This window comes from Bos grunniens, chromosome 6 (genome assembly GCF_055505025.1).
Source record: "Bos grunniens cultivar Pamir isolate PY7600 chromosome 6, Bosgru_T2T1.0, whole genome shotgun sequence".
Taxonomy (NCBI): domain Eukaryota; kingdom Metazoa; phylum Chordata; class Mammalia; order Artiodactyla; family Bovidae; genus Bos; species Bos grunniens.
This window is the reverse complement of record NC_141170.1, coordinates 51,881,460-52,405,558: the sequence shown is the minus strand read 5'-3', so window position 1 is coordinate 52,405,558 and position 524,099 is coordinate 51,881,460. Positions and strand designations below refer to the sequence as shown.

At 39.6% G+C, this 524,099-nt stretch overlaps 4 protein-coding genes, 1 long non-coding RNA gene and 1 other non-coding gene across 32 annotated transcripts; 1 reads left to right on the top strand and 5 right to left on the bottom strand.

The window, feature by feature from the left end:
* Nucleotides 1–21,363: 21,363 nt before the first annotated feature.
* Nucleotides 21,364–38,526, bottom strand: COMMD8 (COMM domain containing 8). 3 transcript variants are annotated; one of them, XM_086405921.1, is made up of 5 exons: nucleotides 38,380–38,526; nucleotides 32,613–32,768; nucleotides 28,266–28,418; nucleotides 24,754–24,909; nucleotides 21,364–23,725 (listed from the first exon to the last, which is right to left on the bottom strand). In XM_086405921.1, the coding sequence occupies exons 2-5, from the start codon at nucleotides 32,679–32,681 to the stop codon at nucleotides 23,705–23,707; spliced, it is 399 nt and encodes a 132-aa protein (XP_086262047.1). In that variant the 5' UTR covers nucleotides 32,682–32,768; nucleotides 38,380–38,526; the 3' UTR covers nucleotides 21,364–23,704. The 3 variants fall into 3 exon arrangements, with proteins under 3 accessions (XP_086262047.1, XP_086262046.1, XP_086262048.1); XM_086405920.1 differs by having other exon boundaries at nucleotides 38,440–38,526; XM_086405922.1 differs by having other exon boundaries at nucleotides 23,626–23,822; nucleotides 38,440–38,526.
* A 125-nt stretch (nucleotides 38,527–38,651) lies between these two features.
* On the bottom strand, nucleotides 38,652–38,967 carry LOC147370725 (uncharacterized). Its single transcript, XR_015165437.1, has 2 exons — nucleotides 38,873–38,967; nucleotides 38,652–38,684 (listed from the first exon to the last, which is right to left on the bottom strand). It is a non-coding gene; the product is annotated as an uncharacterized LOC147370725 (long non-coding RNA).
* Nucleotides 38,968–63,509: 24,542 nt separating this feature from the next.
* ATP10D (ATPase phospholipid transporting 10D (putative)) lies at nucleotides 63,510–204,004 on the top strand. 20 transcript variants are annotated; one of them, XM_086405883.1, is made up of 25 exons: nucleotides 63,510–63,643; nucleotides 64,964–65,081; nucleotides 83,889–83,930; nucleotides 100,246–100,572; nucleotides 103,027–103,221; nucleotides 119,047–119,251; nucleotides 121,574–121,659; nucleotides 130,213–130,319; nucleotides 130,609–130,740; nucleotides 131,125–131,252; nucleotides 131,372–131,624; nucleotides 143,113–143,351; nucleotides 151,829–152,017; nucleotides 154,379–154,985; nucleotides 155,722–155,828; nucleotides 158,406–158,532; nucleotides 160,164–160,348; nucleotides 163,335–163,644; nucleotides 166,529–166,605; nucleotides 176,193–176,318; nucleotides 183,569–183,769; nucleotides 188,490–188,570; nucleotides 189,859–189,963; nucleotides 195,437–195,624; nucleotides 200,678–202,232. In XM_086405883.1, the coding sequence occupies exons 4-25, from the start codon at nucleotides 100,253–100,255 to the stop codon at nucleotides 201,006–201,008; spliced, it is 4,299 nt and encodes a 1,432-aa protein (XP_086262009.1). In that variant the 5' UTR covers nucleotides 63,510–63,643; nucleotides 64,964–65,081; nucleotides 83,889–83,930; nucleotides 100,246–100,252; the 3' UTR covers nucleotides 201,009–202,232. The 20 variants fall into 20 exon arrangements, with proteins under 20 accessions (XP_086262009.1, XP_086262012.1, XP_086262011.1 ...); XM_086405885.1 differs by lacking the exon at nucleotides 63,510–63,643 and adding an exon at nucleotides 64,191–64,313; XM_086405884.1 differs by lacking the exon at nucleotides 63,510–63,643 and adding an exon at nucleotides 64,638–64,768.
* On the bottom strand, nucleotides 202,627–516,556 carry CORIN (corin, serine peptidase). Of its 5 annotated transcripts, none has more exons than XM_086405903.1 (22): nucleotides 516,299–516,556; nucleotides 463,608–463,752; nucleotides 450,947–451,147; nucleotides 402,935–403,142; nucleotides 381,284–381,465; nucleotides 316,190–316,303; nucleotides 295,579–295,686; nucleotides 294,351–294,461; nucleotides 291,060–291,176; nucleotides 287,350–287,457; nucleotides 279,118–279,349; nucleotides 275,832–275,977; nucleotides 274,573–274,680; nucleotides 265,358–265,471; nucleotides 264,184–264,294; nucleotides 262,978–263,104; nucleotides 236,674–236,790; nucleotides 233,824–233,873; nucleotides 233,495–233,669; nucleotides 217,788–218,059; nucleotides 215,603–215,736; nucleotides 202,627–205,170 (listed from the first exon to the last, which is right to left on the bottom strand). In XM_086405903.1, exons 1-22 carry the CDS (start codon nucleotides 516,368–516,370, stop codon nucleotides 204,988–204,990), a joined length of 3,135 nt encoding a protein of 1,044 aa, XP_086262029.1. In that variant the 5' UTR covers nucleotides 516,371–516,556; the 3' UTR covers nucleotides 202,627–204,987. The 5 variants fall into 5 exon arrangements, with proteins under 5 accessions (XP_086262029.1, XP_086262030.1, XP_086262032.1 ...); XM_086405904.1 differs by lacking the exon at nucleotides 516,299–516,556 and adding an exon at nucleotides 464,647–464,845; XM_086405906.1 differs by lacking the exon at nucleotides 516,299–516,556 and adding an exon at nucleotides 464,690–464,824.
* TRNAF-GAA (transfer RNA phenylalanine (anticodon GAA)) lies at nucleotides 217,067–217,138 on the bottom strand. The gene has a single exon. It is a non-coding gene; the product is annotated as a tRNA-Phe (tRNA).
* Nucleotides 241,044–245,558, bottom strand: LOC147370722 (uncharacterized). 2 transcript variants are annotated; one of them, XM_086405919.1, is made up of 2 exons: nucleotides 242,820–243,003; nucleotides 241,044–242,685 (listed from the first exon to the last, which is right to left on the bottom strand). In XM_086405919.1, exons 1-2 carry the CDS (start codon nucleotides 242,885–242,887, stop codon nucleotides 242,208–242,210), a joined length of 546 nt encoding a protein of 181 aa, XP_086262045.1. In that variant the 5' UTR covers nucleotides 242,888–243,003; the 3' UTR covers nucleotides 241,044–242,207. The 2 variants fall into 2 exon arrangements, with proteins under 2 accessions (XP_086262045.1, XP_086262044.1); XM_086405918.1 differs by having other exon boundaries at nucleotides 241,044–245,558.
* Nucleotides 516,557–524,099: the final 7,543 nt, after the last annotated feature.

The window sequence follows — 524,099 nt, the reverse complement described above, 5'->3', positions numbered from 1 at the left end:
TCTTTTTACCATGATGATGCAGTTTGTGGGCAGTCCAAAGATAGTGGAGAATAGGGGAAAAGAGTAATTTCCCCTCTCAACAGCTCTATACTATGCCCAGTAAACATTCTTGCTCTTTTTTTAATCCTTCTCCTCCATCCTCCCTCCATCCCTCACACTAAAGCCTTTCATTATTCTCTTGAGGGAACATGCAGGACTAGTTTGTGCCACAACTAAGTAGCCTGAAGTGTGCCCATTTGCTTGAGATAGTGCCAGCATATAATTATTAATAGATCATTTCACTCTCAAAACTGTCCATTTAGATGAGCTATATAGTCATGCTAATTATGAGGTCTCATAATTCCCACATCTGGAGGATATGGGAAACATTAATGTTAACACTAACACCTTGGAGAAAATGTCCTGGCTCCCTATGAATCCTTCATTCATGATTGGCCTCAGTCTTCTTCATCACTCATGCTCATTTCTTTTCTCACCATTCCCCTTCCTCAGCTTCAAGCAAGCTAATCCTCAGGCTTTCCCTTCCTTTCCAAAGCAACAGTCACCTATCATCCCAAAATGTTCTCATTGCTGTGCTTGAATTTTTACATTTTGCCTTCAATGCCCAGATTTGCCTCCTCCCGGCTCCTCCCTTATGTTGGAGTATGAATCGGGCCAACATCATCCTACCATCTGTCCTACCGCCTGTCCATGGTAGAGTCTGTACCTACTTATTTAATAACTTATGTTGCTAAATGCAGCCATAGAGAAGCACATTTCCATAATGGATGTTACTTCAGGATTATATACAATACCTGTGAGACACGTGTCACCTACACCCTTCCCCAAGTTATTTTTAGTCCCATAGAGCCTATGTCTACAACCTCTAAATGGATTTTTTTTAATGCAGTCAAAATTGCAATTGAATCCATGTTAGGGTCTGTGCCAAGTTGTCATTGAGATTTTTTTCATTGCTTATGACTATACACATCCTAACACCACCATTCTCGATCCTGCCAGCCTAGCAGATCTTGACTTCCTAGGCTAATTACTGCTGCTTTTCCTTTATGGAAAAAGAATTTTTATTCAGAGTTTCATTTTCCCCTAATTTACCCAAGGCTGGCTTATTAAAATCTTTGAATTTAGATTCTATGAGGTGTTTACTCTTGAAGCTGGGACTATACTGCATAACCAGAACATTCCGATGTGAATTCTAGAGAATCCTCCCAGAGTATGGCATACCAAATTCCAAGAAATAAATAGAAGGTTTAAAACTGTCTAAGGAGGATGGACAGTTCTTGACATGCACCACTGTCCCTCAAGACTGCATAAAATAGATATGCAGAGAAATACCTTTTCTGCCCCTCTCAACTGTTAACTTCCCTGGTCTCCTGTTACATATAGTATTTACTTATTTGCATAAAAATACATCTTCAAGCCTTACCTCAGAGTGGCAACCAGCCATCCCAGTTTTACAAGATAATGTATTTTTTCACTTGATATTTCCCCAATTACATTGAATTGCAGCATATCCGCTTTTTTTTTAAGCTAATCAATTTCATGTTAATATGTTTCCTACATTTTTGAAATACTCACTGGATAAAGCTTGAACTATTTTGTATTTTGCAACAATGTCCCCGAGACACTTAGGGTTAAGTCCCTTGATGATGAATATATTCATTGACTATGTTGCTCAACTCATTATTTTAGAGAGGATCAATAACTCCCTTGATAAAAATAAAGTGGCATTCTTACAAAGTCAAGATTGCATGAGGGTTTTGGAAATCCCAAATGATATTAATGTTTACAGGGACTTTTTTTTTATATATCTTTAAGTAAGCTTTTTGTTTTTGACCACCAGACAGCATTTTGTGCCATTGTGATGGAATCCTATTAACTAATGTGAAATAATGTGTCATGTCATTTAAAAGGTTAATGAAAATGTAAAGTGGAAGCTTTAATACTGTCTCAATACAAATAAAACTGTTTTTGAGAGAAACTCATCTGGGTTAGGGTGGCTTGCTTGAAAATTCTCCTGGCTGTCGGTCATCTCTGAATAATTATTTCACTCCTCTGATTTTAACCAAGGAAACTCAACTTGAGGCAAAGGTCTTTATATGATGATTCAAGAGGTTTAGGAAAGCAGGACTCACTAGGGTAAAGACTGTGAAAATTACTATCTTGCCAGCAATGGAACACCTCTTTGGCTACCACCCTACCTAAAACTTGATTGAATCCAAACATGAGCTGAACTTTCCTGCTATTTTAATTCACAGCACACTGTACTACATAACTGGATCTTTCAAAAGCAGGTGCTACATGTATACAGAAAGAAATGCATACCTTCTGTTGCCTCTCAAAATCCATTATGCTAAACTCACCAAATATGTTAGAATATGTTAAATGTTTTGATCCTTGTGTTTTTTCAGTCTCCACTAATCATTTTGCTGAATTGTCTACTACCCTCCTATTGAACAGGAATTAGCTAATTCATTTCTTGAATGGCATTACAGTTCTTGTAAATAACCTCTTTGTCCATCTCTATTTTTCAGCTGGCAGAACTTTAATTACAAAGGTATATAAATTATACTATTTTAATGTTCTTTTGGTCTTTCGACATAAGCATTTGCTTTCATACATAAGCAGATATTTTGTATACCTACCAGACCACTAAAAAGCTAAATGGCAAGAATGAGTATTTCTGGAAACTTATAAAAATTTTAATGCAATGAGACAGGTTTAACCAATGCCAAGAAAGAAAAGGTAGACTCCTTACTTTTATAATTCAACTTTCTATTTTGTATCAGTATATGCTGTATTTTCTGACTGAAACTGCTGTTCTAATGAAACTTGTGATTTTCTGTAGTTTGCTTTATACATTTGAAACCAAACTTTCATACAGTGTGCTTGATTGTATACCCTTTCTGTTAGGGATTTGATTAAATATCGTAACCATTTCCTTAATTCCTTTTTACATGCTTAAAGTATTTGACGTTAGGCTGTCTCAAAAATGATCTCTGGACAAAATCCATGAAGCCTGTAGACTGTGATTTATACACATGGAAGAAATAGGTTTTCCTCTTAGCAGTGAATCAGTGACTAAGAAGCGGTTCAGTGTCTTCTGATTCCTGACCCTTCTACCCTTCATGGCCTTTTTTCTATTCATCACTCATTGAGTAATCGTGTATTCTTCTAAAATGCAAACTCAACTTCATGCAATCAGGTATGGACACAAGAAATGCTTGTGCTCTCGATTTCAGGACTAACAGTCTCATACCCTAGCTGCCACGGGACTGTAGTTTACTCAATATTTTGTTAATAATGTGGCTTTGCTATAAAATAAGTTGCTGTTTGCTTTGCTTTGGTACTACAAGGTTTTCAATGTTGCAGCAAATGAAAGGAAGAAACCATGTTTGAAGGCTGGTGTCAAAAACCATCAGCTATACTTAACAAAAGCCGTCGTGCAGCTTCTGAAATGTAGTTTACTGCTGTAAATATGTACAATTTATGTTAGCCTGTTAATTCCTAAAACACAAATAAAACTTTTTTTATTAAAAATGCCTACATATAAAAAGTTTACTTTGTACTGTTTAAAAACATGCAAGATTTCAGGCATATCTTTTTATAATCCTTAAAAATGTTTTGAATTCTGAATCTATTGTTTAGGAGCTTTTATTATAAAATTTAATACAAAACAAAATCCCTTTATTTGGAAGAAATTATTTGCAGTATTATCCAACAATTGGGGAAAAAATACCAGCACTTTTCCAGGAGTTTATTTCTATACCACTTTGATTTTTTTTTTAATATTCTTTAAGATAACATGCCTTACAAACATTTGAACATATGAAGTGTTTATATATTAGGGAACTAAAAAGAAGAAATGAAGTTTCCTTGTATTTAAAAAATGATGCCTAAAATGAATTTTAATAGCATCCATTTGTGAGGTGCATTATGTCATTTTTCTTTTAAAAATCTCCACTGTAAATAAGAATAGTAGAGTCGGCCTATTTGTCAGTCTTTCCTAATTTGAAGACTTCCAACCTCTGAACTCATTCTCTCCCTTCACAAATAATAATATGTTGACAATAAAATAATGAACTGACAAAAGGTGTGAAGCTCATTTATCTATTAATTGGTGATTAGTAGAATAGCTTTTCAGTAAGAGTCTAAATTCCAGCCTAGAGATAGATGGCTTTAACTTCCATCCAGCAAAAACTGAACATCTGCACTTGTATCATCAGAGATTTGACCTGCAGAGTAACAGGGTTTGGACATTCAACACTTCGCTACTATTTCCCGAAGATGATGTAATACAACGGGAGAAATAAATGGCCATCCAGTTTTAAACTAGAAAATAACAAGCATATATGTAACATGTTTAGGAGTTACTATAAGGATTATAGATATAAGAAGCTAGTGAAAGATAGGTATTTGTGTGTGTGTGTGTGTGTGTGTGTGTGTGTTGTCACTAGTACCAGCCAAGGATATGGAGAAATTGGAACCCTTGTGTATTGTTGATGGCAATGTAAAATTATGTCATGGTTATGGAAAACAGTATGGAGATTTCTTAAAAACAGACCTACCATGTCATTCAACAATCCCATGTCAAGGTTACTTATCCAGAATAATTGGAAACAGGCTCTCGAAAAGATATCTGTACTCCTATGCTAACTGCAGCATTTGTCACAATAGCCAAGAGGTGAAAACCCATTTAATTGTCCATTGATAGACAAATGGATTTTTTTGTGGTATATACATATAATAGGATATTATTCAGCATTTCATAAAAGAAGGAAATCCTGGGGACATTATAGTAAACATATGAAATATGCTAGTTATAGGACAAAGGCTGCATGATCCCACTTATATGAAATATCAAAAGTAGTCCAATTCTTGAACCAGAAAGCAGAATGGGGATTGTTAAAGACTGGAGGAGGGGGAAACAGGGAGCTGCTGTTCAGGGATAGTGTTTCAGTGCTGTGCAACAATGCATGTAGAGTTAACAATACTGTGAAAAAGTGAGTCACTCAGTCATGTCCAACTCTTTGCAACCCCATGGACTGTAGCCCACCAGGCTCCTCGGTCCATGGAATTCTCCAGGCAAGAACACTGGAGTGGGTAGCCATTCCTTTCTCCAGAAGATCTTCCTGACCCAGAGATCAAACTTGAATCTCCTGCATTTCAGGCAGACTGTTTATCATCGACATGTATTGCAAGCTTAAACATTTGTTAAAGAGAGTAGACTTTTTGTTTATGTTTTTTAACCACAATTTTTTAAAAAAAAAAGAAAAAAATGCAAAGTGGTATGGCCACTTTGAAATAGTTTGACAGTATCCTACAATATTAAATACGGTTGTGCAAAATGGTTGAGCAATCACATTCCTGGGTATTAGTTTGAAAACTTATGTCCACATAAACACCTACCTGTGCATGGTTACAACGGCTATATTCATAACTGCCCCCCAAATGAAAAGAACCAATTTCCTTCAATAGGTGAGTATAAATGGTGGTATATCTATACAATGAAGTATTATCAAAGGGAAAACAGAAATGAATTATTGAGGCAAAAAGACCTAGAAGAAAAGCATACTTACTGCTAAGTGAAAGAAGCCAGTCTGAAGACTATACGCTATATGATTCCAATTACATGACATTCTGAAAAGGCAAAACTATAAAGACATTAAGAACAATCACCAGTTGTCTGGGGAGCAGAGGAAGGTGGAGAGGGATGAATTGATAAAAGCATTTTTAGGGTGTTGAACTATTCTGTAGAGTCAGAAGATGTGTTAGTTCACAACCTCAAGGGCAATCTGAAACCAGCCCCCCAACTCCCATCCACATAGGGCAAGGAGAGAACTAAGAAAGAGATGAACCACTCCAGAGTGGCAGGTGGTGGCTTTAACAAACAAGGCAATGTACGAGACTTGTCTTGGGCAACTAGATCTCTGCAACCCGCCCAAATCTTAAAAGTTAACACAGAAGCTTTAACTGAGTTTAGTTAGTTTAGTTTAGTCTCAATAGCTCATTATTATCTCAGGCAGGATCCTTGGGGCACCTTCTGGGAGTAGAAAAAGCAAGCAGAATGCATATTCCAAGGGCAGGGGTGGGGATAAGGAGCCTCTTGTTTCCTGGGTCCAGCTCTCAGGTCAACAGATGGTCACATCCTCTTGATGACCTCCCTCAACAACATGACATCAGGCATTCGTCACAACTCAGAACCATTCAACACAAAGAATAAACCTTAATATATGCAAATTTAAATTTAGAAGTTGGAGGATCCCAGTAAAGAAGATAGATTATGTTCAAAAAAAATCTAACAGCATTACAAATGTATACAACCACCTCAGGAAGGCAGTGGGAAGAAAAGGTCTTGACCTCAGTGACTTGGAAATGAGTGAAGTTCGGTTTCTAATACAATTCTTCAGTGAACTGAACCAGTGCTTTTGAAAGAAATGGTTGATTCTGGGACTCAGCAGGTCACTGACAAGATGAATGTGGAGCATCTTGTATTGCCAGAAAGTTAAGGAGATAATATAAAACATATAAATAAATTCCACCTCCACTGACAGGAGTACGTCAAAGGGACAAAGGAACCAAGTGGAGAGCTCCACATGGCCGATGCTGGAACAATTTCAGTAATAAAATAAGTGATAATCGGATTATAACCCAAAGTGTAAAATAAATATCCATGAGTCCATACTATATAAGTAAATGATCAAATTAATAAATAGGAGAGAAGAGACAAATCTATGTAGAAGAAACCCAAAAGATTTATGTAAATATTCTGACTCAAGGAGTTCAGTTCAGTTCAGTCACTCAGTCGTGTCCAACTCTTTGCGACCCCATGAATCATAGCATGCCAGGCCTCCCTGTCCATCACCAACTCCCAGAGTTCACTCAGACTCACGTCCAGTGAGTCAGTGATGCCATCCAGCCATCTCATCCTCTGTTGTCCCCTTCTCCTCCTGCCCCCAATCCCTCCCAGCATCAGAGTCTTTTCCAATGAGTCAACTCTTCGCATGAGGTGGCCAAAGTACTGGAGTCTCAGCGTTAGCATCATTCCTTCCAAAGAAATCCCAGGACTGATCTCCTTCAGAATGGACTGGTTGCATCTCCTTGCAGTCCAAGAGACTCTCAAGAGTCTTCTCCAACACCACAGTTCAAAAGCATCAATTCTTTGGCACTCAGCCTTCTTCACAGTCCAACTTTCACATCCATACATGACCACAGGAAAAACCATAGCCTTGACTAGGCGGACCTTTGTTGGCAAAGGAATGTCTCTGCTTTTGAATATGCTATCTAGGTTGGTCATAACTTTCCTTCCAAGGAGTAAGCGTCTTTTAATTTCATGGCTGCAGTCACCATCTGCAGTGATTTTGGAGCCCCAAAAAATAAAGTCTGACACTGTTTCCCCATCTATTTCCCATGAAGTGATGGGACTGGACTCAAGGAGAGAGAGCCCAATTCCTTTAGTCTGAGCAACAGTGACTTCCTTCCAAGAAGACAATATGGAAGGAGGAGAAATAAAGAATAACTTAACAGTGAAAAAAACTTAACACTACCTCAGCCAGGTGATCAAGGTCAATGTCAAGTAGTAAATATTATTAAGAACCCTTGAAATGATATGGTGTAAATGGCGTTTTACCTCTGTGATCTTCCTCCCCAAAACCCATACCTGCAGTGTAAATAGGAGAAAAAAATTAAACTCCAATAGAGAAGCATCCTGCAAAGTATCTCAGCCATAGTCCTCAAACTGTTGAGGTCATCAAAAACAAGGAAAGTATGGGCAGTTATCAAAACAAGAGATGCCTAAGGAGACATGACAATCATGAAATGGAATTCTGGAACAGAAACAGGATATTAGGTAAAAACTTAGGAAATCTGAATAAACCATGGAATTTAGTAAATAATAATGTATTGATATTAGTTCATCAACTATAACAGAAGGCAAAAGTTGCTCAGTCATGTCCGACTTTTTGTGACCCCGTGGACTATACAGTCCATGGAATTCCCCAGGCCAGAATACTGGAGTGGGTCGCCTTTCCCTTTTCCAGGGGATCTTTCCAACACAGGGATCGAACCCAGGTCTCCCGCAATGCAGGCGGATTCTTTACCAGCTGAGTCACAAGGGAAGCCCAAGAATACAGGAGTGGGTAGCTTATCCCTTCTCCAGAGGATCTTCCTGACCCAAGAATTGAATTGGGATCTCTTGCACTGCAGGCAGATTCCCTAAGCTACGGGGGAGCCCAACTATATCAAATGTACCACACTAATATAAAATGTTAATAATAGTGGTGTTAATAACTGGATGTGGTGTATATGAGATCTCTTTGTAATATATGCTTGATTTTTATATATATCCAAAACTATCCTAAAAAAATAAACTATTAGAGAACAAGATGGAAGAGGAGCAGGTAGACGTGGAGTACATCTCTCTCCACGGATACATCAGAAATACACCTTCAGACACAGAAGTGCATGCAGAACTCCAGCTGACAGTAGACAGGAATTCTTGACCAGAGGAAAAGAATATATAGACCCACACAAAACTTGGTAGGACCAAAGAACTAGGGGGAAAAACAGGAGTGTTACTAGGACTAGACCTGCCCTCAGTGGGTGGCAGAACTGAAGCAGGGGTCCGATCCCCACATCAGGGCAACTGTCTGAGTCAGAGGAGAAACATTTAAGGCTGAGAGTGAAACAGCTGATCTGTGGCAGCCTAAATGGAATGAGAATCAGACAGTCCTAGCCGCAGCCATATGTACCCAGGGATGCAGGGCCGCTAGAAGGCGCAGGGGCTGGGAGCTGGAGCTGAGATTGAGGAGCAATCCCAAGGCAAGGGCTACTGTTGACAGACGGAGGGGATGTGAAGGAGGAGATTGTGGTGGGAAATGCCTGTGGAGGAAACCAGACAGCCAAGGAAGCAAGGCAATACTGCTGAGTCACAAGTAGAGGATAGAGCCATCACCATAGCCTCTCTGTCCCCACATGCCAGCACTGGCAGCTGAATAATAGAGGCTGGTCCCTCAGGAGTCTGACACCCAACTATAGACTAGGACCCCACCCAGTTTAGTTCAGTTTAGTCCTTCAGTCATGTCCAACACTTTACGACCCCATGGACTGCAGCACAGAGGATTCCCTGTCCATCACCAACTCCCAGAGCTTGCTCAAACTCACATCCATCTACTCGGTGATACCATCCAACCATCTCATCCTCTGTCCTTCCTATCTACTCCTGCCTGAAGTCTTTCCCAGCATTAGGGTCTTTTCCAATGAGTCAGTTCTTCACATCAGGTGACCAAAGGATTGGAGTTTCAGCTATAGCGTCAGTCCTTCCAATGAACATTCAAGTCTGATTTCCTTTAGGATTGACTGGTTGGATCTCCTTGCAGTCCAAGGGACTGTCAAGAGTCTTCTCCAAAACCACAGTTCAAAAGCATCAATTCTTTGATGTTCTTTATGGTCCAACTCTACATCCATACATGACTACTGGAAAAACCACAGCTTTGACTAGACGAAACTTTGTTGGAAAAGTAATGTCTCTGCTTTTTAATATGCTGTCTAGGTTGGTCATAACTTTTCTTCCAAGGAACAAGTGTCTTTTAATTTCATGCCTGCAGTCACTATATGCAGTGATTTTGGAACCCAAGAAAATAAAGTCTCTCTCTGTTTTCCCTGTTTCCCCATCTATTTGCCATGAAGTGATGGGACCAGATGCCATGATCTTACTTTTCTGAATGTTGAGCTTTAAGCCAACTTTTCACTCTCCTCTTTCACTTTCATCAAGAGGCTCTTTAGTTCTTCTTCACTTTCTGCCATATGGGTGGTGTTATTTGCATATCTGAGGTTATAGATATTTCTCCCGGCAATCTTGATCCAGCTTATGCTTCTCCCAGCTGGCATTTCACATGGTGTGCTCTGCATATAAGTTAAATAAGCAGGGTAACAATACACAGCCTTGACGTACTCCTTTCCGATTTGGAACCAGTCCATTGTTCCTGTCCAGTTCTAACTGTTGCTTCTTGACCTGCACACAAACTTTTCAGGAGGCAGGTCAGGTGGTCTGCTATTCCCATCTCTTTCAGAGTTCTTCACAGTTTATTGTGATCCACACAGTCAAAGGCTTTGGCATAATCAATAAAGCAGATGTTTTTCTGGAACTCTCTCGCTTTTTCGATGATCCAGCAGATGTTGGCAATTTGATCTCTGGTTCCTCTGCCTTTTCTAAAACCAGCTTGAACATCTGGAAGTTCACAGTTCACGTATTGCTGAAGCCTGGCTTGGAGAATTTTGAGCATTACTTGACTAGCATGTGAGATGAGTGCAATTGTGTGGTAGTTTGAGCATTCTTTGGCATTGCCTTTCTTTGAGATTGGAATGAAAACTGACCTTTTCCAGTCCTGTGGCCACTGCTGAGTTTTCCAAATTTGCTGGCATACTGAGTGCAGCACTTTCACAGCATCATCTTTTAGGATTTGAAATAGCTCAACTGGAATTCCATCACCTCCACTAGCTTTGTTCATAGTGATGCTTCCTAAGGCCCACTTGACTTCACATTCCAGGATGTCTGGCTCTAGATGAGTGATTACACCATCATGGTTATCTGGATCATGAAGATTTTTTTTTTTTTATAGCTCTTCTGTGTACTCTTGCCACCTCTTCTTAATATCTTCTGCTTCTGTTAGGTCCATACCATTTCTATCCTTTATTGTGCCCATCTTTGCATGTAATATTCCCTTGGTATCTCTAATTATCTTGACAAGATCTCTAGACTTTCCCATTCTATTGTTTACATCTATTTCTTTGCATTGATCACTGAGGATGTCTTTCTTATCACTTCTTATTCTTTATAACTCTGCATTCAAATGGGTATCTTTCCTTTTCTCCTTTGCCTTTTGATTCTCTTTTCTCAGCTACTTGTAAGGTCCCTTCAGACAACCTTGTTGCCTTTTTGCATTTCTTTTTCTTGGGGATGGTCTTGATCCATGCCTCCTATATGATGTCATGAACCTCTGTCCATAGTTCTTCAGGCAGTCTTGTCTATCAGATCTAATCCCTTGAATCTATTTCTCATTTCCATTGTATAACTGTAAGGGATTTGATTTAGATCATACCTGAATGGTCTAGTGATTTTCCCTACTTTCTTCAACTTAAATCTGAATTTCATACCCTTTTAGAGCACTATTATTTCCTGCTGCTGAGCAGCCAACTCCCTTGAGGACCCAGTGCTGCTAGATCCTGTGACCCAAGTAGCTGCACCACCTCTGCACCTGGCCCTCACTAGGGCAGACCCAAGTCCTCCAGGGAAGTCTCTGGAGAAAACCCCATTGGACGACCCACATGCAGAGGTGGAAATAAAACCACAACTGAAACCCAGGTGCAGTGTGGCTAAGGAAGAAGACCCAAAACTTTCCCACCAGCTGTACAAGCTACAGATTAAATCCACATGATCAACTAGGCAGACTGTGTGTTTACAGAATATATAAAAGAACACTGAGAGCTCACACAAAAGAAAATGCACTTGTTCTGATAGCTGTGCGCATTGGAGGCAAGAACACACAGGAGTACGACTAGCTTAGAATCTGAGCTGCCCCTCAGCAGGTGCAGAGACCAGCAGTGCTGGAGGGTATCCTAGGGAGGCGAGGTGGACTGTGACTTCCAGCCAGATAAAGGATCCTAATAGCAGTGACTCAAGAAAAACATTTACTATTCTTTTGACTTGTTCTATAGTTTCTTTTGGATTTTTTTTTTCCTTTTCCCACCACCCCCTCTGTTGTATTTGTCAATTTTATTGGCACTATGAAATTTAATTGAGTTCTTGAGGTGTTTTTTTTTTTTTTCTTTCAATTGCATGTTTTATTGTTATAAACCTCTGCCTCTACATTGGGCTTTTGTAGTTTTGTGGAGTTTCCTTTTTTTTTTCTCTCTAATTTTTTTAAACCTATTATTTTTTTACATTTATTCCTTTGTTTGCTTTTCCTATTGTTCTTTTCCTCTTACAGTTAATCTTTTATGTGTATAAATCTTTATCTAATTCGATTTAACTTTGCATATCTATTCTCTCTTTCCTTTCTGTTCAACATATTTGTTAGTTTTGCTTTCACTGCTTTATTCCCCACTCAGCACCTTGCTTTAGTTTTGTTTTCCAGTTTGTGCTTTAGTTAGTTTTGTTCTTAACTGGTATATGTAAATTGGGGTTTCCTTTGTTTACTGGGTCAATCTACTGTACTTTATTTTTGTTGGATCGTTTTGATTTTGCTTATGGATGTATATGTGTATATTCCATTATTTTAATTATTATTTGCCTGATTTTCTGGGTTCATCTTTGATTTCTCATTTTGGGTATTTGTTTTAATCTCACTTAATGCCATAACAAACCATTTGTGAAATCTTCGTACCTGACCAGAGATCAAGCCCTGACCCTTTGGAGTGGGAGCACTGACTCCAAGACCCTAGACTACCAGAGAACTAACCATAGGGAGTATCAAATAGTGAGAACTCATACAAAGGAAACCACTTGAATACAAGACCCTGCATAACCCAACCACAAGTAGCAACCTGTACAGGACGCCTCACCAAAGAACAAAACAAAAATACAAGCCCAATCATCAGCAGACAGGATTACCACCTCACTCAGCCTGGCTCATCAGAAGAAAAACAAAACAAAACAAAAACTCAGCACAAATCTCACCCTATACAAAGCTTACACAAACCACTGCACCAACCTTCAGTTCAGTTCAGTCATTCAGTCCTGTCTGACTCTCTGCAACCCCATGAATCGCAGCACACCAGACCTCCCTGTCCATCACCAACTCCCGGAGTATACCCAAACTCATGTCCATTGAGTTGGTGATGCCATCCAACCATCTCATCCTCTGTCATCCCCTTCTCCTCCTGGCCTCCATCATTTCCAGCATGAGGGTCTTTTCAAATGAGTCAGCTCTTCGCCTCAGGTGGCCAAAGTTTTGGAGTTTCAGCTTCAACATCATTCCTTCCAATGAACACCCAGGACTGATCTCCTTTAGGATGGACTGGTTGGATCTCCTTGCAGTCCAAGACACTCTCAAGAGTCTTCTCCAACACCACAGTTCAAAAGGATCAATTCTTCAGGGCTCAGCTTTCTTTATAGTCCAACTCTCACATCCATACATGACTACTGGAAAAACCATAGCCTTAACTAGACAGACAATTGTTGACAAAGTAATGTCTCTGCTTTTTAATATGCTATCTAGGTTGGTCTTAACTTTCCTTCCAAGGAGTAAGCGTCTTTTAATTTCATGGCTGCAATCACCATGTGCAGTGATTTTGGAGCCAAGAAAATAAAGTCACTCACTGTTTCCACTGTTTCCCCACCTATTTGCCATTATGTGATGGTACCAGATGCCATGATCTTAGTTCTCTGAATGTTGAGCTTTAAGCCAACTTCTTCACTCTGCTCTTTCACTTTAATCAAGAGGCTCTTTAGTTCTTCTTCACTTTCTGCCATAAGGGTGGTGTCATCTGCATATCTGAGGTTATTGATATTTCTCCCGGAAATCTTGATTCCAGCTTGTGCTTCTTCCAACCCATCGTTTCTCATGATGTACTCTGCAAATAAGTTAAATAAGCAGGGTGACAACATACAGCCTTGACATACTCCTTTTCCTATTTGTAACCAGTCTGTTGTTCCATGTCCAGTTCTAACTGTTGTTTACTGACCTGCATACAGGTTTCCCAAGAGGCAGATCAGGTGCTCTGGTAATCCCATCTCTTGAAGAATTTTCCACAGTTTATTGTGATCCACACAGTCAAAGGCTTTGGCATAGTCAATAAAGCATAAATAGATGTTTTTCTGGAACTCTCTTGCTTTTTCGATGATCCAGCAGATGTGGCAATTTGATCTCTGGTTCCTCTGCCTTTTCTAAAACCAGCTTGAACATCTAGAAGTTCACAGTTCTCGTACTGCCGAAGCCTGGCTTGGAGAATTTTGAGCATTACTTTGCTAGCACGTGAGCGTGCAATTGTGTTTGAGCATTCTTTGGCATTGCCCTTCTTTAGGATTGGAATGAAAACTGACCCTTTCCAGTCCTGTGGCCACTGGCATACTGAGTGTGGCACTTTCACAGCATCATCTTTTAGGATATGAAATAGCTGAACTGCAATTCCATCACCTCCACTAGCTTTGTTCATAGTGATGCTTCCTAAGGCCCACTTGACTTCACATTCCAGGATGTCTGGCTCTAGGTGAGTGATCACACCATCGTGATTATCTGGGTCGTGAAGATCTTTTTTGTACAGTTCTTCTGTGTACTCTTGCCATCTCTTCTTAATATCTTCTGCTTCTGTTAGGTCCATACCATTTCTATCCTTTATTGAGCCCATCTTTGCATGAAATGTTCCCTTGGTATCTCTAATTTTATTGAAGAGATCTCTAGTCTTTCCCATTCTATTATTTTCCTCTATTTCTTTGCACTTACCGTTGAGGAAGGCTTTCTTATCTCTCCTTGCTATTCTTTGGAACTCTGCATTCAAATGGGTATGCTAAGTCACTTCAGTCGTGTCCAACTCTGTGCGACCCCATAGACGGCAGCCCACCAGGCTCCCTGGTCCCTGGGATTCTCCAGGCAAGAACACTGGAGTGGGTTGCCATTTCCTCCAATGAAAGTGAAAAGTGAAAGTGAAGTCGCTCAGTCATGTCCGACCTTCAGCAACCCCATGGACTGCAGCCTGCCAGGCTCCTCCGTCCATGGGATTTTCCAGGAAAGAGTACTGGTGCCATTGCCTTCTCTGTCAAATGGGTATATCTTTCCTTTTCTCCTTTGCTTTTTGCTTCTCTTCTTTTCACAGCTATTTGTAAGCCCTCCCCAGACAGCCATTTTGCTTTTTTGCATTTCTTTTTCTTGGGGATGGTTTTGTCCCTGTCTCCTGTACAATGTCATGAACGTCCATTCACAGTTCATCAGGCACTCTATCAGATCTAGTCCCTTAAATCTATTTCTCACCTCCACTGAATAATCGTAAGGGATTTGATTTAGGTCATACTTGAATGGTCTAGGCACAAACCTCAGGAGGGCAGAAACCAAAAGTAAGAAACATTTCAACCCTGAAGCCTGGGAAAAGGAGAGCTCAAACACAGTAACTTTAAATATATATATATATTGAAAAGACAGAGAAATACTGCACAAATGAAGGAACAAACTAGAAGCACAGAAGTCCAAATAAATGAAGAGGAAATAGGCAAACTACCTGAAAAAGAATTCAGAATAATGAGAGTAAACATGACCGAAAACCCTGAAAACAGAATGGAGAAAACACAAGAATCAATTAACAAAGACCTAGAAGAACTGAGGAATAAACATACAGAGAGACTAACAACACAATTACTGAAATTAAAAATACTCTAGAAGGAATCTAAAGCAGAATATCTGAAGAAGAACGAATCATTGGGTTGGAAGATAAAATGGTGGAAATAATTTCTGAACAGTAGAATAAAGTAAAAAGAGTGAAAATAACTGAGGATAGTCTCAGAGATCTCTGGGACAATATCAAATGCAACAACATTCAAATTACAGTGGTCACAGAAGAAGAAGAGAAAAAGAAGGTATGAGAAATTTTTTGAAGAAATTATAGTTGAAAATTTCCCCAACATGGAAAAGAAAATAGTCAATCAGGTCCAAGAGGCACAAAGAGTCCTATACAGGATAAACCCAAGGAGAAACACACCAAGACACATACTAATCAAACTAACAAAGACTAAACACAAATAAAGAATATTAAAAGCTACAAGGGAGAAGCAACAAGTAACATACAAGGGAAACCCCATGCACTTAACAGCTGATCTTTCAGCAGAAACCCTGCAGGCCAAAAGGAAATGGCAGGATATACTTAAAGTACTGAAAGGGAAAAATCTGCAACCAAGATTACTCTACCTGTCAAGTATCTCATTCAAAATTGAGGGAAAAATCCAAAGCTTTTCAGACAAGCAAAAGTTAAGAGAATCCAATACCACCAAACCAGCTTTACAACAAATCTTAAAGTGACTTATATAGTCAAGAAATACAAGAGAAGAAAAAGATCTACACAATCAAAACCTCAAACAATTAAGAAAAACGGCAATAGAAACATATATATCAATAATTACTTTAAATGTAAATGGATTAAATGCTCCAACCAAAAGACACAGATTGGCTGAACAGGTACAAAAACAAGACCCATATATATGCTGTGTACAAGAAACCCACTTCAGACCTAGAGACACATATAGACTGAAAGTGAGAGGATGGAAAAATATATTCCATGCAAATGGAAAGCAAAAGAAAGCTGGAGTAGCAATCCTCATATCAGACAAAACAGACCTTAAAATAAGATTACAAGAAATAAGGAAGGACACTACATAATGATCAAGGGATCAATCCAAGAGGAAGACATAACAATAGTAAATATCTATGCACCCAACATAGGAGCAGCTCAATACATAAGACAAACACTAACAGACATAAAGGGAGAAATTGACAGTACACAATAGTACTAGGAGACTTTAACATCCCACTCACACAATGGACAGATCATCAAAACAAAATTGATAAGGAAACACAAGTCTTAAATGATACATTAGATGAGATGGATCTCATTGATATCTTCAGGACATTCCATCCAAATGCAGAAGAATCCACCTTTTTCTCAAGTGCACATGGAACATTCTCCAGGACAGACCACATCTTGGGTCACAAATCAAACCTCAGTAAATTTAAGAAAATTGAAATCGTATCAGCCATCTTTTCCTACCACAACGCTATGAGACTAGGTATCAATTACAAAAAAAAAAACAAAACTAAAAAACATGAATACATGGAAATTAAACAATACGTTTCTAAATAACCAACAGGTTACTGAAGAAATCAAAAAGGAAATTAAAAAATTTCTAGAAACAAATGACAATGAAAATATGACAACTCAAAAACTATGGGATGCAGCAAAAGCAGTTCTAAGAGGGAAGTTTATAGCAATACAATCCTACCTCAAGAAACAAGAAAAACATTGAATATACAACCTAACTTTACACCTAAAACAACTGGAAAAAGAACAACAACAACAACAAAAAAACCAAAATTAGTAGAAGGAAAGAAATCATAAAGATCTAAGCAGAAATAAATGAAAAAGAAATGAAATAATAGTAAAGATTAATAAAACTAAAAGCTGGTTCTTTGAGAAGATAAAATTGACAAACCTTTAGCCAGACTCATCAAGGGAAAGAGAGAAGAATCAAATCAACAAAATTAGAAATGAAAAAGGAGAGGTTACAACAGACAATGCAGAAATACAAAGGATTATAAGAGACTATTATGAAGAACTATACGGCAATAAAATGGATAACCTGGAAGAAATGAACAGATTCTTAGAAAAGTTCAACCTTCTAAGACTGAACCAGGAAGAAACAAAAATTATGAACAACCCAATTACAAGCACTGAAATTTAAGCTGGGATCAAAAATCTCCCAAAAAACAAAAGCCCAGGACCAGATGGCTTCACAGAATTCTATCAAACATTTAGAGAAGAGCTAATGCCTATCCTTCTAAAACTCTTTCAAAAAATTGCAGAGGAAGGAACACTTCCAAACTCATTTCTACGAGGGCACCATCACCCTGATACCAAAACCAAAGACAACACAGAAAAAGAAAACTACAGGCCAGTATCACTGATGAACACACATGCAAAAATCCTCAACAAAATTTTAGCAAACAGAATTCAGCAACACATCAAAAAGTTCATACACCATGATCAAGTTGGGTTTATTCCAGGGATGCAAGGATTCTTTCATATATGTAAATCAATCAATGTGATACACCATATTAACAAAGTGAAAGATAAAAACCATATGATTATCTCAATAGATGCAGAAAAAGCCTTTGACAAAATTCAGCACCCATTTATGATTAAAACTCTTCAATAAATGGGCATAGAAGGAACCTATCTCAACATAGTAAAAGTCATACACGATAAGCTTACGGCAAACATTATTCTCAGTGGTGAAAAACTGAAAGTATTCTGCCTAAGATCAGGAACAAGACAATGGTGTCCACTTTCACCACTATTATTCAACATAGTTCTGGAAGTCCTAGCAACAGCAATCAGAGAAGAAAAAGAAACAAAAGGAATCCAGATGGGAAAAGAAGAATTAAAGCTCTCACTTCTGCAGATGACATGATATGGTACATAGAAAACCCTAAAGATAGTGTCAGAAAATTACTAGAGCTAATCAGTGAATTCAGCAAAGTTTCAGGATACAAAATCAACACACAGAAATCACTTGCATTTCTATATACTAACAATGAAGAATCAGAAAGAGAAATTAAGGAATCAATCCCATTCACCATTGCAAAAAAAAAGAATTACGTATCTAGGAATAAACTTACCTAAGGAGACAAAAGAACTGTACACAGAAAATTAGACACTGATGAAAGAAATCAAAATGACATAAACAGATGGAGAGATATTCCATGTTCCTGGGTACAAAGAATCAATATTGTGAAAATAACTACACTACCAAATGCAATCTATAGATTCAATGTGATCCCTACCAAATGACCAATGGCATTTTTCACAGAACTAGAAAAAAAATTTTTCACAATTTATATGGAAACACAAAAGACCCCAAAGAGCCAAAGCAGTTTTGAGAAAGAAGAATGGAGCTGGAGGAATCAACCTTCCTGAGTTCAGATACTACAAAGCAACAATCATCAAGACAGTATGGTACTGGCACAAAATCAGAATATAGATGAATGGAACAAGATAGAAAGCCCAGAAATAAACCCATGCACCTATGGGTGCCTTATTTTTGACAAAAGAGGCAAGAATATTCAATGGGGAAAAGACAGCCTCTTGGGAAAACTGGACAGCTGCATGTAAAACAATGTAATTATAACACCTCCTAACACCACACACAAAGATCAACTCAAAATGGATTAAAGACCTAAATGTAAGACCAGAAACTATAAAACTCTTAGAGAAAAACACAGGCAGAACACTCGATGACATAAATCAAAGCAAGATCCTCTATGACCCACCTCCTAGAGTAATGCAAATAAAAACAAAAGTAAACAAGTGGAACCTGATTAAACTTAAAAGCTTTTGCACAGCAAAGGAAACTATAAGCAAGGTGAAGAGACAGCCTTCAGAATGGGAGAAAACAGCAGCAAATGAAACAACTGACAAAGGATTAATTTCCAAAATATACAAACAGCTCATACAACTCAATACCAGGAAAACTAACAACCCAATCAAAAAGTGGGAAAAGACCTAAACAGACATTTCTCCAAAGACATACAGATGGCTAACAAACACGTGAAAAGATGCTCAACATCACTCATTATTAAGAGAAAAGCAAATCAAAAGTACAATGAGCTATGACCTCACACTGGTCAGAATGGCCATCATCAAAAAGTCTACAAACAATGAATGCTGGAGAGCGTGTGAAGAGGGAACGCTCTTGCACTGCTGGTGAGAATGTAAATTGATACAGCCACTATGGAAGACAGTATGGGGATTCCTTAAAAAACTAGGAATAAAACCACCATATGACCCAGCAATCCCACTTCTAGGCATATACCCTGAGGAAACCAAAACTGAAAAAGATACATGTCCCATTTTTCATTGCAGCACTATTTACAATAGCTAGAACATGGAAGCAACCTAGACGTCCATTGACAGATGAATGGATAAAGGTTTGGTACATATACAGCATGCAATTATTATTTAGCCATAAAAAGGTACGCATTTGAGTCAGTTCTAATGAGGTGGATGAACCTAGAACCTATTATACAGAGTGAAGTTAATCAGAAAGAGAAGAATAAATATTGTATATTAATGCATATATACAGAATCTAGAAAGATGGTACTGAACAATTTATTTGCAGGGCAGCAATGGAAAAACAGACATAGAGAACAGACTTATGGACACAGGGAGAGGGGAGGAGAGGGTGAGATGTATGGAAAGAGTAACATGGAAACTTACATCACCATATGTAAAATAGATAGCCAACCAGAATTTGCTGTATGACTCAGGAAACTCAAACAGGGGCTCTGTATCAACCTAGAGGGGTGGGATGGGGAGGGAGATGGGAGGTTGAAGAAGGAGGGGATATATGTATACCTAAGACTGATTCATGTTGAGGTTTGACAGAAAACAACAAAACTCTGTAGAGCAATTATCCTTCAATTAAAATATAAATAAACTATTAAAAATGAAAAAAAAAGATAAACCACAAATTAGAAGAGAATACTTAAATATTTTCAAGGCATATATGTGATAAAATTTATATTCAGGCTATGTAAAAAATTTCCCCAAATTCAAAAATAAGAAAACAACCAAATTTTAAAATGGCAACAGATCTGAACAGAGACTTCACCAAAGATGCACAGATGACAAAAAAGCACATGGAAAAGACATTCAACATCATTAGCCATTAGGGAAAAGAATATTATTAAAACCACAATGAGATACCACAACACACCTATTCAGTTCAGTCAGTTCAGTTCAGTCGCTCAGTCGTGTCCAACTCTTTGCGCACGCCAGGCCTCCCTGTCCATCACCAACTCCCAGAGTTCACACAAACTCAAGTCCATCGAGTCGGTGATGCCATCCAGCCATCTCATCCTCTGTCGTCCCCTTCTCCTCCTGCCCCCAATCCCTTCCAGCATCAGAGTCTTTTCCAATGAGTCAACTCTTCACATCAGGTGGCCAAAGTACTGGAGTTTCAGCTTTAGCATCACTCCTTCCAAAGAACACCAAGGACTGATCTTCTTGCAGTCCAAGGGACTCTCACGAGTCTTCTCCAACACCACAGTTCAAAGGCATCAATTCTTCAGTGCTCAGCTTTCTTCACAGTCCAACTCTTACATCCATACTTGACCACTGGAAAAACCATAGCCTTGACTAGACGGACCTTTGTTGGCAAAGTAATGTCTCTGCTTTTGAATATGCTGTCTAGGTTGGTCATAACTTTCCTTCCAAGGAGTAAGCGTCTTTTAATTTCATGACTGCAATCACCACTTGCAGTGATTTTGGAGCCCCAAAAAATAAAGTCTGACACTGTTTCCACTGTTTCCCCAGCTATTTCCCATGAAGTGATGGGACCAGAAGTTGTGTTTTGTTTTGTTTTTTAACACACCTATTAGAACAGTTGAAATTAAAAAGACTGACCACACCAAGTGTTAGCAAGAAGGTGGAGGTGGAACTCTCATAGACTGTGGCATGCAATGTAAAATGGTAAAAATTAGTTTGGAATAGTTTGGAAGTTTCCTGAAAAGATAAACATACACTTACCACATGATCCAGCTATTTCACACCTAAGTATTTACTTCCAAAAGAAAGCATATGTCCATACAAAGACACATACAAGAATATTTACAGCATTCTGTGTATTTTAATAGCCAAAAATTGTAAACAATGAAAATATCCACTAACAGGTGAACAGATAAACAAATGATGGTGGAATTCTACAACAGAACAGTTCTCAAAAATAAAATGGAAATCAACTGATAAATGTTGCAATATGGATGAACTCAAAATCAAAATCAAAGAAGCGAGATTACACACAAAAAAGAACATGCTCTATGATTCTATTTAAATTCTGGAAAATGTGAACTAATCTATAGTGGCAGGAAGTAGATTAGTGGTTGTCTAGGAGTAAAGTGGGCAAGAAGCAAGGATTACAACAAAATAGGATGACACTTTCAGGAATGATTGGTTGCTCACCATCTTGATTGATGTGATGCTTTCCTGTGCTCACGTGCTCTGTCGTCTCCGACTCTTTGCAGCCCTGTGGACTGTAGCCCACCAGGTTCCTCTACCTGTCGTATTTCCCAGGCAAGAATACTGGAGTGGGTTGCCATTTCCTACTCCAGAAGCTTTCCTGGGTACGTATATGTCAAAACTGCTCAGACTGTCCACTTTAAATATGTGTAGTTTATTTTAGTCATATTTCAATAAAGTATTTAAATATGCTGATATAGTAAAATGTAGTGATAGGACTAAGAAGAGTAAGTTTTTTTTCCTTCTCAAAGGAAGGACTGTGTGGAGCGTTGAAATCCAGGACCTTAGATCAGTCAGTATTATTGGACGTGCTTGTCTGCAAGCTGTTACCGGTGGTGGTGGTGCTTTAGTCACTAAGTTGTATCTGACTTTTGTGACCCCATGGACTGTAGCCCACCAGGCTTCTCTGTCCGTGGGATTCTCCAGGCAAGAATACTGGAGTGGATTGCCATTTCCTTCTCCACTGTAACTTGTACATAACATCATAAGGAATTTGCTGCTGCTGCTAAGTCGCTTCAGTCATGTCCGACTCTGTGCGACCCCAGAGACGATAGCCCACCAGGCTCCCCCGTCCCTGGGATTCTCCAGACAAGAACACTGGAGTGGATTGCCATTTCCTTCTCCACTGTTACTGGTACACAGCATCATAAGGAATTTGCACAAGAAGGTAAATCAACTACTACCTCCCTAAGCACACTGGTTAGTTCAGCTGATTTTTTTTTTTTTTTTATGGCCAAAATTTCTCAATGAAAAAGCAGTATACTGAAGAACATTCTGGCACAAACTCCACATCTAATCACCAAGCTGTAACAAACAGTTCACAGAGTGGCATTATCTAGACCACACTCACATTTATTAATCTCCCTAAATCTATATATTCATCTGTATGAGAATAATAGGGATTGCTCTGGACACCTCAAGTAACAGTCTGATGCTCTAATGAGTTATAAAGCTTGCAAAACAGCAGGTGCCAATGATGCATCATACTGCATTATGTAGGAATTAATTTGAAAATACAGCAAAACATAAAGATAATATATTTTTATGTGCTCAGAATGCTCGTTTCTAAAGGTCACTGAAATTAAAAATGGTTTGCTTTCCAATGAAGTTGTTAACATCCAGAACTTCATTAAGTTTACACCCAAATAAGAATTCACAATAAACAGGAACCTATATAGTCTTAGCAGATATTGAAGTAATACAGTATATACTATACAGTGACACATATTCTTTTTATCAGAGCATAGTCTCCTGAACAGACACAGAAATGCAGAAGTAAGTAACAGTGTTGTTTTCACTTTTATCTATGCTCAAATATAATATTTTAGTTCCTAGAATTCAAAATTCAAAATTGTTCACCCAGATTCAGTTTTTTTTTTTCCTTCCAGTTCAAGTCTGGAGAGCTTCTCTATAAAATTTTACATTTTATAACTTATCCTTTGAAATATGAGAAAAGCATGGAATCTCCTGAGTTAGATGCAGCTTATACATTCTTTAAAAATTATTTTTAAAAAAATATCACAAGTGAACCACCAAATATATCCATAATAAACATCCTTGCTATTCACATAGTTCTTTAAGCAATATTCAAGTATATTTGTGCTTGTATGTTTACATTACTTTAGAGTCTATTTTTAGCTTACCATAAAACTCTATCTATAAAGCCTTTTCAAATATTTAACAAATGAAGCAAAACAGTCATTATGAAAATATAAACTGTGTTTACACCCTTTTCATCTTTCATGTTTTTATGCATTTCCTGTCAACCATATAATTTCCTTTTCTTTAGGGATGCTGATAAATTGTTGTCTTTGTAATCTCAACACTGCTGCTTTCTCAGCTGGCCATTCAGATTTTCTGAACACATGGTATTCTCTCTGTGCATCAGTTGTACCAGTGGAATCTGATAATGTTGGTATTCATCATTTCCAGTTATTTTAACTGCAGGACCACCTTCAAACACAAAATGGAGGAAGGGCAGCAATCAGATTATACCAGAATGATGCCAGTAGATGCTGAATGAGATGCTTTGAAATCTCTGAAGAAGGGCCTGGAGAATTGACAAGAATAACACAAAAAACACAGGCATGCAAGGATCCACGGTTCAGACTCATTCAACATTTACACCAGAACCTGCCACACACCCCTTCAGACATGCAGCCCCATCAAAAGGCAAGCCAGGCTACCAGTTTATTACTGGGCACGTGGACAAGTCATCAAGGCACTGTGATGCCCAAGTGACTGCAGAAGATGAAGTATACCGGGGTTTCAAAAAGATGGAGACAAGATGGGTCAGTGTCAAGAGAGGTGGAAAGAATAACTGACTTTAGTCCTTGAGACACAATCACTAGAGATGATGCTCAGCAAGAGGGAAAGGAACATACATAATGCAGATAAGTATTTTTTATGTCTTCACAGCAGCGGTTTCTACTGTTTAAATATCATTGTTCTCATTAGTTAAACATCAGAATTGTTACTGTTATTTAGCCATTCCTTTGTAAACGCAAAGCTTTTGGTCCTTCATTAGTTTGTCTCAAACTGATATTTTCGTAACTATAAATGATATTCTGTCTCCTGAGCTTAAATTATCTACCATTTGTCCAGTTAAATAAAACAATCTTTTCTTCAAAATCATAACTATTTTTAATCATTAAATCTCTTTAGAACTAGCTAATTTCACAGCCCCAAAATAAAAAAAAAAATTTTATCATTAATGGGGACTAGAGCAAAACAAATTTAGCTTTTATTCCTTAAAATATAACTACTGGACAAATTATGTTCTATTAATGCAAATCAATAATAAATGTAATATCTAAAATGAGAATGCAGAACATATCAACAAAACATCTTTTGTGCTTGACATAAAGTATCAGGAACAAAACAAACTTTAAATGGAAATGATTAGCTTTTCTTATATAGCTCCAGTGGTATCAATCAAAACGTAAACATTTTGAAGCACACAACAAAATTAAAACACATACCTTATTAGCTGCTTCCAAGGAATTTATTAGCTTCTGCAGCTCTTCTTTACTCATTTCAACAGAATATGGCTTGACTTCACCATTTTCTTTTACATCCAGATAAAGGTTTAAAAGTGGCATTTGTAATGAAGCAATCTTGTCACTAGAAAGTGCAAGCTGTTTAAAATGAGAAAAACAGTAATTAATAAGTAGTTTTAAAAAGGAATATACTAAAAATGCATCAGAGCTTACGAACAACACATTAAAGAAAAAAAGAGTACTCTTGTTTGCTATGAAGTACAGGGAAATATGAAAGGAATAAAGGAAATTAAACTCATGCCAAAGCAGCACATATCTGAACAGAAAAAGAAAGGAGAGTGAATGAAAGCAAGAACATAGTTTAGGGGCAACTAATTGGGATTTGTAGTAGGAGTAGATAGCTAGAGCAGTGCTATGGCTCAGAAGTACCAAAATGGGTCCAAGAAACAGAGAATTCTTAAAGAAGTGTAATGACACCAAGAGGACAAAAGTCCACATACAAAGATAAAACTAAAAACATGGTGCAGCTCAGAAATTAAGATGTGTAAATAATGAGCAGTTAACTCTCCATTAAACTAATGACAAATGTTATCAAGATACCACCTTCGATTAGAGTCAGTCAACAAAAATATGACACTTTTCCCTCTTACACTCTGTCTAAAATCAGTAGCTGAGAGGAAATGGAAGAACCAAATGTTTATGATACTGAAGCTTTTTGAAGCAAGCATCATAGTTTCACTGGCAGATGGCAAAGAGAAACTCAATTTTCCTGGAATTTGAGCCAGGAACCCATAATAACTGAATTTTGGAGTGCCAGCACTTGTAAAAATTGACTGGGGCAATGGTAAAGGACTCCTTCTGTGTGGTACATACACTGCTGCCGCTGCTGCTAAGCTGCTTCAGTCGTGTCCGAATCTGTGCGACCCCATAGACAGCAGCCCACCAGGCTCCCCCATCCCTGGGATTCTCCAGGCAAGAACACTGGAGTGGGTTACCATTCCTTCTCCAATGCATGAAAGTGAAAAGTGAAAGTGAAGCCGCTCAGTCGTGTCCGACTCTTAGCGACCCCATGGACTCCATGCAGCCCACCAGGCTCTTCCGTCCATGGGATTTTCCAGGCAAGCGTACTGGAGTGGGGTGCCATTGCCTTCTCCGGGTACATACACTATAGGACCAAATAAACCTTCACACAACTCCTCCATTTTCTCTCTCCAAAATACAGGACTCACCATATCTGAGATTTGAAAGTATCAGCTTCAGGTTGCCCACCTCATTGTTAATTCTCTTCAGTATTTCCAATACGTGGTTTCTTAGCCTATGCTTGAGTACCAGCAATGAGGATGAGTGTGCTAACTCAAAAAGAGATTAGAATGATTTTCAGACACTCATGGAATGAGTGAGTGAAGTCGCTCAGTCATGTCTGACTCTTTTCGACCCCGTGGACTGTACCCCACCAGGCTCCTCCGTCCATGGGGATTCTCCAGGCAAGAATACTGGAGTGGGTTGCCATTTCCTTCTCCAGGGGATCTTCCCGACCCAGGGATTGAACCCAGATCTCCCGAATTGCAGGCATACACTTTAACCTCTGAGCCACCAGGGAAGCCCCAGGGGGTTAGATTATTATTTCTTAGGTTGAAATTATTGCATTGCATATACTTTAGCCTTGTCCTATCCCCCAAAGCCACAAAGCACATATCTATTCCTTCATCCACATGTCTTAAAACTTCATTTAATTAAATTTATTATAACTCTAATGTTGTTATACATGTTTTAGAAGTCCACAGTGCAAGTTAACACAAAAGATGTAATTTTAATTATCTGTGATACATTTTTAAGAAAATGTATCTCAAAAACACATTTTAGATATCAGTTCAGTTCAGTCGCTCAGTAGTGTCCGACTCTTTGCAACCCCATGAATTGCAGCAAGCCAGGCCTCCCTGTCCATCACCAACTCCCAGAGTTCATTCAAACTCATGTCCATCGAGTCGGTGATGCCATCCAGCCATCTCATCCTCTGTTGTCCCCTTCTCCTCCTGCCCCCAATCCCTCCCAGCATCAGAGTCTTTTCCAACGAGTCAACTCTTCACATGAGGTGGCCAAAGTACTGGAGTTTCACCTTCAGCATCATTCCACCATCATTCCTTCCATTCTGAAGAAATCCCAGGGCTGATCTTCAGAATGGACTGGTTGGATCTCCTTGCAGTCCAAGGGACTCTCAAGAGTCCCCTCCAACACCACAGTTCAAAAGCATCAATTCTTCCGCGCTCAGCCTTCTTCACAGTCCAACTCTCACATCCGTACGTGACCACAGCCTTGACTAGACGGACCTTTGTTGGCAAAGTAATGTCTGCTTTTGAATATGCTATCTGCTGCTGCTGCTGCTAAGTCGCTTCAGTCGTGTCCAACTCTGTGTGACCCCATAGACGGCAGCCCAGCAGGCTCCCCCACCCCTGGGATTCTCCAGGCAAGAACACTGGAGTGGGTTGCCATTTCCTTCTCCAATGCATGAAAGTGAAAAGTCAAAGTGAAGTCGCTCAGTCATGTCCGACTCTAAGCGACCCCATGGACTGTGGCCCACCAGGGTCCTCCGTCCATGGGATTTTCCAGGCAAGAGTACTGGAGTGGGGTGCCATTGCCTTCTCCTTTGGTCATAACTTTCCTTCCAAGGAGTAAGTGTCTTTTTAATTTCATGGCTGCAATCACCATCTTCAGTGATTTTGGAAACCAAAAAAATAAAGTCTGCCACTGTTTCCACTGTTTCCTCATCTATTTCCCATGAAGTGATGGGACCAGATGCCATGATCTTAGTTTTCTCAATGTTGAGCTTTAAGCCAACTTTTTCACTCTCCTCTTTCACTTTCATCAAGAGGCTTTTTAGTTCCTCTTCACTTTCTGCCATAAGGGTGGTGTCATCTGCACATCTGAGGTTATTGATATTTCTCCTGGCAATCTTGATTCCAGCTTGTGCTTCTTCCAGCCCACCATTTCTCATGATGTACTCTGCATGTAAGTTAAATAAGCAGGGTGACAACATACAGCCTTGACGTACTCCTTTTCCTATTTGGAACCAGTCTGTTGTTCCGTGTCCAGGTCTAATTGTTGCTTCCTGACCTGCATATAGGTTTCTCAAGAGGCAGGTCAGGTGGTCTGGTATTCCCATCTCTTGAAAAATTTTACACAGTTTATTGTGATCCACACAGTCAAAGGCTTTGGCATAGTCAATAAAGCAGAAATAGATGTTTTTCTGGAACTCTCTTCCTTTTCCCATGATCCATATTAGATATATAATATTACAAAAAAATAACGTATTCAAAAAGTGAAACAGAAAGTATTCTCCTCCTGAAAACACTCCTGTCTGACTCTTTTCGACTCCATGGTCTGTAGCCCACCAGGCTCCTCTGCTCATGGGATTCTCCAGCAAGAATACTAGACTGGGTTGCCATTTCCTTCTCCAAATAAAAAATATAAATACTCACAAATAAATATATTCTCACCTTTATCTGCCAATCAAAATCCTGTAGTCGTGCAGAGGAAATATCAACTATTTCTTCCAACAGAGTCTTCTTGATTTCATCTTTCCTACTTTTTAAGCATTTCATGATAGCTTCTTGATGAGATGAATTCAACTGATTCAACTGTTGAGATATCTATGCAAATAAAAATAAATGGTTAGAAAATAAGTGAAAAGGCCTTTCTGTTTAAAATGTAAACAACAGTTACATTGTCATTTCATATAATCTTTAAAATGGTAGTAAATGGGGAAAAAGTACTACTATGACTATAAAAAGAATAAGATGAGGATGCATAACTAGGAAACAAGAAGTTTTAACAAGGTTTTGTAAAACAGAAAGGAAAAGGGCTGACTGATGAACCAACATGGGAGTGAATACATTGGAAACCACTAAAGCTAATTTACCGATATTAACATATTAGACAAAATAGACTTTAAGGCAAGAAGACTTACAAGAAATAGAACAAGATAGTACTGGGGTTGTTCAACAGAAATACACAACAATCATAAATTTGTGTGCACCTAATAACGTGGCCTCAAAATATATAAAGCAGCAAAACTTGGCAGAAAAAGCAAAACGGGTAAATCAAGTTTCACAGAGACGCTGACCCACCTCTCAGTAATGGATGGGAAGAGAAAGCACTGTAAAGACACAGCACTGAGAAACACTTCTACTTAACCTAACTGCACACAGAGCACTACACCCTACAACTGAAAAATACATATCATCTTCTCATGTATATGGAACATTACCCAAAAGTGAACCATATGCTGAGCCATGTCACAAACCACAACAGATTTCAAAGAATTGGAATCATAGTAATTATATTTTTGAGTCATTGTGTAATTAAATAAGAACTGAACAAAACTTATTCAAATATTTTACAATTAAGCAGCATGGTAACACAGTACTAAGTGATGCAAGAAGTAAATCTTGCATAAACTCTTTCATAGGAAAAAGAAAAGAAAGTAAACAACAACAACTTCCTAATTCATTCCACAAGATGGGAATAAAACCTGGTATTTTGATAAAAACATTATAGGCAAAAAATTATGGGCCAAGATTACTCAACTATAGATGAAAAAAATCCTAATGAAATACTGGCAAATCAAAACAAAATAAAAAAGAATAATATATCATGACCAAGTTGGATTTATTTTGGTAAGGTTACTTTAACATTCAAAAATCAGTGTAAGGCATCACATTAACAAAATAAAGGCACAGATATAAATTCAGGAAAAAAAGAATTTTATAAAATTCAATACCTACTAATTCTCAGCAAAGTAAGAATCGGCGGAAGCTTCTTTAATCTAATCATTGATACCAATAAAATCATACAGCTAACATATTAAATTGTGAAATAATGAACACATACATTCTCCCTTAAGTCAGACAAGGCACTGGTTTTTTCCTTCTTTTCTAAAACTGTTCTGAAGACATTAGGCAGTGCAATAAGAGGGAAAAAAGAAATAAAAACTATTAAAATTGAAAAAGAAAATGATTACATACCAAAAAAATTCCCCCTCAAATTTATAAACCATTATATATAGTAGATAGGGGTTTCCATGGTGGCTCATATGATAAATAATTTGCCTGAAATACAGGAGACTTGGGTTTGATCCCTGGGTCAGGAAAATACTCTGGAGAAGGGAATGGTTACCCACTCCGGTATATCTTGCCTAGAAAATTCCATGGACAGAGAAGCCTGGTGGGCTACAGTCCACGGTGTCGCAAAGAGTTGGACAAGACTGAGCAACTTACACTTCTATATAGTAAATAAATTTAAAAAGATTGTTGGACACAGAGTAAGTATACAAAAATCAACTTGGGTTTCCACATACTAGCAATATGCAATTGGAGAACAAAATTTAAGAACATCCAAAACATCAGTTACTTAGAAATAAATACAACAAAACATTTGTGAGACCTCTACACTGAGAACTACAAAATATGAGAGAGAAACTGAAGCTAATCTAAATAAATAAAGGTAATACCAAGTTCATAGATCAGAAGGCTCAATACTGTTGTCAATTCTCTCCAAAATAGTCTAGAGACTCAGTGCAACCCATGCTATGGACTTAATGTCACCTCAAAATTCATATTAAAACTCTGACCCTCAAGATGGGATCAGTTCCCTTGTAAGAAACATCAGAGAGTTTGCTCCCTCTCTCTCTGCACCTGCCCCTCGCCCCCCACAGCCATCAGAGGACACAGTGAGAAGGCAAAAATCTTCAGCAAGGAAAAAGCCCGCCCTCATCAGGGACCAGAATCAGCCAGTGCCTTAATTTTGTACTCCCTAAACTCTAGAACTGTGAGAAATTAATTCCTATTATTTAAGCTACCCATTTTAAGGTATTTTGTTGTGGCAGCCCAAGCTAATACTCTCCATCAAAATTTCAGCAGGTGTTTTGGTTAAAATTGACTGATTTTAAAATGTACCTGAAACTATGGAGGATATAGAAAAATCAAAGCTATCTTGAAGAAATATAAGGTTGAAGGTCTTCTACTATCAGATATCAAAATTTAATGTAATGCAGCTCTAATTCTACAGTAATTTAAGCCATTGTGATATGGGTAAATACAAGCAAACAGACTAATGGAGTAGAAAAAGAGTCCAGATACAGACCCAAACATTATGGTCACCTGCATTTCCAAGAAAGGCTGCACAGCAATTCTATGGGGGTAAGGACGGTCATTTCAACAAGTGGATATCATATGGAAAAATCTTAGCTTGATACTTACTCCATATACAAATAGTAATTCAAATATATCACTGACATAAATAAAAGCTAAAACAATCAAACTGCTACAAAAAAATATATGAAAATGTTTTCATGATTTTGGCACAAACATTCCTTAAACACAGTATTAACATCACTAACCATCAAAAGAAAATATTGACAAATTGGACTTGATTAAAATTCAGAACTTCTATTCACCAAAAGACACTATGAAGAGACTAAAAAGACAAGCAACATAATAGAAGATATTTAAAATACATATATCCAACGAAGAACTCATATTCAGAATATCATCCAAATCAAAATGATAAATATATATAACTTCATTTTTCCCCAAGTGGGAAACCTACACAAACATGCCCAAATTACTTTTGACAAAGGTACAAAGGAAGTTTAATGGAAAGATACCCCATGACCCTGCAGTTTTACTTTAAGACTGAAAAGCTGACCAATTTGTATATAACAAGACACATACAAAATGTTTGCAGCAGCAGTATTCATAATAATGAAAGAGGCAATGATCCAACTGGTCATCCGTAGGGAGACAGAAAATAAGTCTTACTAATGCCTCTCATCAAATACTACAAGGAGATGAAACACATAAACCAGATCAATACTTTTCAACATTGATAAATCTAAAACACAGTATTGCCGAAAAAATTATAAATGGATACATACATTACCACTCACAAGTTATACATTTAAACAGCTCAAATGATTGTATGTATTGCTTAAAGATGCAAACATTCATACATTAGAGAATATGAAACATGCATACAAATTCAATAGTGGTTTTTTCTATTGGGAGGGTGATATTTAGATGTATCTATAATGCCTTATTTCTAAAACACACACACACACACACACACAAACCTGAAATACATAAAGTAAAATGTTAACAGTTGTTTAATTGTGGTAATGAGAACATAGGTATCAGTTATATACCTTTTAATTTTCTTCCACATGATTTAAATGTTTCACAATTTAAAATAAGACAACCAATCAGGAACAAAAGTACAAAAACCCAAAACTTCCACAGATTTTTCCACTTACAATTAGGTGTTTTTTTTGGTGCTCAGCTTTCTTTATAGGCCAACTCTCACATCCATACATGACTACTAAAAAAACCATAGCTTTGGCAAAACCAATACAATATTGTACAGTAATTAACCTCCAATTAAAATAAATTATTAGGTTTTTATTGCTATTGCAAAGAGTCGGACACAACTGAGCGACTGAACTGAACTGATTTTATACACTTGGACCTCCTGGTGGCTCGGATGGTAAAGAATCTGCCTGCAATGCCGGAGAGACATGCGTTTAATCCCTGGGTCGGGGAGATCCCCTGGAGAAGGGAACGGCTACCTACTCCAGTATTCTTGCCTGGAGAATTCCATGGGCAGAGCAGCCTTGCGAATTAAAGGCCATGGGGTCACAAAGAGTCAGATATGACTGAGTGACTAACACTGTCACTTTTCATTATACACTTACTGAGGATGTATTACACGGTACCCTAAACACCAAAATAATAATAATAAAAAAACCTGAACATGAATTATCAAGGTATCAAAATCTGGAGCAAAGTTACCTCTTCATCAGATAAATTTTTACCAACTACAGCTTTGAAAAAGGTGGTAATGTCTTCTAGAACATGCATCCATTCTGTTGAATCCCAAACACTGTGATAATCCTGGTAGAGAGGATAAGTTCGGCCACAAATGCCATCAATTATTTTGTGAAGAAGCTAGAGAAAAAAAACAAGAGAGAGTAATAAATGCAATTATAAGTAAAATTATAAAACAGATTTATCTTCCTTGTAGCAAATAAATGTTATTGGCAGAAGTTCATGTTATCTGCAGAAAAGCTGAGGCTGAAAAGCAACTATCTTTAACATTATTTTGTTAACTAAAAGTCAGAGCTACACACACACACACACACACACACACACACAGACTTTCCATAATTTTGTCCACCTTAAAATAACTTTACAGATACGCTGTTGTTTCTCCAATGTTCCTAAAAGGAAGATGGTGAGTGCAGCAGTTTCTCCTTGGGATTCCTTAGACTTTATATTTATACCAATAACCAAAAAACAAGGTATGAGTCTTAGAGCAAAGTCTTTCAACTGTAAATCTACAAACCATCCACACTTCTTTCGGTCCACTCCAAAAAACCCCTCATTGACTTACTTTCTCTTTTTCACATTTCTTTCTCTCTGCCCTAGCTTAATGCCAGCAATGGAAATCCTAACACATATATAACTGAACATGTGATTAAGTCTGTGGCTTTTGGAACAAAACTGGCTAGTCTGAATCTTATTCCCACTATTTACTAGTTTTGCCAAGTTACTTACAGATTCTTTGCTGTTTCCTCATGTGTAAAACGATGATATCATCTACTCCCATAATGTTGTTTTAAGGACTGAAGAAGGATACATGCAAATCACTTGGCACACTCCTGACATTAAACATTGCTTCCCATTGTTATCCTCCTCCTTTTTACTAGTTGTAATTATCATCATCACTATTACTACTGGTACTAACATATATCATAACATCCACACCTCTAACATATATTACCTGAGTACTACTGTATCAGCACTACTCTAGGCAAGTGATCAATACGTTTTCTTTCTCAAAGAGATATTTGTGTGTTGTAAGAAGAGTACCTGAATCCAAATAACTTGGAAATGCATTTAAACAGCAAGGAGGCTTCCAACTCTTTTCTCCTGGATCATGTTCCAGTGCATTTTAAGCAAAAACTCCTTCTCTGTAACACCATACTTTTTGGAACAGAGATGACTAATTGGTGACCCTAATTCCAGATGATGGCTAATGCACTATGTGAACAAAATTTTATTTACCATAAATTAACGAAAAACATTTTCAATTTAAAATCATTCAAAATTCTCTACCTACACTTCACCTTATTCCAAACTGTCCCCAATGCTAAAGTAAAACCCAGAACTCAAATTGAAAACTAAGAGCACTATGTTTTTGGAACATAATCTTTTTAATTAATTCACAAATATGTAATGAGCACTTCATTCCAGTTATTAAACAAGTTAATGCAAATACAAAGAAAAAATAACTATAATAGCTAGCATTTATAGAGCCCTAATTATATACCAAACACTGTGCTGATCTTCACTACAACCCTGTGAAGTAAGTCTTGCTATTACGCCCATTTTAAAAATGAGGAAACTGAGGATAAATAAGATAAGGTCCTATCATATCAGAGCCTCAGGCCATTAGAGAAAACTAATATAATCAATAAGTATATGCAATTTAGGATGACAGGCGTTATAATTAAAGTTTACAGAGGGTACAAAGGAGCACAGAAGAGAAAAGTATGTCTTAAAATAATGAATAGTTAGCCAAACAGGAGCAGGGTATTTCTAGTCACAACAGCTGCACGTTGACAGGATAAAAGTGTAAAACCGCATGGCACAGTTTGGGAGATGGCAGCATACAAAGCTGGAGAGGTGGCAGAGACCAAACCATAAAGGAGCCTTGTATACAATGCAGAAGAGCCCAGACCGTTATCTGTGTTCAACAGGGAAGCAACCTCTTCATATATTTGCATTCAGTTCAGTTCAGTCGCTCAGTCGTGTCCAACTCTTTGCGACCCCATGAATCGCAGCATGCCAGGCCTCCCTGTCCATCACCAACTCCTGGAGTTCACTCAGACTCACGTCCATCGAGTCGGTGATGCCATCCAGCCATCTCATCCTCTGTCGTCCCCTTTTCCTCCTGCCCCCGATCCCTTCCAGCATCAGTCTTTTCCAATGAGTCAACTCTTCGCATGAGGTGGCCAAAGTACTGGAGTTTCAGCTTCAGCATCATTCCTTCCAAAGAAATCCCAGGGCTGATCTCCTTCAGAATGGACTGGTTGGATCTCCTTGCAGTCCAAGGGACTCTCAAGAGTCTTCTCCAACACCACAGTTCAAAAGCATCAATTCTTTGGCGCTCAGCTTTCTTCACAGTCCAACTCTCACATCCATACATGACGACTGGAAAAACCATAGCCTTGACTAAACGGACTTTGTTGGCAAAGTAATGTCTCTGCTTTTGAATATGCTATCTAGGTTGGTCATAACTTTTCTTCCAAGGAGTAAGCGTCTTTTAATTTCATGGCTGCAGTCACCATCTGCAGTGATTTTGGAGCCCAAAAAGATAAAGTCTGACACTGTTTCCCCATCTATTTCCCATATTTGCATTATGTTTCCATAAATCTGCCAGCAGGTCAGGAGATACAAGGAAAGAAAAGGGCAAGAGGGTGAGTCCAAAGGCCCCCCACTTCCATTTACTTACCAGCAAGAGATTAAAAGGGAGGTGATAAAATTGTTAGGGACACTCAAACTGGAGGCAGCAGAGAGGTAAAGGAGATCTGAAAAGGAGATACTCAGAATTTCAGGTTGAATGACAAGAAGTGGTGGTATCACAAACCAAATTTGAGGCTACAGCCACAGGAGGAGAAAGTTAGGGAGAAAGACAAGAGCTAAGCCAAGTATATACTGAATTTGAGGTACCTGTGGGTGTATCTAAGCAGAAGCCTGATACTCAGAAGAGATTTTTCGATCCAGAGATTCAGGAGTCATCCACATACCTGGCAGTGAAGGTTATGGGCCTATCTAAGTAGTATGCAGGTAGGATGAAGACAGGAGCAGAAAGCTAATACAAGACTCAGAGTCAACAGATCTGAGCATCTGTTTCCACTTTGCCACTTACTAGTTTGACAGCTTTGGGTACGTTACCCAAACCCTCTACATACATTTCAGTTTTCTCATTTGTACAGTCAGAGAAGAGTTAAGATCTTTTTTTTTATCCTGGCAAGATAAGTAAGTTTATTACTATCTCCTCCACACTATTCCCATTATAAACGGAACAAAGGAAAAAGAAAGGCAGAGATTTGGGGCTTATAAAAGCTGGATACCACATAGCCCTCTATCACATTAGCAGGCTAAGCCCTCGTCCCCAACCTTCATCCACTGTAAATGAAACAGATTTGGGATTTATTCAAAATTACGTATCATAGAAACTAAAAGCCAGCCCACCAGAGCCTGGGATCCAGATCTTGGTCACAATAATAAAGCTGAATTTAGTAAACATTAATTGACTCCTTCCTTTAGCAAATACTGATTAAGAACCCACCTGGGGCCAGACATAATTCTCAAGAACCAGGTATATAAACAAAGTATCTACCCTGAAGGAGTTCAGAATGAGAGAGACTAGTGGCAAGAGGACCAGTTAGGAAGTTGTGTTTAAGGAAGACTTGATTAGGCTGGAACTGCTGGGGAACAGAAAAAGATGGGAGTAAGCATCAGTTCAGTTCAGTTCAGCTGCGTCCGACTCTTTGCAACCCCATGAATCACAGCACGCCAGGCCTCCCTGTCCATCACCAACTCCCAGAGTTCACTCAGACTCATGTCCATCGAGTCAGTGATGCTATCCAGCCATCTCATCCTCTGTCGTCCCCTTCTCCTTCTGCCTCCAATCCCTCCCAGCATCAGAGTCTTTTCCAATGAGTCAACTCTTCACATGAGGTGGCCAAAGTACTGGAGTTTCACCTTCAGCATCATTCCACCATCATTCCTTCCATTCTGAAGAAATCCCAGGGCTGATCTTCAGAATGGACTGGTTGGATCTCCTTGCAGTCCAAGGGACTCTCAAGAGTCTTCTCCAACACCACAGTTCAAAAGCATCAATTCTTCCGCGCTCAGCCTTCTTCACAGTCCAACTCTCACATCCATACATGACCACAGGAAAAACCATAGCCTTGACTAGACGGACTTTGTTGGCAAAGTAATGTCTCTGCTTTTGAATATGCTATCTAGGTTGGTCATAACTTTTCTTCCAAGGAGTAAGCGTCTTTTAATTTCATGGCTGCAGTCACCATCTGCAGTGATTTTGGAGTAAGCATAGTAACATATTAATAATAATACAAAGCATGAGTCAGTTCTCTGAAGTCAGAGGGCAAAGGACCACAGCTCCCAGAGCTCAAGCTGAAACTCTATTTTGCATACATTGCCTTTTTTTTTTTTTAACAGGGCTGGCAAATTTCTTTTGAGTCTCATACTTGGGGCACCAAGGGTTTTTTAACTTGAAAGTTCAAGGGAGAAAAAACACTTCTCAGTTAGATTTTCCTCTTACAGTAACCACTGGGTTTTCTTCCGTTCACAGTTCACAGACAAAATTTCGTTGTATGTATTTACTGTCTCCACATTTCTCTCACCCTTCAAACTAAAAATCTGCTGCTGTCAAGAACAATTATAAACTGCCAGTACCTTCGGTATTAAGGCTAAACCCAGGAGTATAGTACACAGAGGCTCCTGACTGCTCCTCACTTGTTCAGCCACAGTCTCCCTGCTCTACTTCTCACTCTTAACTTTGGCCTCTAAAACTACAGCAGGTCCTAAAGCTCCCCGGGGGCTGCCTTTCTTCTAGTCTTCATAAGTGCTGTCCCTTGGCCTGAAACACTCTCTCCCCTCAGCCCATCTGGTTCCTACTCATCCTTCAGGAACTCAACGTAGAAACCTAGGCAGATGCTCTAGAAAATGTTCCCTTGCCCCTTCTAACCAGAGTTGCTACCCCTCCTACAAACTGATTACTAGATAACTCATTAATTCAGTTATCCATTTATTCAGTTTGGTTTCCTCATTAGTTGACAAGGTCCACCAGGGTATAGGCTGTCTCATTCACCATTTTACCTTATCCCATAGGGCATTAAGCACATAGTTCAGTGAAGAGTTGGCTTAACAAGTGAATAAGGCTGCTTTTTTCCAGATTCTCGTAAACTAGGTTCCTTCCTAGACTGGAGGGGGCAACGTATATGTCACGTCTTGAAGTACGGTCCACCTTGGACCATCCTACCTGTAAGTGTCCCAGTCTGGGGTAACACTTACCAGTTTTTTCTGCCACCCACAAAGAATTACGGCCTGCCTCTCTAGGTCGCCACGGTATTCCCAGCACCTAGCACCAGTGTTCCTGGTGCATGGGGAATGCTGAATGAATGAATGAAACATATACAAGAGGTTGTAAACCACCCCCTCCAGCTTTCAAGCTGGCGACTGCGCACTCCCCAGTCCAGGGTCACTTGGTCCCGGCCGCTCCCGGGAACGGATAAGTGGTCCCCGCTAGGGTGCGGGCGCGGCCCGGTGGGCGTCTGCGTGCAAAACCCCTGGAGGGGCCGCTGGAAGCCAAAGGCCCGAGCCTAAGCTCGTCCCAAGCCTAGGAATTCTCCACTCTCCAGAGAACACGGGGTGGGGCGAGGGAGCACCCAAAATCACACCAGGTCCTCTTCCCCTCCCCGGGAAGCCGGCGCGAGCCTCCCAAAGGCATTGGGATGAGGCCTACCCGTCACGCCAAGCCTTCCAGGAGCCTGGCCCGCGCAGCCGGCCCCTGCGCCCTCCTCACCTGCAAGCCCCGCTCTGCGGGAAGCTTCTGCAGCCGCCACAAGGGTGTCCCCTCTTCCGGCTCCATCCCTGCGAGAAGCTCGGGGCTGGGTCACATGACCAGTCTCGGCGTAAGAAGTGCTACGGCTCGTCCACGTGATCAGCCGGACGGGTGGGCTGGGCGGGCTCGGAAACGCTGGAGCCTTTGTGCGCGTGCGCAGAGGTGGAGGCTTCGCTTTCTCCGTAATCAAAGAAAATCCTTTAAGCCTGCGGCAACATTGGTTAAACACACATTACAATGAAGATGCATTCTCAAATCTCTCAGAGCAATTTGGCAACTTTATTCAGAGTTAAACTTTCTATGCACACTTAGAATGCAAAATAAGGGTAACTACATTTGGAAGGCAAATTGATTTGGAAAGTATCCTGATTTGGAAGGTCAATTTGCCTCCTACCGTGCGCGAGGTTCTTCATAGATTATCCTATGAAGTTACTATTTTCATCCTTATTTCCAAATAACAAGACCAGAGAAGTTACTAGGGTTGTCAGATTTAGCAAATAAAAATACCAAATTCCCAGTTAAACATGAAATTTCAGATAATATTTTCTTATAAGTGTGTCTTAAATATTGTATGGGACATACACTAAAAAAATATTCTTTATCTAAAATTTAACCAGGCATCTTGTATTTTATCTGTCAACCCTAAAAGTCCCCCCAAAATCCGAGCTAAGACCTCAGCCTGAAGTAAATGAAATCAGATTCTAGAGCCAGACTCAAAGTTGGACTAAACCTAAAACCCAGAGCACCTGTGATTACTCTCATTATAGCTTTTACTTACGCTGGAGAATTCGATAATAAATAAGGTAGCCTCTGCGAGCCAGAAGTTTCCAGGAGCACAGTAAATAAGAGACAGAAACAGGAATTACAATCTAAACAATAGCAAAAGTGGTGCAAGCTGCTAAAGCATACCACTGGAAAGTATTTTAATCTGTGGATTATACAGAAGAAGAACTACTCAATGACATCCTTCAAAGGTTAGCACAAAGGCTCTTTCTCTACTTTATGCCCACCTCTTGAATTTCACGGCTGTCTCTCTCTTTCAAAACTTAGCACTTTCTAGTTCTTAATATAGGTAGACATATATAACCTTCATTGTCCTAGCTGAAACATAATTATCTTAACACACTTTGTCTTTATGCACAGGTGCTCCCCAAGTAATAGCTGATAAGTCAGAAAGAATCTGGAAAATGGGCTCATATCCATCAATTAGTAAGTCTTCTGAGTGTGGGATCTGTTTCCTAAAAAAAAAAAAAAAAAAAAAGACTAAATTTTATATGTTGTAACAGAATAAAAATATTTATCAAGCATCTACTATATACCAAAAAAATTATATATTTCATATTATTAATCTTCCCTACAACTTTGTGTTGTAGATACTGTCCCAGTTTTAAAAATGAGGACCCAATATTGGTGACATAATACCAACCCTGTTCAAGGTCACAAAGGTGGTACTCATAACCTATTATGTATCCATGGACTGATAAGTCCTATGACCTTGAGTTATAATCCTAATGGCATAGAATAAAAAGCAATATTATAAATATAAAATATCAGTGAAACTTTGAAACAGCATTCCCACGTACTGCTGTTGAAAATATAGATTAGTAACATTTTTCTGGAGGGTTGTGATTGCATATATAAAGCCTTCAAAATGTACCTACTCTTGGACCCAAGAATTCCAGTTTTAGAAATATAAGACAGAAATGTTTCACTCTGAGGATATTGGTCTGTTAGTTACTATAGTAATAAATTATTGGTCTAATAAATTACAATGCAGCATAAAAATCCACAAAAAAATGATCATGTAGAAAAATCTTTGGTAAATTTGCTTGCTCTACACTACTGGGAAAAAAGTTTAGTTTCAAAACTACTTGTACTGTACAATGGTATGGTATGTACAGTATATGGTATGGCATGGATACTTGTAGTGTATAAATTCCTGGCATAGGAGTATACTAAATATTAGTTATGGTGATCTTTCATTTTGGGGATTATGGGTGACTTTCACTTTTAGTTTTTCTAAACTTTTAATCAAAAGTTTTATTTAAAGTGTTTTAATGGTAACTATGATAAATTATAATTCCATCTATTCCCTTTAATTTTGCCTTGAAAATTAGCCAAATCTTACCAGAACTTATCCTCTTCTTTCAGCATCTTGCTAAATACCACCAGTATACCTTGATAGTAATGTTTTCCGATCTCGTTGCCTAGAACAGTCTCAGTTGGCTCAGATTCTGCCTTCCAGATTTTCAAAGGCACTGCATAACATGAATCATAGCTTTTCAGCCTGCCGCCATCCACTAACCATAAATCGAATATTCTAGCTTATGTTACAGTACCTCCGGGGTCTTCCCAGGTGGTGCCAGTGGTAAAGAACCCACCTGCCAGTGCAGGAGACAGTAAGAGACTCAGGCTCAATCCTTGGGTCGGGAAGATCCCCTGGAGGAGGGCATGGAAACCCACTCCAGTATTCTTGCCAGAAGAATCCAATGGACAGAGGAGCCTGGCACGCTACAGTCCATAGAGTCTCAAAGAGTGAGACACCACTGAAGCAACTTACACACATGTATAGTACTTCCCGCTCCTCATACCGATTTCTGCCTTTGTCAGAGTAGGTTAATTACTTTAACAAAACAACACCAAAATGTTAGTAGTTTATCATAATATTTACTTATTTCTTCCTAAATGTATGTCAGTTTAATACAGGTATAGGTGGTTAGGTGGCTCTTTTATTCTCTAAGACCTCAGTTCTGTCTATTCAATCAATGGGAAAAGAGCATATGAAAGATCACTGGAGTGGGTTGCCATTTCCTTCTCCAATGCATGAAAGTGAAAAGTGAAAGTGAAGTCTCTCAGTCGTGTCCGACTCCTAGCGACCCCATGGACTGCAGCCTGCCAGGCTCCTCCGTCCATGGGATTTTCCAGGCAAGAGTACTGGAGTGGGGTGCCAGTGCCTTCTCAAGAAAGATCATAAAGGAAATGTTTATGTGCCAGATTTAGAAATAGGAAGCATCATTTCTACCCATTTCTGTTAGCCAGAACCCACCCAGTTTCATGGCAACAGTTAACTGTAAGAGAATCTGGAAAATATAGTTTAGCTGTGTGCCCAAAAAGAAACGGAGTTTGGCAAACAATTTCTCTCTACTACAATCATGCTTTTTAAAAGACAGCTGAGAATTTCTAATAGATATGTCAGCAGTGTTATCATTCTCCTTCACATTTTTATTTGGAACAATCATGCTTGATAGCTTCCTGTTAAAGTGGAATATAAAAGCAGGCTCCAACTGGCATCTTTACCTGCCTCACATTAGTATGGATTCAGGTTCATATTAAGAGGAGGATCTGAGAGGTTAATAATTCAATCGACTCCTTTTTGTGTTATTGCCACAATCAGGTTAGATTAAAATCTGTGATTCTAGAAGTTATATCTGAGAGAAATCAAGGAGGTGAAACTGACTAGTTGGCTATTAAGGTAAAGCTCTGGGTTATACTTATTTCAAGTCATTTCAAGAAAAGTCCCAGTCTTCAATTTTTTTTAAGGTCCCCAGACTGTATTTTGTCTTTTCACTCAGAAGATACTAACTTACTCTAACTGAACTCTCAAGAGACTGATAAACCAGAATGTTACACAATAGGAATTCCTTCTCCTCAGTGTATTCTTTCTTGAAAAGAAAATTTTTTTCTTTGGATCTTCTTTCCATTAAATGCCATACCCTTATCATTGCTTCTTATAGACTCTTAATGAAGATTTAGGAAATACTCTGTTCTGAGGGTTACTCTGGGAATTTCTATTCCCCATCATTGTGGGTCAAAGCTTACTGGTAAATTTCAAATCATAACTTTCTATTGTCCCTAAATTCTGAGCTCCCTACTTTCACCCATGAACTAACATTAGCTTCAGTAATTACAATTCCTGAAAAATGTTTGAGGAATCAAGAAAAGCAATTAACTCATTATCCAGAGTTGATGGCATCCTTATCCTTTAATAAGAGACATTGTAATTTTCCACATCTATTTCTCAGCTCATACCTGCTTTTCAAGTTATCCCATGCCTTAAAGTTGACTAATTTGTTCATCTTAATTAAACATGTTGCAGTATAGATGTGCTTAGTGATTTGCATTGCAATCTGTGTAAAATTATTCCTGTTCATAAATTGCTGAGAGCAAAGAGGCTTTATGTTTAAATAAGTTTAATTACTACCTTATAACTATACAGGAAATATTTAACTGTTATGTTGGTATTGGTTCTATTACACTGAAAGAAGTTATAGATAGCTAATTTGAAAGGTATTGGGTTTCATTTTGTCTCTATAAACTCAGATTTGACTGCCTAGAAAAAGTTTCTTATAAGTCAACTCAATAAATGTCTCATCTCATTCTAGTGAATGAGCTTAATAAATGGAAAGTGTATTTCTTTTTGACCTTTATGTAATGAAGAAATCCCTTTTTGTGTTAGTCGCTCAGTCTGACTCTCTATAACCCCATAGACTGTAGCCTCTATGCATGGAATTCTTCAAGCAAGAATACTGGAGTTGACTGTCATACCCTTCTCCAGGGTATCTTCCCCACCCAAGGATTGAACCTACCTTTTCTATGTCTCCTGCCTTGATAGGCAGGTTCTTTGCCACTAGCACCACCAAAGACATGCTTTTGTTTGTTAGTCACTTAGTTGTATCCAACTCTTTTCAACCCCAAGGACTGTAGACTGCCAGGCTCCTGTGTCCATGGAATTCTCCAGACCAGAATATTGGAGTGAGTTGCCATTTCCTTCTCAAAGAAATGCTTTTAACACTTCCTTATAACATATTTATCAAAGAAATATTCTTGTAACTTAAGTCATCTGAGTTCTCCATTAAAGTGATCTTTGAAACAAACAGACATTTCATTTGAAATAGGGCAATAAAGATTATACATAACAGTTATTCCAGTGTAGCACTAAAGGATACAGTAGACTAAAAGCTTTGAAATCATTCTGTTAAAGTGAAATTTTTTTTCTCACAATATTGTTTTTTTTTAAATTTTTTTTAATTAATTTTATTTTATTTTTAAACTTTACATAATTGTATTAGTAGGGGAACACATGTATACCTGTGTTAGTAGGGAAACACATGTATACCTGTGGTGGATTCATTTTGATATTTGGCAAAACTAATACAATTAAAGTGAAATATTTGAGTGAACTGCAATTTTGGAACTTAGACGTAATACACTGTAATCCACACTTTGTCCTCGAGGGTTGGCAGTCTTAGAATGCCATGTCAAGTGCTCCATTAGTCTTTCTGATGAAGCTTCTATGCCTGCGAGAGCTCCCTCTTCTCAGTTGCCACCTCTTTTAATCACCGTGCTGAAAGCCTCCACATCTGTGAGCTGTTATGATTTTAGCCAGTGATTCTTAATCAAGATAGCTCGTTAGAGTCACCCTGGAGAATTTTTGAGTGATGCACTTTTTACTTTAAATGTGCTATACTTTTGTTTTTGAAATAGCTTTGTCACTCTCATACCATATATTTTGCCACAGTTCACTGGGGCTTTCCAAATTTACACAGGTCTGCAATCATCACCACAATTTAGTTTGAGAACACTACCATGGCCCCCAAAAATGTCCTTTGTGCCTGTTTGTAGATAATCACATGCATGTGTGCTCCGTCACTTCAGCCTGAGCTGGACTTTTTCGACCCCATCGACTGTAGCCCACCAGGCTCTTCTGTCCATGGAATTTTCCAGGCGAGAATACTGGAGTGGGTTGCCATTTCCTCCTCCATGGGATGCTCCTGACCCCTGGATCAAACCCACGTCACCTGTGTCTCCTGCATTGGCAGGCAGATTCTTTATCCCCAGTCATCTGGGAAGCCCAGATAATAGCGTGAGGGCTTTCAAAAAAATAATAGTCAAGCCTAACTCCTAGACCGACAACATCAGAATCTTTTTGTGGGTAAAACACCAACATTATTTTGTTGTTACAAAACACCCAAAATTATTTTAATGTAAATCAGTAAATTCACTGATTTGAACAAAACTTAGTAGAAGAGGTGAGGAACTGGCAAGTGTAATGCATGCATGCATGCTTAGTCACTGCAGTTGTGTTCGACTCTTTGCGACCCCATGGACTGTAGTCCGCCAGGCTCCTCTGTCCATGGGACTTCTCAGGCAAGAATGTTAGAATGGGTGGCCATTCTCGTCTCCATGGAATCTTCCTGACCCAGGGATCGAACCTGGATCTCTCGCATTGTGGGCAGATTCTTTACCATCTGAGCCACCAGGGAACCCAGAAATTGTAGACATGACCGCATACTAACCCAGAGATCTGGCCAACTTAGACCAATGTTGTCTCAACAAAAGCAGCAGCACAGTAGCAAAAACCTTTAGAACATCAAGGGACAGGTGTTTGTTTTTTTTTTTTTTTGATCACTCTAGTTTTGTTTTGTTTTGTTTCTATTGTTTAGTTTGCTTAGAATCTTCTCTCCATCCACCTGCAGCTCCCTCCATGCATATTTAAGTGCACAAGATGAAGTCAGACACATTCCCCAGAGAATTTTAATTGCTGCCTCATCTGTGTTTCCATAACTCTTTTAACAAACTTTGATTATCGTCTTTAGCAGCTGTTTGTATATAGTCTGCTTCTCCCATTGTTCCCAGAGCTCCTTGAAAAGCAGAGGCCATGACACATTCATTTCCATATTCCAGACAGTGTCTGGCATGAAGCAGACTCCCCATAAGTGTTGAATTCAGAAATAGAAGAGGAGATTAAAAAGAGAAAGTGCAAAAAGCTTAGGCAGTGATTCAAGGGAACCTTGACTGCAAATTGGAATCAACTTAGGAGCTTTGCAAACTCCCTACGACCAGATTGCACCCAGACAATTAAGTCAGAACCTCTAGGGAGGGAACTGCCTGTTCCCCCAGCAGTACTTTTTTCAGCTGCCCATGTGATTCTCCTGATGTGTAGCTGAAATTGAGAACATAGGTTAAAGACTTAAAGCAGCAGTCCCTAACCGTTTTGGTACCAGAGACAGGTTTCATGGAAGACAATTTTTCAACAGACCGGGGGTGGGTGGAGGGAGATGATTTGGGGATGATTCAAGCACAAAATATATTTATTGTACAATTTGTTTCTATTATTATTACATTAGATCCACCTCAGATCATCAGGCATTAGATCCCAGAGGTTGGGGACCCCTGCCTTAAAGGATGGCCCAAAATTGCCCCCTTGACCAAAATAGGCCGCCCCATTGCCCCAGATGCTTAAATTATTTGCTGCTAGTTTACCAGAAGAGAGCTCAGAAATATAGGTGGATTAATAGATATCTGTTTAAAATATATAAAAACCCCTAGCAAGCCCAAGAAATAACACTGGGATTCATATAAATTACTAAAGTCTGAGTGCTTCCCACCTGACATCTCAAGAACCATTATGAGACATATAGGAGTCAACTTGGGTAGAAAATTGAAAGTGTCAAAGCAAAAACTGCATGGAACAATGTTGAGCAGGCAAGGAAGACTTTATTTAGGGCTCTTACAATAGGAGAGGGAGAAACCAGAATTCAGCTCCACTGACACAAAGGGCAGGAGGATTTTTAAATGCTAGAGTGAGTCAGAACACACAGCATCTGTATTTGCTAAGGGGCTTTACCCAAAGGAAAAGTAAACTTTCTTGTATCTTTGCGACGAGAGGCAGTTCTCGAAATTGGGCTCCTACCCTTTTACAGAGAAGGAGAGATAGTAATACTGTTTCTTTTAATGATTATATCCCAGAGAGATGGCTCACAAGCTCTTGAGAATGATATTCCTAAAATGTAAAACTGGCAAGAGACTTTTTCTTTTTTTTTTAATTACTTCTCAAAGGGAAGAGAGAGTAACTACAATAACAAGTTTTCTGAATAAAATTCTCTCTGAAAGTGGAAGTCAGGGGCTTCGTCAAGAGGAAGCTTCTCTCAAGCTTAGCCAAGCTGGGAAATTTTAAGGCTGCTGCTGCTGCTGCTGTGGCATTGTGTCTAACTTCAGTTGTATCCGACTCTATGTGACCCCAGAGATGGCAGCCCACCAGGCTTCCCTGTCCCTGGGATTCTCCAGGCAAGAGTACTTGAGTGGGTTGCCATTGCCTTCTCCGAATTTTAAGGCAGTCTTGGTCAAAAGACTAATAGATCACTTTGAAACATGGAGAGTGAGAAGCCCAGAACGGCTGCCCAAGAAATGCCTCCGCACAGAGCTTGCAGCAGCTAAGTGTAGCAATGAGAGTGTTGGACAATCGGAAGAACCAAGGGAGGTTCCCTGGTGGCTCAGACAGTAAAGAATCCGCCCGCGTTGCAGGAGACCTGGGCTTGATCCCTGGATTGGGAAGATCCCCTGGAAGAGGACATGGCAACCCTCTCCAGAATTCTTGCTTGGAGTATCCCCATGAACAGAGGAACCTGGTGGGCTGCAGTTCATGGGGTCACAAAGAGTCAGACTTTGCACACAAAAGGGAAAGCCAGAAAAGGACTTAGGAGACTTTTGGAAACAAAATATTTTGCAGTTTTCCTCTCCCTAATCTGGTTGATATCCAGCAAATGCAAAAGGAAATGCTTCCTTCCTCACCTCCTCCTTCTTCTTGAAAGAACTCTCAAGTTTACATTCCACCCTGCCCTTCAGCTGTGCAGGAAAATACCCACAGCTGTAGTCACCAACTAACCTGAAAAGGTCATTCTAGCTGGTTAATTGGTTTACTTGGTGAGGTCCATTCAAATGTATCTGTCCCCATACTCATTCCAAGCTTGGTTTGATAAACCAGGAAGTCATAGGGAAGTCTGCTCTACACTTGTTCCAACAGTGTGAGCTGTTGGGGAGACTAATTTTGGTTTTATCTCAGAATCCTTGGAGTTTTGTTTTTATTTTTTGTAGGTTCTGATTTTTTCCCATCTTCTGTCTTCCTGATTCTCCTTCCTCATGGATGATTCATGATACTACTGATACATACTCTCTTCTGCCTGAGTATATCAGTTTGTAACCTTTAATCAGCTTAACTCAGCATTCCTCAAACCCAGTTGTATGTCTTCAGGTGTATAATCTTTTAAGCCAATTTACTATTCTTCTTATTTGCACTTAAAGATATTTTCTCATTTTAGTTCAAGCTAGATTTAGTTAGGGATTCCCTGGTGGCTCATTGGTATAGAATCTGTCTGCCAGTGCAGGAAACGTGGGTTTGATCCCTGGATCAGGAAGATCCCCTGGAAAAGGAAATGGCAAATCATTGCAGTATTTTTGTTTGGGAAATCCCATGGACAGAGGAGCCTGGCAGGCTACAATCTATGGGGTCACAAAAGTGTCAGACATGATTAGCAACTCAACAACAACAAACAACAAATGTAGTTAAGGAAAGCACTATTTTTGTTTTTCTTCCTGGGAAAAATAGATTATTCAGCATATTTTTAAAACTCAAGGAATTGCAGTAGGGGAGTTTTTGTTTTGTTTTAATGAACTAATTACCACGATATAAAGAGTATTTCATCAATAGAGGAATTATAAATTAAATAATGTATAGTCATATATGAGAATGCTGTATGTACTTTAAAAAATGAACTTATTTATTACATCAGTGAGAATAGATGTAGATTTTTAAAATATACTGTTCAGTTGGAAAAAAAAGGATGTGGAACTTGTTTACATAGCACATAACCATCATTTACAGTAAAGTACAAAAAAGTAGCAACATATATATATAAAAAAGGATCTGGAAGGTTACACAACACATACATGTAGCTTCTGGAAATTAGACTTCAAGTAATATTAAAAAGGACTTTAGTGATCACTATGAAAAGAACCGAGATTAGAAACACATAATCCAAAATGGTAATTGTAATTCATTCTGAAAGGTAGGATAGGTAAATTTGTTCTACCACCTTTGTATTTTTCTAGATCACTTAAATTTTACAAAAAGAAAACCAAAATGAAAACAGAGCTCATGTGATAGATCTAAGCCAGGAGCTCAGAAAAAGGGAAACTCACTATCAAGATGACCAGAGACATTCTGGTAATGGAATAAGCAGGATTTGGAAGATGGATTGAATATCCACAGGCAGAAATGGATGAACACAGCAATTTGGTTGCAAGGAATTATACGAACCAAAAAGGCAGATAATAAAATCGCATGTCAGTCTATATCCAAAAATTAGTAATTTTTAAACCAAAATTTGATACTAAAAATAAAGAAATTTCTATATAGAGTATTAGGAATATTTAGGTCCAAAGTGAAGCAGATAATTTTCTAAGCAAAAACTTCTGTTCGCATTGTGGCTAAATTATAGAGCAGAGCAAGAGGAAACAAGAACTCAGATAATTATAGTGTTAGAAGCCAAACTAACCTTGGAAGGCATCTAATTCAACTTACTTTTACAAAAGAGGAAATGGAGGCCTTCAGAAGTTCAAATCACCCAGTGGTCCAGCCCAATACAGACTCAAATAATAACACCAACATCAATTGAACACAGTTCAATAAGGCTAATCATGTCTTGACTGTCTTTGATGGTAAAGTAGTTATCCGCTTGACATGCTGGAATGTAGGGAGAATGATGAGGAGTAATTGTAGTGTATGCCATAGTAAGTCTTAAAAGTTTATGGATAAAACAAAGACACTTTTATAAATTCAATTTTGTTAAATTCACTTTAATCTATTTTAGGCAAAGAAAGATCATTTTAAAATTCAAAGAGATTTTAGCATAGATTAAATTATGTAAATTGAGAGAGAAAAAAAGGGTCATAATATAAGCCCTCTGTCTTAGCATCTATAAAAGCTCATTTAATGGAATTATGTACATTATACAACATTTTTAAGAATTCTTATAAAAACTCTATACCAATGACAGCAAATGGATTTTATGCAAACAGTAATAACCTATCACAGCTTTCTTGGTGGCACAGTGGTAAAGAATCCACCTGCAATGCAGGAGACGTGGGTTTGATACTCAGGTTTGATCCCTGGGTCGGGAAGATCCCCCTGGAGAAGGAAATGACAACCCACTCCAGTGTTCTTGCCTGGGAAATCCCATGGACGGAGGAGCCTGGCAGGCTACAGTCCACAGTGTTGCCAAGAGTCAGGCATGACTTAGCAACTAAATCACCAAATAACCTATTGAGGGACCATGTGAAAGATCACTCAGAACCTAGCAGGCCTGAAAGGCACACTGCACATCATTAGCGCCTTCTTTTAAGAAAAGAAGCATTTAAAAATCTGATACAGTAATAGGATTCATTACCAGGCTCCTCTAGTAATGAACTTCTCTAGGGTACTTGAAATAAAATTTGACATACGGAAATTCAATAAACACAATTTTTAAGAAACATTGTTTTGGTAAAGAAATAAATATTGAGAAGGCAATGGCAACCCACTCCGGTACTCTTGCCTGGAAAATCCCATGGATGGAGAAGCCTGGTAGGCTGCAGTACATGGGGTCGCTAAGAGTCGGGCACGACTGAGCAACTTCACTTTCACTTTTCACTTTCATGCATTGGAGAAGGAAATAGCAACCCACTCCAGTATTCTTGCCTGGAGAATCCCAGGGACAGAGGAGCCTAATGGACTGCCATCTATGGGGTCGCACAGAGTCGGACCCGACTGAAGTGACTTAGCAGCAGCAGCAGCAGTACTCACTGTGGGTTCAGTATGTGTCTCCTTGATGAAAGATGGTTCAAATTAGTCTAACATTAAACACTATACCTTGGGTGAACTTAAGCAGTAACTATTTTCAGAGGAGTCATCAATGCCAGCATGTGTCAACAGAAGCTGTCTCAGGCCCAGCAAGGGAGTGAGCCCCTTGACGGTCTAGCCAGCCTTCTTTCTGCCTCTCAGTTTTGCCCATTTCATCTACAAAGGCAATTGTTAGGGTATTTTTTAGATTCTTCCCTTCCCTTCCACTAATATTTCAGCAGATGCCCTGAACTTCCAATTGGTAGCTCATTAACAACCTTTTGAATCAATTAGAGATAAAGTAAGGGGTCAGATCCAGCATGTGAGAATAGAATAGGCCTGCCTATACCTTGCTCTTCTGTTTTAGTAGTGCTTGTTTACATATCTGATCCCCTTGCATTCCACAGGGCCCTTGATTTGCATATCTTTAAAGTCTATTTTCTTACTGTTGGTCCACAGGGGCTCTCACAACTGTCTTGGCCAACCTTAAGTAAGATCTTATGTTCCAAACTGTAATCTCACTGTCCAAGAGGAAGAAAGATACTGATTTTGTTTTACTTTTTAATGTATATTTACAGTTTAAAAGCAATAATAAAAGGAAGACCCATATACCCACCTGTTAGGGTAAATTTTATGTGTCAGCATGGCCAGGCCACAATACCCAGACTCTAGGTCAAACATTATTCTAGGTGTTTTTTTCAAGATTATTTTTTAGATTTGGTTAACTTTAAATCACCTTACTTTCAGTGAAGCAAACTAACCTCCATAATGTGGGTGAGCCTCATTCAATCCATTGAAAGCCTTAAAAGAAAAACATTGGTCTCCCGCAAAAGAGAGAATTCTGGAAGCAAACTGCCTTTGGACTCAAACCTCAACATCAACTCTTCCCTGGATCTCTGGCCTGCCAACCTACCTTGCAGATTTGGGATTTAACAGCCTCCACAATCACGTGAGCAACTCCTAAAAATCTTTCAATCTCTCTCTTTCCCTCATCATGTATTTATATCTATTGTATTGGCTCTGTTTCTCCCAAGAATCCTAACACAGCACCACTGAGTTTAAGAAACAATAAAACATGCTCAGTACCTTCGAATTCCACTGTGTGCCCTCCCCCTGCCCCAGTTTTATTGACTTTCTGTTGTAATTTTGCTTAGTAATGGAAAAAAAAATTTTAATATATTTAATTTTTGGCTGTGCCGGGTCTTCATTGCTGCATGGACTTGTCTCTAGTTATGGCAAGTGGGGGCTACTCTGTAGTTGTGGTTCAAGGGCTTCTCATTGTTGTGGCTTTTCTTGTTGCACAGTACGAGCTCTAGGGCATAGAGGGTTCAGCAGTTGCAGCGTGTGAGCTCCGTGGCTGTAGTTTGCAGGCTCTAGAACACAGGCTCAGTCGTTGTGGTGCACAGACTCAGTTGCTCCGTGGCATGTGGAATCTTCCTGCACCAGGGGCCCAGTCGGTGTCCCATGCGTTGAAAGGCAGATTCTTAACCACTGGCCCACCAGGGAAGCCCCAGTAATGGAGATTCTTGATCAGCAAAATCACTCAAGGAAGGAATCTGCTATTTTATCCAGTAGATGACAGGAATGTCACTAGATTCAGCATGGAAACTTGCACTATTTAACAATATTGTGTTAGTTTCAGGTACATAGCAAAGTGATTCAGTTACACATATACAAGTATGTATTCTTTTTCAAATTCTTTCCCATTTAGGTTATTACAGAGTGTTGGGCAGAGTTCCCAGTGCTATACAGTAGGACCTTGTTGGTTATGTATTTTAAATATAACAGTGTATACATATCAATCCAAACTCCCAATCTATCCCTCTCCCCAACTTCCTCCCCGCTCACCATAACCAAGTTAGTTCTCTAAGTCTGTTTCTGCTTTGTAAATAGGTTCATTTGTATCATTTTTCTTAACAGATTCTGCATATAAGCAATATCATATGATATTTGTCTTTCTGTCTGCCTTATTATAATAATCTCCAGGTCCATCCATGTTGCTGTAAATGGCATAATTTCATTCTTTTTAATAGCTAATACTCCATTTTATGTATGTACCACATATTCTTTATCCATTCATCTGTTGATGGACATTTAGGTTGCTTCCAGGTCTTGGCTATTGTAGACAGTTCTGCAATGAACATTGGAGTGCGTGTATCCTTTTGAACCATGTTTTTTTCCTTTTGATAATGTCACTTTTTAATCACCACTTAAGTTGTATATTATCTGTCAGACCAAAAATTCAGCAGCTAGGATTCTGCTTGTCAGCCTGCCCAGGTTGGGTTTCTTCCCAAGGGCTCAGGACCCTTTGAATGACCCCATTACTCAGAGCAGTATCATCCCTGCAGGATACACAACCTCGATTGTCAGCTGGAGCTCTGACAAGAAAGAAACAAGAAAGGTTGGACCATGCAAAGACTCTTGAATGCACCACTTCCTTTCCACACCACTTCCTTGTTTCAGGCCTCCGTTTCTTTTCTCTCATTCTGCAGTATCTCTCCTGCTCATCACTTTTAGATCAGCTTATTATAGCACAGGTGTGACCGCATCACTCACTCTTCTTGAAACCTTCACAGTAGAGTCCTAATTCTCTTTCTCTCCTTCTCTGCTGGTCACATAAAACTTAAAAAAAAAAAAACAAGCACGCGAATGTGCCATATATGCCATTGTCTTTGTGTTTTTCCTCTTGTTTGCTTTGTATTTTGTCAGAGGCGGCATTCCAACTCATGATATCCATTCAGATGACATCCCATATAAAATTTTTTCTAGTTACCTATCATTTGCACCCCCATAACACCTGAATCATACCTCCGTTATAAACACTTATTCTATAAGCACCGTGCAATCTGGTGTTAAAGTTCTGTAGTGGTATTTAAAGGGTGAGGGTAGAAGGTGACCCTTAATGAAAAACATCATGCTCTACTTGGAATTATCCAGCCCTTACAAGGGTTTATTTTGTTTTTTTCTAGGCCAATCAAGTGGGCCTGGAATTTTCTTTTCTAATGATTAGTCCCAAGAGGTTCCAGAGTCTCTTGCTAATCAGCTTCTAGTGTGCTGCGCCACTAGTTGCCAGAGCTGCCTTGACATGAGTGAACCCCAGCTGTGGGCATCTCAAAGCCTGATAGAGATATGGGAAGGAGAAACAAAGCAGCAGGGTAGAAAGAAGGGGACACAGCCTTGGAGGTACCAGGATGACTTTGCCATCAGGAAGAAGTTGTGGGCTGACAACTGGAAATGTACATATAAAGCTCAGTAGAGGGCAAAAGAAGTTTGGAAGTCCTCGGCCTAGAGACCAAAACTAAATTCATGAAAATGAATAGATCATCAAGATAGTCTTTAGAAATATCACTTTGCTTTTGTTGTTGTTTGGTTTCTAAGTCCTGTACGACTCTTTGTGACCCCCGCCCCCCCACCATGGACTGTAGCCCACCAGGCTCTTCTGTCCATGGGATTTCCCAGGCAAGAATACTGGAGTGGTTTGCCATTCCCTTCTCCAGGGGATCTTCCTGACCCAGGGATCAAACCCATGTCTCCTGCATTGGCAGGTGGATTCTTTACCACTGAGCCAATGGGGAAGTCCCAGAAATATCACTTATATCTAGGGTAAAAGAAGATGAGCCAAACAAGTCTAAATTTTTTTCTTTAAAGTGAGAAAGAACACCAGAAACTCCTTGTGGGGCGGGGGGAGTTCCTGTAATGTGGAATGGTTATCAGTGAGTTCTGACAATGGAGACTGTGAGAAAGACAGTGAATTGGACAATTGGAATTGTGACCTCTGATAAGTTTCAGGGGAGAAAAAAGAAACCAGACCACAAGGGCTTAAGAAGTTAGGAAGTCTTTAAGACACGTTACAGTGAACTTTGGTAAGGTAGTAAAGAGATTTAAAAAAGAGATAAAAATCATAGTTTGTTCTGAAGGAACAGCAGAATCAAGAGAAAGTTTTTTTTCTCTCTTTCAATAAACTTCCTGCCTTCTCTTCCTCTTTTTTTCTTTTTTCTCCTCTTCCTCCTTCCCCTCAGTGTAAAGAACCTATATATTCCACCTCTAAATTAAATATTTGTAGGCTGATGGGAATAATCCAGAGAAAAAGTAGTGATTGAAAGAGAGATAATAGTTGATAACATAAATCCCTGGCCAAGAGCTGGCAGCCAGAGATAACTGACTTCTTTCTCTAAATAAGGAAGGATGCCTTACACTGAAATCTAGGAATCAGCAAGATTCACACACCAAGGTGTCTTAGATCCATTTCAGTACATTGCATAATTGCATGTCGTGAATGAAGATGGTGAGACTGAGTTTAGGCTGGTGCCTGGCACTTGATGGTGCTCAGTAAATATTTGTTAGAAGAGGAGGGCTTGGCTCAGAATGTGATAAGGAATTGTTTAAAGACAAAAGCAGAGCCAAAAGAGTGTGGATTCTATTGAGTTAACTAAAGTTTTCAGAGGAGCCATTTGGCTTATTTTCATCATGTTCTCCTGCAACACAATCCAGATTCATACAGGGAAAAGCGGCTGGTAGTCTCCCCAGGGTTGAGGACTGACAAGGTAGATTTGTGTCAAAGAAAAGGGGTAGTGGAACCAGGAGCTGACTGTGATCCTGTAGGAAGTCCTTGAGATATGGAGCCAAAACTGTGAAACCATCATGGAGATGACCAACTTTGTCAGACCAAAGTCACCAATACCTGTAAAAATCTCCATGCTGATCACATGAAGATAAATGTAAGTCCTACTCTGTGGGAGAGGGCGAGGGTGGGATGATTTGGGAGAATGACATTGAAATATGTATAATATCATATGTGAAATGAGTTGCCAGTCCAGTTCGATGCATGATACAGGATGCTTGGGGCTGGTGCACTGGGATGACCCAGAGGGATGGTACGGGGAGGGAGGTGGAAGGGGGTTCAGGATGGGGAACACGTGTACACCCATGGTGGATTCATGTTGATGTATGGCAAAACCAATACAATATTGTGAAGTAATTAGTCTCCAATTAAAATAAATTTATATTTAAAAAAATAAATAAAATATTCTGATCAGGGATTTAAAAATATGCTGGAATTTTAAAATAAAAATCTACATTAAAAAAATGTAAGTCCTAAATATGACAGCCATTTAACCTACTGAATGTTTCCTCTATCTGAAACACTTCCTCTTATTTCTCCTTTCATTTGGCTGATTTCTTTGCATCCTGCAGATATCAGGTTAGGTATCATTTGCTCCAGGATGTCTTACCTGCCCATATCTAGCACATAAACTTTTCCCATTATAGCAGTTTTCATCATACATTACGATTGGCTGACAATTGCTCTTGTTTTTGATGAGGCTACAAACCAATGACATCAAAGACTTCTTTTACTCTTGGGTCCTTAGCACCTAGCCAGCCACACAGTAAGCTGTTGGTAAGTATTGAATAAGTATACAAAGCCCCTGCACACTTTTTGCTAGCTGGAAAAGATAGTCAGTGATAGGCTCCCAGAGAGGAAGATATTTTAAACCAGGGGTAATGAAAAAAGACTTATGAGGTTTAGACATCCTCCTGGATTGTGGCTCAGTCTCTGGCAGTGTAAAAGAAGACCTCTTCCAGGGTAATAGACTCCAACATAGAATTGTATAAAAGAAGACCACTTCCAGAAGGTCTCCAACATGGAATTGAAGTCCATTTTTTCATTTTCAAAGTGCCCATCTCTCAGTGGTAAATATAAGAGCTTGAGTTTGAAGAACAGGGAATCCCTGTTAACTTCACAAAGCCTTGTCAAGAAAGGAAGGGGTATGGGTGAATTTGGTCATCTTTCTCTCCTGCTAAAAGTGGGATTACCTTGCTATATCTCATTTTTAAAAATTCTGGTATTGAGGTATATAAATATAAGTCAGTGTATCTGGCCCTCTGTTTCATTTCTGAGCATCTAACGTTAAAAAAATTTCAAGATGTCTGAAATCTACATTTGTCCCCACAATACTTGTGCTTTGAATGTGTCATTGAACTGCCTGATGAGTGTCTAGGCTGGGAAGCAAGTGAGGTTCTCAAAAGGTTAATAAAGGAGCAGGATCTATGAGTCTGTGGCTACAGAGGGTGATTTTCAGAGTTCCAGAACTTGGATCTTTCCACCTCCAATATTGACAGATGATGGAAACTAAGGTTGTGGGTGACAGTTCTGCAAACTTCACTTTGAACTTTGAAATCATTTTTAAATTTTGGTATATTTTACAAGATTCAGTAAAGATAATAGGTTTAGTTGCTAAGTCATGTCTGACTCTTGCAAACACATGGACTGCAGCCTGCTAGGCTCCTTTGTCCATGGGATTCTCCAGGCAAGAATACTGGAATGGATTGCCATTTCCTTCTCCAGGGGATCTTCCCAACCCAGGAATCGAACCCGAATCTCCTGCATTGCAGGCATATTCTTACTGACTAAGCTATGAGGGAAGTCTTAAAGATAATTAAAGACTGAAGTATTTCTTAACTTACTAAAGTATATAAATGAGAGATAGAAGGCAAAATAAAAATTTACAACTATATAATAGGCAATCCCAGCTGGTGACACTGCCTCATGTCTATCATCTTTTCTCTGGTTGCCTCCTCTCAGGCATAGACATTCCTCTTCAATTCCCCTGATTCTATTAAAATAAGCCAGTGAACATAACAGACTTTTTTTTTTTAAATAAAGGTTTGAGTACAGATTTTTGTCACTTTTCATGTGTTGCATACACAGAAAATAATACCTGTACAGCCTAATGAGATAAAATAATTTGATCTACATAGGGCTTGGTATAAAATTCCATTGCATTTTAAACTATAACAGAATCATAATAGATTTTAAAATTCCAAGTATTGGGGAAGATTTTAAAGATTTGACTTTATATAAAATTTTTATGAAACATTTAAAATTTTTATTGAGTATCTCTTGCTTGATTTGAACCTTTTTTTCCTTGTAGATATTTTTTAGTTGGGATATAATTCAGGTAATATAAAATTCACTTGTTTAATGTAAATATCCCTTTTAAGTATTTTTAGTAGACTCATACACTCACCATCACTATCTATTTTCAGAACATTTTTTTCACCCCAGTTAGAACCCTTGTAAGTCATTGGCAGTCACTGCCTATTCTCCTCACTTCCCAGGCCCTGGCAACTACTATTCTACTTTCTGCCTCTGTGGATTTACCTATTCTGGGCATTTCATAAAAACAGAATCATACAATATGTGGCCTGTTATGTCTGGTCTCTTTCTATGGGCATTTTTATAAAAGGTTTTCTGTTTGAAATGGTCACATATAATTTTGGGTAAATGTAAAATTTCTTCAAATTCTTGATAATTGCCATCAGTGAGAAACTATTTTTAAAACCATATCAGAATTTGTAAGAGTAGAAATTATATTTCAAGGCACTGATAGTTTTTCCTTTAATTAGTCTAACCATATGAAATTGCTATTTTAGGATGTCAAAACTGGTTGAATATTGGCAGTTGCATATGGATCAACCTTGTATTTCACTGGAAAATATTGAAATTCTTTGTGATAATGTGAATGGATTTTGCATCCAGTTCAGTTTTTCACGTCAAGCTCTAATTTGCAGAACATATGTCTTAAGGACCACGTGGGCCACAGCCTTGTCTAACTCAATGAAACTATGAGCCATGCTGTGTAGGCCACTCAAGACGGGGGGGTCATGGTGGAGAGTTCTGACAAAACGTGGTCCACTGGAGAAGGGAATGACAAATCACTTCAGTATTCTTGCCTTGAGAACTCCATGGATAGTATGAAAAGGCAAAAAGATAGGACACTGAAAGATGAACTCCCCAGGTCAGTAGGTGTCCAGTATGCTACTGGAGAACAGTGGAGAAATAACTCCAGAAAGAATGAAGAGATGGAGCCAAAGTGAAAACAATGCCCAGTTGTGGATGTGACTGGTGATGGAAGTAAGTCTGATGCTGTAAAGAGCGGTATTTCATAGGAACCTGGAATGTTAGGTCCATGAATCAAGGTAAATTAGAAGTGGTCAAACAGGAGATGGCAAGAGTAAACATCAACATTTTAGGAATCAGTGAACTAAAATGGATTGGAATGGATGAATGGAATTCAGATGACCATTATATCTACTACTGTGGGCAAGAATCCCTTAGAAGAAGTGGAGTAGCCCTCATAGTCAACAAAAGAGTCCAAAATGCAGTACTTGGATGCAATCTCAAAAACGACAGAATGATGTCTGTTCGTTTCCAAGGCAAACCATTCAATATCAGAGTAATCCAAGTCTATTCCCCAACCAGTAATGCTGAAGAAGCTGAAACTGAACGGTTCTATGAGATCTACAAGACCTTTTCGGGATAACACCCCAAAAAAGATGTCCTTTTCATCATAGGGGACTGTAATGAAAAAGTAGGAAGTCAAGAGATAACTGGAGTAACAGGCAAATTTGGCCTTGGAGTACGAAATGAAACAGGACAAAGGCTAACAGAGTTTTACCAAGAGAATGCATTGGTTAGCAAACATCCTCTTCCAACAGCACAAGAGAAGACTATACAGATGGATATCATGAGATGGTCAATACCAAAATCAGATTGATTATATTCTTTGCAGCCAAAGATGGAGAAGCTCTATACAGTCATCGAAAACAAGATCAGGAGGTGACTGTGGCTCCGATCATGAACTCCTTATTGCCAAACTCAGATTTACATTGAAGAAACTAGGGAAAACCACTAGACCATTCAGGTATGACCTAAATCAATTCCCTTACAATTATACAGTGGAAGTAACAAATAGATTCAAGGGATTGGATCTGATAGACAGAGTGCCTGAAGAACTATGGATGGAAGTTCTTGACATCGTACAGAAGGCAGTGATCAAGACCATCCCCAAAAAAAGAAATGCAAAAAGGCAACATGGTTGACACCACCCTTATGGCAGAAAGTGAAGAGGAACGAAAGTGTCTCTTGATGATAGTGAAAGAGGCGAGTGAAAAAGCTGGCTTAAAACTCAACATTCTGAAAATTAAGATCATGGCATCCAGTCCCATCACTTCATGGCAAATAGGGAAACAATGGCAACAGTGGCAGACATTATTTTCTTGGGCTCCAAAGTCACTGCAGATGGTGACTGCAAGCCGTGAAATTAAAAGATGCTTGCTCCTTGGAAGAAAAGCTATGACCAACCTAGACAGCATATTAAAAAGCAGAGACGTTACTTTGCCAACAAAGGTCTGTCTAGTCAAAGCTATGGCTTTTCCAGTAGTCATGTATGGATGTGAGAGTTGGACCATAAACAAAGCTGAGCACCGAAGAATTGATGCTTTTGAACTGTGGTGTTGAAAAAGACTCCTGAGAGTCCCTTGGACTGCAACGAGACAAACCAGTCAATCCTAGAGGAAATCAGTCCTGAATGTTCATTTGAAGGACAGATGCTAAAGCTGAAGCTCCAATACTTTGGCCACCTGATGAGAAGAGCTGACTCATTGAAAAAGACCCTGATGCTGGTAAAGATTGAAGGCAGGAGGAGAAGGGGGCGACAGAGGATGAGATGGTTGGATGGCATCACCAACTCAATGGACATGAGTTTGAGCAAGCTCTGGGAGTTGGTGATGGACAGGGAAGCCTGGAGTGCTGCAGTCCATGGGGTCGCAAAGAGTTAGACATGAATGGGGGACTGAACTGACTGACGTCTTAAGCAGCAATGGGCCTCCACATCTGAAAATGGAAGGAGGTATCAAAAGAAAGAACTGGGAACAGGCCTATGCTTCCGTACCCTCCTCACCAGCACCACCTTACATTCCCTGAGGCCAGCTGCCATGTTTTTAGAACCTTGAAAACAGGTTACCCTTTCATCAGCTCCATGGGTTCCTGTTCCATGATGAGTTCTAGACCCCATAGGTCCCACGGAGCTGCTCAGGGGCTGAGAGATTATCTCACAGTACAACCATAGCCTATTGTCTGGGGAGCTCTGATTTGTAAGGTATATAGCACCACAGCAAAGGAAACAGCTTAATAGTGGGTTTTAGATATCACTTTCTTAAGCTCCAACAGTTGTAGCTGCTCACAGAATTTATCATTGGCCTTCTTACACATCTGACTCAAGATTGTATGCCATTCCTTAGAGGCCAGATCCCATCTTCTTTCTCTCTGGGTAGAGTTATTGCTTATCCTCTTATCTTTCCAAAGCCCTCACACTCCTACCTGGTCTGGCCAGTGGGGGAAATACATCATATTTAGAGAAATGTACATGTACTTCTTTATCTCAATTACATCTAAATTCAGAATAAAGCTCTGGAGCCAACTTTTATATAAGTAAGGGACTGAGGGATTGTCTTTCTCCTGCATTGCAGGTGAATTCTTGACCACTGAGCCACCAGGAAAGCCCGAATTATCTTTCTTAAAGTAAAAGACTATCAATCCATGTGAGGAATTCTGCTACCATCCTATCAAGCACTTATCACATTACAAACAGGTTTCAGAAGAAGTTAATGGACATATCTAGAAGTCTGAGACCAGCTTGAATCGCTGCCATTATGGAGATTCCCTTGTTGATATTCTGTGTGATCATTGCATTTCAAGGGTTTTTATAAGATGAAAAGCCAATGTTCTTATGTGGAACAAAGTGATTCAGCTGATGAAAAGGGAAAGTGAGAGTCACTCAGTGGAGTCCAGCTCTTTGCGACCCCATGGACTGTAACCTGCCAGGCTCCTCTGTCCATGCGATTCTCCAGGCAAGAATACTGGAGTGAGTTGCCATTCCCTTCTCCAGGGACCTTCCCCACTCAGGGATCGATCCAGGGTCTCCTGCATTGCAGGAGGATTCTTTACCGTCTGAGCCACGAGGAAAGCCCAGGTAAAGGGAAGGAAATTTAATTCCTCTTTTAAACAAATGCACAAATATAAAATTAAGGCATAAGTTTACAATCAGTAATAATGATGTATATATTATTGTTGTTTCTTAAAAATATAAATTTCTACTCTCATCAAGGTGGTTATAGTCATAGCATGGTTTTTACCTCTCCCTGTCCCCCCAAATCAATTAATATGCACCTTCCTAATTCACCGAATGCTATGCTGAATAGTCCACAATAGAATATGGGTTCTCCAGCCTTTCACTTACTAGCTTTTCTGTCTTGGGGAAGTCAGTTTCTCTCTCTGTACCTCAGATTCTTATCTCTAAATAAACACTGAACTCATAGGGATAATATGAGGATCAAATGAGGTAGTAGATGTAAACTCTGGAGAACTGTGCCTAAAAGAATTGTTTTTACTAGTGCTCAGCAAATATTAAGGAAAGGAAAAAAGAGAGAAAAGAAATCTGGTGATGATGTTACCAAAATCAGGGCCCATCTATGAGGCATACGCCCTTATTGCTTGAGGCATTGAACTCTTTTTTTTTTTTTTTTGGCCAAAAGTTGGAAAGCCAATCCTGGGAAATACCCATCTGTCCTTGGGTCATTCTTTGTTAATAAGATAAGTAATACAGAGAAGAAGTGGTTGATGAATCCTGAAAAATCAGCTGTGTCACTTTAGGGAACACTGTTACATGTGAAATATTTGGAGGCAAACAAAAAAGAACACACAGTTTCATGTGTTACATGTTACAGTAGTGGTCTGAAAGGATGAATGTTTCTCTTTCACATCTATCTGGATAAGAGGCGTCATCAGTCATAGGAAGAATCACGATTACTGTTTTGTTTTAAAAAAAAATGTTTTCTGATAAAGTCTAAGCCAGTTCACTGCTGCCATGGTAATCTTTGAGTATGTTTAAGAGGGGAAAGTAGAAGTCAGAGAATTGATAACTATCATATATTACGTTCCTACTTTTTGCTTTACACAATGATAAGCACTGCAGCTATATGACTTGATACAATCTTACACTGAGGTAGGTATTATTGGAATCATTTCACCTGTGGAGCTTAGCGATGGTACCCAAGAATATCCATCTAAAATTAACAGAGCTAAGATTTAAAGCCAGGTAGGACCTAGGCACTTGACTACTATGCCATGTTTCCTACTGGCAGTTGGTTACAAAGTTGTTGATACTGACGTACTACTAATTACAAATAATTCTCCAGTTGGAAAAGATGAAATTTCCTTACATCCATACTATATATTTTGAATATTTTCTCCTAAAACTTCATGAGGAGATGGGCACATAAAATTTGAAAATATTTCTGAAATTAAAAGAAAATAAACATTTTAAGTTTAGCAATGGTATATGGATTAATACTTACATTTCGGTAGCCAATGGATTTAATCAAAGATTTTATGGAATTTTTAAACAAAATGGAAGCAACCCTATGAGAAATGTTAGATACTAGAGGAACATTTGGAAAAAAAACTGAAACTCGCATTAATAGTGGTTATTTGCAAATATATTCGTAAGTATTGATTTCTTCCAATTTTACTGAGACTCAATTGACATACAGCATTGTATAAGTTTATGGAGAAGGAAATGGCAATCCACTCCAGTATTCTTGCCTTGGAAATCCCACAAACAGAGGAGCCTGGTGGGCTACAGTCCATGGGGTCTCAGAAGAGTCGGGCACAGACATAGGGACTAAACAACAACTGCAACAACTGTATAAATTTAAGGTGTGCAGCATAATGATTTGACTTATACACATCATGAAATGAGTACCGCAATAAGTTTAGTGACCACCATCATCTCATATAGGTAGAAAAATAAAAGAAAAAATAGTTTTTTCTTCTGATGAGAACTCGTAGGATTAGCTTTTAACAACTTTCATATATATAACATGCAGCCATGCGGCCATGTTAGATGTATTAATCATGTTGTTCATTACATCCCTAGGACTTAGTCATCTTATAATTGAAGGTGGTACCTTTTGACCTCCTTAATCACCATACAAAGATATTACATTATTACTGACTATATTCCCTGTACTGTGCATTTCATCCCTGTGATTCATTCCATAACTAGAAGTTTGTAGCTCTTAAATTCCCTCAACCATTTCACTAAAGTATTAATTTTTAAAACTTAATTAAGTACATTTAAATCAAATGGGACACATGCTCCTTGCATTCAGTCAAATGTTACAGAAACAAAAAAAAAGCTGGTAATGTCTCCTCTTCTACGTCCCCTCATTCTTCATCCTTTTCCTCTGAGTAAACAATTTTGTGTATCTTAACATCATATTTTATGTTTATATTAAGTTCCATTTATTATAATTTTATATTTAATATACATTTTATAAATATATATGAACAAATTGTATTACAAAGTGTTTTACATTATCCTGCTACTGCCTTTTTTAACTTAAATATAATGTAGATTTTCATCTAAGACAATTTAAATCTAAGCCAGTGATTCTCAACCTTTGCTGCAGATGAGAATCACATGGAGAGCTTTAAACAAATAAAAGAGATTGCTTGAAATCCATCCCCAGAGATTCAGATTTAATTGGCTTGGGTGGGGCCTTGGCATCAAGCTCCTCAGTTGACTCTGATGTGTAACTTGTGAGGACCCGATTTAAGCAATCCAAACTGGCTGCAAATAGCAGCTGCCCGCCTGAATTGTCCTGGTATGCATCCTCTCAAGAAAGCCCTCCACTGAGATTATTTCAGCATCAGTGCTGAGGGGAGATTACGGAAAGCCCATCTTAAACTTTGTCTCCCCAGGAAGTGTGGCTATCAGATGGGAAAATTGCTTCATCTTTTATATCACTTAGAGAGAGTCTAATGACTGCACAAAGGGTTACCAGGGCCAGGAATTTCAGAGACCATGAGATTGACACTCTGCTCTACTAGGCTAGGCTTATCCCAGAACTGACAAAACTTGCCTGCAAGAAAGAGTTTCCTGAATTGGCCATCGCAGGAAGCCACACCCAGAACTTGTTTCTCCTTGTCTGGGAGAGGCACCTACTCTGTAGGTGCAGGAACTTGTTTGGCCTCTCCAGCTTGACCTTGCAAGTCTCCTAGCTCCATGGTTCTGTCCTGATGGGCTCTTCACTATTAGCGAAACGTTCGTACTATCATTTAGTTTTCTTCACTCTTGCCACATATTTAAACATTTGAGAAAATGGAAGATAAATATACAAAAAAATAGTTGTGGAGAGATTTGCCCTTCTTTATCTTTGTAGGATAAAACAATTGGTAGCCAGTGATTCAGACCAAATAGGTCTGAATTATTAATAGTCACCGCTGGTTCTGCCTTCTTTGCATGCCCTTTCCCTTCCTCAAGGCACTTCGCGGGTAAGAAGTGTTGAGAGAGTAGACGGGTTGTTGGAATTTACTTGGAAGTAAAATATTTTTTTAAAGCTGTGAATTTTAAGCTAGCAGACCATGGCAGCACAGAGCCACATCATTCTGGGTGAAGAAGGGGATAGAAGGTCAAGGAGTGAGAAAAAAGACCAAATAATTTTTCTTTTTTTTCTCAATCTCTTTTCTAGTTAACATCAATATTAAGTATTTAGATTTGACCCTTTTACCCTCCAAAAATAATTCCCAAGAATTTCAAGTTTAGGTAAATGAATGAACTGTTAAAACAGAATTTCAGGGATACAAGAATGAACCTAACACCCAAGCAGGCAGATTCTGGGTTACTGGGAGACAGCTGCATCAAGCAGACAGGAAGCTCGCACCAACAGCAGGAGCTGGGAAACCCCTCGGCGGCCAGGCCCCTCCCCTTTCACCTGACGTCATGAGAGGTGGGGCGGAGAGCGATTGGCCTTCCGCGGAAGCTCGGGCCACTCTGCATCCCCGCGGAAAGGGGAGGCGGAGCAGCGGGGGCGGGCCGCCAGGAGCAGAAGGTTGCCAGCTCGGCTCGGGCTGGGCTCGGGTTTTGGCAGCTGACTTTGAGAGCCGTCTGAGAAGTGTTTTGTTGGTTTTTTTTTCCTTCAAAGTCAAATGGCTGGCGTAGAAGCATAACCCGCCTCCTCTCTTCGGATCTGTGCTTGGTTCTTCTCTTGCATCTTGGGACTTGTGACCGTCATGCTGTGATGTGTGCCCAGAGAGGAACTGGTAAGGGTGAACCAGCGAGCCTCTTTGACGGTTTCCCTGCCTTTTCACTACTCTTTCCCTCTGTTTCTTTACTCTCTCTGTCCTCTCCCTCCCACAGTAGTGGTGTTCAAATGGGATGAAGTACCTCAAAACTGGACTTCGTAGCTTTGTTAAACTTTAAAAAGAAGAATCTTACACCATTTTCAGTCACTTGATTACAGGAGAGGGATGACTATCTTTTCTGAATGCTGGGTTTTATGAAAAGATAAGTTATGCATACACACCCTTTGTCATCTCATTGTGAAATCAAACAGTTTAAAGCAATTTTGGCTCTGTTTCAAACATAATGAATAGAATAGGGATTGAAATTTTTACCCAGTAGATAAACCACGGATTGATTCCTTAGGAAGAAAAAGGTGTTTGTGTTGGAGCTTGCTCAGAAATAGTTTTTACAGGAGCCCTACCAAAAAGCCCTCAATTTTCCATGCAAACACTGATTTTACAGAGCTTCATTGTTGTTTGGGGCACCCTTTACATTGTACAACCTGTGATTATACTTTATACAGCAGAGAGACATCTAGTTGGTTAATGAAACCTTCCATTCTGGAAGGTCAGGCTCCCTGTGCCTTCAGAAATTATGTATTTAAACTACTCATAATCATAAGGGCACGTCTACTCGGGTATTTAGAGTGTTATCTAAATAAAACCAAAGATTTTTCTTGCTTCTTTTCTCAGAAGTTCTTTTCAAGGAGAAAAACAATTCTGTAGTCTGAGGGCAAGTCTCTGACTCTAATCAACCTTGAAAGATGACCCACAAGGATAGGGCACTCCTTATCCACCAATGTTACTATATCCAAAAAGTAACTCCAGAGTAGATAAATATTTTGAAATTTGGCTAGGTCACCGTTTCTGGGAAGAGTACCATCAGAAAGATATTTGGTGGCTTGTTTAGAGCCAATGTGTAGCACATGATCATTATAACGGTAAATTCACTCAGTGCCCAGGTGTAAGCACTCACTCCAGTTAACCCCACAAGGTAATCTCTCTCCTTCTGAACTCTTCTGTCCATGATACAGATACATATTACCTACATTGGGATAGTTTATCACAAAGAGATCATGCTATATAATTTGAAAAACAACTCTCCAACATTCAAAAACTTTTAGACAGTTTTAAAAAGTAACACTGTAACTGCTAAACATTTGTTAAGTTGTATGAAAAAGATGGAGAGTCTGAGCAGTCTAAAATAGAATGTCAATACTGTTTGACTTTTGCCTAATAACTGAATATTTGTTCAATACAATTGCTTAGTGACTAAATAGAATTTGAATGGGATATCTTTTATTTTGATGTCAATAAATGGAGGAAACGTTTAGAATTTTATTATAATTTGTAATAGAACAGAGATGATACATCTATTAGACAAGTGGACTTAGAATTAACTTGAAAAATTACGAGGTAAAAAATGTCCACATATTCAAGCCGTCTCTACAGACCTTATTGTCTGATCTAGTTGAAAATAGTCTTTTTAATGAGGCAAAACCAAAGAAAGTGCTACAAACAAGATCACTTGGGGATCCTCAAAACCCAAAGCATTAGCAGCTGTGCAGGTTTCATTTTCAGCTGAAAGAGGTTTGTTGTGAGTATATTCTCTTAAAACATCATTCCCTTCCTCACTACTGTGAAAGAATTTCAAGCTGAAATTGATAGAATGAATGATCTCCCTCATGTGCCTTTAGGAAAGCGAAGCTTAAAGACTGGGAGACCAATTTCCCATAAATGCCTGATTTACAGAGGGCTTCCCTGGTGGCTCAGAGGGTAAAGAATCTGCCTGCAATGCAGGAGACCTTGGTTTGATCCCTGGGTTGGGAAGATCCCCTGGAGGAGGACATGGCAGTCCATCCAGTATTCTTGCCTGGAGAATCCCCATGGACAGAGGAGCCCGGTGGGGTACAGTCCATGGGGTCACAGACACCATGGAGCGACTAAGCACACACACACACAGAAGTCCATAAATTGGAATTTTCTTAAATGTCAAGGAGTTAATCAGAAGTTTTGCCTTTTATCAGCATTGGAAAGATTTGCTTATGATTTCCAGAGTAAAAAATAAATGACCCAAGTCGGGTTGGTGTCCAAAAAATGAGTTACATTGAGTTTCTCTTATATGATTAGTCGTATCTGCTCAGGGAATTTTCAAAGCAGGTCTCCATTTCTTTTGACTTTTTAGCAGATACTCACTGAACTGTCTCCTTGTTACATGCCCTGCCCATAAACACAGCCTATTCCAAACCCTGCCGGCTTCCCCAGTGGCTCAGTGGTAAAGCCTGCGATGCAGGAGATGTGGGTTCAATCCCTAGGTGGGGTAAATCCCCTGGAGAAGGAAATGGCAACTGACTCCAGTATTCTTGCCTGGGAAATTCCATGGACAGAGGAGCCTGGTGGGCTACATTCCATGGGGTTCCAAAGAGTCGCACACGACTTAGCTTCTAAACAACATTCCAAATCCTCAGTGAACTCACTTCTGGCTTGCTATAGTTCAAGTGTCCCAAATTGTAATTCCTCTGTTATTCCTGAGTAAACTCATTTCTTTGAGCATGCCTCTCAATTTACCTCTTTACTAAAATGGACATTTCTACTGTAGATGGATTTATTTCATTTTAGAAACCATCTTAGTCATAGAAACAGTACTTTTCACAAAGCTAATATCACAGTTAGAGTAAAAATAATGGTGGTACTAGTTTTAAGAGTGTGTCCCTATGGACTGCAGCCCATCAGGTTCCTCTGTCCATGGAATTTCCCCCCTTAATTTATTTCGCTGCTGCTGCTACTGCTAAGTCATGTCAGTCGTGTCTGACTCTGTGCGACCCCATAGACGGCAGCCCACCAGCTCCCCCGTCCCTGGGATTCTCCAGGCAAGAACACTGGAGTGGGTTGCCATTTCCTCCTCCAGTGCATGAAAGTGAAAAGTCAAAGTGAAGTCACTCAGTCAAGTCCGACTCTTCATGACCCCATAGACTGTAGCCTACCAGGCTTCTCCATCCATGGGATTTCCCAGGCAGGAGTACTGGAGTGGGTTGCCATTGCCTTCTCCGAATTTATTTCGCTAAAATCTCCTTACTCCATTTAAGGCCATTCTGAAAGAGGAAGATGAGTACAACTACAGTTCTGTTAAAAAACAAACTTACAAAATTTCAACTCTTTATGTAGGATAAATAATTTTAAAAATCTTATTATCTTGGTTATATGGAAGGTGAAAATTAGCTTTAAATTATCCAAAAATGTGAAATCTTTCTTCAGTTTAGTGAGTGAAGTCGCTCAGTAGTGTCCGATTCTTTGCAATTCTATGACCATAGCCCGCTAGGTTCCTCTGTCCATGGAATTTTCCAGGCAAGAATACTGGAGTAGGTTGCCATTTCCTTCTCCAGAGGATCTTCCTGACCCAGGGATCGAACCCAGCTCTCCCGTATTGAGGACAGATACTTTACTGTCTGAACCACCAGGGAAGCATTCTTCAGTTTATAGTACTCGTAATTTCTTAGCACTGTGTTTAAAAATTCTCATTCCTCTTACAGACTATAATAATATATAGAAAGTTCTACTAAAAATCTTAACTGTCCTTTCTTCTTTGCTAAAGTATTCCATAGAGAGGTAATCTCAGATAGTTTAATGACACATTCCAGTAATCTGTGATGTCCTTCAGCCAACAAGTTAACCTTGCCATGTTAGAAAAATGCCTGTCTTTTAAAAAATTTTTATTGAAGACTAGTTGACTTACAATATCATTAGTTTCAAGTGTGCAATATAATGATTCAGTATTTTATACATTATGCATCAAGTTATTACAATATTATTGTTTTCTCTGTGCTATGCACTATATCCCTGTGACTTATTTATTTTATAAGGTAGTTTGCACCCCTTAATCCTCTTCACCTGTTTCATCCATTTCCCCTTCCCTTCCTGCAACCACTAATTTGTTCTCTATATTTGAGTCTGTCTCCGCTTTGTTATATTTGTTGCTTTATTAAATTTCATATATAACTAAAAACATACAGTATTTCATCTTTTTTCTGACTTATTTTACTAAGAAAATTAACCTCTTAGGTCTATCCTTGTCACAAATGGCAAGATTTCACTATTTTTTTTATGGCTGAGTAATCTTCCATTGTGCATATACCACATCTTTTGTATTCATTCGTTTATTGAGGAACACTTAGGTTACTTACACATCTTGGCCATTGTAAATAATACTTCAGTGAACATTGAGGTGCATGTATCTTTAGTGTTTCAATTTGGGGGGATAAATACCTAGAAGTGGAATTGCTAAGCATGTGGTAGTGGTTGTCGTTCAGTAATGTCTGACTCTCTGTGACCCCATGGACTGCAGCATGCCAACCTTCCCTGTCCTTCACTATCTCCCGGAGTTTGCTCAAACTCATGTCGATTGAGTTGGTGATGTCATCCAACCCATCTCATCCACTGTCACCTCCTTCTCCTCCTGCCCTCAATTTTTCCCAGCATCAGAGTCTTTTCCAATAGAGTCAGCCCCTCGCATCACCAAAGTGTTGGAACTTCATCATCAGTCCTTTGAATAAATATTCAGGATTGATTTCCTTTGACTGACTGGTTTGATCTCCTTGCAGTCTAAGGGACTGCTTGCAGTCTTCTCCAACACCACAATTCAAAAGCATGAATTCTTTTGTGCTCAGGCTTCTTTATGGTTCGTCTCTCATCCATACATGACTACTGGAAAAATCAGAGCTTTGACTAGATGGACCTCTGTTGGCAAAGTTATGTCTCTGCTTTTTAGTTCTGTTTTTGAGAGGACTCTGTATTGTTTTCCAGAGTGGTAATGTCAATTTACATTTCAATTAACAGTGCACAAGCATTCCCTTTTCTATACATTCTCACCAATACTTGATGTTTCTTTTTGATGATAGCCATTTTGATAGGTGTGAGGTAATAGCTCATTGTGGTTTTGATTTGCATTTCTCTTTTGAATAGTGATGCTGAGCATCTTTTCAAATGCTTAGTCATCTGTATGTCTTCTTTGAAAAATACCTATTTAGATTCTGTGCATTTTTTAGTCAGACTGGCTTTACTTTTTGATACTGAGTTGTATGAGTTTTTTTAAAAATATATTTTGGATATTAACCCCTTACAGACGTATCCTTTACAAATACCTTCTCCCATTCAGTAAGTTGTATTTTCATTTTGTTGATTGTTTCCTTTTTTGTGAAATAGCTTTTTCATTTGATGTGGTCCCACTTATTTTTGCTTTTTGTTGCCCTTTCCTAAGGAGACATATCCATAAAAAATATTTCTAGGACTGATATAAAAGTATACTGCCTATGTTTTTTTCTAGGAGTTTTTGGTATCAGGTCTTAGCTGAAGCCTTTCACTTTTCAAGTTTATTTTTGGTTAATTTTTCATCTTTTTACATGTGATTGTCCAGTTTTCCTAACACAACTTATTGAAGAGGCTGTCTTTTCCTAATTGTATATTTATGTCTCCTTTGTCATACATGTTAAGTCGCTTTAGTTGTGTCTGACTCTTCAGAACCATTGTAGCCCACTAGTTTCCTCTGTTCATGGGATTCTCCAGGTGAGAATACTGGAGTGGGTTGCCATTTCCTCATCTAGGGGATCTTCCTTACCCAGGGATCAGACCCATGTCTCTTACATCTCCTGCATTGCCCAGCAGGTTCTTTACCACTAATGCCGCCTGGAAAGCCCCCTTTGTCATGGAGTAATCAATTGACCAGATGTGGGTGGGCTTCTTTCTGGGTTCTCTATTCTGTTCCATTAATCCATGTGTCTGTTTTTGTGTGAGTACCATACTGTTTTTAATTACTGTAGCTTTGTAGTATAGTCTGAAGTCGAGGAGCATGATGCCTCCAGTTTTGTTCTTTTTCTCAAGATTGCTTTGGCTAGTCAGGATTTTTTGTAGTTCATACATATTTTGGGATTACTTGTTCTGTGAAAAAATGCTGTGGATGAGATTGCATTGGATATGTAGATTGTTTTGGATAGTACAGTCATTTTAACAATATTCTTGTGATCCATGAGCACAATATATCATTCCATTTATTGGGGTCAACTTCAGTTTCTTTTATAAAGGTCTTATATTTTTCAGAGTAAAGGTCTTTCATTTTCTTTGGATTTATTCCTAGCTATTTTATTCTTTTTGATGCAATTGTAAATGAAATTGATAGCTCATTTTTATTGTATAAAAATGCAACAGGTTTCTGTATATTAATTTTGAATCCTAAAATTTTACTAAATTTATTTATTCTAGGTTTTTTTTTTTTGGTGGAGTTGTTAGAATTTTCTGTATCTAATATCATGTCATCTTCTAGTGACAGTTTTAATACTTCTCTCCCAGTTGTATATCTTTTATTTTTCTTTTCTGATTATAGAACCTAGGACTTCCAGTACTATGTTGAATAAAAATGGGAGTGTTGTCTTATTCCTGATTCTAGAGGGAAAACTCATAGCTTTTCACTATTGAATAGGATTAGCTGTTGGTTTGTCATAAATGGACTTTTCTATGTTGAGGTATGTTCCCCTATACTCACTTTTTTGAGAATTTTTATCATAAATATATATTTTTAATAATATCCTATTCCTTTGAATATAATTTTTTTTATCTTGGTAAAGACTTATTACTAGATATCCATCTTAATTTCCCATCATTCTTTAATTTGTACTTGAAATGCAAACCATATTGAACTACAGTGTTATGTAACATGGGGTTACAGGGTTTTCCAGCTGCCTTACCTTTATTCATATTTTCTTTTCTAAGATTTACAAATCTCATATCTGATTCTAGACATTTCCCAAGACTCAAAGTTCTGTCTCTTGGGCAGCCTACCCTACATTTGTCTTCCAGTCTCATGTCATGTATTCTCATAAGATGTTCTAGTTCCAGAAAGGAATGTACTGCATGATTACTCTAGTGTTATTTATTTATTTATTTAATTTTTGTCAAATTGAGTGTTTTGACTGGTTCTGGGCATGTTTATTCATTCTCAAAGGACCAGCACTGTGCCTATAAGACAAGGTAAAGGGAATGAACACTCAAAGGTAAGCTCCTAGAAGACAGAGATTTTTGTCTGGTTTGTTCTCTGATTAATCTCTGTCACCTGTTATAATGCCGGCATAATAGTGGAAGCTCAGCAAACATTAGTTGGAAGAATGAAGTTGAGCACTTTCAGTGTGCTGGACAAGTACTGCTACACTGATTTCATAAACCTCCTTTTAAAACAGTGAGGCTGAGTAGTATTCCATGGTGTACAGTACACATAAAAAGGAACACATGTGAGTCAGTTATAATGAGGTAGATGGATCTAGAGCCCATTATGCAGAGTGAAGTAAGTCAGAAAGAGACAAGCAAATGTATATTAACATGTATCAGTGGAATCTAGAAAAATGGTACTGATGAACCTGTTTGCAGGGCAGCAGTGGAGACGCAGCCATGAAAAACAGACTTGTGGACACAGTAGGGGAAGAGGAGAGAGGGTCGAATTGAAGGAGTAACACTGAAACATGTACTTTACCATATGTAAAATAGACAGCCAGTGGTAATTTGCTGTATGATGTAGGGAGCTCAAACCTGGTGCTCTGTGATAACCTAGAGGGGTGGGTTGGGGTGGGAGGAGGGAGGGAGGCTCAAGAGAGTGGGGACATATGTATACCTATGGCTGATTCATGTTGATATTTAGTGGAAACTAAGACGATGGTGTAAACCAATTGTCCTCCAGTTAAAAAGCAAAAAATTGTCATTTAAATGAAAAAAAAAAAAAGTATGAGGTCTGTGATTTTATTTCCATTTTACAGATGAGGGAACTGAGGCTCAGGCTAAGAGCTTGTGATACTGACTGAGAATCTGAGCATCAGTACCACTAGAACTTTTTAGAGCCTGTGTTCTTTCTACTATCTGCAAGTGCATCTGCTGTTTTGAAAAAAGCTGATTATAGTATCACTTTTAATTCAAATGTATGTGTTTTGGAGGGTGGAGAGCATCTAGTAATTATTGGAATTGACCACTTATCATGAATCCAATTTATAATTCCAGTGAACACCATCCGTTTCTTTTTAATACCATTTGTAGTTTCCATCTATTTCTTATTGCTGTGTATATACTGTATTTAATAACACTTAACTTGCAAACTTTGGGGACAATTTAAATGCAGTCATCCCTCCCTGCCCTTAGCGGCTCAGACTGTAAAGAATCTGCCTGCAATCCAGGAGACCCAGGTTTGATCTCTGAGTCGGGAAGATCCTCTGGAGAATGGAATGGCAACCCAATTCTCTTTTTTTTTTTTTTAATTTTATTTTATTTTTAAACTTTACAATATTGTATTGGTTTTGCCAAATATCAAAATGAGTCCACCACAGGTATACGTGTGTTCCCCATCCTGAACCCTCCTCCCTCCCCATACCATCCCTCTGGGTTGTCCCAGTGCACCAGCCCCAAGCATCCAGTATCATGCCTCGAACCTGGACTGGCAACCCAATTCTTATCTGGAGAATTCCATGGACGGAGGAGCCTGATGGGCTACAGTCCCTGGGATTGCAGCTGCTGTTGCTGCTGCTAAGTCGCTTCAGTTGTGTCTGACTCTGTGCGACCCCATAGACGGCAGCTCACCAGGCCCCGCCGTCCCTGGGATTCTCCAGGCAAGAACACTGGAGTGGGTTGCCATTTCCTTCTCCAATGCATGAAAATGGAAAGTGAAGGTGAAGTCACTCAGTCGTGTCCGACCCTCAGCGACCCCATGGACTGCAGCCCACCAGGCTCCTCCATCCATGGGATTTTCCAGGCAAGAGTACTGGAGTGGGGTGCCATTGCCTTCTCTGGGGATTGCAGAGTCAGACACAATTGAGCGACTAACACTTACTTACCTATCCCTGCCTATCTGTGCAGGGTTGGTTCCAGAACCCACTGTGGATATCAAAATCCACAGGTGTTCAGAACGCAGAGTTGACCCTTCATATCATCAGTTCCGTAATTCAGCGAGCCATGGTTGGTGTAGTACTGTATTTATTGAAAGCCATCAGCCTATAAGTGGACATATGCAGTTCAAACTCATGTTGTTCAAGGGTCAAGTGTATGTATGTTGAGACAGTTTAAGTAATTGACATATGTAATCTGTGCTTGTGTTACTTTGTCATGTGCTGAAGTTATTTTTATCCGTTGTGAAATTATCTATGAAATATTTACATCATATTTTAAGTGACTAAAATACTTCCAGAATTGAATCTTAAGAAAAGGTTTTAGAAATGAATTAAACCTCTCGTTCATTATACTGGAATATTCTTTTAATAATTCAACTAAAGTAATACCTGTCTTCATCATTTATCCAGTAATGCCACAAACTTAAAAATTATAGTCTTGGATGTGTTTATTTGGTTTATAATTTAATACCTCAGGTTCATGATCTGCAAGAGGCCTTTGGAAAACATTTGTTGTCTGTTTAGTTTTATGAGTATATACATTCTTTAAATGCCTAAATTCTTTCCATTTTAGCTGCAAATAACTCCACTTCCCAATTTACACTTTTTTCTTCTTATTATTCCATATTCTTTTAAGCGTTTTATTTTCTTTTGCTTTTTACAAATTTCCATGATGACTAATCCAGAAAATAATTGCCCTACTTTTTGTGTATAAAAAAGTAGTTTCACTAATTATTTAAATAATATATGCATTATTGGGGAGTAAATGAATAGTTGCATAAAAATGATACTTAATAGTAATGAGGAGGATATATACTTTAAATGAAAAATAAGTCTCTCTAAAACAGTCACAGATATAGAAAACAAACAAACTTATGGTTACCAAAGGGAAGGAGGTGGGGGGAGGGATAAATTCTGTAAATTATGGAATTAGCAGATACACACCACTCTGTATAAAATAGATACGGATTCACTGTATAGGGCAGGGAATGGTGTTCAGTATCGTGTAATAACCTATAATAGAAAAGGATTTTTAAAAAGGAACTATATATATGACTTAGTCACTTTGCTATACATCTGAAACTAACACAATATTATAAATCAACTATATTCAATAAAAAATAACTTTTTTAAAAGGTACAAGAAATAAATCTCTTCAGAGCAAATTTGGGTTGCCTAGGCTCATGGTTTTAAGTCTGGTCCCCAGAGTGAGAGCATCAGCATCACTCGAATTTATTAGAAGTGCCAGTTCATAGGCCCCACTGCAGACTGACTGAATCAAATTGGGGCGAGAGTGTGTGTGTACCAGGTGGAATCTGCTTTCACAAGCTTTCCAGTGATTCAGATCTCTGGCAGTTTGAGGACACAGGCTTAGGCTTAGAATCTTAAGATTTCTTTATTTTGTTATTTTACTTAATTTCAAAATTGTTATTTGATGTACAGTTGATTTACAATATTCATTTCATGTATCCAACATAGTGGTTCAATATTTTTATCGAGTACACTCCATTTAAAGTTGTTATAAAACGTTGGCTATATTCCCTGTGCTGTACAGTCTGCCCTTGTAGCTTTTTATTTTTTCCTTGTAGCTTTTTTATACATAGTAGTTTCTGTCTCTTAATCTCCTACCCCTGTCTTGTCCTTTTTCCTTCCCTCTCCCTATTGGTAACAACTAACTTGTTCTCTATATCTGTGAGTGTTTTTCTGTTGTTGTTTTTTTTTTTCCAACTATAATGTTTTTTTTTTTTTTAATTTTATTTTATTTTCAAACTCCACACAATTGTATTAGTTCTGCCAAACATCAAAATGAATCCATCACAGGTATACATGTGCTCCCCATCCTGAACCCTCCTCCCTCCTCCCTCCCCATACCATCCCTCTGGGTCATCCCAGTGCACTAGCTCCAAGCATCCAGTATCGTGCATTGAACCTGGACTGGCATCTCGTTTCATACATGATATTTTACATGTTTCAATGCCATTCTCCCAAATCTTCCCACCCCCTCCCTCTCCCACAGAGTCCATAAGACTGTTCCATACATCAGCGTCACTTTTGCTGTCTCGTACACAGGGTTATTGTTATCATCTTTCTAAATTCCATGTATATGCGTTAGTATACTGTATTGGTGTTTTTCCTTCTGGCTTACTTCACTCTGTATAATAGGCTCCAGTTTCATCCACCTCATTAGAACTGATTCAAATGTATTCTTTTTAATGGCTGAGTAATACTCCATTGTGTATATGTACCACAGCTTTCTTATCCATTCATCTGCTGATGGACATCTAGGTTGCTTCCATGTCCTGGCTATTATAAACAGTGCTGCGATGAACATTGGGGTACACGTGTCTCTTTCCCTTCTGGTTTCCTCAGTGTGTATGCCCAGCAGTGGGATTGCTGGATCATAAGGCAGTTCTATTTCCAGTTTTTTAAGGAATCTCCACACTGTTCTCCATAGTGGCTGTACTAGTTTGCATTCCCACCAACAGTGTAAGAGGGTTCCCTTTCCTCCACACCCTCTCCAACATTTATTATTTGTGGATTCCATGTATCAGTGATAACATACAGGATTTTCCCTGCCTGACCTAATAGCATAATAACCTGTAGGTCCACTCATGTTGTGGCAAATGACAGAATTTCACTATTTTTTATGGCTAAGTAATATTCCATTGTGAGTGTGTGTATGCATGTGTACCACATCTTTATCAGTTTATCTGTTGATGGACACTTAAGTTGGTTCTATATTTTAGCTATTATAAATTCTGCAATGAACATAGATCTTTTTGAATTAGGATTTTCATTTTCTTCAAATATATAGTCAGGAGTGGAATGGGTGGATCATATGCTAGTTTTTTGAGGAACCTCCTATACTGTTCTCCACTGGGCTGCTGCACAAATTTACATTCCCACTGAGAGTGTACCAGGATTCCCTTTTCTCCACATCCTCATCAACATTTGTTACTTGTAAACTTTTTGGCGATAGCCATTCTGACAGGTGTAAGGTGATACCTCATTTTAATTTATATTTCTCTGATTAGTGGTGATGAGTGTGTTTTCATGTGCTTGTTGACCATCTTTGTCTTCCTTGGATTTCAAAAATCAGGTGGAATTGACCAAGTAGAGTCACACCAAAGCACCCTACTCAATCATTCAACAATGATTTTTCCACACTTTTTTCATTGCTTGACTCTTATCCTCTTAAAAATCAAATTCTTTTTTGATGATTACTCATTCCCTGGATTCATAGTGTACCACAGTGAACCTGACTGGACATTAATTTATTTTAAAAAATACTCATTGAGTACTTGCTATGTGCTGGGCATTGTCCAGTTACCGGTTAAAGCAGTGTACCAGATGATCTCATAGAGGAAATAGACATGAAAATAATAATTATAGCTCATTCCTCTTTCTTTTGGATAATCTATTAAAGCTTATCTTTAGGATCACAATACAGTGTGTTTATTATGTTTTACACACACAAAAATACACACTTCATCACATAGAGCTGAAGGTTGCAGTCTTTGTATGAATGAATAAAGATAACACACTAGGAAATTTGTGTTCTTATGCCAGTTTAAAAAGATACTTTGTAGTTTTCAAAATGAGCACTTATCTGGGGTTTAGCTCTACTTACTTATCTATTGGTTAGTGTTTTAATGCTCTCAGTATTTGTTGTTCTGAAGCCTGGCCATAAACATGTCAAAGTTTGTCCCAAGGCAATTGATCTCTGAAGTATTTCAGGCAATGAGGTGAATCTCATGAACTTCTTGCAGGATCCCTCTCCTGAACTGTGTGGTCTTTGAAGACAAGAACCACAGAGTTTACACATAACTTTTAATCATTTTGGTTGTAATGCCTGGACAGTACTTTGCTGACATATGGTAGCCTTTCAGTAGCTATTTATTAAACAAATGTAAGGAAAAGCAATCTCTGAACAGTGAGAATAGTTTTCACTAAAATAAGTCTTCTGTTTCTGTAGGTCTTCTGCTTCCTGAAGACCACTGAGGTGGTTAATTCAGTTTATTTGTTCTAAAGTAGTTGGGAATATGAGTTCAAATTTCATAAAGGCAGATATTTGGTCAGTAAAGTGAGACACAAACCTATGAAAATAGTCATGAACATTCAAAACAAGGTCTTCAACTGCTGGTTGAAAACCTACAGATATGCCTCTGAAGACCCTGAAGGCATCACTATATAGAGTACTTTACAATAATTGGTGCTTTGAGCATTTTGGTGATGAATTCTCAGAAAGAAAAACTTATTCAAAATGTTGTATAAAATGTAGGAAAATTGAGAACACACAATCATTTCTATCATGAAGTTATTTTGGTATTTAAGGGATAAACTTTAAACCTCTTGAAAAAAAATAGGGTACTCAGAAGAACTTCCTTCCTGAGAGTTTTAGAACAATGAAATTCAAATACCTCAGCTATTTTTAAAAATAGGTTCTATTTCCCCTTTTATGTCTTTTTTGTTGCAGAGTCTTATTAGCAGCCATTTTAGGCTTACCTGCTAAAGATCTTCATTCAAAGTATAATAATTTTAGCATATATAATAAAAGCTATAATATCATGAGATAACTAAGCTTATATTACTTCTAGAGTTGGTATGTGTAAGATTGTTAGAGGTATTCTGGTTGTTACTGCATATAAGAGAGGTGTTATTTTAGTCATTCATTCCTATGTCTATTCCACAAATATGTGTTGGAAGTCTGCTCTGGGTCTGATACTGTTCTAAGCGTAGGTTACATCAGTGGACAAAGGAGATAGAAATTTCTACTCTGGAAGGGGAGACAAGAACTATAATACAAAAAAAAATTATAGATTGTTAGAAAATGACTTAAGTTTATGAAAAATAAGAAAGGGAAAAAGAATGAATTGCTGAGACAAGGCTGTGTTAGGAGTGGAATGAAGGAGGGGCAGAGGAATAGATTGGAGAGGACATTGGGAGGTAGGTGTGTGTGGCCTTGGTGGCTTTTATTATAATTAACGTGGTAGCCTTTCAGTTCAGTTCAGTCGCTCAGTCGTGTCTGAGTCTTTGCGACCCCATGAACCACAGCACGCCAGGCTTCCCTGTCCATCACCAACTCCCAGAGTTTACCCAAACTCATGTCCATTGAGTCGGTGATGCCATCCAACCATCTCATCCTCTGTCGTCCCCTTCTCCTCCTGTCCTCAGTCTTTCCCAGCATCAGGGTGTTTTCCAATGAGTCAGCTGTTCACATCAGGTGGCCAAAGTATTGGAGTTTCAGCTTCAACATCAGTCTTTCCAGTGAATATTCAGGAGTGATTTCCTTCAGGATGGACTGGTTGGATCTCCTTGCAGTCCAAGGGACTCTCAAGAGTCTTCTCCAACACCACAGTTCAAAAGCATCAGTTCTTCAGCGCTCAGCTTTCTTTGTAGTCCAACTCTCACATCCATACATGACCACTGGAAAAACCGTAGCCTTGACTAGATGGACCTTTGTTGGCAGAGTAATGTCTCTGCTTTTTAATATGCTATCTAGGTTGGTCATAACTTTGCTTCCAAGGAATAAGAGTCCCCTTTAGAGAATTTTAAATTGTGGAAGGAATTTGAGGTTCCAAATGAAGTGTTAACAGGGCAAGTTAGAGTGTTGGACTCAGATGATAGTGGTGGAGTGATGCCAAGTGGTGAGAATCCAGAAATACTTGGAAGGTGATGGTGGTGGTGCTCAGTCATGTCCAACTCTTTGCGGCCCCATGGACTATAGCCTGCCAGATTTCTCTGTCCATGGAATTTCCCAGACAAGAATACTGGAATGGGTTGCCATTTCCTACTCCAGGGGATCTTCCCAACCTAGGGATTGAACCCACGTTTCTTGCATCTCCTCCATTGGCGGACAGATTCTTTACCACTGAGCCATCCTGGAAGCCCCATATTTGGAAGGTAGAGTCAACAAAATCTACTGACTATGTGGGTTGTGAGACACAGGACCCTGGATGATCCAGAGGCCTTTGGGCTCAGGGTCCTAGAAGGATGGAGCTGCATTCAACTGACAAAACTAATCTGTGGAATAAGCAGGTTTTGGTGGGGGTGGTATCAGGAGTTCCATTTTGCACATGTTACCATTTGACGATGAGCCCAAATGGAGATGCGCTGACTAGTTGGCAATCAGAAGTACATATCTGGAAATTAAGAAGAGATCCAGTCTGTGCTGGAGGGTAGTTATGTGGTGGGGAATCTGTAGAAGTTCTCTTCTGAGGGCTTTGACTTTCCCAGTAAAATAGAAATATGGTCTTCAGCAGAGAGGGAGTTGTTGGAAATTAGAGAAGAAAGTCTGAAACAGTTGTCTGTAAAAGTGGGAAAGTGAAGAGACTAGAAATGCTGTATGATTGCAGTTGGCATGTCTGGTCAACTAGTAGTTCACGGTCAAGAATTTAAAGTAACACTAAGCCTGCTTATTTGCCACCATATCTTTACACAAGTTCTTACTTATTTTTAGTCCCCTGGCATGTTTATGAGAATATTGCTGCTATCACAAAGGCAAAACATAAAAAAATAAGGTGACACTCTTCAGGGACCTTGTGTATTTCTCTTAGCCACTTTCAACTTTTCAGTATTGGAACAGTATGTAGAGATTCAGATCAAACTGATTTGAGTTGGCCAGGAAGTTCATTTGGGTTTTCTGTAAGCTGTAACTAGAGTAAGGGTTTGGCCAAGAAGAAGTGAAAGAGGAGCTGAGAGGCTGAGAGAATATACAAAGAATGAGAGCAGTGTTGACCACAACATTCAGACTAAGTAGGGAAGTGTAGCCACGCAAGAATGAAAGGCAGTGAGAAGGTGGCGGGGGGTGGGGGGGAGCAGCTGCTTGGAGGTCCCTGTGGGGTCAGAGAATATGGAAGGCAGAATAAAAATGAATCATTTATTTTAAACACATGTTATGTGTATATAATGAATTGTATTTCAGATATATGGGAAAAACTTTCTATTGAAGGCATCTAATAACATTTTTTAAACTTAAATGCAAATATCTGAAACCTTTAACTTCAGTTTTTCAAATGAAGTATGCCTTCAGCATTTTTTCCTTCTAAGTGACTTTTCCTTATCCTAGTCCTGTTCTTCCCACCCTCACATTCTTTGGAGGTGCTCTGTGCCTCTGCCAACCTGTTGCTCAAGTGCTTTTGCCCTGTGTCAGAGCCTCCTAATAACCACAGAAGCTTATTTGCATTAGACTTGGGTGAGTTTCTCACTCTGAGCCTCAGTTTCCTCATTTAAGTGGGGATAATAATTTGTACTTTATTGTAAGAACTAATGTTAATGTGTATTTATCCCTTGCACAGAACTTGGCATGTCTTTAAAAATGGTAGATATTGTTATCATCTTAGGCTTATTGAATGAATCATATGTTATTAGAGCTGAATAACTGAATCTCAAAAGCATGCTGTTCTGTCATTTCAATAACATGTTATTTTAGAAGCATCTAGGATTATCAGTGGCAAAACATTGTGTTAACGATTGCTATCATTAACCTTTTAAAAATTATTTTTAATTGGAGGATAATTGGTTTACAGTACGGTGTTGGTTTCTGCCATACAGCAACATGTATTAGCCATAGGTATACATATGTCCCCTCCCTCTTGAGCCTCCCTCCTGCCTCCCACCCCAACCCACCCCTCTAGGTTGTCACACAGCACTGGGTTTGAGCTTCCTGCATCATACAGCAAATTTCCACTAGCTCTCTGTTTTACATATGATAATATATATGTTTCAAAGCTACTATCTCAAATTGTCCCACTCTCTCCTTGCCCCACTGTGTCCACAAGTCTCTTCTCTATCTGTCTCCACTGCTGCCCTGCAAATGGTTCATGTAGTACCATTTTTCTAGATTCCATATATATGTGTGTTAATATATGATATTTGTTTTTCTCTTTCTGACTTGCTTCACTCTGTGTAATAGGCTCTAGATTCATCCACCTCATTTGAACTGACTCAAATATGTTCCTTTTTATGGATGAGTAATATTCCATTGTATATATGTACCACAGCTTCTTTAGCCATTCCTGTGTTGTTGGGCATCTAGGTTGCTTCCATGTCTTGGCTATTGTAAATAGGTTTGTGATGAACATTGGGGTACAGTTATGATTTCCTCAGGGAATATGCCCAGTGGTGGGATTACTGTGTCGTATGGTAGTTTTATTTCTGGTTTGTTAAGGAATATCCATGCTGTTCTCCATAGTGGCAGTATCAATTTACCTTCCCACCAATAGCACAAGAGGGTTTCCTTTTCTCCACACTCTCCAGCATTTATTGTTTGTAGATTTTTTGATGATGGTCATTCTGACCAGTGTGAGGTGATGCCTCACTGTAGTTTTGATTTGCATTTCTCTAATAATGAGCAATGTTGAGCATCTTTTCATGTGTTTATTAGCATCTTTATGTCTTCTTCGCTTCCCTGATGGCTCAGTTGGTAAAGAATCCGCCTGCAATGCAGGAGTCCCGGTTCGATTCCTGGATTGGGAAGATCTGCTGGAGAAGGGAAAGGCTACCCACTCCAGAATTCTGACCTAGGGAATTCCATGGACTGTATAGTACATGGGGGGTTGCAAAGAGTTGGACACAGCTGAGCAACTTTCACTTCACTTCATGTCTGCTTTGGAGAAATGTCTGTTTAGATATTCTGCCCATCTTTTGTTTGGGTTGTTTATCTGGTATTGAGCTGCATGAGCTGCTTATATATTTTGGAGATTTATCCTTTGTCAGTTGTTTCATTTGCTGTTGTTTGCTCCCATTATGAGGGTTGTCTTTTCACCTTGTTTATAGCTTCCTTTGCTGTGCAAAAGCATTTAATTAGGTCCCATTTGTTTGTTTTTATTTCCAGTACTCTAGAAAGTGGGTCATAGAAGATCTTGCTGTGGTTTATGTCCAAGAGTGTTGTGCTTATGTTTTCCTCTAAGAATTTCATAGTTTCTGGTCTTACATTTAGGTCTTTAATCCATTTTGAGTTGATCCCTCTGTATGGTGTTAGGAAGTATTCCAGTTTCATTCTTTTACATGTAGCTGTCCAGTTTTCCCAGCACAGTTTATTGAAGAGACTGTCTTTGCCCCATTTTATATTCTTGGCTTCTTTGTCAGAGATAAGGTGCCCATTGGTGCTTGGATTTTTCTCTGGGCTTTCTGTCTTGTTCCATTGGTCTATATTTCTGTTTTTGTGCCAGTATCATGTCTTGATGACTATAACTTTGTAGTATAGTTTGAAGTTGGGGTGGTTGATTCCTCCAGCTCCATCCTTCTTTCTCAAGATTGCTTTGGCTATTTGGGGTCTTTTGTGTTCCCATACAAATTGTGAAAAATTTTTTGTTGTTGTTGTTCTAGTTCTGTGAAAAATAGCATCGATGCTTTCATAGGGATTGCGTTGAAAGTATAGATTGCTTTGGATAATGTAGTTGTTTTCACAATATTGATTCTTTCAACCCAAGAACATGGTATATCTCTCCATCTGTTTATTTCATCTCTTTCTTTCATCCGTGTTCTATAGTTTTCTGCATATAAGTCTTTTGTCTCTTTAGGTATGTTTATTCCTAGGTATTTTATTCTTTTTGTTGCAGTGGTGAATGGATTATTTCCTTAATTTCTCTTTCTGATATTTTTGTTGTTAGTGTATAGGAATGTAGGGGATTTCTTTATATTAATTTTTATATCTTGTGACTTTAATAGATTCATTGATTAGCTCTAGTAATTTTCTGGTGGCATCTTTAGGGTTTTCTATGTATAGTATTACTTCTTCTTTTCCAACCTGGATTCCTTTTATTTTTCTTCTCTGATTGCTGTGCCTCCAAAACTATGTTGAATAATAGTGGCAGGAGTGGGCCCCCTTATCTTGTCCTTATTAACCTTTTAATGTATGTTTATTTTTTTTCAGCTTTAAGAATAAACTGAGAGTGGGAACTCACTATGAATATAGGTGAGTTTTTTTTTTAGTTCCCAATAACAAAGGTACATGCATATACTTGCATCACTTACCTGTAGGTTTGCTAGCTTAATTCAGTTTTGAGTCAAAGCATCAGACAGAGGTGACTCATTTAGGTGTGTGATCCCTTCAAAAAAAAGTTGAGGTATATTAGAGATGGTAGATATTTAAGTGTCTATATATTGACATATATGTTTCAGTGTCTATATATTGGGAGATATATATATATATGTGTGTGTGTGTGTGTGTGTATACGGTTTATTCTCACACAGGAGAATTGAAGAAACTCTTTATATTTAATATGTTTGGAACACTAAGAATGGATACATTTTTCTATATAAAACAATGCATCTGTTTACCCCAGTTATATTTTATACTGCTGTCTTCTTTATGGGGCTTCCCTCATAGCTCAATTGGTAAAGAATCCACCTGCAATGCAGGAGACCCCAGTTCAGTTCCTGGGTCAGGAAGCTCTCCTGGAGAAGGGATAGGCTACCCAAATAAACATGTTGTATTTGAAAATTCTAATTTGACTCATCAACAATGATATAAGCCTGTCACCTTTTGCTCTACTTGGTCCCCTCCCTTAATCTGGGCTAGAGGCTGCTTCTCTGATGTAAATAGAACAGTATTTTCTGTTTCTGTCTCCCCACTATCAACCATTGAGTCTATTTTTCAGGCCATGGTTCTTGAATGAATTGGGACTGAGTGAGCTTGATTTAAGCATTCTTTTCTAGAAAGGGGTATGTGCTTAAGTAAAATGGACTTTTTCCTGTTTAGCATCCTAAAAATGATAGAACTGTCACAAAGATTTTTTAGTGGTCAAAGTGAAAGAGACTTAGTTTCTTATATTCTCATGTAGCACTTCCTTTCATGATACTAACCACCAGGTATCAAAAGTAATAGTTCAGTGCTTTTGGTGATGTATTACCCTTGCCTGGCCTTAATATGGAGCAAGCATCTTATCTGCAGTGATTTTGGAGCCCCCCGAAATAAAGTCTGTCACTGTTTCCATTATTTCCCCATCTATTTGCCACGAAGTGATGGGACTGGATGCCGATCTTAGTTTTTTGAATGTTGGGTTTTAAGCCAGCTTTTTCACTGTCCTCTTTCACTTTCATCAAGAGGCTCTTTAGTTCCTCTTCACTTTCTTGACTTCACACTCCAGGATGTCTGACTCTAGGTGAGTGATCAGACCATTGTGGTTATCTGAGTCATTAAGATCTTTGTCTTTTGGGGCTCCACTGCAGCCATGAAATTATAAGACGCTTGCTCCTTGGAAGAAAAGCTATGACCAACCTAGACAGCATATTAAAAAGCAGAGACATTGCTCTGCCAGCAAAGGTCTGTCTAGTCAAAGCTATGGTTTTTCCAGTAGTTACGTATGGATGTGAGAGTTGGACCATAAACAAGGCTGAGTGCTGAAGAACTGTGGTGTTGGAGAAGACTCTTGAGAGTCCCTTAGATTGCAAGGAGATCAAACCAGTCCATCCAAAAGGAAATCAGTCCTGAATATTCATGTGAAGGACTGATGCTGAAGCTCAAACTCCAATCCTTTGGCCATGTGATACAAAGAACTGACTCACTAGAAAAGACCCTGATGCTGGGAAAGATTGAGGCAGGAGAAGAAGGGGATGACAGAAGATGAGATGGTTGGATGGCATCATCAATGCAATGGACATGAGTTTGAGCAAGCTCTGGGAGTTGATGATGGATAGGGAAGCCTGGCGTACTGCAGTCCATGGAGTTGCAGAGTAGGACACCACTGAGTGATTGAATTGAGCTCTGTGTATTCTTGCCACCTCTTCTTAATACCTTTTCCTTCTATTAGGTCCATACCATTTCTGCCCTTTATTGTGCCCATCTTTGCATGAAATGATCCCTTGGTATCTAATCTTCTTGAAGAGATCTCTAGTCTTTCTTATTTTATTGTTTTCCTCCTTTTCTTTCCATTGATCATTTAAGAAGGCCTTCTTCTCTCTTCTTGCTGTACATTGGAACTCTGCATTCAGATGGATGTATCTTTCCTCTTCTCCTTTGCCTTTTGCTTTTCTCAGCTATTTGTCAGGCCTCCTCTGACAACCATTTTCCCTTTTTTCCATTTCTTCTCTTTGGGGATGGTTTTGATAACCACCTCCAGTGCAGTGTTACGGACTTCTGTCCATAGTTCTTCAGGCACTCTATCAGATCTAATCCCTTGAATCTATTTGTCACTTCCACTGTATAATTGTAAAGGATTTGATTTAGGTCATACCTGAATGGTCTAGTGGTTTTCCCTACTTTCTTCAATTTAAGCCTGAATTTTTCAATAAGGAGTTCAATGTCTGAGCCACAGTCAGCTCCCAGTCTTGTTTTTGCCGACTGTATAGAGTTTCTCCGTCTTTGGCTGCAAGGAATATAATCAATCTGATTTCAGTATTGATCATCTGGTGATGTCCATGTGTAGAGCCTTCTCTCGTGTTGTTGGAAGAGGGTATTTACTGTAACCAGTGAGTTCTCTTGGCAAAACTCTATTAGCCTTTGCCCTGCTTCATTTTGTACTCCAAGGCGAAACCTTCCTGTTACTCCAGGTTATCTCTTGACTTCCTAGTTTGCATTCCAGTCCCCTATAATGAAAAGGACATCTTTTTTGGGTGTTAGTTCTGAAAGGTCTTGTAGATCTTCATAAAACAGTTCAACTTCAGCTTCTTTGGCACTTGTGGTTGGGGCATAAACTTGGATTACTGTGAATAGAATAGTGTTAGAATAGCAGAGAATGGTGTTTCTCAAAGTGGGTCCCAGGACTAGCATACCAGCACTACCTGGAAACTTGTTAAACATGTAGATTCTAGATCCCCACCTGAGATTTGCTGTATGAGACTCGGGTGTGTCTCAGGACTTTCTGATGAATCCTGGTGTTTGACGTCCACAAAGGGCACCTTGAAATGACTATGCACAAACGTGTTTTTCTTTTTAGGACGAGTGAGCTCGTGTATATATTTCAAGTTGTTTGTTGGCTGGTGATGGGATGATCTCAGAAATTTAAAAATACCTACTGGACTCAAGGGAGTTCATTATCCTATATTTTACCTTTGGTAATCTGCCCTGCTGCAAGCTTCATTAAGCATTCATTAAGGGAAACGGGGTTTTTGAGAACTGACTGCTTTCAAGTATGTTTATGTACAAGAGGGAACATAGTATGATATTGTAGATATGCTCTTATTGAATGACTGTGGCTTTTATATCGTCTAGAAAAATATACCCTGGTTAGAAATAATTTAGCTTAAAATGATTATATTTGATTATTTTTAATTTTATATATAAGTAGGATTGTGTAGTTGGAAAGGCATGGCTTTGGAATAAAAAATTGTATGCCTTGAGTTCTGGAAACCTTCCTTGACTTCTTGTTTCTTCTTCTGAAAAAATGGAAAGAAAACTCCACACCACGTTGTGAAGTTTAAATGACATGCAAAATGTATTTCATAAGCAGTAATAATCATTGCAGAATTGCTTGTACTTATTCTATTCTTGGTTTATGTTTATTTCTGAACTTAATTGATTTTAGGCTTAAAATTGATAGCTTGTAATTTTCAGAACTTCGTTTATTTTTTAGCCTCTGTGAGTAAAGAATATTGGCTCATGTAGCATCATGCAGGCCTAATGTTAAGCACAGCTGCTTTGTTGTTCAGTCACTCAATCGTGTCTGACTCTCTTTAACCCCATGGGCTGCAGCACTGCAGGCTTCCCTGTCCTTCACCATCTCCTGGAGTTTGCTCAAACTCATGTCCATTGAGTTGATGATGCCATCCAACCATCTCTTCCTCTGTCGTCCCCTTCTCCTCTTGCCTTCAGGCTTTCCCAGCATCAGGGTCTTTTCCAGTGAGTCGGCTTTTCGCATTAAGTGACCAGAAGTGTTGTAGCTTCAGCTTCTGTATCAGTCCTTCTAATGAATATTCAGAGTTGATTTCCTTTAGGATAGACTGGTTTGATCTCCTTGCTGTCCAAGGGACTCTCAAGAGTCTTCTCCAGCACCACAGTTCGAAGGCATCAGTTCTTTGGCACTCAACCTTCTTTTATGGTCCAACTCTCATATCTATACAAAGGCAGCTTTAGACTGTTTCATAGCTATTATTTACAACTTCTTCCTTCAAAAAGTTGATGGGAACAATAAAGGACAGAAATGATAAGGATCTAAAAGAAGCAGAAGATATTAAAAAGACGTGGCAGGAATACACGGAAGACTATACAAAAAAGATTTTAATGACTCGGATAACCACAATGGTGTGATCACTCACCTAGAGCCAGACATCTTGGAGTGTGACGTCAAGTGGGCCTTAGGAAGCATCACTAAAACAAAGCTAGTGGAGGTTATGGAATTCCAGTTGAGCTATTTCAAATCCTAAAAGATGATGCTGTGAGAGTGCTGCACTCAATATGCCAGCAAATTTGGAAAACTCAGCAGTTGGCCACAGGGCTGGAAAAGGTCAGTTTTCAATCCTAAAGAAGGGCAATGCCAAAGAATGCTCAAACTACTGCACACTTGTAGTCATTTCACATGCTAGCAAGGTCATGCTCAGAATCGTCCAAGCTGTGCTTCAGCAGTGCATGAACCGAGAACTTCCAATTGTATGAGCTGATTTAGAAAAGGCAGAGGAACCAGAGATCAAATTGCCTACATCTGCTGGATGATAGAAAAGCAAGAGAATTCCAGAAAAACTACTTCTGCTTCATTGACTATGCTTAAGCCTTTGACATGTGGATCACAGCAAACTGGAAAATTCTTCAAGAGATGGGAATACCAGACCACCTTACCTGATTCCTGAGAAATCTCTATGCAGGTCAAGATGCAACAGTTAGAAATGGACACGGAACAATGGACTGGTTCTAAATTGGGAAAGGAGTACGTCAAGGCTGTCTACTGTCACCTTGCTTATTTATCTTATATGCAGAGTACATTATGCGAAATACCGGGGTGGATGAAGCATAAACTGGAATCCAGATTGCTGGCAGAAATATCAATAACCTCAGATATGCAGATGACACCATCCTTATACAGAATGCAAAAAGAACTAAAGAGCCTCTTGATGAAGGTGAAAGAGGGGAGTGAAAAAGCTGGCTTAAAACTCAACATGTAAAAAACTAAGATAATGGCATCTGGTCCCATCGCTTCATGGCAAACAGGTGGGGAAACAATGGTAACAGTGCCAAACTTTATTTTCTTGGGCTCCAAAATCACTGTGGACACTGACTACAGCCATGAAATTAAAAGCCGCTTGCTCCTTGGGAGAAAAGCTATGAGAAACCTAGGCAGTGTATTAAAAAGCAGAAACATTACTTTGCCAACAAAGGTTCATCTAGTGAAAGCTATGGTTTTTCCAGTAGTCATGCATGGATGTGAGAATTGAACCATAAAGAAGGCTAAGCACCAAAGAATTGATGCTTTTGAACTGTGGTGTTGGAGAAGACTCTTGACAGTTTTTTGGACTGCAAGATCAAACCTGTCAGTCCTAAAGGAAATCAACCCTGAATATTCGTTGGAAGGGCTAATGCTGAAGTTCCAATCCTTTGGTGACCTGATGCGAAGAGTCAACTCATTCTAAAAGACCCTGATGCTGGGGGAGATTGAAAGCAGGAGGAGATGGGGATGACAGAGGATAAGATGGTTGGATGAATCACCAACTCAATGAACATGACTTTGAGCAAGCTCTGAGAATTGGAGAAGGACAGCGAAGCCTGGTGTGCTGTGGTCTATGGGGTCACAAAGAGTTGGACACGACCGAGTGACTGAACAACATCACATTTTTACTATAACAAAAGGAAAGTTAACAATTTCTGTTTTCTTTTTATTCCCTCCTCGAGATAACCAATATTAATAGATTTGTGTGAATTTTTCTGTACTTTTATTCATGTCCTTGCAGATGTGTATGATCATGCACGCATTCAGGCAGTTTGTGTTAAGGCTGGTCAATGGAAGGTTCAGTGATGCTGTAAGAAATAAAACCTAGACCTATGAATCTGTGCTGCAGGAGGACCAGTCCTTGGTTACTAATCAGTAGACTCTTTTGTGTCAATGTGACCGTCTTGCAGCCTAAGAAATTGAAAAGGCTTAATTCCAGGTTGACGTTTGATGGGCTCCTCATTCTCCACAATTGACAAAGCTCCTAAATAGTCATAACTTCATGAGAAACTAGGCAGGTGATAGGAGCTACAGCCACTCAGGTGTATCCTACATCTTTGCAGATCTGTTTACTGATTAGGGCGGTAAACCAGAGTGAAATTTGAACTGTGTCCAAGTTCTTCTCACTATTCTTTGAATCCAGGTCTTTCATATTAGTCTGTTCTTCATTCATTTTTTACAAATTTTGGATTATTACATTTACCTCTGTCATTTGTTTTATTCCTTTTCTGCTTTAGTACCTAATAGTTATCAGTCCAGGTCAATGGTTAGAGAAATGTTATTTTTAATACATGTATAATATCCCAGAATGTGGATGTTATAATTTAGTTAGCTGTTCTCCAGTTGACTTTCATGATATTTACAGGTTGTTAGTGCCAAAAAAACCCAACTACAGTATACATTCTTGTACATATAGGTAAGACTCCCCAAAGTGGACTTGCTCTGTTAGTTGCTGGTACTGTTGTTTAGTCATTCAGTCTGACTCTTTATGACCACGTGGACTGCCCCATGGACTGTAGCTTGTTGGGCTCCTCTGTCTATGGAATTTTCTGGGCAAGATGACTGGGGTGGGTTCCATTTCCTCCTCCAGGGGATCTTCCCTCCCCAAGAATTGAACCTGCATCTCAGAGTCTCCTGCATTACAGTGGATTCTTTTACCACTGAGCCACTGGGGAAAGCCCATTGTTCTATCAGTATTCATGTGTATTTAAAATTTTAAGAGATACTGTCAATTTGGGGGGCATGAGAGAGGGTAAAAGAGGAGGAAGATAGTAGCAGTTTTCACTCCCATTGTCTGGGGGTTTGTTTATACCTATCCTCACCAGCACAGGCTATAATTATTTTAATATTTATCAGTCATATGGATAAAAACAGTATCTCATTATACCTTCAGTTTGCAACCTTCTGGTGACTAGTGAGGCTTGAGAGTCTCTTCATATTTATTGGCCCTTTGGATGTCCTCTTTTGAGAATTGCTTATTCATATTCCTTACCCAATTTTATTGGCCTTTTTATTTTTGTCTTATAAATTTGTATGACTCATTTGGTTACTAGGAATATTAAGAGCTTGCCATCATTAAGCGGAGAAGGCAGTGGCACCCCACTCCAGTACTCTTGCCTGGAAAATCCCATGGACAGAGGAGCCTGGTAGGCTGTAGTCCATGGGGTCGCTAAGAGTCAGACACGACTGAGCGACTTCACTTTGACTTTTTACTTTCATGCATTGGAGAAGGAAATGGCAATCCACTCCAGTGTTCTTGCCTGGAGAATCCCAGGGACGGGGGAGCCTGGTGGGCTGCCATCTATGGGGTTGCACAGAGTCAGACATGACTGAAGCGATTTAGCAGCAGCAGCAGCCATCATTATGAGCTGCACTTGTCTCTTGATTTTATTTATGATTTTTGCTATGTAAGATAGATGATAGGTAAGTGAATAGTTAAATCATTTGTCTTTACTAACTTCTCTCTTGCTTTGGAAAGTTTTTCTCAGCTAACAGTAATAAAATATCTTTCTAAATTTTCTTTTGGTAAATTTATTGTAATTTTTGTATTTAAGTTTTTAATCTAGAGATTTGTTTTTAACTTAAAAGTTATTAAATTAAAAATTTATTAATATTTTAATAAAAGATGTATTTTTAATGTATAGAGTAGGAATTTAGCTTTCTGTTTTCAAGATGAATGTCAGTTTATTCCAGAGTTGTTAAATTACCATTTTCCAACTTGAAATTCCACTTTTCCATATGTTATTTTCCTGTTTATAAAAGCAACTAGTTTTGGACCTCTGCATTAATTTCTATAGATTACCACAGTTTAGTGCTTAAAACAACCCCAGCTTATTAATGTATAATTCCATAGATCAGAAGTCCAGGAACAGTGAGGCTGGGTTTGTTGCTCAGGTTCTCAAAGTCTGAGGTTAGGACAGGGAAGGATCCACTTACAGCCTCATTGAAATTGCTGGCAGAATCAGTTCCTGTGGTTATAGGACCTAGGTCTCTGTTTTCTTGCTGGCTGTCAGTTCAGGATGCTGTCAGCCCTTTGAGACCACCAGCAGCTGTTCTTTTGAACTGTATTTCATTTGCTAAATTTTATTGTTTCCCCATCAATATTCATGAGCGAAAGTGGTTTATAATTTTTTTGTGGCAGTTATACATGTTTTAGTACATACAGATATTTGTATGATGGTGATAAATAATTATTACAATAAAACATTTTTTTTTCCAACCATATAGTTGCCTTGCTGTGGAGTAGTGTTGCAAGTTGGGTATATGTAGCATTTGTTTTGTATTCATCTCATGCCAAATCCTCTCTCCTAGTATCAACATGTATTAGGAATCTTGATCTTTAGGATCTATGGTCATATTAATTAACTTTTAAATCCCAGATAAAATGCTAATGTGTGAGTTAAAGCAAGGTGTACAGAGTCAGGTGGCCTTTGACACCATATTTCTGGGTAATATTAGGCTTCAAGTGGCCATGCTGAGCCCAGGAACATGCAGTCCTTTTCATATAGTTAATCTTTTTTAAAAAATTATATTTGTTTTTAATTGGATGATAATTGCTTTACAATATTGTTTGTTTCTGCCATATATCAACATCAATCAGCCGTAGGTTTATGTATGTCCCCTCCCTCTTGAACCTACCTCCCACCCCATCCCACCTCCATATAGTTTAACTTTGAGTGCTATTTTTCCATCACTAACCATCAGCAAATTTGTTGTAATCCATTTTACAACAAACTACTACTAATTTTCATATAGTAGTAGTTTGCTCTTAAACTAAAAATGAAATTAGAAATGTAGATTTTAATAAAACCTATGTAAACTATAGTTTTTTTTTTTTCTTTTTTAATGAAATAATCTATCTTTTAAGGACAGAAGGTCATTCAGGAGTGATGTATCAGAATCTAAAACGTTCTTTCTTATTCCAAGTGATGATGAATGACCTTTAGGCACCTAGTTCTTGGTATGTTTAAAAAATTGTGTTAATTTTCAAGGGTTAGTGGCAGAGGATGAGGTCAAATAAAGCATGGAGCCTTTTGGTTTACTAGTGGAAAACCATGACAAATCAGCTCTTCATGGAGTGGGAAAAGTCTTTGAATTATGAATGCTGTTCTTGAAAAATTCTGAAAATGCTTCACATGCAGTTGCTTGTTAGAGCTCTGTCTGTCAGAGTGCTCTCTTTATCCTTTGGGGATAGTTGAGAGCGTGTTGCTCTGCTCAGCTACTTGGTTGCCTGGCAGACTCTCCAGCTCAGTGAAAGAACTAAGTTGCTAAAGCTGTGTGACCAGGTGGTTGAGTGTGAGTTACATGCGCTTTAAGAAATGAAACATCAATGAGTAATTTGGTATCGTCGTTACTATCAATACTATATATAACATTGTCAACACTTGTGAAAAAATACTATGGTTGAGAGAACATTTCCCGGATTATCACTACAGTTGTTAATTTTACTTAACACTTGCATGCTTCCCACACTGCCCTAAGAGCTTTACATATATTAACTCACTGAATCCTCACAACAAGTCTTAAACTGAGGTTAGGTGGCAAGTGGAGGTGCCAGGAATTGATGTTGGTGTCTGGCTCTTGAGTCTATGCTCTTGATCACGATTATACACGTATTGATCTTACAAATCTAGGACAGAATGATTTCCTAAAAAAGTCCTTCAGACTTGGAGAAGCAGACTCCTTCTACTAATAAAGACAGAATGGTGCAGTCAAAGCTGAGAGTGAATTACTTCTGTTGCCTTAAACTTTCATCTTTTCCTTTTGTGGAAGGCAGGCCAGGCTGAGCCATGAAAGAGGAAACAGTGTGTTTTTGTTTCTGTTTCCCTTCTATTACTTTTCTGTAAACTTCAGTGATCAGCCATTTGTTGATCATCTCACTTTGAGCAAGCATTAGTTAGACTCTGTGGAGTCTGGAAAGGACTTAGCTATGTTCCCTGACTCTGAAAAATGAAGCTACCTGCAGCCCACTGTAGAGACTGCAGTGCCTGAGTCATGCTCAAGTTTGTAATGAGAGCAGAGAAGGAATCAATGTACCGTATCTCCTGTGTGGATCCTTCTCCATCTCTCCCTCTCAAAGGTAAAGCCAAAAGTCTAGAGGGTGAAGAGAGGCTCATGTGGTGAGTTGGTATATGATTGATCAGCCTGCCACAAAGAGAGGGCAGATTTGCAGAGGTGCAGGGTGTAGGTTATACTTGGCAACCTCCTTGATAAGTCACCTGGGTACTTATTAAATTCCACATTTGTGGGCCCCATTCGATAGCCTCTGAATCAGAATCTCCAGGGGAGGGGCCTAGGGAATGCTGATTAACAGGGCCCCCAGGGAATTCTTGTTGGGGGAGCTTGGAAAACACCGCAGGAGTGGAATACAGTTTGTTTACAAACATTGAATTGTAGAGTTAATGGTTGAGGATGAGATCAGATGATATAAAGGTCATTTTATGTCTTGCCCGTCTTTTGTGATTGGATCTCTATTTGTATCCGACTGAATGTTGCTTACTTTGCAAGTATCATTAGATATATTGAACAGAGCATTTACTTAGACTTGGACAACCTTAATGTGCAAGCAATATGTTGAAAGTTTGGACTTCAGCCCAATTTACAGGGTTTGCAACCTTGACTTATGTTGAGAAACAGCCAAGGAGAAGAGTGGGGAAAAGAATGAATGTTGTTAATCTACTGTGTGCCCCATGACACTTCATGGTGCCGCCTTGTGTTCCTTAGCCAGGTGAGGCTAATAGGTTAATTATGTGGGCCACATAGCTGTTAGTGACGCAACTGACATTCAAACCTGGGCCTATAGAGGAGAAATTTGATTTGTCAAAAAGTGATGATCAGAGTGTTCATTCACTCAATTAAAATTGATGAACCAGAAAAAGCAGGGTTAGGATGAGGAGCTATGGTAAAAAACTTCGATGTTTGCTACCATGTGAAAATATATGCCCAGTGTTCTGTACTTTTTTCATTTTAAAAGAAGTCAGTTGTCAGCATTTTATGTGAATTTCTCTATTTTAAAATTTTAGTCCTATATTCAAAAAGTGTAAAACAATGTGTTTGCCAACACCGTGATACAGAATACATCATTAGGTAGAAATTTGCTTAAGGGCTTCTGGCTTGTGACTTCTAGATTAAATAATCTATCTAAAGTCTAAACTTTAAAATGTCAAGATTCGTGCTGTGATTTACTGATTTGCTGTCCCTTCATATCTTAAAGGAAAAATTTCGTGAACATTTATGTGAAAGTAATAATGAAGCCTTTTCTAAATATTTGTATGCTTTTAACTTTGCTGAGGTAATGGAGAAAGATGAAAAAGCTACTTCTGGCTTCTTGCACTGGGGAAGGTATTGCCCTCTCCTGGGCCTTTAGTCCAACTACTGTGTTTTGGTTGCCTTCTACCATCAGGAGCTAAAAGTGGATCTGTCTATTCGTATGCTTTGAACCCATGCGGAGCCGTGTGCAACTGGTGTCTTTCCAAAGCGTATAGAGCAGCATATTGCTGCTGCTGCTGCTGCTAAGTCGCTTCCGTCGTGTCCGCTTCTGTGCGACCCCATAGACAGCAGCCCACCAGGCTCCCCTGTCCCTGGGATTCTCCAGGCAAGAACACTTGAGATCAGTATATTAGTGGACCTTGAAACCAATTTGGTGCCAGCTTGACCAGTATTAAAATGAGAGAGATTGAGAAAGAGAGCAAAGTAGGATAGAAGATGCTTGCATGGCAAGTAGGAAGGGCAAGAATTGCTTTGTGGTACTATTGTTTCAGCTGTATACGTGTGTGTGTTGCATAAGAGAATGTATTTCCCACTGTTAGATTTTGAAAGCACTGACCTAGAGTGACTAAGTAGATTCCTTGGTCATTCTCCTGGGATCTAAGATGGTATAAATTCTAAACTGGAAATTTGAAAGGATTTTCACCACATGTTAATTACATCCACACTTGTGACTCCATGGACTGTAGCCCACCAGGCTCCTCTGTCCTTGGGATTCTCCAGGCAAGAACACTGGAGATCAGTCCTTTAATCCAGTCATTACTTTTCAGGCAAAGAGTGGCCATGACGAAGGGAAGGAGGGTCATTACAAGATGGTAAGTCACATAGCCTTAGAGAGTAGGACAGAGACTCCATGACTAAGAGAGGATGCTAAGGAGGACACTGAGTCAGTCCCAGTTCTGTGTTTACAGAAATTCCTAGAGGATGAAAAGGAGAAAGGGGGAAGACAGTATGAGTAAAAAGAACACCTAATGCAAGTTTAAGGGCACTGGAGAGGCTCAGACGAAGGTGGACCTGGGGATACTTTGACAATGAAACATTTTCCATTGGTAGAATTGCCTCTTTGGAACTGAGTGAATGGGGAAAGGTGACCTGAAGTTAACACTCTCCACGTGTTGTATTTGCTTCATCATTTCTAAGTTTACATTCTCAAGAAACTCTATTGTGAAATTTAATAATCTAAGTAGAATCTAGATTGTTGTATGAGATTGAGGGGCCCTAGCAGGATGCACACTCCTGTGTCTTAAGAGTTTAATTGTAAATGCAAACTCTTAAGGTTTTCAGAAGTAATATAAAGTTGTATTAGTTTCAGCCTGCTAAAAATTAAGTTTTGTCATAATGGCCCCCTGATGGGATGAAATACATGAAAAGTGTTTAGTGCTTATATTAAATATTTTACATTATCTACTGATTCATCGATAAAGCACTATCTTACATCCTTATTCTGGGAAGATTTCTGGATATCTTATGAACTACTTTAAGCTCTCTTAGCTCTCATTACTCGGAGAAGGCAATGGCACCCCATCCGGTACTCTTGCCTGGAAAATCCCATGGATGGAGGAGCCTGGTGGGCTGCAGTCCATGGGGTCGCTAAGAGTCGGACATGACTGATCATCTTCACTTTCACTTTTCACTTTCATGCATTGGAGAAGGAAATGGCAACCCACTCCAGTGTTCTTGCCTGGAGAATCCCAGGGACGGGGGAGCCTGGTGGGCTGCCATCTACGGGGTCGCACAGAGTCGGACACGACGGAAGCGACTTAGCAGCAGCAGCAGCTCTCATTATTACATATAGGTTAAGAAGCTAATTTATATACAGTTGACTCTGGAACAGTGCAGGTTGGAACTGCAGGGATCCACTTAAACTAGGATATTTTTCAGTAGTAAATGTTTACAATATTACCAAATCCTGGTTGGTTGAGTCTGTGGATGCCTGGAAACTGGAAATGCAAGGCCACGTACAACTTATATGTGGATTTTCTACAATGAGGAGGGTGGGCACCCAAGCCCCCATGTTGTTGATGCATCGCCTGTACTGAAGTGAAAAATAGGCTTTTCAAATTACTTGAGAGATAGATTGTTAAAACATGATATTAAAAGAGGACTAGTTTGACCAGTCAGTGTACTTTGTTTTAGCTCTCTATGGACAGATATTTGAGAGAGCAAACTCCAAAGGACAGCAAACCGATGGGATGGAACTTTTTTTGTCTTGTTTCTATTCCTAGTATACAGCTGATGAAACTGACTTTTTTGGCCATTTTCTCTCACTGATAGTAGACGCTGTGTATTATGGGTCCAATATCCAGGCACAAATACACACATTTGGAGGCTATTGTGTTCTTCCCATTAAAGGGGATTTTCTGCCTCTTACTTGTTTTTATTGTTTTAAGTTTTAAAGATCTGATAAATTTTTGTGAGATTATTTGTAATTCAACTTACTTTCTATAAGTACAGTGATGGTGAGGCTGTGTAACTGTAATCTCTTGGATTGCTTAAGGACCAATATAGAGTAAATAAGTGTGTTAGCTGAATGGATTATTAAAAATATCGATTCACTAGAATTACTAGAATAGGACCAAATCTTCCACTGCTGCTACGTATTGATTTATGATTTCAGATCCATGAAAGCTGGATATAATTTTAATATCCTTAGGGGGATAATTTCTATATCTGATTAGTTATAATACTTTAGAGAAAATAATAGACATGTTATAAACTTAAAATGAAGCTTAGAAAGGAAGAAAGCTTAAAGAATTTACCCAAACTATTTTATTACCTTGAAGACTCTTTTGCACTTGGGATTGCATTTATATATTTACATACATATTGCCTCACCTAAACCCTGAGATTCTGGAGATGAGGCTCCAGGTCTCTATATTTCTAACCTCATGTACTTTCCACCACATAACCTAGTTTTTCTGCAGATGCAGTCATGGACCACCTGAATCTGATTCATCAGGGGAGTTTTATTACCAATACAGATTGGTACCCACAGATTTGTGGGTATCTGTGACATACCCACAGATTTACTAAAAATCTCCAGAAGTGAACTCCACCCTAAAATGATCAAGTAAATGCAATGACATTGATAATGCAGGAATAGACATCAAGGCTTCCAGACCTTGCCCTCCACTCTCCTCGCCTACTCAGTGAACTTTTACTGGCCATCTACTAAGTACCAGCTACTCTGGATGTGAAGTTAAATGAAGCACATTAATAGTTAAAAACAGACTGACTTGGAAAGATTTGATTTGAATCAACCTTATCTACATGCTAACCACGTAAATTTCAGCAAGTCACTTAACTTCCCTAAACCTATTTCCTCTTTTGTCAAGTAAAATAATGACTGTCATAAGATTAAGGTAAATACTAAATAAGATCAGTTTAGTTCAGTCACTCAGTCGTGTCTGACTCTTTGCAACCCCATGGACTGCAGCACGCTAGGCTTTCCTGTCTATTACCAGCTCCTGGAGCTTGCTCAAATTCATGTTGCTGATGCCATCCAACCATCTCATCCTGTGTCATCCCCTTCTCCTCCTGCCTTCAATCTTTCCCAGCATCAGGGTCTTTTCCAGTGACCCTGACGAGTCCAGTGAGTCAGTTCTTCACATCAGGTGGCCAAAGTATTGAAGTTTCAGGTTCAGCATGAGTCCTTCCAGTGGACATTCAGGACTGATTTCCTTTAGGATTGACTGGTTGGATCTCCTTAAATACTTTTGCAAAGTGCTTGGAATAGAGTGTGCTCTTAATGAACATTAGATTTTTTTTTTCTTAAATTAATGAGCTCATGTTCTAGGAAGGGCTGAATTTCCTGGAAAATACACACTCGAAAATAGAGAAAATAAGGGAAGGGATGTAAGAGATTTTGTTTTCTATCAAACCACCCCAAAACGTGGTGGTATAACTTTTATTGACTCACAGTGTGGTGGGTTGACGGTGGGAGTTGAGTTCAGTTGGGACAGCTTGTCTCTGCTCTAGATTGTATCATCTGGGTACACTCAGGTGTTGTCAGTCTGCTGGCACTCAGTGGCCTCACTCCTATGTTGATAGGAGCAATAGTTGCTAAGTGGGTCATGAGTACTCATCATGAGTACTACCAGCCTGGGCTAGATACGTGGTAGTGGCCGCAGGGTTCCCAAGAGCAGTGGGAAAGGAGTTGTTAAGGGAGTCCCATGAGCAGGCACTTTGCAAGCCTCTGCTTGTGTCAGGTTTACTAGTGATTCATTAGTCAAAGCAAACCACGAGACCAACCCTAGATTCAGCAGGTAGAGAAAGACTTCACCACTTCATGGGTAAAGGGATGTGACTACAGGGATGGAAAGCATTTGTGGCTATTTTTGTAATCGTCACAGGCTTTACTGATTGCTTCATGCTAGGTGATTTATGTTATTCCCTTAATCCTCCCAACAGTCTCCTGACATGTGTGACAATCTCATTTCAAGGATGAGAAAATTGATTAGATAAATTGAGACTTGTACACATGAAGCACAAACTTCTTGCCTCAACTTGTGGAGTGGCCTTTTGGGTGCTATCTCTTGTTGGTTAGGTGATCAGCCCACAAGGCAGAAGGTGTATGCTCTATTTCGTTAAGATTTGGTTAAAATGGAGTTTTAGTGACTTGTTTTACTCTCATATTGCTACCTTCTAGACTAAATAAGACTTCTCAGGTGGCTCAGAAGTAAAGCATCCACCTACAATGTAGGAGACGTGGGTTTGATCCCTGGGTTGGAAAGATCCCTTGGAGGAGGAAATGGCAACCCTCTCCAGTAAACTGTTGAGTCATTTGTTTAGTATAGAAAAAATTTAATCTTACTAACATTACTGTTCTTTAAGACTTTCCAGAAGTTTATGAGAATTGTTTTAATGGACTTTTCTTTGTTTTGCCAGATCACCTATGCAACCTGGATCTCACCGCATTTTGGACATGACCGAGCCTCTTCAATGGGCCAGGTATCACTGGCAGCGGCTGATTGGCCGTACGAACACAGACGATGACGAGAGACCATACAGCTATTCCTCTCTGCTTGCCTGCGGGGGCAAGTCCTCCCAGACCCCCAGACTGGCAGGAAAGCATCGGGTTGTTGTTCCCCACCTCCAGCTCTTCAAGGAGGAGTATGAAAAGTTCTCTGGAACCTACGTGAATAACAGAATACGGACAACAAAGTACACGCTGTTGAATTTTGTGCCAAGAAATTTGTTTGAACAATTTCACAGGTAATTTTATTTTTGCGGGGAAAAAACTTAAAATGTTCTTTGTCATTATGATTGATATATAAGATTTTTCATTTTCATAATGTCTGTTACCTAAGCCTAACACTTGCGACATTATCTTTGACAATTCTGGTAGGGTCCATTGTGGAATGATGAGTCCTTACATTCATATAACACTTTAGGACTAATAAAATGCTTTCTTGTGACAAGAAAAGATATTGTTATCTTCATATTACAGATAAGGAAACTAAGTTTGGCCCTGTAGTTTAACCAGTGTCCTGCCAGAGGTGAATGAGGGGCTATGACCTTCAGTCTATTCACTCTTGCTTTTGTGTTCTGTCCATTAAAAGAATGTTAATGCTGTGTTTAAATTTGACTTATAGCCTTTTCTTCTTTTTTAAAAAATATTTATTTATTTACTTCTTTGGCTGCTCTGGGTCTTAGTTACAGTACATGGGACCTTAAATCTTCATTGTGGCATAAGGAATCTTTAGTTGCAGCATTTGGGATCTTGTTCCCTGACCAGGGATTGAACCCGAGCACCTTGCATTGGGAGCAGGGAGTCTTAGCCACTAGCTCCTAGCTTTTTATTCCTCATAAAAGAAGGAAATGGAGCTCTGAATTAAATACAAATGTAACCTGTAAGATTAGGTAAAGCAGATATAATTCAGTGTAATATGTATTTGCTGAAGCCCTTTCATCAGGTTAAGTATTGAAGGAAATGCAAGGTTACATGAAGCTTCTTTCCTTATGGAGCCTTATGTTTAGCAAGGGCAGCAAGATGTGCATACAGTGAAAAGACACGGTGGATGTGATGAGTGCTGTAACGTGCTGCCAACTAGGATGGAAGCCTCAAAAAGAGAAATACTACTGTTAGCCAGAGCAGTAGAAAGAAAGTGGTATGTGAAGTTAATTATGAAGGTTGAGATTTTCAAGGCAGAGATGTCTGTAAAGCACATTTCAGATGGAGGAAGGAATACAAAGAAAAGCAGAATGGCAGTGGCATAGAAGATTTGCTGGAGGCCTGGGAAGTAGTCCTCTGTGACTGATACTGTTAGAGGCTAATTGAAAGCAGGACAGAACATTTAGGAAGATGCTACATATATCTTGGCAAGCTGTAATAGAGACCTGAACTTAGAACAAAGTGGGGATGAGAAAGAGGATAGTCTATTACAGATACTATGGATAGATGTAAGGAATTAAGTGAAAGGAGTGAAAAGATGATGTGAGCAAACTGAGTTATGATGACCAGGATTATTAACAGAAAAAAGACAGACAGGAATAAAAACAAGCTTGGCTCAAAGGTTATGTTTATGTTGTTTTTGTAAATGTTGAGTTTGAGATGCTAATGTGAGTATAGAGATTCTCAGCATTTGTTATTTTTTCCAGTATTATTCATTTCATATATATTCATCCTCATTTTTTAATCTCTGTATATTCCATGTAGTTATGAAACAGTGGATATGGTTAAAGAACAGACGTGAATTTGTCAAATTAATGGTTTTAACTACTATGGATGTTTCTATCTTGTATGGGGTTTGCAGTTGTGCCCATGATAGAATTAGAACCTGGAACCTGAATAGAGTTCAGGGCCCGGCCCTATAGATAGAGATGCAGTTAACCTGGTGTGCTGCAGTCCATGGGGTCGCCAAGAGTCGGACATGACTGAGCGACTGAACGGAACTGTATATGCAAATCATTGAAGCCACAGAAGAAGCAAAAAGGGTTGCAAGTAGCCAAAAATTTCAGCATAAGAGGAATTGGAGGTGAGAAATGAGGAATATGTGTAGATTATTTTGAGAAGTTTGGCTGTGGGAAGAAAATGTGATAAAAATTCAAGGGACCGTGCAAAACTGAGATTTAGTTTCTTTCTTTTAAGGAAAGAGACTGCTTGCATTTGCCTTAGAGTCCAGTGGGAAATATTTGATTATATAAAAGGGACGTAGTTCCTTAAAAAATAGTTCTCAGTAATGTGAAAGCAGAAATGGAAGTGTTGATCTCCGGGGAAAATAAACCCTCAGGGTTTTCTAATTATTTTGAACCTTGTTTGAACCTAATGATTGGACAATCAAGTTAACTTCGGAAAGTTTGAGTTAATTTTTTGTTTTTGCAATGCATTAACTTTGAATTTCCTCTTAAGGTTTTTGAACTTTTTAAAAGAAAGTAGTACCTCCTATTGTGCTTTATTATGTTACACAACTCACAATGGTCACACTGCAATATTGACTATAATATATTTAATAAATGATACCTCACATTTATTAGAGTACGTCCACCAGATGTCTGCAGGGATAATACATCGTTAATTCAGATTTGTTAGATATCACTAGTTCTGTTGTGTAGCATCCAAAATCAACTGATAGGAACTTGTGGAAAAAGGCCACCAGGTCTTTTGCCTCGTTTGTTCCAGGCTTCGCTTGCTTTGTTAACACCTCCTTGTGTGTGTTTGGGTTTCAGAGTCGCCAATTTATATTTCCTGTTTCTAGTTGTTCTGAACTGGGTGCCTTTGGTAGAAGCCTTCCAAAAGGAAATTACTATGCTGCCTCTGGTGGTTGTCCTTACAATTATTGCAATTAAAGATGGCTTGGAAGATTACCGAAAATACAAAATTGACAAACAGATCAACAACCTAGTAACTAAAGTTTATAGTAGGTAAGTGTAACAGGAGCTATGCTGGGGAATATACATGCATCATTTAGAAACATGCAGAATGTTACTCTCCACTCCTTAGATGTGACTAGGACACTTTTGGGGGTGGGATGGTGTTTTGAACTAATATTTATTAAAATCCTAGAGTGCATTTACATCAGGATCATAGGAAAACAATAAACACATTAAACCATTGTCAACCAGATGTTGATAAAGTAAAAGCTTCTATAATTTAGGTGTAAGTAGAGCTGAAAGAATTAAACTTCAAACCATAAGAAGGAAAGCAAGCAGATAGCTTTTAACCCTAGATATTTACAATTTGGGATTAAGAGGATGGGATATGAAATGTATGAATGAATATGAAAAACAAGATGGGATATGAGAGAAGGTGAGTTTCTTGTGGAGGAAAGGAATTGTGAGATACAGAGAAGTGCATTCTTTTTTGTAAACAAGCAAGAAGCCTATAAAACACTTCCTGTTGCAGCAGCAACTGAGGGCATTCGTAATAGGAGGACTTATAAGGAGCATACTTGCTCTGTTGGAGACTTCTATTTCAAGTATTTATGAAATAGCCTGTGTAGCCAAGAGTGAAGTCCATTAAGGTGAATGTTTAACTGTGCTGTGTATTAATGACTACATTTACAAATTTCAATGCTAGTGTCCAGAGACAACTATTTATAATGCTGTGATGTGTTCCTTGAAGTCATACATATTTTGTGTGGTAGGAAAATGTAGGACAGTTTACAAAATTGGGATTGTACTACATATATTGTTTTTATTCTATTATTTTAGCCTAATTTACATCATGAATATTTCCCATGTCTTTATCCATCAAGAAAGCACTTTTAATAGCTACATTGTAATAAGACTCTAAGATAATTTAAACATTTCCCATATTTATATAAATTAAAAATATATCAGTGAGTATTCTTACACAGAAGTATTGAAGATCTATGATTATCTCCCCATTATAATTAGGAATGGAATTAATATATCGAAGAGGAGAATATATTTTTTAATTTATTAAAGTATCAGTTTAGTTCAGTCGCTGAATCGTGTCTGACTCTTTGCGACCCCATAAATCACAGCATGCCGGGCCTCCCTGTCCATCACCACCTCCCGGAGTTCACCCAGACTCACGTCCATTGAGTTGGTGACGCTATCCAGCCATCTCATCCTCTGTCATCCACTTTTCCCTGCCCCCAATCCCTCCCAGCATCAGTCTTTTCCAATGAGTCAACTCTTCGCATGAGGTGGCCAAAGTACTGGAGCTTCAGCTTTAGCGTCATTCCTTCCAAAGAACACCCAGGGCTGATCTTCAGAATGGACTGGTTGGATCTCCCTGCAGTCCAAGGGACTCTCAAGAGTCTTCTCCAACACCACAGTTCAAAAGCATCAATTCTTCGGCGCTCAGCCTTCTTCACAGTCCAACTCTCACATTCATACATGACCACAGGAAAAACCATAGCCTTGACTAGATGGACCTTTGTTGGCAAAGGAATGTCTCTGCTTTTGAATATGCTATCTAGGTTGGTCATAACTTTTCTTCCAAGGAGTAAGCGTCTTAATTTCATGGCTGCAGTCAGCATCTGCAGTGATTTTGGAGCCCCAAAAAATAAAGTCTGACACTGTTTCCACTGTTTCCCCATCTATTTCCCATAAAGTGATGGGACCAGATGCCATGATCTTCATTTTCTGAATGTTGAGCTTTAAGCCAACTTTTTCACTCTCCTCTTCCACTTTCATCAAGAGACTTTTTAGTTCCTCTTCACTTTCTGTCATAAGGGTGGTGTCATCTACATATCTGAGGTGACTGATATTTCTCCCGACAATCTTGATTCCAGCTTATGCTTCCTCCAGCCCAGTGTTTCTCATGATGTACTCTGCATATAAATTAAATAAGCAGGGTGACAATATACAGCCTTGACGTACTCCTTTTCCTATTTGGAACCAGTCTGTTGTTCCATGTCCAGTTCTAACTGTTGCTTCCTCACCTGCATATAGGTGTCTCAAGAGGCAGGTCAGGTGGTCTGGTATTCCCATCTCTTTCAGAATTTTCCACAGTTTATTGTGATCCACACAGTCAAAGGCTTTGGCATAGTCAATATGTATAGTCTATGTATATGTATATTGACTATGTATATACATAGTCAATATTCAGTTATACGTGTATAGACATTGTTTTTCATATTCTTTTCCTTTGTGGTTTATTATAGTGCTTCCCTTGTAGTTCAGTTGGTAAGTGATTTATTATAGAATATCAAATATAGTTCCCTGTGCTATCCAGTGGGACCTTGTTATTTATCCATTCTATAAATAATAGTTTGTATCAGCTAATCTCAAACTCTGAATCCTTCTTTCTCCCACCTTCCTCCCCTTTGGCAACCACAAGTTTGTTCTCTGTATCTGTGAGTCTGTTTCTATTTCACAGATAAATTCATTTGTGTTATATTTTAGATTCCATATATAAGTGATATATCTTTTTCTTTCTTACTTCACTTAGTATGATCTCTACCTACATCCATGTTGCTGTAAATGGCATTACATGGTATTTCACTCTTTTTTGTGACTGAGTAGTATTCCATTGTGTGTATATGTGTGTGTGAATATACATATTTTACCTTCTTTATCCATTCATTTGTCAGTAGACGCTTAGGTTGCTTCCATGTCTTGGCTGTTGTAAAGAGTGTTGCTATGAACATTGGGATGCATTGTATCTTTTCAGATTACTATTTTCTGTGGATATATGCCTAAGAGTGGGATTGCTGGATCATATGGTAGCTCTATTTTTAGTTTTTTAAGGAACCTCCATTCTGGTTGCATTAATTTACATTCCCACCAACAGTGTAGGTGGGTTCCCTTTTCAAGGAGCAATATTTTTAAGTCCTTATTCAGGTGGCTTTTGTGAATGCCAATTACAAAGTTTATAAGGTTAATTCTCTGAAGTTCTTTTTCATGAGAAATGTATCTACTTCTTAAAAAGTTATCATTAAGGGTAGATTTATGAAATTCTCATTGTGTTTACTGCTTTACAAATAAGGTTTTGGTGTCACTTTTTTTCATTTCAGAGTTTGGAAGGTTTATGGAGTATTCTGACGATAATGAGTAGGTTAATTTGGCCTGAGGGTAGTGGCCCAGTAAAAGGGCTGTAATTAGAAATAAGGGGATCCCCTGGTGACTCGGTGGTAAAGAATTCACCTGCCAATGCAGGAGATGTGGGTTCAATCCTTGGGTCAGGAAGATGCCCCAGAGAAGGAAATGGCAACCCATTCCAGTATTCTTGCCTGGGAAAACCTATGGACAGAGAAGCCTGGCAGACCACAGTTCTTGGGTTGCAAAGAGTCAGACACGACTTAGCGACTAAACAACAATAATAAGAAATAAAAGGGGAGTTTGAGGCCTGCTGTGGCGGGATGTCATGCCCAGGCTACTGCTTACACACTGAATAAAAGCTCTCCAGAGAAATACAATCAATAGGAATAAGATTTATTACAAGGAATTGGCTCATGGGATTATGGAGGCTATGAAGTCCCTTTGCGACTCTTTGTGACCCCACGGATTGTAGCCTGCCAGAGAATTGTCTGTCATGTAGTTTGAAGGCCAGAGAGTGATGGTGTAGATTCCAGTCCATGTCTGTAGGCCTGAGAACCAGGAACGTCCAGGGAAGATCAGTGTACCGGATCAGTCAGGCAGAGAGTGAACAAATTGGATGATGCCCACCTATACTGGGAAGGGCCATCTGCTTTACTCAGTTCACCAATTCAAATGTTCATCTCTTCCAGAAACACCCCCAGAGACACTTAGAAATAATATTTAACCAGGTACTTGGGCATCCTTTCAACCAGTGAAGTTGACTCATAAAATTAACCATCACAGATATTTTCCTTGAGTTGTACAGAATCCATGTTTTGAGCCAAGAAACAACATAGTAAAAGTTGTGCTTTAAGGAATACTGGTCAATTCAGATCATAAGAATGGCTTCTTTATGAATCTGCCTCTGCTAATTAATCCGGGGCACAAAAGGAGTATGTGCTAAGTGCAGGAAGGGATTCATAGAATAGATACTGTATAGAAGGGCCCAGTGGAATTTGGTAAACTTCTGTGATTTTTTTTTTCCAGATTTGTAGGGTAAAAATATCATTGATAGAAATAGGGAGTGTTATGGCAGAAAGTGAAGAGGAACTAAAAAGCCTCTTGATGAAAGTGGAAGAGGAGAGTGAAAAAGTTGGCTTAAAACTCAACATTCAGAAAATGAAGATCATGGCATCTGGTCTCATCATTTCATGGGAAATAGATGGGGAAACAGTGTCAGACTTTATTTTTTTGGGCTCCAAAATCACTGCAGATGGTGACTGCAGCCATGAAATTAAAAGACACTTACTCCTTGGAAGAAAAGTTATGACCAACCTAGATAGCATATTCAAAAGCAGAGACATTCCTTTGCCAACAAAGGTCCGTCTAGTCAAGGCTATGGTTTTTCCATTGGTCATGTATGGCTGTGAGAGTTAGACTGTGAAGAAAGCTGAGCACCGAAGAATTGATGCTTTTGAACTGTGGTGTTGGAGAAGACTCTTGAGAGTCCCTTGGACTACAAGGAGATCCAACCAGTCCATTCTGAAGGAGATCAGCCCTGGGATTTCTTTGGAAGGAATGATGCTGAAGCTGAAACTCCAGTACTTTGGCCGCCTCATGCGAAGAGCTGACTCATTGGAAAAGACTCTGATGCGGGGAGGGAGTGAGGGCAGGAGGAGAAGGGGGCGACGGAGGATGAGATGGCTGGATGGCATCACTGAATCAATGGATGTGAGTCTGAGTGAACTCAGGGAGTTGGTGATGGACAGGGAGGCCTGGTGTGCTGCAATTCATGGGGTCGCAAAGAGTTGGACACAACTGAGCAACTGAACTGAATTGAAGTTCATCTAAGGTAGAATGAACTAGAAATGATAGCAAGACAGGCATCCCAGGGGAATGTCCAGTGGGCAAATAGGAACAATTTCTAGAGGGAAGGAAAGGCTGCAGAGAGAAATTTCAAAGTCATCAGCCCATTTAGAGGTGATTCTGAAGTTAGGAGTTTGACTTAAATTCTCAAGGGAGAACATGTGACAAGGTAAAAGACTGAGCTTTGAGTTCAAAGGCACCTATTTCAGCCTTTGGAGAAACTTCACAGGCTCTGTTTGACAAGTGCTACTCTTCTGAGATCCCAAAGCATGTGGCATATTTCTTGGGTTGACTTCAGTGCTCTGATACAGAGCCAACTTTCATAAGACAGTAATTCCTAATCTGCAAACTTATAAAATAACCTGTTATATTTTAGTTTGCAAGTCAGAATAAAAGATATCTCGGTTTAAATGTATAGTTTTATAATAAACAGAAGTATATTCTGAACAAATTTAAGGCTCACTTGACTGAGAGTTCAACCAGATGACATAATTTTTTTTGTTTTGGGAGAAAAATAACTCAAAGCCTTGTCCTGATAATAGAGCTGTCTTTCATTTTATATGAGCAAATGATTAGGGAAGGCTTCTCTGAAGAAGTGATACTTAAGCTGATATATGTAGAAATCTGAATTTTTTTGTTATTAGAATTCTTCAGTGGCTTTCCCAAAATTTGTTTTAAAGACTTATTGAAGCAAAGTAACTTTTTTTCCTCTCTTGTGAGATGCTGTGTATGCTCTGTGTGTGTGTGTGTGTGTGTGTGTGTATGTATGTATGTGTGTGTATTAGTTGCTCAGTCGTGTCTGACTCTTTGTGACCCCATGGACTGTGTAGCCTGCCAGGCTCCTCCGTCCATGGAATTCTCCAGGCAAGAATACTGGAGTGGGTTGCCATTCCCTTCTGCAGGGGGTCTTCCCAACCCAGGGATTGAATCCCGGTCTCTCTCATTGCAGGCAAATTCTTTTCCATCTGAGCCACCAGGGAAATCCCAAAGATGCTGTGAACTGTACTTAAATAAGAAAATATTCTGTTTTTTCTTATATAGTCTAAGGGGAACCAGAAAAAAAAATGATGTGTTGTATAGAAAAATAAAAAAAAATAATAAAAGGCCATGGTTTTAAAATTCATAGATCACTTTACTGAAACAGTGCTATGAATCATTCAGTGATGTTTAAATGCTTTCATATGCCAGGGACAGAGAGATGAAATGTTGATACAATCCCTGCCTTCAAAATATAGCTATAGGAAGTAGAATTTTACAGTGATTATCTGATGAAAAAAATCCATATTTTGACCAATTTTACAATTACTCAGTGTCAAATTTAGCAAATGGAAAGAATATTTCTTATATATTTCTAAATACAAATTCTTGTACATAAATTCTAATTTTTAGTGTGAGTTTAGAGTTGATGCTGTATATTTGCTTTTTAGGGTTGCTCTAAAAGTTCTGGTTCTCATACTTAGTAGCTGTGTAGTCTTGGGAAAAATTATGTAAACTAGCTAAATTCCAGTTTCTTTCATTATGAATAAAATAGTATCAAACAGTAAGCATAGCGCCTACCCCTTTCTAAGTGCTGAGTAGTGTGCTCAGTCACTCGGTTGTGTCCGACTCTTTGTGACTTCCTGGACTGTAGCCCCCCAGACCCCTCGGTCCATGGGGATTTTCCAGGCAAGAATACTAGAGTGGGTTGCCATTTCCTCCTCTAGGGGATCTTCCCAAATAGGGATCAAACTCACGTCTCTCTCATCTCCTGCATTGGCAGGCAGATTCTTTACCACTGCACTACTTGGGAACCCCTTTATTACAATTTCCTAATGGGAGACATGGTATAATTTTTTTCTCAGGTGTCCTTTGGATCTGTTTTAGATGATTTGCATATAAACTTGAAGATGAGAGGCAATATTCTTTTCAGTTGTTTTAAAGTCTAGTCCGAGATAATCACTTTATGATTGCATTTCATAATGGAATCTGCTAATTCTTTTTTATTTATTAACTGTTATTCTATGTAATTTGCCTATTTTTTGGTGCTATAGAAGAAATAATGCTTACATCCCAATGCCTACCCCTCACTGTTCTTGGAACAAATTATAAGAATATAGAGAAATAAAGATTGTCTATTTATTGTTATTCATTTAAGTTAATGTACTAACTTAAATTCCTGTGAAATACAAAGAAATTACTTTAAAGTACTAATTATTTCTCAGTAAAAGTAAGTTGAAGATATGGGATCATTAAACTTTGCAAGCTTTTGCAAGAAGCATTAACATTTTTATGCAGATAATTTGGTTCTTATTTGTGAAAGACTGTGGTCTTTCACAAGGTGCTTAATTTTATTTGGGAAAGTATCATTGGGAAATAACAAATGCTGGAACAGAAAGTAAACATTTAAACCCTATTACACCTCAATTAAGTTAGAATGAACTATTAGCAAAAACCTCGCGTTCTTAAGATTGCTTTTAAAATGGCAGCCATTTGCTAAGGTTTTAAGATTTGCTTCAAGTATATTAGAAGCGTGCTGAAAATAAAACTATTAATCATCTGACAAATTTAGCTGCATACTGTGTTGCAGGCACTGAGAGATTTAGAGGTTTAAACAAAAAACAAAGTGCCTGCCATCCAAGAATTTACATTGTTTTCTGATCTTTAAAAATCACCGTGTTGGTGGTGTTTTGGTTTGTGTGCTTCAGTTCAGTCAGTTCAGTTCAGTCGCTCAGTCGTGTCCGACTCTTTGTGACCCTGTGAACTGCAGCACACCCGGTCTCCCTGTCCATCACCAACTCCCAGAGTTTACCCAAACTCAGGTCCATTGAGTCGGTGATGCCATCCAACCGTCTCATCCTCTGTCGTCCCCTTCTCCTCCTGCCTTGTCTTAGTTGTGTCTCACTCTTGCGACCCTTTGGACTGCAGCCCTCCAGGCTCCTCTGTCCATGAGATTTTTCTAGCAGGAAAACTGGAGTGGGTTGCCATTTCCCTCTCCAAGAGATGTTCCCAACCCAGGAATCGAATCGGCATCTCCCATGTCTCCTGCATTGCAGCCAGAGTCTTTACCCACTGAGCCATTTGGGATGTTGGGAGTTGAAAAATACTAGCTGATGTTAATATTTTAGCATTATCTCATAAAGCCATGGTATTTCATTATTCTTGAAACTAAATTTTAGTGGCCTTCTAAGGTATTAACCTTATTTATGTGTGACATTTTCTGAAGTAGTTCTTGAAATTCACTTTCTAATACATGGTTAATCTGTATTCTATTTGGTGGTCATTGGTAAGTTGTTATAACTGGGAGTAAAGTCCAGTATTTGAGAGGTGGAGCTTCTTGTTCTTGCCTTGTTTTAATCCCAGAAATACTAGAAACTGTGTGACCTTGAACTAGTTCCTTAACCTCCCTAAGCCAGTTTTTCTCATTTGTAAGAGGTGGGGAGTGGGGCATAGTGCATTCATAGTACCAACTACATAACATTGATTGAAAATTAAATGATTTATGAATTGATAAAGCCTCCAATAAATCTGTCTAGGTTGGTCATAACTTTCTTTCCAAAGAGTAAGTGTCTTTTAATTTCATGGCTTCAGTCACCATCTGCAGTGATTTTGGAACCCCCCAAAATAAAGTCGATCACCTAGACGGCATATTAAAAAGCAGAGACATTACTTTGTCAATAGAGGTCCGTCTAGTCAAGGCTATGGTTTTTCCAGTAGTCATGTATGGATGTGAGAGTTGGACTATAAAGAAAGCTGAGCACCAAAGAATTGATACTTTTGAATTATGGTGTTGGAAAAGACTCTTGAGAGTCCCTTGGACTGCAAGGATATCCAACCAGTCCATCCTAAAGGAGATAAGGCTTGGGTGTTCATTGGAAGGACTGATGTTGAAGCTGAAACACCAATACTTTGGCCACCTGATGCGAAGAGCTGACTGATTGGAAAAGACCCTGATGCTGGGAAGGATTGAGGGCAGGGAGAGAAGGGGACGACAGGATGAGATGGCTGGATGGCATCACCGACTCAGTGGACATGGGTTTGGGTAAACCCTGAGAATTGGTAATAGACAGGGAGGCCTGGTGTGCTGCTGTTCATGGGGTCACGAAGAGTCGGACATGACTGAGCAACTGAACTGAACCAATAAATCTGAGCTGCTCTGTGCCAGTGATATTCATTATATAAATTGTTTTTAGTGTTTTTTTCAGAGAAGTACTAATGAACGTCAAAAAGAAAAATTCATTCATAATCCCACTCTTTGTTTAGATTTGTTAAAGTAGGAAGTAGCAGTCCACATTTTCCACCTTTTCATCTCACTGCAGCCAACTCCCACCAGTGGAATTACTATTAATAATCGAATATATTCTTCCCAGATTTCCCCAGTGCTTATATATTGACATAAAAGCTGGGCAACTTTGAACAAAATGGGGCTAGAAAATGGGTAGCTTTCCTCAGCAATCAGTGCAAAGAAATAGAGGGAAACAATAGAATGGGAAAGTCTAGAGATCTCTTCAAGAAAATTAGAGATACCAAGGGAACATTTCATGCATAGATGGGCACAATAAAGGACAGAAACAGTATGGACCTCACAGAAGCAGAGGATATTAAGAGGTGGCAAGATTACACAGAAGAACTACACAAAAAAGATCTTCACGACCTAGGTAATCACGATGGTGTGATCACCAACCTAGAGCCAGACATCCTGGAATGCCAAGTCAAGTGGGCCTTAGGAAGCATCACTACAAACAAAGCTAGTGAGGTGATGGAATTCCAGTTGAGCTATTTCAAATCCTAAAAGATGACGCTGTGAAAGTGCTGCACTCAGTATGCCAGCAAATTTGGAAAACTCAGAAGTGGCCACAGGACTGGAAAAGGTCAGCTTTCATTCCAATCCCAAAGAAAGGCAATGCCAAAGAATGCTCAAACTACCATCTCACACACTAGTAAAGTAATGCTCAAAATTCTCCAAGCCAGGCTTCAATAGTACGTGAACCATGAACTTCCAGATGTTCAAGCTGGATTTAGAAAAGGCAGAGGAACCAGAGATCAAATTGCCAACATCCATTGGATCATTGAAAAAGCAAGAGAGATCCAGAAAAACATCTTGTTTCTGCTTTATTGACTGTGCCAAAACCTTAGACTGTGTGGATCACAATAAACTGTGGAAAATTCTAGAAGAGATGGGAATACTAGACCACCTGACTTGCCTCCTGTGAAACCTGTATGCAAGTCAAAAAGCAACAGTTAGAACTGGAAATGGAACAACAGACTGGTTCCAAACTGGGAAAGGAGTATGTCAAGGCTGTATATTGTTACCCTGCTTATTTAAGTCTTATGCAGAGTACATCATGAGAAATGCAGGGCTAGATGAAGCACAAACAAATCAATATTGCCAGGAGAAATATCAGTAACCTCAGATATGCAGATGGCACCACCCTTATGGCAGAAAAGCAAAGAAGAACTAAGAACCTCTTGATGAAAGTAAAATAGGAGAGTGAAAAAATTGGTTTAAAACTCAACATTCAGAAAACTAAGATCATGTCATCTGGTCCCATCATTTCATGACAAATAGATAGGGAAACAGTGGAAATCATGACAGACTTTATTGGGCTCCAAAATCACTGCAGATGGTGACTGCAGCCATGAAATTAAAAGACAGTCTTGGAAGAAAAGCTATGACCAACCTAGACAGCATATTAAAAAGCAGAGACTACTTTGCCAAAGGTCCGTCTTATCAAAGCTATGGTTTTCCCAGTAGACATGTATGGATGTGAAAGTTGGACTATAAAGAAAGCTGAGAGCCAAAGAATTGATGCTTTTGAGCTGAGGTGTTGGAGAAGACTCTTGAGAGTCCCTTGGACAGCAAGGAGATCGAACCAGCCCATCCTAAAGGAAGTCAGTCCTGAATATTCATTGGAAGACCTGATGCTAAAGCTGAAACTCCAATACTTGGCCACCTGATGCAAAGAACTGACTCATTGGAAAAGACCCTGATGCTGGGAAAGATTGAAGGCAGGAGGAGAACGGACGACAGAGGATGAGATGGGTGGAAGGTATCACTGACTCAATGGACATGAGTTTGAGTAAACTTCCAGGAGTTGGTGATGGATAGGGAGTCCTGGCATGTTGCAGTCCATGGGGTCGAAAAGAGTTGGACATGACTGAGCGAATGAACTGAGCTGATTGAGTTTACATGAAGGATGGATTATAAGTGCTATATCCTAAATGGTGAGAGTAATACTGAAGCAACAAATAACAAGTAGATGCAGGAAATTCTGGCTGTATATTTAGGCTGTGAGGGAAGAAGAAAGTTTCTGCTAGTTTTAGTTCTATGTCCAAGAAGGAAATACAACCTCATTTAGAGTCTACCACATTGATAGATTCTCAAAGCTAGTTAAGATTGGCAATGAACATTGTCGCTTAGCTTGCAGTTTTAAAACATCGTACACACCCATACCCTGTGGCATTATGCCTCTACTGTCACTCTTGACAGTTACACTGCCCCACTTTCTTCACATGACTCTAGATCATCCTGCAAGATGCACCTCCTCCAGAGGTCAGTGTCCCAGCTATTTGCTTCCAAAAGAGCCTGAGCATACCTATCTTATAAAATTGCTGTTTGTGGTTCTTTTTCACATTTTGACTATAGCTTTCTAGGGGAATGACTAGTAAGTAATTTACTTACTTAAATTAAAAAGTAATTTAATCACTTTTGTATTCTTAGCATCTAACATGGTAACTGGCATAAATTAAGATCAGTATGGCTCAGTGGTCAAGAATCTGCCTGCCAATGCAGGATACACAGGTTCAGTCCCTGGGTTGGGAAGATCCCCTGGAGGAGGAAATGGTAACGTACACCAGTATTCTTGCCTGGAAAATCCCATGGACAGAAGAGCCTGATGGGCTCCAGTCCATGAGGCCTCAGATAATCGGGTACCACTGAGTGATTAAGCACACACACAGCCAGCTATTAGGGACATTAGCCACTTTTTAAAATCTAGTATGAACTCCAAATCAGGAATAGTGAAGTTAATTCAGTTGTAAAATTAACCTCATTTGGATTTTGTTCCAATGTAGAGTGGAGAGTAAATAAACTTGTCCCTTAGAAGAATTCTATTTACTAGGTTTGAAAGAAAAATAAAATCCTTAACCTTAGCATTCAAGTCTGTCTTCTCTCCCTACTTTCACAAATTCTCACCAACTTTCCTTATACCTTTCTTCATAGAAAAAGTAGAAGTCATTAAGCATGAACCAGGTATCTCAGTTCCTTCTTATGTCATCTTCACCTGCTTTCTTCTGACTTTACATGAAGCAGTAACCCCCTTCCTTGTAATAGTAGTCCCTTCATCTGTGTTCTTAATTCCGTTCCTTGTTACTTCTCGATAGCTTCAACCAACACTGTCCATTCTCTCTCCTATCCCCTACCTTGCCTTCTCCATGGGCTTCTTCCTTGCATGCTGTGTGTGTGTGTCCAGTTCTTTTTTTTCTTGCCCGGTTCTTTCATCCTTACTGCCCTTTGCCTTCCCTTCCCTTGCAGTGGCTACTTTCACCCTTTATTCCTTTCAGACCTAAACTTGATGAAGTAGACTCCTCCTTCAACTTCTAATCATGCCTTAACCCACTGGAGGTCTCACTTTCTTCTTTACTCTCCATGTCAACAATTTCATATTCCCTACTTAATAGCAGACATCCTAATAACCATATACCACAGACACAATCCCTTTGTGGCTTTTGTTACTCTGATGACTCCCTTTTTAAAAAATTTTTATTTTTAATTGAAGGATAATTGCTTTACAGAGTTTTGTTGGTTTCTTCCAGACATCAACATGAATCAGCTATAGGTATACATATGTCCCCTCCCTCTTGAACCTTCCCCCCGACATCTTCCTCCCCATCCCACCTCTCTAGGTTGTTACGGAGTACCTGTTTGAGTTCCCTGAGTCATACAGCAAGTTCCCGTTGGCTATCTATTTCACATATGGTAATGTAAGTTTCCATGTTCCTCTCTCCATACCTCCCACCCTCTCCTTCCTCCCTCCCCCACCCACCATGTCCATAAGTCTGTTCTTTATATCTGTGTCTACACTGCTGTTCTGCAAATAATTTCATCAGTATCAGCTTTCTAGATTCTATATATATACATTAGTATACAACATTTATCTTTATTTTTCTGACTTCACTCTGTATAACAGGCTCTAGGTTCCTTCCATCTCATTAGAACTGACTCAAATTGTTCCTTTTTATGGCTGAGTAACATTCCATTGTTATATCCATTCATCTGTTGATGGACATCTAGCTTGCTACCATGTTCTAGCAGTTGTAAACAGTGTAAATATTTTGAAATTTCCTGCTTTCTTGATTTCTCCAACATTTCCTCTCGAATCTTACTTCACTTCCCTATCACCTTGAAGTTTCTTTCCCTAAGGAATCCCATATCCTTCAGTCCAGTTCAGTTCAGTCTCTCAGTTGTGTCTGACTCTTTGCGACCCCATGAATCGCATCACGCCAGGCCTCCCTGTCCATCACCAACTCCCAGAGTTCACTCAAACTCACGTCCATCGAGTCGGTGATGCCATCCAGCCATCTCACCCTCTGTCGTCCCCTTCTCCTCCTGCCCCCAGTTCCTCCCAGCACCAGAGTCTTTTCCAATGAGTCAGCTCTTCACATGAGGTGGCCAAAGTACTGGAGTTTCAGCTTTAGCATCATTCCTTCCAAAGAACACCCAGGTCTGATCTCCTTCAGAATGGACTGGTTGGATCTCCTTGCCTGGTGTCAATTGCTGTCTCTGTGGCTAGGAGTTGTAGGTACTATATTTCTACTTGTGAACTTCTGATCAAAACCCTCAAAATGCTGGACCTCTTCAATTTTATATCCTATGTAAAACTTTTCAAACTAGATTTATTATCTTCCCCATGATGCATCCAGTTACTTCTAAAACCTGGGACATGGTAAAAAAGACCATTCACCATGAAGGTTTGAAACCACAGCATCATCCTTGATAACTTTTTTGTGTATAATAAGTCAGAATACTTGTCTCTGTTACCCAGATATTGTCTTGATTTAATCTCATTTTATCCATCCTTTTTGCTACTGTCTTGATTGTAATCATCTTTATCCCTCCCCTGAATTATTTCAGTATCTTTCCATTGGTTTCTTGCCATTCCTATTTCTAACCAGCCTGCCACCCAACAGTCCATCCATTACTCTGCAGCAGGATTGAGCAAGTAGAAATAGGATCATACTCTTCTATGAACCTTTAGTGATTTTCCTTTTTTTTTTTTTTTTTTTTTAATGAAATGAAAATCCTTACTTCTAGGAATGGCAGTAGGACTGAACCTTCAAAATGTGATTCCTGCCTACCTTTTGGGTCTTCTGTTTCTTCCTTCCATGGAAGAGTAAACTGATATATTCAAACACTAAAGAAAAATTGTTAAAGCAAAGCATTGATTTATCTTTCGTGGTAAACTAACAAACTCTTTAGGTAATTAAGGAATTCTTTTAGTTGGATTCAACTTTGTACATAAGGTATTTTGGGAGACTATATCCTGAAAATATTCTTCTTAGGTAGCCCTTTGGATGAATTATTTCTTGAAATAACAATATAATTCTGTGTAGCAGAAGTATGTAAGTGTTGGCTTCATGTAGCATTTCTATTTAATATGATGCATTCATTTTTAATATATAGGTCATATAGCTTTTAGAATATAGCTATCTCCTAAGCTTCTTGACAACAAATTTGAGTATTTAGCTCCATAATAGAAAATAAATCTTTACTTTAAAATAAGTGCCTTTTTATGACAAATACTAGTTCTTTACAGATACATGGGAGACAATAAGGAAATGAGACAGATCTTTTTAAGACCTGTTGGAATCACTGGATGGGAAATGCTGCTTAACTAGTTACATGGTTTTCTATGATACAAATTTACTATTCTACTCTTAAGGAAAACGCTTTGTGGAATCCAATTCATGCCATTTTTTATGAAAAGCCATAAAAACTTTGGTAAAACTTTAGCACAAAGCAGGAGATTTAAGGTAAATCAACCTCAATTAATGTGCCTTTCTTTTAAAAAGAATTGAATATATAGAATGAAAACCTGCACTTTCAAAAAGGGTTAAAAATTCTCATTTTCCTTTCTAGGGATCAGCTATAGCCAACTCAGAACTGTTTTAACCAGTATTTCTATTAAATGATAATTAAGGGTGTTAATGGGGTTTCCGAGGTGGCTCAAGCAGTAAAGAATCCGCCTGCCAGTGCAGGAGATGCAGGAAACAGAGGTTCAATCCCTGCATCGGGAAGATCCCCTGGAAAAGGAAATGGCAACACACTCCAGTATGCTTGCCTGGGAAATGCTATGGACAGAGGAGTCTGGCAGGCTAAAGTCCATGGGGTCGCAAAGAGTTGGACTCAACTTAGTGACTGAATACATACACTGTGGGTGTTAATATGCTGGTATAATGATTTTTTAAATGTCTGGGTATTTATTTTCTTTTGAGTTTATTTTACTCATCCTATCTACCAGATGAGAAGCTCTCCAAGAGCAGATAATGTGTCTTGTGCACTTTTGGATCCTTGATACCTGACATGGAGAGCATGCAGGAATTGCTTCATTTATGAATAAACCCATCCAGTGTTAATTTTAATTTTATTCCAGAATTACTCAATTAACATAATGGTTCAAAATCTCACAGGAAAAAAAGAATTGAAAAACTTAGTAACTAAATTTTCAGATAAAGCAAGCTGTGGAATTTAAGTTTTACAAATTCTCTGGCTTCCCCTTTTAGCATTTAACAGATCACCCTAAATTTTTAAATCACTTTAAGTTATAAACTAAAATTAAAAAAAAAAAAACTATTATGTGAGTTTTGGGCTTGAGATTCTTTTTAAACTTTTTTTTTTTTTTTTTTCAATTTTAGGAAAGAGAAAAAATATGTGGACAGATGCTGGAAAGATGTTACTGTTGGGGACTTTATTCACCTTTCCTGTAATGAGGTCATTCCTGCAGATATGGTTTTACTCTTTTCCACTGATCCAGATGGAATCTGTCACATTGAGACTTCTGGTCTTGATGGAGAGAGCAATTTAAAACAGAAGCAGGTGGTTCGGAGATATGCAGAGCAGGTAAAAAATGTGTTCTCCATTGGTGATATTAACATTTTCTTTTCAGAAGATGACTGAGCTCATTTTCACATGTACAGATAAAGAGATGTTTCAAATATATTTTTACCTTTACAAAATAGAAGTCTCGAGGGCTTAATGTAATTCCAGATATCAGTAGAAGTGTGCCATGTTTCATAGATAATAGGATATAATGACTTCGAAGTTCAGACATTTCATTCTGACAATCACATTTCTGGGAATTGAATTTACGAAACCTAACAGTTTTGGAAAATTCTTTTGTAATAGAAATGATCAACTTCTGTTTTTCTTAAGCTTCTATTTGTATGTTGTTTTATTGAAGCTGGAGATATCATTTGGTTATTGTTCCTAAAATCTGGTAATTACTTACGTATCAAGGCCTTTTAAGACTTTCATAACTTCTCATGCCACAGAGCTCTGACTCTTCATGTACTGTGGAGAGGGAAATAAGAACTTTGAATTTATATTAACACAAGTTTGAGTAACATTCAAACAGTTCTGTCATTTAATTACTGTGTGGTTTTGGGGAGGTCACTTAAACACTTTATGCCTCAGTTTATTAAAGTGGAAATGATGACACCTCCCTCATAGCCTGTTGTGTGACAAAATGAAGAAATATATATAAAAACATCATGCAAAGTGCCTATCAGTTTTTCTTTCCTTTCTCTGGAAGCACTTAAAATGAGGTATTTTATTTTATTTTTATTTTATTTTATTTTGAAACTTTACAATATTAGTTTTGCCAAATATCGAAATGAATCCGCCACAGGTATACAAAATGAGGTATTTTAAAATATAACTTTTTTTTTACTTGAACTACTATTAAGTCACGTTTCTTACAAACCAAAAATATTGTAACCTCATTATATCCTTTGGTAAATTTGATCTTGTCACATTAAGTCCATCTTTCTACCTATAGATTAATTTAGATCCTCTGATTGTTATGCCTCTCAACTTCCTGTCATTGTCACATTTGTAAGCATTTTCACACTTAAAACATTGGTAAAAATCCTCTACCACTTGGAAATTACATACCACTAAATACCTACTTTGAGGGGTGATACCAGTTGATTAATCAGCATACTTTACATTCAGTTAAGGGTAAGCTCTCCAGACTCTTATGGCCTCAATTATAATCCTGACTCTAAAAACCTTCTTGTTTTGAAACCTTTAGCAAATTATTGGTCCTCTTTGTGTGTATCTTTCCTCATCTGTTAATTAGGCCTAATTATAGTATCTAGTGAAGAAGAAAATAGTTAAGATGTTTAAAGGGCATAATATAGATTCTAACTCATTAGAAGAACTCAGTAAATATCAATTATTAGCAAGCCAAATCACACGATCATATGACTCATTTTTCAAATGTTTGCTGATACACATATCAATACTTTGAGATGTATCAGTAGCATTTATCTTATCCAAAAAACCATATAAAAAAAGGAAAGGATATAAGATTGATGTGGCTTGTTCTTAGTGAATCCATGCATTATACAAGCCATGCCTATTTTCTGTAAGACACTGTTTATTCACTTGTTGGTTTCATAAAGCATTTTAAAATTATTTTTTGACCTATTACAGAATTTTGTGAGATCTATCTAGATTTAATTTTTTAAATAAAATTTGCTGAGATTAAATGCATGCATGCTCAGAGTACTTATATACAGTATGCATGCATGCTAAGTCACTTCAGTTGTGTCTGACTCTTTGTGACCCTATGGACTGTAGCCTGCCAGATTCTTCTGTCCATGGGGTTCTCCATGCAAGAATACTGGAGTGGGTTGCCATGCCCTCCTCCAGGGGATCTTCCCGAACACAGAGATTGAACCTGTACCTCTTATGTTTCCTACATTAGCAGGTGGGTTCTTTACCACTAGTGCCACCTGGGAAGCCTATATTACATGCATATGTGTGTGTGTGTGTGTGTGTGTATAGATATACACTTAATCTCAGAAACTACCTATATGTGTAAAGAACAATAAGAAAAGTATTTTCAGCTTTTCAGTGTCTTTCGGATAAAAGAGTGTGTTTTGTAGAAGAAGCTCCCTCCTGCAGGGAGTCCTGCATGAATTTCGGTGTACAGTTCAGCCATTCTTATCACCTGAAGATATTTATTAATGCTCTAGGACCATTCTCATCTTATCTATTCATTCATAATTATGTGTGTACTTTCCTTCATTTGGGCAATTTTTGACATATATTTTGTGACATGAATACCTTTTATCTTAGTGAAAGGATAAACACTTAAATCTCAAGATTTAACCTTTAATTTTTGTGTGGTAATTTTTGAAATATATATATTTTTAGGACTCTGAAGTTGATCCTGAGAAATTCTCCAGTAGGATAGAATGTGAAAGTCCAAACAATGACCTCAACAGATTCCGAGGCTTCCTGTGAGTGATACAAGACTTTTCCTTTGTGGGTGTGAGTGGAATTGTATGTTGCAGTTATATTTAACTGAAAAAAAAAAACAAAACTTTTGTGTACTTATACCCAAGTTAAATCACTAAGGGCTGTAAGTTAAGCTACCTATAAATTTGGCTTATTTTAATTATTTGATAAATATTTACCTATGTATATTTTTAAAACAACAACAAAATCTTGTTCTTAAAATAACCCTAGAATCTCTTTCAGTGATACATGAATGATTTACATGAGCTCCATGTTAAGCCCAAGACATCTTAGTTATTTGGAAGAAAGTGTTTGGACAGACATAGCAGCTTAAGTGACATAACAGGATGGTGTCCTTCTGTCCTATTAGAGTAGGTGGGCAACTCAGTTGGTAAAAGTTAGCCAATGACTTTGAAACACATTTAAGAAAAACTATGGGAATCCACAACAGCATCCATCTGGAGGCTTCCTATGGCATCTGTATCCCTTTCCAATGGAAGCTAGAATTTAGGGTCTTAACCTGATTTCTGGCTTGCTTCTGCCATTTAAGTGCTTTATTTTTTGATCCAAGTTACCGACTGCGGACCCCGGCTGATCCAGGGTGTTCGAAGCAGGGACGGCGTCGGCAAGCATCAGGATACAATAGCTTCAATTAGGTATTAATTAGAGATGTAAAGAGTAATAGAATGAGGATAGCTCAGTAGGAAAATTCAGTGGAGAAAAGAGGCTGAGTAGCTTGGTTTACGCGGGAGACCAATAAAACTTCAAGACAAGAAGTTTGCACCACTTACGAAGGCCGCAGGCGTCCTTCCGTTCTCCCGAAGGAGAGGAGACACTGAGGCCTCCCCGGTCGGATCTTAGAAGCCCAGGCATAATTAGTAAGCATGGCAGGTTCCTCACTCCAGATGGAGACTCAGCCAGAGTGAGAGAGCGAGCGACATGGGGAGACCAGTATTTCGAGAAACTGATCCCAATTCTTTATTTTCCATGGTCTACTTTTATACACTGAGATGTTATGCAAAAGTCACAGGGGGTCAGCAGTCCTGACTTTTATCAAAGTCAGGTGCTTCATACAAATGTATACAGAGGTCTTAGGGGTGTTACATCATCTTCTGGCCAGGGGGCCTGCTGACAATTTATGACCCTCTCCTTGTGACAACAGTCAGTCAACCAGGACACTTATTTCTCCAGGGGTGATTATTCTTAAAACAGATGCCACTCAAATAAAGTTACATTCCTATAGGGTAAGGGTATAGTGGGTTTTAGTTAAGGAAAGAATTTACTTAGCCTAAGGTCTAATGTGATTAATATCTAAGGTTAATACTTATTTCTTCTATATATTCATTAATGTGTATAAGGGCAGGAGATGTGGAGACTTAGCAACAAACATTGGCTAAACAAATGAAAAACCCTTCACCAATACAATTTCTAATCAGCCCATTATACTTATACTAATAGTTTTCTAACTTTTCTAAGGAACCTGTTTTTAGAAGGCTTAAAGCATCTCGTGCCTCTCACGGTTGGGAGGCTGTGAGCAATCACATGTGGCCGGACAAGCCTGTCAGGCAGGCTAGAGAACCTTCAGAGTAGTTTGTAGGTTGAAACACTCCTATCACGCCCAGGAATTATTATTAACTGGAGCTCTAGGTTAACTCCTTCTCCGAAAGAGGTGGTGGGGGACAGCCCCCTGTAAAGTCAGAGGTGTAGGTGAGAGCACAAAGTAGTAAAGTAGGCAGGCTCTGGTTATGGGGGTAGATGCTCGAGGATTTCCAGGGGGACTCCTGAGGCTTGATCCCACCTTTGCGTATGTCGAGCCTCCTTCCTCATGACCTTTGCCACGGGCGAAGTACCTCACTCTGGCCCCCAACCACCGACTCTTTTTATCCTTCCTAATGTTTAAGAGAAGTCAGTTAGACCTACTTCATAGTGATGATCTTATAAGAAGATGGCAGAGAAAAAAAAAAGTTCCTAAATCATCTTTTGACACCAGAATCATCCTGATACCAAAAGAATACAGAAACATTTAAAGGAAGGTGTATAGCCCTCGTGATCATAGATGCAAAAAATTTACACAGATTAATAGCAAAGCAAACCCAACAATATATGAAGAGGAAAGTAATAATGACTCAGTAGGACTTACACCAAAAATGCAGTGTTGGTTAACATTAGAGGATCAAACAATGTAATTTATAATATTAGCAAACCGTAATTAACAAATGGAAAAGAAAAACCAGGTGAGAATCTCCTGGACATAGAAAAACTTTGACAAAATCTAACTTCCATTTTTGCAAACTGAAAATATAAGGAAATTTTCTCTTCTTATTGACGGGCATCTATAAACACCACACAGCTAGCATCATGCTTAGTGTGTTGTGTGCTGAGTTGCTCAGTCGTGCCCGACTGTTTCTGAAGCCATGGACTGTAACCTGCCAGGCTCCTCTATCCATGGGAATTCTCCAGGCAAGAATACTGGAGTGGTGAATAGTGAAGGACTAAACATCCTTCCCCTAAGATCAAGAACAAGACATGAATATTATCTCTTACCACTTTTATTCAAGGAGCTCCTAGCTAATGTAAAGAAAATGAAATAAAAGCAGTAAGTGATAAAGCAGTAAAACTGTCTTCTATTCATTGATGAGATGATAGTCTTTGTAGAAAACGTGATGAAATCTATTAAAAAGCAACTGGAATTAATAGTTTAGCAGTATTGTAGGAAATAAGATCAATATAAAAATATTAATGTATTTATGTACATACCAAAGAACATTCAGATATCAAAACTTTTTAAAAAATCAATTTACAATAGCATCAGAAAAAATACTTAAGAATAAACCAGACAAAAGATATGAAGGACCTACATATTGAAAACCACTGAACATGGTTGAGATAAACCAAAGATGTAACTAAATGGAGAGATATTTGTTGTTCATGCATTAAAACTCAGTGTTGTCAGTTTTTCTCCCAAAATTGATCTGTAGATTCAGTGTAATCCCAATTGAAATTCCAACAAAGTTTTTTATTTTTGAAAGTGAAAGCTGCTCAGTCATGTCTGATTCTTTGCTACCCCATGGACTATATACTCCATGGAATTCTCCTGGCCAGAATACTGGAGTTGTAGCCATTCCCTTTTCCAGGGGATCTTCCCAACCCAGGGATCGAACCTAGGTCTCCCACATTGCAGGTGGATTCTTTACCAGCTGAGACACATGGGAAGCCTAAGAATTCTGGAGTGGATAGCCTATCCCTCTCCAGGGGGTCTCCCTGACTCGGGAATCAAACCGGGGTCTCCTGCATTGCAGGCAATTCTTTACCAACTGAGCTATCCAAGAAGTCCACCCCCATCCTTTTTTAAATTTCATTTTTGGAAACTGGCAAGTTTATTCTAAAAATTTATATGGAGATAGAATCATCTAACTAAAACAACTTTGAAAAAGAAGAACAGACGTGGAGGGCTAAGAACACCAAATTTTGTTTTTGACATAATGATAGACCCAGTAGGTCAATGGAGTAGATTAGAGTCCAGAAATTGGTCCAGACATTTATGGGCAGCAGGATTTTTACAAAGATGAAAAAGCGGTTTAGTGGAGAAAGGTTAGTTGTTTCAACAAATGCTGCAACAATTACACATCCATATTAAAAAAAATAAACTTCAACACAGACCTCTCACCACCAAGATTAATCACCAAGATTAACTAAAAATGGATCCTGTACTTCAGTGTAAACCTGAAATTATAATACTCCTAGAAGAGAACATAGGGGAAATATTTGGTATCTTGTGTTAGTCAAAGATTTCTTAGATATAACTCCAAAAGTGCAGTTCATAAAAGGACAAAAATAATTAATAACTTTGTCAGTATTAGAAACTTATTCTTTTCAAATGACACTGCTAAATGAATGAAAACGTAAGTTTTCATTCAAACTGGAAGAAAATAGCTTGCAGTGTGTATATCTCATGTAGGACTTGTGTTCAGAATATATGTCTTTATTATTAAATAAAATCTTTATTATTTGCTTATTGTTCAATAAGCAAATGAACAGTACAGTTTTTAAATGATCGAAAATATTGGACACTTCACCAAAGACAATACATGAACTTTAGATATCTGCGTGAAAAGATGCAAGTTAAAGCCTTAGGAGTGTAACTCCTCAATTAAAAGGACTGATATACTAACTTTTCACAAGAATGTAGAGAAACTAGAATATGCATATACTGCTGGTGGGAATGGAAAAAGCACGATCACTTTAGAAAATAGTTTGGAAATTTCCTTAAAAAATTAAATACACACCTACTTTATGATCTGGTTATTCTACTCCTAAGTAGTTACTTAAGGGAAAACATTTGTCCGTATACTAACCTGGACACTAATGGTCGAGCTGCTTTATTTGTAAGAGCCCCAAATATTCCATCAACTGGTAAATGGATAAACAAGTGATAGAGCCATACAATGAATACGACTCTGCAGTGAAGAGGAATTCACTAGTGATATATGCAGCAACATGGATGCATCTCAAAATAATGTTGAGTGGAAGAAGCCAGACAAAAAAGAATATATACTATATGATTTGATTTATATAATTTCTCAAAAAAGAAAGCTAACTCATAGTGATAGCAAGCAGATAGTGGGTGCCTGGGAGAGGGAGGAGAGGAAGAAAAGATTACAGAAACACATAAGGAAACCTTAGGAAGCAATGGATTTGTTCATTTTTCTAATTGTAGTGATGTTTTCACAAAGGAAACATGTCAAAACATCAAATTTTGCACTTTAAATGTGTACAGTATATGTATTTACTGTATGATTCTTGTTATTCTTCAATCAAGTTGTTTAAAATTTTAGAGAATTGTCAAAATGGAAGTTTAGAACATAATGGTAGCATCTTTAAGTAGCATCTGATACAGATGGATGTTGGTGCAGGGACAGGAAGCTATGCAGTGGGAAAAGGGAAAGGATTTAGTCCAGATAAAGAGATAATGCCAGACTTAAACCATCAAAAATAAGATACCAGGCAGACAACTAAATACAACTAAATACAGAGAATTACTGACGTTCTCGGTTGAGGAACCAATACAGGTTATAACACAGGGGCCTGAGACCACAGTGCCTTTGTGGAGTCCTAAGTGGTTTAAGTATGTTTGGAGGGTCGGTGAGCTATATAGAAGATCATAGAGAGGCGAGATGATGAAGGGGAGTTAGCAGATTCTCCTGCCATCAGAAACATGCTTGTAAGTTTAAGAAGAATCATTTCTAGTATTATTTTCTCAACTGCTGACTATTTATACATTTCCTGTTGTAATTGGAAGATTTAGAGGTTGTCATTTTTTATGACCTGTACTTCAACACCTGAGGTCTGGGTCAAAAAATACCTTAGAGTCCAGTTTGTACAGCCCCTCACTGGGAACGCTGACTCCCCTGACAAGCTCAGACTAGATTCTGGCACAATTCTGGACAGAAAAGAACAGAACTTTAGTCTCTTTCTGTGTGGTCTGGAATATAGTACTCTGCACAGAATCTGAGTCAGAGCATGCATATTTAGTAGAGTCAGCCCAGGTGGATACAGTAATTTTTTGTGAAATAGTTTTTATCTGCTGAACTAGATCCTTACATTTTTCCTGCTGTGTGGCCTATTTTCTAAAATTAACAGAAATTGAGATGTTCAGGCTCACTCTCTATATTATTGATGGCTTCTATGATCATCTTACTCTCAGGAAGCACTGACTTTTCCCTATTTGTGCCCAAGTTGTATGCTGAATATCAGATTTCTATCATAATAACTATATTATTGTTATTATACTTAGACGTTTCTATATGAATCATCTCATGTTAAACCACAGAGGCCAAGACTATCTAAGTTTGTTTTTCTGTTCTCGGCATTCAGGTGGGTGTGCTGGGCATATGGTACATCTTGAATGGATGAAGGCTGTAATCAGACAGTCCATGTCTTGCACAGAATCTGAAGGTCCCATATCATACGTGCCAAATACACACTCATCGAGTGCAGGATGTTTAGAGTTTGGAGCCAGTACAATCAAAATAAAAGTTGGGCTTTAATGTAAAGGTGGTAAACTAGAGTGATGTAAGGGTGAAAAATGAGGATCCTCCAAAATTTTAATACACTAAGAAATTTTGTAACTGATGCTTTTGTATATTATATCTGTTCCTGTAAATGTTTTAGGAATAATAAATGCTATGTTGTTGTGGAGCCTAATCAAGCCTGGGATACATGCCTGAGAATGCTACATGGGAATGTAAATATTGGGATTAATTTCCTCATCTGTAAATCCAGGAAGTATTGATAGAATTAGGTTAAACCCAAGGACACTGCTGGTTCTGACTATGACCCCATGGGTCTCTCTTTGTGCATAAACCCATATATATGAAGGAATGTAAACACATACCTCTTAAAAGAAAATACTTTGCAAGTTAGAGGAGTAAAATGACAAAGCAGATTTGTCTATTTTCCTCATCATTTGAAGAGTAGGAAAGCTCTTCAAACTTCTCTTGAAGAGCTTTCTTTTTTCTTTTCCTTGCAAGATAGCATGGATAGCAGATATAATGACAATTTCCCTATATATAAAGTGTAATGAACACCATGGGCCCTCACCCAGTTTTAGCTATTTTATACTTTGCCAACTTTGTTTCAATTATCCTCCCACTTCCTTCTCTATATGCCCCTACATCACATCATTTCACTGTAAATACTTCAGTATGAATATACAACAGAAAAAAGCTTTATAGAAAAATAGTCATAGCATCACTATAACATTTAAGTAAATTAAGAACAATTTCTTGGTAGTATCTAATACCTAGTCTTTGTTTCAGTCAGTTCACTTGCTCAGTCGTGTCTGACTCTTTGTGACCCCATGAATTGCAGCACGCCAGGCAATGGCACCACGCTCTAATACTTTGCCTGGAAAATCCCATGGATGGAGGAGCCTGGTACATTGCAGTCCATGGGGTCGCTAAGAGTCGGACACAACTGAGCGACTTCACTTTCACTTTTCACTTTCATGCATTGGAGAAGGAAATGGCAACCCACTCCAGTGTTCTTGCCTGGAGAATCCCAGGGATGGGGGAGCCTGGTGGCTGCCATCCCTGGGGTCACACAGAGTCAGACACGACTGAAGTGACTTAGCAGCAGCAGGCCTCCCTGTCCATCACCAACTTCCAGAGTTCACTCAAACTCATGTGCATCGAGTCGGTGATGCCATCCAGCCATCTCATCCTCTGTCATCCCCTTCTCCTCCTGCCCCCAGTCCCTCCCAGCATCAGGGTCTTTTCCAGTGAGTCAACTCTTCGCATGAGGTGGCCAAAGTATTGGAGTTTCAGCTTTAGCATCAGTCCTTCCAATGAACACACAGGACTGATCTCCTTTAGGATGGACTGGTTGGATCTCTTTGCAGTCCAAGGGACTCTAGAGTCTTCTCCAATACCACAGTTCAAAAGCATCAATTCTTTGGCGCTCAGCTTTCTTCACAGTCCAACTCTCACATCCGTACATGGCCACTGGAAAAACCATAGCCTTGACTAGACCGACCTTTGTTGGCAAAGTAATATCTCTTTGTTTAAATTTCTCCAATTATCTCAAAATTTTTTTATAGTTAATATATTCTAACCAGGATCAAAACAAAGGTGTACATGTTGTATTTAGTTGATATGTCTCTAAATTTCCCCTCCCATTCCCTCTTCCACCACTTCTGCTCCCCTCCCCCCACCCCACCACATGACACTTGTTAAATAGACCAGATCGTTTTGCCTGCAGAGCTTACCCCTGCAGATTTCATAGATTTGGCCAACTTCATCCTTGGGTGATGGTTAACATGTTTTTCTGGCCTTGTTTCCTGAAAACTCTTCACAGACATTTAGAATCTGATGAAAGAAATACTGTCTAGAAAATGGCAGATGTATATGAATGTACATACATAGATGCACACAGGGAAATACTGTATACAGTTTCAAAGGCTTCACAGATCCCCTGATGCCACAGACCCCTGTGTGATTCATTCTCATAGAAGCTTGATTAGATTCCCAGGGGGTGAGCAGTTTCTGTCCCTAAACTTCTGGAGGCCTTGATGTCCTGTAGTTATGTTAAGATTGGTATTGTTAGCCTTACCCTTTCATTATAAAGTTCCCCACCAGCCTTCTACCTAATGATTTTAGTAGCCACTTACTATTATTGCCCAAGAATAATCCTTGATTTCACCAGGGCCGAGATAGTAAATTTCTAATTCCATTAAGAACTTTTCCCTCATCAGCTATTAAGTTACTCCCAAATACAGTTTCTACTACAGAAAATAGTTTTCTTATTTGGATTATCTTTTAGTTTTTGTAGTACTAATAGTTAGTAAACAATGAATGATAGAAAACAGTGTTAGAAACCAGTTGTGTCTTTTTTCCCAAAGTGGGAAATAATTAGATCAAGTACATCCAGATTTGAAACTTTTCCTGTGAACTGCTTAACTTTATACTCAATCAAGAAAACTCAAAATTCATAGTGTTTATTTTTCCATTCCCATTTTTGCTATTTAAAAATAAATCTATATGCTGTCTTTTTTATAGAGAACATTCCAACAAAGAACGCGTGGGTCTCAGTAAAGAGAATTTATTGCTTAGAGGATGCACCATTAGAAACACAGAGGCTGTCATGGGCATTGTGGTTTATGCAGGTTGGTTACCCTTCTGACTTTTGACCATCGTCTCCTCTGTGCTTTTCTGCAAGTTAACATTTTCCACTTATTCAAATGCAATCTCTAGCAGCAGAAAGGAAATTTTGTCTTGATAGTCTTAATCATTGGTCTCTGTTTTTCTAAATGGATCACAAATGGAAACTAAATTTAACAAAGTGTATTACATAACTACTTTTCATTAAATTGTCCGCCAGAGAGACTTTAAAATACGATATTTGCTACTTGGCTTTAATTTCCACATTTTCTGAATATTTTGTTACCCATGTAGGCCATGAAACCAAAGCAATGCTGAACAACAGCGGACCAAGATATAAGCGCAGCAAATTAGAAAGAAGAGCAAATACAGATGTCCTCTGGTGTGTCCTACTTTTGGTTGTAATGTGTTTAACTGGTGCATTGGGTAGGTAGAATTTGATTATTTGCTGACATCTTTCCCTCAAGATATTCATTTTAAAGTATTATATTTTCAAAATGATATTTATGAATTTAAGTTTGACTCCAGTAAGTGGGGGTGGTTATTGGCCAATAATTATTTTCTTCACATCTTCATCTCAAAAGCATTAATATTGATTACATGTGGTCACAGTAATAAAGGGACCTGGGAAGAGATGTAAAGAGAGAGAGAGGCAGGAGAACATGTAGTCTTTTGAATTTGAATTTGTTTCTCAAATAGCTGGTGTTCGACCAAAATAAATACTGTCATCTCTCTCTCTTTAGAAATAAAGTTTTATATTTGCATAACATATACATAGCATCCTTTTGATGTCTGTGCATTTTTTGAAAGGTCATGGAATCTGGTTGAGCAGATATGAAAACATACCCTTTTTTAATATCCCTGAGCCAGATGGACATAGCTTATCACCAGTGTTGGCAGGTTTCTATATGTTTTGGACCATGATCATTTTGTTACAGGTAATTTCTATTGAGCTCATCATACAATTTTAAAATCTTTCCTACTTATCTAGCTCTGTATGGCTTTTCATCCTTTCTTTTCTCCCTTTAACGTTTTTAAATTGTTTGGTTCTTCTTAGGTCTTGATTCCCATTTCTCTCTATGTTTCCATTGAAATTGTGAAGCTTGGACAGATATATTTTATTCAAAGTGATGTGGATTTCTACAATGAGAAAATGGGTTCTACTGTTCAGTGCCGAGCCCTGAACATCACTGAGGATCTTGGACAGATTCAGTACCTCTTTTCTGATAAAACAGGAACCCTCACTGAGAATAAGATGGTTTTTCGAAGATGTAGTGTGGCAGGCTTTGATTACTGCCATGAAGAAAATGGTGAGTGTTGAGTTTCTGTGAAAATCACCCTTGAGGTTTGTCTTTTTTGCATCCACTTAACAGTTCGGTAATTCTGGCACAGAAGTTCGATATTTAATCATTGTGTACTTAATTCGTCCAGGTGCTCATGGAGTTTCATTGTTGTCTCTTTAGAAGTTAGTAGGTCAAAAGTTAGTCGAGAGTTGGTGGGTTAAAGTCAAGGCTCTGCCTCCGTGATTTTTTTTTTTTTTTTTTTTTGACCATGGTTTCTCTGAAAGGAAAGGAAATTGCTAGCAATTGTAGAAGGTTTGGGGTTAGATATGGTGTCAGTGATACTGCATTATAGATATTTTTGAGAATCTCATGAAACTCTATGGACCATTTGTGTATTAGTCACTCAGTTGTGTCCAACTCTTTGTGACCCCATGGACTGTAGCCTGCCATGCTCCTCTGTCCATGGGATTCTCCAGGCAAGAATACTGGAGTGGGTTGCCATTCCCTTCTTCCTATGGACCATATCCCTTTAAAAAAAATTTTTTTTAATAATTCCAAAGAGACGACAGTCTTCCCTTACCCCATCACTCAGCCCATAAGTAACCGTTGGTCCCTGGCTAAGAATACCTATTTTAAGAAGAAATAAGATAAGTAGATAAGAGGAAGTAAATATATAAATTGCAAGTTTTCTTTTAAGAATTAAACTTCATTCATTTTATTATTTACAAAAGTAAATATACTCTTATAAAAATAATTCTGAGAAGTGTCCAAAACAGATTAACCTAGAGGTGAACCACTGTTAATAATTTGAATATATAACCATCCATTTCTTTATGTATGTTCTTATATATGTGAAAATAAATGTTTGCACATTTCTTTTGTAAGTTAAGTAATAATATTATTTTGGAATTTGCTTTTTTTATTCCTCAATATCTCATGGGCTTTTTTCTAAGTCAGTTCATGAGTTAACATGAAATTTATAGTATCGCATTGTACGTGATCAAGCTTAGTTTGCTATTATAGCTGTGTGTGTGTGTGTGTGTGTAAGTCTATGCAGTTGTGTCTGACTCTTTGTGATCCCATGGACTGTAGCCCTCCAGGCTCCTCTGTCCATGGGATTCTCCAGGCAAGAGTACTCATGTGGGTTGCCATGCCCTCCTCCAGGGGATCTTCCCAACCCAAGGACTGAACCTGTGTCTTTTATGTCTCCTGCATTGGCAGGCAGGTGCACTCAGTTGGTAATTATCCACCTGCAATACAGAAAAAGGGTTCGATCCCTGGATTGGGAAGATCCCCTGGAGAAAGGAAAGGCTACCCACTCCAATATTCTGGCCTGGAGAATTCCATGGACTGAATTATATCGTCCATGGGGTCACAAAGAGCTAGACGCAACTGAGCGACTTTCACTTTCTTTACCACTAGTGCCATCTGGGAAGCCCGTTATAATAGTACTTGCAATTAACATCACTTATTCATTCAGCAAATATTTTGTGAGCTTCTAACATGTGACATGAGTTTCTGATGTAGCTTACAGTATAAGGCAAGAAGATAGACAAGATATAATGTTCAAAATAAAATTCATCATGCAATATCCATTTCTGTACACATATCTAAAGTTGGTTTTGCTAGATCCAGAAGTATGCACATATAGAATTTTTATAGATCCCACAAAATTTATATCTAAAGCATTGTGCTAATTTACATTCTCATAACCCAGAAGAATAATATCTATTTTTCATACCCAACCATAATGGGATGAAGCTATTCTTTTTAATTTGTGAGTTTTGTAGATGCAGTTAGCGTTTCATTGTCTTAATTTTTCTATGATTAGCAATGAGATACTAACTTTTTATGTTTTTAGCCATTTGAATTTCCTTGACAAAATCTATTTTACACGTCTTCCTATTTTACAAATGAGTTTTTCTTATTCTTAGTGATCTGTAGGAGGATTTTATCTATTAAGGCAGGGTTGGTGTTCAGCTTGTATGTCCCTGTCTAGGTTGTCTCTGGCCAGTGTCCATTTTCATTTGTGCACTTGTATTGAACCTTTGTTCAATAATTTGAATTATTTGGAAAACAATAATTTGAATACCAATGCTGACATAATTCTTTTCTTCTACATGTGGCAAATACTTCTCTGGTTTGTTATTTATCACTGTATTAGTTTTCTATTGCCACATAACAAGTTACCACAAATTTGATGGCTTCAAATAACATATACTGTCTTATAGCTTCTGTGGGTCAGGAATATGGGTCCAGGTAGCTATGTCCTCCCTGAGTCTCTCACCAGGCTGAAATCTAGGGGTTGGCTGGGGCTGTGATCTTACCTGAGGTTCAGGGTCCTCTTCTTAGTTCCCCAGTTTTGGAATTGTCCAAGTCTTGAGGTTGTAGGACTGTGGCCCTTGCTTTCTTGCTGGCTGTCAACTTGGGTCTGTTCTGAGTTCATGGAGATAGCCCATCATTCCTTGCCCTTTGACCTCTCCACAGCATGGCAGTCGCTTCTTCAAGGCAACCAGCAGAACCTCTAGTTTTGAATCTCTCTGACCTCAGGGATGTTCTGACACCTCTTTGTACCTGATGAGGTCATATCACTCTGACTGGACCACTAGTAACATTTTAGTGCTTTTCTTTTGAGTATTTTTTCCTGTAAACATTAATATATGTTTTTTAAACAAAGTGACATCACAGTGTGCTTTGACTTTTATAACCATTTGTCTCGAGACTTCATCATGATTGCCTTTCCATTCTCTTCTTATTTTTCTAATGGTTATGCTGTATCGCAGTGTAATAATTGCCACAATTTATGTAACGGATCAACCATCAGTTTAGCTTATCAACAGTCATTTGCTGTAGTAAACAGTACTGCAGTGAACATCACTGGAGTTAAACCCCTATGTCCATTTGTGAGATTAGTCTTTTCCAAAATTATCTGACTATAAATTCCTATTTTGGGGAAGTATCTTATAGCAGTCATGTTTCACAAAATATATGGTTGGAAACACTGTATTAGTTTTTGTATTTGTGGGATTTTAATTTTGTAGCATCTAGGAGAGCTGACCTCTTGCCCTGTCCCTCAATATATATAGTGCTGCCCAATGAGTACTTTTCTTCTGTAGCCCCTTGTGCAGGGAAGATGCTAAGTGACTGAGAATCAAATGCTACCAGGACTGAACTGTAATTGGTAAGATACCTGTCTGTGAACCAAGGAGTGTTACACCACCTCTGGGAGGTGTTGACATTGCCTGTCCACACGTTTCTACCATATATACATTCATAGCTCTTAATCTCTTGTCTGTGAAAGTGAAAGTCGTTCAGTTGTGTCTGACTCTTTGTGACCCCATGGACTATACAGTCCATGGAATTCTCCAGGCCAGAATACTAGAGTGGGTAGCCATTCCCTTCTCCAGAGGATCTTCCCAACCCAGGGATTGAACCCAGGTCTCCCACATTGCAGGCAGATTCTTTCCCAGCTGAGCCACAAGGGAAGCCCAAGAATACTGGAGTGGGTAGCCTATCCCTTCTCCAGGGGATCTTCCCAACCCAGGAATCAAACTGGGGTCTCCTGCATTGCAGATGGATTCTTTACCAACTGAGCTATCAGGGAAGTGCTCAAGAGACAAGTCTCGGCTTAAAAACAAGCATATGCATACAAGCACACACCATCCTCCCTCTCTCTCTCTCTCTCTCTCTCTCAGTGCTAAAGGGGATAATGATACAGGCTAGTTTTCCTCAGAACTTAACCCTGAGGCCTTATATTCACTGAAATGAAAATCAGTTAAGCCTTCAGGATTTTCTGTCAAAAGAATTGCCTATGAGATATTCCCATTGAAAATGTTACTGCTGCGAAGTAACCCCTTACTCTTATTAAGTAAGAGCAAGTACTCTTAGTTCTTGCAGTTGAACTGAATACATTTGATGACACCATTTCTTGTTTTAAAACCTTTCAACTTATAAATTTGGTTCATGGACTAAGCATCAGCAACACCCAGGTATATCTTAGAAATGCAGAGTCTTGGGCCCCTCTTTAAAGTTTCAATTAAAATCTTCATTTAACAATACATCAGGTGACTTATATGGATATTAAAATTTTTTAAACTCCCTTAAAAGATTACTGAAAAAGAATGTTAATAATAAACATTTTATTTTAGAATGGTTTTAGACTTACAGAAAAGTTATAAAGATACTGTGCATTCCAGTATGCTCCTCCTGACCACTTTCCCTTGTCTTAACATTTTACATTAGTCTTAAGATACATTAGTCACAAATAATGAACCTATATTGATACTTCATTGATAACTAAAATCCAGACTTTATTGGGACTTCCTTTTTACCAAGGGTCTTTTTGGTCTCAGACCCTGTCCAGGATACCACGTAACACTTAAGTCATCATTTAGGTGGCTCTAGGTTTTGAGTTTCTTGGCCTTTCCTTTTTTGGGTGACTGCTCAGATGGTAAAGAATCTGCCTGCAGTGCAGGAGACCTGGGTTCAAACCCTGGGTCAGGAAGATCCCCTAGAAAAAGGAATAACTACCCACTCCAGTACTCTTGCCTTAGAGAATTTCATGGACAGAGGAGCCTGGCGGGTTACAGTCCAGGGGGTCGCAAAGAGTCGGACACGACTAAGTGACTAACGCTTTCACTTTACTTTTCACTTCAAGAGTTCTGAGGGGCACTCTTTAGGGATTTTGTAGGGTGGCCCTCAATTTGGGTATGTCCGCACAGTGCCTTTATGATGAAGCTTGTAAATCTGATGGATGTAGTGGCAGCCTTTAGTGGTTTCTAAAAACAAGGATTTTGGAATCAAGCCTCCTAAACCTGACTCCCATCTTCACTGCCAGCAAGCTGTGTGACTCTGGGCAAGTGATATAATTTCTCTGGGCTATGATAAAAACCGATTGGTGATATTAATAGTATCTACTTTATGGGGATGATTAAGAGGATAAGAGAAAGTAAATTATGAAAAAGCAGTTGGAGACTTCCCTGGTGGTCCAGTAACTAAGACTCTGCACTCCCAATGCCGGGGACCCAGCTTCAATCCCTGGTCAAGGGAGCTAGATCCCACATGCTGAAACTGAAAGATCCCATGTGCTGCAACTAAGACCTCAGTTCAGTCGCTAAGTCGTGTCCGACTCTTCGAGACCACATGAATCGCAGCACGCCAGGCCTCCCTGTCCATCACCAACTCCCAGAGTTCACTCAGACTCATGTCCATCGAGTCAGTGATGCCATCCAGCCATCTCATCCTCTCTTGTCCCCTTCTCCTCCTGCCCCCAATCCCTCCCAGTATCAGAGTCTTTTCCAATGAGTCAACTCTTCGCATGAGGTGGCCAAAGTACTGGAGTTTCGGCTTCAGCATCATTCCCTCCGAAGAAATCCCAGGGCTGAACTCCTTCAGAATGGACTGGTTGGATCTCCTTGCAGTCCAGGGGACTCTCAAGAGTCTTCTCCAACACCACAGTTCAAAAGCATCAATTCTTCGGCGCTCAGCCTTCTTCACAGTCCAACTCTCACATCCATACATGACCACAGGAAAAACCATAGCCTCGACTAGATGGACCTCTGTTAGCAAAGTAATGTCTCTGCTTTTGAATATGCTATCTAGGTTGGTCATAACTTTCCTTCCAAGGAGTAAGCGTCTTTTAATTTCATGGCTGCAGTCACCATCTGCAGTGATTTTGGAGCCTAAAAAAATAAAGTCTGACACTGTTTCCACTGTTTCCCCATCTATTTCCCATGAGGTGGTGGGACCAGATGCCATGATCTTCGTTTTCTGAATGTTGAGCTTTAAGCCAATTTTTTCACTCTCCACTTTCACTTTCATCAAGAGGCTTTTTAGTTCCTCTTCACTTTCTGCCATAAGGGTGGTGTCATCTGCATATCTGCTGCTGCTGCTGCATCGCTTCAGTCGTGTCCGACTCTGTGCGACCCCATAGACGGCAGCCTACCAGGCTTCCCGTCCCTGGGATTCTCCAGGCAAGAACACTGGAGTGGGTTGCCATTTCCTTCTCCAATGCATGAAAGTGAAAAGTGAAAGTGAAGTCGCTCAGTCGTGTCTGACTCTAGCGACCCCATGAACTGCAGCCTACCAGGCTCCTCCGTCCATGGGATTTTCTAGGCAAAAGTACTGGAGTGGGGTGCCATTGCCTTCTCCATGCATATCTGAGGTTATTGATATTTCTCCCGGCAATCTTGATTCCAGCTTGTGTTTCTTCCAGTCCAGCGTTTCTCATGATGTACTCTGCATATAAGTTAAATAAACAGGGTGATAATATACAGCCTTGACATACTCCTTTTCCTATTTGGAACCAGTCTGTTGTTCCATGTCCAGTTCGAACTGTTGCTTCCTGACCTGCATACAGATTTCTCAAGAGGCAGGTCAGGTGCTTTGGTATTCCCATCTCTTTCAGAATTTTCCACAGTTTATTGTGATACACACAGTCAAAGGCTTTGGCATAGTCAATAAAGCAGAAATAGATGTTTTTCTGGAACTCTCTTGTTTTTTTCATGATCCAGCGGATGTTGGCAATTTGATCTCTGATTCCTCTGCCTTTTCTAAAACCAGCTTGAACATCAGGAGATTCACGGTTCACATATTACTGAAGCCTGGCTTGGAGAATTTTGAGCATTACTTTACTAGCATGTGAGATGAGTGCACAGCCAAATAAGTAAATATATTTTTTAAAAGGCACGTAGAGCATAGCACAGAATAAATTCTTTATAAATACTAGTTGCTAGTATTGTTGTTGTACCTGGAGGAGGAAATGGCAACCCACTCCAGAATTCTTGCCTGGAAAATTCCATGGACAGAGGAGCCTGGCGGGATGTAGTCCATAGGGTCACAAAGAGCCACATATGACTGAGTGACCGAGCACATTGTTGTCGTGTCAAAGTAGGACATAGGCTTGTCTCTTGAGAAGCTCATGGTTCAATGTGGGAGGGACACCTGGAAACATAAAAATACCTTTTTAAGTGTCGTAGGTTTAAAGTCAGCGTTGCCTTTCTATATTGTTTTGATTTTTCAGCAGTCAGTTTTGGAGGTGGATTTGCACTGATCAAGGTTTGGGGCTTTGAAGATATTGGCCTAGAAATTCTTGGAATGCTGGAAATATGAGGAATTAGAATAAAAGGCTTTGTGTCAAGGCTATGTGGATGATACAGTTGAAAGAAACTCAGCTGAGTGTGTTGTTTACAAGCAGGTGAAAGTTGGAATGCTGGAAATGTTTGTGTAGTTAGTTCATAGCAAAATGTTCAGTGGAGGATATGGGGATGATATAGTTGAAAGAAGTTTATCTGAGTGTCCTGTGCTTTTCAACCTTGTGTTTGGCCCTTTGGAGAGCACGTTGAAAAGTGTGATAAATGTTTTGTTCCATAGGCTAATGCTCACTTCTTCCAGATATCGCATAAATGTAAATAATAGGTCGTGAAAGGTTACTGGATGTTTGAACAGGAGCATTGGAAGAGAAAAGAGATTAGGATTAAATAAGAGAGAAATAAAGTAGGTAATGTAGCATCTAACATAGTACCTACCTTGAGACGAAGGAAACATTACAGACTTTGTATATTTTCTCTTACCAGCTGGAAGGCAAGAATTCTCTTGCCACTTTGAGGTATTCATGGAACTTTTCAAGTCTACTTTAGGAGACATAATAAAAGTCTTGATGATCATTTGGATGGATTTTATTTATCAGTATAATAATAAACCTTTGCTTCTCATGCTCAATTAAAAAAAAAATTCAGAGTCTAAAAGTATGGCTCTTAGTAGCTTTGTTTTGTGAATCACATTGTAACTTTACTGGTCTATTTATTTCTCATCGCTTCCCACAAATGATTAAAGATTGAGTTACTCCATGTCTTTTCTTATTTCACTCTTACAGTTTTATCAGTCCCTATTGAGCAAGTTCATCCTAGAGGAACAGCTCAGCTATCTGGCTCTATACTAATTCCACAGTTTCTTGATGAATACTTTCCCTACTGATGACTATGAGAAATTCCTAAAGTATAACCTTCATGTTTATATATGTTGTATAGTATTTTAATTATTTAAAAATGGTATCACATTGTCAATATGTAAATTTTTTTAGCTACTCAAGCATTTATCAACCTAGCACTATTGACATTTTGGGCTGGATGACTTTGTCTTAATGGGGAGTTGTTTAAGATATTTAGAAGCATTCTTGGCCTTTGCCCATTGCATGGCATAGCACTCCCCCAAAGATGTAATAGCTAACTTGTGAACAGGCATTGCCAAATGTTTGCTAGGGGATAAATTTGACCCTCCTTCAGAATCACTGAGCTAACCTCTTGTATACAAGTAACTATGTGCGGTACTGTGCTGTGCCGTGCTAAGTCATTTAAGTCGTGTGTGACTCCTTGCAGCCCTATGGACTGTAGCCTGCCAGACTCCTCTGTCCATGTGATTCTCCAGGCAAGATTACTGGAGTGGGTTGCCACGACCTCCTCCAGGGGATCTTCCCAACTCAGGGATCAAAACCCACCTCTCTTTTGTCTCCTGCATTGGCAGGTGGGTTCTTTACCACTCGTGCCACCTGGGAGGCCCTATAGGTAACCGCTAAGGACATATAGCAGATACTTGTCTGACTTTGGAGTCATGATTGGAGTCATGAAGACTCAAATTCAGATCCCAGCTCTACCCACTCTGAACTGTTTACTGTCTTAGTCTCCTTAGCTGCAAAGTGGAACAGTGATAATTTCTAGCCAATAACATTCTTTTAAAGATAAAATATATAGAGATACAGCTGTATGTAATTGTTTATATAAAGGACCTAGCACAGCATGTACAATCACAGGCAGTGGTCCTGGCAAGGTGGCCAAGGGTCAGCAAAGAAAGCTAGGGGAAGTGTGAAAAAGGAAGGGAAAATAATAACAATAAAAAATTAAAAAAAATAAAGGACCTAGCAAGATGCTTGATGAAAAGGAAGTACTCAGTAAGTGCTAATGCTCTGTCCTACAGTGGATTTTCCCTTGACGCTAGGCAGGTTATTCATACGTCTATTCATACCCTTATTCATTATTCATATTAATATTTAAACTACAAAACATGGACTCAGTGAAATCAAGCAGGGAATATTGACCATTTTAATTTTTTGGCTGTATTTAATAACAGTATAGCATGAAGACTCACAGCACTGGCTGTGGAGTTTAATAAACTGGAGTTTAATCGAACTGTATCACTCTCATGAGATGGGGAAACTTACTTTAATTTTTATTTCTTTATTTATAAAATGAAGGTATTGATAATATCTACCTCAGAAGGTTGTTACAGGGATTAAATGAGACAAATGGCTGGCACATAGTAACATTTAGCAGTACGTCTAAGCTATAAAGTGGTACCAGTGAGTGGGATGAAGCAGAGGTCTTCAGTGAGGAACTGGGACTGAGGTAAGTAGAAAGGAGGAGAATGGCTGTCTTGAGCAAAGGCATGGGTAAGAATGGAGAACCTCAGGGTATTTGGGATGCAATAAATATATCTGTTTTTGAAGTTCAGAGGACATATAGGGAAATAGTCTGTATTTTTTTAGGCAGAGAATATAATAAACTTACAGAACTGCAGAATTGGAAAGGATCTTGAAGTCATTGAGTCCAAATCATTCATTTTTCCAGTAAGAAAACAGAGGCCTAGAAAGTGATTTGCTGGAAGCCACTTTTTGAAAGAGTTAGTCCTAGAACACAGAATCGCCATGTTGCCTCTTAGTCTCTCCTCGTCCTTAAAAAACATAGACAAAAGCTGTTAAAATAAATAGAATATGCAGATGCTCTTTATTTTATAAATCGACTTCCTGAAAGCCATACCTATTCAGTAGCTAGAATTGGCATGAATACTTCAGATAACTAGCAGTCCAAACAAGCATGTAGTTTTTGATTGTCTACTCTCTATTCCAGACACTGGACATAATGATAAACAAGACAGACAAGGCCCCTCCTCTCATAGAACTTCTGTTGGAGAAAATTATCACAAGTTAGTTAATTTTTAAATAAAAAATATTAAAAATTGTTTTGCAGAGAATTAAAATTGGGTGATTGGGCTTCCCCCGTAGCATGGATGGTAAAGAATCTGCCTGCAGTGCAGGAGACCTGGGTTTGATCCCTGGGTTGGGAAGGTCCCTGGAGTAAGAAATGCCACCACACTCCAGTATTTTTGCCTGAAGAATCCCATGGTCAAAGGAGCCTGGCGGGCTACAGTCTATAGGGTCTCAAAGAGTTGGACACGACTAACATTTACTTACACTTTATGATACAAAATGAAAAGTACTTTGAATGGGATGGTTGAGCAAGGCCTTTCTAGGGGGGATATCAGAGCCTAGATCTGAATGACTTGGTTTTTGAATTCAGGAGTAAAAGCCTTCCAGTCAGATGGAGTAGCTAGTATAGGGGCCCTCAGACAGAAATGAGCTTGACAGTTTTCAAAGTAAAGAAAGGCCAGTGAGGCTAGATTTAGTGTGGAAGAGGGGCCAGAAAAGTTAGGTCATCAGAGGCCAGATCATTTTGAGTTATGTATGCCAAGAAAAGGAATTCAGATTTTATTCCAAGTGAACTGAAAAGCCACTAGAAAGTTTTGTGTGGGCAGTAGTCTGATCTGCTCTATCTTTGAAAGATCACTCTAGCTACTGTTTCAGGAGTAGAGTACATACAGCAGGGAGGCCAGTCAGGAGGCTATTGTTCTGGTCCATTTGGGAGATGATGGTGAGTTGGATTAAGGTGTTGGAGATGAAGAGAAGTTTAGGTATTTGGGATATATTTTAGATGAATAATAGACAGCTGTCGGTGATGCTTTCAATACTAGGGATAAGGAAGAAAAGAGAAATCAAGGATAATCCTAGATTTTTGGTATAAATAGCTAGGTAGATATTTAGGTTTCATTTACAAAGATAAGAAAGACCAGAGAAAGAGTGATTTGATGGGAGCCTGGGGGAATAGAAAGAGCAGTCTACATTTACCATACCAAATTTAAGACGTCCATTATTTATTCAGCTAGTATTTTTTGAGTATCAACTCCTTCCCTGGATTTTAGGAATATCATATTAACAAAAGGCAAAATTATCTGCCCTTCTGGAGTTTATATTCTAATGGATTATTCAAAGAATTAAAAATAAGGTCAATGATGTATAGATGGTGGTAAGAACAGTGTGGTTAGATCTGAGAAGTCTTCACTGACAAAGGACCATGACTTCAAGGAGACTTGAAGCGGGTAAGGGAGTGAACCATGCAGATATGTGCCCAAAATGTGCACAGAGATAATAGTTTAAAGATGGGACCAGATGACGCCACAGAGGAAGAGTATGTAGGAGGTGAAGGAAGGAATTCTTGTGGCCTCTCTCATTGCTGCTACTTTTCTCAATGATACAAGTTCATTAACTCAGTGTATTGGAGGAGTTTGGAAGCCAAGTTTTAAAAAGGAGGGGATCATGTGAAATAGCTGTTTAAGAAAATGCTTGATATATTCGACCTGCAAGTGTTTCATCTCAGGGAATGACCCAGTGTGGTTTTCTTTCCCTCAGCCAAGAGGTTGGAATCCTATCAGGAAGCTGCCTCTGAAGATGAAGATTCCGCCGACACTCCCAGTGGCTCCCTCAGCAATATGGCGAAACCGAGGGCCCTCAGCTGCAGGACAGTTCACAGTCGGCCTTTAGGAAGTATCTCCTCGAATCATCTTACTGGGAGCTGTTTCGCCCTAGAAAGTAGAGAAGGAGCCAGTGAAGTGCCTCATTCCAGACAGGCTGCTTTCAGTAGCCCCATTGTAAGTGTGAATGCGTGACTTGAAACTTGTCTGTCTGTGCTGAATAATGAAAGAACATTCTCATAATTAAAATAGACCACACACTGTTGTCTTTTCTCCCTGAGAAGAGACTGTGTAAGTTCAGTCTGATTGCCACACATTCACAATATCTTAATTTTGGAGATCAGTGTCAAGAGATAGTATACCATTTCTGAAAAACATGTTTCTGGTCAAGGTCAGTCACTTCTGAGCCTGGAGAAAGCTGCCTTGCTTTAATGATCATGGCTCACTTTCAGAACCAGCACAACTTACTGGAGGTATCTCATACACTGGTAAGTGTGTCTAATTGATCGGGAAATCAGAGGCCTTTCAGTATCCTCCGAGGCCTTTTTATCTCTTTGTAATCCTCCCCGAAATCCCACCAAATATCTGTCCTCTTCTCCATTCCTAGTCCTCAGCAGATCATTTTCTAGTGTTTCTATACAGAGCTCAAGAGGGTGTGTGTTCTTAAGTCCTGAGAGGAAAATATGGAGGAAGAACCATGTGGAAGATGGAAAAGAGGAAAGATACTGGTGCGAAAGAATTAGAAATCAAAACTTTTGCGGCACTTAAAATCACTTTGATAAAATTTCAGCTGCCTTCTCTGCCCTCCACATTTCATTAACTTCTCCTTATCCTCATTCAAGATGAGGATTCCCTAGCCATGAGACTGGTAAGCAGTTGGTGATCTCTGAAATAGGTGACATAACAAGAAATAAACAGTTTTGGGAAGACTTTTGTTCTACAGTGAATTTATCTAGACTTTCATAGTAGAGATGCGATCTGAGTATACCCCAGGGATCTCATTTGTCCTGGAAAGGCCTTGAGGGGAGTCTGGCTCTTTTCAAAGTTCCAACAAATAGAGCAATTTAGAATCTAGGAAGATCATTTCACTGAAACTCATCCAATGCATTTCTTTGGCTCTAAGTATATAATGCCTGTTATATCCTATCATTACCATATGTCAAGCTATTCCAAACATCTGGACTTAATTTTTCTCCAGTCTCTGAGGAAAAAAAAAAAAAAAAGGTAAAGAATGCATACAACCTCTTTTCTGTACTCATTTTCAGGCTATATCAGAAGTAGATATCTGTTTTCTTCTGTTTTATCAATTTTGCCCATTACTCTGCTGATCTTTTACCTTTTCCAGCCGCCTGCAGTTAACCACATGTTGACTCATGTTTACTTGGAAGTCAAGGATACTAATGACCAGGTGGGCCTGTGCCATGGCCTCCCTCTCAGTTTCCCAATCCAGCCTCACTCTCTTCGTGGAACAGAGGATTATTTCCTAATTTGGAGTCATTATGGTTTTTGTACCATTTCCCCTGTCTAAAATTCATTCTCCCCTCACCACCTACTTCTATCTACCAGATCTGATGAAATACTTTTTTAAATATCATTTCTTCTGAAGACTTCTCAGACTCTGTGTTTCTAAGTTCTGTTTACACAGTCCCTCCTGCCCTTCAGTCCGTTAGTCCTCATGGCATTGGCATTATTTCTGCCTCTGATGTGGACCTTGCTCCTTGAGAGCAAGGACTTCATCACCTTGAATCCTCAGCATCTAAGGTCAGAGTCTCCCATGTCTGCTCTCCGTGAAGTATTATTGGAAGCCGCTCAACAGGCTCAGTTTTCCTGTTCAATCTGTTTTGTTTTGACTTGCCTTGTACTCCAGTTCCATGCATTGTGCTGATTATACAGCTTCTCTGGGGTTGCTGCATTGTTTTGTGTTTTGAATACCAGACCCTTACATACAGGATGACGAGGTCTTCCTTGAGATCCGAGACCATCTCTCATGCTTGCTCTAGACAAGCCAATTCTATCCTTCTTGTAGACTAAAGATTATTTTGAGAAAACTGTAGATCCTTTAACCTGAAAGCTGACATCTGTGAAAATTGTACATATGATACTAAAAGTCTGTTCATGTATCCCAGGTCGTAGAACACCAGTGTGAAAGCATAGTGAGGGCTGTGAGGTCTGGAAGTGAAAAGTTGTTAAGGTGGTGCCCTTCATGGGGGAGGCAAGGGGAGAGTCAGAGAGGGTCCAAGGTAGAGTGCTGGCAAAGGTGTGCCAGCTTCAGGAGTTAGAATGACATTGAGGACCTTGAGTCCTGGATTCACATGACCTACTTTAGAAATAGAAACCTTGACTTTGTGAGTCAGTGTTTTTATGCTTCTTTAATCCTCAAGAAGTTTTCATTCAGCAAGCATGCTATTCATTCTACCTGGAGTGCTATCCTCCTAGATCTTTATATGGCTGTTTCCTTTCTTTTCACTGAGGTCTCAGCTCAGATGTCACCTCCTCAGTAAATCTTGTTGTTCAGTTGCTAAGCCATGCCAGACTCTTTGTGACCCCATGAACTGCAGCTCGGCAGGCTTCCCTGTCCTTCACTATCTCCTGGAGTTTTCTCAGACTCATATCTATTGAGTCAGTGATGCTATCCAACCATCTCACCTCTGTCATCCCCTTCTCCTCTTGCCCTCAATCTTTCCCAGCATCAGGGTCTTTTCCAGTAGTTAGCTCTTTGCATCCAGTGGCCAGAGTATTAGAGCTTCAGCATCAGTCCTTCCAATGAATATTACAGGGTCGATTTCATTTAGGGTTGACTGGTTTGATCTCCTTGTTGTCCAAGGGACTCTCAAGAGTCTTCTTCAACACCACAGTTCAAAAGCATCAATTCTTCAACATGGTAGTAAGATTCAGTAAATCTCACTGACCACCCAATCCAAAGTATGTTCCATCTCCTGCACACTTGTCTGAATAGAACCATCTTGTCTTGTATAAATAGAACCATCTATTTATAGGTTAATTTATCTCCCCCACCTAGGATGTCAGTTCCATGCACCCAGGATCCCATATATTCTGTGCACCCATCTTTCCTTGAGGTGTTGCTGATACCATAGATCAATAATAAATATTTATGGAGTAAATATTCCATAAATGGAGTAATATCCCATTAATGGAGTAATGGAAGACAGTGACATAATACTAGAGCCTGGGATGTAAAACGGATAAGACACATCCCCAGCTTTCCGCTTTGCTTTTGATAGAGGAGGCAGACATATAAGTAAATAGAAGTAATCCTGTATTGAAGATGCAGTAATGGTAGTTAATCCATAGTATTAAAAAGGCACAAAGAAGAGAGTCATCAACTCTATGGGGATGAGAAGGGATCAAGAAAAGCTTCACAAAAGAGGTAAAACTTATTTTATGATTAAACTAATGAGTAGAGGGTTCACAGTAGAAAAGGAAGGAAAAGCACTCAGGGCAGACAGTATATAGTGTGTGCAAAGGCTCAGAACCACACAACCAGGGAGAATGTAGTGGGGAGGATGAGCTGTGCGTGTGTGGCTGTTGGCCTTTATCTTTTCTCTTAGGTCTTTGGTATTTAGGAATCTGAGGCAGAAGGCATTTGTATCTATATCTGTGCCACAGTTGTCCAGATGGAGTGCTGCGTCCCTAGGATTGGAGTGAGGGTGGAGCAGGAAATGAGATAAACACCTTGGGTGCAGGTGACAGAGGAGCAGAGCAGTGTTGGGCTTCCCAGGTGGCTCAGTGGGAAAGAATCGCCTGCCAAGCAGGCGACGTGGGTTTGATCCCTGGGTCAGGAAGATCCCCTGGAGAAGGAAATGGCAACCCACTCCAGTATTCTTGCCTGGGAAATTCCATGAACAGAGGAGGCTGGTGGGCTACAGTCCATGTGGTTGCAAAAAGTTGGACACAACTCAGCAACTGAACAACAGGGCACAGTGTTAGACCTTGGTCAGTGTTATCTCCCACACGGAGTATCTTTGTTCATTCTTTAACTTTGGACATTTTTGAATTTGCATAAACAAAGTGGGTCCAAGTCATTCTCAGTTTGAAAACAGAGTTAACATTCAGTACATAGTAAGACTACACAAAAACTTTGGCAGACACTTTGAGAGAGCAAAGAGAAGTCTTGGCCAGTGTTTGTTTTAATTGGATTTGCACAGGGGGCAAATACAGAAAGAAATGAAGGAAGGAAAATAGGAGAGGGAGAATGGGGAGGGAGGAAGAGAGGGAGAAAGAAAGGTGAATGTGAAATCTGCAACCTGGTAAGAAGACATTATATGAATCGTGGCAGCAAATGTAAGGTTTCAAATAGCCAGATGCTAGGACTAAGACGTTGTACTCCCACCATGAAACAGATAAGGCTTACTTTAAATATGGGAAGCTGTCTACATCATGTTCTGTAGTCTCTAATTAAGAGTATACAATTTTTCACTGCATAAAATAATGTCTATTTGAGGTCAAGTGGGAGGGGGTTATGTCTTTGTTTTCTAAGAATAACATCTTTTTAATGTTATCCACCCCCTTCTTTATGGAATATAAAACCAGCAAATGTTTATTAGTAATGTACAGCAATAAAATTTTATAGCTTATCCACGTGCCAGGTACTGACACAGCTACTGAGTTAGGAATCCAAAAATCCATAAGATATGTTAAAAAAAAATCCATAAAAAAATAATGAAATAATGCCTTTTGCAGCAACATGGATAGAGATTATCATACTAAATGAAGTCAGACAAAAACAAATATCATATGATATTACTTATTGTTTAATCGCTCTGTTGTGTCCGAGTCTTTTGTGACCCCATGGAATGTAGCTCTCCAGGCTATTCTGTCCATAGGATTTCCCAGGCAAGAATACTGGAGTGGGTTGCCATTTCCTTCTCCCGGGGATCTTCCTAACCCAGGATCAAGCCTGAATCTCCCGCTTGGTAGGTGGATTCTTTACCACTGAGTCACCAGGGAAGCCCGATATCACTTACATGTGAAATCTAAAAAAATGATACAAATGAGTTTATTATGAAACAGAAATAGACTCAAAAATGTAGAAAACAAATTTATAGTTACTAAAGAAGAAAGGGGGAAGGGATAAATTAGGAGCATGGGTTTAAGAGATCAAGCTACAATACATGAAAAGGTCTTGGAAAAGACCCTGAAGCTGGGAAAGATTGAAGGCAGGAAGAGAAGGGGACAACAGAGGACGAGATGGTTGGATGGCATCACCGACTCAATGGACATGATTTTGAGCAAGTTCCGGGAGTTGGTGATGGACAGGGAAGCCTGGTGTGTTGCAGTCCATGGGGTCACAAAGAGTCGGACATGACTGAGCAACTGACCTGAATACATAAAATATATAAGCAACAAGGATTTACTGTATAGCTTGGGGAAGTATATTCAATACCAAATAATAACTTAGAATGGAAAAATTTTGAAAAAGAATAGATGTATATATAATTGAATCATTTTTTTGTATACCTGAAACATTGTAAATCAACTGTTCTTCAATTTTAAAACATATGCAAAAATCTATAAGATATAGGTTCCTTCCTTTAAAGGAACTTTCTCTGTGGGGAGAGAAGTACATATACATGGAATTATTTAAAGCTGGATGGTGTGGATTTGGTTCTTGGGTTAATTCAAGTTCAGAGAAGACAGGAGCTGTCCATCACAGAAAAAAAAAAAAAGAGAGAAAAGTCAATTTTGAAATAGAAGGTAGCCATGAGGAAGATTTGGATCTTAGAAGAAAAAAAAAAAAAAAACCCTGTCAAACCATCTTACACATAACAATTGTGTGTGATAACTCTATACTTCTCCTGAGTTCAGGAACTAAACACCTTAGTCACTCAGGGTTAACTTGTTAGAGACACCAACTAAAGGGAAGAATATTTTGTTCTTGCAGCTTCATTTTGACATGGCTCATTCCTTAAATCTTCTGGGTTATTCTTTATATATATATGTTTATGCTTTTAGGGTCTTGTATGGTCCTGAGTTCCTCACGTCTATTGCGACAATTCTTTTTGTAAATACAGTTTCCAGTCAGAGTCCCAGCTTTGGTCAGCTCCATGTCTTCTTTTATTCTCATGGCCACAGCATCGGTTCTTAAATTCCCTGAATGACCCATTAGGTTGACTTATGTCAACAGTGTTTGTCACCAAGATGGACCTTACAAACCTGTCATTAGTCTTAGAGGAACTTCAGAATGAAGTAGAGTCCTGATGTTCTGAAGCCAGTTACTCATCCGTGTGGAGATCATCAGTACAATAAAATCACTGTTTGCTTCTAAGGTCTGTAACTCAATCCTTATCGTGTTCCAAAGAGCAAATGTCTGTTAGAGATAACATTACCAAAACCTGCATACTGGCTTCTTCTTGGAGATTCCCAGTACCTTTTAAACACTCTTAGAAGTGCTACAATAGAGAGACCTATTTAAACATTTCTTAAACTTATTTTAGTATGGGACTCTTTGGAGTTTTGCTTAATATGTATAAACATTTTGAGAAGGATGCCTTTGGAAATACTGCTCCAGCCTGTGGCATCTCTCACACTCACTAGATGCCAGTATCATCATAGCCTTCATCAATTCCATGCAGCAAGGTTCCCAAGCATCAGACCTTGCCACTCTCTTGTAACTAACTTTGGCAAGGGGATCCTCAAGGAAGGGATGGTTCTCCAAGTAACTGAGGACGCAGCACAGACTCTTGCTGGCTCAGTGTTACTCTGTGTGAGTCTTGAGAGGGAATGTGGCCAACTAGTTAATGAGCAGTCGTCAGATTACAGACATTTACAAGCTCTATCAAACACAACATGGTTCAAATTTTGCTGAGTAAACTGTCTCAGAACAATAGATGCTGCCTTTAGGTAGAAATTTAAGAATGTCTTTTGACAGCAGAAAACTGGGACCTTTGAAACCCACTGTGAACCAGGTAGAAGGCAATGGCACCCCACTCCAGTACTCTTGCCTGGAAAATCCCATGGACAGAGGAGCCTGGTAGGCTGCAGTCCCTGGGGTCGCTAAGAGTTGGACACGACTGAGCGACTTCACTTTCACTTTTCACTTTCATGCATTGGAGAAGGAAATGGCAACCCACTCCAGTGTTCTTGCCTGGAGAATCCCAGGGACGGTGGAGCCTGGTGGGCTGCCGTCTATGGGGTTGCACAGAGTCGGACACGACTGAAGCGACTTAGCAGTGAACCAGGTAAACTGCCTGAAAATGAGTGTGTCATTCCAGAAGAAAAAGGAACATAAAATTATTTCAGTTTCTGTTGTGCTGGTCTCGTCTCACTTGTTGTCTTATTTACTTTATACAGCCACCCTCTGAGGTAGGTATACTTGTTAAGATTATTCAGAAGAGGGAAATGAAGCTCAGAGGGTTAAATAAGTAAGTTGCCTGAGGCCCCTAGAGAGCATGTAGTGGATCTAGAGCCTGAGCCCAAACCCATATGATTTCCAGCCTGTGCTCTTTGCTTGTTGAGCCTGTGTTAAAACTTACCGGACTCCTAAGTGTAAAACGCAAGCCATGATCACTAAGTCTAACATCAAGCATCTCCTTATTTGAGTCTGTTCTCTCCATCGCCTCTCTCAGCTTTCCTGAAGTCAGTATGCTTTGCCAGCATCCTGGATTCCTCTAGAATACAGTGGCACTTTTTTGAAGACTTGATTCAGAGTTGATGATCCCTTTTTTGAATCATCTGAAAAATTTCTAAAGCAGTTGACTACATATTACAAAATTATAAAGAAATTTCTACAACAGTATTCTTTCCTTAAAGTTGGTACTTCTAAATAAGTGTGCAAAGTACTGTGTTAAACAGAATGAAGTATTTTCCCCCAATAATCAAACTTCTTAAAGCCAATTTGTAAAAGGAATTGTACAAAAGAGAAAGGCATAGGTCACAGTTGCCAGATATATTTGATAATCAGAAATCTCTTAGAGGGACCCTTGAATGTTCATCGCTGATTCTGTCTCTGGGTCGGGAAGATCCCCTGGAAGAGAGAATGACAACGCACTCCAGTCCAGAATCCCATGGACAGAAGAACCATGAACAAGGGGGTACAGTCCATAGGGTCGCAAAGAGTTGGACACATCTGAAGCAACTTAGCATAGCAAGCATGGATGTTCATGGCTTGTAAGGTATTAGTAGGGAAATACAGATACACTCTGTTAACTTGCTTATAGTAGTTTTTATTTTGCAGGGTTGGTTTTTAAACAATAGTAGTGACTTGAGCCATAAAATATTTTGTTAACATAGTATGAATAACATGCTCAGTTTTAAAAGAATTAATATTCATCAGTTGCTGTTGGATGAATCTATGCCCAAAGTAGAATCCTACAGTAAAATATAGCTCTGTACTGTATATTTCAAAATAAGGCAAGGCTCATTCAATTAGAATTTGGTGAAAGGCATTGTCTCTATCTCTTACTTTAATAGTCAAGGTAATCTCCTTTCATATCTGCATTCTAGATTTTGCATTTAATTTTTTGTCTTTTCCTTTTTTTCATTTCCCATGATACCATGTACATTAAATTTTATTTTTAAAGAATACTGTCTCATGTTTCATAGATTCTGGTTAGAAATCATCCTCCTTGTGTAGATTTAAAATTCATATTTTTAGACGCTTATTGTGACTACACTTTGTCTCATTGGATATTCAGGAAACAGATGTGGTACCAGACACCAGGCTTTTGGACAAGTTTAGTCAGATTACACCTCTGCTCTTCACCCCAACGGATGAGACTATCCCAGATCCACCACTGGAGACTCTGTACATCATCGACTTCTTTATTGCATTGGCAATTTGCAACACAGTAGTGGTTTCTGCTCCTAACCAGCCACGGCAAAAGGTAAGACTAATGCAAACAAGGGTCACCTTCCAGAAGAGAACTGTGGGTTTAAATATATTTGTTATGTGCTCTCACTGTGCATGCATGCTAAGTTGCTTCAGTCGTGTCCAAATCTTTGCAACTCCATGGACTGTAGCCTGCCAGGCTCCTCTGTCTATGGGGATTCTCCAGGCAAGAATACTGGAGTGGGTTGCCATGCCCTCCTCCAGGGGACCTTCCTTACCCAGGGATCGAACTGGAGTTTTTTTACGTCTAACCTGCATTGGCAGGTGGGTTCTTTACCACTTTTGCCACCTGGGAAGCCCCGTGGTCTTATATGGATTGTGATTAACAATAGTAACAGGTAACATTTATACATCACTTAACCTGTACTCTGAATTTATGATGTTCTAAGCGATTTGTTGGTATTAATAGGTTTAATACTCCCAACAGTTCCATGAGTTAGGTACTATTACTCTACTACTCATTTTACAGGTAAGCTTAAGTAACTTGCCCAGGGATACAGGACCAGTTTATTGGGGAAATAGGCTTGAACCCAGGGAGTATGGATCCATGCTACTACACTACTTTGCTTCCAGGAGGGTAGCTAATGAGAGCAGTTCTTGGCAAATGTGACTCTCTTCATTTTGCTTTACTTTGCCTAACAAATTGAAGCTTTCTGTGAAACTTCTGAACATATGCACTACATCAAGCAAAATATAAAGTATCAGATTCATTATCATGTTTAATGATAATATACCTTTTCATATGCCACTTGGGTAATGTAAACTCAATCGCTGGAAGATCCAATACATCTATAATATACCAAGGTTCTGCTGTTCCCACACAAGCTGAATCTTTAAAGTCTCTTTGTAGCTTAGAATTCATGGAAAATTCATTTTCAATTAAAAAGGAAAGCTTGCTTTAGAGATTGGTGATTCACCACTCGCTGTGCTGTCTTCCTTGAGTATAACTATTTCCCCTTTTGCACGCATCCACTTAAAATTCAATTTGCAGCTCAACCCAATTAAATTTTCATTTTCTATTAGATCATTTTCTCTTGGCAACTTCAGAGGTGGTCAGTTTTAACATAAAAATAACTTCTCATTAAGCTTTCATTTGATCAGAAACTATATTTTTATCAGATTTCAATTAGAAACTTGCTCTTTGAAGTTATCTAGTTAGAGGATAAATCACTGGTTATTCTGTTTTTTTCCCTCATACAACACCTTTTGATATACATCTATTTCCAATGCAGACATCTTTTGGTGTTTTCTGCTTAAGAAATATAGTTGTCTTATCCCCAAAGAATGTAATATTCTGTGGCCTGAAAGAAAATCTCTGTAGGCATATAAAAGCCTAAGCCTCATGATATTTTAAGGTGGTACCTTAAAATAGGTGAATAAAAGCAGTAAATAAAGAGCTCATTGAAATTCATATGTAATACAGAAACGTCATCTGTAGTTGAGTTCACTTTTCATTTTTGAGTTGCCAGTAAGTTTGCAAATTGACCAACATGAGTCCCTCAAACTATCATAAAATTAATAATTATTAGGAGAAAATTCTTTAATTCTTTGGACATTCTATTGTGAAAATTTTAGAATTCAGTTAATTGGTCTTTCCAATTAGTATTCTAAATTGAATCACTGATAAGAGTTCTAGAAGAAATCAGAATATGAACAAGAAAAAGTTCTATAAAAGTAGAAATTTGAATTCATATCATGATATTGATAGTCTTTCATAAACTACTTTATTGGCGTATTTTTCTTAAGTCAAATTAACAACCTTTTTTATAATCTGAAAAATGAAAGAAAAAACACATTTTGTTAGTCTTTTGATTTACTTTCTTCTAGTGTTTTAAATGTGTATTACTCATTTGTTTTTCTGCTGCTCATACTGTTTTTATAGCTTTTTCAGTATGGCCCTGTAATCTTTATAAACTTGATATTTAAATATTATATAACATTTTAAGATGTTTCTAATTTGTTATTGAATACTTATAATTTTTAAATTATTATTGCTAGGATGCATATAATAAAGATAATTTTTTTTATATTAGGTTATATTATCAGAAAAATTTGCTAAAAGTATGCCCACTGCTACCAATATTAGCACACTTCATATCTTTTGCTATGAGCTGTCAGATTTCTTCCTAAATGGTTGTAGAAATTCGCAGTGCTATCAACATTAGCACATCTTTTTCATAACGGCTGCTTTTATTTTTATTAATTTTTTTGCAGCATTGTGCAAAACATGAAACAGTTTGCTATGTAAGGGAGTAGTAACTTTTCATTGTCCTTTTTGTCCCCTAGTTTGACTTCATAGTTGTTATCAACTGCTTTTGACTGTTTTATTGAGACCTTCTCATGTTATCTTTCTTAGGTCGGACTCTCTTCTCTGCGTGGAATACCCATTAAATCTTTGGAAGAGATTAAAAACCTCTTCCAGAGACTGTCTGTCCGAAGGTCGAGTTCACCGTCTCTTGCCAGTGGGAAAGAGCCATCTGGAGTCCCAAACGCCTTTGTGAGCAGACTCTCTCTGTTTAATAGAATGAAACCAGCCTCACCTGTGGAGGAAGAGATCTCCCAGACGAGTGAGAGCCTCCAGGGCTCTGATGACTCAGCTTGTCCCACAGAAATTGAGAAACAAAACAGCGATGCAGGCATCGCAAATGGCAAGGTGGAAGCCCTCCCCGGACAGCCCTTGACCTCCAGCCTGTGTTATGAGGCTGAGAGCCCCGATGAAGCTGCCTTAGTGTATGCTGCCCGGGCTTACCAGTGCACTCTGCAGTCCCGGACCCCAGAGCAGGTCGTGGTGGACTTTGCCGCTTTGGGACCATTAACATTTCAACTCCTACACATCCTGCCCTTTGACTCAGTAAGAAAAAGAATGTCCGTGGTGGTCCGGCACCCCCTTTCCAACCAAGTGGTGGTATATACAAAGGGTGCTGATTCTGCAATCATGGAGTTGCTCTCTGTGGCTTCCCCAGGTGGGTTCATGCAGGTCTGAGAAAGAAGTGATGGGAAGGGCTTGGTGATCACAGGGCTACTCTCAATGGTCTTGTAAAGGCAAACAAGCAGATCTGTGAGGATCCATCACACTTGATGAAGTAGGGAAAGTTGCCTAGGATTTGGTGAGAAAGCACCTAAGTTTTGGGGTTCCGTAGACCAGGGTTCAAATCTGTATTCTTTCTTTTGAAAGTAAGAATGTTGTGTAACTCATGGCAGAGGACACAAACATTTAAAACAACAGAAGTTACACTCAAGTATAGGGTTTCACATTTTTATATAATTCTTATGCAATATTAGGGTTCTCAAGTATAGTCTTTCACATTTTTACAAAAACAAATAACGTTTGTCCATAGTATAATCAGCAGATAATGGATCAAAGGGATATACTATATGCAATATATGCAGTGCCTCTGCTCAGAGCCTAGAAAATGGTAAGTGCTCGGTGGAAGACAGCCAGCATCAGTATAATCATTGTTACTGTCATTATCACTGTTGTGGGAATGCTATTTATATTAATTTGGGGGCCTTTTTCTCCCCAAGGAGAAAGGAACAAGGGAAAAATTTATTCTGAGGGGGTCCCTTTTATAAATGCACATTTAGGGTTCAAAACTGTGAGGCCTTTTGTTTGTTATGGATTAAGCTTCCATTATTTTTAAAAAATGTCTGTCGTTGGGTAAGCTGGTAGGAGCACTTGTGTGTCGTCAATTATTTCAGATGGACCAGGTCTGGAAAAACAGCAGATGATGATAAGGGAGAAAACCCAGAAGCACTTGGATGACTACGCCAAACGAGGCCTGCGCACTCTGTGTATAGCGAAGAGGGTGAGGCTGCTTGGGGCACCCTCTGGCTTCCTTCTTTCCTGTGTTCGACCATCATTTAATGAAAACAAGCATGTATCAAACCCTGATCCAGATATCTGAGAAAGTTCCTGGGCCAGTGGCTTTCTTTTCATATAGCTTCTTTATTCCTTATATATTAGTTGGTCAGTTTGTTCTCAAAGTATTTTGCCAGAAAAGTTTTCAATAGATTTGAGTATTTTCATTTGGAAACTGCAGTATGGCTGGGAATAAAAATTCCTGGATCCTACTCTCTGCTCTCAGTACCTTGTAAATGTCATTCCTCTGTCTTGCAGCATTTTTAATGAATGAGGCCAGAGACTGGCCTTTATTTTCACCGTAGAAGTTCTTGATATTTTTTCCTTGTTTGCTTGTACATCTTTATCTGTAAATCCAGATAAATTCCCTAAATATTATCTCAGTTTTGATTATTGTCTATGTAGAATAATCCTGAGACCTAGTTTTTCCTTTCTACATAAAAAATTATGTAATAAGAAAGTCGAGTTCCAGAAGTGATTTGAGGGGTGTTACTACCAAAACCATCCCTGGGAGCCTGGGAGAAACTGAGATACAGAGTCTTTTAAGAGTAAATTCGTTAAGTTTTTTTTGTGCCCCTTGGCCAGTGGGGCATGGCTTCTGTACTGACCAAGTCCAGCTGCTCAGCTGTAATGTGTGCTATGTGCTAAGTTGCTTTAGTTGTGTCTGACTCTTTGCAACCCTGTGGACCCACCAGGCTCCTCTGTCCATGGGCCTCTCCAGTCAGGAATACTGGAGTAGGTTCCCATTTCCTTCTCCAGGGCATCTTCCTGACCCAGGGGTTGAACCCGCATCTTCTTATGTATCCTGCATTGGCAGGTTCTTTACCACTAGTGCCACCTGGGAAGCCCACTCAGGTGTAATAAGCCTATGCAAAACCTTACACCTTGAGATCCCCCCCCTTATTAATAAGCCAAGACATGCCAAGTCCCATCCCTACAACTGTATCCCCAAATGCACACCTAGGTAATGTTTCTTCCTTCAGTGGAGATTCAGCTAGCTCATTGATGAGAGCCCTGGCAGGAGAAGATGGGGAAGTCTAGTTAAGGTAGGGAAGGAGAGTCTAGTAAGGCCTAAGGCAAGGGAAGAATGTACTTATGGGGAAGGGAAGGGAGTCTGCTATCAAGATATAGCTAAGACTTTGTTCCTTGTTTCTTGTCCTTCAGTGTTTTATCTGTCAGCCCACACAGGGGAAATACTGGAGGAGAACCAAGAAGGCTGCTCTTGCCAACTCTCTCTCTCCTCCATAACTACTTCCCACTCATTCTGTCATCCTCTCCCTCCCTGGCTCTGAGCCCTGCAGTTAATTTTTGCTGTGTTAGAAGCCAGAGTGTCAATTTTCTGTCCTTCATTGTGATCTCTAACTAGTAGAGAAGATGGAGAGAGTTGTGTAGATCAAAGTATCCATTCTTTAATGGCTGTCCGATAATACCTAAACGATAGAGCTCCTGAGAGAACTGCGGATTGAATTGGAGTCTTAACTGAATTGGAGACTGTAACTAGGTCCTGAGGCCAGTGCATGCATCTCTCATTTCTTTCCCAAATTCTAATTCTTGGGAACTGCCTTAGGGAAAGTAGCATATTTTATAGACTCCGAAGCACTTAATTTCAGCTGCAAGGATAATCAAAAGCCTGTCTCACACATGGTTGTAAGAGTGAAGAAATTAAGATCAAAACAGAGCTTCTGCCTTTTCAGTGGAATGATTCTGTCCTAATAAAGATATAGCCCAGCAAATGTCAGATTCTCCCAAATCAAATTACCTTGTGGGCAAGAACGAGTAGAGGAATTGGCTCACCCCATCAACTGCATGCTGCTTTATAAGAATTGAAAGTAGATTTCTTCTCTATAGCAAGCTGAAGACAAAGGAACATGTAGCATTGGTTCTTTCTCTAGGAATTCCACTTAATGTTTTGTTTGGAAGAGAGCTTTCTTGCTTTAATCATTTGGCTTCCTCTTTCTTTTAACCCCTATGAATAACTCACCCCATAAACCAACCATCAAAAGAAATCAAAGGTGGGACTTTCCCAGTGGTCCAGTGGTTAAGACTCCAAGCTTCCAATGCAGGGAGTGTGGGTTTGATCCCTGAGTGGGGGAACCAAGATCCCACGTGCCGCATGGTACGGCCGAACGAAACAGTGCTGCCCTATAGTTCTGTGACACCTGAAATTGAGTACCCAACGCCACTTTCTCAACTGCACCATTAGAATCCCCCTGGATTTCACTTTCCAAGTGGTTCCTTTCTCCTTTCTCTCTTCATAGTTCCTGGTTTAATTAAATGGATTAACCCACTTGCATCTTATGAGTAGAATTTCCCAGAGATACTGAGCTACAGGGTCCATCCATCCTCAGGGTTTTACTAGTCTGATCACAGAAAGGTTTGCTACTGCGTATGGTATTTGGACCTGGCCTGAGTGAACCCAGAAAGAGGTATACCTAAAATGAGTTCATGGTTTGATATTTTTCTAGGGTGGGTCTTGACAGGTTTATCACATAGCCTGCCTCATAGCTTTTTTCCCCCTCCATAGGTCATGAGTGACACTGAATATGCAGAGTGGCTGAGAAATCATTTTTTAGCTGAAACCAGCATTGACAACAGGGAAGAATTACTCCTTGAATCTGCCATGAGGTTGGAGAACAAACTAACTTTACTTGGTAGGTGGACTACGGTGTATTGTCTTAATGGAGAATTTTTTTAAATGCTTAATGTCTCTGTATTAGTTATTTATTCACCAGTGCCTTTTTTTCCCACTTTAATCCAATATATATTTGTGGTTCTATCCACCCTGTCCAGTTTGATTTCTACCCACCTTCCAATCTTTCCCAGTCCATTTTCAACCACAATAAACTTGACTTCATTTGTGGTAGGGTCAGGGTGATCATCCTTAAGATCATTTAACAATTCAACACTTAACATAGACTATAAAGCTGAATAAATACTCTTGTTCAAGAGAAGAAAGCTAGAGTTTCTTGCCAGGTATTGGATAAGGTTTTTTAATATATGTTGTCTTTTTGAATCCCACGCTACAGATCTGTTGTATGTAGAAGAAACTTGGGGCACAGAGCAGTTTAATGACTTGTTCAGAGTCACAGTCTAGTCACCGGCAGAGCTGGTGAGAAGCTCAGAGCTATCCATCCCTCACTCTAGGGCCCATATTCTTTATTCTGTGCCTGCAATTGGACTAAAAATTTTTTTCTCTCTCTTACTTTTTGGTTTCAGCTAAAAGTTGCACACCTGACACCTCTTGTTTCAGATTGAACTGCATCTTAAAATCACCTGGAGCAGTTTAAATAGTACCAGTGCCTACCCATGGAATCTGATTCAGTTGGCCTGATATGTGGCCGGGGTATTTGAATTTTTCAAAGTTTCCCAAGTAGTTCCCAAGAGGAAGTCAAGATTGAAAAACACTGTTTTAGAGTCTGGACCTCTAGATACTAATATAAATGCTAACACACCAAAATACCAGTCTCTAAGCTCCATTCCTCAGGTTCAGAGAAAAGCAATGACCTGACTTGGTCTCTAGCCAGTGGAGTAATGATCTTCCTCCCAAGTCATTTCTCCATGACAGTGTGAATGGTCTATAATAGATCCACTTTTCCTCATCTGCAGTCCCAAACTCAACATGCTCTGTGGGTTTAGCGCCAAAACTCATTTATTGGCAAGATCAGGCCTCATTTGATAAGACAGTTTAAAGTGTTTATTATCCTAATTAGTGTGATTGTAGTTTATAAGTTTTGCTAAAGAAATATTAATATGCTTGATTACCAGATATTATAAGATATGACACATGTACCGTGTTACTTAAAAATCTGCAGAGCTTTTGAGTTCCAAAATATAGCTAGTCTCAGTTGTTTTAGAAAAGGAAATTATGGACTTATAGTATGAAAGAGCATTAAAAATAGATATTGTGTGTTACTGACCAGAACATTCTTTAAAAGCCTGTCTTTACCCTTGGGAATTATAGAATTATAAAATTGGGGATTAAGTTTATATAAGTAACTGAGTGAAATCCCCTCGAACCCCCTAGAAGAAAGCTAGCCAGAAGGAGAGCAAGTGAGTTTGATAAACTCATTGATTGCTAAGGCTTTCCTCCCCCAGTATTACTTTTTTGTATATGATTTTGGTCTGAGGGGTCAACATTTCATTTGGACCCCTTGAAGCTACTGGAGTGGTTTGCATAGTTCAGGACAGGATCAGCTAACAGATAGGGTTCCATCATAGTTTAGGCGGGCTTCAGCTGGCTTTTGTTTCTTACAAGCCCTATTGAACTCCGGTTATTTTCTAGGTGCTACTGGCATTGAAGATCGTCTGCAGGAGGGGGTCCCTGAGGCTATAGAAGCCCTTCACAAAGCTGGAATCAAGATCTGGATGCTGACAGGGGACAAACAGGAGACAGCTGTCAACATTGCTTATGCGTGCAAACTACTGGAGCCGAATGACAAGCTCTTCGTCCTCAATACTGAAAGTAAAGTATGTACCCTGAGATTAGCCCAGTCTCCTTTTTTTTTTTCCCAAAGCCAGTGGAATACTTGTGATTTCATGACTGTTAGGAGAAAGAAAAACCAATAACCATTAGCTCCTTGATAATTAGTTCTTCTGTCCAGCAGTTGGACTTCCCTGGTGGCTCAGTCGGTAAAGAATCGGGGCTGCAATGCAGGAGACTACTTGTAATGCAGGAGACCTGGGTTCAATCCCTGGGTCAGAAAACTCCCCTGGAGAAGGAAATGGCAACCCACTCACAGTATGCTTGCCTGGAGAATTCCATGGACAGAGGAGTCTGGCAGGCTACAGTCCATTTGGTCAGAGGAGTCAGACACGACTTAGCGACTGTACTGCTACTACTATCCAGCAATGTAGCTTGTTTAGTTATTTTAAAGGCTTGGAAAATATAATGATTCAAAGGAAAAAATTCCCATTAAAAGAATTTACATTGTATTTGCTTCTCCCTTTACCCCCATATTGAATTATCACTGAATTGACCAGATTTAGCCCATGATGACAAAATATGTCAAGCTGTGAGGCAGGCACCTACCTCCCTTTCAAGCTGAGGGGAAGTGATTTCTGGTGTAATCTTGTATTTTCCTGGTAATTCTAAAATTAGGCTCAGAGGATAATCTTGCCCTCTAGTGGCAAATCTTATATAGTGCACCTGAAAATATCAAAAGTTGAAAGAACTTGAAGGGAAAAAAGTTTTTTCTTCTCCTCTTTTAGGGAGAAGGAATTTAAAAGGTTTGGATTCAGCCTATATTTTCCAATACCCTCTTCCCTCCAGCCCTGTCACTCATCTCTAACACAAATAATCTAATTAGTTAAACAGGCATTTTATTGAATATTCTTAATACAGTGATACTAAGAATTTGTGCGTATTGTATAATTTGCCTGGAAAACCTTCCTCCTTCCTTCCTAAGTTGTCAGACTCTATCAGTCACGTTCATTTTGGCATAGCAACCTGCCTCTCAGAAATTCTCTGAAACTTGTCACCCGGATCATGTCTTGGGTCTTGGTCACAGGCTACCATGTTTGATTAGCCATGTTTTTATGGTCAGTCGTCAGTCAGTACCCAACTAGATGGTACATTTTGAGGGAGGAGAATTTTCCTTAATACAGACTTAGTTTTCCTTGGCAGTGGACAGTGGCTCAGGAACCTATAAGCAAAACTAGCAGCCAGATCCCAGTATCAGCTAGGGAGTTAGCACCAGAAAATGCCTGGTGATTTTAGTCACTAAAATGGATGTGCCCTTAAGTCTAGTAAGACCTGGATTCAAATGCTTAGCCTGCCAGTGACCAGGTATGTGACCTTTGGGAGTTAACCACCTGAGTCATTTTCCTTACCTGTAATTTGAGAGTAATCCCTATTTTATAGCATTGTTGTGTGTATTAAATGGGGAAATATACATTATTTAATATGGCCCCTGGCAGATGTAAGGGCTCCCCTGGTGCTTCACTAGTAAAGAATCCGCCTGCCACTGTAGGAGACGTGAGTTTGATCCCTGGGTTGGGAAGACCCCCCAGAAAAGAAAGTGGCAACCTACTCCAGTATTCTTGCCTGGGAAATCACCTGGACAGATGGGTCTGGTGGGCTACAGTCCATAGGGTTGCAAAAGAAGCGGACATGACTTAGCAACTGAACAGCACACAACAGGTTAATAGATCTTGATTTTCAGTGACTGCAGAGTATGTTACCTTCCACATGTACCATTTTAGTTTAACCAAACTTCAGAGGGTTTTTAAAGATAATTTTTTACTATTACATTTTGAGCCTCTAATGAGCATATTTGATTCACTGGGGACGTTTGAGGTGTATGGGATCAGATTTGTACCCATGGTAAAGGTTGCCAGGTAGCTCCATTTTGAAGTTGACTCTCTTGTTAATTGTGTATCCATCCCTGTTGTTAAGTAAGGTTGTTAAGCCTTTGTTGTGTCCATGTGTGCCTACATATCCATACCTACTATAGTCTATTTTATTGTGGGTTGAGAAATACTTGATAAAACAGCATTTGAAATAAGAGAAAATGGCCTCTGAGTGAGGGACTCTTTCCTGAATAAACTGTTTTAGACCGAGTGTATAAACTTAAATGCAGTGCTCTAGGCTTTTGTTTGTCTCTGTCCTTTGTGTCATTTGACACTGTAGTTTCTGGTTATATTGTTCTTGTTTTGAGTAGAATTCATCAATGAATATTTATTGAGTGACTAACTTGGTCCTCTTTTAGGCGTTATGATGGTTTCAAAAATAAATTAAAAGTGCTGTCTTCAGAGACCTTCCTAACAAGCCGGGGGTGAGGAGAGTGGAGGGGATTGTATGCAAACCAACTGTGTTGAGGCCGCTGAGAACAGGACCAGAATGTTAGCTCGGTGAGGGTGGGGACTTCCGGTTCATTGACTTGTCCCCAGCACCTAGAATTCTCAGTAAATAGTAAGTGAATGAGTGAATAAACGAGTTGAATCAAAAAGAAGAGAAAAATAATAATTACTGTTTTAAATTCTGAGTATTGTGCTTTACACTAGGAGCTTTGCGTGTATTATTTCACTTACTCCTCACAACAACTTTATAATGTAGACATTTGTATTTTTCAGATTAGAAAGTTGAGGGTGAGAGAGGTTATATAATTTGCCTAAAGCCAAGCACATAGAAAATGGAAGAATGAGACGAGAGCACACTTGAGATTTATAGTTTGAGAAGTAAACTGCACAAATATTTGTAAACTGCACAAATAAATCTTACACCTATTTCTCAGTTGTGTAGTTGGAAGTGAGATGTTCCTCATCTATTTATCCCCTTCCCACATACACACAGAAGTCTCTGCAGAAGAGCTGTGAGGTCTTCAAAAGGAACCTGTTACTCCCTCCCTGGGGTTGCCTGGATGCGGCAGATGTTAAAGAATAGCAGTGATAAATTTAGCTGAAGGTGGCCAGCAAGGGAGCCCCGAGGCTAAATGTTTGTGCCTCTTGTTTCAAGAATGCCTGTGAGATGCTGATGGATACAATTTTGAAAGAACTTCAGAAGAACCCAGCTTCTCCAGAGCAAGCATCCTTGAGTGCGAGTTTACACCAGCCTCCTCCCACCCTGCAGGGCTCAGGGCTTCGGGCTGCACTCATTATCACAGGGAAGACCCTGGAGTTTGCCCTGCAGGAGAGTCTGCAGAAGCAGTTCCTGGAGCTGACTGCTCGCTGCCAAGCTGTGGTCTGCTGCCGAGCCACGCCCCTACAGAAGAGCGAGGTGGTAAAACTGGTTCGAAGCCACCACCGGGTGATGACCCTGGCCATCGGTGAGTGGGAGTGGAACCCAGCCCCATGCTTCTCCCTTTCGTGTCACACCAAAAGCTGATTCTTCTGTTTGTCCTTTCTTCCGTACATCCCTTTGCCCTTCTCTGGGTCTGTCGTTCTCCTCCCTTCTTTCTCTCCATCCCCGACTGCCTCCCCGTTCCCCTCCATCACCTATTTGGCCCCCTGTTATGAATCAGGTGGTAGAGATGTGACATAGAAAACAACATAATAGGAGTCTGTGTTACATATCAGATCACCTGGGTTAGAAGGGTTATGTAGTTAAACGTAGACCTGATAAGTCCCTGAGTTCTACCTTCAAGAAAGTTAAACTCAGGAAAATTAACAATTCATTTATTTGTTCAACAACTGTTTACTGAGTGCCTTCTATGTACCAGGCATTTTCCTAGGCAGTGGAGAAAGACAAGTGTACTAAACCGACAAAGTACCTTTTCTTAAGGAGCTTACATCTAGGAGGAGGGCAATGCAGTAAAAAGTGAAACAAAACAAAAAGGTATAAAGATTTAAGATGTCAGATAGTGACAAGTGCTATTGAAAAAATTAAATCAAAGTCAAGGGATGAAGAGCATTGGGGGAGAGGGAAGGGGCTGCTATTTAAAATAGGTTTTTCAGAGATAGTCTTACTGATCAGGTGGCGTGAGCAGAGACTTGAAGGAGATGATAAAGCAGCCATAGGAGATCTGGGTTGGGGGGAGTTTCTGGCAGAGAAGACAGTGAAATGTCAGGATGTGCACCATGCTCAGCGTGTCAAACCCAAAGCGGGTTGAGCAAAAAGAAGGGTCTTCTGCAGGTTAGTGAAGGGCAGAAACATGGCAGGCAACCAGATCATGTAAAGTCTTGGAGGCCATTAGGAATTTTGGCTTTTATCTGTAGAGATAGGGAGCCACAGGAGGACTTTGGGCAGAGGAGGGACATGATCTGCCTTAAGTTGAGAAGGGTCACATTGGCTCCTGTGTTGGGAGTAACCACTGGATCACAAGGACATAAGGAAGACCAGTTGAGCAGCTGTTGTAATAATTCAGGGAGAAGAGAACTGTGGATCGAGCCCAGGTGGGAGCAGAGGAGGTGGTGGGATGTGATCAGATAATGGACATGGTTTGAAGAAAGAGCTGGTTAAATTTGCTGATGGCTTGGATGTGTTGAAGAATAGTAGGCGTCAAGGGGGAGGTCAAGGGTTTATCTCTAAGAGTATAAAGGATGGAGCATCCATTTACTGAGATGGAGTCAGGGAAAGCAGGAGTTGGGGCTTACACACATTAAGTTTGAGAAATCCATTAGCTGTCAGCAGTGATGTTAGGTAGGCAGCTGGAGATAAAGTCTGAGATTTTAGCAATGAGGAATTGGCTAGAGACATAAATTTGGGAATTGTAAGTCTAGTGATGATATTTAAAGCCTTGATATTAGATAAGCTCACCAAAAATGAATATAAGTGGACAAGAGAAACAGGGTGAGATTAAGTTCTGTGACATACCAAAATTCAGACATTAGCACAATGAGAACTCAGTCTTCCCTTATAGTCTCTGCTTCTACCTGGATTATTTTCAGTCTCAGGTAGCCTCTCCCCTCAGGATGCTGTTCTAGCCACTGAAAATTCCCACCTTTATATCTCATCCTATTAGCAACCTGAGAGAAATAATAGTACATGTTTTCAAGTTGCTGGAATAAAGTATCAGGGTTAGGGTGGAATTCTGTTCAACTGTCCTATTGAAAGAACATATAAATGAGTGAATTGTTCAAGGCCCTGGATCCGTATGTTCCTGAGGCTAGAGCCCTGGACATGTCAATTGTATCAATTAAGTTGAATCATGTACCCATCTCTGAACCAATCACTGAGGCCAGGGAACAGATGATGCTAATTTCCCAGGCTTGCTTCAGTTGCCCATCCCAAATCTGGAGATTTGGGTTCATCCTAACAAAACACATGGACTCAGTCCCCAGGAAAAGGTAGGATACTTCATTAGAAAACAAGTAAAGTTTGCTGGGCAGTTGGGAACAACCAATGTTCATTACCAGTGGGAATGTAATAACTCCTCTTAAGAAGCTTCCCCTGTGTTGAGACAAGGAAATCTATAGCAACCATAATAATACCACGCGACAGGTTTACTAGAGACACACTCAGTGGTACTTGAAACCTAAGGAAGGGGCATCATATCTAAAAGAAACATGACGACTTCCCTGGTGGTCCAGTGGCTAAGAGTCCACCTGCGAATGCAGGAGACACGAGTTCAATCCCTGGTTCAGGAAGATTCCATATGCTGTGGGGCAGCTAAGCCAGTGTGCTGCAGCCATTGAAGCCCATGCTCAGTAGAGCCTGTACTCCAGAAGAGAAGCCACTGCAAAGAGAAGCCCACGCATCGTAACTAGAGAGTAGCCCTTGCTCACTGCAACTAGAGAAAGCCCACACATAGCAACAAAGACCCAGCATAGCCATAAATAAGCAAATAAATAAGTATTATTTAAAAGGAATATGAGAAGGATTTCCCAGAGGAAGTGATATCTAAGCTGAGAGAGCAATTAAAATCTAGCAAGGTGGGGCGGGGGTGATGAGGGCAGTGTTATAGGAATAGAGAAACACGAGGTGCAGGGCTAGAAGAAGCAGAGTATATCTGGGAAATTGGAAGTAGAGTAAGTGACATAGACAAAGGGGAGGCTAGCCCAGGCAAAGGATTTTCAAGTAGTACTGATTTGGAATTCTTCTGATGGCAATGGAATACCACCTTGAATTCCTGCTTAGCCAGCTTCCAGGCAGCTTGGAGACATGGGATAAACCTTGAAGGATTAGTTTGTTGGCTTGAGAGGCTGCTACTGATTTGTAGTTTGCATCTTTTCTTTGCTCCTCATCTGTTTCTCTTCTCCTGTCTCACGAAGGTGACGGTGCCAACGATGTCAGCATGATTCAAGTGGCAGACATTGGCATTGGCATCTCTGGGCAAGAAGGCATGCAGGTGAGTAGATGTTGCACACCCGAATACCATAAACTTGACCTTCCCATCCAAAGGTAGCCTTCTCCACGGTCACATCTCTGTGGTAGAGTGAGGCTGTCTGCAGCTAGCTCAGAAGTGAGTGACAGGGCATTTATCCATTCATTCACTCAGTGATTATTTACTGGGTGAGTATTATGGTATTTTCCTGGGTAATTTTAACTCACTTGTTCAGTTTTAAAAATATAACGTATCTAAATCATAAGAACATATGTGTTATCTCTGCAATAACTATGACTTGATGCTGAGAGCTACTGAGGATTTGAATAAAAGACCTGAAGATCCTAAATAGGGAGATGCGAAGAGAAGATAGGAGAGGATGAGGGAGGTGTGACTGCCAGTTTTCATGTGTATGCACTGGATAGTGTTGTAGGCACAAAATTCAGATAGAGGCTTGGACAAAAGACTGCTTGTCATGATTGGAGCAAGTACTGTCAAAAGAAAGTGGGCTGTGAGGCTGAGGGTTTCCTGAGAATTGTAAATTATGATGTCTTTACAAAAGATGAGAAATTCAAATACCTCCTTTGCCTGCCGCGTTGTTAATAGTCAAGTGAAGTCATAACTGTATGCTTTTATATTCTCTTCGTTGAGGAGAAGCAAATGCTCCCTCGGAGTTCTTTCTGAGGGGGCTGCTTTCTAGGGAAAGCACACTTGCCGAAACTACATCATGAATAGTAGACCAGAGAGAAGTCTTGTTTCATGGGGTCATGTTGGAAAGCTGAGTGGTAACTCCAGGCAACCCACTAACGCTCTGTATGCAGGCGTTTTTGCTTGTTTGGAGAGGGTTATTTTTTTTTTTTTTTTGGCGGGGGTGGGGATCTGCATGTAAGGCTTAACCTACATGTTTAAAAAAATTTTTTTATTTTTATTTTTACATGTATTCTCCTTTCATTTCCATCTTTTCTTTTTATTTTATTTTATTTTTAAACTTTACAAATTGTATTAGTTTTGCCAAATATCAAAATGAATCCGCCACAGGTATACCTGTGTTCCCCATCCTGAACCCGCCTCCCTCCTCCCTCCCCATACCATCCCTCTGGGTCGTCCCAGTGCACTAGCCCCAAGCATCCAGTATCGTGCATCGAACCTGGACTGGCAACTCGTTTCATACATGATATTATACATGTTTCAATGCCATTCTCCCAAATCTTCCCACCCTCTCCCTCTGCAACAGAGTCCATAAGACTGTTCTATACATCAGTGTCTCTTTTGCTGTCTCGTACACAGGGTTATTGTTACCATCTTTCTAAATTCCATATATATGCATTAGTATACTGTATTGGTGTTTTTCTTTCTGGCTTACTTCACTCTGTATAATAGGCTCCAGTTTGATCCACCTCATTAGAACTGTTTCAAATGTATTCTTTTTAATGGCTGAGTAATACTCCATTGTGTATATGTACCACTGCTTTCTTATCCATTCATCTGCTGATGCACATCTAGGTTGCTTCCATGTCCTGGCTATTGTAAACAGTGCTGCGATGAACATTGGGGTACACGTGTCTCTTTCCCTTCTGGTTTCCTCAGTGTGTATGCCCAGCAGTGGGATTGCTGGATCATAAGGCAGTTCTATTTCCAGTTTTTTAAGGAATCTCCACACTGTTCTCCATAGTGGCTGTACTAGTTTGCATTCCCACCAAGAGTGTAAGCAGGTTCCCTTTTCTCCACACCCTCTCCAGCATTTATTGCTTGTAGACTTTTGGATCGCAGCCATTCTGACTGGCATGAAATGGTACCTCATAGTGGTTTTGATTTGCATTTCTCTGATAATGAGTGATGTTGAGCATCTTTTCATGTGTTTGTTAGCCATCTGTATGTCTTCTTTGGAGAAATGTCTCTTTAGTTCTTTGGCCCATTTTTTGATTGGGTCATTTATTTTTCTGGAGTTGAGCTGTAGGAGTTGCTTATATATTTTTGAGATTAGTTGTTTGTCAGTTGCTTCATTTGCTATTATTTTCTCCCATTCTGAAGGCTGCCTTTTCACCTTGCTAATAGTTTCCTTTGTTGTGCAGAAGCTTTTAAGTTTAATTAGGTCCCATTTGTTTATTTCTGCTTTTATTTCCAATATTCTGGGAGGTGGGTCATAGAGGATCCTGCTGTGATGTATGTCGGACAGTGTTTTGCCTATGTTCTCCTCTAGGAGTTTTATAGTTTCTGGTCTTACGTTGAGATCTTTAATCCATTTTCAGTTTATTTTTGTATATGGTGTTAGAAAGTGTTCTAGTTTCATTCTTTTACAAGTGGTTGACCAGATTTCCCAGCACCACTTGTTAAAGAGATTGTCTTTAATCCATTGTATATTCTTGCCTCCTTTGTCAAAGATAAGGTGTCCATATGTGTGTGGATTTATCTCTGGGTTTTCTATTTTGTTCCATTGATCTATATTTCTGTCTTTGTGCCAGTACCATACTGTCTTGATAACTGTGGCTTTGTAGTAGAGCCTGAAGTCAGGTAGGTTGATTCCTCCAGTTCCATTCTTCTTTCTCAAGATCGCTTTGGCTATTCGAGGTTTTTTGTATTTCCATACAAATTGTGAAATTATTTGTTCTAGCTCTGTGAAGAATACTGTTGGTAGCTTGATAGGGATTGCATTGAATCTATAAATTGCTTTGGGTAGTATACTCATTTTCACTATATTGATTCTTCCAATCCATGAACATGGTATATTTCTCCATCTATTAGTGTCCTCTTTGATTTCTTTCACCAGTGTTTTATAGTTTTCTATGTATAGGTCTTTAGTTTCTCTAGGTAGATATATTCCTAAGTATTTTATTCTTTCCGTTGCAATGGTGAATGGAATTGTTTCCTTAATTTCTCTTTCTGTTTTCTCATTATTAGTGTATAGGAATGCAAGGGATTTCTGTGTGTTGATTTTATATCCTGCAACCTTACTATAATCATTGATTAGTTCTAGTAATTTTATGGTGGAGTCTTTAGGGTTTTCTATGTAGAGGATCATGTCATCTGCAAATAGTGAGAGTTTTACTTCTTCTTTTCCAATTTGGATTCCTTTTATTTCTTTTTCTGCTCTGATTGCTTGGCCAAAACTTCCAAAACTATGTTGAATAGTAATGGTGAAAGTGGGCACCCTTGTCTTGTTCCTGACTTTAGAGGAAATGCTTTCAATTTTTCACCATTGAGGATAATGTTTGCTGTGGGTTTGTCATATATAGCTTTTATTATGTTGAGGTATGTTCCTTCTATTCCTGCTTTCTGGAGAGTTTTTATCATAAATGGATGTTGAATTTTGTCAAAGGCTTTCTCTGCATCTATTGAGATAATCATATGGTTTTTATTTTTCAATTTGTTAATGTGGTGTATAACATTGATTGATTTGCGGATATTGAAGAATCCTTGCATCCCTGGGATAAAGCCCACTTGGTCATGGTGTATGATCTTTTTAATGTGTTGTTGGATTCTGATTGCTAGAATTTTGTTAAGGATTTTTTCATCTGTGTTCATCAGTGATATTGGCCTGTAGTTTTCTTTTTTTGTGGGATCTTTGTCAGGTTTTGGTATTAGGGTGATGGTGGCCTCATAGAATGAGTTTGGAAGTTTACCTTCCTCTGCAATTTTCTGGAAGAGTTTGAGCAGGATAGGTGTTAGCTCTTCTCTAAATTTTTGGTAGAATTCAGCTATGAAGCCGTCTGGACCTGGGCTTTTGTTTGCTGGAAGATTTTTGATTACAGTTTCAATTTCCGTGCTTGTGATGGGTCTGTTAAGATTTTCTATTTCTTCCTGGTCCGGTTTTGGAAAGTTGTACTTTTCTAAGAATTTGTCCATTTCTTCCACGTTGTCCATTTTATTGGCATATAGTTGTTGATAGTAGTCTCTTATGATCCTTTGTATTTCTGTGTTGTCTGTTGTGATCTCTCCATTTTCATTTCTAATTTTATTGATTTGATTTTTCTCCCTTTGTTTCTTGATGAGTCTGGCTAATCGTTTGTCAATTTTATTTATCCTTTCAAAGAACCAGCTTTTGGCTTTGTTGATTTTTGCTATGGTCTCTTTTGTTTCTTTTGCATTTATTTCTGCCCTAATTTTTAAGATTTCTTTGCTTCTACTAATCCTGGGGTTCTTCATTTCTTCCTTTTCTAGTTGCTTTAGGTGTAGAGTTAGGTTATTTATTTGACTTTTTTCTTGTTTCTTGAGGTATGCCTATATTGCTATGAACTTTCCCCTTAGGACTGCTTTTACAGTGTCCCACAGGTTTTGGGCTGTTGTGTTTTCATTTTCATTCGTTTCTATGCAAATTTTGATTTCTTTTTTGATTTCTTCTGTGATTTGTTGGTTATTCAGCAGCGTGTTGTTCAGCCTCCATATGTTGGAATTTTTAATAGTTTTTCTCCTGTAACTGAGATCTAATCTTACTGCATTGTGGTCAGAAAAGATGCTTGGAATGATTTCTATTTTTTTGAATTTACCAAGGCTAGCTTTATGGCCCAGGATGTGATCTATCCTGGAGAAGGTTCCATGTGCACCTGAGAAAAAGGTGAAATTCATTGTTTTGGGATGAAATGTCCTATAGATATCAATTAGGTCTAACTGGTCTATTGTATCGTTTAAAGTTTGTGTTTCCTTGTTAATTTTCTGTTTAGTTGATCTATCCATAGGTGTGAGTGGGGTATTAAAGTCTCCCACTATTATTGTGTTATTGTTAATTTCTCCTTTCATACTTGTTAGCATTTGTCTTACATACTGTGGTGCTCCCGTGTTGGGTGCATATATATTTATAATTGTTATATCTTCTTCTTGGATTGATCCTTTGATCATTATGTAGTGACCATCTTTGTCTCTTTTCACAGCCTTTGTTTTAAAGTCTATTTTATCTGATATGAGTATTGCTACTCCTGCTTTCTTTTGGTCCCTATTTGCATGGAAAATCTTTTTCCAGCCCTTCACTTTCAGTCTGTATGTGTCCCCTGTTTTGAGGTGGGTCTCTTGTAGACAACATATGTAGGGGTCTTGTTTTTGTATCCATTCAGCCAGTCTTTGTCTTTTGGTTGGGGCATTCAACCCATTTACATTTAAGGTAATTACTGATAAGTATGATCCCATTGCCATTTACTTTATTGTTTTGGGTTTGAATTTATACACCATTTTTGTGTTTCCTGTCTAGAGAATATCCTTTAGTATTTGTTGGAGAGCTGGTTTGGTGGTGCAGAATTCTCTCAGCTTTTGCTTGTCTGAAAAGCTTTTGATTTCTCCTTCATACTTGAATGAAATCCTTGCTGGGTACAATAATCTGGGCTGTAGGTTATTTTCTTTCATCATTTTAAGTATGTCTTGCCATTCCCTCCTGGCTTGGAGAGTTTCTATTGAAAGATCAGCTGTTATCTTTATGGGAATCCCCTTGTGTGTTATTTGTTGTTTTTCCCTTGCTGCTTTTAATATTTGTTCTTTGTGTTTGATCTTTGTTAATTTGATTAATATGTGTTTTGGGGTGTTTCACCTTGGGTTTATCCTGTTTGGGACTCTCTGGGTTTCTTGGACTTGGGTGATTATTTCCTTCCCCATTTTGGGGAAGTTTTCCACTATTATCTCCTCAAGTATTTTCTCATGGTCTTTCTTTTTGTCTTCTTCTTCTGGAACCCCTATAATTCGAATGTTGTAGCATTTAATATTGTCCTGGAGGTCTCTGAGATTGTCCTCATTTCTTTTAATTCGTTTTTCTTTTATCCTCTCTGATTCATTTATTTCTGCCATTCTATCTTCTAATTCACTAATCCTATCTTCTGCCTCTGTTATTCTACTATTTGTTGCCTCCAGAGTGTTTTTAATTTCATTTATTGCATTGTTCATTATATATTGACTCTTTTTTATTTCTTCTAGGTCCTTGTTAAACCTTTCTTGCATCTTCTCAATCCTTGTCTCCAGGCTATTTATCTGTGATTCCATTTTGATTTCAAGATTTTGGATCAATTTCACTATCATTATTCGGAATTCTTTATCAGGTAGATTCCCTATCTCTTCCTCTTTTGTTTGGTTTGGTGGGCATTTATCCTGTTCCTTTATCTGCGGGGTATTCCTCTGTCTCTTCATCTTGTTTAAATTGCTGGTTTTGGGGTGTCCTTTCTGTATTCTGGCAGTTTGTGGAGTTCTCTTTTTTGTGTGGTGTTTCCTCGCTGTGTGTGGGTTTGTACAGGTGGCTTGTCAAGGTTTCCTGGTTAGGGAAGCTTGTGTTGGTGTTCTGGTGAGTGGAGCTGTATTTCTTCTCTCTGGAGTGCAATGAAGTGTCCAGTAATGGGTTATGAGATGTCTATGGTTTTGGGGTGACTTTGGGCAGCCTGTATCTTGAAGCTCAGGGCTGTGTTCCTTTGTTGCTGGAGAATTTGCTTGGTATGTCTTGCCCTGGAACTTGTTGGCCCTTGTGTGGTACTTGGTTTCAGTGTCGGTATGGAGGTGTTTGATGAGCTCCTGTCAATTAATGTTCCTTGGAGTCAGGAGTTCCCTGGAGTCAGGGTTTGGATTTAAGCCTCCTGCTTCCAGTTATTGGTCTTATTTTTACAGTAGTTTCAAAACTTCTCCTTCTATACAGCACCATTGATAAAACATCTACGTTAAAGATGAAAAGTTTCTCTACTGTGAGGGTCACCCAGAGAGGTTCACAGCGTTACATGGAGAAGAGAAGAGGGAGGAGGGAGTTAGAGGTGACCCGAATGAGATGAGGTGGAGTCAATAGTGGAGAGAGTGGGCTAGCCAATAATCACTTCCTTATGTGCACTCCACAACTGGACCGCTCAGAGATGTTCACGGAGTTATACAGAGAAGAGAAGACGGAGGAAGGAGACAGAGGTGGCCAGAAGGATAAAAGGGGGGAATGAAAAGGAGGAAGACAGATCCAGCCAGTAATCATTTCCCTAAGTGTTCTCCACCATCTGGAAGACACAGAAATTCACAGGTTGGGTAGAGTAGAGAGGGGTTAGGGAGGAGACACAGGAGACCTGGTGGAGAAAAAGGAGAGTCCAAAGGGAGAGAGAGCAGTTAAGCCAGTAATCTCGTTCCCTAGTGAAAAATGGGTACTGAAGATTGGGTTCTTAAAGGTACAAAATTGGTAACAAATACATAAAAGCAAAAATTAAAAATCTAGAGTAGAGTTTGGAATTTTAAAAATACGATGTTAAAGAAAAGAAGAAGGAAAAGAAAGAGAGAAAAAACGAACAAACAAAAACAAACAAGGTTGCGAAAATTATAAAGAAAATATAGGTAAAAATAGATAACTAATACCAAAAAGCAAAAGTTAAAAATCTAGAGTAGAGTTTGGAATTTCAGATATACAATGTTATATAAAAGAAGAAGAGAAAGAAACAGAGAAAAAACAAAAGTCACAGAAATTATAAAAAAACTATAGGTACAAAATTGATAACAAATACCAAAAGGCTAAAATTAAAAATCTAGAGTAGAGTTTGGAATTTCAGAAATACAGTGTTAAAGAAAAGAAGGAAAAAAAAAAAAAAAACCAAGGTCAAAAAATTATAAAAAATATATATATGAAGTTTGCTGAAGAAAAAAAAATAGGGTCTTTTTTTTTTTTTTTTGCAAAGTAATAGGTTATAAAAGTGAAAATTAAAGGAATAAAAGAGGACTTAAAATTTTTTTTAAAAATTAAAAAAGAAAGAATGATCGTAAAAATAGTAAAAATATATCGAGGACTTTCTCTGATTTTGTTGTGAGTATGTGGGTTCAGCTCATTTTTGGCTAGTTCCTTGGTCTGACTTTTATTTCTCAAGATCTATAGGCTCCTTCCTATGTAGTCGGTAGTAACCACAGGGTTTTAATCTATTGCCTGTAGCTTCCAAGGCGGTTCCCTCTGTTATAGCTTCTTCTGTTTGCTGGACTCCAGTGCCTGGTTTCCACCCTGACACAAAGGGGACGGTGGAGGACCCTTTTTTTTTTTTTTTCTTTTTAGGCTCACTTGTTCAGTCGTGCTGTGGGGAGGGAGGGGGGGATGCTGCAAACAAGTAACACTGGCCTGTGGTCGCAGTGCCTCAGCCACACTGGGTCTGTCCCCGCTCACAGCGCATGTAGCCTCCCTGCCCACACTGCTTAGGCTCTAGGTTGTTCCTCCGGGAACCATCCGTGGCCAGCCCTGGGCTGCCTGCACCTCCCAGGTCCAAGCCGCTCAGGTTCAGGCACTCGGGTAGTCCTCAGAGGCGCAGACTCGGTTGGGCCTGCATTTTATGCCCTTCCCAGGTCAGAGCAGCTCAGGTGATGAGGTGTTTAGCGAGCACGATTGCTGCGACCTATCGCCTCCCCGTCGCTCAGTTATCTAGGTGTACAACTGGCGCACCTTTTCAGGGAGATGTTGACCGTCCAGACCCCCCAAGAAGTTTTAATTCGCAAAGAAGCCTGCTTACAGTTTTATAGATAATGTCTCTGTGGTGCTGCGATTGCCCCCTTCCGGCTCTGGCTGCGTGTCACCAGAGGGGGAAGGTCTGCAGCCAGCTATCTCTCTTCAGTCCTTTGTTCTCTGCGCGGGCCTGGTGGTGTCTTAGGTTAGGGCTGGCTTTTCGCGTGGCAGATATCCCACAGTCTGGTTTGCTAGCCCAGATTTTTTCGCTCAGATAGCGCTCAGGGTTTTCAGGCCAGGTCCTTACTCTAAGCGATGCAGCCCGCGCCGCGCCTCCCTGCCCAGCCCCCTTTTGCTAATGGCGTGTGCAGGCATCTGCGCTGCTCCGCTGGGGGAGTTACCGTAGGGCTCGCAATCTGCGAGTTTTAATTGTTTATTTATTTTTTCTCCCTGTTATGTTGCCCTCTGTGCTTCCAAAGCTCAGCTCAGATTCGGCAGTGAGAAGGTTTCCTGATGTTTGGAAACTTCTCTCTTTTTAAGACTCCCTTCCCAGGACTGAACTCCGTCCCTCCCTCTTTTGTCTCTTTTTTTGTCTTTTATATTTTTTCCTACCTCCTTTCGAAGACTTGGGTTGCTTTTCTGGGTGCCTGATGTCCTCTGCCGGCATTCACAAGTTGTTTTGTGGAATTTACTCGGCTTTTAAATGCTCTTTTGATGAATTTGTGGGGGAGAAAGTGTTCTCCGTCTTACTCCTCCACCATCTTGGCTCCTCCCTCCTAAAAATTTTTATTTAAGTATAGCTGATTTACAATGTTATGTTAGTTTCAATTTTACAGCAAAATGAATCAATTATACATATACCCAACTGTTTTTAGATTCTTTTTCCCAGATAGGCTATTACAGAGTATTTAGTAGAGTTTCCTGTGCTGGGCAATAAATCCTTATTAGTTATCTATTTTATATATAGTATATATATCAGTCCCTATCTCCCAGTTTATCCCGGTGCCCTTACACCCTGGTAACCATAAATTTGTTTTCTACATCTGTGACTTTGTTTTTGTTTTGCAAATAAGTTCATTTGTACTCTCTTTTTTTTTTTTTTTTTTTAGATTCCCACATATGTTTGATATTTGTCTCTGTGTGATTTACTACATTTAAACCACATTTTGACCAGTCTGAACCTGCTGGAGGTCAGGTTGCCATGCTATGTCTATTCTAACATGTTCTGCTCAGGGTGACATTCTCTCCATCGTCCCCACAGGCTGTGATGGCCAGCGACTTTGCTGTTTCTCAGTTTAGACATCTCAGCAAGCTCCTCCTTGTCCACGGGCACTGGTGTTATACCCGACTTTCCAACATGATTCTGTATTTTTTCTACAAGAACGTGGTATGTAGCTCCAGAGAATTCATCCTTTTCCCTGTGGCCCTTCCTCTCCTGCTGGTGTAAGGGGTGAAGAGGGAGGGCCCAACGTTAAGCTTACTTTGCTTATTGATGTTTGGGAAGCAGCCAGGATGACTCCTGCTGTCTTACTAGGAATAATCTGCTATGTTTCAGCAGCTGACAGCAAATTGCAAGGCTTGTCCATCTGCTAGCATTTTCTATTCCCTATGCATTTAAATTCAATTTAACCCTGTCTGATTCATTTAGAATCCAATTTTTGACCTGCTGTAAAATGACTGTGACAAGCAGAATTATGAAATGTTTAATGCTGTCTGTCAGTAGAGAATGAAAAGGTTTGCTTCTGTGTTACAGGCGATTACTAAAAAAAAAAATCTGTTGTCCCTAATGGATGTCCCATGTGGTATATTGAAGATGCAGATACAAATGAAATCCTAGAATAGTGCCTTAGCCTATAGAGCTGGCTAGTACCACTAGATAAAGAATTCTATGGCAAGCCTGTAAAAGGTGTTTGTACTTGGTAGGTGTAATTCTGAAAAGGGCAGAATTTGATTGGTAAGCGTCTTGGCTTTTAATCTTCAACTTATCGCTTAAATTTCAGTTTCCTCTTTTATAAACCTATGTTGACCTTAGGTTGCTTCACCTGAATCCCTTCTTAGTGGGGTGATTAGGTAAAATGTCATGATTTTCAACCAAATTTATTCTTGGTCTTTTAAGTCCATATGTAGCAAGTTAGTAGTAAACAAAAATTTACATCACTAATAAAATACCATCTTTAGGGAAAAGACGACTTTGGGTCATTTTTAGATCTGTGCATGTGTGTGTGTGTCTATCATCAGCAGGAACATTTTTTTTCTTCTAGCACAGTGAACTTTTCAAGAAGCTCTTGGTACTTTACTAGTTAGAATTAGCACACTTAGTCACCAGAGTACATGATGCAAAATGCTGGGCTGGATGAAGCACAAGTGGAATCCAGATAGCCAGCAGAAATATCAATAACCTCAGATATGCTGATGACACCACCCTTACACAGAAAGCAAAGAACTAAAGAGCCTCTTGATGAAAGTGAAAGAGGAGAGTGAGAAAGTTGGCTTAAAGCTCAACATTCAGAAAACTAGGATCATGACATCCAGTCCCATCACTTCATGGCAAATAGATGGGGAAACAGTGGACACAGTGACAGACTTTATTTTCTTAGGCTCCAAAATCACTGCAGATGGTGATTGCAGCCATGAAATTAAAAACACGCTTGTTCCTTGGAAGAAAAGCTATGACCAACCTAGACAGTATATTAAAAAGCAGAGACATTACTTTACCAACAAAGGTCCATCTAGTCAAAGCTATGGTTTTTCCAGTAGTCATGTATGGATGTGAGAGTTGGACTATAAAGAAAGCTGAGTGCCGAAGAATTGATGCTTTTGAACCGTGGTGTTGGAAAAGACTCTTGAGAGTCCCTTGGACTGCAAAGATATCAAACCAGTCAAACCTAAAGGAAATCAGTCCTGATATTCATTGGAAGGACTGATGCTAAAGCTGAAACTCCAATACTTTGGCCATCTGATGCAAAGGACTGACTTATTTGAAAAGACCCTGGTGCTGGGAAATATTGAAGGCAAGAGGAGAAGGGGACGATCGAAGATGAGATGGTTAGATAGCATCACCAACTCTATGGACATGAGTTTGAGCAAACTCCGGGAGCTGGTGATGGACAGGGAAGCCTGGAGTGCTGCATTCCCTGGGGTCGCAGAGTCAGACATGACTGAGTGACTGAACTGAGCTGAACATTCAGTCAAAGTTTTAATAAAAAACTTTACAAAAATATTTGAAATGCACAATGTCTCTGTCTGAGTGTTGACTGTAGGTTAGGCTGTGATTTTAATGTAAAATTCCAGGACTTAGTGGTCTGTGACTTTAAGAAAGGAGCCCCTCTCCTAGGTTTCATTTTCATATCTTTGCATTTTTCTACTTCTATTAATATTATAATGCCCTGATTCAGCAGTGAAAAATCCACCTGCAATGTAGACACAAGTTTGATCCCTGGGTCAGTAAGATCCCCTGAAAAAGGAAATGGAAAACCCATTCCAGTATTACCAGGATAATCCCAGAGGAGGAGCCTGATGGGTTACACTCCAGGGTTAACAAAGAGTCCGTTACGACTTGGCGACTAAACAAACAGCAGGAGTTATGATGCAGCCCACTCCACCACTCCCTCCTTTTAACTCCATATTTCTAGCTAATATTAGAAAGGGATGCCTCATGCTCTTGGAGAGAGAGAATGTTTATTTGTAGAAAGCACATCACCAGGGAGCAGGGACCCCACGGTCTTTCTGCTCTGTAAACCTTGATGGCTATTCACACTGAAATCCTCTCTACTTGTTTTGCCTCTTTCTTGCCTAGCCAAACAGGGACTGGTTTGTAAACTATGGAGAATAGGGCCAGTATCAGAAGCCATTTGAGTAGCTTAGCTTTCTGAGACTGTGGTTCTTTCATCTTGAACAACTTTTGAGATAGTAATGAAGGCTATGGATTCAGTCCCCAGAATAGAACCCCAAACTGCACATACCCTAAACCACTGTGTTTTCAGGAGTGATTCATAATGTATATCCATGGACCATAGGCTAAGAAACTCTATTCTAAGGATTGTGGCCCCCATCCTAGTGTTCCAAGGTATCTGTGGTGCCAATAATAATATTTTAATCAATTAATGTTAATTAAAAGTCATGTTATTCTTGCCTTGAGAACCCCATGAACAGTATGAAAAGGCAAAAAGATAGGACACTGAGAGATGAACTCCCCAGGTCAGTACGTGCCCAGTATGCTACTGGAGATCAGTGGAGAAATAACTCCAGAAAGAATGAAGGGATGGAGCCAAAGCAGAAACAACACCCAGTTGTGGATGTGACTGATGATAGAAGCAAGGTCTGATGCTCTAAAGAGCAATATTGAATAGGAACTGGAATGTTTGGTACATGAATCAAGGCAAAGTGGAAGTGATCAAAGAGGAGATGGCAAGAGTGAACGTTAACATTCTAGGGATCAGCGAACTAAAATGGACTGGAATGGGTGAATTTAACTCAGATGACCATTATTTCTACTACTGTGGGCAGGAATCCCTTAGAAGAAATGGAGTAGCCGACAAAGGAGTCAACAAAGGAGGCCGAAATGGAGTACTTGGATGCAGTCTCAAAAACGACAGACTGATCTCTGTTCGTTTCCAAGGCAAACCGTTCAATATCACGGTAATCCAAGTCTATGCCCCGACCAGTAATGCTGAAGAAGCTGAACTTGAATGGTTCTTTGAAGACCTACAAGAGATTTTAGAACTAACACCCAAAAAAGATGTCCTTTTCATTATAGGGGACTGGAATGCAAAAGGAGGGGGTCAAGAAACACCTGGAGTAACAGGCAGATTTGGCCTTGGAGTACAGAATGATGCAGGGCAAAGGCTAATAGACTTTTGCCAAGAGAACGCACTGGTCATAGCAAACACCCTCTTCCAACAATACAGGAAAAGACTCTACACATGGATATCACTAGATGGCCAACAGCGAAATCAGATTGATTATATTATTTGCAGCCAAAGATAGAGAAGCTCTATACAGTCAGCAAAAACAAGACCAGGAGCTGACTGTGACTCAGATCATGAACTCCTTATTGCCAAATTCAGACTTAAATTGAAGAAAGTGGGGAAAACCACCAGACCATTCAGGTATGACCTAAATCAAATCCCTTATGATTATACAGTGGAAGTGAGAAATAGATTTAAGGGACTAGATCTGATAGAGTGCCTGAGGTTCATGACATTGTACAGGAGACAGGGATCAACACCATCTCCAAGAAAAAGAAATGCAAAAAAGCAAACTGGCTGTCTGAGGAGGCCTTACAAATAGCTGTGAAAAGAAGAGAAGTGAAGTGAAGTCACTCAGTCGTGTCCGACTCTTTGCGAGCCCGTGGACTGTAGCCCACCAGGCTCCTCCATCCATGGGATTCTCCAGGCAAGAACACTGGAGTGGGTTGCCAAAGAGAAGCAAAAAGCAAAGGTTAAAAGGAAAGATATACCCATTTGAATAAAGAGTTCCAAAGAATAGCAAGGAGAGATAAGAAAGCCTTCCTCAGAAACCAATGCAAAGAAATAGAGGAAAACAATAAAATGGGAAAGACTAGAGATCTTTTCAAGAAAATGAGAGATACCAAGGGAACGTTTCATGCAAAGATGGGCTCAATAAAGGACAGAAATGGTAGGGACCTAACAGAAGCAGAAGATATTAAGAAGAGGTGGCAAGAATACACAGAAGAACCGTACAGAAAAGATCTTCATGACCCAGATAATCATGATGGTGTGATCACTCACCTAGAGCCAGACATCCTGGAACGTGAAGTCAAGTGGGCCTTAGGAAGCATCGCTATGAACAAAGCTAGTGAAGGTGATGAGCTATTCCAGTTGAGCTATTTCAGATCCTAAAAGATGATGCTGTGAAAGTGCTGCACTCAATATGCCAGCAAATTTGGAAACTCAGCAGTGGCCACAGGACTGGAAAAGGTCAGTTTTCATTCCAATCCCAAAGAAAGGCAATGCCAAAGAATGCTCAAACTACCGCACAGTTGTGCTCATCTCACACGGTAGCAAAATAATGCTCAGAATTCTCCAAGCCAGGCTTCAGGAGTACATGAACCATGAACTTCCAGATGTTCAAGCTGGTTTTAGAAAAGGCAGAGGAACCAGAGATCAAATTGCCAACATCTGCTGGATCATTGAAAAAGCAAAGAGAGTTCCAGAAAAACATCTTATTTCTGCTTTATTGACTATGCCAAAGCCTTTGGGTGTGTGGATCACAATAGACTGTGGAAACTTCTTAAAGAGATGAGACTACCAGACCACCTGATCTGCCTCTTGAGAAATCTGTATGCAGGTCAAGAAGCAACAGTTGGAACTGGACATGGAACAACAGACCGGTTCCAAATAGGAAAAGGAATGCAGTAAGGCTGTATGTTGTCACCCTGCTTATTTAACTATATGCAGAGTACATCATGAGAAACGCTGGGCTGGAAGAAACACAAGCTGGAATCAAGATTGCTGGGAGAAATATCAACAACCTCAGATATGCAGATGACACCAACCTTATGGCAGAAAGTGAAGAACTAAGAGCCTCTTGATGAAATTGAGAGAGGAAAGTGAAAAAGTTGGCTTAAAACTCAACATTCAGAAAACTAAGATCATGGCATCTGGTCCCATCACTTCATGGCAAATAGATGGGGAAACAGTGTCAGACTTTATTTTTTTGGGCTCCAAAATCACTGCAGATGGTGATTGTAGCCATGAAAATTAAAAGACGCTTACTCCTTGGAAGGAAAGTTATGACCAACCTAGACAGCATGTTAAAAAGCAGAGACATTACTTCGTCGCCAGAGGTCCGTCTAGTCAAAGCTATGGTTTTTCCAGTAGTCATGTATGGATGTGAGAGTTGGACTATATAGAAACCTGAGTGCTGAAAAATTGATGCTTTTGAACTGTAGTGTTGGAGAAGACTCTTGAGAGTCCCTCAGACTGCAAGGAGATCCAACCAGTCCATCCTAAAGGAGATCAGTCCTGGTGTTCATTGGAAGGACTGATGTTGAAGCTGAAACTCCAATACTTTGGCCACCTGATGTGAAGAGCTGACTCATTTGAAAAGACCCTGATGCTAGGAATGATTGAAGATGAGAGGAGAAGGGGATGACAGAGGATGAGATGGTTGGATGGCATCACCGACTCAATGGACATGAGTTTGGGTAAACTCCAGGAGTTCGTGATGGACAGGGAGGCCTGGCGTGCCATGGGGTCGCAAAGAGTCAGACACGAATGAGCAACTGAACTGAACTAAAAAGGCACTTTATAGTTCATGAGCAGTTTCTAACTGGATCTTGATATTAAGACCTGATGTGGTATAATTCTCTAAGTCTTTTCCAGGCATAGAAACCAAAATTTATAGAGGTTTTTAAAATGACCTAAAGTTTTTACAGTGGTCATGTATGGATGTGAGAGTTGGACTGTGAAGAAGGCTGAGCGCCAAAGAATTGATGCTTTTGAACTGTGGTTTTGGAGAAGACTCTTGAGAGTCCCTTGGACTGCAAGGAGATCCAACCAGTCCATTGTGAAGGAGATCAGCCCTGGGATTTCTTTGGAAGGAATGATGCTAAAGCTGAAACTCCAGTACTTTGGCCACCTCATGCGAAGAGTTGACTCACTGGAAAAGACCCTGATGCTGGGAGGGATTGAGGGCAGGAGGAGAAGGGGACGACAGAGGATGAGATGGCTGGATGGCATCACTGACTCGATGGACTTGAGTCTGGGTGAACTCCAGGAGTTGGTGATGGACAGGAAGGCCTGGCGTGCTGCAATTCATGGGGTCGCAAAGAGTCGGATACGACTGAGTGACTGAACTGAACTGAACTGAAAGTCATATAGTCGTATAGAAAGTGTCCCCTTGGACTTGAAACAAGACCCCCTAAATCTGAGTTGAATGACCTTTCCTGTGTCCTACATTGCTTCAGGGCAGAAAGCTTTTGCTATTGAAGACTTACTGCACATGAGACAAAATACTGAAACCATGTTGAATGTATGTGCCTGCCTCTGGGATGACCACCTGTCCTGGTTTGCCTGGGTCTGCCCTTGTTTAAGTCGTAAGAGTACTATGTCCTAAGAAACTCCTTTGCTTCAAGCAAACTGGGATGATTGCCCACCCACTGGCACCATCCCACTTCACCACGAAAAGAATAATTGAGAACCCAGAAAGCAATTGAATGAACATGTGTTGTGATGGCTGCCACCTACCAGCACGGGTCCAGCTTCTCTTCATCTGAAACTGGAATGTCTCTATTTGAATCCTGGCTCTGCCACTTATTTGCCGGCTAACTTTAGGCAAGTTCCTTAGCCTCTCCATGCCTCACTTTGCTCATCTGTAAAAATAGGAACAACAATAATTTCCAAGTTGTTACGAAAATTAAATGAATGAATTATAAAGCTCTTAGAACCATGCATGCCAGCACCACATAGTAAACAGTCTGTGTGTGTGTGTGTGTTTTAATAAAACATTTACCAAAAAAAAGCTGTAAGGTCAGCTGTGGTTCTCTATTCTGTCAGCAAAGAAGCTGTACTGAGAGGCTGAGATCACACCATTCAGAACAGCACTGCGTGGCATATGTGGTCATGGCTCTCATAGCAGACTCTAAGATGTGACTTTTTCTCTTTGTGTCCCTAGGCCTACGTGAACCTCCTTTTCTGGTACCAGTTCTTTTGTGGGTTTTCAGGAACATCCATGACTGACTACTGGGTCTTGATCTTCTTCAACCTCCTTTTCACATCTGCACCTCCCGTCATTTATGGAGTCCTGGAGAAAGACGTGTCTGCAGAGACTCTCATGCAGCTGCCCGAGCTCTACAGGAGTGGCCAGAGGTCAGAGGTGGGTGCTACAGCAAAAACGTGCACACCAATACACAGCCGTCGTCAAAGTCAGGCATCTTCCGGGGTGCTTGGCTCAAATACTCTGGTGTATTGAAACGTATCTGAATCATCTGTGTTTGTTTCCAAAGATCTCTACTAATACAACAGACATAAAGTTACTCATTTCTGAGAGAAAAGAAAACTTTGAAAGACCTCAGGTGCTTCTAAGAAGAAATCCAGTCTTCAGACCTTACAAATAACATTATCTAGTATTTCCTAAACCCCCGGCGCCTTCTCTTGGGCAAACTATAACATATTCACAGTCCCATTTATCTTCACAAAGCACTTTGAGAGAGAACCTGGTGGTGTTCCCATTCTAAGATGAAGAATCTGAACTTCAAAGGGGCTGATGAATTTTTCCAGAAATCTCATAGCTATGAAAAAAAAAAAAAAAATAGCAGAACTGGGATGGGAACCCTTCTTAGTCTGGTTCTGAAGCCAAAATTAAATTCTTCAGGTTTTACTGTCATGTGAAATATTGGCATGATCTTACTGCCTCCCTCTCCCTAAACCTGTGTCCACCTTCCACTTAATTAACTTCTCAGTCCTGTCCACCCACCTCCGATATATCCCTTATATCTGTCCCCTCTCCATCCTTCTCTCTGCCCTCATTACCTCTTACCCAAAATATTATAATCACCAATTGAGCTAGTTGTCTCAAAACTCTTTTCATTTGTCCAGTTCATCTTTTACAAAATTAATAACTATTTTTGAGATAGCCTTATGAACATTATGTAATGCCTCTTATATGCCAGGCATATATATATGCATACATACATTTATGTATGTAAGGTGCTTAGCATACATAAATGTAATTCTCAAAATGACTCTGCAGAATAGGTGCTATCGTTAGCCACTCTGTAGATGAGGAAAGTAAGGCACAGGGAGGTATCTTAAGTAATCCACCCATGTCACCAAGCTCATGGGTGGCACAGATGAACCCCAGTTCCCAAGCCTCTGCTGCGTTGCTGAAAGAACATTGATGTTATCTTCACTCCCTGGGTGCTCCCAACCCCTTTGCTATTTAATGGCCAGAAATCCAAAGTGCTCTCACAAGTGCTCAGGATCACAGGGACTGAGGTGGACCAGCAACCTGTAGATACCTGTAAATGGACAAAGCTGAGGGCTTAGTCTGGTAAAATATTCTAGCCTTAAGAAGAAGTCTGTGTTAGTCAGGACTCTTCGGTTTCAGGTGACAGAAAACCAGCTCAAATTGGCTTAATGAAAAAGGGAAATATATTGGCCCCATAACTGCAAAATCGAGGACTAATGGTGACATCTATTATTCTTTTTTTAATTTAATTTTTATTTTGTACTGAAGTGTAGTTGATTTACAATGCTGTGTAAGACACCATTATTCTTAAATCAGATGTAAATGTGCTGGTTATGACTCCGTGGCTCAGCTGACGGTGAGAGTGTTAGTTGCTCAGTCACGTCCAACTCTTTGCAATGCCGTGGACTGTAGCTTGCCAGGGTCCTCTGTCCATTGGATTCTCAAGGCAAGAATACTGAAGGGGGTTGCCATTCTCTTCTCTAGGGGATCTTCCCTACCCAGGCATCGAATTCAGGTCTTGTGTGTTGGGATTTGAGTCCTATGCTTTTCCCTGTGTGTATCGTTGTGACTAGAAAGATCATTTTCTCACCAACCAGACCTGGGATATGGATCTTTCCTGAGGGCAGAGCTTAACCACGTGGACAGGATTGGGAAAGAGGATTTCCTGTCAAAGGGCTGGAGAAATGAAAATGAGACCCATGGTAAAAATTCATGCATTGGGTTTCACTGGACTCACTATTCTGAAGACACTGACCCAGAACAGCACATGTTACAAATGATGGGTGATGGTTAGCCTGAGTTTACATTCTGGCTCAGTGGTATGTGACCTTGGTAAGTTACTTAACTTGCCTGTACTCCAGTTTCTTTATTTATGGAGATTATGTGAAGATTAAGTAAGATAATATGTATAAAAGTTCAGCCATATTACACTCTCAATGTTGTTTTTACCCCACCCCTAGACTTAACCAGAAATTTGAGGAAATCCTAAATATAAAATGATGCTTTATTTTTGTCTATCCAACTTTCTTCTGGCTTGAACTGCCTTTCCAGACTGGAAAGTAAGTTAATATCCTTAGGCTCATGGGTATGGGCTTCCCTGATAGCTCAGTTGGTAGAGAGTCTGCCTGCAATGCAGGAGACCCTGGTTTGATTCCAGGGTCAGGAAAATCGGCTGGAGAAGGGATACGCTACCCTCTCCAGTATTCTTGGGCTTCCCTTGTGGCTCAGCTTGTAAAGACTCCGCCTGCAATTCGGGAGATGTGGGTTCAATCTCTGGTTTGGGAAGATCCCCTGGAGAAGGGAAAGGCTCATGGGGCAGTCAATGCAAGGAGAAGTCAGCTTCCAGGGAGGAGGAAATCCTTACACTTCTTCAGTTTCATCCAATTCATTTCGATCAAAGAACCAAATGGGGTATTCTAAAAAAGTCCAATCTGACTTAAGGTTCAAAGCCAGGGGTGCAGAAATGTGTGGCTGACAGTAATGAAGTTGTCCTGCACCCCAGGTCTAAGTAAAATTCCAAGTCCATTGAGGAAAGAAGGATAGAAGGGAGATCTTTAATGTTTTTATAGCTGGTGTTTCAGAAGCCCATTTGTACAGCCTGAAGATTGTAATTGGTCTTTACCCTGGAAGAGTTGAGGTCATTGTTTCCTGTTGTTGAGCCCTGCTATCAATTCTGTGCACACAGTGTTCTACTGAGCTGGCCAGTTTTGTAATACATGGTGATTGCAGGCAGTGTCCCAGCATGTGGCTATTGATAAAAGGTAATTGATTTCATTGATTTACCTTCCGGAAGAGCTGTCCTTTCTGTGAACTTGGCCTCCAAACAAATTCTGTTTTATGTTTGGGCCATTTCCTGTCTTTGGTGTCATGAAAGATAACTTTCCAGGGTTATAGCATCTCTCTCCTTGAAAGGAGATGGGTCTGGAAGGCCGCAGTGAGAGGTGTCCCTTCCAAACAGCTGTCATCTATTACCATCTTTCTTCACCCACACAGCCTTCTGGCTTTAACCTCATGTCCAGATTTTTGCCTCTCAGTTTCCAGGGATCTCATGAGTTACTCCTTTCAGCCTCTCATCTGTCTTATCTTTGACACTTCCCTACCCCGAAGTCCCCTAATTCACATGACTGTGAAGAAGGTGTACTTGTTACCTTTTGGCTCTAGGTATTTTGAGCAGCCTCCATTCCCCTAGAAGCATGGAGCTATATTTTAACTTACCCTGGAATTATTCTCTCTTGTCCAATGACATTTTGGTGGCCCTTTTGACTCCGCTGCATTCTCTTCCACCCATTTGATTGTGCTTAGTTTATGGACACTCGAAGAAAGGCAGGTAGAAGATTCCATCATTCCAATGAGAAATTGTAACAGAAGATACAGGGGAAAGTAGACTGGAAACCATCACTCTTCATCACTTTGATTTTTCCAGAGGACAAAGAAATTAAAAAACAAAAGAAAAAAAGATAGAGGCCTCAAACTTCTTTTGAGGGCTGGAAGAATGTATATGGAATTTCGAACACTTATAAAGTTTTAGAAGACAGCTACCCATTTTGAAGAAAATTTCAGCCTCTTTTTTCATTTTAAAGGAAATAAGACTATAAACATGTTAAGAAAAGGAAAAAGTAGCTCAAAGATATGATATATGTGTTGTCATTTTTGTCCGTGGCAGACATCACTAATAAACCATAGCCCTCCATCCTTCCTGTCAGGTCTGAATGGAGCCTCAGAATCCTTCTGTACACACAGTATTATTTGTTCAGAATTATCTTTTATTTGAAAACCTGTTTTCAATCATTTGGTATTTATACTTGATCTTTCTCTTTCTGCAGGCTTCTGGTAGGAAGCAGTTTAGCACATGAAAAGTTAGGTGAAAATAGTTTATTAATCCAAGAAATATTTGTTGGGTACTTGCTGTATACCAGGCACTGTTTTAATCACTTGAATAAAAGAATCTAGGTCCCACTTTATGAAGCTTGCATTCTGTTGAGAGAAACAGGAAATGATTAGGTAAACAAGATGATTTCCGATTGTGAGGAAAGATTTCTAAGGATCCCTGGTGTTAATAGTAAATGATAACTGAACATAACTTTTAGATTGGTCTGGGGTCTATGCCTCTATGAAGAGTGATATTTGAATTAGGGTATGAATAATGAGGACCTGGTGTGTAGGAGGTCTAGGAAGAATTTCTAGCAGAGATAACAGCACAGGGGAAGCCCTGAGGAAAGAAGGGATTTGGCATATTTGAGAAACAGATGAAGTCTGTGTGTTGGGAGAATGGTGAATGAAAATTAGACCAAGAGGGTGTGACCCTGGAGAGCAGGGATTTCAATGAGAAGACCACACAGGACCTCCTAGATCATGGGAAGGGACTAAGATTGATCCAATGTTAGAAGCAATACAAGTTGAGGAGTTCCTTCAGATTTTTTTTCACCTGTGAACTCATTTTATTCAATTGTCACCCCCTCATTCTTTCACTATTACTTACAGATCTGACCTTTGTCATGAATGAGAGACTGAAGGAGTAGAGTTTTCTCTCAGAGAAGCAAAAACAAGCCCTGGCTGGGGGTGTTCCTTGATTTTGCTTTGACCCTTATTAATCTTTCTCCCTCCCCAATGTCTTCTTTGTTTTCAGGCATACTTACCCCTCACCTTCTGGATCACTTTGTTGGACGCCTTTTATCAGAGCCTGGTCTGCTTCTTCGTGCCTTACTATGTGAGTCCTTGTTCACTCAAAGGATTTGTTGTTAATGAATAAATGGTGCCTCTTTGTTCTCTGTCACTGGTGTCAGCATTTAGAGTAGGTATACGAGGGTAGATTGCTCATGGAATTAAGTTATTAACTAAATATAATGCTTCTAAATATATAACTAAACTAAATATATAACTAAATATAATGCTAAATATAATGCTTCTCTCAAATATGGTAGGGTAGTGGGTTAAATTTGAAGAGAGGTACCTAGATGGTAGGTAACGGGTTAAATTTGAAGAGAAGCGCCTAGCTGCATCCTTTTGGTTCTCTTTTTAGCCCTGTACTGCTTGATAATTTTCATCAATGACTTGAATAAAGTTGAAAGCCTGGCGTATAATTAGATGAGTCAAAATCAGAGAGGCAAAGTCAGAATATGAAAGCTATTATTAGTCAGTGCTGGACTAATTCTACCAGGATGACATTCAGAGTATTAAATTTAAGTAGTATCCCCCAAACTAAAAATTTAATAAAAAAAAAAAACAACACCCTGTTATTGCAGGTAAAAAATGGAAAAAATATGACTAAACAAAGAATTAATTTAAAAAATTTAGACCAATTCCAAGCAGCATGATATAGTTGCCCATTCACCCACCTCCCTCCCCAGAAGAAAACGCTAATTTGATCATGGATGGTTAACAAAAGTTCATTAACAAAAAGGGAAAAGGTAATAGTCTTTAACAATTTTCATTCTTTATTCAAATAAAACTACTTGAATTTACCCACCTAGAATATTCAAGGTATACTGTTTTTCAAGAGGAATATAAGTAAGGCAATCTAAAGTATATTTAGAAAAGAATGACTAGAATTGTAAAATATCAGAAACCTGTGTCATGTGAGGAGTACTTTAAGGACTTGAAGACATAAGCATATGAAAGGGGTGGATATTTACTTAACCATGATAAAAACTCAAGTTAGTCGTAGTATCTGCTTCAAAGGTTTGCAGCTCTGTTAAGTGGAACATATTTGAAATTTCTCTGTACTTCAAAGAATCAGAAGCATAAGTAAAAGAATCAAGGAAGATGAATTAAGATTCAGAATAAAAAATAATTCCAACTGAAAAATCCAAAGATTAGCTGGCCTGTCTGGGATTCAGTCTCTTTTTCTAAAAATGTTCAAGTTTATTCTAAATGACCAATTATTAAGAACACTGAAGAAAGGGACTCAGTCCTCATTTGGGCCATGGAATAAAGTGATGATACACCAGAGTGTGCACAACTCTCCAAGATCACCAACTTTTATCCTCTCTTTGTAGACCTACCAGGGCTCAGACATTGACATCTTTACATTTGGAAACCCCCTGAACACAGCTGCTCTGTTCGTCATTCTCCTCCATCTGGTGATAGAAAGCAAGAGTTTGGTGAGTGGTTTTTCTGCCTCTGAAGTAGCCTGAAACTGTTCTTGGGGAAATGTCTTCATGCCTAGAAAACAAATGGTAAAGAGAAGAGTAATGACTCCAAGGAAGAAGCCACTCTCACAGCCACTCTTGTGGATTGTTGAGCGGTGTTACGCTAAGGTTAATGTGCAGCCAGGGGCAGTGGGGAACACCTGCCTGGTCCGCTTGGTGGTGCTCATGGTGTGAATGGTTCATGGTGTGAGTCAGGCTGGAGAAATAATTACTAGCATTGGCCAGCATTCTTCAAGACCAAGCTGATGCCTTTCAACTAAAATGAAAACAGGTGTTGTGCCATAATCCTGGTATAGTGACTTTTGTAAGTAATGATTTTATGCTTTTCTCATAAACAAAAAAAATTTTTTTTCTCCCTCCAAAAGTTTTACCATCCATTTCATTTATACCTAGGTCTTTTTGAACTTAGTTGTCAACTAAATGATAAAGTTAAGTCTTTTCTTCAAAGTGATTGCAGGATAGCTATGAAACAAAGATAGTATGGAAACTGCCTCTGTAATTATTTATGCTGCTCATTCACTTCCATTGTTTCTGCTGTCGTCAAAGCCTCTGTCATTTCTTCCTGAATTATAGCTACGGCCTCCTTGATCTTCTCACCTTGACTCTTGACTCTGCTGGCCCTTCTCTACAAAGCAACCAAAATCATCCTTTTGAAATATAAATCACACCTTTTTGCTCTCCTTTGGGTAAAACCCTTCAGTGGCTTCCGATTTTACTTGGAATAAAATCTAAAAGCCCTAAGACAGCCTATTATGCTTCATGCAGCCATGCCTCCTCTTCTTTCTCCAATGTCATTTCCACTTATTTGTGGACTAGCACCACACTGTCCCTCTTTTTCTCAGGTACAGTGAGCTCATTAGCACATCAGGGTCTTAGCACTGACCATATCTTCTGATGGGAGCATCCCTTGCTTACTTTTGGATCCCTGTACTTTACCCAGATCAAAAGTTTTTGTTTCTTTAGCTTTTTTTGGTTTCAGCAAAAATGCTGCTTCTCTCAAGCAGCATTTCCTTTCCTAACCATCCATCTTCTCCTATTATCCTCTTACTTTATTCATAATCCTAATAATAATTTATAATTCTTCATTTAATTATGTGATTATACTATTCATGTTTGTCTTCTACATTAGACTGTAATCTTCTTGAGGGCAGAATTCATGTTTTGTTTACCATTGTATACCCGTATCTAGGACAAGGCTGGCACACAGTAGGTGCTCAAAAAATATTTGAATAAATAAATGAATAATTAAATAACCAATGTTTGAGGTGATTTAACATCTTACTGGTGATGCATTTTATATAGGAAATAGCTGGGTGAAATTACAGTTTTAAATGATATATGAGGTTATATCATGAGATTATAATTTTTTATAATCTCATGATGTAATAATTTTTTAGGTAGGGCTGAATATTTTTGGCATCACATGCTTTGCTTATAACCTTCTATAACCAAACTTTATAAGCCTAAAGTATTATAAAAAGTTAATATCTACAGATACCAGATGGGAAGAGTAAAGGGAATTCTAGAACTAAAATATTGGGGATTATTTTAGTATGTATTTAATTTCATTTTTAAACTCTTATGTAGATACTTTTGGCTACTACCTAAGGAAATGTCATAAGTTCTGATGTCAAAAGGTGTTGCAAAGATGCTAATATGCCAAGTGTCCGTTTGGGTTCAGTGGTTATGAGCAACAGCAATCTATTTTAGCTAACCTGAGCAAATAGAAAAGTTATTAAAAATATATTGAAGAATCATAGTAAAACAAACAAAAAGATGTCCTGAGGATTCAGAGTGACTCCAGAGATCCAGGGAACAGAAAGCAATGGATAAGCTTGTCAGGGTGGCACTGCAGTCTGAACTGGTCCCAGTCATTTTCTCTCTTGCCTCATTCGTTGTGCTCCAAATTCAGTCCCTGTTGACAGAATTCTATTTCCTTAACTCCAGTCACAGGCTTTGGCGAAAGAGGAAGGTTTTGTCAAGATTGCACATAATCCTGGGAGTCTTCACTAAGAGAAGGGGAGCAGAAGCGAGGTGCTAAGAACAATGAGTACTATATAAAGAATGTATCATTAAAGGATTGTTTCTCACACTGCAGGGTGGGATAGAGCTCATGGCCTCCAGAGGTCTACTGTCAGTAACAGTCATTCCGAGAATATGAGTTGGTTTCCATTACCTTTTACTCACCATCTTACTGTCACTTCTCCCCTCTCCCTGTTGGTTTTTACCCAGCATCCCTTGACTTTATCTGCATCCATTTATTTAAACAAGTCAACTCCATCAAGTTACTTCTCACTTGCCAAAAGTACTTCTTAAAAGGAAAAAGAAAACCCTGGCAGTAGGGCTCAGTGAGAAGGAAAAACATTTGATAAAGAAAAAAAACCATTGTCTTTGGAGGCATAAAGATTTTTTTTTTTTTTTTTTCCCTTGTTGATCAAGGGTCAACTACAAAGTACAATGTGACTTACATGTACACTTTGAGTAGAATCTAAAAAAATCATGGGGTTATTAATGTCAGAAATAAAAATTCAGAGATACACAATGGCCTACTCACCTTCCAAATGAATATTATGCCACTTAGTTTGTATTTAGAGAAATCTCAGATTGTGTCTCTATGTGATACTGAGTCTCATTTGAATATTATTATTAAATGCACATGACAGGAAAGAAGCAGTTCAAATATTTTCCAATATATTCATTATTTTAATTATATTTCAGCCATGGCTGTGTGTGCTCAGTCATCTCCAACTCTTTGCAACCCCATGGACTGTAGCCTGCCAGACTCCCCAGTCCATGGAATCTTCCAGGCAAGAATACTGGAGTGGGTTGACATTTCCTTCTTCAACCATAGTCTTGTATATTTTTATACATCCCCTTAATAGTCACTTGTGCCTTGTTAATATTTGCTGTTATCAGAGGATTCTTTAATTCAGGTTCATAATTCTTCATATTTATATATATTTTAACAATAATCACTCCTAGCAATCATGTACACATACGAATACACAGTCTCACATCCCATAGCTATATATTCCTAAAATACAAACTTTTTAAACTTCAAAATAGAACAGAAGTCCTGATTAAAATTAGACATGATGTCTTTTTTTATCAATGAGAAATCAAATATTAATATGTTTTCATTTTTTTTTTTTATCTTTTTTTTTTTCTTTCTCCCTGTATATGAGACAGCAAAAGAGACACTGATGTATAGAACAGGCTTATGGACTCTGTGGGAGAGGGAGAGGGTGGGAAGATTTGGGAGAATGGCATTGAAACATGTGAAATGTCATGTATGAAACGAGATGCCAGTCCAGGTTCAATGCACGATGCTGGATGCTTGGGGCTGGTGCACTGGGACGACCCAGAGGGATGGTATGGGGAGGGAGGAGGGTTAAAAAGAAAAAAACAAACAAACAAAAAAAAAAAGATCTTTTTTTTAACCGGAGAAGCCCTAGTTGCTTTACAGTGTTTTATTTTCTGCTGTACAACAAGGTGAATCCGCTATGAAAGTGAAAGTGTTAGTCACTCAGTCAAGTCCCACTCTTTGTGAACCCATGGACCATAGCCTGCCAGGCTTCTCTGTCCATGGAATTTTCCAGGCAAGAATACTGGGGTGGGTAGCCATTCCATTCTCCAGGGGATCTTCCCGACTCAGGGATCAAACCCGGATCTATATTTATACATATATCCCCTCCCTCTTGGAACTTCCACGCATCCCACCCCTCTGGGTCACCATGAGCACCGAGCTGAACTCCCCGTGCTATACAGCAGCTTCCCACTAGCCATCCGTTTACATATGGCACTGCTCGTATGTCAGTCCCAATCTCCCAATTAACCCCCCTCCCTGTGTCCACATGTCTACTCCCTATATCTGCGTTGGCATAAGGATCTTTTTTGTTTGTTTGTTTTTGGCATAAGGATCTTAATTGAGGATTCATCCAACATTTTCTGAGCATTTTGTGCATGTTTACAAAATATGAACTGTTTTGTGATTTTTGTGAAGATATCTATCCTGGGAAAATACTTTGCAAGGTGAAAAAGAAAACAGAAAATTGGATCTTGTTTGAGAATTTTAGGCCTAGAAAGTAAAGAAGATTAATAAAAGCATTCTTCCCCCAAAAGACTAATAAATACCACCATGGTGTACACAGTGATTTTAGGTGGGACTGTACACTGCACTAAATAACACTGACGACTAGATAATGTGAAAGTGACTCTCTTTCATACTTTAGATTATGTTAAACAAGTCTGTTTGGGGCTATCATGTTTTATCACAGTAACTCTTGCTAATTTCCTTTTGTAACAAACATAGATCAGACTCCAGACTCAAAGCTGTTATGATAGGAAATGCAGATATTACATTTAAGGTAGTGATCTGCTTTTCTTTCTAAATAAAGTTATTTAGTGAGCCTGTTTATAGCAAAATAATAAAAATAATAATGCAAGCTCTGTGTAGTTATGAAGGTGGATGGTTTATAATGTGATATACAAAGATGTGTATCTTGTTCATGTAGAGTTACTAAGGTTGCAGAGAACTTCAGAGCGATTATCCTCCAAGGAGTGGCTCAGTGACCCAAGCCATGTCTTGTAGCTGTACCACCTGAAATTATTCCCAAAAAGCACATCTTGGTCAAACATGGAAAGAAAGGAGACAGTATGGAAAATTGCACGTCTGCTCTTGCATGCTTCTAACTGGAAATTTTTGCACATCCCTTCCATTCATATTTCTTTGGTCCAAGCAAGACATAGCCATGCTTATTTCAAGGGAGTGGGGAAATGCAATTCTTTTGAGTGTTTATTAGAGGCAGAGAATGAAATATTGGTGATCAACAGTGATATCTACCACCTACTTAAATGGATAAAGTTTGAAGTTCACTGGATTAAGGTATTATCTCAAAGAAGAAACAGACCACTAAGTGACTATGTGGAAAAATAAGGAGAAAATCCTAATACCTCATGGAGCATGTGTGTATGTTAGTCACTTAGTTGTGGGACTCTGCGACCCCATGGACTGTAGTCCACCAGGCTCCTCTGTCCATGGGGTTTCCCAGGCAAGCATACTGGAATATATTGTCAGTCCCTTATCCAGGGGATCTTCCTGACGCAGGGATCGAACCTGGGTCTCCCACACTGCGGGCAGATTCTTTACCATCTGAGCCACCTGGAAAGCCCAAGCATGGACAATACAAAATGAGCTAGTCATCAGAGTTACTTTTTGGCATTTGATTTCATTTTATATAACTTAAACAGTGATATGAACTATTCATGAAGGATGCTCTTGTGCTTCGATATTTTGTGTTTTGTTCACTGATTTGTTATACCGTTTACCCACTGCTTAAATAAATGTTTCTTCAAAAGAGCAGATTTTGCCAGACTGTGAAACCATCAGAGTGTATTCATTTCCCTTGCTCTTCTTGTCTTGCAGACTTGGATCCACATGCTGGTCATCGCTGGGAGCATCGTGTGCTATTTTTGCTTTGCCTTGGCTTTTGGAGCCATGTGTGTGACTTGCAACCCACCGTCCAACCCCTACTGGATTATGCAGGAGCACATGGCAGATCCAGTGTTCTACTTGGTTTGTGTTCTCACAACCTGTGTTGCTCTACTGCCCAGGTATGGTATTTGTTTTATCATCAGGAGAGTAAGCAAAATCATAGGTTTAGAATTCTTCTAGCCACTACTAAGAATAGATGGTTAGACCGTCATGTTTAGTAGTAGAAAAGTCGGTCTGTGTGGTAGTTAAAATATTGGTTTTATCTCTTTTACCAGAGTACAAAAGTGGCTTAAGCAAATGAAAAGATTTATTTCTCTTTCAAGGAAATTTCTAGTCTGGTTGATAGTCCACAGGGATAGGGCAATTTTGCTTCCCAAAGTTATTGAAGGACTCAGATCCTTTGCTTTGTCTTTTGTTCTGCTGGCTCCCAAGGGCGTTGCCTTCATGTGCATGACTGAAGCTGGTCACCACCAGTACACTCTGGTCCTGGATCCCTGCCCTGCATCTCTGCCTTCAGGAGGGAGAAAGAGAAGATGGAGGGCGTGTAGCTTTCCAACTTTCCTCTTTTTATTCTTTTTCATAATGATATGACCCAGATGTAATATCCATCACTGCTCATATCTCATTACCTAGAATCTGCATATGCAGAACTCTGAGTGGCTAAAATCTGGTGGTTTCTGAAAAAGGGGGGAATGGGTACTGAGAGACATGTAGCAGTCTCAACTAAAACCTATAAACTTTGAAAGCTTACCTCCTTTTGGACTTCAGTTATCTTCCTCATTTAAGTTTAACTCAGTTTCTCATGTGGATGGAAATGGCTAAGATGTGTGCCTGGGTTTTTACTCTGTAGGTTCTTCAGACTCTTTAGAGCTTTTCCCCTTTGTAGTTTTATGTAGCTGTTTAGCTGAAAACACTATAGCAAAGAATTGTTCTCCCTTTATAAATATGATATAAACATCAAAATGATGATTTCATATTATTTGCTCACAGGGTTGACAAATTGGCTCACAAGCAACTCTGACCTGCTGCCTGTTTTTATAAATAACATTTTATTGGAACATAGACATACTTACTAATTTATGTACTGTCTATGGCTGCTTTTGCACTATAATAGCAGAGTTGAATAGTTCCAACACAGACTGTCTGGTTCCCCAAGCCTTACTGTCTGGCCTATTGGGTGAAAGTTTGCCAACCCCAATCTGTCACATCATCATAAGTAACAATGGGCACAGACCTTTTGTTGTGGATAGACATCCCTTCTAGAAATGCATAAGAAAAACCCATCTGAGTCATTCTGGGGTGGCTACAATTATATACTTAACTCGGTTTGCCAGGGATATTGTTGCTTCTGTAGTTCTCAATGTAATTACCAACTTTCAGATTAAAAACTGACAAGATGAACATGTAAAATTTATGAAGAAACACTTACTTTAAAATTGGAGCCTGAACATTTTTTTCAAGTGCATTAACAGTACAGTTTTACTTATTATTGTTGTAGTAACCTGAAAAAACAAACAAGCCCCTAACCCAGCAATCCCACTACTGGCTAATATACTCTGAGAAAACCATAATTGAAAAAGTCACATGTGCCCCAATATTCATAGCAGCACTATTTACAGTGGCTAGGACATGGAAGCAACCTAGATGTTCATCGATGGATGAATGGATAAAGAAGAAGTGGTATATATACACAATGAAATATTCAGCCATAAAAAGGAACGAAATAGTGCCATTTTCAGAGAGGCAAATTTGCAGAGGGGGAGATTTGACACAGACAGGAGAATGCACTTTGACCATGGTAACAGAAATACCTTGGTCACAAGGCAAGGAATGCCTGCAGCCACCAGAAGCTGGAAGAGGCAAGAAATGAATTATCTACAAGAGGGAGCATGGCCTTTCCGACACCTTGATTTTGTTGTTCAGTTCAGTCACTCAGTCATGTCCAACTCTTTGCAACCCCATGGACTGCGCATGCCAGGCTTCCTTGTCCATCACCAACTCCTGGAGCTTGCTCAAACTCATGTCCATCGAGTCAGTGATGCCATCCAACCATCTCATCCTCTGTCATCTGCTTCTCCTGCCTTCAGTCTTGCCCAGCATCAGGGTCTTTTCCAGTGAGTCAGTTCTTCACATCAGATGGCCAAAGTATTGGAGTTTCAGCTTCAACATCAGTCCTTCCAGTGAATATTCAGGGCTGATTTCCTTTAGGATGGACTGGTTTCATCTCCTTGCAGTCCAAGGGACTCTCAAGAGTCTTCTTTAACACCACAGTTCAAAAGCATCAATTCTTCAGCACTCAGCTTTCTTTATAGTTCAGCTCTCACACCCATACATGACTATTGGAAAAACCATAGCTTTGAGTAGACGGACCTTTGTTAGCAAAGTAGTGTTTTTGCTTTTAAATATGATGTCTAGTTTGGTCATAGCTTTTCTTCCAAGGAGCGAGCGTCTTTTAATTTCATGGCTGCAGTCACCATCTGCAGTGATTTTGGAGCCCAAGAAAATAAAGTCTGTTACGGTTTCCATTGTTTCCCTGTCTATTTGCCATGAAGTGATGGGACTGGATGCCATGATCTTTGTTTTTTGAGTGTTGAGTTTTAAGCCAGCTTTTTCACTCTCCTCTACCACTTTCATCAAGAGGCTCTTTAGTTCCTCTTCTCTTTCTGCTGTAAGGGTGGCATCATCTGTGTATCTGAGGTTATTGATGTTTCTCCCAGAAATCTTGATTCCAGTTTGTGCTTCATACAGCCTGGCATTTCGCATGATGTACTCTGCTTGTAAGTTAAATAAATAGCATGACAATACATAGCCTTGACGTACTCCTTTCCCAATTTGGAACCAGTCCGTTGTTCCATGTCCAGTTCTAACTGTTGCTTTTTCACCTTCATACAGATTTCTTGTGAGGCAGGTAAGGTGGTCTGGTATTCCCATCTCTTGAAGAATTTTCCACAGTTTATCATGATCCACACTGTCAAAGGCTTTGCCATAGTCAATAAAGCAGAGGTAGATGTTTTTCTGGAACTCTTTTGCTGTTTTTTTAATACAGTGGATGTTGGCAATTTGATCTCTGATTCCTCTGCCTTTTCTAAATCCTGCTCAAACACCTGGAAGTTCATGGTTCACGAACTGTTTGAAGCCTGGCCTGAAGAATTTTGAGCATTACTTTGCTAGCATGTAGGATGAGTGCAATTGTACCTTGAACATTCTTTGGCATTGCCTTTCTTTGGGATTGAGATGAAAACACAGATTTCAGAATTCTTGGCCTGCTGAACTGTGAGAAAATAAAGTTCTGTTGTCCTAAGCCAGCACATTTATGGTGCAGCAGCTATAGAAAACAAATGCAGACTTGTATAGGAAGGTGGGTACTGCTGTAATAAATACCTAAAAATGTGAAATAGGCTTTGAAATTAGATAATGAGCAGATCCTGGAAAAATTGTGAGGTACGTAATAGACTGTTGAATTTTGAGGCATGTATGCACTGTCAATAGAACTATGGACCTTCAAGTATCTGCTGGTGAAAATTCAGAAGAAAGTAGAAAGCATGGTCAGAGAAAGTGATATCTTGGAAAATACATAAATGGTCATTAATGGAATGTTGCTAGAAATGTGGGGAGAAGGCAATGGCACCCCACTCCAGTACTGTTGCCCGGAAAATCCCATGGATGGAGGAGCCTGGTAGGCTGCAGTCCATGAGGTCGCTAAGAGTCAGACACGACTGAGCAACTTCACTTTCACTTTCCACTTTCATGCATTGGAGAAGGAAATGGCAATCCATTCCAGTGTTCTTGCCTGGAGAATCCCATGGACGGAGAAGCCTGTTAGGCTGTAGTCTATGGGGTCGCACAGAGTTGGACACGACTGAAGTGACTTAGCAGCAGCAGCAGCTAGAAATGTGAGTGTTAAAGGTACTGCTGGCAAAGTCTCAGAAGGAAATGAGAAACATTATTGGAAATTGGAGGAAAGGGAGTCTTGGCAATATAGTGGCAGAGAGCTTAGCTGAAGTGTGTTCTACTGTTATGTGGAAAGCAGAATTTGTAAGTGATGAACTTGGGTATTTAGCTGAGGAGTTTTCAGTGTTGAAGGTTTGGTCTAGTTTCTTCTTGTTGCTTATTTATAGAAACTTGGCAACTGAACAACAACCTGGAAAAATGTGAAGGAAAAGAGATTGAGGGAAGGTACTATTAAGTCCAGAGAAACTAGATTTAGAAAATCCTCAGCCCACCCAGATTTCAAAAGTTGCTAAAATTAGGCAATTTGCTATTGGGAGTATGCTCGAAAGAGAGGGCCAAGAGTGTGGCTGAACAGCCTTTGCTGGTGCTGAAGAGATTGGGTGTGTGACTCATGGATCCTCTCAGTCACCTCAGCAGTCACCAAGGAAGCAGGTGAGATACACAGGAAAGATCTGTGGCGGACCCTCTTATCTAATGGCATAAATGCCCATTAGATACATTGGAGACTCAACAAGGTTTTTGCAAATGTTCTTGTTATTTAGTTGCCAAGTCATCTCTGACTCTTTGCGACCCTATGAACTGTAGCCCACCAGGCTCCTCTGGCCATGGAATTTCCCAGGCAAGAATATTAGAGAGGATTGCCATTTCCTTCTCCAGAGGATCTTCCTGACCGAAGGATTGAGCCCATGTCTCCAGCACTGGCAGGCAGATTCTTTACTGCTGAACCACCAGGGAAGCCCCTAAATACTGTCAGCTTGGTCTGAAGGGGTGAAGTTTGTGGTAATTTGTTACAATAGCCATAGAAAACTAGAAGCTAGCATTTTAAAAAATACTGTGCCAACGCTCTGCCTGCTTCACATGTATTGTCTCATTTAACTTAACAGACTATTGACTAGGGGATTGTTGAAGAAACTAACACCTATGGCATTAGTACATCTCTGGTCATTAACATGAAAACATTAAGACTGTAATGTAGCTCTGTTGGTATCTCTACTTTTATTACAGATTTTATTTTTTATTGGACAATCAGGAACTCATTATTTTCTCAGTGTTTAATAAACATTAATTTCATGTTATCTCCATTTTATAGTTCACTTATCCTCCTCCTTTACCTCAAGAAGGGCCACCAGACCTTTTTACTTTTTCTAATCGGTGAGTATTTTTTGTGGTCCATAATGCATTCGAGGTGAATGTAATTCTGTGATGCTTTTTGTAACCTAGGTTTATATACAGAGTTCTTCAGGGATCCCTCTTTCCATCTCCAATTCTGAGGGCAAAACACTTGGACAGACTTCCTGCAGAGGAGAGGATTGAAGCTCTCAAGAAGTGGAGGGGGACTGGGCAGATGGATCAGTTGACATCTAAGTATGCTGACCACTCAGCTGTTGAGTCAGAGAGAATACCCATTTATGACCCGTCTGCTGTCTTTGCAGTGATGTCGGCAACTGCTTGTGCTGTTGAGAAAGGAAACTTACCTGTATGTGAAACTGCTTTAGACTCGGACTTCTCTGAAACTAAGGCCTCAGGGATGGCTGGACCCTCAAAGGATTAAAAAAAGCAGGATATCCTTCTTGGAGATGCCAGTATTCCATCAAGTTTGGGAAAGCAACTTTGAAGAGGCTCCTTTGCCAAAGCAGCATGACTTGATTTTTCCTTAAGGGACGGGAACATTTTACTGGAAATGTTTGGAAGAGCCTATGTGATGACCTTTACTGTTGGTTTGTGGATCCATGTGTAATGGACGTTAGAATTTGACCTGGACAGAGTTTAGAGAAGTGAAATATTTAATTCAGATTCAAATGCTTTCATGAAACTTTTTGGATTTTGTGAAAGCATTTTAGTTGTTCTATAAATGCACATATTTTCAAGGATTCATTTGGGACATATATTTATTTGACTCTGCTCAGTGTTCTCCTGAGGTGGAGTCTTCCTGAGAAAGGCGCAGCGGGGATACCAGGGGTCCATGGAGATGCATTCCTCTCTTGGCTTCTAGTCAAAAGAAGACTTTTTATGAGGTCTGCCTCTGTACACATGCTGTCAGTGAAGTGATAGAGGCCATAGGTAAGGGAAATGGAATCAGTTGAGTCCAGGCCACCTTGGCAATTTCCTGTATTCTAAAACTGACAGTAGCCAGATCAAAATGAGACAATCAAAGCAATCTTCAAGAGACCATTTGAGGGTTTATCGTCTTTACCCTATAACTTTCCTGGCATGCAAATACTTTCAAGCTCTTTTCAACCTCTAAAAATGAGGTATTATAAACTGACACTGATACAGGTGATTCTCAGGAGAATTCTATGAGGTTCTTAGATTTGCTTTTAATTACATTTAGGACATGAAAGTCTATACCAAGTCCATTGCTGTTGCAAATCATGTATGCTGGCTTTAATTGAAACAAGGAAACTAGTTTCTACCATAACTGCCAGGTATTATTATAAGATCATGTATTCTTGTCGAGTTCTTTTAAAATTCTGTATCCATTCATCTGAAAATTATCAGCCAACCCAGAACTTCCTTCATGAAATCTCCATGCTAATGTTCTGTGTCTGTATCAAGCTCTTCTTAATGACTATGCAGCTGTGTTCTCAGGGCTTAAGTTTCTACCTGTTGCCTACTGTTCTGGTCTGATATTTTTTGTAGCCTTCTAATATTATTGCAAATGGTCTTTTATACAGACTGATTTCTAGCATATCCAAAATCCCATATGGCTAATGGAGGTAGCTATCTGCTTTCTTATGATTTTTTTAAACTTTTTAATAAATAACATATATTAAAAGCTGTCATAACTCTGATACTCATCAAATCCAATAGTAATTGGTACCAGAACTGAGAAGGAAAATCCCAAAGCAATACCTTTAAAGAGTATTGTTTGACCTATCCTTATATGGTAAAGTCAGTGGTGTCATATCATCTGTTATCTTCATAGCAACTAGCATTTATTCCTTGAGATCATCATCTTCTGATAAATATTTAGAGAGATATTCACTTAAAAAAGATTAGAATCTAAGGAATGAGTCCAAAAGACTAAAAAAAGGTCAGTCTCTCTGATATAAATTATCTGTACACAACAGTTCATGTTATGGGTGTACAACTTCTTGCCTACAATTCAGCAATCCCAGGAACTCTGAAAATTAAAAAAGTTTTCATAAATTAAGCACAAATACAATGGGTTAAACAGATACAAGACTATTTATTTAATATAGTTATTCATATATTTTGCCACAAAAGTATTAATAATTTTATTACTGTGCTACTAAACATTTTAATATGCTTTTTAAATTTTTTAAAATTCTGGATTCTGAGACACATCTGGTCCTCAGGCAGAGATTTGGGGTCTTTATAAAGCCTTTAAAGATTCTCATTTCCAAGTGAATAACTCTTATGCAAAGTTTCCTAAGCTAATGTTCCAGCATTTTCGGTAAGTATTCAGCATATTTTACCAAATTTGAGGGAGCCCAATTTGCTCCTAGTAGCCAAGAAAAATTAACAGTATATATTTGTGATTTAATTTTTACCCCAAAAGATTTATAAAGGAATTGGATTAGATTCCCAAAATGTGTTCTAGAAGACAAAAATCCTTATCCTCTTACCAGGGCTAAGGTTTTCCTTGGACACTCAATGGGTGATTAGAGATTATCGCAGACTCTTTCAGACTAATCAAATAGTGGCATTTAAAAGAGCATGTTCCTGGGGGAGTGAGATAAAAGACAAGTAAATTTTGATTGGTGGGAAACTGACTGCCAACGTATAATCGTGGGAAACATTTTCTGGGGCTTGCTCCATGTTTTACATCCAATTCAAATTATACCATTTTATTTGTATTAAGGGTTATTTAAAATAACTACAGTATATACATTTCACTGAACATAAGTTGAGCATAGTTGTTCCATTATATGACAGAACTGATGTATGTTCTTAAGTTTTCATACAGTTGTGACCATAATTTCAGTTGCTGGATTTTACATTCTCGATAGGTTTATACAAACTACAGAACAAGAGATGAATCACATGGAAAGTGTCAAGACAGCTTTGCGAATGTCACCTATGCAAACACATAGAAGAGAGTACAAAACGACGTGTATAAAACTGCAGGTAGTCTCTGGGGGTGCTGGGGCAGCCCAGGCTGTGGGGGAAATCCTTTGTTGTTGTTTAGGTGCTTAGTCGTGGCCGACTCTTTGAGACCCCATGGACTGTAGCCTGCCAGCTTCCTCTGTCCATGGGATTTCCCAGGCAAGAATACTGGAGTGGGTTGCCATTTTGTTCTCCAGAGGATCTTCCCAACCCAGGGATTGAACCAGTGTCTCCTGCATTAGCAGGAAGATTCTTCACTGCTGAGCCACCAGGAAAGCCCATAAATTAAATTAGGTACATGTGAATATTTGTGTTTTGAAGGTTTTTAGTGGGGAAAAAAATACTTTAACCACCAATTACTTTATAAATTGATGTGCATCATGACATAGTACTTAAAAGCATATTTAATTTTTTAATTATCAATGGGAAGAAATGGCAACACCAGCTATTAAATATCTTTTAAGAAAAGTTACAAAATGTTTTTATTCATGCAAAAAGTTTACTGTGCTTTGAAATACATCTCTGTGACCTTATTGGTATGGCTGGACAGAGAAAAACTGAAAAATACTTAGGTGTGGGGTGCAATTTAATTTCCTTAAAAAATTGCATCTCTCCACTCTATAGCAAGTCCTCCTTTAGCAAAGTTTAACCTCAACTTCATTGTCACAAAGACAGAAATTTTTCCCACAAATAGTTTCCCAGTTGTCAAAATCTCAGTTGGCTAACTGATACAGAGTGAACAAACCCTAACTCTGGGAAGGGTCTATGGAGACTTTTCTATGCAATTACAGCCTGGATTTAAATTCCAAATGGGCAGTCTTTTCATATCAAGTGCTAATATTGATGTGAAAAGAACTTTGTGGTCAATGGGATTTGCTCTTTCAGCTACCTAAGTGGATGCTCTGTCTTTCATAAGTTCTCAGAATTATGCAAACTTTAGAAGAATAATAACTTAGGCATGTAAACTATCTTGGCTTTTCATAAATCAAAAGCAAGCCTCTGATGTTGTTATTGAAATTTGCCACTATGCTCTTATGCTGGAGAAATTTTCATTTTGCTGGCAAAGATTCATTAGCCTGGATCTCAATGTCCTTTTGCGACTGGACAAGAGGGAACTTTCTCTAACCCGTTACCCTGGTGCCTACACTCTTCTCTTTCCCAAGTTGACCATTTCACTTTACAGTTGAGGTTAGGCCTGCCTGGCAGAAGAACAAACTCTGTTTTGCTTTGGTTTTTAAAAGATTTTCATTCAACTTGAAGTAAGAGAAAAACAGAACTGGAAAAAAAAAAAAAAACTGCCTGAAATTCGACTGAGACAAACATGACCATTTGCAGTGCACTGTGGAGCATCCCTGTCTATGAAAAGTGCTCCTGTACAGCTCTCTACAGGACGTCCTCCACCGTCGGAAAGGCCGTTTTCTTTGAATGTTGCTGGAAAAAGTCTCTGATCATCTTTGGAATTAGTTCAGGAGAAAGGTACGGATGTATATTTGTCTTTCAATCCATTTGACAAAGTATGTCACGTTGCTGTAAACTCCAGGCCCCAGGACTTTGGAAAAGCAGACGGAGCCCCATGAAGTTAAGCCAAACAATGTCCACTGTCCTCCCGGCTTCTCACAAACTAGAGGCCCACCACTGTCACCCTGTAATGAAGAGCGGTGGATGTTAGTCACTGGTATATCAGAGCCCTCGTGTGTCCACGCTATCCTGAGGGTAAAACAAAGCCCAACCCAGCTTAACCAATGTCCTGAAAAATTTCAACAAAGGTCTCATTGTTAATGTGTGAAGGGAACATGCTGTCCCCTACATAAACAGAACTTCCAAATGAACATTTTAAATCTTGATCTTTTAAAGAATAGAGGTGGCTTGGGAAAGGGCTATATTCTTTTTTTTCTGTGAAATTGGAGGACATTTTGTCATTTCTCACACTTAATCAAAATATATCAAACTTTTTTTTTAAATTTAAGTATATCAGGACTGAGTCCCTAACTGATCTAATTCTTTTAATTTTGATCCAGTTTATAAATGTAGAACATGTTCAAGGATAAAGTTTTCTCACAAAAAATAGTGCTAGAAAAATCTAAAAATAAGTCACTTCCAGGATTCTTGCTGTGTGAATGAATGTATTAAGTAAAACACACTCAGGGTAAGAAAAACTTAATACTTACTGTATTTAATAGAAAAGAATTAGCATGCTTAAATAGAAAATACCACATAATAATTACAGTAAAACTTATTATAATGCAGACATAGAGATTTCATTTGCATAGAGACGTTCATTCTTAATATTTAAGTCTAGGTATTATAGTTAAGTGAAAGTGAAATCGCTCAGTCGTGTCCGACTCTGCGACCCCCATGCACTGTAGCCTACCAGGCTCCTCTGTCCGTGGGATTTTCCAGGCAATAGTACTGGAGTGGATTGCCATTTCCTTCTCCAGGGGGTCTTCCCAACCCAGGGATCAAACCTGGGTCTCCCACATTGTAGACAGATGCTTTACCATCTGAGCCACCAAGGAAGGCTAAATATTTCTTTGAGCCACTTTTTTTTTTGCGGGGGGAAGTTGGGGGCAGGTGGCGGCAAGAATACTGGAGTGGGTTGCCATTCCCTTCTCCAGGAGATCTCCCTGACCCAGGGATTGAACCCGGGTCTCCCGCATTGTAGGCTGATGCTTTACCATCTGAACCACCAGGGAAGTTATTACAGTTAAGTTTTATTCACTTTTCTTTGTCCACATATAATTAAAACACTATGGCTTTAAAAATGCTAATATTTTCTACATCTGAAAAGATGAGACTATGAGAGATGTGTTCTGCATGGCTTCAAAAGAGAAGGATAGATACTGTAGAAAATAAGTATGTGGACTCATGACAGATATTTACAAAATACTCCTTGCTTTGCAAGAATTTCAAACTTGGAAGTGTATCTATGGTCCTCCCACTTGGTAATGTTGAGAAATAGAAATCATGTTTATCGATGCTCTCCCAAACACCTTCCCTGTGTTAGTTTATTTAATTCTCATGAAATAACTACAGGTTAATAATTATTATTTACATGTTACTACTTATATAAATATAAATATTTAAATATATAATAATAATTGTTATAATTTATCCCTCCCTGCTTTGGTATCTATGTTTGTTTTCTATGTCTATAAATCTGTTTCTGTTGTATATATAGATTCATTATTTTTTCAGTTCAGTTGCTCAGTCATGTTCGACTCTTTGCAACCCCCATGGACTACAGCACGCCAGGCTTCCCTATCCATCACCAACTCCCAGAGCCTATTCAAACTCATGTCCCTAGAGTCAGTGATGCCATCCAACCATCTCATCCTCTGTTGTTTCCTTCTCCTCCTGCCTTCAGTCTTTCCCAGCATCCGGGTCTTTTCCAATGAGTCAGTTCTTCTCATCAGGCGCCACTAGTTTGCTTTTGCTTCTATTTCTTTTGCTTTGGGAGGCTGACCTAAAAAAGTATTGCTACAATTTATATCAAAGAATGTTTTGCCTATGTAATCTTCTAGGAGTTTTGTGGCATGTCTTATATTTAGGTCTTTAAACTCTTTTGAGTTAATTTTTGTATAATTATAATAATTATGTATAATTTTTGTTGTAATTTCATTGATTTACATGTAGCTGTCCAGCTTTCCCAACACCACTTATTGAAGAAATTGTCTTCTCTGCATTGTATTCTTGCCTCAGAGATTTACCATAAATGTGTGGGTTTATTTTTGGCCTGTATCCTGTTCCACTGATCCATATGTCTGTTACCATGCTATTTTGATTACTGTAGCTTTGTAGTATAATCTAGAATGAGTATGTCTCCAAGTTTTGTTGTTTTCTCAGAGTTGCTTTGTCAATTCTGGATCCTCTGTGATTCCACATAAATTTTAGAATTTTTTTTTTTTTTTTTTTACAGAACTAGAACAAATAAAAGTCACAAGTATTTTGACAGTTCAGTTCAGTCGCTCAGTCATGTCTGACTCTGCAACCCCCATGGACTGTAGCACACCAGGCCTCCCTGTCCATCACCAACTCCTGGAGTTTATTCAAACTAAGGTCCATTGAGTTGGTGATGCTATCCAGCCATCTCATCATCTGTCGTCCCCTTCTCCTCCCACCTTCAATCTTTCCCAGCATCAGGGAAAGAGTCAGTTCTTCACTGATCAGGATATTTTAACAGGGGTGGCATTAAATATGTAGATTGCTTTGGGTAGTATGACCATTTTTACAATACTAATTCTTTCAATCCTAGAGCATTGGATATCTTTCCATTTCTTTGAATCATCTTCAGTGTTCTTTACAATGTTTTAGTTTTCAGTACATAGGAGTTTTCACCTCCTTGGGTAAGTTTATTCTAAGGTATTTTTTAACATGATTTTAAAAATGATTTTTTTTTCAATTTTTTCTTTCTGATATTCCATTTAGTGTAAAGAAATGCAATAGCTTTCTGTATATGAATCTTGTATTCTGTTACCTGGCTGAATTCATTTATTAGTTCTAATAGTTTTTGTATGGAGACTTTAGGATTCTCTATATAGAGTATCATATCATCTGCAAATAATGACAGTTTTCTTCCCCTTCAAGGTTTTCAGTTTTTCACCATTGGGTATTATGCTGGCTGTAAGTTTGTCACAAATCACTTTTATTATGTTGAGATATAGTCCCTCTATACCCACTTTGTGGTGTGAACGTTAGCAAGTTGAACAATAAAAACCATATTATCATCTCAATAAATGTAGAAAAAGCTTTGGACAAAACTCCATACCCATTTTTTAAAAGTGGGCATAGAGGGAACATAACTCAGCATAATAAAGGCATATATGGGCTACCCTGGTTCAATTTCCTGGATCAGGAAGATCCCCCAGAGAGGGGATAGGCTACCCACTCCAGTATTCTTGGGCTTCCCTGGTGGCTCAGTCGGTAAAGAATCTACCTGCAGTGTGGGAGACCTGGATTCAATACCTGGGTTGGAAAGATTCCCCTGGAGGAGGACATGGCAACTCACTCCAGTATTCTTGCCTGGAGAATCCCCATGGACAGAGGAGGCTGGCAGGCTACAGTCTATGGGGTCACAAAGAATCAGACACAACTGAGCACAGCACAGCATGTGACAAACCCACAGCTAAACATCATACTCAATGGTGAAAAGCTGAAACCATTTCCTCTAAAATTAGGTACAAGACAAAGATGTCTTATCTTGCCACTTCTACTCAACATAGTTTTGAGAGTCCCAGCAATAGCAATCAGAGAAGAAAAAGAATAGTAATCCAAATTATGAAAAGTAAAATTGTCACTGTTTGCAGATGACATGATAACTACATGTAGAAAATCCTAAAGATGCTACAAGAAAACTATTAGAACTCATCAATGAATTTGGTACAGTTGCAGGATACAAAATTAATACACAGAAATATGTTGAATCTCTAGACACTAACAATGTAAGGTCAGAAAGAGAAATTAAGGAAACAATCCCATTTACTGTTTCATCAAAAAAATAAAATACCTTGGAATAAACATACCTAAGGAGACAAAAGACCTCTACTCATAAAACTATAAGATACTGATGTAACAAATTGAAGAAAACACAAATAAATGGAAAGATATACCTACCATGTTCATGGATTAGAAGAATCAGTATTGTCCAAATGACTATATTACCCAAGGTAATCTACAGATTCAATGCAATCCCTATCAAATTACTATGTCATTTTTTGCAGATCTAGAACAAAAAAAAAATCTTATAACTTGTATGGAAACACAAAAGATCCCAAATAACCAAAGCAATCTTGAGAAAGAAAGAAAAGCTGAGAAATCAGGCTCTGTTACTTCAGAATATATTGTAAAGCTACAGTAATCAAAGCAGTATGGTACTGGCCCAAAGACAGTCTTATAGATCAATGCAACAGGATAGAAAGCCTAGAAATAAGTCCAAATAACTATGGTCAATTAATATGACAAAGAAAGCAAGAATATACAATGGAGAAAAGACAGTCTCTTCTTCAGTAAGTGGTGCTAGGAAAATTGGAGAGCTACATATAAAAGAATGAAATTAAAATACTCCTTAACACCATGCACAAAAATAAACTCAAAGACCTAAATGTAAGACTGGATATTACAAAACTCATAGAGGAAAACATAGACAGAACACTGTTTGATATAAACCACAGCAAGATCGTTTTCAATCCACCTCCTATAATAATGAAGATAAAAACAATAACCAAATGAGATTAATTAAATTTAAAATCTTTTGCACAGCAAAGGAAACCACCAAAACAAAAAGACAACTTATAAAAATGGGAGAAAATATTTGCAAAGGATGCAACTAACAAGGAATTAATCTCCAAAATATACAAACAGCTCATGAAGCTCAATATCAAAAAAATCAAACAACCCAATCAAAAATGGGCAGAAGAGAAACATTTCTCTAAAGAAGTTACAAATGACCAAAAAGAACATGAAAAGATATTCAACGTTGCTAATTATTAGAGAAATGCAAATCAAAACTACACTGTAGTATCAACTCAGACTAGTCAGAAGAGCCATTATCAAAGTCTACAAACAACAGATGCTGAAGAGGGTGTGGAGAAAAGGTAACCCTTCCTGTACTGTAGGTGGGAATGTAAATTGGTACAATCACTATGAAGAATAGTACAGAAGTTCCTTAAAAAACTAAAAGTTACCATGTGATCCAGCAACTCCTGGACATATATCTGGGGAAAAAATTCAAAAAGATACATGCTGGACATACATCTGGGGAAAAAATGCAAAAAGATACATGCACCCCAGTATTCAATTGCAGCACTATATACAATAGCCAAAACATGGAAGCAACCTAACTGCCAATAGAATGATAGGTAAAGAAAATATACTACATATATATGATGAATTATTATTCAGCCATGAAAAAGAATGAAATAAAGCTATTTGCACCATCATGGATGGACCTGGAGATTATCACACTAATTGAATTATGTCAGAGAAAGACAAATATCACATCACTTATATTTGGAATCTAAAGAGATGATATAAATGAACTTATTTACAAAACAGAAATAGACCCACAGGCTTAGAAAACAAACATAGTTATCAAAGGGGAAAGGTGGGGAGGGGGACAAATTAGGAGTCTGGAATTAACATATACACACTACAATGTAGAAAACAGATCACTAACAACGACCTACTGTATAGCACAGGGAATTCTACTCAATGTTATGTAATAGCATACATGGGGAAAGAATCTGATAAAGAATGGCTATAACTGAACCACTTTCCTGTACACCTGAAACTAACACAATACAGTAACTCACCTATACCCCAATATAAAATAAAAATATATATGTACATATTACCATTTTAAACCTTATTCCAGTTGTTTTTATAGTTCTTTGAGTTCATTTCTTTTTGTTTTTCCTTTTGTGCTTTGATGATTTTCTTTTGAAGTATGCTTGAGTTCCTTCCTTTTAGGTTTTTGTGAAACTATTTTCTATGTGTTTAATTTGTGATTACTATGGCGTTCAAATATGTTGACCCATTACTATAGCTACTTGTTTTAAATTTATTATAGTCACTTTTACAAAAATTCTGATTGCTTTTTAATCTCTGTACTTGCATATTTAAGTGATCTTCAGTCCTTTTCAGTTTCAACATCAGTCCTACCAATGAACGAATACCCAAGACTGATCTCCTTTAGGATGGACTGGTTGGATCTCCTTGCAGTCTGAGGGACTCTGAAGAATCTTCTCCAGCACCACAGTTCAAAAGCATCAATTCTCCGGTGCTCAGCTTTCTTTATAGTCCAACTCTCACAGTCATACATGACCACTGGAAAAACCATAGCCTTGACTAGACGGACCTTTGTTGACAAAGTAATGTATCTGCTTTTTAATATGCTGTCTGGATTGGTCATAACTTTCCTTCCAAGGAGTAAGGGTCTTTTAATTTCATGGCTGCAGTCACCGTCTACAGTGATTTTGGAGCCCAGAAAAATAAAGTCAGCCACTGTTTTGTTTTTTTTTTTTTTTTGTGGCAAAAACAAGTTTATTGAAGAAAGAGAAGTGGGCCAAGCCAAGAGAGGCACAGATACCAGAATGATGAGGTACAGGGGTTTTCAAGACAGGGCTTTTGCATATTCAACTTGGTGGGCATGGACTGACAGTTTTGATTGACAATTGGAAGTTACATAATTATAAGCTCCATTGCATATGTCTTCCCATAATTCATTCTGTTATAATAAGATGTGTGTATATATAGACTATTTATGAACCCTTAGTAGGCTTCCAGATGCCTAAGGTCATTTGAGGACACAGCAGCCTCTGTGGTTATTTTGCAACCTATCTGTGAGTTCTCCTGGGCCTCATCTGGGGTGAGGTTTAGAAATCAGCTTGGATCTTTTCAGCTGAAAGATTAGGTGTCGATTCTTTTCCATCTCTCATTGCTGATACCTAACTTTCTGTAATGTCTTTTTAAATGTTTATACTATTTCCCCATGAAGTGATGGGACCAGATGCCATGATCTTAGTTTTCTGAATGTTGAGCTTTAAGCCAACTTTTTCACTCTCCTCTTTCACTTTCATCAAGAGGCTCTTTAGTTCTTCTTCACTTTCTGCCATAAGGGTGGTGTCATCTGCATATCTGAGGTTATTGATACTTCTCCTGGCACTCTTCATTCCAGCTTGTGCTTCCTCCAGCCAGCGTTTCTCATGATGTACTCTGCATAGAAGTTAAATAAGCAGGGTGACAACATACAGCCTTGATGGACTCCTTTTCCTATTTGGAACCAGTCTGTTGTTCCCATGTCCAGTTCTAACTGTTGCTTCCTGACCTGCATACAGGTTTCTCAAGAGGCAGGTCAGGTGCTTCGGTATTCCCATCTCTTTCAGAATTTTCCACAGTTTATTGTGATCCACACAGTCAAAGGCTTTGGCATAGTCAATAAAGCAGAAATAGATGTTTTTCTGGAATTCTCTTGCTTTTTCCATGATCCAGCAGATGTTGGTAGTTTGATCTCTGGTTCCTCTGCCTTTTCTAAAACCAGCTTGAACATCTGGAAGTTCACAGTTCACATATTGCTGAAGCCTGGCTTGGAGAATTTTGAGCATTACTTTACTAGCATGTGAGATGAGTGCAATTGTGCAGTAGTTTGAGCATTCTTTGGCATTGCCTTTCTTTGGAATTGGAATGAAAACTGACCTTTTCCAGTCCTGTGGCCACTGCTGAGTTTTCCAAATTTGCTGGCATATTGAGTGTGGCACTTTCACAGCATCATCTTTTAGGATTTGAAATAGCTCAACTGGAATTCCATCACCTCCACTAGCTTTGTTCATAGTGATGCTTCCTAAAGCCCACTTGACTTCACATTCCAGGATGTCTGGCTCTAGGTGAGCCAGATCACACCATCATGATTATATGGGTTGTGAAGATCTTGTTTGTATAGTTCTTCTGTGTATTCTTGCCACCTCTTCTTAATATCTTCTGCTTCTGTTAGGTCCACACCATTTCTGTCCTTTATTGAGCCCATCTTTGCATGAAATGTTCCCTTGGTATCTCTAATTTTCTTGAAGAGATCTCTAGTCTTTCCCATTCTGTTGTTTTTCTCTATTTCTTTGCATTGATCGCTGAGGAAGGCTTTCTTATCTCTCCTTGCTATTCTTTGGAACTCTGCATTCAAATGGGTATAGCTTTCCTTTTCTCCTTTGCTTTTTGCTTCTCTTCTTTTCACACCTATTTGTAAGGCCTCCTCAGACAGCCATTTTGCTTTTTTGTATTTCATTTTCTTGGGGCTAAAACTCCAGTACTTTGGCCACCTGATGCAAAGAGCTGACTCATTTGAAAAGACCCTGATGCTGGGAAAGATTGAGGGCAAGAGGAGAAGGGGACAACAGAGGATGAGATGGTTGGATGGTATCATCGACTCAATGGACATGGGTTTAGATGGACTCCAGGAGTTGGTGATGGACAGGGATGCCTGGTGTGCTGCGGTTCATGGGGTCACAAAGAGTCGGACACAGCTGATCGACTGAACTGAACAATCCTTTTACATATTTGCTTCTCCTCCTGTGATTTTTTTTTTCCTTTCCAATAGATTGTTGCTTCTTTTCTACTTAGAGAAGACCCTTTAATATTTAAGGTTGGTTTAATATTGCTCAATTCTTTTAGTTTTTGCTTGTCTGAGAGATTCTTTATCTTTTTCTATTCTAAATGATAATCTTTCTAGGTAGAGTATCCTAGATTGAACATTTTCTCTTTCAGGTTTGAATATATCATGCCATTTCCTAGAAGTAGTGATCATCATATTCATAACTTACCAATGCCATAAACCTAACTAATGAGAAGCCCTGGTGGCTCAGTGGTAAAGAGTCTGCCTGCCAAGGCAGGAGACATGGGTTCAAACCCTAGGTCAGGAAGAGCCCCTGGAGGAGGAAATGGCAGCCCACTCCATATTCTTGCCTGGAAACATCCATGGACAGAGGAACCTGGTGGGCTACAGTCCATGAAGTCACAAAGAGTCAGACACAACTGAGCACACAAACCCAGCCAATAAGCATAGGCCTTTCAAGGGGCTGACTAAATTGTTCTGTCTGAAAGCCTGATTGATTTTTAAGCAAAATTTACTGGAAACATTTTGATTAGACATATTCCAGTCTTTTCATCTCCTCTTATATAAAAGAATTAAGATCCTGATTTATGCTGTGCTACACAACTTAGTGACTGAACCACCACTACCACCACTTATTTAGGCTAGTTATTAAAATGGGGTATGTTTACAGCAACCCTACGTTTCCAGATCAGAAACTTAGCCACATAATTATTTAGAATCAATTTTTTGGAGGATTCTGTGCTAATGTCTAAACAAGTAAGGAGCTATTTTTACCATAAAAGGGCCAAAAGTCCACTTGGATAATGAGAAAAACTTTACATGAAAGCAAAATCTAAGGGCTATAAATAAAGGAGTCTTCAAAAGAATGAGCGATTGCTTCCAGCTGGAGGGGAACATAGGATCCCCTTAAGAGTAGATTTTGAGCTAAGCTTAGTGAGATAGGTAGACATGTTAGCTGGAAAACAAGTGAAGCAGCAGCAATTCGAAATGAAAGAAGGATACAGAGATAAAGGCACAATTTGGTCCTCTTTTCCTTTTCATAATATTAGACTTCAGGCCAAAGTTTGGTTTCAATATTGAGTCCCATGGTTTCTAGACCTTAACAGAGGACCATGGCCTGCGATGTGTCCTGTTGAGGCAGTTGAGGAAGATAATGAGAGGTTCTGATGAATAGACTTGGTAAAAAAGTAGCCTTTTGTCTCTCTTCTTTTCTATCTGGGGTTTTGTTAGAGAGCGTCTGGTATGTGTCTAAGATGCCCACAGTGTGGAACTGCCACCACTAAAGAAGTTGACAGGACCCAGTTCTTATTAGACATTATTATATGAGCATGACCACACCCATGTCTATGTTGGGCCTTAATTTCTCTTTCAAGAATCAGCCTTCCATCTCCTCCCTTTAGCAGTTACCATTTCATTATACAGTTGAGGTTAGGCCTGCCTGGCAAAATAACAAACTCTGTTTTGCTTTGGTTTTTAAAAGACTTTCATTCAACTTGAAGTAAGAGAAAAATAGAATTAACAACAACAAAAAAGCTGCATAAAATTAGACTAAGACAAACTTGAACATTTGCAGTGCACTGTGGAGCATCCCTGTCTGAAAAGTGCTGTAGAGAGCTGTCCTGAGGCCCTAGTTCTTAGTGAACCTCCAGGTCATATTGGCAATACAGAGAAATGTGTTCACATTAATCCTTGCTTCTAGGATAGTTAGTGGCCAAGCACATTCATAACTTCATTCTACCACCTTAGTCCTGGGTGATATGAGGTAAATTACTTAACCTCTATGGTCCCTTGTTCCACAAGTGATGATTGTGAGAATTCAGTGAGTTATTTAAAAGTATTTAGAAGAGATACTGGAAACATAACAAATTATTTTCAAAAAAACTTTCCCAAAGAGCCACACATGAATAATAATGAGCCTATATGGACCCACTGAACCTATTGCAGAATTGAATCTCTTTGGTAAGCACTGAGCAACTTACCATGCATGAGTCAACCGTGCCAGACTCATAGCCAGCACAGATCATCCGGTTGGTGATGGTCTTCATGTCAAAGTAAGACTGACATTGTTCCAGAGAAATAACACGTACTTCTCCCTCTTGCAGCTTAAAAGGCACTGGATTTTTTTTTTTTTTTAAGAGAAAGAAATAAAACATGAGGGTAAAATGACTCAAAAATTAGGCTAGTCATACAGGAAATCATTACATTTTTATATCAAGAAAACCATATTCTTAGAATGTTATTTCAAAGACAAAGCTCATTTAGACTCAAACTTTTCCAATTAGAAGTGCTGATAGTCATTCCATTAGTCAAATGCCTCCATTTTGTTAATGAGAAAATGGAGGCACAGACTGGTTAAGTAACCTGGCTCATGGTTTCCCTTTCATTTTTTACAAATGGGTTTTCTAATTTATTTTTTGTGTTTTGGTTGCACTACGCAGCATGCAGGATGGATCCCCTGCCAGATATGGAACCCAGGCCTCTGCAGTGTAAGCACTGAATCTTAACCACTAGCCCCACCAGGGAACTGCCTCCCTCTCTTATTACATGTGGCAACATAAACAATTGGTATTACAATTAAAATAATCAAGCCAGAGCTCTGCCCCAGATGGAGGCTGTCCGCTGTGTGACAGCTAAGCATGTGAGTCCATTCTGCTAAAGTTCAGATCATCTGTTCAGAGTAACAGGGGAATGGTTGCCCCATCCTTGGTTTAAACAATGTTATCTCACCACGTGCTATAGTAGCCATCATTAGATCAGGACCTTTAATCCTAGAAGATGTGTCAGAAAGATGTCCAAAGGGAAAAGTGTCCCTTAGTGTCAGCAGAGAGAATGTGTGATTTCCAGCTTGTCTGAAAGTTCTTGCCTGGGAAATCCCATGGACGGGGGCCCCGGCAGGCTACAGTCTATAGAGTTACAAAGAGTCAAACACGACTTGGTGACTAAACAACAAAAGGTGGGTAACAGGACACCGACATGTATCATCATCCCTGAGAGCTACAGTACTACCCTGACATAGTTGGCATGGCCAGTGCTTACTATTAAAGAAAATATCGATTAAATTCTTATTCTAAACTTTTAACAGGTCAAGCAAAGTAAGAGTCCTTTACAGGCAGCTGAGAGACAGCAGTACAAAGTTCTAAATTTCTGTATGTTCTCAATGGTGAAAAAAAGTATTTCCTCTAAGATCAGAAACAAGACAAAAATGTCTACTTTCGCCACTATGAATAATCACCATAGTTTTTAAAGTCCTAGCCACGGCTATCAGAGAAGACAAAAGGAATCCTCATTGGAAAAGAAGAAAAAACTCTCACTGTTTGCAAAGTCACTCAGTCGTGTCCGACTTTTTGCGACCCCGTGGACTGTAGCCTACCAGACTCCTCTGTCCATGGGATTTTCCAGGCAAGAGTACTGGAGTGGGTTGCCATTTCTTTCTCCAGGGGATCTTCCCAACCCAGGGATCGAACCTTGGTCTCCTGCATTTCAGGCAGACGCTTTAACCTCTGAGCTACCAGGGAAGCCCTGATATTATACATAGAAAATCCTAAAGATCCTACCAGAAAACTACTAGAGCTTATCAATGAATTTGGTGAAGGTGCAGGATATAAAATTAATACACAAAAATCTCTTGCCTTCCTATACACAAACAACAAAAGATCAGAAACAGAAATCAGGGAAACGATCACATTTACCATCTCATCAAAAAGAATAAAATACCTAGGAATAAACCTACCTAAGGACACAAAAGACATGTACTCAGAAAACTATAAGACACTAATGAATGAAATCAAAGATAACACAAACAGATGGATTGGAAGAATCAATATTGTCAAAATGACTATCCTACCTAAAGCAATCTAGATTCAATACAATCCCTATCAAGGCAGGGATGACTGATCTTGCATGTCAGCTCCAACCATCTGTAGGGGCTCCCTGGAGAAATGAGGTATAGAGAAGGACTTCTGAGGTTTCCTTTGGGTTTGCAGGTTTAAGGGCATGATGAAGTATTGACTTCTGCAATTTGCATGGAAGGGGGAGTGACACATATGCTATTTGTGACTCTCTGTTATAAGTGAAAATGGGAAATGATTACCAAAGGTTAGGAAGTACCCTAGTGTTTTCCAGTTAAAAGCTGAAAGGTGAATGCTCCCAAGAATCTTGACTTACTTTTGTTGCCCATATGTCCCCAGCCTGTGATATAGCAATAAGTATCAGGTTCTAAGGACTGATCCGGGCTGGGTAAGCAGACGGGTCGGACATAGCTTGTTTCATTGATATCTTGGCTTAGCTCCACTATGCTGATGTCGTAGTCCACCACCGCTCGACTGTAGCGAGGATGCAGGATGATGGTTTTCACAAGGCGCATCTGCATGAACGTTGATGGGTGGTCTAGGTTATTGATGCCAAACACCACTTTCCAAACGGCAGCATTCTCTCTCCTAAAATGATGATTCAAGAGCTATTGGCACCTTAAACTCAGACTTATCTTTTAAAATTTATATATGATTTTTAAATATTTTTTTTAAATAATTGCTCTTTCCACTCCCATATCCCATGTATTCATATAAAAAGCATTTATATAACCCTTGAGCATTGGTAAATATCGTATTGTTCTGGAAACCAAAACTTGGGCTTCCTAAATGGGGCTGCTCTGGAAAATAACACTTGTTCACTTTGAAAGGGAGACAGAGTAGTTACTTGCTTCATTGAGTGGGGAAGATGATGAAAAGTCATGAAGAATAGACAAGAGAAAAAAAATAAAAGAGAATGAAAATCAGAGGTTAAGTGATCCCTCCAAGGAGGCAGTGCTTCAGAGAAATGTCAAGTTTTCAAGAAAGGTTTCTGAAAATTTCAAGCTAGCAACTTAAAAGGTCACCCACAACTTATAATGGGTAGTCTCAGACGTCACTGTTTTTGAACACTTGACAGCAATAGTCTAATTCCACTTTAAAACACTTTTCCACTTTAAAACACTTTCCCACTTGACTTCGAGGACTCCCCATGCTCCAGAATTTCCTCCTGTCTCTGGGACCTCTTCCTCTCTGTTGCATCCTCCTCCTCTGCTCTCAGTGTCTTCATTGAAGTGACCCAGAGCTCTGCCTTTAAGTCTTCTCATTCTTCACTCGCCCCTTTGAAGAGCTTATCTAGTCACATGACTTTAAATGCCACCCGAATGGCATTTGTAACTTTCAAATGTGTATCTCCAGCTCCATCCTCTCCTTTGAGCTATACAATTCATTCTACACTTATTTGCTATTTACAGCTACCCATTATGCAATATTGGATCATCTCTCTTACACCCAACACTGAATGCATCAGCAAGTCCTCACTGCTCCACTTTCAAATATATCCTGAATCTTGTTTCCCCTTCTGCCACCACTACAATCCTAATCTAAGCTACTCACCTCTCCCAAATAGTGGCCCTTCTTTTACTCTTAACCCCTATAACCCAGTCTCCTCACACAGAGTGACCTTTTAAAAAATAAAATTATATAAAATTTGTTTCCTGTTCATAATTCTTTTCAGATTCTTTTCCACTATAGGTCATTAAAAGATATTGAATTCAGTTTCATGTGCTATACAGTAGGTCCTTGTATAGTCAATACTTGAAAATAACTAAATAGAATATAGCCTTTAAAAATTATGAATTGCTATGTTGTACACCTGAAACTTATACTGTACATCAATTATACCTCAATAAAATTGATATTATTTGAATATATATAATACCCATATAGAGACAAATATAGCTTTATAGATATATAGATATTGTGCTGGGGATTTCAGTAATGAGCAAGAAAGACATGATCCCTGCCTATACAAACTTTAGGATTGAGTGAAGATAAACAGTAAAAGAAACAATTATAATAAAATGCAAAAAGTGCTATGGCATGAATATTACAGGATAATATTACAAAATTGTTTTTCATTAAATAAAACCATCCGTTGCATAACATGTCATTCTTTCTCCTTTTTCTTCCTTCCTTCCCTCGCTCCATCTCCCTGTTCCATTTTTTAGTTTAGAAGAGTAAGCATATGACCATCTGAGAAATTCAACACTCACTCGAGATTCTATTATTTAAGGCATCTGAAATAGAACAATTATTGATCTCAAATGTCTACCTGTTTGATAGCTTCTTACCTCAATTCAAAGCTACTAAATTTTGGTTACAAAAAATATTCATCTATCTGCTTAAATCACAGGTAGTATGACAAACAGTTGAACACTGCAAACTATTTGTAACAAAATGAAATTGAGTAAACTTTACAGACTTGATTGCTATATACAGGTTAATGTAATTCTAACTGTAAAATATGTGTCAGTAAAACTGCTAAATGTTATTATATTCAGTAGCCTCTTGTGACACAAGCTATTGTCATTATGGCATTAATACCCACCAAAAGCAAAAAAAACCCAAAAAACAAAACAGGAAATTCACATACTTCAATATTCAGTAAGGAAATTGTTCTGTTTTCTTTTTTGTTATAAGGGGAAAAATAAAGTCTCTTTAAATCTTTTTTCCAAGTCTGGAAAAAAACAAGGGAAACAATAACCTGTTGTTCAAAAAGGGTACATGAAGTGAGGGAGACGTGTCAGATCAGATCAGTCGCTCAGTCGTGTCCGACTCTTTGCGACCCCATGAATCGCAGCATGCCAGGCCTCCCTGTCCATCACCAACTCCCAGAGTTCACTGAGACGCACGTCCATCAAGTCAGTGATGCCATCCAGCCATCTCATCCTCTGTCGTCCCCTTCTCCTCTTGCCCCCAGTCCCTCCCAGCATCAGAGTCTTTTCCAATGAGTCAGCTCTTCCCATGAGGTGGCCAAAGTACTGGAGTTTCAGCTTTAGCATCATTCCTTCCAAAGAAATCCCAGGGCTGATCTCCCTTCAGAATGGACTGGTTGGATCTCCTTGCAGTCCAAGGGACTCTCAAGAGTCTTCTCCAACACCACAGTTCAAAAGCATCAATTCTTCGGCGCTCAGCCTTCTTCACAGTCCAACTCTCACATCCATACATGACCACAGGAAAAACCATAGCCTTGACTAGACGAACCTTTGTTGGCAAAGTAATGTCTCTGCTTTTGAAAATGCCATCTAGGTTGGTCATAACTTTCCTTCCAAGGAGTAAGCGTGTTTTAATTTCATGGCTGCAGTCACCATCTGCAGTGATTTTGGAGCCCAGAAAAAAAATTCTGATACTGTTTCCATTGTTTCCCCATCTATTTCCCATGAAGTGATGGGACCAGATACCATGATCTTCGTTTTCTGAATGTTGAGCTTTAAGCCAACTTTTTCACTCTCCACTTTCACTTTCATCAAGAGGCTTTTGAGTTCCTCTTCACTTTCTGCCATAAGGGTGGTGTCATCTGCATATCTGAGGTCATTGATATTTCTCCTGGCAATCTTGATTCCAGCTTGTGTTTCTTCCAGTCCAGCGTTTCTCATGATGTACTCTGCATAGAAGTTAAATAAACAGGGTGACAATATATAGCCTTGACGTACTCCTTTTCCTGTTTGGAACCAGTCTGTTGTTCCATGTCCAGTTCTAACTGTTGCTTCCTGACCTGCATACAGATTTCCCAAGAGGCAAATCAGGTGGTCTGGTATTCCCATCTCTTTCAGAATTTTCCACAGTTGATTGTGATCCACACAGTCAAAGGCTTTGGCATAGTCAATAAAGCAGAAATAGATGTTTTTCTGGAACTCTCTTGCTTTTTCCATGATCCAGCGGATGTTGGCAATTTGATCTCTGGTTCCTCTGCCTTTTCTAAAACCAGCTTGAACATCAGGAAGTTCACGGTTCACATATTGCTGAAGCCTGGCTTGGAGAATTTTGAGCATTACTTTACTAGCATGTGAGATGAGTGCAATTGTGCAGTAGTTTGAGCATTCTTTGGCATTGCCTTTCTTTGGGATTGGAATGAAAACGGACCTTTTCCAGTCCTGTGGCCACTGCTGAGTTTTCCAAATTTGCTGGCATACTGAGTGCAGCACTTTCACAACATCGTCTTTCAGGATTTGGAATAGCTCAACTGGAATTCCATCACCTCCACTAGCTTTGTTCATAGTGATGCTTCCTAAGGCCCACTTGACTTCACATTGCAGGATGTCTGGCTCTAGGTCAGTGATCACACCATCATTATTATCTGGGTCGTGAAGCTCTTTTTTGTACAGTTCTTCTGTGTATTCTTGCCATCTCTTCTTAATCTGCTTCTGTTAGGTCCATACCATTTCTGTCCTTTATCGAGCCCATCTTTGCATGAATTGTTCCTTTGGTATCTCTGATTTTCTTGAAGAGATCTCTAGTCTTTCCCATTCTGTTGTTTTCCTCTATTTCTTTGCATTGATCACTGAAGAAGGCTTTCTTATCTCTTCTTGCTATTCTTTGGAACTCTGCATTCAGATGTTTATGTCTTTCCTTTTGTCCTTTGCTTTTCGCTTCTCTTCTTTTCACAGCTATTTGTAAGGCCTCCCCAGACAGCCATTTTGCTTTTTTGCATTTCTTTTCCATGGGGATGGTCTTGATCCCTGTCTCCTGTACAATGTCACGAACCTCATTCCATAGTTCATCAGGCACACTATCTATCAGATCTAGGCCCTTAAATCTATTTCTCACTTCCACTGTATATTCATAAGGGATTTGATTTAGGTCATACCTGAATGGTCTAGTGGTTTTCCCTACTTTCTTCAATTTAAGTCTGAATTGAGGGAGATGTGTAGAAATGCTATATTAGTATATTAAGTGTGTGCTAGAAAGAATGAGTCACTCCCATCTGGGTAGAAGCAAAAGAGGAAAGAGGACACAGGGCTACATGAAGGCCCCACGAATCTAGTTTCAGTAAAAAGTACCCAGTGGAGAAACACAGGAACAAGCTATGTTCATGTGGTCCTTTTAGTAAAGAGTTAAATTGGGCTACAAAGATGAAAAACCAAGTCGAACAGCTGAAAATCTTCAGCATCAGGGGGATTTTTTTTCTCAGTGCTGTCAGACTTCAAAGCAACAGCAGGAAAAACTGGCCAATACTTAAAGAAGTTTGTACAAAGATCCTCATGCTCTGAGAGTGAGGAAGCAGGCAGACTGAAGCCAGGTGAAAAAATTCACAATAACAATAAAAAATGACTGAGGAAGATGTTAAGAGACATTTTTCTTCTTTAATTCTCGCTCTAGATGGCATTTCATTACCAGAAATTCACATTTAATTTGCTTCATGTTTATACTCCTGTATTAATGATGAATACACATTATAGATAATGTTGAGATAATATGATTTCAACTCCTAATTCTCCAGTGATCACTCTAGAGAGAATACACAACTACTTGTATACTTCAGATACATTATGATGTCCAGGGGAATTTATACAGAATTGAAGGCATGAGGTCTCTGGATACAATAACCAATTTCAGTTTGCAATTTTCCACACTCAACTCTAGCTTAAACATAAACTCACCACATTTGCACTTAATTCAGCTGGCCAGGTTTAGAGATTTTCTTCTATCTTTGCCTCTTCTTAAGAGCACAGAATTTCCCCTTTTTTTAATCCTGAGTTTACTTTGAATAACTTATACTATTTATCCTTTTTCAGAAAATAAAAATATATTTATAATTAATATTTGTGATAGAAATCACTCTGTTTTACAAGACTTACTCCATAAATAGCACAGTCAGATGGTGACTTGGAAGTATTAATGGTTTGAATAGCATCATTGCTGTTCTACAAATCTTAGGAGCCTCTTACTTTTAATATTGCACCTACCCTTGGTAATTTTTTTAAAGAATTCTCTGCAACACACACAGTGAATAGACTTTATAATAGAGTGGCCACAAAGCAAATGCATAAAGGGCTGAGTATAAGTCAATAATAGCGAGTGTCACATCACAAGACTTGCCATCTCCAGGGCCACCTGCCTCTCAGCTCCCACTCACGGCTGTTGCGTTGGAATGTCCAGTGAGACCTGACCTTCAAATTGTTTCAGAGAAGCCAGAGTTCTGGATTTTATGTAAAGCATACATAGTTTGAAGTGCTGACTGAAAGTTTTTAAATGCATCCAAGAAGCAAAAGAGATCAGATCTAGATTCTTCTTTAGTGTGAGATCTCTGTGGTTTCCAAGTATTTCTACATGTCAGTTAAATCATCTTCTCCCCAGTTATGTGGTGTAAATAGGAATGCTTATTCCATTCCAGAGTAGAGAAAGCAGTGACTCAGAGCAGATGAGGGACTCATCTAAAGTCACAGAGATACTAAGTGATGGTAACAGACCAGAAAGCCTTTAAACCTCTAACACAACCTTTATACTAAGCTTCTCTGAAACAAAGAGGAGGGTTCACAGGCATCAGCACAGGAATCAGGTGTCGGCCACAGAGGGGAAAGCATGCACGATGGGTGGAGGCTGGCTGATGAGTGATAGGATGGCAGACATCAGGAAGATACCTTCTCTTTCCTGAGTGTGTCCCCCAGATACGATGGAGATCTAGCCTTCAATGATGAACTTAAAGAAGTGAACAATTCTATCATCCCAGGGGCCAAAACAAGCAAGAGAAGGGGATAGTCAGATACACATCCTAGACCCTGAGAATCAGATTAAAGAATGTTTTGGGTAAAAGGACAATGTGTCCAGAGATTCGTGAAGCAAGTACAGCTAAACAGAGAGGGGAGAGTTTGAGTTCCAAATTCTGAATCAGCTAATAAAGTAAATGTGACAACATATGACTCTCAGAGCTTTGAAATTGGAAAGTTTATCACAGAACAGTGGCACAAAATTGTAGCAACTGTCAAAAAATCTTAGTCATAGAACCCCCTTCCACCGTTGCTGGGAATGTAAATTGGTACAGCCACTAAGTATGGAGGTACCTTAAAAAATGAAAACTAGAGCTACCGTATGATCCTGCAGTCCCACTCCTGGGAATATATCTGGAGAAAACCATAATTTGAAAAGATACATATACCCCAATGTTCATTGACACACTCTTTGTAATAGCCAATACACGGAAGCAACCTAAATGTCCAGTGACAGATGAATGGATAAAGAAATATGAATAATACTCAGTCATAAAAAAGAATGAAATAAAATCATTTGCAGCAATATGGATGAACTGAGAGATTATCATACTAAATCAGACAGAGCTTCTGCACATCAAAGGAAACTATTAGCAAGGTGAAAAGACAGCCTTCAGAATGGGAGAAAATAATAGCAAATGAAGCAACTGACAAACAACTAATCTCAAAAATATATAAGCAACTCCTACAGCTCAACTCCAGAAAAATAAATGACCCAATCAAAAAATGGGCCAAAGAACTAAATAGACATTTCTCCAAAGAAGACATACAGATGGCTAACAAACACATGAAAAGATGCTCAACATCACTCATTATCAGAGAAATGCAAATCAAAACCACTATGAGGTACCATTTCACACCAGTCAGAATGGCTGCGATCCAAAAGTCTACAAATAATAAATGCTGGAGAGGGTGTGGAGAAAAGGGAACCCTCTTACACTGTTGGTGGGAATGCAAACTAGTACAGCCACTATGGAGAACAGTGTGGAGATTCCTTAAAAAACTGGAAATAGAAGTGCCTTATGATCCAGCAATCCCACTGCTTGGCATACACACTGAGGAAACCAGAAGGGAAAGAGACACGTGTACCCCAGTGTTCATCGCAGCACTGTTTATAATAGCCAGGACATGGAAGCAACCTAGATGTCCATCAGCAGATGAATGGATAAGAAAGCAGTGGTACATATACACAATGGAGTATTACTCAGCCATTAAAAAGAATACATTTGAATCAGTTCTAATGAGGTGGATGAAACTGGAGCTTATTATACAGAGTGAAGTAAGCCAGAAGGAAAAACATAAATACAGTATACTAACGCATATATATGGAATTTAGAAAGATGGTAACAATAACCCGGTGTACGAGACAGCAAAAGAGACACTGATGTATAGAACAGTCTTATGGACTCTGTGGGAGAGGGAGAGGGTGGGAAGATTTGGGAGAATGGCATTGAAACATGTAAAATATCGTGTAAGAAACGAGTTGCCAGTCCAGGTTCGATGCACGATACTGGATGCTTGGGGCTAGTGCACTGGGACGACCCAGAGGGATGGTATGGGGAGGGAGGAGGGAGGAGGGTTCAGGATGGGGAACACATGTATACCTGTGGCGGATTCATTTCGATATTTGGCAAAACTAATACAATTATGTAAAGTTTAAAAATAAAATAAAATTAAAATAAATAAATAAATAAATCAGACAGAAAGACAGATATCATATGATACTGCTTATATGTAGAATCTAAAAATAAAGTATACAAATGAATGTATAAACAAAACAGAAATAGACTCACAGACACAGAAAACAAACTTATGGTTACCAAAGGGGGGAATAAGTTAGGAGTTTGGAATTAATATATACACACAACATGTAGAATAGATAACCAACAAGGACGTACTATTTAAGAAGAGAACTATACTCAGTATTTTGTAGTAATCTCTAAGGGAAAAGAATATGAAGAATATGTATATGTATAACTGAATCACTTTGCTGTACATCTGAAACAAACAAAACATTGTAAATTAACTTATTTCAATAAATTTTGTTTTTGGCCATGCTGTGTGGCTTGTGGGATGTTAGTTCCCTGACCAGTGATTGAATCTGGGCCCCCAGAGGTGGAAGAATGGAGTCCTAACCACTGGACCACCAGGGAATTCCTTCAGTTCAGTTCCATTCAGTCACTCAGTTGTGTCTGACTCCTTGGGACCCCATGGACTGCAGCACACCAGGCCTCCCTGTCCATCACCAACTCCCAGAGTTTACTCAAATTCATGTCCGTTGGGTCAGTGATGCCATCCAACCATCTCACCTTCTGTTGTCCCCTTCTCCTCCCGCCTTCAATCTTTCCCAGCATCAGGGTCCTTTCAAATGAGTCAGTTATTTGCAAAAGGTGGCCAAAGTATTGGAGTTTCAGCTTCAGCATCAGTCCTTCCAATGAATATTCAGGGCTGATTTCCTTTAGGATGGACTGGTTGGATCTCCTTGCAGTCCAAGGGACTCTCAAGAGTCTTTTCCAACACCACAGTTTAAAAGCATCAATTCTTCTGTGCTCAGCTTTCTTTATAGTCCAACTCTCACATCCATACATGACCACTGGAAAAACCATAGCCTTGACTAGACAGACCTTTGTTGTGAGGGGGGGCTACCCCATGTCCAAGAGCAAAAGGAATTCCTTATACTTCAACAAATCAATCAATAGGGGGGAAAAAAAACAGGAAAAATTAAAATGGTTCTTAGCAAAATAATGTGTGGGAAGAACAAGAAAAGAGGATTTCTATCTGGGTAAATATTTAATATTAGTAGTAAACTATTTGAACTTTCCTTAAAGTTCAAAAAGATCATTAAAAAATTAATATTAAAAGTAAACTATTTGAACTATTTGAACTTTCCTTAAAGTCCAAAAAGCTAAACTATTTGAACTTTCCTTAACTTCTAATACCTTCATTCAAGGAGAATGATCTTCAGAGAACATCCCAGAAGATTCATCTTCCATGTGATAAAACTGTTAAGTGGTTAATACACTGAAGTGTGGAGTTGATGCCTGGTCTAAGACTATGGGAGGAGTCAGTAGTAGATAAGGTAACATTTCTAGTTCCACCATAGACTGGGTGGTTTAAACAACAAACAGTTACATCTCATAGTTGTTGAGGTTAGAAGACAAAGATTAGGACGCTAGCAGGGTCAAGGTCTGATGAAGACTCTCTTCCTTGCTTATAGATGGTGATCTTGATGTATCTTTACAAGGCACAGGGAGAGAGGGCCAACTTTCTTGCTCTTCTAAGGACACTTAGGCCATTCATGGGGTTTTACCTTCATGACCTAATCACCTCTCAGGGGCCACAACTCCTAATACCACCCTCTTGGGGGTTGGATATTAAACATGGGGACACAAATGTGCTGTCCATAACACACCTGGAGAACTAAAATGTTCAGTATCCTAAAGAAGGAGAAGCTGCAAAAAAAAGAGAGAGAGAGAGGTGGGTGGCGGGATAGGTCAGTAACACAAGAATTTTCACTGTTGTTTTAGAAGAAAAGTGAATAAAGTATTTCAAAAAGGATGTAGTCCTCAAATACTGGGGAGGGTTCCAGTAAGTTGGCAACTGAAAATTCACCATTGGATTTGACAAGATGGAAGTCACTGAGGACTTTGGTAAGTGCCATTTCAAGTGACCTTGATGAGAGCGCAACCGCAGGGACCTGAGGTGAGTATAGGAAGCGTAGGAGTGGAGACAGCGACTGCAGGAAACCCTGAGGAGTTTTACTGTGAATAATAGCTGAAATGTGGCAATAATTGAAGAAGGATGTGAAGTCAAGAGAAGGAGGTTTAAGTTGGAATACTGAGACATGTTTGCTGAAGCGAATGATCCAGCAAAAGGAAAGAAACTGATAAAAAAAACAGCAGTGATAATTTGAAAAACTGTCTTTGGAAAGATGAATGGAAATGTGGTTATCTTTAAATAGGAGCAAGGACACATCCTCCACCATTACTCAAGAGAAAGGAGGGAACATGGCCACTGGCATAGACACCTTGTTGGGATTAGGGATGCAGCAAGGCCAAAGATATAATGATGTCTGTTTTCTCATAAAGAGTGAGATGAGACCAGTGGAGGGTGAAGGACATTTGGGGAGAGAGGAGACGATGTCAAATAATTGAGAATGGAAAAGTGGCTTTACTGTGAACATATATTGATGGGTACCACGTTGTTAGATGCACATTTGAGATTCATGATCATACATTTGACACGAGCTTAGGTAGCAGTCAGGTGTGTGATATTCTCCAGCGATGGCCAGCTGTTCGGCTACAGGTGCAGAGTATGTGAATAGGTAGCTGCAAGACTAGAAGAAACAATAACTGCAAAGGTTGGAAGTGGGAGAACTCTTTAATGAGTTTCTGCAAGCCCCAGAAATGATAGGGATTGGCCCAAAGTTTAGGCCACCTGCTTGCCTAGATCCTAGACCCAGACATCTGCCACTGGAGTGGGTAGAATGCAGAGAATGCCTCTTTAGGGACAGACAAGTTGGGAGCATGGAGTCAGGTTGGGGTCACCACCATTGCTCACTCTCTGGTGATGCTGGAAAACGGCACCCCAGGAGACGTATGGATCCCAAATGGAGAATTCCTGTTTTAGTGGACATCAGTACTTGATGGGAATGGGTCAAATCTCTCAAGGTGACAGAATGGAAAGAACAGACTGTAAATGACTAGCATAGTTTATAAGTACCTAGAAGATAAAGAAGTGACCATGAGGACACCATGTGGGCTCAGTAATAAAAAGTCAGACCCAGCCATTCACTTCTTTTCCTGATTGTATTAAAACACTGTTAGATCAGTACAGGTGGGTGAGCACAAGGGTTTTGTTCTATGGGGAATGAGAAAGAGAGCTGTCCAGAAATAGGTGAAAACATTATTGAGTACTATTAAGAGTCCAGTGGGTGCTGAAAGTCAGACATGACACTAAACTGCATCGTTGGGTAAATGTTCTCAGTTCTAAAGAGCATAGGATTGAAAATGTGCTATTCACATTGACTCTTAGTTAGAGGTCCACCTGATGTGTATGGCAGAAAGATGTAGGGGTAAAGAAGCTGAAGGTCCTAATGGGAGGACTGAATGATACCAGGGTACTAGGTTAGCTGGGGAAAGAAAGAAAAAAGATGAGGAAGAGGCAGAGGACTGAGATAATAGGAGACATACAAATAAGCAAATGCAAGTCTTGGAGTAAAGAATTGGTGTGGTAGAAATCAAGATTTGGGTTACCAGGCAGGGTTAAGGGTTGTGATCATATAGTGAAAGGATAGTTTTTCATGCAGGTTTCCTGGAGAGGAATCAGACACTTCTGAAAATTATGAGTTGTGTGCCAGCCTAAGAAGTTCATCCTTTAGCCTTTTGGAGATGGAATAAGGGAGGAAAATTGCTTGTTAAATTACCCCTGAAACTCAATGTCTTTCTTCCTTAGAACTGTGGAAGTTAAATTGTTATTAGGGCATCTGGGACTTCATCTAATCAACTTAGTACCTCAAGTTTTTAATTTTCCTTTGGGATTTTTAAATACTTCTCCATGGAAGAGCAAGACAACCTTGCCTTTGTTCCCCCCATGAATATAATTAAAAGAGACAGGCTTGCAAAGACCTACTGATGGGTCACACTGGGCCCTGCCAAAGTATGGGATCAGGATATGAAGCAAATCCCATTAATTATAGCAATCAATGATTCCTCCAGAGAGTAAGGCTTACAATTAGAGGTTTTCAAAAACTTTCGAGGCCACTGGAGAGACTGTAAAATAGAATCAAATAGATCAGCACCCATTCAAGCAAAGACTTGCTTGATACTGGGCAATTTCTAACTTTGTATGGATAGGCCAGGCCCCACTCGACAGTTCTGTGAAATTCAGTTCCATAAAATTTCATCAGGGCCTTTGATAGAATATCCATGTCCTTAATTATAAACACATATTTCTTTTCTATTGCAAGGTTCCTCCTTAACTTCACAGATGTATCAGTGGATCTGACATAAAGAGGAAATTCGGATACCACATATGGGAATGACAAAAGTGGCATGTGAACTGAGTGAACTAGCGCATAAAGGGTGTTGTTCCTTTAAAGAGCTGTTGGATTTGTTTAGGTAATCACCTTTTGATGAATGCACTTGCTAGCACAATCTTCTGCTTATCAAGGAGTTATAAATCAGAACTGGAAAAGACATCTGGAAACATCTGGCCCCTTCCAAAGCAATAACATTCCAGTGTATTTCCTGACATACTACACAGACTCTTCCTATCATTTGGTGTCGCTCTTACACACTAAAAGTTCTCAAGAGGAGGTTCTGGTTTGACTTTTTACATTATATTTTCCCCAAAAGAGCAATCAAATAGCTAGACATACACGTTTCCCTTTTATACTCAATTCTTATGTTATATTCTAATTATTTGTTTAGATGTCTGTCTCCTCACTGGCTTAGAATTTCAAGAAATTAAAGATGTGTTCATTTCTTTAACCCCCACCTGAAGATGAATATATGTTCTGGGACTCTATCCTGTAGAAACAAGGGTACTAATAGGTGAGTAGCTTTGTATAAGAAGATGTATTAAGTGTTGTTAAAATGAGAGTAAACTGGAACTAACGTGAATGTCCATCAACTCAGGAATAATATTAATAGAAAAAGTTATTGTGAGTCTCTGTGATGGAGTGTCATTTAGCTTTGAAGAAGAATGAGCTTGCGCTGCATCCATTGACTTGAAGGGGATGTCCATGATGTACTGCCACATGAGAAAATCAATCAGCAAACAAAAGTACAGAGTACGATTTCAAATTGTAAAAATAAACGACACCCTGTGAAAAACAGGTGTTTATATCTGTGGAGGAACAATCGCTAGGGGTTACCTTGAGGATGATGAGAAAGTATAAGACAGAGTGTGTGGAAGGAGATAAAAATAGTCTAGCAAAATGCAAAAATATGCCATAATGCTAAGGGAAAAGTCAGAATGCATGTTTATAGTAATAATATATTAAAAATAAATATTTACCTTTATTGATGTCTTCATTGGTATCTGGCATAATTCTTAAGGCATTACAGAGACTATTTCAGCTGATGCCTCCACCAACACTGTGAGGTCAGGATTGTTATTTTCCTCATTTCACAGATGAGGAAACTGTAGCCCAGAGAAGTTTATAAATTGACCCATGGTCATACAGTAAATAGCAAAGCTGAGGAAATCCCCAGTGGCTCAGTGGTAAAGAATCTGCCTGCAATGCAGGAGACACAGGAGACAAGGGTTGAGTCCCTGGGTCAGGAAGATCCTCTGGAGAAGGATACGGCAACCCACTCCAGTATTCTTGCCAGGAAAATCCTATGGACAGAGCAGCCTAATGGACTACAGTCCAGCCATAGAGTCACAAAGAGTGGGGCACGAATGAGTGATTGAGCATAGCACTGAGCACAGAGGAAAAATAATAATAGACAAATAGGCAAAAAAATGAAACTGCATTTTTTCCCTACAAATTAGCCTGGTTAAATGACAATAACCAATTTAATGAAGTGATAGAATTGTGAGTTTTTTAAAAAATATTTGTTATTATTTATTATTGCCATGCTGTGCTTAGTCACTCAGTCATGTCCGACTCTTTGCAACCTCATGGACTGCCAGGCTTTTCTGTCCATGGGGATTCTCCAGGCAAGAATACTTTTAAATAAAGTAAAATTATTAAAAATAAAGGGAAGAAATGGGAAGGACGGTGGTTTTTAAAACAAGTCCTCAAATACTTTGCCATTCCTCTCTGAGAGAAGAGCTCCATGTTTGGGCCCTTTGAATGTGGGTGGGGCTGTGACAGCTCTCATCAACCCCATAGCAGAAGGGGGTTGTGTGTCTTTGGTGGCTGGATCAAAAACGGTGACACAGCTTCCTCCTGGCTTCCTGTTTTGGGACTCTTGCTCTGGGGAATGCTAGCCACCAAGCTGTGAGTCCTACTTGGAGAGAAACAAAGGCCCCTGCCAACAGGTACAATCTACTCCCGGATTTCAGATGGCTCCAGCCCCAGAACCTTAGAACCTTCCAGCAGAAGCCCCTGACATTGCCAAGCAGAGACAAACCACGAGCTATGTCCTGTCTGGATGTCTAACTTCCAGAATCCTCCATGGGCATAAAACATGGTTGGATTTCATCGTTGTTACTACTGTTGTTATTGCTTGGTTAGGGCTTTTTTTGCTCAGAAATTATATAATAACAATCTAAACCAACAAGGACCTTCTTCAGGGATGTTTGTCAATCTGGCATAGATTTCCCCTTGGTCTTATTTTTCTGCTCCCCTTAGGTATATTTTGATGATTAATTTTATGTGCCAACTGGCTGGACCATGGTGCCCCAACATTTGGCAGACCACCCTCCCTAATGTGGGTGGGCCTTACCAGATCAGTTGGAGACCTTCATAGAACAAAGACTGATTCCCTCCCAAAGCAAGACAGAGTCGCTAGCCAGCACACTGCCTTTGGACTTTTACTGCAGCTCTTACCCGAGCCTCCAGCATGTCTGCCATCCCTTCACACTGTACATTCACCAAATCTCCAGTAACATTTGCCGATTCCCTGAAAACTCTTTCTCTCACTGGTCTGTTTCTCTGGGCAACCCTGACTAATACACATATTTTTTCTTTTACTCTGCTTCCCAAACTCCTCACCAATTCCTCTAGCCTCCTAATGTCACTATGCTGCTGCTGCTGCTGCTAAGTTGCTTCAGTCGTGTCCGACTCTGTGCGACCCCATGGACTGCAGCCTACCAGGCTTATCCGTCCATGGGATTCTCCAGGCAAGAACACTGGAGTGGGCTGCCATTGCCTTCTCCAATGCATGAAAGTGGAAAGTGAAAGTGAAGTCACTCAGTCGTGTCTGACTCTTAGCTACCCCATGGACTGCAGCCTACCAGGCTCCTCCATCCATGGGATTTTCCAGGCAACAGTACTGGAGTGGGGTGCCATTGCCTTCTCCCAATGTCACTATAGCATCCAAGTAAATCCCCACTGTTTAATTTCATATGCATTTGATGTCTTTAAGAGGGCTAGAAAAGAGACTAATGCTGGCTGAAGAGTCAGTCTTCTTTACTTCCTCCTGCCCCTCCCTCTTCAGGACATAAATCATGATTAATACACATCTATTGCCAATAAATGAGCATGATAACACCAAAGGCAGAAAAATCTAAGCAGACAAAGGCCAGGGAAGGAGATCAACTGTGACTTCTGCATTGAATTACGGAATGACATATGCCATTAAGAATGCCCAAATGACAAAAGATCAGATCCAGGCAAAGCAAAAGAAAAGGTGCAGCTTACCCCTCGAAGCAGTGGGCGACCGTCAGAACCCATTTCTTGGCAATGAGGACACAACCACAAATGTGCCCACTGGGTTCACTCTGCAGGGAACACTGCCAGGGCCACCTTCCTGGGCGACTCGTCCGACCCCCTAGAATCCTCTTGTTCATTCGGGCAGCAGGGCGGCGCCCACAGTCTGCCAAGGAGCAGGACAGAGGACAGACAGATGTGACTCATCGCTAAACCCAACTGGATGCCTGCATCTTGGCTGTCATGTACACGAGATCATTTTTCCCCCAAGCCAATCCAGTTAGGTTCATATACCATTGTTATACCACAAATTCTCTCACCTTGTTTAGTACACAGAAGAGAAATCTTACTTCTGCTGTAACAGGACTGCCTAGATTTGGAAACAAAAAAATGGCATAATATTAAGTTACGTATTTATTGTTTACTTCAAACACTTTACCAGTGGAAAGGAAAACACACGTTGTACTTAAGACAGGAACTCTCAAGGCAGGGCTGTGGTCAGCTATCACTTTGGGGTGGGGGTATAGGAAGGATGTACTTTTTTAGTGTATTTGACATCATGATAATTTCACATTTGTGGGAAGAGAAACTACAGTTAGCCAGGTTTCTCCTATCACCTTAGCTGTTTGCACCACCCAGAATATAAACTCAATGATTTTCAAAGTAGGGAGAGGAAAAGGAAAGGAACTAGACTGCTTCTCAGAATGTGTGATGAGGAGGGAGAATGTCAGATTTTTATGCTTATGGAGAGGGCATGTATGTCCAAAAGAAACTGAGAAATGGTTTGAGAGAAATAATGTATTACTTCAAAAAGGTAGAGAACAGACAAAGGAACTGAATATTTAGACTAGAAGAGAATCTTGTAGAGACTTTATTACCTTTTAAAAAACTGTAGTTGATTTACAATATTGTGTTAGTTTCAAGTATACAGCACTGTAATTCAGTTATTTTTCTGATTATATTCCATTATAGCTTATGATAAGATGTTGAATATAATCCCTCATGCTATACAGTAGATCTTTGTTGCTTATCTGTTTTATGTACAGTAGTTTGTACCTATTAATCCCATATTCCTAATTTGTCTCTCCCTGCTTCCCTTTCACCTTTGGTAACCATACATTTGTTTTCTATGTTGCTGAGAACTTTCAGTGTTAAACTACGTATCTATGATTAGCTGACAGGAAGAAGGGGGATTAAATCCATGCCATGTTACTCTAGGTGGCAGGATCAGAATCAATAGGTGGAACTTATAGAAACAGTGCATTCAGGAAAGCAAAGCTTTTTAAAAATCAGAGTTAAATTTTGAAGGAAAACACATGGCCATGTTTAAGCATCTATCAATGTGGCTGCACAGGAGAATTCAGTTCAGGGTGTGATAAGTTTATATCACAAGGTTCTCTGCTAAGCATTTATTCTACAATGCAAATTTAAAGGAAAAAAAACAACACTTTGAGGCTATCAAATATACTAGGATGTGCGTAGAATCCTTGATCTGTCAGGAAAAACAAAAACCCTAAGTATTAATTTCCACATTCCTTTTTGAAGACCTGCTATATTTTCTTTTGTTGCTAAATTTGCATGTGGATCTATGTGTACAATAAATTATATAATACAGAAGAAGCACATATACGTTTTACCTTCCCATAACCTGAAGTCCTATCTCCTCCTCACTCTCGTCTCATTATCCTTAGTTTCTTTGTAGCACTTCCAAATATGTGAAATTCATTGTTTGTTATTGCTTATACTCTCTCTTCTCACCTCTAAAGTGTATGTTTCCTGAGACCAGGGTTTTTGTCCCCCTTATCACTTCTACATCCCCTCAGAGCTCAACAATAAACCTGGCATAGAAAAGATAGCAATGATTAGCTGTTATCTATTAGATCTTAAAATCATAGCTTTTAGGAATAGGGAAAGATCGAAGACTATCTATCTGTCTTAACTCTTTTATTTTAAAAGGAAATTGAGGTTGTGTGGGATCACACATCTAGGTAGTAAGGCAGGACTAGAATTAAATCACTGACTCCTCATTTCAAGTGACTTTATCTATCTATCCATCTACCTATCTATCTATCTACCGACCTAGAAGGGCTTTCCTGGAAGTTCCAGTTTGGGAGAACAAACCACTCTGTTGGAAGATTCAGGTCATTGTTTTGGAGAAGGTGCTTCAGTTGACAGAAGCAGAAATTTTCAGAAATTTGGTCACAGTTTTGTCTATAGGGAAAATGTCAAGACATCTAAAGAAAAATGACCCACCTTTTAATTTTCTTCTTTGAAATTCTTAAGAGGTGGTTTCCCTAGCACTAATTAAAAGCTTTGGAGTCACAAAAACTTGGTTTGAGTTCAGAGAATAGCACTTACCATTTGTGGGCTGTGAATCTGAGCAAGTTTTATGTAAATATTCTATAGCTATGCCCCTATAATGTCATAATCACTAGATGTGTTGCAGGGGGAAAGACAGGCGGAGAGGCCCCGCGGACAGACCGAGAAGAGCGGACGCGCTCACCGGAAACGCCCGTCCCTCATCCGGCACCGCTTAGGCTCGGCCCAGGAGAGCACGACCACACCACATCCATCAGTTGCACTTTCATGCTCCTATAATGTCATAATCACTAAATGTGTTAATTCCCTCAATGTATCTTTCTCCTGCACCCCTGCTCATAGATGAGGGAGCAACGCTTTTTAACATTCCACGATTTTTTTTTAGGGGAATTTTTTCAGAAGTGAATTTTCAAGGTTACTTGATTACAATTTCTTTGTGTGTGTGTTTTTTTCTCAGACTTTCCGAGTTTTATCAGCTGTCATTACTTCAATTTCTTCTGTTAACTAGTTCCATGTAGCATCTGTAGGAAGTGTAGACATTAAGAACTTATTTCAAACAGGATGTGAAAAAACACTCTAAGATTAGAACCCGAGCTCCTCATCCTACACTATGATAGTTTCTGTAATCGTAATTTAAAAACGCAGTTAGCCAAAAGAAAAAGATGTAAGTCTACAAAGAAGGAAAAAAGCCAAATGATGTTGAAATACAAATGTCCTTAGGTAGTCTATGGAAGTTCCTCTTTGATGTGACACATTTAGAATACCTTAGATTTGAAACAGAAGCAGGGCCTTGATGATAGACCTTTGCTCCATAATCCACTCTACACAGCTCTAGTAATGGGTTGTCTTACCCTTTTACCAGTAGTTCGTGCAAAGTTGTTGCATTAAGGCTCTCCCAGTTGGAGTGTAATGTAAGCCACTGTTGGTCTTGCTCCTGTTCCTCTATCAATTTGGTCATAGATGGTTCCCTAATAGAAAGACAAATACCAGATAAATATTCTAGTGCAATGATCTTTGACCAAGCAATATCATTATTGAGCACTTACTTCTGCCTGCCAAAGTAGAAGATGTGGGCTCGATCTCTGGGTCAGGAAGATCCCCTGTAGAAGGAAATGGCAACCCACTCCAGTATTCTTGCCTGGAGAATTCCAGGGACAGAGGAGCCTGGGGGGCTATGTCCATGAGGTCATAAAGGAGTCAGATAAGACTTAGCAACTAAACAACAACAATAACAACTCTTACAAAAAAGAAGCATTAAATTAATAGTCAATATTTCAAGAGGGGGATTAGTATTCAAAAAAGTTTGCTATGGAATGTGATCAGCAAGAGAAGTTACTAAAAGTATCCTGAAGCAATAAAGATCCACAATGTTATAGCTATTTTAGTCACTCTCTGCGGAAATGTATTTGTACATCTGAGGTGTTGGAATTCTAACATATGCCATGTAAAAGCCAATACCTGAAAAACAAGAGCAAGTTTTGGAAGGAATCAAAAGTAAATAAAATTTAATTGCCTGGAGTATTTTTCATCTTTTCTTATCTAGTATAATCTTACAATAAAGCAATATCTTACAATAAGTAATAAGTAGAGAAAATCAATGGCTATTTAGTGTCTGTTTAGACAGTATAAAATTGTAAGTGGGATTTTTTCAACATACTGCAAAATATTTATGCAGTAAAAATTAGGAAGGACTCTAGGAAGCAGAGATAGTGGTGAGCATCATTTTGCTGTTTACCTATATTCTCACTCAGCTTCCACCACTACTCTGCTTTGAATGCCTCATTCAGGTATCACATAAATACAATTGGCCTGTAGCCAAGCTTTAAAATTTTAAGTTTCCAAACTGTTTGGGTTTTTATGTAAAATATCCTATACTTCAAGAAATAGTTGGTTCACTTAGGCAATCCATATTTGAAGAAAATCTTTTGGATCTTTTTCACCTGATGCTATCATGGGTCGATGAGGTGGTGGAATTCATTTTAGACAGGAGGAAGGAGGGTTCCTTCTGAATCTGGAAGAAAGTAGGAGAGAAGGAAATAGGTACTTGGATTTGGAGATGGGGAGAGAATTCAAGAGAGTTCATGAGAGAATGCAAATCAGATAATCAGATGAGTTCAGTTCAGTTCAGTCCCCCAGTTGTATCCAACTCTTGTGACCCCATGGACTGCAGCATGCCAGGCTTCTCTGTCCATCACCAACTCCAGGAGTTTATCCAAACTCATGTCCATTGAGTCAGTGATGCCATCCAACCATGCTTATCCCCTTCTCCTCCCACCTTCAATCTTTCCCAGCATCAAGGTCTTTTCAAATGAGTCAGTTTTTTGCATCAGTTGGGCAAAGTATTGGAGTTTCAGCTTCAGCATCAGTCCTTCCAATGAATATTCAGGACTGATTTCCTTTAGGATGGACTGATTAGATCTCCTTGCAGTCCAAGGGACTGTCAAGAGTCTTCTCCAACAACACAGTTCAAAAGCATCAATACTTTGGTGCTCAGCTTTCTTTTATAGTCCATCTCTCACATCCATACATGACTACTGGGAAAACCATAGCTTTGACTAGACAGATCTTTGTTGACAAAGTAATGTCTCTGCTTTTTAATATGCTGCTAGGTTGGTCATAACTTTTCTTTCAAGGAGTAAGCATCTTTTAATTTCATGGCTGCAGTCACCGTCTGCAGTGCTTTTGGAGCCCAAGAAAATAAAGGCTGTCACTGTTTCCCCATCTATTTTCCATGAAGTGATGGGACCAGATGCCATGATCTTAGTTTTCTGAATGTTGAGTTTTAAGCCAACTTTACACTCTCCTCTTTCACTTTCATCAAGAGGTTCTTTAGTTCTTCCTTACTTTCCGCAATAAGGATGTTGTCATCTGCATATCTGAGGTTACTGATATTCCTCCTGGTAATCTTGATTCCAGCTTCTGCTTCATCCAGTTCAGCATTTTGCATGATGTACTCTGCATATAAGTTAAATAAGAACGATGACAATATACATCCTTGATATACTCCTTTCCCAATTTGGAACGAGTCAGTTGTTTCATGTCCAGTTCTAACTCTTGCTTCTTGATCTACAAACAGATTTCACATGAGGCAATTCACGCGGTCTGGTATTCCCAACTCTTTAAGTATTTTCCACAGTGTATTGTGATCCACAAAGTCTAATGCTTTGGCACAGTCAATAAAGCAGAAGTAGATGTTTTTCTGGAACTCTCTTGCTTTTTCAATGACCCAATGGATGTTGGCAATTTGATCTCTGGTTCCTCTGCCTTTATTAAATCCAGCTTGAACATCTGGAAGTTCACAGTTCATGTACTGTTGAAGCCTGACTTGAAGAACTTTGAGCATTCCTTTACTAATGTGTGAGATGAGTGCAATTGTGCAGTAGTTTGAGCATTCTTTGGCATTGCCTTTCTTTGGGATTGGAATGAAAACTGACCTTTTCCAGTCCTGTGGCCATTGCTGTGTTTTCCAAATTTGCCAACATATTGAGTGCAGCACTTTCACAGCATCATCTTTTAGGATTTGAAATAGCTCAACTGGAATTCCATCACCTCCACTAGCTTTGTTTTTAGTGATGCTTCCTAAGGCCCACTTGACTTCACATTCCAGGATGGCTGGCTCTAGGTGAGTGATCGTACCATCATGGTTATCTGTATCATGAAGATCTTTTTTGCATAGTTCTTCTGTGTATTTTTGCCACCTCTTCTTAATATCTTCTGCTTCTGTTAGGTCCATACCATTTCTGTTCTTTATTGTGCCCATCTCTGCATGAAATGTTCCCTTGGTATCTCTGATTTTCTTGAAGAGATCTCTAGTATTTCCCATTCTACTGTTTTCCTCTATTTCTTAGCACTAATCACTGAGGAAGGCTTTCTTATTTCTCCTTGCTATTCTTTGGAATTCTGCATTCAAATGGATATAGATTTCCTTTTCTCCTTTGACTTTTGCTTGTCTTTCTTTTCATAGCTATTTGTAAGGACTCCTCAGACAACCATTTTGCCTTTTTGCATTTCTTTTTCTTGGGGATGGTCTTGATCACGGCTTCCTGTACAATGTCATGAACCTCCATCCACAGTTCTTCAGGCACTCTGTCTATCAGATCTAATCCCTTGAATCTATTTGTCACTTCTACTGTATAATCGTAAGGAAATTTATTTAGGTCATACCTGAATGGTCTAGTGGTTTTCCCTACTTTCTTCAATTTAAGTCTGAATTTGGCAATAAGGAGTTCATGATCTGAGCCACAGTCAGCTCCCAGTCTTGTTTTTGCTGACTGTATAGAGCTTCTCCATCTTTGGCTGCAAAGAACACAATCAATCTGATTTCGCTGTTGGCCATCTGGTGATACCCATGTGTAGAGTCTTCTCTTGTGTTGTTGGAAGAGGGTGTTTGCTATGACCAGTGCATTTTCTTGGCAAAAGTCTATTAGCCTTTGCCCTGCTTCACTCTGTACTCCAAGACCAAATTTGTCTGTTACTCCAGGTATTTCTTGACTTACTACTTTTGCATTCTGGTCCCCTATAATGAAAAGGACATCTTTTTCTGGGGTTAATTCTAGAAGGTCTTGTAGGTCTTCATCAGCTCAGTTCAGTTCAGTCACTCAGTCATGTCCGACTCTTTGCAGCCCTATGAATCACAGCACCCCAGGTCTCCCTGTCCATCACCAACTCCCAGAGTTTACTCAAACTCATGTCCATCAAGTCAGTGATGCCATATAGCCATCTCATCCTCTGTCGTCCCCTTCTCCTCCTGCCCCCAATCCCTCCCAACATCAGGGTCTTTTCCAATGAGTCAACTCTTCACATGAGGTGGCCAAAGTACTGGAGTTTCAGCTTCAGCATCAGTCCTTCCAATCAACACCCAGGACTGGTCTCCTTTAGGATGGACTGGTTGGATCTCCTTGCAGTCCAAGGGACTCTCAAGAGTCTTCTTCAACACCACAGTTCAAAAGCATCAATTCTTCGGTGCTCAGCTCTCTTCACAGTCTGACTCTCACATCCATACATGACCACAGGAAAAACCATAGCCTTGACTAGATGGACCTTTGTTGGCAAAATAGTGTCTCTGCTTTTTTTTTTTTTTTTTTTTTCATATTGGATTTATTTATTTTGGAGGGACTGGTTATTTCAAAAAAACATTTATCAATTTTCAGTATCAAAACAGTTACACTATTGGTTTTTTTTCTCCCAATTGGTCCCCAAAGAGACCACACCAAAGGAGAGAACATTTTAAGCCAATTAAGCTGCAGGATGCACCCCTAACAGACCTCACTGAAACCTCATCAAAAAAGGGGGATTGGGTAGGGAAAGAAACTTTAAAAGATCAGCACACTGCTAGCCCACAGACTGTAGAGAGCTCTCACAGGCAGAGGGGTGACCAGTTTGCCTCAACCCCAAAGAAGCAAAGTTCCAAAATATAAAAATTTACAAGTTTTGTACATACGCTTTTCAAGATTTCTCCAGCACTAACCAATACAAAGCACAGTGAGATGGCACTTTTAGAGACAGCAGCTTCAGACCCAGAAAAGGGTGATGAGATGAGTTTCATATGGCTAAATCAGTGGCAAAACATAATTTTCTTTCCTTTCTTTCAAGGAGGCAGGAGAGCAAATAAGTGGTCACTTCAATATAAGGGGCACATGATCCATTCTGTGAGCAGTTGGGAACAGGGTAGAGCTGGGACAAGGATTTGGTCTCAGAGGTTTTACCATCTTAATTGTTTGGTCACTTCTGATGAAAAAAGAAAAAAAAAAAAGTTGTCCAAAGATACCGTAAAGCTGAAAACCTGAACAGCACTTTTTTTTTTTTTTTTTTGGCTAACTCCTTCTGGAATCATCTTTCTGCTTTGGCAGGTACTTTTTACAGGGCAATGAGGTTTCCCCAAATGGAGCCTTTCTCTGGGCTGCTAGGCTCTCAGTAAGGCAGGCCCAAACCTTTTCCCTTTCTCTCTGGAGAAGGCAATATGCATTAAGCTGAAATGTTACCTTCCAAAAGTGAGAAAGGGATTAGACTGCTGCTTCAGTTCTACGAAATTATCTGGAATGTTTTTTTACAAATGGTTGTAACATCAAGAACATAAAAGGTAATTACAAAATGTGTACATCACAACATGCTTTTAAAGACACTTTGCATTGTGCTCACATTCCCTTAAACGTTGTTCCCAAAGGTGCTCAGCCTCTAGCCCAACTGGAATCTCTGGGGAGAGGCAGAGACTGTTTGGCGAAAAGGACACAGGAGTAGGGGGGTGGGAGAGGTGGCGAAAGGAGAAAGCAGCCTTCCAGTTAAAGATCAGCCCTCCGTTTAAAGGTCAGCTTCGGGCAGGCTGGCCCCAGTGGAGTCGGAGTTGGGGTGAGAGGGAGGAGCAGCGGCAGGGCGGGGCTGGGGTGCTCTACATTTTATTCAGGTCAAGCAGAGTCTGGTTCAGCATCCTTTGTGTACAGAGGTCCTCCTCTTTGGTGCATTTCAGTTTATCTTCCAAATCAATTGTCTTTTCCAGCTTGGCTACTGATCTCTCAGCAAACTCAGCACGAGTCTCTGCCTCCTTGAGTTTATCGGTAAGAATCTTTATCTCTTCCTCATATTTGTCTTCCTTTTGAGAGTACTTTTCTTCAGCAGCACTCAGACACTTCAGGTGCTGGTCCATCAGTCTGATTTGCTCACCCGTCTTTCGGCAACGGGACTCTGCCAGCTCCGCTCGCTCCTCTGTGCGCTCCAAGTCTCCCTCAATAATCACCAACTTGCGAGCCACCTCTTCATACTTCCTGTGTGCCTCTTCTGCAATGTGCTTAGCTTCTTTGAGTTGGATTTCCTGAAGTTCCATTTTTTCTTCATCTTTTAAGGCTTGGTTTTCAATAACCTTCATAACTCTCTCGCTCTCATCAGCAGCTTTCTCAGCTTCCTCCAGCTTTTGCAGCTCAGTGGCCAGGCGCTCTTGAGCTCGGTTCAGCTCCTCTTCAACCAGCTGGATCCTACGGTTTAAGGAGACCACTTCAGCCTCAGCCTGTTCTCGGGCCCATCTTTCTCCCTCCACTTTCTGCTGGAGGCACTTGGCCCTCTCCTCTGCATCATCGGCCTGCTGCTGCAGAACCTGGATCTTGCACTTCATTGCCTCGGTGACGGCGATTGCGGCCATGACAGTGGTCCCGGCCATGGTCCCCACCCAGCTCCTGCTTGCCTTCGGGTTCCTGCCTCCTCCGCTCGGCGTTGCAGCCGCTTGGTTCCTGCAGGGTTGAACTTGTGGCCCACACTAGGCGAAGAGCATGAGCAGTCGAGGCTGACAGTAGGAAGCTTGGGATCTCTGCTTTTTAATATGCTATCTAAGTTGGTCATAACTATCCTTCCAAGGAGTAAGCGTCTTTTAATTTCATGGCTGCAATCACCATCTGCAGTGATTTTGGAGCCCCCCAAAATAAAGTCTGACACTGTTTTCACTGTTTCCCCATCTATATCCCATGAAGTGATGGGACCAGATGCCATGATCTCAGTTTTCTGAATGTTGAGCTTTAAGCCAACTTTTTCACTCTCCTCTTTCACTTTCATCAAGAGGCTTTTTAGTTCCTCTTCACTTTCTGCCATAAGGGTTGTGTCATCTGCATATCTGAGGTTATTGATATTTCTCCTGGCAATCTTGATTCCAACTTGTGCTTCTGCCAGCCCAGCGTTTCTCATGATGTACTCTGCATATAAGTTAAATAAGCAGGGTGACAATATACAGCCTTGACGTACTCCTTTTCCTATTTGGAACCAGTCTGTTGTTCCATGTTCTGTTCTAACCTGCTTCCTGACTTGCATATAGATTTCTCAAGAGGCAGGTCAGGTGGTCTGGTATTCCCATCTCTTTCAGAATTTTCCACAGTTCAAGTTCAGCTGCTTCAGCATTACTTGTCAGGGCATAGACTTGGATTACTGTGATATCGAACGGTTTGCCTTGGAATCGAACAGAGATCATTCTGTCATTTTTGAGATTGCATTCAAATACTGCATTTTTGACTTTTCTGTTGACTATGATGGCTACTCCATTTCTTCTATGGGATTCTTGCCTACCATAGTAGATATAATGAGTTAAATTCACCCTTTCCAATCCATTTTAGTTTGCTGATTCCTAAAATGTTGACGTTCACTCTTGCCATCTCCTGTTTGACCACTTCCAATTTGCCTTGATTCATGGACCTAACATTCCTGGTTCCTAGGCAATATTGCTCTTTATAGCATCAGAGAGGTTAAAACGTCTGCCACCAATGTGGGAGACCCCTGGGTCGGGAAGATCCCCTGGAGATGGAAATGATAACCCACTCCAGTATTCTTGCCTGGAGAATCCCACGGACAGAGAAGCCTGGTAGGCTACAGTCCATGAGGTTGCAAAGAGTCAGACATGACTGAGTGACTTCACTTCACTTTACTTCCATCACCAGTCACATCCACAACTGGGTGTTGTTTTTGCTTTGGCTCCATCCCTTCCTTCTTTCTGGAGTTATTTCTCCACTGATCTCCAGTAGCATACTGGGCACCTACCGACCTGGGGAGTTCATCTTTCTGTGTCCTATCTTTTTGCCTTTCCATACTGTTCATGTTTGGGTGTCTCCTGAGGAGGTACAGGTCAGCAGTGGACTGCTGCAGGAGCAGGGGCTCTGGGTGCAGTAGACATGGGCATAGCATAAGACCTCTTGGAGGAGGTCTCCACTGACCCCACCAAAGAGCCACCAGAACTTACACAGGACCAGGGAAACAGACTCTTGGAGGGCACAAACAGAATCTTGTGTGCACCAGGACCCAGGAGAAAGAAGCAGTGACCCCACAAGAGACTGACCCAGAATTGCCCATGAGCGTCCAAGAGTCTCTCACGGAGGTGTGAGTCAGTGGTGGCCTGCTGCAGGGTTGAGGGCACTGAGTGTAGCAGTGCCTGCATGGGACATTTTGAAGGAGGTTGCCATTATCTTCATTACCTCTATCATAGTTTGGCCTCAGGTCAAATAACAGGGAGGGAACACAGCCCCACCCTTCAACAGAAAATTGGATTAAAGATTTACTGAGCCCATCAGAACAAGACCCAGTTTTCCCCCTGTCAGTCTCTCCCATCAGGAAGCTTCCATAAGCCTCGTATCCTTCTCCATCAGAGGGCAAACGGACTGAAAACCACAATCACAGAAAACTAACCAATCTGATCACATGGAGCACAGTCTTGTCTAACTCAATGAAACTATGAGCCATGCCATGTAGGGCCACCCAAGTCAGACAGGTCATGGTGGAGAGTTCTGACAAAATGTGGTCCACTGGAAAACGGAATGTCAAACCACTTCAATATTCTTGCCTTGAGAACCCCATGAACAGTATGATAATCAGATAGTCTCTACTTTTCATTTCAAGAAGGAGGGGAGATCCTCAGATGAAAGGTGTGGGGGAGGGGCAGTGGCAGGGGTGTGCAATGGTAAGGAAAGTGACATGTATATGAAGTTGCTCCCTGGTGGAGGTATTTGGGAAAACATATCAAACATAAAAGTATGGTGAGCAGCGGTGAGGATTCAAATGAACCTGGAAACCTTGAAGTGGTAGTAGCACTAAGTCTGTGAGCTTAGCGACTTGCTCTTTTGATAATGGAATGTCTTTTTTTTTTTGCAAAAATAGGGAGAGAGCACAGGAAGGGAAGGAAAGTTAGATTCGGTGGCATTGAAAGAAAAGTTACCATTTCACCTGGTTACCATTATTTAAAAATGACTGTAATCACAAAATAGAAAAAAAAAAAAAAAAACCTCATCAAATGCAGTTATTTTTAATAAAACCCTCTAACGACTTGAGGATAGAATAAGAGCCAAAAAACTAAAAACAAAACAGAGTTCTTCATAACAGATGAACTCTAATCATTTGATTTTTTTTAAATGGCATAACCCCCTCCCATACTTTAAGAAGCATTGCACAAGCTTTAATTGATTTAGGATCTTGAATGAACTGTTATATAATCTAATATGCCACAAAACTGACTGGAAAATGGGAATTTTTTTCCTTCATCAAAATGAGGCTGTGGCTTTCCAGTAATCCCAGAAGTGCTGTTTTTTGGAAGTGTACAGTGGGATGGAAGTAGAGAAATCAGAAGTCATGCATCCACTCAAGGTTTCAAGGTTTCTCTTAATACCTGCATCCTGGGAATTTCTGTCTGCAATAGAACAATCTGTGGCCTCTTAAATCCATGTATTTTATTGGCAAAAAGCCAAAGGAAGATCGGCTTCAGATCTGTTATTTAATGAAAACAGTCCTTAGGCAGATATTCACAGGGCAACAGGGACTCACATGAGGATGGTTTGGCGTAAGCATAGGATTCACACTGAGGCTGGTTGGGAAAATCACTGCAAAGGAACCAAGGTCCCTTCAGTTGCCTTGAGGGATGTTTTTATTCGATTAGCCTCCAAGAAAGGCAATTTAGCCTGAACCTCTCAGTTACGTCAAGTGGAAATCCTAAGAAATTCATCAAGAAGAAGGGAGTATCATTACGAAAATTAGTTTCCCATGAAACTCTTAAACACTAGCATGCTTCTCAGCACTAGAAATGTCATCTTATCACCCATTAAAAAAAAAAATCGGTGAATCCATATGGCTCAACTTCTGCCATCATACAGAATCTGAGCATCTGTGTGGTTTCAACATTATTTCTTTAAATAATTTAAAAAATCATAAAAGTAACACTTACACATGGAAAAAATCCAAACATCATACAATGAAAAAATATTCTTCCCATCCCAGATGTATAAAATCACCACTGTAAATAGCATTTGAGTATCCTTGCCAAGCACTGTCTATAATGCTTGTATCCCTCTTTTTTTAGTCTATATACATTTCTGGGAGATAGTGACAGACAGGGAAGCCTGGTGCGCTGCAGTTCATGGGGTCACAGAGGGTCAGACATGACTTAGTGACTGAACAGTATTGTTTTGTATGGTGTTGACGCTTTCATTTAAGGACCTATCTTGGAAGTCTTTGCATAGTAATAGATAGACAATATTAATAATGATGATATTAATAACTATTACTTATTTTCTATAGGCAACACACTATAAGATTAACTTGTTTTATATTATTTAATCCTCTCAACAACTTTGTGAGTTATGTATATGTACATGTGAAAGTCTCTCAGTAGTGTCTGACTCTTTGCAATCCCATGGACTGTAGCCTGCCAGGCTTCTCTTTCCATGGGATTCTCCAGGCAAGAATGCCGGAGCAGGTTGCCATTTCCTCCTCCAGGGGATCTCCTGACCCAGGAATTGAACCCAGGTCTCCCACATTGCAGGTGGATTATTTACCGTCTGAGCCACCAGGGAAGTATACTTTATTGTTATTCACCATTTTGGAGATGAAAAAATTGAGGCAAAGAGAGAATACAAAATTTTCCACAGGTCACACAGCTCTGATATTGCATCCCTTGGTCTGACATCAGAGTACCTCTTCTAACACTGTGAGCACCATGCAGCCCTCTGCTTTATTCAGAGCACACACCACGTTCTCTCCATAGCTGCATAGTGTTCTGTTACATGCACGTACATTTACTTCACCAATCCTCTATTGTGACCATTTCCAATTTGGAGTTATAATGAAAAAGCAGCAGTTAACACCTTAACCACTCACCTTTGCCCACATGCACAAATGTGACTTGAGAATAAATTCCTAGAAATAAAACTATTGAATCAAAATGTAAATTTTTTAGGAATAGTATGAATTTCCCCTTCAGAGAATAATGCCAGTTTACAAACTTAACAAGACGAGGTGTGCTTATACATCTTAATTTTTATAACTACGCATATAATGTAAGCCATGCTATGAAAATACATCTGGAACTTAACTACTCAAATTTTGTTTATGCATTGGTAATTAGTTTGATGTATAATTTTCATTTTATATCAAGAGAAAAAGATATCCTTTTGAGTAGAGACCAAAAGAGCAAAACAACACCTTTCAAGTGATGAAACATCAGAGTCACTATATCTTAAGGTGTCTATGCAGGGAATGAAGTCTCATGCTTCTAGAGCAACCATGAAATCATATGCAGAGATGAAAATTCAAGCCACAATCTATTCCAATGCCCTCTTTTAACTGTGTGAGAAAACTAAGACCTAGGTATAGACCTTTCCCAAACACTTGTGGGGCCCAGAGCAACAGTATAGATAGAGGCCTATATACTATATCATTCTCAAAAATTCTCCAAGCGAGGCTTCAACAGTATGTGAATCAAGAAATTCCAGATGTTCAAGCTGGATTTAGAAAAGGCAGAGAAACCAGAGATTAAATTGCTAACATCCACTGGATCATAGAAAAAGCAAGACAGTTTCAGAAAAACATCTGCTGCTGCTGCTAAGTCGCTTCAGTCGTGTCTGACTCTGTGCCACCCCATAGATGGCAGCCCACCAGACTTCCCCACCCCTGGGATTCTCCAGGCAAGAACACTGGAGTGGGTTGCCATTTCCTTCTCCAATGCATGAAGGTGAAAAGAGAAAGTGAAGTCACTCAGTTGTGCCCGACTCTTAGCGACCCCATGGACTGCAGCCTACCAGGCTCCTCTGTCCATGGATTTTCCAGGCAAGAATACTGGAGTGGGGTGCCATTGCCTTCTCTGAGAAGAATACTTCTGCTTTACTGACTATGCCAAAGCCTTTGACTGTGTGGATCACAATACACTGTAGAAAATTCTTAAAGAGATGAGAATACCAGATCACCTTACCTGCCTCCTGAGAAATCTGTATGCAGGTCAAAAAGCAACAGTTAGAACCAGACATGGAACAATGGACTGGTTCCAAATTGGGAAAGGAGTATGTCAAGGCTGTATATTGTCACCCTGTTTATTTAACTTATGTACAGAGTACATCATGCGAAATGCCGGGCTGGATGAAGCACAAGCTGGAATCAAGATTGCTGGGAGAAATATCAGTAACCTCAGTTATGCAGATGACACCATCCTTATGGCAGAAAGTGAAGAGGAACCAAAAAGCCTCTTGATGAAAGTGAAAGAGGAGAGTGAAAAAGTTGGCATAAAACTCAACATTCAGAAAACTAAGATCATGGCATCTGGTCCCATCGCTTCATGGCAAATAGATGGGGAAACAATGGAAACCATGACAGACTTTATTTTCTTGGGCTCCAAAATCACTGTAGATGGTGACTGCAACCATGAAATTAAAATACATTTGCTCCCTGGAAGAAAAGCTGTGACCAACCTAGACAGCATATTAAAAAGCAGAGACATTAGTTTGCCAACAAAGGTCCATCTAGTCAAAGCTATGGTTTTTCCAGTAGTCATGAATGGATGTGAGAGTTGAACCATAAAGAAAGCTGAGCACCAAAGAATTGATGCTTTTGAACTGTGTTGTTGGAGAAGACTCTTGACAGTCCCTTGGACTGCAAGGAAATCCAACAGTCAATTCTAAAATAAATCAGTCCTGAATATTCATTGGAAGGACTGAAGCTGAAGCTGAAGCTACAATACTTTGGCCATCTGATGCGAAGAACTGACTTATTTGAAAAGACCCTGATGCTGGGGAAGATTGAAGGTGGGAGGAGAAGGGGATGACAGGATGAGATGGTTAGATGGCATCACCGACCTGATGGACATGAATTTGAGCAAGCTCTGGGAGTTGGTGATGGACAGGGAAGCCTGGTGTGTTGTAGTCCATAGGGTTGTAAAGAGTCAGACATGACTGAGTGACTGAACTGAACTGATACTATATCATATTAGATAATATATTAGATATTATAATTTTAGTTAAGAAGCTGTTAAAGAAAATTATTCTATCTTCCCATTTTGATCAAGATAACTTTCAAGTCAAATATAGAAAGAAAGCTTGGACTCCTTAAATCAGTGGTTTTCAAACCTGAGCATTCATTCGAATCACTGGAGGACCAGTGACAACAAAGGTTGTTGACCCCATACCTAGACTTCTAGGTTTGATAAGTCTGAGATGAGGCTCCTAAATTGCCCTAAGATGACCCCAGGTGATACAGATGCTGTGGCCTGAGACCACACTTTGAATACAGTGCATCAGACTCCAGGTGGGCACACCTCTTGATGGACAGACTCTATGCCCCATGAGGTGAGGCATAGCTGAGGAGAAAGACCACAGTGGTCCCTCTAAACCAGGCTTTCTCACCCTTGGCACTACTGACATTTGATGCCAGGTAATTATTTGCTATATGGGGCTGTCCTGAGCACTGTAGGGTGTTTAGCATCACCCCTGGTTTCTACCCACAAGATGCCAATATCTCCATACCACTCCTGGACTGCCAATCAAAAGGTCTACTGACAATTCCAAATGTCCCCTTGGGGCAACCGCTGGTTGAGAAACACTGCTCTAAGTCCTGGGCTCCAGCACAAGGCCCCTCTGCTCTGGATCTAAAGGCAGCACTGCACACAAATGCAAGAGATTTTCACTCCAATTTGCTTCTTGAAATGTGTGGCCATAAGACACAAATAAAAATTGTATAACATAAACCCACCCCACTTCTACTGAAATGAGAAGATACAACATACCTAGGATTCCAAATCATCCTGATATTCTGAAAGGAATTCTGTAAGGCTTAGGTGAATAATCAGATCTCTAGATTATTTTTGTCCTGTTTTTATCTGTCCTATTTTTTTTTTAATCTGTTTAATCTGTCCTATTTTTATCACATTCTCAGGTTACTTGGTATTTAGTAATAAGGCATATCTTCCTTGTGTTACAATTATGTTAGGACCGATTACCTAAAAAATGAAGCTCAGCACAAACCCCTTAAAGTCGAGGGCTTCTTTATTTCTGACAGCAACACAGTAGCGCAGGACTTACCTAGACTTACCTTCCATTGCAGTGGAAGGACGAGGACTGCTCTATAGTATCTGTTGCTTGGGGAAAGCATGAGTCTTCGACCTTGGGAACTGATGGTTAGTCTTGAAATATAAATGCCTTGTGTGGTGGATATATTATTTGCAATTCTAAATATCCTCTTCAGAACTTGGAAAATTTCTATTAACTATTTTATATCTGATTTCAAAAATCTTTTCTTATACCCTGTCATGTTATTATCTCTGTTTGGTTCCTATAGATAACATGTTAGTAGTAAAAGATAGTAAAATTATTTTGCCAGGTAGAAGGATGGTTTAGAAATACTGATGGAAAGGCATCATGAGTTTCAAACACATGCCAGTGAACATGACTATAGAATCATTTGTCTGGTTAGATAGCTGAGCTTATGCTTTATACAACAAAGACTGCCATCAACAGAAATGTTTCAAAGAAAACCATAAAGTCTGAATTATTTTCCCAGTAAATTAAGTAGTTAAAAATATTTTTATTGTATATAATCTTTACTGAAAATATATATTTTCATTCATTTGTCTACCTCAGAGGTAGAGTATAATAATTGTATTAGGCCATGATTTATAGGTAGAAGTGACAAAAACCATCTATAAACAAGAAGAAGAAGTAATAGATTATAAAATTAAATTATAACAGGTTCATATTTCATAAAATAAATCAATGGAACTAAATAATTCATTTCTAATATAAAGTTATAAAACTGTACCTATTAAATATGCATTATCATTTAATATAAATTAAAAAATAAAACTAACACATAAAGCACTATTTAAAATAAACACCGGTAAAAGTATAAAAATAAACCAGTCATAAAATTTTAAAGTCATTTATTTGATCATCTATAAGAATTCAAACTTATAAAACAAACTCAGTAATTGGTGTCAGACTGTAAGTATATTTTTGAGCATAAGTACATACCTCTTTCAGAATCTATAGTAGACCAAGTATTTCCTTCTAGCTATTTTATCTCAAAAAAAAAAAATCCCATTTCTTTTTTGATACGTTGGAGGAAAACTTTGGGGACAGTTATATTTTTTCTTTTTTAAGAGACAGAGACTCAGTATTTTCTTGACAGCAACTTATTTAGTTGTTTAGAAAGTGTTTCCTGTTTGTCTTTGCCTTCTATCAGTTCATGAGTGTAGAGATTACCAGGTTTAATTGTAATATGCCATTTTTTATTCCACTGGTTCAGAAAGTCTGGGAGCCAAGGTAGAATTTATTTTTCTAATAGGATCCTTGCTATGTCAATTGCTCTTTTCTCTCTTATCTCGAGATCATAGGTATATAGAAAGTGTGTGCATGCTGTTCAGTTGCTGAGTTGTGTCTGACTCTTTTTCAACCCATGGACTGTAGCCCACCAGGCTCCTTTGTCCATGGGCTCATCCTGCAAGAATACTGGAGTGGGTTGCCATTTCCTCCTGCAGGGGATCTTCCCTATTCAGGGATCAAAACTGTGTCTCTTGCACTGGCAGGTGGATCCTTTCCCACTGAGCCACCTGGGAAGCCCACAGAAAGTGTACCTTTACTCAATTCAAAATGTTAAGACAGACTATGATACTGGGTGTGCTACAGTATAAAATAACGCAAATTTCAGGGCTTAAAAAAATTCACTTATTACATCAACAAAAAAAAAGAGCATTTTAGAACCCAAAATAGTGACAGAATAGCTCAATATCAAAATGTGGAAATGCAGTCAGCCACTAAAGCGATGGGGAGGACCTTTAGGATAGCTGGTGCCTGAGGACCAAGTACCTTCAGGACCCTCCATTTCTCATATCCACTTCCATCAGTGAGAAGGAGGGAGAAGGGATGGGAGGGTGGTTTTAGTGACCTCCAAGTGACTTTTCCACAAGCTAGGGGACAGGCTGTCTGCAGCTCTAAACTCAAATCCATTCATCTTTGTGACCAAAAAGGAGTCTTTTTGCCAATGTCTACTTAAATCTTATTGAAGGACTTTATCACAAAACCAATCACTGTTGCCCAAGAGTGAGGTTCTTTGATTCGTCCAGCTTGAGTGAGGTATCACCTACCCTTCTACCAATCACTGAAGTCAAGAAAAGTGGATCATGTCTAAAGATGGCAGCTCCCTTTTGGATCCCAAGGATCAAATGGGAACTAAAGTAAGTCCCCAAAATTAAGGGATGCAGGTCCCCAAGGAAGGGAGGAATGCAGAGAAGCAGCACAACAAAAGTCTGCTCCAAGTGACTTCACTTGAAATTTTTAGTTCAAAAGATTATTATGCCTCAGAGTCAAGATCTACATGTTAGTTTGTTAGCTTTTGGAAGATGTAGGAAGGGTACACAATTGGGTAGAAATTAGACTTGTGTTCATGAATGAAATAATGGGTTAATACTCAGTATTAAGTAAACTTGCTTTACTCAGTGCTGAAGGAATATCACCCTAACAGAATTTAAACAAATGACATAGTCAGATGGACAAGGATTAAAACTGATAATTAATAAGGCTAATATGTTAGAATGGAAATCGAGGCAGCACATTGGTGTTATATCAGATAGAATGGCCCTCTCAAGGAGCTATTTTACATACTTTAGTGAGAGGAACAAATTACAAATATGTGAAAAAAATAGTTTCTGATACTGGTAGATGCTGTGAAGAAGACAGTGGAAGCAAATAGAGAGTACCTTGGTAACTGTGAAAGCTGCTCCAATGAGGGTTGTCAAGACCTTTGTAAGCAGTTGATATTCAAGCTGAGACATGATTGATGAGATGGATGTGATCCTGTTAAGGTCTAGAGACCAGCTTTCTGAACAAAGTAACAGTGAAGCCGAGGCGTCTGGGATGGGAATAAGTTTATAGCACTGGAATATCAGTAATAAGGTCAATGCATCTAAAGTTTAGCAGACAAATGCAAAGTGCTAGAAGATAGGTCAGAGAGGGAGGCAGCTTCCAGATTATGCCTTGTAAGCCAAAGTAAGAAGTTGGATTTTGATTCCAAACTGTACAAATTAAAAGAAAAGACCAGTGGGTTTGGCATTTAGATAATATTGCTATAAACTCTGTCTTGGGAGTAAAAAGCAAGCCAGATTGCAGTAGGTTTCAAAGACAACATGGAAAAGTCAAGTCATCTCCGGGAATCTCTGGTACAGTTCCAAAAGGCACAGGCTGCCATATAAGGACTTTTAACAGAGATAACACAGGTCTTTCTGGTCAATTTCTGATGGATTCTCAAGATGTAAATCATGTTCTTATCTACCTAGGACCCATTCATATTCATGCCCAACAGCAATATGTAATGATGACTAGAGAATCTGATGCCCCAAAGACTTCAAAGAAATTGCTTATTCCCCATTCCAAGACCTTCTTGCTCACAAGTAGCCCTGTATTTTTGGTGGAAAGGTGTGTTTTGACAGTACTTAATTCTGGAGAACTCATGGAAACCATCTTTGGCTTTACAAATCCTGATGTGAGTCCATTTTTAATGATGAACATTTTTTATCACAAAATGGAAAGTAACAGAGTAAATAAAAATGTGATTAACCCAGGATCTTACATAGTTTATAGTTAATAATGGCAAATTTCCCTACACCACTGAGAAGTTTCCATTTCATTTCATAAATTATTCATTAGCCCAAAGGAGACAGTTTGAGATTCAGTTTGCTAACCAATAATCTGAATTCTTGGCATAGCTTGCTAATAGTGATCATGTGGACATGCTCTTAGGACAACTGGTAGGCTCACCTTGCTCTCGCTTATTAAAGCTTCATACCTAGTGGTCTCATTTGTTGTTGTCCAGTCACTCAGTTGTATCTGACTCTTTGCAACCCAATGGACTGCAGCATGCCAGCCTTCCCTGTCCTTCACTATCTTTCAGAGTTTGCTCAGATGCATGTCCATTGAGTTGATGATGCCATCCAACCATCTCATCCTCTGTCACCCACTTTTCCTCCTCTCCTCAATCTTTCCCAGCATCAGAGTCTTTTTCAATGAGTCAGTTCTTTGAGTCAGGTGCCCAAAGTACTGGAGCTTCAACTTCAGCACCAGTTCTTCCAATGAATATTCAGGGTTGATTTGTTTTAGGATTGACTGGTTTGATCTCCTTGCTGTCCAAGGGATTCTCAAGAATTTCTCCAGTCTCAAAGTTTGAAAGCATCAATTCTTCAGCACCCAGTTTTCTTCATGGTCCATCTCTCACATCGTACATGATTAATGGAGAAACAATAACTTTGACTATATGGACCTTTGTTTGCAACGTGATGTTTCTGCTTTTTAATATGTTGTCTAGGTGGGTCATAGCTTTTCTTCCAAGGAACAAGTGTCTTTTAATTTCATGGCTGTAGTCACCATCTGCAGCAATTTTGGAGCCCAAGAAAATAAAGCCTGTCACTATTTCCATCATTTGCCCATGTATTTGCCATGAAGTGATGGGACCGGATGCCATGATTTTCCTTTTTTAATGGTGAATGTTAAGCCAGCTTTTTCACTTTCCTCTTTCACCTTCATCAAGAGGTTCTTTAGTTCCTCTTCGCTTTCTGCTGGAAGGGTGATGTCATCTGCATATTTGAGGTTACTGATTTTTCTCCTGGCAATCTTGACTCCAGCTTGTGCTTCAACCAGCCTGGCATTTCACAAGATGTATACTGCATATTAAATATGCAGGATGACAATATAAAGCCTTGATGTACTCCTTTCCTAATTTTGAACCAGTCCGTTGTTCCATGTCCAGTTCTAACTGTTGCTTCTTGACCAGAATACAGGTTTCTCAGGAGGCAAGTAAGGTGGTCTGGTATTCCCATCTCCTTAAGAATTTTCCACAGTTTGTTGTGATCCACACAAAGGCTTTAGCATAGTCAATGAACCAGAGGTAAATGTTTTTCTGGAATTCCTTTGCTTTTTCTATGGTCCAACAGATGTTGGCAATTTGATCTCTGGTTCTTCTGACTTTTATAAATCCAGCTTGTATCCCTGGAAGTTCTTGGTTCATATACTACTAAAGCCTAGCTTGAAGGACTTTGCGCATTACCTTGCTAGCATGTGAAATCAGCACAATTGTGCAGCTGCTTGAACATTGCTTGGCATTGTCTTTCTTTGGTATTGGAATGAAAACTGACCTTTTCCATTCCTAAGGGCATTGCTGAGTTTTCCAAATTTGCTGGCAAATTGAGTGTAGCACTTTAACAGCATCATCTCATGGAAGATTCTTCTCATGGAAGAACTTAAAAAATATTTCCTCTTCCTTTAGGATGCAGCAACTTTTCTGGCAAATTATTCTTCTTGCTCGCCCCAGTAGAGCATATTTCAGAGAATTTTACATTTACACGTTGGACTTTATGATTTTCTTCTCAGCCAGACAGTCATATAACCAGCAGCTTCTTGGGAATGTGTTAAGAATTTTTTCCCTGTGCCCAAACCACATATCTGCCAGAGAAGTTACGAAGCTACATGTAAAAGAAAACAGCGTTTTGTGGATTTGCTTCACCTGATTTCTACTTAGAATAAACCAAGCATGTACTTATTACTATGTGACTTTCCAAAATGTGAGAAACATTTGGATCATGGTCCTGCATGATGAATTTGCACCACCATTACCACCTCCTCACTGCTATTTACTTAAAAATCCTACAATGATAAGATCACTAGGTGACCTTTTTATTTTTTTTTTTAAAGCCAAATAAGTTTGGACTATTTTCCTCAACTGGTAGGGCTGCTATAAACTAGCTCATCTCTCTTTCTTGAAATTCATATCCTTATACATGCTCTTTCATGATAAGATCACTAGGTAATTAAGACTTGCCACATAACTCCCATACAAGGCAATACTAAATGAGGTTTATGTTTGAGAAGCTGGGTGACCACATCAATCATGGCATGTTTACTGAAGAACTGGGTGCCTCATCAGATCTACTCCTCACATCAAAGAGGTCTTTTGCCCTTAGTTGGACTTACATCCTAGCTCTGTATTTTTCTGCAACCTAGCAAGTTCCTTGACTTTTCTTATCATCAGTTTCTTCATTATGTAAAGTAGAAATAACAATACTACTTGTCTTATAATAATGTAGATAAATTGAGATAATACGTATCAAGTACTCAGAACAGCCTGGCATATAAGTAAGGTTGGTCATTATTATTCTGTGTAAACTATTCTGGGAAATAAATGAAGAATCAAAAAATGTGAATGATATATATCATTGTAGAATTAAGAGAGCTATCATGTTGTATTGATTTTTAAGTAACCACAGGAAATTTAGGGACAAAAGAAGTCAAGGGGATGAGAAAGGCTTCATAGAAGTCATGAGGCTTGAGCAAGGCCCTGAAGAATTTGAATAGGAAATGTAAAAACAATCATCTGTGGACCCAGAGGCAGCAGCAGGAAGGAATGTGCCTGTAAAGCACAGATAAAAGACCAGTCTGGAAAGAGAAGAAGAATGTAAAAGGATATGAATTTGAAGAAAAAGAGATGATCTAGCTTATAGCAGGCCTACCAGATGAGGAAAACAATCTAAATTTATTTGGTTTTAAAAAAAATGGAAAGAAAGAGGACTTTTGACCAAAAATAATTTATTTCTGTCTCTCAAGAGTCCCTTGGACTGCAGGATCAAGCCAGTCAACCCTAAAGGAAATCAGTCCTGAATATTCATTGGAAGGACTGATGCTGAAGCTTAAACTCCAATACTTTGGCCACCTGATGTGACGAACTGACTCATTTGAAAAGTCTCTGATGCTGGAAAAGATTGAAGGCAGGAGAAGGGAACAAAGGATGAGATGGTTGGATGGCATCACCAATGTGATGGACATAAGCTTGAGCAAACTCCGGAAGACAGTGAAGGACAGGGAAGCCTGGCAGGCTGTAGTCCATGGGGTTGCAAAGAGTCAGATATGACTGAGCAACTGAACTGAACTGAAGGCCCATTTCCTCAATCATAGATGGCCATCTTGTTGTGTCATCACATGATGGAAGGCTGGAGGGAACTCTCTGAGATCTCTTATATAAGGGCACTAATTCCGTTCTTGAAGGCTCCACCCTCATGTACTAATCACCTTCCAAAGCCCCACCTTTTATCACCATCACATTGGGGTTAGGATTTCACTTGGGAATTTAGAGTGGACATAAACATTCAGTCTATAGCAATTGGACATGATTGTACTATAGCAGGTAGGCCTTTAATAGAATTCAGTCATGGAACAGTGAGAGCTTTCAGGGAAATAGAGGCACCAAAGATCTCCTAATGCTATTTCCCTCACCACGCACTGCCCATGTTTCTTTGCTTCTCCTTTTGGCAAAATTGCTCAAAAAAGTTCTATACTTACTGTCTTTTGTTTCTCTTTTCTTATCATACTATCTCTCAGGCTTTTGCTCCCTTGCTCTATTGAAACTGCTCATGTCAATGACATGCATGTTGCTGACTAATAGTCATTTTCCGTCCTTATTTTACTTCTCAACAGCATTTGATAGAACTGACCATCACTTCTTCCTTTATAGACTTTCCTCACTCAGTTTTCAGGATACAACATACTCCCACCCCACTGGTAATTCTTTCTCATCTCCTTTAGCTTGCTACTTCTCTTCTCTGATCCTCTTAATGTGAGGGCTCAGCTCTTGGTCTTCTTATCTTCTCTCTATACATTCACTCTCTTGGCCACCCAGATCAAAAAATGAACAATATCATTTTTGAATACACTGAATACTCACAATCAAAGATATGAAAAAGTGTTGGTGAGGAGATGGAGAAATTTGAACTCTTCTGCATTGTTGGTGGAGTATAAGATGGTGTGGCCCCTTTGGAAAACAGTTCTGTAGTTATTCAAAAGTTACACAGAGTGTTACCACTTGACCCAATAATTCTAGTCTTAAGATATATACCCAAGGGAATTGAAAACATATGTTCACACAAAAACTTATACATAACTGTTCATGGTAACATCATTCATAAGAGCCAAAAAGTGGAAACAACCGAAATGGCCACCAATTGATGAATGGATAATCAAAAGGTGGTTCTATCTACTCAATAGACTACTATTCAGCCATAAACAGGATTGACAAACTGATACAACATACAACATGGATGAATCTTAAGAGATTATGCTATGCTGAAGAAGCTAGACAAAAAAAGCATATATTGCATGATTCTATATGTGAAATGTATACAATAGGCAAGTCCATAGATACAGGAAGTAAATCAGTATTTTTCAGGGGCTGAGGAGAAGAAATGGGGACTGACTGCTATTGAAAATGGGGCTTCTATTTTGACGAAAATACTCTGTAATTGGTGATGACGGTTACAATAACCTTGTGAAGATACTAAAAACAACTGAATTGTACACTTAAACTGTGAATTTTATGGTATCTAAATTATATCTTAATTTAAAAAAAACTACAAGGCTTTGAGCTTCCTTTTCATAGTTTACAGGTACAGGCCCAGCATCCTGGGCTAGATTTATTACTACAGGTGACTGGATCTGTCTTTGAGGTTCATGGAAGTCAATCAATAAGGAAACCATCCTGGATTAAACAGTTCATACATGACAAATGAATTCTGAAGTTAGAAACTTTGTCCTGGGAATACACATTAGGAAAAATTATGATGTGAATCTTATATCAGGGGCTATTAGGTAATACAATAGATGCTGTCTTTGCAGTTTTGCCTAAGACACAGAAACATTCTTTGGAAGGATGTTTCTTCTACTGACCAACTCTAAAGGATTAGGGCATAAAATCAAATTGCAACTAACTCTATAAAGGAATTTTTGCCAAAATAGTATAGCCTATTTCCAGATGATCTAACTTTTATAAAGATAAGCTGATGAGGCCAAGAGACACAAAGAATCACATTTCTTTAGACCAACTTCCCCAAATACCAGATGTCTCAACTGAACATTTGGCAAGCATTAGGAGGCAGTCTAAATTCTGATTTGTATTGCTGATTAAATAAATGTCCATATGTTTTTGATACTGGATACGCAGGTAGCAAAGTCAATATACTGTCATGAGAATTTAGGGGCTTGATTTATACCCTTATCCAATCAAAGAGCCATCATACTTCCAGCTGGGGTGAACTCCAGAGATACCTACAGATGGAGGTAAAATGTCTTTCAGCTTCAGAAGAGAACTCTGAGTCCTCTCATTTGGACAAGCATTTAGTTGAGAGTCTAGCATTTCTGCTGTCAGACATGGGAAGCATAATTTTGGTCTGAGAAAACTCTAAGTGCAGGTGTTTTTAATCAACTGCTTCTATCATGAAAGCATTTCAATAGAATCCCTGCAAAACGTGTCACTTGGTGTAGATCTGCATTTTTAACAAACTAGCTCCAAAATATACCCCCTCAAGTAGATGAATGATCTCTTTGGATTTAAGGTATGTTTGTTTTGGATACTATACTACAGTGCTTTTCTCTATAAATGTTTACTGAATGAGTGAACGATTTAATGAATCTATATTATATTATCAAGGTAATATTAGAGTTGAATATTTTTCTTATACAATTTTAATAGGAATGCCACGCTATAAGTGAAGCTTTCTCAGATGACAAAAAGATTTTCCTTTTAAAAACTGATTATTTACTGATATGTCTTCCCCATTATGTTATAAGCTCTTTGATGATGTTATTGACCTTTGCATCCTCCACACAATGCCTACTCCTGTGCAAGGTCCATAAGCAGATGCTCAAAAAACAATAGGAGAAAGATATGGAATAGAACTAGTTGGGATTATTTTTTACACTTCAAGATTTGGATGCACACTCTGTTCAGCAGTACCAAGGCAGGTCCATAGAGTGACTACTCCACCCCAGAAGCTAAAGGAGGACAGCTCTTTCCTCTCTCCTCTCTCTGACAGCTGGAGTATAGGTCAGTGACTAGTCATGGCCAACGAGACCTTAGTAGTAGGGACTTTGGATCTGGAGGGAATGACTCAAAGATGCAGGATTACTTAAGTGTTAATTTGAAATACCAGTGGCAGAACTGTGAGTTTGCAGCACAGCAACTGGTCTCCAAGCATAGTGGTAACCACAGCTTCCTAAGTATCCTAGTCCCATGGTAAGAATTTGGCCTTGTCCTGCCAATGATCTTTATTCCTGCCCCAGCCTGACTTTCTAGATATCTGTCAATTCATGAGCCACCCATGTACACTGAAGAGTAAATTCAAAGGCAATCCAAAAGTATATTAAAAAAGAAACCTAATATTACCTTTTGTACTCACTTCCTTGGAAGATGAATCACTTCTTACCCATTAACTCAGGCATATAACAATTATGGTTTTTCAACCATACTGTGCTCTCTCAAATTTTCCTATCCCTCCTATGAAATACAGTTATCTTTTAAAAAATCCAAACGTCTATCTAGATTTTAAATATCCAAGATATTGCAAAGATTTTCCCACTATGTTAAAGAAATGAAACAATGGAGTAAAGAGATTTTTTAAAACTCCTATATACACACAATAGCCAAAACCAGAAACCACTAAAATGAATACTTCATCAATGGATCAATAGATTTAAAATAAGGGGCTTCACTGGTGGCTCAGTGGTAAAGAATCTGCCTGCCAATGCAAGAGACACTGGTTCTATCCCTGGTCCAGGATGATCCCACATGCTGTGGAGCAAATAAGCCCATGCATCACAACTACTGAGCCTGTGCTCTAGACCTAGGAGCTGCAGACGCTGAGCCCGCATGCTGCAACCACTGAAGTCCACATGCCCTAGAGCCCATACTCTGCACCAAGAGAAACCACTGCAATGAGAAGCCTGCACACAGCAACTAGAGTAGCCCCCACTTGCCACAGATAGAGAAAGTCCATGCAGCAACAAAGACGCAGCACAACCAACAATAAAACTAGATAAAGCAATTTTTTAAATATGGTGTATCCACACAATGGAATATTATTCAGCCATAAACAGAAATAAAACACTGATACATGGATGCATGAAAACATTATGCTTAGTGAAAGAAGTCAGATAATGATGATGTTTCCACAACATTATGAATACACTAAATGCCACTGAATTGTACACTTTAAAATGGTTAAAATTGTGAGTTTTATGACATGTGTTTTTTCCACAATAAGAAATTTAAATTTAGTATCCCCCAAATTAGGAGAAATATAAAGCAGAATATTTTAAAAATGATTCCTTCTGTTTACAACAGAACAGAGTGGCTTATCAAGAGAATTTTCTGGTTATAAAATCTTTGTAGTTCCAACTTTCCCTTCGAACTCTCAGTGGAGTTGTGTCATTATGTAATCAGGTTTCCATATTAAGAAATTACCCTGTGTCTGGCGAGAGGAAAGTAACGCTCTTCCAAAAGGCATTTAATTTATCTCTGATCACAATCACAACTCCTTTCATTTAGACACAATGAGGAAGTTGTGAAAATGAAGTACCGTTTAATGGATCTTGACAAATATAATTTTTCCACTCTGGCAAAGTTTAAAGCTCTCTTATTACAACAGTTACTCAATTTTCCAAAGATGTAGGACTTCACATGGGAAGAATAGGCTGAAGATGCTAGTATTTACATAATTCTTCAAACTGGGATAACAAGAATGTGCTGCAGGTTGCTACCCCATAATTAGATGGCTCATTATTGTAAAATATTTCAAGTTTGCTCAGTGGAATACTGGGAAATGACATTAACTCAGTCTTTTACTCTAGAATTTTATAACTTTTTATTTCTATCATTTCTATATTTCCCCCAAACCTCACATTCATCATCAGTAAAAGAAAAAAATATGTGTGTTTATATGTTTAATTGTATAAACACACACACTTACACATATATTCTAAGACCTTTCAATTATTGTTTTCCAATCCCAACAGAACTAGAAAAGAAAGCCTTACACACCAAGAATCCCACTTTCAAAGTATTGATTTCAGTGTGTGTGTATCAAAGCCAGAGTGATTGTCTTTTCATTCTAACAAGCAAAAATGGTGAACTCCTGATTTACATTTTCTGCAATACATAGGGTAAATTGAAATACCAGCAACTTCATGTTCTATTTCTCAACTTATTGAAAAATGTGTGTTGCTTAAAAATGCATTTTCAATACTCTCTTGGGGCAACATTGCAAGATTTCTCCATCAGATTCCTCGGAAGAAACCATCTTAATGCTTTTATAAATAACAAAAGAATTTCATTTCAGAAGTCCTTAAAATACAATCACTTCATTTACTTTTAGAGGCTTTATTAAAGTAGGTTTTCAACCCACACTCTTCAGAGCAGGTGCCTGTAATTAAAAACAGCCCTCTCACCTGATCCATTTCCTATGCTTTTTGGGTGTGAGAGCACTAACTCACCCGGAATTCATAAGGAAGACATTATTGCCAAGTCCCATGAAGCCCTCTGAGAAATTCATCAGGGCTACAAACTACTGACCTTACCCTAAACCCATCTGCTTGCAGGCCAGCTGACTCAGGGTCTCCTGCCAGCCATCCGCACACACGTGGTGTTCCATGGCAGATCTGCGAGCCATCAGGAATGAGGAGTTCACGTTTGCAGAGAGGGTCACTGAGTGGGGAAAAAAAGGAGGGGCACTCTAATTTAAAACATCTCTTCTCATGAAACCACATGATAACATGGCTTTATTTTACTTGCAGACATTTATTTTTATTTCTTTTAGCTAAAAACTATTTGGTGAATTTTTCCACTCTGCAAACCATAGTGATCACCACGTGGCAGAGGACTAGAAAATGAGTTAGATGTGTTGTCTGTCCTCCAAGAACTAGAGACTCAGGGAAATGGACAGGCAATTCTCAACTTTTTATTATGAGTTAGAAGATGGCCAGAGGCAGTCCCATTCCCATGAGTTTATCCAATGATTTGCATAAGAAGGAGCTAGTTGTAACATCATTCAAATTGTTTCCTTTCAAGAAGGTCTTTGAGAATGTAAATGTGTGAGTGATGTTAATTTGGGATTAATGTGGCATATGGGCTAATTCTTCTTTTATAAAAGAGAATCCTCTGTACTTCATACACCACAGATCATTTATGGAAACATTGCACAATTAATGACAATACATTTCATAATTATGATTTGGCCAGACGATGCCAAAATAAGGACCAAGGGAATGGAAAGAGGGATAAGTGTAGGACGACAGAAAGAACCAAACTCAAGATTATAAACTGCAACAGTGGAACACCAGTGGGAGATGCCTTTAAGTCCTGTGCATGGAAGGTAGTAGATAGACAGAAATCTCATCTGGATTTGGAGCAAGAATATAGGGCAGACAGAAAGGCCACGCTAATATCTTATTCCAGGTAGTGTCAGTGATATAAGAATGACCAACTATTGATAAATGTTAAAGTTGGGGGATGATAGAGTTTAAAATTATATTCATATGGAAAGTTATATGATCATAAAAATTTGAACCCAAATATTTTCATATGTAAGACACACAATAGAGAAGTAACCTGGGGGGATGTGTTCTGTGAGTTGGAAACGGCATTACAAATCACGGCTGACTGCTTTTACAGTAGTAAAGTAGTATAGATGAACTTGGTTAGTAAGATCCATAAAACCAGTTAGGATTCATTTAACTTAAATGGCTGCCAGGCGTCAGAGCAGATGGCAGAAACAAGCAGCTCACCACAGTCCCACTCATCGGAACTGTCTACGCAGTCGGCTTCACCGTCACACCACCGGTCACGTGACACACACTCGTGGTTTGCACATTCTAGCTCATCAGCTTGGCAAAATGCTGGTAGGGGAACAAGAAGGGAGGAGACAAACATTTTAGGAATGGATGGGATTTTCACTAACAGGCATCTCACGGTTTGCCAACAGGTGCATCAAAGGAGGAAAAGATGTGGTGGCCGAGGCCTTCCAGTAAGAGTCAATACAGAGGAGCAAAGCTGGTACGATCTCATTTCTGAGATGTCCACCCACACAAACAGCAAGCATTTAAACAGCTCTACTATCTCCAGTGACTAAGCTCTCTAGTTCTAACCACAGGATTGAAAAAGTGGCACCCAGAGCAGCAGAAATCCCAAAGATGACAGCACAGAACTAAATTCTGAAGTGGCTTGAGCTGAGCACTGGGCATGAGCAGACTGGAGTCACTCTAGGATGAAACCCAGCTCTGTCCACATATATGGTTAGTTTTATCTTTTTTAATCTCTAGTATTAAGTGACTCTCAGAGTCACACACTAATCTTCTCTTGGGTTTTTAAAAACTATAGCCAAACTCCTTAATTGCCTATCTAACATCTATTACTTTTCTTTCTCCTTTCTTAAGGGAATCCGATTTTTATTCAGGCCTCCACACCAGCCCCTGTCCAGGGAAAGAATCCTAAGTCGTTTAAATAAGACATGGCATTTTTCTCACTACAATTGTATTTTCCTGAGTACAGTTATTAGCCCAGGAGCAAACATGGCATCTCAAATCAGCGTTTCGGCTTGTGGTTTTGTAGGTTGTACTTTACAAGGTGGTTCCTGACCAAACCCTGCCATCCAAGGCTTCGTGTCCTAACCTGGAAGAGAAGTGGCCCGGAAGAGACACCTTCTTTTCTTATTGGTTCTCCCTAAGGATGCTTCTAGACCAATATCATCATGCATATGTTTTACACATTTGATTGTATTTGGCATATATTTTTCCAAGTGAAGTTTTAGTCAAAAAGTCTGAAAATACAAAAAGCTTTTGACATGTATTTCCAAATTTCTCACTTATCCAAAATGAGGGGTAATTAATGTTTAAAATAAAATGTCAAAAAAATAAAAATAAAATAAAATGTCACATTGACAAATGCCCAATAAGTACTTACAGCAGTTTTTTTCATCCATGTTATCAGGGCAGTCTGGAAACCCATCACAGATGACTGTGTGCTTCAGACATTGTTTACTGGATGGACATTCCCAAAGATCTCTCTCCTTACACCCTGGAGACAAAAGGAAAGGTAATTTGCAATAGATGTGAAGGTGAAATAACTATGGCTTTGATCAAACAAAGTAAAAAAAGAATGACAATATAAAGGGAGGATTTCTTTCTTCTTAACAAGTTTTGACTCCTGTATACCATGGAAAATGTAATTTTGAAAGTATAAATGCTTGGTAATCTCCATATTGCATTATACATAGTACATCTCTTCCAGGAGAAGATCAAAAGTGACATATGGCAAACAGGAAAAAAATGAAAAAGCAACTGTACAGTAACGTTCATCTTTTGCTGTTCCTTTTGCTTTCTGAGCCAATTTGCCAACACATACAACTCATCTCTAAAACGATGAGCTACACTTTTAAGCAAATATGCCCAAACCTAGTGATCTAAATGTATATTATCTTAAAATGTAATTTCAATCAACAAATGGTAATGCCATCTGTGTTTTAGCCAAAGAGGCAACTCCTATGCCAAATATCTACAAAACTAGTTTATGAGCCAGGTATGAAAGCCATTACCCTCAGTAATGTAGCCAGAAATCTAAGATTAGAAACTATCTATTGTATGAGAAATAAACACAAAGACTATAAGCTTGAATGGTAATTTGTCTATAAAATAACAAGCTCTTGCAATGAACTTAATAAATGTCATTTGATTCACAGATAGTGAATTTATATGTTCGCTAAAACATGCCAAATGTCTAATTGTTCTTGCCACTCAGGTTGGACCCATGACTGTCACCATGTTGTGAGGGTGTGGAGGAAGAGACCACATATATTCATCTTCGAGCATCTTGACTCCCCTGCCTAGAATGGCAGCTAGCCCTCAGTAGACGCCCAACACATATGAATTTTAAATGGAACTTTATTTCATGTAAGAAACAAAAAATCTCTTGTTCCTAGAAAAAGGTAGTTTAGTTTACAGTGAATGAAACACCAAGCAGTGAAAATAAGGAGTGTCTTTAAAGACACTATTTCTCATCAGCTGCTACTGCTGCTGCTGCTAAGTCACTTCAGTCGTGTCCGACTCTGTGCGACCCCATAGACAGCAGCCCATCAGGCTCCCCCGTCCCTGGGATTCTCCAGGCAAGAACACTGGAGTGGGCTGCCATTTCCTTCTCCAATGCATGAAAGTGAAAAGTGAAAGTGAAGCCGCTCAGTTGTGTCCGACCCTCAGCGACCCCATGGACTGCAGCCCACCAGGCTCCTCCGTCCATGGGATTTTCCAGGCAAGAGTACTGGAGTGGGGTGCCATTGCCTTCTCCGATTTCTCATCAGACCTGGTACAAATCATTCAGAGAAATGGCATGGATGATTGACTCAAGTTTCTTGGAGTCCCTCATAGGAAAATAATCTGCTTTAAAAAAGAATTTTCATTGAAAAATTATCAAAATAAATTCACAGAAGAGAGATTTTTACTACGGGAAAAGTTAGGTTTAAAGTGTTTCAGATGCTTAGCAGGTAAAGAATCCACCTGCAATGCAGGAGATGTGGGTTGATCCCTAGGTCACGAAGATCCTCTGGAGGAAGAAATGACAACCAACACTAGTATTCTTGCCTGGGAAATCCCATGGACAGAGGAGCCTGCCAGGACGCAGAGTCAGACACAGCTGAGCAACCAACCATGCATGGTCGCACCATTCAGGGCCTCCCTGGTGGTCCAGTGGTTAGGACTCTGCACTTACACTGCAAGGAGCATGGGTTTTATCTCTGCTCAGGGAACTAAGATCCCACATGCCACACGGTATGGCTGAAAAAAGGTGGGGGGGCGGTTAATGAAAAGTACAATAAAATATTTTTAAAATAAAGTGCTTCATCATTCAAACATATAGGACCCTGGGAGAGTATCTGACCACAGAATTGTATAGGAAATAAATAGTGAGAATCCTTCACTAACTATCCGGAATTGTCTTAGGCCCAGGGACATCTATTCTAAGAACTCATGGGGATATTATTTGGAGTTTTCAGCTAACCGAGAATATAGACGTCATCTGGAATGTTCTGACAATGAGACTGTCATCACAAACGACACCACTTGCTAGCAGATGATGAGAGAAAACAGCATGAGTCTTTCTGACTATTCACAAGAGTACAGAGAAGAACCTGAACACGTGGAATGAGCTGAGAAAAGACCACACAAGTCAACCCACTGGTCTAGAAGATCTGCATCCTCACTGAGGGTAGTAATAGGAACTAACACTGATTATCCACCCTAAATCCACATTCTAGATAATAGTTTTAGTTCTTAACACCACAATGTCAGAATTACAATCATCATTTCCTAAGTGAGGAAACTGAGAGTTAGAGAAAATAAATTGCTCCAAACGCAGCCTTATGGAGAAATCTCCAGTTGGGAAGAAGGTCCAAGTCCTCAGTTGTAGCCGTCTGTTCGTTGAGAATACATAGCACGTGCCAGGGGTAAGAGCAAAGGAAACAGAGCTTAGAGGCAGACACCTGGATTTAAACCCCAGCTTCAATCTCATTAGCTGTGTGACCTTGGATAAGTTTCTTAATGTCTCTGAACCTCTGTTTCCATATCTCTAAAATAGGAATAATAACACCTGCTACAAAGGGTTGCTATAAGGGAGAAATGAGTACTCTCTGGTCAGTAATTTCCCTTCTGTATATTCTCTTTTCTAATAAAAGTTTGTGCGGCCTAATGCCCTCTTCTGTGGAGTTATGATGAGCATAAATGAATTAGGATGAAAAAAGGTCAGGACATGAGTCCCATGGAAGACAATACTGTGATTTTGTGAAGAAACCATTCTCTCTTTAAAGTGACATTTTTGGTGTAATTATGCTTTAAAAGGAAGAGGGTATAACTCCATTAAAAATGAAAAACAGATACGGATAGGATGGGATGTCTAATGCAGCTGTAGGTTATAAAATCAAATAATTGTTGATGTCAGGATAACAGCCACCCCTGCGCAGAGTCCATGGCCATGACCACTCACAGTGCCCACTGTGTGTTGCTAAAGTGGCAGTTAATCCCAGTTTTCCTGGGACTTTGCAGGTTTGAGCATCAATCTACCCCACTTCCAAGGAACCGCTCGCAGTACCAGACAAACCAGAATGGTTCATCACCTAAGTGTGCTAAGCATTCTGCTGGGTTCTTATTCATTCTCATTTTCACAAAAATTCTGTGAAGCTGGCTTCCCTGTCTTGGGCAGATCCCACTTGAACTGGGGAACCTTGTCTCTCCATCAAAAAAGTTGTCATTCACAGACATAGGGAACTGACTTATGGACACAGTAGGACAGGGTAAGGAAGGAGAGGGTGAGATGTATGGAGAGAGCAACATAGAAACATATATTACCATATGTAAAGTAGATAGCCCATGGGATCTACTTTATGACTCAGGGAACTCAAACAGGGGCTCTGTATCAACCTAGAGGTGTGGGATGGCAAGGAAGGTAGGAGAGATGTTCAAGAGGGAGGGGACGTATGTATACCTATGGTCGATTCATGTTGATGGTTGGCAGAAACCAACACAATGCTGTAAAGCAATTATCCTTCAATTAAAAATAAATAAAATTTTAGAAAGTTGTCATTATAGGTGAAGAGAGCAAACCACCTTAAAACAGATGCTTCTTGTACTTTACGAAGCTCTCAGTTATGCAAATATAAGGTAATTAGGTCTGTTCATCAGGGCTGCTAACTTGATCAGTATATCAGATAAAAAGTATTGCCACAAGAAAAGAAAAAAGTATTGCCACGGAGGAGCTGCTCATGAGAGCAAGGAAGAAAGGCCCTTCTGCATCCTGGCGCTAGTAGAGGCTGGACTGGGCTGGATGTAGCCATCTTCAGCCAGCAGCTGTCCCAGTGGCTATGGATGTGACCTCAGGGCGGAACACGGCAGCTGAACAGTGAGGTTCAGGCCTGGCAGGTATGACGGCCCCTCCAGAGCCTGGGACCCCTGACTATGGAGCCCAAATCTCAAACAAAAGCCATAGTACCTGTGGTAACAGCCGGGTCAAAAGGACGTGCCTCCCACTCCTCCCCCAGACTCCAGGCCTAAGCATCAGGGGCAACCAACACCAGCACAAATCATAGAGCTCTCGTCTCTGACCAGAAAACCCCAGTGGACTTCCCAATTCCTGAGTCACCTCCCCCTTTTAGGGGTGGCATCTTCATGCCATCCTCTCCACATGTGCTGGCCCAGCACCCTGGGAAGAGGCAGCCTGAAGAAACTGACAGGGCTTTATATCGTAGCATTGCGGTCATCCTCCATGTGTCATCCTGGAGATGGAGACATTCACCATCCAAACAGGCACTTCCTCCAGGACAAGGTGCCACCCTGATATCCTGTTCACTGTGTAAATCAGGGACTTCACCCAGCCTGCTCTCTTCTGCCATGTATAAGACCTGCTCGGTCAGAGACCAAGCTAGACGAGACTTCTTCCCTCAAGGGAGATCCCTGAGGTGACCTGGGGGTGGGGGGACATGCCTCCTGGATTTCCTAGCACTATGCCAGGTGGGCTCTTGGTTTTTGCCTTCTGAGGACTGAATAAGGCTTGCTATAAGCATTCCAAGCTGTGAGGGATAAAGGAAGGTTTCTCTAAATGTTACAGGTGAGAAGGCTGAGGCCCAGAGAAGTTACGTAACTGGTCAAAAGTCACACAGCCTCCAAGTGCTAAATCAGGATTTAAATCCAAGTCTAGGTCTACATGGGCTTCTCAGATGGCACTAGTGGTAAAGAGCCTGCCTGCCAAAGCAGGAGACATAAGAGACATAGGTTCAATCCCTGGGTTGCGAAGACCCCCTAGAGAAGGAAATGGCAACCCATTCCAGTATTCTTGTCAGGAGAATCCCATGAACAGAGGAGCCTGGCGGCCACAGTGCATAGAGTCACAAAGAAGTGGACACAACTGAAGGAACTTAGCACTCTAGGTCTACATGGACTTCCCTAGTGGCTCAGCAATGAAGAATCCCCTGCAATGCAGGAGACCTGGGTTCGATCCCTGGGTCAGGTCAGGAAGATCCCAGGAGAAGGAAATGGCAACCCACTCCAGTATTCTTGCCTGAAAAATTCCATGGACAAAGGAGTCTAGTGGGCTACAGTCCATGACGTCACAAGAGAGTCAGGCGTGACTGAGGGACTAAATACACACTAGGTGTACATAGAGCATGCAGTGCCATTCCAGGCTGCCTGTCCCAGATACCAAAGGAGACATCGAAGAGCTAACAAGCAGAAAACTCCCTAAAGGGAAGGAGAATATCTATTCCTTAATATGCAATAATTAATTTAATCAGAGATCAGGCCTAAGTCTCATCCTGAAAGTACATTTGCAGACACGCAACATGAGATGAACACAATGACCCTCAATCTGCCTTCTAGTCACAGAGCAGGAAGTTAGTCTCTTCTACCACAAAGGAACAAAGAGACACAGAGGCATGGAGACTGGCTCTCTGCAGTGTTAAAAAACATAACAGTTAAGTTCTTCTTTGGACTCCTTAAAAGTATTTATGTATTTCTTACAACAGAAAAAAAAAAAAAAGTCTTTTGGAAAACCTTTAAAGTCAAGCTGTAAACCCCACCAATATCAGAGCCAAAGGCTTTAAACACAGCTATGGGGGTGTTGGGGCTTCCCTCAGGCTCAGACCGTAAAGAATCAACCTGCAGTGGGGGAGACCCAGGTTTGATCCCTAGGTTGGGAAGATCCCCTGGAGAAGGGAATAGCAATCCACTCCAGTATTCTTGCCTAGAGAATTCCATGGACAGAGGAGCCTGGCGGGCTATGGTTCATGGGGTCACAAAGAGATTAAATTCTATTTCTTTAAGGGGGTTTTGACTCCAAGAAGAAGTTCAGGTTAGAATAAAATGTTTTATTACATTTTATCACCCAAGAGGAGATCAAAGATAGATAATGAAATGGTTTTTAATCATTTGAAGATAAACAGAAGGTCCCTCAAGACACTCACATTTGTATTGTTGTCCATCTTTCCCTGTATGCTGAATGCCTTTTATGTAGAGTAGTGATCGATTAGTAATTGTGAAGCTGTATTCATGTAACAAAGGGTTTTATTTCTCCAGTAGATGTGGAAAAATTGTTCGAACTCTATTCTCATTTAACTGCCCCATTGAGAGGACCTGCTGCTCACATCACAGCCCAGGAACCACCTTACTCCTGCCGGCAGCTTACCTCCTTGTGGACACAGACCTAAAAAAGCTAACCTCAGTCTCACAAGCTCAAGTTCAAATCTATAATGTAAAGGCAAAGCTCAGAAGTATAATCTTGCTGTTACTTTCTTTAGCTTGCCATTCCTTTATGCCCCTCTTATTCATTTCTCCACCCAGATTATATCTCCATAGCTTAGATATCAATGCTTAAGAAAGGTTAGAATGAAAATAAGCCTCTTTAATCCACTTGCTAGACATACAGCCAACTTCATCTACATAGTAAAGGTTCAACTAATGACAAATTATTACTTTAAGACAAGAAACAGCACTGACTCTGCAAACCAATCCTACCCTTTAGGCTTCCCTCCCATGAAGCAATTCTGGAATGATGTGTTCATATTTACATAATGCTTCCAAACACTTGCTGAAAACATTTCTAATAATGCCAATATTTCCAATATAAATGTTGTTTACATTAACAATTACACAAGCAGTGCAACTTCAACAAAAATTTACAAGAGCAGGAGCTACTTCAGAATTTAGCATTACCCATTGCTAAATGCTTAATGTGTATATTTGACAAGTATTTACAAACGGCGTGCTCTGACCACCATGTTTTCCTGCTGCATAAGTGTCAAAGAAACAGCGTAAATTTCCAACCCATCAATTCTTTTACAACTAAGTTAAAGAAGTATTGCTCTGAGGGGAAAACCTAGTTATGTTGTTAGAAGTTCTGGAGGAGCTACAGATATGTGAAAGTGAATAGTTAATTGTCACATTATTCAGTAAAGCCCAAGCATGTAAGTGCCCTCCACACCACAATGGGCAGAGTAAATCAGAAAGACCTGAAGCATGGCGTGAAATGCTGCTTTGCTGGAGCTGGCGTTTGTATTACCAGACGGCATGCCTGCCCACGCCCATGGAAACAAAGGGACAAACTGAGCAAGGAGGCAAAATCGGGAGTGGATGGTTTCCCAGGAGTTCTCTCTGCGCTGGGCCTTCCTCTGCTTCCTCATTTGACTTTAAGTGCTGTGTTCTCCCAAAGCATGGGGCATGCCCACTCAAACCCCTGCATATGTTCCGAAGGGGATTGTACATAAAATATTTATTATAAGTCATTTTGAAAAATATGATGAGAAATTAATTTCTCATGAACTAATACTGTTGGGGGCAATTAATACCCTCAATATATTAATTTACTACCGACTTTTAACTTTCCTCAACTAGAACTCTCAATAACATCATCAGTATTTTGAGTGTTTTATAGAGATTAGGTAATTTATTCGATAGTTCTGGTGAGCCTGTAATTGTGAGATTAGAGTATGCACAGAAACTTATAGCTTACCTAGAAATCTGACATTTTAGGATCATTTGTAATGAACAGAGCTTTAAATTTCTTCTTCACCAAATATACTCTAGACCTTAGACCATTTAATCTTCCGAAGTCTTTTTTTGAGACTAAGCATTTGCATTTCTCAAATAATCAGTCCCCTATTGCAAATTTCGATCTAGCCACCCAATGGAATATCATGTAACCTCTTTGAACAATCTAAGATAATTTAGTTTAAGCTGCACCTCAAAATACCATAGCCCATAGTTAGTGAAAAGAAAATCCAATAGATTCTTAATGAGTTATTTATATAGGGGATTGTCAATGAGTATTGACTTATTTATTTATATAAAGACCACAAACAAAGCAAGCAACAGCAGCTTCACAAAAAACTGTATGTTCCTCCCTAACAAAATTACCCCTGGTCATTGGACCATCATTCTGACAGCTCTGATTTTCTAGAAAATGCACTTATCCATATTTATCATAGCTGATAGGATTTCAGTTGATTGCTTGTGACATTTTGTCTAGACCAGAAGGGCAATGTCTACTATGGAAAACTCATTTTGGGGAGCAAGGCAATATTTCATCCTTCAAAGGCCAAAAGAATAAAATGATTTCAAAAGATGCATTGCCTCATGTGTTTTCAATAGCAAAAAATGTCAGGTTTTTTAAAGCAGAACAACCTAAAGAGTCATAACCAAACTATTCTTTGGCTAGCCCTTCAATCATTTTGCTTTACTCCAGCATATTACTTAGTGAAGAGCATTGTCTGTTTTCAATTCCCTGATACATTTTGAGGTTCCAAGTACAAAGGTAGCAGGGAAGTAAAATGGGAATTAGCTCCACTTAAATTGCCGTTGGCATTTCCTGCCTTTGCCATGGTGATTTTGGAACTCTAAGGCAGAAATGCCAGGAAGAGTTTTATCCTCTGTGGGCAGAGACAAAAATCATAGAGGGCATGAAATTTAATCCCAATTAAACTTAAACTTTGGAGCCTGCAGTCTGTCTTTGTGTATCTAGATGCCTGTTTAACAGTATGGGAATTATAAGTAAGGACAGCATTATCCTGATCTTATAACAGATGACAACTGCTTTAGAATCTCTCAATAAAAATAATCTCTTACATTTGTGAAGAGCTTCTCATTTTACTGAGGGTTTGCAGTATGTCATCAAGGTTATATACAGAAGTGTAATTTAGGGAAAATCAATGGAATTAACAGGAAAAACACTTATAACTCATGTCTTGCTGTTTGATAATTTAAGAAGTAAATGTCTTAACGTTCAGTCCTGCTGCTGCTACTGCTAAGTCCCTTCAGTCATGTCCGACTGTGTGTGACCCCATAGACGGCAGCCCACCAGGCTCCCCTGTCCTTGGGATTCTCCAGGCAAGAACACTGGAGTGGGTTGCCATTTCCTTCTCCAATGCATGAAAGTGAAAAGTGAAAGTAAAGTCGCTCAGTCGTGTCCGACTCTTAGCGACCCCATGGACTGCAGCCTACCAGGTTCCTCCACCCATGGGATTTTCCAGGCAAGAGTACTGGAGTGGGGTGCCATTGCCTACTTAAAACTGTCAGTAAACAACGGACATATCTTAACACAACCCCTTATCCTAGTGTATGTTTGAGAAAAGTGCCATCTCACATACATACCACAGTTTTCTTCATCACTATCATCATCACAGTCAGCCTGGCCATCACATCTTCTGGAAGCCAGAACACACCGTCCTGAGCGGCACTTGAAGTGACTAGGTGAGCATTCTGTAAAAAGCAATGGGCCATATTACTGCCAACAAACAAAACCCAGACTCATCAGCTATGTTATTCATTTACGTGTCGGATGATGTGGAGAAGATATCACTGAAGATAAGGATGGTCCTTCACCAGGCTGAAATCACCAAAGTTTGCTTGGTTCTCTTCTGTCTGCCCTCAGCATCTTTTTCCTTTATCCTTGGCATCATCTCTCCAGATTAGCTGTTTTGTGTCTTTATGCTTTCCAACAATTACCTCTCTTTCTGAACGGACAATTGCTGGAGCCTGAAATATCCTAGGAAGCCAATGCTTCTAACTGCCCTCCTTTCATTTGTCAAATTGTTTCCCATTCTAATCTTTCCACCTGGTGAGCAGGCATTTCTCTACCTGATCATCTCACATGGCCAAGGTATTTGAATGCTTTGCACTTGAAGCTGAGCGCCGAAGAATTAATGCTTTTGGATTGTGGTATTGGAGAACACTCTTGAGAGTCCCTTGGGCTGCAAGGAAATCAAACCAGTCAATCCTAAAGGAAGTCAGTCCTGAATATTCATTGGAAGGACTGATGCTGAAGCTGAAATGCCAACACTTTGGCCACCTGATGTGAAGAACTGACTCATTGGAAAAGACCCTGATGCTCGGAAAGACTGAAGGCAGGAGGAGAAGGGGATGACAGAGGATGAGATGGTTGGATGGCATCAGTGACTCGATGGACATGAGTTTGAGCAAGCTCCGGGAGTTGGTGATGGACAGAGAAGCCTGATGTGCTGCAGTCCATGGGGTCACAAAGAGTCGGACATGACTGAGCAACTGAACTGAACTGAACTGAAGGAGTCATGGCTTTATCTTCACTGTTACCTTCAATATCCTCTAGTATAAAAGCAGCTTCCATATATAATGGACTCTGTGAGTTGTGTTTACAATAAACACGGAGATTATTATAAAGTCATCTCTGCAATTTATCTTTAAAATGAATACAGTGTCTAACAGATGAGTATTAAATTCTTCAATGTAATCAAGTTTATAGATTCACCACCTACATAGCCTTTCTATTGGCAATCAAATAAAAACAACAACAAAGAAACTTCTAAAGGTAGCTGATTTATTCATTCATGTTAGATACTGCAGTGTAATTGATTTAAAAATTAACAAAAATTAACCTTCGACTTCATCATCAGGCATTAGGCAGGTTTGATTGTCTGCATTTTCCTCTGGAAATTGATTGCAATCTGTGTCTTCTGGCCACTGTAGACCCACAATCCCAAGAACAGACTCACAGCGTTCTTTGGAATACTCACAGAGAGCTCTAAAAGAGCAAAAAAGACAACATTACAGGCAGAAATAGCTACACCAAATGTTAGGCATCTACACAGGACTCTTAATTCTGTACAGCGTGGGTCAGTGTATGTATGTGGTGTGTGTATGCAGTGTGTGTGCGTATCAATGTATATATGGATGCACGTACACATAATAGGTATGTGGGAAACCAAAATAAGGGATATCATGACAAGGGAGATAGATTCCTGAAACACAGTTTCACCAAAAAAAACCTCTACTGCAGGAATGGAAATAGCGTTGTTCCCAGAACATGGATTCCCTTCTCCAGTTTACCTTTCTTGCTTTCTCTTTTGTCTTTCAGGCAGACACATTCTCCAACATTTTTGTTTCAAGCAAGTCCCCAACATCACTTTGGGCACTCTCTCACCAAAGGGCATTGAATCTACACAACACCCGCAGCCCCTTCTGGTGCCCTGTGACGGGGCCATTTCAAGTTTTAACCTGGCTTCCCTAAAGGCAATACTTCAGCTTACACTAATATGGTTGAAAAACTTGGTGCTTCTCCCAAACCCATCTATGTTGAGCTCAAGTTGGTAAAAAATTAAATGTGTTGGCTTTTGTTAAAGAAAAGATATACTAAGCATTGCTCTAGGTGTTTCAATGTGTGTTACTTCATTTGTACCCAGAATATTTTAAATCGAGGCATCAGCATGTCTCAAAGAAGATGTTTTTTACTTCAGATGGGAAAAAAAAAATGTAGTTTTGCCTCAATATATAACCAATAAATTAGTTTTTTAAAATGTTAAGTAGACATAACCAAAGTAAGTTCCTAGGCAAATTTCTCATTTCCTTTTAAAGACATTCTCATTTCTCAAAAGTTTCCAACTTTAAACTAAGTTAATATCAACAAGATAAGGAATGGCTTAGCAATTGAACAGAGAAGTTTCTGAAAAGTCTCCATCTTGATTTAACTGTCTAGATTTAAGACAGAGCATAACTTAATGCTGGTTTAGCCTAGGAATCTGGGGCAAAGACAAAGCCATGGCATTCCCATATGAGGCAAAAATGAGAAGCTCAACAGTGTTTAACAACTATCTGTTGGATTGAATAGTTTTGTTGCAGATTAATAAAAGGTGTATATAACTCAATTGCTGCTGCTATTCTAAATTAACCAAAATATACCTATTTCAGATAGAAGTCAGGTACTGCCTGACTCTACCACTTTTTTTTCCCCTATAAAATAGAATAAAATAAATGGCACTACAACTCCATGGCACACCTGCTCATATCATAATCTGTGTGGTGTTCAACCACAGAGACAACAGTCCCAAAAGATTACTTTGAGGATGACAATTAAAGTATTTAGCACATTATAAGGGCTCAATAACATTAGATTTTTTCCAATTCATAACTTAAAAACTGAATTTTAAGATCAATAAACAAACCTGGCAAAAGCAACTATGTGCAACCCCATGAGATATCAGTATATTACTCTCTTTACACAAAAATATTTTCTTACAAATATCATAAGGTCAAATTCTCTTTGATAGCTACTAAAAATGAAAGACTGCAGCCTAGCAGGCTCCTCCATCCATGGGATTTTCCAGGCAAGAGTACTGGAGTGGGTGCCATTGCCTTCACCAAAAATGAAAGATGTATATATGCTAAGAAACAAAACTAAAATACCTAGAATCAGTTCACCAAATTGTTCACTGTATAGTATTTCAGGACCCATCTCATCTTAGGCATTTAAATATGAAACCTAAATCTTAAAATTATCAGTTATATGTGGATATAAATTTGTTCCAGAGAACACTATGTTAGGGAAATGTTTATACACATATGAAAAGAAAATCAAATACAAGAATTTGTTAAGTACTATTAAAAGTAAGTATTCACTTCATCAACCTTGCTTAGCAAAAATGGAATAAGATTTACAAATAACTTGTTAACATAAAACTGGTAGATGTTTTATTAGTAATATTTTAAAAGGCATTTAACAGAAATTTTCAGTATATTTACACAAGCCTACATTGTATTATTCTATTTGTACTTTTTGTTCAGTTTCCCAAGTCATTTTGAAATTTTATTGTTTTCTGTCCTGACTCTATAGATGACCCTTCCTTGTCATCCATTTGATATTCAGTATTTAATTTGTTTTCTCATCTGTTCACTGTTTTGATATTACTGCTTTTTCTTTAAGTTCTGAATGACTTTTGATCCAAACATATGGTTTTCACAGTTACCACTCACATTTAGGCAGGCACATCTGTGTATTCACTCCGTGATGGAAAGCAGCCTGAGAGCAGCCCCACCTCTGTGACAGCCACTTTGCATGCGCACATTCTCTGACTATAACCCAGAACACACGGCAGGGAAGAAGGCCAAACCACCACAAAGCAGGGAGCTGTGCTCCTTCCTAACATCAGAGCAGTGTTTAGTCTGGGCTCACAATCGACTAGCAAAGCTTCACTTTTTTGTACATTCGTCTGATCTTAATCTCACAATAACTCAACCCAACCATCATCACAATCGTGATCTTACAAGTAAAGGAACTGGCATTGGAAGAGCTCAAGGAAACGGTCTCAGGCTACAAGTAGCTAGAGAAAGAGCCAGGACTTGAATCAGAAGGTGGACTGCAGTGTCGTAGTCTTAACCACAGGACATCACTCATATCCTAAGTCCAAGCCATCCTCTTGAAATGCTGTCCTGAATTTCACCCAAGCAGGTAGAAAAACTCTGTGTTCATCCCCTGTCTATCCTGAGAGGTTGGTGTGATGTCTCCTAACTTTTGACACAGTTAAAAAGCAGCATTTTAAATATATCAACACTGCTAGATCAAGAGGCAGACAGATCCCTCCTTCTGCTGTCTCACATTTAAAAAACCACTTCTTGATCCACCATAATGAAACATGTGATTTTATTTAGTTAAAGTCCATGAACTATTATCAAAGGCAGTTCATACCCCTCATTTGGTTCTTCAGTAATGACTTCTCACTTAGATACTCATTTTAGAATTCTACTTCTTTACCATTTTAATATGTCATTTGTTAAACACAGAGCTTCTTAGCAAAGTAGGTACTTTGTCTAAACTCAGACTAAATCTCCATTTCCTTGGTTCTCCCTGAGGGACAATGAGGATGCCTGGGGGAGATGCCACTGTGTTACCTGCAAGGCGGGATACGCTGCTGTGTATCCTCGTCACACTTTGGTACCAAGATGGTGCAAGCAAAGAACATGAGGTATTTGTAACAGTTGGTTTGAACAAGTGCAGGGAAAAGAGAAGACTCCCAGCTGATGGATGCTTCCTTTTGAGTCCTGTGGCCAAGGTAATTCGGAAAATTTGTATGGTTGTAGGGCAAATTCAAGCAGAGTTCCAACGTAATTGGTTCACACTGACCTAACAATAACAACAACAAAAAGCCACATATACAGATACATATTATATATTTTTATTTATAAAATTTCATTTTGTTTATATTTATAATATAAATATAAATAATGTAAAATATATAATATATTATATTAAAATAATATAAATAATGTAAAAACAACTTTCTTCCACATGTAAAACAACTTACAAAATTAAAGTCTATTTTAGAATCTTTCTTAAAAGTATTTAAGACTAGAACGTAAGCAGTACATGAGGTTGCCATCAAAAGATAGTGTGGTTCATGAGGTGTCTTGACAAGCCAAGATTCATTTCTATATATGCATCTGCCAGCACACTGCCCTGAATGAATATTTCAGAAAGTCTTCCTCATTTTCCCCTTGGTTTCACTTATCTGAAAGTGACTCCTTTTCCTGCTTCCTTTACTTTAATTTGTCATCTTCTGATTTATCCATTACTTCTAAACTAATGCATTCCCCATCACCCTGCGAGCCACTTTTAAAAATTAATGAATTTAGCTGAGGAGGCAAGTAGATGACTTTTTCCTATGTGTTTTGTGGTTAATAAACATATGAAAGTGAAAAGTGAAAGTCACTCATTCGTGTCCGACTCTTCGCAACCCCATGGACTGTAACATGCCAGGCTCCTCTGTTCACGGAGTTCTCCTGGCAAGAATACTGGAGTGAGTAGCCATTTAGCCATTCCATTATCTAAGGACTCTTCCCAATCCAGGGATTAAACCTACGTTTCCTGCATTTCAGGCAGATTCTTTACTGTCTGAGCTACTAGAGATTCACTGATCAACGTGTAAAGCTACACAATTCCAGGGCAAGAGGAGGCTGAGGTCCATTAGATAGCCATTGCCAGAGAGATGGTCCCTAACCCTTAGCTTGGCATCCAAGGCTATTTCACACTCCAAACCACAGCCTAACTTTCTAGCCTCATCACCCATCCTATCTCATCAGCAATATTTGCTTGATGACACCAGACATTTTAAGAATTGCATGACTTCATGATTCCTGTTAGTTTTTATCTCTTTCTTTCCTTCACACACTTGTAATCACCCTTCAAATGCAATCATGTTTCTACCTGTCAGCACTTGCTTCCTGGAATAATCCTTTCCCATCCTCCTCACCAAGCTAATTTCTCCTTGGTCTGCAGCACGCAGCACAAACATCTCTACCAGGAAGCCTTCCTGGCCAACCACTCTCCCTCTTCCACTCCCAGAAGGAGCACCAGAGTATCTCCAGGACATACCTGCCATGCCCACATGGCCCTCTGCTCTATTCACTTACTTACTTGTCTTCCCCACACAATTCTGAGACTTCTGTGAAATGAGACTTTCTTTTTTTAAAAATTGAAGTATAGCTCATTTACAATGTTGTGTTAGCTTCTGGTGTATAGCAAAGTGATTCAGTTTTACATACATAATTAAAATGAATTCTTTTTCAGATTCTTTTCCATTATAGTTTATTATAAGATATTAAATATAGTTCCCTGGAGACCTTATTTCTTGATCTCATAGTCTGCACCAAGCATAGTGTGAGAATTAAGGGAGGAAAGGAGGAAGAAAAGTGTCAGAAACCATCCTGAAAGTGAAGTCACTCAGTCATGTCCAACTCTTTGTGACCCCGTGGACTGTAGCCTATCAGGCTCCCCCGTCCATGGGATTTTCCAGGCAAGAGTGCTGGAGTGGATTGCCATTTCCTTCTCCAGGGGATCTTCCCGACCCAGGAATCAAACCCGGGTCTCCCGCATTGCAGGCAGACACTCTACCATCTGAGCCACCAGGGAAACCATCCTAGGCATTTTAAAATGTAAAAATAATTCAAAATATAGTCCAAGCCATTGAAGCAGTCTAAGTCTCCAGGGATATAACATGAACAGGTTAGGCCAGCAGGACTGGACAAAATGCTTGAACCCAGAGGGACAAAGTGGACAGAAGCAGCTTGGGAAGACTTCCCAGGACAAAAGGAGTTTGGACAGATTTGGGGGAAAGCAGCAGCAAGGCTTTCTGTCCTTTGTCTGCTGTAGACATGCCTCATTCCCAGAGGAAAGAGGTGATCAACAGAGTGTCTTTGTAGAATCAGGCCGGGTCCACCAAAGCCTTCATGCCTTAAGGGTAATTATTCAAGTTAAATTTAATTATTTAACTAAGAAGGGAAACAGATTAGCGATTAGGACTGCAGTGAAATAGTAAAACAGCTCTGGGATGATTTCTCGATTTAAAGAATCTGAGGGCTTTTCAGAGACTATGCTATAGGAATCTTGACACTGATCAGATTAAAAAGCTCATGACCACATATATAAGACTCAGTTTACTGGGGAAGAAGTAACTCTCTAAAGCTGGTGTAATCCTGAGGATGCCTACAGTGTAGAGAGAAGGAGATGGAAGAGGGATGGGGTTTGTCCAACTTCTGAAAGAGGAGTAACATGAAATGTTTGATTTCAGATTACACACAAAAAATGCATGTTCGTTATAAAGACAATAAAAAGATGCATATAGGAAAAGTTCTCCATTCCCCACCTCCCTTTCTCTTAACTTTCCTCAAAACTAAAGACAGTTTTAATCCTTTCAGGCCTTGCACTTGCTCATGTTTATACACGTAAGAATTTACACGCATAGGCAGAGATATGTCTATGCTTTCGCCAAAGGATAACTGTACTATCGCTAATACCTTTCAACTTGTTTTTGTTGCTTGATAACCTATAATGACCAAGCAGCAGAAACAGCTCAACCTCTATGTTTTTCCTAATTTCTTCAATATACTTAAAATTTTACCCCCCAAAATGGGATCATTTACACATATTTTGATGCAGTCTTTTTTCCCCTGTAGACACCTTTTCTTTCTCTTTTCCTCAACCACCCTATCAAGTTTTGACTTTCTTATCTGTTCATTTCATTGAGATTAACTAATAAACATATCGCGTGGACAACTTTTCTCTCTTTTGATATGTAGGGGCTGTATCACTTTTGATTTGGGATAAGATACGAGCTTTAAATATTTCAGTGTCAAGGGAAATGAAAGGATTAAGTTATGATCATATACTACTCTGAGATCTTTATTGAATGCGTTGAGGTTGATTGAATCCTGTGTTTTGTTCCTTCATAATGGCATTCTTCAAGGAGTGCTAAGCTAGATAAACTCTCAAGATATCTGGCAACCTCCAATTCTGGGATTTATGGTACCAAACTTTTTTTTATCTTAAGCATTAGACTCACATATGAGCCTGATTTACAACAGCCACTAGAGGGCGATCATGTCACAAACATGTGAGGACGTTTAGCAACCACGGGGCTGTTTCCAGTGTTTTCAGTGCTCAACAGGGCATCCTGAACATAGACGAGGTTTAAAAAGATATCTGTTGAAAGAAAGGTCGTGATGGAGTCCCAATGATAGCCCACCTTTCAAACTTAAACAAGATTTGTTAAATTCAACCCACAGACAGCATTGTTAATTAAACAATGTTACATCTTGGTGGCAATAGTGGTAAAGAACCGGCCTGCCAAGGCAGGAGACATAAGAGACGTGGAGTTCATCCCTGGGTCAGGAAGATCCCCGAAGGGGGAAATGGCTACCGACTCCAGTATTCTTGCCTAGAGAATCCCACGGAGAGAAGAACCTGGCGGGCTACAATCCATAGGGTCGCAAGGAGTCGGACACGACTGAAGCGACTTAGCACACACCCAATACCTTAAGTCATTGGGAATCATGTATTAGGTTATGGTCATTTACATGAGAAAATGTCACGTCCAACATCCATTGGCATATATATGATCCTCAGATTCACCTTTGCATCAAACTTTGTGGCTCAGACAGTAAAGTATCCATCTACCATGCAGGAGACCCAGGTTCGATCCCTGGGCTGAGAAGATCCCCCGGAGAAGGAACTGACTACGCACTCCAGTATTCTTGCCTGGAGAATCCCACGGACAGAGAAACCTGGTGGGCTACAGTCCATGGACTCCTAAAGAGTTGGACATGACTGAGTGACTAACACTTTCACTTTTCATTTTAAATCTCTATTATTTTCAATAATTTGAAGAGCTATTATAAGGTGAACACCCTTGTAACCACCACTCAGGTCAAGAAATTGAACTTTACCAGACAATCACAGGTGCCCTTCCATATACCCTGTCATATGTCAACCTTCTCCTTCTCCCACAAAGTAACTACTGAGTTTCAGAGTCATTACTTCCTTGTTCTTCTTTATAGCTTTATTACCTAAGTGTGTACCACAACCTACATACTACAGTTTGACTACCCATTTTTGAAAACCTATTTAAGTCTCTTATAATAGCTATGTTCCCCCGCTATTTCTTTATTTTTCCTTATTATTTAAGTATTGAAAAATCTGGAGACTTGACCTTGGAGTGCGCCAGTCTGGATTTTGCTAATGGAACACTCTAGGCAGGTAAACATGTACCCCTGTACTCCTTGTTACCTGAACACTGGCACCTGAAGCCAGGAGGCTAGTTAGGTTTCACCAGGACTTGGACAAGGTTCTGGGTGCTGTGATGTTCTTTCATCAAATGATACATCCACCGACTTCTCTTTGTGATGTCTACAGCTGCATGTCCATGCTCAATGTCTTATCCTATTAATTCTCCTGTTTACCATATGGTAATATTCTAATTCAATCAATTACTTTTTATTTACTCCTTGAAAATGCTTTTAGAAAGAGATCATTCTTCTCAATTGACTCTCTGATCACACTTCTATACTCTCTGTTCCTCCAACTAGAGACTGCAAAGAGAGGCCAGAAAATTGACATGCCCCTGAGAAATTATTTGAATAACCAAGCTGTTACTTCTTCCTGGATTTAACTTTTCAGTGGGAGGATCATACTGCCATCTTCCCACTCATATATACGATTTTGGTTTTCTTTTTATGTTCTTAAAACACACTCAGCACAGTTTCCCTAGCATCTCACGGTCTCATCAGTTTCCTCTTTCATCACAGATGTTCTTGCCAGGTCCTTTCCATATATATTCAGCAAACGTTTGAACATCCCCTCTTCTGAATGTCCAGCACTGGACTAGTCACTTGTCCCCATTCCTTCTGTGTTATTAAAAATGAGTGTTGGAGGCTAACGTACATGGGCAAACATGTAGAACCAAAGACTGCTGGAACACTATGGGAAACTCAGGAGAGGCCCTGAGGCATGATAGTCATTTCTGGCTTCGCATGGCCACAGCGGTCATGGGTGCAGGGAGGCAGAGAGAGACACATGTCCAGGAGCTGCTCCCTCCACCAGGCTTCCCAGCTGTCTGGATCGCACGTTGCAAGGTGCAAGTGATGGGTTAGTCCCTACACCCCAGACTGAGGGGATATTACATCCCTGTTCCTACTCCCTAAGGCAAGGAGCTATCTGCTTTTGCCTCCCAGCAGAGTGCAGACGTATTACAGATTCTGGGCTTGAGTGGATAAGGTGACACTAGCCTATCACTGAACATTATTATCTAAAATATATTGCTTAGGCTTTTATTTTTTAAATTGTAGCCACTTCTGGGAATCTGAGATAAACCAGGAAACTTATCCATTGAAAAATACAAAAACCATGAAGACATTTTTCACACCCTCTTTCAAGATGTCACTAATTTCTGCAGCTTCATCAGGCCACAAAGCAGTCATTCTCAACTTGCACTGCACACTGGGGTCACCTGGGAGGTTTTAAAAATACTGATGCCTGGGCCCCACCCAGTATATCCTCAGGGACAATCAGGAAGTTACATAATTTTTTAATGGGACAACAAGAACCACTGCCTTTAAGAACTAGCCTCCCAGCAACTCCAGTGAGAGAGGCTGACTCCACCAGACAAAACATCCACATTTTCCAAACCCATATTCTCCACTGGCAGGAAGCCAAGGAATGACAGTGTTGCTCACTTATGCCCCAGAATCTAAATAACAACAGTGTCTTATTGGTAGCAACAAAGATTTTTAAGTGATTAATCACATTTTCAAGTGATGAAGAGTTTTCTGAAGGGAGATGTTGCTTGTCCATGTTTTTATAGAGAACCAAGTAGACACACACCATTCTGAAGCTCTTTGAAAAATAAGGAGTAGCATCTTTACTCTCAACTGGAGGTTAGGCTTATACACTGTTTTTAATCACACACAAGGAATGGGGATGAGTGACTAGCCCAGTGCCTGATACTCAGAAGAGGAGGTGTTCAAGTGTCTGCTGAATATACATGGAGAGAGCCTGGCAAAAACATTTGTGATGAAAGAGGAAGCTGCTGAGACAGTGAGATGCTAGGGAAATTGTGAGCGTATTTGAAGAACATAAAAAGGAAACCAAAACCATATATATGACTGGGAAGGTGGTAAATGATCCCCCTACTGAAAAGTAATCTCCAGGAAGGCTGAAATCATGTCTCCTTTCTTTTCCATCAAAGTGCACAGTCCCTGGAACATCACAGGCTAAGTACTGGTTGAATATATATATGAGCCAAGTTATCTAGTGCTCTTCCTACAAATTCTTTTGACAGATGAAAAGATATTTAAATTTTTAATCTTAAAATATTTCAAGTATAGAGAAAACAGGAAAACATACAGCTAGTGAGTCCCCACCTAAATGTGATATGGGCTAACATTGCTCTCTCAAGCTTTTTAACCTAACAGTGCCATGCTATGTCAGATAACCCTCAAAACTTTAGTAAAATACACATGTCTGAGACAACACTGTCACTCTCCAAAATTCTGTAACCCAAGTTCAAAGTGAAGTAAAAAAAAGAAGATTCTGAAAGAGTTCCAAGGAAGAGTCCGAGATAAGCAAAGTCTAACCATATACACACATACACATATATTTAATGGAGTTTAGAGTGAATAAAATGGTAATATGTCTTAGTAGTCAGACTGGTAACTATCTGCACTGCTCTCTCCCTGTGGGAAGTGGAGGACTGGGAATTGTGCTTTCAGCCAAACAGTTCTTAAGTGCTCATGAAAATAAAAAATCTTGTCAGATGGGTTATTAAGTGGCTGTCTCCCTCACTCTCCTATCCAGCCCACTGTTTTCACCCCTAAAGGTCCTCTGAGGGGTATGGGCTTTCCCCACCCATAAGCTCTATGCTGACCCAGAAAAGTCACGAGTAGAATTAGGATCCAAAAACTTGAACAAATCCAGGGACCTGAACCCTTCAGCTTTTCAACCTCCCAGCCTCCAGGACCTTCACTGCCAGGATCAGTGCTAAGAGGCCACACCTTCTTGTCAACTGAAAGCTTGACAGACCTCTTCTGAATCTTAAGCCCAAGCTGACAGGGAGGCCAAAAATTAGTTCTAAAGAGTGTAAGAAGGGAGTAGACTATGAAGGCAGAGTCCAGAAGTAAGATACCATTACTAGAAATCAGGGTCTTTGGGGACTTTCTGATTCATTTTAAATTCCTCGGGAGAGTCTTTCTGCTCACCCTGCCCATTCCATCTTCCCCTAATTATCCCTCCTCATAAGCCAGTTTGGACAAAGCCACCTGTCTACACCATTTGGAGCCTTTCCCTTGTCACCAACACAAATGAACACAAGAGCCACAAGATTGTTCTAGGTCAGCAAAGTTCCTGGAAGGGTGAGAATACACTTTATTATAAGAACAGACCGCCAAAGTTTTATGTGGTTGTTTAGATGAATTTTATGTCTGCTTCTCAGATAAAGTTTCCACTTTTGAAGCTGGGCTTTAAAAAGGAAGAACGATAGCATCTGCCTATAGATGGAGCCAGGAAAATAATATATAGGAGCTGATGCTGAGTGGAAAGTCATGCCAATGATATTAAACAACATGGATTTATAGCCCATTCACAGTGACACATTTGTTTATGATTTCAGTTAATTAAGACCACTTTGCTTCTTTTCTGCTACCACATGTAACCTTTTTTTTTAAAAAAAGAAAAAATGTATGCATATACATATTTTGGAGGGATTCCAGACTTCAGCATTTTAACATCAATGAGAGAGGAAAATGTTGAATGCATATCCTGACAGAGTGATTGCATTTGTCAGAGGCTGTACTTACTACAATTATTCACACTGTTGCTGGGGTCACAAAGAGAGTTACCACCACATGAATCAAGGCAGGAACTGTAGAGGCATCTTTGGTCTCCTTCTTGACACAGAGTCTGACCTACAGAAGAGAGAAAGGCGCATTCACTTTCATCAGCATCCGTAAGTAAACTCCAAGTGCTAGTTTCTGAAGGATCCAGAGCCGAGGAAGGACACAACTCTAATTTCCTTCCAGCATCTCCAAAAATATTGAACACAAGCTGAGTAGGTACTTTCTGGATTAATTTTCCTGCAGCTAAATACAACACTGTTATTTCAGAAGGAAATTAAGAAGGAATTAAGAAATTCAGAAATTTCTTAATTAAGAAATTAAGAAATTCAGAAGGAATTAAGAAACTAAGGGGCAACCCAACCTTTAAAAATAGGTTGTTATAGTTTTTCATGAAAAAGATAGCATCTTGTATTTACACGGGTGCATATAGCTGATGACAAAAGAAAACTCAAGTAATTTGAGGGAAGCGCCAATATTTTAAAGTCTCATTTGATCCCAGCTCTAGTTTTCCCTCTAAGGAAAATGCTCTCCTTAATAATAAATAGGGCATCAACATTACTATAATAAGGGTACTTTATCATGGCAGGATTGTAAGCAGCTGTTATCCATATTTTTGGTGTGTCTCTGGAAAGTAGCACTGCCCAGCTGCAATGACCTGAGAATTAGGTTTCTTGTTTCCAAATGAATGACAACAGTAATGTCAGCCTAATGGCTTTTCCTTAAGGTATATGGAGAGAAAACTGCTTTTCCCATTGATTTCCTGGTCATTTGTAGATAAATGGAAAAGGTAATAAATTACTGCCCATTCTCTTTCTATCTTGCCCCCCTTATAGTCAATTATTTTTAAACACATCATCTGGACTCTACAATATCTTGCAAGGCATTTTAAAATATAAATAACAGTATAGGTATACATACAATCATTCTTACCTATAATTATGACAATATTTATTATACTGGACTTCCTTATCTAGCATTCTAAGTTATATCTACAATCTTACCTATAATTCTAAATATAATATTTAATATACTGGACTCTCTCTCCCTTCTAGTACCATTAATGAACAACACTATATATCATAGCCTTGCAAAAAAGAGATATTGCTCCCTTTTTTTCAATATTTAGCAGATAAAAGGGTTTTTTTGCAAGGTAAGTCAGGCTAAGTCCCATGAATATTAGTCTCTTAAAAAATTTTTATTCAGACAGCATGCATTCATTATTTGAGCCAATATTAAGTGCTTGCTATGTGACAACTTAGTTTGCCAGCAAGGCATTGAGCATTAAAAAATAAAAAAAGTCTGATAGTTTCAACTCTAATTAGGGATATTCTTCATGAGCGAAATCTTATAATGCCATGTGATCATTGCTCCCTGAAGGTACATGTAAAAAGCAGTAAAAGCAAATTAGGGCAGTTAAAAGAAAGCTTCTCATAGGAGTTTTTAGGCAGATGGGATAAGCTGGGGTAAGAGGGAAGGATGGGTTTTCCAAGCCAATAGCAGGATGTACAAAGGGCTGGAGTCACTCCCTTTAGTTAAGGGAGACTAAGCAGGAAGGCTGAGAGTGAGGCTGAGGATTGTAAAGGCCTCTATCTTGAATAGGGCTCCAAGCCCTGGGAGAAGCGATCCCAGCCCTCCTCCCAGCCTAGTCGAGCATAAACAATCAGTGATTACTGCTGACAGCGGCTCTGCAGTGTTGTAACTCGCTGCCCTTCACTCTCAGCTCTCTAAAGGCAATGGCGTTCTCCCACTCCTCTGTGCTACCTTGCTCTTTCCACCTTGGGGCCTTTGGACAAGCAGTTCCCTGTGTCTGAAAGGCTTTCTCCATTCCCACTCTCCTTTGCTAATTCCATTCATTCTTCAGATAGTAGCTCCAACACCTCCTCCTCAGGGCAGCTTCCCAGAAGCCCTTTACCAGGACACGCATCCATAACACGAATCCTAGTACCTTGAATTTCCCTCCTGGCCCGCATCCCTCCCTGGTTACCAGACCTACTGTTGCACACCTATCTCCCCCAGAAGCCTGCCAGCCCCATGAGCTGTTCTGCTTGCCACTGAATTCCCAGCACCACAATATACTTTTAGTATGCTGAATTTAGAAGAGTGAATAATCTAAATTCACTACAATTCTACTTTCCTTTTTTTTATATTTACATTTTATCATGTGACTTTTCTTAAATCTCACAGATATAAAGAAATACTGGCAAATCCTGCCACTGCATAGTAAAGAATACAAAATTATTTCAAACAGCATTGAATTATGTAGAGAGAAAGAACTATCTGATCAAAAGGGAGCTTCTTGGCTGATATGGAATAACTCAAGGCCAGAAAAGGATTTCCTTCTGAATTTTCAAAACTGGTAAAACAAAGCTATCCTTATCTAGTTTTTTATGGAATAAATCTGTGATTAAAAGTCTCTCTCTTTTGGTCTCCAATGCATTCTCATTAAAACTATTCTAATATCAATATACATTATGGCAAATCTAATTTAGTTACAGGTGACCAATCTCATTAGCTGATGTGGGATACACACAGCCTACAACAGGCTTTCAGGTACCAGCCACAGAAAATAGCTTACATTTACATTTATGGAGTACTCAACACACGTCATCTCTATGAAGTAGTTATCATTATTCTGAGATTACAGACACAGAAACAGAGAAGTAACAGGTTAAATTACTGGCCTAAAGTCAACCAGGGAGTAAGTGGGAGCTGGGATCCAAACCCAGGCAGCTGAGTGGCAATCTCCACATTTCTAACAACAAGGCTATGTACTAAGACGCAAGTAAGACAAACGTAGTGGTTTTTGGAGAAGGCAATGGCACCCCACTCCAGTACTCTTGCCTGGAAAATCCCATGGACGGAGGAGCCTGGTAGGCTGCAGTCCATGGGGTTGCTAGGAGTCTGACACGACTGAGCGACTTCACTTTCACTTTTCACTTTCATGCATTGGAGAAGGAAATGGCAACCCACTCCAGTGTTCTTGCCTGGAGAATCCCAGGGACAGGGGAGCCTGGTGGGCTGCCGTCTATGGGGTCACATAGAGTCGGACATGACTGAAGTGACTTAGCAGCAGCAGTGGTTTTTAAGTCAAAAGATACTACTAGCCCTGTACTGAGAGATACTTCTACACAAACTGAGGCTTAAGATAATCAAGGTAGAGCTTTCTTTTCCAACAGAAAACCAATTTATTTGGCTTACTTTTTCTTTGGGGGCTTCACAGATAATAACAGACTGCTTTTAAAGTGTGTTCAAGCATATTGTTTGGCAATGGGAGGCATTAAATGGCTTCTCTGCACATGGTTAGTTTTGGAAGCCATTGCATTCAATTTCAGAAGCCATTTCCTTCTAACTGGAATCTAATTGAATTGAATAGTATGTGCTACACTTTTCTCTCTATTGTAGTGTTTCCCCATAAAACAGCTAACTGAATCTACCTGTGCTGTTTAAGTGTTTAACCACTAATTTTCACCCTTAGGAATGTTTTCAGTGTAAGTTGCATGAGACTTGTATTTACCACAAAAAAAGGTTTCTGGCTGACCGGAACTGTGGGGACCAGTGCATTAGGCAATCTGAAATTATTTGTGTGGGAATCCTTTAAGCACTAGGTAACTTCCAACGTTTTGTTTTGCTCCCAAGGAAAGACTATTTCTGGGGTTGGAGCACACACTTACCATCACTGCAACTCTCCTCATCACTTCCATCCTTACAGTCCTCGTCTCCATCACACTGGAAAGTGCTGGGGATGCACTGTCCATTTCTGCATTCCACCAGACCCTGGCTGTGACACGCTAGGGAACACCAAAATAACATGCATTTTAATTATCTGTATTTCTTTCAGTGTCCGGATCATATCCATGATTCCTGTTTATCTGGCATCACCAAGAAATGAAGTGTTCTAAACATCTGAACATTCTGCCCAAATGAATGAATGTGTCATTAAGTTTTTTCATCCCAAGTGTTCTTGGAATGCAAGGTTGTCTATCTGGAATATCTCTTACCCTATTAAGTAGAACTTACTTAAAACTAACCTTTTCTAGATCACTGCATAAGTGAAACTAGTATTAACAATGATAGTAGTTATACTGGGCTTCCCAGGTGGCTCAGTGGTAAAGAATCTGCCTGCAATGCAGGAGACGCGGGTTCAATCCCTGGGTCAGGAAGATCCCCTGGAGAAGGAAATGACAATCCACTCCAGTATTCTTGCCTGGGAAATCCCATGGACAGAGGAACCTGGCGGGCTACAGTGCATGGAGTCACAAAAGAATCGGATGTTACTTAGTGACCAAACAACAAGCAGTTTAACTAATGATATAAAAACTACAATTTCTTAAATGTTTACTTTATGGCAATAGCTGTGCTAGGAGTATTACATATCTAATCTCAAACCCTCATAAGAAATTTGTAAAGTGTGTATTATCAACCTAGTTTAGAATAAAGAAACTGAAGCTTAGAGACTTTAGCGTGTGTGTTATACTCTCAAGGCTGTTGACAAGTAGGGCCAGAATATGGAAGGAAGATTTTTTAACCCTAAGCCCCAGGATTTCACTCTGCCCTAACCTGACCCAATGCACCAATGAAATGCATAATACCTACCCCACAATAAACACTTTATTTCAAAACTTGCTTATGACATCTGCTATTTAAAAGGATGATCTAGTGACCATTAACCTTTCAGGAACCGGTTGTCTTAATTCTATCCCTATTGTCTTTTAAAGCATCAGAAACCCCTGTATCATGTGACCTCAGCCTTCACAGAGTTGCTGTCTACATACACGTGAGCACCATGTTCTTGCTTTTCCAAGATCCATCAAAATACAGTCCACTCTGTTCCACAATGTCCACTCAGCTAGGACTCAGATGATATTCCAGTTCAAATATAATTCAGGAAAGAGGAAAGCCGGGCATAGTGTTTGCTAATTATTTTAAATGAGTTTTCTTGTCAACATAAAACCCATGCAACTTACATTTCTATTTATGCCTTAAATTACAAGCAAATTAAACAGCTAATCTCATATGTAGCCACTGTTTCTACTTTTATTAGACAGTAAAAGATGGAATAAAAAGTTTAATTAGCTCAAATATGCATAAAATGCACCTTATTAACTCTTTCAGGTCAATATTACTCTTCTTTAGTTCAGTTCAGTCGCTCAGTCGTGTCCGACTCTTTGCGACCCCATGAATCGCAGCACACCAGGCCTCCCTGTCCATCACCAACTCCCGGAGTTCACTGAGACTCACGTCCATCGAGTCAGTGATGCCATCCAGCCATCTCATCCTCTGTCGTCCCCTTCTCCTCCTGCCCCCAATCCCTCCAGCATCAGAGTCTTTTCCAATGAGTCAACTCTTCCCATGAGGTGGCCAAAGTACTGGAGTTTCAGCTTTAGCATCATTCCTTCCAAAGAAATCCCAGGGCTGAACTCCTTCAGAATGGACTGGTTGGATCTCCTTGCAGTCCAAGGGACTCTCAAGAGTCTTCTCCAACACCACAGATCAAAAGCATCAATTCTTCGGCGCTCAGCCTTCTTCACAGTCCAACTCTCACATCCATACATGACTACAGGAAAAATCATAACCTTGACTAGATGGACCTTTGTTGGCAAGGTAATGTCTCTGCTTTTGAGTATGCTATCTAGGTTGGACATAACTTTCCTTCCAAGGAGTAAGCGTCTTTTAATTTCATGGCTGCAGTCACCATCTGCAGTGATTTTGGAGCCCCCAAAAATAAAGTCTGATACTGTTTCCACTGTTTCCCCATCTATTCATTTTATTATTCCCTATCAAGTATAATATACTTTCTAGGAAAAAAATGTGGCAAGCCATACGCTATTTTACTAGGTAGTGTAACAGCTACCTGAAGACTCTTTAAAAAAAAAAAAAAAACAATTGAAGCATAGTTGATTTATAATATCTTGTTAGTTTCAGGTATATAGCACAGTGATTCAATTATACATATATACTTCCATGTATATGTACCTATTCCTATTGGTTACTACAAAATATTAAGTATAGTTCACTGTGCTACACAGTAGACCTTGTTGGTTACTTATTTTATATACAGCAGTGTGTCTATGTTAATCCCAAAGTCCTAATTTATTTTTCCTTTTCTTTCCCCTTTGGTAACATAACTTTGTTTCCTGTGTCTGTGAGTCTGCGTCTGTTTGGCAAATAAGTTCATTTGTGTAATTTTTTTAGATTCCACATACAAGTGATGTCATATCTACTTGTCTACCTCTGTCTAGCTTACTTCACTTAGGACGATAATCTATAGGTCCATCCATGTTGCTGCAAATGGCATTATTTCATCATGTTTTATGGCTGAGTGATATTCCACAGTATACACAGACCACATCTTCTTTATCCATTCATCTGTCAAGGAACATTTAGGTTGCTTCCATGTCTTGGTTACTGTAAATAGTACTGCTATGAATATATGGGTGCATGTACCCTTTTGAATTTTGGGTTTCTCCAAATATACTCACCAGAAATAAGACTCAGAAATAAGGCTCTGAAGTAATAATACCATCACACACTCTGTGTAACTCCATCAGCCCTGAAGGCTCTCTTCTCTCTGTCAGTTCTCCCTATGCTCTCTCACAAATGGTGCCTGTGGGCACGTGTGGAGGCTCTTGCTTAACTGCTAATATACTGTTTGCAGACAGAAAGTTCCCAGTCTCTGGGAAGAATATCTGCTTTGACAAAGTCACAAAAGAAGATTTGTGAGTAATGTGAGAGAAAACAGCCACCTGCTTGGCCAGAGTGGCCAAGTCAGGCTCTGAGTTTTGGAAAGAGAAATTCGGACATCAGGTATACTACCCTGTTATTGTCATCATACCATTCAATTATCATCTGTATAGGCCAGGACCAAAGTGTAAAAACCTGTTTAGATAGTGAGCCTTGAGTGTATTTGACTAAACAGACAGAAGTGGGAAAATGAACAAGATGAAAACCTTCAGGGCACTCACAGCAATTGACTTCATCGGATTTATCCACGCAGTCATGGTCCCCATCACACACCCATTCAATGGCAATGCAGCGCCCGTCTCCGCAGCGATGTTCCTCTATGGGGTTGCAATCTGGAGGAAGCAAGCACTCAGGAGGATGGAGAGAACCAACATGACGAACACTTGGAATGTATGGCCCATAGTGCCAGTACAAGTTAGAAAGTTCTTCTGTCACTAAATAATACACTACCAAAAATTTGAGAGCTAATCACAAAGTCAAAATGGTAAACAAGCAAGAAGAATTCAGCCGGTTTTATTAAAAATTCAGGAGAGGACATTCAGAATTAAACACAGTTCTTTAAAATGTGGTGGCTCAGTGGTAAATCCATCTGCTAATGCAGGAGACATGGGTTCGATCCTTGCGTTGGGAAGATTCCCTGGAGAAGGAAACTGCAACCCACTCCAGTATTCTTGTCTGGGAAATCCCATGGACAGAGGAGCCTGGTGGGCTACAGTTCACAGGGTCACAAAAGAATCGAACATGACTTAGCAACTAAACAACAACAACTTTAAAAGGTTCATTCCTCTTTTTAAATGAGATATAATTGACATAAAATGCTGTGTAAATGTATGCTAAATGAGATAAGTTAGAGAAAAATACGGTATATCACATGTGGAAAAAAGCTGAATTTGTACAACATAGACAAGTGGCTAGCAGGGGCTGGTGTGGGCTGTATTGGAAAGATGCTGTTTACAGGTACAAACATGCAACTAGTATGTGGATTCCTTCTTTAAAAGATAAGATGAGTTTTGAACGTAAAACAAACCCTTGATGTCTCCACTGCAGAAGTCGCCCTGTAGTGCATGGCAATCAAATACAGGAGAGGTCTTTGGTTATATATAACAAGAGGATCAAGCACTGCAAGCAGAGTTTTGCTCAAGAGCTCAAATCTAACCATGAGCCACTGACTCCAACCAGAGAAGAAACACTTTCAAAGAGACAAAAACATATTAACTCCCATTTCCATTCCACTTCTTTAACGTTTCTTTAGTATGACTTTACCCAAGAAATATTACATTTACATATAAGACATGACAGACTAGTAATTGGAAAAGCCTCCTCTTCCTGAAAATTAAGAAACCATTTTGTAATTTAACTCTCTAACCACACTAACAATGAACTACAAGGTTTTGATTATACATTCCTATAATTTTAAATGAAAACCTTTAGGGAAATAATGTTACTTACCACAGTTTTGTTCATCACTCAGATCTCCACAGTCATCATATCCATCACACACCAGGCTATAATTAAGGCACTTGCCTGTGTGACAGTGAAACAGATTCTCGCTGCAATCTGAAAAAAAAGAAAAAACAGAAGCCACTGATGGGTCACCAGAGCAGAATAGGATGTTACCGTAGTAGCTGGTATAACAGAATCGTATCATGGGGGGGTGGGGGGGATCATAATGGTGACCTGGTCCATATCTGCTGTTTCCCAGGGGAGGAGACTGTGGTGCAGAGGGAGCCACTGACGTGCTCAAGGTCATATAACAAGTAACTGTAGAACCATGATGAGGACCCACTGGCTCCCAAGCCAATGCTCTTATCACTTCCTGAAAACGCCCACATTCCACGCTATGTCACTTGAAAGCTTCCTCATAGCCAAATATGAGAAAAGACATTCTCAAACCACCATAGTTTCTAGTGAAGTTCACTTTCATACAGAATGAATACTTCATAGACAGTGAGTAGTTATTTCTTTAAAAAGTTTACTTTAAAATGTAAGCCTAGTTTTGTCAATGGTAAACATAGACATAACAAAGAGAAAAACTCATTTACATTACAGAGTCGTTACTCACATTACTCACACAACTTTACCACTTAAGTCAACTGACTGTTTCATAGCATGACCCTCAGATAAGCAGTACTGTCCTAGATTATGATGCCAAAATAAGAAAAAGTGATGTAATCCTTGAAGAAAATAGGTAAAAACACTAGACCATTCAGGTGACCTAAATCAAATTCCTTATGACTATACAGTAGAAGTGAAAAATAGATTTAAGGGACTAGATCTGATAGACAGAGTGCCTGATGAACTATGGACGGAGGTTCATGACATTGTACAGGAGACAGGGAAGCCAGACCATCCCCAAGAAAATGAAATGCAAAAAAGCAAAATGGCTGTCTGAGGAAGCCTTACAAATAGCTGTGAAAAGAATAGAAGTGAAAGCAAAGAGGAAAAGGAAAGATACACCCATTTGAATGCAGAGTTCCAAACAATAGCAAGGAGAGATAAGAAAGCCTTCCTCAGTGATCAGTGCAAAGAAATAAAGGAAAACCATAGAATGGAAAAGACTAGAGATCTCTTTAAGAAAGCAAAGACAGGCTCAATAAAGGACTAGAATGGTATGGACCTAACAGAAGCAGAAGATATTAAGAAGAGATGGCAAGAATACACAGAAGAACTGTATAAAAAAGATCTTCATGACTCAGATATCGTGATGCTGTGATCACTCACCTACAGCCAGACATCCTGGAATGTGAAGTCAAGTGGGCCTTAGGAAGAAGCATCACTACAACAAAGCTAATGGAGGTGATGGAATTCCAGTTGAGCTATTTCAAATCCTAAAAGATGATGCTGTGAAAGTGCCACACTCAAAATGCCAGCAAATTTGGAAAACTCAGCAGTGGCCACAGGACTGGAAAAGGTCACTTTTCACTCCAATCCCAAAGACAGGCAATGCCAAAGAATGCTCAAACTACCGCACAATGGCACTCATCTCACATGCTAGTAAAGTAATGCTCAAAATTCTCCAAGCCAGACTTCAGTAATATGTGAATCGTGAACTTCCAGATGTTCAAGCTGGTTTTAGAAAAAACAGAGGAACCAAAGATCAAATTGCCAACATCCGATGGATCATTAAAAAGGCAAGACAGTTCCAGAAAAACATCTTATTTCTGCTTTATTGACTATGCCAAAGCCTTTTTGTGGATCACAATCAACTGTGGAAAATTCTGAAAGACATGGCAATACCAGACCACCTGACCTGCCTCTTGAGAAATCTGTATGCAAGTCAGGAAGCAACAGTTAGAACTGGACATGGAACAACAGACTGGTTCCAAATAGGAAAAAGAGTATATCAAGGCTGTATATTGTCACCCTGTTTATTTAACTTATATGCAGAGTACATCATGAGAAACACTGGGCTGGAGGAAGCACAAGCTGGAATCAAGATTGCCGGGAGGAATATCAATAAACTCAGATATGCAAATGACACCACCCTTATGGCAGAAAGTGAAGAGGAACTAAAGAGCCTCTTGATGAAAGTGAGAGGAGAGTGAAAATGTTGGCTTAAAACTCAACATTCAGAAAACTAAGATCATGGCATCCAGTCCCATCACTTCATGGCAAATAGATGGGGAAACAGTGGCTGACTTTATTTTTTGGGGCATCAAAATCACTGCAGACAGTGACTGCAGCCATGAAATTAAAAGACACTTACTCCTTGGAAGGAAAGTTATGACCAACCTACACAGCATATTAAAAAGCAGAGACATTATTTTGTCAACAAAGGTCTATCTAGTCAAGGCTATGGTTTTCCAGTGGTCATGTGTGGATGTTGAACTGTAAAGAAAGCTTAACATGGAAGAATTGATGCTTCTGAACTGTGGTATTGGAGAAGACTCTTGAGAGTCCCTTGGACTGCAAGGAGATCCAACCAGTCTATCCTAAAGGAGATCAGTCCTGGGTGTTCATTGGAGGGACTGATGTTGAAGCTGAAACTCCAATACTTTGGCCACTGATGCGAAGAGCTGACTCATTTGAAAACACCCTGATGCTGGGAAAGATTGAGGGAAGGAAGAGAAGGGAACGACAGAGGATAAGATGGATGTATGGCATCACCAACTCAACGGACATGAGTTTGGGTAAACTCTAGGAGTTGGTGATGGACAGGGAGGCCTGGAGTGCTGTGGTCCATGGGGTCGCAAAGAGTCGTACATGACTGAGTGACTGAACTGCACTGAACTGAACCTCAAGAAGCTTACAGTTTGATGTTGGAATAAACATCATGGAAGGAAATTTTAATAAGAAGATAGATCTTGTTCTTGAGTAAACCAGAACTCCTATCCTAGTTCTTCCATCTATTGGCTATGACGTTGAGTGCATTAGTTAAAATTTGCATCTGTAAACTTAATTATGAACTTATGATAAGAACAACTACTTAATAGAGTTCAGTTCAGTTCAGTCGCTCAGTCGTGTTCAACTGTTTGCGACCCCATGAATCGCAGCACGCCAGGCCTCCCTGTCCATCACCAACTCCCAGAGTTCAACCAGACTCATGTCCATCGAGTCAGTGATGCCATCCAGCCATCTCATCCTCTGTCATCCCCTTCTCCTCCTGCCCCAATCCCTCCCAGCATCAGTCTTTTCCAATGAGTCAACTCTTCACATGAGGTGGCCAAAGTACTGGAGTTTCAGCTTTAGCATCATTCCTTCCAAAGAAATCCCAGGGCTGATCTCCTTCAGAATGGACTGGTTGGATCTCCTTGCAGTCCAAGGGACTCTCAAGAGTCTTCTCCAACATCACACTTCAAAAGCATCAATTCTTCGGCTCTCAGCCTTCTTCACAGTCCAACTCTCACATCCATACATGACCAATGGAAAAACCTTGAATAGCCTTGACTAGATGGACCTCTGTTAGCAAAGGAATGTCTCTGCTTTTGAATATGCTATCTAGGTTGGACATAACTTTCCTTCCAAGGAGTAAGCGTCTTTTAATTTCATGGCTGCAGTCACCTCTGCAGTGATTTTGGAGCCCAGAAAAATAAAGTCTGACACTGTTTCCACCATTGCCCCATCTATTTCCCATGAAGTGATGGGACCAGATGCCATGATCTTCATTTTCTGAATGTTGAGCTTTAAGCCAACATTTTCACTCTCCTCTTTCACTTTCATCAAGAGGCTTTTTAGTTCCTCTTCACTTTCTGCCATAAGGGTGGTGTCATTTGCATATCTGAGGTTATTGATATTTCTTCTGGCAATCTTGATTCCAGCTTGTGTTTCTTCCAGTCCAGCGTTTCTCATGATGTACTCTGCATAGAAGTTAAATAAACAGGGTGACAATATACAGCCTTGATGGACTCCTTTTCCTGTTTGGAACCAGTCTGTTGTTCCATGTCCAGTTCGAACTGTTGCTTCCTGACCTGCCTACAGATTTCTCAAGAGGCAGGTCAGGTGGTCTGGTATTCCCATCTCTTTCAGAATTTTCCACAGTTTATTGTGATCCACACAGTCAAAGGCTTTGGCATAGTCAATAAAGCAGAAATAGATGCTTTTCTGGAACTCTCTTGCTTTTTCCATGATCCAGCGGATGTTGGCAATTTGATCTCTGGTCCTCTGCCTTTTCTAAAACCAGCTTGAACATCAGGAAGTTCACGGTTCACATATTGCTGAAGCCTGGCTTGGAGAATTTTGAGCATTACTTTACTAGCATGTGAGATGAGTGCCATTGTGCGGTAGTTTGAGCATTCTTTGGCATTGCCTTTCTTTGGGATTGGAATGAAAACGGACCTTTTCCAGTCCTGTGGCCACTGCTGAGTTTTCCAAATTTGCTGGCATATTGAGTGCAGCGCTTTCACAGCATCATCTTTCAGGATTTGAAATAGCTCAACCTGAATTCCACCACCTCCACTAGCTTTGTTCATAGTGATGCTTTCTAAGGCCCACTTGACTTCACATTCCAGGATGTCTGGCTCTAGGTCAGTGATCATACCATCGTGATTATCTGGCTCATGAAGATCTTTTTTGTACAGTTCTGTGTATTCTTGCCACCTCTTCTTAATATCTTCTGTTTCTGTTCGGTCCACACCATTTCTGTCTTTTCTCGAGCCCATCTTTGCATGAAATGTTCCCTTGATATCTCTAATTTTCTTGAAGAGATCTCTAGTCTTTCCCATTCTGTTGTTTTCCTCTATTTCTTTGCGTTGATTGCTGAAGAAGGCTTTCTTATCTCTTCTTGCTATTCTTTGGAACTCTGCATTCAGATGCTTATATCTTTCCTTTTGTCCTTTGCTTTTCGCTTCTCTTCTTTTCACAGCTATTTGTAAGGCCTTCCCAGAAAGCCATTTTGCTTTTTTGCATTTTTTTTCCATGGGGATGGACTTGATCCCTGTCTCCTGTAGAATGTCATGAACCTCATTCCATAGTTCATCAGGCACTCTATCAGATCTAGGCCAAGAGAAGACTCTATACATGGACATCACCAGATGGTCAACACTGAATCAGATTGATTATATTCTTTGCAGCCAAAGATGGAGAAGCTCTATACAGTCAGCAAAAACAAGACCAGGAGCTGACTGTGGCTCAGATCATGAACTCTTTATTGCCAAATTCAGACTTAAATTGAAGAAAGTAGGGAAAACCACGAGACCATTCAGATATGACCTAATAGAGTTAGGGGAAGACATAAATAATAATGTCTGTAAGATGCCAAGGTAATTCAATGGGAAAAGAATACCCTTCAACAAATGATGTGGAGACAACTGGATTGCAAGTATGCAAAGTTAAACTCTGATGTTTATCTCAAACCATATCAAAAAATCTCAAAATGGATTATAGATTTCAATGTAAGAGCTAAAATTATGAAGCTTCTAGAAAAAAAATAAGAAAAAAGTCTTTCTGATGGGGGGTGGCAAAGAATTCTTGGATATGATAATAAAAGCACATACCTAAAAAATAATAAATGATATTCATTAAAATTAAAAAGATCTTCCCAGTTACTAAAGAATATGCCTATAATGCAGGAAACCCGAGTTTGATTCCTGGGTTGGGAAGATCCCCTGGAGAAGGGAATGGCTACCCACTCCAGTATTCTTGCCTGGAGAATCCCATGGACAGATTCTTGTGGGCTGTTACAGTCCATGGGGTCACAGAGTCAGAAATGACTGAGTGACTAAACACTTTCACTTTTAAAATTAAAAACATTCATGCTTCCAAAGATGCTATTTTAAAGATGAGAAGACAAGTCACATGCTGAAAAAAAATATTTTCAAAGCATGTATCTGATAAAGGACTTATATCCAGAATATACATAGATGTCTTATACTCAATAATAAGACAAACCACCCAATTACAAAGAAACAAAAGAACTTGAATAGAAAGTCTTCATGAAGGATATACAAATGGCTGATAAGCACATGAAAAGGTGCTCAATGTAATTAATCATTAAGGAAATGCAAATAAAACCACAATAAGATACAATTATATATCCCCTAAAATAGCTGTAATAGATAAGACAGACAATATCAAGTATTATCAAGGATTCTGAGAAATCGAAACCCTCATATATAGTTGGTGGGGGTATAAAATAATAATGGCACATTGGACAGCAGTTTGACAGCTTCTTATAAGCTTAACTATGACTTCATGAGATTCATGAATTCCACTCTTAGAAATATCTACCCAAGAGAAGTGAAACATATACTCACACAATGACTGGCATGTGAATGTTTATCACAGTATTATTCATAATAGCCAAAGCCTAGAAAAAATCCAAATGCTCAACAACTGGTAAATGTACAAGCGAAATGTAGTGTATCCATACAATGGGATACTGGTCAGCAATTTAAAGTATCAAACTACTGATGCATGTGACAGCATCGATGAAGCTCAGACTTTTGCTAAGTGAAAGAAACCAAATACAAAAACTACATATTGTGTGACCCATTTATAAAGTTTCTGGAAAAAGCAAACTTACAGAGACAGATGTGGCTGTGGCTGGAGATGTGGGAGTGAGGACTGAATGCAGATAAATAGGAGGGAAATGTGGGGAAAGATGGGAAAGGTCTAGAAGTGGATCGTGGTGAGGGTTTCACAGTCCTATAAATTTACTAAATAACTTTACAGTATATAAGTTATACCTCAATAAGGTAAAAATGTTTACATGTAAAGGCTGTAGTTAGTAGCAACTAGACTTCTTAAATGTATTGGATTGGTCAAAAAGTTCATTCAGGTTTTTTTGTAAGATGTCATGGGAAAATCCAAATGAACTTTTGACCAACCCAATATTATCTTTTCCCTTGGAGTGAATTAAGTTCAAAAACAGATTCTTAAGGCTGGAGAGGGATCATGGAAGATGTGCAGAATTTTAGTAGAGTGGATGGAATGAAAATTTCAGCATGTTTCAAGTAGAAGGAAAGAACAAAGCAAGAACAAGCAACAAGAACAAAGCAAGAAAAGCAAGAAGCAAAAAAAAAAAAAGAAAGAAAAGCAAGAAGCAAAAACAAAGGAAAGAAGTGAGAAAAAAAGCCACATATGAGGATTAGTCTGCTTGACTGATAACGATCAAGAATCTAATGGTAAACATTCCCGCCTCCTGAATTCCAGCTAATTGTTTCTCCTGAAGCAAAAGTCTGCCTCTGATACAATCGGTGATGGGTACTTCTTTACCATGGGGCTTCCCAGGTGGCATTAATGGTAAAGAACCCGCCTGCCAATGCAGGAGATATGAGATGTGGGTTCGATCCCTGGGTTAGGAAGATACCCTGGAGGAGGGCATGGCAACCCACTCCAGCATTATTGACTAGACAGAGGAGCGTGTGGGCTACAGTCCTTAGGGTTGCAAAGAGTCAGACATGACTGAAGCGACTTTGCACACATGCACCTCTTTAAACATCCCAAATTCTGTAACAATTCATTATTAAAAATCTTGGGCACTGACTAGTGAAACAGTGAGTCACATCAAAATATTATACTTGTTATTTACATGAATCATCAACTTCTATTTCAAACAGCACTCTTCTAAGAAGTCACTTAAATACTTTCAGAATCACACCATTTTAGGAATGGAATGTGCCTTAGAGATCATCTGTTCAGTACCATCATTAATTGGGTGTACACACGTGCACACACATAAACAGATACAGAAACTTGTAAGTCCTTTTTTTTTTTTCATTTCCCCTGGGCCAAATAATTTTCAAATGAGGACAATCATCATAAGGGAAAACATAAGGACTAAAAAGAGGTGCCAGTCTTCACCTTGACCGTACTATTTCCCCCCATGCAGCCTAGGGTGCTAACTCCCCATCCTGCACCCTATTGCCAGCTGAGCTGACCACACACATACCGGCTGAGTCAAGAAAGGTTGACTGAGGTTCTCCTGCCCGCTGAGCTAAGTTGGGGAACTTGTGCATCAAGATATATACATTTCCTCGGGAAATGTTAAAGATCTTTTTTTTGTTTTATTTTCATCTCTTATGAGAAGTTTCGAATCAGCATTACGGGGGGATCTTCACCTTGACCATCAGTGCAGAAGTACTTACATCACCAGAGGGAGGAGGCAGTGTGAAGGGGTGATAGATTTTAAAATATGAATTAATATTTTTTAAGCAGTACACTTCACTTTTTTGGATGGTAGGACTGGAGAATCAAATACTTCTTTCAGAATCTGATTAACCTGAGAACACTTAAAATATTCCCAAGGTCCATTCTGGGATCCCTGGTAATTCATACAAAAAAAAACCTCGTCGGATGTATTTTGTAAATTAATGCCGTCATTGATTAACTTATTTCATAAATGGAGATGATTCAAACATTTTTTATAATTCCTCATTATTCATACAGGTACAGGCTCAACTTTCCACTGCTATGACTTTCTTGGTTAGAAGCCATTCTCTGACGTTAGATACAAAATTAGCTGCATTTGGAAAACAACTTGTTACCTCCCTAAGGTCTGTGTGATTAGTAAACACAGAAAACCTTAACCAGAGGCAGTGCACACCCAGAAATACATAGCAAATAGCAAAGATCACAGTGCTTCCTTTTATTGGAATAAATGTTTGTTTCACCTGAAAAGAGATGCTATAAGGGCAATTTGGGGCCAACAGATCAAAACTTACAGAAGCTGCTTGCTGTGCTTTTCTTGCTCAATACAAGCATAATTTTGCATAACCTAAGGTGGGTATTTTTCTAGATACAGATCTTTTTTTTTTTTCTGAATGAGAGTTTTGATACAAAAATGCTGCTTCTAAAGTTCTTGCATGGTAATATTTATTTCAGTCTGGCATCTTACACTATTAACTTTTATCCCTCAAAAATGTCATTAAATGAAAAGAGACAGCTAAGGAACAGAAAATCTTTTTTCAAGAGCTTCATTCAATTTGCTCAGTCTCTTGAGTCTATAAACATAATCATGTTGCCTCAACTCAGGATTCAAGTAGGGATGCTCAATTTCCACCCAGAAACAGCCTTTTTTTGAGATGACCAAGAGGTTAACCAGTTTGCCCACAGTTTTCCAGCTTGTTACAGTGACCTGGGCTTCTTGATGTCCTGAGGGTTTTCAGCTATTGACTTCTAGCTCCAAAATGGGATTTCTCAACTGCAGTACTGTGGACACGTGGGGCTGGGTGACTCTGTTGTGGGGAGCTATCCTGTGCGCTGCATGTTTAGCAACAATCCCAGCCACTGCCCACTAAATGCCAGTAGCATCCCCTTAAACGTCCCCGGTGGTTACAATCAAATAGGTCTCTATATACTACAAAACATCTAGAAGGGAATATTGTCTCCAACAGAGAGCCACTGTTCTGGAATATCCAAGCATCACCTTATTCCAAGGCCAGTTTTAATCCTGTCTTTCCCGTTGGCTCTCTCATGCCAATCTGGCAACCAGTGATCTGTGCTCTTCTCTCTCACAAGATCTTTCTGTTTACACCATCTTTTGCTTTGCCCTACCTATTATATTGGGCTTCCCAGGCAGCACTAGTGGTAAAGAACTGGCCTACCAATGCAGGAGACATAAGAGACATGGGTTCAATCCCACAATTGGGAAGATCTCCTAGAGAAGGGCATGGCAACCCACGCCAGTATTCTTGCCTAGAGAATCCCATGGACAGAGGAGCCTGGCGGACTACAGTCCATAGAGTCACAAAGAGTCAGACACAACTGAAGTGACTTAGCGTGCACATCTATTATATTGTTCTAAAATACGATATTTAATTATCTCTGTGTTTATGTTATGATCTCTATGCCATTTCCCTGATTAGACTAAAAGGCTCATGAAGCAAAAAAATCATGTCTTAACAGTCTTTATATTTACTAGGTATCTAGAATGTTGCACTCATCTCACACACTAGTAAAGTAATGCTCAAAATTCTCCAAGCCAGGCTTCAGCAATACGTGAACCATGAACTTCCTGATGTTCAAGCTGGTTTTAGAAAAGGCAGAGCAACCAGAGATCAAATTGCCAACATCTGCTGGATCATGGAAAAAGCAAGAGAGTTCCAGAAAAGCATCTATTTCTGCTTTATTGACTATGCCAAAGCCTTTGACTGTGTGGATCACAATAAACTGTGGAAAATTCTGAAAGAGATGGGAATACCAGACCACCTGATCTGCCTCTTGAGAAATCTGTAGGCAGGTCAGGAAGCAACAGTTAGAACTGGACATGGACCAACAGACTGGTTCCAAATAGGAAAAGGAGTATGTCAAGGCTGTATATTGTCACCCTGCTTATTTAACTTCTATGCAGAGTACATCATGAGAAACGCTGGACTGGAAGAAACACAAGCTGGAATCAAGGTTGCTGAGAGAAATATCAATAACCTCAGATATGCAGATGACACCACCCTTATGGCAGAAAGTGAAGAGGAACTAAAAAGCCGCTTGATGAAAGTGAAAGTGGAGAGTGAAAAAGTTGGCTTAAAGCTCAACATTCAGAAAATGAAGATCATGGCATCCGGTCCCATCACTTCATGGAAAATAGATGGGGAAACCAGTGGAAACAGTGTCAGACTTGATTTTTCTGGGCTCCAAAATCACTGCAGATGGTGACTGCAGCCATGAAATTAAAAGATGCTTACTCCTTGGAAGGAAAGTTATGACCAACCTAGATGGCATTTTCAAAAGCAGAGACGTTACTTTGCCAACAAAGGTCCATCTAGTCAAGGCTATGGTTTTTCTTGTGGTCATGTATGGATGTGAGAGTGGGACTGTGAAGAAGGCTTAGCACCGAAGAATTAATGCTTTTGAACTGTGGTGTTGGAGAAGACTCTTGAGAGTCCCTTGGACTGCAAGGAGATCCAACCAGTCCATTCTGAAGGAGATCAGCCCTGGGATTTCTTTGGAAGGAATGATGCTAAAGCTGAAACTCCAGTACTTTGGCCACCTCATGCGAAGAGTTGACTCATTGTTAAAGACTCTGGTGCTGGGAGGGATTGGGGGCAGGAGGAGAAGGGGACGACAGAGGATGAGATGGCTGGATGGCATCACTGACTCAATGGACATGAGTCTGAGTGAACTCCGGGAGTTGGTGATGGACAGGGAGGCCTGGTGTGCTGCGATTCATGGGGTTGCAAAGAGTCGGACACAACTGAGCGACTGATCTGATCTGATCTAGAACATGCTTCACACACAGCAGGAATTCAAAACTATTCAATAATTTTATTGATTCCATATCATCAGATGGCCTCAAAACAGGAGTGAATTTTCCAGACATCTGAAACTTCTTCCATTAGGGTAGAATGAAATATTTTTATTTTTATTAATTTGGTAGAAATTTTTCTAGTATTTATTTGCTCCCCTGTCCTAATAAATATAGTAGCTACAGTCATTTTTGATGATTCAGAAACATTATTTGGAATATCAGTTTTTATTCTGTGCTACTTGGGTGGCCTCCTTTCCAAGATAGCTTCATGTGGTGCTGTTTTTAAAATCATTGTGCATATTGTAGTATTTCTGTCTCCTCCACAATGTATCACCTGACCTTTGGTGGGGCAGGAGTGGGAGGGATGTTGGAAGGATGGCATGGAGAATAAGATAACAACCACAGTCACAACCATAAATCCTAATGCCTTTTGAGAATTAATGCATGCCAGGCACTGGTCTCTGTACTTGACATCTAGTGATTCATTATTCTGCTCAACAATTCTAGAGATAGTTAGTATAATAGTATTATTTATTGTCTCCACTTTACTGATGAGGACACTGAGACCCCAGAGAGACTGAGTACCTTGCCATATTTACAGAGGCAGGAAATGATAAAGAAGAAATAGGAGGAGCTTCCCTGGTGGCTCAGTGGTAAAGAATTTGCCTGCCAATGCAGGAGACACGGGTTCAATCCCTAGTCCTCCTTGGAGCAACCGTGTCACAACAATTGAGCCTGTGCTCTGGAGCCTGGGAACTGCAACTACTCAGCCCACATGCCTCAGCTACTGAAACTTGCATGCCCTAGAACCCATGCTCCACAATAAGAGAAGCCACTGCAGTGAGAAGCCTGCAGCTAGACAGCAGTCCCCGCTTGCCACAGTTAGAGAAAAGCCCAACAGCAAGGAAGACCCAGCACAGCCAAAAAGAAAGAAAGGAGGAAAGAAAGAAATAGGAACCCAGGCAGTCTGACTCAAGACCTCGTATTATTATCTGTGTATAACTAATTATGCTAACTAGTATATTTAGTTAACTCAGTATAATTAGTGTACCACAGTACACAAAAATAAATGGGGTAACAAGCAATGTTATCCCAAATTCAGAGTGAATGACTCCTGAAATTATTTGACATTGGTTTACATGGCATAAAGTATGAGGACTTTGTGGCAGTTCTTTTCCCTGTGACAACCCACTTTCTGAGGCTTTTTCATTTGCTAAGCACCTGCTACATATCGGATGCTGTTCTAGAGCTGGTTATAGAATCATAAGATGATAGAATATTAGCAACAAAAGAGACACCAGACACCCTCTAGTGCAGTGGTTTCAAACCTGACTGCACACTAGAGTCACTGGCAGAGTTTCACAAAGGGACTGCTGTCTGGGCGCCGCCTCCAGACTGGGAGAGCTAGAATTTCTGCAAGTGCGGCTTCCTGGAGATGCTACTGTGCTGCCGGTCTTGATGACAAGGAAAACCAGGGGGTGAGATGTAGCCTATTTCAAGTCACAGAACTAAAAATTTTAAAATCACGTCCTAATTTTCAAAAATTTTTTCTCTATATGACAAAAATCCTTCTCAGCAGTTGGATACCTGTCCATTTTACCAATACTTAAGTAAGAGACAGGGCTTCCCTGGTGTCTCAGACAGTAAAGAGTCCACCTACAATGCAGGAGACCTGAGTTTGATCCCTGGGTCAGGAACATCCCCTGGAGAAGGGAATGGCAACCCACTCCAGTGTTCTTGACTGAAGAATTCCATGGACAGAGGAGCCTGGTGGGCTACAGTCCACAGGGTCGCAAAGAGTTGGACATGACTGAGCAACTAACACACACAAGGAAGAGATCAACAAACACAACAAAATGAGTTGTGAGGAGGTCAGTAAGCAGTCCCAGATACCTGGTGAGCCACTGTAATAGACAATTATCTCCCTCAACGTAACAGAGCACCCAAACTAAACATTTTCCTGTCATATGAATGATCTGAGAACAATCATTCACCAAATTTGCACTTTCTGGACATTGGCAAGTCAAAAGCAGCATTAAGAGAAATTAATTTAATTTGGACCCACTCGGGAGTGGGTTCAAATCTGGCACTTTGAACCACTGGCAAATTATTTCATTGCCATGAGCTTCACCTCTGTACCTGAACAAAAAGGAGTAATACTTCCTTTGCTGAAAATTAAACCACATCATGTAGGTAAATGCTTCCCCAGCACACTTGATTTGAGAACTCACTCAAACAGCAAACCCCTTCCCTTCCTTCCTAGGAAGGCAGTCCTCCTCCTGTACCTGTCAGAACCCTCAGAACATGGTAAATCCTTGAGCTCCAACTGGGAATGTCCAGCAAAAACCTCCTTCTCCCCTTGGGAGTATCTGTGGGCTGCATTCCAGCTCTGATCCATGCCCTAAGTCAGACATGACACTATACCTTCACTTCAGCACGGTGACAACAGGAGGGTGGCCCCTTCCATAAACACACACGCTGCAATACCACAGGCCCTGGCGTGCTAAGTTGCAGAGGCTGATGTCCTCGTAAGGTCAGCAACAATTGCATGCAAAGCTTTCAATGTCTAACTAAGTATTTTCATGAACAAGTATTCTGAAGGGATGTATTTCCTCAACGAACAAAGCCAAATGGTTTTTGAAGTATGTTCATGAGGAAGGAAAGCCTGTATCTTCCTTAATAAACTCTTCCACTCCTGGGACATTGCTGACTACCTTACAGAATAATAATAATACCTTCTTGTTCAGTGACTGACTGGGAAAATGTACTCTTTCAACAAATGCAGCAGAAAGCTCCTCTTACTGTTTAGAGTGTAATGTTCCATGCAATGGGAGACGAAGCCAGTGTTGGTCTACCTCAGAGGTAGAGGCACCTGTAGAGTTTGAATATGACACAACAAGGGCCATAATTAGGGGATAAACAAGATATTCCACTGTAACTCCCATTACTGTATATAATTCTATTGAACCACTTAAAATCACTACTGTAGGTGCTTTGTATAATATTTGCTCCCAAATCCATAGCAATATTCAGTTCAGTTCAGTCGCTCAGTCGTGTCTGACTCTTTGCAACCCCATGAATCGCAGCACACCAGGCCTCCCTGTCCATCACCAACTCCTGGAGTTCACTCAGACTCACGTCCATCAAGTCAGTGATGCCATCCAGCCATCTCATCCTCTGTCATCCCCTTCTCCTCCTGCCCCCAATCCCTCCCAGCATCAGAGTCTTTTCCAATGAGTCATCTCTTCGCATGAGGTGGCCAAAGTATTGGAGTTTCAGTTTTAGCATCATTCCTTCCAAAGAAATCCCAGGGCTGATCTCCTTCAGAATGGACTGGTTGGATCTCCTTGCAGTCCAAGGGACTCTCAAGAGTCTTCTCCAACACCACAATTCAAAAGCATCAATTCTTTGGCGCTCAGCCTTCTTCACAGTCCCACTCTCACATCCATACATGACCACAAGAAAAACCATAGCCTTGACTAGACAGACCTTTGTTGGCAAAATAATGTCTCTGCTTTTGAATATGCTACCTAGGTTGGACATAACATTCCTTCCAAGGAGTAAGCGTCTTTTAATTTCATGGCTGCAGTCATGAAATCTGCAGTGATTTTGGAGCCCAAAAACATAAAGTCTGACACTGTTTCCACTGTTTCCCCATCTATTTTCCATGAAGTGATGGGACCAGATGCCACGATCTTCATTTTCTGAATGTTGAGCTTTAAGCCAACTTTTTCACTCTCCTCTTTCACTTTCGTCAAGCGGCTTTTTAGTTTCTCTTCACTTTCTGCCATAAGGGTGGTGTCATCTGCATATCTGAGGTTATTGATATTTCTCTCAGCAATCTTGATTCCAGCTTGTGTTTCTTCCAGTCCAGCGTTTCTCATGATGTACTCTGCACAGAAGTTAAATAAGCAGGGTGACAATATACAGCCTTGACAGACTCCTTTTCCTGTTTGGAACCAGTCTGTTGTTCCATGTCCAGTTCTAACTGTTGCTTCCTGACCTGCCTACAGATTTCCCAACAGGCATGTCAGGTGGTCTGGTATTCCCATCTCTTTCAGAATTTCCCACAGTTTATTGTGATCCACACAGTCAAAGGCTTTGGCATAGTCAATAAAGCAGAAATAGATGCTTTTCTGGAACTCTCTTGCTTTTTCCATGATCCAGCAGATGTTGGCAATTTGATCTCTGGTCCTCTGCCTTTTCTAAAACATCTGAAAGTTCACAGTTCACACATTGCAGAAGCCTGGCTTGGAGAATTTTGAGCATTACTTTACTAGCATGTGAGATGAGTGCAATTGTGTGGTAGTCTGAGCATTCTTTGGCATTGCCTTTCTTTGGGATTGGAATGAAAACGGACCTTTTCCAGTCCTGTGGCCACTGCTGAGTTTTCCAAATTTGCTGGCATATTGAGTGCAGCGCTTTCACAGCATCATCTTTCAGGATTTGAAATAGCTCAACCTGAATTCCACCACCTCCACTAGCTTTGTTCGTAGTGATGCTTTCTAAGGCCCACTTGACTTCACATTCCAGGATGTCTAGCTCTAGGTCAGTGATCACACCATCATGATTATCTGGCTCGTGAAGATCTTTTTTGTACAGTTCTTCTGTGTATTCTTGCCACCTCTTCTTAATATCTTCTGCTTCTGTTAGGTCCATACCATTTCTGTCCTTTATCAAGCCCATCTTTGCATGAAATGTTCCCTTGGTATCTCTAATTTTCTTGAAAAGATCTCTAGTCTTTCCCATTCTGTTGTTTTCCTCTATTTCTTTGCATTGATTGCTGAAGAAGGCTTTCTTATCTCTTCTTGCTATTCTTTGGAACTCTGCATTCAGATGCTTATATATTTCCTTTTCTCCTTTGCTTTTCGCTTCTCTTCTTTTCACAGCTATTTGTAAGGCCTCCCCAGACAGCCATTTTACTTTTTTGCATTTCTTTTCCATGGGGATGGTCTTGATCCCTGTCTCCTGTACAATGTCACAAACCTCAGTCCATAGTTCATCAGGCACTCTATCTATCAGATCTAGGCCCTTAAATCTATTTCTCACTTCCACTGTATAATCATAAGGGATTTGATTTAGGTCATATCTGAATGGTCTAGTGGTTTTCCCTACTTTCTTCAATTTCAGTCTGAATTTGGTAATAAGGAGTTCATGATCTGAGCCACAGTCAGCTCCCGGTCTTGTTTTTGTTGACTGTATAGAGCTTCTCCACCTTTAGCTGCAAAGAATATAATCAATCTGATTACAGTGTTGACCATCTGGTGATGTCCATGTATAGAGTCTTCTCTTGTGTTGGAAGAGGGTGTTTGCTATGACCAGTGCATTTTCTTGGCAAAACTCTATTAGTCTTTGCCCTGCTTCATTCCATATTCCAAGGCCAAATTTGCCTGTTACTCCAGGTGTTTCTTGACTTCCTACTTTTTCATTCCAGTCCCCTATAATGAAAAGGACATCTTTTTTGGGTGTTAGTTCTAAAAGGTCTTGTAGGTCTTCATAGAACTGTTCAAGTTCAGTTTCTTCAGCATTACTGGTTGGGGCACAGACTTGGATTACTGTGATATTGAATGGTTTGCCTTGGAAACGAACAAAGATCATTCTGTCGTTTTTGAGATTGCATCCAAGTACTGCATTTCGGACTCTTTTGTTGACCATGATGGCTACTCCATTTCTTCTGAGGGATTCCTGACTGCAGTAGTAGATATAATGGTCATCTCAGCTGAATTCACCCATTCAAGTCCATTTTAGTTCGCTGATTCCTAGAATGTCGACATTCACTCTTGCCATCTCTTGTTTGACCACTTCCAATTTGCCTTGATTCATGGACCTGACATTCCAGGTTCCTATGCAATATTGCTCTTTACAGCATCAGACCTTGCTTCTACCACCAGTCACATCCACAGCTGGGTATTCTTTTTGCTTTGGCTCCATCCCTTCATTCTTTCTGGAGTTGTTTCTCCACTGATCTCCAGTAGAATATTGGGCACCTACTGACCTGGGGAGTTCCTCTTTCAGTATCCTATCATTTTGCCCTTTCATACTGTTTATGGAGTTCTCAAGGCAAGAATTCTGAAGTGGTTTGCCGTTCCCTTCTCCAGTGGATCACATTCTGTCAGATCTCTCATCTAGCAATATTACTTAATGTAAATATGTGCTCAGACACTCAGTGGTATCCGATTCTTTGCAACCCTGTGGACTGTAGCCTGCCAGGCTCCTCTGTCCATGGGATTCTCCCAGCAAGAATACTAGAGTGGGTGGCCATGCCTTCCTCCAGGGGATCATCCCAACCAGGGAGTGAATCCATGTCTCTTAAGTCTCCTGTACAGGCAGGTGGGTTCTTTACCACTAGTGTTACCTGGGAAGCCCAGTGTAAATATACGTCCCATAAAAAATGTTTTTTATGTACAATCATGTACCATAGGTTTTTCTGAAGAGAGAATTCCAAATTATAAAAACAAATATCTTAGTGAAAACATTTCTAACAAAATATGAGCAACATAACTGAAATTCTATAGGATGTTAGATATTAGATAAAATAAATAAATGCATGAATAAATGTGAGGTCTGCTACTGCTAAGTCACTTCAGTCGTGTCCGACTCTGTGTGACCCCATACACGGCAGCCTACCAGGCTCCCCCGTCCCTGGGATTCTCCAGGCAAGAACACTGGAGTGGGTTGCCATTTCCTTCTCCAATGCATGAAAGTGAAAAGTGAAAGGGAAGTCGCTCAGTCGTGTCTGACACTTTGTGACCCCATGGACTGCAGCCTACCAGGCTCCTCTGTCCATGGGATTCTCCAGGCAAGAGTACTGGAGTGGGGTGCCATTGCCTTCTCCAATGTGAGGTCATATGTAAACAAAGAATTTTGAGGAAATACCAAGTTAAGATAAAATTAATGTTTTAAAAAAAAACCTGGGATTTATCAGAAACTTTAGTGAGCAAATATGTACTCTAAGTCTCTAGGAAGTAGATCAGGGCTTCCCAGGTTGCTCAGTGGTAACTCCCCTGCCAGTGTAGGAGTTGCAGGAGACATGGGTTCAATCCCTGGGTCAGGAAGATCCCCTGAAGGGGAAAACAGCAACCCACTCTTGCCTGGAAAATCCCATGGACAGAGGAATCTAGTGGGTTACAGTCCATGGGGTCACAAAGAGTTGGACATGACTGAAGCAACTGAGATCTGACAGACATCATTTCTCATGCTTTTTTCCAGGCATTTTTCAAGACTCAGGTACTATAAAATACCAGTTTGGGAAATACTGACCCTAACTAAATATTACCACAACATACTGCCTTTCAAAAGTTATGGCAAATAAATGTCCTAGAAGCCTTCATGTGGAAGAAGAGTTGGCCTGCCTGGTAAACACACCAGAGGAATCTTTCAGTTGAGGTGAGCAATTGAGAGGAGCTCTTATAAAGCTTTGGCAACTCCTTCAGGAAGGAAAACACAGCTTTTCCTATAGTAACAATTGCTGGTCATATAACCATTAAAAAGCAATTCAAACACCATTGCATATGGGCTTGTTTTGGAGGCAGATCCTGCAATGTATTCTTGAGGCTAATTTTTCCATTTTATCTGTTGCATAATTGCAAACCAATTTGAGATCTGAATATATATTTGATGTGGACTGAAAGGCTGTGTCCTCCCAAAATTTATAGATTTGAAACTGTGTACAAGCCCTGTGCCCTTGTCTTTGTCTGACTCAAGAGTTAATGACTGGGAAATGTGAAGATGTAGAAACAAAGAAGGCAATGGCACCCCACTCCAGCACTCTTGCCTGGAAAATCCCATGGATGGAGGAGCCTGGTGGGCTGCAGTCCATGGGGTCACGAAGAGTTGGACACGACTGAGCGACTTCACTTTCACTTTTCACTTTCATGCATTGGAGAAGGAAATGGCAACCCACTCCAGTGTTCTTGCCTGGAGAACCCCAGGGATGGGGGAGCCTGGTGGGCTGCCGTGTATGGGGTCGCACGGAGTCGGACACGACTGAAGTGACTTAGCAGCAGCAGCAGAAACAAAGAACAGCTATTGGGCTGGGGAACTGGTAACAATTTAGACTACAATTCTGTCACAGAACAGAATTACCAAACTCCCAGTTCCCTGGAAGGTACAGATAAATGCCTGACACACACTCATAAGTTGCTTTTACAGGAAGAAGACCCCCTCCAGATGAAAACTGCTGACCACAAGAACACAGACCTTAGACTGGTTGAAACCAGAAGGTTGATAAGGCTTGAAACTTACCTGATGCCAACCAATCCAAGACCTATCCATGAGCTGATCATGTCCTAAGCACTATAAAACTCCTCACTACCCGCTCCAGGGTGGGTCACACAGTTCAGGGCATTAGTGCACTGAGGCCCCCTTTGCCTGGCAAAGCAATTAAAGCTACTCTTTTCTATTTCACCCAAAAGTCTGTTCTGTGTTTCTATTCTGTACCAGTGAACAGAGGCTGAGTTTCAGCAACATGTTGAAGCTTTAATCCCCAACATGAGGGATAGGGCCTGTGAAGTAGTGATAAAGATCAGTGGGTGGGACCCTAATTCAACTGAGCTGATACCCTTATAAGAAGGGGAAGAGACACATGAGAGCTCTCTCCTCCCTCCTCTCCCCTTCTCCCCTTCTCTTGCATTCCCCCCAAAGAGGTTATTTGACTACACAGGCATATGGCAGTTACCTGCAAACCAGGAACAGAACTCTCATCAGAAACTGAACCCTGTCGGACCTTGATCTTGGACTTTTCAGCCTCCAGAACTGTGAGAAAATACATTTCTGTTGTTTAAGTCTCAGCCTGTGGTATTTTGTAAGGCAGCTCAAGCAAACACATACAATATTGGACAAACCACCGTTTTTGGTCAAAACAACTAACTAAATCAATGATAAGAAAGTGGAGGATGTTTAAAGGCTGAATCTACCGATCCATAGATGCAGAACAGTTGGTTCGTGCCTTAATTCTCTCCAGGCTGAGAGGAAGCATAAACAAACAAGACATTTTGAGTGTTCTGTGTCACGAATGTTAAAAATCATGAGGGTAAAAAATGTTCCTATTAAAAATATCCTTCTTTTTTTTAAAAAAAAGTTGACCTTTATACTCTTAGAACTTTAAAAACAAAAACCCTCACCCAAAGAAAATAAATGAAAAGCCTTTTTCCAATTTTAAGATACTTGAAGGAAAAACACTTCGAGCCCGACCTGTTCCAAAGCACATCTAGCTGTCAAGTTCCTAATGGAATCAGGCTTTTGAAGGTGTGCAAACATGCAGCTGTCATGTGGGGCGGGGGAAGATAAACACTTTGCTCGCCAAAGAAAGGCAAACTAACAGCAGTCCACCCAAGCACCGGGTGGTTGTCAGGACTAGACAACGGAATGCTCTGGTTTCCAGGCCCCTGAATAGAAGCCATAACCCTGCAGACAACCCCCACACCGCCTGTCACATACTGCAATGAGCCTCGTCACTCCAGTCATCACAGTCGTTGTAGCCGTTACACTGCAGTTTCCTGGGGACGCAGATGCCACTGGTGCACAGAAAGCTCTCGCCCCCTCTGCAGAGCACTAAAAAAAAAGGAGAGAGGCAGAAAAGCAATGTCAAAATAAATAAGAGGGTTTGTTTTTTTTTTTTAATTAGGAGAAATAAAGAACAGAAAGAAAACCTTCTCTTGATGTTCAACAGATGTGTTTCCCAACTCCCTCGGTTTCATTGTCACCAATTCCTCTCTGGCTTTCCAGAACATTAATTGTAAAATTACCTGAGAAGAATACAAAGTGTTTGCCTGAGAAAAGTGAAAGGAAATTCGCCAGTGGGCTTTCATAGCACAAGGGAGCAGCCTCGTCTATTGCACAACTTATGTGCGAAAAGATACTGAATGGGAGTATTTTTTTTAATAACCGAAAATTATTTCAAAGTGAAATTTATTGAACAAACATTTAAAATCCTTCTACAACAATGTCATGCAGAGAAAGTTAGTTACAAATAGTTGATATGTGCTTGAACACAGGCATAGAGACCCTATGCCTTGTACTGAAATGTATTTATTAACTTGGCTTAATAAAAATGCCAGTTAAAAATGTCAGAGCCTATTTTGGCATAAGGAATGTGAAACAACATTAGCTAATAATATTTTCTTTCTTTTCTTTTCCTTAACACGGTTGCACTTTGGTATTCTTTGCTTTAAATATTATGTTCTTTTTCTTCTCAAAATTCAACAAATATTCAATTATTTCAAAATTACATTAGACACAAAATGTGGGAGAAGAAGCTAGAAAGATTTTTCTAAGGGAGACCATTACTTAAAGGACAAATTAATTCAACAAAATGGGTGTTAAAATACACTTCAATATTTAGCAATTTGTATCAAATGCCTTTTAATTGTGTATAACCTTTGGCCCAGCAATCTTATTTCTTGGCCTTCACACAAAGTAAATCATCATGAATAAGTCCAAGTTTTTATATTTAAGGGTATTAATACCATCATGGTTTATAAGACGAAAACTGAAATAACAGCTATGCAATAATAGAAGATTGGTTACATAAATCTTAGTACTACATATAAGGGATACCATTATAGCCACTGAAAATTATATTGCGAAAAATAAAGTCCTGGACCAAAGTTCAGGATAATTTAATTGTAAAAACACCATCTGGTTCTAAAAAAGCATAATACAATTTGGCCTAGAAAGAAGTATTAACATATCTAAGTTTACTCTGATTATCTCTGGTATTAAAATTGAAAGCAATTTTTATTTTCTTCATTGTATTTTATTCTGTATTTTATAAGTGTTCTTATAATGATCATGTCTTATGTTTATAATCAGAGAAAAACTCAACTTATTTTCATGAGATCCGAATTCAGAGTAATGGTAAAATAAATATAAGCCTCCAAAATATTTCTCTCTCCCTTCCACAAAAGTTAGCAGAATCAGCCTATGGTCACCTGCCTGGCCACTGTCACCATTCCCTGAACTGTGTATTCCTTGATGAGATGAATCTTGTTGTCTAACTAAAGGGAAATAGGAAATAGGGAACATTTAACTCACAAACTGAAATACAGAAAACTTCAGACAGAACATTCCAGGCAGTAAGGTCCATGACGCTTACATGTTCCACATTCCCCAGCAGAGTGGTTGGCACTCAGGAGGTTCTTAATTAAAGGGAAAAAGTCACTTCCATCTCAGTGGAGCACAATATATTGCCACAAGGCAAAGGAAAAATGCAATTAATGGATTATCTTGCAATGCTATCAAAGAATCAGAGTTTCAATTTGTTGAACATTAAGTGAAAGTGCAAATGTCTTAGTCACTCAGTTATACATGACACTTTGCAGCCCCATGGGTATAGCCTGCCAGGCTCCTCCACCCATGGAATTCTCTAAGCAAGAATGCTGGAGTGGGTTGCCATTTCCTTCTCAGAGAATCTTCCTGACCCAAGGATCAAATCTGGGTCTCCTCCATTGCAGGCAGGTTCTTTACTATCTGAGTCACCAGGGAAGCCCTGTTGAACATTAACTACCAGTCAATTTGGTATGTTTCTTATGATGGTAATTCATGTGTAACCTTCAAAATATCAACAATGAAAATCTGGATTTCCATTATATCCCATGATTTCTGAATCAATACAAATGGCATCTATGGATTTCAACTGCCAAGACATGCAACAAGCTTAAGCTTTATAGGGTCTTAGAGGAGGAGAAGGGGATGACAGAGGATGAGATGGTTGGATGGCATCACCGACTTAACGGACATAAGTTTGGGTGGACTCCGGGAGTTGGTGATGGACAAGAAGGCCTGGCATGCCTTCTTGGGAAAGTTCATGGGGTCGCAAAGAATCAAACATGACTGAGCGACTGAACTGAACTGAACTGAGAGGACTCAGCCCAAAATTGCACTCCTCTAGCTACAGACAGAAACTCCTCAAGACTATACAGGAAACCAGATATAAAATGAAAAACCAAAACAGTAAAGATATTACTGGCCAGTCTATACAATAGCCTCTCTTTAGGGTTAAGAGAAAGTTTTCAAGAAGTGTGCATCCTATTGTGAGATTGTTTCTGTACCACACTAGAAAGTGCAGAAATTCCATCTGTCTGCATTTCAGCAGCTGCAACCCCTCAGAAGAATGACTGCATTCCCTACATTGTGGTTTGATGATTCCTTGGGAAATGTGGCTCAAAGTTCAACATTAAATAGCTCCTAACATCTAGGCTTCATCTCTAAGACCCCCATATATTTTACTCCAATAAAGCCATTCTTGTGTAAGGTTCTATAAAATCTGGATCAAATTTAAAACATGGAATTGCTGACATGTTTTGATTACTGATATCCCGTGTCTTTGTTGATTCAGCAGAAACTGACTTCTTTTGTGTGGTTTCTCAGTTGGAGAAGTGGCTGTCCCTGATTTTAAGACACTGAAAATTGTTTCTTTATTCTTATTCTCCCTTTGCAAGTCCTTTGGATGTTCGTTCACAGCTTCATTAATCAATATTCTCTGTACAGTTAGGATAGCTTTGTACTTTCTCCTTCTGTTTGATGTCTTCTTAACCTGTATTCAGAATCTTAACTTTCGTGTAAAACTGTTTGCATTTGTGTAAAACAGTTCAACTAGCAAAACATTTCAGACATATCTCATTTAGAAGTTCTAAAGAGCTCAATAACTACACAAGTAAGAATTCTATCACAACTTCCTCAGGGTAAGTGGTAGTTTACAAAAGAGAAACTAGAGCATTGTGTGCTTAAGACTGCAATTGCCCAAAGCCATGGAGCTAAGAATACATGAAAACACCCCAGAGTTGTGAGGTGCGGGCTCTAGATCCAATCCTTCACACCATAGCCACTCTCTGCACAGTTGACAGGCATTCAGTTCAAGGACACCAGGTTCAGGTAAAAACTCAAACTTGCCTTTTTCTTTCTAAACAAAAGATAAATAATCTGTCCTTCAGGTAAACTAGACCAGATGAGATGACATTCTTTGTGAGCTCTCAATTTTTTAGAAAACACCCTGAGAGAGCTCTTAGCATGTTTTTGGAGAGATTTTCAACCATAAATGTCACTGTCTTGTAACAATCATCTTCCAATAGCCTTTAGACTGAGTCCTTAAGATGACAAAGGGATATTCCCAGAGGTGAAGTCATGCTATCCAATCTTGACATCATTTTCATTAACATCATCTATAATTCTGTGTATAAATTGGACTTTAGATCAATGGCAGTTTCATTCATTGATTGAGAAAATATTAACTAGCTCCTATATGCTAAGCATTACTCTAGCAGTAATGCCAGATACAGCAGTAAAGAAAACAAAACGACTTCACCTTCATGTAGCATATATTCTACTGAACATCACCTAATAAAGAAATTTTACTAACTAAAGATGCTTCATCACCAAAATTACTTCCATTTATACATATGACAATTAATATTAATACACTAATAGCAGTATACAAAGATATATTGCTTAAGATAGTTTACATATCTTAATGAAGAGGACTATTATGAATCACTTGGACTTCAGAATCTCATGGATTCTGAAGAGTATATATCCCTGAGGATGATCCGCTTTTTTCAGTCTTTTTGCTTCTGATAACAAACTGCTGAAATAACACCTATAGCCTGAAACAAACTTCAGATTTTCTGCAATTGTTTCCAGGCCTCTCAGGTCTCTCTGTCTGTAATACAGCATGTATATCAGCAAATCCTCTCATTACTTTGCTTGTTAACTTTTAGAGTCTTTTCTCAGAAAGTACTCACTGGTGTCTGCCTGCAAAGTATCCTCATTCACCATGCCTTTGAGTCCTTGCTTAAAGCCTAAAGCTCAAATTCAACTCTACCTCTGAAGAGTAAAGCAACCTGGCACACATCGCCTGAGCCTCTACTGACCGAGTTTGTCAGCCCTTCATTCCACATGCTGCTCAAAATCAAGTTACTATAAACCACCATTGCTCTTACCTTTTACAAAGCTACTCGACCATATGAAAAAGAATGAGGTGAGACAAGAATACTTCTTGGAGAGAGAACTGTATTTCCCTACAATAGGTTGATAAAAGGAGTGCAGTGAAAGGTAAGAGGTGAGCGTTGTAGTTGTTTAGTCGCTAAGTTGTATCCCACTCTTTGCGACCTCATGGACTGTAGCCCGCCAGGTTCCTCTGTCCATAGGATTTCCCAGCCAAGAATACTGGGGTGGGTTGCCATTTCCTTCTCCAGGGCATCTTTCCAACCAAGGGACAGAAGCCCAAGAGGTGAGAAAGGAGAGAGGAAATCCAAGTGGGTGCTCAATAATTAACTTTGTCTTTACTCTGCCCTCTAAGTCATGTGAACTGGAAGGCCCTTCCTTTTGTTGGAAGCCACAGTCCATTGGGTCTCAAAGAGTCAGATATGACTGAGAGATTCACACTTCCACTTTCAAGAAATCTAGAGTAGGTATGGATGGATTACAGAAAGCTCTGTATGAAAAGAATGAAATCCGCATAGAGAGAGAGGAGCCAGTGAAGTCGGGCAATGTCTTGGAGGAGAGAAAGAGAGATTAAAAACTTGGTTGAATCTCCCCGAGGCACAATGTAGAGAAGACCTTTTGGAAAACAGAAATATCTAAAGGGACATTTCAAGTTGTCAGTGGGAGGTGTAATCACTTCCCCTATCTGCCATATGGAATTGACAAGGATTATGTTGCTTTCTAAGTTTTTTCCACTCATTTATTTAACCAATTTGTCATTCCTCTAGGAGCATGAATACAGAAAGATCCCTTGCTTTGTAAAGACTATATTCTATGGAGAATATAATATCAATGAACATAATAAATAAGAAAATTATTATATATTAGGTTAGAATATGATAAGGGCCATAAAGCAAAAGAGTACAACAGAGAGATAGCAGATGTGGGTGTGGGGTAGGATAGGCCTCCAAGTTAATTAGGGTGCCAGGGCAGGCCTCATTGAAAGCTGACATCTGAATAGCACCTTCAAAGATGGAGGGAGTTAATGAAATCTCAGGGGAAGATTTCAGGGCAGAAGCAAAGACCGTCAGGCCAGAACACAGCTGGCAGGTATGGGGAACACCAAGGAGACCAAGTGGCTAAGGCAGAGACAGTAAAGGGGTGAAGAAGCAAGGGATGAGGCAGAGAAGACGGGAAGGCCCAAACACAAGCCTCTGCAAAGATTTTGTAGTTTAGATAAAAAGAGTCATTACACAGTGACTTGATGAGTGAAGAGTGGCATGATCTGACTTATGTTTTCAAGGATCTCTGCTTGTTGTGCTGAAAATATTCCAGAGAAGCCACAGAAGCAGTAGGGATAATAGGTAGGAGCCTACTGGATTTAATCCAAAAAGAGATGATAGGGGCTCAGAGGGGATAATGGTGGAGAGGCCAAGACATCTTTAGATGCTGGACATACTTTGAAAGTAGAACCAGCAGGGTTTTCTGGCCCATTAGATGAGAGTTGTGAGGGAAAGACAAGAGCCAATGGTGTCTTTAAGTTTCCATCCAGCCAAACAACAGGAGCTGTCATCTGCTGAGATGGGGAAGACAACTGAAGGAGCAAGACTACAGGGGAAAAAGATCAGAAGTTACAATTTGGACATGTTGAGTCTGACATGTCAAGTAGACACCCAAGTGGAAATGCTGAGGAGAAAACTGGATACATAAGTTCAAAGTCCTGGAAAGAGGACAGGACTACAACTATAAAAGTATGAGTCATCAGCAAATCAATTTAAAGCCAGTAATGCCTGGCTGAGATCATGAGGGGAATGGTTCGTGGAGAGAGAGAAAAGTGAGACTCAGCGAGATGGGGCAGAGAAGATGAATGAGGGCTGAACTACTCCATGAGTAACGGGTACAGGGAAGAGGAGAAGCCAGCAAAGAGGCTGAGAAGGCAGTAGGAGGAAACCCAGCACGTGATGTGTTATCCTGGAAGCCAAGTGAAGGAGAAGATATCAAAGAGGACGAAGTGATCTGCTGTGCCAGAAGGGACCTGCTGATGGGTCAGGTAAGACGAAACTGAGAAATGGGGACACAGGTAAGAGCAGTTTCAATGGAGCAGTGAGAACAAAAGTCTGATGGCATACGTTCGAGAGAGAATGAGAGGAGAGGAAGTAACTCAGAATGAAAGGACATGTTTGCTCCAGAAGAGAATAATCCAATGGGACAGTAAACTACAAGGGAAGTGGGGCAAAAAACAAATGTGCTTTTTAAAATGGGAGTATTATTGCTTTACAGTGTTGTTTTGGTTTTTGCTGTATAACAATGTGAAACAACCAAAGTATACATACATCCTTTCCCTATTGAGCCTCCCTCCCACCCCACCCTCATCCCTCCAGGTCATCACAGAGCACTGAGCTGAGCTCCCATTCTACACAGCAGTTCCCACTAGATAGCTATTTTACACATGCTAGTGTGTATATGTCAATGCTACTCTCTCAATTCTTCCCACCCTCTTCTTCCTCTGATATGTCCACAGTCCATTCTCTATGTCTGCATCTCCATTCCTGCCCTGAAAACAGGTTCATCAATATCATTAGAAATGTGGTTTTTTTGTTAAACATTTTGTTAAACATTTTTTTTAATTAATTTTATTTTATTTTTAAACTTTACATAATTGTATTAGTTTTGCCAAATATCAAAATGAATCCACCACAGGTATACATGTGTTCCCCATCCTGAACCCTCCTCCCTCCTCCCTCCCCATACCATCCCTCTGGGTTGTCCCAGTGCACCAGCCCCAAGCATCCAGTATCGTGCATTGAACCTGGACTGGCATCTCGTTTCATACATGATATTTTACATGTTTCAATGCCATTCTCCCAAATCTTCCCACCCTCTCCCTCTCCCACAGAGTCCATAAGACTGTTCTATACATCAGTGTCTCTTTTGCTGTCTTGTATACAGGGTTATCGTTACCATCTTTCTAAATTCCATATATATGCTTTAGTATACTGTATTGGTGTTTTTCCTTCTGGCTTACTTCACTCTGAATAATAGGCTCCAGTTTCATCCACCTCATTAGAACTGATTCAAATGTATTCTTTTTAATGGCTGAGTAATACTCCATTGTGTATATGTACCACTGCTTTCTTATCCATTCATCTGCTGATGGACATCTAGGTTGCTTCCATGTCCTGGCTATTATAAACAGTGCTGCGATGAACATTGGGGTACACGTGTCTCTTTCCCTTCTGGTTTCCTCAGTGTGTATGCCCAGCAGTGGGATTGCTGGATCATAAGGCAGTTCTATTTCCAGTTTTTTAAGGAATCTCCACACTGTTCTCCATAGTGGCTGTACTAGTTTGCATTCCCACCAACAGTGTAAGAGGGTTCCCTTTTCTCCACACCCTCTCCAGCATTTATTATTTGTAGACTTTTGGATCGCAGCCATTCTGACTGGTGTGAAATGGTACCTCATAGTGGTTTTGATTTGCATTTCTCTGATAGTGAGTGATGTTGAGCATCTTTTCATGTGTTTGTTAGCCATCTGTATGTCTTCTTTGGAGAAATGTCTATTTAGATCTTTGGCCCATTTTTTGATTGGGTCATTTATTTTTCTGGACTTGAGCTGTAGGAGTTGCTTGTATATTTTTGAGATTAGTTGTTTGTCAGTTGCTTCATTTGCTATTATTTTCTCCCATTCTGAAGGCTGCCTTTTCACCTTGCTAATAGTTTCCTTTGTTGTGCAGAAGCTTTTAAGTTTAATTAGGTCCCATTTGTTTATTTTTGCTTTTATTTCCAATATTCTGGGATGTGGGTCATAGAGGATCCTGCTGTGATGTATGTCAGAGAGTGTTTTGCCTATGTTCTCCTCTAGGAGTTTTATAGCTTCTGGTCTTACATTGAGATCTTTAATCCATTTTGAGTTTATTTGTGTATATGGTGTTAGAAAGTGTTCTAGTTTCATTCTTTTACAAGTGGTTGACCAGATTTCCCAGCACCACTTGTTAAAGAGATTGTCTTTAATCCATTGTATATTCTTGCCTCCTTTGTCAAAGATAAGGTGTCCATATGTGCGTGGATTTATCTCTGGGCTTTCTATTTTGTTCCATTGATCTATATTTCTGTCTTTGTGCCAGTACCATACTGTCTTGATAACTGTGGCTTTGTAGTAGAGCCTGAAGTCAGGTAGGTTGATTCCTCCAGTTCCATTCTTCTTTCTCAAGATCGCTTTGGCTATTCGAGGTTTTTTGTATTTCCATACAAATTGTGAAATTATTTGTTCTAGCTCTGTGAAGAATACTGTTGGTAGCTTGATAGGGATTGCATTGAATCTATAAATTGCTTTGGGTAGTATACTCATTTTCACTATATTGATTCTTCCAATCCATGAACATGGTATATTTCTCCATCTATTAGTGTCCTCTTTGATTTCTTTCACCAGTGTTTTATAGTTTTCTATATATAGGTCTTTAGTTTCTTTAGGTAGATATATTCCCAAGTATTTTATTCTTTTCGTTGCAATGGTGAATGGAATTGTTTCCTTAATTTCTCTTTCTGTTTTCTCATTGTTAGTGTATAGGAATGCAAGGGGTTTCTGTGTGTTGATTTTATATCCTGCAACTTTACTATAATCATTGATTAGTTCTAGTAATTTTCTGGTGGAGTCTTTAGGGTTTTCTATGTAGAGGATCATGTCATCTGCAAATAGTGAGAGTTTTACTTCTTCTTTTCCAATTTGGATTCCTTTTATTTCTTTTTCTGCTCTGATTGCTGTGGCCAAAACTTCCAAAACTATGTTGAATAGTAATGGTGAAAGTGGGCACCCTTGTCTTGTTCCTGACTTTAGAGGAAATGCTTTCAATTTTTCACCATTGAGGATAATGTTTGCTGTGGGTTTGTCATATATAGCTTTTATTATGTTGAGGTATGTTCCTTCTATTCCTGCTTTCTGGAGAGTTTTTATCATAAATGGGTGTTGAATTTTGTCAAAGGCTTTCTCTGCATCTATTGAGATAATCATATGGTTTTTATTTTTCAATTTGTTAATGTGGTGTATTACATTGATTGATTTGCAGATATTGAAGAATCCTTGCATCCCTGGGATAAAGCCCACTTGGTCATGGTGTATGATCTTTTTAATGTGTTGTTGGATTCTGATTGCTAGAATTTTGTTAAGGATTTTTGCATCTATGTTCATCAGTGATATTGGCCTATAGTTTTCTTTTTTTGTGGGATCTTTGTCAGGTTTTGGTATTAGGGTGATGGTGGCCTCATAGAATGAGTTTGGAAGTTTACCTTCCTCTGCAATTTTCTGGAAGAGTTTGAGCAGGATAGGTGTTAGCTCTTCTCTAAATTTTTGGTAGAATTCAGCTGTGAAGCCATCTGGACCTGGGCTTTTGTTTGCTGGAAGATTTTTTATTACAGTTTCAATTTTCGTGCTTGTGATGGGTCTGTTAAGGTTTTCTATTTCTTCCTGGTCGAGTTTTGGAAAGTTGTACTTTTCTAAGAATTTGTCCATTTCTTCCTCGTTGTCCATTTTATTGGCATATAATTGTTGATAATAGTCTCTTATGATCCTTTGTATTTCTGTGTTGTCTGTTGTGATCTCTCCATTTTTGTTCCTAATTTTATTGATTTGATTTTTCTCCCTTTGTTTCTTGATGAGTCTGGCTAATGGTTTGTCAATTTTATTTATCCTTTCAAAGAACCAGCTTTTGGCTTTGTTGATTTTTGCTATGGTCTCTTTTGTTTCTTTTGCATTTATTTCTGCTCTAATTTTTAAGATTTCTTTCCTTCTACTAACCCTGGGGTTCTTCATTTCTTCCTTTTCTAGTTGCTTTAGGTGTAGAGTTAGGTTATTTATTTGGCTTTTTTCTTGTTTCTTGAGGTGTGCCTGTATTGCTATGAACTTTCCCCTTAGGACTGCTTTTACCGTGTCCCACAGGTTTTGGGTTGTTGTGTTTTCATTTTCATTCGTTTCTATGCAAATTTTGATTTCTTTTTTGATTTCTTCTGTGATTTGTTGGTTATTCAGCAGCGTGTTGTTCAGCCTCCATATGTTGGAATTTTTAATAGTTTTTCTCCTGTAATTGAGATCTAATCTTACTGCATTGTGGTCAGAAAAGATGCTTGGAATGATTTCTATTTTTTTGAATTTACCAAGGCTAGCTTTATGGCCCAGGATGTGATCTATCCTGGAGAAGGTTCCATGTGCGCTTGAGAAAAAGGTGAAATTCATTGTTTTGGGATGAAATGTCCTATAGATATCAATTAGGTCTAACTGGTCTATTGTATCGTTTAAAGTTTGTGTTTCCTTGTTAATTTTCTGTTTAGTTGATCTATCCATAGGTGTGAGTGGGGTATTAAAGTCTCCCACTATTATTGTGTTATTGTTAATTTCTCCTTTCATACTTGTTAGCATTTGTCTTACATACTGCGGTGCTCCCATGTTGGGTGCATATATATTTATAATTGTTATATCTTCTTCTTGGATTGATCCTTTGATCATTATGTAGTGACCTTCTTTGTCTCTTTTCACAGCCTTTGTTTTAAAGTCTATTTTATCTGATATGAGTATTGCTACTCCTGCTTTCTTTTGGTCCCTATTTGCATGGAAAATCTTTTTCCAGCCCTTCACTTTCAGTCTGTATGTGTCCCCTGTTTTGAGGTGGGTCTCTGGTAGACAACATATGTAGGGGTCTTGTTTTTGTATCCATTCAGCCAGTCTTTGTCTTTTGGTTGGGGCATTCAACCCATTTACATTTAAGGTAATTACTGATAAGTATGATCCCGTTGCCATTTACTTTATTGTTTGGGGTTCATATTTATACACCATTTTTGTGTTTCCTGTCTAGAGAATATCCTTTAGTATTTGTTGGAGAGCTGGTTTGGTGGTGCAGAATTCTCTCAGCTTTTGCTTGTCTGAAAAGCTTTTGATTTCTCCTTCATACTTGAATGATATCCTTGCTGGGTACAATAATCTGGGCTGTAGGTTATTTTCTTTCATCATTTTAAGTATGTCTTGCCATTCCCTCCTGGCTTGAAGAGTTCCTATTGAAAGATCAGCTGTTATCCTTATGGGAATTCCCTTGTGTGTTATTTGTTGTTTTTCCCTTGCTGCTTTTAATATTTGTTCTTTGTGTTTGATCTTTGTTAATTTGATTAATATGTGTCTTGGGGTGTTTCGTCTTGGGTTTATCCTGTTTGGGATTCTCTGGGTTTCTTGGACTTGGGTGATTATTTCCTTCCCCATTTTGGGGAAGTTTTCAACTATTATCTCCTCAAGTATTTTCTCATGGTCTTTCTTTTTGTCTTCTTCTTCTGGAACCCCTATGATTCGAATGTTGTAGCGTTTAAATTGTCCTGGAGGTCTCTGAGATTGTCCTCATTTCTTTTAATTCGTTTTTCTTTTATCCTCTCTGATTCATTTATTTCTACCATTCTATCTTCTAATTCACTAATCCTATCTTCTGCCTCTGTTATTCTACTATTTGTTGCCTCCAGAGTGTTTTTAATTTCATTCATTGCATTATTCATTATATATTGACTCTTTTTTATTTCTTCTAGGTCCTTGTTAAACCTTTCTTGCATCTTCTCGATCCTTGTCTCTAAACTATTTATCTGTGATTCCATTTTAATTTCAAGATTTTGGATCAATTTCACTATCATTACTCGGAATTCTTTATCAGGTAGATTCCCTATCTCTTCCTCTTTTGTTTGGTTTGGTGGGCATTTATCCTGTTCCTTTATCTGCTGGGTATTCCTCTGTCTCTTCATCTTGTTTAAATTGCTGAGTTTGGGGTGTCCTTTCTGTATTCTGGCAGTTTGTGGAGTTCTCTTTATTGTGGCTTTTCCTCGCTGTGTGTGGGTTTGTACAGGTGGCTTGTCAAGGTTTCCTGGTTAGGGAGGCTTGTGTCGGTGTTCTGATGGGTGGAGCTGTATTTCTTCTCTTTGTTCAGTCGCGCTCCTTTCAAAGAGTTGAATTGCTTTTCTGGGTGCCTGATGTCCTCTGCCGGCATTCAGAAGTTGTTTTGTGGAATTTACTCGACGTTTAAATGCTCTTTTGATGAATTTGTGGGGGAGAAAGTGTTCTCCCCGTCCTACTCCTCCGCCATCTTGGCTCCTCCCCAGAAATGTGGTTTTTAATGCTTTTGTGTGAGTACAGTCTTTGCAGGGAGCATGGAGTGGTATTAAGTTCTGCCTCCAGGTTGCCACAGGTCAAAAAAACTATTACCGCTCTTGAAGATACAGGAGCTCAGGGATGGAGGATCATTAACATCAGGAATATATTTATAATATAAATTGAAGCCTGTATTATAGCTGCCTGTCCCTTTAACCCCATCACTGCAATGTGACTTCCTCAGAAGTATCTATCTTCCAAGGTTTGTAATCCTTCTCATTCTCTCCTTCCTCTTCTTCATCTATTAGACACCCATTAAATGTGAGGTACATGTGCTAGTCAGTTCTAATAGCCCCATCAGGACTCAAATGAATTCCTATTACTTCATGACTCATATAATTGATATTAGCAGAAGATATGTATTTGTTTGCTTATACTCTCTCCTTTCTAGAATGTAAGCTCCTTGAGAGAAGGAGCTTCATCAGTTTTTCTCACTGTTGTGTACTGAGTCTAGAGTGGAATTAAATATTTGTTAAATGAGTAAATGAAGACTGAGAATTTAAGGTACCCAGCAGGACTACATGATTGCTCCTATTTATTGGTTCTACCTGGATAAGCAATAGGTATCCTACAATTTTGTCCTTTTAACTGCTAGAGGAATAAACTGCTGGTGAAATAGGAGAGTTGTGCTGTGTTCTAGCAGGACACTCACTCAAACCCACGGACAAGTCTGGCTTCTGAGCAGCATCTGTTCCTATGTTAGAACAATGAGTATCGAAGGCCCTTCTACCTAAAATAATCTTCCCCACTGACCTGTGATAGTGTGTCTAACATTCTCCCAACACCTCCACCCACAGTACCCATTCCTTGGGCTAACATGGTGGCTTTTAGATGAACTCCAGGGTACCAAGGAAAGGGAATTTGGGGCCACACCATGGATGAAGGGGGTGTCTGAGTCACCCTCCTCCACTTCAACCACAGAGTTCTACCAGAGAGTTCAACTCTCTGATTGAAGTGGAGGAGGTTTATGTATTTGAGTCTATGTATAATTTCCTTTGAAATGGGTTTCTGCTGCCAAAAACAAATTTGAAAACCCCTTCACCCTTAAGATTTTAAGTGTTCAGTTCATGTCTAAGAGAGCTTACATTTTACTTCATTTTCTTGGCAATGAATACTCAGCCCTGAATTTAATTATAGACTGGTTTTTCATTTTACTTAAACTTGAAAGAAGGGGATACAAGATAAGTAACCTTCAGAGTGGGGCGGGTGTGGGAGGCGGGGAGTTCAGGAAAGGTCTAAAACAGGAGAAATACATGTGAGAGTTGAGACCTAGGGCCACAGTGAGCTCAGAGCAGCCCTTCCTGAAGGAGCAGTGGGTGCGGGTCTAACTCCCTCACACTACGGGGCAAGAAATGCCGTGTCACTATTTTTCTAAATCAAATTAATACATACTCCCCCACTCAAAAAAGTGCAAAGAAATAGTACTCAGGCATGCTTCAGGGGGCCTCTCCCACCTTAGGTGGTACAAGGATTAAAATTAGAGGAAGGGGCTTAGCTTTAATTCCTTAGAGAATAGCTGAGGGGTTCATGATGCTAAGCCCTCATGGTAGACAGGGTGCTCTGCCATGTCACTGCCTCACCACAGTCGTGCCAGGGCCCTGGTCCCTGATGTCAGCTTTCCTGGCTGCCCCACCGAGCTGTTCCTCTCTGAGCCCTGTCCTTCCCCCCAGCAAGTGCTCACCAGTCCCTGCTACATAAGGGACAGGCCAAAGCCCAGGCCCCTTCCAAATCTTGGGAGATGTCTCTACCCCTTCACACACTTCCACCATGCTGCCTTGCCCTGGGTGATCACACAGTCTCTGCTCAATCGTTCTCTCCTCAAGGCTGCTCTTCCTTTTCTGAGAATGCACAGATGATAACACACACATCTATTACACAGATTTTTTCATTCATTGCAGAGGAAGCAAATGTTTCCATTAGTACCTTTCAACATCTTTGTTCCAAGGTAGTATATCTTAGGTGGTCAGTAATGCCTGTTGTATAAATGCACTGAGAGAGTTCTTAACTTAGATATTCTAAAAATAGAAGTGCCACGTGGTTTCCTCCTTTAGGATCTGATCAAACACCTTGCAGCAAAGACAAGGTAAAACCAATCCCCTCACTACAGTCCAACTCAGCGCCTATTATATAACTTGTTTTTATTAGTGAGAAACCATCTCTGCCAAACCAATGTTCAAAGCAAGTTCAAAACAACTCCCCCAATTAAATGTCCTTAAGACTGAGTTACTCCTTGACTCATTTTTTTTTCCCCCCTCTGAAATAAAGCTATGCTTTGACTGAGTGGAAACTTTGCCAGCTGGCCTTCACCTTAAATTTCTGAAAATAGAGTTAAGTGTACTTATTGCCTGTCCAACAGCATGAAAGATCTATCATTCTGGAAAAAAAAATAACAGTCATTGTAAAATTATCTAAAAATCATTAGCAGGACACAAAAATAGATTTGTAACTGGAAGCACTCTGATAGCAGAAGGGATAGAAATAGAGTTTAGAAAGCAGCTCATGTCATCACCCAACACAAGTAAAATCAAGTAAAATCACAGTATAAAATAAAGTTAGACAAAACTGTGGCCAGTGGATTTTAAATCTAATTAGACAGGGGAGAAAGTAAAGAAAGAGCAGAGTAAAAAGCAGGAAGTCAAGCTTTATGGTCAGAGACTGGCAGAAATAGACTGCCAAGCAGAAGTCTGAAGAAACTCTTTGAAAAGGAATCTCTATTCATTCAACAGTTGAGAAAGAGAAGAGAAAGGAAATTTTCTGAAATGAGAGAAACAACTTTCAAATAGATATTGTCTAATTAAGGGAATATACAAGTTTACTACCTCAAGTTTTAGGGTCTAAAAGTCTTAAATAGGGCTCTAAGAGCCAATTTTGTAAAAAAAAAAAAAAAAAAAAACCCCACTGGAAAATAAGATATATGACAGAAATCTGCTATTTATTATTTCATGCAAATAAATGCAGAAACATAGCTTCCAAAGAACATAAAAAATTTGGAAACTCAATGTTTATAGTTGACCCTCCTGTCAGGAATTATTATCAGGCAGGCAGAGATTTCTAAATTCAGAGATAATTACTCCAACATTTAGGGGAGTTATACTTTATAAACTTGCTTTGGGAAATAAAACCTACATCTTATACACAAGTAATTCTCAGTGGCACTTCAAAGTATTCTTGAGGTTTTCTCCAAACATATGGCTGTCTCAAATCACATTTTGCCATTATTCATTATGATTCATAAAACTGAAAATGACGGTACACTATACACACTACCTTTGACAAATTTCAAACAAAGGTAGGATGTCTTCTATAAAAGAGTTAATGCGTGCATATAAACCTAAGAGAAATAAAGGAGATTATATATGACTTGGAAAGAAAATAATAGTCTTGTGTATGCACATGGTAGTATCTAAAATGTTATACATATTAACATTTTTCAGATCTTTATTAAATGTGTAAAACTCAGTCACAATATCTATGGAAAGACATAGAAGAAAGAAAAACATAGAAAAATAATCAGATTGAAGAGCCATCGCAGGGTATTTTTCTTAACTGTTGGGCTATACAAACTGAACTGATATCATTTTATAAGTTCACAGGTGCAAATGCCATTTTTAACTCAAACCAAATTTCTTTTTAATCCCAGTTTCTTTTACCTTTGTCCATTTTATGTACTAACAATGTAGAAGTTTGAATAGATTATCTATGACTTTGCAGTACTGTGGGACTTGAGACCCAGAAATAGAATCAACATATACATGTTTAGAAATTCCCGAGGAACAAACTTTGAAAAAATATCTTTCAAGAACACATTACAGGAATAAATTAGGAGATTGCTATTAATATATGCACACTACTATAAATAAAACTGATAATCAACAAGGACCTACAGCACAGGAACTATATTCAAAATTTTGTAATAAACTATAAAGGGGAAGAACCTGAAAAACTATATATATATATATAGAGAGAGAGAGAGAGAGAGAGAGCGAGAGAGCGAGAGAGCGAGCGAGCTTCCTTGTAGCTCAAATGGTAAAGAATCTGCCTGTGATCCAGGGGACCTAGGCTTGATCCCTGGGTCAGGAAGATCCTCTGGAGAAGGGAATGGCAACCCACTCCAGTATTCTTGCCTAGAGAATCCCATGGACAGAGGAGCCTGGCAGGCTACAGTCTGTGGGGTTGCAAAGAGTCACACATGACTAAGTGGTTTACACTACTATAAAATATATATATATATATATATATATATATATGAGAATCACTTTGTTGTACACCTGAAACTAATACAACATTGTAATTCAACTATGCTATGTTATGCTATGCTAAGTCACTTCAGTCGTGTCCGACTCTGTGCGACCCCATAGACGGCAGCCCACCAGGCTCCCCCGTCCCTGGGATTCTCCAGGCAAGAACACTGGAGTAGGTTGCCATTTCCTTCTCCAATGCATGAAAGTGAAAAGTTAAAGGGAATTCGCTCAGTCGTGTCCGACTCTTAGCAACCCCATGGCCTACAGCCTACCAGGCTCCTCCATCCATGGGATTTTCCAGGCAAGAGTACTGGAGTGGGGTGCTATTGCCTTCTCCGCCATTATTGTTAATTATTGTTAATTACTGTAACAGAGTATTCCAAACATTATCATTATCTTCAAGATACTGTAGGATCTATCAATTTGGCAGATCAGATCGCTAGTAGCTGGATGCAAGATTCTGAACCCCTGGGTTGAAGCTCTGCCTAAAACCCTCTCTACTCTCCATCCTCATAACTGATCTTGGCAAACTATTCACTTGCCCCCACGCAGGAGACCATGGGAACAGCAAATATTCCATCGTTTGGGTCAAAGCAGAGTTGGTAAAACCTAGATCCTTCTAGCTACCTGACCCTTCAAGTTTAAACCACCCCTGATAATCAGGTCACTTCATTTCTAAATGCTATTATGATTAAAAGAAAATTGTGAGAAAATTAATTCATAAATACTCATCCTAATATCTTGACATAGATTGGGTCTACAGACAAGAAATGCAATTACTCATAACAGTGACCTTATGGTACCAAAATAAAAGTCATTTTGTAGAAAAGGTACAAACTTGAATTTAAATTAGGCTACCTGTGCTGCTTTGACCAAGTTATTTAAGTTTTGGGGGCTTTGGTTTCCTTATCTGAATTCTACCTGTTTTGGAACTGTCTTTGAGTATACACGAATCAGTAACAGATGTAAAATGCCAAGCACCAAATCATGTAAAGTCCACTGCGTTCCGTTTACTAAGGCTGGGAATTGTGTAATTCGCTTCCCAAAGACAGCCATCACAAAGTGTTGAAAAATGCCTTGTGCTTAAAGAGTTAACCTGCAAATAACTAGAGCATGTTACTCGCCAATCTTGCAGATATAATACTGCCCACTTAGACCTGGAAGTGAAGGCAATGTCATTCATTGCAACAACCAAGATAACCGAGAAAGAGCATTGTCTGAAGAGATCAACACCCATAGGAACCAATATAACAACATTAGAATTACTAACTTTTCTTTGGCTCATAGACCAAAAAAAGGAAGTCAATTGCTCCAGGAAAGTTGACTTTCACTGTTAAATCGTTTGTGTCTTCTTAAATGATTTACATGCTGGTGGAACACAGAAGTCCCTGAACTCTCTCTCCCGTGCTTCCTCCACTTTCTTCTCTGCATGCCCTTCACAGCACAGCTTCGTAAAATCTCTCCTAGTATCCCTAGTTACCAGTATTATATATAACAAAGCCACACAGACTAAACCTGACATGGAAAAATCAACCTTGCCTAAAACTAAATATAAGCACAATTTAATTAACTTGCATTCCACAGTCATAGCTGCCAACTTACTGAGACTAGAAGACTTGGGTACACAGTACCCAAGAGCTCAGAGGGAGGGGGAAAACATGAAAGTTTTCTCCAAAATCTTCATATGTTCCTTTGTAAACAGTAAACAGGAATAATGTCTCCTGTACACAAGATACAGTGATCCAGTCAATGGTGGAGAGTGGGGAGTAGTGGAATGAGCCAAGGCAGAAGAGAAGAGAGTTTGAGAGAGGCTGGAATTTCAGGAGAGACAAACAGAACTAGAAATGAATGACAATCTGACAACAAAGTCAGACCTAAGTCAATTAAAGAAAGGTCTACTTTACCCCTAAAAGGAGGAAAGATGTTGCTGCAGATAATGGAAAGTCAAAAACTACGTGCCTGTCACTTTAAACTCTCAATACTGCAAACCGAGTAGTGATGTAGTCTCCTCTAAAAATACTCCACTGACCAACCTCCTGTGCTTAGGTTAATACTGGGGAATGTTGCAACACAAGTACCATCCAGTGGTGCATGGGTTAGGGGGTACTGAGCTCTCCTGGGGTGCCGTCCCTGGGGAAATGTCCATTTTCTCCCACCTGTCAAAAGGATATGGAGCGTGCAGTTGCCAAGCGGAAGCACAAGATGGCGGCCGTACTCAGTATACAGACGCTGTTGGCGCCAGAGGGGAGAACTCAGCCTGGGACCTTCACCACCTGACAGGCTGTGGAAATTCATAGGGAATTCCAGTTGGGAGGCTCCTCTTTTCTAAAAGGCATCCTTTGCTCGTGTCTATAACTGGGTAAATTTGAAATCACGGTATCGCACTTCTGCCAATTCTTACTACAGAGGAATAAAAAGTTCTTCCTAATTGTATCTTTGGCACATTTTACTATTGGTTTTCTTCCTTATTGATTTATTGAGACTCCATCTGCTTCAATTATTTTTCCCTAGACCATCACTTACTGGTCTTTTAAATTCACAGTCTTTTCAGCTGTAGAAACGTTTTACATGTATGTGAAGTCAACTATATCAGCCTTTATGGCTTATGTCTTCATAAACTGGGTCATAGGACAGAAACTCTAGGAGGGCAGAGATTCAGTCTGTTTGGTTTCCTGCGGTAGCCATAGGCCATAAAGAGCAATGGACACAGAGTGTGGCTAAATAAACTTCGCACTCAGCCCAGAACCTATCTAGAGTAGAAGGAAAATACCATGGCCAAAATTAAGACTGGTCAAGGCAGGCCAAAAATAGGCCACAGAGATACAGAAATCAAGTCAGGCTTCCTAATAGTCAAAACTGATTTTGCCATGGCCTATATGGCCATAGGTGAAAGGCTACAGACTGACTGACTAATTTTTGCTAGGGTATCATTCCTGATTATCATTTCATATGATACTACTTCTCATATTGCTGAAATGGTCAAAATATTATATACACAACCTGATCTGTATTTAGTGGAGCAGAATAAAAGAACTCTGAGGTGCTTTCCAAATTTAAGCTTCAGTAAAACGGCAAAGGGAAGAAGTTGGATAGTTACTTTCAGCCAGTCACTTTCTTAACACTGACCACCAGAGGGAGACCACATCCTGAAGCAAAGCAAAGCACAGAGCCCATGCTACTACTATGACAAGTGTCTGGATGTGTGACAGGGATGGAAAACAATTGTATTTTGCGCATCTGTACTAATTATGTTCAATAAGATAATGGGACTTCCCTAGCAGGCCAGCGGTTAAGACTCTGCACTTCCAACGTAGGGGGAATGGGTTCTATCCCTGGTTGGGGAAATAAGATCCCACATGCCATGCAGCCAAAAAAAAAAAAGTTAAAATTAAAAATAAAATCACATTAAAAATCATTTTTACTTCAAATACAGACACAAAAATAAGAATTCTCACAGACCAATGCATTATATGGAGCAAAGTACTTGGTGCAATTATGTCAGAATTGACTTCTTCCATTCTCATAGCAACCAATAATTTCAGAAATCCAGTTATTAGCTTTATTTCAAATGGATTTATGTACATTTTTAGAATTGTCACTTGTACCTAATGTGATTTTTGTGGAATGGAAATGATTTTTCAGCAGGTGATCTCATTACCAGATAATCTCATTTACAAATGCCTTTAGAAGGTCTCACCATGGCACCCACATTGAAATAAAAGGCTTCCCCACTGCAGAAAAGTTATTCTGACATGTCAGTCATAAGCTACAAACTTTTCTGCTCTAAGAACTGTGAAGAAAACTGCCAACTTTTCTCTGCAACTATCCCCCTTAGAAAATGGCCATTCCAGGGCCATTTACAAGTAGACAGAAAAGGAGGCCAAATACTCTGTAAAATTTGGCTTGATTCAAAGGGCCCTTGGGAGATCTCACTGCCTAAAATATTTCCCAGCTGGATTTTATTCATTTAACTTATGCCAATACTCGACCATTAAAAGGCAGTTCCGGGGGACTCCTCATTTACTCAATCAACTTAGAATTCTGGGGTCTGTCAGCAAAAAGCACAGTGAGGGGCATGGCAGAAAGCATAAGGCCTTATGGACACTACAAGAGACAGGTCATTATCAATGATCAATACCTCCAGAGAGAGCACTTTGTAAATACTTATATATATATATTTTAAGATATTTAAACATTACTATAAAAAATTAGGAAAAATTAGTATAAAAATTAGGAAAAATCTAGACTGGGCCCCAGCAAGGACATACCTGGGTACAAAGGCCCCAGAGGAATGAGGGTCAACACGAGAGCAGTAGGGACCACAGAAGCCGGGGCAGTGAACTCCACGGGAATCAGAGAGGTGAGAGATCCTCTCTTGCTAAAAATCCCACCCAGGATTAGATACCCACGACTATAAACTAATACTGATCAAACACATTCTCTTTACCAGGCAACGTCTGAAAAGCTTTGCCTTAATTTATACCTAAGAACTTCATGGCAAATACATGGGAAAGCAATGGAAACAGTGACAGACTTTATTTTCTTGGGCTCCAAAATCTCTGTGAATGGTGACTGCAGCCATGAAATTAAAAGACACTTGCTCCTTGGATGAGAAGCTATGAAAAACAAAAAAGCAGAGACACTTCTTTGCCAACAAAGGTCCGTCTAGTCAAGGCTATGGTTTTTCCAGTAGTCACGTATGGATGTGAGAGTTGAACCATAAAGAAGGCTGAGTGCCAAAGAATTGATGCTTTTGAACTGTGGTATTGGAGAAGACTTGAGAGTCCCTTGGACTACAAGATCAAACCAGTCAATCTTAATGGAAATCAATCCTGAATATTCATTGGAAGGACTGATGCTGAAGCTGAAGCTCCAATCCTTTGGCCACGTGATGCGAAGAGCCGACTCACTAGAAAAGACCCAGATTCTGGGAAAGATTGAAGGCAGGAGGAGAAGGGGACAACAGAGGATGAGATGGTTGGATGGCTACACCAACTCAATGGATGTGAGTTTGAGCAAGCTCTGGCACATGGTGAAGGCCAGATAGGGAAGCCTGGCATGCTGCAGTCCATGGGCTCACAAAGAGTTGGACACGACTGAGGGACTGAACAACAACATACCTAAGAACACAGCCATGAGGTGATAATCTCATCAGAGGATGAGACCAAGACTTAGAAAAGTCGATCACTTTTTCCCATTACATACCTAATAAGTAGCAGAAGTGAAGTGAAGTGAAGTCGCTCAGTCACTACTTACTAAAACCCAAGCAATTTAATTCCAAAGCCCATGCATTTAATATAAACACTCAAGGGCTCTGGATTAGTTTTCAATTCTGTTGTAAAGAATTATCCCAACTGGGTGGCTTAAAACAGAAGTTTATTGTCTCACAGGTTTTGCAGGTCAGAATTCTGACATGGTTCTCACTGGGCTAAAATAAAGATGCTGGCAAGTGTGTCTTCCCTTCTGGAGGCTCTGGGGGAGAATCTGTTTCCTTGCCTTTTCCGGTTTCTAGTGGCTGGGCCCCCCTTCCCTGGCTTTTGGTCTCCTTCCTTCACTTTGAAAGCCAGCAACAGAGCATCTCTCTAATCTTGCATGGATGTTCACATCTTTCTCTGACCCTCCTCTTCTGCTTCCCTCATTCACTGTTAAGGACTCTTGTGATTACAGTGGGCCACTCAGATAGTCCAGGAGAATCTCCCTGTTTTAAGGTCAGATGAGAAGCACCCCTATTTCCATCTTCAACTGTGATTCCTCACTGCCATGCAAATTCATGTATTCACAGGTTCCAGGGCCAGAAGAGGGATATCTTTGGCGGCGGGAGCATTATTCTGCCTACCACAGATGCTGTGATATTTTACTATTTTTTTTCTCTGCCTCTTACATATAAAGATCCACCTGCAGATGACTGGCTCAGGGAGGTGTGCCTTCTCTCCCACCTCCTCTTCCCATTCCCTGTGTCAGAGATGCCATGACTTGGTATCTCTCTCTAGTCACTAGTCGTGGTTCCAGGATAATTCAGTCAGTTCTACTGCAGGAGGAGACCACGGTGACAGGCATCTTGTGCCATGCAAGTTCACTAGGGGAAAATTGCTGTTCAATTCAACTCCTCTAATAAAAGTGTTCAAGAGACTCAGGAATGATACTCTAAAGGTAAATGAATCTGATATCAGGCTTCGGTGCAACCAAGAGCCATGTGGGCTTTTGGAGCTATCAGCCACATGTGCTTCTGACTCTCCCAGGAGGCAAGAAAGCCGAGCAAACAACCAGAAGAGGACAGAGTCCTGACCAGAAGCTTGGCCTTGTCCTCCCTGTCTTTCTCATTCATCATCAGTAACCAAAGTCCCTTTTAAAAACTCATAAGAGCTACATGTGTGAGGGCAGAGATGCCACGGGACTTCACACTCTTCTGTAGCAGGCATAGAAAAGGCAGCCAAGAGGTAGCCGCAGAAAGCTGAGCAGACAGACTAGTTCCCCTGCTGGGATCAGCTACACACACGAAAGTGAAGACGTGGGGTGGGAGGGTGGGGGAAGGACATTAAAAATACCAAAACATAAGCATATTTTCCATTATTTTATCAGTTAAAATAATAAGAGCAGCATACTACTCAAAGCAATCTACAGATTCAATGCAAAGTTAAAACTGCTCAGTCGTATCTGACTCTTTGTGACCCCATGGACTGTAGCCTGCCAGGACCCTCTGTCCGTGGAATTCTCCAAGCAATTCTACTGGAGTGGATAGCCATTCCCTTCTCCAGGGGATCTTCCCAACCCAGGGATCAAACCCAGGTCTCCCCCATTGCAGGTGAATTTTTTACCATCTGAACCACCAGGGAAGCCCAAGAATACTGGAGTTGGTAGCCTATCCCTTCTCCAGGGGATTTTTCCAACCCAGGTAATTTGACAGGGTTTGCATTGAATCTGTCCAAGCTGATCACATTGGGGTCATGTCAGGGTCAGCTTGGACAGATTCAATGCAAACCGTATCAAATTACCAATGGTTTTTTATCACAGAATTAGAACAAAAAAACTTTTACAATTTGTATCGAAATACAAAAGACCCTGAACAGCCAAAGCAATCTTGAGAAATAAAAATGAAGCTGGAGGAATCAGGCTCCCTGACTTCAGACTATACAGTCATCAAGACACTACGGTCCTGGTACAAAATAGATATATAGGTCAATGGAATAGGGTGGAAAGCCCAGAGATAAACCTATGCACCTTTGGTCATGTAATCTATGACAAAGGAGGCAAGAATATACAATGGAGAAAAGACAGTCTCGTCACAATGGTGCTGGGAAAACTGAACAGCTATATGGACAGGGAAGCCTGGCATGCTGCGATTCATGGGGTCGCAAAGAGTCGGACACGACTAAGCGACTGATCTGATCTGATCTGATATGTAAAAGAATGACAGAACACTCCCTAACATCATACACAAAAATAAACTCAAAATGGATTAAAGACATAAATGTAAGGACGGACACCATAAAACACTTAGAGGAAAACATCGGCAGAACACTCCTTGACATAAATTTCAGCAAGATCTTTTCTGACCCACCTCCTAGAGAAATTAAAATAAAAACAAAAATAAATAAATGGGACCTAATTAAATTCAAAACGTTTGCAGAGCAAAGGATAGCATAAAGAAAACAAAGAGACAACCCTCAGAATGGGAGAAAATATTTGCAAACAAAGCAACTGACAAGGGATTAATCTCCAAAATATACAAACAGCTCAAGCAGTTCAATATCAAAACAAACAATTCAATGGAAAAAAGGGCAGAAGACCCAAATAAACAGTTTTCCAAAAAAGACATACAGACAGCCAACAAACACATGAAAAGATGGTCAACATCACTAACTATTAGAGAAGTGGCAATCAAAACTGTAATGAGGTATCACCTCACTCCTGTCAGAATGGCCATCATCAGAAAGTCTACAAACAATAAATGCTGGAGTGGGTGTGGAGAAAAGGGAACCCTCCTACACTGTTGGTGGGAATATAAATTGGTATAGCCACTATGGAGAACAGTATGGAGGTTCCTTAAAAAATGAAAAATAGAGCTACCGTGTGACCCAGCAACACATTCCTGGGCATAATACCCAGAAAAAACCGTAATTCAAAAAGATACATGTACCCCAGTGCCCCAGTGTTTACTGCAGCACTATTTACAACAGACAAGACATGGAGGCAACCTAAATATCCATCAACAGAAGAATGGATAAATAAGATGTGGTACATGTACACAATGCACTACTACTCAGCCATAGAAAGCAACAAAATAGTGCCATTTGCATAGATGTGGATGGATCTAGAGACTGTTAGGCAGAATGAAGTAAGTCAGAAAGAAAAAACAAATTTTGTATAATATCACTTATATATGGAATCTAAAAAAATGGTACAGATGAACTTACTAGCAAAGCAGAAATAGAGACACAGACATAGAGAATAAACTTCTGGATACCAAGCGGGGAAGAGAGGATGGTGGGATGAATTAGGAGATTGGGATTGACATACGTGTGTGTGTGTGTGTTAGTCACTCAGTCATGTTCGACTCTCTGCGACCCCATGGACTGTAACCTGCCAGGTTCCTCTGTTCGTGGAATTCTCCAGGCAAGGATACTAAAGTGGGTGACATATATACACTATGTATAAAATAGATAACGAATGAGAACCTACTGTATAGCACAGGGAACCCTACTCAGTGCTTTGTGGTGACCTAAATGGGAAGGAAATCTAAAAAAGAAGGGATATATATACATATATAGCTGATTCACTTTGCTGAATAGCAGAAACTAACAATACTATGAAGCAATTGTTCTCCAGTAAAAATTAATTTAAAAAATACTAGCAGTCATTGTGGTATGTGATAAACAATAACTTATAAGTTAAACAAAAAATATTTTGTATCATAATTTAAGAAATAACAATACAAGATTAACATGATTTTTCTGACTCATTATTCTGCAAACTCATGAACTCATCAAAATGTATATTTTTAGCAACATTATTTTCAATCTATACAGTGGAAGCTGGTATAAATAGCTTGACAGAAAGGCAAGATTGCAAACAATGTTTGTTAATATTTAATTTTGACAAGGATCTTTTTTCTGATGCAACTTTCCTTGTTCCTTTATGGCTATTTTATACCCTGTGACAACACTGGGGTGTATTTCTGATTAGTTATTTTAAAATACAAATTTTAGCACATCTAGAGCTGATGATTCTCATGGAGCAATTAATGAAAAGGTTGAATTCTTTATATGAATTAGTTCCAGGTAAGTCTGAATTTAATTTTAAATGTAAATTTATACAATGGTATTTTAATGTTTATTCTGTTATTTCCTATAAATTGTGGCGATCATAAAAGAAATAAAAAGTGACTTCAAAATCTGCATACAATTCAAAATATCTGTTTATACATTCTATAGCTATATCATCGATTTTAAGGAAACTTTCATTTTGTATCTTCCTCATTAACAAGTGGTGGACACAAAAATAGTGCACCCCATTAATAAGGGATGCACGTAAAGTAGTGTTCTATTCCCAAGGACAATGGTTAACTGTAATTTCTATTCCCAAGGCCATGGATGTTTGTTTTTGCAATGTTTCAACTTTGAAAACCAAGGATTTTTAAATCTTTGAAGAATTCTAATAACTCCTTGATAAACGCTTTATTGTAATGCTCATGTGTGTGCTTTTATTGTGAATAATTTACTAATAAAGTCTGCTGTTCGAGCACTAGTAGCTTCTGTCTCGAAATTCGGGTAGAGAGTTAATATCTGTGCAGACGCCATTGAGACAGGCTCCAGGGACCATCCACCAAGCTGGTCTCCCAGAGGATCCCATGGGGAGGCCCTCTTCTTCCCCGGGGCCAAGCCCACCACTGCCACTCTCAGAACCCACTTTTGTTGTTGCTTCTGTGTTGCGACACCATCATGGCCACCAATCTGGGTCAAGGTCCCAACCCAGTCACTTTGGGGCCCTATGGGTTCCCAGAGAGTCCTCAAGCACATGCTTTGGGCCAACAAGCCAATTGTTCAGCACCCACACCTCCCAACCATCATGCATTTGAATGTGCACACACTACCACCTAGCATATCCCTGCCTTACACACTCCATGCATGCTCGTTGTCCCATCGAATCTCACAAACACAGTATAAAGATAAAGCTGTTAATTTCAAGACAGTGGCAGCAGAGCATTAAACCAAGTGTGGAAGTCTTCTAAGCACAGGGCCCTGCGCCACTGCATGGGTCACCAGCCCATCAAGCCAGCCCTGCCCCAGCCTTTCAAAGCAAAGAGAAAGGCAAGAAGGGTGAGATGGGGTGAAAACCAGTGACAAGTTCTTTCAAGATGTTACAAAAGCAGGGGTTCCAGCATCCCAGGAGGTCACCATATACATCCTCCACCCACATCTCTTCTACCACACCCACCAAAGTCTATCCTGTTGGAGTCACTGTCTAGACATGGGAACCACGGCAAAACATGGCAGAGACTGCTGGCTGTCCATCATCCTGTGCTCTCCATGTCTTCCGTAACAATGGAGTTTAAGGTGAACCCAAGATTGCCGAACTGAGGACTACATTTTCCAGCCCCATATTACTAAGTGGTCCACAATAGAAAATAAGCAGATTCTTCTACTTTGCCTGCTTTAAAAGGGACTTGCTGCCATTTATTTCCTCTTTGCTCTCCTACAAGCTGAAGCACAGATACAGGGTTCAACCAGCTTCTATCACTTAGACAAGGACCGTGGGCTAAGGACTGGTGAAATAAATATATAAAATAGATAACCAACAAGGACCCACTGTATAGCACAAGGAACTATACTCAATATTTTGTCATATATATATATCTGAATCACTTTGCTGTAGACCTGATTTAAAACACAACATTTGAAATCAACTATACCTCAATAAAAAATAAATTTTAATTTAAATTAAAATGTAAAAAGACAAAACCAAGAAGTGAGTATAAGAGAGAAACAAAAAAGCTACCAAATTCACTCCTCTCAACCCCACAAGAGCCTGGCAGTAGAAATAAGTTCACCTTCTTACAAGATTAACTTTACAATCAACAATACACAATGGATCAGTGCAAGACGGTTTTTTAAAACTCAAGAAGAAAATGGGCTTCGACTTTGAAAAAAAATTAAAAAGCAAAAGGAAAACAATAAACCTTCTTGAAAGCTATTGGGAATAAAAAGAGATAATGGAAAACCTTGAGACTTAATTACGTGTGGAGAAAATCTGGTAATAGACGAAACTGCAAAGGCAGACTTTTAATTAATTACTTATCTCTAGAGTCCTGTTTTCAGAGAGTGAACAATGAATAAGACAATAAAAAAGACCAGAAAAAGGAGGCAAAATAGTGAATATCTGCAGAAAGATTTCTTAAGTCTGGACATTTGTTCAGCATTTTTAAGGAAGAAAATATTTCACATAGAGAAAAATTCAAATAGCTAAAGTGTTTCTCTTCAAGATTCCTAACATCTTTCATAATTTTATTAAAGCTCAGTAAAATAGAACATTGTTCTCCACCTTATTAAATGGAGAGTGCTAAGTTATAACATTTCTTTGCTGCCCCAGGGTCTTTACAATGAGCAACACTTCTCAGTGCCAGGCGGAGAGTTACTGGGGGGAAATCAGGTCCTATGCTAAGCTGCCTAAAACTGCTGCCTGCTTTAGGCTCTTGCCGTAGTTGTGTCCGACTCTTTGCAACCCCATGGCCTGTAGCCTACCAGGCTCCTCTGTCCATGGGATTTTCCAGGCAACAGTCCTGGAGTGGATTGCCATTTCCTTCTCCAGGGGGTCTTCCCAACCCAGGGATCGAACTCGGGTCTCCCGCATTGTAGACAAATGCTTTACCGTCTGAGCCACCAGGGAACTATGTATCAGTTCAGGGGTCAGCATCTCTACTGATGTAGAGATACATGCACCAGTAGTTCTATCCACCTTCATTTACAATTTTTTGCCATTAATTACGGATCTGGGAAACCAAAAGAAAAAAAGCCAGTTTTTAGATTTGTTTCCAAAGTAAAAGTGAACATGTTATGAAAGACCTTGGGAAATATTTTTAATGGTAAAGTGAACATCTGTTTGGTTGTTCACCTTTTATGCATTTTTACTTTTTAATTATTGATTGTGTTCTGAATAATTTGGGTGGTAACCTCTGGATAAGTGAGCAGCTGATTTATATAGAAATGACTGAACTAAAATAGAGATAGCACAGGAAAAGAGATCATTTTGCTACAGTGGAAAGAGCATGGAGCTTTACCAAAACTGGATTCAAGTCCCAGCTCTGCCTCTGATAAGCAGTGTGAACGTTCATAGCCAGTATAGACAGGTATTCTGAAGACTAAAACCAAACAAGGTGAAGTGCCTACCCCTATATTTGGCACATGTAGAGCTCATACAGGTGAGCTACATTATTTTAAAATCATGGAACACGTATGGAAATTTTTATGTACATCTAACATGCTCAAGAGGGATTATGAAAAACCCAAAATTCAATCCATAAGAAAAAAAAATCAATTTTAACTTATTTTAGGTAAAATAGAGCTAATTAGGTTTTTGGAATTTTAAAACTGGAAGAGACTCGCAATCCTACAGTCCTGCCTCTCCCTCTCCATCCTAAAGATGAGGAAATTTGACTTGGCCAAAGTCACAGAGCTAATTAGAAAGAAGAGGTATAATTGGAACCCAGATTTTCTAGTGTCTAATCCAAGGCTCTCAAGCAAATACGAATTAATCTAGAACGGAAGTTGGCAAATTTTTTCTCTAAAGGGCCACAGAGTAAATTTTTTAGGCTTTGCAATGAATACAATCTCTATTTCAATTGTTTATGCCATCGTGGAGCAAAAGTAGTCATAGATAATATGTAAATGAAAGGGCATGGATGTGTTTCAATAAAACTTTATTTACAAAACAGGCTGCAGGTTGTATCTGGTTCAGTGGTTGTAATTTGCTGTTCTTAATCTAGAACAAACTGACAGACTCTTTAGATAAAGGAAAATGATGGGTGTGAATTCAAATCAACAAATCTATTCATACAGTAAAAAACTGGATGACAATAAAAGAACTCAGAAAGTTGATTTTAAGAGGAACTAAAAAGCCTCTTGATGAAAGTGAAAGAGGAGAGTGAAAAAGTTGGCTTAAAGCTCAACATTCAGAAAACAAAGATCATGGCATCTGGTCCCAACACTTCATGGGAAATAGATGGGGAAACAGTGGAAACAGTGTCAGACTTTATTTTTGGGGGGCTCCAAAATCACTGCAGATGGTGGTTGCAGCCATGAAATTAAAAGACACTTACTCCTTGGGGCTTCCCTGGTGGCTCAGAGGTTAAAGCGTCTGCCTGGAATGCGGGAGACATGGGTTCAATCCCTGGGTCGGGAAGATCCCCTGGAGAAGGAAATGGCAACTCACTCCAGTACTCTGGCCTGGAGAATCCCATGGAAGGAGGAGCCTGGTAGGCTACAGTCTATGGGGTCGCAAAGAGTCGGACACGACTGAGCGACTTTACTTTCACTTTCACTTTCGCTTTACTCCTTGGAAGGAAAGTATGACCAACCTAGACAGCATATTCAAAAGCAGAGACATTACTTTGCCAACAAAGGTCTGTCTAGTCAAGGCTATGGTTTTTCCAGTGGTCATGTATGGATGTGAGAGTTGGACTGTGAAGAAAGCTGAGCGCCAAAGAATTGATGCTTTTGAACTGTGGTGTTGGAGAAGACTCTTGAGAGTCCCTTGGACTGCAAAGAGATCCAACAAGTCCATTCTAGAGGAGATCAATCCTGGGTGTTCTTTGGAAGGAATGATGCTAAAACTGAAACTCCAATACTTTGGCCACCTCGTGCGAAGAGTTGACTTATTGGAAAAGACTCTGATGCTGGGAGGGATTGGGGGCAGGAGGAAAAGGGGACGACAGAGGATGAGATGGCTGGGTGGCATCACTGACTCGATGGACGTGAGTTTGAGTGAACTCCAGGAGTTGGTGATGGACAGGGAGGCCTGGCGTGCTATGATTCATGGGGTCACAAAGAGTCGGACATGACTGAGAGACTGAACTGAACTAACATATATATATATGCATATATATGTTGCTATTGTGACTAATATTTTTAAATGATGTTTGATAAGAATCAATCCTGGCCTTAAGACCATTATAATTCTTGAGTAGTTATTGGGATAATGCAAGAAAGAAACTAAGAAAATAGGAGGCCTTTCAAAGAGTGGGGATTTTAAATGATCTTGTCTAAATAAGATCCATGAAGACAGCAAAATAGTAAATGTTAAATGATATAATTTATTTCAGTTAGAATATCTAAAACATAAAACACTAGGGAAAAAAGCAAAGTTCTCTAACCTGCAGAAATTAATACTGAAAACACATCACTATCTCACCAAGGGAACATCTTTAATATCAGAATCAAGATTATGATCATGCAAACAGGAATCATTTACTAGAAACAAGAATCAAAGAGTACGATCATGGACATAGGAATAATCTACTAGAAACAAGAACACACCTAAAGTATATCTGGCCTTGTGTCAGGACCACCTGGTGATACTGGTTTGATAACATAATCTTCATAATATTCTTTAGACACATAAAGGGAGATCTCATGGAAGAAGGTGCCCAAATGCCTTTTCTGCTCCATTAAGAGCTAGTGCAAAAAAAAAAAAAAAGCTGCAATAAAAGGCAGGGGCCAATTTCCTATTGCTAAAAAGTATGACAGATTGGAATAGGTTTGCCAAGGAATATTGTTCAAACTTCCTCAAGGGAGCCTTTGAGAGTAGTTTAAACTCTGCATCTGTTTGGCATAACGTATCCTCCCTGAAGTGAAAGGAAAGAAGTAGAAGACTTTTTCAACATCTGAATTTTAAGGAAGCTATTCAAATTGTCATTTGACATACTCAATTGAACTAAATGTAGTACTCTGTTTTCCCTACTGTTTATGTTGCTGCCTAGTAGTAAATTGGTTGTATAGAAAGCACATCTACCCTTGGAGGCACCAAAGAATAACCCAATGATATACGATGAAAATGAGGTTCATTACAGCGTGCCAACTTGCTCCCAACATCTGTTCAGTTTATACAATGACTCATTTGGAGTATTCAGGGCTTAGTGCAAACAACTGTGATTTTCCAATATTTGATTTGTCCTTGGGCTTTCCACACACCTAGACTTTGGTTTCACTGCATGATTTTGGAAGAAGAAAGGCATATGAAGTTGCATCAATAAACAAGAGAACTGACTTGCAAATATGAAAGTTTTTTCTTTTATCCAATGTGTTTTAATTATTTGCCTTTGTAAAATCAACTCTTTAAACAATGACACATAGAGTTGTATAAGCGACTCTATAAAATAACAAACATGATTGTATATGTACACAACTTCTGCAACTCAACAGTTCTGAGTCAATAGGGCTATATTAGTCAAAAAGCATTTAAACACCTTTGTTTTCTATCAGAAACACAATTAGAGTCATTGCCTGGGTATTTTAGTCCAGTGTCATTTCCTTTTTGATCCAACTCAATGTTAAATCACAGAGAACAGTATTTTTCACATATATATGTGTATATATATGAATGTATATATAGTTCTTTTACTATTTATAATTATTATTATCATAAATGATAATTAATGATTTATAAATTGCAATCAGTTATAACTTATAGCTAAATACACGTATGAGAAAAGTTTCAGTTTTCCAACCTAGATAATAGGCATTTATTTCTGTGCATCAGCTTAAAAAAAGATGGCTTCAATTATCACACAAGAATGCTAATGCTTTACAAATATTACTAAAAAGTAAATGAAAATAAGCCCACTTTTAAATGTTAACTGAAAGGATAATGTGTTGGAAAAAACAGAGAATATATTCTTTTAAATGTTAACTGAAAGGATAATGTGTTGGAAAAAACAGAGAATATATTCTCTACAATACAAAGTAGAGAAATCCCTATTAGCTCTGATGTTACAAACAAAATTCCTATAGAAATAATATTACAAACATCACAACTAAAGCAAATTTTCAAAAAAAATTAAATTGGCCAAGTCCAAAAAGATGCTTGCCTTTGAAGAAGAAGACAAGTTGCGATTAGTTTCCTTAAGGGAAAAGTAATGTTTTTGTGTTGAAACTCAGAAATCTCAGAACCATGGATTTTTCTCATTTATTTTCTATTGTAATGTCCTTCAGGGTTTTTCACAGCAACAACAATGGCTCTAATAGACAACTCAAGCATGCAAAACCGGTACATATTCAATTTACCGGTTGGTAAAAAATGTTTTTTCTCACCCACAGCTTTGACCAGGTCACCCTACCCCGCCAATGGCCTCACTATTGTTCTCCTTATCAAGTACAGACTCCCAATTCTCCACTTCAAAGGCCCCCTCCAGTTTTCCCAGCTTTCATTTCCTCTCTAACCAGTCTGTATTCTTCCAGCAGAGAAATCCTTCGTTCAGCCCTTCCTTTCACTGGTCCCCATCCTTCATCCATACTATGTCTCACGCCTCCAAGCAGGCTCAGATCACTTTCCACAACCTACTTCTTTCCTTCAAATGAAATCTAAGTTAAACGTGTGAGGTTAAATGGCCAACTGCTTTTATTTCCTTGGTTTTATTTTGTAATCTAATGGTATTTGCCCTGTACAAAAAATATTGGGATCAGGAGCCCAGTGACAAATTTCTCCAGTATTTTAGTCATTCAGGTTCAATCTATGAGACCTATATGAGGCATGACACAGAATAAAAGATAAAGCATTGGCATGACATTTAAATATAGGGGTAAAGAGACACCCCTATTACATTTTGTGACTGCTGATTATAGGAGTTACAGTTGATATTGTTTAGGGAATCATGCCAGGACCGGAAGAAACTGGGAAGGCTAAGTACCAGATATGAGAGGAACAAAAATACAGACAGCCCTGTACACAACATAAGAGTGATAAACTGGCAATGAACTTTGGAGGGGGAACAGAGACAGCACAGGGGAGGGAGAACAAGGCTGCAAATGAGCACAATATCCCAAGTAGAACAAGGGTAGAGTTCAGCCAGCCAGGCAGAATGGCCTTTGGGCATCTGCTGCTGCTGCTGCTAAGTCACTTCAGTCGTGTCCGACTCTGTGCGACCCCATAGACGGCAGCCCACCAGGTTTCCCCGTCCCTGGGATTCTCCAGGCAAGAACACTGGAGTGGGTTGCCATTTCCTTCTCCAATGCATGAAAGTGAAAAGTGAAAGGGAAGTCGCTCAGTCTTGTCTGACTCCTAGTGACCCCATGGACTGCAGCTCCTCTGTCCATGGGATTTTCCAGGCAAGAATACTGGAGTGGGTCGCCATTGCCTTCTCCGTTGGGCATCTGACTCAGGCATCTGACTTGGCACCAAATGCTAAGATGGACACACAACATTAGTGACACAAATCACTATCTCACTAGACTTAGCTTCTCAAAGTCCATTCCCCTTTCTGTAATATACATTGCTATCAGTTTGTTTATTTTGTTGCTCATAATACTAATCTTAATGAGACTCCCAGCTGCAATGTAAAAGCCTGGAATAATTCCATGCCCTTAAGTTACTTTCTTCATTGCTAAAAGCACCTTCATTCATTCTTTCATTCAAAAACATACTCAGTATCATGGTTGTTTTGTCAAGAAATATCCTGAAATGATGAGCCTCAGTGTCCTTATCTTACAGATAAGGATAACAGTATACATCCACTATATTACTTAGAAAATTAAGTGGAAAAAAAAAAAGGAACTTAAATGAGACTTAGTAACTGGCACCCAGCATGCATGCATTAAGTTAGTTATTATTATTTTTGGTGGTGCTATTGTTATTACTATATCTATTGTTTTTAATAGATGACAGTTGTCACTGTAACCTAACTTGAGCTGTAAACCAATAAAATCTAATTTTTAAGCCAAACATGTTTATTTACACACATTTTCTATTTTTCTATAGAATATAATGCACCATGTTTTTTATACAATTTCCCAGAGTCCCATTGTGACTTCACTCCAATTTTCCTGAGGCCAGTAGGGCACCAACCTGTTTCATAATCAACTGGGGAAAAAATAAGAGCAAGGAAAGAAAACGACTAAAGCAGAAGATTTAACATTCCTTAGCCTGTGTTATAGTTAAAAGATGAGTCAGGTCATTTCTCACAACTCATTTGAATCTCAGAGGAAGACAGATGACATCAAAACTGTTTTTGCAATTTGCCCTTTAAATGTCCTGAAGTCTGTCCCCTTTCTGCGTCCTTCCTCTGTGCTTCACATTCACCCTCCATAAGCTCATACACCTTCTTTGATTTCGGCCCAACACATGCACCCAAGCTCTTGTTCCCCCAGCTCAAACCTCTCTCCTGGTACCCTCCACGCAACGACCTAACCAGGAAATTCACAAGTCCAAATGGTTCTTTCTCCCGAACTGTTCTGTTCCCTGTAGCCTCTATTTTGACAAATGGTACAACCACTGAGGCAAGAGACAGATGGGCCCCAGGCTCAGCAGCTGGAGTTTGTGCCTGTGGACAAATAATCCAGGATGAAGAGGAGGAGGCGCTGAGCCCTGCCCAGATAAAAGACAAAGACCACATATTTCTCATTCTCAAGGTCAAGAAGACCTTCCCAACTATACATGCACAGAAAGGCTCCTTGGAGATCAAAAGAGAAGTGATGTCAACCTACCCGTAAGCCTCTTCACTAGACTCCATCTTGGCTAAGCGATGTGTGCAGACAAATGGGGGGGCCTTGAGATACACCAAATATGAACTCAGAACCGGGTAAAGCAAGATGACTGATCGAAGAAAACTCAAAAGAAATAGTGATTCAAACTACCACAAGAGTGGAACTTTCTCTCCGAACCAGCCTGTGTGTGCCTATTCATATGTACCCTTTTTCCTCCTAATAAACACTTTACTTGTTTCATTACTTTCCATTTCTTTGTGGAAAATCATTTTCTGCAAAGCAGTACGGGACAGGGCCTTGTCACTGGCCACTGGTCTAGCGGTTAGGATTCAGCACTCTCACTGCCGCAGCCTGAATTCAATCTCTGGCTGGGAACTAAGACCACCACTACCTTCTACCTGTTTCCAACCAAACATTTACTTATTATCATTCCTTCTGCCTTTTCCTCTCCCCAGTGGATCACAAATCTCCAGTGTATGAGTCCTTCAGCACAAGGACTTTGCCGTGTTTACTCCTGAATCCCCAGTGCCAGAAACAATCCCAACACACAGTAGGCATGCCAAGCCCCTTTGCTGCACACATGAATGGCACATAGGTGATGCTCCATAACTGCTGAAAGAAGGCGTGAGTGCATTTCTTTTAAGCTGAGTTCCCAGAAAACAGAAGGAACATAAAAATAATTCCCCTTTACCTAAATTTTTCTAGTAATTTGCTCTTCTAAATGGGCTATTACATCATATGAAACAGTTGGTTTTCTATCAGAACAAGATAAATATGTTTTGTTACAACATTCAAATGTTAATCCCCTGGCTGTTGAGTTTTGCAATTAAGCAAGAAACTTTCCAGGCTTCAGATTGTATCCACAAAAATCTGTAAAAATCCTCTATTCAAAAGTTACTCTTAGCAGAGGGTCTTCTGAAATCCAAATTGAGAAAATTGGAAACAGCTTAGCCACTCCGAAGAATAGTATTTCATAAAATCCTACGGTGTAAAAAGCCAGGTCCTGTGGGGCCACTGGCTGGGTACATGAAGTAATTTCAGAAAACATTAACTCTTTAAGACCTTCCATATGCTACTGAGTGGACAGAGTAACTGCCAAAGACTCTAAAGATTTTTGAGTGATGAACTTTACACCTCATCCAGAACATTCTGTTTTTCACATTTGAGTTGATTTTAGTGGACCAGGGTCCGAGATACAGCTGTTGCTTTCTTGCTAGAAAGTATGTTGTCTTGCATCTTACTTCATATTGCTCCAGTCAAATCAACTTGGAAGGCTTTGCTTCATAAAAATAGCAAAAATGTGCTACAGATAACAGAAATAAATAAAAGGTCAGTGCATTCATATCTGCCTCTGTATTTGACTGGCAGAATAAAAGATTTCATGAAACAAAAATATTTTGAAGCTCTTTGATTTTGATCATTTCTATTCTATACGGGGCAGATCTGAGCATTGTATGTTTTCTTCAATTAGAAGACTACCAGCAGGCACTTACTTTCAGTGCAGAGTCTTAGCCTGAATTAAGCCACACATTTCTGACATCTTGTTGAAGGAGCCTGAGGGCAAAACTCTAAACTTCTCCTTAGAGTTCAGGAGAACTGCTATTAGGTCAATAGCAGCAGTTATAAGCTGAACAGCCAATTTTGTCCTGTGTTGAGATTTATTCAAAAGGCCAACCATGAGAAATAAAAAGAAAAGTAGAGACATTCCCATAAAGAATACAAGAGACAGCAAAAGAGACACTGATGTATAGAACAGTCTTATGGACTCTGTGGGAGAGGAAGAGGGTGGGAAGATTTGGGAGAATGGCATTGAAACATGTAAAATATCATGTAAGAAATGAATGCCAGTCCAGGTTCGATGCACGATACTGGATGCTTGGGGCTAGTGCACTGGGACGACCCAGAGGGATGGTATGGGGAGGGAGGAGGGAGGAGGGTTCAGGATGGGGAACACATGTATACCTGTGGCGGATTCATTTTGATATTTGGCAAAACTAATACAATTATGTAAAGTTTAAAAATAAAATAAAATTAAAAAAACAAAAGAATACAAGAGAGAGAAGCTGATGGGGTATGTACAGGTAACCATTGCATATCTAATCACAAATTATTCAGTTCAGTTCAGTTCAGTCGCTCAGTCGTGTCTGACTCTTTGCGACCCCATGAATCGCAGCACGCCAGGCCTCCCTGTCCATCACCAACTCCCGGAGTTCACTCAAACTCATGTCCATCGAGTCAGTGATGCCGTCCAGCCATCTCATCCTCTGTCGTCCCCTTCTCCTCCTGCCCCCAATCCCTCCCAGCATCAGGGTCTTTTCTAATGAGTCAACTCTTCGTATGAGGTGGCCAAAGTACTGGAGTTTCAGCTTCAGCATCAGTCCTTCCAATGAACACCCAGGACTGATCTCCTTTAGGATGGACTCGTTGGATCTCCTTGCAGTCCAAGGCACTCTCAAGAGTCTTCTCCAACACTATAGTTCAAACACATCAATTCTTCGGTGCTCAGCTTTCTTCACAGTCCAACTCTCACATCCATACATGACCACTGGAAAAACCATAACCTTGACTAGACGGACCTTTGTTGGCAAAGTAATGTCTCTGCTTTTGAATATGCTATCTAGGTTGGTCATAACTTTCCTTCCAAGGAGGAAGCGTGTTTTAATTTCATGGCTGCAGTCACCATCTGCAGTGATTTTGGAGCCCCCCAAAATAAAGTCTGACACTGTTTCCACTGTTTCCCCATCTATTTCCCATGAAGTGATGGGACCAGATGCCATGATCTTCGTTTTCTGAATGTTGAGCTTTAAGCCAACTTTTTCACTCTCCTCTTTCACTTTCATCAAGAGGCTCTTTAATTCCTCTTCACTTTCTGCCATAAGGGTGGTGTCATCTACATATCTGAGGTTACTGATATTAGGTTAAGGTATTTGCTTAATATATGCAATTGTGTGTTTTATATAGACACACGTACATATACACAGAAATGTCCCTATACAACATATACTTTCTGCATAAAATAAACCCTTTCCTTGTTTTGTGGGCCTAATGTGATAGGTCTAATCTTTATTCTAAGTACCTGCAAGGAGTGATTTTTAAATAAGTAGTCTTCACACACAGCACTTTGCGCTCATTCTGAATGCTATCAAGTTAGATGCACGTAGAAATCCTCTTTTCTTCTCTTAAAATGAGTGCACTATGTTATATAACAGGGTCATTCTAAGTCTTTGAACTCTTAACAGGCCCAGATCAAAACAGGTTCAAATATCAGCTCTGTCAAGTCCTGCCTCTATAATTTTGAGCAAGTTATTTAACCTCTCTAAGCATCAGCTCTCTCACCTACAAAATGAGCAGTGTCTCAGCCAGTTCATGTGGCCATAACAATCTGCAAACTGGGTTGCTTAAACAAAAAATATTTATTTTTCACAATTCGGGAAGCTTAAGATCAGGGTGCCAGCAGGGTTAGATTCCTGGTGAGGGCCCACCTGATTTATGTTCTCACATGGCCTTCCTTGGTGTGTGCTCAGGAAGAGAGCAAGTTCTGGGCTCTTTTCTTAAAAAGGACACTTTTGCTTCTCTTCAGGGTTTGCCACATTTCTCTAAGCACTAATAAATATTGGTCTTTTTCTTTAAAAAAAAAAAAAAAAAAAAAAGGTTACATCCCATCATGGGATCCACCCTGACAATCTCATCTAAACCCAATTACTTCCTCAAAGTCTCCACCTCCTAATACCACTCCACAGGGAATTAGTTTCAACATTTGAATTTGAGAAGGGGGACACAAACATTCAGGCTGTAACAGGAAGAATAACCATAACCCTCACAGTGCTGCTGTGAGAAAATGTCTTTAAAACACTTAGCACACAAGATGGCGGAGGAGTAGGATGGGGAGAACACTTTCTCCCCCACAAATTCATCAAAAGAGCATTTAAATGTCGAATAAAATCCACAAAACAACTACTGAATGCTGGCAGAGGACATCAGGCACCCAGAAAAGCAACCCAAGTCTTCGAAAGGAGGTAGGAAAAAATATAAAAGACAAAAAAAGAGACAAAAGAGAGAGGGACGGAGCTCCGTCCCGGGGAGGGAGTCTTAAAAAGAGAGAAGTTTCCAAACACCAGGAAACCTTCTCACTGCCGAATCTGTGCCGAGCTTTGGAAGCACAGAGGGCAACATAACAGGGAGAAAAAATAAATAAACAATTAAAACTCGCAGATTGCGAGCCCTACAGTAACTACCCCAGCGGAGAAGCAGTGCAGACGCCTGCACACACCATTAGCAAGCGGGGGCTGGGCAGGGAGGCGCGGGCTGCATCGCTCAGAGTAAGAATCTGGCCTGAATACCCTGAGCACTATCTGAGCAAAATAATTTGGGCTAGCAAACCAGACTGTGGGATATCTACCACGCGAAAAGCCAGCCCTAACCTAAGACACCGCCAGGCCCGTGCAGGGAACAAAGGACTGAACAGAGATAGCCGGCTGCAGACCTTCCCCCTCCGGTGACAGGCAGCCAGAGCCGGAAGGCGGCAATCGCAGCCCCAGAGAGACATTATCTATAAAACTGTAAACAGGCTTCTTTGCTAACTAAAACTTCTTGGGGGTCTGGACGGTCAACATTTGCCTGAGAAGGTGTGCCAGTTTTACACCCAGATAACCGAGTGGCGGGGAGGCGATAAGTCGCAGCATTGGCGCTCGCCAAACACCTTATCACCTGAGCTGCTCGGTTCTGGGAAGAGCACAAAACGCAGGCCCAACTGAGTCTGCGCCTCTGAGGACTACCCGAGTGCCTGAACCTGAGCGGCTTGGACCTGGGAGGTGCATGCAGCCCAGGGCCGGCCTCGGATTGTTCCCGGCGGAACAACCTAGAGCCCGAGCAGTGTGGGCAGGGAGGCTACACGCGCCGTGAGCGGGGGCAGACCCAGTGTGGCTGAGGCACTGCGAGCGCACGCTAGTGTTATTTGTTTGCAGCATCCCTCCCTCCCTCCCCACAGCGCGACTGAACAAGTGAGCCTAAAAAAAAAAAAAAAAAAGTGTCCTCCACCGTGCCCTTTGTGTCAGGGCGGTAACCAGACATTGAAGAGACCAGCAAACAAAAGAAGTTATAACAGAGGGAAACGCCTTGGAAGCTACAGGCAATAGATTAAAACCCCGTGGTTACTACGGACTACATAGGAAGGGGCCTATAGATCTTGAGAAATATAAGTCAGACCAAGGAACTAGCCAAAAATGAACTGAACCCACAATACTCACAACAAAACCAGAAAAAGTCCTAGATATATTTTTACTATTTTTACGATCATTCTTTCTTTTTTTTTTTTAATTTTTAGAAGAAAAAAAATTTTTAAGTCCTCTATTGTTCCTTTAATTTTCACTTTTATAACCTATTGCTTTGCAAAAAAAAAAAGACCGTATTTTTTTCTTCTTCAGCAAACTTCATATATATATTTTTTATAATTTTTTGACCTTTTTTTTTTCCCCTTCTTTTCTTCTTTTCTTTAACATTGTATTTTTGAAATTCCAAACTCTACTCTAGTTTTTTAATTTTAGCTTTTTGGTATATGTTATCAATTTTGTACCTATAGTTTTTTTTATAATTTCTGTGACTTTTTTTTTTTTTCCTGTTTCTTTCTCTTCTTCTTTTATATAACATTGTATATCTGAAATCCCAAACTCTACTCTAGATTTTTAATTTATGCTTTTTGGTATTTGATATTAATTTTGTACCTGTATTTTCTTTATAATTTTTGCAACATTGTTTGTTTTTGTTGGTTTGTTTGTTTTCTCTCTTTATGTCTCTTCTTCCTTTTTTTTAACATTGTATTTTTGAAATTCCAAACTCTACTCTAGATTTTTAATTTTTGCTTTTTGGTATTAGTTATCAATTTTATACCTGTATTTTCTTTATAATTTTCGCGACCTTGTTTGTTTTTCTTTGTTCGTTTTTTCTCTCTTTCTTTTCCTTCTTCTTTTCTTTAACATCGTATTTTTGAAATTCCAAACTCTACTCTAGATTTTTAATTTTTGCTTTTATGTATTTGTTACCAATTTTGTACCTTTAAGAACCCAATTCTCAGGACCCATTTCTCACTAGGGAACGAGATTACTGGCTTGACTGCTCTCCCTCCCTTTGGACTCTCCTTTTTCTCCACCTAGTCGCCTGTGTCTCCTCCCTAACCCCTCTCTACTCTACCCAACTCTGTGAGTTTCTGTGTGTTCCAGACGGTGGAGAACACTTAGGGAACTGATTACTGGCTGGATCTGTCTCCCTCCTTTTCATTCCCCCCTTTTATCCTTCTGGCCACCTCTGTCTCCTTCCTCCATCTTCTCTTCTCTGTATAACTCCGTGAACATCTCTGAGTGGTCCAGTTGTGGAGTGCACATAAGGAAGTGACTACTGGCTACCCCACTCTCTCCACTATTGATTCCACCTCATCTCATTTGGGTCACCTCTAACTCCCTCCTCCCTCTTCTCTTCTCCATGTAACGCTGTGAACCTCTCTGGGTGACCCTCACGGTAGAGAAACTTTTAATCTTTAACGTAGATGTTTTATCAATGGTGCTGTATAGAAGGAGAAGTTTTGAAACTACTGTAAAAATAAGACCAATAACTGGAAGCAGGAGGCTTAAGTCCAAACCCTGACTCCAGGGAACTCCTGACTCCAAGGAACATTCATTGACAGGAGCTCATCAAACGCCTCCATACCGACACTGAAACCAAGCACCACACAAGGGCCAACAAGTTCCAGGGCAAGACATACCAAGCAAATTCTCCAGCAATAAAGGAACACAGCCCTGAGCTTCAAGATACAAGCTGCCCAAAGTCACCCCAAAACCATAGACATCTCATAACTCATTACTGGACACTTCATTGCACTCCAGAGAGAAGAAATACAGCTCCACCCACCAGAACACCAACACAAGCTTCCCTAACCAGGAAACCTTGACAAGCCACCTGTACAAACCCACACACAGCAAGGAAAAGCCACAATAAAGAGAACTCCACAAACTGCCAGAATACAGAAAGGACACCCCAAACTCAGCAATTTAAACAAGATGAAGAGACAGAGGAATACCCAGCAGATAAAGGAACAGGATAAATGCCCACCAAACCAAACAAAAGAGGAAGAGATAGGGAATCTACCTGATAAAGAATTCCGAATAATGATAGTGAAATTGATCCAAAATCTTGAAATTAAAATGGAATCACAGATAAATAGCCTGGAGACAAGGATTGAGAAGATGCAAGAAAGGTTTAACAAGGACCTAGAAGAAATAAAAAAGAGTCAATATATAATGAATAATGCAATGAATGAAATTAAAAACACTCTGGAGGCAACAAATAGTAGAATAACAGAGGCAGAAGATAGGATTAGTGAATTAGAAGATAGAATGGCAGAAATAAATGAATCAGAGAGGATAAAAGAAAAACGAATTAAAAGAAATGAGGACAATCTCAGAGACCTCCAGGACAATATTAAATGCTACAACATTCGAATCATAGGGGTTCCAGAAGAAGAAGACAAAAAGAAAGACCATGAGAAAATACTTGAGGAGATAATAGTGGAAAACTTCCCTAAAATGGGGAAGGAAATAATCACCCAAGTTCAAGAAACCCAGAGAGTCCCAAACAGGATAAACTCAAGGCAAAACACCCCAAGACACATATTAATCAAATTAACAAAGATCAAACACAAAGAACAAATATTAAAAGCAGCAAGGGAAAAACAACAAATAACACACAAGGGAATTCCCATAAGGATAACAGCTGATCTTTCAATAGAAACTCTCCAAGCCAGGAGGGAATGGCAAGACATACTTAAAATGATGAAAGAAAATAACCTACAGCCCAGATTATTGTACCCAGCAAGGATATCATTCAAGTATGAAGGAGAAATCAAAAGCATTTCAGACAAGCAAAAGCTGAGAGAATTCTGCACCACCAAACCAGCTCTCCAACAAATACTAAAGGATATTCTCTAGACAGGAAACACAAAAATGGTGTATAAATTCGAACCCAAACCAATAGAGTAAATGGCAACGGGATCATACTTATCAGTAATTACCTTAAACATAAATGGGTTGAATGCCCCAACCAAAAGACAAAGACTGGCTGAATGGATACAAAAACAAGACCCCTACATATGTTGTCTACAAGAGACCCACCTCAAAACAGGGGACACATACAGACTGAAAGTGAAGGGCTGGAAAAAGATTTTCCATGCAAATAGGGACCAAAAGAAAGCAGGAGTAGCAATACTCATATCAGATAAAATAGACTTTAAAACAAAGGCTGTGAAAAGAGACAAAGACGGTCACTACATAATGATCAAAGGATCAATCCAAGAAGAAGATATAACAATTATAAATATATATGCACCCAACACAGGAGCACCGCGATACGTAAGACAAATGCTAACAAGTATGAAAGGAGAAATTAACAATAACACAATAATAGTGGGAGACTTTAATACCCCACTCACACCTATGGATAGATCAACTAAACAGAAAATTAACAAGGAAACACAAACTTTAAATGATACAATAGACCAGTTAGACCTAATTGATATCTATAGGACATTTCATCCCAAAACAATGAATTTCACCTTTTTCTCAAGCGCACATGGAACCTTCTCCAGGATAGATCACATCCTGGGCCATAAATCTAGCCTTGGTAAATTCAAAAAAACAGAAATCATTCCAAGCATCTTTTCTGACCACCATGCAGTAAGATTAGATCTCAATTACAGGAGGAAAACTATTAAAAATTCCAACATATGGAGGCTGAACAACACGCTGCTGAATAACCAACAAATCACAGAAGAAATCAAAACCAAAAGCTGGTTCTTTGAAAGGATAAATAAAATTGACAAACCATTAGCCAGACTCATCAAGAAACAAAGGGAAAAAAATCAAATCAATAAAATTAGAAATGAAAATGGAGAGATCACAACAGACAACACAGAAATACAAAGGATCATAAGAGACTACTATCAACAATTATATGCCAATAAAATGGACAATGTGGAAGAAATGGACAAATTCTTAGAAAAGTACAACTTTCCAAAACTCGAGCAGGAAGAAATAGAAAATCTTAACAGACCCATCACAAGCATGGAAATTGAAACTGTAATCAAAAATCTTCCAGCAAACAAAAGCCCAGGTCCAGACGGCTTCACAGCTGAATTCTACCAAAAATTTAGAGAAGAGCTAACACCTATCCTGCTCAAACTCTTCCAGAAAATTGCAGAGGAAGGTAAACTTCCAAACTCATTCTATGAGGCCACCATCACCCTAATACCAAAACCTGACAAAGATCCCACAAAAAAAGAAAACTACAGGCCAATATCACTGATAAACATAGATGCAAAAATCCTTAACAAAATTCTAGCAATCAGAATCCAACAACACATTAAAAAGATCATACACCATGACCAAGTGGGCTTTATCCCAGGGATGCAAGGATTCTTCAATATCTGCAAATCAATCAATGTAATACACCACATTAACAAATTGAAAAATAAAAACCATATGATTATCTCAATAGATGCGAGAAAGCATTTGACAAAATTCAACACCCATTTATGATAAAAACTCTCCAGAAAGCAGGAATAGAAGGAACATACCTCAACATAATAAAAGCTATATATGACAAACCCACAGCAAACATTATCCTCAATGGTGAAAAATTGAAAGCATTTCCTCTAAAGTCAGGAACAAGACAAGGGTGCCCACTTTCACCATTACTATTCAACATAGTTTTGGAAGTTTTGGCCAAGCAATCAGAGAGAAAAAGAAATAAAAGGAATCCAAATTGGAAAAGAAGAAGTAAAACTCTCACTATTTGCAGATGACATGATCCTCTACATAGAAAACCGTAAAGACTCCACCAGAAAATTATTAGAACTAATCAATGACTATAGTAAAGTTGCAGGATATAAAATCAACACACAGAAACCCCTTGCATTCCTATACACTAATAATGAGAAAACAGAAAGAGAAATTAAGGAAACAATTTCATTCACCATTGCAACGAAAAGAATAAAATACTTGGGAATATATCTACCTAAAGAAACTAAAGACCTATATATAGAAAACTATAAAACACTGGTGAAAGAAATCAAAGAGGACACTAATAGATGGAGAAATATACCATGTTCATGGATTGGAAGAATCAATATAGTGAAAATGAGTATACTACCCAAAGCAATTTATAGATTCAATGCAATCCCTATCAAGCTACCAACAGTATTCTTCACAGAGCTAGAACAAATAATTTCACAATTTGTATGGAAATACAAAAAACCTCGAATAGCCAAAGCAATCCTGAGAAAGAAGAATGGAACTGGAGGAATCAACCTGCCTGACTTCAGGCTCTACTACAAAGCCACAGTTATCAAGACAGTATGGTACTGGCACAAAGACAGAAATATAGATCAATGGAACAAAATAGAAAGCCCAGAGATAAATCCACACACATATGGACACCTTATCTTTGACAAAGGAGGCAAGAATATACAATGGATTAAAGACAATCTCTTTAACAAGTGGTGCTGGGAAATCTGGTCAACCACTTGTAAAAGAATGAAACTAGAACACTTTCTAACACCATACACAAAAATAAACTCAAAATGGATTAAAGATCTCAACCTAAGACCAGAAACTATAAAACTCCTAGAGGAGAACATAGGCAAAACACTCTCTGACATACATCACAGCAGGATCCTCTATGACCCACATCCCAGAATATTGGAAATAAAAGCAAAAATAAACAAATGGGACCTAATTAACCTTAAAAGCTTCTGCACATCAAAGGAAACTATTAGCAAGGTGAAAAGGCAGCCTTCAGAATGGGAGAAAATAATAGCAAATGAAGCAACTGACAAACAACTAATTTCAAAAATATACAAGCAACTCCTACAGCTCAACTCCAGAAAAATAAATGACCCAATCAAAAAATGGGCCAAAGAACTAAATAGACATTTCTCCAAAGAAGACATACAGATGGCTAACAAACACATGAAAAGATGCTCAACATCACTCACTATCAGAGAAATGCAAATCAAAACCACTATGAGGTACCATTTCACACCACTCAGAATGGCTGCGATCCAAAAGTCTACAAATAATAAATGCTGGAGAGGGTGTGGAGAAAAGGGAACCCTCTTACACTGTTGGTGGGAATGCAAACTAGTACAGCCACTATGGAGAACAGTGTGGAGATTCCTTAAAAAACTGGAAATAGAACTGCCTTATGATCCAGCAATCCCACTGCTGGGCATACACACTGGGGAAATCAGAAGGGAAAGAGACACGTGTACCCCAATGTTCATCGCAGCACTGTTTATAATAGCCAGGACATGGAAGCAACCTAGATGTCCATCAGCAGATGAATGGATAAGAAAGCAGTGGTACATATACACAATGGAGTATTACTCAGCCATTAAAAAGAATACATTTGAATCAGTTCTAATGAGGCGGATGAAACTGGAGCCTATTATACAGAGTGAAGTAAGCCAGAAGGAAAAACACCAATACAGTATACTAACCCATATATATGGAATTTAGAAAGATGGTAACAATAACCCTGTGTACGAGACAGCAAAAGAGACACTGATGTATAGAACAGTCTTATGAACTCTGTGGGAGAGGGAGAGGGTGGGAAGATTTGGGAGAATGGCATTGAAACATGTAAAATATCATGTATGAAACGAGATGCCAGTCCAGGTTCGATGCACGATACTGGATGCTTAGGGCTAGTGCACTGGGACGACCCAGAGAGATGGTATGGGGAGGGAGGAAGGAGGAGGGTTCAGGATGGGGAACACATGTATACCTGTGGTGGATTCATTTTGATATTTGGCAAAACTAATACAATTAAGTAAAGTTAAAAAATAAAATTAAATTAAAAAAAAACACTTAGCACAGCATTTCATATATAATAAATACTCAGCAAGTGTTATATATCATTATTGTTACAGCTATTCCCATTAAATATTATTATTAAGACTCTCTTATTTCGATTGGAAAGTCTGACCACTATATCTTTGTGGATTTTTTTTTCTTGTTTAATTTCATAACTGCCTTTAACCATATTCAGTCAAGAGAAGCTTAACTTAAAAGTAATTGATCATCCCTTCTACAAATCTCTATCAAAATGCCATTTCTATAGATTAGCCCCACCAGCCTCTAACTATTCCACCTTCACAATTACTCAGCACTTTTCTGTGCTTGATACGTGCATGTGTGCTAACTTACTTCAGTTGTGTCTGACTTTTCGCGACCCTATGGACCATAGCCCGCCAGGCTCCTCTGTCCATGGGATTCTCCAGGCAAGAATACTGGAGTGGGTTGCATGCCCTCCTTCAGGGGATCTTCCCGACCCCAGGAATGGAACCCTGTGTCTCTTACATCTCCTGCATTGACAGCTGGGTTCTTTACCACTAGTGCCACCTGGGGAGCCCTGTGTGCTTGACACTTATCACATATCACTAATGTTATCACTTCCACATATACTAATATCGTCACTTGTACATGCACATCCTTTTCTGTCACTTGTGACTCATATCTACACTAAATGTGTCTGTTTCCAACTTCAGATTATCACTGAAGAAGTAGAAACAGGAGAGTAGCCAGGCCTTTATCATTCTACAACAGCCATCTTCTAAGTGCGGCAGGTCCTTCCCTAGGGGTAAGCAAAGACTTTCCATGGGCACATACAGGCAGATTTTTAGGGAATCAATTTCCATGTCCTTAATTTCCCTCTCTACTACAGTTGCCTTTACTTGAGGCCACATGCAAGAATGAAATCATCAGTTTTTCTTTTCTCACCTCCCCTTTTGGAATGTCCTGTGAATGACTTGAAACAAATAAAAACACATCTCTTATCCATTCCAAGCCTGCGGTCGTATATAATCCTACAGTGTGAAACCTCTGGAGTTCCGAACAGTAGACAATACAAACTACCTTCCCTTTAGCTGTCTTGCATCCTCACCCCTCAAACGTCAGAGAATACACTGTCCTAAGGAAAACCTCTTGATGGGCAAAGCTAAAAGAGCACAGAGAAGAAGCACTGAAGGCAAGAGTGCTTATTTCCTTCAGACAGCAAATGTGTGTCAAAGCCTTGAGTTTTGTCTGTCTGTCTACTTAAATACGTATCTTAATATTAGAGATAGAGAGTGAGAGTCTAAGCTTCTAGCTCCAGTTAAGATGGAAGAAGAATATTCCACCTCATTACCCCTCTGATTATAACTGAATATTGTCAATAAAACACGTAAAGCAAGTTATCTTTGGTATCTGAAAAGGAAGGAATAACAGGCAGATTGAAAAGGGAACTTAACTTAAAATAGACTAATATTAAGTCATTACATTGTACACTTGAAACTAATATAATGCTATATGTCAAATATACTTCAATTAAAAAAAAAAAGACTAATAACGAAGTGTGTTTTCTAGTGTTTTTCTTTTTCCACCCATATTTTGCAACACAGAATCAGGGTAGTAAAATTATGGAACTATGTAGCAGGCATGGTCAAGAGAAACTCTCTCCCTGGTCAGAGAAATGGGAGGGAGGGTCCCTGCCAAACAGAAGGGGAAATCCCCAAGGTGTCTTTTCTCTTGACCCTACTTTGGAGGGAGGTCCCAGTAATAAAGCAGCATGTCTGCAACAGGGGAGGCAGCGACAGCCTAGGCTGTGTATTTGCCCCAGAGGTGGACATGACACTGAATGGATGATGAAACTACAGCTTTTTAAACAAAAAAACAGGAGGAAGGGTCCCTGGGAGTTAGGGAGTTTCCAGGAGGCCACCGAGGAGGAAGCTGTGTATGAAGTCCTGAGCATATTCCCCAGAATGAATCCATAAACATGGTTTGAAAAATAATACCAAAAGCTTTGAGAAGTAAACTGCAATGTCGGCATGGCCCAGCTACCAGACTGGTCCACAGGAGGCATACATGCAGGAAGGATCCAAGAGGCACAACAAAGTCTTTAAAAACTAAACTGACATTGGAACCAAAGCCCACAGAAGGTATAATGGAACTTATGACCTGAACCCCAGTGGGTCAGGTGACTATGAAACAACAAAACACAAATGGAAACCAACATCCTCCAGAGAATTTTAGCAAGGCCTAGAATCTCATAATGTACTCAAAATGCCGACTTGTTACTCCAAAATCGGTTGACAAACTAAAAAGCAGATCATTCTCAGTAACCCCAGTGAAAACATACACACCAACTCATCTCACATGCTAGCAAAGTAATGCTCAAAGTTCTCCAAGCCAGGCTTCAGCAATATGTGAACTGTGAACTTCCTGATGTTCAAGCTGGTTTTAGAAAAGGCAGAGGAACCAGAGATCAAATTGCCAACATCCGCTGGATCATGGAAAAAGCAAGACAGTTCCAGAAAAACATCTATTTCTGCTTTCTTGACTGTGTGGATCACAATAAACTGTGGAAAATTCTGAAAGAGATGGGAATACCAGACCACCTGATCTGCCTCTTGAGAAATCTGTGTGCAGGTCAGGAAGCAACAGTTAGAACTGGACATGGAACAACAGACTGGTTCCTAATAGGAAAGGGAGTTCGTCAAGGCTGTATATTGTCACCCTGCTTATTTAACTTCTATGCAGAGTACATCATGAGAAACGCTGGACTGGAAGAAACACAAGCTGGAATCAAGATTGCAGGGAGAAATATCAATAACCTCAGATATGCAGATGACACCACCCTTATGACAGAAAGTGAAGAGGAACTAAAAAGCCTCTTGATGAAAGTGAAAGTGGAGAGTGAAAAAGTTGGCTTAAAGCTTAACATTCAGAAAATGAAGATCCTGGCATCCGGTCCCATCACTTCATGGAAAATAGATGGGGAAACCAGTGGAAACAGTGTCAGACTTTATTTTTGGGGGCTCCAAAATCACTGCAGATGGTGACTGCAGCCATGAAATTAAAAGATGCTTACTCCTTGGAAGGAAAGTTATGACCAACCTAGATAGCATATTGAAAAGCAGAGACATTACTTTGCCAACAAAGGTCTGTCTAGTCAAGGTTATGGTTTTTCCTGTGGTCATGTATGGATGTGAGAGTTGGACTGTGAAGGAGACTGAGCGCTGAAGAATTGATGCTTTTGAACTGTGGTGTTGGAGAAGACTCTTGAGAGTCCCTTGGACTGCAAGGAGATCCAACCAGTCCATTCTGAAGGAGATCAGCCCTGGGATTTCTTTGGAAGGAATGATGCTAAAGCTGAAACTCCAGTACTTTGGCCACCTCATGCGAAGAGTTGACTCATTGGAAAAGACTCTGATGCTGGGAGGGATTGGGGGCAGGAGGAGAAAGGGATGAGAGGATGAGATGGCTGGGTGGCATCACCGACTCGATGGACATGAGTCTGAGTGAACTCCGGGAGTTGGTGATGGACAGGGAGGCCTGGCATGCTGTGAATCATGGGGTCACAAAGAGTCGGACACGACTGAGCGACTGAACTGAACTGAACTGAACCCTCAGATGACGTAGATGTTGGAATTATTTGATGAAGCCTTTAAATTAGCTATTATACACATGCTCCATGAAGTAATGGTCAACAGGTTTGAAATGAGTGGAAGGACAGAAGTTCTCAGTAGAGAAATAACAACTTCAAGAAAGAATCAAGTAGAAATTTTCGAACTAAAAAATATGGTAACTAAGTTCCTTTCTTTTTAAGAGCCACAGAATGGCAGAACTGAGATGACAATGGAAAGAGCCAATGAACTTGAACATAGATTAAAAGATTATCCAACCTGCATGAGAGAGAAGAATGACTGGAAAAAAAAAAAATGAACATAAGTTTAGGGACCAGTTGGGTACTATAAAAAGATCTAACATTGATGTCATTAAAATTCAAGAAGGAAATGAGAAACATTTATTCAGAAAATTGAAAAATAAATGACTATAACTTCCTAAATTTAGTGAAAGATATAAATTTAGACTTTAGAATCACAGCTGCTGCTGCTGCTGTTGCTAAGTCACTTCAGTCGTGTCCAAAGCCCCCTAATATTGGGTTGGCCAAAAAGTTCGTTCGGAATGAATGAGCTTTTCCGTCAACCTGATAGAATAAATTCAAGGAAAATCATCTTTAGGCACAAAATAATCAACCAAGTGGGGTTTATCCTCAGAAGCAATGCTATTCAACATCCAAAAAATTTTTTAAATGTAATCATCTGATTACCAAACTAAAGAAAAATCAAATGATCAAAATAACAGACTCAGAAAAGAGCATTTGATAAAATTCAGTATCTTTCATAATAAAAACGATCAGGAACCAAGAATAGAGTTTAAGGGTTAAATGATTATGTCAGCCCTTCCATTCATACTCCACCTTTCTCAAAGTTGGCTGGGACATATAACAGAAGTGACTATCATATCATATACACAATTCATGTCCACATTCAAAAGTAGGGAAATTATACAGGTACAGTGAGCATACTCCAGGGGAATGGAGATTATCTTATAATTCTGTTTACCATAACAAACAATGAAAAATAGACCAATATCATAAAAACAATACTTTTTACAACAGCTCTAAAAGAATCCAAAGAAATATGTGCAAAATCTATATAACGAAAATGTTGATATCAGAGTCAAGGAAGACCTAATAAATGGTAAGATAAACCAAGGTTATGGTTTAAAAGATTCAATATGATTAAGATATCAAATTGACATCTTTCTAAACTGATTAATAGCTTTAACACAATTCCAATCAAATCACTGCAGGATTTTTTGACAAGCTGATTCTAAAATTTATACAGAAAGGCAAGACACTAGAACTTAAAAATAAATTTTGAATAAGAACACAGTTGAAAAATTCACACCACCAAGATATTAACACTTATGATAAAGCTATAATAATTAAGATAGCATGGTTTTGGATAGATACAGAATGGAACAGAGTAGAATCAAGAAACAGACCCACATGAATATGGTAAATTAACATAACAAAGGTACAAAAGCACTTTAATGAGGAAAGGATAGTCTTTTCAACAAGTGATCCTAGAAAAATTGGATATCAATTTGCAAAAAGAAAATACCACTTGACCTGTACTTCACACTTCATGCAAAATTTAACTCACCATATTTCAAAATAAAACAAAAAGTATAAAAGTCTCAGGAGAAATTATAAGAGAAAATCTTCATGCACATATGTAAGGCAAAGAGTTCTTTGATACAAAAGCATGTAACATACAAAAAAAGATTGATAAATTAGACTTCATTGAAATAAAAATGTCTGCTCAGTGAAAGACAATGTGAAGAGAATGAAAAGACAGGTGTAGGCTGGGAGAAAATATTTCCAAATCACATAATCAATAAAAGATTTGCCACCGAGAATATACAAAGAACTCTCAAAACTCAACAATAAGAAATACAACCCAAGGGGGGAAAAAATGAGCAAAGGAAATGAATGGGCACTTCACCAAAGAAGATGTACCAATGGGAAATCAGCATGTTAAAGATGCTCATTCACTAGTCAACAAATAAATGCAAATTAAAACCACAATGAGATACCTTTCCATACCTGTTAGAATAGCTAACACAAAAGCAATACAAATCAACCGGACAATACCAAGCACCGGTGAGATTATGGAACAACTGGAATTCACATACATTATTGGCGAGAAAGCAAAACAAAACAGCCAGTCTAGAAAACAGTTTGGCAATTCCTATAGAATAAAGCGCTTACCAATCTAGGTGTTTATCCTGGAGGAATTTGCTTAAAAAAATTTAAGTAAATGGCTGGCAATAATACTCATAATCACTAAAAGTTGGAAATAAAAAATATCCTTTAGGCCGTAGCTGGGAATCTTGCAGAAGAGGCAGCTAAGAGGACATGCCAAATCAGGGGCACTGAGTCATGGGGGCCACGCAGGATGAGGTTTGGGAAAACTTGCTTGAGCTTGGGGTACAGGCATGCATTAAAAATAAATGTCCTACAACAAGTAAGTCATCATACATAGAAATCAAATACTAATAGTAAAAATAATACTAATAGTGGATACAAGTAACAACATGAATTAATCTTAAAGGTATCACTGTAAGTGAAAGAAGTTTAGTCTCAAAAGATACTGTAATTCTATTTACATGACATCCTGGAAAGGTATGACAAAGTCTGAAGAGCAGATCAATGGGGTTGGAATGTGGGTTTGATCACAAAGAATAACATGAGTACACATTTTGGTAATAGAACTATTGTGCATCCTGATGTGTTAATGGTTATAAGAATCTATGCATGTGTTAAAATTCACAGAATTGTACACGAGAAAAAACTGAATTTTATTGTGTAAATTAAGAAGTTAAGTAAGATACTTTACACAGGGACACATACTAACACACTAATATAAACTAAAAATCAGCTTATTTCTGTCAGAAAGTCACTCTAATTTGGCCAATTAGTTTGACAGTGAAGTTTGGTTTTACCAATTAGGTAAATTCTATGTCAATTGAATAAACCAAATAAACAGCTTCAAAGTTTTGATGTATATATTTAATGCATGTGATAGCATATAAAGCTTTTCATCAAAATTTTTGTATTATCAAAGATAAATTGAAATTAACAATATTTCAGTTTCCCAATTCTTTATCAGTATATGGATTTAAACAAAGTGATCTAACTGAAAGATGTTAGATAAATAAAATAAATAGATGTTTGATAAATCCTGGTAAAATTATCAGAAATTGAGACCATGAAGACTCTAATGACAGGATAATAAATTCATGGGCAAGTAAGGTGCTTTCCAATTTTTACTTTCAAAAATAGGAGAAGAATCAAACCAAGACTCTAATAATTTTAATGGTAGATTATTACTATGTGACTTTTGATATTAACCTGGAAAGTTGCTCAAATAATTGAGGACCATTATTATGGTAAACTCCTTTTATTTCCATGTACTTAATTATATGAATCGGAGAAGGCGATGGCACCCCACTCCAGTACTCTTGCCTGGAAAATCCCATGGACGCAGGAGCCTGTTAGGTTGCAGTCCATGGGGTCGCTAAGAGTCGGACATGACTGAGCAACTTCACTTTCATTTTTCACTTTCATGCATTGGAGAAGGAAATGGCGACCCATTCCAATGTTCTTGCCTGGAGAATCCCAGGGACGGGGGAGCCTGGTGGGCTGCCATCTATGGGGTCGCACAGAGTCAGACATGACTGAAGCAACTTAGCAGCAGCAGGAGCAATTATATGAATAAGTCTTCAAGTCATTACAATCCAGAAGACAAAAAAAGTACAAATGGAATTGATGCCAAACCCTGTTCCATTCTACACAAACCAGTTTTAAAAGAAATCATCCCATCTAACACAATGAGAGATGAATTTCCAACAAAAGTCACATTTAAGCTTAGTAATTATTTATACATAGTAGACTTAAGTCACAATTACTACAGAAAGTTAATCAAAATGCTAACACTCAGTCTCATAAATGAGAGAAGTTTTTTGTAAGTAATAATTTCCATTCTCATATGTGGCTTTTTTCTAGGGTGATAAAAATAATTATAAGCATTAAAAAGAATACACCAGAATGAAATTCTGTGAGCAAAGGGAAATAGAAGTGTGAAAAGAGAAGCTATGTAATATCTGTCCAATATTAAAAGAAGAGCTTGCAAATTTTGAATGGCTGTGAGTGCCAAGTCACTATGGTATTTAAATTCCACTGAACACATTTAAAAGAGTAATATAACAGTTTCATTTTTAAAATGTCGATTATTATAATATCCTTTAGATTGTATTCTGTCAACTGCTTACATTCATGATTTAAAGTTTTTAAATATTAACTTAAAATCGTGAAAGGGATATATAATTTTTCAAAATCCTTTTAGGGTCCCACAAGCAAAAATATTTGGAAGACCATACCTCTGAATACTATGTTACATTCACAGCCTCCTCAATATGGATTTAGCTCATTTTGTTTAAATGTGCACAGAGGTTTAGACACCAAATAAACATATGGATTGAGTGGATGAAATGGAGATGGCAATTGCTTCCCAACTGCTGAGCTCAATGGAATTGAAGTTATGAAGATCGTGATGCTATTTGGCATAATGAAGTCGCAATTTCAGGAGAGATTCAGACTTTGATGAGATGATTCTGAATCACGCGTTAGTTTCAGTGGGTGGCCCAGAGTGTAGAGTTCAAACTCTAGGAAGTCTGAATTATCAGGAAATTGCCACGTTCCTGGAGCTCAATTTCAAGGATAACTGACTGAGTGTAAGGAGTTATGTCCATCAAAAGGACTGAGGTAGTATCCAGTCTTGGGAATTTTTAGACAGAAATATGAAACAGAACTAAGCTAATATTTTTATTGTGTGGAAAAAAAAAAAACCAACCAGCAATTTTATTCAGCTACCTGGTTCTATAAAGATGTATCTGCTGTGATTAAATTGATCAACATAGAGATATAAAGCTGGAGATAGAATTAAAATAGATCAGGCTTTGAATTGTTCACATGTGAATTACCAGCATTCTTGTTAGAGTGGTCAGACCAAATATTGACCAAAATAAAATAGGCTTAGCGCTATGAATTTATAATTACATATATCAAAAAAATCAAACTTTTGCTTTGTTGATAAACATTTCTGTATTTTATTATCATCTGTAAGACCACAAATGTGGATTTCTGATAGCAAGAGGCAATACTGAACAAAAAGTGGATGCCCTTGGTCTCCAGCCACTGAACAAAATAATATTCTGTAAGATGCACAGAGATCAACCCATGATATTGGGTTTCTGAGTTACCAACTTCCAAGCCATGCTATTAACTCGAAAATAGAAGAAGAATGAATGAAAGCAGGTGAGGAAAGGACATCTCTCTATTTCTGTTTTAGGAACCACTGTGCCATCTCAAGCAAAGCAATATCTGGCAGAGAATAGACACCTAATCTCAAATGATCTATAAATAAGAATTACTGAACCCAAAGAGAAGAGCTAGTACTTAGGCTCAACAAGAAATCTGTTTTATTTGGCACTGCTTCTTTAGCTGGCATGGGAAGGAGGGAAGTCAAAACAAGACTGGCTTTCACAGAAAACAGAGGAAATCCACAAGCTGAGCATTCCTCATGGTTCATAGATGGAAAGAGATTGTTAGGGACTTCAAATGATTTTTAAAACCTTCAAGTTTCAATTCACAGCCAAACGAAATTCAAGTACTGGACAAGTTGATTGTGTAGTTTATTAAGAGTTCTTCCAAGTCTTTATCTCTATCACTGCCCTAATAACCACAACAGTAACAATAGCTGTTATTCCTATGGCTTCTCTTCCTTCCCTTATCTGTGATCACCCTCCCTAACATGTTCTATGTTACAGCCCTACAGACAGATGCTTTAAAGAACTGAGAAGATATCTCTAGGAGAAGAGCATTGCAGGCAGAGGAGTTGGAACCTTAAGAGCAAAAAGGCAAGTATTCAGAGAAAAATCAGAGAGATGATATGGGCCAGATAATGAAGGGCAGGATGTTTGTGTTGTACAACTCTAGCAGGCACTGTTTACCTTGAATTCTGTGTGACTGGTGCCCCCCTGGAGTCATGAGAGGCAATGATACTGATGGAGTGCCCTGAAGGTTGTAGGGATAGTGGCTTTTATAATTGAGGGAGATGGGAAAACTTGGACAGGAGAGATGTAAATGTTTAAATGATCCCTTTTGCTTCCGTATGGAGAACAACCTGCTGGGGCAAGCAAGGATGCTAATAAGGAGGTGGAAGGATAATCCAAGCAGGAACTGAAATGACCAGAGCCAGGGGTTGTCATGAAGATAGTGAACACTGGTTGGATTATGTGTACATTTTGAGAGTAGAGACAGTAAGATTTCTGAAAGATCAGATATGGTATGGAAGAGAAAGAGAAAAGTCAAGGATGGTACAAGGCTTTTGGCTGAAACAACTAGAAGAATGAAGTTGTTACTAACATGAGGAGGGTTTGAAGGAGAGCAGGGGTGGGGTCAATACTAGATCAGGGTAGTATGTAGGACCTACTATGCTTAACACATTTTGCAGACACTCAAGTAGAAATAACTAGAAAGCTGAAAGCAGTGTGTGTGTGTGTGGTGTGAGTATATAGCACAAGCATACATATACATGCAAGCCCAGAGTTTAGAGGATGTGCGGGTTTGAGATCCATGCTGGTAGATGTCAGTGTCTGGTGGTATTTCAAGCCATGAGCCTGAATTAGATCATCAAAAAGAGGAGTGGTCCAAGAAATGAGCCCTGGGGCACTCTAGTGTTTAGAGGTGAGAGAAATGAGGAGAAAATATCAAAGGAGGCTGAAAATAGGTGGCCAGAGTAGAAAGAAATTCTGTTGGTGGCTCAGACATAAAGAATCTGCCTACACTGTAGGAGACTTGCAGGAAACACAAGTTTGAACTCTGGGTCGGGAAGATCCCTGGCAGGAGGAAATGGCAATCTACTCCAATATTCTTGCCTGGAAAATCCTATGGACAGAGGATCCTGGTGGCCTACGGTCCATGAGGGTCACAAGGAGTCAGATGCAACTGAATACGCACACAGTCCAAAAGTAGAAAGAAAACCTCCCTGGAAGCCTAGAGGGTTTATCTTGGATGAAGAGAGTGATTAAAGGTGGCAAAAGTTGGAGGAGGTCAAGTCAGGGGAAGACTGAGAACTTCCCATAGAATTCAGCAACATGGATGACAATTCCTGAAGATCTAGGGGAAAGTAGCTTTGCTTGAGAGGTTGGAGCAAGGACTTCGGAATACAGGTTGGAGGCCTGAGGGAGTGGAATAAGATTAGGGATGAAGTACAGATTTAAGAGTCATTAGTACTTATGTGGCTATGAGCAACTATGAGGTTTCCTAGACAAAATGAACAGACTATTGAGAAAAGAGGGTTGAGACCAGAGTTCTGTGGAATATCAATATTTCAGGAGCCAGGAGAGGAGGAGAGAGACTGATGTGTGGCCAGAGTATGGGAAGCAGACCAAAACAGAGCAGTGTTCTAGAAACAAAGGCAAAGAGAGTGCCACAGATGAAGGAGAAATAACCAGAGACAAAGGCCTTCCTCTGTGGGGTGCAGCCAGGTTTCGGACTTCCTCCTCCACAATCCCATGTCTCTGCTCTTACAGGACATAGTACTTATAGGCTGTAGTAGATCCTTATCAGCTTCAAAGGCTAAAGGAAGGAAGGGTATCCCTCAGTTCCTCATCCCTCTAGTGGGGTAATTTGGAGCCATATTGTACAAATCATACACTACTTCCCAGATTTTACCATGACATTAAGCCCCAGTTGACCACAATGGTAGCTGAATTCATAATTTACCTTTACTGGCCACCTTCCATCCCTTGAACCACCTTCCCACTCCTCCACTGGTCCACACTTCTCCCAAACATACGATTTGTGCTCAGATCCTTGTCTTAGGCTCTGCCTTTGTACTCATCTGTCTAGCTCTCCATGGGCTTATGAGCACTTTAAAAAGTCTGCATGCCAGCATTTCCCTGGTCCAGTGGCTAAGATTACATGCTCCCAGTGCAGGGGGCCTGGGTGGGATCTCTGGTCAGGGAACTAGATCTCACATGCTGCAACTAAAGAGATCCCATGAGGGGCAACTAAGACCTGATGCAGCCAAATAAATAAGCTTTTTTAAAAATTCTGCATTCTGTCTTTCCTTCCCAGTTCCTCACTGACTACATGGTCCATAGAACATGTAGCTTCTAAATGTCTGTTATACTGAAGCGTTTACATTTTCATAGTGCGTTATGGATTCCCAAAATGTTTTCAAATACAGTATTTTATTTAGTCCATAAAACCATTCTACCACCCAGGTATTATTCCTACTGTAAAATAAAATTGAGGAAAGAGAAATAAAAAGGGTTTATGAAACTTGCTTCAAGACCACCCAGTTATTAAATAAAACAACTAGGGCTTGAAAACAAGTCTTCAGATTTAGGTTTGGGGCCCTTAAAAGAAGCAACTATATATCAAAGAAAGAAAATGCTTTTACAACTTAAGCTGTCAATAATTTAAAATTATAAATGTTACAAAATTTGAGGTTCTAGGCAAATCTCATTATATTTGACTATTCATTGTAATGAAAAGTGTGTGGCTAATTTTGGTAACTCTACTCATCTGCCTCTGGCAAAATATTGACACTACATTAAAGTAATTTTCCCAAGTGAATTCACAACACAAAATGAGAAAGGGGTATTATGTTTTACTAAGATCTTGAGACAACAATGTACTGGGGCTAACATACTGAAGTGGTTTATCTCAACAACCAAAGCTAAGAAAGCAAATAAGATATTCGGAAAAGGAAGAGGAAAATGAAAGAATAAATAGCTGAAGTTCTTTCATGGCACCAGAGATCTATTTCTAAACTACTTTCCATACACAATTTCAGACAAGGTAGAGTAAAGGACTAGTCAGAAAGCTCAGAATGATTGATGGACCTTGACCTTTAGCCCTCTGAGTTCTCACAAGTCAACTATGGAAACACACACTAATGTTTATTTTAAAAACCTCTGAGAATAGTTTCCACAGCATTATCACGTTAGCACATTATTTACTTTACGGGACCAGGCATTGGTATAAGATAGAAAGGGTAAGACAACTGAGTATCCTTCCATATGAGAACAAAATATCTTCAGAGTTATGACTGATTGAAAAGATGCTATGACAAGATGAGTTAAATTTACAGAGCTGTGCATTGGGAAAAGCAGCTGTTACAGGTTGTGAGTTTTGGCTCAGCTCAGTCTAAAAAGGCATTTGAAAGCTCTTGTGAGAAGGAGGCTGTAACAGAGGGGAGCATTAAAAGATTAATAATCAAATCCCAGGACGGTCCCGGGATGAAAACAGAACTGGGGGGCTGATTTAAAATAATCTTGGGATAATCTTCCTGAACCTCAGTTTCCTAATTTATAAAATGAAGATGATAATACCTCAGAGATTTACTCTGGAAGCAAAGTGAGCTAACAGCTGTGAAAGCACTTTGGAAAGGAGAATGGGGTTCACAAGGTAAAAGCGAGGCTGCTGTTTTCTTGGGCAAATGACTTGACGAGTTGGAAGGAGAAAACTAAGATGGGAGTCAACTTTTAATCATCATTTGTTTCATGGGCTAAATAGACACCTGACACCCAATACAGGTCCGCAGTGCTGAATGCCTACCCAGGACACCCCCTTGCTTCCTCTGTGTCAAGTGAGACCCTTCATTTTTCAAACATTCAGAACTCCTTTATATCATTGACTCCACTTCTATTCCATTGACATTTAACTTGTGTTCTTCTACAGTTTCTGTCTGTCAGCATGTTATATGGAGTTACTAATGTTCTTTTTACATTGTTTCTCACATTCTTATATATAGATCTACCAAATTAGGCTTAACACTCCTTAAAGTATTAAATATTACTCCTTAAAGGTCAGGAGTATGAGAAGTATTATTATTATTACTAGAAAGTGAGTGAAGTCACTCAGTCGTGTCCGACTCTTTGCGACCCCATGGACTGGAGCCAGCAGGCTCCTCCATCCATGGGATTTTCCAGGCAAGAGTGCTGGAGTGGATTGCCATTTCCTTCTCCAGGGGATCTTCCCAACCCAGGAATCGAACCTGGGTCTCCTGCATTGCAGGCAGCCGCTTTACCGTCTGAGCCACCAGGGAAGCCAAGTACCTTGCAAAACATCACGCCTAACCTAGAGTCTCTCAAAAGGAGCACTACTGGCATTTGGGACCAAACAGTTTGTGTGGGTAGCTGCCCTACACCCTGCAGGATGTTTTACAGTATAGTGGGTCTCTACCTGCAAAATGCCAGTAGCAACTCTTTCTGTCCCCAGAGTTGTGACAACCAAGTTATCTCTAGACATTGCCAATGTTCCCAGGTGGAGGGGTCGCAAAATTATCTCTGGTTGAGAACCATCACTCTAGGTGGATATAAACCAACATTATCGTTACTGTAATTCCTTTTATTTTTTCATATTACCTGCAATAATGCTCAGAACTGAATACTCAATGAATATTTACTAAATAAGTGAAAAAATGAGAAAAAGACTTTCATGAGTTATATTCATAACTGGTCTTACAACATAAACCCTTATACGATTAAGGCAATATTATATAATTGATACTTTTCTACCTGGCATACAATATTCTTAGTATATGAACATTTTTAAGTAACTATGTGTGTGTGCGCTAGAAATTATATTCTCATGCATGCATAAATATCACAGCTAACAGTGGTTTTTTCCTAGCACATGCCCTATGAATATACCTGTGATGGCTAGCATACCGCTTATCTATCAAGCATGAGATGGAAAAATTATTTTAAATTCCTGGAAAATACTGCATCAAACACCGATTATCAGACTCATTTTCAGAGAATTAACTCTACATGGAAAAAAAGAGTATAAAGAATTCTAAAAAGGTTGACAAATAGAGGGTCTCAGATGAGTGTACTTAGGACATTTCTATTCTCTTAAAATGTAAGTTTTTTTTAAATATATCTTCCCAGATCTTTTCCAAAACCATCAATCTTTTCCAAGATGGAAAGATTTGTACTATCTTCTGATATTTGAGGAACACATGTGAAGTGGCATTTCACCTAGAGCTATTAAAGAATATTGGTATTACTTTGATTTTAAAAACTGATACTTTAGGACCATCATGTTATGGAACACTGATGATTTTTTATTTTCACCTCAGTGGATTCTTAAATCCTATATCAACAGGCTACTTTTTCCAAATGATGAGTAATAAAGTGTTCTTATTAAAATGGGAGAAATGTAGCTGAAAAAGAATTAAAAGGGCTTCTTTTTCATGTACACTCACTCATCATTCTGGTAGTTTATTGCTATATACAACCTTTTGGAGGGAATCCTAATTTAGTAGTAGACCTCTACTGTACATTGTGTTAAAAAGAAATAAACAAACCCTTACTTTAGGCTTGGATGAGTAACTTGTGACAGGTTAATGTCCCTCCCATCAAGTAAAACTGGAAAAGCCAGATGAAACACAAGAAACATCCATTTAAAGGCCTCTGATAGCTGGTGAGACTATTAAGAGGTGAGTGGCTAAGATCCAGAGAGAAGACAACTGTAGAACAAACAGTCTACATTCTATGTATGGATGCTTTTACCCCTTGGAACTTGCCAATTCTTGGCACAGTACTAGAAACTGAGAATCTGGACAGAGGGCCACTGCAAAGAGGCAGAGAAGCCAGTAGAACTTTTTGGTAATCCCACAGAGGTAGACAGACAAAAATTCGAGTTTTGGTGCTACCAGAGGAGTGGGAAATAAAGGCGCCGAGGATGTAGCAGGGAAGGAGACACAGAGAAGGGCAGGCCTATTGTGTGGAAGGATTTCCCCTCAAGGCTTCTGCTGTAAAGAACAAGCCAAAGAGTTAGGTAGAAAACCTCTGCAAAGCCAAGTGGAAATCTAGCAATCTTTCTGCTCTACCAAAAAAAAATAAAAATTACAACTTGGGACTGCCAAGGAGGAGCAGAATGCAAGAAACACCTTGGTTTCTCAGCAAGGCTCACCAGAGAAACGCACTCTCAGAATGGAAACAAACGAGAGGGAGGTGGAGTCTTACCGACACTGTCTTATAAACAGAGAGCAAAATCAGTGCAGTTCTTACTGGATCAATGTGGTCTGTTCCCACTCTACACTCCTGCCCTTCAGGAGAGGATCTGCTTCCCCCACTGTCAGCCAACAGAGAACGGCCCTAAACAAGGGCACATCCTTCCCAAGAAGGATCACATCCAGTGGTGGCTTCAGGTGGGGGTATAAAGACCTGGCTGACTTGTCCCAACACGGAACAAGTCTCTGAGACCATATGAGCCCCAGAACTCCCCGAGGATTTAGCTAAAGCTTCAGTGGGCCTGGATCACATTTCAGCTTCTGCCTCCACCTAATCCTGCCTTCTCTCTCCTCCTTTACATAAGTGCTGATACCTAATAAACACCCTGTACAACAAATTCCATCTCAGTGACTGCTTCTGAAAGACCCAGCTTGTGACAGTTGCAGGAGTGGTCCCAGAAAGCAGGCAGTCTGATGGGGTTATTGATCTGGATCACTCACTGCTGGCATAAGTGTGAAGTTGCCATTATTGATGGTAGGTGGAGACAGACATTCCCTGGCATCAGGGGGTGGTCCAATTGCTAAAATCATTATCAGAAGTGAACTGGAATACTCTACCTAAAGAAAGGAATGCACTCAATGGGGTGACACACCAAGTATTTGGCAAGTAACTATAAGGACAGTGGATTGGATGACTTAGTGCTAAGCACCAATATTCTAGAAAAAGAACTCAAAACTGCAGGCAACTGTAACTCATGTTGTGGAAGCCAAAGGGCCCTCCTAGTAATTTAGAAAGAGGCTTTCACAGCCTCTGAGAATCTGGAAAACTGAGGATTGGAAAAGATTAATAATACTAACCCATTAAAATTAAGACTTTCTATTCCATAATAGACACTAACAGAAGAAAGGAAAGGTAAGCCAGCCAGTGGGAGATCTTTACAATGCATACAATGCAAATTAGGAACAGACAGACAGACTACCCAATCAAAAAATGGGCAAAATACTCGGACAGACACTTCACAAAAAAGGATATTTAAATAACCAAAACAGCTTGAAAATTCAGCCCCAATCATTAGGAAAATGTAACTTAAAACCACAAAGAAATACCACAACATTACCATCAGAATCGCTCAAATGAAAATGATTGGCAATACCAAGTTTTGGGGAGAATTTGGAGCAAGTGCAACTTTCATAGCTAGGAGGAATATAATGTCCATAACCACTTTAAAAAACTGTTTTGCTGAACAAATACATAGCCATGTTCCATCAAAGACATGTACAAGAATAGTCCTAGCATCACCATTCACAGTAGCTGGAAACACCTCATATGTCTGTCAACAGCAGAGTAGAAAAATATATTGTGGTATAAAACATATTATTGTTTAGTCACTGTCATGTCTGACTGTTTGCAACCCCATGGACTAGCCCACCAGGCTCCTGTGTCCATGAAATTTCCTAGGCAAGCATACAGTAGTGGTTTGCCATTTCCTTCTCTCAGGGATCTTCCCAACTCAGGGATGAACTTGCATCTCCTGCACTGGCAGGCATGGGCAGGTGAATTTTTTACCACTGAGCCACCAGGGAAGCCCATAAAATATATTAGAATACCATAAAAAATGAGAATGAATGAACTACAAGAAGATGAAAGTACAGTGAATCTCTAAAACATAATGTTGAGCAAATGGAGTTAGACAAAAAAGGCATGCATACTGTACGATTGATACCACTGATATCAAGTTCAGAAGTTGGCAAAATTACCTGAGGTGATGGAAGTCCGTATAGAGGTCTCTTTGGGGAGGGTCAGATCACTGGTAGGAAGGTTGGGTTTCTGGGTTGCTGTTACTATTCTATTTCTTGATCTGGGTGCTGGTTACATGAGTCTGGTCACTTTATTAAAATTTATTGTACTAAATGCGTTATTTGTGTATTTCCTAGCATGAATTTCAATAAAAACTTTAAAAAATGCAACAAAATGCAGACACCTACATTGCTTTTCGTTTTCCTGCTGTGGTGAGAAGCAAATCCTGCTGACATTGCTGTTTTCACTTTGGTTTCTAAACTGTGAACATTTGAGGAAATCGGGCCAGGAGGCATTCACCATTCCCAGGACTGACTCACAGCCCTCTTTTGCAGACTCACAGAAGGATCTACAAGGCAGGAGTCCATGACTAGAAGAAAAGAGAAAGGTGGAAATTAATGTTTTTACAGACTGTTTCTCAAAATAATAATTAAACTAAAGAAAAGTTAGCCACCCATGCTACAATAATACCTTAATTTATATTTACTATAATCAACAATTTGAATTGTCAACAACAACCTTCAACCCTGTAACAAGCATTTTAGCCACCTCACTGTCATGATTCTAGAGGGAATAAACTAGTTCCATAACAGATCATCTAACTCTCTCTTGTAGAAGGATTTATCCAAAATGATTTTTTTTTTGAGATTTCTTGTGTTAAGTAAACCTGTCAACCAAAAAAAAAAAAACCACTCTACTTACTGCCATAAGGAAAAAATTAACATGAAAATGAATGTCCCCAAAATGAAAAGGCAGAGTAGATCACAAAATAGGTTAATCTCATTTCTTTATCAAACCTCTGAGAAATTCAAATTATCTCTGAGAGGCAGACAGAGAGAAAGCTGTTCCTTAACCTACACTGTCTCCTTAGAAAAGAAAATATTACACAAACAAATGGCAACTCTGAAACCTTGTACAGTAATTTATCTTTTCATTTCTATGCTATCTTCTGCAAAATAGCAAAACACAAACAATTGTCCACTAGCAGTAAGGTAATGATGCTTTGGAGTTTGTCTTTATTCATCTGACATGCAATCAAACACTGCTGGATCCGAGTTCCTGTGTCTGGGGATGGGGACGCTACAATGTCAAGGTCATGGACTTGTTCTCCTGCAGATCCAGGCAGCTTTTTCTACTTTGCAGCTATGGGTTGCACCTCTCACCCTAGCTGGTCATCTGGCAAAGGCATCTCAAATGATTTTTATGAAAACAAGGAAAGAAAATATATATGTCAGTCAAAGCAAAGCACACACTTCAAAAATGCAGGGTCAATAAGAAATTTCAGAATCATATAGTATCAGATTTGTAAGAAATCTTAATCAACACCTCATTCAAATCCTTCATTTGAGGGAAGTCTAGGGAGATTCTGAGACATACAGCTTTGTAACAGATGAAGTGGGAAGAGAATCCAGATTTTTAACATTCAACTCATGCCCTATCTACCATCCCGTATCATTTATTCTCACATAAGGACCTAATAATTTGGCTTTAAGAACTCCTTGATCCAACAAATACACTTATAATTCCCCACTCATTCATCTATAGATCACTGGAACATAAAGGGATGTGCCAGCCACTGAGTTAAAACAGAAAGGATCAAGTCTATGAAAGGATCTTGAGAGTGAGACCTTGTTATACATAAAAATGTGGGAAAAGAGTACTCAACAATTACATTTAGATACAAACATTTTTGTCCTTCTCAGAAACTTGTCTTAAAATTAAGTAAATTTTAGAATCCTAATATTCACATAACTATATTAACATGTATCCAAATTTGTTAGTGAAGATGTAAGAAGAAGTTTTGCATTTGAAAGAATTAGCTTTAGACATAAAATATGAATTAGTCCAAGCAAGTATCTCAGTGGAAAGGAGACACCTGATTGCCATTCAGGAAATAAATTAGATATTCATAGAACTGAAAATTCTGCTTAAATAACATTTTTGAGAAGATTTTCTTTCCTAGATCTTATTCCAGAGACCTTACATATTTTCTCAAATAAAACCGAGAAACGTGGTTGAGGAGTGTGGGGAACACAGAATTCCCATGCAATTGCTTCTACTTTGCTAGGCTCTAAGTGCTATATACACATTAACTCATTTCTCACTACAGTACTACACCAGCAATACCATTACTGTCATCTCTACTCTACAAATAAAGAAACTGAAGCACAGAAAATATATGAGATTCTTCCAAGATCACTGAGTTAGTGAGTGTCCCAGCCAGCATTCAAACCCAAGCCAACCGATTCAAGGACTATTAACTACTCTATTACACATGAGTCCTTACTTTAGGAATGTATGTCCCAAAAGCATAACTCAAGGTTAATTCAAAACCTGGTATGCACTTTCCCAGTGAACCAACCATATACACAGTGGTTGGGTTCTCCCATCACTCTACAAACTTCTACTTAATCTCCAATCAATCAGTATTTGCCAAAGGGGCTAAGAAACACTAGGACAGGGTGAAGGCTTTTCTCTTTCTTTCCCAGGTGTAAGAGCCCACAATAGAGCTACACAGCAAGCTTGGTTTGGTTTCAGCATTCTTCCTTTGCTTCCTAGTCCCTGACCTGTGTTTCAATGTCCTGACACCATCCTGCCCACCCCACTCCAGCACCCCACCTGGAAAGCCCCCTCCACCAGACCATCATTGTTTTAGTCACTTGGTCATGTCCAACTCTTTGTGACCCCAAGGACTGTAGCCCACCAGGCTTCTCTGTCCATGGGATCCTACAGGCAAGAAAACTGGAGTGGGTTGCCATTTTCTCCTCCAGGGGATCTTCCCAACTCAGGAATGAAAGTTGTGTCTTCTGCTTGACAGGCAGATTCTTTACCATTAGCACCACCTGGGAAGGTATCAGTTCAGTTCAGTTCAGTTCAGTCACTCAGACTCTTTGCGACCCCATGAATGGCAGCACGCCAGGCCTCCCTGTCCATCACCAACTCCCGGAGTTCACTCAGACTCACGTCCATTGAGTCAGTGATGCCATCCAGCCATCTCATCCTCTGTTGTCCCCTTCTCCTCCTGCCCCCAATCCCTCCCAGCATCAGAATCTTTTCCAATGAGTCAACTCTTCGCATCAGGTGGCCAAAGTACTGGAGTTTCAGCTTTAGCATCATTCCTTCCAAAGAAATCCCAGGGCTGATCTCCTTCAGAATGGACTGGTTGGATCTCCTTGCAGTCCAAGGGACTCTCAAGAGTCTTCTCCAACACCATACTTGCTGCTAAACATTTTTCCCCTTCCTACCATCAAAGCTACATTCCCCAAGTGAGCTGATTGAAATGAGACTTTCAAAGAAGAAAAGAGATGAAAATAACACAGAGTAGTACATAATAATAGATGGACACTTCACCCTCCAGAGGTTTTTGGCATCATTAGAAGATTGCTTGCTGGACCAAAGGAATCTCTGATGGAATTCCAGGTGCCACTTACAGAGGGAAAAGTCATCCCACATTGTCATGGGGGGAAGATCACTGTGAGGCTGAGTAGCACTTGGGGCCCAACTCTCCCAGGTGTTTCTTGGACCTTTCCTCAGTTCTGAGCCCACATATTCTTTGATCACTCCACATCTTCATTCAGAACCTTCTATGGTAAAGGCGATGAAGGTTCACACAGGGGTCCAGCAGACCATTTTCACTCTAAAGCTGAGTCTATAACTCAGAAGCTCACTTCTTGTCATTGACCCTCATCTGAGTTATTTTCTGCAGGAAATCACAAGCTACCCCTCTGAACTTTTCATGTTGCCCACGCCTCACTATCTGATCTTTGGCCAACAGTTCATTCATACAAGACTCAGTTTCATCATTTGAAAAGTGAGGGATTTGGAAGAGCTGATTTTTCATAGTCCTTTTACCACTGACATTCTGTGAATCAAAATTCACTCTTTATAACACAATACTTCTCAGAGGAGTGGTGATAATCCCACCAGCTTTGCTAAATTTCAAAAGGTAACAGATATTTTTTTTTTTCTCGAGACTTGATCTGGGAATATATAGAGACATTAAAATACCATTAGGCCTTCCATTCTAAAAATAGGGCCTAAGAAAAATGTCTAGAGTGTTTCCAAATAGCTCTCTTAAGAGGTGTAACCAACCAAGACCCATAGGCTTTAAATTGCCAGATGAGGACATGTGAAATAGTGATGGGGTATTAATAACTAGCAGCCCTTTCAAACACTGAGCAAAATGAGGAGCCATTTGTTCTTGCTTTGCATGAAATTCAAGTGCCTACAAGGGGTTGAAGCATTTTGCTTTTCATCACATGGAACAGTGTGTTGAGACAGACCACACTATTTTGGAATATAAGTGCTGATATCCAAGCAACAAGCAGACTGACATCTGAAAACAGTGCTCAGAACAGGGAAGGAGTCAGATTTGGCTATCAGGACACTATTTTAGAAAAGGTGATTATTTTAAATGGACATTTGAAGGGTATTTCATGTTGTGCAAAATCCCCTTAAAACATTTCAACTAAGGCTTAAGCAGAAAATTCTTACCTCTGTAATTTTGTTGAAACAAATACATACAAATATAAATACTTCTACTATATATTAATAATGAAGTTTTTAGGGGATTTCCATTAGGAATACTACTCAAATTATCTCTCTGTTAATACAAAAAATTATAGACTTTACCTATACAATTTTAAGCAAATTTATCTACTAAATTTCCTGTATTTACAATTTATATATATATATATATATATATATATATATATATATATATAGTACCCTTTGACCAACATCTCCCCATTTCCCCACCCACAAATTTACAGATTTTTACAAAAATAGCTCTGATAAAGACATAAAGTTAAAATTATTGAATAAGCTATAGCCACATTGTAGGCTTATATAATAGCTAAAGGATTTTTAGGTTTTATAAATCACTTTTTTCTAACTTTTTAGGTTTTTTTTGAAATATGGCTCATGTACAATATTATATAGGTTACAGGTGTACAATATAGAGATTCAAAACTTTTAAAGGTTATATTTGATTTATGGGCTTCCCTGGTGACTCAGATGGTAAAGAATCTGCCTGCAATGCAGGAGACTTGGGTTCAGTCCTTGTGTTGGGAAGACCCCCCGGAGGAGGGCACTCCAGTATTCTTCCCTGGAGAATCCCCATGGACAGAGGAGCCTGGCGGGCTACAGTCCATGGGGTCCCAAAGAGTCGGACATGACTGAGCAACTAAGCACATGGTGCTTGATTTACAGCTATAAAATATTTGCTATATTCCCCATGTTGTACAACATATTCCTGTAGCTAATTTTATCTAATATTTAACTTTTTACTTTAAACTACTTTTAGAGACTTACAGAAAAGTTTTAAAAATAACACAGAAAGTTTCCATATGGCCTTTATCCAGGCTCCCCCAAAGCAAACACCTTACACAACTACAGTACTATTATCTGAACCAAGAAATTAACACCATACAATATCTTTACCTCAAGTAAAGACCCAATTCAAATATCACCAAGATCTTCATTTAGGATCCCACACTGCATTTCATTGTCACTTTTTACTTCTGACAAATAAACTAACTTTTGAGTGTATCAGAAAAGCTCAGGATTTAAAACTCTTTTCCCATGGTGGAGGAGCAGTTCTTGTGAAAGGCTGAGTTTAAGATGGCCCCCAGTGACCTCTACCTCATACTGTTTATGCTCTGTATAATCCCTCCCCTTGAATGTGAGCTGGCTAGTGACCTACTTACAATCAGTAGGAGGTAATGGGATGTCACTTGCGTCATTAGGGTACATAGGACTGTGACTTCTATCTTGCTAGCAGACTCTCTTCCTCACTAGTTCTGTTGAAGCAAGTTGCCATATCCGATGGGCTTACTGGCAAGGACCTGAGGTTGTCCTCTGGCCAATAGCCAGCCAGGAACTGGGACCCTCCACCCTTAAGGAATTGAAATTCTTCCAACAATCACAGGAGCCTGGAAGTGGATCCTTTCCTAGGCAAGCCGTCAGACAAGACCCCAGCCCTGGCCAATACCATGACTTGTACCCATATGACACATCCTGAGACAAAGGACCTAAGGTACTCTCAGGTTCCAAATTACAGAATCTGTTAGATAATAGATGTGTGCTGTTTTAAGCTGCAAAGTCTATGGTAATCTGCTATGCAGCAATAGGTAACTAAAATATTTCTCTTTGATATATCACTTGGTAAGAGACATGCTATTGAGTTAGATGTACTATTCACTGATGAGATTTATACAACCTTTTTTTTTTTAATTCCTAAATTTGTCTCTGGTAATGACCAACCTAGACAGTATATTAAAAAGCAGAGACACTACTTTGCCAACAAAGGTCCATCCAGTCATCTAGCTATGGTTTTTCCAGTGGTCATGTATGGATGTGAGAGTTGGACTATAAAGAAGCTGAGTGCTGAAGAGTTGATGCTTTTGAACTGTGGTGTTGGAGAAGACTCTTGAGAGTCCCTTGGACTGCAAGGAGATCCAACCAGTCCATCCTAAAGGAGATCAGTCCTGGGTGTTCATTGGAAGGACTGATGTTGAAGCTGAAATCAATACTTCGGCCACCTGATGCGAAGAGCTGACTCATTTGAAAAGACCCTGATGCTGGGAAAGATTGAGGGCAGGAGGAGAAGGGGACGACAGAGGATGAGATGGTTGGATGGCATCACTGACTCAATGGACATGGGTTTGGGTGGACTCTGGGAGTTGATGATGGACAGGGGGGCCTGGCACGCTGCGGTTCACGGGGTTGCAAAGAGTCGGACACAACTGAGCAACTGAACTGAACTGAAGCCAGAACAAGTTGTTCAGTAAATAGCACTCACAAGGTCATAGTCATAGGGAGCTCCCAGAGCTGCAGACCTTAGTTATGAAGAGAATGTTAAGGACTGATGATCTTGCAAGAAAAGCTACTATTTCCTCCTTTTAATTATGAGAAAACTGAAACCTAAAAAGATCTCATAGCCAGTACTATAATGCCAGCCCAGTGCTCCAGAATCTCACCCAGGTGACCTCATCTCATAAACACGAGTCCACAGATAACACAGGGGTATAAACTCACAAATCACACAGGAGCATGAATTCATCAGCACTGCCAGAAAACACAAATAACAACAGATGGCTCTTTTCTCTCTCTGACGGACCAATGGCACCAGCTTCCTCCGTCTAGATCTCTGGTGGCCTCAAGTGACCTCATGAGATGTATGGCTTAGGTGGGGCATAATGGGAGCAGGAAAGAGGTTCCCTTGCTTCCCAGCTTCACTAGGCATGGGCATGGAAAACCATGCTGGTGAACGTTTATGGGTATCACTGTCTCACACCAGAAGAGAGCTCATGGGAGAAGTCAAGGTATTTTTTGGTCGCATTAGTCTGAAATTCTTAAAAATCCAGGACTGTGTCTTATTTTTCATTTGCAATAATCATAGTTCCAGCATGAAATAAACAGCTTGCTCAGGTAGGGTCACTGCAGAGCATTTAACGAAAGGCCCGTTTACCAAGATGCTGGAAAGGTTTCAAAAAACCAACTAGGGGTAGTGCAACCTGTGGGGACAGGTTGCTGCTGGCATCCCAGATTCAAGGGAAAAGGTAAAGTAGCAGTTACTGGAACTCGGAGAGAGCTGTGTGCAGAAGGCGGCCTGATAGGAGCCACAGCCCTTCACAGTGAGGCAGGCAATTCCAAACTGTGTAACCAGGTAAAGAAGAAATGAGGGGATCAGCACTGCCTCTCTGAGCCACCAGAAGCTAGAAAGCAGACCTACTGTTAAAACTAACCTGTGGGGAAGAGTGGGCTGGAGGAGGGTGGGAAGTTAATAAAGAGAAATACAGGAGAAAGAGCCAGCACGCGGCTGCATGCCTCACACCAAGGGGAGCTCAACAAATACCTCTCAGGGGACAAAATTAGTGCTGTGCGAGGAGACTGTTCAACTATTATTAGCTTGAAATCTAGTAGGAATCTTTACACCACAGAAATCAGCAAATGCTACAAATAATAGTTTTGTTTTTCAGGGAGCCAATTTACCAGCATAGCACTGGATGATAGTACAAATCACATCATCTCCTCCAGAAAGAAAGCTGCTTTTATCTCCACTGAAAGGAAAATTATGGTCATGCACTTGTTGAACCAGATGAAGACATTATGTCAACAACACCCTGCTATCTCCCACCACCACCATAGCCACAAGTCTTCCTTTGAGATAAATGACTTTCTTGGTGGTAATACTGTCTACCCAAGTCCCCAAGCCTACAAACCTTTGCTTCACCCTCACCATTCATATGCAATTGATTACTAAGTATCACTAATTTTACTTCCCCAACCTCCCTCACATCCATTTATTCTCTTATTTTTTGTTCTCATAAAATTAAGCTAGTTGTAGTTCCCCTAATACAAAATAGATTTAGGCTGCTCTCTTTTTCCACCTTGTCCACATGGCAAACTTCTGTTTATCCTCCAAAATATAATTCAGCTATTACTTCCTCCCTTGGAGCAGCCTTCCCTAATACTGCCTAATGGAAAGAGACCCTCTGTGTTGTCCCCATAACACACACCTTTTTAAACTGATTGCATTGGACATTAATGTAATTGTTTTCATGTCTGGTCCCTTATTAGGCTGAGTCCCTTGAAGGCAAAACTGTGTTTTATTCATCAAAGTATCCTCAGCATCTAACAATGTACCTAGTACATTGTAGGTGCCAATAAATGCTTGCTAAAGGAATATATTAATAACTTTCCTAACATCCTTGTTGAAAAAACTGTCAGAAGCTGAAAGGGAGCTCCCAAGCTCTACACGTGCCTGGCAAGACCCTCCAACTCTCCCTTATATCTACACCCCAACACTTGCATCCTTGCCAACAGTATCTGCTTTCAGGATTGTTTCCATCATGCCCTCTTTCTCATTTGGGGCACTTATCACAGGACTCAGGATATCTGGCTCTCCTCACTTCCTGGATTCCCATATCTTCATGGATCCTGGGTTTCCACATCCTTTTCTCAGTGAGATTTTCCTGAATGACACTTTACTTAAAATCTAACCCCTTGCCATCATACCGACACTCTCCAAAGCTCTCCACTTCTTTTTTTATTTTTTCTATTGCATTTAATCAATAGTATATCTGTACCTGACATAGTATTATTTTTAAAAAAATTTTAATATATTTATTTGCTCATTGCTGATCTTCCTCCAATATAACATATGGCTCATGAAGTCAAGGATCTTGTATATTTTGTTTGCTGCCAAATACACTATACAGTAAGCACTCCAAAAATATTTGTTTGCGAAGTAAAAGAATCACATGCAGAGAATAATTTGGTGGCCTCTTGGAACAAAGCTGTCAGTAGCAAAGTTGGGAGCAGAATCACCACTACCTAACTCCCAACTTAATGGTTTGTACAAAAGCTCGCTCTCTCCTTGCTCGCATGTTTCCTCCTCCCCTACTGCCCCCAAATTCTATGTGGTTGGATCCTGAAATAATTCCCATGTAAGGGCAAATGGCAGTAAAACTTCTATGGATGAAAAGAAAGTGAAGTCACTCAGTTGTGTCCAACACTTTGTGACCCCATGGACTGTAGCCCATGTAGCTTACCTGTCCATGGGATTTTCCAGGCAAGAACACTGGAGTGGGTTGCCATTTCCTTCTCCAGGGGATAAGTGCCTTGCTTATATATCAATAGTAAAATGTCACTTTTAAAATAGAGAACTTCAGGAAATGCCGACAGATAAACACAGCTCGAATTAAGACAAGTGTGAATAATGTAAAACCATACAAACACCCCTAAAAGAGAGTATAAAATTCCATAACCTTCTACACAACACGATCCTGATTCTCATTAATACTTGACATACTTACCAGAGCCCATGGGATAGAGAATTAACAAGTTACAAAAGAAATTTTCAATCATTCAATTATTTTTTGCAGCTGTTTTGATTTTTTTGCACATCACGAGGTGATGCCTGATATAGAGATTTTTGAATGCAGTGAATCACTATCACTAAATCTAAATTCTAGTCACATCCATATAATTCCCTTGAGTTATTGAGGACAAAAGTAAACAAACTACTCCACTGAGTCTGATGAAATATGTGTGCTTGAGACTTTGTCAGTAATTTGACAAGGCATTTTCAGGGAGATTTGAGCTCCTGTGTCCTCATTCAACAGCTTTGTGTCTTTGTAAAGCAAAAATAATACGAGTTATCTGACTATTATCCATACTTTGAGCCATTCTGGCACATAAAATGGAACCTTACTTATCATTTGATGTTTTATGTGTAATGGCATTAAGCAATTGCCATGTTGCCTGATGTTGAGAAGTGACCTGTGATACAACTGACCACCTAAACAGCCAGGTAGACAGCACAGCTGCAGCTGAAAAGACTGCTGTTTCCTAGTTAGCAGATAAAATCAGGGAAATAAGTGGCAGATGACTTTCTGAATTTTTACTTGGTATTAGCAACAAAACCTCTTTTTTCTTTGACTACTGACCCATAAAAATTCTTTAAAAATATAATCATGAAAAAACTTTATTTCTGTCATGTTTCCATTTATTCTCAAATGTGACACAATTCAAATTCTTGGGACATAGACAAAAATCTCTAATAATCAAATTAGCAGTAAAAAAAAAAGTAAGTTTATGCAGACTACCTGATTTATGAATTCTTCAAAAATTGTTTCAACCATACTTTTCGATTGGCTTTTAAGATTATTTCAGGGTCACATTTCCATAGGCGAGTGGCACATGCTTTCTTACAAAATCATGTCTTTAAGACTACAGTAAGCCTTCTAAAATTACATTATACAAACAAATCTGTTGCTTTTTTTACTAAAAGATTAGCAGTAGAAATCAAACTCAACAATGTTGTAGTAATTTAATGTCATGCAGTAGTAGCAATTTTGAATATAAATTGGATGGTGGAGAAGAGGTTTTGTAATTCCAGTATAGCAAATATTTTTGAAAACTCATTCCTATATCAACTTTGGTGCCTGTCTTGACTATTCACCTAGAGGCTATCTTGGTGATTTGGCTGTCTTTAGTAAATGGATAGAGTTAAAACAGGACAACTTTATCTGTGTATTTGAAATGACAGGAAACTTTTACTGTAACTTTAAATAATGGGGCTAGAGTATCGACTCATTATTCTAGGGAACTCTGCTACTTCTAAAAAGGAAGCCTAGGGCACTGATAAAAAGTGAGTCAACTGTGTCTTCCAAAAACAGAAATCTTAAATACCTCTTGTTTCTGTCAACACTTTTTTTTCTCCTCTAGAGTGGCTGAAACAAAATATGCCTAGAACTTTTATTTAGCTACCAGGATTTTAGCAAAACCAAAAGCTTAAAAGATGAACACAAGGTGAGTAGAAGATAGCAACACAGAATTCCAATCGTGATTTTAGAAGCAAAACACAGAATTCAGGGTGAAAAGCAGGCAGATCGTAACACAATATTGACTGGGAGCTTTTTGCAGAAACTAATTTCTATGGCCGGTGACTTGTTATGTAAGTGAATATTGAAACATCTCTGGTGATCACATTCAGGTAACAAAAGATATATTAATATATCTTCTGTCAATAAATTAAATACCTAGAGTCAAAAGTTCTACTTTCTACCATAAACCTTTCAGCTCTGAGCAAGAGCCAAGCCAATCAAGACACAGAGGTGTTTCCAGCAGATAATTTAAAATTTCCCCAAGGTGATACACTGAAAGTATTTCTTTGACATTTATTTAGGGGCGAACCTGACAGTTACAGCAGAGAGAAAGAGGCCTTTGCCTAGCAGGGTTCCAGCATACAAGCCCCACTGGGCAAAAGAGAAGTCCTGCAGGTAACTCAGCTCATCCTTTCTAAAGACATTTGCAGCTACTGGATCCATCGAATGTCAACACAACCCCCACAAGGCCCCCCAACTGAATTGTCTATTACTCTCAAAGCAAATATAAAAGTGCCCCTGAAAAAAATCATGGTAAATTTAATTTTTTTCATCTTTTTTCATAGGTTTTTAGAGTTCCTTGAATTAGAACCATGAGCCACTGTTGAACCCATCCACAAGAAACTAATTAACCATAAGATGCTAGAGTCCTTGTCACAGTGACTCCACTAAGTCCTCATCAGTTGGTAGAGTTTTGCCAAGAAAATGCACTGGTCATAGCAAACACCCTCTTCCAACAACACAAGAGAAGACTCTACACATGGACATCAACAGATGGTCAACACCGAAATCAGATTGATTATATTCGTTGCAGCCAAAGATGGAGAAGCTCTAAACAGTCAGCAAAAACAAGACCAGGAGCTGACTGTGGCTCAGATCATGAACTCCTTATTACCAAATTCAGACTTAAATTGAAGAAAGTAGGGAAAACCACTAGACCATTCAGCTATGACCTAAATCAAATCCCTTATGATTATACAGTGGAAGTGAGAAATAGATTTAAGGGTCTAGATCTGATAGATAGAGTGCCTGATGAACTATGGACTGAGGTTCGTGACATTGTACAGGAGACAGGGAGCAAGAACGTCCCCATGGAAAAGAAATGCAAAAAAGCAAAATGGCTGTCTGGGGAGGCCTTACAAATAGGTGTGAAAAGAAGAGAAGCGAAAAGCAAAGGACAAAAGGAAAGATATGAGCATCTGAATGCAGAGTTCCAAAGAATAGCAAGGAGAGATAAGAAAGCCTTCTTCAGCGATCAATGCAAAGAAATAGAGGAAAACAACAGAATGGGAAAGACTAGAGATCTCGTCAAGAAAATTAGAGATACCAAGGGAACATTTCATGCAAAGATGGGCACAATAAAGGACAGAAATGGTATGGACCTAACAGAAGCAGAATATTAAGAAGAGGTGGCAAGAATACACAGAAGAACTGTACAAAAAAGATCTTCACGACCTAGATAATCACGATGGTGTGATCACTGACCTAGAGCCAGACATCCTGGAATGTGAAGTCAAGTGGGCCTTAGAAAGCATCACTACAAACAAAGCTAGTGGAGGTGATGGAATTCCAGTTGAGCTATTTCAAATCCTGAAAGATGATGGTGTGAAAGTGCTGCACTCAATATGCCAGCAAATTTGGAAAACTCAGCAGTGGCCACAGGACTGGAAAAGGTCAGTTTTCATTTCAATCCCAATGAAAGGCAATGCCAAAGAATGCTCAAACTACCACACAATTGCACTCATCTCACACGCTAGTAAAGTAATGCTCAAAATTTTCCAAGTCAGGCTTCAGCACTACGTGAACTGTGAACTTCCTGATGCTCAAGCTGGTTTTAGAAAAGGCAGAGGAACCAGAGATCAAATTGCCAACATCCGCTGGATCATGGAAAAAGCAAGAGAGTTACAGAAAAACATCTGTTTCTGCTTTATTGACTATGCCAAAGCCTTTGACTGTGTGGATCACAATAAACTGTGGGAAATTCTGAAAGAGATGGGAATACCAGACCACCTGACCTGCCTCTTGAGAAATCTGTATGCAGGTCAGGAAGCAACAGTTAGAACTGGACATGGAACTACAGACTGGTTCCAGATAGGAAAAGGAGTACGTCAAGGCTCTATATTGTCACCCTGCTTATTTAACTTATATGCAGAGTACATCATGAGAAACGCTGGGCTGGAAGAAGCACAAGCTGGAATAAAGATTGCCGGGAGAAATATCAATAACCTCAGATATGTAGATGACACCACCCTTATGGCAGAAAGTGAAGAGGAACTAAAAAGCCTCTTGATGAAAGTGAAAGTGGAGAGTGAAAAAGTTGGCTTAAAGCTCAACATTCAGAAAACTAAGATCATGGCATCCGGTCCCATCACTTCATGGGAAATAGATGGGGAAACAGTGGAAACAGTGGCTGACTTTATTTTTTTGGGCTCCAAAATCACTACAGATGGTGACTGCAGCCATAAAATTAAAAGATGCTTACTCCTTGGAAGGAAAGTTATGATCAACCTAGATAGCATATTCAAAAGCAGAGACATTACTTTGCCAACAAAGGTCCGTCTAGTCAAGGCTATGGTTTTTCCTGTGGTCATATATGGATATGAGTTGGACTGTGAAGAAGGCTGAGTGCCAAAGAATTGATGCTTTTGAACTGTGGTGTTGGAGAAGACTCTTGAGAGTCCCTTGGACTGCAAGGAGATCCAACCAGTCCATTCTGAAGGAGATCAGCCCTGGGATTTCTTTGGAAGGACTGATGCTAAAGCTGAAACTCCAGTACTTTGGCCACCTCATGCGAAGAGTTGACTCACTGGAAAAGACTCTGATGCTGGGAGGGATTGGGGGCAGGAGGAGACGGGGACGGCAGAGGATGAGATGGCTGGATGGCATCACTGACTCGATGGACGTGACTCTGAGTAAACTCCAGGAGTTGGTGATGGACAGGGAGGCCTGGCATGCTGTGATTCATGGGGTCACAAAGAGTCGGATACAACTGAGCGACTGAACTGAACTGAACTGAACTGAATAACAACTCACCATTTCTTGAGACAACATTTCCATATATATACAACTTTAGTAGGGCTTCCCTGCTGGCTCAGATGGCAAAAATCTGCCTGCAATGTGGGAGACCTGGGTTCAGTCCCTGAGTTGGGAAAAGCCCTTGGAGAAGGGAATGGCTACACACTCTGGTATTCTTATCTGGAGAATTCCATGGACAGAGGAGACTGGAAGGCTACAGTCGATAAGGTTGCAAAGAGTTGGACATGACTGAGCGACTAACACAATGACAGGACAACTTTAGTACTCATGAAGTTCTTAGCTAAGTTAGACTTTACTCCTTTATGACTTTCAGTTTTGGTTTTCTCTTTGCCCTGTGGAAGTATAGAGAAAAACTGCTCTTCTGGTCATGACCCAGGAGCATTTGAGGGTGGCTGTGGTGCACACTCAGGGCCCTCACACCACCAGGTGCCCCAACTATTCTTCACATAAACAGATTCTGAATCACTCAGTTCAGTTCAGTTCAGTCGCTCAGTTGTGTCCGACTCTTTGCGACCCCATGAATCGCAGCATGCCAGGCTTCCCTGTCTATCATCAACTCCCACAGTTCACTCAGACTCACGTCCATCAAGTCAGTGATGCCATCCAGCCATCTCATCCTCTGTCGTCTCCTTCTCCTCCTGCCCCCAATCCCTCCCAGCATCAGAGTCTTTTCTAATGAGTTAACTCTTCGCATGAGGTGGCCAAAGTACTGGAGTTTCAGCTTCAGCATCATTCCCTCAAAGAAATCCCAGGGCTGATCTCCTTCAGAATGGACTGGTTGGATCTTCTTGCAGTCCAAGGGACTCCCAAGAATCTTCTCCAACACCATAGTTCAAAAGCACTATTCTGGTAATTTTTCTCTAGACATACTTATCATTGTTTTGTTTCTGCTCCATAAAAGAACCTTAAGTCTAAGATTTTCAACTACAGTTGACCTAAAGTCTTTTTTAACTGATGCATATGAGTCAATATTAAAAGGAAAGCACTGAACCACCAAGCCAACCCTCAGGTATATCTAGTGTTTCCTGATCTATTAGATCCGGGATTCTGAGAGCAATGAAGAACAGCAAGTTAATGTATTTTAGCTAATTGTTCTGCCAAGTGAAGCTCACTCAGAAGGAAACTAAATCATTTTTGGAATACCATCAGTTCCATTCAGTTGAGTTCAGTCGCTCAGTTGTGTCCAACTCTTTGCGACCCCATGAATGGCAGCACGCCAGGCCTCCCTGTCCATCACCAAGTCCCGGAGTCCACTCACACTCAAGTCCATGAAGTCAGTGATGCCATCCAGCCATCTTAAAACTGTAATTATTTAACATATATAGAATGATTTAGGCATGAATTTTCAGGAACATATCAATTATAAAAAGCAATCCCCAGCTACTGTCAAAGTACTTTGAACTCCCGTTGACCTAGACATTTAGGAGAGCTCACGAATTGAAGAGTTTATTTATTGATACATTCATTCCAGCAAATATTTATTGAGTGCCTACTATAAGCTAGGCACTGCTCTGGACATTGGCTATACTACAATGCAGAAAGTCATAAGTTCTCTGCCACTGTGGAGCTTATAAAGTTAGACAGAGGATATACAGACAAGTGAAAAGGGACATAGCCAGGCTGCAGTGAAAGACAATAGAATCACCAAGGGTGACCAGAGATTTCTCTGTGGAGACGTCTTCTGAGCAGAGGACATAGTTCAAGGAGATAGATCCAACCTGATGAAGGGAGAAGTACATGCAAAGGAAGTTGGGAAAAGGTTGTCATTTTTGAGAAAGGTCAGTGTAGCCGTGGTAGGGTTGATGACACCAGAGAAGCAAGAAAGTCTTCAAAAGCCACAGCAGGAAGTTGAGCTTGTAATCTAAGTCTAAGGGAAAACCTTTGAAAGGGTAGAGACATCACCTAATTTGTGTTTTTATTTTTTCCCCTTTCAGTCTTATTTAGACACAACTGACATACAGCACTGTATAAGTTTAGGATATACAGCTAACGATTACCACAATAGACTTAGCAAGCGTCTATCATTTCATATAGATACAAAATTAAATAAATAGGAAAAAATTCCTTGTGATGAGAACGCTTAGGATTTACTTTCTTAACAACTTTCATATAACATACAATAGTGCTAATTGTGTTTTTAAATCGTCACTTTGGCAGCTAAGAGGAAAATGAATTAGAAGACGAAAAGAATGAGAAAAATATGCAAATTTTGTATCTGTGAAGGAGGTGAAGAAGTTTATACCCTCCCAGAAACTCACATACCATCTTTGACTACCACATCAATAATAACATTATTTATAGTTAAAAATAATAATTTACTTATTATTTAATAATAATACTATTTATGGAGAACTTACTGTGTGCTAGAGTATACAGAGCATGTATGAGCACTGCGTATAAATCATTCTTTTTGATACACACAAACAAACCCTTGTTGTTCAGTCACCCAGTCGTGTCCGACTCCTTGTGACCCCATGGACTGCAGCACCCCAGGCCTCTCTGTCCCTCACCATCTCCCAAAGTTTGCCCAAGTTCATGTCCATTGCATCAGTGATGCCATATAGTCATCTCATCCTCTGATGCTCTCGTCGCCTTCTGCCGTCAACCTTTCCCAGCATCAGGGACAGAGGAGTTTGGAGTGCTATACAGTCCGTGGGGTTGCAAAGAGTCAGACACAACTAGAGCGACTTAGCCTCTTGGGTAGGAACCATGAACATCTTCACCGTATCATTTGAATATGGTATACGAGCTGCCAAAATAAACAGTAAATAAGAATTATTTCCTTTCTACAGATGTAAAAATATCTGCTAAGAACCGAGAGGCAAATCAACACTCCAGAGGAAAAAATCAATAGCAAACATCCCATTTTTTAATGTTAATAATTTATTTCATGAGTAACGTCCCTCTGCAAAGTACTAGAAGGTGTAAGTGGGGTAATGAAGATTAGCAGGATCTCCTGGGTGTCTTCTAAAAACAAAGCCAAGGCTGCACCTTTCAGGCCATTAACCCTGCTTCAGCTTTGTAAAGTCATAGGCCTATTATTTCAACTCTTTAGGAAAGGGTGATGGTTATATATCAAAAGCATGTGGCTGCAATGGCTGCTTCCTCTTCCAAACACAGAGACTTAAAGTGTGTCAAAAGTCATCCAGAAACAGCTGTCATTCTCCTGGCCTAGGAACTGCTCATTTCTCTCTACCAACTTTCTGATATTTTTAAGCTATTCCTTCTAAGCCACATAATATTAGGGCTACCTAAATCATTTATCAGCCAAATCTCTATACCTTGAGATATATTTTATTGAATCAATATAACTGTGGATTATCCTGTGTTATAAGATATCCTTTAATTATCCTGTATTATAGTCCCTGATACACACATTTATTCTTTAGTAAATGAAACTATTAATGAAACTGTTCAATTAAACTGTTAAGTTTAATTGTTATATAGTAAGTTCATTGCTATATAATACAGTTGAGTATAGTTGAGATCTTAAAGGGACAGGTTAAAAAATATACTACTTACATATCACAGTAGATCTTTTTAAACTTAATTCTAAATATTATTAAGTATCTCTTTTCTCTAGGATAGCATAAAAGCAATTTTCTATTCTTTGAATCCCTGGAGAAGGGAATGGCTACCCACTCTGGTATTCTTGCCTGGAGAATCCTATGGACAGAAAAGCCTCACAGAGTCCACGGGGCTGCAAAGAGTCAGACATGACTGAGTGACTGAGCACACGTTATTTGAATAGTAGAGAAAATCAGTAAAATAAATGATTCAAAATAGTAAAATATAAGAAAAATATTTGATATATAATAGTATAAGAATTATTTTGTATGTTTTACCTTTCTGAACTGATTTTGTTTATTACATTTAGCTTGCAGATCTCATGCACACTGGTCTGAAAGTACAATTAGAAAAGTAAATATAATACAATAATAAGTGTTATAAAAAGTAGGATAAGTCCCCAAAAGATACCTGAAAATTGACTATAAATTATTATCCATAATAACAGAGAAAATAGAAAACTCTCATATGAGAGTATTTCTCAGGATGAACTAGGTCAGGAGAAAAACAAATTTTACCTAAAAGTGCCCTGCAGACTCTGAGCTGCTTAACTAGAATATTACAACTGATTTAGATGAGAGTAGAGATTGAATTATCATAAAAAGATGATCAAAATGAGCTTAAGAGTCTCCTGGAGGCTGAATGTACTCTCTTTCTTTATTTACATACTCATGAGTCCATAGAGAAATTAAAGCAAAGAGATATAAGTGAAATTGTTGAAATTATGGAGAAACAGAATCCAACTCCAGCAGCCTTGAGTATTCTACCTAATTTTCTTTCCATTCATACGATATCTTACATTTTTTCTGCAATCCTTCAATATCGAGCATATAGTAGAAATACTCTGTGTTCTCAGTGTCATCATACTGCCTCTTCTTTTTGATCCACTGAGAGCTATTGCTGACTTCTACAGAGCTCTTCATAAAAGCCTCACACTGTCATTTAATCCTCACGTGAACTTTGTAAAGCACGATGATTATCTACATTTTACAGACAAGTAGGCTCAGACACACAACTTATAGCCTGTGTGTCGAATAAGTTCAGTTCAGTTCAGTTCAGTCACGCAGTCGTGTCCGACTCTTTGCGACCCCATGAATCACAGCACGCCAGGCCTCCCTGTCCATCATCAACTCCCAGAGTTCACCCAAACTCATGTCCATCAAGTCAGTGATGCCATCCAGCCATCTCATCCTCTGTCGTCCCCTTCTCCTCCTGCCCCCAATCCCTCCCAGCATCAGAGTCTTTTCCAATGAGTCAACTCTTCACATGAGGTGGCCAAAGTATTGGAGTTTCAGCTTTAGCATCAGTCCTTCCAAAGAACACCCAGGACTGATCTCCATCAGAATGGACTGGTTGGATCTCCTTGCAGTCCAAGGGACTCTCAAGAGTCTTCTCCAACACCACAGTTCAAAATCATCAATTCTTTGGCGCTCAGCTTTCTTCACAGTCCAACTCTCACATCCATACATGACCACTGGAAAAACCATAGCCATGGTGGCCCCCAAAAGACATGGCCAGGTCTTAACCTTGGCAATCTATGAATATGGCCTTATTTGGGAAAAAAGGGCCTTTGTGGATGTAAAAACCTGGCGATGATGAGATTATCTTGGCTTATCTGCATGCGTAAGCCCTAAGTCCAGTGACAAGTGTCTTCAAAAGGCAAACACAGATACACAGAGAAGGCGGCAATGCGAAGATGGAGGCAGAGACTGGAGTGACATGGCCACAAGTCAAGAATGCTTGAAACCACTGGAAACCAGCAAAGAAAGGAAATGCATTCTCTGCCTGGAACCCCCAGAGGGAGCACAGCCCAAACAGATTTTGGACTTCTAGCTTCTAGAACTGTGAGAGAATAAATTTCTGTTTAAGCCACCCAGCCTGTAGTAATTTGTTACAGTCACCCTAGGAAATTAAAGTAACCACCACCACATCATAATTCCACTGTTCTAGGAACATAACTTTCATGCATTGGAGAAGGAAATGGCAACCCAGTCCAGTGTTCTTGCCTGGAGAATCCCAGGGACGGGGGAGGCTGGTGGGCTGCCGTCTCTGGGGTTGCACAGAGTCGGACACGATTGAAGCGACTTAGCAGCAGCAGGAACATAACAGATAGTTCTCTGCCACTATTCCAAAGTTTGACTCATAAGAAAGACCTAACAGAGTTTCTCTATTATGCAAACATTCTCTGCAAATGAGTCTGTCAAGGAAACATTTTTCCGAAAACTGTGTCTGTTAACAGTGCTTGCATACTTACTTCTACAATTTAGAATCTATTGTTTCTTCTCTACTTGGTTTTTATTTTATGGTAATGTAGGCTTTTTCCAGTTAAAATAATAAATACCTTTGTTATACTCAAAACATTCTTTATACATTAAATTGGTACAAATAACATAAAGTCTATTTGAATTTAAAAATACAATTCATTCTCTCATTACTACCCTGACAAGTTACTAACATTTTAATTCAGAAAATAATTGATGTTATATAAGATTATTTACTTAACAATGCTTTGAAATTTAAAAAGCTGTATACTATTTCAAATATTCCATAACATATTGATTTACTTTTATAGAAAATTATTTAATATAATTGGAGAAGGCAATGGCACCCTATTCCAGTACTCTTGCCTGGAAAATCCCATGGACAGAGGAGCCTGGTAGGCTGCAGTCCATTGAAATTACACTATTTCAATATAATATTGAAATTACATTATTTCAAAAATGGGGGAACATAGTCAAAGGTATAAACTTCTAGTTATAAAATAAATAAGTCATGGGGATGTAATGTAAGCAAGGAGACTATGGTTAATAATACCACATTGCATGTCTGAAAGTTGTTAAGAGAAAAGATCTTAAAAGTTCTCATCAGAAAAAAAAAAAGCTATTAACTATGTGTAGTGGTGGATGTTAACTAGACTTACTGCTGTGATCACTTTAGAACATACACGTATATTGCTTCTGGTGGTACACCCAGAACTAATGTTACATGTCCATATATTTCCATTAAAAAAAAAATGAGCTTACAAAACATCTAACTCACATGTTCTCCTGCAGGGCCCTCAAAAGAAAATTATTTCTAGTCCTATTTGATATCATGCTGGACAGCCTCTGTCGCTCTGCTCCTATCCTTTGTCCTCCTCCTCAAACTGCTGTGGGTTCAAGTGTTGACCATAAGAATCACCAGTGTCTTACCCAGACCTGATTTAAATGAGATTTGGAACTTCTGAGCTGATGATATTGGGATGAGATTTTGGATCTCATCTATTGTGCTCACATCAATTACTTGCCCTTGCCCAGTGGTTGTGGGCAAGTTCAATTGGTGTGAGGCCCCAGAAGACAAGAAGGCAGGAGGAGAGTGAGGTCAGGGCATTCATGCCCACTTCTGTCTCCCTGCAAGAACAACTGGCTGGCAGTGTCCATGCTCCTTGGTCTTAAGTGACAGCATTTGACTTACTGGGAGACCCCTTGCCCACAGCCCTCTCCAGGTCTGTCTGCTCTTTGACCCTCCCTTGTTCTCTTAATCTTGCCCACACCTCCAAAATTCCTCTCTTTGCCATCACGCTTTGAGTGTGCTGTCTTCTGCTGGAAGACCAAAACACTTTCTGACTACTACGACTGATGGCCTCCATCCACCAGCCTGAATAATTTCTTGCCATAAATAAAATTATCCCAGATTTTCCAAAAATGTCTACTTCAAAAGAATTACCACTGGCTATGACTGGTGTGGGATTTTTTTTTCCCTCCTTTAACAACAATCAAAACAAAAGGTGGTAGCTTGAGATGACTCTCAGACACTCCTGCTGCCACTGACTCTTATCACTAAATGCTTTTGGTTCCAAAATACCTGTCAGCACCATCCCTGATGCACTTGGGAAAGGCCAGGCTGCAGCCAAAAAGCATGATATGTTGATAGCAACCGAGGCGATGGAGGTACGTGAAGAATTTGAGGAACTTCTCCATTTCCATGCTTTTGACAATGGAGAGGGGAGATGTCAGCGTGGTGTAGTAGGGCAATATCTGACACTGGCTGTGGGTGATGTTCATGCAGGCACCTGGGAAGGTGAGAAAATTACATTTAGGAGAAGACACATAAGAATTATATATTTATAAACTCATTTGATATGATAGACTAATGTGTTCATACCATAAAATAAATCTGCAAGTCAGAATAATTATGGATGTACAATAAGACACAAACATACATAGCAGCACTATTTATAATTGTCAAGATATGAAAGCTACCTAAGTGTCCATCAATATGAATGGATAAAGATGTAATGTGTGTGTGTATATATGTATACATATGTGTGTGTGTATGTATATATATAATTGAAATCTACTAAATCATCAAAAAGAAAAATTTGAAATTTTGCCATTTGTAACAACATGGATGGATTTGGAGGGTACTGTGCAACCTAGGTAGCATATTCAAAAGCAGAGACATTACTTTGCCAACAAAGGTCCATCTAGTCAAGGCTATGGTTTTTCCTGTGGTCATGTATGGATGTGAGAGTTGGACTGTGAAGAAGGCTGAGTGCTGAAGAATTGATGTTTTTGAACTGTGGTGTTGGAGAAGACTCTTGAGAGTTCCCTGGACTGCAAGGAGATCCAACCAGTCCATTCTGAAGGAGATCAGCCCTGGGATTTCTTTGGAAGGAATGATGCTAAAGCTGAAACTCCAATACTTTGGCCACCTCATGTGAAGAGTTGACTCATTGGAAAAGACTCTGATGCTGGGAGGGATTGGGGGCAGGAGGAGAAGGGGACGACAGAGGATGAGATGGCTGGATGGCATCACTGACTTGATGGACATGAGTCTGAGTGAACTCCGGGAGTTGGTGATGGACAGGGAGGCCTGGCATGCTGCGATTCATGGGGTCGCAAAGAGTCAGACACGACTGAGCGACTGAACTAAACTGAACTGAACTGTGGTAAGTGAAATAAGTCAGAGAAAAACAAATGCTATATGATATTATGACATGTGGAATCTAAAAAAATACAACAAACTAGTGAATATAACCAAAAAGAAGCAGACTTACAGACACAGAGAACAAACTAATGGTTACCAGTAGGAATGGAGTGGAATACAGGGGTAAGGGAGTGGAAGGTACAACCTACTAGGTGTAAGATAGGCTACAGAATATACTGTATACACAGGGAATATAGCCAATAGTTTGCAGTAACTACAAATGGAGTGTACTCTTTAAATATTGTGTAACAAATTTTTCAGAAAAGAAAGCGAAAAGAAGTATGTTTGTGATCACAAAATCAAGCTGCTAATATTCACAGAGGGATAACATCTGTGTACTGGGAAAATGTGTGGAGAAAACACTCTCACCTAGCCAGAGGGCAATCACTATTCTAGATCACAGCTGGGCTGGGCAATATGTATCAAAAAAATATGTATTTAAAAAATGCATATCCTTTGACACTGTAGTATTTCTAAAAATTTATCATAAAAAAAAATCACAGTTGTGCACATGGATTTATCTACAGGGATCTTCATCTCTGTACAGTTTATACTTTTTAAAAGATAGCAATCACCTAAACATTCAACAAAGGAAACTGGTTTAAAATATTATGGAACAAACAACAGAATACTCAGTTACATGAAAGATGCTTTAGAAGACTATTAATCACATAGAATGATGTCTATAATAAATAAAAGTTACTAATCACAAACTAATTGTTATACCATGATCCTGTTTCTTAAAATAGATGATTATCAAGAGTTTCCAGTCCTGCCCATGTCAACAGTTCAGGGTCAGCTCAGAGACTCTGACCTTATTTTCCTCCAAATTGTGATCCTGAGAAGGATCACTTTCATGGCTTTTTCTTCTCCTTCAGGCTATAAATTTGCACGATTGGCCAAAAAATGGAGGCACATTTTTTTGGACTTCATCAAACTCATAATGCAAAATGGGAAATAAATGAATCAGAAAGGAAGAAAAACCCAAACTAAAATATGTAGACAGAACACAAATAGGCATAAACATGCATTCAGCTTCACATGAGTGCCGAGGTGGGAATTCTGGGCAAGTTTCACAAATATGACACTGAAGTCTTTCAGGAGGGAAGTTAAAACGCATTGGTGTGGGAGAGCATTACAAGCCAAAAGGAGGTACAGACAGTGGACTTCAAAATGACACAATTCTATGTATTGTGCTACAAGCAGAAAAGCTTGCTTACAAGAGGTAAGAGTAAATTTATGCCCATCCAAAATATGAAACAATTCATGAAAAATTCAGTATCAAGAAAACCGATTACAAATAAAGTTTGTGTCAGGCACCAAAATAAGTGCTCAGATCTCCTCGTTCAGAATGATCTCATTTCTACAACCCAGGAAAGTGATATCATTTCTGTATTATACACAAAGCCAATTTTGGAAAATCTAAGATATCTGTTGAGGAGAACACAGCTATTATGTGGAAATTCTAGATCTTCAAATTTATGTTTTCTGAATAACTTCCATTTGGAGCTACCTTAAGCTAACACAAAGAGGGTTATAATGTTAAAAACAGTTTTTAAAGAAGGTAATTCCTAATGGCCTATGAAAGAAAGAGGCCAAAAAGCATATAATGATATACCACAAGATCTATATTTATATTCATAGATAATATCACATGTTATCCTTCATTTTACATTATTTTCTTTAGGAGTCATCAGCTTTAGGGTTTATACACTTGATGATAAACCATATTGGATGAGATCATCAAAAGGCTCATTTATGCCACCAAGGCAAAGAAAACACAGAATACTGAGTGATCATTTTAAAAATACAAGATAATGAGGAAAATCATACTTTGGTTGGCTCTATTATGTTCATGACAGTGTGAGCTGTACAAAAGAAAAAAAAAAAGATTTTCTAGTAGCAATGATAGATAATAGCCTGAAACCTTAACATATGTCTCAAAATAATTGGTATGGACAAAAATAATCATGTTTTATACTTATATAATGGTTTTATAAAGTTTTCCAAAGCAATCCTATTAGGATTATAATCTCTCATTATAAATGAAGGAACTAAGGCCCTCATAGATATGTAGGTAGATGGAAATGTGATAGATGGATGGACAGGATAGATAGACAAATAGGTAGCTAGGGAGATAGACATAAAGTGATTTGCAGGACACTCAGTAAGTAACTAAAGAGCCTCTTGAGGGTAAAAGAGAGTGAAAAAGGTGGCTTAAAACTCAACATTCAAAAAATGAGTATCATGGCATCCAGTCCCATCACTTCATGGCAAATAGAAGGGGAAAAAGTGGAAGCAGTGACAGATCTTCTTTTCTTGGGCTCCAAAATTACTGTGGATGGTGACTGAAGCCATGAAATCAAAAGGCGCTTGCTTCTTGGAAAGAAAGCTATGACAAACCTAGACAGCATATTAAAAAGCAAAGATATCACTTTGCCAACAAATGTCTGTCTAGTCAAAGCTATGGTTTTTCCAGTAGTCATGTATGGATGTGAGAGTTGGATCATAAAGAAAGCTGAGTGCCAAAGAATTGATACTTTTGAACTGTGGTGTTGGATAAGACTCCAGAGAGTCCCTTGGACTGCAAGGAGATCAAACCAGTTAATCCTAAAGGAAATCAATCCTGAATACTCATTGGAAGAACTGATCCCGAAGCTGAAGCTCCTTACTTTGGTCACCTGATACAGAGTCAACTCATTGGGAAAGACTCTGATGCTGGGAAAGATTGAGGACAGGAGGAGAAGTGGGTAACAGAGGATGAGATGGTTGGGTGGCATCACTGACTCAATGTATGTGAATTTGAGCAAACTCCGGGAGATATTGGAGGATAGGGAAGCCTGGCATGCTGTAGGTCCATGGGGTCACTAAGAGTCTGACACACCTTAGTAACTGAACAACAACACTCAGTAACAGAGGTGGGACAGATACACAGGTGCTCCATCTCTCAGGCCAGCATTCATCCCTCTATACCACAACTGTCAGTAACACAGCAAATGCCAAAGGAATTCAAAAGAGCAAGAACTCAATGTAGTGTGAATGACTAGGGAAGACTTAACGAAGAACAACTTGATTTGCTGATCAAAAGATATCTGACAAACGATAAAAACAGGGTACGTACTAACGGTAGGGAAAAAATTACTACAAACACAGAATCATAATTGCACGTGACACAATGACTAAAAACTTGAATCTGGGCAGAAAAGCACTCAACTGAGAATTTGCTAATAGCCAAAAAATATAAAAGGGAATTACTTTTTAAGACTCTTGATTTCAAGCCTTTTATATTCAAAAAATTGTATAAATTTCCTATCACCCCTTCTGCCTCAGTGTTCATGTCAAATGTTCTTTTTTCCCCAGAATGTTCTTGCCTTTGAAACATGTAATTCTAGTCTTGAATTTGTGCACATTCTCATGAGGGGCAAATGATTTTGCATAAGCCAGCTACATAATAGGCACCATGCAGAGCCATTTCTCTGAGGGAAAAGGAAGGGCACTTTTGGAAATGGATTCATTTATTGTTGCTGCTTTTCTAACTTGATTTTCATAAGGTAGAGAAAAGAGGGGAATGTTTGTTTTTCTTCCCTGGGCATTTACTACTGACTCCAATAGAAATTAGAAGGCAAGGTTGTTGCTGTGTAAGAATAGATAAAATGATACAATAGATATAATTAACCATAGTGTTCCTATAAACATTATTATTCAATTAAATGTGTCTTTTAAATAATAGTTACTTTAAGTTGGGGAACTTGAGGAGGAAAACTTAGAAACAGATTTTAAGAGCAAAATTACTTCTTGATGCAATGTATTTCTGGTCAACCAGAAATATTTATTGTAATTAGTTCCTAAATTCTAAAACAGCATTGCCAATAAGGCATGATTTAATAACAAGTCACCAAAGTATCTGCTGATTAAAACACAGGTCCCAATTTCAGGGAAAAATTAAATATGAAAAATAAAATGCTGCTTGTATTGAAGAAGATATTGATTTTTTTTGTTTTCTTAATCTGACTCAATAGTTTCTAGATAAAACTGGGGCTTTCTCAACTCATATCACATTGCTAAAACTTCTAGATACTGGAATGAGGGAAGAGAGATGGGTCTGTTTTAAGAGTTTTCCTTATGCTCATTTGGGAATTAGGATAAATTCTGTATTGTCTACTTTTGGGATTAGGTAATGTGGAGCTAGAAATTCTTACTTATATGATTATTTTTAATGCAAAATTAACTTCAGAAAATTCTTGCACAGAATTTAACAATGGGTTCTTTTTAAAAATCCCTGAAGACCAAATAAAGATCATTTTTAAATAAAAGCAAAATAGTATCTAAACCATGATTATCACATAATAGTGCTATTTGACAGGAAAAATCTTCTTAAATTAAAAATAATAAAATGTCAACTTTCTAAAGTACTTTGCTATCTTTTCTGGACAAAAGATAACCTTTTGTAGACATGAGCTAACAAGAAACCGCAGTAACCTTTCTGACTTCCTATGTATGATTTCACATTTAATTGAAGGGCTACTTATAAGGATTCCATTGTATCAGAAGGGAATATTTTATCAGAGTTTGGGTTGGTTTGCCCTAACTTACTGACTTATTTTAACTCATGAATTTTCTTCACAAGACTTCCTTGTGGATGCTTCAACATTTGTTTGTCTGACTTTCAGATCTTGAGAATTTGACAAGACTGTAAAGGCAAGTTCTCTATACACAGCCCGCTATAGTGATTTGGGAAGAAAGTCATGGCAGCACTGGCCCTCTTCACATGTTTTCCTTTATCATTCCTTTCATGCAGTCTGTCATTAATTTTGTTGCTGTTTTCCCAGACGATAACTCTTATTCCTACCTCTGTAGTTTAAATTCTAGCTTTCTATGGTTGCATATGCCACTTTTATCTGCATATTTTTATCTCCACTATTTACTGAAAAACTGTAGCATTGTTCTCTGCCCTTTCATGTACTTTACCCTCCTTGCAAGTAACTCTGTTTCACAGCTGAGGAAACAAGGTTTGAGTAATTTCCCCATAAGATTCACATCACTAAACCTAAACATCCATCAACAGAAGAATGGATAAAGATGTAGCAATGTATACAGTGGAATATTACTCAGCTATAAAAAGAATGGAGCTTCCCTGGTGGCTCAGATGGTAAAGAATCTGCCTGCAGTGCAGGAGACCCAGGTTTGATCCCTGGGTCAAGAAGATCCCCTGGAGAAGGGAATGGCTACCCACTCTTATATTCTTGTCTGGAGAATCTGATGGTCAGAGGAGCCTGGCGGGATACAGTCCATGGAGTTGCAAAGAGTCTGACATGAATGAGCAACTAACTAAATAAAAAAGAATAATGCCATCTGCTGCAATATGGATGGACCTAAAGATTATCATACTAAGCGAAGTACATCAAACAGAGAAAGATAAATATTATATGATGTCACTTATATGCAGGATCTAAAGAAATGATACAAATATTTACAAAACAGAAATAGACTCACATAGAAAAAACTTACAGTCACCAAAGGGGAAAGCAGGGGGAGGAACAAATTAGGATTGGGGGATTAACATATACACACTACTATATATAAAATAAATAAATAAGAAGGACCACCTATATGGCACAGGGAACTACATTCAATATCTTATAATAACCTATAATGGGAGAGAATCTGAAAAATATATATATATACATACACACATATAACTGAATCACTTGCTATATATCTGAACCTAATACAACACTGTAAATAAACTATTCTTCAATAAACAAGTTTAAGTTTAAAAAAATTAAAGATTCACACAGCTAATAAATGACAAAGCTAAAATTCAACTCAAATCATCCTAACCAAGTCCAAGTCTCTTTCCATCAACAGCTGTGCCCATAATCCAAACATTAAAATTGATATTTCCTCCCCGGAATTTCTACCACATTGGTTGGGGCCCCATGAGTTCCATGGAGGCTGGTGGGCTCTTTTTCACTACCCATTCAACAAATATTTATTGACTCCTTATCTGTGTCAGGAGAAGGCAATGGCACCCCACTCCAGTACTCTTGCCTGGAAAATCCCATGGACTGAGGAGCCTGGTGGGCTGCAGTCCATGGGGTTGCTAAGAGTCGGACACGACTGAGCAACTTCACTTTCACTTTTCACTTCCATGCATTGGAGAAGGAAATGGCAACCTACTCCAGTATTCTTGCCTAGAGAATCCCAGGGACGGGGGAGCCTGGTGGGCTGCCGTCTATGGGGTCGCACAGAGTCGTACACGACTGAAGTGACTTAGTAGTAGTAGTAGTATCTGTGTCAGGCACTGCTTGAGGAGCAGAGCAAATGTGCATGTGTGTGTGCTTAGTCACTCAGTCGTGTCTGACTCTGACACCATGGGCTGTAGCCTGCCAAGCGCTTCTGTCTATGGGACTCTCCAGGCAAAAATACTGCAGTGGGTAGCCATTCCCTTCTCCAGGGGATCTTCCCAACCCAGGGATTGGACCCAAGTCTCCTTCACTGCAGGCAGATTCTTTATCATCTGAACCACTAGGGTAGCTTACAGAGCAAATGACATGATGCGAAACAAAATCCCTGCCCTTATGGAGCTTTTAGTCTAGTCAGGGGAGACAGACAACAGACACTTTACTGTCTGGCATTGATACACACAGTCATAGTACTAATACTCAGCAAGAACCAAAGCAGTAGATCTGCCTTAATGGAGAGACTAATACTACAATAAATCCTTACTTATTAGGATGGGACAAAGGAAAGTTAGTTTTGAAAGTGAACTCCTTTCTTAAGAAATATACCAGAATCAAATATTCAGGCAGCACAAATATGTTTTCTCAAATTCAAATGTCAGTCTTTTGATTTTCAATAATTTATATTCAGGCTCATTGAAGACAAGCTTGCCTGTCTTCATTGTTCTTATTATAATATTTAAGTTATCATTTCATATTTATAAGAGATTTGTAGCCATCAGATAAAAGTATCAAAGGAAAGCAGTTCCCTTCTCTCCACTAGATTAATCATAGCAGCTCAGTTTTTCTGTGGGGTAAGAAGCCACAGAAAAGGCTTGCTTCGGAGAACCATCCTTCTGGGGGGGTTCCAGCAAAGTTCCCATAAGCACACCATTGAATTACTCCTGGGCCTCTCTATAACATTATCTTAATTTGTTGTCCTTACAACAATTGGACTAACTGATAAGATATTGTTTATTTGTGTTTGTTCTCAGCATCCTTCCACATCTATGGAGAGACTTCGTCTTGTGACTAGAAATCACTGGATACCAAACAGTATACACGCAGTTCAGTTCAGTCCCTTAGTCGTGTCCGACTCTTTAAGACCACATGAACTGTAGCACGCCAGGCCTTCCTATCCATCACCAACCTCCAGATTCCACCCAAACCCATGTCCATTGTGTCAGTGATGCCATCCATCCATCTCATCCTCTGTTGTCCCCTTCTCCTCCTGCCCTCAATCTTTCCCAGCATCAGGGTCTTTTCAAATGAGTCAGCACTTTGCATCAGGTGGCCAAAGTATTGGAGTTTCAGCTTCAGCATCAGTCCTTCCAATGAACACCCAGGACTGGTCTCCTTTAGGATGGACTGGTTGGATCTCCTTGCAGTCCAAGGGACTCTCAAGAGTCTTCTCCAACACCACAGCAAAAGCATCAATTTTTCGGCACTCAGCTTTCTTTATAGTCCAACTCTCACATCCATCCATGACTACTGGAAAAACCATAGCCTTGACTAGACAGACCTTTGTTGACAAAGTAATGTCTCTGCTTTTTAATACACTGTCTAGGTTGGTCATAACTTTCCTTCCAAGAAGTAAGCATCTTTTAATTTCATGGCTGCAATCACCATCTACAGTGATTTTGGAGCACCCCAAAATGAAGTCAGCTACTGTTTCCACTGTTTCCCCATCTATTTGCCATAAAGTGATGGGACCGGATACCATGATCTTAGTTTTCTGAACGTTGAGCTTTAAGCCAACTTTTTCACTCTCCTCTTTCACTTTCATCAAGATGTTCTTTAGTTCTTCTTCACCTTCTGCCATAAGGGTGGTGTCATCTGCATACACCCAGTAGATATTCACTAACCGAATGAGACTAAATGGAACAATGTCTTCACTACAAGGTTTCTTACTGAACAAGATGGAAACATCTTGATGGAACATGTCTTGTTCAGACATGAGAAAGCAAATTTATATAAGACTCTAGGGCACTAATGATGATGGCTAATCTTTCTACAGATGTTTTTAACAATCTGTTCCCTAGATTTATCACGGCACAGGGAACCATCCCATTCAGTTCCCTCCACCAGGTTGATTCATACCTTGGGCTCCACTAGTGCAGCAGCTAAAAGTAAAAGAGTAAGAATTACCCTTCTATCCTGTAAAAGGCAAATGTCCCATTATCCTTAAGCATACTGAATTGTATTAAGAGCAGAGATCTTACCATAGTAGAGAGAAAAAAAATGAAGGTGTGCTTCTTACAAGCAGAAAAGGCTGGAGAAAGATCAACAGATGAGCAGCTATACACCAGAGCTACAAACAACTCTGAGAAAAGTGAGGGTAAAAATGATGACTGTAGCCGACAAGACTAGGTGCACACTCGGTAAGCTCTCAGAGTTAAGTGAAAGTCAGCTACTCCAAGACGGAGAAGCAGAAGCCAGAATCTACCTTGAGCCTCAGTCCCACCCACAAGGCCAGGGGTGGGGTGACCTTGGGGAAACTACCTAACATCTTTAAAGCCTCAGTACCACCCACAAGGCTGGGGGTGCTGGTAACCTTGGGGAAATTACTTAACATCTTTAAAATGTCCTAATCTTTAAAGCAGAAATAATAATGTGAATCAGAGGGTTGTGAGGATCAAATCTGTCAACAGAGATAAAGAGCTTAAGACAGAGCCTTCATGCTGCTGAGGTTAAACTGATATTTCAACAGCACTGGTACCTTTAGCAAGAAGAAATATAACCATTCAAACAGAGGCTAGGATGAGGTAACTTCACTCTGCAGTAAAAGCCTAAGCAAACTATAAGTAAGTATTCAAGTTCTCCTTTAACAAAAAATATATATATTAGTGTACATGTCAATTCCAACCTCCTTAACTATCTCTTCCCCCCATTCTACCCCCCCACCTCCCTGCAACCATAAGTTCATTCTCTAAGTCTGTGAGTCTATTTCTGTTGTGTAAATACATTCATTTGTTTATCATTTCTTTTTAGATTCCGTATATGAGGGACGTCATATTTCTGCTTTTCTGTCTGGCTGACTTCACTCAGCATGACAATCTCTGGGTCCATCCGTGTTGCTGCAAATGGCATTATTTCATCCTTTTTAATGATGTGTTCCCTGGTACGTCAGATGGTAAACAAATCTGCCTGCAATGCAAAAGACCCAGGTTTGATCCCTGAGTCAGGAAGATACCCTGAGGAAGGGAATGGCAACCCACTCCAGTATTCTTGCCTGGAGAATTCCATGGAGAGAGGAGCCTGGCAGGCTACAATACAAGGGGTCATAAAGAGTCGGAATGACTGAGTAACACTTCACTTTCACACTCTGCTATATTTAAAATGGATAAAACCAACAAGTTCCTACGGTATAGAATAGGCAACTCTGCTTAATGTTATGTGGCAGCCTGGATGGGAGCTTAAGGAGGAGTTTGGGGGAGAATGGATACATGTATCAGTAAGGCTGAGAAATCTGTATGCAGACCAAGAAGCAACAGTTAGAACTGGACATGGAACAACAGACTGGTTCCAAATCAGGAAAGGAGTACGTCAAGGCTATATATTGGCACCCTGCTTATTTAACTTCTCTGCAGAGTACATCACGCAAAATGCTGGGCTGGATGAAGCACAAGCTGGAATCAAGATTGCCAGGAGAAATATCAATAACCTCAGATACGTAGATGACATCACCCTTATGGCAGAAAGTGAAGGGGAGCTAAAGAGCCTCTTGATGAAAGTCAAAGAGGAGAATGAAAAAGTTGGCTTAAAACTCAACATTCAAAAAACTAAGATCATGGAATCTGGTCCCACCACTTCATGGCAAAAAGATAGGGAAACAATGGAAACAGTGACAGACTTTATGTTTTGGGGCTCCAAGATCACTGCAGATGGTGACTGAAGCCATGAAATTAAGACACTTGCTCTTTTGAAGAAAAGCTATGACCAACCTAGACAGCATATTAAAAAGCAGCGACATTACTTGGCTGGTAAATGTCCATCTAGTCAAAGCTATGGTTTTTCCAGTAGTCATGTATGGATGTGAGAGTTGGACTATAAAGAAAGCTGAGTGCCGAGGAATTGATGCTTTTGAACTGTGGTGTTGGAGAAGACTCTTGAGAGTCCCTTGGACTGCAAGGAGATCCAACCAGTCCATTCTAAAGGAGACCAGTCCTGGGTGTTCATTGGAAGGACTGATACTAAAGCTGAAACTCCAATACTTTGGCCACCTCATGAGAAGAGTTGACTCACTGGAAAAGACTCTGATGCTGGGAGGGATTGGGGGCAGGAGGAGAATGGGACGACAGAGGATGAGATGGCTGGATGGCATCACTGACTCTATGCACATGAGTTTGAGTAAACTCTGGGAGTTGGTGATGGACAGGGAGGCCTGGCCTGCTGCGATTCATGGGGTCACAAAGAGTTGGACACAATTGAGCGACTGAACTGAACTGATACAATATATACAATAAACTATAAGTGTTTGCTATTATGATCTCATTTGTGACTCACAAAATTGGTTTTGCTTACCTGCAAAATAAAACAATGCTAAGTGTTATATAAAAAATACTCCTTGCTTAAAAACCTTAGTTATTCATTAAGAAAACATTTATTAAGTCTCTGTTAAGCTTGGGGCTGTGAATTTAAAAATAAGAACTTGAAATTAGACCACATTTTATTTATTTAGCCAAACTTTTCTTCAATACATATGAAAATTATTTGTTTTCTAATACCAAGAATAGTACATATAGATTCTATAATAACGAGAGTATAAGAAATTATTTAGTGACACATCATGTTCACTGAGGTCAGGGTTTAGTGTAAACTCATTGCCTCACTTGTGGTTAGTTTTAAACTTTGTTGTTCACAAAGGCAATGAGATCTCAGTGAATCCCCCAGCCTTGTTTAGTTTTACTGGGTATCTTATTTCAGGTTTAGTGGCAGTCATAACTTAAGTAACAGAAGAATAAATGACAGGGCAGACCTGCATACTAAAGTTTGGATTATACCAGCTAGGTATTGTGATTCTTAATAGATTTATGAAATGTTTGCTCAGATAACCATTTTTAATCTGTAATTCTCTAAACTGAAAATCTGTAAAAAGTCAACCTCAAGTTGAGCTGATATTTACCCTTCTTGTTCTATGAATTTACAAAGGAAGATTTTACAGAGAATAAGACGGTAAGGCAGCTTGTCCTACATGCTCAAAAGGAAATATTTAAAATAAAATTTCTAGTACTATTATTGGAATGCATATAACATACTATTTCTTATTAATAACTATACCTTTTATCTTATTATAAGGCAGTGCAATATTAGAAAGTAAAGTAAAACATAGGCAACCACTCAACAAAAAAGACGAAGGGAGGAGTGGAACGTTTCTTGTCAGTTACAGCCTCAGCATCAGCTCCCCATCTCTAACTGAATAGCAGCCATGCAGTCTGGGAGGCCTTTCCCTTCCCACCAGCTCCAGGTGTGCGTCCAGTGACAATCAGCTGGCCAGTGACAATCAGCTCATGGTACTGCCTGGCACTGTGTTTACTTCAAAGGCAGATATGATAATGAAGTTGGTCTCATCACAGTAAAAACCCAAAAGCAGAACAGGCTGCATAATTTGGGCACACCCAGGATAAAATGAAAATGTGGGGGCCCTTGGTCAAAAATTATTTTTGTATTATTTCATTTATATCATTCATAATATTGATATTTTTATTATTGCTAATAAATTCAACAAGGCAACAGCAGAACAATTAAACAGAGTATAAAGTCCTTTTATGCTCAGGGCTCTATGCAACGACACGGGTTAGCATGCTGAGGAAGCTGGTCAATGATCAGAGGAGGAGTCCAGCCTCCAAGACCCTCAATAGATCTCCATGTAGGGATATTTGAGCACCAGTCTCAGGATCTCTCTGTAACTTCTGGTAAGAACTAAAGATCATCAATTTAAGAGTGTTGAGGCCTCAAATTCAGTCTGAGGACTTCTGTCTTTGTATATGACTTTAAGGTGTCAGAGGCAGAGAAGATTAAACACACAAGCATCCCTGGGTTTGTATACATATTCAAACATTGCACAAAAGCAGTGCCTCTTCCTGAGAAACCAGGTGTCTGCTCATTGCATTTCAATTCCAGCTTGCACAGCAACACATTTCTCCAGGGAAACTGGTCATACTCAGGACTGGTGAGGAGCTCATGCCCTGCCCTTATAAGTAGCTCCTTCTTTCCCAAGGATAGCTAGGATGGAAATCATGATAGAATGTCAGTGTTCCAACTGCTGTGTGGGGAAGTTTGCTGCCTTATACCTGCTTCTAACCTGGAAAAGGAAATGGCCACCTTCTCCAGTATTCTTACCTGGAAAATTCCATGGACAGAGGAGAGCCTGGCGAGCTATAGTCCATGGAGTCACAAAGAGTCAGACACGATTGAGCACACACACATACCCACACACATCTGCTTCTAAATTGTAATGTACACAGCAAGGCCAATCCATTACAAAACAGTCATTTTGCTTCCTTGATACACAGTTTCTCAAGAAAATATTAATGACTATATTATATCTCTACTATGGATAAATTAGGGGAATTTTTCAGATTAAAGTTGAAGACATTTGTTGGACATTAAAGTCTTCTTTATCAATAATATACAAGCAAGAAACTGTGGACTAGTTTTTTCCTAAGTGTTACCAACTATAGTAGATAACAAGAATACGTTTGTCAATGACAAAAAATATGACTGTGTGATAAATCTGGCCTTGAAAAATGTAAATTCTGAAACCTCTCCACCCCTGACTTTTTCACATTTGGATGGCTATGAAAATAACTAGAATAGAAGGTTCTGGGATAATTAAGCCAAAAAAGATAAACACAGGAAGTTTAAACACAGGAATGAATGTAGAGTTAGAATAGCCAAGAACCCAAATCAAAATGATAAAGCTGCCCCAGCTTCAAATGGGGCAGATATAATGTGAACCTAAAGAGGTAGAGATCTGAAGGATGCTGTGGAAGGCAAGAAATACCCAACACAAGAAGGGAATGTTGAATCAATTTTGTTTCTAATAATTGGAAAATTGTTGAATATGAATTTTAATAATGAGGAAATATTTAATGTAGTTTAACACACTGCTTTATAAAAACTATGGTTTCTCCAGGTGATTTCCTAAAACTATGAAGTAGAATATTTTAATTACCAACTGGTTAATATCAAAATTTTCTGTGCAAACAATACAGAGAAGAGCCTAACTTTCAACAATGGAGGCAAGTTTAAACACTACTACAAATCGTGCGAGAAAAAATGCTTTACAAAAGATCCTGAGAAAACTAATAAAATGTTGATAAAGTAAAAGAGGGCATATGTGCATTCATGTACTAGTCTCTCTACTTTTGTATGTGATTAAAAATCTCTGTATAAAATTATTTTTTGAAGAAAAGATTCTTAAATATTGCTGACTAAGTAATCTGAAAGCCCACCCATTATAAACCTTTAGAAATATTTGATAAAATAAAATAAACAGTTTTATGTAAACAGCTGAATGCTCCATATAGAAAAGGACATCTCAAGATTGCAGAAATTCAAGGGTAAACCAAAACCAAGAGCAGTGAGTAGGACATCACAGGAATGAAGAGCATATGGGTGAACATTTCATGAGCAGATACTGTAATGATCCTGTCTTGAAGGAAGTCATCAATCTCAACAAACAGCTGAGGCTTTGAGTCCATCAGTTCAGTTCAGTTCAGTCACTTAGTCATGTCCGACTCTTTGAGACCTCATGAATCGCAGCATGCCAGGCCTCCCTGTCCATCATCAACTCCCGGAGTTCACTCAGACTCAACGTCCATCGAGTCAGTGATGCCATCCAGCCATCTCATCCTCTGCCGTCCCCTTCTCCTCTTGCCCCCAATCCCTCCCAGCATCAGAGTCTTTTCCAATGAGTCAACTCTTCGCATGAGGTGGCCAAAGTACTGGAGTTTCAGCTTTAGCATCATTCCTTCCAAAGAAATCCCAGGGCTGATCTCCTTCAGAATGGACTGGTTGGATCTCCTTGCAGTCCAAGGGACTCTCAAGAGTCTTCTCCAACACCACAGTTCAAAAGCATCAATTCTTCGGTGCTCAGCTTTCTTCACAGTCCAACTCTCACATCCATACATAACCACAGGAAAAACCATAGCCTTGACTAGACGGACCTTTGTTGGCAAAGTAATATCTCTGCTTTTGAATATGATATCTAGGTTGTTCATAACTTTCCTTCCAAGGAGTAAGCGTCTTTTAATTTCATGGCTGCAGTCACCATCTGCAGTGATTTTGGAGCCCAGAAAAATAAAGTCTGACACTGTTTCCACTGGTTCCCCATCTATTTCCCATGAAGTGATGGGACCGGATGCCATGATCTTTGTTTTCTGAATGTTGAGCTTTAAGCCAACTTTTCACTCTCCTCTTTCACTTTCATCAAGAGGCTCTTTAGTTCCTCTTCACTTTCTGCCATAAGGGTGGTGTCATCTGCATATCTGAGGTTATTGATATTTCTCCCGGCAATCTTGATTCCAGCTTGTGTTTCTTCCAGTCCAGCGTTTCTCATGATGTACTCTGCATAGAAGTTAAATAAGCAGGGTGACAATATACAGCCTTGACGTACTCCTTTTCCTATTTGGAACCAGTCTGTTGTTCCATGTCCAGTTCTAACTGTTGCTTCCTCACCTGCATACAGATTTCTTAAGAGGCAGGTCAGGTGGTCTGGTATTCCCATCTCTTTCAGAATTTTCCACAGTTTATTGTGATCCACACAGTCAAAGGCTTTGGCATAGTCAATAAAGCAGAAATAGATGTTCTTCTGGAACTCTCTTGCTTTTTCCTTGATCCAGCAGATGTTGAGTCCATAGGAAGTACTAATAGGAATCGAGACCCCCACAAAAAGCAAGAACTCCCAGGTAGCGCTAGTGGTAAAGAACCCACCTGCCAATGCAGGAGATGTGGTAATGTAATGTAAGAGACGCGGGTTTGATCCTTTGGTTGGGCAGATCCCCTGGAGAAGGGCAGGGCAACCCATTGCAATAATCCTGCCTGGAGATTCCCATGGACAGAGGAGCCTGGTAGGCTACAGTTCATGGGGTTGCAAAGAGTCAGACATGGCTGAAGTGACTTAGCACACATGCATAACAGATCACACTAACCACAAAATTTAGGGCTTCCCTGGTAGCTCAGCTGGTAAAGAATCTGACTGCAAAGCTGGAGACCCCAGTTTGATTCCTGAGTAGCGAAGATTCGCTGGAGAAGGGATAGGCTACCCACTCCAGTATTCTTGGGCTTCCCTGGTGGTTCAGCTAATAGAGAATCCACCTCCAATGCAGGAGACCTGGGTTCCATCCCTGGGTTTGGAAGATCTCCTGGAGAAGGGAAAGGCTACCCACTCCAGTAATCTGGCCTGGAGAATTCCATGGTCTAGTCCAAAGGGTTACAAACAGTCGGACATAACTGAGCAACTTTCACTTTCAACTAGCTCAGCTATATGATCAGGGAGAATCTCTGACTGCCTAGAATCTGGTTTGAAACAAAAACCTTTCTTTGGGCTCTTCTTAATACAACTCTGGAGCTCCCATGGATTTGAATTTACCACTACATGTGTGATCCAAGAATCCCCCAAGCCAAAAATTAGCATAAAAATTGGCTCTGAGACAGTGACATCTTGGAATGACTAGCCAAACCAAACATAAAATTGTCCTAAGTGACATGCCCTGAATCCAAAAAGTTTATAATCCAAAGTCATAAAATAAACAGAAAACAATTCACTTGAGGAAAGAATAATAAGTCATTAGTGACAACCAGCAACAATAACTAAAGTGGAGAACTTCAGACAATTGAACAATCTGACAGAGGCTATTAAGAAAGAATAAATAAAACAACTAAAGACCAAAATGTAATAATTGAAACCATTTGAAAAGAATGACACACTATAAATAAAGATCTGGAAGACTGAAAAAGAAACCAAGTAGAATCTCTAGAAATAAAAAGTATGTATGAATATTATAACTGAATTAGCAATAATCACATCTCAGATAAACATCCTTGGCTATGAAACTGTCACTGTGCAAAGGTGGATATTATGATTTAAAACTCAGTGAACTCAATTCATATGGAAACACAAATGACCCCAAATAGCCAAAGCAGTCTTGAGAAAGAAAAATGGAACCGGAGGAATCAATCTTCCTGACTTCAGATCATACTACACAGCTACAGTCATCAAGAACAGAACTATAGACCAATGGAAAAAAGATAGAAAGCCCAGAAATAAACCGATGAACCTATGGGTACCTTATTTTTGACAAAGGAGGCAAGAATACACAATGGGGAAAAGACAGCCTCTTCAATAAGTGGTGCTAGGAAAACTGGACAGCTACATGTAAAAGAATGAAATTAGAACATTTCCTAACACCATACACAAAGTTAAACTCAAAATGCATTAAAGACCTAAATGTAAGACCAGAAACTATAAAACTCTTACAGGAAAACACAGGCAGAACACTCAATGACATAAATCAAAGCAATCCTTTATGACCCACTTCCAAGAGTAATGGAAATAAAAATAAATGTAAACAAGTGGGACCTGAGTAAACTTAAAAGCTTTTGCACAGCAAAGGAAACTATAAACAAGGTAAAAAGACAACCCTCAGAATGGGAGAAAATAATAGAAAATGAAACAACTGACAAAGGATTAATTTCCAAAATATGCCTCTTGAGAAACCTGTATGCAGGTCAGTAAGCAACAGTTAGAACTAGACATGGAACAACAGACTGGTTCCAAATAGGAAAAGGAGTACGTCAAGGCTGTATTTTGTCACCCTGCTTATTTAACTTCTATGCAGAGTACATCATGAGAAACGCTGGACTGGAAGAAACACAAGCTGGAATCAAGATTGCCCGGAGAAATATCAATAACCTCAGATATGCAGATGACACCACCCTTATGGCAGAAAGTGAAGAGGAACTAAAGAGCCTCTTGATGAAAGTGAAAGAGGAGAGTGAAAAGTTGGCTTAAAGCTCAACATTCAGAAAACAAAGATCATGGCATCCGGTCCCATCACTTCATGGGAAATAGATGGGGAACCAGTGGAAACAGTGTCAGACTTTATTTTTCTGGGCTCCAAAATCACTGCAGATGGTGACTGCAGCCATGAAATTAAAAGATGTTTACTTCTTGGAAGGAAAGTTATGACCAACCTAGATAGCATATTCAAAAGCAGAGACATTACTTTGCCAACAAAGGTTCGTCTAGTCAAGGCCATGGTTTTTCCAGTAGTCACGTATGCATGTGACAGTTGGACTGTAAAGAAAGCTGAGTGCGGAAGAATTGATGCTTTTGAACTGTGGTGTTAGAGAAGACTCTTGAGAGTCCCCTGGACTGCAAGGAGATCCAACCAGTCCATCCTAAAGGAGACCAGTCCTGGGTGTTCATTGGAAGGACTGATGCTGAAGCTGAAACTCCAATACTTTGGCCACCTGACACAAAGTGCTGACTCATTTGAAAAGACCCTGATGCTGGGAAAGATTGAGGGCAGGAGGAGAAGGGGAATACAGAAAATGAGATGGCTGGATGGCATCACCGATTCAATGGATGTGACTTTGGGTAAACTCTGGGAGTTGGTGATGGACAGGGAGGCCTGGCATGCTGCAGTTCCTGGGAGTGCAAAGAGTAGGACATGACTGAGTGACTGAACTGAACTGACAAGCAGCACATACAACTCAATACCAGAAAAACAAATAACCCAGTCAAAAAGTGGGGAAAAGACCTCAAAAGACAGTTCTCCAAAGAAGACACACAGATGGCTAACACACACATGAAAAGATGCTCAATATTGATCATTATTAAAGAAATGCAAATCGAAACTACAATGAGACATCACCTCACACTGGTGAGAATGGCCATTATCCAAAAGTCTGCAAACAATAAATGCTGGAGAGGATGTGGAGAAAAAGGAATGCTCTTGCACTGTTGGTGGGAATGTAAATTGATATAGCCACAATGGAAGATGGTATGGAGATGCCTTTAAAAACTAGGAATAAAACTACCATATGACCCAGCAATCCCAGTCCTAGGCATATACCCTGAGGAAACCAAAATTGAAAAAGACACATGTACCCCAGTGTTCACTGCAGAACTCTTTACAACAGCTAGAACATGGAAGCAACCTAGATGTCCATCGAAAGAAGTTGTGGAACATATACACAATGGAATATTACTCAGCCATAAAAAGGAATGCATTTGAGTCAATTCTAATGAGGTGGATGAATCTGCTGCTGCTGCTAAGTCGCTTCAGTCATGTCCGACTCTGTGCGACCCCATAGATGGCAGCCCATCAAGCTTCCCCGTCCCGAGTGAAGTAATTCAGAAAGAGAAAGATAAATATCATATATTAATGCATATATATGGAATCTAGAAAGATGGTACCAAAGAATTTATTTGCAAGGTAGCAATGGAGAAACAGACATAGAGACCAGACTCACAGACATGGGGAGAGAGTGGGGAGGGTGAGATGTATGGAGATAGTAACATGGAAACTTACATTACCATGTGTAAAATAGATAGCCAACGGGAATTTGCTGTATGTCTCAGGAAACTTAGACAGGGATTCTGTATCACCCTAGAGGGGTGTGATGGGGAGGTATATGGAAGGGATATTCAAGAGGGAGGGGACATATGTATACCTATGGCTGATTCATGTTGAGAATGAATTTCATTCTCTCATTCATTCATGAAATGAATGAATTCAACAATTCATTTCACAATGAAATTCTGTAAAGCAATTATCCTTCAATTAAAAAAACCTTTTTTTAACTCAGTTAACAGATTAAAACAGAATACCGCTGAATTAGATACCACTGAAGAAAGAACTTGAGAATTGAAAATAAATCTGAGAAAATACAGAAGAATTCATTCAGCACAAAGATTTATAGAGGATGAATGAGAATGTCCTACATAAGAATAATTAGAGTTCCAGAAAGAGAGAAAAGAAAAATCAGGAGTGAGGATACAGTCACAGGATTAATAGCTGAGAATGCTCGCAAACTGAAGACCTGAATCCTCAGATTCAAGAAGCATACCTTGTAAACAAGACAAACAAAAAGAAATATACAATAATAAACCCTGGAGAGAGCATGAAGAAAAGGGAACCCCTGTGTACTGTTGGTGGGAATGTAAATTGGTGAAGTCATATATAGAACAGCATGGAGGTTCCTTAAAAAAGTATTGATAAAGATGAGTTTCTATATGTTTCAGCAAACCCACTTCTGGGCATATACCCAGAGAAAACTCTAATTCAAAAAGATAAATGCACCCCAGTGCTCATAGTACAGCTATTTACAATAACCAAGATATGGAAACAACCTAAGTGTCCATCGACAGTTGAACAATAAAAGAAGATGTGGTATATATACAATGGAATATTATGCAGCCATTAAAAAGAATGAAATAATGCCATTTGTAGCAATATAGATAGACCTAGAGCTTATCATATTAAGTGAAGTAAGTCAGACAAAGAAATCCAAATTTTAATAATATATGATATCACTTACACATGGAATCTTAAAAAATTATATAAATGAACTTATGTATAAAAATAGAAAAAGACTCACAGACACAAAAAAATAAATGTATGATTACCAAAAGGGATAGTTGGGATAGAGGAAAGAGGGATAAATTAGGAGTTTGGGATTAACGTATACACATTGCTATCTATAAAACAGATAAACAACAAGGATTTACTGTAGAGCACAGGGAACTATTTAATATCTAATAGGTTATTAGATAACCTATAAGCAGAAGCTCCTGTATTTTGGTCATCTGATGCCAGCAGATGACTAATTTCAAAAGTCCCTGATGCTGGGAAAGATTGAGAGCAGAAGGAGAAGAGGGCGTCAGGATGAGACAGCTGGACAGCATCACTGATGCAATGAACGTGAACTTGGGCAAACTCCAGGAGATGGTGAGGGAGAGAGAGGTCTGTCCATGGTGTCACAAACAGTCAAACATGACTGTGTGATTGAACAACAACAACAATACCTTACAATGGAAAAGAATATATATATATATTATAGAGAGAAGGGAAACAGACAGAAAGACAGAGACAGAACTGAATCACTTTACTGTACACCGGAAACTAACACAACATTATAAATTAACTATGCTGCTGCTGCTAAGTCGCTTCAGTCGTGTCCGACTCTGTGTAACCCCATAGATGGCAGCCCACCAGGCTCCCCCGTCCCTGGGATTCTCCAGGCAAGAACACTGGAGTGGGTTGCCATTTCCTTCTCCAGCGCATCAAAGTGAAAAAATAAAGTGAAGTCGCTCAGTTGTGTCCGACTCCTGGCGACTCCATGGACTGCAGCCCACCAGGCCCCTCCTTCCATGGGATTTTCCAGGCAAGAGTACTGGAGTCGGTTGCCATTGCCTTCTCCGAAATTAACTATACTTCAATTTAAAAAAAGAAATCTACAATATATTCACTTTAGTGAAACCAGAACATGCAAAAAAAAAAAAAAATACATGTTTTTTAAGATTCCAAAGACAAAATGCAAGTTGCCTACAAAGAGATAAAAATTAAATTTGCATTAAAGCTTCTGATGGCATCACAAGAGTACAGAAAAATGTAAAACGAATTTTTTTAAGTTGATGGGTGAAAAAAAAGTTGATCTAGAATTCTGTAACTAAACCATAATATTGAGGGTTAAATAAGGTAATTTTAGACAAAAACTAGAAAGATTCCACTGAAAGAACTTCCAAGGAGTATATTTAATTAAGGAGAGACCCAGAAAGAAGTAGCAGAAAGAAAAGTACCCAGAAAGAAGTTATTACTAGCAGGATGTAAGAAGTTATGGTGATTATTATATTATGTATATTTGAAATCTCTTATAATATTGAAAAAAAGTATAAGAGCCTTCTTTGTTTAAAGATTTCTTTAAATTGTCTCAAAATTTTGGAAGTTGAGTACCACTGGCTACAGTATTTGTTCCTATAGAAACCAGAAACCTAGGGCTTACTGCCTTATTTGCTCAACAATAGAGAAAAATAAAAGTGTCCTCCAAATTTTGAAATTTGAAAAAAAAAAAAAAGAAAGAAACCCTATACTTTGGATGCACAAAGGAACTAAGAGAGAAAATGATATAACTTAAATCATATTATTGAATTATCTGACTTCAGAATTTTAAGCTATATTTGTTTCTTATATTTCCATATCCTATGTAAATCAATTAAGATTTTATATTAAATAACATATGCAAAACTATCTATGCAATTTAGCTATGAAATGAGGTAAGCAGAAGTGGAAATGTATTTTTAAAGACTTATGGTGATATCACTATTTAGTCAGTACATACTATTGTTTAGAGTCTTTAGTAGATATTTATTTTATTATAAGGCCATAAGTGCTTGCGAAAGGTGAAAGATATGGGAAATACAGAGCAGTGCAAAGAAGAATATAAAAAGTTAACAATAGGGACTCCTTGGTGGGCCAGTGGCTAAGACTCTGTGCTCCCAATGCAGCGGGCCTAGCCTTGATCCCTGGTCAGAGAACTGGATCCCACATGCCCCAACTAGGACCTTGTGTAGCCAAATTTAAAAAGTTGTTTTCTTAAAAAGAAGTTACCTATAGTACTACAACTCAGAAATAACCACAGCAAAAATTTAGATATATATAATCACTGAAGTCAAATAAGCTAAATACATCTGCCAGCTTCCTTACTATCTTTACAGATGATATTTAAACTCTCTCAACATTCATTTCTTTACTGTAACATGGGGGTATGAATAGTATCTACTTAAGGGTTTTCATATAGGGTATATACTGCAATACTTATTAAAATTTGACTTATTTTACTAGTCTTTTTCTTTCAAAATATATATCATATATATTTAACATGAATATATTTAACATTACAATTCATTGTACATATTCAATATGCATACTATTTAACAGCCTGCTTATTTACTAATAGGTCTTGACATTTCTACATATCAGTATGTATACTTCTACAACATTATTTTTAATGATTGCACATTTATCCAACATAGGATGGATTAAGAGGAAGAAGGGGAAGAAGAACAAAAGATTGATTAAAAATCCAAAGGAAAGAAAACATAATACAAAAACAAAACACACAGACCTTTAAAAACTGCTATGTACTATAAGAAAGCAATAAGAAAATGAGTTTATCAAAACAGGAACATAAAGACACAAGAAAAAAAGGCTGGAATAAAAGAAAATGAGTCTGTAATACTAAAAAAATTAATTTAATGTTAAGAATATTTAGAAATAGTATGTAAAAATTAAAGAAACTAATGATAATCATTATGAGCATAATTAAGAAGATAAACATAAGGAAGACAACAATGCAACAAAAAAAATGTTCTGAATTCAAGAACCCAAAAGTGGAAGAGAATAGACTTGAAAGATGTTATATTTTTTTTCCTGAAATGAAGGAGTAAGTTAGTTTGCATATGAAAAGGGAAACTGTATCTCATTATGACATCAGAATCATGAATATCAAAATATAAACTAAGTAAGTTTAATAGTTAAAAAAATGTCAAAATGACTTTTCATTTTAAGACTGAATGTTGAACATAAAATGTAAAAATTAAAAAAAAAACACGTAACATTTGGTTAATAAATACTAATTTTTGGAAAAAAAAACAATTCTTCAATAACTAGCCATCAGATGTGTTCATTGTTCATGGGCTACCACTTCTTAAAGACTTCTTGTGGTAAACTGAGATAAACTAGTATATATTTTTAAAAGAGAAAAAAAAATACTGAATTTATACTGACATTACTGACTCAAAATTAAGGTTCAGATCAGATCAGTCGCTCAGTCGTGTCCGACTCTTTGCAACCCCATGAATCCCAGCACGCCAGGCCTCCCTGTCTATCACCAACTCCCGGAGTTCACTCAGACTCACGTCCATTGAGTCAGTGATGCCATCCAGCCATCTCATCCTCTGCCGTCCCCTTCTCCTCTTGCCCCCAATCCCTCCCAGCATCAGAGTCTTTTCCAATGAGTCAACTCTTTGCATGAGGTGGCTAAAGTACTGGGGTTTCAGCTTTAGCATCATTCCTTCCAAAGAAATCCCAGGGCTGATCTCCTTCAGAATGGACTGGTTGGATCTCCTTGCAGTCCAAGGGACTCTCAAGAGTCTTCTCCAACACCACAGTTCAAAAGCATCAATTCTTCAGCACTCAGCCTTCTTCACAGTCCAACTCTCACATCCATAAATGACCACAGGAAAAACCATAGCCTTGACTAGATGGACCTTTGTTGGCAAAGTAATGTCTCTGCTTTTGAATATGCTATCTAGGTTGGTCATAACTTTCCTTCCAAAGAGTAAGCATCTTTTAATTTCATGGCTGCAGTCACCATCTGCAGTAATTTTGGAGCCCAGAAAAATAGTCTTAAAGACAATCTCTTTAACAAGTGGTGCTGGGAAAACTGGTCTACCACTTGTAAAAGAATGAAACTAGAACACTTTCTAACACCACACACAAAAATAAACTCAAAATGGATTAAAGATCTAAACGTAAGACCAGAAACTATAAAACCCCTAGAGGAGAACATAGGCAAAACACTCTCTGACATACATCACAGCAGGATCCTCTATGACCCACCTCCCAGAATATTGGACATAAAAGCAAAAATAAACAAATGGGACCTAATTAAATTTAAAAGCTTCTGCACATCAAAGGAAACTATTAGCAAGGTGAAAAGGCAGCCTTCAGAATGGGAGAAAACAATAGCAAATGAAGCAACTGACAAACAACTAATCTCAAAAATATACAAGCAACTCCTACAGCTCAACTCCAGAAAAATAAATGACCCAATCAAAAAACGGGCCAAAGAACTAAATAGACATTTCTCCAAAGACATACAGATGGCTAACAAACACATGAAAAGATGCTCAACATCACTCATTATCAGAGAAATGCAAATCAAAACCACTATGAGGTACCATTTCACACCAGTCAGAATGGCTGCAATCCAAAAGTCTACAAGCAATAAATGCTGGAGAGGTGTGGAGAAAAGGGAACCCTCTTACACTGTTGGTGGGAATGCAAACTAGTACAGCCACTATGGAGAACAGTGTGGAGATTCCTTAAAAAACTGGAAATAGAACTGCCTTATGATCCAGCAATCCCACTGCTGAGCATACACACTGGGGAAACCAGAAGGGAAAGAGACACGTGTACCCCAATGTTCATCGCAGCACTGTTTATAATAGCCAGGACATGAAAGCAACCTAGATGTCCATCAGCAGATGAATGGATAAGAAAGCAGTGGTACATATACACAATGGAGTATTACTCAGCCATTAAAAAGAATACATTAGAATCAGTTCTAATGAGGTGGATGAAACTGGAGCCTATTATAAAGAGTGAAGTAAGACAGAAAGAAAAACACCAATACAGCATACTAACACATATATATGGAATTTAGAAAGATGGTAACAATAACCCTGTGTACGAGACAGCAAAAGAGACACTGATGTATAGAACAGTCTTATGGACTCTGTTGGAGAGGGAGGGGGTGGGAAGATTTGAGAGAATGGCATTGAAACATGTATAATATCATGTATGAAACGAATTGCCAGCCCAGGTTTGATGCACGATACTGGATGCTTGGGGCTGGTGCACTGGGACGACCCAGAGGGATGGTATGGGGAGGGAGGAGGGTTCAGGATGGGGAACACAGGTATACCTGTGGCGGATTCATTTTGATATTTGGCAAAACCAATACAATATTGTAAAGTTCAAAAATAAAATTTAAAAATAAAAATGAATAAAATTTTAAAAAAAGAAAAATAAAATTTGACACTGTTTCCATTGTTTCCCCATCTATTTCCCATGAAGTGATGGGACCGGATGCCATGATCTTCGTTTTCTGAATGTTGAGGTTTAAGCCAACTTTTTCACTCTCCACTTTTACTTTCATCAAGAGGCTTTTTAGTTCCTCTTCACTTTCTGCCATAAGGGTGGTGTCATCTGCATTTAGGTTACAGGTTTTTAATTTGTTTTTATATTTATACCTCTTTTATGTTGAAAATGCTGGTTCCTAAAATCATGAATATAAATACTTATTTGTTTTCTCCTAAAATGTGCAAACAGTTCCAAAATAAAAACCCCAATATAATAATAAGACTACCTAATGGTATCTTGAAATGGATTAAAGATGTAAATGTAAGACCTGAAACCATGAAACATCTCAGAAAAAAACATGAAAAAAGCTCCTTGACATTGGTCTTGGCAATGATTTTTTTGATAAGATGCCAAAATACAGGCAACAACAGCTAAAAAAACAAATGGAACTACATCAAACTAAAAAGTTTGAAAAGATAATGGATGGAATAGGAGAACATATTTGCAAATCATATATCTGGCAAAGGGATTAATAATCAAAATACATAAGGAGCTCATCCAACTCAACCCCCAAAAATCTTTAATAACCCAATTTCAAAATAGGCAGAGGACCTGAATAAACATTTTTCCAGGGAAGACATACAAATGATCACAAGTATATCAGGGGCCAGGGCCTCAATATATGAAATATTGGAGGAATTTTGTTGTTCAGTCACTAAGTCATGTCCAACTCTTTGAGACTCCATGAACTGCAGCACACTAGGCTTCTCTGTCCTTCACTATCTCCTGGAGTTTGCCCAAATTCATGCCCATTGAGTCGGTGATACCATTCAACCATCTCATCCTCTGTCACCCTCTTCTACTGCCCTCAATCTTTCCAAGCATTAGGATCTTTTCCAATAAGTTGGCTCTTCGCATTAGCTGGCCAAAGCATTAGAGCTTCAGCATCAGTCCTTCCAATGCATATTCAGGATTGATTTCCTTTAGGATTGACTGGTTTGATCTCCTTGCAGTCCAAGGGACTCTCAAGAGTCTTCTCCAACACAACTCAAAAGCATTAATTCTTCAGTGGTCAGCCTTCTTTATGGTCCAACTCTCACATCTGTACATGACTACTAGAAAAGCCATAGCTTTGACTATACAGACATTTGTTATCAAAGTGATGTCTCTGCTTTTTTAATACACTATTTAGGTTTGTCGTACACTCAATTGATAATATTCTAACCCTGGCTCCCCAAAACTCATTGTCCTTCCCACAAGTAAATGTATTCACTTCACCCCAACAGCTCAAAAGTCTTAAGTCATTTCAGCATCAAAATCTAAAGTCTTACTCAAACAGAGACTTATGACTTACTCAGACATGAAGACTTAACTCAGACTATTGACACAGCAGGGGCAGAAGAGGATGGGATGAATTGATAGAGTAGCATTGAAATATATACATTACCATCTGTAAAATAATGACTACTGGGAAGTTGCTGTATAACACAGGAAACTCAACCTGGTGCTCTGTGATAACCTAGAGGGGTGGGTTGGGGTGGGAGGTGACAGGGAGATTCAATACGGAGGGAACATATATACCTATGGCTGATTCATGTTGATGTATGGTAGAAACCAAGACAACATCATAAAGCCATTATCCTCCAATTAAAATAATTTTTTTTATAAAAAGGAAATCATAAGGAAGAGAAAACACATACACATAGAAATCTAAAGTCTCATCTAAATGTCATCTAAATCATCTAAATATGGGTGAGACTCAAGATATAATTGATCCTCAGGCAAAATTCCTCTTCAGCTATCAATGTGTGAAACTAGACAAATTATGTGATTCTAAAACAAAATTGGGGGAGAGGCACAGGGGGGACAGGCATGGGGGGGCTTTCCCATTCCAAAAAGGAGGAATAATAGATAAGGAAGGGGTGACAGGTCCCTACTGAATACTGATGGTGTCCCCACATCTCACTACCTCACCTGTCTCATTGCCTCTTATGGTCAGCCACAATATGACCACTTGGCAAGCCCCAAACTCTAGAACAAGCAAAGACTTTTGATTTTAGGTCTTCTTTTCCCTCCCATAACCAACCCTCCCCTATTAACATTTTCCATTTTTGTTGACTTTCAAGGACACATAATATGGTAACATGGTCTGTGGCTTAATAACCATAAGACTGATCATCATCACTCTTCTGAAACGTATATCCTAGAGGCCTTTGTCTAGTGCGTATCTATGAACGTATAACCACAGAAGAAACTAACCCTCTGCCTTTAATAAACAATGGAAAAATTGGAAAGCAATTTCAAGGAGAGAATTATAGAATTCCAGATCTCCCATTTTCTGAGATGATGAAATTCTCATTTTGGAGAAGGAAATGGCAACCCACTCCAGTATTCTTGCCTGGAGAATCCTGTGGACAGGGGAGCCTGGTGAGCTTCCGTCCATGGCGTCGCACAGAGTCGGACACGACTGAAGCGACTTAGCATGCAAAATTCTCATTAGTACCTGTAAAAGCATAGTGGGCCATCCATAAAACTGATAACAAAAGACTCTATTCAATGTATCTAAAAATTATATTATGTTTTTGAATCTAAGAATGAAACAGTATAATCTGATTAAAAATGGAAAATCCATGACAGAGCTTCAAAATAAAACTTTTATAACTGTAAATAAAACTTTTATAACTGTAAATAAAATTTGATGATGTTTCGAAGAAAGATTTATTACAGAAAAAAGTGGTATGAATTAGCAATCTTGTCTTTTAAAGAATTAACAGTTGAAATGAATTAAGTCTTCTTTATTCTCTTAACCTCCCTTATAAATTTCTCAGGTTATAAATAAAATGTTCATGTCTCAAGGCAGTTACTAGACACTTGGCTACTTGAGGACAGGATTTCTATCTGATCCACCATTGTACTCTACAGAACCAAACCTCAGAGCTTGGCACCCAAAAATAGCTGTTTAAGAGCCAATGGTGATTCCTAGTATTAACATAGCCTCTCAGAAATTGAGATGTCTCACAAAGCTTGTAAGATACTGGTGTCTTACAAGACTTGGTACGCTGGTGTCAGAATGAGATTACACCAATTAAAATAATCACAAACAAGTACTGTAACTTTTATCAGTTAAACACCTCCTGCAAGTATTAATGATGCACAGCAGCAAAAAATAAAATACATTAACACTAAGAGACAAGGAATGGTTTGCATCACATGTAAATTGATGCAAAGCTTTTGGCTTGGAAAAGTCATTACCATATTCATTTCAACTACAAGTAAGTGAAAAGGCATAGTCTCCAAAGGCACAAGTAACAGCAAACAGATTCCTGCTGATGGGTTTCTTGCTCTCAACACACAGCTGTACAAAGACTAGAAACCTGAGATAGCAAATTGAGCGATTCAGGCAAAAGAATACATACAGTGCCAATTTGCTTTCAGAATCATGGAGTAAATTAAATTACACACTTTTGAAATAAAACTTTTACATGCGAATTCGGCTTTTAAAAGATCATTTTTGTCCTTGGATTTGATCAGGACTGTTTTGGTAATGCTGTTATCAGTATGCTACTTTTTTTTTCTCTACATGGATCAAATGTATGGGGTTGTTGTTCCTGAAGAGGAACCAAAAGCCTTTTTGAAGTGGCAATCTAACTCTAACTCTCGTTTGCTGTAATAAAGTATTATATGCACATTACCTTTGCGGGCAGATGTCACTGCGGAGGACTGCAGGATTCATTTTGGAGAAGGGGTCTGGAAGTCTTGCCCAGAAATCTTTGCAATGGGAGGAATGGGATTGTAGCCAAAGGAGAGTGAACCAAGGACTGGAGCCGAAGGAGAATGAACCAGGCACTGTTCCATCATCCCTTTCAAAACCCTAGTTCTGCAAAGACTGAGTTTGCTCTCTCTGGGAGGAACCCAATACATCCCAGGGACAGAGTCCTCTACAGATGGAATGAGGAAAAAGGAAGGAGAGTGGGGAGGGAAAAAAAAGGAGTCCATCCCTATATTCAAATTTCCTTTCTCCCTCTCCTAAAAATTTAGGAGGTCTTTATTAGAACACTACCACGCCAACCAGAGAAGCAGGCAAAAATTATTTAAAATGCTTAGTTGTTCTTGCTTGGATGTTGATAGTAGCCAGAACCCATGTCTGAATCTCATAACTGTTCTTTAAGCCTAAAGAATATAATTTAGTATATGGAGAGAGCAACCAACTATACTTGAGGCTTGGAGTCTAACATTGGTGGCCAGCAGAGCACATAAGGGATGGGGTCCAGGGTCATGACTACAGTAAATTTTGAAAGTAGCAAATTCCTAATGAAGTAGCTTAGGCAGATCTCAGACTCTCTCATACTAAAAAAAAAAAAAAAAAAAAACACTAATTTCCTCTAAAGCATATGTTCTTAATTATAATCCAAAGACATCAATGGTTTCACGCATAAAATTTTTGCTGTCAATCCCCCTCCGAGGCATATATCTGGAAAAGATGAAAGCTCTAATACAAAAATATATGTGCACCCCAATGTTCAAAGCAGCATTATTTACAACAGCCAAGACATGGAAGCAATCTAAGTGTACATCAACAGATGAATGGATAAAGAAGATGTGATATATATATATATATATATATACACGCACACACATACATACACACACACATATATACAGTGGAATATTATTCAGACATAAAAAGAATGAAGTAATGTTATTTGAAGCAACATGAATGGACCTAGAGATTATCATACTAAGTAAAGTAAGTCAGACAAAAATAATATTATATATCACTTATATGTAGAATCTAATAATATTACAAATGAGCTTATTTACAAAACAGAAACAGATCCACAGACATAGAAAAGAAGCATATGGTTACCAAAGGGGTAGGGGGATAAACTGGGAGTATAGGATTAACAGGTGCACATTCCCATATATAAAATAAAGAAGGATTTACTGAATAACACAGGCAACTATATTCTATAACATAATGAATTATAATAGAAAAGATCAAAAATAATATATACATATTTACATACATATATATATACACAACTGAATCACTTCGCTGTACACCTTCAGATCAGATCAGTCGCTGAGTCGTGTCCGACTCTTTGCGACCCCATGAATCGCAGCACATCAGGCCTCCCTGTCCATCACCAACTCCCGGAGTTAACTCAAACTCACGTCCATCGAGTCGGTGATGCCATCCAGCCATCTCATCCTCTGTCATCCCCTTCTCATCTCATCCTCTGTCATCCCCTTCTCCCCCTCCCAGCATCAGAGTCTTTTCCAATGAGTCAACTCTTCACATGAGGTGGCCAAAGTACTGGAATTTCAGCTTTAGCATCATTCCTTCCAAAGAAATCCCAGGGCTGATCTCCTTCAGAATGGACTGGTTGGATCTCCTTGCTGTCCAAGGGACTCTCAAGAGTCTTCTCCAACACCACAGTTCAAAAGCATCAATTCTTCGGCACTCAGCCTTCTTCACAGTCCAACTCTCACATCCGTACATGACCACAGGAAAAACCATAGCCTTGACTAGATGAACCTTTGTTGGCAAAGTAATGTCTCAAACAATATTAAAAAACAACTATATTTCATTAGAAGAAAATTGCTGTCTATGAAGAAATTGGACAGGAGAAAAATATTATCTCTATTCCCAATAAGCTTCAAATGAAATTTAGCTTACTTAAATTATCAATGTAGACAACAATCAGAAAAACAAATTAGACATCATAACTGTTTTCATATCAACATAGACTTATTACAGACATTTCAAAGTATTATGTATGTTCATCCATGTTATAAAATTACAGTTATTGACCTAGGCTAGATATCATTATTTAATGTGTTAAAAAATAAACACATGTATTACTATATCATGAATTTATATTTATATTTTGATAACTAGATATTCATAAAATTGCTTTTCTTTCTGATTCTGTGTGATATGCTTTAAGCATCAAAGAATTATCTGAGAAAGCAACTATAAGCTTGACCAGATTGTCAAAGGAGTCCCTGGCACAAAAATGTTAAGAAGCTCTGCTGTAGAGTATCACTGCTTTTCCAGAGAATATGTCACAAATAGCAAGAATTCAGGTACCCTAGAGCAGTATCTCACAAGCTGAAGAATTGTACAGGCTTTTTCACAGAGAGAAAGTTATGCAGGTATACATAAAAATTAAATATAAACCCCTTTATACCTATAGATCTAACATGAAATAAAGTCAATATATATAAATTAAATAGAAATGAAACTACAAAACTAGTAAGATTTAAGTTAATTACATTAATAAATTAATGTTAACAGTGCTCTGATAAAGGAGAAGGCAGTGGCACCCCACTCCAGTACTCTTGCCTGGAAAATCCCATGGATGGAGGAGCCTGGTAGGCTGCGGTCCACGGGGTCGAGAAGAGTAAGACACGACTGAGCGAATTCACTTTCACTTTTCACTTTCATGCACTGGAGAAGGAAATGGCAACCCACTCCAGTGTTCTTGCCTGAAGAATCCCAGGGACAGGGGACTCTGGTGGACTGCTGTCTTATGGGGTCGCACAGTCAGACACGACTGAAGTGACTTAGCAGCAGCAGCAACAGCTCTGATAAAATACTATGAATATGGCGCTAACTCCTAAAGCACAAGTTTTCCTGTATTTAGGAAGCTTATGCTACCATGTATCCCCACTGAGTTAGTCAGTTTTCCTCTATTTTAACTGCCACAAAGGCATCCTTTGTACAACACGCCAGTATATACTTTAGTTCCACAATTGAGAAGACTCTCAAATTGCCTCTGTTCTTTTCTTAATGGCTGGACAAATGTCTAAGAAATAAAGCTTAGCAGCAACTTTATCATAAATAGAAGCTCAAATATAGGCATCAAAATTTCATATCAGTACTTGTTATAAGACAGTTATCCAGGTTATCAAGAATAGGTGTACATTAACTACTTATCATTGAAATAGAAGGCTACATTTAAGAAATTCTTTTTTTTTTTTAATTCTTCTCTAATTTTATTTTATTTTTAAACTTCACATAATTGTATTAGTTTTGCCAAATATCAAAATGAATCCGCCACAGGTATACATGTGTTCCCCATCCCGAACCCTCCTCCCTCCTCCCTCCCCATACCATCCCTCTGGGCCGTCCCAGTGCACCAGCCCCAAGCATCCAGCATCATGCATCGAACCTGGACTGGCAACTCGTTTCCTACATGATATTTTACATGTTTCATTGCCATTCTCCCAAATCTTCCCACCCTCTCCCTCTCCCACAGAGTCCATAAGACTGTTCTATACATCAGTGTCTCTTTTGCTGTCTCGTACACCGGGTTATTGTTACCATCTTTCTAAATTCCATATATATGCCTTAGTATACTGTATTTATGTTTTTCCTTCTGGCTTACTTCACTCTGTATAATAGGCTCCAGTTTCATCCACCTCATTAGAACTGATTCTAATGTATTCTTTTTAATGGCTGAGTAATACTCCATTGTGTATATGTACCACTGCTTTCTTATCCATTCATCTGCTGATGGACATCTAGGTTGCTTCCATGTCTTGGCTATTATAAACAGTGCTGCGATGAACATTGGGGTACACGTGTCTCTTTCCCTTCTGGTTTCCTCAGTGTGTATGCCCAGCAGTGGGGTTGCTGGATTATAAGGCAGTTCTATTTCCAGTTTTTTAAGGAATCTCCACACTGTTCTCCATAGTGGCTGTACTAGTTTGCATTCCCACCAACAGTGTAAAAGGGTTCCCTTTTCTCCACACCCTCTCCAGCATTTATTATTTGTAGATTTTTGGATCGCAGCCATTCTGACTGGTGTGAAATGGTACCTCATAGTGGTTTTGATTTGCATTTCTCTGATAATGAGTGATGTTGAGCATCTTTTCATGTGTTTGTTAGCCATCTGTATGTCTTTTTTGGAGAAATGTCTATTTAGTTCTTTGGCCCATTTTTTGATTGGGTCGTTTATTTTTCTGGAGTTGAGCTGTAGGAGTTGCTTGTATATTTTTGAGATTAGTTGTTTGTCGGTTGCTTCATTTGCTATTATTTTCTCCCATTCTGAAGGCTGTCTTTTCACCTTGCTAATAGTTTCCTTTGATGTGCAGAAGCTTTTAAGGTTAATTAGGTCCCATTTGTTTATTTTTGCTTTTATTTCCAATATTCTGGGAGGTGGGTCATAGAGGATCCTGCTGTGATGTATGTCGGAGAGTGTTTTGCCTATGTTCTCCTCTAGGAGTTTTATAGTTTCTGGTCTTACGTTTAGATCTTTAATCCATTTTGAGTTTATTTTTGTGTATGGTGTTAGAAAGTGGTCCAGTTTCATTCTTTTACAAGTGGTTGACCAGATTTCCCAGCACCACTTGTTAAAGAGATTGTCTTTAATCCATTGTATATTCTTGCCTCCTTTGTCGAAGATAAGGTGTCCATATGTGCGTGGATTTATCTCTGGGCTTTCTATTTTATTCCATTGATCAATATTTCTGTCTTTGTGCCAGTACCATACTGTCTTGATAACTGTGGCTTTGTAGTAGAGCCTGAAGTCAGGTAGGTTGATTCCTCCAGTTCCATTCTTCTTTCTCAAGATCGCATTGGCTATTCGAGGTTTTTTGTATTTCCATACAAATTGTGAAATTATTTGTTCTAGCTCTGTGAAGAATACTGTTGGTAGCTTGATAGGGATTGCGTTGAATCTATAAATTGCTTGGGTAATATACTCATTTTCACTATATTGATTCTTCCAATCCATGAACATGGTATATTTCTCCATCTATTAGTGTCCTCTTTGATTTCTTTCACCAGTGTTTTATAGTTTTCTATATATAGGTCTTTAGTTTCTTTAGGTAGATATATTCCTAAGTATTTTATTCTTTCTGTTGCAATGGTGAATGGAATTGTTTCCTTAATTTCTCTTTCTGTTTTCTCATTATTAGTGTATAGGAATGCAAGGGATTTCTGTGTGTTGATTTTATATCCTGCAACTTTACTGTAGTCATTGATTATTTCTAGTAATTTTCTGGTGGATTCTTTAGGGTTTTCTATGTAGAGGATCATGTCATCTGCAAATAGTGAGAGTTTTACTTCTTCTTTTCCAATTTGGATTCCTTTTATTTCTTTTTCTGCTCTGATTGCTGTGGCCAAAACTTCCAAAACTATGTTGAATAGTAATGGTGAAAGTGGGCACCCTTGTCTTGTTCCTGACTTTAGAGGAAATGCTTTCAATTTTTCACCATTGAGGATAATGTTTGCTGTGGGTTTGTCATATATAGCTTTTATTATGTTGAGGTATGTTCCTTCTATTCCTGCTTTCTGGAGAGTTTTTATCATAAATGGGTGTTGAATTTTGTCAAAGGCTTTCTCTGCATCTATTGAGATAATCATATGGTTTTTATTTTTCAATTTGTTAATGTGGTGTATTACATTGATTGATTTGCGGATATTGAAGAATCCTTGCATCCCTGGGATAAAGCCCACTTGATCATGGTGTATGATCTTTTTAATGTGTTGTTGGATTCTGATTGCTAGAATTTTGTTAAGGATTTTTGCATCTATGTTCATCAGTGATATTGGCCTGTAGTTTTCTTTTTTTGTGGGATCTTTGTCAGGTTTTGGTATTAGGGTGATGGTGGCCTCATAGAATGAGTTTGGAAGTTTACCTTCCTCTGCAATTTTCTGGAAGAGTTTGAGCAGGATAGGTGTCAGCTCTTCTCTAAATTTTTGGTAGAATTCAGCTGTGAAGCCGTCTGGACCGGGGCTTTTGTTTGCTGGAAGATTTTTGATTACAGTTTCAATTTCCATGCTTGTGATGGGTCTGTTAAGATTTTCTATTTCTTCCTGGTCCAGTTTTGGAAAGTTGTACTTTTCTAAGAATTTGTCCATTTCTTCCACGTTGTCCATTTTATTGGCATATAATTGTTGATAGTAGTCTCTTATGATCCTTTGTATTTCTGTGTTGTCTGTTGTGATCTCTCCATTTTCGTTTCTAATTTTGTTGATTTGATTTTTCTCCCTTTGTTTCTTGATGAGTCTGGCTAATGGTTTGTCAATTTTATTTATCCTTTCAAAGAACCAGCTTTTGGTTTTGTTGATTTTTGCTATGGTCTCTTTTGTTTCTTTTGCATTTATTTCTGCTCTAATTTTTAAGATTTCTTTCCTTCTACTAACCCTGGGGTTCTTCATTTCTTCCTTTTCTAGTTGCTTTAGGTGTAGAGTTAGGTTATTTATTTGACTTTTTTCTTGTTTCTTGAGGTGTGCCTGTATTGCTATGAACTTTCCCCTTAGGACTGCTTTTACCGTGTCCCACAGGTTTTGGGTTGTTGTGTTTTCATTTTCATTCGTTTCTATGCAAATTTTGATTTCTTTTTTGATTTCTTCTGTGATTTGTTGGTTATTCAGCAGCGTGTTGTTCAGCCTCCATATGTTGGAATTTTTAATAGTTTTTCTCCTGTAATTGAGATCTAATCTTACTGCATTGTGGTCAGAAAAAATGCTTGGAATGATTTCTATTTTTTTGAATTTACCAAGGCTAGCTTTATGGCCCAGCATGTGATCTATCCTGGAGAAGGTTCCATGTGCGCTTGAGAAAAAGGTGAAATTCATTGTTTTGGGATGAAATGACCTATAGATATCAATTAGGTCTAACTGGTCTATTGTATCGTTTAAAGTTTGTGTTTCCTTGTTAATTTTCTGTTTAGTTGATCTATCCATAGGTGTAAGTGGGGTATTAAAGTCTCCCACTATTATTGTGTTATTGTTAATTTCTCCTTTCATACTTGTTAGCATTTGTCTTACGTACTGTGGTGCTCCCGTGTTGGGTGCATATATATTTATAATTGTTATATCTTCTTCTTGGATTGATCCTTTGATCATTATGTAGTGACCTTCTTTGTCTCTTTTCACAGCCTTTGTTTTAAAGTCTATTTTATCTGATATGAGTATTGCTACTCCTGCTTTCTTTTGGTCCCTATTTGCATGGAAAATCTTTTTCCAGCCCTTCACTTTCAGTCTGTATGTGTCCCCTGTTTTGAGGTGGGTCTCTTGTAGACAACATATGTAGGGGTCTTGTTTTTGTATCCATTCAGCCAGTCTTTGTCTTTTGGTTGGGGCATTCAACCCATTTACATTTAAGGTAATTACTGATAAGTATGTTCCCGTTGCCATTTACTTTATTGTTTTGGGTTCGAGTTTATACACCGTTTTTGTGTTTCCTGTCTAGAGAACATCCTTTAGTATTTGTTGGAGAGCTGGTTTGGTGGTGCAGAATTCTCTCAGCTTTTGCTTGTCTGAAAAGCTTTTGATTTCTCCTTCATACTTGAATGAGATCCTTGCTGGGTACAATAGTCTGGGCTGTAGGTTATTTTCTTTCATCATTTTAAGTATGTCTTGCCATTCCCTCGTGGCTTGAAGAGTTTCTATTGAAAGATCAGCTGTTATCCTTATGGGAATTCCCTTGTGTGTTATTTGTTGTTTTTCCCTTGCTGCTTTTAATATTTGTTCTTTGTGTTTGATCTTTGTTAATTTGATTAATATGTGTCTTGGGGTGTTTCTCCTTGGGTTTATCCTGTTTGCTACTCTCTGGGTTTCTTGGACTTGGGTGATTATTTCCTTCCCCATTTTAGGGAAGTTTTCCACTATTATCTCCTCAAGTATTTTCTCATGGTCTTTCTTTTTGTCTTCTTCTTCTGGAACCCCTATGATTCGAATGTTGTAGCGTTTAATATTGTCCTGGAGGTCTCTGAGATTGTCCTCATTTCTTTTAATTCGTTTTTCTTTTATCCTCTCTGATTCATTTATTTCTACCATTCTATCTTCTAATTCACTAATCCTGTCTTCTGCCTCTGTTATTCTACTATTTGTTGCCTCCAGAGTGTTTTTAATTTCACTTATTGCATTATTCATTATATATTGACTCTTTTTTATTTCTTCTAGGTCCTTGTTAAACCTTTCTTGCATCTTCTCAATCCTTGTCTCCAGGCTATTTATCTGTGATTCCATTTTAGTTTCAAGATTTTGGATCAATTTCACTATCATTATTCGGAATTCTTTATCAGGTAGATTCCCTATCTCTTCCTCTTTTGTTTGGTTTGGTGGGCATTTATCCTGTTCCTTTATCTGCTGAGTATTCCTCTGTCTCTTCATCTTGTTTAAATTGCTGAGTTTGGGGTGTCCTTTCTGTATTCTGGCAGTTTGTGGAGTTCTCTTTATTGTGGCGTTTCCTCACTGTGTGTGGGTTTGTACAGGTGGCTTGTCAAGGTTTCCTGGTTAGGGAAGCTTGTGTCGGTGTTCTGGTGGGTGGAGCTGTATTTCTTCTCTCTGGAGTGCAATGAAATGTCCAGTAATGAGTTATGAGATGTCTATAGTTTTGGGGTGACTTTGGGCAGCCTGTATCTTGAAGCTCAGGGCTGTGTTCCTTTGTTGCTGGAGAATTTGCTTGGTATGTCTTGCCCTGGAACTTATTGGCCCTTGTGTGGTGCTTGGTTTCAGTGTCGGTATGGAGGCATTTGATGAGCTCCTGTCAATGAATGTTCCTTGGAGTCAGGAGTTCCCTGGAGTCAGGGTTTGGACTTAAGTCTCCTGCTTCCGATTATCGGTCTTATTTTTACAGTAGTTTCAAAACTTCTCCTTCTATACAACACCATTGATAAAACATCTACATTAAAGATGATAAGTTTCTCTACAGTGAGGGTCACTCAGAGAGGTTCACAGGGTTACATGGAGAAGAGAAGAGGGAGGAGGGTGTTAGAGGTGACCCAGATGAGATGAAGTGAATCAATAGTGGAGAGAGTGGGCTAGCCAGTTGTCACTTCCTTATGTGCACTCCACAACTGGACCACTCAGAGATGTTCACGGGGTTATACAGAGAAGAGAAGAAGGAGGAAGGTAACAGAGGTGGCCAGAAGGATAAAAGGGGGGAATGAAAAGGAGGGAGACAGATCCAGCCAGTAATCAGTTCCCTAAGTGTTCTCCACCGTCTGGAACACACAGAAATTCACAGAGTTGGGTAGAGTAGAGAGGGGTTAGGGAGGAGACACAGGCGACCTGGTGGAGAAAAAGGAGGGTCCAAAGGGAGAGAGAGCAGTCAAGCCAGTAATCTCACTCCCTAGTGAAAAATGGGTCCTGAAGATTGGGTCCTTAAAGGTACAAAATTGGTAACAAATACATAAAAGCAAAAATTAAAAATCTAGAGTAGAGTTTGGAATTAAGAAATTCTTATAGAGAATTCTTTGATCCCCCAGAAAACATGTGAGGTTCCTCAGGCTCCAGATAGAGAAATACTGTCCAAGAAACAACAGAAGAATGATAAGCCATTGACACATCCACATTTACATATAAGCACAGATTCTCCCTCCAAACTGCACAATAACCTACAGTCAGTGATCTACAGAGGTGGGTACATGACTCTAAGGACAGCAAAAATGACCCCCAAAGAATATAAAGAAGACATCCAGGATTCCACTCTGGCAGGATTAGAAAATGCCAGGGGAAAAGAAGGAACTTTACGTGATTTCGGATGTCTAAATTAGACCCGTTTAACTTATATGCAGAGTACATCATGAGAAATGCTGGGCTGGAAGAAACACAAGCTGGAATCAAGATTGCCGGGAGAAATATCAATAACCTCAGATATGCAGATGACACCACCCTTATGGCAGAAAGTGAAGAGGAACTAAAAAGCCTCTTGATGAAAGTGAAAGAGGAGAGTGAAAAAGTTGGCTTAAAGCTCAACATTCAGAAAACGAAGATCATGGCATCTGGTCCCACCACTTCATGGGAATAGATGAGGAAACAGTGGAAACAGTGTCAGACTTTATTTTGGGGGGCTCCAAAATCACTGCAGATGGTGACTGCAGCCATGAAATTAAAAGACGCTTACTTCTTGGAAGGAAAGTTATGACCAACCTAGATAGCATATTCAAAAGCAGAGACATTACTTTGCCAACAAAGGTTCATCTAGTCAAGGCTATGGTTTTTCCTGTGGTCATGTACGGATGTGAGAGTTGGACTGTGAAGAAGGCTGAGCGCCGAAGAATTGATGCTTTTGAACTGTGGTGTTGGAGAAGACTCTTGAGAGTCCCTTGGACTGCAAGGAGATCCAACCAGTCCATTCTGAAGGAGATCAGCCCTGGGATTTCTTTGGAAGGAATGATGCTAAAGCTGAAATTCCAGTACTTTGGCCACCTCATGTGAAGAGTTGACTCATTGGAAAAGACTCTGATGCTGGGAGGGGGAGAAGGGGATGACAGAGGATGAGATAAGAAGGGGATGACAGAGGATGAGATGGCTGGATGGCATCACTGACTCGATGGACATGAGTCTGGGTGAACTCCGGGAGTTGGTGATGGACAGGGAGGACTGGCGTGCTGGGATTCATGGGGTCGCAAAGAGTCGAACACAACTGAGCGACTGAACTGAACTGAACTGAACTCCCCATATTACCCGTTTGGATAGCTTCCTAATGCAGAGTCATCCAAGTATAATTTCAGATCTTGCTCTGATTCTCTTAGCTTCATATTCTTGCAGAACTCACTTTCAAGCTAATACTGTGTTAAAAACAGAAAACTAGGAAGAAAGAATAAGCTTAAGGTTTTTGATTGGTGTATAAACTTTCTACACTCAACAAATTCAGAGTGCGTGTTTAGGGCATTTTGGTACAGAGTTATCAGTGTTAATAAATCACTGTTGTTTCACTGTCATGATCCAAGTCATTTTATCTTCAGAAGAGAGACTATATAGTTCATTGAGGAGAAAAATATGTATATAAGGTGAATGTCATTGTTAGGAGAATGGTTGAAATAAATTATGGTGTAATGCCAGTAGAGAATGTCATTTGATCATTGTAATAATGAATTAGAGCTAAATCACTGTCTTGGAGATACTTACATCAAGTATTCTTTTTTGAAAATTCATTTTATTTGGCTGTGCTGGGTCTTTGTTGCTGCACTGGGGCTAGTTGTGGTGCACAGACTTCTCACTGTGGCAGCTTCTCTTATTGTGAAGAATGGGCTCTAGAGCATGGGCTCAGCAGTTGCGGTGCACAGGCTGAGCGCCACTGTGGCATGTGGAATCTTTCCAGACTAGGGATCAAACCTGTGTCCCCTGCATTGGCAGAGAGATTCTTAACCCCTGGAGCACTAGGGAAGTCCTACATGAAGTATTCTTGAGTGAGAAAAACATTATATATAAAATTGTATGTAATAAATGTGAGCTCATTTTTTGAAAAACAAAAATGAGTTAGACTTAAAAAATATTCACAACCTAAAAGTTGGAAGTTATGTTTTACTTGGCAGGAATTTTTAGGACTTCAAGCCTAGGAGGTAGCATCTCAAGTAACTCTAATAGAACTGCTCTGATGAGGTGCGGAGGTGAAGAAGCATGAAAGTGTTAGCTGCTCAGTCCCATGTCTGACTCAGCATTATATAGGAGTTTTCCAACAAAGAGCAGGTAGTCTGAATGTCAAAAGATTATTGTTAATTAAAGAAAACCAGATGTCTAGTTAAGGAATTTAGTGCTTTTCTATGTATGAGAAAATGCAAGAGTCTGGGCTTACTGAAATCATTCCTTTCCCATGCACCTCACCTATATGGGGCCGTTGCCCTGTGTTTTCACATCCTGTGTTTCCTCAGGGCTCACTGTACGGAGTGGCTACAGTCTCATAGTTGCTAGGCAGCCGGTATTCGTTCCTTCCTGAGTTCCTTCAGGGTTTAGCAACTCACCATGGGTGGTGGCTGCACCCACTGTGACAGTGACATCCTTCATTTACTGATATGGCACGAAATATTCCATTTCTCAAGACAGAAACACTCCAGGGTATATGTTATTCTGTATACACATTTGAGTATATATGTTTATATGATTGTATGAGCACAGAGAAAATCACGAAATCATATACACTAGGGTAACATGGGTTAACTGTGGGCAGAAATAGGGTAATATGATGCAAAAGGAAGAAGAAGTGAAGTGATTTATTCAAAAAAGGGGGAGAAGAAGATCTTCCATTTAAAAATAATATATAATGTGATCATACTTATTCATCATAAAAAGAAGAAAAATCAACTGTCAATGTTGGAGGACATGCAAAAGAAGCAACAGAGTAGATAAGGAAGATAAAAGCAGGGTTAGGAAACAGTTCCAGGACGGCACAGTAAGATCCTCCAAAAATCTGTTTCTCCATAAAAGCAATAAAAACACTGGGTAAAAATGTCAAAAATCATATTTTTCAGAACTTTGGAATTTAACTAAAGGTCTGCATTAATTAGAGGAACATTTGTTTCCAGAAAAATGGTGGAATCACAGTGAGAACTAAGAACTTTGTAGCTTTCCAACTTGCCCTATTCACATCACCCTCTCCTCAGGTCCACAGAAGCCTTGAAAACCAATGGCTTCACAACCCTGGTAACTGTGAAAACCAGCAAACTAGAAGGAAATGGAGGGGGAAGAATGAAGCTTCCCAAAAAGCTGTCTCCAGAGAACTGTCACCATTCAACTTGTCTAGAAGCTCCCTGAAAAGGATTCATGCTCAGCATTTGTCTTTACTTGATTTAACTCAGAGCTTTCTCTTCACAAACATTTCTATCCTCAGGGTACTAGTTGAAAACAATCTATGGTAACTGTTTAACATCATAGTTACCTTCGGCAAGGATACAGATTGACCAAAACACTTCAAAGGAAAAACTAGGGAATGAGATGTTTGAAGGGGCCTTTGAAAAGCTCCAACATATTCCCTGGGAAACTAGAAGGCCAGCGCTGTGCCCAAATTCAGGAAAAATATGAGAAACCAGTCACAAAAGCCACATATTTATTTCATGATGCCCTTTATATGAAATATTCAGAACAGGCATATCTATAGAGACAGAAAGTAGATTAATTTCAGATACAGGCTGAAGGAGAAGAGAAATGGGCAATAATGGATACAGCATCTCTTTTTGCAGTGATGAAAATATTCTAAAATTAGGTGGTGGTGATAGTTGCACAATTCTGTGAATACATTTTTAAAATATGCAATTATTAGGAATTCCCTGGCAGTCTAGTGATTAGGACTCAGTACTTTCACTGCCATGGCCCAGATTCAATACCTCATTGGAAAACCAAGATCTCACAAGCCAATTGACATGGCAAAAAAAAAAAAAAAAACAACCTGATTTATATATATTAGAGGTCAAATTTTATGGTATGTGAATTATACCTCAAAAAAGATTTTTTCTAAGTGAATGAGAAGTATGATGATTTTTCACCTGATATAGAAGATTTAGGAGCAGTTAAGAGTGGGCTTCCCTGGTGGTGCTAGCACTAAAGAACCTGCCTGCGGGAGACATAAGAGATACAGGTTCGATCTCTGGGTTGGGAAGATCCCCTGGAGGAGGAAACGGCAACCCACTCCAGTATCTTTGCTTGGAGAATTGCATGGACAGAGGAGCCTAGCGGGGCTACAGTCCATGGGATTGCAAAGAGTCAGACACAACTGAAGTGACTTAGTGCACACACAACAAAAAGCACACTAAGAGAACAAAATGTGTTTTCAGCACATTAGCCCACTCTTGTCACTAATTCCTAATTAGAGCTTGTAGGTTATTTTATTTTGTGCCGTATTACTGTTAACCCAAATGCTCTTGGTTGGTAAAAGAGTTTTCCCTTTCCTTAAAACTCAATATATCCTTGCTTAAATATTTATAATATATATAAGAAGAAAAGATGAAAATAAAAATCCACATATAGAACATAATCTAGAAAAATCCCTTGCTGAAATATAGCATGAAAGATAACTGTGGGCCTTTTACCTTTCTATATTACAACTGATTTTCAAAATGCAACTGATGAAACTCCAAATGTAACAGATGTCACACAAAGCCTATTTCACATTTACAAAGCCCAACTCTGCCGCATAGTGTAACATAGGAGGTATTCTGGTTAAATTTTACAAACTGCAGTATTCTATGCTTTGGTATAATATTAAGGACCCCCAAAAGAAAATGTCTTTAGGAAGGGCTATTTCCTGGTACTTTTTCAGGAGTTCTCCCCTTGTTTTTTCTACCCAGGATATTGGATAGGACAGAATGTCTAGCCACTGTATTTTTGGACTGAAGTAGACTCAAATAGCTTTTACATATGCCAGAAATTTAAAAGGACTTTTAATTAGAGAATAATTTTTTAAAGGAATAAAAGGAAATTCTCTGCTATGTGTTAATAGAGATGCTGCTGCTGCTGCTAAGTCGCTTCAGTCGTGTCCGACTCTGTGCGACCCCAGAGACGGCAGCCCACCAGGCTCCCCCGTCCCTGGGATTCTCCAGGCAAGAACACTGGAGTGGCTTGCCATTTCCTTCTCCAATGCATGAAAGTGAAAAGTTAAAGGGAAGTCGCTCAGTCATGTCCGACTCTGTGCGACCCCATGGACTGCAGCCCACCAAGCTCCTCCATCCATGGGATTTTCCAGGCAAGAGTGCTGGAGTGGGGTGCCATTGCCTTCTCCGGTTAATAGAGATACACAGCATTAAATGATACTTTAAGTAAAATTGACTAAACAGATACCAAATACAGAAGTGTGATTAGGCATTACCAATAAAAGTAATCAGGTATTAAATTTTTGAAGTGACTGTAGTTTATCTATTTATTCATTCAAAAGATATTTTATTGAGCATGGGCAATAAAGCAGTAAACAAAGCAGATTACTTTCTCTACTCTCCTAGACCTTAAAATTTGCTCAGAAATGCTCCTGCTATTGCAAAGAAAGCAGTGAAATTAAATAAGGAAGCATGATATTCCTGAAAGAACACCGGTCCTGGAGCCCCAAGATCTGAATCCCAATTCCATGGTTACTGACTTGTAAACAAGTGACACTGGATACATCAACTTGATTTCCCTAAGCCTCAGTTTCATACCTTGAAAAACGGTGTATATATCTGTCCTGTATACCTTATTAATTATAAGGGCCACAGAGAGATAAACAAGGTCCTACTGTATAGCACAGGGAACTATGTTCAATACCCTTATGGTAAACCATAATAGAAAAGAATATGGAAAAGTATGTATATATATGTATAACTGAATTACTTTGCTGTACAGCAGAAATTAACACATTGTAAATCAATTATACTTCAATAAAATGTTTTAAAAAAAGAACCACAGAGAAAATATTCAAACATGTCCCCAAAACTGTCCAAAGCTTGATACTCACAGGCTAGTGATATTATTGAAATGCATGATAAACTATCAAATCCCTTACAGTAAATAATTTTAGTTAATATAGATAGTCTATTGAGAGTCTTTATTATCAGACAGTACAGCTCAAGGCTAACAGTCAAATACATTAAGAACACAGAATGACACATATTCAAAGGTTTTGACCTTTCTCCAATTAAGCATTTTAATTTCACCTGGATTTCCTTTACAAGTCAAATTATGTTCATATTCTCAAGCAATGTTCCAGCCATAGGAAGAGAAAATGAGTCAAACAGACTCCCATCAAACTTCCAAACTGAGCGACAAGGATAAGACCATATGTTTCTTTACTCTTCAGGATATGTTTGTCACCTCAATTTGAATCTTAACAATGATGGAACTTTCAAAATACCAATTACTATCATTGTAACCACATTAACTGGACTGAATTTTTGCTTAAATTACTTCTGTCCTTCTGTTGAAAAACACAGTACTAAGAATAATGAGGTGTTTAAGACATGACCAAAATATTAAAAATTTCAAAATTAAACTCATAAGAAAAATACAATTTACCTGGCATAATTTGGGTTTGCAGTATTACTGTCAGGTAATGAATATGAATCTGTAGGAATCACTGCTGAATACAAAGCATAGGAAACAGTTAACATCTATTGGTGCCCCGTAGAATGCAAACATTCTGACTCTTTGGGGTTAGAGAAACAGAATAATCCTGCTTTTCTTCAGATGCTGGCAAACTTATACTGTGATAGCTTAACAGTCAGCTTAATCCTTCCCTTCCTGGCTCAGAATGAAAGTAAATACTCTTTCCTAGACCCAAGATGTGATTCTCCCCTGGAGGTTTTGATGAAAGAGGTAGCAACAAACAGGAACGTGATCAGGGATGAACGGGTTTTGTCAATCACACAACACTGTTTTAGGAGGCAGAAAGTAAAAATCAAGACCATTGCAGAGAAACCTTTTACCAGTGACTGAGCTCTGATTATGATGTATGAGTACTGACCGGGTCATTTCCATACTGATCCACTCCCACTAGCATTCTAGAAGGTTAGGAACTTTCCTGAAAGAACTAGAGAGGGACAGAGTTACATTCCAGAGCATATCACCTGCCACCATCTCAGACCCAACTCCACACTTTCTGTCTTCCCTCTCTCCCTCCCAGCTCTTTTTCTGGAATAACTGACAAATACCTCCGTCTGTCCTCAAATAGAAGTTTTGCACATGCCATTTTCCTCAAGGTATGATTATTCGTCAGTCAATAAGTAAAATAAATGTCACAGCTGAGAAAACAGGGAAACAAGAAAGAACATATAGACACCTGGAAAACGAATGAGGGGATAAGCCTCAAATTCCTCGGCATTCAATTACAGAACCGTGTGCCTGGTATTCTCACTATAAGCATCTCTGTCGCAGACATTTTCACATGTAACTGACTGACTGTATGCCAGTTTTGCAATGAAAGATAAATGAATGGTTGACAATTCGGGGCCTGACAACATGCTTTCAACGAAGTGAAATGTGTTAGCATTTCTTTCAGCTAGAGATGATATTGATAGCTTTAGTGAGCTGAGAGATGACAATGATTTGCTTCAAGATGGTTTCTTATTTTGAAACACACTACACTGGAGGAGAGGAGGCTGAGGACCTCAGTGGCGCAGAGTTGAACCCACATTTTCCATAGAACTTCAGAAAGTCTATCAACAAACATGTGACACTATGCCAAGAACATACAACACTGTAGAAGACTTTCACAATGCAATACAGGACTCAGTTACAAATATACATCCTAGGATTTGGAGACTGATGCCTCTCTTAACGAAGGGACAAATTTTAGCAAAAAAGGAAAAGCCCAATGCCAAGTGAAGAGAAATGATCATGCCAAAAAAAAAAATAAGTATATAAAAATACTATAAACAGAAGACTTTGAAGACCAGGTACAACTCACAAAATCAGTTATTTGTGCTGTGTCACCATGAATCTACACATATTTCAAACGTATTCAAAATTTTTTTATTTAGCCATGAAATTTTTAAAATTATGTTAATTTGTTTTATTAAATCTTTTTAAATGTCCTTTATTTTTCATTGTTTTATCTTTTATGACAAAATTAACTTGTAACTAATTAATTAGGAGGCAGAAATGTTTGTAGCAAAGATGTCTAAGGCAAAGGTGCTGACAGTGAAAATACCTAGAACCATAGAATTGGGCTACCTGCTACAAGGTACCAATAACAAAATAAGTAACTTAATTTACTTATTAACTTAACCATCTCAAAATAAGTAACCTAAAACTTTAAAGCAGAGGCACAAGCATTCAGAGGTGAGAAAATCAACACCATTATACTAATGCAAGCAGCATAGATTTTTATGCTTCAAAAGCATTGAATGGCACTGGTACATTTTTATTTCTTACTTCTGTCCCCTTATCTGGATGGCTGAACTGATGGTATTTCATGTTTAGAAAGAGGACACTCAGCTATGCTTGCCAGATAAGGGAACAGAGCTTTTGCTGTGTGACTAGTAAGGGATTGTGAATTAAGAGCATCAGTCGCCATGCTTCAAAAATCTACCTGTGGATTCCACAGATGTTAAAGGGCCCAGGCATTCAACATCTTCAGACTTACTTGTGTTCCTGTGATTCTGGTCTGCTGAGAGAGAAGCATCCATAGTCCAGGCTGGAATGTGTTGGGTGGGATGGGCAGCAGATGTCACAGTGCTCTCGTCGTTGTAAGTTGTATTAAGAATAACATCAGACACGTGGACTTTACTATCAGTGACCAAAGGTTCACTCCCATTTGATTTAAAATAGGCCTTTTTTAATGTTCCTGAAAGATCAAAAAAAGATATTTTAAGACATTATTAGAGGTATTTATTAAAAAAAAAACATATTAGGAAAACTCTAGAGCTGCCCTCTTGGGCAAGCAAAGAGAAAGATGATGGCCAGCAAATCCACCCACATCATTGGGACAAGCATAATCTCTTCTACCATAAATCACATAACCCTGTGAGGAGACTATCGCTTCTCAAGAGCTAAAGGTTTAGAAACTAGAGTCTCCACCCAGGTTTCCTAGTGCCCACCTCACCTGAGACTCGCCACAAATAAAACATGGGGAATCTTAGTGTTTCCTTCCTGCTATCACGGTGTTTAAATTTCACACATCATTTTATGCTACTCTGTACCCAGGACACAGCTCTCCATCTCTACCTGCCACAGAGGACAAGAGCGCCAGCATACCTCCAGCCTTCTATTTCTCCACGTTTGACACTAGCTTTCCATGAACTACACTCAGTAGATAGTGAAAATAAGAGGGCTCACCATTTACCAAGACTTACTGAAATCCAAAAAATAACTGCAATTCCAACAAAACTAAAAGAAACTAACTCATCTTTGTCTTTGACCAGAAACTACAAAACATGATGATAAGAAACAGGCATTAAAATAAGATTATCAACTGGTCACTTTCTCAAGGTATTTACTCATGAACAAAACAAAGAGCCCAACCTAAGATTGTTGGGAATCCTTTAGCATTGGCTTTAGGCAGAGAATCTGAAAACTTTGAAAGAGATCATGTATTTTTAACGTAGTCAAAATAGACAACAGAGTGTTTCCAGAATACAGCTCTCTGATTGAGTATACCACTAAAATAAATGAATATGATATTGATCCATTATACAAACACCCAAGGGAGTTTTTTTTTTTTTTTTTTTCCCTAAAAGCATTTACAGTGAATGCTCTAACTGGCTCTCACTTTTCTAAACAGCTCATGGACCATTAAAAATAAAAGAAATATAAATAAAATGTTTAATATCAGTCTATGGAAAAAATTTCTCTACATGTGCTTGACACTTGGAAAACATTAACTACAAATCAAAATAGAAAAGCAGCTGTTTTCTAGCTAACTAAGGTCAACAGTTTCATCTGCCAAAGGACTCTAAATAAAACAGTGGAGTATAAAAGCTAAAGCATGACCATGTGGTGCAGGTAACGCTCCCCAAACTGTCTGTGATTACGAGTAAATATTAAATGCAGTAGGTGAAAGAGAAGACTTCATTTAATTGATTCTGATTTTCAAAGTGATTTAGAATTTATCATAAAAATGTATACAATAGACTTGATCACTATAAAATACGTATTACATTCATGCAAAAAATTACTAATTAGATACAATTTTATTTTTAATTTACTAATTTGCTCTGTTCTTTGCTAATTTTGGCATAAAGAGATGTTCTTGCACATGACATGTCATTTCCACTAATGTGGCTGTGATGAATATATAAGGTCTGTAAAGTCAATTTACTTATCGCACTAACCCTATGATCAGTATCCATCTTCGTTAACATACTTTGAACACATGCCAGTTCCTCAGTCATATCCTTGTGTGATGCACTTAAATCGGGTTCCTTATCATGCAAAATACTTCAACAGTTGTTCTTACCATTTTGTTTGTAATGACTGGCCTTATTAATCATCTTTAAGTTTTTCACCTAGCCACAGTATTGACAGTGTTAATAACATGTTTACTCTAAAATATTCTGTAAACACTGACTTGGAGAAGACAATGGCACCCCACTCCAGTACTCTTGCCTGGAAAATCCCATGGACGGAGGAGCCTGGAAGGCTGCAGTCCATGGGGTCGCTAAGAGTCAGACACGACTAAGCGACTTCACTTTCACTTTTCACTTTCATGCATTGGAGAAGGAAATGGCAACCCACTCCAGTGTTCTTGCCTGGAGAATCCCAGGGACGGGGGAGCCTGGTGGGCTGCCGTCTATGGGGTCGCACAGAGTCGGACACGACTGAAGTGACTTAGCAGCAGCAGCAGCAGCAAACACTGACTTTTTCAGGAAACACGACTTGAATAACAACTTTCTAAAGAAAAAAAAAAGGCAGATTCCTGGCTCTTAAACTCTCCACATCAAAGCAAGTTGACAGAAAAAAAAGATAACACATGACATATGATAGTTGCTGCAGCTAATGTCCTTAAACTATATTTTTTGAGAGAAAGACAACAGACAGAGACAACAAACTTAAAGGACCTGTTTTTAAAAGCCTGAACTCACTAGACAATATTTTCAAGCATCTCTGGAAACTGACTCTCAACTCACAGTTGGCCCTCTATTATGCATTTTTTTTCAAAGCACAAAAAATAGAATTCATAAAACTAAACACTCTCAAGCTACACCATGATGAGCTATAAAAATGCTATGAGTTATTAGCCCAGAGTAGAGTGTTCATTCTTCGAGTGTTGCCACATCCTTCTCCACATTCCTATTTTTATAGTGCTGTGGTTAAAAGTATGGGTTCTAAAGCCTGACCACCTGAGTTTAAATCCCATCGCTAGTACACACCAGCCCCGAAACTCTGGGCAAAGTCTCAACTGACGCAAAATAAGGAAAGTAAAAGCATCTCCCCTCAGTGGGCTGTATTTGTCAATACACACATAAACACTTGGAACAGTTCCTGGCACACAGTAAGTTCTCAGTAACTGTTAGTCATTACTGCACAGTAATAGTAATAGAAGTAAAATAGTCTTCTTTAGGGCTTTAAACGAAAGTTGCTCAGTCGAGTCCAGCTCTTTGCGACTCCATGGACTATACAGTCCATGCAATTCTCTAGGCCAGGATACTGGAGTGGGTAAGCCTTGCCTTTAGGGGATCTTCCCAACCTAGGGATCAAACCCAGGTCTCTTACATGGCAGGCAGATTCTTTACCAACTGAGCCACAAGGGAATCCCAAGCCTACTGGAGTGGCTAGCCTATCCCTTCTCCAGCAGATCTTCCCAACCCAGGAATCGAATCAGAGACTCCTGCATTGCAGGCGGATTCCTTACCAACTGACAAATTAGGGAAGCCCCCTTAGGGCTACAAGGTACTTATAAATAAATGCCAATTTCCTTTTACTCTAAATGTATCCCAGCATAATAAAATGACTAAGGAAATTTTCAAAAGTTAATCACTTAACCCTATTTTAGAATAAAATAACTGTGGCCCTTTCATGCTAAGTTATTAATAGAAGGCCACACTGTATCAAGGTTGTATGTTCCAAAAGTGTTTCAGCTATAACACAGTTCTATTTAACAATGTTTAGGAGCATTCAGATGCTCAGTCATGTCCGAATCTTTGCAACCCCCATGGACTATAGCCTGCCATACTCCTCTGTCCATGGCAAGAATAGAGGAGTGGATTGCCATTTCCTCCTCCAGGGGATCTTTAGGACTCAGGGATCAAACCTGCATTTCCTGCACTGACAGTGGATTCTTTACCACTAAGCCACCTGGGAAGCACAATGTTTAAGAAATGGTCTGCAATTCCAATAATAAAAACCAAGTGTTACTGATCACTTATCAATACATCTAGCAGACTGAGCACTGGCAGCCAAAATGATACTCCCCCAGAGATGTCCACATCCCAAGTCTCAGAGCCTGGGCATAGGTTACTTCACACTCCTTACATGGCAAAAGGGGTTGCAAATGTAAGTTATGGAGTCTGAGATGGAGAAATCATCCTAGACTATCTAGGTGAACCCAAGGTACTCACTGGGTCCTTATAAACAGAAGAAGGTAAGAAAGTGCATGTCAGAGCTATAACAATGTGATAAAGACTCAATGAGCCATTGCTCATTTTGAAGATGGCAAGGGGGCCACAAACCAAGGAATGTAGGAAGACGCTAGAAGCTGGAAAAGGCAGAAAACAGACTGGTCCCCAGAGTCACCTACCAACACCTTAATTTTAATCCCATGAGGCCTATTTTATACTTCTGACCTCTATAACTCTAAGCTACTACATTTGTGTTATTTTAAGCTTCATTACAACATTAATATTACAGCAGCAATACAAAACTAATACAGGCACTAGACTAAGTATCTTTACTAGTTAGACTTCCAACAATCCTATGATACAGATGCTATAATTAACCCTTCTTGATGAAGTTTCAGAGAGAAGAAAACTGAAGCTTACATTAACTTAGCCCAAGAATTGAGTTGGGATAAGATATATACCCATACTCAGAGAGTCACACATGCTTTTCACTTTGGACAAGGTATACAAGTTAAAAAACTCAACCATCATAAGCATGTAAGAAATTTATCTTCCTATGAGTTTGAAATAAACTCCTTATCCTTATATCTCTTATTGTTCAGTCACCCAGTCATGTCCAACTCTTTGTGACCCCATGGACTGCAGCATGCCAGGCTTCCCTGTCTATCATCTCCCCGAGTTTTCTCAAACTCATCTCCATTGTGTTGGTGATGCCATCCAACCGTCTCATCCTCTGCTGTCCCTTTCTCCTCCTGCCTTCAATCTTTCCCAGCATCAGGGTCTTTTCCAAAGAGTCAGCTCTTCATATCAAGTGGTCAAAGTATTAGAGCTTCAGCTTTAACATTTCTAGTCATGTGGTAATACCTTTATGGCTCAGCAGTAAAGAATCTGCCTGCCAATGCAGGAGATGCAGGCTTGATCCCTGGATTGGGAAGATCCCCTGGAGGAGGAGACAACCCACTCTAGTATTCTTGCCTGGGAAATCCTATAGACAGAGGAGCCTGGTGGGCTACAGTCCACGGGGTCTCTAGGAGTCAGACAGGACCTAAGGACTGAGTACAAGCATGCATCTTCTATGTTCTAGGAGCGATGTATTTACTCTCTGCTGAGAGCAAGTCACAAAATTGAGTTCGAGGTTTTCATCAAGATGTTTACAGATTAGCTGAGAGAGACATGTATGTATGTAAAAATACAGACCATGAAACAAATGCTTTGAGAATGATATGCATATGACAATCTGTTGACAAAAATTAGAGAAGAAGCTGAGATTCCATTAGAGAAGAAGCTGAGATTCCATTAGAGAAAATTAGGAAAGATTTCTTAGGGGATAATGATCCTCCATGTGAATCTTAAAAGATAATTAGGGATTTTCTAGGTTTGAGCCAAGCATTTATGGGGAAACAATTTCCTGCATTAAGGAATAGAGAACTTTTTAGATAGAGCAAGGGGATATGCAAAAGCTGAGCAGCAAGTAACTAAACACGGCTAGCACACAGGGAGCTGACAAGAGCAAAGGAAGTGGAGCCAGACTGTGAAGGGTATTCCTGTTAAAGCTTTGGAGTTATCTTGTCATGATAGAGAACTTCTGAAGGGTCTTAAATGGGGTAGAATGTTAAAATGACCACTCAGACAACAGTGATGCTTGAAAGGGGCTAAGTCTAGCAGACAGTTAGAAGGCTACTGCAATAGTCCAAGGGAAAAAAGATGGACTGAGCCAAGGCAAAAGCAGTGAGAGCAAGGGGAACATTTGAGAGAGAACTTTCAGAGGCAAAATTATAAGAACTTAACAAAAAGTATCAGAGGTCCCTTAAATGTTTCCAGTTTGAGTTATGGGTAAAGATATTTACCGAGGTGGGATGATTGTCATTTGAGTTATTCATCAAATATTTCCAACTCTCTCCCATTCTACTAGGACACATGCTGGTTTACATTCTCTGCCCTCATTCTCTGTCTCTTGACATCTTTGATGCTGATCAAAGTGTACAGACTTCCAGTTATAAGATGAGTATATTCTGGGGGTTTAATGTACTGCATTGTGATTTAGTTAATGATGCCACATTACATACTTTTAAAAAAGAACCTCTAGGGCTCTTTTTCTTTCTCTCTGACACAATAACCACAAGGTTCAAGATGATGGCTAGTCCATCAATTTAGTCCCTGAGTGACCTAAATGAGCACAGCCCCCCTGCCATCTTGTAAAGTATGTGCTGCAAATGAGAAACTTACTTTCAGTGTTGTTAAACCACTAATATATTATGATTATTTTTGTTACACAGCATAGCATAGCCTGCCCTGACTGATACAGTAGATAATAAAGAATGAAAAATAGACATTGTAGAAGTTTCCTTTTGTTATTGTAATTATTATGAATACATTGAGTGTAAAATGCGATGAAACACACAAGGGGAAAGAAATCTAAATCCAAAGCAATCTAAACATTTCTTCCAGAAGGTCTTACCAGACTTCCCCACAAGTGTGCATCTTCTTTGTGTTCCCTGATCACACTGCCTATATCACTAACACACTCAAGTGAAATTGGCTGTTTCTTGTCTGCCTCTTCCAAGTTAAGAAGGTATAGTATTCATGACTGCATTTCAAGCACACAGTAGAATGCTTGGCACCAGTGTAGGCCTCAATAAACACTTGCTGAATGCATGAATGATGAAAGAAGTCATGGGAGAGCACAATACTGTCTAGAGAAGTATGGGTGCTAAGTGAGAAGAGAGCTAAGGTAGACACTCCCAAATTTACTGGCTAGGTACAGAAAGGTGGTGCTAGTGGTAAAGAACCCTTCTGCCAATGCAGGAGACATAAGAGATGAGGGTTCGATCCCTAGGTTGGGAATAACCCAGTATTCTTGCCTGGAGCATCCTACTGACAGAGGAGCCTGGTGGGCTACAGGTTGCAAAGATTTGGACATGACTGAAGTGACTTAGCACATAGAGAAAGACGAGCTTAAGGACACAGAGAAAGACCAGACAGAAATAGAACGAAAATTAGAAATGATAATATCCAGGCAAAGCAGAAGAGCATTTCAAGAAGAAAGGAGTAGTCAAAGCTGAGCATGCTCATTGTGACCAAATATAAACAAACACAGAGGGAAAGCAGAGGCTCTCCAAAATCTTGTTCAAACACACACAGGTTCCAAATGCTGCTCTTCAATGAAAGGACATTGGGGCCCTGGGGCAGAACAGACATAGTAGTATGAAAAGAAGAGAAAGAAGAAAAGATCAGATTACAGTGGATTAAGGACTGGATGAAGCACAGAAATGACCTGGGAAGCTTGTTTGAAAGTAGATTTGGCAGGTCTGGAGAGGGGCCCAGGATTCCAGATTTTGCATTTCATACAAACTCCCAAGTGATGCTGATGCTGCTGGTCCACTGACTACACTTTGAATACAAGACTTTAGACGGCCTTTTCCAAAACATCACACATTATGCATAACCTCAGACCCGAGGAATTAAAGAAAAAATATTCTCAAGTTTGAGAACTGCATAGAAAAATCTTAAGGTTCTGGTGGAAAAAAAACTAAGGATCTGAGAGGTTTGCCCTTTTAAAATGATATTCAAAACCCAACATTGTACGTTACGAAGTTCAGATTCTCATCATTCCAAATTCTTATAAAAGCCACAGCTGCTAAGAAATTTGGTAAGAGAAAAGCTATATTTAAATCCAATGATCTCTAGCTCATCTAGAAGTTTTGAAGAGGAAAGTCACTTGAATTCAAGAAAAACAGACTACTTATATTTCCTATACTTCCATGATAATTTCTTTCTTCTTCACTGAGTGACAAAAATTAAAAAATTAATAGGCCCCACATAGGTTTTTTGTAGTTTTGAGAAAACTAGGATGGTAACCTTAGGCTATTCTTCATAAGCGTAAGGCTGGAACAGTTTGTTTTAGATGTGGATGAATGGATAAAACTTTGAAACCAAGTCTTCAGCTATTAGCAAGAAAAAGTTAAGAGCATTTTAAAGAGATTTTTTTTTGGACTTTAATTTTAGTGAAATAAATTGAGATGAATAAATTTTGCAAAAATCAGTGTAGATCATATTCTAAAGCACCACATTTGCAGGACTCTTGCAATAACTGTATTTCTTCTCCCTGTCACATACTCTACCCACTTCAACCCTTTCTCCAGACAAGTGTTAAAGGGACTTTTTAACAGCCCCAACCAGATCAATTATTCCACTCCCCTACTCCAATATCCCCATGGTTGAGGTCATGGGTAAAGCGCTCCCCCATCAACGAAGGCTTCTCAGGCTGGGTTCATACCCTGTCTCAAAGAAACTGTCTCTTCCCACATAGGAGCTACCTCTGTGATAATTAATCAATTATGTGATCATTTTCTATGTGCCCCTCCCTCACTGAACTGGGAGCCCCATGGAGGAAGCTTGATTTAGGGCTGTGCCCAAGACCCATAGGTTATCACTTTGCATTTAGCAAAAGTGAACGTTGCTCAGTCGTGTCCAACTCTTTGCAACCCCATGGACTATTCAGTCCATGGAATTCTCCAGGCCAGAATATTGGAGTGGGCACCCTTCTCCAGAAGATCTCCCCAAACCAGGGATCGAACCCAGGTCACCCACACAGCAGGAGGATTTTTTACTGGCTGAGTCACCAGGGAAGCCTGCTTTGCACTTAACAGTCACTCAATAAATGCCTGTTCAAGGAATGAATGGTATCAGATTATACCTACAATTTTATGCTTGTTCAATGTCACTCAACATGTCAATATAATTTTACTTAAAGTGTTGCATACGTAATATGTTGCTATATGATTTATAAATAATTTGTTAGGCATTGGTTCAAGCTCTGATAAAGCATCTCATGGCACAGGCTGACTCCTGCGGTCATGTGATGGCAGCACAGCCCACTGCCAGTTCAAGCTCTTATACGAGGAATGAAAGTAGCTCTCAGGCATAAGCAGAAGAGTCAAGTGAAACTTGGCATCATATCACAAATCCAACAGTCTACCAACTTTATTTCTTCCTAGTTACTTTATTGGCAATTAAACTATACTATGGCAATGGCTTGCTTATAGGGTTATGGGGTTATGGAATATGAGATTACTAAAATGATGGCCATAATACACAGACTTCAGTTCTTATAGAGTTAAAATGAGATAAGAACAATTTTGGCCAATTTTTGAGTGTTGTTCAGTCACACAGTCATGTCTGACTCTTTGCCACCCCACGGACTGCAGCACACCAGGCTTCCCTGCCCATCACCATCTCCCAGAGCTTGCTCAAACTCATGTCCATTGAGTCAGTAATGCCATCCAACTATCTCATTCTCTGTCGTCCCCTTCTCCTCCTGCTGTCAATTTTTCCCAGCATCAGGGTCTTTTCTAATCCATTGACTCTTTGCATCAGGTGACCAAAGTATTGGAGTTTCAGCTTCAGCATCAGTCCTTCCAATGAATATTCAGGATAGATTTCCTTTAGGATGGACTGGTTGGATCTCCTTGCAGTCCAAGGGACTCTCAAGAGTCTTCTCCAACACCACAGCTCAAAAGCATCATTCTTTGGCACTCATCCTTCTTTTTGGTCCAACTCTCACATCTATACATGACTACTGGAAAAACCATAGCTTTGATTAAACAGAACTTTGTTGGCAAAGTAACGTCTCAGCTTTTTAATACGCTGTCTAGGTTTGTTCATAGCTTTTCTTCCAAGGAGCAAGCATCTTTTAATTTCATGGCTGTAGTCACCATCTGCAGTGATTTTGGAGCCCAAGAAAATAAACTCAGCCACTGTTTCCATTGTTTACCTATCTACTGGCCATGAAGTGATGGGACCGGATGCCATGATCTTAGTTGTCTGAATGTTGAGCTTTAAGCCAACTTTTTCACTCTCCTCTTTCACTTTTATCAAGAGGCTTTTTAGTTCCTCTTCACTTTCTGCCATAAGTGTGGTGTCATTTGCATATCTGAGGTTATTGATATTTCTCCCAGCAATCTTGATTCCAGTTTGTGCTTCATCCAGCCCAGTGTTTCTCGTGATGTACTCTGCATATAAGTTAAATAAGCAGGGTGACAATATACAGCCTTGACGTACTCCTTTTCCTATTTGGAACCACTCTGTTGTTCCACATCCAGTTCTAACTGTTGCATCCTGACCTGCATACAGGTTTCTCAAGAGGCAGGTCAGGTGGTTTTGTATTCCCATCTCTTTCAGAATTTTCCACAGTTCATTGTGATCCACACAATCAAAGGCTTTGGCATAGTCAATAAAGCAGAAATAGATGTATTTTGGAACTGTCTTTCTTTTTCGATGATCCAGCGGATGTTGGCCATTTGATCTCTGGTTCCTCTGCCTTTTCTAAAACCAGCTTGAACATCTGGAAGTTCACAGTTTACGTATTGTTGAAGCCTGGCTTGGAGAATTTTGAGCATTACTTTACTATCGTATGAGATGAGTGCAATTGTGTGGTAGTTTGAGCATTCTTTGGCATTGCCTTTCTTTGGGATTGGAATGAAAACTGACCTTTTCCAGTCCAAACTAGAATAAATTAAACTGAACAAAACCTTTGTAGCTCCAACTTCAGTTTAAGGGTTGAGGAGAGAAACAATTTGCTATTGCTCTTTTCCATAGCCTGCTGCAGAAATAATTATTCAGAAAGTCTAACTCTCTTATCTTCAGAAATCTCTTTGCCATCTTGACTTTATGCATGCCAGAAGCCCAAACAGACAAAATTAGAGAGGCACAATGCATCTGTGTTTGTAAGCACAAGGCTTTTACTATCTTTTCCTAGTCAATAATCCTCTCACTATCATCTCTTCACCTTTTGAAGCCAAAGCTCCTGCTATTTGTACACGGCATTCCAGCATCTCTTAGAGACCCAGAAATAACTGCAAAACTTTGAAAGAGCACAAATTATAAACTCAAATCAAACAGAACATTCTTAAAAGCAAGCAGAATCTAGTGAGGTTTTTTTAAACAGAGATATAAGATGATTTTATCGCTCACTACAACAGTAAATATCTCAGTTATAAAACAGGAAATGTTTATCTGGGCAGAGATTACTTAATGTATCTACATGAAATCATCTGGTTCAGAACATATGAAAAGAATGCTTTTGAAGACAGTGCCAGAAAACACCCACTTTCTAAAAGTTACCTACATAACAGCCAAAATAGTACTAAGAAATGGTTTCAAATTGGTTAGTTTCCTAATTTCATACTGCTACTGCTGCTGCTGCTGCTGCTGCTGCTAAGTGGCTTCAGTCATGTCCAACTCTGTGCGACCCCACAGACGCCAGCCCACCAGGCTCCCCCATCCATGGGATTCTCCAGGCAAGAACAATGGAGTGGGTTGCCATTTCCTTCTCCAATGCATGAAAGTGAAAAGTGAAAGTGAAGTCGCTCAGTTGTGCCCAACTCTTAGCGACCCCATGGACTGGAGCCTACCAGGCTCCTCCATCCATGGGATTTTCCAGGCAAGAGTACTGGAGTGGGGTGCCATTGCCTTCTCTGGTTATGACAATGACAGCATTCCAAATGACAGATGTATGACCAAGGGAGCCTCTACCAGACAGATTCTCCCAGAGGTAACAACTACAAACTCTGGACAAAATATAAAAAAGCAACTACTGGAAGGCACAGGAAAGGAAACAAAAGCAGGCCAAGGCTGGAGGGGAGGGAGTCCTGGCAGAAGAGAGGGGCACAGGTCAGTTTCAGGGTTTGTCCTGCCTCTAGCCCAGAGCAGACCACAGCGGGCACAATGTGGGGCAGGGCGACTGAAACTCCAACAGAAACCTGCGGTTTTCCTGCCCTCTTCTTACTTGTCACCCTGTGACCTCTGACCATCTCTGCCCTAGGCTTCTATGAAACCCAGCATCTCTGGGATCCTTTCCTTCTTGTTCAACAACTTGGGTATCTCTTGATCCTTCCTCTTTTCTCATCTCCCCTGAACACCAGCATCCCCCAAGGCTTTGTCCTCAGCTTTGAATCAGAGCACTTTCTCCTCAGTTCATCTACCCCTGCTACTTCCACTGAGACTCCCACCTTCACAGATACAGGCAGGCTAGGCTCCCTTCTCAGCTTCCCTTCCTGATGGTTCCAGCTTCCAACCAGTAACAGCAGGATGAGAGTTAAATTCTAAAGTGTACAGAAGCCAAAAAAATCACACAGACTCACAATTTTCCTTGAAATTTTCTTAGGAAGGAAGAAATTCTTACAGTCCATTTCTTGGCCCAGCCTGCACTGTTGAATTTGCTCATGATAAACGCATTTAAACTATGGTTCTACTGTATTTAGTTGTCCATAAAAATCTCCAACTTAACATGTCCTAACTGAACCTCCAGCCTGACCTCCATCTACCTGCATCTCACTCCTCTGCTTTTTCTTGCCATGTTAACAGATGGCACCAAAGCCAACCTGGTTGCCCAAGCTAGAAATCCGAGAGTCAACCTTGACTCCTCTTTCTCCTTCATGCCAAAATCCTAAGCAGTTTGATTTCCATTGATTTTCATGCACCAAATGCTTTAATTCAAGCTCTTGCTATCTTTTACTCAGATGATAGCCAGTCACCAAATTGATCTCCCTGCCTTCCTTTCTTTCTACCATCAGTTCCCTATAATGTATCCAGGTCTTTTGTCTTTTATAAATGCAAAAGCAATCAGATTTCTCCCTGCCCAGAAAGATCCTCCAGTAGTAAACCATCCAGAGCAGCAGAAACCACTCTTACAAATCATACTAATGTTAATTTTAACTTCATTTTTTCTTTAATAATGGCATCACTCACCAACAAAGGAGAGCAGGATCACCAGCAAGACAATGAGAGCACAGATACATGGAATCAGGACCAGCAAGAGGAAACGAAGAATATTCACAGTGGTCAGCTTCCGAGAGCAGCCACCACCCATGTTATCATCATCAGCTCCCAAGACCTAAAGTAGAAGATGAAAATGAAACATGGTTTTAATATTGCAAAGCAATTCAATATACTGCATGACATTTTAGAGGACAGCTGTCCATTTAGAGCAGTAGCATGCCTAAATTTTCCTCTGTGTACTACATAGCATGAAATGAGTTTAGTCACCAAATCCCTCTAATAAATAAACAAATAACTGTACAAACCATATTCAGGACAGAGCAAACCATCTATTTCTGAAATGTTTTTCAGGAGTATATGGACTTACAACCATATTCCATCTTAAATTTGTTTAAACTTATCTGCTAATTTGGTATTATTCCACAGAAGAACTCACCTTGACCTAGAGCTCTAAGCAAACTGCCTAATGCAGTGATTAAATACTGGTGAGTAGTGTGGACAAGGCATCATCCAGATTTCATTCTTGTTTGTCTCCTTAGTCCTAACCCAAATGTGAATGAGTCTGGATAAAATCAAGCTTTTAACCATTAATAATTTAGCAAGATTGAATATTACTTACTATGTATTAAGTGGCAGGCTCAGTAATGAAAGACAGCCTGTTCTGCTGGCCACTGACAATCTCTCTGCTGTCCACACCACCCCTTCAGCCCATCCATGTGAGAGAGAATGATGAGGTACAACAGTGATGATTCAGGTTGGAATTCTTATCTTCAAACTTTAAATTTTCCTAGCTCAATCTCTTGTCAGAAACAATGTCTGGAAATTCATGTATGTTACATCCACTGTTCCCACAGCCAAAGCTGTTTTCAAGGATGCAGCCTTGAGTGAGCAATGCGCTGCTGAGACCATCCAGATGGTACACATGACTGAATTCCATTATATGATTCTGGCAGGTGTGGGGATCTAATGACCTTGTAGTCACCCAAGACAAACCTTGCAAGTAAGTTACCTTGGTTATTGAAACTGCCACCTAGTAATCTGGAATGATCTACCTCTTTCTTCAGTCTCTCCTTGTCCTCCGTATATGGGGGCCAGTTTCAGATTTCACTCGACGTGAATTAACAGAATGACACAATATAATATCTTTATAACACACTGATTATAACAGTGATGGGTGGTATCCTTTGAGGCTTGGACATAACATTTACCTGCAAAAAAAACCAGTGTGGAACTACAGCTCAGAGACCATAGTAGAACTGACTTTTTTGCTTCATTTACTCAAGAAGTGGTTATTGATACATCTACTAATTATAATAAGCACAGTGATGAATTTAACAATAGTCTAAGACCAACTGTTCCTCCAAAGTTCACAGTCTTGTAGGAGAGGTAAGATATGGACATAAATAACTACATTTTGAGATAGCAAATGATCAGCACTGTGAGGCTTACAGGAATTGAAAAGACAGGAAAACAATTTCTTGCTAGAAGATCACTTAAGACATTGTAGAGAACTAGCACTTGAACTAGCCATGATTCTCAGAAAAGTATCACTGAAAAGTCCTGTTATAATTTAAAAGAGTGATAAAATACACCCAGAGAGGTAAGGAGTTATGAATTTTCTTTGGCTTCCACAACAATGGAAAAGATTTCTTTGTTAAGGAGGTCACAAGAGCGGTGTAGGAGTGATCTTCTTGGGTGGCAAATGCACAGTGGCCTCAGTGCTATCTGAAATCCTATGGCCAAATACATCCCATTTAGTATTCATAAGTGAAGAATCAGCAGGGAAAGTGTCAGTGGCTCGTTTTATTATCTTATATAAGTTTATCAACAAGTGCCTGATCTCCAGAAACCATATTCATGATTAGTGCAAATGCTTTCTCCAGTGACTAGGAAATTGATTCCTTTTATGGAGGGGAGAAGAGGAAGAAATACTTAGAAGAAATTTAGAACTAAGAAATACTCAGAGGAAACCTCAGCCCTTTCCTCAGGTGTTTAACTTTTCTCTAGCATTCATAGCCACTTAAGACTATTACTGTAAATGCTGCATTAGTCAGAGGCCCTTTGAAAAGTGAAAGTGTTAGTCACTCAGTCTTTTTTTTCTTTCTTTTTTTTTTTTTTTTACTTTTTTTAAATTTTATTTTATTTTTAAACTTTACAAATTGTATCAGTTTTGCCAAATATCAAAATGAATCCGCCACAGGTATATATGTGTTCCCCATCCTGAACCCTCCTCCCTCCTCCCTCCCCATACCATCCCCCTGGGTCGTCCCAGTGCACTAGCCCCAAGCATCCAGTATCTTGCATCGAACCTGGACTGGCAACTCATTTCATACATGAGATTATACATGTTTCAATGCCATTCTCCCAAATCTTCCCACCCTCTCCCTCTGCAACAGAGTCCATAAGACTGTTCTATACATCTGACTCTTCGTGATCTCTTGGACTGTAGCTCACCAGGCTCCTCTGTCCATGGGATTTTCCAGGCAAAAATACTGGAGTGGGTTGCCATTTTCTTCTCTAGGGGATCTTCCCAGCCCAAGGATCAAGCCCAGATCTCCTGCACTGCAGGCAGATTCTTTACCATCTGAGCCACTGGGGAAGCCCTTGAGGTTCCTCTGAATATAATGCAACTTTCAGACTTTACTGTTGGGAGAATGAGGCCGGATGAGCTAAACCACTAAGACAATTCCTAAGTTTTATTTAGGTGGACTCAACAACCCTCTCTGCAGAAGGTACCCTCTTCAAGAATCTACCCTGCACATACTTGAAACTGTAAGCCAAGCATTCCAACAGTGCAAGTAGGGAGCAGTGCAACTGGTTGACCTGCACACATATTTCAAATATGTAGCTCTTATGGTTTACTAATCTTGTTGGTAAAGATTCATTTCTTATGTCTTAAAGACTACATTTATTTTAAAAGGTATCATGCTGGCTTACACATGCTGAATATAATCTACCTAACTAGAATATCTCGAGTCTCTGGTTCCATTGGGATATCTTCTCATTCATCTCTTTTACACTTTTAATTCTATTACGCTTGCCTCCTGGCATACTGATTAAACTATTTTCACAACAGCCATTCTGTCTCTTTTTTAAAGCATATAGTTTGCTTATAATGTGTAAGTTTCATATGTATAGCACAGTGACTCAGTTAATTGTGTGTATATACACACATACATATTCTTTTTCAGATTCTTTTCCCTTATCATTATTACTGAATATTGAGTATAGATCCTTGTATTATCTATAAAATAGATAACCAACAAGGACCTAGCTGTTGGTTATCTATTTCATATAAAGTAGTTTGGCTATGTTAATCCCAAACTCCTAATTTATCCCTACCCACCCCCTTCCCCTTTGGTAACCATAAGCTTGTTTTCTATGTCTGTGAGTTCATTTCTGTTTTGTAAATAAGTTCATTTGTATTTTTTTAGCTTCCACTTAGGAGCAATATCATATGATATTTGTCTTTGGCTTAATTATCATACTTGGTATGATAATTTCTAGGTCCATATGTTTGCTGCATGTGGCATTATTTCATTCTTTATATCTGAGTAATATTCCATTGTGTGTGCATGTTGAGAGATAGATATCACATCTTTATCCCTTCATCACAATAGCCATTCTCTGACACTTGCAGGACTTTGTCCATTGAATCTCTCTTCTGCCACTCTATCAACTCTCTCCTTTCTTCATTTCCCCTACATACCTTCTTTAAAATCTTTGGATTGTTATTTCAATGATACTCTTGCTAATGCCCTGAACCACTTTGCCCCCACTGGATTTTCTTCTCTCTAATCTTATAAAGGTCAACATGAGATGAATTCAACAATCTTCTCTATATATCTACACCTGGACAACTGAATGTGTGGCTGTAAAAAGTTACTCAACGGGACTAACTGATTGCTAGTTTAAAGTCTTCTCTATTCTCCTCAAACTATCTTTCTCTACTCTTCTGCCTTCTGCCCTCACTTTCAGAAAAGGATCCATCCCAATTCCCACCGAATGGAGAAAATAAAAACCATCAAATGGGAATTGCCTCAACACTGCCTGTTTTTACCATAAAGTTTTATTAGCAGACAGCTCTGTTCATGCATGTGTACACTGTTACAGCCGCTTTCCTGCTACAGCAACAGCACTGAATGGTTGCAACAAACCCATGTGGCCCACAAGGCCAAAAATATTTAGTATCAGGCCCTTTATAGGCAAAGTTTGCCAACTCCTGATACAGAGTATCACTGTATCCCTGCATCCATGGCCATTTTAATTATTATAAATCTTAATATGTTAGCCAAATCAAATTATAAATTCTTTTAAGAAAATCACATTATCTCTTACTAGGGCCCTTAGTAAAACCTGATACAATTGTACTGGTGGCAAACTGGCAATAAAAAAAGAAATTGCATAAGTATTGCTGTAATACATGGTTATTTCATAAAAACGTTCAAAGATAATCTTCAAAAAAAAATTATCCAGACTTTTAATGCATTAAACTTGAAGAAGAAAGGAAAGCACTAAGTTTCAGGGACGTTCAAACTTAAATAGGACTGCAACATGCATTATAAACTCTAAGGACCAACAGATATTCAGAAGATTATAAAGGAGAAAGTACAAATTTATTCCTGCTTCTGCAAAAACAGACAAAAATAATAGCATACAATGTACTTAATGTGCTTAGTCACTCAGTCATGTCCGACTCTTTGCTACCCTTTGGACTGTAACCCGCCAGGCTCCTCTGCCCATGGGATTTTCCAGGCAAGAATACTGGAGTGGTTTACCATTTCCTTCTCCAGGGGATCTTCCTGACCCAGGATCGAACCCACATCTCCTGTGTCTCCTGCATTGCAGGTGGATTCTTTTCCCACCGAGGCACTGGAGAAGCCTCAAATAATAGCATAAATAATACTAACTCAGTTGTATCTCTCTATATGTAAGCAAATATTGCCCTTTCTCATTAGTGTATGCCCAGCATTTAGAACAGTCAGGAATAGATTAATACCTGTTGAATAAATAGCTGAACTCAACCACCTAAACAAAAATTCTCTGTACATAACTATGTAAATAATCCCTTTTTAAAAAATGATATATGCCTCATAAGGCCTATTCTTAAATCATCCAAAAACACTTTAGGGAAGAGAATATATTTGATAAAATAATAAAAAATATTTCCTTTCAGGGAAAATATACTGAAATTTATAACATCAGTTTTTACTAGGACTATTTATTAGTACTTCTCCATACTCAAATTTCCTATCATGAACTTTGAAGTCAGTTAGAAAATGTTGTTTTAAAGTAAATCGTCATGGATTTTATTATCAGTCAGTTCAGTTCAGTCGCTTAGTCGTGTCCGACTCTTTGCGACCCCATGAATAGCAGCACGCCAGGCCTCCCTGTCCATCACCAACTCCCAGAGTGCACTCACTCTCACGTCCATCGAGTCAGTGATGCCATCCAGCCATCTCATCCTCTGTCGTCCCCTTCTCCTCCTGCCCCCAATCCCTCCCAGCATCAGAGTCTTTTCCAATGAGTCAACTCTTCGCATGAGGTGGCCAAAGTATTGGAGTTTCAGCTTTAGCATCATTCCTTCCAAAGAAATCCCAGGGCTGATCTCCTTCAGAATGGACTGGTTGGATCTCCTTGCAGTCCAAGGGACTCTCAAGAGTCTTCTCCAACACCACAGTTCAAAAGCATCAATTCTTCAGTGCTCAGCCTTCTTCACAGTCCAACTCTCACATCCATACATGACTACTGGAAAAACCATAGCCTTGACTAGATGGACCTCTGTTAGCAAAGTAATGTCTCTGCTTTTGAACATGCTATCTAGGTTGGTCATAACTTTCCTTCCAAGGAGTAAGCGTCTTTTCGTTTCATGGCTGCAGTCATCATCTGCAGTGATTTTGGAGCCCAGAAAAATAAAGTCTGACACTGTTTCCACTGGTTCCCCATCTATTTCCCATGAAGTGATGGGACTGGATGCCAAGATCTTCATTTTCTGAATGTTGAGCTTTAAGCCAACTTTTTCACTCTCCTCTTTCACTTTCATCAAGAGGCTTTTTAGTTCCTCTTCACTTTCTGCCATAAGTGTGGTGTCATCTGCATATCTGAGGTTATTGATATTTCTCCCGGCAATCTTGATTCCAGCTTGTGTTTCTTCCAGTCCAGCGTTTCTCATGATGTACTCTGCATATAAGTTAAATAAGCAGGGTGACAATATAGAGCCTTGACGTACTCCTTTTCCTATTTGGAACCACTCTGTTGTTCCATGTCCAGTTCTAACTGTTGCTTCCTGACCTGCATACAGATTTCTCAAGAGGCAGGTCAGGTGCTTTGGTATTCCCATCTCTTTCAGAATTTTCCACAGTTTATTGTGATCCACACAGTCAAAGGCTTTGGCATAGTCAATAAAGCAGAAATAGATGTTTTTCTGGAACACTCTTACTTTTTCCATGATCCAGCGGATGTTGGCAATTTAATCTCTGGTTCCTCTGCCTTTTCTAAAACCAGCTTGAACATCATGAAGTTCACCGTTCATGTATTGCTGAAGCCTGGCTTGGAGAATTTTGAGCATTACTTTACTAGCATGTAAATATTTTTCAACACTACCTATGTTAAGGACATTAAAAGAAGTAGCCTTGTAACTCTGTTAACCCCATACATCAGTGATCCCCAGACATTCTATGTTCATGGTACCATCAGTGTCTAGATACTATTTTCAGTGGACCTAGGCCAAAAGAAGTGCCTAATGGTTCCATTTGTTAAGTAGCTTCATCCAACAATTTTGTAAGTACTTATATCCTAAAAATTTGGTAAACATTTGAAAAACTACTACACATAAGTTAAAATTTTTAAATATTTTCATGCCATTCTTAACCACGATTACTTCCCATCTTGGGATGTATGCATCTGTTGAGCACTGCTCAACACTTTAACCTCAGAATCAGATTGAAAAACACCCCCACACATTGCCTGTTCCGAGTCGATTCTTGCCTGGTACAACTTTCTACACAGCAACCACCAAGCACCCAGATTTACGAAGATAGAATGACCTCAAAAGGAATAAAGCACAATCCCACATTGAAAGTGTGAACTATGTCAAGCTAGTATTTCATTTGGTAACCAAAAAATGTCAAGTATCACCAGTTTTCCCTCAAAAATTGAAAACTACCAGCAGCCTCTGTGAATCACTGCAGTGTCACGGGGTACTTTATCACATAGTTTCAAAATCATGGTTCAAGACTATTTCTCCCACATAAATCTACATAAATCCCAATCCTTAAAGAAGTAACTCAAACTCCATCTCATTCAGGAAGCCTTCCTTGACTACCCAGACAGAAGCAATCTCTCTCTGCCTCATCTGAGTTTCTGGTAGAGAAAGAGACTGACTCCCAGCATCTATTCTTTCCTTTGATCTTAGAAACAGAACCCTACATTTAGAATAAAGACACCATTTCCCAGTCTCTTCTAGAGTTGTGTGAGGCCATGTGGTCAAGCTCTGGACCATGGGATGAATTTTGAAATGGTCAATGTGACTTCCAGGAAGTATTTTCCAAGACAGGGGTATTGTCTTTCCTCTTTCCTGTTGGCTGGAATAAGACGAGCTACCCACTCCAGTATTCTTGGGCTTCCCTAGTGGTTCAGATAGTAAAGAATCCACAAGCAATGTGGGAGACCTGGGTTTTATCCCTGGGTTGTGAAGGTCCCCTGGAGGAGGGCATGGCAACCCACTCCAGTATTCTTGCCTGGAGAATCCCCATGAACAGAGGAGTCTGGCGGGCTACAGTCCATGGGGTCACAAAGAGTCAGACACGACTGAGCAACTAAGCACAGCACTTATGTCATCAATCGGGATAAGTCAAGAAGAAAAATTTACAACTTAGTGATTTGTAAATGAAAATTGCAAATCTGTAATTTACTAAGTAAAGTGTGACAGCCAAAATGTTTTCAAATAGGGATTAGTAGACAGCAAACCATACAAAATAAGGTTGGTCCTACCTTCTTTCCCCACATCCTCACCTTTCCCCTTCAAAATGCCACACTGACCCAAATGATCTTTTCAAAACGCTCATGTGGATGCGTCACCTGCCTACATAAAACCCTCCAGAGACCTGAAAGACAAAAACCAGTTTTCCTAACATGTTCTGGAAGACAGTGCTTCTCAGACTTCAATGGGCACATGAATCACATGCAGAGAGTCTGATCCAGTAGCTTTGGGGGTGGTGGGGCGGGGCTTGAGATTCTGCATTTCTTACCAGCTCCCAGATGATGCTGATGAGGGTGGTGTAAGGACCACACTTTGAGTATCAGGATATGGAGACTCTCTAGGTGTGCCCCGCCTACACCAGGTTAATTACAGCAGTTCATTACTTTACACCACTCAAGCCCATCCCCTTCTCTCCATACCAGCCACCTGGGTCCTCTCAGTTCCCCATTATCACTCTTTGCCTGGACTGGCCTCCCTCCATCCCCAACCTTTGGTAGTCACACAGCAGTCACCCTTACACATCAACTCATGACCCACGCTGGTTCTGGTCTTTCTGTCCTATATCCCAGTTATCATTTACATTTATTTGTTTGAATATTAGATTATGTTGATTATTCCTGGTAGACTGTAGACTCTATGAGGTCAGGGACCAAGTTGGGTTTTGCTTCTCATTGTAGCCCCAGTATTTTTAAAGGGCCTGGCTTATAGCACATACTTCATAAAAATATCAAAAATAATGGATAAACTCTTCTACTACACCTGCCCATTGTCAGAAGAGTCTTAAAAATACAAGGAATTGAATGCTGCTGCTCCATGTGTGAATAACTATTACAGTAATTATAATAGTAATAGTATAGGCAGAAACCCATTGACCTTTTTCTGTGAGCCAGGCATTCCTCTAAATGTGTCAGATACAGAAATACTCAGGACAGCTCTACTGAGTGGGTGCTATCACCATACCCATTTACAGAAGAGGAATGTGAGGGTCTTTGTAAGTAATTAAAATAATTCATGCTAATCAACAAAAACTGCAGAATCTAAACGGATTCCCTTTGCTGAAATTCTGAAGGTGGCTAGAGATCCATGGTTTTTAATTTGGCTTGAATTCTAGATCACAGCTTTTGGAGCTTCCTGGAACACATCATCTACCCTCCAGATCTGTCTACAAAGACAGACTGAGGTTTTCCCCACTGAGCCACGCAGAGCTGACCTCAGGTGACCCCAAACCTACGCAGGACCAGATCTCATAATGGAGCCATTGCAGGGTAAGCAAGACTTCTTCCTGAGTCTCCATGCTTCTGCCCCTCCTTGCAAGTCAGACACAGCCTAATGGAGGATGACCACTCACGGCAGTTGGACAATGAGAGCTACGTCTTAGAAACAGCCTCTCTGTGGTATTATTTCTAGAGCTCACATTTCAAAATTATTTTTAAAACTAATCTAATTATCTAATAAAGTCTTAATTATGTGGAATCTTTACAGAAGTTTACTATTCTCCACCTTTTGTAGACATGGAAAATAAGAAAATAAGCAAATTATAAAGAATTTATAAAATACTGCCAGAGAATGAAATGGAATTCCAGAAAATGTGAAATCTTCTACAACTTCCACAGCTTCAAATGTTTTGCCCTGAGAATGACATGTAAGTACTGGCCTTGATCATCAGTTCCCAAAGATGCTGGATGCTTTAAGACAGTGCAAGAAAAATCATTTTCAATAGCAAAGATTGAAACAGAAAAGAGGTTCAAGTTTATATTTAATAACATCAACAACAATTAACAACAACAACAAAAATTCCAAAGTTTGGCTAAACATATGCAATTTCAGCCTACAAGAGCTCTAGAATTTATAATATTCACCAAATGATACCATCCACAAAGAGATTAACATCAGCTTACTACTTTTAAGGTACAGCATCAAATATAAGAGATATGCTAATATTTTTATTTCAAATAGGACATGTTTAAATTACAAAGATCAGACAAACTTGAAGTTGTATATAAACTGTTTCTCATCAACAGAATATTTAAAAATGTGAAGGGTAATTCTACCTTTATAATGTGATGCTATATTATGGATTTTATGAAACAAATGATTATATTCTTAAATCCAATTGTGAAATTATGTATACTTGGTTAGTACAGGATGATTAAGTAACAGTCTGAACTTCAGGTGCACAAATATTACTGCACAAAGTTTATCCTAATCCATACATCAATCTGGATTTAGTAAAATTCTATTCATAGCTGTCAACTTTATGATATGGTCTAGTCAAAATAAGAAAATATTCTTAAACCAAAATGAATGTGCACATTTAATGGATGGGGTTGTATGTAAAATCATGGTAGAATTCTGTGACCATCTGTCCTACACAAAAAATTTGCTTACAATGTTAAAAACAATTAAGAACAATACATCCAAAGGCCATACCATGTACTTGGTTTGAGGCTCACTGAGCACCCTGATTCTTTAGACAGGAAGGTGGTGGACTGCACAGGCCTTCATACTTGCTGTTACCAGAGAACAGCCTGCCATGAGCACAAGGTCACTCCAGCTGGTGTAGCCTGCACCAGGCAGGGAGCTCCCTCTAAACTCTGTGGAGATGTTACACTGTCATATCATGGTCCTCATGGTCATGGTCCTGAGAAAAGGCAGACACTAAGACTCCCCCAACTGCCAGCCAGCCTGGAACAGTATCCTGCACACAATCACCAGTCCCAAATGCGATGTAAATTGTTGTTTCAGTGTTAGAGATGGAGTATCTCCAAACTACCTCCACTCTCTGTACACGGAGTAAAAATGAGCCAATGTTATCCACTTATTTTAGAAAGGAAAATCTGCCCCTGCTAGATGCTTTCCTCTGTCCTCAATAAACTGAAACCACTCCTTACATGAATCAAGAGTAGATTGGCTGAATATAAGATCAATCATCTAGCTATTTCTCAAACCAGGCATCTCTCAATCCTCACTTCCACTGTCAAGAAGCAAAAGGTCTCCCAAATCACCCATCAGTGAAGCACACCAAACCCAAATGTCTTTTGTTGTGATGTTTGTTTTTAATGCCCCAAGAGGCCTGAAGAACAAGCATCTGGTTTCTGGTTTTTAGTAAGTCTTTTCATCCCATTTTCTGGCATTTAATTGAAGTATATAAAGTTCAAATAACTCATGCACTCTTTCAAAATGGAATTACTCAATTCACACCAGAACACATGGTTCTGCAAGCCAATCTTGCCCACATTTTCTCCTTTGAAAATTAACAGCATCAACTGGTCCTCCCTCGAGTTTCCTAGTCACACATCCCAGAATAGTTGTTCAATATGGAGACTAAATATCAACACGATATTTTTCCTGTCAAGAAGACCTGGTGATAATAATCCCATATCCAGACAGCATATCAATTCAGTGTTTGTTTGGAGGGCAGTGCTATTTAGCTCAAGTCTGAAACATGAGAGAAAAGACTGGAATGCTTCAGAAGCAATTTCTATGATACTGTCTCCACCACTGAAAATCTAGGTGAGCTTATAAAGTCATCGCCCTGTCCCAACCATATATTCATATCTGTAAATAAAGGATAAAAAATAAATGCCTTGCTCCAACCACAAATATTCCAACAATAAAATGAAATTGACAAAGCAAAAGAAAAGTAAGGAAATAGTGATAATAACATTTCTTTCAACTTTAGAAAGCTGTAGGAGTCTTGATTTTTCTTGAACACACAGCATGAAATTTGTTCAAATCAGTCTCCCTGGAGGAAAGTTATAACCTTTGTTGAAGTGAGGCGATGTCTTCAAAGGCAACATGAGAACTTTGAAGGTAAACCCCATTTTCTTTAGAGCCCAGTGGGAGTGTCACATGCCTGTGATAGTTTCTGAAGATGATCTTGGAAAGAAACAGCAGGCAACCCCCCACCTAGATGAGGCAGATAAATGAGACCCCATGTCCTCTTTTGAGATGGCTTTGCCCCCAATCTCAAATATGTCAATGATATCATTTTATAGCAGATACAAATCTTGAAGTAATAAAAGGCTCCTGTTAAGACAGATACAATATCAGAACTCTTTCTGCATATATTGCAGAGTCTTAAAGGTCCCTCCTTTTTTTCAGTATGTATTTTTTGAAACAATGAAGACTACAGAGTGGGGGGGAAAAGGAGAGTTGTGCTTTCCATCCTTCAGGAAATTAAATATTTGACATTTACTAATTAAAATATTCTGAATTTCACATCCTGATTACAAGTTATTTCATTTCTAAGGAAGCTGTGGCATAATTCAGAGGAACCTCAGATTTCCAAATGAAGCCAAACCTATCTTTTGTGTAGCATGAAGGAAGCTATTGAATTTGTGCCCATTGTAGACACCGAATTGACTCGCTGATCTAATAATGATGGAAATCTTGTGACTTTCAAAAATTGAAACTGATTGGCAGAGTGGAGAACTACAAACCTAACTTTCTACAGCTGAAAACAATCAGGGAATGCATATAAGACAAAATAGATTTATACTCTACAACAATTCATTTCAGGCATTTCAATGCAAAGTAAAACATAAACAGATGTTGAAGACAACCTACTGAACCTACCTGCTGAATTTTGTAGTAAAGAAAAAAAAAAAGTACAAGTAAGGTTCTTATGCATTAGATGGAGCAGCAATTTCTTTCTGAATACCTGGAGCAAAAGGGTGGATTTCAAACTCAACATTCATCATATATGTTGCTGTATTTCATGAAGATCTAATTGGACAATATAGAGATGGTATGCACGGAGGTTTCCATTACCAAAAAAAAAAAGCCTGTTTCATGTTAGACATCTCATGAATTTGGTTTAGTCCATTCATGCTTATTGAGCACCTATTTTGTGCACAGCCAAGCTGTAAGTATAGAAGACAAGAAAGACGGTCCTCACCCTCTGGGAGCTGACAGCCTACTTCCACCATATACAGCATCATGGGTAACTTCAAGACTGTATGACAGGACAGTCACACGGTTTGCAGAAAGGACTACAAGTTAACCATGGGGCAGAGGGAACCAGGACACGCTTAGTCCACGTTGTTATAAGCTGCATTCAGGTCCATGGAAAGAAATTAACAAGAAGTGGAACCAATTCTTCAGATACACAGAGCTTGTTTACAAGTGTTGCAGTCCTCCATTAGTTCAGTTCAGTCGCCCAGTCCTGTCCAACTTTGAGACCCCATGAACTGCAGCATGCCAGGCTTCCCTGTCCATCACCAACTCCTGGAGCTTACTCAAATTCATGTCCATTGAGTCAGTGATGCCATCCAACCATCTCATCCTCTATCAGACCCTTCTCCTCCCACATTCCATCTTTCCCAGCATCAGGGTCTTTTCAAATGAGTCAGTTATTTGCACCAGGTGGCCAAAGTACTGGAGTTTCAGCTTTAGCATCAGTCCTTCCAATGAATATTCAGGACTGATTTCCTTTAGGATGGACTGGTTAGATCTCCTTGCAGTCCAAGGGACTCTCAAAGTCTTCTCCAACACTACAGTTCAAAAGCATCAATTCTTTAGCGCTCAGCTTTCTTTATAGTCGAACTCTCACGTCCATATATGACTACTGGAAAAACCATAACTTTGACTAGACAGACCTTTGTTGGCAAAGTAATGTCTCTGCTTTTTAACATGTTGTCTAGGTTGGTCATAACTTTTCTTCCAACGAGCAAGCGTCTTTTAATTTCATAGCTGCAGTCACCATCTGCAGTGATTTTGGAGCCCAGAAAAATAGTCTCTCACTGTTCCCATTGTTTCCCCATCTACTTGCCATGAAGTGATGGGACCAGATGCCATGATCTTAGGTTTCTGAATGTTGAACTTTAAGCCAACTTTTTACTCTCCTCTTTCAATTTCATCAAGAGGCTCTTTAGTTCTTCTTTGCTTTCTGCCATAAGGGTGGTGTCATCTATATATCTGAGGTTATTGATATTTCTCCTGGCAATCTTGATTCCAGCTTTTACTTCATCCAGCCCAGTGTTTCTCATGATGTACTCTGTATACAAGTTAAATAAACAGATTGACAATATATAGCTTTGATGTACTCCTTTCCTGATCTGGAACCAGTCTGTTGTTCCATAGCCAGTTCTAACTGTTGCTTCTTGACCTGCATACATATTTCTCAGGAGGCAGGTCAGGTGGTCTGGTATTCCCGTCTCTTTAAGAATTTTCCAGTTTGTTGTGATCCACACAGTCAAAGGCTTTGGCATAGTCAATAAAGCAGGAGTAGATGTTTTTCTGGAACTCACTTGCCTTTTCAATGATCCTAACAGATGTTGGCAATTTGATTTCTGGTTCCTCTGCCTTTTCTAAATCCAGCTTGAACATCTGGAAGTTCATGGTTCACATACTGTTGAAGCCTAGCTTGGAGAATTTTGAGCATTACTTTGCTAGTGTGTGAGATTAGTGCAATTGTGCAGTAGTTTGAGCATTCTTTGGCATTGCCTTTCTTTGGAATTGGAATGAAAACTGATCTTTTCCAGTCCTGTGGCCACTGCTGTGTTTTCCAAATTTGCTGGCATATTGAGTGCGGCACTTTCACAGCATTATCTTTTAGGATCTAAAATAGGTTAACTGGAATTCCATCACCTCCACTAGCTTTATTTGTAGTGATGCTTCGTAAGGCCCACTTACTTCACATTCCAGGATGTCTGGCTCTAGGTGAGTGATCACACTGTTGTGATTATCTGGGTCATGAAGATCTTTTTTGTATAGTTCTGTGTATTCTTGACACCTCTTCTTAATATCTTCTACTTCTGTTAGCTCCATTTTTGTCCTTTATTGAGCCCATCTTTGCATGAAATGTTCCCTTGGTATCTCTAATTTTCTTGAAGAGATCTCTAGTCTTTCACATTCTATTGTCCTCCATCTCATGGTTCTAATTCACTCTAAATGTGTTCATTAACCTCTGACACTGGTTCTAGATTTTAGAGACCTAATTCATCGATTTCATCAGAGAATGGCAGTTGGTTTTGCTACAAAACAAACAAAAGAGAATGCAAGCCTTTATCTTCATGTAGTCCATCTTCTTGACGTGAAGTAAGAACACAATTCAACAAAACTTTTGCAAATACAAAGCTAAAACAGCAATTCAAAAGGCCTGTGCAATTGAATGTCCTGACTCTACAGAAGCAGTTTAACTCAGGAAGTCAATGTGGAATGGTTTGAAAAACACACTTCAGTCTTATCTTCAGACCAATGAATTGATGAAGTGAAGGAAGAGATTTCCTTAAGAGAAAGACTGAGGTTTGAGCAGATAGGCGGAGCAGATAGGAAGGAGAAAATGTGACTCTAAAGATCTAAACATATCAATATAGAAAGACAAAGAGTTATAACCAGTCTAATACCCTTAGACTGTTAGAAAGAGGAGATGTTCTTAGCAGTTACTAGATGATAATATATGGCTGGAACCTGAAGAAATCAAACAGAGGAAGAAGGGCAGGCTCTCAAAGAATAAATGAATTGACTGCCCCCAAGGAGGCAAGAACCTGAGAAATTACTGAAAGCCTCTTAAAGCTTCCCTCGTAGTTTAGATGATAAAGGATCTGCCTGCAATGCAGGAGACCTGGGTTCGATCCCTGGGTTAGGAAGACCCTGTGGAGAGGGAACAGCAACTCACCCCAGTATTCTTGCCTGGAGAATTCCACAGACAGAGGAGCTTGGTGGGCAATAGTCCATGGGGTTGGAAAGAGTTGGACACGACTGAGCGACTAACACTTTCACACTTTCTTAAAGCTGCAGATAGTTCATTACAAGAATAATTAGGGGGCTTTCCCAGTGGCTCAATGGTAAAGAATCTGCCTGCCAATGTAGGAGATTTGATCCTTAATCAGTGAAGATCCTACATGTTCCAGAGTAACTAAGCCCACACGCCACAACTATTGAGCCTTTGCTCTAGAGCTCAGGAGCCACAACTACTGAGCCCATGTGCCACAACTATTGAAGTCCACATGCCCTAGAGCCCATGCTCCACAACAAGAGAAAACACTGCAATGAGAAGCCTGTGTGCTGCAACTAGAGAGCAGCCCCTCACCCCTACCCTGCTCTTTGCATCTAGAGAAAAGCCCCGTGCCCCAGTCATGATCTAGCACAGCCAAAAATAAAATTATTTTTTAATAAAGAATAATTAGGGAACCAAGCCTTCAAGACTGGACAGCTAAGTCAAGCAGCTATTGAAAATCTAGATATACTGGATGGGGTAAGATTTAGAAAATCCAGATAACATATATCCTTCTAAAAGTCTTTAGCATCAAGTTTCAGTCTGACAGAATTATTATAGGTGAGTACATAAATATTGTGTATATACTTACTGAATGTTATAGAAAATTGATAGAAATAAGAGAAAACACAGCGAAGATGAAACACTTTAAAAGGGAGCTGGGCAGTCCATAACAGACTGAGTCCAAGCCTAGTTTAGAAGAGGACCATCGAAGAACACCTCTTGGATAGAAATTAATGAACTGGGGAGGTTTATTTGAAATGGAAGGTTTTGGCAGACCCTGAATTCACTGAGCATATTTCTGGCTATGGGAGTCCTTGTAGGGGAAAGTTTAGAAGAGTAAGAAAGGGAGAAAGTGTTGGCCAGGAAGCAAAAAGCAAGCCCAGCAAGGAGTACAGACCTACATGAAATACAAATGAAGAATAACCAAACTCAAACAGGTTGAAGGCTTTCAAACTTAGTGAGGTCTCCCTAGAAGAGGAGGGAACAAACAGAGACAAAAACAGTCTAGGAAAGAAAATATCTTTCTAATTAGTAACATAGACTCTAATATGAGGAAATGACCATTCCTAGCAAGCAATACCGGAGAAGGCAATGGCACCCCACTCCAGTACTCTTGCCTGGAAAATCCCACAGATGGAGGAGCCTGGTGGGCGCAATCCATGGGGTCACTAAGAGTCAGACATGACTGAGCAACTTCACTTTCACTTTTCACTTTCACACATTGGAGAAGGAAATGGCAACCCACTCCAGTGTTCTTGCCTGGAGAATCCCAGGGATGGGGGAGCCTGGTGGGCTGCCATCTCAGGGGTCGCACAGAGTCAGACATAACTGAAGCAACTTAGCAGCAGCAGCAAGCAATACAATGATAAGGGAGGGATAAGGAGGGAATCAGAGTCCTTAAAAAATGTGAAAGATGATGGGAGAGGAGAAATGATCCCATCAACCTTACCCCGATGAAGGGTTTCACATGGTCCTGATACAGAAGCAAAGACCAGAGGCACAACACATGTTATCTGTGGACACTGAATACCCACAACTGAGTGTGTTCTTTTTTGTAAGATCCCACCAGCCTCTAGTTCATCATTCTGGCTGGCTTTCCTGCCCTTAGCATCTGTGAAACACCAAGGAAACCCAACACAGTCATGTCCTCTTTGGTTTAGCCAGTTCTAGGTTTTCCACTTTGGAGAAGGAAATGGCAACCCACTCCAGTGTTCTTGCCTGGAGAGTCCCAGGGACGGGGGAGCCTGGTGGGCTGCCGTCTACGGGGTCACACGGAGTCAGACACGACTGAAGCAACTTAGCAGCAGCAGCAGAGAAGGCAATGGCACTTCAATCCAGTACTCTTGCCCGGAAAATCCCATGGACAGAGAAGGCTGGTAGGCTGCAGTCCATGGGGTCGCTAGGAGTCGGACACGACTGAGCGACTTCACTTTCACTTTTCACTTTCATGCATTGGAGAGGGAAATGGCAACCCACTCCAAGGTTCTTGCCTGGAGAATACCAGGGATGGGAGAGCCTGGTGGGCTGCCATCTATGGGGTCACACAGAGTCAGACAGGACTGAAGAGTCTTAGCAGCTTAGCAGCAAGTTTTCCGCAACTTATAAGCAACGGAGTCCTATCAAATATAGAATACCTCCCAAAAATTTTAGACACAGTCCAGGAGATTCCAACTGCCATGACCACCTCAAGGCTAGAAAAGTAGTCTCTCTCAGGATGTTTTCTGAGTCTACAAAGTACAAAAGTGGAACCAAGAGTGTGGACTCCCAGAAGTGTAACTTCCCTCCCAAATCTAACCACCAATGGTTCCTTCAACTATTGTTTAGGCCAAAATTAGGCCAATTTAAATATATAGCTGCATTCACAAGAAAGAATGAAATCCTTTAGGGCAAGAAAAGACAAGGAAACTGAAATCCAGGGCATGAAGTGTGAAAATTGAGGCTGAGAGTTCTGGCAATTAGGAGTGCAGGGAGAAATGGGTTCTGGACCTCAAAATAGGCCCAGTTCACTTGGGTCTTCGGTTTGGATGCTAAGGAAGGAACCTGAGAAAAGGTCTAGGCTGAGAGTTGGAGCTGAGAGCCTTGACTCAAGCCAGGATGCCCAGAGGAAACGTTTCTAGAACACATTCTAGAAACGTTTCCTCTTGGTTAGCCCAAGAAAAGGACCAAAAGAAATATACCTGTAAAAGGGAAACAAGTTAAAAGCTCTTATGAAAATATAAAAAAATTCCTAGCCTGTCTCATGAGCAGGGCTTGGCATCAAATTTATATGATAGTCAAGGTGTACAATTCTGAAGCTATGAAACTAATATAAAAATATATTAGACTGGAGATTCTACTAGGTGCCTGTCAGAAGAAAACTAAAACCACTCTGATATCCATGTAACCCTTCCCCATCCTGAAAAATTAGCTCATTAAAAAAAAAAAAAAATGACTAGCTCATGAGAAAGTGATCTTCCAAATTGTGTTAAGATGTGAAGGTAGAGAAATGGGCAAGCAAATAGCTCCTGTCCTCATGGAACACACACTCAACCAGAGAAGAAACAGTAAATAGCTATACAAATAGTCACCTAATTCCAATTGTGATAAGTGCTATATAGACAAAACACTAGGTACAGAATTTGTGGTAATACAAAAAAAAAAAAAAAATCCCCAAACTTGCCTTTTTTGTTAAAATGTAATATGTTCTTTGTAAATGACATGACTAATAAGGGAGTTAATATTTAAAATATATAAACAGCTCAACATCAAAATAACAAGCAACCCAATTTAAAAATGGGCAGAAAGACCTGAATAGACATTTTTTCCAAAGAGGACATGCCAATGGCCAACAGGTACATGAAATGATGTGCCACATTGTTAATCATCAGGGAACTGCAAATCAAAACCTCAATGAAAAGAAAAAAAACCCACAATGCAATATCACCTCACTCCTGTCAGAACGGTTATCATCAAAAATAACAAATGTTGGCAAGGATGAGGAGAAAAAGAGACCCTCGTACACTGTTGGTAAAATATAAATTGTTGCAGCCACTGTGGAGAATAGCATGAAAGTTTCTCAAAAAACTAAAAAAAAACTACCATGCTGCTGCTGCTAAGTCGCTTCAGTCGTGTTCGACTCTGTGTGACCCCAGAGACGGCCATCAGTTCAGTTCAGTCACTCAGTTGTGTCCGACTCTTTGCGACCCCATGAATCGCAGCACGCCAGACCTCCCTGTACATCACTAACTCCAGGAGTTCGCTCAAACTCACGTCCATCGAGTCGGTGATGCCATCCAGCCATCTCATCCTCTGTCATCCCCTTCTCCCCCTCCCAGCATCAGTCTTTTCCAATGAGTCAACTCTTCGAATGAGGTGGCCAAAGTACTGGAGTTTCAGCTTTAGCATCATTCCTTCTAAAGAACACCCAGGACTGATCTCCTTTAGAATGGACTGGTTGGATCTCCTTGCAGTCCAAGAGATTCTCAAGAGTCTTCTCCAACACCACAGTTCAAAAGCATCAATTCTTTAGCACTCAGCTCTCTTCACAGTCCAACTCTCACATCCATACATGACTACTGGAAAAACCATAGCCTTGACTAGACGGACCTTTGTTGGCAAAGTAATGTCTCTGCTTTTCAATATGCTATCTAGGAGACGGCCATATGACCCAGCAATTTCAATTCTGGGTATATATCTGACAGAAACAAAAACACTAATACTAAAAGATACAAGCATCCCAATGTTCATAGAAGCAGTGTGTATAAACGCCAAGATACAGAAGTAACCTAAGCATCCAGCAACAGATGAATGGATACAGTGGTATATGTATATGGGAATATTACTCACCCATAAAAAAGAATGAAATAATGTCATTTGCAGCAAGATGGATGGACTTGGAGGGTATAATGCTAAGCGAAATAAGTCAGAGAGAAAAACAAATACTGTATGTATTCACTTATATGTAGAATCTAAAAAATACAACAAACTAGTGAATATTGACACTAATGAAGCCAACTTACGGCAAACAAACTAGTGGTTACCATGGGGACAGGGAAGGGAGGAGGGGAAGTGCAGGGGTGGGGAATTAAGAGGTACAAACTATTATGTATAACACAAGCTACAAGGATATTTAAAAGTGGAGTATAACCTTTAAAATTGTGAATCTATATACTGTATAGATTCTATATACAGGTGTACTATATAATATTGTACATCAATTATACCTCAGAAAAAACAAGACCGAAAAACATGTTCAACTTAACTACAAGAGGGAGCAGTCTAATAATGAAAATATTTCAACGACAAGTAATATTAATGAATGCTTACATACAGACATTCAAAACTGAATTACTAGAATTATGATTTCATTTACAGTCATTTACCTTCTCAGATTCTTTCCACATGTTTCCCAATGTGTTTTTTTAATAGATTTACTTATTTTTAATTAAATGACAATTGCTTCACAATATTGTGCTGGACTCTTCTATGCATCAACAGGACTCAGTCACTCAGGACATAGGTTTACATATGTCCCCACCCTCTTGAAACTCCATCCCATCTCCCATCTCTTCCCTCATCTTTTGGTTGTTACAGAGCCCTGGTTTGGGGTCCTGGAGTCATACAGCAAATTCCCATTGGTTATCTATTTCTCATATGGTAGTGTATATGCTTCCATGTTACTCTCCATTCGTCCCATTCACTTCTCTCTCCCCTCCAATGCTTTTAATATGTTAATACATACATTATAAACTGTGCTAAATGTTTAATATTGATCATGAGAGTCCTAAGAAAAGGGAACCCTCTTACACTGTTGGTGGGAATGTAAACTAGTACAGCCACTATGGAGAACAGTGTGGAGATTCCTTAAAAAACTGGAAATAGAACTGCCATATGACCCAGCAATCCCACTGCTGGGCATACACACTGAGGAAACCAGAATTGAAAGAGACATGTGTACCCCAATGTTCATCACAGCACTGTTTATAATAGCCAGGACATGGAAGCAACCTAGATGTCCATCAGCAGATGAATGGATAAGAAAGCTGTGGTACATATACACAATGGAATATTACTCAGCCATTAAAAAGAATACATTAGAATCAGTTCTAATGAGGTGGATGAAACTGGAGCTGATTATACACAGTGAAGTAAGCCAGAAAGAAAAAAAATGATAACCCTGTATGCGAGACAGCAAAAGAGACACAGATGTATAGAACAGTCTTTTGGACTCTGTGGGAGAGGGAGGGGGGGAATGATTTGGGAGAATGGCATTGAAACATGTATAATATCATACAAGAAACGAATCACCAGTCTAGGTTCGATGCAGGATACAGGAAGCTTGGGGCTGGTGCACTGGGATGACCCAGAGGGATGGTATGGGGAGGGAGGTGGGAGGGGGGTTCAGGATGGGGAACACATGTACACCCATGGTGGATTCATGTTGATGTATGGCAAAACCAATACAATATTGTAAAGTAATTAGCCTCTAATTAAAATAAATAAATTTAATTAAAAAAATAATTACTTAACATTTCCTAAAATTATAAGTTGTTATTTTAAAAAGGCTTTTGAGAGTACAGATTTCATTGGTATATGCATACTTTTAAATTTTGTTTTGATATCTTTCCACAGTTAGTATTCCCAAGTAAAAAAGCATTTTAAAAATCAAAATGCAGTATTTCACAAAGAATAACACCTTTCAAGTCTCTGGACTTTCTTTTCAATGCTAAAGTCATCTGTACTTTGAAACAAAAGAAAACACATAATTGACAATTTTTTTTTAATGTACAATATTGTGGATATGGGCTTCTCAGGTGTCATAGTGGTAAAGAACCTGCCTGCCAATGCAGGAGACATAAGAGATATGCGTTCAATCCCTGGATCAGGAATATCCCCTGGAGGAGGTCATGGCACCCCACTCCAGTAATCTTGCTGGGAGAATCCCATGGTCAGAGGAGCCTGGTGGGCTACAGTCCATGGGGTCATAAAGAGTTGGACACAAATGATGTGACTTAGCACACACTGTGGATATATCTAATTTGCCCATGATGAAGCAAACCTCTGGATCCCAATTAAGGCAGTCTAATCTAATGAAGCTGCTGCTAAGTCGCTTCAGTCGTGTCCGACTCTGTGCGACCCCATACACGGCAGCCCACTAGGTTCCCCCGTCCCTGGGATTCTCCAGGCAAGAACACTGGAGTAGGTTGCCATTTCCTTCTCCAATGCATGAAAGTGAAAAGTGAAAATGAAGTCGCTCAGTCGTGTCCGACTCTTAGCGACCCCATTGATTGCAGCCTACCAGGCTCCTCCATCCATGGGATTTTCCAGGCAAGAGTACTGGAGTGGGGTGCCATTGCCTTCTCTAATCTAATGAAGAGATGTCTTTAAATGTTTGTGTATGCTCAGCCACCTCAGACTCTTTCTGGCCCATGGACTGTAGCCTACCAGGCTTCTTTGTCCATGGAATTTTCCAGGCAAGAATACTGGAGCAGGTTGCCATTTCCTATTTCAGGGGATCCTCCTGACTGAGGGATCGAACCAGGGTCACCTGCATTGCAAGCAGATTATTTACCTTTAAATGTTTAATAATCACCTAATCTTGATACATTTATTTTTTTAATGGAAAGGATAAAAAACAATATATCATCAAGATTAGATGATTATTAAACATTTAAACAATATATCAAGATTGATTATACATGTTAAACAATATATCAAGATTGCCAGGAGAAATAACAATAATCTCAGATACACAGGTAATACCACCCTCATGGCAGAAAGCAAAGAATTAAAGAGCCTCTTAATGAAAGGGAAAAAAGCGCCATGTCCTGACTGCCATTGGCCGCACATGGTGGGGTGTTGCTCCAGAATATTGCTTCAGAAAAAGATCAAGCTCTGAGCCTTTGGAGTGGGAGCAATGACTCCAAGACCCTAGACTACCAGAGAACTAACCCTAGGGAATATCAAATAGTGAGAACTCACAGAAAGGAAACCACTTGAATACAAGAGCCAGTATCACCCAACCACCAGTAGCACCCTGTGCAGGATGCCTCATCTAAATAACAAACAAAACAAAAATACAAACCCAATCATCAGCAGACAGGATTACCACCTCACTCAGCCTTGCCCATCAGAGGTAAAACAAACAAACAAAAACTAAGCACAAATCTCACCCTATAGGAAGCTCACACAAACCACTGGACCAACTTTAGGAGGGCAGAAACCAAAAGGAAGAAAGAATTCAACCTTCTTCAAGGAAAGAATTCAACTTTCCTTGAAGCCGGGGGAAAGGAGACCTCAAACACAATAAGTTAAAAAAATTAATGAAAAGGCACAGAAATACTGCACAAATGAAGGAACAAACTAGAAACACAGAAGTCCAAATAAATGAAGAGGAAATATGCAAACTACCTGAAAAAGAATTCAGAATAATGATAGTAAAGATGATCAAAAACCTTGAAAACAAAATGGAGAAAATGCAAGAATCAATTAACAAAGACCTAGAAGAATTATAGAATAAACATACAGAGACAAACAACATAATTACTGAAATTAAAAATAGAAGGTATCAATAGCAGAATATCTGAAGCAGGAGAACGAATCAGTGAGCTGGATGATAAAATGCTGGAAATAACTTCTGAAGAGCAGAATAAAGTAAAAAGAATGAAAAGAATTGAGGACAGTCTCAGAGATGTCCAGGACCATATTAAATGCACCAACATTCAAATTATAGGGGTCCCAGAAGAATAAGTGAAAAAGAAAGGGTATGAGAAAATTTTTGAAGAGATTATAGTTGAAAACTTGCCCAGCATGGAAAAGAAAATAGTCAATCAAGTCCAAGAGGCACAGAGAGTCCCACACAGGACAAACCCAAGGAGAAACATGCCAAGACACATACTAATCAAAGTAACAAAGACTAAACACAAAGAAAGAATATTAAAAGCAGCAAGGGAGAAGCAACAAGTAACATACAAGGGAAAATCCCATACACTTAACAGCTGATCTTTCAGCAGAAACTCTGCAGGCCAGAAGGGAATGGCAGGATATATTTAAAGTACTGAGAAGGAAAAATCTACAACCAAGATTACTATACCCAGCAAGAATCTCATTCAGAATTGATGGAGAAATAAAGCTTTTCAGACAAACAAAAGTTAAGAGAATTCAGTATCACCAAACCAGCTTCATAACAAATGTTAAATGGACTTATATAGTCAAGAAATACAAGAGAAGAAAAAAGATCTACAAAATCAACCCTAAACAATTAATAAAATGGCAACAGGAACATATATATCAATAATTACTTTAAATGTAAATGGATTAAATGCTCCAACCAAAAAATACAGACTTGCTGAATGGATACAAAAACAAGACACATATATATGCTGTCTATAAGAAATCCACTTTAAACCTAAAGACACATACAGACTGAAAGTGAGAGGATGGAAAAATTTATTCCATGCAAATGGGAAGCAAAAGAAAGCTGGAGTAGCAATCCTCATATCAGACAAAATAGACCTTAAAGATAGTTACAAGAGATAAGGAAGGACACTACATAATGATCAAGGGATCAATCCAAGAGGAAGACATAACGATTGTAAATATCTATGCACCTAACATAGGAGCAGCTCAGTACATAAGACAAACACTAACAGACATAAAAGGAGAAATTGACAGTAACACAGTAATAGTAGGAGACTTTAACACCCCACCCACACCAATGGACAGATCATCAAAACAGAAAATTAATAAGGAAACACAAGTCCTAAATACATTAGATGAGATGGATCTCATTGATATCTTCAGGACATTCCATCCAAATGCAGAAGAATCCACCTTCTTTTCAAGTGCACATGGAACATTCTCCAGGATAGACCACATCTTGGGTCACAAATCAAACCTCAATAAATTTAAGAAAACTGAAATTGTATCAAGCATCTTCTCTGACCACAATGCTGAGACTAGATATCATTTACAAGGAAAAAAATGTAGGAAACACAAACACATGGAGATTAAATCACACATTTCTAAATAACCAATAGGGTACTGAAGACATCAAAAGGGATATGAGAAAATTTCTAGAAACAAATGACAAAGGAAACATGACAACTTAAAACCTATGGGATGCAGCAAAAGCAGTTCTAAGAAGGAAGTTTATAGCAATACAATCCTACCTCAAGAAGCAAGAAAAAGATCAAATAGACAACCTAAAATAACTGGAAAAAGGAGGGAAAATAAAACAACCCAAAATTAGTAGAAGGAAAGAAATCATAAAGGTCCAAGCAGAAATAAATGAAAAAGAAATGAAACAAACAATAGCAAAGATTAATAAAACTAAAAGCTGGTTCTTTGAGAAGATAAAGAAAATTGACAAACCTTTAGCCAGACTCATCAAGGGAAAGAGAGAAGAATCAAATCAACAAAATTAAAAACGAAAAAGGAGAGGTTACAACAGACAATTCAGAAATACAAAGGATTATAAGAGACTATTATGAACAACTATATGGCAATAAAATAGATAACCTGGAAGAAATGGACAGATTCTCAGAAAAGTTCAATCTTCCAAGACTAAACCAGGAAGAAACAGAAATTATGAACAAGCAAACTACAAGAACTGAAATTGAAGCTGGGGTCAAAAATCTCTCAAAAAACAAAAGCCTAGGACTAGATGGTTTCACAGGAGAATTTTATCAAACACTTAGAGAAGAGCTAATGCTTACCCTTCCAAAACTCTTTCCAAAAACTGCAGAGGAAGGACTCAATGACATAAATCAAAGCAAGATCCTCTATGACCCACCTTCTAGAGTAACAGAAATAAAAACAAAAGTAAACAAATGGAACCTGATTAAACTTAAAAGCTTTTGCACAGCAAAGGAAACTATAAGCAAGGTGAAAAGACAACCCTCAGAATGGGAGAAAATAATAGCAAATGAAACAACTGACAAAGGATTAATTTCCAAAATACACAAACAGCTCATACAACTCAAGAAAAACAAACAACCCAATCAAAAAGTGGGGAAAAGATCTCAGCAGGCATTTCTCCAAAGAAGACAGATGGCTAACAAACACCTGAAAAGATGCTCAACATCACTCATTATTAGAGAAATGCAAATCAAAACTACAATGAGATGTCACCTCACACTGGTCAGAATGGCCATCATCAAAAAGTCTACAAACAATAAATGCTGGAGAGGGTGTGCAGAAAAGGGAATGCTCTTGTACTGTTGGTGAGAATGTAAATTGATACAGCCACTATGGAAGACGGTATGGAGACTCCTTAGAACACTAGGAATAAAACAACCATATGACCCAGCAATCCCACTCCTAGGCATATACCCTGAGGAAACCAAAATTGAAAGAGACACATATATCCCATTGTTCACTGCAGCACTATTTACAATAGCTAAATGTCCATCAACAGATGAATGGATAAAGAAGTTGTGGTACATATACACAATGGACTATTACTCAGCCATAAAAAGGAATGCATTTGAGTCAGTTCTAACGAGGTGGATGAACCTAGAACCTATAATACAGAGTGAAGTGAGTCAGAAAGAGAAAGATAAATACTGTATTCTAATGCATATATATGGAATCTAGAAAAATGGTACTGAAGAATTTATTTACAGGGCAACAGTACAGAAAGAGACATAGAGAATAGACTTATGGACCAACCTAGACAGCATATTAAATAGCAGAGACATTACTTTGCTAACAAAGGTCTGTATAGTCAAAACTATGGTTTTTCCTGTAGTCATGTATGGATGTGAAGTGAAGTGCAAGTCGCTCAGTCATATCTGACTCTTTGCGATCCCATGGACTATTCAATCCATGGAATTCTCCAGGATACTTCGGGATACTGGAGTGGGTAGCCTTTCCCTTCTCCAGGGGATCTTCCCAACCCAGGGATCAAACCCAGGTCTCCCACATTGCGAGCAGATTCTTTACCAGCTGAGCCACAAGGGAAGCCCTTGTGTCTCTTTCAATTTTGGTTGCCTCAGGGTATATGCCTAGGAGCTAGGAGTGGGATTGCTGGTTCATATGGTGGTTTTATTCCTGGTTTTTAAAAGAATCTCCATATCGTCTTCCATAATGGTTGTATCAATTTACATTCCCACCAACAGGGCAATGGATGTGAGAGCTGAACTATAAAGAAGGCTGAGATGGTTGAGTTCAGTTATTTATTCAACAGGTATTAATCCATTCCATTCCTGACTGTGTTCTAGATGCTGGGCATACACTAAAGAGAAAGGGCAATATTTGCTTACATATAGAGAGATACAACTGAGTTAGTATTATTTATGCTATGATTTGAGGCTTCTCCAATGGCTCAGTGAGAAAAGAATCCACCTGCAATGCAGGAGACACAGGAGATGCGGGTTCAATCCTGGGTCAGGAAGATTCCCCTGGAGAAGGCTGAAAGACGAAGAATTGATGCTTTTGAACTGTGGTGTTGGAGAAGACTCTTGAGAGTCCCTTGGACTGCAAGGAGATCAAACAGTCAATCCTAAAGGAAATCAGTCCTGAATATCCATTGGAAGGACTGATGCTGAAACTGAAGCTCCATTACTTTGACCACCTGATGCAAAGAACTGACTCATTGGAAAAGACCCTGATGCTGGGAAAGATTGAAGGCAGGTGGAGAAGGGGACGACAGAGGATGAGATGGTTGAATGGCATCACTGACTTGATGGACATGAATTTGAACAAGCTCCGGGAGTTGGTGATGGACAGGAAAGCCTGGCATACTGCAGTCCATTGGACATGACTGAGCAACTGAACTGATCCAAAAAACTGCAGTGAAGGATGATAATTGTGAGTAAAATGATTATAAAATAATCCTGTTTCAATTGTAAAAGATAAAAAATATTCTACTTTTGGAAATATAAGAGCAAACTGTATGTTAAACATATACTAATTGTTTACAGATTTCAAAAACAAAGAAAGGTTGCCAAAAGGTTAGTGATTACAAATAAACTTTGTTAGTGTAGATACAAACATAAAATTCTTGAAATCATCAAAATTTCTTTTCCTTTTATAAAACTTTGAAACAACTACATATTTATAGAAAAGTTGGAAATATGATAAATACAAAGAGTTTGTTTTTTGAACCATTTGACACTAAGTTGCTAACTGGATGCCCCAACTCTCTAGGATCGGTTTCTCCTATGAACAAGGACATCTCCTACATAGCCAGAGGAAATTCCATGGACACATCGTGCTGTGCTTCGTCGCTCAGTCCTGTCCGATTGTTTGTAACCGTTTGTGATCCTGTGGACTGTAGCCCTCCAGGCTTCTCTGTCCATGTGGATTCTCTGGGCAAGAATACTAGAGTGGGTTGCCATGCCCTCCTCCAGGGGATCTTCCCAATCCAGAGATCGAACCCAGGTCTCCTGCATTGTGGGCGGACTCCTTACTGTCTGAACCACCAGGGAACCCCAAGAATACTGGAGTGGTAGCCTGTCCCTTCTCCAGGGGATCTTCCCAACCCAGGAATTGAACCAGGGTCTCCTGCATTGCAGATGGATTCTTTACCAGCTGAGCTACCAGGGGAGCCCATGGACACATTGCCACCATCTAATTCTCAGAACCCTTTCCAATCTTGCCAATGCCCAATACTACCCCTTAAACGAAAATGATCTAACTTAGAATCAGGTATTGCATCTAACTCTCATGGTTCTTTGGTTTCCTTCTGTCTTCCTTCCATTTCCTTGACTTTGACACTTTGAAAATTACAGGTCAGTTATTTTATAGAATATTCCTTAGTTGTGGTTTAAGGCTAAATTATGATACCTTTAGCAGAAATATCACAAAAGTAATAGTACATTCTTCTCATTGCCTCCTATTGATTTGTCCCTTTGCTGATGATAATTCCATTAATCACATGATAAAGATGATGACTGCCCTGTCCCCCTGTAATACTATTCTCCTCTACTATCCATGTAATCAGTAAATATCCCAGCTTATTCTTTTGTGGACATATGCATGGGCCATGTCTTCATTTATGGACAAATGAATACATACACATCTTCATTTTCTATCTTATTTAACACTTTGTCACCTGTACTATCATTATTTATTCTGATGCTCAAATCTCACTCTGTTTAGCCAGTGGGAGCCAATTCAAGCTAGCTTCTGTGTTTTGAACATGCCTACATCATTCTTTGAGCACTTTCTTGCTTTCTGGAATAAGATGTTTTGGACTCATCTTGTACTTTCCTTGTCTCACCCTTGGAATTAGCCATCTCTCTGAGGAGCCTGGTTTCTTTTGGTAGAAAATGTTATTTGAAACCAAGATCTGGGGGCCCCGTGTTTCTCACAGGGCATGTGCAATGCTCTTCGCCTGTGGCTATTCCCAGTCTCTTCTCAGCTGACAGAGTTGAAGGGAAAATGTATTTATACAGTGTGTACCCTCATGTGTGCATGTGCGTGCACACATATAGACATTGACATCTACACTTATTTCCAGATCTCTACCTTTGTATGTTGAAACATATACGTTTATATCCATATTTCCAATTCCAATCCCATCAGGGTTATAAGTCTAGCTTTCTGCCTTTCCCTATTTTTAACCTTTTTTTCCCCAACAATAAGAAACCTGGCTTGTTCTGAGCTTATTCTATCAGTCACCCAGACTGTAAAGAATGCCCCAACTTCATCACCTGCAGGGGTGCCATGCTCACCCTGCAGGGAACGCTGACATTCCTCCCTGGCTACTCCGTGTCTACGCCTTCCTCATCCTGCTCAACTCTGACCGCTCCCCACCCCAGGCCCCCCTCCCTCACACCCTCTTCACCTTACCTGGACTCAAACATCCCACTGGCCACCCCTCCACGGTGATGCTGTCCTCAACCGACGGGTTCTAAGCCACTGTGCTGCCCCTCAGGGCACCTTGCTCCACCCACCGACCAGATTCCAGACTCAGCTACTCAGCACAGAACCAGGAAAAGGAAAATCCACAGAATGGTCTGAGGCCTACAGAAAGCAACCCATGTTATTTTTTCACTCTTTTCTCACTTATAACACCCAGAGAAGAGGAATAAAATGCCAGATCTGGCTCTTGCAGACTTCTCAGCTACTTTTCAGTCAGTCTTTGTGAGGATGTGTGTTTTGTGTGTGTGTGTAATGTTTTCTGCTACAGCAGCCAGACCATGACAAAAGCTCTGCGCTCATTACTTCCCATCAGAGTTGACCTATTTCCCCACCTCACAAGAAGCATCTAGAAAAGGCAAATTTGGATAATTTGTTGTATTTCTTTTTGTCTTGGGGAAACAAGGCCTATTAAGGAGTAAAAGGCTAAGTAGGATAATTTGTTATATTTTCCCTTTGCCTTGGAGAAATGTGAGTGGAGAAGCAAACATTTAAAAAGAAAAGCCTACTTTGGCAAATTAAAAGTTTCTAAAAATGTAATTAAAAAATTAAAATAGTTATTGTTAATTTCCAATAAAAGTGATGAAAGTGAATCGCTGTCATGTCGGACTCTTAGGGATCCCATGGACTGTAGCTCTCCAGGCTCCTCTGTCCATGGAATTCTGTAGGCAAGAATACTGGAGTGGGTTGCCATTTCCTCTCCTTCTTCTTACTTCCCATAGGGAAAGTAATTTTTTCTGGAAAGAAGATATTTCTCATCTGTTAAGAAAACTTTAAGGAAGGAAGGAGGGGAGAGGTGCCAGTTTTTTGGAGTTTCTGACCCAAAATGATTAAAGAATATTGTTGCTGCTGCTACTGCTGCTAAGTCGCTTCAGTCATGTCCGACTCTGTGCGACCCCATAGACAGCAGCCCATGAGGCTCCCCCGTCCCTGGGATTCTCCAGGCAAGAACACTGGAGTGGGTTGCCATTTCCTTCTCCAATGCATGAAAGTGAAAAGTGAAAGTGAAGTCACTGAGTCTTGTCCGACTCTTAGTGACCCCATGGACTGCGGCCCAGCAGGCTCCTCCACCCATGGGATTTTCCAGGCAAGAGTACTGGAGTGGGGTGCCATTGCCTTCTCCGAAAGAGTATTGCTAGGAGTATCTATTTCTTATCCAGAGAGCATTTTTGTTCCTGTTACTGACATTCAGCTAACAGAGGTAAAGTTAAAACAATACAAGTAAAACTTGGTGCACAATGTTCATTGCAGCACTATTCATCTGCAACTGCCAAGACAGAGAAGCAACCTAAATGCCCATTAAAAGATGAATGGATACATCTTTGTGAAAGAAGAAACAAAAACTCCTAAAAATAAAAAAACAGATTTGGAAACCTCAGGTGAATCCATCAAAGACAGGAATATGCAACTGGGTTCCCAGTGCAAACATATACTGATTTCAACTTTGATTCAATTATTGTAATTTATCTTTCCAATACTAAGTCCTCCTCTTTAAATCAGCACATTAGAATTGAAAGTTCATTGAGTTTTGGCCAAAATTTTGTTAATCAACTTTGTATCATAGCCATTGTTGCAAGGTTCCTGTCCAAATCAGCTTTTATTAGGGTGCTTTCTGGTGCAGTGAGTTGGCCTTAAATAAGGCCACATCAGGAAAAAAAAAGAATGGATAAATATGTGATATATATATAACAATGGAATATTACTCAGCCATAAAAAGGAATGAAATAAAGACATTTGCAGCAACATTGATAGACCTAGAGACTATCATACTAACTGAAACAGTAAGTCAGAAAGCTATCATAGGCTATCACTCCTATATGAAGTCTAAAATATGATACAAATAAACTTATTTATGAAACAGAAATAGATCCACAGACATAGAAAACAAAATTATTGCCAAAGGAGAAAACGGAAGGATAAATGAGGAGTTTGGGAGTAACAAACTACTATACATAAAGCAGATAACCAACAAGGACCTACCATAACGACACAAGGAACTATACTCAATACTTTGTAATAACCTATAAGGGAAAATAATCTGAAAAAAAATAGAGATACACGTATGTATAGCTAAATCACTTTGCTGTATACCTGAAACTAATACAACATACTAAATGAACCATATTTTAATTAAAAAAAAACCCATGACTCAGACAGTAAAGAATCTGCCTGCAATTCAGAAGACCTGGGTTTGATCCCTAGGTTGGGAAGATCTCCTGGAGGAGGGCATGGCAACCCACTCCAACGTTCTTGCCTGGAGAATCCCCAGAGACATAGGAGACTGGCAGGCCACAGTCCATAGGGTCGCAAAGAGTCAGACACGACTGAGCGACTAAGCACACACAAAAAACAAAACAAACAAAATGAGCAAAAATGTTGGTTCCATGGGGAAAGAGTCAATAGGCAAGCTGGGGTTGTCCCCAGGGACCCAGACCTCAGACCTGGGCACATACTAATCTGCTCCTTCCAAGGGACCACTCCATTTTTAACCAAGGACACCTTCAGAAATGTTCATCTTCATTTTAATTTCAGGAAGGTCAGGGAGCTCAATTGTTATTCAGAAAAAGGCAGAATAAAAATCAGGATAGGCCAGGTTTAGAATGATAGTTACCAAGTCTAGAATTTACATTTAAAAAAACCAAAAACACAAAGACCAGAGGAGAAAGGGAGCTGGTCTCTCGAGTTTGGCAGAACTTTCTACAGAATGAAACTGAACAAACACAGCCGCTCCTGGCTTAATCCTCCCATGTCCACCCTCGGGGCCTGGAATTGGCCACCCCAAGTAGGCAGCTGGGGTGAGAGCTTTCAGGGGCCTCCCCAGAGCTTTTTTTAACCTGGCATTTTCTGCTTATGGACTTTCCACTAGGGCAACCCTAGGTCCGGGGATTCACTTCGGCTGGGAAACCTGAGACGTCAGCTGGTTTGTGGCAAAGGAGGTATTTTTAGCTGAGACTTGGGGATTTCAGGATTGATACCTACTTTAGACCTCAGGGTGGGAGGCAGAAGACAGAGCCAAGGAAGAGCAGTGGGTGACTCTGCAGTTTCGTGGCCACGACTGCAGAGCTTACCTTGGAAGAGGAGGTTGTGTGCGTCCTGATTGGGGAGGGCAGGCCGGCCTGGGAGGTCTCAGCAATGATGCTGCACCTTCCCAAGGAGGTGAGGCCTAGAAGTCTTACCTTCATGCTAATATTCAGAGAGACTCTCCCAATACCTACCTGCCCACCCATCTTCCTCCCTGCCTGCTGCATTGGCATCACATGAAACCTATTAGAAATGCACATTTGGGGCCCCATCAACTAAGTTAGAAATTCTGGCAGCAGGATCCAGCAGTGTTGCATCCGGCCCTGCAGGTGATTCTCATGCACACTAAACCTTACTGATCTAATCACACCCTCACAAACATTCCTGGATAAAGGTACAAGAGCAAATTTTGACCCCTATCAAACCTACACAACAGTACATCTTTTTTAATTGACATTATTTTTAGCATATTTGTAGATTACAGCATTGAACAGATCAGTAAAGACAGCCAGTAATTCTTTCTAAACCATTTTTTTTTCTCCAGCATGTGCTGTCCTAAGTCACTTCAGTTGTGTCTGACTCTTTGTGAACCTAGGGACCATAACCTGCCAGGCTCTACTGTCCGTGGGATTCTCCAGGCAAGCATACTGGAGTGGGTAGCCATGCCCTCCTCCAGGGGATCTTCCCAACCCAGGGATCAAACCCACATCTCTTACGTTTCGTGCATTGCCAGTTGGGTTCTTTACCACTAGCGCCACCCCTTACCCTAATGTGAAAAGACTTTTTCCCTTGTGCTTTCTTCCAGGGCAGTGACAAGACACCAGGTGAGTTTCGTTATCAAAGGTTGCAAATTGAGTCAGAGTAAGACATAGCCCCCAGTGCTTGGGGAGGAGAGCTGTCCCATGCAGCAGCCCTAGAAAGGGGCAGGGGAAGCTGGGGGAAGCCAACTGAAATTATCTAAGATGCTGTAGCCAGGGGAACACCCCCTCAAAAGAGCCTGGGAAATAATATTTGAGCATTCCTAATGAAGTAGCTTCCTATGGCTGCTGTAACAAATTACCACCATAATTACAACAACACAAATTTATTTCCCTCACATTTATGAAGCTCAGAAGTCTGAAATTGGTTCCACGGGCTAAGTCAAGGTGTCAAGGTATCATCAGAGTCGCTTCCTTCTGATCGCTTTGAGGAGAGGATATATTATTTCCTTGCCTTTTCCAGCTGTTAGTGGCCGGCTGCCTGTATTCCTTGGCTGGTAGCCCTTTCTGCATCTTCAGAGCACGTCTCTCCAGGCTCTACATCCATTGCCTTCTCCTCTGACTGACCCTCTTGCCTCCCTCCTATAAAGACACCATGGTCTCATCAGTTCCTTCCAGATATCCAGGACAATCTTCCCATCTTAAAATCTTAGCTAGTCACAGTTGCAAAACCCCTTTGGCCTTAAAAATGGTATTCACAGGTCATGGGGATCAGGTCGTGGCTATACTTGGGGGTCCATTATGCAACTTACTACACTCCACATGGCCCTGTACTGTCTAATAAGGTAGAGACATTGGCCACATGTGGGTATTGAGCACTGGAAAATGCAACTCATCTGGATTGCTGTGCACTGTAAGAATATTGAAATTTGAAGACAGTCTGAAAATAATAAGGTAATATATTGCATTCATAACTTTTATATCGAATTCCATATTAGAATTGGGCTTCCCATGTGGCTCAGTGGTAAAAAATCTGCCCTCCAACACAGAAAACACAAGAGATGCAGGTTCGATCTCTGGGTTGGGAAGATCCCCTGGAGGAGGAAATGGCAACCCACTCCAGTATTCTTGCCTGGAGAATCCCATGGACAGAGGAGCCTGGCGGACTGTAGTCCATGGGGTCACAAGGAGTCAGCCACAACTGAGCACACAGGCACTGTACACATGTTTGAATTACAAAATCTTGGACAGAGTGAGTTAAATAAGACATATTATTAAAATTAATCTGGACCAGCCCATCCTCTGCCAGAGGCAAGGAGGCAGGCAGGTGACAGCCAGAGCTGGAAGGCAAGGGGCAAACTCTGCCCCAGAGATGGCATGTACTAACAAACTGCGAGCAGGCTCCCAGTTGCTAACCAAGTCTTCCTGGGATCCTGGACGGTTGACATCTGCCAGGAGGGTCGCAGCCAGAGATCAGCTCCACAGAGGAGACACACGACACACCTGAGAAGGCACTCCCACTGCAGCACCCAGGAAACCAAGCAGCTGGGATGGGGGAGGTGATAAGATGTACCCCTCTACCCAGGGAGAGTGCTCTTGCCAAGCACCTGGTCGCCTGAGCTGCTCTGACCTGGGAAGGGCACAAAGTACAGGCCCAACCGAGTCTGTGCCTTTGTGGAGTACCCCAGAACCTGAACCTGAGTGGCTTAGACCTGGGAAATGCATGCAACCCAGAGCCCGCTTTAGACTGTAGAGCAACCTGGAACCTGAGCAGTGTAGACCGGGAAAGCACAGGCGCCGTGAGCTGGGGCAAACCCAGTGTGGTCCATACACTGCGAGCACTCCCTACACATGCCAGTGATATTTGTTTGCAGTGTTCCTCTCTCCCCGCAGCACAGTTGAACAAGTGAGCCTAAATAAATGACCATCTTTGCACCCTTGTGTCAGAGTGGAAATTAGACACTGAAGAGACTTGCAAACAGAGGAAGCCAAAATAAACAGAGGGAACTGCTTTGGAAATGACAGGTGCAACAGATTAAAACCCTGTAGTTAGCATTGACCACATTGGAAGGGGCCTATAGACCTTGAGAAAAAATATAAGCTGGAACAAGGAACCATCTGAAACTGAAATGATCACACACTGCCCTCAACAGCTCCAGAGAAATTCCTGCTAAGTCACTTCAGTCATGTCTGACTCTGTGCTACCCCATAGATGGCAGCCCATCAGGCTCCACCGTCCCTGGGATTCTCCAGGCAAGAACACTGGAGCAGGTTGCCATTTCCTTCTCCAATTCATGAAAGTAAAAAGTGAAAGTGAAGTCACTCAGTCATGTCTGACTCTTAGCGACCCCATGGACTGCAGCCTACCAGGCTCCTCCGTCCATGGGATTTTCCAGGCAAGAGTACTGGAGTGGGGTGCCATTGCCTTCTCCGAGAGAAATTCCTAGATATATTTTAATACTATCATTTTTTAATTAAAAAAAATTTTATTTTTAAGTTCTTTATTACTCCTTTCATTTTCACTTTTAAAACCTACTATTACCTTGCAAAAAAAAAAGACCCTATTTTTAAAGCAAATTTCATATATATATTGTTTTAATTTTTGCGATTTTCTCTGGTTTTTTTAATATTGTATTTTTGAGAGTCTAACCTCTACTCTTGATTTTTAATCTTTGCTTTTTGGTATTTGTTATCAATTTTGTACCTTTAAGAATGCAATGGGAGAAGGCAATGGCACCCTACTCCAGTACTCTTGCCTGGAAAATCCCACGGATGGAGGAGCCTGGTAGGCTGCAGTCCATGGGGTCACTAAGAGTTGGACACGACTGAGCGACTTCACTTTCACGCATTGGAGAAGGAAATGGCAACCCACTCCAGTGTTCTTGCTTGGAGAATCCCAGAGATGGGGGAGCCTGGTGGGCTGCCGCCTATGGGGTAACACAGAGTCGGACAAGACTGAAGCAACTTAGCAGCAGCAAGAATGCAATCTTCAGTACCCGTTTTTACTTAGAAGTGTGATTACTGGCTTGAGTGCACTCCAGAGAGGAGATCCAGCTCTACCCACCAGAACACTGATGCAAGCTTCCCTAATCAGGAAACCTTGACAAGCCACTTGTCCAAACCCATCCACAGGGAGGAACCTCCACAATAAAGACTTTTTCTCTCCCAGGTGACCTCTATCTCCTCCCTCCCCCTTCTCTTCTCTACTTAACCCTGTGAATCTCTTTGGGTGTTCCAGGCTGTGGAGAACACTTAGAGAACTGATTACTGGCTAGATTGGTCTCTCTTCCTTTTGACTCCCCGTTCTCCTCTCCTGGTCACCTCTATCTCCTTCCTCCCTCTTCTCTTCTCTATTTAACTCAGTGAACCTCTCTGAGTACACCAGACTATGGAGAGAAAATAGGGAATTGGTTACTAGATGGATTGTTCTTTTCCCTTTTGATCCCCGCCTTCTCCTCCTGGTCACCTCTATCTCCCTCCTCCCTCTTCTCTTCTCCATGTAACTCTGTGAACCTCTCTGGGTGTCCCTCACTGTGGAGAACCTTTTCACCATTAATCTAGATGTTTTATCATCAGTCAGTGATGTATGGATGGAGAAGTCGTGAGGCTACTGTAAGAATAAGACTGAAAGCCAGAGGCAGGAGGCTTAAATCCTAAACTTGAGAACACCAGAAAACTCATGACTCCAGGGAACATTAATTGACAAGAGCTCATCCAAAAGCCTCCATACCTACACCGAAACCAAGCTCTACCCAAGAGCCAACATGTTTCAAAGCAAGACATACCAAGCTACTTCTCCAACAATGCAGGAACATAACCCTGAGCTTTTAAAATATAGGTGGCCAAAAGTCACACCAAATCCACAGACACCTCAAAACTCACTACTGGACACTTCATTGCACTCCAGAGAGAAGAGATCCAGCTCCACCGACCAGAACACTGATGCAAGCTTCCCTAATCAGGAAACCTTGACAAGCCACTTGTCCAACCCCACCCACAGGGAGGAACCTCCCCAATAAAAAGGAACCACAAACTTCCAGCATACAGAAAGTCCACCCCAAACACAGTGATCTAAACAAAATGAAAAGGCAGAGAAATATTCAGCAGGTAAAGGAACATGATAAATGCCCACCAAACCAAACAAAAGAGGAGGAGATAGGGAGTCTACCTGAAAAAGAATTCAGATTAATGATAGTAAAAAAGATCCAAAATTTTGAAAACAGAATAGAGCTACAGATAAATAGTCTGGAGACAAGGTTTGAGAAGATGGAAGAAATGTTTAACAAGGACCTAGAAGAAATAAAAAAGAGTCAATCAATAATGAATAATGCAATAACTGAGATCAAAAACACTCTGCAGGGAACCAACAGTAGAATAACAGGGGCAGAAGATAGGATAAGTGAGGTGGAAGATAGAATGGTGGAAATAAATGAAGCAGAGAGGAAAAAAGAAAAAAGAATTAAAAGAAATGAGGACAGCCTCAGAGACCTCTGGGACAATGTCAAACGCCCCAACATTTGAAACATAGGAGTCCCAGAAGAAGAAGACAAAAAGAAAGGCCATGAGAAAGTACTTGAGGAGATAATAGTTGGAAACTTCCCTAAAATGGGGAGGGAAATAGCCACCCAAGTCCAAGAAACCCAGAGAGTCCCAAACAGGATAAACCCAAGGTGAAACACCCCAAGACACATATTAATCAAATTAATGAAGATCCAACACAAAGAACAAATATTAAAAGCAGCAAGGGAAAAACAACAAATAACACACAAGGAGATTCCCCTAAGGATAACAGCTGAACTCTCAATAGAAACTCTTCAGGCCAGAAGGGAATGTCAGGACATATTTAAAGGGATGAAAGAGAAAAACCTACAACCCAGATTACTGTACCCAGAAAGGATCTCATTCAAATACGAAGGAGAAATCAAAAGCTTTACAGACAAGCAAAATCTGAGAGAATTCAGCACCACCAAACCAGCTCTTCAACAAATGCTAAAGGATCTTCTCTAGGTGGGAAACACCGAAAAGGTTTATAAACTTGAACCCAAAACAACAAAGTAAACGGCAACAGGATCATACTTATTGATAATTACCTTAAATGTAAATGGGTTGAATGCCCCAACCAAAGACTAAGACTGGCTTAATGGATACAAAAACAAGACCCCTATATATGCTGTCTACAAGAGACCCACCTCAAAACAAGGGGCACAAAAAGACTTGAAAGTGAAGGTCTGGAAAAAGATATTTCATGCAAATGGAGACCAAAAGAAAGCAGTAGCAATACTCACATCAGATAAAGTACACTTTGAAATAAAGGCCATGAAAAGAGACAAAGAAGGACACTATATAATGATCAAAGGATCAATCCAAGAAGGAGATATAACAATTATAAATATATATGCACCCAAAATAGGAGCACTGCAATATGTAAGGCAAATGCTAACAAGTATGAAAGGGGAAATTAACAGGAACATGATAATAGTGGGAGACTTTAATACCCCACTCACACCTATGGATAGATCAACTAAACAGAAAATTAACAAGGAAACACAAACTTTAAATGATACAATGGACCAGTTAGACCTAATTGACATCTATAGGACATTTCACCCCAAAACAATGAATTTCACCTTTTCCTCAAGTGCACAGAGAACCTTCTCCAGGATAGATCACATCCTGGGCCATAAATCTAGCCTTGGTAAATTCAAAAAAATTGAAATCATTCCAAGCATCTTTTCTGATCACAATGCAGTAACATTCGATGTCAACTACAGGCAAAAAACTATTAAAAATACAAACATATGGAGGCTAAACAACACACTTCTGAATAACCAACAAATCATAGAAGAAATCAAAAAAGAAATCAAAATATGCATAGAAACGAATGAAAATGAAAACACAACAACCCAAAACCTATGGGATTCAGTAAAAGCAGTGCTAAGGGGAAAGTTCATAGCAATACAAGCCAACCTCAAGAAACAGGAGAAAAATCAAATAAATAACCTAACTCTACACCTAAAGGAACTAGGAAAAGAAGAAATGAAGAACTCCAGGGTTAGTAGAAGGAAAGAAATCATAAAAATTAGGGCAGAAATAAATGCAAAAGAAACAGAGGAGACCATAGCAAAAATCAACAAAGCTAAAAGTTGGTTCTTTGAGAAGATAAATAAAATGGACAAACCATTAGCCAGACTCATCAAGAAAAAAAGGAAGAAGAATCAAATCAACAAAATTAGAAATGAAAATGGAGAAATCACCACAGACAGAAATACAAAGGATCATAAGAGAGTACTATCATCAACTATATGCCAATAAAATGGACAACTTGGAAGAAATGGACAAATTCTTAGAAAAGTACAGCTTTCCAAAACTGAACCAGGAAGAAATAGAAAATCTTAACAGACCCATCACAAGCACAGAAATCGAACCTGTAATCAGAAATCTTCCAACAAACAAAAGCCCACAACCAGATGGCTTCACAGCTGAATTCTACCAAAAATTTAGAGAAGAGCTAACACCTACACTACTCAAACTCTTCCAGAAAATTGCAGAGGAAGGTAAACTTTCAAACTCATTCTATGAGGCCACAATCACCCTAATACCAAAACCAGACAAAGATGCCACAAAAAAAGAAAGCTACAGGCCAATATCACTGATGAACACAGATGCAAAAATTCTTAACAAAATTCTAGCAAACAGAATCCAATAACATTAAAAAGATCATACATCATGACCAAGTGAGCTTTATCCCAGGGATGCAAGGATTCTTCAATATTCGCAAATCAGCAATGTGATACACCACATTAACAAACTGAAAGATAAAAACCATATGATTATTTCAATAGATGCAGAGAAAGCCTTTGACAAAATTCAACATCCATTTATGATAAAAAAAAAAAAAACTTCCAGAAAGCAGGCATAGAAGGAACATACCTCAACATAATAAAAACCATATATGATAAACCCACAGCAAACATTATCCTCAATGGTGGAAAATTGAAAGCATTTCCTCTAAAGTCAGGAACAAGACAAGGACATCCACTGTCACCACTACTATTCAACATAGTTTTAGAAGTTTTAGCCACAGCAATTAGAGCAGAAAAAGAAAAGGAATCCAGATTAGAAAAGAAGAAGTAAAACTCTCACTGTTTGCAGATGACATGATCCTCTACACAGAAAGCCGTAAAGACTCCACCAGAAAATTACTGGAGCTAATTAACGAATAGTAAAGTTGCAGGATATAAAATTAACACACAGAAATCCCTTGTTTTCCTATACACTGACAATGAGAAAACAGAAAGAGAAACTAAGGAAACAATTCCATTCACCATTGCAACGAAAAGAATAAAATACTTAGGAATAAATCTACCTAAAGAAACAAAAGACCTATATATAGAAAACTATAGAACACCAATGAAAGAAATCAAAGATGACACAAATATATGGAGAAATATACCATGTTCATGGATCAGAAGAATCAATATAGTGAAAATGAGTATACTACCCAAAGCAATCTATAGATCCAATGCAATCCCTATCAAGCTACCAACGGCATTTTTCAGAGAAGTAGAACAAATAATTTCACAATTTGTATGGAAATACAAAAAACCTCGAAGAGCCAAAGCAATCTTGAGAAAGATGAATGGAACTGGAGGAATCAACCTGCCTGGCTAGCTATACTACAAAGCTACAGTCATCAAGACAGTATGGTACTGGCACAAAGACAGAAATATAGATCAATGGAACAAAATAGTCCAGAGATAAATCCACGCACCTATGGACACCTTATGGAGAAGGCAATGGCACCCCACTCCAGTACTCTTGCCTGGAAAATCCCATGGGCGGAGGAGCCTGGTAGGCTGTAGTCCATGGGGTCACTAAAAGTCAGACACGACTGAGCAACTTCACTTTCACTTTTTACTTTCCTGCATTGGAGAAGGAAATGGCAACCCACTCCAGTGTTCTTGCCTGGGGAATCCCAGGGACAGGGGAGCCTGGTGGGCTGCTGTCTATGGGGTCGCACAGAGTCGGACATGACTGAAGCGACTTAGCAGCAGCAGCAGCATGGACACCTTATCTTTGACAAAGGAAGCAAGAATATACAATGGAGAAAAGACAATCTCTTTAACTAGTGGTGCTGGGAAAACTGGTCAACCACTTGTAAAAGAATGAAACTAGAACACTTTCTAACACCATACACAAAAATAAACTCAAAATGGATTAAAGATCTAAACGTAAGACCAGAAACTATAAAACTCCTAGAGGAAAACATAGGCAAAACACTCTTACAGAGGAAGGTAAACGTCCAAACTCATTCTATGAGGCCACCATCACCCTAATACCAAAACCTGACAAAGATGCCACAAAAAAAGAAAACTACAGGCCAATATCACTGACGAACATAGATGCAAAAATCCTTAACAAAATTCTAGCAATCAGAATCCAACAACACATTAAAAAGATCATACACCATGACCAAGTGGGCTTTATTCCAGGGATGCAAGGATTCTTCAATATCTGCAAATCAATCAATGTAATACACCACATTAACAAATTGAAAAATAAAAACCATATGATTATCTCAATAGATGCAGAGAAAGCCTTTGACAAAATTCAACACCCATTTATGATAAAAACTCTCCAGAAAGCAGGAATAGAAGGAACATACCTCAACATAATAAAAGCTATATATGACAAACTCACAGCAAACATTATCCTCAATGGTGAAAAATTGAAAGCATTTCCTCTAAAGTCAGGAACAAGACAAGGGTGCCCACTTTCACCATTACTATTCAACATAGTTTTGGAAGTTTTGGCCACAGCAATCAGAGCAGAAAAAGAAATAAAAGGAATCCAAATTGGAAAAGAAGTAAAACTCTCATTATTTGCAGATGACATGATCCTCTACATAGAAAACCCTAGAGACTCCACCAGAAAATTACTAGAAATAATCAATGACTATAGTAAAGTTGCAGGATATAAAATCAACACACAGAAATCCCTTGCATTCCTATACACTAATAATGAGAAAACAGAAAGAGAAATTAAGGAAACAATTCCATTCACCATTGCAATGGAAAGAATAAAATACTTAGGAATATATCTACCTAAAGAAACTAAAGACCTATATATAGAAAACTATAAAACACTGGTGAAAGAAATCAAAGAGGACACTAACAGATGGAGAAATATACCATGTTCATGGATTGGAAGAATCAATATAGTGAAAATGAGTACACCGCCCAAAGCAATTTATAGATTCAATGCAATCCCTATCAAGCTACCAACAGTATTCTTCACAGAGCTAGAACAAATAATTTCACAATTTGTATGGAAATACAAAAAACCTCGAATAGCCAAAGTGATCTTGAGAAAGAAAAATGGAACTGGAGGAATCAACCTACCTGACTTCAGGCTCTATTACAAAGCCACAGTTATCAAGACAGTATGGTACTGGCACAAAGACAGAAATATAGATCAATGGAACAAAATAGAAAACCCAGAGATAAATCCACGCACATATGGACACCTTATCTTTGACAAAGGAGGCAAGAATATACAATGGATTAAAGACAATCTCTTTAACAAGTGGTGCTGGGAAATCTGGTCAACCACTTGTAAAAGAATGAAACTAGAACACTTTCTAACACCATACACAAAAATAAACTCAAAATGGATTAAAGATCTAAATGTAAGACCAGAAACTATAAAACTCCTAGAGGAGAACATAGGCAAAACACTCTCTGACATACATCACAGCAGGATCCTCTATGACCCACCTCCCAGAATATTGGAAATAAAAGCAAAAATAAACAAATGGGACCTAATTAACCTTAAAAGCTTCTGCACATCAAAGGAAACTATTAGCAAGGTGAAAAGGCAGCCTTCAGAATGGGAGAAAATAATAGCAAATGAAGCAACTGACAAACAACTAATCTCAAAAATATACAAGCAACTCCTACAGCTCAACTCCAGAAAAATAAATGACCCAATCAAAAAATGGGCCAAAGAACTAAATAGACATTTCTCCAAAGAAGACATGCAGATGGCTAACAAACACATGAAAAGATGCTCAACATCACTCATTATCAGAGAAATGCAAATCAGAACCACTATGAGGTACCATTTCACACCAGTCAGAATGGCTGCGATCCAAAAGTCTACAAATAATAAATGCTGGAGAGGGTATGGAGAAAAGGGAACCCTCTTACACTGTTGGTGGGAATGCAAACTAGTACAGCCACTATGGAGAACAGTGTGGAGATTCCTTAAAAAACTGGAAATAGAACTGCCTTATGATCCAGCAATCCCACTGCTGGGCATACACACTGAGGAAACCAGAAGGGAAAGAGACACGTGTACCCAAATGTTCATCGCAGCACTGTTTATAATAGCCAGGACATGGAAGCAACCTAGATGTCCATCAGCAGATGAATGGATAAGAAAGATGTGGTACATATACACAATGGAGTATTACTCAGCCATTAAAAAGAATACATTTGAATCAGTTCTAATGAGGTGGATGAAACTGGAGCCTATTATACAGAGTGAAGTAAGCCAGAAGGAAAAACATCAATACAGTATACTAACGCATATATATGGAATTTAGAAAGATGGTAACAATAACCCGGTGTACGAGACAGCAAAAGAGACACTGATGTATAGAACAGTCTTATGGACTCTGTGGGAGAGGGAGAGGGTGGGAAAATTTGGGAGAATGACATTGAAACACGTAAAATATCATGTAAGATATATACATATATATATGTAGCAACTTGTGTTCTTACAAAGCACTTTCATAAAGCATTATTTCACTGAGCCATCAATCAGAATCCTGAGAGAGGAATATTGTTCCCATTCTTCCAAGAAAGAAATCGAGCCTAATGGGAATTTACCTGTTACAGTGGCCCCCAGCTAATAAGTGATGGGAAAGTACCTGAGCCAGGTCTGTGTGCCACAGCATCCAGGGCTGCCCTGAGCTTATCTTGGCTCAGGTTTAATGATTTAATCAAGCTTACTCTACTTCCTGAGTTCTTTTATATCTAATTCTTTCCAAATTTCAGAGATCTCAGAATTCTCTTCACCTGGAAATTTTGTTCCCTTGCCACTCTGAACCTATTTTTATTATTTTTTATTTTTTTAACTGTGAACACAGAGGAGTGTGTATCCTACCTACCCAGGTGAGAAAGGACTTTATCCTGTGTTAAACTCCTGCTCAGCTAGAGGCATACTTGGAATCAAAGACACTACCAAAAGTCAAACTACAGACCAATATCTTTGATGTTATAGATGCAAAAACTCTCAACAAAATGTTAACAAACTGAATCCAGCAACACATTAAAAAACAAATCATACATCACAATCAAGTTAGATTCATCCCAGGGTCAAAAAGATAGTTCAACATACACAAATCAATATGATACAGCACATCAACAAATGAAAAGACAAAAACCACATGATCAACTCAACATGCAGAAAAAGCATTTGATAAAATTCAACATCCAATCATGATGCCACTCTTGCCAAAGTAGGCGTAGAGGGAACACACCTCAACATAACAAAAGCTGTTTCTGATAAACCGGCAGCCAACAATAGAGGCATGCCTGGCTCCCAGCTTGATGTGGACCACCTGTTGCGAGGCCCTCAACACCAATGACTGTCTCTCTACATCTTTTCTACCATGCACAAGCTGCATGCCTGGGTGAAACACAGATCTGACTTAGAACCAAAGAAGATATCCCCAGACAAACCTGGCTTCTGGTGAGCAAATTTCCTTTGCTCAGTCTTCCTTGGAGTTGAACAGGCCATCCTGCACTTTGGCAGAGGTCGCTGTGAAAAGAAATGGCAAAGACCCACAAAGAGAGAAGCAGATACCAGCATCGGTTCAGATGCCCTTCACCCAGCAGCACTTCTCAATTGAAAGGGAGGAGAGAAAGAAAAAGGATAAGGGTACAATGAGCTCCTCGTTTTTTCTGCAACATGAAAATCTAGTTTTTAGATCTAGAAAGGCCCTTGGAGAGTGTCTAGTCCTCATTTTACACATGAGGAAACCAGGATCAAAAAGTTAATTGACTTTTGTAAAGTCTCACAGCAACTCAGTATCAGATAAAGACTAGAGCTCCCATTTCTGATTGTGTCAAATTAAACAAAATTGCTTTAAAGGATCCACAGAGAAACATTAAGTGCAATCATACAGTTTTGATTTCCAAACTGCCCTACAGAGGAGTGGCACCTTGCTTGCAGGATGAGACTCTGAAAAAGGTACTGCTGCTGCTGAGTTGCCTCAGTCGTGTCCGACACTGTGCGACCCCATAGACGGCAGCCCACTAGGCTCCTCTGTCCCTGGGATTCTCCAGGCAAGAATACTGGAGTGGGTTGCCATTTACTTCTCCAGAAATAGGTACACAACCCTGAAAATCATGTAGTATCGAAATAATCCTTGAAAATCCTTAAGAAAGTGCCACGTTGGAGACCAATATAACGTCTGTCAATCAATCCCACATGGTTAGTTTTTCCAGAGATGGATCAAGCTCAACAGTTGAGTACCAGATTAATTAATTGGCCTGAGGTTAGAAGAAAAAAAAAAGGCATTGATCTTTAAACACAGGATCACTTGTAGGCCCGCAAGCTGGATACATATAAAAGGCACTGGAGTTCTGAAATTAATAGCAGATTCCCTTCTCTTCATTTGTGCTCTCACTCCAGGGCACTGAGCAGAACAACAGGCAAAGTGACTCATACAACATCAATAGTTCTCTCTTCCCTGCGCTCCTGATAATAGTGTTTACCATGTAATTAGAAACGAATTTGCTTCACACACACATGAATCTCTGTTTGTTCATTGGTGCATCCCAAGTGCCGAGTACTGTGCCTGGCACATAAATGTTTGTTGAATAAATGGATGAATCTGCTCCTCTTTCTGTCCAGGTGATGCAACTGAATTCTTACAAGGTTATCTTGTTCTAGCATGTGGCTCTTAAGTTCTCAGAGAGTTATATTGCCCTGGCCAGAAAAATTCACATTGAACTGTTCATAGAGATTGTTCAGTACTCATGGGGTTCATGGACACATGATTAAAATTTTCTGGTGCTATCAACCTTTAAGATGCAGCTGTGACACTTTAGCAGAATGACCTTCATGGTTCTGGAGAGCCTAGCATCGTTTACTTTCATAGCTGCATAAGAACTTTTCTTTAAAGCTCTCTCAAGCGCTAGAAACAAAAGGTATTCTCTAAATCCTGTCAGCCCAAAAGTTCAAAGGAGAGCCAAGCTAAGCTCAAACTAGTGGCACCAAAACAACCTTTACAACCCATAGCTATATTTTCTGCCCTACTCTTAAACCAGAGTAGGCCCTTTTTCACAGATGTCCTCTTGAGCTGCTTGTAAGTTTCAGTACTGATACTGAATGGCCAGATGGATGATGCCCAGGAGCACCCTGGATCCCCAGCTAGCCCCGACCAGCTCTGATACTGCACTTGTCACTACCAGCTCTGATGGTTTGAACATGGAGAAATGTACAGCAGGAGAATATTCAAACAGCTGCTGAAAGGTGAGCTAAGGGAGGTCACTGCCAGCAGACTCAGAGGAAAACATAATTTATAGGCATCCTTGAGCAGAGCTCAGAGCTGAGCAAACACGGCTACAGAGTCCTCAGCAATGTGGCCACCAGATACACCAGTGCTCTGGGACAACAGCAGCTCTTTCTGAGCAAAGAGAAAGAAGTAGAGACAGGAGGCTGGGCTGGGGACAGTGACAGGCTTAGGAAAGGGCAGCTGACTCAGCGAGCCAGCCCATGTACTCTACACCCATGTGGAAAGCACACATACTCTCCCAACCTGCATGGTGGTTGCCTATAAGAATAATGAATATTATGGACTATGCACTAAAGCAGATTTAGCAAAGTCCTAGGAACAGAATAAACTTAAGGCAGGGAAAGGATTACCTGTCTGCATATCTGCACTGGCTTGAATAATGTCCCTCAAAAATTCATGTCTACCAGAACTGATGCTTCTGAATTGTGGTGCTAGAAAAGACTCTTGGGAGTCCCTTGGACAGCAAGGAGATCAAACTAGTCAGTCCTAAAGGAAATCAATCCTGAATATTCATTGGAAGGACTGATGCTGAAGCTGAAGCTCCAATATTCTGGCCACCTGATGTGACGAGCCGACTCATTGAAAAAGACCCCGATGCTGGGAAAGATTGAGGGCAGGAGGAGAAGGGGGCCACAGAGGATGAGATGGTTGGATGGCATCAACAACTCAATGGATATGAGTTAGGGCAAACTCTGGGAGATGGTGAAGGACAGGGAAGGCTGGCGTGCTGCAGTCCATGGGGTGGCAAAGAGTCAGACACGACTAAGTGACTAAAAAACAACAAAATGAAGGGTTATTGGGACATAACCCCACTGTAAGTGAAAATAGATCAATATTGTTATTCTTATGGAAAATCATACAACACATAAGGGTACATATGGGTACATATGGAGAGGGAAATGGCAACCCACTCTAGTGTTCTTGCTTGGAGAACCCTATGGACGGAGGAGCCTGGAGTGCCTCAGTCCATGGGGTTGTAAAGAGTCAGACATGACTTAGCAACTGAACAATGGGTACTTAAGAGTGAGAAGCTGCTGCTGCTGCTAAGTCGCTTCAGTCGTGTCCGACTCTGTGCGACCCCATAGACAGCAGCCCACCAGGCTCCTCTGTCCCTGGGATTCTCCAGGCAAGAATACTGGAGTGGGCTGCCATTTCCTTCTCCAATGCATGAAAATGAAAAGTGAAAGTGAAGTCACTCAGTTGTGCCCGACTCTTAGCGACCCCATGGACTGGAGCCTACCAGGCTCCTCTATCCATGGGATTTTCCAGGCAAGAGTACTGGAGTGGGGTGCCATTGCCTTCTCCAGAGTGAGAAGAGCCTCCCTCTATTATATCAGAATTTCTGCTCTAAAACCAGGAAAACCATCAGCCATAAATCTCACTGTGAAAGGAAAAGGATGCTACATTAGCAAAAATCATCAGCGATGGGAGACTTTCTAAGGATTTTGTAACTAATACACACTCTTGACTGATTTATAATAAAAATACTATGTATCATTTATTCTATAATTATATAAATTATGCCAATTATAAACAGCCATCTACCGTTCAACAAATGCTCTGGCTGTGACACAATAGAAGGGATTCAGCTATACAAAACAAAAGGAAAAGCAAAGGGAAGTGATGGACAGAAAAACCTTTATCATCTAAGAGTCTCATTAAATTATCACTCAAGCAAAGAGCTCTAGAACTAAGAAAATACTCCTCAGTGAATTAGATGTTCTGTCTACACTACCTAATACAGTAACCACTGGTCACATATGATTACTGAGCACTTGAAATGTGGCCAGTGAGACTGGAAAACTAAATTTTTAATTTAATTTTGGTTCATTTAAATGACCATAATAATTAAATAATCACATGTGGCCAGCAGCTACTCTATTGGAGGGCACTGCTCTAGAATCACAGAAGGCTGGCTGTGGAGACAAATCTGAGAGCCTCAGAAATCTGAGATGTGACCAGCCCCACAAGTAAAAACAGGGGAGGAAGCCTTCACAGAAGATACAGCTGTATGTAGAGTATTTCTAGGACATATTTGGGCTTCCTTGGTGGCTCAGATGGTAGAGTCTGCCTGCAATGCAGGAGACCCAGGTTTGATCCCTGGGTCAGGAAGATCCCCTGAAGGAGGAAAAAGTAGCCTACTCCAGTGGTCTTACTTGGGAAATCCCATGGACAAAGAAGCCTGGTGGGTTGGCTACAGGACATATTTATTTCCTTAATCTTCACATGCTCTTATAGTCAGTGATCATCCCCATTGGTTGGATGAGGAAATCAGGGTTCAGCAAGATTCTCTGACTTGCCCAGGGCCTTACAGCTTTTACAGGCTAGGGCCAGAGATCTGAATATGGCTTTGACACCAAAATCCATACTCTAGTCATCAAGGCACTCCATTTACAGCACCTTTCACTCTTGTGATGTCTTCCATTTCCATCCTCTCTGAAGGGTCTGAAACACAAAAGTGGGTATGCATGGATGAGTGCATATATGTGTGTCTGAGTAGATTTTGCAGAATAGGTACAGGTCTGAGAATTACTTGAGTGTTTAGTGTGGATCTAGTATTCCATACAACAAATCAGTATCCTCTAAGCAACCAGCCCCATTTTCCACTTAATCAGGAAGAACAGGAGGCAAGAATGAGTACCTGCTGACTAACTTATTAAGGCCAAATTGGCAGATTAAATAAACCTTCTTCCTGGGACACATTTAGCACTATTACTATCATCCAGCTTTCCTGGTCCTCAGGGAGCCCCCATTTCCCTGGCCATAGTGACACTTAGAAACCCCAAGACTACAGGTCTTCACATCAGGGGAGGCTGGAGGTAAGGGAATGAGGAAAACGGAGAGACAGGATACCTAAGAAATGGTATGTAGGTTTGAAAATAACTCGTTTCAAATCAAGAGTGACAATGTTAAATCTGGGCTGCTCAGCTTCTCCCCCAATCTATTTGTCTCCAGCAGTGGAAAAGGGCAAGTGCAGGTCATTAGATACTGCAAGTGTGGAAGTCAGGTGAAGCCATGGTGGGAAAGATGGCCCTCCCAAGACAAAACCACAGGTCGATGTGGATGGCTGCTGTGCTAATAATAAGATTTCTGCAGTATTATGAAGAATGTTTCTAATGGAACTAATTGTGCCTCCCTTTAAAAAGTTTCATTATGCCTGGAAATAACACTTGATGAGATTAATAAAACAATTCTTATTTGTCTAACCTCCTGGAAGTTTAACTGAGCCTTTCATCCTTGTCCTGTGCTCTGATCCTGCAAGGAACCCTCTGGGAAGAGCCCCTTCCCCCTAAATAAAGCTTTACAGCATTTTGAGGTTGTGAGACTTATGTAATTCCACACCCAAATAACTCTGAAAATAGTTTATCCCGTGCAACCCTTGGTGTGTTCTGGGAAGAATTCTATGGAAAACCAGCTTAGCCCAGTAATCACATTTGTCTACCCAGACAGCTAGTCTAACCTCTCAAGCTCCAGGAACCTGGCTGTGGGGAATGATTTCTAGCCTAAGTTTACACAACAAAACTATTAACACCAAATAATACAACCTAGCAGGTGATTGTTGTGTTGTGACAAAAACTGATTTTATACCTTTTTTAAAAGCCATTGTTTCCTCTCATTTTCTCTGGGCTATTCCCAAAAGTGGGGCTTCCCTCATAGCTCAGTCGGTAAATCATCTGACTGCAATGCAGGAGACCTGAGTTTGATTCCTGGGTAGGGAAGATCCCCTTCAGAAGGAAATGGCAACCTACTCCAGTATTCTTGCCTGGAGAATTCCATGGACAGTGGAGCCTGGCGGGCTACAGTCCATGAGGTTACATGGGGTCGCAAGAGTCAGACACGACTTAGTGACTAAACCACCACCATTCATTCCCAAAAGTAATGTGTTGTGACGTCTTTAATTTCTAACACCTTCAGCTAAAATATATGTGTCTTTGGGAAATGACCACCACTAAGTCCTGACTTCACTCCCTTTCTGGTGGCAGTCGGCATTCCTTTGCAGAGTTTTGCTTCCAAGGGTAAATTACTTTACCAAGGAGGGGTCAGGGGAGACTACAAACTACAAATGCACACAGAGAAGTCGTCTGGTCTTATTCAAGAGTGAGTTTGTCTTTGTGGTACATTGTTCTCAGAATTTTCCCGCGGGAGGAAAGCTCCACTTTGAATTGACAGGATAGCTTCCCTGGGAATGTCCCGCCGGGCGGCTTCCCTTATGAGCTCCTAGCTCTGAGCGCGCAGAACTGTCCTGGGAATACCGAGTAGTGCGAAAAAGCGCCTACATCGCCATCCATCGGCCGGGAGAGGGTGGCATCCGGAATGCAGAGCTCGCCGCAAGAGCTGGGGACGAGTCCTGGCAGGATCCGACCCAATAACACCTAACCCGCGCAGCCCTCCATCCCCGCCCAGAGAACAGTCTCTGGTACCCGGCTCTGCGCTGCCGGGACCCCGCAGCAGCAAATGGACTCCGGGACCCTCCTGACATCGAACAAGAACAGCGCGAGAGATCCAGTTCCTGGGGAATCAGGCCAGTGAGGACCTTCCGTGTTCCTCTTCCCTACCTTTCTTCTCCCAAATCAGGGGCAACGCTGTCCCTTCCCAGGACAGGATCAGAGCCCGCCGAACCCAAAGTAGCTGGAACCTGCGTCCCCCGGCGGCCCCGCGCTCCTTGCGCCCAGGGCCGGTACACGCCGCCAAGTTTGCGCACAGGGGATGCAGGAGTTGCCAGCACCCTGCAAGTCAGACCAGTCCTAGGATGCCCACGCTCAGATGGTCCCGTGATCACCGGCACCACTGGTGGCAGGGGAACTGAGGGTGAATCCGGGAGCTCGGAGGGACGGAGACTCAGGCGCGCGCAGTTGAGAGAGGAGGCTTACGTCTGGGACTTGCGATGCTGCGCGCTCCTTCCAGATGCACAGAAAAGAAGCCTTGGACCCCCAAGGGGTTGTTTCCAACGGCTCCTTCAGCAGCCTCCTCAGGAGCCCGGACGCCACCGAGTCCACTTGATGCGTGGAGGACTCCGTGTTGAAGAGGGGCAGTTGGGGGGGGGGGGGTGTGTACCTGGGACATGACGACGCCCCTGGCAAGGAGAGCGTGGTCTCTGGACCGACCTGGCTCGAGGGCTAAAGGAAACCCTATCCATGACCCTGCGCCCAAGGACTGGTTATAGCGTGGGGCTGGGACAGCTGAAGCTCACCGACGGTGGGGGAAGGTGGCACCCAAGGGTAGGAAGGGGCGGGACAGGAAGGATAGACCCTGAATCCATCCGGACTGAGAGGTCATCCGACCTATCTGGCGGCAGGATCTTACCCGCTCCGGGGCCAGGGCTGGGCGGTAGCGCTCTTCCGGAGCCAGGGCAGGGGACTGTTTCGTGGAGAGCATGTCTCGCTTTTTCCTCCGTCCACTCTTGGTCTGTTTTCTCTCCTCTGCGTGCCCCTGGGAGAGGCACTACGGATTCCTTGCTCCTCGCTCAGGAAGAGACAAGTTGCCCTTCAAGGGACAGGGGCCCCACATTTTGTCTGCTCGTCAGATCCTACCCGCGGACCACTCCCTCCCTTCCCTCGTGTCCCTAGGCCCCACCCATAAAAAACCCTTGATGACAGATCCTCCGCAACCCCACCTCTTCTAGGCTGTTATTCAAATAAGTTATTCTTCAGGGGCTGGGGGGGAAGCCAAGTGGACTGCTGGTCCCCTACCCAAACCCTCCCCCACACTTAGGACCCGCGACGGCAGCATGGAGAGGGCGAGACCTGAGTGTTTGGGCTGGGGGAGACAGAGTAACTGAGAGTAAAGGAATTGCTTCTCATCCCTCCCAGATCTCATCACAACTAGACCAGTCTCTTGGCCCCAGCGTAGCCAAGTAAAAATCAAAATAACGGCAGCCACTGGCAATTAAGGGCCAAGTTTGTTATCTCAACAAAAACGTATGTTTTCTAGGGTAAGCATTGTTTGCTTTAGGCAAATAGAATCGAGATTCTATGTTTAGGGAAGAAACTGCTTTTGCAAGACTGCCTGAGACTTTGCTAAGGCTGCAGGGACCCAGGAGTAAAGCAGAGTCAGCTTCCAAACGCCTGGTGGCAATTTCATGCCCAGGGCTTCCACAAGCTGAACCCTAGAGGCCAACAACTCTGTGCGTTTCGGCCACTTCTCGTCAGGCAGCTTCCAGGAGAGCACCGCAGGTATTTACAATGATAAACACTATCACCTGAAGCCCAAGAGAGTTGTCATAGGCTTGGCAGAAAAGCACTACATTGAGTTTTGCTGAGAAATATTTTTTTGTATCCAACCTCAGTCAAGATCTAATGAAAATTTCACAAATCACTCATGAGGTTATTGAATAAATTCATCTCTGGTATTCTGGAGGCAGCTATGAATAGTCAATAAAAATAAGTACCATGCACCTGTTCCCCCAATATTACAACTGGAGAGGAGGATAACTTGTAAAACTGGGGGTGGGGGAATCAGTATTTTGCTTCTGAAGTGAAATGAGAAAGTAGAAAATGTAATAAGTGCATCATACAATAGTTGAAATCGGGAGAGAATCAAAGTAACCAGACTAATTTTAAGTTTACACAGTTTTAAGTTTAGCAAATACGGAGCTGGAATTCTGCAGAGGCAGGGTAAATTCAGGACTACGTTCTAAAATATTGTCTCATCACACATCATCATTACCATAGGAACACCAGCCTGAAATCAAGAGCCTGAACAATTGTCCATTAGCAACCCCCTTAGTCTTTCATTTCAGTCAACTCCATCTATAAAATGAGGGTTGGATTCAATCCTCAATGTTTCTACTGGCATTCTGAAGCCAAGGATGGACTGTTTATTCATCGTTCATTCCTCTTTTCGCTTCCACTTTCTGCCCTCTGGTGGAGGTGCTACAGAAACTGACATTCAAGTAGCTACATTAGGGAATCTGAACTAGCCACTACTATACAGGACCATCCTTCAGAGAACTAAAGCTGACTGCACTGATAGTGTAAAACAGCATTTTCTAAGCTTCCTTTTAGCAAGAAAACCCAACAAATTCTAGGTACCAGTGGCAACAGAGTAAATATCTGAGGTAGTCTGCATGAAGGTAAACAGCTATTTTTATATGCTTTGTAACAAACTTCTTTGATGTAAGGAATCATAGCAAATGTTAGAAACCTCATAACATAGGTTATATTATGAACCAACTTGAATTTGCAGCAAGCTCACAATAATATTCAATGACCTATGAATTATTCCTTTTTAAAAAATTTGCCACATTTGCTTTTCAACTTAGAGTGAAAACCATCACCTAGTTTCTGGTAATACTTTTCATTGTACATAAAGAAGTATTTACAGCCTTTTGAAATTTTTATTGTCTAATATTTCAAACATATATCTATTTGGATGGCTTAAAAGAAAAAATCTTAATGGGATTTGTGGGCAAATTAACTTAAAAGTAGAGTATACCTCTGGAAAGGGTGACTTTACAGATCAAACGTGGGTCACATTGCATATTACAGACTAATTTCAGTGCTTAGTACTACAAATGAAGGCCATTTGAGAACAGGAAAGAGACATTTCAGAGAAGCAGCCAGTACTCCAGGATGAAAACAGGAAAGCAGCAGCTAAAATAAATATGTTATCCCAAGACTTACCAATTTATCTATTCATTCAACTAACACTCTAAGATTTGTTAGCTGCCAGATGAACAAAATCGAGTTTCTGCCCTTAGAGAACTTTCTGAAATAATAAATACATTAAACAAACACACAAATGTAAATAAACTATGGAAAAATACTTGCAAGTAAGTTAAGAATGTATTTTAGGGAGTTTAAGCTGAGATCTAAAGATACAAAGCCTTTAAAATAAAAAATATATGAAGAACACAGCAAGAAATAGGCAAACTGGACATTTACCTACTGCAGGGAGAGTTTACTTAAGAGGCAAAAACAACATACCCGTATCTGGAGTAATATATTCCAGCATTCTGAAATGAATGTTCTGTATATGATAAAAATAGCCCATGGAGATACTGTTTGCTGTATATACTATTTCTGGGGTATTAATCCTTTATTCTATAAAGTAGTCCCTGGGAAGAAGGTAGTAAGAACTGGCCCATAAAACGTTTCAAGGGACTTTTATTTCTAACACCCTCACATACCTAGTGTTAGTCTTCCCCACCTCTAGGGCTGCCATTTGACTGCCCACATCCTGTCTAGTTTTCCTAAGAATGCGCGTTTATTCTCACTCAGTTGTGTCTCTGCAACCCAATGGACTGTCGTCTTCCAGGCTCCTCTGTCCATGGCATTTTCCAGGCAAGAATACTGGAGTTGACATTTCCTTCTCCAAGGGATCTTCCTGACCCAGGGATCGAACCTGAATTCCTGCACTGCAGGCGGATTCTTTACTGCTGAGCCCCTGGGGAAACCCCTTCCTGAGGATACCCCCTCAATGATAATGACCACATGAGCAAAAACTGAGATGTCCCAGTTTACAATTCATTTTTCTGATTTGTGAATCAATCTGTAAGAGAACTCACGACATTAAGTCACATTTATCTATCATCATAGTTAAGAATTTCTAAGCACTGTATGCCAGACACTTCACAAAGTAACGTGTATTTTTTCAGTTTTGAATTCTTGAAGCAAACCTATTTCCTCTGTTGTAAAATAAGAACAGCCCCACTGCCTAAGTTGTCATGGGGGTTAAACAAACATAAGAAGTGCTTTAAACAGTTGTAGACATAGCTAATGGGAACCTGCTGTATAGCACAGGGAATTCAGCTTGGTGCTCTGTGATGACCTAGATAGGTAGGATGGAGCAGGACAGGGGGAGAGAGGTCTAAGAGGAGGATATATGTATACATATAGCTGATTCATTTCACTGTACAGCAGAAACTAATGCAACATTGTAAAGCAATGATACTCCAATAAAAAAAAACAACACACATTTAAAATAGTTGTAGACACATAATCATCTACTATTTCTCCTTGTTTCTGTTTTACAGATGAGGAGTAAATGAAGTCTAAGAGAAGTTAAGTAATTGCCCAAGACCTCACAACTAGAAAAGGACAGAACCAGAACTGGAGTACAAGCAATCTGGAACTACACCGACCTCTTAACCCCTACCTCCTGCAGTACATTAAGACAGTGATGAAAAATGCCCCCAAAGTTTACAGCCCAGAATTACACTGTGAATCCACTCATTCATCCATCAAATGTTTACTGAGCACTGCAGTGAGTTAAATAGTGTCCCCCCCCCCACCCCCCGCAAAATTAATGTCCACCTGGAACTAAATATATAACTTTCCTTATTTCGAAGTAGGGTCTTTGCGGGTGTAATTGGGTAAAATGAGATTATACTGGAGTAGCATGGGCCCTAACTACAGAGTGTTCTAAGGAGTCAGAAAAGGACACACATAGACAAGAAGGCCATGCGGAAACGGGGGTGACACACTGATGTATCCACGAACCAAGAAACGCCAAGGACTGTTGCCCTAAACTGGAAGCTAAGAGAGAGGTGTGCAAGGCTTTCTTTCTCTGAGTCTCCAGAAGGAGCCAACCCTGCTGACATTTTGATTTTGTACATCTGACCTCCTAAACTGTGAGAGAATAAATTTCTGTTGCTTCAAGCCACTCTGTTTGTGATAATTTGTCATGGCAGCCCTAGAGAACTAAAACCAGCATCTGCTATGTGGCTAGGCACGGTTTCCCATTCTACAGTTACTGCAGTAAGCAAAACTGCACCCCTGGCCTTGTGGAGCTTTCCTGCTAGTGAAGGAGACAGATAATAAACAAATAGAGAATTCAAAGATAGGTAATGTGCAGCGTTACGAGGAAAAAACATTGTGTGAGGATACACAACAGCCAGATGAAGTTAGTTAGGGATGTCTAGGAAATTTCTCCCTACAAATGTTTTAACTCAGATGAGTCTAGACTGTGGAATTTCAGGCTATATTGGATAATTCCTCATAGTACCACTGAAATACATGTCTTTGCGTTAATTGGAAAGAAAACTTAGCAAGAACAGCAGCTTGGCGAGCAACAGACCTAAACTTGCTCAACAGACCAAGATTCTGAAACACAAGAAAAGGATGGACACCCTTAAGAGAAAGCAGAGCGGTTTCTGGCTTCTCTCAACCCTCCCAAATTCACATCTCTTCTCAGAGGTAGTCACCAGTATTCTGCCCTTTCCTCCTCCTACCTCCCAGGAAGACCCTAAGGTCCAAGGCTTCGTGAGGTCTAAAGCACTGTCACTCAAAAGAGAGGCACCTTCCACAGACCAAAGAGACGCAGCAACTTTTACATCAACTCTAGCTCCAGAGCTCAGGCTTCTGTTTCACTTCCTAGCACGCAGGTATGGGCAATCCTAACAGCTGGAGCCGTCCTTGGGTCATCAGAAATAACATGAAGAGTCAAAAATTCCTACAGGATATCTTTAAACACTAACACGGACGCTTACCTCTGTTTACAAAGTTTAACATTCATAGCCATGAAGTTCAAGCATCAGACTTCTTGGCAAAAAGCAAATATTTTCCATGTTTTGCTTCAATAAAGTTCATTTGGCAATTTAGCAAAGATTTTACCAACTTATTTGTGATTGAAAGTGAAATTGAAGTTGCTCAGTCGTATTTGACTCTTTGCGACCTCATTGACTGTGGCCTGCCAAGCTCGTTCCTCTGTCCATGGGATTCTCCAGGCCAAGAGTACAGGAGTGTGTTGCCATTTCCTTCTCCAGGGGACCTTCCCCACCCAGGGATCGAACCTGGGTCTCCCACATTGCAGGCAGACTTTACAGTCTGAGCCACCAGGGAAGCCCTTATTTGAGATTTTCTGAATTTAACTTAGATTTGAGGAGTGAAATTAACTGAAATACAAACATTAGGTGTTGCTCAATCCCTAAAACTGTTTAAACTGAAAAACTAAAAGATTTCAACATAAATATGCCTCAAATTCCAAAAAGTAAACTAATAAACTTTTATAAGGACCCAAGTAAATAGGAAAATAAGACCATCACATTCACATTTTTATTTGTGTCATTCTGAGTGGCTATTTGGTAACTTTTCCATTCCTTCTCTAATTAGCTCAGACTGAAGCAAAAAGGTCAACATGTACCACTCTAATAACTTCAAAACAAATTAGCGTTAAGCATTTGGACAAAATTTAATTTTGACCTTAAAGAATTTATTTCCTCCCCTTTGACTCACTGCACAGCAGTTTCTGCAGTGTCCTCAGGTCACTCCTCCAGGGCAACAGGGAACCGTGGGAACTGCAGGCCTGCATCACTGAATCCCAACATAACAGCCCTTCCAGCCTCAGCTGCCTCTCACCTACCTTGCTCCCTGCTTTCACCCTCGTCTGCATAGTCTTTTCTCCACACAGAAGACAGTTATCTTAAAAGAACAGTAACAAATTATTCAGTTCAGTTCAGTCACTCAGTCACATCTGAATCTTTGCAACCCCATGGACTGCAGCACGCCAGGCCTCCCTGTCTATCATCAACTCCCTGAGTTTACTCAAACTCATGTTTGAGTCGGTGATGCCATCCAACCATCTCATCCTCTATCGGCCCCTTCTCCTCACGCCTTCAATCTGTCCCAGCATCAGGGTCTTTTCAAATGAGTCAGCTCTTTGCATGAGGTGGCCAAAGTACTGGAATTTCAGCTTCAACATCAGTCTTTCCAAAGAACACTCAGGACTCATCTCCTTTAGGATGGACTAGTTGGATCTCTCTGCAATCCAAGGGACTCCCAAGAGTCTTCTCCAGCACCACAGTTCAAAAGCATCAATTCCTTGGCGCTCAGCTTTCTTTATAGTCCAACTCTCACATCCATACATGACTTACTGGAAAAACCATAGCTTTGACTAGATGGACCTTTGTTGGCAAAGTAATGTCTCTGCTTTTTAATATGCTGTCTAGGTTGGTCATAACTTTCCTTCCAAAGAGTAAGCATCTTTTAATTTCATGGCTGCAATCGCCATCTGCAGTGATTTTGGAGCCCAGAAAAATAAAGTCAGCCACTGTTTCCCCATCTATTTGCCATGAAGTGATGGGACCAGATGCCATCTTCATTTTCTGAATGTTGAGCTTTAAGCCAACTTTTTCACTCTCCTGTTTCACTTTCATCAAGAGGCTCTTTAGTTCCTCTTCACTTTCTGCCATAAGGGTGGTGTCATCTGCATATCTGAAGTTATTGCTATTTCTCCCAGTAATCTTGATTCCAGCTTGTGCTTCATCCAGCCCAGTGTTTCTCATGATGTACTCTGCACAGCCTTGACATACTCCTTTTCCTATTTGGAACCAGTCTGTTGTTCCATGTCCAGTTCTAACTGTTGCTTCCTGACCTGCATACAGATTTCTCAAAAGACAGGTCAGGTGCTCTGGTATTCCCATCTCTTTCAGAATTTTCCACAGTTTACTGTGATCCACACAGTCAAAGGCTTTGGCATAGTCAATAAAGCAGAAATAGATGTTTTTCTGGAACTCTCTTGCTTTTTCCATGATCCAGCGGCTGTTGGCAATTTGATGTCTGGTTCCTCTGCCTTTTCTAAAACCAGCTTGAATATATGGAAGTTCACGGTTCACATATTGTTGAAGCCTCACTTGGAGAATTTTAAGCATTACTTTACTAGTGTGTGAGGTGAGTGTAACTGTGTGGTAGTTTGAGCATTCTTTGGCACTGACTTTCTTTGGGATTGGAATGAAAACTGACCTTTTCCAGTGCTGTGGCCACTGCTGAGTTTTCCAAATTTGCTGGCATATTGAGTGCAGCACTTTCACAGCATCATCTTTTAGGATTTGAAATAGCTCAGCTGGAATTCCATCACCTCCACTAGCTTTGTTCGTAGCGATGCTTCCTAAGGCCCACTGGACTTCGCATTCCAGGATGTCTGGCTCTAGGGGAGTGATCACACCATCATGATTATCTGGATCGTGAAGATCTTTTTTGTACAGTTCTGGGTATTCTTGCCACCTCTTCTTAATATCTTCTGCTTCTGTTAGGCCCATACCATTTCTGTCCTTTATCAAGCCCATCTTTGCATGAAATGTTCCCTTGGTATCTCTAATTTTCTTGACGAGATCTCTAGTCTTTCCCATTCTATTGTTTTCCTCTATTTCTTTGCATTGATCACTGAG

What these genes read in the sequence shown, in the direction of transcription:
- COMMD8 (XM_086405922.1), bottom strand. Translation starts at nt 38,505, where the DNA reads ATGGAGCCGGAAGAGGGGACACCCTTGTGGCGGCTGCAGAAGCTTCCC. An exon ending in CCGCAGAGCGGGGCTTGCAG is followed by an intron (nt 32,769 to 38,439) that starts GTGAGGAGGGCG and finishes TTTTTTCTCTAG; the next exon opens with CTTCTTCACAAAATAATTGA. An exon ending in AAAATTTATCTGATGAAGAG is followed by an intron (nt 28,419 to 32,612) that starts GTAACTTTGCTC and finishes TTATTTGCATAG; the next exon opens with ATATCTCAACAGTTGAATCA.
- ATP10D (XM_086405886.1), top strand. Translation starts at nt 100,253, where the DNA reads ATGCAACCTGGATCTCACCGCATTTTGGACATGACCGAGCCTCTTCAA. An exon ending in GTGTTTAACTGGTGCATTGG is followed by an intron (nt 130,741 to 131,124) that starts GTAGGTAGAATT and finishes ATTTTTTGAAAG; the next exon opens with GTCATGGAATCTGGTTGAGC. An exon ending in CCATGATCATTTTGTTACAG is followed by an intron (nt 131,253 to 131,371) that starts GTAATTTCTATT and finishes GGTTCTTCTTAG; the next exon opens with GTCTTGATTCCCATTTCTCT.
- LOC147370722 (XM_086405918.1), bottom strand. Translation starts at nt 242,969, where the DNA reads ATGGCCGGGACCACTGTCATGGCCGCAATCGCCGTCACCGAGGCAATG.
- CORIN (XM_086405903.1), bottom strand. Translation starts at nt 516,370, where the DNA reads ATGCTCTCCACGAAACAGTCCCCTGCCCTGGCTCCGGAAGAGCGCTAC. An exon ending in CAGCGTATCCCGCCTTGCAG is followed by an intron (nt 275,978 to 279,117) that starts GTAACACAGTGG and finishes TTGCTCTTTTAG; the next exon opens with AGCTCTCTGTGAGTATTCCA. An exon ending in TAGTGATGAAGAAAACTGTG is followed by an intron (nt 265,472 to 274,572) that starts GTATGTATGTGA and finishes TTTTGTCTCCAG; the next exon opens with GGTGTAAGGAGAGAGATCTT.